Source organism: Papio anubis, chromosome 12, assembly GCF_008728515.1.
Source record: "Papio anubis isolate 15944 chromosome 12, Panubis1.0, whole genome shotgun sequence".
NCBI lineage: Eukaryota > Metazoa > Chordata > Mammalia > Primates > Cercopithecidae > Papio > Papio anubis.
In genome coordinates this window covers 73,187,819-73,764,534 of record NC_044987.1, presented here as the reverse complement: position 1 = coordinate 73,764,534, position 576,716 = coordinate 73,187,819, and the positions used below count along the sequence as shown (strand labels likewise).

Sequence of the window (576,716 nt, the reverse complement as noted above, 5' to 3'; positions counted from 1 at the left end):
AAGAGAGAAACGCTGTATCAAAAAAAAAAAAAAATTTTAAATTAAATAAAAAGAAGGGCCAGGTGTGGTGGCTCAGCCCGGTAATATTCCAGAGCTTTGGGAGGCCGAGGCAGGAGGATCACTTGACGCCTGGAGTTTGAGATGAGCCTGGGCAACATAGCAAGACCCCATCTGTAAAAAAAGAAAAAAAAATTAGCCGATGTAGTGGCATGTGCCTGTAGTCCCAGCTACTTGGGAGGCGGAGGCAGGGGGATCACTTGAGCCCAGGAGTTCATGGTTACAGTGAGCTATGATTGTGCCACTGCACTCAGCCTATTTGACAGAGTAAGACACAGTCTCTAGAAAAAAAAAAAAAAAAAAGATGGCCTGGGTGCAGTGGCTCACGCCTGTAATCCCAGCACTTTGGGAGGTCAAGGTGGGCGGATGACCTGAGGTCAGGAGTTTGAGACCAGCCTGGCTGGCCAACATGGCAAAACTCTGTCTCTACTAAAAATACAAAAGTTAGCTGGGCATGGTGGCAGATGCCTGTAATCCCAGCTACTCTGGAGGTTGAGGCAGGAGAATCGCTCCAACCTGGGAGGTGGAAGTTGCAGTGAGCTGAGACCAAGCCACTGCACTCCAGCCTGGGTGACAGAGCAAGAGACTATCAAAAAAAAAAAAAGAAGGAGGATGATGATGATGAGGAGGAGGAGGAGGAGGCGGAGGAGGAGAAGGAAAGGAAATGATGGGAGGGAAGAAAGAGAACAAGAAAGAAGAGGAAGGGAGAGAAGGGAAGGAAGGAAAAAAATAAAGGAAGAAGGGAGGGAGAATCCTTCCTATACTTTCTCTCTGGCCTCCTCACCATATATTGACACTGCTGCCTCTGCCACAGGGACCCCTGAGGTCTCTGCTCCACAGACCCAGCTATCCTCTGCTAACAACTACTGCTGACACCGTTTGGGGTTCAAGTAGGCAGAACTTGGTTTCTATGGCCGATGTGTGAGACAAGACCTTCCCTTCAATTTCACATATCCCAGCAGAGACCAGCCCATAATATTTCAAGGGAAGCGACTGATGATTCAAGAAAAAGGAAAGGCAAATTAACAAAAGATGAGAATTTCCAATGACTGCAAAAACTCAGATCCTTCCTCGGGACCCCCACTATCCATCTTCCTGCTGTGTTCCAGGCCTGGCCTCATGACAGCAGGAGACAATATTTATGACCACCAGGAATTCTCCAGGAATATTCTGACCTTAGAGTCCAGGCCAAACTGGCCCTAGGCATCAGAGAAAGGAGGAAGTTTCGCCTCACCCCATTCTATAGGTTTGCTCCCCAGACCTCATTTCCAGCCACGGGATTGAACTCTAGCCAGGATGATTAACGATGGTACTAACCATTCCCTTGAGAATGTATTTCCTAAAAGACCACCAGAGTATATTTTGGCCTTACAGTCCTCAAAAGGCAATTCCAATAATCTGATATAAATACCTTTCAATGTCTGGTCAGTCAGCTTTTAGATATCAAATTAAACTCAAATTAAGATATGTAATCTGGGAAGTCAGTTTCTGGCCCATGGAGGAACTGTGCCAAACTAAGTCTAGTTTCTTGTATTGTTGGTCTCTCCCCATTAACAGCTCAAAATCCTGGGTTCCAGTCTTTCCCAACATCAACTTATTACATGAAGAAAAAACAACCACCAGATATTAGACACAATATTAGAGAAAGGAGAAACGTAATGGTACCAAGAGCCTGGGATGAGATCATGACAGCTATTGAGCACTGTAGATAGCTCTAAGTTCACTGTTGCAGGAAAGAATGATTATGGATTGTGTAATTGTCCTCGTTTGGTGAGAGGGTATTTGTCTGTAGATACAAATGTGTAATTGAAAGAGACATTCATCACACATTCTTATATAAAGGATATTGAACAAGAGCATAAACAGCGTCTTCTGTGGTAATGTAGCAAAAACCTCAAGGTAAAACACAGCTGTGCCTGGGGTTAGCTAATTCCAGAACTCGATGGGGAGCTGGGTAACAAGAAAGAAAGAGGGGAAATGTTTTGGGGAGGCGTCCACATCGGAATGGAGGGTAGTGAGGACAGCCAGTGGCTTTCATAGAGATTGTCGTCCAGCCTGGGCTAGCAGATTTGAATAGCCATGTGCTGTGCGGAGAGTTAGTGGACACTCTGTGTTGCCTCCAGCTTCCATTTTAACAGAATCTTGATTTTGTTCAGCTATCCATTTCTCTCTCATGCAGCCATGAGTATCAAGGGAAGAAGACTCCAGGCCCAGTTCCAAGAGCTAGGCCTGACTGACTGGTCTAAAGGCAATCTTATCCCCTTGCCCAGATTAGCCTAGAAATATGCATATGACTCGATTCTGACCAATGCGTGTTGAGAACTGTGTAAGAGGATTCCAAGAAAAGTTTCTTTGTTTCAAAAAAAGAGCCAGGAGAGATGTTCTCTCTTCTTCCTCCAGAGTTTATGCCTTGATTTTGTATGATGATTGGAACTCTTACAGCCATCTTGCAGCTTGAGGGTGAAGTCAACACCAAAGATGGCATGTAGGGAGGTGGAAAGAACCCGTATTTTTCATTTTATTTTATTTTAAGTTCTGGGATACATGCCCAGAACGTGCAGGTTTGTTAGATAGGTATACATGTGCCATGGTGGTTTGCTGTACCTATCAACCTGTCATCTAGGTTTTAAGCCCCGCATGCATTAGGTATTTGTCTTAATGCTCTCCCTCCTCTTGTCCCCCATTCCCTGACAGGCCCCAGTGTGTGACGTTCCCCTCCCTGTGTCCATGTGTTCTCATTGGAACCCATATTCTTTTTTTATTTTTCTTTTCTTTTTTTTTTTTTTTTTGATATGGAGTTTTGCTCTTGTTGCCCAGGCTGGATTTCTATGGCACGATCTTGGCTCATTGCAACCTCTGCCTCTCGGGTTCAAGTGATTCTCCTGCCTCAGTCTCCTGAGTAGCTGGGATTACCAGCCACCATGCCTGTCTAATTTTGTATTTTTAGTAGAGATGGGGTTTCTCCATGTTGATCAGGCTGGTCTCAAACTCCCGACCTCAGGTGATTTGTCCGCCTTGACCTCCCAAAGCACTGGGATTATGGGTGTGAGCCACCATGCCCAACCTGAACCCATATTCTTGATGACATTGTTGAGCTGCTGAATCAACCAACCTGGGAACCTACCCTACCTCTAAATTTCTTATGTACAATAACGTATTTTCTAATTTTAAAGCAAATTTCAGTTGGAGGTTCTGTCACTTGTATCTGAAAACATACACTGCATGATTTTTAGTTATTTATTTATTTTTAAAGACAGGGTCTCACTCTGTCATCCAGGCTGGAGTGCAGTGGCACAATCTTGGCTCACTGCAACCTCCACCTTCTAGGCTCAAGTGATCCTCCTACCTCAGCCTCCCAAGTAGCTGGGACTACAGGCACATGCCGCCATGCCTGGCTAATTTTTTGTATTTTTGGTAGAGACGGGGTTTCACCAAATTGCCCAGGCTGGTCTCAAACTCCTGAGTTCAGATGATGCACCCGCCTAGGCCTCCCAGAGTGCTGAGATTATAGGTGTGAGCCACCGTGCCCGGCCAGAAGGAATTTTAAATAACACATATCTACTCGCATGGAACTTATCTTGTAGTGGAGGAGGGCTAGACATTAAACAATTGATTTCACAATGAATTATTTAATCATAATAGTATAAAGTGCTAAAAGAATACAGTGCATAAGAGAGGATCTGATCTTGTCTGAGAGTGGCATGTTCCCTTCTCAGTCTCTTTCTAATTGGACTTTCAAATTCCAACTGTGCTTCTTATAAGAAGGTAGTTTACACTTTAAGTCTTAGTTTTGCTTCTTGACAAGGGCTTCTGGCATCGATTTGGTGACCACAGACAGGCTTTAACTATAAGACAAGAGCCAGGTGAAGTGGCCCACATTTGTAATCCCAGCTCTTTGAGAGGCCAAGGTGGGACAATCACTTGAGGCCAGGAGTTCAACACCAGTCTGGCCAAGATAGTGAGACCCCATCTGAAAAAGAGAGAGAGAGAAAAAAAACAACTCTAAGACCAATAGGTGCTAGAAAGAGGGAAAGAGAGAAAGAGAAAAACATGTATAAGACCAATAGATACTGAAGCTGATAAGCTTCTGTGAAAATTGTGGAGCATGAATTGCATTCCCTCTTGGATGGGAGGAGTCCAACCTGTGATTTGCCTAGGATGAGCAAATCTCACTTCATTAACCAGCAATGCCAAAGAAATCCTGAGAAATGAGACAACTAGAAGAGCTGGGGACAGGGTTTGGGAATCACTCACAGTAGCGTAATCACGTATTGGATACATTAAAAGCAAGTGTTATATTAGTTATCAATTGGTTGACTTCTTTTTTTTTTTTTTTTTTTTGAGACGGAGTCTCGCTCTGTCGCCCAGGCTGGAGTGCAGTGGCGCGATCTCGGCTCACTGCAAGCTCCACCTCCCGGGTTCACGCCATTCTCCCGCCTCAGCCTCCAAGTAGCTGGGACTACAGGCGCCCGCCACCACGCCCGGCTAGTTTTTTGTATTTTTAGTAGAGACGGGGTTTCACCATGTTAGCCAGGATGGTCTCGATCTCCTGACCTCGTGATCCACCCGCCTCGGCCTCCCAAAGTGCTGGGATTACAGGCTTGAGCCACCGCGCCCGGCCAATTGGTTGACTTCTGATGACAAGATAGCAACATCAAAGTCCTTTCCCTGTACTTTACTCAGACATCAGCCCATTGCCAACAAAGAGACTAGTAAACAAAAACACAAACTCCATCCTTGGCGACAGAGGGAGAAATCTGAAATACAGAAAGCAGGTGGAGAAATTGTCTTAAGAAATTGGAGGAAGGCAAAGCTGCTACCTCATTCATATCTTCTCAGCCTGCCTGTGACTTCAGCCACAGCTCAAACTCACCTGTGCTGATAGCATTGTGCCTCAACAACCCAAATTTTTTCGCTTTGCCCTGGAGCTTCTTCGGTATTATGAAAGCTGCTTGGCTCATGTGCAAGAGAAAAGGCACTTGGGGAGTAGGACTCCCCAAATTAATGCCAGTGGGGGGCAGTCCTCAACCAAAGGGGGACCCACAGAGAGAAAGGATGCATACTTCAATGTCCAGTGCCTTGGGCAGACAGTTTGGAGAGGCACACTGTACCTTTCCCAGCCCCTAACTGCCTCAAAGATGACCTTAATAATGTACTCTTCTATTGGCTTTTCCTTCTTCCTTTGATCAGCTTTTCTCTGCTTCTTCACACTTGCTTCCTGGGATCATCTCTCAAATAAACTACCTCCACCCAAGTTCTTATCTCAGACTTGACTTTCAAGAAAACCAAACGAGGTCAGAGGGTACTTGCAAAGGAGACACTGACAAGAAGCAAGTCAGTGTCCCTGCAGTACCCTAGAAAGATTCAGAAATTAGAGGCACCAGATGCCTTGGAAAGCAAGAGTGAGGTGTCCAGGGGAAAAGCCAACCCTCTGCCTTAGCAAGGTACAAAGAAGCCCTCTGGGCAACAAGTCCTGCCCACACACGATTGCAATCAGCCTTCCAGTGCCGTACTCTTCTCTTCCTCTAGAACATTAATTTTTCAAAACAGTCTCAAATCCATGGAAAAGTTGCAAGATTAGTACAAAGAATTTTCTTCACCTTGTTTGAGAGTAAGTCACTGACATGATAACCCATCACCACTGAGTACTTCAGTGTATATTTCCTAAACACAAGGACATTTGCCTATACAGCCACAATACAGCCATCAAAATCAGGAAATTGATATTAACACATTACAACCATCCAATCTTCAGGCCCCATGAAAATTTTACCAGTTATCCCAAGGAGGTCTTTTTCAGCAAAGGAGCCAGTTCAGCATTACATGTTGCATTTGGTTGTCATGCCTCTTTATTCTCCTTTTGAATTAGACACAGTACTTCAGTCTTTTCTTGACATTCATAACCTTAACGTATTTGAAGATTATTTTGTAGAGTGTCCCTCAACTTAGGTATTTTGTAGAGTGTCCCTCAATTTAGGTATGGCTGATGTTTTCTCAATGATTAGATTCAGGTTACACATCACAGGAATAATATTATGCTCTTATTGCATCTTACCAGTGGGTCTACTGTTTCCGTTTGTCCCATTACTGATGATGTTCACTTTGATCATTTGACGAAGGTGGTGTCTTCCAGCTTTCTTCACTGAAAACATATTCTCTTTCCCTTTGTAATAAGCATTTTGTGGGCAGAATTTGTTGTTTTTGTTTTTGCTCTCCCTAATTAGAAGAAATGTGGGTAGATGTTTTGAAACTATGCAGATATACTGTTCTTTATCAAACTTTAACTTATCTATTTATATCAGTATGTGCTCAGGGTCCTATTTTATTCAGTGGTGTATGTCTGGATTCTCCAGAGAAGCAGAACCAATAAGACATATATATCATATATATACACACATATATGTAAAAAAATATTATAATGTATATAACATTAAAATGTATAACATATGAAAATAGCAAACCTATATATGTAAAATAATCATAATATATATGATTTGTTTTTATTTTATTTTTTGAGACAGGGTCTCACTCTGTTGCCCAGGCTGGAGTACAGTGGCGCTGTCTCCATTCACTGCAACCTCTAGTTCCTGGGCTCAAGTGATCCTCCCACCTCAGCCTTCTGAATATCTGGGACCACAGGTGCTCACCACCATGCCTGGCTATTTTTTTTTTTTTTTTTTGAGATGGAGCCTCACTATGTCGCCCAGGCTAGAGTGCAGTGGGAGAGTCTTGGCTGACTGCAACCTCCACCTCCTGGTTCAAGCGATTCTTGTGCCTCAGCCTCCTGAGTAGCTGGGATTACCACGCCCGGCTAAGTTTTGAATTTTGACATGTCTCCATCAACTTTTTGGCATTTCTTTACATTCTGGCACAGAAAGATGTTAAACCAGACTCATCTTGCACTGTCTGTGATTCAGCCCTGGAAGCCATTTCTCTAAGGAGCCCTGGTTCCTTTTAGTGAAGGATGTTTTTATTATTTATTTATATTTTTATTTATTTATTTATTTATTGAGATGGGGTGTAGCTCTGTCAACCCAGGCTAGAGTGCAGTGATGTGATCTTGGCTCACTGCAACCTGTGCCTGCCTCCCGGGCTCAAGTGATTCTCCCACCTCAGCCTTTCATGTAGCTGAGACTACAGGCACGAGCCACCGAGCCCAGCTAGATTTGTGTGTGTGTATATATACATATATACACACACTATATATATATGTGTGTATATATGTATTGTGTATATATACACATATTGTGTGTGTGTGTTTGTGTGTGTGTGTGTGTGTGTGTGTATTTTTTTTTTTTAGAGACAGGGTTTCACCATGTTACCCAGGCTGGTCTTGAACTCCTGGGCTCAAGTGATCCATGCACCTCAGACTCCCAAAATGCTGGGATTACAGCGCCCGACTGAAGGATGGTTTTTAAAAATCAAGAACTAAGTGCTAGGTATGTTCATTGTGTTTGGGATATCACTGTTTCTGGACTCTAAGAATGGGCAAAGCTAGGAAATACATCTATGTATATCCATGTGGAGTATGTGTGTATGTGTATATACTCTTACATATAGACATTTATATGTATATTTCTTTTTATTTAGTACACTTGGAAGAGAGCCAAGCAGGCGACTTGAGAGATTCAAGTGCATATATGTATATTTCTTTCTAAATCTATCTATATATATTGAAGAAAATGTTTCCACCAATATTCAGTTTGTAATCCAACTCCAGAAGGTTCATCCTAGTTATCTTCCTTTCCATATTTTTCTCTCCATTCTCTGATAGCAAGAAATCTTATGGATGCCTAGGATATTTTTTATTGAAAAAAGGAAGTTACAAAATTGCATATACATTATGAACTCATCCTTTTCTTAAAGTTAATACATGCATTGAAAAAAAAAGTCTGGAGGAAAATATATCCAACTGCTAACACTGTTCCCTTTTATCCAGGGAAGTGGGGTTTTGGGGGCTTTGCAATTCCTCTATTACATCTATATTTATAATATTTTTAAATTTTTGGTCAAGAGCAGGGGTAACTTTTTTTTTTTTTTTTTTTGAGACAGGTTCTCACTCTGTCACCCAGGCTAGAGTGCAGTGGAACGATCGGGGTTCACTACAGCCTTCACCTCCTGGGCTCAAGCGATCCTCTTGCCTCACCCCCCTGAGTAGCTAGGACTACAGGCATGCACTACCATGCCCAGCCAATTTTTGTATTTTTAGTAGAGATGAGGTTTTGCCATGTTGGCCAAGCTGGTCTCGAACTCCTGGATTCAAGCGACCCACCCGCCTCAGCCTCCCAAAGTACTAGGATTACAGGCATGAGCCACCGCACCCAGCATGGGGGGTTACTTTTTAACAGGATGTTGGTGGCTCTTTTCCTGTTGCCCTACAATTGACACTAAAGCCCATGGCCACAAAAAACAAAAACAAAAACAAAATATCTCACCTTCTAAAGAGAACAGCTTACATTTGAAGTGTAGAACCCTTCGCCCTTTAATCTTCCCCTGGGCTTACAAACAGGATGCACAATTGGTTCTGCTCCCATCAACCACCACCCCTCCACTGTCACCCCCTACCTTCTGAATTATATTAAGATATAGAAAAGGGAAGGCAGGGGAGACTTCTTGAGGGTAGTGGGACTTGTGGAGACTGCAGCGTTTGTTCATGGTAAGTGGGTGTTTTCTTCTCTAACTGAAGCCTCGTATGGGGAAAGGAGGGAGGGGCTCCAAAGGAATTGCTATTACTAGTATTATTATTTGTTTATGTAATTTTTTGAAATGGAGTCTTGCTCTGTTGTCCAGGCTGGAGTACAGTGGTGCGATCTCGGCTCACTGTAACCTCCGCCTCCTGGGTTCAAGTGATTGTCCTGCCTCAGCTTCCTGAGTATTTGGGATTACAGGTGTGTGTCACCATGCCCAGCTAATTTTTTGTATTTTTAGTAGAGACAGGGTTTCACCATGTTGGTCAGGCTGGTCTGAAACTCCTGACCTCATGATCCACCTACCTTGGCCTCCCAAAGTGCTGGGATTACAGGCGTGAGCCACTGCACCCAGACCATTTTTTATTTTTTATTTTTTATTTTTATTTTTATTTTTTATTTTTTGAGACGGAGTCTCGCTCTGTCGCCCAGGCTGGAGTGCAGTGGCGCGATCTCGGCTCACTGCAAGCTCCGCCTCCCGGGCTTACGCCATTCTCCTGCCTCAGCCTCCCGAGTAGCTGGGACCACAGGCGCCCGCCACCTCGCCCGGCTAGTTTTTTGTATTTTTTAGTAGAGACGGGGTTTCACCGTGTTCGCCAGGATGGTCTCGATCTCCTGACCTCGTGATCCACCCGTCTCGGCCTCCCAAAGTGCTGGGATTACAGGCTTGAGCCACCGCGCCCGGCCTTTTTTTTTTTATTTTTTAAGAGACAGGATCTCTCTCTGTTGTCCAGGCTGAAGCGCAGTGGTGTGATCATAGTAACCTCAAACTCCTGGGCTCTGGCAATGCTCCCACCTCAGTCTCTCAAGTGGCTAGGACTATAGGCATACGCCGAAATGCTTGGCTGACTCTGTATGTATGTATGTATGTATGTATGTATGTATGTATTTTGTGGAGACAGGGTCTCACTATGTTGGCCCCGGATGGTGTTGAATTCCTGGCCTCAAGTGATTCTCCCATCTCAGCCTCCCAAACCACCTGGATTACAGGTGTGAGCCACCATACTGGGCCCCAAAGGAAGCATTTGTAGCGATTAGAGTTGCCTGCAAGAAGATGAGACTGCAATTCTATTTCCCATGTGGATATCTGGTTAGGCAATAGATTACTGAACTATCTCCAGGGTCTAACTGAGCAAGAGAGAAGAAAATTTGAGGGAAATGGCTCTTTCCTTCTTCCCCACCCCCATATACTAGAGGAACTAGGAATAGTTCCTTTCCTTTAAGTCAGGAAAGAAGGTGTTAGAGTCTCTGATGTGGCCCACTCAGAGTGCTGTTCTCATCTGCCTGGGTTCTAAACAAATTGAGAAACCAGATAGAGATGGTGACAAAGCCAGATAGATGATGACAAAAACTCACCTTTTTGGTAATAAAGGCCAAATTGAGGCATATAGTTTAGAGGGGAGCCAAATAAGTGAGCTAATGAATCCCTGAATTAGGCAGACTCACCATCCAGTGGAAGTAGCATGGTCCCCAGCAGCCTCCAGACATGGGGCCCTGCCCAGATGAGACTTAAAACAAGGAGCAGAAGAGAACTCCTTCTCCCTGCAGGCAGGCTCTAGCCTAAGAACACAAAAGAAAAGAAATTTATTTATTATTATTCTAATTTTTTGAGGCAGAGTCTCACTCTGTTGCCTTGTCTGGAGTGCAGTGGCACAGTCTCTGCTTACTGTAGCCTCCACCTCCCAGGTTCAAGCAATTCTCGTGCCTCAGCCTCCCCAGTAGCTGGGATTACAGGCGCGTGCCACCACACCCAGCTAATTCTTTGTATTTTTAGTAGAGATGGGGTTTCACTGTGTTGGCCAGGCTGGTCTCAAATTCCTGGCCTCAAGTGATCTACCCACCTCAGCCTCCCAAAGTGCTGGGATTACAGGTATAAGCCACTGTGCTGGGCTAGAAAAGAAATTTAAAAGGAGGCACTGAATCAACCATGCCCAGCTTACTCTCACTTTTATGAATCAAGTAAGTCACTCTACTTGTCGTGGACAGGGTAAGTTAATGGAAAGTGTCACGATAATTGAGCTCTCTTATTTGAAAGGAAACATAATGGTGAGGGAGAAGCCTTCCCCCTATTAAGGACAGGGGATGGCTTACCGCTACATTTTATTTCTCTACTTCTGCTCTAAGCAATCAGGGTGAAACCTAAACCTGGGATGAGGAGTGGTGTGTATGTGATGAGGGTCAGATTTATACTGAATTTAAGTTTTAACTCCAAACGGATCATCAATGAAGTGTAAGAGTTGCAACTAAAACGCGGTTGGAAAAGAACACAGGTGTAAAGCTTCAAGACTTTGGGTTAGGGCCAGGCACAGTGGCTCACACCTGTAATCTCAGCACCTTGGGAGGCCGAGGCAGGTGGATCACTTGAGGCCAGGAGTTCCAGACCAGCCTGCCAACACGGTGAAACCCCATCTCTACTAAAAATACAAAAATTAGCCGGGTGTGATGGCACGCGCCTGTAATCTCAGCTACTTGGGAGGATGAGGCAGGAGAATTTCTTGAACCTGGGAGGCGGAATTTGCAGTGAGCCAAGATCACACCACTGTGCTCCAGCCTAAGCGACAGAGCAAGACTCTATCTCAAACAAAACAAAACAAAAACAAAAACAAACAAACAAAAAACAACTTTGGGTTAGACAAAGCCTCCTTGGATACAAAAAAAGTATGAGGCTCGGTGCAGTGGCTTACGCCTGTAACCCCAGCACTTTGGGAGGCAGAGGCAGGCAGATCCCCATGAGGCCAGTCTGGCCAACATGGTGAAACCCCTTCTCTACTAAAAATACAAAAATTAGCTGGGTGTGGTGTCGCACACCTGTAGTCCCAGTTATTCAGGAGGCTGAGGCACAGGAATTGCTTGAGCCCGGGAGGTGGAGGTTGCAAAGAGCTGAGATGACACCACTGCACTCTAGCCTGGATGACAGAGTGAGAGCCTGTGTCAAAAACAAACAAACAAACAAACAAAAAGCATGAGTGAAAGAAAAAATAGACTGGATTTTATCTAAACTTAAAACTTTTGTGCTTCAAAGGCTATCATCAGGGATGTGAAAAGACAACCCACAGAATGAATTTTGCAAATCATATATCTGATAAGGGACTTGTACCCAAAATATACAAAGAACTCTTAGAAATCAATAATTAAAAGACAACCTAATTTAAAAATGAGCTAAGGATACAAATGGACATTTCCCCAGTGAAGATATACAAATGGCCAGTAAACACACAAACAAATGCTCAACATTATTAGCCATTAGAAAAATGGAAATCAAAACCACAATGAGATTTCACTTCATACCCCCCAGTATGGTTCCAATGAAAAAGACAAACAATAAGTGTTGCGAAGGATGTAGAGAAACTCCCATACACTGCTGGTGGGAATGTAAACTGGTGCTGTTGCTTTGGAAAACAGTCTGGCAGTTAACAATTAAACGTCATGTTTAAACAATTACACAATATACATACTTATATAACCTAGCAATTCCATCCCCCCAAGAATGAAAACATACATTCACACAAAATGTTGTACACAAATATTCATAGCAACATTATTCACAAAAGCCAAAATATTGAAACAATCCAAATGTCCATGAACTGATATGGCACATCCATACATAAGAATGTTATTTGTCAATCAAAAGGAATGAAGTATGAATACATACTACAACATGAACGAATCTTAAAACATTATGCTAAGTGATTGAAGCCACGGAATGTCTACCCTGGACCTCATAGCCCAAGATGGGGATGAGGAATAGGAAGATGCAGCAGAAGCATGGCTTCTGGGAGTAAACTTTGGGGGTGAGGCAGGCAGTTTCTGTAAAGGTTTCCCTTAGAAAACATGCCGCAGCCGGGCACAGTGGCTCATGCCTGTAATCCCAGCACTTTGGGAGGCTGAGGTGGGTGGATCACAAGGTCAGGAGTTTGAGACCAGCCTGGCCAACATCAACATCGTGAACCCCCATCTCTACCAAAAAAAATACAAAAATTAGCTGGGCATTGTGGCGAGCACCTGTTGTCCCAGCTACTCTGGAGGCTGAGGTGGGAGAATTGCTTGAACCCGGGAAGCGGATGTTGCAGTGTGCTGAGATCATGCCACTGCACTCCATCCTGACAGAGAAAGTGAGACCTTGTCTCAAATACACACACACACACACACACACACACACATATATATATACATACACACACACCTCAATATGTGTCCTACCAGGGCTCTGTGGGTAAGGGCTGCCTGTCCCGGGGCTGCATGTTGGGATCTGTGCCATATTGACAGCTTTTCCTGGATCTCCTTCAAGTTACACATCCCTGACCTCACCAAGGTGCATACCCTACTCTGCTTCTGGTTACAATTATGCCACCAAGAGATGGACAGTGAGTGGTTGGCTGGGCAAAGGAAGCTCTGAGTCTGAAGGAAGTAGGGAAGGTGAGGGTACAGCTCCCTGAGAACCTGACCTGGGGACAGTGGGACCAGCCCCAAAGGGGATAGGGAAGATATAGAAGACAGACCCCTGGAATGTAAATGGCTGTCTGCTAGACGGCTCATCTGTGCCTCACAGTCATTTCCATGAAATTACCACCCCAAGGCACTAATAAGTGATCTGGGAGACAGCCAGTATTTTGCATAATTTCCAGAAAGCCAGTACTAAATGGAGACTAGGATTGATTCCCTTGTGTTTTCTAAGAATAATAAGGGCATGTGGATGAGTGTGTCATCATAACAGCAGAGGCTGAGGGACACCTGGTGACCCCCTGTTGAGGAGCCAGCCCAAGGGATCCTCTGGAGTGGCCCACAGGGAGGAGAGAACTCAACTTGTGGAGTTTTGCTTCAAAACTGGCCTATGTCTATAGGTCAGACAGGACTATGGCATCTCCCAGGCCCTGGGCTCCTTCCTTCAGCCTGCAAATATGTCCAAGCTTCATTCTACATTATAAAATTGTCCCTCACCCGCCTCAGTTATCATATCATCTCTCTACTCTCCGTCACAGCCAGACTTCTAGAAAGAGTTGTCTGCATCTGCTGCCTTTACTGCTCACATCAAAGTCATTAAAGCTGAAGTCAATGCCTGTCTCCCTTGCCCTTCTGTGGTATTTAACACTCTTTGGAAATCTTTGTCCTTTGGCTTCTGTAATACAACCCCCTCCTGGTTCTCTTTCTATCTTTCTGATTCCTCTGAGTTCATCTTTTTCATGGAATTCTCATCCACAGCCCATTCCTTAAATGCTGTGCACCCAGAGTTCTGTTCTTGGCACCCTTCCCTTCTTGCTTTGGGTGACCTCATCCATTCCTTTGGCTTTAACCAATCCCTCCCATGCAGACAACTCTCAGCTCCATATCCCTTTCTCAATTCCAGCCTTTATCTTGTCCTACCACCTGGAAACACCATGGTCTCCAAATTCAATATTTACACAATTGAGCTAATCATCAGCTCCTTCAAATTCGATCCTGTGATGTTCTTCAGTTCAGTTGGTGGCAAGACTTCTAGACAATCTCTGCATCTACTGCCAATGCAAATTTATCATCTCCGATTAGCTCTGTCTTTCCTAATTCCTACGCCAAATTCCCATCATCATTACTTTGGTTCAGGTCTCATCATTTCTCATATGGATTTTGCAACAGTTTACTAACAGGTTTTCCTGCTTCTCATCTTTCCCTCCCTCTAGTCCATCTTCCGTATTACTCTCTAAGTGATCTATCAAAAACAGAAATCTAAGCTGGGTGAGGTGGCTCACACCTGTATATCCCAGAACTTTGGGAGGCCAAGGTAACAGAATTGCTTGAACCCAGGAGTTTGAGACCAGCCTGGGCAACGTAGTGAGACATTGTCTCTACAAAACAGACAACCACTAAAAAGGTGTGACTCTATCACCTGGTGGAAAATCCTCTAATGACTCTCCATTTCCCTCAGGAGAAAACCCAAATGCTTGATCCTGAATCCACTATGAAGGCATGACCCTGGGCCCTCGCTGTGATCAATGGGACCTGATAGAAAGTCTGCAGGTGGGTAATTGGGAGAGGTTTTCCTCACTACTAAAAAGCAATGCACAAGAGCAAATGCCTTTCTTCTTTGGAGATGAAACGTCTGCTTGTAACACCTGGAAGTGCTTTGACCATCTCTTAACTATGAGGAAAGACACTGCAGACATAACAAGGACAAAAGAGCAGAAAGATAGAAAATATTTGGGTCCTGCTGCTATCCCTAAGCCACTGAATTAGCCAGCCCCAGAATGGCTCACCTCCAGATTTTCTGGAGCATGAGATAGTCACTGTTCTAATTATTTAAGCTGCTTTAGTTGGGTTTCCGGTTACTTGGAGCTGAAGGTACCCTAATTAACACGTTTGTAGGATGTTTCTCTTTAAAGATAGAGAAAATACCAAGATTTTATAAAGATGAAATATTCTATCACTCCCTTAGGAAGCATTAGGTCCAAATCCTCCTATTGTTCACATAGCAATAAGTATTTTCCTCTGTTGTGGCACTTAGAATGGAATTTTTGTTTTGTTTTTGGGCTTCTTTTAACTTATTACAGCCAAAACAGTTAACTGCTACAATGAACAGCCAACTGCATTCCCAAATTCAATTTCCTACTCTTGCAAACACAAACTTCCCCACCCCTCAGAGCCACATCCAGCCTGCTTTAGTGCTTAGATAAGTGCAAGGAAATAACAATAGCTAGTCAGCTACATTCTGCGGAGAGCAGGGTGTCACAGCTCATGTCTGCTAAAACATCTAGTTGTGCTGGGCTTGTCGTCATGGAAACACAGCTGATGCTGTGAGCATATGGCCTAGAGCCTCTGTCTCTTCCATTCCCAGCGAGGGAGAGGAGCTGGTACTTGCTTACAACATGACAATGTCCTATATTGTCTGTTGGGTTTGTTGAATGAAGGGGGAGAATAGATCGCTGTGGAGGGGGCTGAGCTGAAAGTGTTGTAATGAATTAGAACTTAGAGAGCTCTAGTTCCTTTATGAACAGCCCCTGAGTAAGGCCTGTGCACCTAAAAATGTGTGCAGATGAATCTGGGAAGGTTGGAGGAGAGGTGAGGAGGAGGTAGGGAAACAAACATGTAATGAATGCTCACTGTGTGCCCGACGCTATATTTTGTACAATAACAATAACTAGCATTTTTGAAACTTTTAAGTCAAGGTATTTTCCACATTTTATTTAATCCATACAACCATCCCATGGGATGAATTCTATTACTCTCTCAATTTTTCAGAAAAGGAAACCCAGTAAATAATTTTCCAAAGTCATGCAGCCAGGAAGTGATAAGCCCAGGCTTGAACCCAGGGTTGTCTATGCCTAAAATGTCTGCATAAACCTATGCTATACTGTCTCTTTGCTATGATAAGTGCTTTGGATTTATTTTGTTCAGATAAATTATTTTGATATTAGACTTCTGTCTTAGTCCATTTGGGCTACTATAACAAAATACTATAGACTGAGTGGCTATAAACAGCAGAACTATATTGCTTACAGTTCTGGAGGCTGGGAAGTCCAAGATCAAGGTGCTAGCATGGTTGGGTTCCAGTGAGGGCCAGTTTCCTCATAGACAGCTGCCTTCTCACTGCAACCTCACATGTAGAAGGGGTGAGGGATCTCTCTGGGGTTTCTTTTATAAGGGCACTAGTCCTATTCATAAGGGCTTTGCCCTCATGACTTAATCATCTCCCAAAGGCCCCACCTCCCAATACCATCATCACCTCAGGGGTTAGGATTTCAGTATGTAACTTTTAAGGGGACACAAACATTCAGATCATAGCAATTTCACACCAAGCTTATAAGATATAGTGTTTGTCTGAAATATCCTTATATACAGTACATAGATGAGAGTCTTTTGAACTGTTAATTGTAATATAGTATAATTCTCATGATAATTCAGTGATGTAGGAATCATTATTTCCAAATAATAAGGAGCCTTATGCTCAGATTAATTAAGCAAATTGACCAGTGTCACATGGCTGGTGGTTAAAAAGGAACCAAAAACCAATGAGTGCCATTCCAAAGCCTGTGTACCATCTATCCTCCACTATGCTTCAGGGATAGGCAGGTTGCCTCTCTCTGTCCACTGTGCTTTCAGTTGCCAATGGGTTGACTCCAAAACCCAATCCTCTCATTAATCAAGGGACCTCCATACCCAACTACTTTCTCAATTCCATAGGCATACTCGGCATTCTCAGATGAAACCGAATTAAAACACAACCACCACAACTAGAAAACCCAATGTGTCTAAAGTTGAACTAAAGATCACCCTAAAACATGCTCCCCCCTAGTACTCTGATCTCAGTAAATGGCACCATCATTTACCCTGTTTTTCATTCCAGTAATGTTGTAGAACTTTATTCCTTAGTTCAGCTAAAACTTGGGTTCTTGTCACATACCAGGGAAATTTAGGCATGTGGATGTATTGAAGGGCAAGTAAAGCAGGACTTTATTGAACAAAAAGGAAAAATAGAAAAAAAACAACTCAGCAAGTGAGATGGAGTCCTGCTAATAGGCCCTCCACCTCACAGATTGATTCCCAGGTCACCACTTGAACTGAAGAGAGCAGGCTCCTCTGCTGCCTAAGGCACAAACTTCCCGAGGCTCCACCCCCTTCCCCAGTGTGCAGGTGGGCATTATTCAGAGAGAACTAGTTGGGAAAGTGTGGGCTTCATCTGGGACCAGCAGTCTGGTTTTTCAGACTTCAGGCATTTTTAGGCTTGAAACTGGGGTTTTGATGGGGACCCTTGGCTGTCTTCTGTCTCTATCAGTAACATGAGTGTCACCTTTAACATGGCCTTCTCCCTTTCTCTTGTTACATGGAATCAGTCATTGAGTCCCGATAGTTTTATGCCTCATTGGTCTAGTCACCCCACTTCCCTAATCCATGTCATTAACATCTCTTGTCTGAATTATTGCAAGAGTCACCTAGCAGGCCTCCATGCCTCCACTCTTGCATCCTTCCGATCTGGTCTTCATTGCAGCAGCCTCGATATCACCATTTTGCTCAGATAATTTCCTATTACTCTTTGGAGAACATCCAGAATCTTTTGTGTGTGTGTGTGTGTGTGTGTGTGTGTGTGTGTGTGTGTCTTTCTTGAGATTTTCTCAAAGTCTTTTTTTTTTTTTTTTATTCTCATGGGTCACTGAGGCTTTTTATTTTAAGCACAAAACCACCGGGCATGTTGCCTGTGGCCACCCCGGAGATGACACGAGGCTCACATGACTCCAGACACTTGGTGGAAAGTAAGGCGAGAAAAACAGTGATTTGGGCCAATTACACGACGGCAAAGCTAGAGCTGCCAAACAGGGCTCTGGGGAGCTTGGTTCTGTGGAAGTTCTAAGGAAGCGGCACGGACTCCACGGCGGCGGGTGAGGGGCGCTAACTAGCAGGGACCCCTGCAAGCGTTGGTCAGGGCCTCGAGCTGCCCGAGCTGACACAAGGGGAAGGGTCTATTTAGCCAACAGGTGACCGAAGGGCTTGCCTGCCCCTAGCTTACTTGGCCAGGGGGTTTCTGAAGTTCCTGCCGGCAAACTTAGCCTTGCTGCCCAGCTCCTCTTCAATTCTGAGGAGCTGGTTGTACTTGGCCAAGCGCTCAGATCGGCAAGGGGCGCCAGTCTTGATCTGCCCAGTGCACAGCCCCACAACCAGGTCAGCAATGAAGGTATCTTCAGTCTCCCCAGAACGATGAGACACCATGACGCCCCAACCATTGGCCTGGGCCAACTTGCACGCCTGAAGGGACTCGGTCACGGAGCCAATCTGGTTGACTTTGAGCAGGAGGCAGTTGCAGGACTTCTCGTTCACGGCCTTGGCAATCCTCTTTGGGTTGGTCACTGTGAGATCATCCCTGACTACCTGGATTCCTGCACTGGCCGTGAACTTCTGCCAAGCTCCCCAGTCATCCTGGTCAAAGGGATCTTCGATAGACACCATTGGGTAGTCCTTGATGAAGGACTTGTACAGGTCAGCCAGCTGATCAGGTGAGATGTACCTGCTGGGGTCATCGGGAGACTTGAAGTCCAGGTCATACTTCCCAGACCTGAAGAACTCGGAGGCTGCTACGTCCATGCCAATGACCACCTTATCAGTGTAGCCAGCTTTCCCAATGGCAGTCTTCAGCAGCTCCAGGCCTTCTTTATTCTCCAGGATGTTGGGAGCAAACCCGCCTTCATCCCCCACATTGGTGGCATCTTTCCCGTATTTCTCCTTGATGACATTCTTCAGGTTGTGGTAAACCTCCGCTCCAATGCGCATGGCTTCCCTGAAGTTTGCTGCACCGACTGGGAGGATCATGAACTCCTGCATGGCCAGCTTGTTGCCGGCATGAGAACCGCCATTGATGACATTGAAAGCCGGGACTGGCAGGATGACTTCAGAGTTGCCAGCCAAGTCAGCGATGTGGCGGTACAGGGGGACCCCCTTCTCAACAGCACCAGCTTTGCAGACGGCGAGGGACACCCCCAGAATGGCGTTCGCACCAAACTTAGATTTATTTTCTGTTCCGTCCATCTCGATCATCAGTTTGTCAATCTTCTCTTGTTCTGTGACGTTCAGTTTCTTGCTAACCAGGGCAGGTGCAATAGTTTTATTGATGTGCTCAACAGCCTTTGAGACACCCTTCCCCATATAGCGAGTCTTATCATTGTCCCGGAGCTCTAGGGCCTCATAGATACCAGTTGAAGCACCACTGGGCACAGCAGCTCTGAAGAGACCTTTTGAGGTGAAGAGATCAACCTCAACAGTGGGATTCCCACGAGAGTCAAAGATCTCCCTGGCATGGACCTTGAGAATAGACATGGTGAATTTCTAGCCGCTGGGTCTCGTGGCCTAGGAGAAGAAACGGCGGGTGCAGCAGACACCGAGGTGAGTGTGAAGCCGGCGAGGTCTGCGAGGTCTACGCTCTCCGGCTCCCCACACCTCTTTTTTTTTTTTTATACTTTAAGTTCTAGGGTACCTGTGCACAACGTGCAGGTTTGTTACATATGTATACATGTGCCATGTTGGTGTGCTGCACCCATTAACTCGTCATTTACATTAGGTATATCTCCTAATGCTATCCCTCCCCCCTCGCGCCTCCCCACAATAGACCCCGGTGTGTGATGTTTCCCATCCTGTGTCCAAGTGATCTCATTGTTCAATTCCCACCTATGAGTGAGAAGGTGCAGTGTTTGGTTTTCTGTTCTTGCAATAGTTTGCTGAGAATGATGGTTTCCAGCTGTATTCATGTCCCTACAAAGGACACGAGCTCATCCTTTTTTATGGCCCCATAATATTCCATGGTGTGTATGTGCCACATTTTCTTAATCCAGTCTGTCACTTATGGACATTTGGGTTGATTCCAAGTCTTTGATATTGTGAATAGTGCCGCAATAAACATACGTGTGCATGTGTCTTTATAGCAGCATGATTTATAATCCTTTGGGTATATACCCAGTAATGGGATGGCTGGGTCAATGGTATTTCTAGTTCTAGATCCTTGAGGAATCGCCACAGTGTTTTCCACAATTGTTGAACTAGTTTACAGTCCCACCAACAGTGTAAAAGTGTTCCTATTTCTCCACATCCTCTCTAGCACCTGTTGTTTCCTGATTTTTTGATGATTGCCATTCTAACTGGTGTGAGATGGTATCTCATTGTGGTTTTGATTTGCATTTCTCTGATGGCCAGTGATGATGAGCATTTTTTCATGTGTCTGTTGGCTGTATGAATGTCTTCTTTTGAGAAGTGTCTGTTCATATCCTTTGCCCACTTTTTGATGGGGTTGTTTGCTTTTTTCTTCTAAATTTGAGTTCTTTGTAGGTTCTGGATATTAGCCCTTTGTCAGATGAGTAGAATGCAAAAATTTTCTCCCATTCTGTAGGTTGCCTGTTCACTCTGATGGTAGTTTCTTTTTCTGTGCAGAAGCTCTTTAGTTTAATTAGATCTTATTTGCCAATTCTGGCTTTTGTTGCTGTTGCTTTCAGTGTTTTAGACATGAAGTCCTTGCCCATGCCTATGTCCTAAATGGTATTACCTAGGTTTTCTTCTAGGGTTTTAATGGTTTTAGGTCTAACATTTAAGTCTCTAATCCATCTTGAATTAATTTTTGTATAAGGAGTAAGGAAAGGATCCAGTTTCAGCTTTCTACTTACAGCTAGCCAATTTTCCCAGCACCATTTATTAAATAGGGAATCCTTTCCCCATTTCTTGTTTTTGTCAGGTTTATCAAAGATCAGATGGCTGTAGAAGTGTGGTATTATTTCTGAGGGCTCTGTTCTGTTCCATTGGTCTATATCTCTGTTTTGGTACCTGTACCATGCTGTTTTGGTTACTGTAGCCTTGTAGTATAGTTTGAAGTCAGGTAGCATGATGCCTCCAGCTTTGTTCTTTTGGCTTAGGATTGTCTTGGCAATGCAGACTCTTTTTTGGTTCCATATGAACTTTAAAGTAGTTTTTTCCAATTCTGTGAAGAAAGTCATTGGTAGCTTAATGGGGATCGCATTGAATCTATAAATTACCTTGGGCAGTATAGCCATTTTCACAATATTGATTCTTCCTATCCATGAGCATGGTATGTTCTTCCATTTGTTTGTGTCCTCTTTTATTTCACTGAGCGGTGGTTTGTAGTTCTCCTTGAAGAGGTCCTTCACATCCCTTGTAAGTTGGATTCCTAGGTATTTTATTCTCTTTGAAGCTACTGTGAACGGGAGTTCATTCATGATTTGGCTCTCTGTTTGTCTGTTACTGGTGTATAAGAATGCTTGTGATTTTTGCACATTGATTTTGTATCCTGAGACTTTGCTGAAGTTGCTTATCAGCTTTAGGAAATTTTGGGCTGAGATGATGGGGTTTTCTAAATAGACAATCATGTCATCTGCAAACAGGGACAATTTGACTTCTTCTTTTCCTAACTGAACACCCTTTATTTCTTTCTCTTGCGTGATTGCCCTAGCCAGAACTTCCAACACTATGTTGAATAGGAGTGGTGGGAGAGGGCATCCCTGTCTTGTGCCAGTTTTCAGAGGGAATGCTTCCAGTTTTTGCCCATTCAGTATGATATTGGCTGTGGGTTTGTCATAAATAGTTATTATTATTTTGAGATATGTTCCATCAATACCAAATTTATTGAGAGTTTTTAGCATGAAGGGCTGTTGAATTTTGTCAAAGGCCTTTTCTGCATCTATTGAGATAATCATGTGGTTTTTGACTTTGGTTCTGTTTATATGCTGGATTACATTTATTGATTTGCATATGTTGAACCAGTCTTGCATCCTAGGGATGAAGCCCACTTGGTCATGGTGGATAAGCTTTTTGATGTGCTGCTGGATTCAGTTTGCCAGTATTTTATTGAGGATTTTTGCATCGATGTTCATCAGGGATATTGGTCTAAAATTCTCTTTTTTTGTTGTGTCTCTGCCAGGCTTTGGTATCAGGATGATGTTGGCCTCATAAAATGAGTTAGGGAGGATTCCCTCTTTTTCTGTTGATCGGAACAGTTTCAGAAGGAATGGTACCAGCTCCTCTTTGTACCTCTGGTAGAATTTGGCTGTGAATGGATCTGGTCCTGGAATTTTTTTGGTTGGTAAGCTATTAATTATTGCCTCAATTTCAGAGCCTGCTATTGGTCTATTCAGGGATTCAATTTCTTCCTGGTTTAGTCTTGGGAGAGTGTAAGTGTCCAGGAAATTATCCATTTCTTCTAGGCTTTCTAGTTTATTTGCGTAGAGGTGTTTATAGTATTCTCTGATGGTGCTTTGTGTTTCTATGGGATAGGTGGTGATATCCCCTTTATCATTTTTTATTGCATCTATTTGATTCTTTTCTCTTTTCTTCTTTATTAGTCTTGCTAGAGGTCTTTCAATTTTGTTGATCTTTTCAAAAAACCAGCTCCTGGATTCGTTGATTTTTTGAGGGTTTTTTGTGTCTCTGTGTCCTTCAGTTCTGCTCCGATCTTAGTTATTTCTTTCCTTCTTCTAGCTTTTGAATGTGTTTGCTCTTGCTTCTCTAGTTCTTTTCATTGTGATGTTAGGGTGTCAATTTTAGATCTTTCCTGCTTTCTTTTGTGGGCATTTAGTGCTATAAATTTCCCTCTACACACTGCTTTAAATGTGACCCAGAGATTCTGGTATGTTGTATCTTTGTTCTCATTGGTTTCAAGGAACATCTTTATTTCTGCCTTCATTTCATTATGTACCCAGTAGTCATTCAGGAGAAGGTTGTTCAGTTTCCATGTAGTTGAGCGGTTTTGATTGAGTTTCTTAGTCCTGAGTTCTAGTTTGATTGCACTGTGGTCTGAGAGACAGTTTGTTATAATTTCTGTTCTTTTACATTTGCTGAGGAGTGCTTTACTTCCAACTATGTGGTCAGTTTTGGAATAAGTGTGATGTGGTGCTGAGAAGAATGTATATTCTGTTGATTTGGGGTGGAGAGTTCTGTAGATGTCTATTAGGTCTGCTTGGTGCAGAGTTGAGTTCAATTCCTGGATATCCTTGTTAACTTTCTGTCTCGTTGATCTGTCTAATGTTGACAGTGGGGTGTTAAAGTCTCCCATTATTATTGTATGGGAGTCTAAGTCTCTTTGTAAGTCTCTAAGGACTTGCTTTATGAATCTGGGTGCTCCTGTATTGGGTACATATATATTTAGGATAGTTAGCTCTTCCTGATGAATTGATCCCTTTATCATTATGTAATGGCCTTCTTTGTCTCTTTTGATCTTTGATGGTTTAAAGTCTGTTTTATCAGAGACTAGGATTGCAATCCCTGCTTTTTTTTTTTTTTTTCATTTGCTTGGTAGATCTTCCTCCATCCCTTTATTTTGAGCCTATGTGTGTCTCTGCATGTGAGATGGGTCTCCTGAATACAGTGCACTGATGGGTCTTGACTCTTTATCCAATTTGCCAGTCTGTGTCTTCTAATTGGACCATTTAGTCCATTTACATTTAAGGTTCATATTGTTATGTGTGAACTTGATCCTGTCATTATGATATTAGCTGGTTGTTTTGCTCGTTAATTGATGCAGTTTTTTCCTAGCATCGATGGACTTTACATTTTGACATGTTTTTGCAATGGCTGGTACTGGTTTTTCCTTTCCATGTTTAGTGCTTCCTTCAGGATCTCTTATAGGGCAGGCCTGGTGGTGACAAAATCTCTAAGCATTTGCTTGTCTGTGAAGGATTTTATTTCTCCTTCACTTATGAAGCTTAGTTTGGCTGGATATGCAATTCTGGGTTGACAATTCTTTTCTTTAAGAACGTTGAATATTGGCCCCCACTCTCTTCTGGCTTGTAGAGTTTCTGCCAAGAGATCTGCTGTTAGTCTGATGGGCTTCCCTTTGTGGGTAACCCAACCTTTCTCTCTTGCTGCCCTTAACATTTTTTCCTTCATTTCATCTTTGGTGAATCTGACAACTATGTGTCTTAAAGTTTTATTCTCGAGGAGTATCTTTGTGGTGTTCTCTGTATTTCCTGAATTTGAATGTTGGCCTGCCTTACTAGCTTGGGGAAGTTCTCCTGGATGATATCCTGCAGAGTGTTTTACAACTTGGTTCCATTCTGCCCGTCACTTTCAGGCACACCAATCAGACATAGATTTGGTCTTTTCACATAATCCCATATTTCTTGGAGGCTTTGCTCATTTCTTTTACTCTTTTTTCTCTACACTTCTCTTCTCACTTCATTTCATTCATTTGATCTTCAATCACTAATACTCTTTCTTCCAATTGATCAAGTCGGTTACTGAAGCTTGTGCGTTTGTCATGTAGTTCTCGTGTTATGGTTTTCATCTCTATCAGTTCTTTTAAGGTCTTCTCTGCATTGATTATTCTAGTTATCCATTCATCCATTCTTTTTTCAAGGTTTTTAGTTTCTTTGTGCTGGTTACATAGCTCCTCCTTTAGCTCTGAGAAATTTGATCAACTGAAGCCTTCTTCTCTCAACTCATCAAAGTCATTCTCCGTCCAGCTTTGTTCTATTGCTGGTGATGAGCTGAGTTCCTTTGGAGGGGGAGATGCACTCTGATTTTTTGAATTTCCAGCTTTTCTGCACTGCTTTTTCCCCATCTTTGTGGTTTTCTCTGCCTTTGGTCTTTGATGATGGTGACGTACTGATGGGGTTTTTGTGTGGGTGTCCTTTCTGTTTGTTAGTTTTCCTTCTAACAGTCAGGACCCTCAGGTTTAGGTCTGTTGGAGTTTGCTTGAGGGCCCACTCTGGACCCTGTTTGCCTGGGTATCAGCAGCGGAGGCTGCAGAAGATAGAATATTGCTGAACAGCGAGTGTTGCTATCTGATTCTTGCTCAGGAAGCTTCATCTCAGGGGTGTACCCAGCCGTGTGAGGTGTCAGTCTGCACCAAGTGGGAGATGTCTCTCAGTTAGGCTACTCAGGGGTCAGGACCCACTTGAGCAGGCAGTCTGTCCGTTCTCAGATCTCAACCTCCTTGCTGGGAGAATCACTACTGTATTCAAAGCTGTCAGACAGGGACTTTTACATCTGCAGAGGTTTCTGCTGCTTTTTGTTTAGCTATGCCCTGTCCCCAGAGGTGGAGTCTACAGAAGCAGGCAGGCCTCCTTGAGCTGCGGTGGGCTCCACCCAATTCAAGCTTCCCAATGGCTTTGTTCACCTACTTAAGTCTCAGCAATGGCGGGTGTCCCTCCCCCAGCCTCGTGCCACCGTGCAGTTAGATCTCAGACTGCTGTGCTAGCAATGAGGGAGGCTCCCTGGGTGTGGGACCCTCCAGGCCAGGTGTGGGATATAATCCCCTGGTGTGCCGTTTGCTAAGACCCTTGGTAAAGTGCAGTATTAGGGTGGGAGTTACCACATTTTCCAGGTGTGGTGTGTCTCAATTTCCCTTGGCTAAGAAAAGGAATTCCCTTCCCCCTAGCGCTTCCCAGGTGAGGTGATGCCTCACCCTGCTTCAGCTCTCGCTGGTCTGGCTGCACTCGTGGACCAGCATCAACTGCCTGACACACCCCAGTGAGATGAACCTGGTACCTCAGTTGAAAATGCAGAAATCACCCATCTTGTATGTCACTCATGCTGGGAGCTGGAGGCCAGAGCTGTTCCTATTCAGCCATGTACATCCAGAATCTTTCCCACAGCTTATATATCATGTTACGATCTGTTGTGTATTTGCATAGCATCCTCTACCTTTCCTTTGTGGCAACTCTCACATTTATGATTAGCCACTTCATTAATCATTTATATGATTATTATGTCTCTACATCAAGGCCCGGGCCCTGTATTCTAGTCCTCGCTCTGCCACTCACTGTGCTGCCTTGATCAAGAAGCAAGATCATTGCTTTTGTGCCAATCTCTTTTGTAAATCTTTGTTTATGTATCTGTGTCCTTAGCTGACCTCTGAGTTCCTTTGCGAAGAACTGGGCTAGAAACCAAGTCTGTCTGACTTCAGAACCTAAATTTCCTAATCTTTTTTTTTTTTTTTTTTTTGAGATGGAGTTTCACTCTGTTGCCCAGGCTGGAGTGCAGTGCCACAATCTTGGCTCAGTGCAACCTCTGCCTCCCGGGTTCAAGTGATTCTCCTGCCTCAGCCTCCCAAGTAGCTGGGATTACAGGTACACACCACCACGATCAGCTAACTTTTGTGTTTTTAGTAGAGACGGGTTTCACCATGTTAGCCAGGTTGATCTCAAACTCCTGACCTCAAGTGATCCGCCCGCCTCCGCCTCCCAAAGAGCTGGGATCATAGGTGTGAGCCACCGCACCTGTTCAATTTCCTAATTCTTACAGCACAACAAGAATTAGAAAAATGTGTAGATGAGGAAACTGAAGCCCAGAATGGCAAGTCAACTTGCCCAACATCACACAGAGCCAGAGTGAGAACTCTAGCCTTCTGGCTCCTAATCCAGGGCTTGTTCCTTCATCCCACAGCCTTCCCAGTAGCAACACCTGGCAGAGGCTAAGCAGAGCTGAAAAGATTGTTCTTCTGTCTACCTTGAGTGTTGGCAGCATTATTGCTAGACTTTGTGGGGTCTCTGTACTCCAACCTCCCAACCCGAATCTTATTAGTGCTTAGCTCTGATGAGCTCTGCAGGTTATCCTCACTGGTCCAAGGCAGCACTGCTCATCAGCTCTGCAGGTGCCTTTAGGTGAGGAAGACATATCCCTGTTGGGCCCCAGAGGACCCATTTGAGTTTCAGATTATTACCTCATAGTCCTTGACTGCCATAACTTTCTTTGGAATCCGTGTAGGCTCTGCTAGCTCATATGGCACCTGATAGCATATTATAAGCAGGTACCCCTCAGGTGAACAAATTGTGAAAGGCAGCTCCTCTGGGAGCCCGGTTAAAACAGCCTCCCCTCTGCCTGCTGCCTCAGCCTCAGGTAGGTGATCCTGAGTTGCCTCCTCTGCAGGTGCTTTCCTTCGGAGTACAACCCGCCCCACCAGAAGCTGTGCCTGATAGTAGTTCTGAGCCCTGGAAATTCTACAACTCTTCTGGCTACTTCTCTTTATCCCGTGCAATTTGTCCAAAGCCTATTCAGGACCTACTTAGGAAGATGAGCTCTATATAACTCTGTCTGTACACCTACTATCTCACACCAACCTCCTAAATCATGGCTCTTCCCCTCCTGGAGTTCATAATCTAAGGAAAGAGACCACGAGGGAATCCAAGGTGGTTCTGGGGAACCGCCCAAATTGTATCAACTTATCTTCTCTTAGACTCAGACAGAGGCACATTATTAGGCTCTCATGGGCACAAGCCCTGACTGAGGGGTCAACATGATAGCGGGAGGTAGGGGGAGTGGAGGGACTTAGGAAGAGGTAGTGTGTAAAGGGAGCCAAGGACATAGGACTGGAGGTTAGGAGGCATCAGCCTGTTCCTCTCATGATGGGTGATCCTGGGCAGGTCTGGTCATTTTGCCAGGCCTCTCTCTGCTAGCAGAGTCTGCAAAGGGAATTGGCCCTAGTGATATCTAGGATCTCTGTCAGTGTGGACATGCCATGATGGGCTCTGTAAGGGGCTCATCAAACAAGAAGAGAGTTTCCCAAAGTGTGCTATACATAGCCTGCACATATTATGTACTCAGACATCTTATGTGGTGATATGGTTTGGATCTGTGTCCCCACCCAAATCTCATTTAGAATTGTAATCCCCACGTGTTGAGGGAGGGAACTGGTGGGAGCTGATTGGATCATAGGGGTTGTTCCCTCATGCTGTTCTCGTGATAGTGAGTTCTCACAAGAGCTGATGGTTTTGAAGTACAGCACTTTCCCCCTGCCTCCTCCTGTCACAATGTGAAGAAGGTCCTTGCTTCCCCTTCGCCTTCTGCCATGATTGTAAGTTTCCTGAGGACTCCCCAGCCATTCGGAACTGTGAGTCAATTAAACCTCTTTTCTTTATAACTTACCCAGTCTCCGGTATTCTTTATAACAGTGTGAAAACGGACTAATACACGTGGCATATAAGATGACATTAGGTGGTTAGAGAATGAACATTTTCTACTTTAATGGTTATGTATTTCTTAATAAAGTAAATTATATCAAGGAAAATATAGAACAAACACTTAAGGGAGTAATATATTTTTTTTTTCATCAAGAAATATTTTTTGTTAGACTGTTTTAAAGAAAAAATATTCAATAACTAAATGTACATGTGGCATATAAATACAGCAAAACACATGAAGATGGTATGTAAACGACTGATACTTGGGGAATGAAGATTTAGAGAATATCCCATTTTTTCCTGAGGGCTTAATCTTCTCCTCTGTACTAATCTTTTCCAATAATGAGTACAACATTATCTGATCGTGGTTCCTTTTACACTTTGACTGCTTTGAAACTCAGAACTCAATTCCAAACCCAATGTCAGAAATGTTATTGATCTTTATTATTATTATTATTGTTATTATTATTATTTTGAGATGGAGTCTCGCTCTGTCGCCCAGGCTAGAGTGCAGTGGCACGATCTGGGCTCACTGCAAGTTCCGCTTCCTGGGTTCATGCCATTCTCCTGCCTCAGCCTCCTGAGTAGCTGGAACTACAGACGCCTGTCACCCCGCCCGGCTAGTAGAGAGGGGGTTTCACCGTGTTAGCCAGGATGGTCTCGATCTCCTGACCTCATGATCCGCCCGCCTTTGCCTCCCAAAGTGCTGGGATTACAGGCGTGAGCCACTGTTATTGATCTTTATATTGGCAGGTGTGTGCTCTCCTTTGCTTTGGATCTGATTTCCTTCCCAGTTCTAAGCTATCACTGCACTATAGTCTTCCATTTTAAGCTGTGGAAAGTGGAAAGTGATGGTTTACCAATACACACAAATAACATTCAAAATTTAAGAACTATTAAGTCCTAAAATGTATACATCTAGCGAACAGGGACTGGCATCAGCTTATCCGTCATAATTTCCAAAGCAGTTTTCATTACTCTTTCTTATATCATTTGTATCTTCATTAATAAGACTCACGGCTACCTCTTGGGACAAATAGGATCATTATATCCATGTCACAGATGGGGAAGCGGAGGCATGAATGTGACCTGCTCATGGTCACATGGGTTGACAATCAAATTTAGGTCCTCTGACTCCTGTTTTTATATTTCTTTTGCGTCACCGTAATTTGTGTTTTTGTCTTTTTAGAGTAAGATCGATAGCCCCCCTGCGTGGAAATGGAGGGGAGAGCTGCCGCCCGCGAGGAAAGCCAAGGGCTCCTGAGCGCGGAGCACGTGATCCCCGCCTGCCCTGGTTCCCCTGGCACTGCTCCCCAGCGGGCGGGCTGCCAGGACCGCCTGGCCAGGGAGCCACTTCATGATGGCTCCGCTGCAGCGGCACGCGGGCTCCAGCGGTCAACGCAGCCCTGGGCAGGCCCCGGTCGGGGCTAGCTGTTGCAGAGCAGCTTCCGCCTGGTTGGCTTGACTTTTCACAGGTTTACAGCTTCCTAGCTCCGCGAGCATAGCCTGCTAGCACCCCTCGTCAGCGGCGCCGGCGGCACCCGGGTGCCCGTGCGGTGCCCCGGCATGTTCCAGCTCAGTGCCCTTCCAGAGCCACGCATCCGAGCGCGTCGCCCCGGGCCTGCTGGGCAGAGGCTGGGGCGAGCGCTCCGCTAGGGAGAGGGCTGTCTGCTGGCGCCCGTCCGCACGCCAGCCTGCCCGTCCTCGAATCGGTCCAACCCGTTTCTTTCCTCTCCCCTTCTCTCCTGTCACCTGCGCACTTTGCTCTCAGAGCGAAAGTCTTTCACTTAGTTCTGATTTCCCCAAGCACGGGGCTGTGGCAGATTTTGGGAATTCTGGCAATAGTTTCCTAGGCACACAGTGTGATTTTCTTAAAAAAATAAAATAAAATAAATAAAAGCAGGGGAGGAAATCTCCTCTCCCCACCTCTTTAATTAGGCAAACAAGGTACTCAAGGTAGGAAAACACAAAAAAAGCAGAATAGTATAAAGGAAAAATACAAAAATTTCTTGTAACTATCCCTGCTTCGCAACCCAAGAGCAACTGTTGTTACCATGTTAGTATCTGTCCCTTCAGTATTTTACGCCTATGATAGTATGCTTTATTCTCTGTACACAAGAAAGGCTGTCACGTTGTAGTTACTATTTTTTTTTCTTAGCAGTAAATCATGAACATTTTCTGTACCAACCAATATTCTTTTACAATACGATTTTTTTGTTTGTTTTGTTTTTTGCGACCGCGTCTTGCTCTGTCGCCCAGGCTGCAGTGCAGTGGCGTGATCTTGGCTCACTGCAACCTCTGCCTCCCAGGTTGAAGCGATTCTCCTGCCTCAGCCTCCTGAGTAGCTGGGATTACAGGTGCATGCCATGAAGCCCAGCTAATTTTTGTATTTTTAGTAGAGACATGGGTTCGCCATGTTGGCCAGGCTGGTCTTGAACTCCTAGCCTCAAGTGATCTGCCCGCCTCAGCCTCTCAAAGTGCTAAGATTACAGGCGTGAGCTACTGTGCCCGGTCTACAATATGATTTTTTAATGGTTGTGCAGCATCCCATTCTATGGATATATCATTATTTATTTAACCAATATTCTGTTGTTTGACATTTAAGTAGTTTCCATTTTTTTCTACTACAATAATGCTATAATAAGGATTCAAGAATTTACATTTTTGTGCCTTATCTCTGATTATATTCTTAAAATGAATACTTGGAAACCAGTATTGCAGAGTCAGTAATACACACATACTTAACGCTTTATCCCAGGAGTTCCACAGTGGTTTTAAAACAAAATTGTTATTTAATATAAAAACAACATTACAGCAACAATAATGAATTCTTCAAAAGAAATATCCACAAAATCCTTCTCTAACAAATTGATGGTTTTTATTTGTTCATGTTCCTGTCCCTGTCTATAGGCAAAGATAATTTTTACAGTTATGCTAGACTATTATGGTTCCCAGGAATGCCTACTCACACTGGCTACAGGGTCTGATTGAAACCATTTAGCCAAAAGAGGCTGGAGTCCAGGGAAGTCTGTAGGACTGGACCTAGAAAGCATTCTGAATCTAAGGCTGCTCTCCAGAATTCTTGATCCTCACTCTAACACTGCTATTTACCTAAGTTAGCAACTCTTTGGGCTTTCCTTTCTTTCTGCGTCTACCTCTGTCTCTCCGTTCACCTGGCTGACTTCTTCATGCTGTACTCTGTATCTTTTCTCAGCCTAATACTTTCTGGTTCCTTATAACACATGAGTTCATAGCCTCTCATGGCCCTTGCTTGATGACATAGTCTACATTTTGTTTTTGTTTTAAGACACAGGGTCTCACTCTGTTGCCCAGGCTGCTGGTAAGCAGTGACATGATTATAGCCAATTTTTATTTTGTTTTATTTTATTTATTTTTTTGAGATGGAGTCTCACTCTGTCACCCAGGCTGGAGTGCATTGGTGCGATCTCAGCTCACTGCAACCTCCGCCTCCTGGGTTCAAGTGATTCTCATTCCTCAGCCTCCTGAGTAGCTGGGATTACAGGCACCCACCACCACTCCTAGGTAATTTTTGTATTTTTAGTTGAGATGGGGTTTCACCATGTTGGCCAGGCTGGTCTCGAACTCCTGACATCAGGTGATCCACCTACTTCGGCCTCCCAGAATGCTGGGATTACAGATGTGAGCCATCATGTCCAGCCTAATTTTTATTTTTTATTTTATAGAGATGGGGTGTCATTATATTGCCCAGGCTGGTCTGGAACTCCTGGCCTCAAGCAATCGTCCCATCTCAACCTCCCAAAGTACTGGGATTAAAGATGTGAGCCACTGTGCCCAGTAGTTCTCTACTTTTTTTTTTTTTTTTTGAGACAAGGTTTTGCTGTCTCCCAAACTGAAGTGCAGTGGCACAATCATGCCACACTGCAGCCTCAAACTTTTGGGCTCAAGCGATCCTCCTACCTCAACCTTCAGAGTAGCTGGGACTACAGGTGCATGCCACCATGCCCAGCTAATTTATTTATTTGTTGTAAAGACGGGGTTTCATTATGTTGTCCAGGCTGGTCTCCAACTCCTGGCCTCAAAAGATCCTCCTGCCACAGACTCACAAAGTGCTGGGATTACAGGGATGAGCCCCTATGCCTGACTGTTCTGTGTATTCTTTAAACTTCAGCTCCTGATGCGATTTGCCTGATTCTTTTGGTATGCTACCAATTCTGATTCTAAAGGATGAGAATCTTACTGGCCCAATTCACCCCTGTTTGAGCAAAGAGTTTTGCAATAAGCATTGCAAAGGATGTTGGGTACTCTGGATCAGATGTCCACCCCTGAGCCAATCAGCTGTGTGGAGTGGAGGTGGTCATTGAGCCACACAGCACAGAACATGTTTACAGCTGCTCTGCTTATCAGGTGCAGTGGGTGATTCAGTTCTTTAAAGGTGACAGTGGCCATTGCAGATAGCTGAGTTTGTATGCATAGTACATAACAGATACAATTACTCATTCTAGGGTTTTAATTACTATTATGTCATAAACATATAATAGCTTCATAATTATTTATGTCACTACAGGCATAGTGGCATAGTAGTTCACCTAGTGGATAGACTGTAATTTATTTAAGCAATCTCCTATACATAGACATTTAGATTTAGTTATTTCTTTAAACCAGTTTGGAAAATTCTTTAATAACTTTCTCTCTCTCTCTCTCTCTACATATATATATATAACACACGCACATATATATGTATATATATTTACTTCTAGATTTTTCTCTTAGGTATATATCAATAAATATATCAATAAATATATAAGCTGCAAGAAAAGAAAACTTCTTAAAATTGCTTTTAAAATAAAAGGTTATTTTTCTCATATAACAAGAGATTCAGAGGTGGGTAGATGTAGGCTTTAGTTCTCTTAACCATTTTCTCATGTTTATGTTCTCAAAGTGGCTGCTGAAGTTGCAGTTGTAACATCAGCATTCATGGCAGAAAGAGGTAGAGATAATGCCAGTCAGGTCTACCTTTTTGTTTTTATCATCCTCAAATCACCTCCAGTGGATACAGACTTAATGTCTCATTTGACTAGAATTGTGCTACATGGCCACCTCTACTTGTAAGGGAGACTAGGAAAATAAACATTGTTCCAGTCTCGTCCCTGGAAGGCAGCAAAGGAGAAAACAGTTGGTAAGGTATATTAAGCCAGCCTTCTTGGCGATCCACAAGGGCTTCTTAAATGTGTTGAAGCTGCAGAAACCTTTCAGCAAACAAAATCTTGCCTGGAAGCCTATTTGGAAAAGGTGATGAAAGTAGAGTTGCTCTGGTTGAAGCGGGGGTAGGAAGCTGAGAGCTTTATGTGGTTGGCATCCCTGAATATCACCCAGTAGTTGATAAATATTTCCTGCTTTTCAGCTGTCCAGCATCCATATCGTCCTGCAACTAGTACCCAAGTCTTCTGCTTGAGGGTTCCCCATATGTCTGTAGACTTGAGAGGTAGTTCCCATCACCCATTAGGAAACCAGAGACCCAGAGTCTTCACCCTCATCTCCTGCTTCCTTGAAAAGCCTGAGGCATGTGATTTAGGTTCAGTCAGTCAGACATCCTTTCTTATGAATCACGGGCATATGAAGGTTTGGGGGTGATTGAAGGTCATTTTCCTCCAGCAGCAGTGCCACATGCACCTAACTGTTCTTGCTCTGTGACCTGTAGTGTGGTTCCAGCTGCCTAGCCCTCTGGAATTCTTTTGTTTCCTGCTTATTTTCAGAACCTGGTTTTGTAGCTTCCCATGGATTCTGTGAGTGTCCAAGTTTTCCCTGTGGATTGCCCTTTTGCTTAAGGTAATCAGGGTTAGTTTTTCTTGCTTATAGCCCCAAGCCTTGGTTAATGCATATTCCTACTATCAGTTCCACAGACAATTCTGTAGCACTTCTCAGCTTACCAGAAGCACAGTTTAAAATCTGCTGTCTTGGGATAAATCTCTTGGAATGGAATTAAGGAACAAAGGTACAAATAGTTTAAAGTTTCTTGATAATTATTGCCAAATACTGGTCCAAAAGTGTTGTACAAATTTACCTAACCACAAGCATTGGGTATTATCATTGTTTTACTTTTTGCTAGAATAATGGCAGGGAAAAGGTTCTTATTAATATTAATGTTTTAATTGCATATGTCTGAAAATAAGAAGCTAAGCATTTTTCCTTATGTTGACATTTTTCAGCTTATGGAAAATATGTTTACTCAGGCTTTAATTCTTCTTTTTATGATATGAACTTTATACGATATAAATATTTATTCTTTGCTTTACTGCAATTTTAAAATTTTTATCTTGTTACTTTTTTTTGTTCAGAAGCTTCGCTTTTTTTTTTTAGACCAGGTTGGGCATGGTGGCTCACACCTGTAATCCCAGCACTTTGGGAGGCCAAGGTGGGTGGATCACCTAAGGTCTGGAGTTCAAGACTAGCCTGGCCAACATGGTGAAACCCCATCTCTATTAAAAATACAAAAATTAGCCAGGCATGGTGGCAGGCGCCTGTAATCCCAGCAATTTGGGAGACTGAGACAGGAGAATCACTTGAACCCAGGAGGCGGAGGTTGCAGTGAGCAGAGACCATGCCACTGCACTCCAGCCTGGGCAACAAAAGCAAAACTCCATCTCAGAAAAAAAAAGAAAAAAAAGAGAGAGAGAGAGAGATGAGGTCTCACTATGTTGCCCAGGCTGGTCTAGAAATTCTAGGCTCAAGCAATCCTCCCACCTCACCACTGCCCCCCATCAACCTCCTGTCCCTGCCACCCAGTAGTTGGGATTACAAGCATGTACCACTATAATAAAAATCTTTTTCTTCATGATTTCTTCTTTGCTTTAATGCTTTAAAAGTTACCATTCCTTCAAAGATCTGATAAATAGTAAATTCAATTTCCTGCAGTTTTCTGTGATTTGGCTTTTCTATGTTTAACTCTTTAATATGTCTAAGATATATTTTTGTTTATGGTATAGAGGTATGAATCTAAATTATTACTGGCTTTTAGATTCATATGCTTTTGTGAATACCGAAACACCCAGGCTTATTGGGTGTTTTTGTTTGGCTTTGTTTTGGGTTCTTGTAATGCAAAGAAAATTTCCCAGGGAGCCATGCCTTGTTATTCAGAGAAATGTGAGTAAAATGGAAAAAGAAACTTTTAGATAGAAACAAAGACAGAAAGAGAGAACAATTGGAACAGAGACAGAAAAGCTGAGATAGAGACTAAAATAGAAACAAAGAGAAATGAAGGATCAAAGAGCAACAAGCCAAGGGAGGGAGACCAAGATCTAGAGGAGAGGGCTTTGTGTCGAGGCTTGGAACTTGGATTGCTGACCACTGAGGCTGTGGGACTGAGGCTGAGGTGATGTTTAGGGGCAGCAGTGGAGGATCTCTCTTGGCCCCACTGCCCGAATCCAGTTTTAGACTGTCCCTGGATCTGGAGAGGCCCCATATACTATTGGGGAACTGCAGTTTCCCCATTATTCTCCAGCTGGCTCAAGGTCTGGAGGATCTCAAGGCTCGGAGAAAAATATCTTTCCTCTGCCCTCTCCTTAGTCCTCCTTCTTCCCAGTTTGTCTTCAGCCCGGCATTCTAGGAAGGACAAGATCCTTAATACCAGTCATCTGAAATGGCCACAGGTGGGGCTGTAGAGTCCATCTATCTCAGCCTAGCTCTGAAGCCCCATTCTCCCACCCCACATTACTTCCATCCCAGTCTGTTTCTTGGAGCTTAGCCCCCTAAATCTCTCCCAGTGTTCCAGCCAGCACCCTTTCTTCACTGTTACCTGTAGCCATTAGCTGAAGACTTTTGGATTTCATGTATGAAGATGAAAAATCATTTATTGAACACCTACCATAAGTGAGGCACTGGATTAGGTTCTCAATATAATTAACTAGCTTAATTCTCACAATGGCCTTATGAGCTGTTATCCTTATCAGAGGGGTTAAGTAATTGTGCCCATCAATAAAGGGTAGATCTGGGATTCAAACCTTGGGCCTAATTCCAAATCTTATACCCTGTGTCAGGCTGTTAGGCTTATAAAACATCTCCACTAGAAATTGTCTTCCCCAGAATGCCTTCCTCTTGATCTCTGCCTATCTAGGTGACATATTCCCATCACTCTACTGTACAGGGCTATTCTTCTACTTCTGATTGCCTGTAGCTGAGGCTTCATTTGACACGGGGACCTTATTTATAGCCTGTCTCCTATGCTTACCTAAATATCATGGTATTTTTGTCTTGTCTCCTCAACTGAGTTATAACCTAGCACTGTGTATTTTACTTCTTTGGACTTCCTGCATTGCCTTGCACTATGCGGCCACCTGTTGGCTCATTCATTCACTCACCAAATATTTTCTGAGAAACCTCTATGTGCCAGGCACTGAGCCAGGGGCTACAAAGGCAAAATAATCTGTACTTTCAAGAACTTTCAGCTTAGTGCACATACAATGTGTTTACTAGATGTTTGTCAAAAATATTTTCCAAACCAGTTTTGATAGATTCCCTCCCTGTAATATGGCATTGTCATGCTGCAGTCACAGAAAGATGTGGACCCTATGCTCTGGCTCTGGCATGAAAATCTGTACAAAGGGGACAAAGACCAAATGGCTATCCTTCCTGCTTACTAGAGTACTTTCAGGCCTGGACCCTGGGCGATGACCCCTTATTCAATGCTCTTATCACCTCTTACCAAGGTCTGAATCTTTAATAGATAGCACTGAGGGGATGTTGGTACATATCTTGCCTTGGGGTCAGATAGACCTGGAATTCATGTTCTGCCTAAGTGACCTTCAGCCAGTCCCTTCAGCTCTCCAGCCTTAGTCTCCTCACCTATAACATGTACATACTAATCTCATAGCAAGTTCACAGGATAGGTAAGATGTTATTTATAATGAGAGCTTCCAAGTCCCCAACTGTGACTTTGGGCTCTTCAACAACTTATCTATCTTTTATTCTTTCTACCTCTCTGATTAATTAACACATTATCTAAACCTTTTAAAGCTCTAGGTGACTGTTGGTACACATTTGTTGGACATATTGCAATTTGTAGTTTTGTGGTTCGTAGTTACATCTAACTTTACACAAATAAATGTTTCTGAAATGACTCAAAATAACTTTCTGAATATAAAATCTTTTTTCCACATTCATTTTTTAAAAGTTTCAATTAAGTCATTTTTTCTGAATAGGTAATTGACTCACATAGTTCACAATTCAAAAGGCACCAAAGGGTTTACATAAGAAAAGTTTCCCGGCCAGGCGCGGTGGCTCACGCTTGTATTCCCAGCACTTTGGGAGGCAGAGGCGGGTGGATCACGAGGTCAGGAGATCGAGACCATCCTGGCTAACACAGTGAAACCCCGTCTCTACTAAAAATATAAAAAATTAGCCAGGCATGGTGGCGGGTGCCTGTAGTCCCAGCTACTAGGGAGGCTGAGGCAGAAGAATGGCGTGAACCCAGGAGGCGGAGCTTCCAGTGAGCTGAGATTATGCCACTGCACTCCAGCCTGGGTGACAGAGCAAGACTCCGTAAACAAAAAAAAAAAAAGGAGTGTTTCCTAGTTTCTTGTTTATTCTTCCAGAAAGAAAATCTGCGATTACAATCAAATACATGTTTGTTTATGCTCCCCCCTTTCCACAAATGGTAGTGTATCACACATGCTGTTTGGTATCTTGTTTTTTCATTTAAATAAATCTTGAAGATTGTTCCAAGTTAGTAGGCATTTTTTTTTTCTACATAGTATCTCATTGTATCAATGAACTTTGATTTATTTAACCAGTTCCCTATTAATGGGATTTAAATTGTGTCAGTCTCTTGCTATCACAAATAGTGATTCAGTGAATAATCTTATATATGTTATTTTGCACACGTGTGAATATGCTTGTTAAAATTGTTACTAGAATTAGATTTGCTGGGTCAAAGGGCATGTGAATTTGTAACGCTGCTAGACATTGCCCATTCCCAGGGACTATTTATATCTTGATTGAGATTCCTCCAGAAAAACATATCTCTGTGACAATGATTCTAGTGCATGTAGTATATTTGGGAGGTGCAGGGAACACCAGAAAGCTGCGGGAGAGGGAATGACGCAGGGAGGGGAAGGCCTCCATTAAAGGGATGTGTTATTAAGCCAGATACTACAGTGAGTAATTCTGAGAAACGGTGCAAAATACTTACTTCAGGGTTTTCCTAATCAAAGGTGAAGCAGGTGAAACTCCCAGGACTCATAGGATGAAAGCTGCTCTGGGATGTGGAGGTGTGAATTGGGATAATACCCTGGCCTGGCCTGCTGGTGCCCAGCATGGACTTCTACAGTTCAGGAAAAAACCCTCAGGTAAACAGAGAAAATTTCATGAGGCACTGGGCCACTGAGGAAAATGAAAGGTCCTAGGATATGGGCTGAGCTCAATCAGCAATAAATGAAAGTGTCTTTCCCCAGACTTTCACTCATCAGTGTTACCAAATATTTCATCTTGCCAATTTTGTAGGGGGAAAAAAGTACTTATAAAACAAAAAGTAGTAACTCCAGATGGTTTCAATTTTCATACATTACAATTCACATCAACTTTTAAAATTATTTAAGCCGGGTGTGGTGGCTCACGCCTATAATCCTAGCACTTTGGGAGGCCAAGGTGGGCAGATCACCTGAGGTCAGGAGTTCAAAACCAGCCTAGCCAACATGGTGAAACCCCATCTCTACTAAAAATAAAAAAATTAACTGGGCTTCATGGCATACATCTGTATTCCCAGCTACTTGGGAGGCTGAGGCAGGAGAAATGCTTGACCCTGGAAGATGGAGGTTGAGAGCATGCCACTGCACTCCAGCATGGGCAACAAAGCGAGACTCCGTCTCAAAAAAAAAAAATTAAACTCATATTTAATACTTTCCTAATAAAGAAGTGTTACATGTTCTAGAAAATCATCATACTCTCATCCCACCCTGTGAGTAGGTGTTATTATTATTTTCCTTTTAAAAAACTAAAGAGAGGAATGAAATACTAAAGGGGTTTAGTGATCTGCCCCAAACTAGTCAATTTGTCTGTGGTGGGGATGGATTTTATTACTTTAAAACCCATGCATACTGTTATGCCAAGCTACCCTTTCAAAAAACTTTTCTATTCCAAGTGGGATAAAACATAACAGCCACTTAACCTGTTTCTTAATCTATGAAACAAAGGGTAGAGAACCTCTATTGTTAGTGTCCACCAGCATTCATTTGCCATTTTCTAAAAGCACCTTTATGTATCCCTCACCCATTTTCAGTCTGGATAGCTCATGTGGAGTTAACCTCACCTGCATCTCCAGGTATCTCTGGAGTACTTATGGAAACTTCTGACCCAAGCCTGGCTGATGAGAACATCACAACAGTTGTTGGCTCAGGGGCATGGGCATTCAGCTCAAATCCGTTCAGTTGGAGCAACGAGAATCAATTCCAGGTCTTATTTTATTTGTTTTTTGAATGGTGTGGAAAAAACCAGGAGAGATAAAATCTCTTTGTTTTCTTCAGAAACTGCTTAGAGAAGTGGTTCTCAAAATGTGGCCCTTGGGAATTTGCTAGAAATGAAAATTCTCAGTTGTTACCCAAGTCCTGCTGAATTAGGTACTCCAGGGGTGGGGCCCAGCAATCTGTGCTTTAACAAGGCCTCCAGGTGATTCTGAATCGTGCTATTTGAGAAACACTGTGTTAGGGAAAAGAATGTAAGTGGAGTCATCTTGCCAATACCAGAGGAAACCCCCGCTTATGACTAGAGCCATGCAGAACACAGCTGAGAGATACAGAGTCCTGAAGATATCATTTGAGTCTCTGAGTCTAGTAGTGCTTGAACTTAAATTGACTGTTATATCATTTAGCCATATGAACCAATAACCTTTTCTTTTTTTAACAGGTTGAGTATCCCTTACCCAAAATGATTGGAACCAGAAGTGTTTCAGATTTCAGATGTTTTCAGTTTCTGGAGTATTTGCATTCTATTTACCGGCTGAGCATCCCTAATTGGAAAATCTGAAATCTGAAATGCTCCAATGAGCATTTCCTTTGAACATCATGTTGGTGTTCAAAAAATTTCAGATTTTGAAGCATTTCAGATTTTGGATTTTCAGATTAGGAATACTCAGCCTGCATTTCAGTTTGAGTTGGCTTTGTCACTGGCAACCAAACAAGATCTGGCTGTCAAGAGCAACACTTATTCTCCTAATGTTTCCAAGTGGAGAGATTTTCTTTGCGCAGTGGTTCTCAAAGTGTGGTCCCTAGATAACCATCTCATGTGGGAACCTGTTTAAAAACACAGTTTATCAGGCCCTACTGCATACCTACTGAATCAGGGTTCTGGGAGTGGACACCAGCAATCTGTGGTATAACAAGCTCACCAGGTGACTCTGATGCTTACTAAAATTTGAAGATCACTAGAGCAGAATTCCTGGCCTCTCTTTCTGCCCCTTATTCATTCTTCTCCCTGAAGAAGACACGAATTATCTAATTAGTAAGTCTGGCAATGGTGAGTTTAATGCCTTCTCTTTTTTCTCTTTGGGAGCCAGCCTCATTAAAGGGGACAGTTATTCTGTTCCTCTATGTGCCACACAGAGGCAGATCCCCATAAGATGAGGCCTGCAGTCTTTCCAGCACTGCCTGTAATTAGGTGGGAAGTTTATTCTGGGAACAGTGTAAGCAAGCCCATTTGACGTCACATCTAAACCATATCTTCCAGTCTAGCTCTTATCAGTCATAAAGCTGACATATTGATCCCCATCTGTTGGTTTTCTGTGCCCTGTTTCTCAGTTGGTTCAGAACTTGAGTGAAAAGAGAGTTGTTATTCAGTGAGCCCCTAGTGCCTGACTAATACAAGCAATCTCTCAGTCCCTTCCCCTTCTAATATTCTAGGATGCCATGTCCCACCCTCTCTCCAGGGATCCTGAATGCTCTGCAGAAGAAAACCTTGTTTGTTCTCACCAGATCACTGATGTTGCATCTGTGGGAGTCAGAAGTATCCCTTGCCCCATGGGCACAGGAGGGAAGATTGTAATCACAAAGCATTTCCTTTCTGTTCTCTCCTGAAACAGCGTAATTCTGTGAGTCAGGAACGGGGCTGCCCCACTGCATTTTAAAAAGCTTCCTAAGAGCTGTCTACCTTCTTTAATTATCAGGTTCTGCCAGCTGTCTAACCTAAATCTATATGGCTACTCTTGAAGCTATGCCGATTGTTCTGGAGGTTAGAAATGTCTTAGCCTGTGTTTGAAAAAAACAGGACTTCCCTCTTCCCCTTTCCACTATGTTGTTCTTTCCTGAGTTCTTCATGAATCTTTTTTTTTGAGACCAAGTCTCACTCTGTCGCTCAGGCTGCAATGTAGTGGCACAATCTTGGCTCACTGCAACCTCTGCCTCCTGGGTTCAGGCGATTCTCCTGCCTCAGCCTCTGAAGTAGCTGGGATTACAGATGCCCGCCACCACGCCCAGCTAATTGTATTTTTAGTAGAGACGGGGTTTCACTATATTGGCTAAGCTGGTCTCTAACTCCTGACCTCAAGTGATCCACCCGCTTCGGCCTCCCAAATTGCTGGGATTACAAGCATGAGCCACTGCGCCTGGCCCTTCATGAATCTTTAAAAGAGTGATAGTCATGGTCCTGGTAAAAAGTGTGGATTAAAGAAAGACCTGTTTGGAGCTCCAAAAACCAGGCCTGGGTGCTACCGGGAACTCGATTTTCAGAGCTTAGTCCCCTCCGAGCAGTAGGTATGCCTCTCTTTGGAAAGCTGCTGTAGAGAAGAAAAACAGCCATCACAATTCTCCTGAGTGACAGAAGGTTACATAGGTTTTTTTTGTATATTAACCCTCATTTTCAGTTTTCCTGGAATAGTTAATTCTTCCTTTCAGATATCTAACTCCCATACCTTTTTACATAAATAGATCATATGTGTATAATCTGGCTCCCACTTTGTCCATATCATTAACAAATATTCACAAATATAATTTTATATTTTTCTCATTAAAAAGAAATAAAAGGTCAGGCATGGTGGCTCATGACTGTAATCCCAGTACTTTGGGGGGCCAAGGCGGGAAGATCACTTGAGGAGTTTGAGCAGCTGGGCAACATAGCAAGTCCCTGTCTCTACAAGAAAATTTAAAAATTAGCCAGATAAAGTGTCACATGCCTGTAGTCCCAGCTACTTGGGAGGCTGCGGTGGGAGGATGGCTTAAACCCAGGAGTTCAATGCAGTGAGCCATGATTACACCACTACACTCCAGCCTGGGCAACAGAGTGAGACTCTGTCAAAAAGAGAAAGAAAGTGGGCGGGGGAAAGAGAGAGAGAGAGAGAGAGAGAGAGAGAGAGAGAGAGAAAGAGATGAGATTGCATTTCATTAAAATTAAAAAGATGCACATCCAAGAACATTATCAAGAGAGTAAAAAGACAAGCCATAGGATGGGAGAATATGTTTGCAAATCACATATCTGATAAAGGTTTAATATCTAGAATATATAAATAACTCAACAACAAAAAGACAAACAATCTGATTAAAAACTAGGCAAAGGACTTGAATAGACATTTTTCCAAAGAAGATATGCAAATGGCAAATAAACCTGTGAAAAGATGTTCAACATCATTAGTCATTAGGGAACTGCGAGTCAAAATTACAGTGATATATCACTTCACACCTACTAGGACGGCTATAATAAAAAAATGAAAAATAACAAGTGTTGACAAGGATGTGAAGAAATTAAAACCTTCATACATTGCTAGTGGGAATGTAAAATGATGCAGCTGCTGTGGAAAACAGCGTGTCAGTTCCTCAAAAAATTAAATATAGAATTACCATATGATCCAGCAATTCCACGATTAGGCATATACTTGACAACAAGAATTCAAACAGGTACTTGTGTTCATAGCGGCATTTATTCTTAAGAGCCAAAAAATAGAAAAAACCCAAATGTTCTTCAACAGTTAAATGAATAAATAGTGTCATATCTATACAAAGGAATATTATCCAGCCATAACAAGGAATGAAGTATGAATATGTGCTACAACATGGATAAACTTTGAAACATTATGCTAAACAAAATAAACCAGACACCAAAAGACAAATATCGTATGATTCTAGTTATATGTAATGTCTAGAATAGGAAAACTCATAGAGAGAGAAAGTAGATTAGAGCTTTCCAGGGGCTGGAGGTAGAAGAGAATGGGGAATTACTTTAAAAAAAGATGCAAAATACAAAAAGTAGAAAATAAAACTCATCTGTGATTTCACTCTCTAGGATAACTGAGTATCCTGCCAGTTTTTATCTTTTAAAAAAATCTATGCAGAGTGACTAAGTAAAAGCTTGGACTTCCTGGGTTCAATATGCACTCTGTCATTTAGTAGCTATAGGACATCTCTGTGCTGCAGCTTTTTTGTATGATACAAATAATAACTGAATCCACTCAGATGGTTGATGGATTAAACTGGATAATGTTTTGAATGGTTAGCACAATGCTGGGTTCCTAGTAAGTGCTCAATAAATGAGAGTTTATGTATTAATATATATCAGTATCTATCTATCTTTGTAATTGTAATTACACTGGATATACTGTATTTTTTGTTTGTTTGTTTTGAGATGGAGTTTCACTCTTGTTGCCCAGGGTGGAGTGCAATGGCGTGACCTCGGCTCACTGCAACCTCCACCCCCTGAGTTCAAGGGATTCTCCTGCCTCAGCCTCCCAAGTAGCTGGGATTACAGGCATATGCCACCACATCCTGCTAATTTTATATTTTTAGTAGAGACAGGGTTTCTCCATGTTGGCCACGATGGTCTCGAACTCCCGACCTCAGGCAATCTGCTGGTCTCGGCCTCCCAAAGTGCTGGGATTACAGGCGCGAGCCACCACTCCTGGCCTATACTGGATATACTGTTTTGTATCCTACTGTATTTTCCATTTGGGTGGTTATAACAAAATATCTTATTTCCTTATTTGTTTCTTTCTTTTTTTTTTTTTTTTTTTTTGCGATGGAGTCTCACTCTATTGCCCAGGCTGGAGTGCAATGGTGCGATCTCAGCTCACCGCATGCAACCTCTGCTTCCCGGGTTCAAGCAATTCTCCTGTCTCAGCCTCCCGAGTAGCTGGGATTACAGGCACCTGCCATCATGCCTGGCTAATTTTTGTATTTTTGTAGAGATGGGGTTTCACCATGTTGGCCAGGCAGGTCTTGAACTCCTGACCTCAGGTGATCCGCCTGCCTCGGCCTCCCAAAGTGCTGGGATTACAGGCATGGGACACCACGCCCGGCCCAAAATATCTTATTTCTAGTAACTGGCCAGTGGATAAAAATATATGTATCTTAGACTGAGTAATAGATAAGCAACATAAATGTATTTCTCACAGTTCTGGAGGCTGGGAAGTCCAGATCAAAATGCTAGCAGGTTTCATGTCTGGTGAGGGCTCTCTGCTTTACAGATGGTGCCTTTTATGGGTCCCTACGTGGTACAAGAGGCAAACAGGCTTCCTCAAGCCTCTTTTATAAGGGTACTGTGATGGTTAATACTGACTGTCAGCTTGATTGGATTGAAGGATACAAAGTATTGATCCTGAGTGTGTCTGTGAGGGTGTTGCCAAGGGAGATTAACATTCTGAGTCAGTGGGCTGGGAAAGGCAGACTCACCCTTAATCTAGATAGGCACAATCAAATCAGCTGCCAGCGAGGCTAGAATATAAGTAGGCAGAAAAATGTGAAAAGAGAGACTGGCCTAGCCTTCCAGCCTACATCTTTCTCCCTTGCTGGATGGTTCCTGCCCTTGAACATCAGACTCTTAAGTTCTTCAGTTTTGGAACTCAGATGGGCTCTCCTTGCTCCTCAGCCTGCAGGCGGCCTATTGTGGGACCTTGTGATCGTGTGAGTTAATATTTAATAAACTCTCCTTTATATATATTATATTTCATTAATTCTGTCCCTCTAGAAAAGCCTAATAGAGGCACTAATCCCATTCATGAGGGCAGAGCCCTGTCAACCTCCTAAAGGTCCCATCTTTTAATGTTATTACATTTAGAATTGAGTTTTAACATATGAAGTTTGGTGGGGGGGATTAGACCATAGCACATACCCTTCTCATTTTCCTATATAAGTAAAAATTATTTTTAATGGCCACATAGTAGCCATTGCATCATTGATTTAACCAAGTCCCTGTTGTTGAATATTTAGGGATTTTTCAATTTTTCATTATTTAAAAAATGCTATGGTGAGACTGGGTGTGGTGGCTCACAATGCAATCCCAGCAGTTTGGGAGGTCAAGGCGGGCGGATAACCTGAGGTCAGGAGTTTGAGACTAGCCTGGTCGACATGGCGAAACCCTGTCTCTACTAAAAATACAAAAGTTACGTGGGCATGGTGGGGCGCACCTGTAGTCCCAGCTGTTCTGGAGGCTGAGGCACGAGAATCACTTCAACCAGGGAGGTAGAGGTTGCAGTGAGCCAAGATCGCGCCACTGCACTCCAGCCTGGGTGACAGAGTGAGACTCTGTCTCAAAAAAAAAAAAAAAAAGCAATGGTGGATATCTTTGTTTGATTCTTTCTGTTAGCCATGCAGAAGAAGAGAGGTATGATTTTTGGCCCTGCTCTGCCTTCTGGGCTCTTGGGTTCCTAAGACAGTGTGCTACATTGAGATGGATCTCAAGGTGGGAAACAGAAATCTGAGTTCCAGTCATGCTTCTGCTCTATTTCCAGGTGATGCTGGGGACTCCTCTTCTTTCTGTGGGCCTTTGTTTCCCCATATGTGAAAGGAGAGCTTTAGAGGGAATGAACTCAAGATGCCTTTTCTGTTCTAAGGCTCAGTGATTCTTAGATCATCCTCTACTAAGCTGTGGATTTCTCCAGCTCCAGTATGGCCTTCCTCAGGGCTGTGTGTGTGTGCACACGCTTGAGTGTGTGTTTCAATTTCTATTCTTAGCAACATGATCTTTAAACAAGGAATAGATTTGTGCTTCTGTCTCATCTCAGATGCATGCAGCTCCTGCTGGGCTGTTTCATTCTCTGCCAGCCATTCATTCACATTAAAAGCAATGGCTCATTAAGGAAATAAGTGTATGATGCTCCTTCATCACCCATGATAAGTATTGCAGGCTCTGATCTGGGGGTTTGGCCTTCTTTGGCCACTAGGTCTTGGCTCTGTCTGTTGTAGCTACAGATGAGGTAAGGGGAATCTTGATTTCAGCATCTCCCTCTCCAGTCTACCCTCAGATCCTGTCTCCGGGATGGGCCAGGGATGCTGTTTGGTCAATATTGGTTTGTAAAGATGATGAGTAACCAACAATCCAGATGAGATGGTCACTGTTTGTCCTGAAATAAAGAGTGGACAGGGATGAGTACCCTCCTCTAAGAGTTCTTGCTGTGGTGGTATCTCAGAATCACTTTATTTTATTTTTAGACAGAGTTTCGCTCTTGTTGCCCAGGCTAGAGTGCAATGGTGTGATCTTGACTCACTGCAACCTCCACCTCCCAGGTTCAAGCAATTCTATTGCCTCAGCCTCCCGAGTAGCTGGGATTACAGGCATGTGCCATCACGCCCAGCTAATTTTGTATTTTTAGTAGAGATGGGGTTTCCCCATGTTGGTCAGGCTGGTCTCGAACTCCCAACCTCAGGTGACCCACCCGCCTTGGCCTCCCAAAAAGTGCTGGGATTACAGGCATGAGCCACCACGCCTGGCCTATTTTACTTTATTGAGACGGAGTCCTGCTCTGTTGCCCAGACTGGAGTGCAGTGGCACGATCTCTGCTCACTGCAACCTCCGCCTCCCCGGTTCAAATGATTCTTCTGCCTCAGCCTCCCAAGTAGCTGGGATTACAGGCACACACTACCGTGCCCAGCTAATTTTTTTGTACTTTAGTAGAATGGGGTTTTGCCATGTTGGCCAGGCTGGGCTTGAACTCCTGACTTCAGGTGATCCACCTGCCTTGGCCTCCCAAAGTGCTGGGATTACAGGCATGAGCCACTGCACTCGGCCATCACTTTAGATATTTAACATACAAATTCAGATTCTAAGTCTGCGTCCTCAGAGGCTCTCATTAGGAGGTCTGGGGAGGAGCCCAGTTTCTTCATTTTAAAAGACACTACAGGCTGCCTTTTATGTTTGAATAGCAAAAATAAATAAATAAATAAATAAATAAATAAATAAATAAATAAATAAATAAAATACACTACAGGGGATTTGGAAGCACAACCTTCGTGGAGAACACTGTCATAGTAGTAGGATTTGCAAGCTCTTAAAGCCCACTAAAGCCAGGCAGGTAACAAACGGGTGGTGTGTGACAGAAGAGTGCTGGCGACTCTGATGAACAGGAAGATCTTAAGTTTTCTAAAACGCAGTCAGTATTTAGCTTTAGCTAGTTGTTGCCAGATAATGCCAGTCCAGTGTTGCTAGTTATTCCACTTAATCTTTTCAAGAAGAGTTAGAAATCCTGATTTATTTGTGACATTCCCTATTTTTAAATATCAGCAACCAATTCAAAATTTAAACAAAAAAATTGAATTGTAGGCCAAAACATATGCGCTGGCTAGATCTGGCTCTGAATCTGCCTGTTGAAATCTCTTGACAACACTTTAGCCAAACAAAAGCTTGATTTAAGTCAAAATGATGCAGTCAACAGCTCTCTTGACTGGCAGCATCACATTGCTTCTGCAATGTGAGGCTCTCTGGGGTTCTGGATAACACCCAGCTTGGCATGGGGCAAAGTGCTCTGAGAGGGGAGTCAGGAGACCTGTTTCCTAATCCCTGCTAACAACTTGGTAGGTGACATTGGGAAAGAAATTCTCTCCCTTGTTACAGGATTTCTTTCTATAAAGTAAGGGGGATGACCTTTATTGTTCTTTCCAAGGTTCTAGATCATTCTTTTTCATGAAAATATATGTACTTATTATCTGTCAGCTACTTGAAAAGGAAACTTTTCAGATTAAGTTGAAAATTCACCTTTAATTGGCTTGAGTAACAACTAGTTCTTCCTCTCCCATATTCTCCTGTGTCTTCAGTGATTTGTGTTTGCATGGAAGTTTCTTTCTACTGTATGCTTTTGCGGGTATTTTCTAAGGGAAAGAGCTCATTTTGGAATAGAAAGTGTGGGTGGGGTTGAGCATATGGACTTCTCATTTGCTGAATACTACGTTTGAATCAAATAAAAAAAAAAGGAATAGAGTTAATATGGGGAACATTCTGAAGTATAAAGTCACTTCCTTGAACTTCACTGTTCAAATAAAACCTTGCAATTCATTCTTTTTTCCTTGTAGCTTCACTGAGATATAATATACACACAATAAAATTCATCTATATAAAGCATACAATCCAATGTTTTTAGTATATTTACAGAGTTGTGCAATCAACACCACTATCTAATTTCAAAACATTTTCAACTCCTCAAAAAGAAACCCCATACCTGCTATTGGTTGCTATAGTCCTGGCAACCACAAATCTGCTTTCTGTATCTATAGACTTGCCTATTCTGGACCTTGTATATAAATGGAATTATACAATACGTGGTCTTTTGTGTCTGTCTTCTTTCATTTAGCGTAATGTTTTCAAAGTTTATCCATGTTGTAGCATGTATCAGGACTTCATTCCTTTATATTGCCAAATAATATTCTATTGCATGGCTATACAACATTTTTTTGTTTATCCACTCATCATCTGAGGGACAACTGAGATGTTTCCATTTTTTGGCTATTATATATAACAATGCTATGAACATTCACAAACAAGTTTTCATGTGAATCTATGTCTTAATTTCTCTCAGTTATAAATAGGGGTGTAATTGTCAGGTTGTATGGTACCTCTACATTTAATCTTTTGAGGAACTGACACAAAGTATTCCAAAGCAGCGGCATCATTTAACACACCTACCAGCTGTGTATGAGGGCTCCAGTTTCTTCACATCTTTGTCAACACTTACCTGTCTTTTAATTTTAGTCATCCTCGTGTGTGAAGCAGTATTTCGATGTACTTTTTTTTTTTCCTTTTTTTTGAGACAGGGTCTTGCTCTGTTGCCTAGGCTGGAGTGCGGTGGCCCAGAGCTCGGCTCACTGAAACCTCCGCCTGCCAGGTTCAGCAATCCTCCTGCCTGGGCCTCCCAAAGTGCAGGGAATACAGACATGAACACCTACAATTTTGTTTTGCTTGTGATTTTGTGGGTCAAGTATTCAAGAAGGGTCGGGAGTGATGGCTCATGCCTGTAAGCCCAGTGCTTTTTTTCTTTGAGACGGCTCTGTCGCCCAGGCGGGAGAGCAGTGGTGCAATCTCGTGATCTCGCGATCTTGGCTCACTGTAACTTCCGCTTCCTGGGTTCAAGCTATTCTTCCGCCTCAGCATCCAGAGTAGCTGGGACTATAGGTGTGCACCACGCCCAGTTAATTTTTGTAATTTTATGTAGAGACGGGTTTTAGCATGTTGGTCAGGCTGGTCTCCAACCCCTGGGCTCAAGCGATCCGCCTGCGTCGGCACCTCAAAGAGTTGGGATTACAGGCGTGAGCCACTACAATTTTATTTTGCTCATGATTTTGTGGGTCAAGTATTCAAGAAGGGCTTGGAGTGATGGTTCATGCCTGTAATCCCAGCACTGTTTTGTTTTTTTTTTTGTTTTGTTTTTTTTTTTGAGCCCACATTGTCGTGCAGCCGAGAGTGCAGTGGCGCGAACTTGGCTCACTGCAACTTCCGCGTCCCAGGTTCAAGTGATCCTCCCACCTCAGCCTCCGAAGTGGCTGGGACTACAAGTGCACGCCACCGCTCTGGACTACCTTTTGTATTTTCAGTAGAGATGCGTTTAGCCATGTTGGCCAGGTTGGTCTGGAACTCCTGGGCTCAAGCATCCACCCACCTCGGCCTCCCAAAGTGCTGGGATTACAGGCGTGAGCCATCGGGCTCAGCCATCCCAGCACTTTGGGAGTTCGAGACTAGTCTGGGCAACATAGGGAGACCTAGTCTCTTAAAAAAAAAAAAAAAATTACCTGAGCTTGATGGCATGTGCCTGTAGTCCCAGCTGCTAGGGAGGCTGAGGCGGAAGCATCACTTGAGTCCAGAAGTTGGAGGCTGCAGTGAGCCATGATTGTGCCACTGCACTTCAGCCTGGGTGACAAAGGGATCTTGTCTCTCAAAAAATAAAAAAATAAAAGATTAAAAAAAAAAAAGAATTCAGGACGGGCTGGGCTGGGTGGGTTGTTCTTGCTTGGGGTCTCTCACGCAGTTGCAGTCAGATGCTAACAGGGGATGCCATCATTGGAAGGCTTGATTAGGCTGAGTGTCCAAGATGTCTCACTTAGATGGCTGGCAAGTGATGCTGGTGATCTGGTGGGAGCTCAGTGGGACTTTTTTCTTTTTTTTTTTAAATGACATGTTGCTCCTGGCCATCAATGAGACTTCTGATTGGCATGCCTACATGTAGCCTCTTTAGCATGGCAGTCTTATGGTAGTCAAACTTCTTACTTTGTTTCTCCCAGAGTGAGAATACCAAGAGAACAGCTGCATGGCCTCTTCTGATCTAGCCTGGTAAATTAGGCAGCATCTCTTCTGCTGCATTCTACTGGTTCCAAATGAGTTACCAAGTCCAAGAACTTGCAGTCATGTTCCAAGATTGCTGTAAATGCTTCCTGTGTACCAGCACTGTTTTATGTGATCATTTAATTCTTATTAAAAACCCCATGAGGGCGGGCACAGTGACTCACACCTATAATCCCAGCACTTTGGGAGGCCGAGGCGGGAGGCTCGCTTGAGGCCAGGAGTTCAACCCCTCACACTCACACTCCTCATTACTGCACATTTGTCACACATAAACATAGCCGCTATGACACTGTACTGACACATACAAAATCTGTCACATTCCGTCTTGCCCATGCAAGCTCAATCACTGTGACTTATTCTCCATGCTCAGCCACTGTCCAATTTTTCATACTGTCACAACCACCAGCCCATCACACACTCAATTACTGTGACACAGCTCTAATCCTCAATCACTGTCACATACTGTTTTTCACACAAATATGGTCACCATCTGTACTCTTAAAGCAGGGTATTTACTCTCCTATAAAATTGAGTTAATATGCCAACAGCCCATTTTTCACACACGCTGTCACATATTGTATTTTTCATCCATACAATCCCTGACATACACAATTAGGGTCACACACTGTTACTGCCTTCGTGCCACTCCCAACTGACACCTACTCCCACACTCTCACGCACTCGCTCACTAGCTAGGGATTGGATCGATGTGTCCGTGGAGGTCTGAAGCCCGGGTCACCTCTCGAACCTCAGCCCCAAGCGGCGCGGCCCCGCCCCTCCCCGCCCCCTCATGCATATGCAGCACCTCAGCCTGGCAGCCCGGCCCCCAGACGGCCATTTGTGGCGGCGCTGGAGGCTGCGTTCAGCAGGCGCTGCGGAGACGCGTAGAGGAGCGCGCCCCCCGGCCGCTGCCGCCCCTGGCCGGTGCCGTCACCCCGCTTCTCCGCGCCTCGGGCGGTACCAAGCCAGCCCCCAGCGCCACGCTACCGCGCTGACCGGCCCTCCCGACACCTCCCGGTACCCGAGACCCCAGCGCGGCCGCTCGCCCGCAGCCAGCCGGCCGCACACGTCCCCAGCTGGGCCTAGGGCGGGCGGCGGCGGCGGCGGCTCGGCGCGGTCAGGCTGGGCTCTGCGGCGTCCCCATGGCCGCGGCCGGCTGGCGGGACGGCTCCGGCCAGGAGAAGTACCGGCTCGTGGTGGTCGGCGGGGGTGGCGTGGGCAAGTCGGCGCTCACCATCCAGTTCATCCAGGTACCTGGAGCGGGCCTGCCCGGGGCGCCGGGGCGGCGGCGGGCGGGAGCTGGCGCTACCTGTGGCGGGGCGGCCGCTGCGACCTCGCCCCGGAGGCGCCTCGCGGGCCCGGGCCGGGGCCGGGGCCGGGGGCGGGAGGGCGCGGGGCCGACTACGCTCCTGCCCTGCGGCCGCAGCGTCGCGCTCTTGCCTCCTCCCGGGCGCGGCGTCGCGGGAGTAGGGCTTCTCAGGAATGTGGTCGGGAGGGCGGAGCTGGCAGGGTGGGAAGCACCGATCCACCTTACCGCTCTGGCCGAGGCCGGAGACCTCCGGGAGAGGCTGGGCCACCGAGCCGGGCTTCCTGCTCCGAGGGTCCGGGCGTGGGGCTGGAAGGGGAGCCCCGCGCGCTGCTTTTCCAGCCGCCTGCGGCCGCGCCTGCACCGTCGGGGCGATCGCAGTGGCAACTTGGCGGCGGCTCCGCGTGGTCTCCGGGCTTCCCAGCGCCGCCTGAGCCGGAGCTACCCGCTTCAAGCACTGTGTATTTCTTTGTGTTGTTATGCTTTTCTTATAAGTACTCTCTTAGGTAATGTGTCCGGGTGGGAGTGTGTGATAATGCCCCGGGGAAATGGTGGCTTCGAGGAAGTTAAAAATGTTCTCTGATGGGGTGAGACCTTTTCCTAGGAATTCCTGATGCCGCCCTGCTTCTCGCCGTGCCTAGGTGAAGTTTGGGATGGGCCGGGCTGGGATATGACCGAGTCGTGCGTTCTGTTTTCTAACCACCCTCTCCCCCACCCCCAGCCCTCCCTGGTTGCTAGAGGCGGAAAGTCAGGGGTTTGTGGTAAAGAAAAGGGAGGTGGAATTCTTCCTTCTTAGAATTTGCTCTTGGGGAGAGGTTTGAGTAGTCTGTTTTGCGATTTTTAAAACACAAAGCCCCGATGTCTTTCTGCTTTTGTCAACCTAAAAGGTGTGGCATATGCTGGGAGAGAACGAAGGTACCCTGCTATAACAGGTAACAAGGATATTCTTCACAGTGTCTAGAGTATGAACGGTGAAATATTTTTTTCTGGTTTCCTTTTCACCCATTTGTCAGATACCCGAATAGCTTATTTCACTTAGTGTTTATAGTGACATTAAAATATTGTACGGTAACAAATGTGATTGTCACCTTTCACATTGAGTAAATGAGCAATAATTGCTGCTATAATATTCCCTGGGATTACTACTGCTAAAACCTTTGTATCCAGGAAGAAAGGATGTTTTATGTAATGAGCATTTACAGTATGCTTATTAGTGGGTTAAAAAAAAATCACTGAGTAAGGAGTGAGATTGGTTTAAGTTTAGCAGGCTACAGATTCAGGGGTGTTGTCAGGTTGCTATTTCCCTAGGGCGCAGAGAGATTGTACGTATCTAATGGCAAAGCAAAACAATTTATAGCTAACCCTTTCTTTGGGGACTAGTGTGATGGCCGGGAGTGGGGTGGGGTGGGGGGCGGTGGGGAGGGTGAGTGGAGGAGAAGTCTAGGAGTGGGAGAATAATCTTGGGTTCCAGTATTAGTAGTGTTACTTAAAAGATTTGAATCACAAATATTTAAGTTTTTTTGAGGAAGGGGCCACCTGAATTATTTGAGCCCATGTTAATTAATTAAGGTATTGGGCCCTTTTGTTTTTGGGGAAGTAATCGTATTAAACCATTAAGAAAGCAGTAATTGGACCTGGCGTCGTGGCTCTCTGTAATCCCATCACTTTGGGAGGCAGAGGCGGGCGGATCACGAGGTCAGGAGTTCCAAACCAGCCTGGCCAATATAGTGAAACCCCGTCTCTACCAAAAATACAAAAATTTGCCGGGCATGGTGGCGCGCGCCTGTAGTCTCAGCTACTCGGGAGACCGAGGCAGTAGAATCGCTTGAACCCGGGAGGCGGAGATTGTAGTGAGCCGAGATCGTGCCTGGGCAACATAGCGAGACTCTGCCTCAAAAACAAAACAAACAAATTAATTGCTGTTTTCCTAATAATTTATAGAATCATTTGTTGAAGCAATACCTCCACTATGAATAGTATAGTACCTAGATGCTCTAGATGATATTAAAGAAGTAAAGGAAGCAGGTATGTATGAGGAAGACATATGTACATCAAGAGTATGAACTTTGAGTCTTACAGACTTGAGCATGTGTGTCTTTTAAAGCTGTCACTTATCGACTGTGAGAACATGGCCAAAATACTCAGCCTCTCTGAGCCTCAGTTTTCTCACCAGTAAAATGGGTGTGATTACACATTCTTTATAGCTTTTAAATTACGACAAAGTTTGTAGCATTGTATCTAGCATGTTGTGTGTGCTCAGTAATGGTAGGTGTTATCAGTGTTTATGCCTACAGTTCTCTAACATGTTTAAATGCAAAGGGATTCAGACTCAGAAAAGTCTGGAACAAATTGATGAAAGCACCATGTAGGCTTGGTGGTGGGGAGAATGGAAATGTTATATGTGGGAGTCATATGCTAGCTGGGAGAGAGGAGGTGGCAAGTGCAGAAGTGGGACTGATAGTTGATTTGGGACCTGTGATCTGGTCTCTGCAAAAAGGAGACTTTTTGGAGAGAACAGGAACCCGACCACCTGGATGCAGCCTCAGCTCTACCACTTGCTGCATGTGTAATTTTAGGCAGGTTACTTAACTTCTCTGTATATTAGTTTTCCCCATCTGTAAACTGGGGAAATATGGTGGACCACATACAGCCGTGAAATTAAATGAGTTAACATGTCAAGGGCTTAGAACAATGTCTAGTACAATATATAGTAAAGCTGCATACATTATTATATTAATTTTAGATTATGGAACTAAAGTGATTTTTTTATATTTACACTTAATAGGGTAGCTATTCATTGCCTGACTCCTGGGATGTTAAAATTCATTCCACTATGATTGTTTAGCAGTAGTAACTGGAGGGAGAGAACACAGCAGACTAATCATTTTAATAAGCGGAAGTCAGTTCTCTTGGTAGGAGATTAGAATGGCACAAATTGGTCTTAATTATTTTTTTGAGACTCCTGAAACACCGGACTGTTTTTACAATTTTCAGTATATATATTTTCTACTATGTAATTTTCAGCAGAAAAAATATATAAAATTGGGAACGGAGAATTTAAAAACAATGCCTTTTACCTTAACTTTCTTTGACTTAGATTTAGTTGTTACCCTCTGTTCATATGAAGAGTTGCAAAATTAGGAAACTAAGGAAGTTAAATTGAGATACCTTTTCCTTTTTAAAAATAAATATCATAAAGTAGCCATGATAAAACATAAAGTATTATGTTATTTAATGAGTACGTGTGTGTACATGACCTCCTCCTTTCTGTTGCTCATCATTCTTTGAAAAATGTGTGAAGTTCTGTTGGTAGGTAGAACACCTAAATGATGAGTAAACTCTCGGTAGGAAATGACTTCAAGATGGTACAGAGTGGTTAGGAGAGACCACTGGGTATGTAGGGGCTAGGTCTCTCTCTACCCAGGTGACTTTGAGTAGTTTCTTAATCGGCCCTTATCTTGACTGAGCTTCTGTTTCTTCATGAAATGTTGGGTTTGGTTGAACAAATTTCTACACCTTTGAAATTCTAGGGTGGTTTTTTTTTTTTTTTTTTCCTTGTTTAACTAGCTGTGTCTTTAGTCAAGTTTCTTAGGTTCTCTAAACCCAAGTTTCACCACTTGGGAAGGGAGAATAATATTAAATAATAGTACCCTTAGGTTTTTGGAGTAAATAAAATAATGCAGGTAAATCATCCAGCACAGTGCCATCTACAGAGTAAATAAATAAGAATTGTTGGCTGGGCACAGTGGCTCATGCCTGTAATCCCAGCATTTTGGGAGGCCGAGGTGGGTGGATCAGTTGAGATCAGGAGTTTGAGACCAGCCTGGCCAACATGGGGAAACCCCACCTCTACTAAAAATACAAAAATTAGCTGGGCGTGTTGGTGTGTACTTGTAATCCCAGTTACTCGGGAGGCTGAGTCAAGAGAATCACTTGAACCTGGGGGGCGGACGCCACTGCACTCCATCCTGGGCAACAGAGCGAGACTCTGTTTCAAAAAAAAAAACAAACAAAAAAAGAATTGTTACTTGGTTTTATTTGCTGCTGTTAGTTCTGTATCTTGGTGTTCCTGCAAAACAAAATTTGTAATTTATTCATTTTTCTTTGACACATAATCTGGTCTATTACTTTAAGTCTTCACTGCCCTCTCCTTCCTGGCTCAACCCTATACTCGCCTCCTTACTTCTGTGTGGTATTCAGGTGATGAATGTGTGGATTCCATTTTGAGTTGGAGAAATTTCTTTTTGTCAGTTTGGATTTGATTTTAAGAAATAATGATGTAAGCATTTAATTTTGGTGTTAGTGCTTTATCTGGTAACTCTGAGAAAAGACCATATATTTTTAAAAAATTTATAGGGCGAAGTATCCCAGTTTCTATTTTTTTTTTTTTTAACATGTTAACTTTTTATTCAACAATTTGCCAGATTTTGAGGGAGGTAGGGGTTAGCTGATTTCTCACATCTTGAATTTCAGTCAGTCCTATGACCTGTTAGTCTGGACCCAGCATTGCTTTTTAAAAGTTTGTCTTTTGCTGAATGCTTTTTCATTGCTTTTTCCTGGGGCAGAGAGCTGAGAAGAGATTTCAGGAGATTTATGTTAATAGTTAATTGATCCACATGTGAAGGTTGTGAGTTTAAATTCCCAATTTGCTGTTCCATTGCTACATCTTGAAGATTTTTCCTGCAATTAGAAACTACTTAAACTGTTAACTTTTATCTATGATTTTGAAACTCTAGACATTTTTAGTGTGTGAACTTTTTTTTACATTAATGTACAAATAAATTGTTAGCATTGAAAAATAAGACACCTGCCCCTAAAGTGATACCATACTAAAGGTTTTCTTGTTTGGGGAACAGCTGAAATGGTCCTGCAGGCAATTCCTAGATAAAATTTCTGTACACTTAGGGAAGAACATTTTCTTATGGAGGATGACTGCCTTTGGAGAAGAAGGAAATTTTAACATGCAGTTTCTTAACTTGCATCTTATTCTTAAGTGTTTTGTTTGTTCTTTTTCTCTTTGTGTCTGTCTCTGTGTGTGTGTTTGCGAGCATGGGTGCGCCTGTTTTGGGATAAGGAAGTTGTAGGAGTTGAGTGGGGACACTTCTTTTTTTGAGACGAAGTTTCACTCTTGTTCAGGCTAGAGTGCAATGGCGTGATCTTTGCTAACTGCAACCTCCACATCCTGGGTTCAAGTGATTCTCCAGCCTCAGCTTCCCAAGTAGCTGGGATTACAGACAGGCATGCACCACCACACTCGGCTAATTTTGTATTTCTAGTAGAGATGGAGTTTCACCATGTTGGCCAGGGTGGTCACGAACTCCTGACCTCAGGTGACCCACCCGCCTGGGCCTCCACCGCGCCTGGCCGAGTGGGAGCACTTTTGTTGAGTCGGTGAAGAATACTGCTTTCCCTTGGTAGATGACAGGCTACTGCTCACTGGGATGGGATTTTATTTTATCTGATTGCTGAAATATAGTCTTTCCTAAGCTTTGAATGAAAATAGTCTGTTCCATTCAGTTAGGAAAATAAATTGATAACTTTAAATTGGGGGAGGAGAGTGGGAAGAGACTTTCTTAAAACTATTAAAAAAAAATATTTTAGCTGGGCACAGTGGTTCACACCTGTAATCCCAACACTTTGGGAGGCTGAGGCTGGCGGATCATTTGAAGTCAGGAGTTTGAGACCAGCCTGGCCAACATGTTGAAACCCTGTCTCTACTAAAAATACAAAAATTAGCCGGGTGTGGTGGCGGGTGCCTGCAACCCCAGCTACTACTACTCAGGAGCTGAGGCAGGAGAAATGCTTGAACCTGGGAGTCGGAGGGTTGTAGTGGGTGGAGATCATGCCATCGCACTCCAGCCTGGGCAGCACAGCAAGACTCCATCTCAAAAAAAGAAAAAAAATACACACACACACACACACACACACACACACACATATTTTAAAGGTTTCTTTTTCAAATTAAACTTGGTCTGATACAATTGAAACATTTTGTGATGCCACTTGAACACCTTTTTTTCTGATGGGGAAAATGGTCTTTAGGATGTTACTTCCACTGTGCCTTCCTTAATGAAAAGTGATAATGAGTAAAGGATTTTCACTCTGCGTGTAGACAGCATGGGGTTAATAGTCATGAATTTTGTTGAAAGGCCTTGATCTTGAATTACTTTGGGCAGAGCTACTGAGCCTGTTTGAGATTGAAACTTACAACTATTATACTTGGTAGGCCTTAGATTTATATCTTTTTGCAAAGAAAAATGTATTTCAAAGATGTGAAGAAATATAAATTGTCTTAAATTGTACTTGAGAATAATTGGACTGAGCTCCTTGATGTCTTATAAATTATATTTCATTTTTAGTGTTTTATAAAGGCAATGTGATTTTTTGTTGCATAGCACTAAACAGCTTTAAATTACAGTTTAATTAAAAATATTATAGTCAATTTATTGTTGGTATGTACTAACAGTTTAATACTGCCGTCTTTAACTTACTGTCACCTTATACGATGAATTTTTTTTTTTTTCTGGGAGAAAGCTCTTTATCCATGTAAGTAAAATTCAGCAGTAGAAATAAGAATATAAGTGTTAAAAAGACATCTGATGTTGCTTTCTTTTTTGACTTTAACCAGATTTCCCAAATGGCAACATTTTACCATATTGCTTTATTCCCTGCAATATATAGTTTTTAAAAACATTTGAGTGTAAGTTGAAGACATGATGCCACCCTTATCCTTAAATATCTCTTTGCCTGAAAAACCAGGGCATTTGCTTTCTTCTTCTTCTTTTTTTTTTTTTTTTTTGAGACGGAGTCTCACTCTGTCGCCCCGCCTAGGCTGGAGTGCAGTGGTGCGATCTTGTCTTATTGCAACCTCCACCTCCTGGGTTCAAGGCATTCTCCTGCCTCAGCCTCCCGAGTAGTTGGGATTGCAGGCACCCACCACCACACCCGGATAATTTTTTTTTTTTGAGATGGAGTTTCACTTTTGTTGCCCAGACTGGAGTGCAGTGGTGTGATCTCAGCTCACGGCAGCCTCCACCTCCTGGGTTCAAGTCATTCTCCTGCCTCAGTCTTCTGAGTAGCTGGCATTACAGGTGCCTGCCACCATGCCTGGCTACTAATTTTTGTATTTTTAGTAGAGACGGAGTTTCACCATGTTGGCCAGGCTGTTCTTGAACTCCTGACCTCATGTGATCTACCCGTCTTGGCCTCCCAAAATGTTAGGATTACAGGTATGAGCCACTGTGCTTGGCTGCATTTGCTTTCATGAATAAAATATACTGACCTAACTCAGAAATTAATCTTGACTTGTTGTTATATTATTACCTGATGTGTAGAATTTGTTTGAAATTTGCCAGTTGTCCCAGTTATGCCCTTTATAGCAAAAGAAAAGCTGATTATCCAATTCATTATTTCCATGTCATATTTACTTTGGAACAGTTCTTTAGTCTCTGTTTTATGACATTGACATTTTTAAAGAGTACAAATTAGTTACTTGTAGAGTTCCCTCAATTTGGGTTTGGCTGATGTTTCTTCGTGATTAGGTTCAGGTTATGCATTTTTTGGGGGGCAGAAATAGTACAGAAATTATGTGTTATTAGGCGACGTAAGATGTATTTATTTGACCACATACATGCCTTTTGACTCAGCAATCCCAAATCTCAGAGTTTACCCAGAAGACGCACTTCCCACAGTATGAAAATACACATGTATAAGGTTGCAGCATTTCTTAATTACAAAAATTACAAGCAACCTACGTGATAGGAAAATCCAGTGGAGCATTATGCACCTGTGAACAAGAGTGGGAAAGGGTATGACTAACTGATATGGAGTGCTTTCTTGGATGTGTTGTTCAGTTGTCTTGGTTTGTCTTGCTTTCAAGCAAGCTTGTCCAACACTCAGGCTGTGAGTGGCATGCAGCCCAGGACAGCTTTGAATGTGGCCCAAGACAAATTCATAAAGTTTCTTAAAACATTATGAGATTTTTTTTTTTTTTTTTTTTTGCAATTTTTTTTAACCTCATCACCTATCGTTAGTTTAGTGTATTTTGTGTGTGGCCCAAGACAGTTCTTCCAGTGTGGCTCAGGGAAATCAAAAGTTGGACACCCCTGCCCTAAAGGAATACCTGAGGCTGGATAATTTATAAAGAAAAGAGGTTTTGTTGGCTCGGAGTTTTGCAGGCTGTACAAGAAGCACGGTACTAGCATCTACTTCTGATGAGGGTGTGAGGAAGCTTCCATTCGTGACAGAAGGGGAAGGGGAGTGGCGTGTGCAGACGTCACATGGTGAGAGAAGCAAGCCAATGGGGAGGCACCAGGCTCTTTTTAACAACCAGCTGTAGTGGAACATAAGTAAGAGCTCACTCACACTCCAGTTCCAGGGAGGGCATTAATCTATTCATGAGGGATTCACCCCCATGACCCAAACACCTCCCATTAAGGCCCACCTCCAACTTTGGGGATCAGTATTCAATATGAGATTTGGAGGGATCACACAAACCAAACTTACAGAATCAGTGAAAAAAGTAAAGTGCAAAAGTATCTACTACTTTGTGTATAGCATACTACCTTTTGTGTAAGAAAGGAGGAGAAATAAGAAAATACATATGTATTTATTCATTGGGGCAGAAACAAAACACAAAGATAAATTGGAGGTTGATAAGATTGATTTCCTAGAGGATGGGTAAAAAGGTATGCGGTGGAAAGGATACAGGGAATGGGGGCAGGGACCCTTCTGAGGATACCTGTCTGACTTTTGGAACTATGTTAATGTTTCACATACTGAGTATATAAGCAATAAACACACCAACCAAATCAAGTGATAAAAAAAAAAAAAACACCTTAAGGGGGAGTACAAACAGAAACAAATGAACTGAACTGTATTTCAAATGAGTAACTTAACTACACTGAAGGAGTGAAAAACAACTAATTTAGGTAACTTTTGATCCTAGTATTTGAACTCTGTCCTCAGGATAAAGACGAAAAGATTGAAACAAACATTGAACTCTAGTTAATAGAGTTAACTGGAATTTTTGGTTTCTGTTGTCATAGAGGCATGGGTTTGCAATTTTGAAGCAATTGTCTATACTATTATAAGCAAATAAGTAAATATATTGTGGAAAATGGGAGCCAGTTTCTCACTGTTGGAGAAGGGAGTTACAAAGGTGAAAAGGGTGAAGGTTAAAATGAACTCTGATGTTTGATTGGAATTTAAGATAGTGGCATAAATTCATGGTTTTAGCAGTATGTACATATAGGCCGGGTGCTGCAGCTTACACCTGTAATCCCAGCACTTTGGGACGCCGAGGCGGGCGGATCATGAGGTCAGCAGATTGAGACCATCCTGGCTAACATGGTGAAACCCTGTCTCTACTAAAAATACAAAAAAAAAAAAAAAAAAAAATTAGCTCGGCATGGTGGTGGGCGCCTATAGTCCCAGGTACTTGGGAGGCTGAGGCAGGAGAATGGTATGAACCTGGGAGGCAGAGGTTGCAGTGAGCCTAGTCGTGCCACTGCACTCCAGCCTGGGCGACAGAGCAAGACTCCGTCCCCCCCAAAAAAATACAAAAAAAATAAAAAAAAATAGCCGGGCATGGTGGCGTACGCCTGTAGTCCCAGCTACTTGGGAGCTGAGGCAAGAGAATGGCATGAACCTGGGAGGCAGAGCTTGCAGTGAGCCGAGATCATGCCACTGCACTCCAGCCTGGGCGGCAGAGCGAGACTCTGTCTCAAAACCAAAAATCAAAAAAGTATGTAGATATAGAAATAGATCTTATTATGGATACACATGCATACATCTGTACATCTTTTTCCACGTCTGTCTGCTAAGATGGCCAGGAAGCAGTGATACCCCTTTAGCAATGAGATCACCTAGCACTAGATCTTGGTTTCTAAATACCATTAATACTGTTCTCTACTGGAAGGAACCTTAGAGAAATGGCGTATTCTAGAATAGGGGAAGAAAAAATGCAAAATATGCTTAGAGCATCTTGTAGTCTCATAACATAAGGGAGTGCTCAAAAAAGTAAAATGATGGGGATATTTGAAAGAGATACAGGAGCCAGCCTGGCAAAACTCCCATTGACTGACTATAGGGCAATTTAATCATTGAAATAAATAAGACAGTACTTGTTTATTACCCATAAATAGAGTAAGGATCTATGATAAATAAATGATCTAGAAGTCCTTAATGTAGAATTCTGACTAGTGAATGAACATAAAGGAAAAGGTGGAATTAGTAAGTTGCCTTTTGGCAATTATAACAATTGATTTAAGTAAGAACCATAAATGGATCTTAAAACTAGTGGGTAAAAATGAATGTTAAAACTGGTATGTGAAAGTTTGAGAGTAGTAGATGTTAACATAGTCTCAAAGTATTTTCTCATAAGTTATTAATTTTACAGGGGAAAATAACAACTTTACAGGGGGAAACCTGACACCAACTTGCCCATGTGATTCAAGGCAATATCTTTGATGCTATTCTAGGTAATAATAATGAGCAGAGTTTGTTTTACTTAGTTATGCTAACGAGATCTTTATAATTAGTTCAGCTAGGCATTTAATGAAATTAAGCCTAAAGGAACCAAGCAGAGCATAAAGGGGACCAACTTTTTCTCTGTTTAAAAAATGTATCTTCTTAATTTTGTAGCCAGATGTCTTGGGAAGGAAAGGTTGATAAATTTAGGTCAGTAAGGTTTTGGCCATGAACTCTAATCTTTATTTAGCATAATAACTTCCTCCCTTTGCACCAAGTGTGTCTTTTGCTGTACAACTGTTTTTGTTTTTTTCTGTGTTATGTGGTTGGTTTTTGGAAAGTAGATTTTTTTTTCTGCTGGAATTTATCTTAAAAATTGTTTATATTCTTCAAAAAAATTTTAAAGACAAGGTCTTGCTCTGGTGCCCAGGTCAGGCTGTAGTGTAGTGGTGTGATCACAGGTCACTGCAGCCTCGGAACTCCTGGGCTGAAATGATCTTCCTACCTCGGCCTGCCAAAGTGCGGGCATTACAGGTGTGAGCCACTGTACCTACGTTTTTGATGGTTTGTAGCGACGAGGTCTCGCTATGTTGCCCAGACTGGTCTTGAACCTCTGGCCTCAAGTGATCCTCCTGCCTTGGCCTCCCAAAGCGCTGAGATTACAGGTGTGAGCTATCTGGCTCTGTATAAAATGATTTATATTTTTAAACATACTTAATTAGGGAATCAGAATAATAGTGTCTTATTCCCAGTTACGGAAAATGGGAATTAAGCAGTTTTGTGTACCCTGTTTCTACCCACTCCTTTCGTACATTTTTTGTCCTTATTTACAACAACCAAAATTGTGTGAGATTCAGTATTTTTAAAAGATTTAAAAAATCTTATGCATTCTGTTATTGCTATAATTACAATAGTTAATAATACCTATTGGCATTAATCCCTTTGTCATTAAGGGTTATTGCTTTTATTTGCCATTTCTATCATTCTGTCTGGTTTTAATGTTTACAAACAATCCTCATGAACAGCTAGTTTTAATTGTTTTTAAAATTGTCTTTATTTATTTAGAGATAGGGTCTTGCTCGGTTGTCCAAGCTGGAGTCTAGCGGCATGATCATAGCTTACTGCAACCTTGAACTCCTAGGCATAAGTAACCTTCCTCCTGTCTTAGCCCTCTGAGTAGCTAGGACTGCAGGCGTATGCCACCATGTCCAGCAAACTTTTTTAATTTTTATTTTTTAGAGATGGGGTTTCATTTTGTTGCCCAGGCTAGTCTTAAACTCCTGGCCTCAAGCAGTCCTCCCACCTTGGCCTCACATAGGGCTGGGATTATAGGCCTGGCCTTTTTATTTTTAAATTGACAGATAAAATTGTATGTATTTATTATGTACAACATGGTATTTTGAAGTATATATACATTGTAGAATGACTAAATATAGCTAACATATGTATTATGTCACATAGTTGTCATTTTTGTGGTGAGAACACTTAAATTCATTCAGCATTTTTCAAGAGTACAATATATTGTTATTAACTATAGTTACTGTGTTGTAGAGATACTTTTTAATTCAAATTCAATTTGAATTGTGATTTATAGAACATTTCCAAGTACTTTTTACTGAAAACATATCTAAGATTAAATTTATTTTGCATGATAAATGATGATTTGGCTGGGTATAAAATTATTGGGTCCCAACTTTCTGCTTTATTTGTCACATCTTTATCTCTCTGGCCTCAAGTTTCTGTACTGTAGAAATAACTTTTCTAGGTGTATGCTTGCAGCATTTTCTTATCATTGGAAATGGACGCATTTATTAGGATATGACTAGAAGTTTTTCTCTGTCACTAGTATTCCCGGGAAATGATGAAACACTCTCAGGTCTGGGAAGACTTTCTTCTCCATTTTTGTATTCATTTTTTTCAGTTACCTTCTGAAATACCTATTATTTACGCATTGATTTTCTGTTGACTTTTATAGTACATTGTTTTAAGTTAGCTAATGAAAAGGATAAGATCCTTTCTATTCTGGGAAGATTTATCAAATTTGTCTTCTCCATACTTGATGAAATTTTCTGCATGTCACACATAATTACTGTCTCCAAAACATATTTAGTGCCCTTGATTTCTCGGTCTGATATTAAACAACGATAATGTTCTCTTTTCTGAAGGCCACAAAACTGGTATTTTTGTAAAGCTTGATACTATTTAATGAAACAACTTCCAGGGAAGTGATTTTTCTTTGTGTGGAAGAATATATTTGTTTTTCTTCTTGTTTATTCATGAAGAGTTGCTCATAGCTATTCTTGGTTTAGGAAGTTAAGAGCTGGTCATCTCAGAATTGCCTTGGGGTACTGAGATTTCTGCTTTGTTTTGGTGCTGAACAGCAAGTTGACATTGGGGAGCTTCAATTTCTTGGAGAATATCAGTAGGAGAATTTCAACAAATATGAAATTTTATTAAATCCTCCAAATCTTAATCTCCAAATATGGGCTTTTGGCTGAGAGGTATATTTTTGTAGAATTAGAGATGTTTAAAAGGGATAGTTTTCAAGTTTTTAAATCCTTCATACCTCAGCTTTCTGCACCGAGGCAAGTGGAAGTGTGTGTATTCTTAAAAGAAGGTTTTGGATTAGGAAACAATCCTTTTTTCCTTCTTTTGTTCTTCTGTAGCTCAGACCTTGAACAACAATCTGTGTCTGGTTCACCTTGACGTTATTTTAAACCCTGTAAGCCCTAGACTATAAGTATTTTAGTGGAGGACTTTATATGTTTTGTCTGAATCTATGTCTCTTAGTTATATTTGTTTGTACATTTTATTCATATTTGCATTTTCAGAATCGCAGACTAGGAATACCTTTGTTACACAGAACTAAGCACATAACAAAATATTTGTTGGTATTTCCTAGTGTCAAGTTTTGAGTGGAGGCCAGGTGCGGTGGCTCACACTTGTAATCCCAGCACTTTGGGAGGCTGAGGAGGGCAGATCACTTGAGGTCAGGAGTTCCAGACCAGCCTGGCTGACATGGTGAAATCCCATCTCTACTGAAAATACAAAAAAAATTAGCCAGGTGTAGTGGCACGTGCCTATAATCCCAGCTACTTGGGAAGCTAAGGCAGGAGAGTCACTTGAACCCAGGAGCGGAAGTTGCAGTGAGTCGAGATCATGCCACTGCACCCCAGTCTGGGCAACAGTGGGACTGTCTCAAAAAAAAAAAAGAAAGTCTTGAATAGGACACAGGAAATAAATAGTGGAAAAAAGAGGCCTTTGGAAAGATGAATTGTATTTATTATGGTTCCATAGCATCTAGTTACTAAAGAAAAAGAGCTGGCTATTATTTTGGATTTCAGAGATCATATGTGGCATATACACTTTGAATATTGAGTATTAGAAGTTGATCCGTAACATTCAGTTTTAGCCAAAATAGTCTTTGGAGAAGATAGTCCTCTCTTAATTTCTCTCTGCCAATTCTGACTTGGCAAGTGTACAACAGTCTGAGAGTAAGGTCTTAAAAGTTGTAACTTTTGTCTTATTTCCTGATGAATTTTCTCCTAATGCCTGTTTTTAGTTAATGATGATGTGGTTGACATTTCAGTAGTCAAAAGATGTGAGCTGAAAGGAAAGGTAAGCAGGTAGTCAAGTCAAACTGCAAAGGAAGATTTGTAATAGATTTAATGTTTAGGTTTCAGAAATCACATGGAAAAGATATGTGTAATTTGTAATTTTGTCCTTTTTGCCTCTAAAATTAAGATGTGTCAACTAAGGGAAATTTGCCCCATGCAAGTAGGCTTGTGTGCAGGTACACAGAGGCATACATTTTACTTAACTTGAGGAAGGAGTGAATTTAAGGTTAGAGAGAGGTTTGTGGGTTTTTGGAATAAAAAAGTGGAAATGTGAAACAAAAGTTAAGTCTGATAATTTAATGACAAGTTGCAGATGTTTAAATTAATGATTGTAGTAGCTTGTGTACTATATGAATTATTATTTTCAGATAATGGCATGGAATTTCCATGCCAATAAGTTAGTTTCAGTTAACTACTTAATAATTTTTTTTTTTAAATTATTTTGTTTGAGACAGGGTCTCCCAGGCTAGAGTGCAACGGCACAATCACGGCTCATTGCAGCCTTGACGTCCCTGGCTTAAGCGATTCTCCTACCTCAGCCTCTCGAGTAACTGGGAGTACAGGCGTGCACCACCATGCCCGGTTAATTTTTGTATGGTTTTGTAAAGATGTGATTTCGCCGTGTTGCCCAGGCTGGTCTCGAACTCCTGGACTCAAGTGATCTGCCCACCTTGGCCTCCCAAAGTGCTGGGATTACAGGGAACTACTTTATTTTTTATGTTATGTTATGTTATGTTATGTTATGTTATGTTATGTTATGTTATGTTATGTTATGTTATGTTTGAGACAGAGTCTCACTCTGTCACCCAGGCTGGAGTGCAGGGGCGCGATCTGAGCTCACTGCTACCTCCGTCTTTGGGTAGAGGCAATCCTCCACCTCAGCCCCGAAGTAGCTGGGACTACAGGCACGCACCTTCATGCCCCACTAATTGCTGTATTTTTTTGGTAGAGACGGTTTCGCCATGCTGCCCGGGCTGTTCTCAAACTCAGGCTGAGCTCAAGCGATCCGCCCACCTGCCTGGGCCTCCCAAAGTGCTGGGATTACAGGCGTGAGCCACTGCGCCTGGCCTATAGGGAACTACCTTAAAATTATCAAGTGACTTAATGTCAGAAATTTCTGATAACCACTGCGAGGTGTTTTATGACAAAGCACTTTCGTTCATTTGAAAGTTAATTGAGAATGGAGTAGGAATGGCGAGGTTGCATATTGGTAATTCGAATTTAAGTTTTGAGTCTTTGGGTTATTTCCTTACTATTATGAAGCCTGAGAGGTGTGAAAATAGTATGGAAAACTTCTGTTTCACTATTAGTTTGTAATTTTTAGTTTTTAATTTTATATTTAGAGACAGACAATTGTGTTTATTTTGTCTCCTTCCTCAAATCATTGCAAAGTACGTATTTAGTGTATATTTCTTTGTAGTGAGAGTTTCAGAAAAGCCATTGGCTGAGCTGATTATCCAATGAAGTTGTCTGACATGAGTTACTTTAGTTTGTGGTTTTAGATGAACAGTACATGGTGCACAGCTGTTGCTCAAACAGCTTTGTTCCAGCTGTCTTACTGGCCTGTCACAAAATACCCCACATTCCTTTTCTTTTAAAAACAGAACCTCTTGTAATATTCTATACTTTATTACTTAAAATGGATCTAGTAATGACTTTTCTTCATTTTTACTCTGATCAATAGCTGTTTACTTAGAGTAATGCCAAAGTGAATTATGTGTAATAGATTTCAGGCTTGTCATATTTTTAATTTTTAAAAATTTAAAGTTGCAGTTGTGAAATATGTATATGAGACAAGTTAAGTGATTAACATTGAAAAAGGCACCATACATTAATCATGTCCCCCAAATAAGTAGCTAGTATCTAGATAATGAAACTAGACATCTTCTGGTTTTTTTTTTTTTTTTTTTTTTTTTTGAGACGGAGTCTCACTCTGTCGCCCAGGCTGGAGTGCAGTGGCCGGATCTCAGCTCACTGCAAGCTCCGCCTCCCGGGTTCACGCCATTCTCCTGCCTCAGCCTCCCGAGTGGCTGGGACTCCAGGCGCCCGCCACCTCGCCCGGCTAGTTTTTTTGTATTTTTTTAGTAGAGACGGGGTTTCGCCGTGTTAGCCAGGGTGGTCTCGATCTCCTAACCTCGTGATCCGCCCGTCTCCGCCTCCCAAAGTGCTGGGATTACAGGCATGAGCCACCGTGCCCGGCCCTGTTTTCTTAATATTAACCTTGAGTTTGCATTAATTTCAATAGAATTATGAAATTAAAAGCTATAATACCGTGTTCTATAGCTTGTATAGAGCCTATATTGATGAAATTTGGTTTGTATTTTTGATAAGCTGATTGGTTGGTGGGACTTCATTTTCCTATCCAATGCAGTAACTGAATTATATTACTAAGTGTTTCAAGTTTCGTTTTTTAATTAGGAGCAGGTACCTATAAAAAATATATTGAAGTAATTATGACTAATTATTTCATTTTCTACCAGTTACAACCCTTTATGATTGGAAGTCAGCACGGCATCGTCATAGTCATTATTTCCATTCTACAGATGAGGAAATGCAAGCTTGGGAAGAAGGGATTTGCCCAAGGTCCTGTAGCAAGTAAAAAGCAAAGCTGGGATTTAAGTTGGTTTTGTATTTCTAAATATGATCCTTTTCTTACTACAAAACTGTTAATGTTAAGTTGGAATAAAAGTGCCAACACTTACTAGAGGGGAGCTGAAAAGAATGATAGATACTCTTTCTGAATGAAGTTCTTGGTCATGTGACTATGTTAACAATTTGAATCTGGCAGGAGCAGTGGGGTAATTTCACCCAAAAGCACACTTGATGTATTTGTATTTCTATTAAAACTGCAAATGATGGGTACTGATAAAAGCTAGTATGGAGCTGAGGATTTGCAGTGGTGTCCTCTCCAAAACGTAGTTTAGGAATACTATTATATGATTATTAATGTTGTATAAATGCATGAGAATGATGGATACCAAATTCACGATATTGATTACCTCTTGGTGTTAGGGGAGGAGAGAGGGGAATATTATTGAGGAGGCCTGCAAGAGTCTTCAATCATATTACAAATGTTTTGTTTCCTAAGTTGGGAGGTGAGTATGCATATTTGTATTTTTTCATAACATTTTCTGAGGTATTTTATAGTTAATTAAGAACAGAGAATGTACTCTGACTTAACTGTGTAGTCAAATGGAAATTTTTAGCTGTTAATTTGGTGTTAAAGGTATCATGACTTGTTTGACGAGATACAAGTGTGTTCTTCAGGGGTTTTCTTCAGAGTAGGAAACTATTTTTATTTTTATTTTTTTGGTCCTCATCCTCTCAACCAAATAAAACTTGAGTACATTCTTACTACAGTAAGAAATTCATATTTGAATTTGTGGATAAAACTTGTATGTGAATGTGTGTGTTATGATTTGCTTTAAAAATTACTATACATGGTTTCTGAAGATTTCGCCAAAGCACAGTACCTGATTTTGTCTTGGTAGTTACAGGAACTGATGATTAATTTTGCCTTTAGTTTCCTGTATAAATAAATGCCTTTAACTTTTCTCAGCACTGAATTCATAACACTATTTGTAGGTATACAAAAGAAATGCCCACATAATGTAGTTTGAGGTAGGTTTAACGATTGAAAGAAAACCTGTAGTATCATACTAGACCTGTGCTCTGTGCTGTGCTGTTGACTTTTTTTGCTCATGAAATTTATTCCTTTAGAAAATGGATTACTTTTGGACTGAGAAGATTTTCATCAAGAGTTGAATTTTTAGTGGGAGGGATAGGATTATTTATTTTAAAAATGTGCTGCCACTCTTTTGGTGGCCTTGTGTATGACAGGAATCTTATTTTCATCATGGGATTAGAAAAAATGCTGTGGTCATTGTTCATCTTAAAGGCTTCGCCCAATTTGGGTACTTACGCTTTTGAGAGAGGTGGGATGGGAGAGAGAAAAGGAATTCTGTGTTCTTGGAACAAGAATGTGAAAGTATATACATTTGAATGTTGCTAATTTCCTTAAGAAAGGAACTCTTCATCTTTAGATTTATAGATTATAATGTTTAAGAGGAAATGGTTAGGGGTAGGTAAAAAGTGGAAGATTGGGGAAGGTGGAATAAGTGCTCTTGTTCTTGTTTAGAGGTTTGGATTATATTCTTTTTGGGAATTACCTAGGAATTAACTCATGGTGTAAATTGGGGATCCTTTGATGACTGTGAATAGATTTTTACCGAACTAAGGGTCTGACTCTTGGGGTATTGATTTTTGAGAACTTGAAAAAGCATTTGCTTCTAGCATGGTTTAGTTTTATAGGTAATTTTCTTTTGGTGTCTTCTAGCAGAGCTATTCTTCTCATTCCAGTGACAAATAGAAGCTGTGGTCCATTAAGACTTTTTAATAAATTGGAAATGGTTCTTAATGTAGGGATTCTTAAACTTTTTTGTGTAAAGGGCTCTTGGTAGTTTGGTAAAGCCTGTGGGATTCTCAGAATACTTTTTGACTGGGTGTGGTGGCTCACACCTGTAATTCCAGCACTTTGGGAGGCCAAGGCAGCTGGATCACTTGAGGTCAGGAGTTCGAGACCACCCTGGCCTACATGGCAAAACCCTGTTTCTACTAAAAAAAAAAAAAAACGTACAAAAAATTAGCTGGGCTTTGTGGGGTGTGCCTGTAATCCCAGCTACTCAGGAGGCTGAGGCAGAAATCACTTGAACCTTGGAGGTGAAGGTTGCAGTGAGCTGAGATCGTGCCACTACACTCCAGCCTGGGTGACAGAGGGACAGACTCTGTTGCCCTGTTGCCCAGGCTGAAGTGTAGTGGCGCGATCTCGGCTCACTGCAGCCTGCCCCACAACCCCCAACTCTGGCTCAAGCAAACCTCCCACCTCAGCCTCCCGAATAACTGGGACCACTGGCCTGCACCACCACGCCTGGCTATTTTTTTTTTTTTTGGTGTTTTTAGTAGAGATGGAGTCTCTCCATGTTGCCCAGGCTGGTGTCGAACTCCTGAGCTTAAGCCATCTGCCCACCTCAGCCTCCCAAGGTCAGTGGGATTACAGGCATGAGCCACTGCTCCTAACCAGAATACTATTTTTAAATGTATAAAATAAAATGTGTATGATTATAAGGGGGAACTAATACATTTAAATTCAAATATGAAAATGTTAGAAGCAAAATTCTTTAACTTTTTAAAAAATTCTTTTTAGGTTTAATAACTTTCTTTTTTAACTTTAACTTTCTATTTTCTTTCTTTCTAACTTTAGTAGTATAAATGCTATTCTGACTTACCTGCAATGGCTATTACATGAAAATGTCTGATATCTGTTGTTGACAGTCAGCAGGTATTGCTAGAGTGCTTTATGGAGGAAGTGCTGAGTTTCAGTTGGAGGTATCAGAAAACAAGGTTACAACAAATTTAGTTGAAAGATCTAATTGACTTTTTGATCCCAGAATCTGGCAACATCTCATTTTATAAAATAGAATAACTATTCTGATGAACTGAGCACAGAAGTTTGGCTTTACAGGCAGAAAAGGGCTGAAGAAAGCAAAAACAAAACAAAAAATGGATTGGTCTTTTTATTTTTTATTATTTATTTTTTTCTTTTCCTTTTTTTTTGGTAGAGACAGAGTCTCATTGTTTTGCCCAGGCTGGTCTTGAACTACTGGCCTCAAGTGATTTTTCCCAGCTCGGCTTCCCAAAGTACGGGGATTACAGGTGTGAGCCACTGAACCGGGGGCCCATTGATCTTTTTAAAGTTATTTTCCTTGTAAAGGTTAAAGCGGATGGGACTTCCTTATTGTGCCAGCTAAAACTGGCCTGTTTGGGGATTTGGCTGTTATCTCTCATTCTCCAGATTTATAGAAGGTCAGATAAATGGCTTGGTGGGGTAGAACTTCATTTAGCATGGGTAACTTCATTTTGGTTTGGTCTGTCGGGCCTAGTGCAGAAGCTCAGTATTAACATTTTTTTTTTTTTGAACTGTCAAGCGTACTACAGAAGACTCGAGAAGGAAAGCTATGGAGTTTGTCCATATTTTTGCTAACCATGTTCTTTTTTTCTTTCTGATGTTTCAAGGTTCCTTTTATTGTTTAAGGAACTTTCTTTAGTCATTCTTTTAGGGTGACCCTGCTGGCAATACATTCTCTTTGGTTTTCCTTATCTGAGAATATCTTGATTTCTCCTTCATCCCAGAACAATTTTTAAAAAATTTACTGTACATAAGATTCTGAGTTAATACAGTAGTCCCCCCTTATCTGCAAGGCTATATATTTCAACCCCCCCAGATGCCTGAAACTGGATAGTACTGAACCCTACATATCCTGTGTTTCCAATAAGGAGATAGATACCTGCAATAAAGTTTAATTTATAAATTAGGCACAGTAAGAGATTAGATTATTAATAAAATAGAAAAATTACAACCATATGCTACAATAGAAGATATCTGAACATGGTCTTTCTCAAAATATCTTTTTGTTCTATATTCTTATTACGATGATGTGAGATAATGCCTACTTGATGAGATGTAGTGAGGTAAATGACGTAGGCATTGTGATGTTGCATTGTTACTATTGACCTTCTGATGTATGGTCAGAATCATCTGCTTTGGATGATCCTGGATCGTTGAGGCATGATGATGTCAATAGTTGAATGTTCAGAGCAAACAGTGTTGATGACTAACGGGTGAGTAGCATATACATTATGGATTCTCTGGACAAAGGGATGATTCACTGTCCTGGGTGAGATGGTGTGAGATTTCATCAGGCTACTCAGAATGGTACACAATTTAAAATTTTATTTCTGAAATTTTCCATTTAATATTTTTGAACTGTGGTTGACTGTGGGTAACTGAAACCAAGGAAAGTGAAACTGGGGATAAGCAAGGTACTGTAGTTTCCTTTGATCAGCACCTGAAAGATACTGTGCCACTTCTTCTGATCCCCATGGTTTCTGATGAGAAATCTGCTGTTTTTCTCCTGTAGATAAGATGTTTTTCCCAGGCTGCTTTCAATATTTCTTTGTCTTTTGTTTTTAGAAGTTTAATTATGATGTGTCTTGGTGTGGATTTCATTGGGTTTTTCCTCTTTGGGGTTTATTCAGCTTCTTGAATGTGTAGGTTTATGTATTAGCAAATTTGGGAAGTTTTCGGCAATTATTTCATGTACTTTTTCAGCTCTATTCTCCTTGTCTTCTCATTGGGATCCTCTGATAACGTGGAGGTTAGATCTTTTGTAACATTCCCAAAGGCTCTTGAGGCTGTGTTCATTATTTTCTTTTCTTCAGTGTATTTTCTGTTTTTCAGATTTGGTAGTTTCTACTGTTGTGCATTCTAGTTTATTGATTCTTCTGTCCCTTCCATTTTGCTGTTAAGACTATCCATTGAGCTCTTTATTTTGATTATTGTATTTTTTAGTTTTAAGCTCCCACTTGTTTCTTTATACTTCTGTGTCTTTACTGAGACTTTCATTTCTTTGCTGAGACTTTTTTTTTCGTTTGTTTCAAGCTTTTGGAACATTTTGATGGAGACTGCCTTAATATGTTTGCCAGATAATTCTGACATCTTTGTTATCTCAATATTGGTGTCTGTCGATTGTCTTTTTGTCATTTGGTTTGGGATCTTCCTGTTCCTTGGGTTTTTCTTTTGAAATCTGCACATTTTTATATTTTGTTGTGTGACTCTGTATCTTCTTTAGACTGGATTAGCTGGCTCTTTTGGATACCACTGTGGCAGGAGAAAGGGAAGTGCTGCCTTGTTACTGTGAGGTGGAGGCAGGTATCTAGATTCCCTACTCAGCTTCCATTAAGTCCAAAGTGTGGGGACACTCCTTGTTACTGCCTGGTGGGGATGGAAGTCCATGGACACTGCTGGGATCATACTGGCCAGTTGGGATGGAAGTCTTAGCTCCCCACTTGGTCTTTTCTGACAGCATTGCAGTGGGGTGTTGGGGTGCCTCTTTACAGCCTTTTGAGTGTGGGATTCTAGGATCCCCACTTGACCTTCCCTGGTGTGGGCAGCGGTTTTTTCTTTGGTGTCTGGTGGGAGTAGAGCAGTTGTCATCTAAAAGTTTTCTGTCTTGCTGGGACATCCTGTTCCTGGTCCTTTAGCTAGAGAGAGCTTTCTTTTGTTAGGGCTTTTTTTGTGTGTGTGCCTGTTGGCATTTCCACGTTGCTGGCTTTCTCACCTCCAACTCCAGGATATATGTTGCAAAAAGAAAACCCAGGAAACTCACCACAGTGTTGTTTCTTGGATTCCAAAGTGTTGGTCTATATGTCTTCCCTCCAACTTTCAGAGTCTTGTATTTGTCAAGGATTTTTAGTTTTTAGCAGGATAAATAGGGAAAAGTATGTCTACTCTATCTTTTCATAAGAAGAATTTATTTTAAGGGCATTTTGGTTTATTAAGTAATGTTGTAATTGATGTTTTCTTCTAAAGTTTTGATTTTGTTGCTATTATTTCTCTGCTAGCAAAAAAAATGGATATTTTTATGCCTCATTCAAATTGCAAGTCATTTTGTCATTCAGCTTAATTGATGATGAGTTCAGTTTTGAACCTCTTGAGTTTGAGATGCTTCAGAGGCTGCCATATGAAGGTATATATCCCTTTTTATAATCAGAAGAGAAGTGTAGGTAAGAGATCTAGGTGCAGAGGTAGATTTGGGAATGTAAAGTAGGGATTTTTGAAGCTAGTTGGTGTAGATGAGGATCACCCATGTTATGGAGGTCTGCCGGCTCAAGGTGGGACTCTGGATGACTGCCATTGAAAGGGAGTCTGGAAGAAGAAAAGGAACAAGATGACTCAACAGAACCCACTGGAGAACTAGAGACACAAATCATGTTAGGTATTACAGAAACCAAGAGAAGACAGTTTCAGGAATGGCTTTGAGTGTTCAGCAGAGTCACATGTCTTAGAATGGTAAATAATCTGACGGTGACAATTTTAAGTTTGACTGGGCGCGGTGACTCACACCTGTAATCCCAGCACTTTGGGAGGCCCAGATGGGCGGATCACGAGGTCAGGAGATCGAGACCATCCTGACTATCATGATGAAACCCTGTCTCTACTAAAAATAGAAAAAAAAAATTAGCCGGGCGTTGTGGCGTGCGCCTGTAGTCCCAGCAACTCGCGAGGCTGAGGTGGGAGAATGGCGTGAACCCGGGAGGCGGAGCTTACAGTGAGCCGAGATCGCGCCACTGCACTCCAGCCTGGGCGACAGAGCTAGACTCCGTCTCAAAAAAAAAAAAAAGAAAAATTGTAAGTTTGGATTCAGCAATGAACAGTTCACAGAGAGCAGTATTAGTGCAACGATGGGACTAGAAGCCAGACCGCTGGATGGGCAGTCAAGGAAAATGTTGATGGAGGAGAAAGAAGGTGAGAGCAGAGGTTGGGGCTGGAGTGGTGGTAGTGCAGTGGTGCATGTGAGTGTTTTTAGAAAAAGGTGTCTTGTTTATATGCTGAGGAAAAAGCTAGTACAATAGGGAAGATGTTGGAGGAGGGACAGTTGTCGATGGCAAGGACCTTTGAGAAGGTTGGAGGAGATTTGATTTCTAACTGAAGGATAAAAGATGGGCAGAATAATATACTTTTTTTTTTTTTTTTTACACTCGCTAGAAGGGTGGGAAGGACATTTATATGGCTATGTTTATGGATGCAGGAGAGTTTTTAGAAACAAGGAAGAACTTGATGGGAGTCCCAGCTGGATAATTTTCTTTGATATAGGAGACAGACTAATCCATTGTGTGTGTTATGTATGTGTGTATGTATGGATACTTTTCAAAAAAGTGTTACCCTCCATCAGTAATTCAATAGGTTACATTATGGATATATCAGAATTGTATATATAACTTAATGGATGTGAACAACAACAAGAGTTACATTTTTAAAATAAATTTGCTGATGATACAAATGATTTTTATATCTTAAAATGACAGCGAGGTGAGCAGTTCAAAAAAGAATAAACTCTTCAAATTGTTAGCCCTCACTGAGTAGGAAAAAAACCAGGACAAAGTAAAACAATAAACCATTTTTAAATTATCAAATTGACAAAGATGAATAAAAGACTACCTGTATAGGTAAAGTGATGGGAAATGGGCACTCTCATGCTGCTGAGATTGTAAATCAACAAGCTGAATTAAATCTTAAATTTCATAAGTTTTGACTCAGTAGTTATTTTCCAGGTAACTTTTTCTGATGAAGTAATTTGCTATATGTGCAAAGATTTGACTGTTACTTAATATAAAAAAATTAGAAATCGCCTGTGTGGTCAATAATGAAGATGGATTAAATAATAGTCCATGTCATTAAAATTACTTTTAAAAGACTGGTAAGCAGGAAAAGCTCAATAAAAGTAAGGGCGGGGCTGTGTGAGGTGGCTCACGCCTGTAATTCCAGCACTTTGTGGAGGCAGGTGGATTTCTTGAGTCCAGGGTTTGAGACCAGCCTGGGCAACATGGTGAAAACCCGTCTCTAAAAAATTTAGCCAGGCATGCTGGCACGTGCCTGTGGTTGCAGCTACTTGGGAAACAGAGGTGAAAGGATCACCTGGGCCCAGGGAAGTCGAGTTTGCAGTGAGCTGTGATCGCTGCCACTGCACTCCAGCCTGGGCGACAGAGTGAGACCCTGTCTCCAAAAAAAAAAAAAGGGCAGGGTGGGGATGGGGAAAAGACTATAAAATGAAATTCACAGTACAGCATAGATTTAATTATATATGCATAGGAAAATAGGACACAAACTAAAAGTGGGCATCCCTGGATGGTAGAATTATGGATGCTTTTCATTATTTTTGTTTTTTTTCTGTGTCTGGATTTTCTTTATTGAACATGCAATATGTTTTATAAGGAAAAATAATTTTTAAAACTTGAGTTTTTAATCTTAAGGGAATACAATTGGTGTAGCTTTCTAGAGTATAGTGTTATGTATCAATAGCCTCGCCTTTTCCTTTGACTTGATAAATACACCTCCAGGGATAAGAACCATAAATATCTGTCTACAGTGGTATTTATCATGACGTGACTTATAATAGTGATACACTAGAATTGTCTTACATAGACCAATGGTTAAATATAACTCTTTTTTCTAGTGGACTTAAAGCAGATCAGTGTAGCTTATAAAATTATCTTAGAAATATATATGATGATGTAAGAAGTTGCTTATACTATGATTTACCTGAAGAAAAAATACTTCTTGTGCTTTTTTTTTATCTTTAACAGATAAAACAATGGGAAGAAATAGAAATTGACCCAAATGTTATCTTTTTCTTTATACTTTCATAAAGTTTTTACAATGGTCTAATTATTTTATAATAAAAAATTTGTAAATTAATTTACTAATTGATATAAAGTGATATTTAAACATTTTTTGGTTTGTATTGTTATGGTTTCCAGGGAAGTCTGATTCTTATTTTTACTGTTGCATTTTTTTCCTTGTATGATTTTTTTCATGTCTTTGCCATTATCTGTTAGCTTACCTGGAAAAGCCTCTGGATGTTTTATATGTACTTCAGTTAGTTTCTCTATTGTGTGGTGAAACACATACAGTAGAGTACAAATCAAGATTTTCTCTGTCACTCAAAGCTTAGAAAAAGATCATTTTTAAAAATATCTGATTTGTAATTCTTTTATTTTCTATTTTCAGATTTTCTTATGTATTATATCTTCTTTTATAATGAGTCTCTTTCATGGCTTTCTGTTTTGCTCCAATGATAATGTGTGTGTGATTTTTTTCAATTGGTTGAAAAACTGAAATATTTGTGAGTCGTTAAAAATGTAACATTTTAACCTTACGATATGTAAAGATGCAAGCAATACAAAAGCTTGTCAATTAAAAAGTAAAAGCTTCCTGTTTACTTCCCATTCTTATTTACATTCTTATCAGTAGTAACCACATATGTTAAAGTGTACGCTTTTTAGTATATTGTCATGTGAATTTTGAAAAATGTACACAGTTGTGTAACCATCATTACAAGCACATATAGGACATTTCTATCTCTCCAAGAAGGTCCCTTGTCTCCCTTCCTGCTGACTTTTTGTTCCCATTGTTCAGTTTTGCCTGTTTCTAGACTTTATATAATAGAAATATACAGTATGTACTCTTTTGTGTCTGGGATGTTTTTGCTTGGCATGATGATTTTAACATTCACCTATGATATTACTTGTTTCTATAGTTCTTTATTTTATTATTACTACTATTTTTGAGACAAGGTCTCACTCTGTTGCTGAGGCTTGAGTGCAGTGTGCCATCATGGCTCACTATAGCCTCAACCTCCCCAGGCTCAAGTGGTCCTTCTGCCTCAGCCTCCCAAGTAGCTGGGACTACAGGCACATGCCACCACGCCTGGCTAGTAGTTTGTTCTTTTTTATTGATTGGTAGTATTTCGTTGTATGATATACCACAGTTTATTTGTCTGCTTATTGATAGAACATTTGGATTGTTTCCAATGTTCAGGAACTGTAAATAAGGCTGCCCCAGACATTGATGTACAAATCATTGTTTGGACTTACATTTTCATTTCTCTTAGATAAATACCAAATTGTGATTATTGAGTCGTATGATAAGTGTAACTTTGGGAGACAGGTAGTTTCTTATAAAATGGTTGTACCATGTTACATTCCCAGCAACTGGGTATGGAAATTCCAGTTACTCTGGGTCCTTACCAATACTGGGTATTTTAGCCAATTTAGTGGCTGCACTGTGGTTATCTCACTGTGGTTTTAAATAGCTTTTCCTTGATGACTAATGATATTCAGCATCTTTTTATGTGCCTTTTGGCCATTTGTATAACTGCTTTTGTGTCTGTATATCTTTTGTCTCTTTTAAAAATTGGATTGCTTTGTGTTACCGAGTTGTAAAGTTTCTTAATATATTTGGAACACAAATCCTTTGTCAGCTGTGTATTGCAGGTAGTTTCTTCCAGTCCATAGGTTGCCTTTTCATTTGTTCCTTCCCTTTTAATACTTACATCCTCTTTCTGTAGTTTACTTGCCAGAACTTTTTTTTTTTTTTTTTTTTTTTAAAGAGTTGAGGATCTCCCTATGTTGCCTAGGCTGGACTTGAACTTCTGGGCTCAAGTGATCCTCCTGCCAGTCTCCTGAGTAGCTGGGACTACAGGTGTGCATCACCATGCCCAGGCCAGAACCTTATAACAAAATACTTCAAACAAAATGAACACAGTAGATAACCTTGTTTTGTTAATTTTTTTTTTCTACCTCATGTACAATGGTTTTAAAATTTTTTGGATAAGTTATGTACGTATCCTGTTAGTGTTTTCCTTTGATGTTATTAGCAATGTAATTTTACCAGATGCTGTTTTGACATCTGTAGAAATGGATCCCTGTTTGTTTTTATTAAGCCATTACTGTGGTATGTTGAATCATTAGAATATATTTGCTTAGTACATTGAGGGATTTTATACACTATTATTTTTACCCAGTTTTTATTATTATTTTACCCCAGTTTCTTGTTTATTTTATTATGTTGTATGGGTGCTGTGTTTCTTGTTTCCAGTTTCTGGGTTCACAGAAACTTGTGACCAAGAATATATTTGACTTGAAGGATGAATTGGGTGGTATGTTCATCTTCATATTCTCCCAGGGCTTTCAATTTTATGTTCTTTAAAAATCTGGATTTAGGGCCAAGCGCAGTGGCTCATGCCTGTAGTCCCAGCACTTTAGAAGGCTGAGGCAGCAGGATTGCTTGAGCCCAGCAGTTGGAGGCTGCAGTGAACTAAGATCACGCCAATGCACACCACCCTGAGCAACAGAGTGAACTGTCTCTAAAACAAACAAACAAAAAACAAATGAAATTTACTAGTTATTAACTACAGTTACTCCTATTGTTGATAAAACAATTTTGTCTATTTCATCCTTTTGATTCAGTTTTCTGTCTCCTGAAATGTAAGCTTTATGTGTAAATATGTTTTTCTTCTTAAAAATTTGAGGGTGTGAAAACATTGCCCTAATTAAGTTTCTCAACATATAGCTGTGGTTAAAAGTACATATTTTTTGTACTTATTTTTATTACAGCCTTTTTCCCTTGAATATTTATATCGTCTGAATTTTTTTTTTTTTTTTTTTTTTAGTGTTAACTACATGTCATCATAATGCCTCTGCTTTTTCAGGGAATCTGAAATGATTAAGACATCCCTCATCAGTGGTACTCCTTTAAGTTTCTGAGAATGGTGTTCCCCCAACCTCAAGGAACCAGTTGTTTTTTAATTGAAACAGGGTCTCGCTCTGTCCTCCAGGCTGGAGTACAGTAGCACAATCATGGCTCACTGCAGCCTTGACCTCCCAGGCTGAAGCGATCTTCCCACCTCAGCCTCCTGAGTAGCTGGGACTACAGGTGTGTGCCACCATGCCTGGCTAATTTTAAAATTTTTTGTATAGACTGGGCCTCCCAAAGTGCTGGAATTACAAGATGTAAGCCGCTGAGCCTGGCCAAGAAGCAGTTCTTAAATTATCAGGACTACCAATGAATAGATCCTTGTATTTTTCCTTAAATTATTTTGTTCTGTTTTCCTTTGGGTTTGTTTTCTAAAATCTTATAATTCATTGCTGTGTTTTTCCATCTTTTAATGAACACATTCACATTTCACCGTGAATACTACATTAGTCATTTGGATATTTGTTTATTTTCTTTTTGTTTGTTTCTCTCTTAAGAGATAGGGTCTTACTCTGTGACCCAGGCTGGGGTGCAGTGGCACAATCATAGCTTACTATAGGCTCGAACTCTTGAGCTGAAGCAATCCAGCTGCTTCAGCCCCTTGAACAGCTAGGACTACAAGCATGTGTCACCATACCTGGCTAATTTATTTTTATTTTTATTTATAGAGATGAAGTCTCACTATGTTGCTCAGGCTGACCTCAAACTCCTTGGCTCAGGTGACTGTCTCACCTTGGCCTCCTGAAGTGCGGGGATTACAGGCATGAGCCACTGTGCCTGGCCCTGTTTTTAATTTCCTAATTTAAAATGTGTCCTTTCATCATGTGAATTTTTAGTATATATTTAAAATTTAAGTCTTTGTTGATTTCTGCTTTTTTGTTCTATTTTACTTTTGGTATCATGACCAGAAATTTGCAAGTTTTAGACATTAGAAAAGGTATGTTTTTGCTATTTGCTACAGGAATCAGATCCAGGTGTTGAGGGGGCCTAAAGCTTATATCATTTTGAGGACCCTCTTTAGGAAAGAAAATACAAGATTATGCACATGTGAATATTTGTTTAGAATAAGAAAAGGCATCTGTGTATGCGAGGGGTCTAAAAGCCTAACTTGATGCATTTTGTGTTCGATCTATCTCTGCTTTAAAATATATAATTTTGGCCGGACGCAGTGGCTCATGCCTGTAATCTTAGCACTTTGGGAGGCCGAGGCGGGTGGATCACTTGAGGTCAGGAGTTTGAGACCAGCCTGACCGACATGGTGAAAACCCGTCTTTACTAAAAATACAAAATTAGCTGGGTGTGGTGGCGCATGCCTATAATCCCAGCTACTTGGGAGGCTGAGGCAAGAGAATCGCTTGAACCTGGGAGGTGAAGGGAGGTTGCAGTGAGCTGAGATCGCGCTGTTGGACTCCAGCCTGGACAACAAGAGTGAAACTCCGTCTCAAAAAAAAAAAATGTATGTGTGTATATATGTGTGTGTGTGTGTATGTATGTATATATATGTGCGTATGTATATATGTGTGTATATATGTATGTATGGGTGTGTATATGTATGTGTGTGCCTATATATGTATGTGTGTATGTATGTATATGTATGTGTGTATATGTATGCACGTATATGTGTGTATGTATGTATGTGTGTAGATATATGTGTATATATGTGCATACATGTGTATGTGTGTATATATGTGTATGTGTGTATGTATGTGTGTATGTATATATGTGTGTATGTATGTGTAGATATATGTGTATGTATGTGTGTATATATGTGTATACGTGTATATGTGTGTATATATGTATATGTGTGTGTATATACATATATATGTGTGTGTGTATATATACACACATATATATGAAATTTGGTGTATGTGCTGGGCTCAGTTGCGCACGCCTGTAATCCTAGCACTTTGGGAGGCCGAGGCAGGCAGATCACCTGAGGTCGGGAGTTTGAGACCAGCCTGACCAACATGGAGAAACCCTGTCTACTAAAAATACAAAATTAGCCAGGCATAGTGTTGCATGCCTCTAATCCCAGCTATTCGGGAGGCTGAGACAGGAGAATTGCTTGAACCCAGGAGGCAGAGGTTGTGGTGAGCAGAGGTTGTGCCATTGCACTCCAGCCTGGGCAACAAGAGTGAAACTCCGTCTCAAAAAAAAAAAATTTGCTGTATGTGTATTGCATCTGCATTAATTTTAGTCATTACTTTGTGTCATATATATCTATTTTACTACTTTACATACTATAAATGTTTTCTAGTGTTTCTGAGCTTTTACATTGATTTATACTTTTTTGTTGCCTAAATATTATTTTTACTGTTGCCTAATGGCACCTTAAAATTTTACTATAGCTCTTGCCAAATACATTTTACCATGTTTGATATTGTTTTTACACTTGTCTTCCTGGCTTGACTAAATTTGCTACAATGTTTTTTCTCACTGTTTTTTTTTTTGAGATGGAGTTTTGCTCTTCTTGCCCAGGCTGGAGTGCAGTGGCACAATCTTGGCTCACTGCAACCTCCGCCTCCTGGGTTCAAGTGATTCTCCTGCCTCAGCCTCCCGAGTAGCTGGGATTACAAGCATGCGCCACCACGCCTGGCTAATTTTGTATTTTTAGTAGAGACGGGTTTCCCCATGTTGGTCAGGCTGGTCTTGAACTCCTGACCTCAGGTGATCCACCTGCCTTGGTCTCCCAAAGTGCGAGGATTACAGGCATGAGCCTGGCCATTTTTCTCACTCTTTGCTGTTAGCCTTATGTACTTTGTAAGCACTACAGTGGTAGATTTTATTTTTTAAAAATCCTGTTAAGACTTTTTTTTCTCTAATAAAGCCATTTAACTTTGTCACAGCTACATTTGGTCTAAGTTTGGCTTCTTTGTGTTTTTTTCCTCCATACTGTATTTGACCTGTGACTTGTAAGAGACAACATCCATTCGCATTACCTGCAGTATGGAAAGAAGTAAATAAACCCTTTTCATCCTTGAATTATGTTTCTCCATTGAGTTGTTACAGATGAGAAGTATATATGAATCTGAAGAGCGTTGGAACCTAATTAAATAATGTACCGCACGTGTTTCTTTTTCCCTAAAACATTTAGAGGCTGGCTAAATAGGGGAAAATTTATATTGTTTGGGTTGTGTCAATTTTTATTAAAATCCTGGTAGCAGTCATACAAATAATTTGACTTTCGCATGAAATCAAGTGAAGAGGAAGGGGGGTAGAGAAAGACGCTTAGGCAATGTAAGTTTAGTTTACTGGGACAAATTAAAAGGCAATTTTGTGGGTACTGATAAAATGCTGAAGGTGACATAATACTTTACTTTTTTAGTGTTAGTAATGGCAAATTGCATTTGTTCCTAAACATTTAGGAAGGGCATGGAATTGTTTTTCTTTCTCTCCATCCCCACTTCCTCCCAGTGTGTAAATAGTAAGATTTTTCCCCTCCTCTTAACTCTGAAAAAGACAACTTCCTTTATTTTGCATTTTTGGGTGGTGGTTATAGTACTTGTTTTGAGGTTTGACCATCCTCTCTTCAGCTATTTTTGTTTTTACACACCACTTGAAGTGAGTACACTCAGTGATATTTTAACTGTAATAATCTGTAATGAAATGAAATTCATGCATGCATATTATGTCTTAAAACTCTGTTGCTTTGATTTAATTTTGTTTAATTGGTTTATGCTATGTCTGCTTCATCTTCGTTTTTAAACAAGTGACTACTTAGTTTTCCACAGCAGAACAGAATAGCAAAATCATATTCTTAATAGGATTGAAATGTTTACTTTCTTTTTGATGTTATAAATGATTTAAGATATGACATAGGAGTTTTAACTGCTTGATTGCTCAGTGCCCTGTCCCCTCCCCCTCCCAAATAGAGGACAACATTTTGCTCTTACTGGAACTCTTAATTTTGTCACGTCAGCTGGAATAAAGATATAGAACTTTTACCCCTTAAAATTATTTTACTTATTAAACAAATTTCAGAATTGGTGATACTTGATGATAATTTTATGTTTGTATATTTACAGTCTTTTCTAAAACTTCATTAGCATTAGAAAGTACATATTCCCTGAAATGTTTTAGTATAACAATTTATGTAGTTGAGTTTAATCTGATATGTGTGATAACTTTTTATTTAAAATAAAATTTAGGCACCATGTAAAATAGTTAACAGTGGCATACTTCCTGGCATAGAAATTCAATATACAAAATGCTAAAAATTACACAATAGCAGCAGCATTTTAAAAGCTATGTAACAGTCTAGTTACTTGTTGTTTTAACCTGTCACTGTTTCCGGTTTTGTGAAAAATAAATATAGCATTAGGTACATACCCTGAGATTTTCAGATTTGCACATATTCTATGGAAGCCTTCTTTACTATTTTTGGATTCCATGCTGTGGGATAATGAGGTCACTTTTCAGCACTATTCAAGGAAAGAAAACCAAGTTCTCTCAAAGGGATTCTAGTACATGTCCATGTTTTGCTGAATGCTTTTCTGTAATATTCTTAGAGAACATCTCAAATTCAAGGAAGGAGATGAGAGAAGCATAGTGAGATTCCAGACTTCATCCTCCTTCAAAATGCTATCAGTAGCTGCTCATTCTCCAGCCTCCACTCTGTTCCACAATTGGACAGTATTTTATGTAATACTTAGAATTTTTACAAATCAATGGAAGAAGATACCCCTTTTAGAATAGCAAACAAAAAGACTGTACTTCTGCACACTTAAAAAATGTGTTTTAAATGTTTTTACAGTCTTCCATACAAAATTTTAAAGCAAACATTAAATTTTTTTTAAGACAAAGACTTAAATAAATAAATGGAAAAACACTATATTTTTAGATCTGAAGATTCAGAATCTTAACAGTGTCAATTCTAATAGTTAATCTACAAACTTAATGCCATTCTAAAATAAAAATACTAAAAGGATTAAAAGAAACACCCACCAATAAGTTACTCTTGCTCAGGTAAGTGGTAATGCAGGCTCATTTTGTAGTAAGACAAAGCGAATTCAAGTAACTTCTCCAATGTTACAAAGCTAGGAAGCGGTGAAGCAAGACTTCATATCAGGGTAAGTTTGAGGGCTCAGACATGATGATAGCTAACATGTAGTAAGCATTTATATTATTGTGCATTACCATTCCAGGTGAGGTACTGTATATTTTCTCAATTAGAATACATCTTAATGTAAAACTTGTGAGGCTTCGCTAGGAAGAATCTAGAGATAATACAGACTGTGCTTAGAGATTTATGAACCCTTGATAATCCCTCCCCTCAATCTCGCTTTTTTCCACATGCCTAAACAGTTGTCCCAGCATCATTTATTGAGTAGTGTTCTATCTTTCCCCTATGATCTACTCTTCTATTTATATATCAAATTTCATTCATGTGGATTTGTTTTTAGGCCTTCTGTTTTGTTCCATTAGTCTTTTTTGCCTATTCTTGTGTCATTTCCATTCTAAATTTCGTAGAGGGTAAGATAAGTTTCCCTGCTGTTTTCATTCAGAAATTCATTCAGCACATATGTTGGAGACAACTGCTATGTGCCAGGAACTTTTTAGATGCTGGGAAAATGGCATTGAGCAAAACAAAAAAATTCTCTTTAATCTTACACTTATAAACAATCTCTTGGCTATTTTCTTGCTTATAAATTTTAGGATCAGCTTATCAAATTCTGTGAAAAACTCAATAACGTTAAAACAAATTTAAATTGGGTCAGTTAAGGGAGTACTGATATCTTCACAATTCTATCCATGAAGAAAATGCTTTTGTACTCATATACATTTTCCTTTTTTTTTTTTTTGGGGGGGGGGGCCTTTGTTTAAAGCTTAATTATTTCTTTCCCTAAAGGTCTAGAATATATTTTTACTAGAGTTAGTCCTGTATATCATATAGTTGCTGTTGCTGTTGTAAATGGTGTCTTTTATTAGACTTAAGCTTTCTAATAGCTTTATATGGAAGTGGTATTTTTTGTTGTTGTTGTTTATTTTTTGGACAGGTTGAGGGGACTATGTAGACTTTTATATCCAAATACCTTACTGAATTCTAATTCCAATCATCACTATGTATATCGTTTCCTGTGCAGATAATCATATAAAATATATTCTTAAAAAATTTGTATACCACTTTCTTTTCTTATTAAATTAACTAGGACCTCCAATGTAATGTTGAATAAATATGGTAATAGTAGACATACATACTTGTTCTTGATTTTAATGAGTTTCACTGTAAAAAGTGTTGTTTGCTATAGGTTTTTTTTTTTTTTTTTAAGACAAATGTGACATTTTCTTATCCTTTTTCCGTATCTCAGTGTTTTTCTTTAGTCTGTTCATATGGTGAATTATATTTGTAATTTTAAAAAAGTCTGTATATTCTGTTCCTGGATTCCTGGGATATATTGGTCATAATGTATATTTTTGTTTATATACTGTTGGATTCTGGATTCTGTTAATATTTTGCATATGGACTCTTTTCGTGTATGTTTATTAGTGAAATTGGCCTGTACTTTTCATTTTTTAAGAATGTTCTTTTCTGGTTTTGGTATCCAGATTATATTGGCCTCATAAAATGAGTTGGGGGAGTGTTTCCTCCTTTTCTATTCTCTGGAAGAATTTGTGTGATACTGGATTTACTTGTTTACTGAAAGTTTGGTAGACCTTGCTTTTACAACTTTTAAACCTAGTTTGTGTGTGTGCCGGTGAGGGGAAGAGGGGGAAGTTTATTTTATTTTTTTCTTCCTTTATTAGTCATAGGGCTGTTCAGGCTTTCTAATTATCTTTTTCTTTTTCTTTTTTTTTTTTTTTTTGAGACAGGGTCTTGCTCTGTCACCCAGGCTGGAGTGCAGTGGTGTGATCTCACTTCACTGCAACATCCACCTCCCAGGCTCAAGCAATCCTCCTACCTTAGCCTTCCAAGTAGTTGGGACTACAGGCTCATGCCACTATGCTTGGCCTAGTTTTTTTTGTTGTTTTGTTTTGTTTTTGTAGAGATGAGGTCTCACTATGTTGCCCAGGTTGATCTCAAACTTCTGGGCTTAAGTGATCCTCTCATCTCAGCTTCCCAAAGTGCTGGCATTACAGGTGTGAGCCACCACACCCAGCCTTCTAATTATTCTTGAATCAATTTTGAGTTTGTATTTTTCTAGGCGTATGTCCGTTTTGTCTGTGCTTCATATTTATTGGGTAAAGTTGTTCGTAGAATTCTCTTTTAAATGTCTCTAGCTGTAGTTATGTTCACTATAGTTTGTCCTTTAGTTCTCCTTAGCAGTGTTTGAAGAGAGATGCTTTTTAGTCCATCTATTGAATTTTTACCATTAGGTTATATTTTTTATTTCCGTAAGTTCTGTATGTTTTCTCTTAAGATCTTAGTGGTCATTCTTTAACTTTTTATTTTTTAAATTCACATTTGTCTTAATTGGATTGATGGTCATTTTTTATAGCCTCTTGCTCACTTGTTTGTGATTTCATTTATTTTTAACATTTAATCTGGAATCTTAATGGGTATGGCTGATAAAATTTTAACAATGGATATTATACTTCCGTAATAAGTTCAAGATAAATTAGATTGCGACTACTTTAACACATAGATACAGATCTGGATTGCTGTATTTAGCCAATAACATACATATTACAAAGGAATTACTTGATGGATGATTAAGGTTTTCTTAGGTAAAGAATTTGGAAAAAATGTTATTTATGGGAAATATGGGAAGAAAGAAACATCAAGGAAGAGAAGCAGAAAATGGTTGCTAGCTATGTCTTCCTAGATGGAATGTGTTTGGATAGCATTTGATATTTCTTTGTCTTTTTTTGGTTTTTTTGTTTTGTTTTTTTGAGACAGAGCCTCCTCACTTTGTCACCCAGGCCTGGAGTGCATTGGCACGGTCTCGGCTCACTGCAGTCTCAACCTTCTGCACTCAAGTGATCCTACTACTTTAGCCTTTCAAGTAGATGGGACTACAGGTGTGCACCACTATGCTGGGCTCGTTGTTTTTGTATTTTTGGTAGAGATGGGGTTTCACCATGTTGCTCAGGCTGGTCTCAAATTCCTGAGTGCAAGCAACCCACCTACTTCTGCCTCCCAAAGTGCTAGGATTACAGGTGTGAGCCACTGTGCCCAGCACATTTGATATTTCCTGATAGCAGTTATCACCTATTTGGTTGGGTATATTTGTCTTGAGAGTTAGACTGCGATCTCTTTTGGGGCAAACACTTTCATTGGTGTTGCTTTGTTTTTTATACAGTGTCTAGCATAGTAACTGTTAAATAGTATATAGTCAATAGATTTATTATAGCTAGGTAGATAGGGTTATAAAAGTACTAAACAAAGTTCAATTGTAGTTAATTATAATGAACTAATCATTATCATATGATTACAGTACTCGGAATTATACCAGAAGCCACTAATAACTAGATCTGGATTAAATATACTTTTTAAATGTGTTGTTGGGTTCAAAAGAACCAAACACATTTTCAAATATTGTCTTCACCTCACTCTAGTCAAACAAGGGTGAGCTTAAACAGAAGTGGGGGAGCATTTAGTGATAAAAACACAGGACAGGCAGAATTTCAGAAATGGGTAAGACTTTCAATTAGAGACTGAAGTTTCAGCCAGCAACAAGCCAGGGATGGTGGAAAGGGAGCTAAATCTGATATTTCCTTTATTAAGAAGACTCCATCCAACCTGGCTAAAAGTGGTCAGAGGTAGGCTAAAATGGTCTTAATAGGTAGACAGCTCCCCTATTCTCCCCACTCCCATTTGCTCCTGGATGATCAAACACACAAAAAAAGACATGGCAAAAATAATAACAAATGTAGTGCCCCCCCAACCCCTGTGCAAAAACTTCAGAAATTTTGACAATTTTTGATCATTCTTTTAAGTGAGTATAAAGAATGAGGGACTTTAGTGCCATCCTTGTAGAGTTCCCTTCCCTGTCCCACCGCCATTTCACCAAGGGAAATTTATTGAGAACACCTATGCTGTTGACTAGTCATGTTAGGGGAAGGAGGAATGGTATAGACATAAGATTTTAAAATATTGACGTGTGTTTGCTTGTTTGCAATCCTTTTTTTTTTTTTTAATCGGTGTCTCAGTCTGTCGCCTAGGCTGGGGTGCAGTGGCCGATCTTGGCTCACTGCAACCTCTGCCTCCACAACCTCTGCCTCCCAGGTTCAAGCGATTCTGCTGCCTCAGCCTCCCAAGTAGCTGGGATTACAGGCGCACACCACCACACCCAACTAATTGTTGTATTTTTAGTGGAGACCGGGTTTCACCATGTTGGCCAGGCTGGTCTCTAACTCCTGACCTCAGGAGATCTGCCCACCTTGGCGTCCCAAAATAGGTGTGAGCCACTATGCCCAGCCGTTTTCAATCATTTTTTAAATTGTTAAGTTACTATAAAAATTAACATTTTTATAGTTTTCCCACATTTTACTGCATACTACTTTATGTGACTTTATGATTGTTAGGTTATTAAAAAATGAATTTTGACTTAAATTCTTTTATATTTTTATTTTTACCAGTCCATCCTATTTAAAATAAATTGACAGTATATTTAATATCGTTCAGAAAAGTTCCTTCCCTGTGCTTTTATTTTAACCAGTTTTAGCTAATGTTTTTGCATAACCTTTTCTAAAAGCAACAAAGAATTGATTAAGGAGAATCTCTGGGCTAATCTGAAGTTTAACTCTGAAGGCTGTGTGAATGAGTTTCTATAGGAAAAACTGTCTACTGCTTTTATTTTGTTTATAGATTGAAATTAGCTAAATGAAAGAATAAGTAAATGAGAGCTGCTTAAGTTAAGATGTCAATTACAATTTTTTGTCTTGATTAATTTCCCATCTCAGAGTCAATTGATCTGGCTTTTGGTACTGAGCACGTGACTCTAGACAAGCAAGCAGTCATTCTAGGTATACTGCTGTTTGAAAAAACAGCTTTAAAAAGATGTTAGAACCTGGGAAAAAAGATCTTGCTCTCTTGTGGTTTCACAGGGTGCCAAAGGTTTAGTTGCTTGTATGTTTCACTCGGTTGCTTTCTGTTCAATGAATAAAATCAGCACCATGCATTAGAACTTTGCAGACTCACTGCAAAGGAAATAGCAGGAGGTAAAGTGACCTCAAATGAATGTGGCTTTTTTTGTGGGGTGCAATGGGTGGGCAGTGCTACAACTAAATAAACAAATTGAGTTTTGCAGGAAGAAAACCTTTATCTCATCTTTATACTCTCTCATGGTGACATTTTTCTTCTGCTGTCATTCCCGTTCTTTAAACATTTTTACAATGATTAGTTCATTGTAAACATGTCACATAGCTACAGTTGAGTTGTTTAGTTGTTTTATAATCGTATGTGTTTTTCGAGTCCATCAGTAAACTGGAATTATAATCTTGTTTTTGTTGTTTTGATCACACAACTTTTCTACACTCTCAAAAATAAAACTGCTACTTGCTTCTCTTCACCAAAAGTCTTTTAGGTAGGTTTATCACTTTTTATCAGTTGAGTAAGATATTTTGAAAATATTTTACAGGGGAAGTAGGAGAAATTCTCCATCATGTATGGTAAACTTGGAGTTATGTGTACTCTTAGAAGACAGAGGGAACCTGAATAGTTAATATTTTTTATTGCAGTGCAGGTCTTACATACCTTGGAAAAAGATTCTTTTCCTGCTTGGCATTATTGCCAAATGTGAGGATTGACGGAGGTGTATGGGGAGATGGATTTGAGAAAATCCGGACATTTTACTCCATGAATCTAGAGAAAGCAGGAGCAATACATTTGTTTTTATTTTCTGAAGATAGCTCTCATTATAATGTTGTAGCTTGGGGCACAGAGTTGAGCCAGACTGCGGGGAATCAATTTCTGCTCCATGCTTACTAGTCTTGTGACTTTACGCAAGTTACTTTGGGCAAGTCTTGCCTCATCTGTATGATGGAGACAATAATAAGACCACCTACTTCATGGACTGTGAGGTTTCAGTGAATTAATATGGTAAAGCACTTAGTGCCTGACACATAGTAAACGATAGCTGTATTGTTACCAAGTCAGTAAGTGTGACCCAAAGTATACAGATATGTTTCCTTGAAGGAATTTGAAGTTTAATACTTACTTTTTCTGAAAGTCTGATTTATATTTACTTTTGAATAGTCCGAAGTGGGGACTGAAAGAATGTACAAAATGTCCATGTTTGGGTTATCTTGTTTGTTTGTTTGTTTTTGTTTTTCGTTTTTTGAGATAGAGTCTCGCTGTGTCGCCCAGGCTGGAGTGCAGTGGCATGGTCTCAGCTCACTGCAACCTCTGCCTCCCAGGTTCAAGTGATTCTCCTGCCTCAGCCTCCCAAGTAGCTAGGACTACAGGCATGCGCAACCATGCCCGGCTAATTTTTGTGCTTTTAGTAGGTAGAGACGGGGCTTCTCCATGTTGGCCAGGCTGGTCTTGAACCCCTGACTTAAGGTGATCCGCCCACCTCGGCCTCCCAAAGTGCTGGGATTACAGATGTGAGCCACCATGCCCGGCTGCACTCAAGTATTAAGTAAACATCCATGTAAGATTTGTTAGGATAGTTATTCATTTGACAGGTATTTCTCTAGGGTTTACACATAGCAACACCTTCAGGATTTTGTGAAGACAGGGTTTTCTTTTCCTGTATAAAGGACAGCTTTAGTCCTAACAGTGAGGGGAAATATCATGAAAATGATTCCTTTATTCTTCCTGTTCCCTTTGAAAATGACCTGATTCTCTTTTAGAAGTGTGGTTTATTTTACAGTTGCCCTCTTCATACATTTATTTATTCTTTTAGAGGCAGAGTCTCACTCTGTTGCCCAGGCTGGAGGGCAGTGGTGCAATCATAGCTCACCGCAGCCTTGCACTCCTGGGCTCAATCGATCCTCCCACCTTGGCTTCCTGACTTGCTGAGATTACAGGTGTGAGCCACTGTGCTCAGCTCCCCTTTGTACATTTAGAGTTTGCAGTGATTTGTAGGAAAGATCAAGAGGAAAAACTAGTAAATTCACTCATCATCTGCTTCTTGTTAATAGAGGCTACATTTCTTAAAATAATTACCTTTGAATTTTGCTTCCCAAATAATTTAGTGAAATGTCAGTATGAATTCATCTTGTCTTTTAAGATTTTATTTTATTTTGAGATGGAGTTTTGCTCTTGTTTCCCAGTCTGGAGTGCAATGGCACAATCTCAGCTCACTACAACCTCTGCCTTCTGGGTTCAAGCGATTCTCCTGCCTCAGCCTCCTGAGTAGCTGAGATTATGGGCACCTGCCATCACACGTGGCTAATTTTTGTATTTTTAGTAGAGACGGGGTTTCACCATGTTGGCCAGGCTGGTCTTGAACTCCTGACCTCAGGTAATCCACTTACCTTGGCCTCCCAAAGTACTAGGATTACAGGCGTGAGCCACCACGCCTGGCCTAAGATTTATTCATACACATATTCTGCATCTTTACAGGTCTGTCTTTGCATTTTGCAGATAAGTCTGTTCTTGGTAAGGTGTGTATACATTTTGAATTCTCTTCTTCCGTAACTTGAATGAGTGAGAATCTGTGGAACTCCCCCCAACACCTATAAGGGTAGTAGTGTTAAATGGCAGTACATTCACATCTCTGCCTCCATAGTACCTTTTTCTGAATTTACTCTAGCACTTACCACACAGAAACTATAGTATCTCCTTCATTCTAAGGCACACATTAAAAAAATTTCTTACTTTAACACCTCTGTCATTAGGCGCATCTTCTAATTGATGGCATCCTCCCCTCAGCAGAAGTGGTATTTGTTTTCTTGTCTTGCCTCCTACTTAACTATGAGTAGACTCTTTGAAGGCAGGAACTGATAGTCATTTATTTTTGGTATTTTCAATGTCTAATTTGCAGTAGAACCCGAAGTTTGGTGAATTACAATGTAACAGTTTTCAGGATATCTCAGGACACTGTTTTTGGATTGTTTTGAAACAGGGTCTTATTCTGTCACCCAGGCTAAGTGCAGTGGTGTAATCATAGCTCACTGCAGCCTTGACCTCCTGGGCTCGAGCAATCCTCCTGCCTCAACCTCCCAAGTAGCTAGGACTACAGAAGGTGTACCACCATGCTTGGCTTTATTTAGTAAGTAGAGATAGGATCTTGCTATGTTGCCTAGGCCAGTCTTGAACTCCTGGGCTCAAGCAATCTTCCTGCCTTAGCCTCCCCAAGTCCCCAAGTTCTGGGATTATAGGCATGGATTGCCGTACCAGGCCTCATCAGTATACTTTTGCAGGGGGAGATGTAAAAAATGTAAAAGGAGGGCTTGGAAAATGCTGATATAAACAGTTAAATGCTATTCCTACTTTTCCCTCCTGTGTATCCCTGGTTTTAGCAGATGCGACTGAAGTAAAAAGACTAAGAATTTTATATTTTTATTTATGACAGGCTATTTTTTGAGCATCTTTTGGATATTACACTGTGCGATTGTCACTTTCCATTATGTAAATGAGGAAATAGTCAAATGTGTTCAGAGACGTAAAATTTTAGTCCAAGATGGTGGAAGAAGGACCAAACTTCCTGTTCGGGGTTTCTGATCTGGGCTTTCTGCTTTAAAAGAATTCTCTTCTGAACTACAGTTTTTTTTGTTCTTTTTATTAGTTTAAAATTAATATTTTTTAATAACTGGTTTTGAGACTGAATTTTTACATTCTTATCACAGTAAATGTTTGCTTAAAAAGGTGGAGTTGATCTGGTCTCCCTTTATCTTGCCTCTGAGTACCCTAAAATGTGGATTTAATATTAGTGCTCGAAACTGTTTAGTGGGTCTAGTTGTTTTCCTTAATTAAATTTAAGCTTTTACATGTGGGTGATTAGAAAAGTCTTATCCAGAACTTCAATTGGCATTTTTTAGAATTGACTGCCATATAGTTTTTTTAGTAGACTTTAAGAACTTTAGATTTACAGAAAACCTGAGAAGATAGTATACGAAGTCTCCATGTATCTGTCACTCAGTTCCTCTATTGTTAACATGTATGGTACATTTGTTAGAATTAATGAACCAATGTGGATACATTATTATTAGCTAAAATCTATACATTATTCAGGTTTCTATAGTTTTTACCTAATGTCCTTTTTCTGATCCAGGATCCCATCAAGATAACACATTACATTTAGTTGTTATGCCTTCTTAGGCTCCTCTTGGCTGACTTTCCTTGTTTTTGATGACTCACCTATTTTGAAGAGTACTCATTAAGTATTTTGTAGAGTGCCCCTCTATTGGAATGTGTCTGGTGTTCTTCTCATGAGGGGTGTAGGGTTATGGGTTTTTGGGAGGAAGACCACAGAGGTGAAGTACTGTTTTCGTCACATGATATCAAGAGTACATGCTGTCAGCATGATTTGTAACTGTTGATGCTGACCCTAATCATCTGGCTGAGGTCATGTTTGTCTGGTTTCTCTCCTATAAAGTTACTCCCTGCCCCAACCCTTTTCCATATTGTATTCTTTGGAAGGAAGTCATTATGTGCAGCCCACACTTAAGGAATGAGGATGCTGTGTAATTGTGAATAAACATTTAAATAGTAGAGGTTTAGTTTAAAAATTTACCTGGAGTTAGTGAGACTTTCACTTATTATAACAAAAACCCTCGCTATTTAAATGAAATATTAAAACATGTGCTTGCATTTGGCTGGGTGTGGTGGCTCATGCCTGTAATCCCAGGACTTTCGGAGGCTGAGGAGGGCGGATCACTTGAGGCCAAGAGTTTGAGATCAGCCTGGCCAACATGGTGAAACCTGGTCTACTAAAAACACAAAAATTAGCCAGGCATAGTGGCGCATGCCTTTAGTCCCAGCTACTCAGGAGGCTGAGGCAGGAGAATCACTTGAACCTGGAGGCGGAGGTTGCAGTGAGCCGAGATCGCACCACTGCACTCCAGCGTGGGCGACAGAGTGAGACTCCATCTCAAAAAAACAAAAACTACCAAAAAACCATGTGCCTGCATTCAAAGATTTGGTTTGGCAATAATTTTCAAGCTATTTTTCATTCTCAGTATTTCAACATTTGCTATTACATGGCAGCTGTTAGATGTTCCTCTTTATTTTATGGCATCTAATTGATAATCATTTTTTGAAAAAAATGTGATGGAAATGTGGAAGACCATTAGTCAAGAGCTCTTGAATAAAATTTGTTAATATTTTGTTCTGCATCTATTGCTTTTCTGCACTTCTTATTTCTGCATATATTATTTCTAAAATTGAGGATTTGGTTGATATGTAAATTATGATTAGAGACCAGAACAGTTTAGGACCCAAAATGATCAAGGGAAAGCACCTTGCTGGAAACCCCCATGACAATAAAACTCTCCTTGTAGTTCCCATTTGTACGTTTCAATTATAAGGCTTATGTTAAAATTAGATCAGAATTTCCATCATAGACTCTCAATTTCATAGTTGTGTAAGTGCCATATAAACCTACTTGTAAACAAAGGCATTTAATGATGGGCATTATTTGAACAATTTAAGATCAGGTTATTTAGCTCACGGAATGCTAGAAAATACGTGTCTAGTTTCACATTTTAAGTTGAGAGATTGTGAAGATGGGCTTTGATTCTAAAGGTGAATTTTATTATTTTTTCTAATGATTTTCCAGATTTTCTGCAATGAAGATGTTTTATAACATAATGAATTAAAAATACTTGTTAAGTTCTTTTTTCTTTACTGGTTACTCTTGAGACTTACTACATTATAAACAAATGATTATTTTAGATGTGTATATTAATTTCCTAGGTCTGCTGTAACAAACCACCTCAAACTTAGTGGTGTAAACAAAGGAAATTTATTTTTTCATAGGTCAGAACTCCAAAATCAAGTTGTTGTCGTGCTGGTTGATTCTGGAGTCTGAGGTAGAGTCATTTTCATGCCTCTGTCCTGGCTTCTGGTGCTTATCGGCAGCCCTTTGTGCTCCTTGGCTTGCTTGTGGATGCATCCCTGTGGATGCATCCCTCCAGTCTCTGCTTCTGCCTTCATGTGTCCTTCTTTTCTGGGTTATTTTCTGTGTTTTGCATCTCACCCTCCTTTATCTTATAAGGACAACAGTGGTTGGATTTAGGTCCAGGGCCATCTCACCTTAATTATAACTGTAAAGACCCTATTTCCAGAGAAGGTAATATTCATAGGTACCAGGTATTAGGAGTTGGATATATCTTTTTCGGATGCCACCATTCAAGCTGCTACAGTGAGCAAGCCTCTTCCTGCATTTGCAGATAAGCACTATGAAAGTGCTTTTGCTAAATGGAATAATAGCTATAGAATCTGACCTATATTATATGCATATAAATATGATTCACAGTTTAGTTACATGTTTACTTTCTTTTCATGTGGTTTACAATTGATGTGGCATTTTTTTTTACTATGAAATTAGGCTGAGCACATATAGACAAGCTATAATTTGTGTCTCTAAATGGTGTGAACAGGGTCTTAAATTCTGTAAACATGTGCTGTTTGGCTCTTAACTTTTTTAACCTTCATACTTGGGTATTTTTATGAGTATATATATGGTTCCTTTTGATATGAATCATGTTTGTCTCCACATAAAAGTTTAAAATTATCCCTAGCGATCTAGTCTGATTTAAATTTGTGTGCCATAAGAAGAGATTTTATAAAAACTGAGAATTGCTGGTAGAATGAGGTTAAGTAATCAAAAATAAGATGGGTCATCCTTGGTATGTATAGACAGCCACCTGCAGAGAAGTGTTGGCCCAGCCTCCAGGCATGTGGTTTGGAGGGAAACTCTGGTTGAGAGCATTTGCTGCTACTTCTTTCCCATTTTGAGATGAACTTGATGAGGAATTTAGTTCTTCATGTTATTAGGAAAGTAAAACTACAGTGATACAGGTGTAAGATTTTTTTTTTTTTAATTTTACTGTGCCATAGACCTATATATCTTCACTAAAGCATAGCTCCACAAGTGTCAGAACTGACTGACACTTGTGCAGTGGCTCACGCCTGTAATCCCAACACTTTGGGAGTCCTGGGTGGTAGGATCGCTTGAGGCCAGGAGTTGGTGACCAGCCTGGGGAACATAGCGAGACCTCATCTCTACAAAAAAATGAAAAAATTAGCCAGGCGTGGTGGCATGCACCTGTAGTCCCAGGTACTCTGGAGGCTGAGGTGGGAGGAGCACTTGAGCCCAGGAGTTCGAGCCAGCAGTAAGCCATGATCGGGCCACTGCACTCCACCCTGGGCAATAGAGCAAGATTCTGTCTCTAAAAATAACAACAAACAAACAAAATCAAGTACCTGAACTATGCTTGTTTTATTCTTATTCAGAACCATATCCTAGCTTGTAGGTAGTACGTACACAACAAGTATTTGTCAAATGAATAGTATATCATAGATGCTCTTGAAATCTGTGTAGCATTTCAAGATATGTCTATTCTTTTCAATGGCTGATTGCTATTCTGTGATAGATATGCCATAATTCATTTAACTAGTCCTGTGTTCTCCCATTAGGGATATTTAGGCTATTAAGAGTTTTTCAGGCTGGGCACAGTGGCTCACACCTATAATCCCAGCACTTTGGGAGGCCGAGGTGGGCGAATCACTTGAGGTCAGGAGTTTGAGACCAGCCTGGCCAACATGGTGAAACCCTGTCTCTACTAAAAATACAAAAATTAGCCACGTGTGGTGGCGGGTGCCTGTAATCCCAGCTACTCGGCAGGCTGAGGCAGGAGAATTGCTTGAACCTGGGAGGCAGAGGTTGCAGTGAGCCGGGACTGAGCCACTGCACTCTAGCCTGGGCAACAGAGCGAGACACTATCTCAAGAAAAAAAAAAAAGTGTTTCCTAGTAACAAAGCTATCATGACGTATCTTGTTTGTGTGTGCATGTTTATGTAACTTTGTTAGTTTGCAGTGTTAATTTCCTTCATTAATGGCTATGTTCTTGTGAAACAAGTACATTGAAAAATATACTATTGAAATAATTTTCTGGTATAACTGACCTATGTTTTCCTAAATACATTTAAAGTACTTTTATGTTGCCAGGCACAGTGGCTCGTGCCTGTTATCCCAACACTGGGAGGCCGAGGTGGGTGGATCACCCGAGGTCAGGAGTTCAAGATTAGCCTGGCCAACATGGTGAAACCCTGTCTCTAATGAAAATATAAAAATTAGCTTGGCGTGTTGGCATGTGCCTTTAATCGCAGCTACTCGGGAGGCTGAGGCAGGAAAATTGCTTGAACCCGGGAGGCAGAGGTTGCAGTGAGCCAAGATTGCGCCATTGCACTCCAGCCTGGGCAACAGAGTGAGACTCTGTCTCAAAATAAAATAAAGTACTTTTATTTTTTATTTTATTTTTATTTTTTAGAGATAGATTCTCGCTGTGTTGCCCAAGCTGGAATGCAGTGGTCTGATGCTAGCTCACTGTAACCTGAAACTCCTGGGCTCAAGCAGTCCTCCCACCTCAGCCTCCAGAGTAGCTGGGACTATAGGTGTACCCTACCACACCGGGTTAATTTTTAAGTTATTTTTTATGGGTCTTGCTATGTTTCCCAGGCTGGTCTCAAACTCCGAGCTTCAAACGATCCTCTCACCTTGACCTCCCAAAGTGTTGGGATTACAGGCATGAGCCACTGCTTCTGGCCTAAAATACTTTTAAATTTGTTTCTTCTTGAATCAGTGAAAATCCTTTGCCACAGAGTTTTTGAAAAAAGTATCGGAAGCAATGTGTATGCACACACTGTTTTGATTTCCTCTGTGGGATGGTTCTTGGCTAATCCCTTTGAAAGGAGGTATCAGAACCTGTCTGTCCATTGCATGCAAGGCTGGGAAGGAAAGCAGTAGCCACACGATAGGTTATGATTAGAACGCCGAATAAGAAACAAGGAAGAATTCCTTCCGTGCCTGAGAGAGATGCACAACCTTAGGGTGACCATGTCTATTTGCCTAGGAAAGTCCTGGTTTATGCCCGTTGTCCTGATGTAATTATTATTAGCATCCTCTTTGAGTCCTAGTTTATCAATAACTTATATGGTCACCCTACTTAATCTTTCAGTTCTTTTTTTTCCTTGTCTGTAGAGAGCAGTGTCTGGTGTATAGTAAATGCCACATAAGTGTTTGCTGTCACTGTTGTTATTATGGTTACTTTATCTATCAGCAACCCTTATCTTTCACTTCTTAAATTATTTTCTTCTCTTGTCCTCTTGGCTACCATATTCTTTGTTCTCTCCCTACTTTTAGCTGCTCCTTCTCAGTTTCCTTGCCTAGATCTTTCTCATTTTCGTAACCTCCCAACAGTGGAGTACCCCAGGTCCCAGTCCCTTTTGTTTTCTCTGTCTGATTCATCTTGTGACAATACCATCTATCTCCTGACTCCCAAATTTGTCTTCAGCCCCACCTTTCAGTGAATCCCAGACTCATTTCTGTAGTAGGTGTCTAATACGTGTCTTAACAGAACATGTACAAAACCACTCTGTGTTCTTGCGCCCATTCTCTACCCCACCAGCCTGTTGCAGCCCAATAAATGGTACCACCATTCTTACAGTTAATTAGGCAGAAAAACTGGGCATCATCTTTGAGTCCGTTCTGACAGACTCTATATCTACATCCAGTTTATCTGCAAATCCTATTGGCCCTCCTTTGGAAGTAAACATGGATCTGGCCACTTTACAGTTCCACTCCAGTCACCCCCCTTCAAGCTGCCATTTTCTTTTCATGATTTATTGTAATAGCTTCTTAAGTAGTCTCTCTGATTTCACCCTTGGCCTGTAATCCAGTCTTCCGACTGCAGCCAGTATTACTTTTCATATGAAAGTCAGAACATTTTACTTACCTGCCTCAAACCCTCTAGTGGTTTTCATTTCACTTTGAATAAAATCCAAAGTCCTCACTGTGGCCTGCAAGGCTCCGCCTGCCTCCCTGTTAATTTTCTGAACTCTAACCCACTCTCTCTTGTTTGTTGTTGTAGCTACACTGGCTGTCTTGCTGTTTCTCAGATACGTTACAGTACTCTCACCGCACTGCCTTTAATTTAATGTTCCGTCTGCCTGGAATGAGCTTCTAGATGACAGCATGACTCACTCCCTCAGTTCATCCAGGATTCCCTTTTCCAGTGTCACATTGTGCATGGAGCCTTCGCTGACTGTCTTATATAGTATCATATCCTCCCCTCCAACTCCTGCTGTTGCCAGCCCCCTTCATTTTCCTTCAGAGTTCGTATCACCTCTGATGTATTATGTTTGCTTATTTGTTGATGGTCAATACTTCAAGAAATTGCCAGCCCTCTGAGAGCCTGGGATTAGATTCTCAGCTCCTGACACAATGCTTGGCACATTGTAGGTGCTCAGTTAGTATTTGTAGATTAAGTGGTCTGGTGAGTGAACCTAGGGAAGATTCTTGTGGCAGTTTTAGCAGCTTAGTAATAGAACATGGGCTGTGGAAATCACTCCCTTGAATTCTAGTTTTGCTTCTACAGACCATTCTCTGCTCTAGAAGAGGTGAGAAATGAAATTGGGGTTTAGGATATTGGTAGGTAACAAGGGCTAGAAGGGAGAGGAAGTAAAAATGGAAGTAACAGTCCAGACTCTGGGAAGCAAAAGTTGGTTACCTACCTGTTTATGGGGCAGCCTTCCATTTCTAAGTTGGGAAAGGAAAAGAGCCAATTTTTGAATGCCGTTTTTAGTTAAGCAGTGGTACTGAGTACTTAACAATATCATTTAATCTTCACAATAGCCCTTTCAAGTCAGAATAATTATGTTCATCTTTTAGCTGAGGAAATTGAGACTTAAGAGATTAAATAACCTTCCCAAGATGATACAGCAATTAAGCGGGGCATGTGGGTCTGACTGCCTCCAAAATACATGCTCTTTACTTCATAGCACCTGAAGGGGGAGTCTGTGTGCAGTAGTTCACATTTCATGTGGAGCTGAAAAGTACAGAAAATTTTTCACTCCTTATAACAAACTTTTGAAAGTAGCTCTCAGCTTTGCAAGTAATTAAATTTGGTGTCAGTGAGAAGTGACTTGCTGCAAATCCTACAGCTATAAAGTAGCAGAGGTAGGTCTTCAAGCAAATCTTCCTCATTTAAAATCTGATATTTTTCTGTATTCCACAAATTTAAAACAAGGAAGTCCCGGATAGCACCTATAAATTGTATTTGGCATATTGTAGGAGCTAAACATGTCACAATAAAATTATATACCTGGAAATAGTCTTAAAGAGGTCATGAAGAGCAAACTCCTCATTTATAGCTGAGAGCCAGGAAAGAGGTTTACTCATGTAGGAGCACTCAGCTAGTTGTTTGTATAGCTGGGACTAGAATCTAGCTTTTATTACTAAAGAGTTTATGTTTAATCCGTCTAGGTCTTTCAAAACTCTTGTGTTCCTTCTTTCATTCACATATTTCAGATTTGAAAGCTACAAGAATTGTTTTTCCTTCCATCCATATCTCCCAGCAGCCCCGTTAAACCCGAAGATAAAGTTAGTTTCTTGTGTATCTTTCCAGAGATATTTTGTGCACATAAAGCAAATACATAAACTGTGGGTATTTAACAACGTATCTTGCAGATTTCTGTATATTAATGGATGAAGTCCTTTTCTTAATGGTTATATTTATATTGAATGAACCTTTTATAATTTAACCAGCCATTTGCTGAATGATATTGTCCTTGCTGAAGCATATTGTGTTTCCAGTCTTTTAAAGACATTTCACTATGAACAACCTTGCACATGTCATTTCTTATATGTGCAGACCTATCAGCAGGATAAGTTTCTGGAATTGAAATTGCTGGATCAAAGAGTATCTTTGTGTATTTTTAAAAATGACCTACTTATACATTTACTCATAACTTACAAATGGGGTGTTTCCATTTTTAATGAAACGACTTTACTTTTCTATCTGGCAGTAGCAGTTTATAATTTAAAAAAATAACAAATCACTTATTTTAAGGGGTACCAGGATGTTTTCTTTTAAAATGTCGCAGGCTATGTGCTGTGTTAGTATGGCAGGTTAAAGAAAGTGTAATGGAAGGAGTATTGCATTGGAGTTAGACCTGATTTGAATCCCAGTTCCACTTTGTGACCTTTGGCAGGTTATTTAACTGCTGAGCCTCAATGGTCTCATCTGTAAAATGGTGGGTGCCTGTAATTCCAGCTACTCGGGAGGCTGAGGTAGGAGAATCACTTGAACCAGGGAGACGGAGGTTGCAGTGAGCCGAGATTGCAGCACTGCTCTCCAGCCTGGGCGACAAAGTAAGATATTCCGTCTCAAAAACTAGCTTTACCAGTACGGTTGTCTAGAACTATTGTATTTCATCACATTCTCCCCCCATACATTTTAGTATATCTGAAATTGAGATGCCTTATAATCAAAGGCATGTCATGAGTGTATTGGTAGCATTTTTTTTCTCTTTTTCTTTCTCTTTTTTTTTGGTTGGGGGTAGGGGCAGGGTCTCCTCTGTCACCCAGGCTGGAGTGTGGTGGCACAATCACGGCTCACTGCAGCCTTGACTTCCCGAGCTCCTGTGATCCTCCCAGTTCAACTTCCCACATGGCTAGAACCACAGGCATGTGCCATCATGCCCAGCTAATTTTTGTATTTTTGGTGGAGACTGAGTTTCACCATGTTTCCCAGGCTGGTCTTGAACTCCTGACCTCAAGTGATCCACCCACCTTGGCCTTCTAAAGTACTAGGATTATAGGTGTGAACCACTGCGCCCAGCCTTTTTTTTTTTTTTTTTATCTTGGCACATAAAATAATGATGGTCTTATAATCAGTGGCATCTTAGATTTGATGAAAAAGGGTAAATTCACATTCTGGGACAAATGAACTATACTAGCGCATGGTATAGGCTGAAGTTCAGTGTGGTAGGAAAAGCTCAGGGTAGGGAGTGGGGTGAATGGGGTATTAGAGGGATAGTTATAGTGAGGGAAGTTTCGTTCTAGATCAGCAGTTAGCCCAGTAGAACAGCCACCTAGTGGGAGGCTAGTATAACCCATTGATGGCGCAGGAGCAGGTATTACCCAAAATCTTGGGTATGTGGAATTGGAATTGTGGAGAGTTGTTGGTGAGTAATAAGACTTAGCCCCACAGTTGAGATTTAGGAACTATGTACTCATTTATGGCAGGAAGGCTTTATAAGAAGGGGGCTATGAGAGAAAATATTTGCAGATCATCTGGGCACAGTGATGCATGCCTGTAGTCCCAGCTACTCAGGAGACTGAGGTGGCAGAATCCCTTAAGCCTAGGAGTTTGACACCAGCCTGGACAACATAGTGGGATCCCATTTCTATAAATGAAGGAATGAATGAAAACCATTTAAAAATATTTGTAAATCGTATTTCTGATAAGGGCTTTATATCCAGAATATATAAACTACTCTTACATTCAGTGATAAGATAAAATTTAGTAAGGGGCAACGATTTGAGTAGCCATTTCTGCAAAGAAGATATACAAATGGCCAATAAGCACACAAAAAAGTACTCAACATCCCGCTAGGGAAATGCACATTAAAACTGCAGTGAGAGACTGTTTTACACCCATAGGGTGTCTGTTGTAAAAAAAATTATTCCTTTTTTTTGGGTGGGGTGGGGGTTGGGGATAGGAGCTCACTCTGTAGCCCAGGTTGGAATGCAGTGGTGCGGTTACTGCTCACTGCAGCCTCTAACATCTGGGCTCAAGTGATCCTCCTACCTCAGATTCTCACATAGCTGGGACTACAGTTACGCACTACCACATCTGACTAATTTTTAAATATTTCGTAGAGATGAGGGTCTCACTGTGTTGCCCAGCTGGTCTCGAACTCCTGGGCTCCAGTGATCCTCTCAGCTTAGCCTTCCAAAGTGTTAGGATTACAGGTGTGAGCCACGACGCATGGTCAAGACTGATGTTTAATAACAGGTCTAGATGAGGATATTGAAAAATTGGAACCCCCAAACACTGCTAGTGGGAATTTGCCTGCGGGTTTTAGTTTGGGAATTCAGGGAATATCTCCTGAGGGTTTTAATTTTGGGACAGTGGGAAGAGACATACAGTGTTTTTGTACTTAGAATGTTTTCAGAAGAAGGCTAAACCCAAGGAAGGCTATTCGAGTGGGGAGTTAGGGCAGGCTGAGAAGGCTGGGGTATACAAGTGGTACCCCAAAGACAAGCTTTCCCTCTATATTAAGTTTTGTTTAGGCCTGACTGTGCCCTCTGGAAAAGGAAAAGAAATTCTCTTCCCATTTATTCTTAGAAAAAATTACCCTGCTTCAGAGGTTAGAACTTGGGGCTGATACTGGCAGGGCCACATCCAGTAGTAGCTTTTGTGGTTTGGCCTGTGAATATACCTGCAATTTAGGAAGAAACACCAAATAACTTACAAACAGACTTTTGTGATAGAACCAGTTTGTAAGCTGATTTTGTACTGTACTTTCTGCTGGCACATACCAGGCCCATTCATTTGCAACTAAATACTATGTGTGAGGTGATACACATATATTAGCTGAAAATGTATGGAAGGCAAATAGAAGGCACATGGTTGCTTTAGGCAGTCTGAGACAATTGGCAACACTGAAGACCTCACTAAATTTTGTTAAAAAGAAACTAAAAGGATTACTGGATTTAGTGTAGCTTTTGTTATTCCGCATTAGAGTTCTGGGGTTTAAATTATAGACACATATAATTGTACATGTTAGATTAAATGAAATACTAATTTCAGTCAAAAAAAACCTGTACTTCAGTGAAGGAATATCAAGCATATTGGAAACATTTGACAAAAAATTAAGGGAGGATGTTGCAGGGAACAAAGGTTCTCTGTGACATGACAGCTGCTGCTAAAAAGTGACACAAGGAGGAGCCCAGCTCTGGCTTACAGCTGCCTGAAGTTGCTGCAGTCTTCTCTAGTGTTACCAGAGGAATTTGCTCTGCTCTTGTTTTAGAAAATGGAGGCTACCAATGGCTAACTAGGTACTTATTGTGCTTGGGGAAATTAATTCTCTCCCTACTGCAGTCCTCACAATTACTGTGTTTTCCAATAGCTGATACTTTGAGATCTATGTGCAAGTATATTACTTAGCTTCAGGAAAGTTTTAAAAACCTTGAGCATGTAAATCTAGTTTTATATGTCCTGGGACATAGAACACAATTTTAGCTGGAACTCTAATTCATTTTAGCTTCTGTTGAAACCCAAAAGACAGAATAAAACAGTAGGTGCCAAGTTATCCTCATATTCCAAGAACTTGCATAGTGGGTAGCCTTAAGCTGGTTTTGCACATGTAGCCCATACCTACCTCTAGGGAATAAAAGCGTTGAGATTATTAAGGGTTCTAAGACAATGTTTTTGGAAAGAGCTATTAATATCTTGTGTTCGGTGTCCCTTCCTGCTTCCACACATAGTGGAGGAGAGGAGAAAGATGCTTCTCCTTAAGCCCCTTTGATTTAAGCCAAATGATGAGGGAGGCTCTAATGGAGTCATTATGAGAATTTGACATGTATCCCCTGGAGTTTGGGGAATGAAAGGTTTAGTATGCAAATCTATGGATCAGTAGCCCTGAGGCAGCAGAGCACAGAGAAGACTGTATGTTAGCTCTCTGTACTTGGAAAGACATTAGTGTTTCCTTTAGCTGCTGGTTGAAACCAGCTTAAAGCCATCTAGAAAGTGACACTGTGCTTGGCCACCTAGAAGGTGACGTGAACCAGAAGGGAGGTGTACCCATGGAAACCCCAGAGATCGAGGGTTGGGGTTGTAAATGGCCAGGTCTCACTTAAGTTCTGGGAATTGAGTATGGAGGGCCCTCATGAAAAAGTTGATATGAACGTCACACTTAATTGGTGTGGCCTTTTGACACCCCCATAGTTTTTCCCACTCCTTCAGTTCCCACCCTGAAGGAGCCAGAGACGGCCTTGTTGTGGGTAGAAGAGATGCAGAGAGCAGTGAGAGAGAGACGATGACAGGATCCCCCACATCCCCCAGCCCAACTAGACTTCTCAGCTCCATCAAGGAAGGGGAGAAGCTTTAATTTAGATGAGTATTGATTACTGCAATTAAGACAGTTGTTGAAACTGTGGTATTCTTGAGGCTGAAGGATATTTAAACTTTTTTTTTTTTCCTTTTTGTGGAGATGGGGTCTCTCTATGTCACTGAGGCTGGTCTCAAACTCCTGGGCTCAAGCAATCTTCCTGCCTCTGCCTCCCAAAGTGCTGGGATTACAGGCATGAACCATTGCGTTTGGCCTAAATATATTTATAGTCAAAGAATGATTTTAAAAAATGATGAGACTTGCCTTAGATTTCACTCAGGAATAAGGAAAAACTTTCCCAAGGAAGGGCTTGGAGGGAAAGTCTTATGCTTATACCCTTTGAATTTAACTCAGTGTATCAGTTATTCATACATTCACTTACACACATACATGAAAAGATAAGCAATTGTAAAAGGAAATTGTAAGTATCAATTATATAGTATACATTGAGCTTGGTACATGTATTTTCTAAATCACAACTTATTACTAATAAGACAGAAGTTGAGAAAAATCCAAACTGTTGTCACTTTAAGGGTAAGAGAATATTGAGATTATTTTCTGGTTGGAGTGTTGAAGGCATTGTATAGAAAGCAAGATGTGATTTGGGCTTTATTAGCTATAATTTATTAAGGGCATCTGTTGTGCTTTGTACTCCACATAGACATAGAGTATTTTTTAACTTTTCACAACAATCCTGCAAAGTTGGTGTGATTTTCATTTCATAGACAAGGAAACAGGTTCAAACAGGTTAAGTGAGCTGCTCTAGTTTCTCACAGCTGGCAAACTGATAGAACTGTGTCCGGGTCTGTTTAACTTACACCTCAGACTCCCTCAATTCTGCTGCCTCCCTAGGCAGCCCCACACACCAGAGATACAGTGGTGGAACTAGGGATAGGATAACTTAGCCAGCGCTTCTGTCCTGGAAGAGGAGAATGGAGGCTACATAGCAGTCACTGGGGACCTGTGGCCCTTAGATCCTGAGGGGCAACTTTGTGAGCTTCCCCTTGCCCACTGGGAGTGGGAGCAGCTCCCTGGGAAGTTTTTCCTTTTCCCTTATAATTTCTTCAGTGCCACATCTGAAGTGGGCATTGGAATATACCTTCCCTAAACTAGCCGTTCTTGCCCTTTTCTGTTGAGGAAATGGAGTTAGAGATGTGTTAGTCAGTTTACCCAAGGACTCAAACAACTAGCAAGTAGGGATGGCTTCTGGATTTGGATTTCAGGCTGTCTGACTCCAGAGCCCTTGTGTTTTCTTCTTTATCATGTTGTCACCAATAAAGATATAAATGCACCTATTAATAGGAAGCAAGTTAATGAAATCTTGTGTTTTAGTTTATCATAATTTAAAAAACATAGTACGTGTTTTATGGATAGATGTAATAATAGGGAAATGCTGTCTTAAACTGGAGGGGAGCAGAGAATCACAGAATTTTGCCTCTAGAATGTTTCATGACCTGATATCTGTGTGTAGTATGGGGGTAAGGGGTGAGCTGAGCAGGAGCCCAAGAAGGAGAAGAAAAGAAAGTAAATTTGTTCGTCTTTTTTTTTTTGGGAGGTGGGTGGGAGGGTACAGTTACTCCTTTATAGGCCAATAAGGGAATGAGAAATTTGAAATTTTATGCATTTTATTTATTTATTTATTTTTATTTTTGAAACAGAGTCTCGCTCTGGAGTGGAGTGCAGTGGCGAGATCTTGGCTTACTGCAACCTCTGCCACCCAGGTTCAAGCGATTCTTCTGCCTCAGCCTCCCGAATAGCTGGGACTACGGGTGCCTGCCACCATGCCCTGCTAATTTTTTTATTTTTAGTAGAGATGGGGTTTCACCATGTTGGCCAGGCTGGTCCCGAACTCCTGATCTCAGGTGATCCACTCTCCTTGGCCTCCCAAAATACTGGGATTATAGGCATGAGCCACGGTGCCTGGCCTATGGATATGTCACTTTCAATGGGATCAGTGGAAGCAGGAATGGAAAATGAGTGTGATTGTGTTTTACTTTCAGAGAGGCAGATTAGCAACGTGATTTGATGTTTAAGCACTAAGCAGGTCACTTTACTTCTCTGACAAAGTCCCTGCCCTCATGGAGTTTCTAGTTGGGTGGGGGAAGAAATGGACAATAAAAGTAAAAAATAAAAGATAAAGTAGATAAGATATATGTGGTGTTGAGAGAAAAGGAGGGAGGGAGAAAAGAGGGATGGGGAAAAGAGAAAAAAAAACCTGGAATATATTCTGAGCAAGAAAAGCTGTCAGCCTTCTACACGATGTAGTCTTGAGTGAGGTGAAAGCTCAGGGTTAAAAAAAGATCACTGTCTCTTTCCTTATGTGCTACCACCAGAATTAGAAAAAATTAATTTTAATATGAAAATTATCAAATACATACAAAAGTTCAGAGAACCTACAACCATATACACAGTGCCCAGATTCAGTATTTTTCAGGGTTTTCCTACACTTGTTTTGTCTGTTTCTGTCCTCTCCTCTCCTTTTCCCTCCCCCTTTCTGTACCCTATGGTTTTAGAGAACTCCTACGACTTTCCTGAGAATGATGCTGTGCTCAGAACTGCCCTGCATTTGTTTACAGCTCCCCAGTGGTACCTTAGATCTAGCCTATCCTTTTTCTATGCAAGGGTGGTAGACTTAACCAGTGTGCTGGATTCACTGAGTTTCCTAGAATTTCCAGTAAATTACCAGTCCCAGTGTGTAGACCAGGCACCACTATGTGGCAGTGTTTGGGAACTACACTTTCACCAATAGCTTGGTGTCAGGAGAAAGTGAGTTGTCACTCCTTACCACTGAATGCTGAAGGGCAACTCATCCCCTTTCCTCTCCTTCCTTACTTCTTTTCCTCCCTAATGTAGCTTCTTTGAATGGGGAGATACTGAGTTGGCAGTTCTCCTTAGGAGGCCAGCCCAAGCTTCTGTTACGTAATCTAGTGGCATGTAAGCAGGATTATCCTGCTTATCCCAGCGTAATATTATACTTTGGCATTATTAGGGGCTTCTGACAAACTTACCCAGATAATTTTTTTTGGAGGGGGTGGCGTTGAAACAGGGTCTTGCTTCGTTGCTCAGGCTGGAGTGCAGTGGTGCCGTCATGGCTCACTGCAGCCTCATCTTTCTGGGCGCAAGCAGTCCTCCTACCTCAGTCTCCTGAGTAGCTGGGACTATAGGCGTGTGCCACCACACCTGGCTAATTTATGTTTTGTAGAGATGGCGTTCTTGCTATGTTGCCCAGGCTTGCCAGACCAGATTTTATCTCTGTCTGAATGTGATAGCGTCCCTAATCCTAAATGTTTCTCCGTATCTCCTGACAACTTTAAAGAAACTGAAGTTCATTTGCCCTTCTATACTACCAGGAAGGCATGCTGCCCTTTGAATGGGGGTATTCCTTGTCTTATGACTAGGATCCTTCTGCACACACCCTTTCATGTCTATCGGGAAACATGTGCTCTCTCCATCCTCCACCCTTCCTTTCCCCTCATTGTACTCTTGAGCCCTTGGGTCCACCCTCTTTCCCTATCTTTGCCTGAACCTTTACTGTCTAGCTCAGTGCAATACTGTGCTGGTTTTTTTTTTTTTTTCTCTTTCTGCTACAGAACATCCTTTCTGGGATGTAGTTGGTAACTTTTTATAACTTCAGGAGAGAGACTGTTTTCTTTTCTGGCAAATTGCTGAGGCTCTGTGTTTATAAGTGAACGCACACATAGTTCTGTACATAACTGTAGTATTAACTGCCTAACTTATCTTGCCTTCTGAACAAGCATGGTATTGGCACTTCGTGCTGTTTCTGTTCTTTGTCTTGGGTATAGATTTAAAATGCCCCAATCCCTCTTGCCCCCAGTAATAGCTCAACTACTGATTGTTGTATAAAAGGCACTGGGCTCTGAAGGTAGAGACCTTGTCTTTATGGAGTTCTTAGTAGGTGCTGCATACATGATCACTGAACAAATGAGTGAGTGCAATCAAGAGAGCAAGGACAATTGGCCGAAGGGTTTCAAGTAGTGGGAAATGGGGCTTTGCATGGTGAACAACACAGATCAAACTGAAGGGCTTTGCATACTACGTAAAGACTGGAGGGCTTTGCATACTACATAAAGAAACGATGGAATCCTGTAAGCAGCAGGGAGCCATTTAATTTATATATTCTCTAGAGGTATTCATATATGTACAAAAAAGTGTACAGATCTTAAATGTACAGCTTGATGGATTTTTACTTACGTAAATTACCGGTGTAGTTGCTGCTCAAATCCAGAGACTATTTCCAGAACCCCAGCTTTCATCTTGATTCACAGTGTTTGGATATCAAGTCCCAGAGGTCATGTAGTTGGTCTGAAGTGTAACTAGGACTGGAATTATTACAGCTACTCCTGAGCTTAGCAAATCTTTATACTTGAGTAAAAAACACTAATTCAGACCGTTTAACTGCATGACAAAAATAAGTTATTATTATGGTTGACATTTATTAATCAGCATGCCTTGGTACTTCATATGCATTACTTCATTTTACCTGCTTCACAGGATTTTGTTTCTATCTCTGTTTTATAGATGCTAAAGATTAGACATGTAAAGTGATTTGCCTTAGGTCCCACAGCTAGAGAGTAGCAGAGTTAGAATTAAACCCAGGACTGTTCATCACTGGGACTGATTACTTGTTGGTGATCTGTTGCCTCAAATATCTGGTACCCAAGTTTAACAAAAATGTTGCCTTTTTGGTGGGAGATGATGCTTGTATTTGTTACCTGCACACAGCGAATGCTCTTCTTAGGGATATTCTGACCTGTCTTGTTAGAATTTTGAGAGGGAAAGAGATTTTTGATTCTATGATAGTTCCCAGAGTGATGTTTCGTTGGAGGAGGAATCTTCCAATGTGGATGGCTCTACAATTTACGTATAGCAAGTAGGTGATGGTCTCTGTAGACAGTTTGAAGATAGGACACAGCAGAGATTCGATGTGAACCTAAATATCCAAAAATCCCAGCAATTAATTTGTCTTAAAAATTAGTATGAGTGGAATAAATTCATGTAGCAGTATGGCAAAATTCTTGTAATACTAAGATTGTGTTTCAAGAGTTAAGACATCCAAATAAATGTTCATAGCTAGTAGAGGTAAAACAGTTTGTTATACTGGACTTCAAAGTTGTAACAGTCTTTTATACAACAATCAAACCAAGAATCTTTTGTACATGCTTATATCTTAATTTAATCTCACAATGCCAAGAACTGTCACATTTAAAGAATTCTAGTTACTGTGCATGGCTTAGACATTTGTAAAAAATGTATTTAACATTTGTTTATTATATTTTAGGCCAAATTGGTAGGGACAGTGTAGCACTTTTAGGCATCAACTGGGAATAGTCAGTGAAATTCAGGTTTTACAAGATATAAAAGCATGGCATATGGGGAAACATGTTTCAAGAAACGAATCTTAAAAAGTACAGAGCATGCTTTATCCAATTTGCTTGTGAAAGACTGCTGATTCCTGTTGTTTAGAATAGTGGATATAGAGAATATTGTTGCCAGTAAAATTTGTTTACTTTTTGAAGTGGCATGGGTGCCAAAAAGTAAGATCATGATTGTTTTGATACCTGCTTATTTATTTATTTTTTTAGGCTAGTTAAGTGAATTGATACTTATTTTTAAATGGTGATGGAGTAGTGGAGGAGATGGCTTCCTACTAAAAGTTACTGCTATTGGTAAACATTTGTTTTACAAATTTTGTTCAGTAAAGCATGCATTTAAGTGAAATATCAAAAAAGAAATAGGATTATTGATATTCTGTAATCACAGAATATAGGAATTCTGTGATTAAACATTTTAATTTTAACTTAAAAAAATTTTTAAGAGGGTGTTATTCTGTCTCCCAGGCTAGAGTGTAGTGTGACATGAGCATACCTCACTGCAACCTCGAACTCCTAGCCTCAAGCAATTCTTCTGTCTCAGCCTCCAGAGTAACTAGGACTACAGGTGTACACCACCACATCTGGCTAAGTCTTACATTTTTTTGTAGAGATGCGGTCTCACCTTGTTGCCCAGGCTAGTCTGGAACTCCTGGGCTCAAGTGATTTTCACAAAGTGTTAGGATTACAGGCATGAGCCACCATGCCTGGCTTTAAAGTTATTCTTAAGACTTAAATAAAATGTGGAAAGTGTCCTTCAAAAAAATATATATAAAGTCTTGGTATCAGGCAGATTAGTATATCTCCTCCCAAAACCAGGGGGTTCTTTTCTCTCCTGTTCTGAGTGCTTATTTCTGAGTAGCTCTCTGGTGTTTGCGTAGGTCACCACAACTGTTGGGTCGCAAGAGCCAGGAACCCTTGCCTGAAGAAGGCTAAACACCCTTGGTGCTGGTTCCTAGCATTAAGCTGTCTCCTTCCAAATCATTCCTTCAGATTTTGTAATGAGCCAGTGGGAAAAATGGGCTTTCAGGAAGTCTGTCCAAAGTAGATCAAAGGAGATACTTAGAACAAAAGGAGGATAATGTTGGTGTCCTAGTTAGTGCCCTTCTGTAAAAAGAGGGAAAGGTACTTTCTCAGATTATTGTTGTTTTCTTTTTTAAACCTTTTTCTTTTTTGGAAACAGGGTCTCATCCTGTCACCAAGGCTAGAGTGCAGAGTGATATGATCATGGCTCACTGTAGCCTTGACCTTCTGGGCTCAGGTGATCCTTTCACCTCAGCCTCCTGAGTAGCTGACTTTTTAAAACCCTTTTAAAGAAAACTGGTATGTAGGCTGAGATTCTTCCCTTCTTACTTGGATACTTTGTCCACCCCTTTTTTTTTTCAATAGTTGGCAGGGTTTGATCAAAGAAGAGAGGAATAGAATATAAGATTTTTAAAAAAGCAAAAAAAGGTGTCACTGAAAGAATAAGTTTGAGGTTCCTACAGATGAAAAAATTTCAAAATGATATTTTCTTATAGTACATAAGAGTTGAAAGAGGAATAAGACAAAGTGTGAGAAAAGAAAGGTATAAGACGAAATGTTCCAGGCTTCTTTGTGTTGTCTCCATTTCTTTCCAGCTACTTGTCTTCTTAGGACTGATGATTATAATCAGGTTGCTAATTCAAATAGGTCTGAATTATAACTTACTGTGTTTTCTAATTTTTCTAGAGTTTGAGATCTAGATTCTTAACCTTAAATAATTACAAAAAAAGTTGTAGATCTTTTGCAATCTTGCATATTTCAGATATGAACATTTAGAGATACCTAGCACCTTTTCTTCACGTGAAAGTGCTCATAAGAACATTTGGTGGGGAATTGACATATAGGGTGAACTCTAGTACCTTGAAAATGTTTTGATTAGTTCTGGGTAAGTGGAATTTGTTAAGCAAAGTAACATTGGTAGGCAGGTAATCATAAATTTTATTTTTTATTCTATTTATTTTATTTGTTTTTATTTTTGAGACAGGGTCTTATCCTGTCTCCCAGGCTGGAATACAGTGGCACAGTCATGGTTCATTGCAGCCCCTACCACCTGGGCTCAAGTGATCCTCCCATATCAGCCTCCCAAGTAGCAGAGAACACAGGGACACACCACGTCAGCTAATGTTTTAATTTTTTAATTTTTTTTTTTTTAGAGATAGAGTCTTGCTGTGTTGCCCAGGCTGGTCTCAAACTCCTGGCCTCAAGTGATCCTCCTCCCTCAGCCTCCCAAAGCACTAGATTTACAGGTGTGAGATACCATGCCTGGCCATAAATTTTAAAATAAGGTTTTTTCTTTTCTTGCAGTCCTATTTTGTAACAGATTATGATCCAACCATTGAAGATTCTTACACAAAGCAGTGTGTGATAGATGACAGAGCAGCCCGGCTAGATAGTAAGTAAACTTCCTTTTTTTGATAATTTGCATATCATATATTTTAAAAAAGTAAGCTCTGATGTTTTGCTATGTTAAATATATTTGAAATATTAGATGATCTGGAATATTAGCCCATGTCATTTGTAAGTTTTGATTGAAGAGTCCGCAAAATGGGTAATTTAAATATTCTTCAGTAAATGAAAAGTAAAACAATATTTGTACTGATCTTGTTCTAGTGAAACTAGTCTCATTACAGTTTGTTGAAGTTGATTTTATTGAGGCAACTGGAAAAAACCTGCCAGGTCTCAACTCTTCCTACCTTTTGGCAAAGGTTAAAATGGATGAAGTGAATATAGAAAAGGTTTGATATTTGTTACTTAGAATTTATAGCACAGAGGCTTTAACAAATACTGTTTGTGTCTAAACATCCCACCTCTCCACAAGGAAAGCCCTATTCTTCTAATATGTGTGATTCTTTTATTTGCAGATATCAAAAATTACATTAGCACCTGCACTAAGTATGGTATTGGGGGATGGTGGTTATAACTCAGATTTCTTTATTGAATTTACACGTATCTTTTTCAGTTTTTTCCATGGAGGGGATAAAACATTCAAGTGATTTTAGAGGCTACTTGACTCTATCTGATTAAATGTATTTGATATTTTTAAGCTTCTAGTTAGTATGCTAATATATTCTAACCACAAAGTCAACCAGTACTGATGAAGATAAACTCTGTAACTGTCTGCCATTAGAATATATTTGTCTTTAGTATTAAGAATAAAGTACTAAGAAAGGAATGCCATTTCTATATTATACCAAGTATGAGGCTCTCTAGAGGACCCATATTAATTGGTCTTGCCTTTGTGGGGAAGCAGTTTATAAAATGAAAGCACAAGTATAATTACATTTGTTGTTTTTTCTGTAGTTTTGGATACAGCAGGACAAGAAGAGTTTGGAGCCATGAGAGAACAGTATATGAGGACTGGCGAGGGCTTCCTGTTGGTCTTTTCAGTCACAGATAGAGGCAGGTTTGTACCATATTAGAATGTAGATCCACTGTTTTTGTCAAGATCACTAGACTTTATTGAATTTGGACTTTTTGTTTTTATAGAAAAAGGAAAAATAAAGTACTAAATGGGGCATGAGACTTGCTGAATTCTGATACTTGACCAAATTGATTAATTTGTTTTTGATTTTTTTTTTTTTAAAGTTTTGAAGAAATCTATAAGTTTCAAAGACAGATTCTCAGAGTAAAGGATCGTGATGAGTTCCCAATGATTTTAATTGGTAATAAAGCAGATCTGGATCATCAAAGACAGGTGAGAAGGAATTTCACTGTTGGGAAACCAATTGTTTGTCATCATGTAAGTGAACTGATAGATTTAAGGAAATAATTGAAAGTCTGGTAAAAAAAAAAAAAAAATACTGTGCTCCATGCCACTTAAGTGTTTATAGCTTCTGGCACACTGTATTTACAGAAGTCACAGCGGGTAAAAAAAATAGAAAGGACGTAGATTTGGGGAAATTAAAATTTCTTATTTTCAAATAGTTTTTCATAAAATTTTATAAGACTTTATAAGCCTACAAATGTTTGAACTAGCTTCATTCACATGTAATAATTTCTTGGATTACATCCAAAACTCTAACTTAGTTGAATAATTTCAAAGTTACCACTAAAGGCCTAAGTTATTCAGTGTTAATACTAAATTAACTTCATGTAGAGAATGGCTTTCATTTACATTACAATATTTGGATTTTTTCTAAGTCACTTTAATGACTGAATTTTCTATTCTTTACATTGGCTAGCTCTAATACTTTGGTAACATTTAATAAAATAATATTTTTAGTATTTAGTTTGCAGGCTAATTTATTCTCACTTGTTTCTTTACCCACTTACTGAAATTTTATTAGTTAAAACAATGTTTTGGTGACATTGTACATTCACATTTTTTGTGGAGGAGGGGAACAAGGTCAGTTGTATATTAATGTAGGCTGTTCATTTGTATTAGTCCGTTCTCATGCTGCCAAAAGGACATACCCAAGACTAGGTAATTTATAAAGGAAAAGAGGTTTAATGGATTCGCAGTTTCATATCTCTGGGGAGACTTCACAATCATGGCGGAAGGCAAAGGAGGAACCAAGGCGGCAGGCAAGAGTGTGTGTGCAGGGAAACCGCCCTTTTTAAAACCATCAGATCTTGTGAGACTTATTCACTACCACGAGAACAGGATGGGCGAAACTACCGATGATTCAATTATCTCCACCTGGTCCCTCCCACGACACGTGGGGATTATGGGAACTACAGTTAAAGATGAGATTTGGATGGGGACACAGCCAAACAATATCAATGTTTTTTATATATATATATATATAAAACATTTATATATATATATAAAAACATATATATATATGTTTTAAGGTCTTTCGTCTCTATCCCACATCTGAACTGTATTTTTTAAATTGTTTCTTTTGCTGGTATTTAAGTATTCTTGTTTTTATATTATGTTGTGTTTACAGATTCTTAGGATTTTGTTGGAAAAGTGCAAACATCAGGAAAAATTGGTTGATAAACAGCTTTGAGGGCAGCCTTCTATTTTGTAACTGTGTGATTTTAGCTGTGTACATAAAATTTTATTGGCATACCAGATTTCAAACACTGACTTAAGGGAAAATGATATATTATCCTAATGCTAAGATTTGGAAATGTTCACTGATGAAACTTGGTATAGAATAAATTTTCCTGCTAGGTCTTGTGCAAATCTGAGTTATAAAGTTAGAGTGAAAACATTTCTTCTTCATTTCAAATGAATATAAACCTTTTGAAATAATTAAGAATATGGCATTGCTTGCATTATAAACCTAGCGTAGACAGTTCATCTATTTTTTTTAGATTTAATTTTGTTTTTTTTTAGACCATTTCCTTGAGGTTTCTAAACCTGATTATATTTATTGATGTTGCCCAGTGGACCCTGCCTGTGGCTCTTCTCAGTTCTTTCTAGTACTAGAAACTCTATATGTCATTGCATCTGGGAAATAATGGCAAAGTAGATATGCATTGAAGGAGTTCTTTTCCCTATCTCTCGCTGACTTCTGCCTCACCCCTATATGCTTCCTGCCCTGAATATAGAAATAGAATCTTTCTCAAACCTTCTCATGGTGGTAGCTCCAGTAAAGGGATAGGTAGGAGACCTAGGATAGGTGGAGATCTCCTGTAGGGTAGGCAGTGGCAGATTAGGGAGGGAAGGAGGGTGTATACCCACTAGAACCCAAAGAAGCTCTGCCATTATCAGCTGGGTCTATATGAGTTATTTTTAAGTTGTCTATATACCAGATTGAGGATCCCTAGCCCAAAAATCTGAAATCTGAAATGCTCCAAAATCTGAAACTTTTTGAGAGCCAACATGATTCCACAAGTGGAAAATTTCACACCTGACCTCATGTGATGTCACAGTCAAAACACAGTCAAAACTTTGTTTCATGCACAAAATTACTTAAAATACTGTATAAAATTATCTGCAGGCTATGTGTATAAAGTATATATGAAAAGTAAATGAATTTTGTGTTTAGACTTGGGTCCCATCCCCAAGAAACATCATTATGTATATGCAAATACTGTATTCTAAAATCAAAATATTCCAAAATCCCAAACACTTCTGGTCCCATGCATTTTAGATAAGGGATATTCAACCTGTATTGGAGATTGCCAGAATGTGGTATGCAATTCCCATCTGTCTGCAGACAGTCAACATATTGTGGCACTGGCTTTGTTTGTATGTCATTGGATTATGATTTTTTTCATGGAATTTTTTTTACTTTTTGTAAAAGTAATAGATTCTCAGAGTAAAAAAGTGGGAGAACATACAGGAAATGATTTCCTTATTTCGGTCACCCTAAAGATACGTAGTGTTAGCTTTTGGAGTAAGTTATTTTGTATTTTGTATTTATTTTTCAATCTAAACCATATAAATAGACATAAATTATGCATATCCTGAAAAGCTTAGATGTATATATATCCAAGGGAGAAAAGCAAGTGCCTAAAATCCAATTGCTTAGTTTTCTGCTCATTTATATGGCGTCTACTCTCTGAAGGATAGACACAAAGAAAAGTTTTATTCTTCCTTATGCTTTTTTTTTCCTTTGCACCTGTACTCAGGCATGTTGACTACTCTCAGTTTAATGTCATGACCACTGATCTTTATGGGCCTTTAGTGCTGACTGGAAATCCTACATTTCCCTAGTCCACTTATTTCCCATTTGTTTGGATAATTTTTACATACTTTCTCATTTTCTTCAACCTGTAACACTTTCTTCTCTTTCCTCACTCTTGGCTGATAATGCGTATGTTTTCCTGTTTCTGTGAGAAATTTGTACATGTCCTTACCTCCATATCTACTAACCTGAGTGCTCAGGTACCCCATGAGGTTCACTTCCCTCCACTTACATAGATAAACTGTTCATCTGTCTATGAACAACTTCTCCACCAGACACTGGATCCTGTTCCTTCTCACCAGCTCATGGACTTTACCCCAGCAGTTGTTCTATTTTAGATGAACATTCCTACATGATCATTCCCATCAGCATACAACATGCTACAATGTCTTTTATCTTTAAAACAAAAAGACTACAGCACAAACTTTTAATCTCACATTCCCCTCTGAGTATGTTTTTTCTGCCCCTCTTTAATAGCAAAACTCCTAAAACTTCAACTTTCTCTACTTTTTCTCCTGCCGTTCTTGATTGTACTGACATCAGGGATTCAGTGCCACTGTCAGTATCACTAATTGGGCAAATGTCAGTGACGTTTGACATGGTTGATCTCTTCCTCCTTTTTGAAGCACTTTACTTAGCTCTGAGATAGTATTTCCTGCTCCTCCAGCCTCCCCAGTGTCCTTTGTTGGTACTACTTTGTCTCTAAAGTGTCTTGGGCTCTGAATGTGCAAAGGCAAACATACCTTATCTCCTACACTTGAGGGGCATGCTATTGAAATTGAGATGCTATAGTAAGAGGTTTTTACCCTTTTTTTTTTTTTTTTTTTCCTGAAACAGGTCTTGCTCTGTCGCCCAGGCACAATCTCGGCTCACTGCAACCTCCACCTCCCGGATTCAAGCGATTCTCCTGCCTCAGCCTCCTGAGTAGCTGGGCTTACAGGCACGGGCCACCATGCCCAGCTAATTTTTTATATTTTTAGTAGAGATGGGGTTTCACCATATTGGCCAGGCTGGTCTCAAACTCCTGATCTTGTGATCCGCCGCCTTGGCCTCCCAAGGTGATGGGATTACAGGCGTGAGCCACTGCGCCCGGCCGGTTTTTACCTTTTTAAAGTCTCTTCACAATTAAAGGTGTTGGTCTATGTCTTGACACACTTACGTGTTCTACCAAGTCAACTTGGACAGGCCACAGGGACGCTGTAAAAGCTTCTTTCCCCCTGTTCAGAGATGTTTAGTTTTTTGTCATATCTAGGTTCTTAGTAACCTGTCTGGCTTGCTCTCTGTTGCCGACGCAGCTTGTTTTCTTATACCTTTGTCTTAGACATGAGCCTTTGTAGTTTCTTTACCTTCTAGCGTATTTTCTTGTAGAAAATAAATGCCAGTTCTCCTTGTTCTTTGAATTTGTGGGTCAGTACTGGCCATTTCTACCACTGGCTCCTGAGATTCTGAACCCCACCAGGGAGGGGAGATCATCCAGAAGAGGCTTTGCTTGCTTGCTTGTGGCCTCTGTATCTGTGGACTGGGTTGCTTCTTTCATCCTTCTATCCATTCATCCAGTATTTATTGAACACCTTTTCTAGGCAGTGGTGATGAAGCAGTAGACAGAATAGTCACTGAGGTTTACGTGAAATAAAAAGAGATCTGTAGAATTTGTATGGTTTTTTAGTGTTAACAGCCATCTGGTCCCTTAAGATATGCCAGTCATTTTGTTTATTCTGCTAAAGGTGTAGGAAGAAAACATAGGTAAATGATTTGCTTACCTTTGCTGAAATATGAAAGTAGGTAAATGTAGCAACACTTGAACCTGAAATTTAATACCACAGTATTTTGGCTTAGACAGTGGAATTTCATGATATATCTGATTTCAAGTTCCTTGTCCTCAACTCAACCCTGTCTAGAGATCAACTGTTTTTGCTTTTTTGTCTTTACCATCTTTCTCCTGGTTTACCTTGGTTGTTCCCTCTTTTTCCCCTGCTTTTTAGTTGCTTAATTATTAATCGTAACTGTTAATTTCAGAAAATAACTCATTATACTTAAAATGATAGCTAAATATATCAATCCAGACTCCCATCTGTCAGTACTTTTGACCACACTGTGCCCCCTACAGCCTCCTAGGAAAAAGAACCCCTCCTTCTCAAATAATAGAGGGTCTTAACCACATATGGCCTTATCTGTGCCTTACATGCATCTAGAAGGGCAAATTTAGATGGTGAATGTAGGTGTAGGTACTATGAGGGCTTCTCGGTTTTGACAGGTCAATTTTGTTCAGGCTTTATTGTTAGCATATAGAACAGAGATATGCACTAAATAAATATTTGTTGAGTAGATGAATCTGGGTGCCAGTGAGTTAAGATGTGATATTAATATGGTGATTCTTTTTACATAATAAATATTTGTGAAAACAAGTTTTGCTTCTGTAAACTTCATTAACTTGACATAACTCTGAGTGCTGCAAATGTAGTTTATTCAGTTTGGAAATATGTAGTACTAGATGAGCTCATACATATTATTGTGAACTGCTGCTGATACTTAATTGTGTTTTTGAACTGAGTCTTACTGGAAGCTCCCAAATGTAGTTCTGTGAATTTGTTGCATCAGATTTGCACTGGTTATTTAAAACAAAACATGTCTGGAAAGTGCTTAAATCTACCAAATCAGAATATCCAGGAGATGAGGCTTAATATTTGGTGTCTTTGTGAAATTATCTGAGTCGAGGAACCTCTAGGAAATACTTACTTGTGTAGCTTTCTTCAGTTTTCTTTTGATTTCTAAATTCCAGTGTTATGGCTCCTTTTTATCTTTTATTGTTTGCTTTGGTGATGGCAATGCTATTTCTATTTAGTCAAAAGTATGCGGAGTCAGTGAGCTCACAAGCATGTGGTTAGAGATTTCTTCACCAGAAATGTATGTGTGAATTTGCTGGCTTTGTTTCCTGGAAGACAGTGATGTGAAACCATGCTTTAAAAACAAATAAATCGCTGCACGTGGTGACACACACCTGTGATCGCAGCACTTTGGGAGGCCAAGGCAGGCAGATCCCTTGAGCCCAGAAGTTCAAGACCAGCCTGGGCAACATGGCAGAACCCTGTCTCTACTAAAAATAATAATAAAAAAAAAAGGCATGTGCCTGTAGTCCCAACTACTCAAGAGACTGAGGTGGGAAGGTCACATGAGCCTGGGAGGTTGAGGCTTCAGTGAGCTGTGACCATGCCATTGCACTCCAACCTGGGTGACAGAGTGAGACCCTGTCTCAAAACAAAACCAAATAAAACAAAAACAAGTGAAGCACATAACCCTAGCAGGGTTGAATTACATTATGCATGATGGGTAGGACAAGGTATCTTTTTGAGCCAGAAAAACTAGTGGAAAAATTCTAAGTACATATATTTCCTTCCCCCAATCATATTTACCCCAATAAAGTAAGTAATTTATTGAGATTTCTTTTTCTTTTTTTATATATATATATATATATATATATATATTTAACTTAAGAATGTACCTATTTGATTAGTCGTACACCATTTACTTAACGTGTTTATTTATTTAGCTGCTAAGCACACTTCTAAGTTTTGGATGTACAAAGAGAAGCCTGTCTTAACTTCCTAGCCTCAGAGGACATGATGACGTGGTGAAAGAACAAGAAAACCAAACGAAAAATGTTACTCTGGTGTTGTTAGAGACTTGTCAGTGATAACCAGAGGGTATGATGGGAGCTCTGAGAAGGTGCTTCCAAAAGAGTACCAACACTTAGGGGCAAGTTTCATTGCTCAGGTCTTGAAAGGTTAGTGAGGAAGAATTTGAGAGTGTAGAGTGGAGAGAGAAGGGATGACATCTGGGAAGATGGAACAGAATTTGTGGCAGCATAGGGGTATTTTATAGGAAGGAATTTCCCATGTCAAATTTTCCTAAAATAGAAATTGTCCTGTCTAAAATTGGTGCGTCTGTGAAGCTTTCTCTGTTTACGCGGCTTCCTTCCTTATTGTTAATTGTTCGGGTAACTTGATCAGTTTATATTTCAAATGCATAGGCCTTGTGGTACATACGTTATTTTGAAGAGAGACAAGGTAAATTTAAAAGTTAGATAAACTTAGATATACCAGTGCTATGTAGAACCTACGTGTTATCCTGTTGGAATGCAACAGGGCACAAATTGTTATGAAGTGTTGGATATATGTATATTGGTGTAATAAACTAATGATACTGTATTTAGGCTGCTAAATTTTTGGAATAGAATATTAAACTGGGAGAACAAACTACCTAAAAAGTTTAGAAGGAACAATACCTTGAGCTCAACAGGGTCAGGAATAATTCATATTCTAACCAGTCAAAGTAGAAAACCTTATATTTCTTGGAGTATTGGATAGTATAACTCAGAAGGGTTTTGTCCCAGTAATGGGGCAAAATTAGCCAAACTAAATGCCTTTCTGGTACCCTATAACAAAACCTAGAGCATGACCTGAAAGGATAACATGTTTCCAAATACCTACATCCTGGAAGAAAGCTCAGGTATGTGTTTAGGAATACAAAATATCTCATACCCAGTAGGTAAAATTTCCAGCATTCTACTCAGAAATTCCCGGGCATATAAAGAAGCAAGAAAAATATGACACACAATTAGAAAACAAATAATTAATAGAAACAGATCCAGAAATGACAAAGATAATAGAATTAGTGGACAGAGACATTAAAACAGTTATTTTGACTGTTTTTTATACAATCAAGAAGCTAGAGAAAACATGTTAGAGACATGAAAGATGTAAAAAGATCCAAATTAAACTTTCAGAAGTAAAACTATTATGTCTGACATGAAAAATGCACTGGATGGGATTAACAGCAGAAGTAATTGATGAAAATTTCCACATTTGATGAAAAATACAGACACACATCCAAGAAGCTTAACAAACCCAGAGCATAAGAAATGTGAGGAAAATCATAAGATATATTATAATGAAATTGCTTGAAATCAGTGATAAAGAAAAAAATCTGAAACATAGACAGACAGAGGGGGAAAAGAGCACATTACATATGGAAGAACAAATAGAAGGATGGCAGGAGTCAATCATTGTATCTCATTGGAAACAGTGAAGCCAGAAGATAGTGGTGCAGAATCTTTTAAGTACTGATAGCAAAAACTGTCAACTAGAATTCAATACCCACCAAAAATTTATTTCAGAAATGAAGATGAAATAAAGACTTTTCCCAGACATATAAAAAGCGGGATAATTCATCATCAGCAGACCTGCATTACAAGAAATGTGAAAAGATGTCTTTAGGCAGAAGGGAAATGATACCAAATGGAAATCTGAATATGAATCTGCAAATGAATACAGAGTACCAGAGATGGTAATTATGTGGATAAATGTAAATTACTCTTACCATAACTGAGTATTTAAAGCAAAAATAATAAACACATTGTGAGGTAAAAGTTAATAACAAAAAAGAACAGGAGGGAGAAACATTGTTGTTAACTAGTTTGTTTTTTTCTTGAGAGACAAGTTCTCACTGTTTCCCAGACTGGCCTTGAACTCTTGAGCTCAAGTGATCCTCTGCCTCAGCCACCCAAGTAGCTGGGACTTTAGGCACACACCACTGCACCTGGCTTTGTTGTAAGGTTCTTAAACCATACTTGAATTGGTATAGGATCATTTGAATTAGACTGTCATGAATTAAAAATGTATACCATAAATTCTAAAACAGCCACTGAAATAACATATATAGTTAATTAACCAACAAAGGAGATAAAATGTAATCATAAAAACAACTGAGCTAACGCAAAAGAAGGTAGAGAAAAAGACAACTAGAACAAAGAATAGATGATATGGATAGGAAACTAATAGCAAGATACGCAACAATATCCGTGAGCACATTAAATGTAAATTGTGCAACTGTCTCAGTTAAAAGGCAGATGTGTTAGATTGAATTAAAAAACAGGATGTTACAGGAAATCTACTTTAAATACGAAGACACAAAGGTTAAAGTAAAAGGATGGAGTAAGGTATTTATATAGCTACTTTAGTTATCTTCATGATTGCCTGACTAGCAATCATGAAGATAAAAAGTAGCTATATAAATATCAGACAAAGATTTCAGAGCCAAGACTTTACTAGGAATAAAGAAGAGTGTTTCATAATGATAAAGAGATTAATTCATCAAGAGGACATAACAGTCCCAAACATTCGTGATCTAATAGCTTCAATAATCTTGAAGCAAGATGTTGAGAACTACAAGGAGAAATGGACAAATTCACACTTAAAGTCAGAGACTTCAATACCCCTCTCAACTGATAGGAAGGTAGAAAGAAAATCAATAAGGATACAGTTGACTTCAGCAGCAATATCAAACAGCATATCCTAATTGACAGTAAGTGTACACTTTATCCAACAACAGTAGAATGCACCTTATTTTGAAATAAGAATGGATCATAAAGCCTCAATAAATTTAAAAGGATTTTAGTCAGACAGTGTGTAGTTCCTGACCACAGTAGAATTCACTTGGAAATTCATAACAGGTATCTAGGAAATCTCCAAATATTGGGAAATTAACATATTCCAACTAACCCTTGGGTCAAAGAAAAAAATGAAAGGGGAAATTACAGAGTATTATGAACTGAATGAAAATTAGAACACAAAATCAAAATTTGTGGCATGCTACTAAAGAAGTATATATAGAGAAATTTGTAGCACTAAATATTTGTATTAGAACAAAGGTCTGAGTGACCTTTAGGTTCGTTCTTAAGAAATTAGAAGAAAGAGAAAATTAAAACCCATAGTAAGTAGAAGGGAAATAATAAGAGAATGAAAACCAATGAAATGGAAAATAGTAAAACCATAAAGGAAAGAAAAACTGGCGGAGTGTGGTGGCTATTCCTGTAATGCCAACTTTGGGAGACTGAGGCGGGAGGATTGCTTGAGCCCAGAAGAGCAGTTCAAGACCATCCTGGGTAACGTAGTGAGACCCCACCTCTACCAAAAAAACCAAATAAATAAAAACCCCAAACTGGCTTTTTGGAAGATCAATCAAATTGACAAGATTCTTGCCAGAATGATCAGATAAAAAAGAGAAAAGACACAATATCAGGAATGAGAGCAGTATCTTCACTTTAGATCCTTCAGATATTTGAAAGATAATACTATAAACAACTTTATGCCAATAAATTCAAGTTAAATGAAATGGACATATTACTTGTTCTGAAACAAAGTGTTCCAGAACATTGAAGAGGAGAGAAAATTCTTTCCAACTTACGTGAAGCCAGCATAGCACTCAGAAACCCAAACCAGAGGAAAACATAAGAAATCCACAGTCCAGTCTCTCTCATGAACGCAGATATAAAGATTCTTAATAAAATATTAAATAGAATTTAACAATATATAAAAAAGGCAATATATCACTCAAGGGAGAGGTTATTCCTGGAATGGGTTGTTGGTTTGATATTTGAAAGTGAGTCAATATAATTAATCATATTAGCAGACTGAAAAGGAGAAATCATATAATTATCTCAGTAGATGGAGGAAAAAACATTTGGCAAATCCACCATCCATTCCTGATGAACACCTTATACAAAGGGAGTAGTGGAGAACTTTGTTAACCTGAGAAAGGACATCTACAAAAAAATTCTATAACTGACAGCATACTTAATGGTGAAAAACTAGCTTTGTTTCTAAGATCCAAAATAGGTCAAGAGTATTCCCCTCACCACTTATGTCATTGTACTGGAGGTTCTAGGTAGTGCACTAATGCTGGAAAAGGACATAGAAGATACCCACATCAAAACGCAAGAAATAAAACTGTCTTTATTAGCAAATGACATGGTTATCTAGAAAGGCCTGTGGGATTTACAAAAGAACTCCTAGATAAATGAGTTCAGAATGCTTCCAGAGTATGAGATATACAAAAATTATGATCCTATTTTTGTAGTGTAAAAATTATGCCTCATTGAAAAATGACCAAAAGAACATGGTTCTCTGTGGTTGATAGGTTCCTAAATTTTCTTTGATTTTTTTTCCCCCCAATTTGGTTTTTCTAATTTTTTCATCAAGTGTTTAGTTTTGTGATAATAACAGCAATAAAGGGTATTGTTTTCAGAAATATAATTTTAAGCCCCACTATATAAATGTAAATATAATAGAATTTAATAATTTTTGGTAAACGTCACTATTCAAATCCTTACGTTTAAAACATGTGGGAACTTACATTCATTTATGTTTTCTTATTCTGACCTGCCATTTTATACATCAATCAGCTAATGCCACCTTTCCTTGATCTCCAAAATTTAAGGCATTGTGAGGGCCTGTAATTGCATTCATAATTCATTTCTCCCCGCGTACTGATGAGTGTCACCTGTGTACCAGGTACTGGGGAATGCAAATGATGAGAAGACCTTATGGCCTCTGAAGCTTACACTTTCACCGTCCTCACCTCTTGCCATTTTCTCTCTTTGCTTACTGTATTCCAGCTATATGACACTTCTGTTAGTTCTTGGAAAGCCCATTCACTCTCATGCCTCACACATTCAGTTTTCTCTGTCAGGGATACTTCTTCACACCCCCACCCTCCACCCCTCAAATCCATACTCTGTTATCTTCTTGGCTTAAATGTCACTTCCTCAGGGAAACTTCCCCTGATCCCCTGACAGAGTTGTATACTTTAATAGCACCTTACACTTGCCATTCCCAGAATGTATTACTGTTGTATTTAATACTTTTTGTGTCATCTCTAGTTGGAAATATTGTTGTAGGCTAGTATTTCCATCACAGGTATATTCTGCATTGTTCTGCAGAGGTGGGCTTTAGTTTATCTTGAGCTGTTAAGTCTGTTGGTTCATCTTATGATAAAACAACTTGGCCTCTGGCTGAATTATTAGCACAATCTGGGGCCACGATTAGATGGAGCAAATCCAGTTGTTAATAATGTACCATAAACATAACTGTTGGAATTTCAGGTAACACAGGAAGAAGGACAGCAGTTAGCACGGCAACTTAAGGTAACATACATGGAGGCATCAGCAAAAATTAGGATGAATGTAGATCAAGCTTTCCATGAACTTGTCCGGGTTATCAGGTAAGCAAAACACATTCTAGAAGCATGTTTTAATAAATTAATATTAAATGTTTTTAGCAAGAAAGGATATTTTATATAGAAGTGATTCTTTTTAGGGATTAATGCACATGGTGCATTAAAATTTTTAAGTACATATTCTAGGCACTTCTAGAATATAAAATCTAATTTAATTATGAAGTATAAAGTACACATAGGATTTTGAAAAGAATAAATGCTGCTTCCAAAGGGGGTGATAGTGTGAAGATAGTGATGACAGCAGCTAACTTTTGCATGGTAATCTCTGCCAGCTTCTGTGCTAAATGTTTTACATGTATTATTATATGTAATCCTCACCATAGCCCAATAAATTAAACACTGTTTTATCCTCACTTTCAGAGGAGAAAACAGGAGTACAGAGAAAGAAGTTAAATAGCTTGTTCAAAGTTTAGGTATTAAATGGCAGAACTGGGGCTTTAATTCAAAACTCTGATTCCAGAGCCAGTGCTCCCAACTCATCCCAGGCTGAGAGTAAGCCAGGTAGTAGAGATTCAATAATCCTGCAAGATGTAAAAGTGAAGTATAATGTCCCACACAACAAATAATTTTTCTGTTAGATGCCGTAGGGTGCCTCGTTGGCTTAAAAAGTGTTAACGGGTTCCAAGAGGCTGAAGGTGTTGGGTGAAGTCTGATAGAATTACTAGATATGTTTGTGGGTGAGAAAGATGAAGTTGCTTTAGTGAGTAGGATTTGATTTATTATTTTGGGTCTTGGTGCCTGGCCCCTGTTTCATACTTTGCTCTGTAGATCTGGGAATCTCTGCTAGTTAGACAGTTTGATAGGAATGTGAAGTGGGCTGCCTTTTTCTTTTTTTTTTTTTTTTAAGAGTGAGTTTCTCTCTGTGTCTCCCAGGCTGGAGTGCAGTGGTGTGATCTCAGCTCATTACAACCTCCACCTCCTGGGTTCAAGCAGTTCTCTGCCTCAGCCTCCCGAGTAGCTGGGATTACAGGTGCCTGCCACCACACCCAGCTAATTTTTGTATTTTTGGTAGAGACAGAGTTTCACCATATTGGCCAGGCTGGTCTCGAACTCCTGACCTCGTGTTCCACCCGCCTTGGCCTCCCAAAGTACTGGGATTACAGCGTGAGCCACCGTGCCTGGGCTTCATATTTATTTTGTATCTAAGGTAAATTGAGACCTGAGCGATGATCTTCTACTTATTAACTCCTTGCCCAGGCATTATCTTTCTGTGAAGGAAAAAAAAGTGAAGGTTATAGCTTTTTCTTTTTTAGTAGTTTGTTAAAAATCCCAGTCCCATTATTTTTTAATGGGTACAGAGTCTCAGTTTTATAAGATGAAAAAGAGATCTGGAGATGGATGGTGATGATGGTTGCACAACAACATGCATATACTTAATACTATCAAATTGTATACTTAAAAATGGTTAAGATGGAAAATTTTATGTTATATGTATTTTGCCCCTTTTTCCCATTCCAGTTCCATTTTAGTGTTAAGCAACTGATGGGGCAGTGCCTTCTTAAAATAATTGTGACTGCCTTTTTGAAATGTTGTCCTTGGTTTTGGTTCTTCGGCTGTCTCCTTATCCATCGGTAATTCAGGAATGAGGGGGGAAGTAAAGGAGGTTTTTTGTTTGTTTTGTTTTTAATGCCAGGAACTATTAGATATATTTTAATATCACAAGATCTTTAATCCTCACAACAGCTGTGAAAGGTAGGTTTCCATTATTCCCCTCTAAAAAACTGAGGCTCAGACTAGGTTAACTAACTTTGTCTAATACTGAATTTAATAAATGGCAGAACACAGATAAGACCTGCGTACCTCGTAAGGTTAATTTTATATTGCACTCTAATGATGAATCTTTATTCTTAAGTATACCTTAAGGCCGGGCGCAGTGGCTCACGCCTGTAATCCCAGCACTTTGGGAGGCCGAGGCGGGAGGATCACGAGGTCAGAAGATCGAGACCACCCTGGCTAACACGGTGAAACCCCGTCTCTACTAAAAATACAAAAAATTAGCCGGGTGTGCTGGCGGGCGCCAGTAGTCCCAGCTACTCGGGAGGCTGTGGCAGGAGAATGGCGTGAACCCAGGAGGCGGAGCTTGCAGTGAGCCGAGATTGCGCCTCTGCACTCCAGTCTGGGTGACAGAGCGAGACTCCGTCCCCCCTCCCAAAAAACAAAACAAAAAAAAACAAAAAAAAAAAAAAAAAAAAAAAAAAAAAAGTATACCTTAGAGTCATGGAATTTCAAATTGGGATGGGAACTTAAGAGATTACTGAATCTGGTATCTCATCTGATTCAGGACTCATCCATTAAAGCAACTTCACAGCTCTGCTTATGCTGGTGTTGACGCATTTGTGCCCTTTTTTGGTGGGGGTAGGAAAGAGAGAAATAATATGCTTTGTTCCCTCGTTGAAGTTTAACATTGAAAAGCATATGCACTTAAAGTGAACTTGTGGAAAAAATAACCTGTGTTTGTAATAGTAGATTACCAAGAAGGCAATTATATTTTAGAATTTTTTATCTTACAGGAAATTTCAAGAGCAGGAATGTCCTCCTTCACCAGAACCAACACGGAAAGAAAAAGACAAGAAAGGCTGCCATTGTGTCATTTTCTAGAATCCCTTCAGTTTTAGCTACCAACTGCCAGGAAAAGCCCTCATCTCCTCCTCCTCTCCTCGGTTTACATCTTGTTGGTACCTTTCTAGCCTTAGACAAATGATCACCATGTTAGCCTTAGACCAAGAAACTGGCTAGTTCTTTCTGTGAAGCTAATACAATGGTCATTTCCAGACAAATTTAAAGGAAACACTAAGGCTGCTTCAAAGATTATCTGATTCCTTTAAAATATATGTCTATAGACACAGACATGCTCTTTTTTTAAGTGCTTACATTTTAATAGAGATGAATCAGTTTTGGAATCTAAGCTGTTTGCCAAGCTGAAGCCACAGGTTGTGAAATTTTTAACTTTTGGAATCATACTGCCTACTGTTACTCTAAATAGAAATATAGGGATTTTTTTAATGTGAATTTTTGCCTATCTTTAAACATTTCATTGTCAGCCTTTGTTAATCTTAAATACACTGAATTGAATCTACAAAAGTGAACCATCTCAGACCTTTACTGATACTACAACTTTTGTTTTCTGGTGGCCAAAATACCAAAATGCTTATTGTATTTATGGATTAAAAACTGCTCATAAAAACCTGTGTTATTACTCCTACTCTTGAAGATGACAATATTCTACGTGGTCAAATATTTGGACTCATTCAGGACTTAGACATTTCAGTGTACTTGATTTTTTAATTTAACTCTTTTTCACAGCCATGCTAAGGGTAAAAATGAATAATTTCTGTTTGTCTTCCTTTTCGAGTATTTCTGGATAAGGGATTCAAAAAACTAAAACTGTTTTTGTTTGATGTAATATAAAATATGGAATTGATCTTTCCAGGGTCAGAGATGATTAATGTTTTTGCTATATACTTTTATACATTATTTTCTTATCAAACTAGTTAACAAGTATTTTTATATGTTTGTATGCAGATATGCTTTCGCAGCATACCTTGTGTATATGTAAAGATAAGTATTTAATTCTCACTGTTCACTTTTAACTGACAAAGAAAAACAAGTGGAAACTACAGAAACTGTGGTAGAACTTTTACTTGCTGGTCTGGTCTTGGTTGTACCCATCTTTGGCCAGTCACATATCTACTCAAGAAAACTTCCCAATAGAGTACAACAGGATGAGACTCTGAAATCAGTTTTAATATTCCCTGCTAGATATTGATTGTTATATGAAGTATTAAGTGTAAGCTTTTAATGGATAATTAGTATAACTGTGGATGGCATCTGATTTTGTTTTTAATTCTGTGGATTGTGTTTAAGCAATTCAATAGTATGTTCCTGATTTTGAGATGCTAAGTGGTATTGCACAGTTGTCACTTTATCAAGTGTGTACAACAGTCCCATGAAGTTTATAGAGCATACCCTTGTATAGCTTCAGGTGCTAGAATTAAAATTGATCTGTTATCACAAGATGATGCTTGATTACTCATTGTGTTAATTTAGTGGTTTCTTAAGGGAACAAGTGTTAGCGAAACTTACTTTAGTAGCTCATGCCTTTTCTCCAGTGCCTTAGGGTTTGAATCTAAAAGTCAGCATTGGTCATTCAGCAGGTGGAGTGGATGTGAAACATTTGATGTTCTTTGACTTTTTGAATATTTACTTAAGTCCATGTTTCTTAAAACTTTTCTATGAAGTGTTCCTGATAGAGAAATCCAACTGTAGAGGAAGGTGAATACCTACATAGATACCCCTCTGAAGATGAAACTGAAAACAGCTAAAGCCACACACACATTTATTTGAAGACCAGTAAAAATAATATAATTGGCCGGGCATGGTGGTGCACACCTGTAATCCCAGCTGAGGCAGGTGGATCACCTGAGTTCAGGAGTTTGAGACCAGCCTGACCAACATGGTGAAATCCCATGTCTACTAAAAATACAAAAATTAGCCGGGCATGGTGGTGGGTGCTTGTAATTCCAGCTACTTGGGAGGCTGAGACAGGAGAATCGCTTGAATTCAGGAAGCGGAGTTTGCAGTGAGCCGAGATCGTGCCATTGCTCTCCAGCCTGGGTGACAGATTGAGACTCTGTCTCCAAAAAAAAAAAAAAAAAAAAATTGTATAATTATACGCTGTACTTGATAGTATAATTATGTCGATATGGAATTATTTTCCAGGTCTTCTAGTACAATTACTGCCCAGGAAGATACCATGTTTATCCTGTGGCCTTTGTTACTGTAGCACTATCATGTATCCTCGGTAGTACTTTCAGTTGGCAAAGTTTGTTTTAGTTAACTTCAGATAACAAAAGATTGCTTACATAATATCCAGATTTAATGAGAAACCCATCTACTTTTATTATCTCACTTCACCTTTTTTCCTCTTTATGCTTTACTTTGGATTATTGTTATTATTTTTTTGAGATCTCCTTCCATGTTGGTCTGTCCTCCACTGTTCCAGTTCCTCTGCCTCCATTCCTATTTTGTGTGGGGCTCATTCCATCCATGTGGTCCAGGCTGTGATCCACCTTCCTCCATTCCCATTCCATTCCATCCATCCTCCCTGTCTGTCTGTCTCTCTCCACCTTCCTCCTCTTCCTTCCTCCACCTTCCTCCTCCTCCCTCCCCTCCTCTTCCTTCCTCCCCCTCCCCTCCCTCCACCCTCCCTCCCCCCCCCTCCCCCCCTCCCCCTCCCCCTCCTTCCTTCCTTCCCCTCCTCCTTCCTCATATTCTTCCCCCTCCCCCTCCCTCTCCCTCCTGCCTTCCCCAACTCCCTTCCCCCTCCACCCCTCCCTTCTGCTCCTCCTCCCCTCTCCCCTCCCCATCCTCTACCTTCCACCTCCGTCCCCTGCCTCCCTCTTCCCTCGCTTTAGTGAGACAAGGTCTTCCTCTGTTGCCCAGGTTGGAGTGCAGTGGCGCCATCTTGGCTCACTGCAACCTGCCTCAGGTTCAAAGTCATCCTCCCACTTAAGCCTCTTGAGTAGGTGGGAGTACAGAAGAGCATGCCACCACACCTGGCTAAAGTACTTTTTGTACTTTGTGTAGAGACAAGGTCTTGCCCTGTTGCCTAAGCTGGTCTCAAACTCCTGGACTCAAGCTGTCTGCCTGCCTCAGCCTCCCAAAGGGTTTGGATTATAGGCATGAGGCACTGCACCCAATCTCCATAACCATTTCTTCTGCTGCTGTTTAATCTGCTATGAATCCTATCCAGTGAATTTTCATTTTGAAAACTTTTTTTCAAAATTTTTTTTCCCCCTTGAAAAATTATATTTGGGTCTTTTTTATATATATTCTGCTTCTCTCCTCATTGTGTTCATGTATTCCTCTTAACCAGCCCCTCTCAACTGGTTTTGCACAACATTGAGCCCTGAATTAACACACAACAGATACGGCATTAGGGCTCAAGTTGCGTCTAGATAATTTGCATTGTACCTTTGCCTCTAGAATGGTACAGCCATGTACCATTCTTGGGAAAATCAAGAAAATAGTCACTCAGATAACTTTCTGTGGGGCTCAGTTCTCTCACAGAACTGTGATTGAGAAAGACTGCTTTGAATATTTGAATGTGGTTATAACAGCTGTTTTAATGTCTTTGCTGATTCTATTGTTTGTATAATTTTTGGATTTGTTTCGACTGATTTTTCTCTAGTTACAGGTCGCATTTTTTCTGTTTTTTCACATGCCAAGTAAGTTTGGTTGGATGAAGGACATTGTGTATTTTATGTTGTTGGGTGTCTAGATTTTGTTGTCTTCTTTGTTGGGTTTCGTTCTGATAGTTAATTTACTAACTGCACTTCAGTTTGATCCTTTCAAGACTTATTTGAAAGCTAATGCAGCCTCAAGTAGCCTTTTTCCCAGGCTAGTTTAGCTCCACTACTAAAGTATGACTCTTTTGGGGTCTCTCTGCTGAATGCCCTGAATTATCAATTTGGCTTGTGGGAACCTGAAGAATTCCCAGCCCCATGTGAGCTCTATGGAATGATTCTATTCACAGCTCCTGGGTCATTCTTTGCCTAACCTCCTGGAGTTTTCATCCTAGACATATGTATCTTGATATTCAGCAAAGACTCATAGACTCTATGCATGTTTTTGGATCTCTTTTTATGTGTAGCTGTCTTCTCACCACAACTTTGTTCTGTGACTTCTAGTTGCTTCAGACTTCCTGTTCTTTAATGTCTCCTTTCAGCTCAGAGAAACATTTGTGTCCTACATGGAATCCCCCATCCCCTCTACAGTCTGGAGTGTGCCTCCAGGCAGATGGCCAGTGCAGTGTTGAGGCTTACCCTACTTCTTGCCTTTCCATGAGGATTGTAGTCCTTTGCTGCCTGGTGTACAGTGTCTGAAAACAGTTGTTTAATGTATGTAGTCCAGATTTTTTTTTTTTTTTTTTTTTGAGACAGAGTCTTGCTCTGTTGCCCAGGCTGGAGTGCAGTGGTGCAATCTCGGCTCACTGCAACTTCTGCCTCCTGGGTTCAAGCGATTCTCCTGTCTCAGCCTCCCAAATAGCTGGGATTACAGGCATGCGCCACCACGCCTGGCTAATTTTTGTATTTTTACTAGAGACAGGGCTTCATCATGTTGGCCACTCTGGTCTTGAACTCCTGACCTCAGGTGATCCGCCCGCCTCGGCCTCCCAAAGTGCTGGGATTACAAGCGTGAACCACCGCACCAGGCTTGTCCAGTTTTCTGTTTTTTTCTGAGACGAAGTCGTGTTCTGTTGCCCAGGCTGGAGTGCAGTGGTGCGATCTTGGCTCACTGCAACCTCTGACTCCCAAGTTCAAGCAATTCTTCTGCCTCAGCCTCCTGAGTAAGTGGGATTACAGGCTCGCACCACCACGCCCAGGTAATTTTTGTATTTTTAGTAGAGACGGGGTTTCACCATGTTGGCCAGGCTGATTTCAAACTCCTGACCTCGTAATCTGCCTACCTCAGCCTTCCAAAGTGCTGGGATTACAGGTGTGAGCCACTGTGCCCGGCCTAGTCCAGTTTTTAAATTGTCTAAGATAGGAGGGTAAATGTGGTTCTTGTTACTCCATCGTGATTGGAAGTGGAAGTCTTTCCCATTTGCCTTGTAGCTTTTTAAATCTCTCACTTGAAACTTTTCTTACAAAGAGTGGCCAGTCTCATGGAATGAATAGTCCTTGTCTGTGTGGCCATTTTTTCTCTATAATTGGGCATTGGCAAGTTTTTTCATAAAGGACCGGATTGTTAGTCATCTTGGGCTTTGCAGGCTGTATCTCTGTCCCAACTACTCTAGCCTGCCGTTATAGCACTGAAGCAGCCATAAGCAATGTCTAAGCGAATGAATGTGGGTATGTTCCAATAAAACTTTGTGTATACTGATGTTTGTGTTTCATGTCATTGTCATATGTCATGAAATATGACTCTCGTTTTGCAATTATGAAAACCATTCTGTACAAAAACAGATGGTGGGATGGATTTGACCGACAGGCCATGGTTTGCCAGCCCTGCTTTATAGCACATTTAGCATTTGAGTGATTCTTTAGAATCTCTTAAGTCTCTTTATGTGGAAGTTCTTTCAGACAGCATTTCCTGAATGGATCGTCATGAATTTCTGTTCTAGGTGTTTTCTTCCTATATTGTTTGTTTAGAGATTTACAGTATCTCAGAGTTGGACATTATGCCTTTATTGACATACATTATGCCCTTATTATTTTATCATTTGACTTTTAAAATTTGATGTAACAGGGTTGTATATACTTAAAGTCTAGCTTGCTCCTCTTCTGTTTATCACCACTTGTTTTAATTCATTTTATTTCTTTTCCCATAGCTGTACGCTATATGTAATGATTCCATTTAACAGGTAAGTGGGAGCCAAGCATAATATCTCATGCCTGTAATCCCAGCACTTTGAGACAAGAAGACACGTGGATTGCTTGAGACCAAGAGTTCAAGACCAGCCCAGGCAACATAGCCAGATCCTGTCTCTATAAAAAAAGTAAAAATAGTAAAAATAGAAATTAGCTGGGTATGGTGGCATATGCCTGTAGTCTCAGCTACTCTGGGGACTGAGGTGGGAGGAGCATTTTAGCCCAGGGAGTTTGAGGTAGCAGTAGAGCTATGATCCGATGATCAGCCTTATAGTGAGGCCCCATCTCTTTATTTGTTTGTTTATTTATTTATTTATTTTTTTAGATGGAGTTTCGCTCTGTTGTCCAGACTGGAGTGGAGTGGCGCAATCTTGGCTCACTGCAGCCTCCGCCTCCTGGGTTCAAGTGATTCTCTTGCCTCAGACTCTTGAGTAGCCGGGATTACAGGCATGTGCCACCACAGCTGGCTAATTTTTCTATTTTTAGGAGAGATGAGGTTTCGCCATGTTGGCCAGGTTGGTCTTGAACTCCTGATCTCAGGTGATCCACCCGCCTCAGGCCTTCCAAAGTGCTGGCGGATCGTGAGATCAAGAGATTGAGACCATCCTGAATAACTGGCAGGTAAATAGATAACTGGCTGGTAAATAGAAGGAGATGATAATCAAGTGGTCTGTTTCAAACGCATCACTTAATCACTTAAGGGTATTTAACCAGTGACTGCTTCTAAAATTTCAAAGTGATTTTTAGCAAAAGGTATTTTAATTAAAAATACTTGACTGAGCATATAGTTTTTGGTGTGTGTTTTTTGTTTTTGTTTTTTTTTTTGTGCACGGCAGTAATAGGCATTCTGGGGAAATGGATAAATGTGGAGATTTTCCTTTTTTTCAAATTACTCAGAGTCCAGTGTAGGAAGTTTTAGAGTGATACAAACAAATGCTGGGACCCACTTTCAAGGCAGAGTAGGAAAAGCATTCAAAAAGTGTTGTCAAGTCCTGCAGAAGGGATTGTAGCATATATTCCTCCTGGAAAATCTGAGGGAACTTCTTAATTAGAGTTGGTGTTTAAGCTGGAGCTTGATGGATTGGTAGGATTTGAGATGGAGAGGAGATAAGAGTGAGGGTGGAAAGATGGGAAAGGCCCAGAGTTGGCAGAATGCAGGGTGTATTCTGGACTGGAACGTTGGCCTAAAAAGATTCTACATGCAATGGGAAAAAAAATGATAAAGTAGACTGGGATCAGGTTGTAGAGGGCTTTAAATAGGATGACCCTTCTGTATATAATGGGAAACTGCCAAGGATTCTAAACAGGAGGTGCCTGGATCTAATCTAGTGGTAGCATAATGGCAGAGAAGTGCAAATTTGGCGGTCCTTTAGAGGTTGTTGGAATCATGGAATCTGTCCTCTTAGTATTATAAACACAGTGAGGGCAGAATCATGTCTGTTGTGTTTATATTGCCTGGCATGTGCTGAAAAGCCATTTGATGAATGGATGATTTCAGAAAGAGAGACGATGAAAACCTGAACTGCAGTGACATGGGGAGGAGGAGACTGAACACTGGAAGGATATCCAAGTGGTGTTGGAGTCTTCAAAATACTGTCTGGGTGACCAGGAAGGTGGTGGTGCTATTAAAATAAGAAGTATAGGCAACTCTGTAGTGATAGAAACTTATGTGACAGTCCCATACAGGGTTAGTCCAGGAGGCATTTGGGAATGGGGTATGGGAATTGGAGGCCAAAAGAGGAGGCTAGGACTAGGAATGCAGATTTAGAATTTGTCTCTTTTGAGCTTAGTGATTGAGGAGATAAGAATGGGTAATATCCTCCAGGAAGAGTGTGTCTGAGGAGAGGGTCCAAGGGTAAAACTTGGGGGTAAACAAACATGGGAGGTAGAACATTAAGAGGCAGCAAAAAGCCAAGAGAAGTAGCCAGAAACTGGAGAGAACCATGAGGCTGTTTTGTGAAGGAAGCCACGGAAGTGGTGGAAAGCATTGAGTGCTGTGCAGAGGATGGGGGAGTGAGAGGCTGCACTGGTCTTGTGCGGGTTGCTGATGATTTCCTTATATTTATTTCAGTCTTCTGGTTGAAGAAACCAGATGACAGTGAGTTGAGGTGTGATTGGAGGCTAAGGATGTGGAGGAAGTAAGTGTGGGCTATTTTGAGAAATTCTGTGGCAAAAGCAGGGCAAGATGGGGAAGTTACCTTGTTTTATGGGGTAGGAGGTTAGAGGAATAAGAATAAGCCACTGCAAGTTACTTAGTCACAGATATGGAGGTATACAGATCTGGAACTAGATATTAACACCTTTAGCGTCTGAGAGATTTAGAAACCTAGTTCGCAGGTTAGCATATGCCTTTCTGATGGGGGAGAATGGCGCAGTGCAGCTTCTCAAGACTATCTGCATTGTAGGGCCAGGTTAAAAGGTTGTTAGTCTCCAGTGTTGTGGACTGATACTTTGCTAAATGTTGTAAAAAATGAATTATTTGGAAAATAATCATTCTACTATATATCATGGCAGTGTCAAATTAAAAGTTTCTGAACACTTGCTTTCAGTTTCTTTATCATTTGTGGATGTTATCAGGCTGCAGGTCTTGATTTGGGCAGCACTAGTGTAGTGAGTAGGGAAGGGAGCAGGAGAGTCAAGTGTTTTTCACAGGTGGCTCTTTTGACTTCTTCTGTAGGCTAGTGATTCCAGATTAGGACCACTGAGGAACAGTTGCATTCCAACACTAGGAAAAGAGGAACGATGCTTATACCAATTCCAGGTGTTGTGAAGGAGTCAATAGACTTGAATAAGATGTTTTCACCCTTTTCTGTGAATACTTACAAATTATTTGAGGTAAAGAAAAATTGCATAAACATGCAACTGCTTAAAATATGAGAATTATTACCAATCAGTTATAAAGACGAGTATTTAGAACAGTATGAGAAAATGTTAATGAATGCTATCTAGTGTTAAGACGTTATGAATATTATGAATGTTAAGTGAAGACAAATTTCATTTTGCTCTGATAACTGTAAAATTATGCATGCATATTTTATTTGTCATGACATTTTCAGTTATAAGTGACAGAAGTGCAACCCAAACCAGCTTCACACAGTGCGTGCATTTACTCATTTTTGAAATTTACTCATTTTTGAAGTGAGGGTTGGGTGGAATGCAGTTGGCTTTCAATGAGTCCTACAACAGGATACTATCAAGACCCACGTGTAAGAATTGTCTAAATTGTGGAGGTGGAGTAGAGGCGTCTGCTAGTATGAGAGAGCTTGTGTCGAAGCCTAAGGCCAGAAAAGGTAAAACAACTGGCCCCAACCCTCACAGGTACTCAGGTGCAGCAGTGGTTTGAACCTAGGTCCCCGGTGCTGAACCATGACACAACCTCTGCTCTCCACCCTACAGAGCGTGTGAAGCCTTCTGAACCAACCGGGTTTCTAAAGCAGGATGTCATTATTTAAATTTGACATTTTAGCGTGGATCTTTTGCTTTCAGATTTCAAAGGATGTAAATTGAAGAATTAGCTTCATGCTAATTAGCATTCAGCTGCTATTTATAATTTGTTACTGCATCTCATTTTCAAAAGGGATTTATTTTTATTCTCCCTATGTTGGGCAATATGAAAAACAAAATGAATAATTCTCTTATTAAAACTGATGGCACCACATAACAAAATAGAGGAAATGACTGTGTCTTCCTTGAGTCTATGCTATAATTAGGGATTAAACATTAATGTTTAGGGGTTTTTTTTTTTGTTTTTTTTTAAACAACAGAGTCTATATCGTTAGGGAATAAATATTTAGCTCCTTTGTAGCTGAACTTCCAAAGCTGAGCTCTTTTTAATGGTCAGATTCCATTATAAACTGATGAGAGACCTTTCTACAGGTCTTGGAGCTTTCTGATTTTTTTTGAGACAGAGTCTTGCTATGTCATTCAGGCTGGAGTGCAGTGTTATGAACATGGCCCACAGCAGACTACCTCCTGGGTTCAGGTGATTCACTTCAGCTTCCAGTGTAGCTGGGACTATAGGCATGCACCACCATGCCTATTTATTTATTTATTTATTCATTTATTTTTGAGACCGGGTCTTGCTCTGTTGCCCAGGCTTGAGTGCGGTGGCGCGACCTCGGCTCACTGCAACCTCCGCCTCCCTGGTTCAAGTGATTCACTTGCCACAGCCTCCCGAGTAGCTGGGACTACAGGCACACACCACCATGCTCAGCTGATTTTTGTATTTTTTGTAGAGACGGGGTTTCACCACGTTGGCCAAGCTAGTCTCAAACTCCTGACCTCAGGTGATCCACCGCCTCTGCCTCCCAAAGCCTGCTGGGATTACAGGCGTGAGCCACTGCGCCCAGACAATTCTTGTATTTTTTATATAGACAGGGTTTTGCCAGGTTGCCTTTTATTTAAAAAAATAATTTTTCTTTTATTTAAAAATATTATTTTTTTGGCTGGGCGCGCTAGCTAAAGCCTGTAATCCCAGCACTTTGGGAGGCCAAGGCAGACGAATCACCTGAGGTCGGGAATTTGAGACCAGACTGACCAACATTGGAGAAACCCTGTCTCTACTAAAAATACAAAAAATTAGCCAGGCGTGGTGGCACATGCCTGTAGTCCCAGCTACTCAGGAGGCTGAGGCTGGAGAATTGCTTGAACCGGGGAGGCAGAGGTTGCAGTGAACCGAGATTGCGCCATTGTACTCCAGCCTGGGCAACAAGAGCAAAACTCCATCTCGCAAAAAATTTTTATTTTTTAACCGTCGTCTGAAATGTGGGTTAAACAGAAGTCACAGAAATAATTTGAGAGTTTTTGTGTATTGATATTCATCTTAGTCCTTTTAATGTTGCTATAACAGTACCTTAGGCTGGGTAATTTATAAAGAAAAGAGGTTTATTTTATTTAGCTTATGGTCCTTCAGGCTAGGAAGTACCAGAAGCATGTTGCCAGCGTCTCTTCCGTTTCTGTTGAGGGCTTTTCATGGTGTGCCATAACATAGCGGGGAAGGTCAAAAGGGACATGGACGTGTTTGAAGAGGCAAAACCAAGGGGCATTCTAGCTTCGTAACAACCTACTCCCATGGGAACAATTCTGTGAGAACTAATTCAGTCTAGAGAGAGTTAGAACTCCTTCACTATAGTGGTACCAAGCCATTCATGAGGGAGATGCCTGCATGACCCAAACCCTTCCCACTAGGCCCACCTCCCAACGCAGCCACCTTGGGCATCAAATTTCAAACATGAGTTTTTGTGGGAATAAACTCAAGCCATAGTACATTTTAGCCACGCACTTGACCTATTTCTGGAGAGCTATAGTCATGTGAGAATGTATAATGTACCCTTACTTCCTGGAGGGAGTACATAGACTTTGAGTATCCCTAAAATGTGTTCAATACGCAAAGTTCAAATTAAAAACAGCACAAATGTTTATTTTTTTCAGTTCTGGGTCTATAGAAGCCCAGGTTTATTCCCATTTGCTACAGCAGATTCCCTTCAAATAAAATGCACTGGCAAGGTGACCAGTGAGTGACCCAATGTCTGGTTGGGAAATCTGTCTCTGAACTTCTTGCTGTTGAACCTAAAATGTGGATGTAAATTGGATCACAGCTGGTTTGGCATTGAAAAAAATATATACACAACAAACAATTACAACTTCTTTATATGGCAGTTTTTACTGGGTGTCTAATACTGTCTTTACTATCTCAAGTGGAAGTCCAAACAGATTTCATTTTTGTAGTAAAAAGTCTTTATTTCCAAAATGATTTGTTAGCCAGAAGAACTATAAACCACCTAACAAGACTTTGGTAAGAAAGAGACTTGATGCTTCTTATAAATTCCCCATTGCAAACAAACAAACAAAAAATAACAATGCAATAAGAGTCATGTTACCCATTCTTAACCATTAACCTGGTTTTAAGTCTCCCAAATCAGGATTTTACACGTACCCAACTGGGATCAAATAAGAACATGAGACACTGGGTGGCTTGTCCTTGGATTAGGAATCACCGTTTTAAGGAACTGTATCATGGGTTGAGAGTTATTTAGATAGCTTAGAAAAACATTGCAAAAGTGGGCACTTCTATATGAGGACTTTTTTCCCCCCGAGTAGAAAATTAAATCTTGCGTTTCTTTATGCTTTTTTGGGGAGAAGGCAATTCATTTAAGGATTTAAAACATGTTGGAGACAAGTAGTTCCGAGATGTAATAATGGTCCCTCCAAGAACAAGGGAGCAAAAGCCCTATCTATCATCTATTATTGAAAATGGAGGAGGACAATATAAAGAACCTTCTGAACACTTACTTAGCTTAAAGACATGAAAGACCCAGTGAATTTTTATGGAACAGTCTCTCTTGTGTTAAAGAACACATGTTGTATTTGGAAATATCCTGATGTGTTTAATACAAATTCTTAGTGTATTCAGAGCATTGTATGTGTCTCACCAATGGCACACATTTGGATTAAGCAGTAATAAGGCCTATAAAAGAAATGAAACAATAGTTTTCAACAATAAATTGCAGGAGGAAAAACTGCTGATGGACCCAACTGAGAAAATGTCCTTTTACACTATCCCTCAGTGGTCAGTCTCCCTGAATCTGGTGTGCCTATAATTGCTGGGAAGGCAGTGTAAACCTGTGGCCATTCCTATGCATGTTTGGGAGGACCACAGCCCTGGTGTGGAGCACTGACAGATTTGGCTTTCCACCAGAATTGCTTGCTCAGCTTAATCTTATAATATTCCTTTCCCTTAGATTTATTTTCTGTCTTGATAACCTTTTCTCTCTACATACAAAATTTCATGACTAAAATAACTTTAAAGTACAGAGAGAGATTGTATTTTGTTGAAGGAATGCCTTGCGGGGGGCTTTGGGCAGACTTAGCAAAATGCTTGTATAATAAAAATGTTTTCTTGCTAAAAACTGATTTGCAAACTTGAAAGTCTAAATGTGTATAGGAAGATTTTAAAATTCAGGCATGGGACTGCTAAAGAGACCAATTTTGCTTCCTTGGTCTTGGTTCCAGTAAGGATTTAGTACCTAAAAGTTCAGAAGGTTGGCTTCCTAGAAGAATTGTGCATACTCCTCCCAAACCCTAAAAGCAAGGGAAAAATACACTCTAAACTTATTCTTTATCTCAGGTGTAAAAACTAGTTACCTTACATTTAAATAAAGCAGCCATAATTTATTTTTTTGTGGGGGGCATCAGGAGCCAATATCAGGGGTAAGATAAATGTATTCCGAATTTCTCAGTGGAAGAATAAAAGCCACCCAACATCAATTCTCCTCTTGAAGTCTACTGGCTCTGTTTTCCTCAGGAACTATTGATGACTGAGGAGACTTGAACAGAGACCTCAAGTTCCACTAAGAAGAGATGGGCAAACAATGGTTTCAGTGAACAGGCCAAAGATGAGAATGAGGGGAATCTGCTCTCTTCATCTGATTGAGAATGTTTCCTACCTGCCGTACCCTGGGACTCAGGCATAGAGTCACTTCCGGACATGGTTGCCTCTCCATGTGGAGGAGGTCAAGGTCTCCGTCCTGCCTGGCCAGGTGGAAGCTCCAGGGGGACATGTTTCAGTTTAGTACAAGGTGGCTGACACTACTCCCGTGTAGGAAGAGGGCTGGCTGGTGGTGAGGGTGCCCCACTCAGCCTGTACCCATCAAGAAGTATTCAGAAAGGATGTCCCTGGCATCCACAAGACTACTGGGCGAACCACACTGCAAAAATGAAAACTAGTGTACACAATTTAAATTGTCTTAAGCAAATAATCCAGCCATTGGTGATTCTGGAATCTAGAGTGCACCCCTGGGGAACTCGTACCCTTGCTAACAAGGATGAACGTTGCATGCTCTGATCTCCTTCTTGTCTTTGCAGCTGGTAAACTGGGAGCTTTTGAATCTCTTCTTTACAGTCATGTAACGTTCCTGAATTCCACCTCCGCACAGTTTGGTGCATTCTGACCAGGCTGTCCATGGGCGCATCCTACAACCTGAAAGCATGAGAATGCCTTGTTAGGCCTACAGAAACTGGGGACGGAACAGGAATGCTAAACTCTAGTAGAACTGTGAAATGTGGTTGTCTGGTCTCCTCCTCTGTTCAAGTGTGTAATGATTTGGTTAGAGTCCTTATTAGGGACAGTTAGGTCATATGTGACTGATTACAAAAAATGGCCACAAATGCTTCACGAATCTTCTCATCAAAAGGCAGACTCTGTTTCTCCACCTCTTGAATCTGGGCTTGATGACATGATTTGCTACGGCCAATGGGACATGAGCAAAAACAGGCCTAAAAGCTTCTACCTGTAAGCAAGCCTGGCTAGACCACTGGAGAGACCATGTGCAGACAGGCCTCAGCCATCTCATGAGGCCCCAGATATGCAGGTGAGGCTGGTCTGGCCCAATTGTGCCACCAGCTAGTAATAACCACATGAATGAGTCCAAACTAGACCCAAGAAGAACCATCCAGTAGACCCAGTTCACATCACTGATCCACAGAATCATGCTAAGTGGTTGTTTAAAAAGATTGTTTTGGGGTGACTTACGCAGCAGCCATGCAAGGAACACTAAACTGCTTTCTCTTATGCCTTATTCCCTAAGTACTTGGCTCCCAAATGCTAAGTATAGAGAAGTACAATTTTTGTTCTTCCTACTCAGCATAAACATGCTGCTCTCCAAGAAAACTTTCTTGACCCCCAGAGATTAATTAGATTTTTTGATTACTGCTTCCATAGCACTCTAGATTCCTCTCTTATAGAACCCATCACATTTATGGTTACACATGAGATATTTGCTAACCACACGACAACTAAGAGTCATGGAGGAATGTATGGTACAACTATGTACCTGGCACATAGTTGACTTTAATGAACGTTTGTTGATTGGCTAACTACCATGTAGAACAGAAACACTGATATGCAAACAGCTCCCTAATCATAAGGATCCCGAACGGTCAAGTAGCTCCTCATACTTTTTCCATTTCTCATCATCCTAGGTGGAGGTGGAACATCTTTAAAAAAAAGAATGGGACTTTAAAAGAAAAAGAAAATGCCTACCAGGGGCTTCAGTGCTGAAGAAGACGCCCATGTAAAAAAGTGAAGGTTAACGTGTACATCAAGTTTTCTGATTTTTAAAGTCCTGGAAATCTCTGAAGTTAAGTTGGAGTTTGGGGACGTACAATCTTTTTCTTGGGTTACAAATAAAACCTATCTGGCCCCTGTGTGTGTTTTTGCCACCTCCAGATCACTCAAAACAGGTCTGATACAGTCACCCTTTTGATTAAAACCACCTACAGAGTCAAGTCCCAAATCCTTGGTGGGCCACTGGCCTTTTGTGGTCTGGTCCCCACCTTCCCAACCTGGTTTCCTGCCTGCCTTGTTGTTTGTGCTTCATCTGCATCCCATTTATCACTTGGACCTATCATGGTCTTTGGCATCTCTGTGCCTTTGTAATGACTATTCTTGCGGCCTGGAATGTACTTTTTTTTTTTTTTTTTGAGATGGGGTTTCACTGTTGTTGCCCAGGCTGGAGTGCAATGGCATGCTCTTGGCTCACTGCAACCTCTGCCTCCCCAGTTCGAGCAATTCTCCTGCTTCAGCCTCCCAAGCAGCTGGGATTACAGGTGTGTGCCACCATGCCCGGCTAATTTTTATATTTTTAGTAGAGATGGGGTTTCACCATGTTGGCCAGGCTGGTCTCAAACTTCTGACCTCAGGTGATCAGCCCACCTTGGCCTCCCAAAGTGCTGGGATTACAGCAATGAGCCACCGCACCCAGCCTGGAATACACTTTTCTAAGTGGCAAACTCTTCCAGGCTTTTCAAGACCCACTCTAGTTTTCCCTGCTTTAACATCTCCCTGAACTCCAGTCAATGTAAGATGCTCATTCCTCAGCTCCCTGAGCACTTGGTGCATTGTTCTATTAGTTATTTGGCAGCTTGGATCAATATTATTTGGGGAAATAAAACTCAAGGCTGACATGATACTGCTGCTAAATTTCTGGTTAGCCTTGCAAAGAAAATCAAAGTCTCAGGCCATGGCTGCCTTGTCTGAGCCAAACCCTTAAAATGGAAGATGTGTTCTGGGAGATTCTCAGGAACATTCCCTAAATGGCGAACAAGATTCCTTTGACACATCTGTATCATTTTCCCCCTTTGCAAGGAGTGAATGGGGTTGCTAAGTCATAACTGACTTTGAGCAAAGTTGGACACATTGGTTTTGTATGTGTGTAAAAAAGAAGGAACTGTGTAATTCCTAAAGATTCTTTGCTTGAAAATTTACTTTTGTCAGGTAATTAGGTTGTCTAAATGTTCTTTGATAAAGGACCCTCCCACCGCCAATCTCCCTCATAAATTACGTTTGCTCAATATTTGGGAACAAACTTGGATCTGAAGAATCAAAATGTGGTCTGAAGACTCCAGAAAATGCAGACTCTCCCCGACTCTTTTTAAACAGGTCCAAGACTTAGCCCAGTGCAGAGCCCTGCCTGTCCTGGAGACCAGCCCAGGCCGACACTTGGGAGCCATACCTGGGAACTGCTCCCCTTCAGACTCTTCCTTCAGCTGCTCACTCCGCCGGCTCTCTCGGGCCTCCCTCCAGCGTAGCTTCTGGATGGATGGATTTCGAAGGCATTTCCGGATGCGGCACTTTTTTCGCTGCACAGTCTCTGGGCAGGGTGCACCTCCAAACTGAGGCTCCATTTGGATCATCCGGGTTCGAATCACGTGGCCTTTCCCACATGACTTGTTACATTCCGACCACTGGGACCACTCGGTGAGCTCACAGTCAATGGCTGGCAAGACACAGATGGGCATGAGTGTATCACATGTCTGAAACAAGATATGGTCACACACTCCTTTGAACATCTCAACAAGCCTATGAGGAATGCAAAGCAGGTGCTGTGTCATGCCATTTTACAGAAGAAACTGAAGCTCCAAAGAGGCAGGCTGACTTCATCCAGCCCCTGTGGTTGGTAAGCAGCAGAGGCAGGATTGGTGCCAGGTCATCAACCATTCTGTGCTCCCTCTATGACTCAAGAAGGCTTTGGAGGACTTTCAAGATGTGTTCAGAGCCTCTTGCCCTGCTTTGTGAACTCCTAGAATATTGTCAGATCAGCCTCAAGTACAGAATAGCCTCCCACAGTCCCAGACTCACTGGTGATATTTTTCAGAGCAAGGCCAACAAGCCCCCTGCTGCTCTTTGGAGAGAACAAGTCAATAAGCTAAAGGTGGCTGATCCTTGTGGACCAATACCAGGGACATTTTGGTTCTCAGCCTGGCAGCTTTTCATTCCCAACATCATCCTGTGTTCTATCTATGGTGGTCTATGCAAAAAACACAGGAGCCAGAAATGGGACATTCAGTAGAGAAGAGGGTCAGGAGCAAGGGGTGCTTCACGGTTTATCACGGTACGAGATCCAGTAAATTCTTACTAAGCCAGCATCTCATAAATGTGAAGGGAAAATAACACATAGTTTGACTGTCAGGATGTGTCCCAGGGAGGCAAATTATTCCAAGCTCTCTGTTGGCCTTGCAAGGCCAAAGTCAGGGTGGACCTAGATGTCCTCATTTTGTTCAAGTTTCAGTTCTTTTATCCCCCCTGTGGAAGCTCAGGCAGCTTTCTTATCTGCAAAATGGGGATCATGGTATTTTTCTCATTAGGTTGTAAGGATTAAATGAGATGCTCCCAGCCCTGCAAGTGCTTCATAAATTTTCGTTTTCTTCCTTCCTTCAGTGGACCCTTTGGATATAAAACTTTCAAGTCAGGTACTCTCAGTCAGAAGGCTATGGGGCCCTAATTCTGGTGAGCTGGTCTGAACCATGGGCCAGTCTTAGTTACTGAAAATCCCTGGCTTTCTCTAGTGGATGGTCCCAGTTACCTCCACCTGTGGCTGAGTCTCCTAAAACAGCCCAGGAACTAGAGCGTGGGGTGGGGATTAAGGCCTATCCTTGCCATGTCCAGTGCTCACACTTTGGACCAATTACTTGGTTTCATCCTCAGAGCAACCTAGGAAGTATTTCCTGCTACTTTACAGATGGGGAAACTGAGGAACAGAGGTGCTGAGTCATCGGCTGAAGGTTACTAGCTAGGGGAGGGAGGATGAAGGACTACAAGTGCATGCTGGAGGGGACCAGAGCCACAGCCAGTGTGCCTGCCCTTTCACCACCCAAAAGAGCAGCTCTTGGAAGACCAGCCAAGGAAACTGGCTTGCTCGGCTTGGAGATTAGTCCCATATAATACAAACAGCTGATCACAGATATTTTGGAAAACAGGACTGGGAGTGGAGTGGGGTGGGGTGAGCTTTTGAGAACTTGGCTTGTTTTCTTGCTGGTTTTCTTACCAGTCTGCAGGAGTCATTGATTTAATGTCCAGCTTCTGGTCATGGGGAAATAAAATGGTCACAGGGAGAAGAATAGAATTAAAAAGCTTGGAAAATCCATGGGTCACGCAAGCCCATAATTGTTGGGGGAAAGGAGGGAAAGAACTAAGGTTTATTGAGCCTTGTGCTGTTTTTCATATGTGTCTCTCATTTACACTTCACAGCAACTTGAACTTTGGGTGTTATGTAGACGGTAGTGGGATTCTGACTTTACTAATGAAATTGACTGCACTGTTTTAAGTAACTGCAAACACTGAAAGCCAAACCCCAAACTCCTCCCCAGCAAACCGTTTTATTCTAGGATCTAGCAGTATTAGCACTGGCTGGTTCAGGGCTCCCTGGACTCAGGAACATAGAAGTGATAGGCTTTGGGGAGCTCCAGGACTTACGGCATTCAGGGAGCATGCACTTCTCCACCTGCTCCAGATCCTCATTGCAGTCTCCAAGTTCCGCCAGAGACTTGAGCATCCGCTGTCGGGTTCGCATGCCCTTCCCGCAGGTCACGCTGCAGTCACTCCACTCGGACCATGGGGACAGCAAGCATGGGATGGTATCTAGATCAAGAACCGGGTTTGCCACTGAGAACAGGTTCTTTTGTTTTCTTTGATCTCCCTGGCCCCACAATGTCCCACACCCGGTCCCCTGCTTTGGCCCCTGGAATAAAGTGGAATTGGCCCATGGGTTCAAATAAGAGTGAATTCTATGGAGCAAGAGGTGGCTCAGCAGCCTACTGCTCTTCTTGTCACTCTCTTTCATCTACTCCCTCCTCCGCCCTGCCCCGCTGGTTATGACATGAGGGTTGCAATATGACTACATAAGTCCCCACTGGAAATGCCACTGAAGATTTAGTAGGGTCTTCCTAGAGACAGATACATCCCACACTCACTAAGAATCAGGCACTAAAGAAGAGGCTCAGGGCTGCATTTTTGGACATTGTGGTCCTGAATTCCCTAGAGTGTGTATGTACTTGTGTGCCTGTATACATCTGTGTACTGATGTGTGGGTGGGCCCATATGCATTTGTGCACAGAGTAGGGGAGGTCATGCTTTATGGGATCAACCAAGTCCAATGTACAACAGGAGTGGGCTGGACCTGGGTAGTGTATGTCCCGCCTAAATGTGTTGCCCCTCCTCCCCACCACAGCAAGAAAGACACTCCTATAAAACACAGCTGCAGGTGAATTCTATCCAGAGGCCTCCCGTTTGCCACCCCAGCATTGCTTAGAATGTCCCCCAATGGAGGTTACTCTCTCTGGTTCTGGTTGATGTCCACACACCTGTGGCTCTCATCTGGCTCCCAGCAGTGCCCGGCAAGGACCGTGGGCCATGCTTTCCTCCTGCTCAACCTCCGACCTTCATGGTGGTAATAGTGGATGCTATGGCCCTCCACGCCTGTCCCCGGTGGCCTCCTCCAAGCCCACCCCCGCTCCCACTCACGGCACTCGGGCATCATGCACTTGTCTGCCTGGGACGTCTCGGCCTTGCACATGGAGCCATCTGCGGGGCTCATCTTGATCATGCGGTGCCGCTTCTTCATGCCCATGCCGCAGGTGGCGCTGCATTCGTCCCACTCGCCCCACTCGGTCATCAGGCAGCTGCTGGGAGCTGGGGAGGCCGGCAGCATTGGAGTCGCACCTGCTGCCTCCCCGACCTGCTTGCCCGCCCGCCCTGGGCCCCCACTCACAGCACTCCTCGTTGACTGTGCACTTCTCCGTTTCCTCAGTGGGCAGCGTGCACACGGAGCCGTCCTCTGGGAACTGCTTCACGTACCTCTCCCGGGACCTCATGCCGGTCCCGCAGGAGATGCTGCAGGGCGACCAGGTGATCCACTCGGACATGGTGCAGGTGGAGCCGTCTGCAACATACCGAGTGCACGCTGCAGCAGTGGCGGCGGCGCCCGCCAGGCCGCGCGGCGGGAACTTCCCCCAGTGGGAATCAAGAGTTAGGCAGTTGAGGATGTCAGCATGCCTAAGAGGTCTAAATCCTTAAACCAGCAAAGTTCTCTAAGAGGAAATGCCTCTTTTCCAGGTGCATGGGACACTCAGAATTACTCCTTATCTCATGAAAATACTTTTGAAAGATGCTTGTATGGAAAGGAGGGTGTTGAAAAAATGTAAACACACACATATATCTAAGATAAGATATAATTTGATCCACATATAATTTAAGATAAATCATAATCCATTTGTATGAGGAACAATCCTTCCCTGTGGAGGGGGAGGTTAAGGACCTCAGCTCCTCAGCTTAGACAGCTTCCCAGTCCCAGCCCCAAGAGAGCCTTCAATGTTGACAGGCCAGTCCCAGCTTTCTCCCGCCTGTTTGTAGGAATGACTTGTCTATGGGAGGGTTTACTCCCCCTCAAAGTGCTTATTGTGGGCAAAACGAGCTAGCAATAAACCACCCTGAAAGTGCAGCGCTGGGAGAGGTATTTAAGAGCCTCCCTCTAGGCAGAACCAAGGAATTAATGACCTGCAAGGGATACGCTTGCTTTCTCTATCCTCAGCTTGGAAGTGGTTTTTTTCCCCGCCATACACCAGTCCAGCCTATACATACCTTCCCATTGCCTTATTGCATCTGTAAGATCAGGGCATGAGTAGCGTAGATCTATCAGGCAGAGAAAGGGGTCATGGCTTGGGAAGCAGATAGCCGACCTCTGCACAGCAATCAGCTTAGTGCAATCTTGCAGCTTGAGGCATCATGATATAGGTGTTGCAAGATTATACTTAAAGCCTGACCTTTGCGCTGTTGCAAATAGAGAGACTGAGAATTTCTGCAATCAGCCCGAAGGTCCTGACACAAAGAAGTGAGAGTGCTCTGACTCACGCTGAGGTAGAACACAGATGAGGGGCCGTAAATGACAGAATTAGGGCAATGGATCTAGATTCAATCTGGGCTGATCTGTTAACAGACTCCTTAAGAAGAGATTGGAGTTAAGTCCCAGAAGCAGGCTATGTGTTGTCTGTAACTTGTCATAAGATGTATCTATGTTTGTTAGCTCTTCAGTAAAAGAAGGGGGGGTGGTCAGTCAATCTCAAGAATTCCTTTGATGTCATAAGAGAGGTTCTGTGTTCAGAGCCCTCAAGATACTGTTGCAGATAGGAGTCTGCCCAAGATGGACCCCACTGACATCTACTGTCAGGGTCCTTGTGCCCTCACCAGGGACACTGTCTGACAGCTGGGCAGACCCTCCCTTCCTGAACTCCTGCAAGCCCCTGGCTGGTCTGGGTTATCTCCTCACCTTCGTCACTGCAGCCAGGGCCCATGCAGGGCTGGAAGTCCTGGGTGTCGGGGCAGGGGACGCTGAGGTCCAGCTGTGCCTTCAGCATGCGCTGTCGCATCCTCTTGCCTTTGTCGCAGGTGGAGGAGCTGCAGGCGGACCATGGGGACCAGTTGGAGTAGATGCAGGTTTCAGGGGTGTCATCTGGAAAGAGTGTTTGACATGTTTTCCCTGGGAGCCTATGGGAGCTGCCACTGGCCCTCTCCCCATACTGGCTCATCTGGGAACAACAAAAGCCATGCTGCCAGACTGGCCTCGGTGAGCCTGCGTGCTCCTGGGATGGAAGCAGCCATTCACTTCCCTTTAAAGATGACAGTTTAACATCTTGCTAATAAATATCTAAATGAGCAGAATGATTCTTATTATCCCTTCCTCTCAACACATGAACTTCTTCTCATTTTCAGTCCCTCATCTTGGCATTGTTTCCACACACATGCAGGCTCATTGTAGGCCATTTTGAAAAGCTCAAGGCTTGTTTTCATGCCATGGCTTCATCTTCCCAATGATCCCATACACAGTTGTCATGGTAAGAATAAAAGCAGCCACTATTCATTGAGTACTTATCATGTACTAGCACCATTCTAAGAGCCTTACATGTTTAATCCCATTTAATTCTCACAAGTGCAGGAAGCAGGTTCTTTTATCATCCCCATTTGACTGTCAAGGAAACTGTGACAGAAAGGTTAGCTTCTTGCCCAAGATCACATGTCTACTGAGAGTGCAGGTTGTCTGGCTCCAGATCCCATAAGAAAACTTGAGCTTGAACCATCACTCTGTGCTCCCTCCTGACTGTAAGATCTGGGCCTTTCTTTGCTTGCTGGGAAAGTGAATGTATCCACACCTGCCTTATAGACTGGCCTGAGAATCGAAGCAGAGAGTAGTCTGAATCCTGCGAAGCCCATTCAAACAAGATTTACATGATTGTTTTAAAGGCCTGATGTTGTTGAGTATATATTCTGATGTCATATCTTCACCAATTCCCTTATGCTTTATGCCTAACCTTGGCCTTGTTTTTGATTATTTCTTGAGGAGAAATCCTCAGAGATAGGATTACCAAGTCAAAGCACATGGTTTATGGTTCTTAAAACAGGTTAGCAAATTGCTTTCTCAAAGGGTTGTGTCAATTTATGTTGCCACCTGCAACAAAAGAAAATAACGTACCTTCATCTTTCTCCTCTGGAGCCAGGTCAGCTACAATATCATCGACATTGTCAGGTACAATATTGCATTGTTCCCCCTGCAAAAGGAATTTTACTTGGAGGGCTCACATAGCGAAAGAAGGGAATGTGTAGTGTGAAGATGAAAGAGGACTAAAATCTAATGCCCATTCTGTATACAAATCGTATGCCATGGCAAAGTTCTGGGCCAACATTTACAATCTGCCTGAGAAAGAAATGCCAAGAAAGCAGAAATGGCTAACCAGGGATGATAAATACATAACTTGGGTACCAGCACTCCCCAGTTCCTGGCCCATGGGAGACATTAGTAATCAATTACGGAACTCACAATGAAACCAATTTGCCTAGATCAAATTGTTCATTTGAGCACTGGGCCTCACTGCTGAGTTCATTTTGCTCATTTTCTTTTTTTTTTTTTCTTTTTTTGAGATGGAGTTTTGCTCTTGTCACCCAGGCTGGAGTGCAATGGCACAATCTCGGCTCACTGTAACCTCCACCTCCAGGGTTCAAGCGATTCTCCTGCCTCAGCCTCCTGAGTAGCTGGAATTACAGGCGCCTGCCACCAAGGCCCAGTCAATTTTTGTATTTTTAGTAGAGATGTGGTTTCACCATGTTGGCCAGGCTGGTCTTGAATTCCTGACCTCAGGTGATCTGCCCACCTCGGCCTCCCAAAGGGCTGGGATTACAGGCATAAGCCAACGCACCTGGCCTGCTTATTTTCATCTTATGAAATAATTTGCGTGTTAGAAACCCGGGGAGGCCCAGGAATTCCATATCCTGAGGTGCTTTCTGCCAGGGACTCCATGATTCTAGAGCAGAAAGGTGTGCAATCTCCCTGGTACTCCTGCCGGGAAGGGTCGATGCCAGAGTGGGCTCTAACCCCGTACCTTCCGTGCGATTCTCTCGATGACAACTCTGGCTACTTGAGTGATGGACCCACCCTCTGGGTCGTAGAAAGGACTCTGAGGATGGTCCAGGCTGGTCAGGGGCCGGATTTTCTCCTGGGGAATGGTGGGCTTGTTGGGTGACTGCAAGAAAACATACAGAGGTAGAGAGTAAGAAATAAAATTGGGAAAACCCACAAAAGCCATTTGTTACATGGATCAGAGCAAAGTCCTTGATAGGAATTTGACAAGTGTAACTACTATTTATGTTTACGGAATTGTGTTCATGCCATATTACTGTGCTGGGAAATTTCTAGAACTGTATTTTAAAATTCTTCCATATACATGGTAGGATTGTGCTCAGATGAAGCAGCCAAGTTTCAGAGAGGCTATCCAAGCTAGGAAATGGCTGAGCCAGGTTGGCCTGAATCCCAAAGTCTTTCTAATAGACCAGGCATTGGAAAACTTTTTTCTGTAGAGGGTCAGATGCTACATATTTTAGGCTTTGTGAACCATATTGTGTCTGTTGCTAATACTCAACTCAGCCGTGGTAGTGGGAAAATAGCCGCAGATAATACGTACTTGGAGGAGTGTAGCTGGCTTTGAAACCTTTATTGACAAATCACATGGTAGGGCAGATTTGTCTTCCAAACCATAGTTCGCAGATGTCTGTTCTTCTAGATTGTTCTCCCATTGGTTTTCTGATGGCTCCAGATTTCAATGCAATTGATCATATCAGAGAAATACGACATTCAGGACAGAATGCAAACTCCTTAGCCCAGCTGTCCAGAAACCTTTGCTCTTGCCATCGTGGTTTTGGAATGCTGTCCCCTGCTCACTTGGGAACTGCTCTTTAGCACTTCCCTCTCCATGCTCTCCTGGCCACTGCACAGACACTTCCCAGAGCCCACATCACACCACATGTGATGATGAGACCATGCCGGCCTCTCCAGCCAGACTGAAAGTTCACCTAGGACAGAGCCTGGGTCAGATCTCCTCTGTGTCTCTCAGGATGGGGCTGGGCAAGGAGAAGGTGCTAGGGAAGTTTGCCACTCACCACTCCAGGCACACACACACCTCATAGGTCACCCCGCTGTCAGTGCCAGCATCCCAAGGAATCAGGTCTTGCACCACCTTCTGGACCCAGCCACATTCCTTGGTGCACAGATCTTCTGCAGATAAGCCTACGTTCCAGTCGGGACTGGGGCCCATCATGGTCAGGAAGGACATTAAATGGCGAGTTCTGTCCACAGAAAATTCAGCTGAAGGTGCTGCTCTCCTGGAAATGAAATACAGAGACCATTATATTAGAGTTCTGGGGGTTGGTCCTCACTCTGAGGGAAATCTGCCTGGATTATGGATGAAGAATGAGAGGGACAGAGAGTATTCAGATTCGTGGTCTCCCACTGAACTCTGCCTTTGGCCACGACGGGTTTATAACCTTCTCTGTCCTGAGCCCATCCATTGAAGAAACGTGGAGAGGACCATATACTACCACCCTATCGAGTATTTCTTTTCTTTTCTTTTCTTTTTTTTTTTTTTAATTTATTTATTATTATTATACTTTAAGTTGTAGGGTACATGTGCATAACGTGCAGGTTTGTTACATATGTATACTTGTGCCATGTTGGTCTGCTGCACCCATCAACTCGTCATTTACATCAGGTCTAACTCCCAATGCAATCCCTCCCCCCTCCCCCCTCCCCATGATAGGCCCCGGTGTGTGATGTTCCCCTTCCTGAGTCCAAGTGATCTCATTGTTCATTTCCCACCTATGAGTGAGAACATGCGGTGTTTGGTTTTCTGTTCTTGTGATAGTTTGCTAAGAATGATGGTTTCCAGCTGCATCCATGTCCCTACAAAGGACGCAAACTCATCCTTTTTTATGGCTGCATAGTATTCCATGGTGTATATGTGCCACATTTTCTTAATCCAATCTGTCACTGATGGACATTTGGGTTGATTCCAAGTCTTTGCTATTGTGAATAGTGCTGCAATAAACATACGTGTGCATGTGTCTTTATAGCAGCATAATTTATAATCCTTTGGGTATATCCCCAGTAATGGGATGGCTGGGTCATATGGTACATCTAGTTCTAGATCCTTGAGGAATCGCCATACTGTTTGCCATAATGGTTGAACTAGTTTACAATCCCACCAACAGTGTAAAAGTGTTCCTATTTCTCCACATCCTCTCCAGCACCTGTTGTTTCCTGACTTTTTAATGATCGCCATTCTAACTGGTGTGAGATGGTATCTCATTGTGGTTTTGATTTGCATTTCTCTGATGGCCAGTGATGATGAGCATTTTTGCATATGTCTGTTGGCTGTATGAATGTCTTCTTTTGAGAAATGTCTGTTCATATCCTTTGCCCACTTTTTGATGGGGTTGTTTGTTTTTTTCTTGTAAATTTGTTTGAGTTCTTTGTAGGTTCTGGATATTAGCCCTTTGTCAGATGAGTAGATTGCAAAAATTTTCTCCCATTCTGTAGGTTGCCTGTTCACTCTGATGGTAGTTTCTTTTGCTGTGCAGAAGCTCTTTAGTTTAATTAGATCCCATTTGTCAATTTTAGCTTTTGCTGCCGTTGCTTTTGGTGTTTTAGACATGAAGTCTTTGCCCATGCCTATGTCCTGAATGGTACTGCCTAGGTTTTCCTCTAGGATTTTTATGGTATTAGGTCTAACATTTAAGTCTCTAATCCATCTTGAATTAATTTTCGTATAAGGAGTAAGGAAAGGATCCAGTTTCAGCTTTCTACTTATGGCTAGCCAATTTTCCCAGCACCATTTATTAAATAGGGAATCCTTTCCCCATTTCTTGTTTTTCTCAGGTTTGTCAAAGATCAGATGGCTGTAGATGTGTGGTATTATTTCTGAGGACTCTGTTCTGTTCCATTGGTCTATATCTCTGTTTTGGTACCAGTACCATGCTGTTTTGGTTACTGTAGCCTTGTAGTATAGTTTGAAGTCAGGTAGCGTGATGCCTCCAGCTTTGTTCTTTTGACTTAGGATTGTCTTGGAGATGCGGGGTCTTTTTTGGTTCCATATGAACTTTAAAGCAGTTTTTTCCAATTCTGTGAAGAAAGTCATTGGTAGCTTCATGGGAATGGCATTGAATCTATAAATTACCTTGGGCAGTATGGCCATTTTCACGATATTGATTCTTCCTATCCATGAGCATGGTATGTTCTTCCATTTGTTTGTGTCCTCTTTTATTTCACTGAGCAGTGGTTTGTAGTTCTCCTTGAAGAGGTCCTTCACATCCCTTGTAAGTTGGATTCCTAGGTATTTTATTCTCTTTGAAGCAATTGTGAATGGAAGTTCATTCATGATTTGGCTCTGTGTTTGTCTGTTATTGGTGTATAAGAATGCTTGTGATTTTTGCACATTAATTTTGTATCCTGAGACTTTGCTGAAGTTGCTTATCAGCTTAAGGAGATTTTGGGCTGAGACAATGGGGTTTTCTAAATATACAATCATGTCATCTGCAAACAGGGACAATTTGACTTCTTCTTTTCCTAACTGAATACCCCTGATTTCTTTCTCTTGCCTAATTGCCCTAGCCAGAACTTCCAACACTATGTTGAATAGGAGTGGTGAGAGAGGGCATCCCTGTCTTGTGCCAGTTTTCAAAGGGAATTTTTCCAGTTTTTGCCCATTCAGTATGATATTGGCTGTGGGTTTGTCATAAATAGCTCTTATTATTTTGAGGTACGTTCCATCAATACCGAATTTACTGAGCGTTTTTAGCATGAAGGGCTGTTGAATTTTGTCAAAAGCCTTTTCTGCATCTATTGAGATAATCATGTGGTTCTTGTCTTTGGTTCTGTTTATATGCTGGATTATGTTTATTGATTTGCGAATGTTGAACTAGCCTTGCATCCCAGGGATGAAGCCCACTTGATCATGGTGGATAAGCTTTTTGATGTGCTGCTGAATCCGGTTTGCCAGTATTTTATTGAGGATTTTTGCATCGATGTTCATCAGGGATATTGGTCTAAAATTCTCTTTTTTTGTTGTGTCTCTGCCAGGCTTTGGTATCAGGATGATGTTGGCCTCATAAAATGAGTTAGGGAGGATTCCCTCTTTATCTATTGATTGGAATAGTTTCAGAAGGAATGGTACCAACTCCTCCTTATACCTCTGGTAGAATTCAGCTGTGAATGGATCTGGTCCTGGACTTTTTTTGGTTGGTAGGCTATTAATTATTGCCTCAATTTCAGAGCCTACTATTGGTCTATTCAGGGATTCAACTTCTTCCTGGTTTAGTCTTGGAAGAGTGTAAGTGTCCAGGAAATTATCCATTTCTTCTAGGTTTTCCAGTTTATTTGCGTAGAGGTGTTTATAGTATTCTCTGATGGTAGTTTGTATTTCTGTGGGGTCGGTGGTGATATCCCCTTTATCATTTTTAATTGCGTCGATTTGATTCTTCTCTCTTTTCTTCTTTATTAGTCTTGCTAGTGGTCTGTCAATTTTGTTGATATTTTCAAAAAACCAACTCCTGGATTCATTGATTTTTTGGAGGGTTTTTTGTGTCTCTATCTCCTTCAGTTCTGCTCTGATCTTAGTCATTTCTTGCCTTCTGCTAGCTTTGGAATGTGTTTGCTCTTGCTTCTCTAGTTCTTTTAATTGCGATGTTAGAGTGTCAATTTTTGATCTTTCCTGCTTTCTCTTGTGGGCATTTAGTGCTATAAATTTCCCTCTACACACTGCTTTAAATGTGTTCCAGAGATTCTGGTATGTTGTATCTTTGTTCTCATTGGTTTCAAAGAACATCTTTATTTCTGCCTTCATTTCGTTATGTACCCAGTAGTCATTCAGGAGCAGGTTGTTCAGTTTCCATGTAGTTGAGCGGTTTTGATTGAGTTTCTTAGTCCTGAGTTCTAGTTTGATTGCACTGTGGTCTGAGAGACAGTTTGTTATAATTTCTGTTCTTGTACATTTGCTGAGGAGTGCTTTACTTCCAATTATATGGTCAATTTTGGAGTAAGTACGATGTGGTGCTGAGAAGAATGTATATTCTGTTGATTTGGGGTGGAGAGTTCTATAGATGTCTATTAGGTCTGCTTGCTGCAGAGATGAGTTCAATTCCTGGATATCCTTGTTAACTTTCTGTCTTGTTGATCTGTCTAATGTTGACAGTGGAGTGTTGAAGTCTCCCATTATTATTGTATGGGAGTCTAAGTCTCTTTGTAAGTCTCTAAGGACTTGCTTTATGAATCTGGGTGCTCCTGTATTGGGTGCATATATATTTAGGATAGTTAGCTCTTCCTGTTGAATTGATCCCTTTACCATTATGTAATGGCCTTCTTTGTCTCTTTTGATCTTTGATGGTTTAAAGTCTGTTTTATCAGAGACTAGGATTGCAACCCCTGCTTTTTTTTGTTCTCCATTTGCTTGGTAAATCTTCCTCCATCCCTTTATTTTGAGCCTATGTATGTCTCTGCGTGTGAGATGGGTCTCCTGAATACAGCAGACTGATGGGTCTTGACTCTTTATCCAGTTTGCCAGTCTGTGTCTTTTCATTGGAGCATTTAGTCCATTTACATTTAAGGTTAAGATTGTTATGTGTGAACTTGATCCTGCCATTATGATATTAACTGGTTATTTTGCTCGTTAGTTGATGCAGTTTCTTCCTAGCCTCGATGGTCTTTACATTTTGGCATGTTTTTGCAATGGCTGGTACCGGTTGTTCCTTTCCATGTTGAGTGCTTCCTTCAGGGTCTCTTGTAAGGCAGGCCTAGTGGTGACAAAATCTCTAAGCATTTGCTTATCTGTAAAGGATTTTATTTCTCCTTCACTTATGAAACTTAGTTTGGCTGGATATGAAATTCTGGGTTTAAAATTCTTTTCTTTAAGAATGTTGAATATTGGCCCCCACTCTCTTCTGGCTTGGAGAGTTTCTGCCGAGAGATCTGCTGTGAGTCTGATGGGCTTCCCTTTGTGGGTAACCCGACCTTTCTCTCTGGCTGCCCTTAAGATTTTTTCCTTCATTTCAACTTTGGTGAATCTGGCAATTATGTGTCTTGGAGTTGCTCTTCTCGAGGAGTATCTTTGTGGCGTTCTCTGTATTTCCTGGATTTGAATGTTGGCCTGCCCTACTAGGTTGGGGAAGTTCTCCTGGATGATATCCTGAAGAGTGTTTTCCAACTTGGTTCCATTTTCCCCCTCACTTTCAGGCACCCCAATCAGACGTAGATTTGGTCTTTTTACATAATCCCATACTTCTTGCAGGCTTTGTTCATTTCTTTTTCTTCTTTTTTCTTTTGGTTTCTCTTCTCGCTTCATTTCATTCATTTGATCCTCAATCGCTGATACTCTTTCTTCCAGTTGATCGAGTCGGTTACTGAAGCTTGTGCATTTGTCACGTATTTCTCGTGTCATGGTTTTCATCTCTTTCATTTCGTTTATGACCTTCTCTGCATTAATTACTCTAGCCGTCAATTCTTCCACTTTTTTTTCAAGATTTTTAGTTTCTTTGCGCTGGGTACGTAATTCCTCCTTTAGCTCTGAGAAATTTGATGGACTGAAGCCTTCTTCTCTCATCTCGTCAAAGTCATTCTCTGTCCAGCTTTGATCCGTTGCTGGCGATGAGCTGCGCTCCTTTGCCGGGGGAGATGTGCTCTTATTTTTTGAATTTCCAGCTTTTCTGCCCTGCTTTTTCCCCATCTTTGTGGTTTTATCTGCCTCTGGTCTTTGATGATGGTGATGTACTGATGGGGTTTTGGTGTAGGTGTCCTTCCTGTTTGATAGTTTTCCTTCTAACAGTCAGGACCCTCAGCTGTAGGTCTGTTGGAGATTGCTTGAGGTCCACTCCAGACCCTGTTTGCCTGGGTATCAGCAGCAGAGGCTGCAGAAGATAGAATATTTCTGAACAGCGAGTGTACCTGTCTGATTCTTGCTTTGGAAGCTTCCTCTCAGGGGTGTACTCCACCCTGTGAGGTGTGGGGTGTCAGACTGCCCCTAGTGGGGGATGTCTCCCAGTTAGGCTACTCAGGGGTCAGGGACCCACTTGAGCAGGCAGTCTGTCCGTTCTCAGATCTCAGCCTCCGTGTTGGGAGATCCACTGCTCTCTTCAAAGCTGTCAGACAGAGTCGTTTGCGTCTGCAGAGGTTTCTGCTGCTTTGTTGTTGTTGTTGTTGTTGTTGTTGTTGTGTAGCTGTGCCCTGTCCCCAGAGGTGGAGTCTACAGAGACAGACAGGTTTCCTTGAGCTGCTGTGAGCTCCACCCAGTTGGAGCTTCCCAGCAGCTTTGTTTACCTACTTAAGCCTCAGCAATGGCGGGCGCCCCTCCCCCAGCCTGGCTGCTGCCTTGCCGGTAGATCACAGACTGCTGTGCTAGCAATGAGGGAGGCTCCATGGGCGTGGGACCCTCCCGGCCAGGTGTGGGATATGATCTCCTGGTGTGCCTGTTTGCTTAAAGCGCAATATTGGGGTGGGAGTTACCCGATTTTCCAGGTGTTGTGTGTCTCAGTTCCCCTGGCTAGGAAAAGGGATTCCCTTCCCCCTTGCGCTTCCCAGGTGAGGCGATGCCTCGCCCTGCTTCAGCTCTCGCTGATCGGGCTGCAGCAGCTGACCAGCACCGATCCTCCGGCACTCCCTAGTGAGATGAACCCAGTACCTCAGTTGAAAATGCAGAAATCACCGGTCTTCTGTGTCGCTGGCGCTGGGAGTTGGAGACTGGAGCTGTTCCTATTCGGCCATCTTGCTCCGCCCCCTTCTTTTCTTTTTTTTTTCCTTTCAGAGACAGAGTCTTGCTCTGTCACCCAGGCTGGAGTGCAGTGGTGTGATCATGGCTCACTGCCGCCTCAAACTTCTGGGCTCAAGTGATCCTTGCAACTCAACCTCCCATCAGAGGGGTCATCTCCCCCAACTTCCTGTTTCCATTGCCCTCAGAAGGCAGGCACTGTCCAGCTCCAGACTGTACCCATCGGCTCACAGCTGGGAAGCAGGGACCAGCTGTAGAGTCAGAGACCTTTGGCCGACACCCCCGGTTGCTGGGAGTAACATCCTGAGTCTAAGCTATCGGAGGCTGCTGTTCAACCTCTATCTCTTTGTGTCACTCAGATTCTCAGGAATGGCTGGGACCATGTGAGATACATGGCAGCAACCACTCAGAGTGGCTGGGCAGGAAAGAGTCACATTCACAGGGCACACAGTGGGTGGCAGTCCCATATTATTTCATTTTCCCCTCATCACAATCCTGTGGGGTTAGAATTATTATCCTGTCTCGTAGAGAGGCCATGAAAGTGAATAAGTGGTTAATGAACTAAGAGACACAGCTAGGAGGTGGCTGAGGCTTGAAGGCAGCTTGGCCTGACTCTGCACCCCCAGGCTGCTAATCATGGGGAATCCTTGGCCAGAGACCAACTGTTCTGTTCAGTCCAGCTGGCAGCTGCTCTGCCTCAGCTGTCTAGAAGTCCCTGTGCCTCTGTTGGGACCAGCTGCTTCTGGCTGCCCTCACCTGGTTCCAGAAAGCAATGACTGCAGACCCGACTGGGGCCTGGGGAACTGGGCCCCCCGGGCTCTGGTATCACCTCTTACAGCTGTGTGTCCTTGGGCAGATTACCAAACCTTTCTGTGTCTCAGTGTCCAAATCTTTAAAATGATGATCGCATATGTCTACTCCAAAGGGTTCCTGTGAATTTCAAATGAGCTAGGTTGCAGACAGTACTTAGCCCAGTGCCTGGCACTAGAACTCTTATCACCATTAGTGTTATTGAGAGAAGCACCATAGGGCCGTATGGAGATCAGAAAGGGGACAGGTGGGAAGAAAAGACTTCCTGAGTGGACTTTCCATTTTAGCCTGATGCCAGTCTAGGTTCTGGCACAGGAGTGGAGAAGAACCTGGCCTGAGCCCTGGCTTTGGCATCTGTCGACTGACAAGGTCCTCTTGCTGCCTCCCATGCACCCCCTCCCTCATCCCACCCTACATGCTACCTAAGAAGCTCCCTGGGCCCTGACAGGCAAGCCTAGCTGCAAGTTAGCTGCGGGTTCCACTTGTACTTGCATCTATTGGGCAAGCTCTTCAGTGATTGGAAAAGTGTGGTCCTTGGACCAGCAGCATCGGCAACCTCTAGGAACTTGAAGGAAATACAGATTCTTGAGCCCCACCCTAGATTTGCTGAATTAGAGACTTGGGGTAGGACCCAGCAATTTAATAATCCCTCCAGATTTTAATATACCTCAAGCTTGAGAATGCTGGGTCCGCTCATCTTTCAAGCCTCAGATCATGTCACCTCTTCGAGCGGCCTTCCTGCCTGCCTTCGGCTGAGGCAAGTATACAGCGCCAGATTCCCACACTCTGCACAGGTCTTGCCTTCAGCTGAGGCAAGTACATAGCGCTGAATTTCCCACATTCTGTGCAGGTCTCTATAGCCAGACCCCAGGAATGCAATCACTTCCTCACTGTTTCCTCTCCCCAACTTAGACCAGGAGTTCCTTGAAGGAACTCTGTGTTTTATAGCTGCATCCCAGGAACTAGGTGTCCAGTGGGCCGACTGAACAAATATGCATATGATGACTTGAGCTCCTCCACCTCCTAGCTTTAGATCTTGGGCAAGTGGCTCACCCTCTTCAAATCTCAGTATCTTCATCTAGCAATATATACCTGCAGTGTTGCTGTCAGGATCAAATGAGATGCTTTATTAGGAAGCCTTTATAAACTGCTAAAGTATTGCAATGACATCATCAGCTACTTAGGCACAATCAGGGGGTTTAATTTCCTTTTCCCACGTGTGCATTTTCTGGCATGTAGGTCAGTGATTTCAACAGTTTCTTTAAAGACCTGGTTCACACAAGGATTGCAGTCTATGGAGGTGTGGCATTACCTCATGTAGGGACTCACAGGACAGGGGTCTTGTCTGCCTTCTAGTAACTGCGGAGCAGACAGCACCGTCCCCTGGGTGCGGCTGCCCTCTGGGGGCATCCAGCTGTCCCCTGGGAGGCAGGTTTCCTCTTCCATTGTTACAGAGACTGACCGCTCCATCTACTGCCTTCCTGTCTTCCTAAGTATGTGATTTGAGGCCAGATTAATCATTCATGTCCTGTACCCCTGAGTGACTCTATTCACAGTGGCAATCTAAGGGGACAAAAGCAGTTCTAATCCAGAGCTGTAGAAACTAAACCAACTGCCACCCTAACATACTGCCCTGAAACCTGCTCAGCCAATGGGTGTAACCATCTGGGACCAAGGCCTTGTGGAAATCATTCTCAGCAAAGGCATTTTGGCCCAATCTGTTGTATCCAAGTCTGTAGCCAAAGCGAGGTACCCTCTAGACCCTGGTAAATGTTTCAAGATGTGGGAAACATGGGGCAGCCAATTCCTGACCGTGAGGTCACATGGCTGATCACACGGTGACAGAGTAAATTTGAATCTATAAGGGCCTGAGAACAATTTTCTAGCATCTTCAGATATGCCCTGCAGCTGGAGAATCCCCCCCGACCCCGTTTATGTAACACTTCCTGGAGGAGGTATTTCCTGACCTCTCCCCAAATTGCTTAGAACTCCTATTCTACCTCCCCATAGCACGCTGAACTCACTCTTGCTTTGGAATTTCTTGTTAATATCTCCCCATCAGGTTCCAAAAGAGTGAAAACCATTTCTGTCCTGTTCATAGCTATATCCTAATGTCCGGCTTGGAACGTGGCATGCCGTGGATTCTCTTCAAATGTTTGTTGAAGTAAATGAATTAATCTAAGAAATGAACATGGAGCTCTTGTATTTCCTTTGACCTTCAAATTTAATTAAACATCACTTCAAAGTATTTATTCTAAAATAAAAATGAAATGAATAAGAATCTGTATGCGTTTTCCTTAGAAAATGCTAGATAGGACTAAAGTGCTTTAATTTGTTCAAACTGTCATAAAAATTCGTATTTATGCTTTTGTATATGCCATGTCTTCCAATACATGACATTTTGTTAATCTGGTTTCATCTTCCTATCTGGGACTCAGACTTGTATCCGTGCTCTAGCAAAGAGAGTTGATCTAGCTATACCATATCCCAGAGTATATGATAAAGCATGATAGACAAAATAGCATGATATTCAGATAAGATAGAAATATAAATCAGCAACACAGATAGGGGATCCCAGAAACTACATATGAGGACTATACAGAACAGGCTTTTCAAATTAGGGGTCAAGAAAAGATTGTGCAACAAGTGGGGTTGGGATAAGTTAACTGTAGCAAAAAAAATACTGGATTCACATTTAGTATACCACACAAGAAAAAACCAAAAAAAACCAGACTCAGAGTCAGATAGAAAATAACCAGATCATGGAAAAAAATAAAGCTTTCAGATCTATTAGAGAAATATTAATTTTTTCAACTTTGAAACAATACAAGCAATAAAAAAGAAAGGAATTATCCATCAATGGAAAACATCTGTAAAATGAAAACGGCAGTACTGAATTGGAGAGAAAAATGACATGCTGGCAAAAAATGTCTCCACTGAGTGTGACTGACAAAGTGTTAATATTTATACTATGTACAGAGCTAATCCAAATATGTAGAAAAAGATCCCACTAGATGAAGTTATGAACAGACAATTCACATTAGATATGAAGACCCAGAGAAATGTTTCCTCTTTCTACATTTGGAGAGGCAGTATGGTGTGGAGGGAAGAACCCAGGGCACTGGTGACAGTCAGAGCTGGATTCGAATCAGCTGTTTATTTCATAGCTATGTGATGGGGGCCTCCACCTCACCTTTCTTGGCAGTTACTACACTGCCAAATGGGAGCATCATCATCCTGCCCCAAGGTTTTATTGTGAGAAAATTGCTTATCATTGTGAGGGACACATAACAGGGCTTGGTAGAGGTTGATTTCCTTCTCATTCAACTTTTCCGAACAAAATGTTCCAAAACACCATAAAAGAAAAGAGGTAAGAAAGGATTTTGAAACTGCTTCCAGAGACTTACAATCCCCTCCTAAATTACAGATCCACACCAATGAGACTCAGGAGGGTTTCCTAAACCACTCATGCTGTGTTCTGTCTCTCAACCTGTGTTTTCAAAAATCTGAATTTTCAGAGTTGCAAAAACTCAATCTGGCCACGAGAGGGCGCCCAAGTCATTCTCTAGGCTGAAGTCCTGCAGGGGTGTGTGTGTGGAGAAAGGTTTGAGGGAGGTTCCTGTAGCGTTGGAAAACTCTGTGTTTGTAACCAGGAGGCGTCTAGGACTCCAGGTCCATCTGGACGCTTAGATCTACCACCTGCTCCTCTGTCCAAGGCCCATCTTCCTTTAGCATCCCGAGGACATCGATGGACCTGTGCAGGTGTTGCAGGAGGCAGGGAGAGCCCTGATCTTCCAGCCCTGATTTAAGAGAAAGATGTCTCTGGCCTCCCCGGGGGAAGGTGGCTTTGGATTTCTGGAGAAGGTGACCATGTCTCTACTCCACTGGCCTCACAAACACGACCTTTGTCTAATCAATGTTAATCTGGCAGAGTGCCTGGAAATCATTTAAGGTGATGACAGTGGTTTGCAGGATTCATTATAAGAAAGGAAATAAAAGTTATTTGTAAAAGTTCCAGTGATTCTTAGTATTCAAGATGCAATTGCAGGAACCGAATGATGGACATTCAGAATTGATTTGTAGGAAATCTGGGCATTTTCTACTTAGGCGCCAGAGGAACTAGGGAAGGATGTGGGTTTTGTTCAGAGTTTGCCTTTCCTGTCTCTACCTGCACCCTGGGCTGTCAGAGCCACAGCTTGATTTATTGAGCTAAACAAATCAGCAGCTAATTTGCTCATTCATGGCTGTCCTTTGAGAAGTGGTCCTGGGGATGAAGTGGTCCTGGGGATAAAGATGCAGATCATTGAAAAACAAGTCAGTTTCAACGGGCAGGACCTTGCAAAGTAGGTCACCCTGGCTTTCCACTGGGCTGAGGGAGGCTGGAATCCCATTAACCTCAATCAGGCAGGCTCAGCAAAGAGGGGCAGGGCTGTTTCTGCAAAACAAAACTTGGCTGCATGTAGGCTTCCTAATTTGACTTCCTAATGAGATTTGGAAGAGGAAAGGGGGGACTGGGGTATGGGAAAATCAAAGGAAAATTCCTTTCCCTTAACAAGCCAGTAGCATTGAGTGCAGAGATTTTAGGTGTTTGGGAGGTCTAAGTGTTTGCCATCAATTAATTTTGTTCTACTGGGGCCTCAGGAAGTCTGAGGGGTAGGTGAAATGTGGGAAGCTGTCCCAAAATATTCATTTCAGTTTTTCAGAAAGTCTCTCCCATCTTAAAAAAGAAAAAGAAAATGCTCTTTGACTCTTTCATCCCCTTGGAGCCAGGTTCTCTTCTTTCATAGCAAACTTCACAGAAGAGTCGTCTGTACTTGCTGACTCTGTAACCTCATGCTCTGTTCACAGTTCACCCGCTCTGGGCTGTTTTTCCCCCTCATCACTCAGCAGAAAGGATTCTCCAAAAGTCACTGATGACCTTCCTGTCGATAAACCCAAAGGGCTTCCTGCAGCCCTGATCTTTCTTGTTTTCTCGGCTGCACTGGGCACAGTCGACCACCCGCCTCAAACACTTTCTTCCCCTGGATTTCTCCATACCAAGCTTCCTTATCGATTTCTTTGCTGCTCCTTTGCTGCGTCCTTTGCAGGCAAGATTCCTCAACGTTCAATAGTAGAGATCTTTGGAACTCAGTCCTAAGCCCTTGATTCCTATTCTTATGCCCTTGGCATTGATTGTCTCCCATTCCTTGAGGACTCCCAATTTTAGATCTCAGCGCAGAATTCTTGCCGTGAGTTCCAGAGCTATCTAGGCAACCGTATACTTAACACCTCTAATTGGAAATCTTGAATACATCTTAACAACATACATTTAGAACTGATCCCATGATCTTTCCCACCGAACTTCATCTAACGTTTTCAGCCTTACAAGTGGCTTCACCAACTCCTTTGTTATGCCAGCCAGACACATGGGAAACATCTTGACTGCTCTTTCTCCGCCTCCTTATTCCACCTATTGCCACAGCCCGTCGATTTTACCTCCTACGCGTCTTGCACATCTCTGTACCTCTCTCCTTTTCCGCCACCACCACCATCCTAGTGAAGTCACAGTTAATTCTCTCTGGTTTTCTGTAGTAGCCCCCCTCACTGGGCTCGCCACATCTACCCTTTCACACAGGCGCCAGTGTTGCTATTGCTTTCTATTTTTTAGTGCAAATATGATCATGTCGTCCTTGTGCTTAAAACCCTTCAATGATTTACCATTATTATTATTTGAGAGAGGGTCTCGCTCTGTCACCCAGACTGGAGTGCATGGCTCATTGCAGCCTCAACCTCCTCGGCTAAAGTGATCCTCCTGCCTCAGCCTCCCAGGTAGCTGAGACCACAGGCACATGCCACTATGCCTGGCAAATTTTTTAAACTTTTTATAGAGATGGGGGTCTTGCTTTGTTGCCCAGGCTGTTCTCAAACTCCTGGGCTCGAGTTAGCCTCCTGCCTCCACCTCCCAAAGTGTTAAGATTACAGGTGTGAGCCACTGCCCCTGGTCTTACTCATTACTTTTAATGCAAAAATTCAAATAAAAAATTTCAAATGTTACATGGCGTGGCCTCACACCAAACTCATCTTTGATTTCTGGATCTAGTTAGACCAAAGCCTTTCAGTGCCTTACACATACTCTACTCCCTCCTCATACAGGGCCTTTGCACATGATGGTCTCTCCAGATTTTCTAGAATGTTCTCCCCTTTTCTTCTTTGCTTAGTTAACTCCTACTGCTTCCTTAGATCTTAGCTTCATTGCCTTTTTAGGGGGAAGCTATCTCTAACCCCCAGGCACTCTCATGGCACTTTATGTCTTTCCTTCATAGATGTGTCACATTTATTTGTGTGATCATTTAGTAAATATCTCTCCCCACTGAATTGTAATCTCCATAAGGAACTGTGCTGTGCTCACCACAGTTGCCCTAATCACCTTTCACAGGACTTTTTTTGGGGGACCCTCCTATCAAGGATGTTTCAATCTTCCTTGATAGGATACAGGGTAAGTGAAAGTCAGATTTTGTTTGTTTTGGGATAGGTGTGAGACCATTCGGTGTGGTTACATTGTTAATTTCATGCCAATCAGAAGGCTCATTGGCAGGTATATATGTCTTCATTAATTTAAACATAGGAATATGAATGAATTGTTACTTAATTGGAAGGATCTTGTTATAGTGAAAAGCACAGGCATTAGAATCAGCCGGGTACTGTTGGCATTCTATATCCACCCTTGGTGTCATATGACCTCTGAGTCTCAGTAGTTTGGTCATTGGTAAAATGGACATTGCAATACCTACCTCATGGTTATTAGGATTAAAAGGGATAATAAAGGTCAGTGCCTACTTGGACCCAAGGAGATGCTGAAAGTAAAGGGACTGCTCTCTCTTTCCTCTCTCCCTCCCTTCCTATCTCTTTCCTGAATGTGCTTTGATTTGTAGTTTACATCTTCCTAAGCCCAGGCTCCTCAAGAGAAAACCGGCAGAAAGATTCCTTAACGGTACAAAAATTGGTACCCACAAACTCTCCCCACCCCTACCTTCCTTTGATCCCCTCCCCACTTAGAGGACCAGAAGTGAGGGGTTCTTTACACATAGGTTCTAGGAGCCGAGGAACTGGGAGAATCTGAGGAGACAGCAGAGTAAGGATATTCAGGGTGACCCGACTGGTAACTGACGTTAATTATGCAAAGGGCACTGAGGGCTTTTGTGAATTCACATTGTTGTTTTTTGGTAGGACAGGTATGAGATGGGCAAAGGCGCATCTGCCAGGAGAGCGCCTTGGGCAGGCCCTCCCTCGTGTTGCTTCTCTTGGAGGGCAAGGCATTTCCTGGGCTGGGTGGGTTTTTTCCTGCCCTGGTGTGAGCTTCCTTAGGGAGGATCCAGAGCAAGGCTTAGAGCTCACAGCAGGCTAGAAAAGGCCTCCATGCAGCCAGCTGGGGTGCCCTGGGCCAGCTGTCTGAGTGTTGGTCTCTTTTTCCCTCCTCAGGCCTCCACTCAGAGCCTCAGCTCCATCCAAACCTGGGCCAGTCCTGACCAGCGCAAGGAACACACAGCAGGAGGGGGATCTGCCCCTGCTCTGGGGCTCCAGAGCCACTCCTCACCCTAACATTTATCCCCTTGGAGTTTACAAGGCTGCCATGATGACGTTATATTTTATATATTCAGGTTATATGGTGCTGCCTGGACTTGTGCAAAGGGAAGACCTGGAGTGGCACAACTTTGTCTGTTGTCTGTCTCCCCTCGGGCTGAGTGTTCCAGAGAGCTAGGACTGCGTGTGCAGGGCTGGCGCACAGTAGGGGATGGGCCATTAGTTTGTCCAATGGTTAAATGTGCAGGTTTCAGGTGCCTCACCATAGTTTCTGTGTTCCCAGCCAGTCAGCTATGAGCACTCCTCCTCCCTCACCCCTGCTGCCCTATCCTGGGGCATCTTCCTTTTGAATGTCCAGCACTTTCCTCCCTTCCTATCCTGTGGATTTTGCCTTTTCTCCCACTGAGCAGTGTCTCCCACATTGCTCATGTTGTTGCTGTCTTCAATATCGGTGTTAATGGATGTAGACTACTCCCTAGAGGGGCTGGCCAAAGCTTCTTCATAAACCATCTTCTTGGGGTCAGTCAGGAGCTTCTTCTGCTCCAGGCCTTGCATCTTTAAAGGATAAGCAGAATCAAGGCTTGTTCAAGGATCTGCCCAGGATTCAGGGTGGCCTGCATGAGGTGCAGTGTGGGGAGGCCAGGAGATGAACCCTGACGTGTGTTTCGCCCACCTGTGCACACTAAACTAAGGAGTGTGGACTTGATCTTGACACTAAGTGAGGTCACAGAGGGATGAAGAAGGAGAGGACACAACAGATTTGGATAATTTTTTGTTGTTGTTGAGACAGAGTCTTACTCCCATCACCTAGGCTGGAGTACAGTGGCGCGATCACGGCTTCCTGCTGCTTGACTCCCTGGGCCCAGGTGATGCTCCTACTTCAGCCTCCTGAGTAGGTGGGACTATAGGGCATGTGCCACCATGCCCAGGTAGTTTTTTGTATTTTTAGTAGAAGCAGGGTTTTGCCATGTTACCCAGGCTGGCCGGAGGATTTGGATTTTTTTTTTGAGACGAATTCTCACGCTGTCACCAGGCTGGAGTGCAGTGGTGCAATCTTGGCTCGCTGCAACCTCCGATTCCCTGGTTCAAGCGATTCTCCTGCCTCAGCCTCCCGAGTAGCTGGGATTACAGACATGCGCCACCATACCCAGCTAATTTTTATATTTTTAGTAGAGACTGGGTTTCACCATGTTGGCCAGGATGGTCTCAATCTCCTGACCTCGTGATCTGCCCGTCTTGGCTTCCTAAAATGCTGGGATTACAGCGTGAGCCACTGCGCCCGGCCAAGATTTGGATTCTTAAAAGATCGCTCTAGTAACTGTGGGTGAGGAATTGGACTGAGGGAGACTACAGCAAAGGAAAGAGGTGACGTGGTGCAGGTGAGAAAGGGTGATGGCTTGAAGGAAGGGGAGGAGAACAGCCAAGTAAGGACTGATTTGTGAGCTGCTCAGAAGGCAGAATCCACAGGGCTTTGAGACTCACTGTACTTTCAGTATTTCTCCACATGGAGAACAGCAGGTTTGTTGAAGGTGATGGGACCCATTTGGGACATGGTGAGTTTAAGGTCCAGGTGGACCATTCATGGAGAGGTGTCCAAAAACCTGACGGATATACCACTGTATCTATCTATCCATCCATTTGGCAGGAGGTAGTTTTGGAGACTGTCAGCATACGCCTAGTCACCTGACTCAAGGGCAGATAAAATCTCTATGGGATAGAGGAGACAGAAAAGAAATGGGACTGAGAATGGAACCCAGGGTAAATCTGACTTTCCACACGTCAGACTGGCTAAGCGTGAGTATAACCTGTATGCTCTGAGGGTGAGGGCATGTTCGGTCTGTTGTGGCTGAGAACATTGGTGAACACAGAACAGTTAATCCTCACATCTGAGTTGGGTCCACTGTGGTATCAAGGCCATTGGGGGAAAACAGAGCCTGAGCCTGCATCCTTGAGAAGATAGGGCAGGTGTGATGCTCTGCACCTAGAAAGCATCTTGCCTGCTTGTTAACGGAGAAGTATTGCTAATTTTAACAGCATAGCTGGTATGTGGTGGCCATTAGGTAGGTGGCCTTGAGAAGGGGCTAGGATAAGACAGGCCAGGCGAGGGACTTGTGTTACTTACACATTGAGAGGCTGCCAGGCTGGCCACTGGGCTTTGGCTTTGATGACGGTGAGGACCTCATCACTCTGCAAAAAAGGACCACAAATATTTAGTGAACAGAGCAGGGCTCATGGGAACAACAGGGCTTTGAGCTGGTGACACCGTTCACCCCACTCCCTCACCTGCTGTTGGAACTCTTCCTGCCCGGGTTTAGAGCCACCTTTCTCTGGGATGGGGGAATCCTGGGGCCTCAGTGATACCAGGAGAGGGGACTGAGTGTCTAGGTATGTCCTGGACACTGAAGGGCCACTGAGTCACACCTTTGGTTTCCAGCTCAGCCCATCCCTTCCCCACTAGAGCAGAGATCTGGCCTGGATTCTGCTGTGGTTGGCCAGACTCCCATGTCATGTCCATTCCAGAGGGCAGAGCCATGCTCTGTGTCCAGACACTGAGTGGGGCCTGCTCCAGGCCAGCTGGGTCAGCAGAAGCTGCAATGTGGCTAACACCTGGCCCCGAGGACTGTCCCCCCAAGGCCTGTCCTGCTGGTGAGACCCATGGCTAGATCAGACTCCCTTGGACGAGGAGGCCAGCACAAAGCTGAGGCCCCACACCCGTGGTGCTCCTCAGGTTCTCTGGCTCTGTTTTGCTTTGGATGATGAATAAAGCACGATAAAGTTATTTTAGGGATAACTGGGGAACTCGAAGTAATTTTTTGAGGAATAATTTGATAATTAACATTTTGAAGGAAAGCATTGAATGGTCACCATAGGGCAAAAATCAGAACTTTGTTGATCTTGCTTAACTTTGAGGTTTGGTTGGGTTTTTGTTTTCAATTACCCACTGTGGGTGAGGGGTGCCATGATCTTTGCAAGGCTGGAGGCCTCCACAGGCCAAAGTTCAGCTTTGGTGGGGAGCTTTCCCCAGAGTAGAGTCAGCTGGCCCTGTATTACCCCTTTCCCTGGCCCGGGCCCAGCAGTGCTCAGACACAATAGTCCATTGTGTGAGCAAAACTCCAGAATGTCACCAGCTGGGGAAGGAAGGGCTTTGTTGCCAACTGAACAGATCCCTGAGTTCCAGGGGAAGAGACTTGCTTGGCTGGCTCATGGCGACAAGGCTACAGTCCTTAGAGTCCTGCCTGGCAGCAGGTGCCTAGAATATAGTTAGGATACATTGTGACCTTCTCCCTGGTTGGGTACCTTGCTCAGAAAATCCCACAGCCCCATGGAGACTGGAAGGAAGGAGGACAGTGCCGTCTCTGAGGCTCAGGCCCAGAGGTTATAAAATGCTTTCTGGTCCAGCGCTTCCCATTTACCATGCAGGAAAGGGGCTGTTGGGTGGTGGTGGTGCAGAGGAAGGCGGCTTAGCCAGACCCAGTGTGGTCTGGGCTCCTACAGACAGTCCTGGGCGAGGAGAAGGGCCCACAAAGACAGGCCAGCAGCGGTGAGCCACCCAGGAAGCTTGCAGCCTCCACCTAGGCTCAGGCTCCCTGGGGTGCCCTCTTTGCATTAGATGAAAAATATCTTCGGATGCACAGACACCCCAACATTCATACGTCTGCAGGCAAAGCATTTCCCAACAGAGCAGTTACGTTTCTCATGCAAAATATATTTATTTGTTTACAGTGTATCCCTTCTTCCCTCCTAAGAAATACCTGTTGAATGACCGAGAAGTTGTTTATCCTGAAGTCACATATAGAACACAACTTATCTGTCTCCTGAGTGCCAGCTCTGTATCTCCCCAGACCTGGTTTTCCTCCAGTCATCTCATATGCCTCATGGCTGAGCCCTTCCTCTGACCTCAGAGTCCTGCTCCTCCTCCAGCAGCCCGGCCTGGGTTGAAGGCACAGCTCAGGCGTGCCTGAGCTGGATGCCAAACACCACCAGCTCCCTTCACCCCCGACACCAGTCAGGTTGAGGCCTCCAGTGTTCACCTCCTTCCACAGTCTCCCCTCTGGCCACACTGTCTCCAGTATCTTCTTGCTTCCCCCAGTTCATCCTCTACTTGCTGCAAATCTGACCATATCTGTCTCCTGCCAAAACCCTTCAAAGGCTCCTGGTAATTTCCATGACAATTTCTTACTTCCTGAGTTTTGCTTACGTGGTCCTCATCATCCAGTTCTGCTCTACTTTTTTTCTTTGATTTTTAATTCCAGAATAATACACACATTGTGGAAAACTTTAGCATCACAGAAACTCACGACGTAAATGTTGAACACAGTCTACTTCAACAGCGACCCTGCCTTCTGTCTCCTTCTCCCTTTCCAGAATATTACAGCGTGGTGTGTTATCTTTCCAAATCTTCTACGATGCACATGTAAGGATGTGTGTGTGTGTGCATGCATTATATTTAGCTTTCCCACCAAATTTGTGTCATACTGAATATCTTGTTCTGTACCATGACTTTAAAATATTTCCTTAATGTCATATCACAGGAAACTCTCCATCAGTATATACTATATACTATATATACTATGTATCTTATCTCTCTTTTTTGATTTTTAAAGTGTTAGATATCTTCAAATTATGGCAAGCCAGGTCAAGACTTATAAAAAGGGAATCGGAGATACTGTCTGATGACAATCCCTTTGCTCTTGAAGAAATATTTCACTAGAAAATAAAATCAATGTGGGTGGAGTAAAAGTGGCTGCCAAGTTAGCTGGCCCTGCAGATTCACCTTGCTTTACAGTTAAATTTTGGTTTACAGGTCCCAGCTAACATAGTGATTTTGCTTTTGTAGTATATAACTCTACACACACACACACACACACACACACACACACACACACACACACACACTATTGCTTCTTGGCCTTTTGGCCAAGATCAAATGTACAACTCCACAAATACAGTTGGGACCCTACATTACCATTTATTTATGGTGATGAAACTCCATTTAGATCTATGGAGGCTCCAAGGATGGTGGGTCCATGTGTGTGGGCATGACAGCTTCCTTTTGTGAATCTTTTCATCTAGTGGTTACACAACATCTGCATGGTCAACAGCTTATTGTTTTCTTTTTTGGTGATCATTTGAGTTAAATGAAATAGAAAGCAGGAGCATTCTACCACACTTATTTAAAAAGCTACATATTTTTGTTGAAGCAGCAAGTTATCTGGTAGAACTTAACTTCTACAGGATCAGAGAGAATCTTCCTCATTTATGGCCATATCTCCATGCCCACGGCTGCTCAGTAGATTGTTGAAAAAGCAAAGTCACACCATTCTCTTTGATGTATGCAGACAGTTATGTAGCAGGGGATATTCTCTAACTTATTCCACTGGCACCATTAGTAAATATTTAGTTGTTTTCACAAATGATGCTGTGATGAAGACTCATGTACATATTTATTTGCTCATACATCCAAGGATTCCTGTGTCATTGAGTCAAAGGAGTGATCAAAACATGAAGCAAATTTAAAATTGTAGTCGGCCCTACCAAATTGCCGTCCAAATGTCTGTACTAATTTCTACTCCCAGCAAGGATGTGTATGTGCCCATGTTCTCAATTTAGGGCACACAAGATACTCTTCATCATTTTTAATGTTTATGAATCCAGAAGGCAGGAAAGTAGCGTAGTTGAGAAGCATACGCTCTCGAATCATACCTGAGGTCATATGCTGATGGTACCATTTACTAGCTCTGTGTTTTTGTTTTGTTTTTGAGACAGGGTCTCATTTTGTCACCCAGGTTGTAGTGCAGTGGCACGATATCAGCTCACTGCAGGCTCAGCCTCCCGGGCTCAAGCAATCCTCCCACCTCAGCCTCCTGAGTAGCTAGGACTGCAGGTGTGCACCACCACCCATGGCTAATTTTTGTATTTTTGTAGAGATAGGGTTTCACCACATTGCCCAGGTTGGTCTTGAACTCCTGAGCTCAAGTGATCTGCCTGCCTCGGCCTCCCAAAGCGCTAGGACTATAGGTGTGAGCCACTGTGACCTGCCAAGCTCTGTGTTTTTTGGCAAGTCTCGTGACTCTCTTAGTTTTTTCATCTGTGAAATAGGGTAAAAAGAGGATCTTCTGCATGGGGTTGTTAGGGGGACTAAATGACAACTCATGTAATGTGCCAGTGAAGTGCCTGGCACATAGCAGGTACTCCATCAATATTACTCATCATTCTGATTCTTACTTACATTCAGGCCAAGTTGGTATCAGAATTGACTTGTGCTGCCTGAGTACAGAGACTGGAGCACACAGTTGCAGGTACAAACCCACAAAGCCTCAGGAGAACTTCCCTCCATTGAAAGCCAAGCTCTGCGTCTCAGGGAGCATATGATGGAAGGCTTATGTAGCTTGGATGGGGGCACTGGGGCCCTGGGCATTTCATATTCTGAAGAATGAAGGACTTAAATTCAGAGTAAGCAACCCACACTTCAGACTTAAATGAAAAGCTTATTTTAACAAGTCTCTAAGGCACAGACAGGAACTTTCAAGAATCCTTAGAGCCCCTCTCAGCTCCCACAGGACCCTTTTCAAACAAAGTGTTTCAGGGCATCCACAGTTCATGCTTCGTTAGGATGATGCCAGTTAAAATAGGAAAAAACCCAAAGATACTACAGGCCACTCATAGTCATCTTCCATTTTGCTTTTGTAAGCATACTGTGGGGCTATAACAGTTGTACTTGTACCTCACAGTTACTGGTACCAAATGGGAACAGCACATCCCCTAACAGGCCATGGGCTGAGGTCAGGTCTGGAGGAAGTGGGTTCATGTGGAATGAAAACAGATCTGGAACAGATCTGTTCTGGAGGCAGCAATTACATCAGTACCAGGAGGTAAACAGGGTGGTCTGAGCAGAACAGACAGTAAGGCTGTGAGTCTAGGGTCAGGGCTGGTGTCTGAACCAGTCTTACCCCACGCCGTCCCTCCTCCGCACTCCAGAGCCAGCACCCAATGAGGGAGAGCTCCGAGCATCTCAACTGTGCCCATAGCAGAAGGCCAGAGTCTGTCACCTCCCCCTGTCCCTTTCTTCCTAACTTTTTGACTTTGTCTTCCAGTCCCGAACCACAAGCCATTTCCTCATCCTAAACATTCCTTTGCCCCTGGTAGCACTGAGGCTCAGACCTCAGTATGGAGTCAGCCTGGCCAACTTCCCTGATGCCCCTACCATCTCTCCTCCCAGGAAGAGAAGTGGGATGCAATCCATGATCATGGCAGGAAAGGAATAGAAACAGGTGGAAATAGCGACAATAATAAAACAATTATTTATTTCTTATGTGCTAAGCATCTTGCTAACCTTGCAAATTGCCTAATAGATAGCATCTGATTTAATCCTTATAACACATTTGCAAGGTGGGTATATACTTTTTAATCCTCAGAAACACATTTATTCGGCCAAATTAGTTTCACAGTCAGCCGACTGAGCTAGAGTTTAGACCTCAGTCTGATTCTAGAGGCCACACTCGTTGCCACCGTGAACCCAGGCAGAGGCGGACTGAAAGTACACACTGTGGCCCAGGAGAACCAGGCCCACCCCTCCTACTTCTGCTGCTCTTAAGGGCATGTCCTAGCCTACTTTCAGTTCTGCGTACCACAGCCACACGTGGAAGACTATCAGACTATGTTCACAATGCTGAAAGTTAATGCTGTTCTGACAACAAGTTTTGATGAAGCCGGGGAGGCACCGGCTCCTTGGGCTGAAGAAAAACTGTCTGCTACTAAACAGGGGAAAATCCAGTGCCACTAATTGCAAATGCAGTGATACACAGCTGTACACACAGTGTGCATTCCCCCATTCAACAGCTTGTTTCTTACAGAAAGCTTTGGAAATAGCTATCATGCTCTCCACTGCAGGTGAGGAAGCTGAGGCTCAGAGAAGTCAGGTCACTTGCTGACCACACAGGAACCACGATTCCAATGCAGGTGTACCTGACTCCAAAACTCACATTCTTTCCACTTTCCCTGACTGTCCTTCCTCTCCATCCTTCTCTGCTCCCTCCCCCATGTTGCTCATTTTGCAGCCAGAGCACAGCTGACCCTGGTTGGTGGCTTTCTCCAAGGAGCCCTTGCTTTGAGGTACAGGCTCACTGGGGTTCCCTCTGGGAGAGCGGCATCTGGAACCTTGCATAGGGATCCTGGTGAGCACTATTTGGCCCATTATTTGCTTTTTCCCTTTCCCAGTTGCCATGCACAAAAAATATCCATCCTGACAGCTTCTAACTCTGAAGGTAACTTTTTCATGCCTGGGTGAGTGTCCTGGTGATGAGTAGCAGGAAATGGGCCATTTTATGAGGTGATCACGGGGCTGTAAGCATCTTTAAAACCAATTGTGCCCAACAGTCGCCTCCTCTCATTTCTACAGGCTCTGGGCTTCTCAGGTCATAAATAAAACAGCTCATATTTGGTGGCACGTTATAGTTTGCCCACGGTCTACACTGTTGCCCTCTGAGGAAGGCAGGCAGGTGTCCCCATTTCTCAGGTGAGGCAACAGAGACTCACCTCTCCTCTGACAGCAGACTCACTGCTCCCTTCAAGGCACCAGTGACCTCTCTGTGCCACAGCCAAAGTCAGTGCCCAGCTCTCGGCTCTCATGGCCTCTCAGCAGTATTTGACACAGCTAGTCACTTTCTCTGCCTTGAAAAGCTTTCTCCTCGGCTCTGGGACTTGCTGCCTCTGATTTTCTTTCCACTTCATCAGCTGTTCCTTCTCAGTCTCCTTCGCTGACTCCTCTTCACTTTCCTCTAAAGCTTGAAGTGCCCCAGGGCTCAAGCCTTTGGTCTTCTTCTCTTCTATCCACACTCCCTTGGTGATTGCATTGAGTCCCCTGCCTTAAAAAGCCAACTGTGTGTGTGCTGGTGATTCCTAAGCTGTAATCTTCTACTGCAAACTGGCCTCTGACTCTAGACTTGCATATCGGCCACTCAGCATTTTCATCTATATATCTAAGTAGCATCTCAAACTCAGCAACATGCCTGAAACCAAACTCCTGATCTTCCCCTCCCTAAGCCCAGCCTCCTTCATTCTTCCCATCCCATTGCATGGCAATGCCGTACTTCCATTTCCATCCATCCTGGATGCCTCTTTCTCTCCCACCGTGCATCTCATCCATCGGCACACCCTGTCAATTCCACTTCCAAAATATCTTCATGATCCAACCACTTTCCATCTCCTGCCTGCCTCCATCCTGATCCAAGCCACTATCATCGCTCAGCTAGATGAGTGCAGTTGCTTCCTAGCAGGTCTCTCTACCTCCCCTCCCTCCCTCTAGACTCTTCTTCATGCAGCAGTCACATCATGCCGTTCCTCTGGCCAAAATCCTCCAACAGCTTTGCATCTCACAGCAGACAGGACCTTGCTCTGGTCCCCTACGCCCTCCATGGTCTACCTGTCCTCCTGAGCGTCATCTCTTACTACTCTTCCCCAACCTGGCTTTCAGCATCCTGGACTTCTTATGTATCTTTAAACATGCCAGGCACACTTTGCACTTGCTGTTCCCTGTGCCTGGAATGCTGTTCTCCCAGACACCAGAGCACTCTCTCCTTTGTTCCCTCCAGGTCTTTGCTCAAATGTCAGCTTCTCAGGGAAGCCTTTGATGTCCATGGCAGGTCCCTGCGCCCCTTTTGACTCAGCATCCCTATTCCTTTATCCCAGTATCTTTTCTCCATAACATTTGCCATTGTCCAGTTGACTGTGCATTTTGCTTATTATTTTTTTTTGAGGCAGGGTCCTTCTCTGTTGCTTAGGCTGGAGTGCAGAGGCATAATCATGGCTCACTGTAGAATGACCTCCTGGGCTCAAGCCATCCTTCTACCCTCAGCATACCAAATAGCTGGGACTACAGGTGCCTGCCAGCATGCCCAGTTAGTTTTTAAATTATTTGTAGAGATGGGGTCTTGCTTTGTTTCTCAGGGTGGTCTCAAACTCCTGGGCTCAAGCCATCTGCTTGCTTCAGCCTCCCAAAGTGTTGGGATTACAGGTGTGAGCCACTGTGTCCTGCCTTATTTACTTTTTATTGTCTATCTCCCCCTGCTAGAATGGAAGCTCCAAGAGGGTGAGGGTGTTTGTCTGCTTTGCTCCCTGCTGTACTATCAGTGTTTAGATCTATGCTGGGAACATACTCAGCTAATACTTCTTGGATGAATGACAGGCTGTGATGAGCAAGGGGCTGGTGTCTTCCGAGCCCCAGTCCGTGAACACTCCCTTGACCTAGGATGGAGCCAGAGTAGTGTGAAGTGACACTCATCGACCTGGGTGTTAGCTGGAGGCGCTGGAGGAGCAGTGAGAGCCCCAGCATAGAACTGTGCCAGCACTGCCAGGTAGAGGAGGGGAAGGGACAGCATACAGGGGCCACTTTGGGAACCATGGTCAGAGCTCACAGGTTCTGAACCTGGCTCAGGTGGGCGGGCTGGCTGGCTGTTCATAAGTGCTCGTTCCACACCCCATCCCCTGGGAAGCAGCTGCCATCACAAGCTGCTGTCTGATCAGCTATTTCAGAGCCAGAGAAAGTATCTGAAGCCTATTAGCAGATCCACTAGAAGATGATGCGTTTGCACAGAAGCATTTCAAATTCAATTTCTTTTTATTTCTTTTCAAACACAGCTTGTAATTCCGATGGGAAAATTGCATAATGTCCATAGATAACAATTTTCCCCTGAGATGGTTTTGTGGAAGCAGCTTGGCATTTCTGAAGCCAGAGAGGAAGGGCCCGTCAGAGCTGTTTTGGGCCTGCCCCACTGCCCCTCCGCCCAAGGGCTGCCTCCGGTGGGTGGGAGCTCTGAGGACTCACATCACCCTATTACCTTCTGTGTGCTGGCACTGGCCATTGGCATTTATTTAGCTTGTCCTTTGGTAACTGAAGTACCATCCTGGGTTTAACCTCATTTTCTGCATTTTTATTATGTTCTTTTTGGTGCTCATGCAAGTCAGCTGCTCCCCTGAGTGAAATCAGTGAGCAAAGGAGCAGAAGAGGCTGATGGGGCATGCCTGCCTCCCATCCCACCAGCCTCCAGGACCTGCTCTTTCGTGACCTGCCTCCCCATCTTCTACCCGACCTTCACCAGTCAGAAAAACCTTAGTGCCAAGGCCAGAGCAAAGAAGGGAAAAGGAGGCCACAACAGAAGATATTCAAACATCATGTAGGTGATGCTAAATCCAAACAGGAGAGAACATCAAGCAGCGGCTATCTGCCTTCAAACAGAAGGGGCTGCGAGGAAGCCCAGCCCGTGAGCCAGGCCATATCTGACTGGAGGTGCTTCAACCTGTAAGGATAGTGCCCCTTTCAGCACCCCTAACCCTGCCCCATGGGAACACCTCCTGTAGTCTTCAAGAAACAGCATTGGTGGCTGGGTGTTTTGGCTCACACTGTAATCCCAGCACTTTGGCAGGCCAAGGTGGATGGATCACCTGAGGTCAGGAGTTTGAGACCAGCCTGGCCAACATGGTGAAACCCCATCTCTAAAGGTACAAAAATTAGCTGGGCATGGTGGCGGGCACCTGTAATTCCAGCTACTTGGGAAGCTGAGGCAGGAGAATCGCTTGAACTCAGGAGGCAGAGGTTGCAGTGAGCTGAGATGGCGCCATTGCGCTCCAGACTGGGCGACAAGAACAAAACTCCATCTCGCAAAGAAAGAAAAAGAAACAGGACACTCCTCAACAGTGATTCCCATCCCCACCGCCATCCCAGGACAGGTCCCGTCCCAGAAGCCAGCATTAGAGCAGGGGCTGCATTGCATCCCTTCTATATTGCCAGCACCAGCCTGGCTTGTGAGAGGTATGCAGGGAATATTTGAGGGATAAATAATGAATGAATTAATTAAACAATTAGTTAATAATAAGCTAGAGGAAGCCTCTGGCCTTGGCTGCCCTCCCAGAGGGTTTAGGGGCTCTTGTTTGGAGTGTGATGGGACTGGGACATGGCTGAGAGGTTTGTGAGCAGAAGAGTGGTATGGCCTGATTTATATTTTTAAAGAATCCTGCTGGCTGCTATGGGAAAGTAACTGGAATGGGGCAAGGTGGAGAGCAGGGACCCCAGGCAGGAGGCCATTGATGTATCTGGTGACATAGGACCAGGGAAGAGCAATGGGAGGGGTGGCAAGGCATGGGATGCAGACGTATTTTACAGGTCGGCTGGGCATTATCTACTGATGGATGGGATGTGAGGTGTAAAACAAAGAGGGATCAAGGATGACTCCAAAAGGAAGTGTCATGTAGGAAGCTAGATATATAAGGCTGGATCTCAATGGAGAAGTCCAGGCTAGAGATGTAAACTCCAAGTCATCAGCATAGAGACTGGTAGTTAAAGCCACAGAATAGATTTCCTGGGGAGTGAAGGGAGGCAGAGGAGAGGATGGGGGAGAGCCAAGCAGACTAAGGTGCAATGGCCAGAGAGATAGGAGGACACCAGGACCTGCCCAGGGCCTCTTCAGAAACCCCATGCTGCCCCCATTGCTACCTCTGTGGCCCCTGTTTACTGCTGCCCTACTGCCCCCCTGCCACGTGCTCACTGCTGCTGCCACTGCCCCACTGGCCACTACTGAAAATACAAGGGAAGCAGGTTCAGGAAAGATGGAGGTGAGCTAGCGGAGCCAGCAAGCCCAGACAGCACTTTTTGAGAAGTTTGCTGTGGAGCTGAGAAAAATGGCAGTAGCAGGAAGGACATGTGATTATTTTTTAAAAGATGTGTAATATGAGGGCAAGTTTGTATGTCCAAGTGTATAATCCAATACAGAAGATAAACTCATATTGCAGGAGAGAGGGAGGGTGCAGTTGCAGGAATGGAATCCTAAGGTGAGATCCAGACCTGGGAGGGAGGAGTGGTCTTCCAGCATTGCCAGAGTGGGGAGGGAAGAAGGAGGCCGAGGACAGAGCTGCAGATGCTCCGGTTACTGGTTAACTGCAGGTGCTCCAGTTACTGGTTAACTGCAGGTGCTCTGGTTAGTGGTGACAGGCATGAGCCAGAGAGCATGTGGGTTGGGTTACCGGGGCTGATGGTGAGGACTCATTCATCCAGCCCCTAGTCCATTCCAGGCCTATTCCACATGCTGGAGAGAGAGCCCTGAACAGAAGACACACCCATCCTTGTCCTCAAGGAGCTTACATTCCGGAGGAGGAGGCAGACATAACAGCTACACGGTGTGTCCAGTGATGATTGGCTCTCTGGGGAAAATACAGCCAGGAAGGGTGAGGGGGAGGGCCAGGAGAGGGCGAGAGAGTTATGTTGTAATTTTAAATAGAGTAGTGGAAGAAAGCTTCCCCAATAAAGTAACTCAAGTATTTTAAGAAACAGATGCTGATGCACATGAAAGGGCCAGGAAAGAACTCTACCAAAATGAAAATATACCTCACATACTGAAATGAGGTCTTTAGAATTTAAAAACATAACCATGTTTTGGCCACACACACACACGCACGCACACACACACGCATACACGCACACGGTCGGGGCAGAGAGAAGCAAAAAGAATGACCCTATAATCCCACCATCCTTACCCGGCAGCTTTCATCAATTGTAATATTCATTTGCTTTGTCATAGTTGACATCATAACTTATGCACAAAACACACACACACACACGTATATACTTTTGTATCTTTTTTTTTTTTTTTTTTTAACACATTGCTATATAGTCTTTGGATTCACCATTAAAAAAAGTCGTGTTACAAATGAGAGTATCTCTAAGATATACTAAATGTTAAAAGGAAACTATAGTACAGTTTGTATAGTAATCTATTTGTATAATCTATTTACTTTTGTGGAGGGGGTGGTAAGGATAAAGGAAATTGTGTGGGTATATATTTCTAGTTGCATAAAGTATCTCTTGAAGGATATATAAGAACATTACAAAAATCAGCTGTCTCAGGGGAAGGGAACTAGGTAACCGAAGAGCAAGGAAAAGGCTTATCACTGTGTAACCTTATATATCTTTTGACTTTCAAACCATGTGAATATATTACCATTAAAAAAATGGAGGCTGGGGCCAGGTAGGGTGGCTCACGCCTGTAATCCCAGCACTTTGGGAGGTCAAGGCAGGTGGATCACGAGGTCAGGAGATCGAGACCATCCAGGCTACCACGGTAAAACCCTGTCTCTACTAAAAATACAAAAAATTAGCCAAACGTGGTGGCAGGGACCTGTAGCCCCAGCTACTCGGGAGGCTGAGGCAGGAGAATTGCTTGAACCTGGGAGGTGGAGGTTGCAGTGAGCTGAGATCGTGCCACTGCACTCCAGCCTAGGTGACAGAGCGAGACTGTGTCTCCAAAAAAAAAAAGGCAGCTGGGCACAGTGGCTCATGCCTGTAATTCCAGCACTTTGGGAGGCTAAGGCAAGAAGATTGCTTGAGTCCAGGAATTCAAGACCAGCCTGGGCAACAGAGTGAGACTTCTTCTCTACAAATAATAAAAATGAAACATAAAAAATAAATTAGCTGGGTGGGTGTGGTGGCACACACCTGTAGTCCCAGCTACACAGGAGGCTGAGGTGGGAGGATCGCTTGAGCCCAGGAAATCAAGGCTGCATAGAGCTGTGATTGTGCCACTGCACCCTAGTCTGGGTGACAGAGTGAGACCCTGTCTCAACACCATGAACGAACGAACGAACGAAAGAAAGAGAGAAAAAGAGAGAAAGAGAAAGAAAGAGAGAGAAAGAGAAAGAAAGAGAAAAGAAGAAAGAAAGAAAAAGAGATAGAGAAAGAGAAAGCAAGAGAAAAGAATTAAGAAAGAAAGAGAAAGAAAGAGAAAGAAAGAGAGAGGAAGAGAGAGAGTAAGAAAAATGGAAAGTGAAAAGGAAAGGTCGAATCCAAGCCTGTTTCTCAGGGTTTTCTCAACTGGTTAGTCATGAAGGCTTTTGAGGTGGGCATTGTGTGAGGCTGACCCCGCCTGTGGAGGAGAGTAGGGCGGACGTCTAGACCCGATGGGCTTGGAGCCAAGGCAGCGGCTGGGAAGGTGGGCAGAGAGACAGATCGCCATGGCAGGGGTAGAATTCATAAGATAGCTGATGGGTTCTTCACTTGACAATTTTAAAGACTGTTAAAGCTTTGTTAGGCAAGGAGTATCTTTAAAGTAAGGGCAGTTTCAAAAGAAATGAGGATTCATCCAGACACCAAGATCTCCTTCTCCTTCTCTTTCTTTACTTAGAAGTGTCTGACCCAAGTGTGATTCTGGCAGCTTAGTTTGCTGGGTCCTTAAATGTAGTAACATTTCACTTCATCATCTCCCTTTATCAACTGATTTCCATAAAAAGCTTTCAAATTATTAAGTAATGAAGCTCCAAGTGACCTGAATGGGGGAGAAGTAAGTGTGCCTTAAGGTGCTCAGCACATTAGTATCAAATAAGGATCCTGGGAATGCTGCTTTCTTAAATGCTGCTATTTAAATGCAAAGTAACAGCTCTCCTAAGCTGTGAAAGCTTAACCCTTTTCATTCTCAAGTACCCCACATATTTGAGGTTTGGGGAGAGACTCGGGAGATCACAGGAGAAATTTTGTGTTGTGGCTGACACTAAAGGGTGTCCGTTCTAGGAATTTGAGAACACACACACACATACACACACACAGGCTGTCCTCTCTTCCAGGTTTCCCATGGTAACAGAAGTTTCTCTGACCGTGAAAACCCTCTTTTAGTTATTTTCGTGGCATTATGGAGCAGGAGTTGAAGAGCGGTGTGATGGAATAGGCAGACCGAGGGTTCAGCTCTTGGCTTGGTCTCTTACATGCTGCGCAAGTTTGGGGAAAGTGCTATCCTTTCTGAGCCTGACTCTTTGTCTGTAAAACACATGTTAACGAGCTCCTTTCTGGGTCAGACACCGTGCTGGGCTCTCGGCACAGGGCAGTAGACCAGACTGCCCTGTGGAGCTTGTTCCCTGGTGGGTTAATCACAGTGCATGAAAGTTAAACGAGGTGTCAGTCAGGGCCAGGAGAATAGTAATGAAGGGGGTGCCTCTGATGGCTTAGTCATACTGGCAGGCTCTCCACCCCTCTTCTGTCAGTGCAACCTCTCACTACTGCCTGACACACCTTTTGGCCAAATCTCCTACATCACCTGTCATGCCCAGGCACCCAGGCACCTCAAGGCTCGTGCTTTTGCACTGGATCCTTCTGTCTGGAATGCTCCTGCCCTTGTCCCCTCAAGCCACTCCTCTTCTGAAAAAGCTTACTGATGACCCGAGACTCTCAGATCCTCTTTGTCCATATTTGTTCACTCATATAAAGGTATCTTCCCCACCAGGTGTCTAGCAAAGTACCCATGTCATAGTAAGTGCCTGATCAAATATGTTGAATGAATGTTCAATCAAGTTTTTATTCCCAAATATAACATGTGAATTGTGAGAGGATCTGTCCATCATGATTACTGCCACCCAAAGAAGTATTCGTAAAACTTTGTGATTGTCACACCATGGGGATATCACAGGTATATGCAGCAATTTCCAGCAGAGGTAACTGGGGTGGAAGCTTTCTAACCTTCGTCTTTCTTGGAGTAGGTTCTGAAGACCTCTAGGGGCCTGTAAATATGTTGTTACAGTCTTCTTAGTTCTCTGTGGGAATTAAACATTTATATTTATATTTTTGTGAGGATAAAGAAATAGATTGCGTACATATTAAGGATCATCTCAAAGATCTAGTCAAACATCACCAGGCAGTTCAGTGGCTGGGATGCATTTGTTTTCACATCTCACTGTTGCCCTGTACAACTTTATTGTGCGTTAGTGTGGAAGACAATGCGGTGCTCTGTCCAGATCTCTCTTCAGGAGTGAAGGACTTACTTCCTAGCTGCAGGGATGATGGTAAAAGGTGGCTCTTAGCTGTCAGTTCTTTGGCATTGGCCAGATACCACAGCCTAATGTGAGGTCACACTTCCTTCCAGGGTGAACCTCATCCAGTGATCCTCCAGGGGCACAAAGGTCAGTGCTCTTGTCCCCAAGGCAGGACAACTCTGAAGAGCCACCCAGCCCGGTGAGTTGGTTGGCAGAGGTCTTCGCTGGGCCTGCGACACAGCTCAACTTCTCCCTCTGCACATCCTGCTTCCTCCCCCTCACTCCCACAGCTGTGGTTCCCAAGAACATTGCTTGGTAACTTCCTGCACTCTAATCTTGATGCAGGTCTCCTTCCCAGAGAACCCAGCTGCTAAAGAGAGTGGAATGAAAAGAAGGCAGAGTTAACAAATCAAAGACATTTTGACTAGGTAAAGCCCAAAGGATATGTGTGCTGCTGCCTGAACAATGTGTTGTCAGTGGTTGGAAGAATAGTGAGAGAACTGAGTTAGCCCAAAGGGGCCTGGTGTATGCATACCAAACTCGGAAGGACCCAGGCTACGAAGGTCAGCACTGCATTGAGATTGTGAGCAGTCATTTAATTTCAGAAAAACAGCATCACCCATCACATTAAAGCAATGTTCTAAATTAGCATTTAAAGTGTTTGCAGTTTTATTTGTGCTATTATTAGTATCACTATTTTGTTTTTATAGTGTTATGAGAGCTATAAGCATAAGGAGTTCATATCTGGTTATCTTTGTACATATTTAAATAATATGATTATGAAAATCCTTATATCTCAACTTTGGGCATTTGTGAGCTTGTATTTGCCCTTTAAAAGAGATCTATACATCACTCGGGTTTGGGAATTATTTAATTTTGAAAGAGCATGGTATTAAGAGGCTGGGTTTTGGAGGCTCTGTGGCTTAGTAACCTTGGGTATGTTACTTAACTCTTTGAGCCTTGATTTTCTCATCGGTAAAATGGGGATAATAATCTACCTTCCAGGCCTGTTCCAAGATACAAATGAGCTGTAAATAAATGTAGAATGCTTTCAAAGCTTCTGACACATATTAAGTGCACAATACATGGCAGTAGTTAGGAGAGGCTGAACAATAAAGAATGCACCTCTCTGTAAGCCCTTTCTAAGCCTGGCCTGGAAAAAGTCAGTGGCCTGCATCCATCCCCGACAGACAGTAGAAGGAGGGGTTTTGGGGGAGTTACTTTCAACAGAAAGTCAGAGTTAAATTTGCTTAAAAGCAAGCAAGCAAGCAAGCAAGCAAGCAAGCAAACAAATAGTAAGGCCTCAAGGCACATAAAAGTGAAAGGTTAAAATAGAAAACTGTGAAGAGCTGTGGCCTAAATTTAAGTTCAGGGGATCTTACATTTAGGGACCACTTAATAAATGAAATAAAGCTGGCAGTGGTGGCTTGTGCCTGAAGTCCCCACTATTTGGGTGGCTGAGTAGATGGATCACTTAAGGCCAGGAGATTGAGACTAGCCTGGGAAACATAGTGAGACTCCATCTGTACAAAAATAACTAAATAAATGAATGAAATGAATATTGCCATGGTAAGCTAAGTAATGGTCCCCCAAAATATCTACATCCTGATCCCTGGATCCTGTGAATGCTTCATTATATGTCCAAAAAGACCTTGCAGATATTGTTAATGATCTTGAGATGGGGAGATTGTCCTGGATTATCAGGGTGGGCCCTAAATATAAGTGTCTTTACCAGAGGGAGGCACAGGGAGATTTGATCAAAGGAGAGGGGAAGGCAATGTGATGATAGAAGCAGAAATTGGAATGATGTGGCCACAAGCCAAGGAAGACTGGCAGCCACTGACTGTGTACTAGAGCCTCCTGAAGGAACCAGCTCTGCTTGTATCTTGACTTCAGCCCTGTAAGACTCATTTTGGACTTCTAACCTCCAGAATTGTAAGAGAACCAATTTGTGTTACCCCAAGGCACCAGATTTGTGAGTAATTTGTTACAACAGCAACAGGAATGGATATAATTCCTATGGGCCGTACTTGCCTTTTTGATTAGTGAGTCTAATGAAAATAAAATGCAGACAGTCCCTGACTTAAAATAGTTTGATTTAACAATATTTTGACTTTATGATGATGTGAAAGCTTTATGCAGTCAATAAAAATTGTATGTTGAATTTTGATCTTTTCTGGGGCTAGCAATTTGCGATATGATACTCTTGTGGTGCTGGACAGCAACAGTGAACCACAGCTCCCAGTCAACCACTCAGTCACAAGGGTAAACAACCGATACTCTACAGTGTACTGTGTTGCCAGCATTTTCTGGATATTGTGTTTTGTGTTTTCGCATCCAATTATGTTTAAAAAAAATGCCAATTTTCCACTTAGGATATTTTCAGCTTCCAATGGGTTCATTGGGAAGTAACCCCATGATGGGTAAAGAGGCATCTGTAACTAAAACCTGTCATTAGAAGGGAGCATTGTAAGGGGCATTGCTATTCAAGTCCGAAGAGCTTGATCTGAATCCTGTCTCTCTACCTCCTAGCTGTGTGATCTCAGGCCAGTCAGTAAGCTTACCTTCTTCATCTCTAAAATGGACTAAAGTGAACTCAAATACTTAAAGCTGTAAAGATTAAATGTTAGAACACTTTACGAACCATACAACTATGTGCACTATTTGTCATTATTAGTATTACAAAACTTTAAAAATCCAAATTGAAGATTGTAATCAAAATTCCACCTTTTAGGAAGATGGCCCGATGATGCATACAACATCTAAGACATTATATAGACAAACATTTGATTTAGGCCCAGCAAGAAAGTGCTTTAGAACATGATGCTGAAAAATCTCAGCAGTACACCCCTGTCTGCAGTTCTCTTAAACATCACATACTTAAACCAGAGCTTACTTTCAACTCCTTATTTCTGCAACCCTGTAGACATATGGTGATATTATTGTCACTTGGACTTCTCTCTGATATTTTATTTTCTTTAAAAAGACAGTATCAATAATCCAATCTTCTCTAACTATTGTGCGATTTTCCCACACTTGGGGTTTCCTGAAATATAAATAATGGAAATAATCCATTCTTGAAGCTGTAACAATAAAAATGACTATTATTTTTCAAACTCAAGACATGTCTTCAGTCTATCTTCATTGGCACAGCACAATCTCCAAAGCAAAAGGAAGAAAATAAATAGCTTAGAAGTTTGAAGTTGGATCCTATCAACAACCTCCCCTCCCATTTCTAATTCAATCAAGCGTTTCCTTACTCAGGCAGTAAGGAGAGAGGATGCTGTCTGGATCGAAACTATGTATAGTTTTGTTCTCTTAAAAAACATTTTTATAATAGATTTTTCCTTATTCAAAATATGTTCTTTGTAGAACACTTAGAAAATAGACATAGGCAAAAGGAATAATATAAAAACAATTCATAATCCCACTACCCACTGATAACCATTGTTACTTTTTACATCGTAAGCCAGAAAAAAAGACACGTTGGTGTGCCTGAATGTGACGTTTATGGACTCAACGGAGCAGCTTAATTCTAATGATAATAGCCTGGATTCTATATTCCTCCATGCAGTTGGGCCCTGCTGTGAGTCAGCAGACCTGGCTTAGGAAAATTCACATCCATAGCCTGAGAAATCATAAGGAATGGTGTCCTCAGCCACTCCCTGGAGAGGCCTCCGTCACTCCATCCCTGCCACGTCTATTGCCTTCACCATGTCTTTACATTAGCGCAAGAGCCTTCAAAATCAGTTCCTGCCTCCCGTCTCCCTGCATCCAGTCCATCAGAGGGAACTTTCTAAAACAGACACTTGATCAGGCTACTCCACTCTTGAAATTCTTCCTTTGGATTTAGGGGTAAAGTCCAATTTTGTTCAGCATGGAGCCCAGGGGCTCACCCTTTGGCCCCGCCTACTTCCGGCCTCATATCTCCCTCAGTCTTTCATCCTTATGTGTATCCTTTATGCCAGTCACCACCATCCTCATCTTCATCCTCATCACCAAACCAGCTGGCAAGTACTGGGTCTGGCCTCTATGCTAGATATGAGAGTGCTACATGCATTATCTCATCTGCACACTAACAGTCCTTTAAGGTGGGGTTTCCTGCTGAGGAAACTGTAGCTTAGAGAAGCTAAATTCACTCGCATTCATGTAGCTAATAAGCAAAGGAACCAGCCTCTGAACCCAGGGTCCTCGGATATCAAAGATATTCTACTTGCAGTTTCCTGAACGACACAGCTTTTGTTTTTTTAAGCTTCTTTGCATAAACTACCATCTCCCTTTTAATCCTTTTAGCCCTTTCTCACCTAGGTAATGCCTACTTGTCCTTGAGAATAAAGTTCAAGGCTTTCCTGATGGCTTGGTTTAGCGTAGCTACCCTTCCTCTGTGCTTCCAAGGTAACCTATGTTGCACCCTGTCATGGGATCTGCCTCAGGGACTGCAGTTACCCCCTTACATATCATGTATCCGCTTCCTCCACTCTCTGTGCTTCAAGGGGAGGAACTGTCATTCATCTCCTCTCTATATCCCTCTTCCCCACTGTCTAGTACAGGATTTGGCATGAGGGAGGTATTAAATAAATGTTTGTTTAATAAATGAATGAATCAGCAGCAGCTCCTAGAGCCTTCAAATAGTCTTCAACTGATCAAAATTTGATTTGCTTATAATGTTTCTGCCAGAAATGGCTCAGAGAAATAAGGAAAATGAAAGCCAGAAAGAATTCTCTGGCAGATCTCTTGCCAGACTGGAGCCAGATAAAAGAGTCCGTCATTAGTAACTAACTGCATGTCCTCAGTGGTGCAGAAGGGACCTGGACTCCCCAGTGTTTTCTTGTTACATTTAATTCTTGTCACTTGGCTATTTTGTGACCCAGATAAGACCCAGTGGCAGGGCACCTAGCTTTGGAAATTACTGAGAGGCAAAGAACAGAAGGTAGAGGGGAGAAAACTAAAGTCCAGGGTCTCTCATAGATCGAAAGGGAGGGTGTGAGGGTGGGAGGTAGAAGGGAGGAGACAGAATTTGGGGTGGTGAGGGGGTGTGCCCCAGTTTTCACGCTCACAAAAGCCTCAGATAAGATCTGGTATTTTCTCCAGAGTCACAGAGATACACCAACAGAACCGAATGACTTTCATCTTACAGCTTTCCATATGTCCTGCTACCAATCAACCCCATTTATGGTGAAGTATAAGTGAATATTTTTATAATTCTTATAATCTTGAGATCAATACAATTTTATTACATTGTATTTTGTTGTTAAAGCCTTACCCCAATTTTGCCAATCTTGTAGTAGCACTTTTTCCACTATTTATTTATTTATGAGACAGGGTCTTCCTCTGTCACCCAGGCTGGAGTGCAGTGGCGTGATCTTGGCTCACTGCAACCTCTGCCTTCTGGGTTCAAGCAGTTCTCCTACTTCAGCCTCCCAAGTAGCTGGGATCACAGGCATGCGCCACTACACTGGCTAATTTTTGTATTTTTAGTAGAGAAGGGGTTTCACCATGTTGGGCAGCCTGGTCTTGAACTCCTAACCTCAAGTGATCTACCCGCCTCAGCCTCCCAAAGGGTTGGGATAATAGGCATGAGCCACCATGCTCGGCCCACTTTTTCCACTTTTTAATATGCCAGAGCTTTTTAAAAAATGGAGACAACCTTACTTCTGAGAGGCTCTGGCTGTGCTGTAGGATCTGAGAGAGACCCGTCTGTTTCTTGGGTGCAGTTTGTTTGATCTTTGGGAATCAGTAAGTGGGTGGGTGGGACGGTGAGGTACTAGAGCTGACTTCTGTCTAAGGAGCATTAATTACATGCATCTTTTCCCAACTCTACATTCAGTGGCATCACATTGGTAGCTGGAAATTGGCCCTGGTGGGAGTATTTACACCATGGAAACTGGCAAACATAAATCAGGGCTTAATTATTTTTCTTTCTGAGAGCCTGTTGTTAAATGTTTATCAGTATGTTACTGGTGGTGAGAAAGGAGAGGGAAACCTTAAGCTGGAAGCTGGAGGTATTTTTCTGACCTAATGATGGTATACGTACAGATGAGGGAGGACTCAGCCACTCAATTGGTATCAAGATTTGGGAACATCCAGGTTCATGGGCAGCGGCTATATATCAGTGCTCCCCAAACTAGCTGTGCTTCAGAATCAGCTAGAGGCTTTCTAAGTCTACTCATGTTCAGGTCCCACCTCAGCGCTACTGAATTGGGATCTCTGGGTGGGGCACAGAAATCTATAGTTTTTAATATGTTCTCAAGGTCACTGGTCACTGGAACAGTATATGGAAATCTTTGCCATACATCTCAAAATATCAAGACAGTTCAAGAAGATGTTAAAGTGCATCCTATGAGGATATGGATTTCCTAATCAGGTCCCCTGTCATGTGATGCCTCTGTCACCTGTCACAACTTGATGAGACCTGCATTATGTCACAACTTGATGAGACCTGGTTAATGGAGGTGGTGGTGCAGGGACAAAACAAGGAAGAGATTATGAAATGTTATAATGGGAAAAAGCATGGTCTGAAAATATTTTTGTACTTATACAAAGCTTTGTCAGAAATACTCTTTGAAATGGGCTTAGGCCATTGTATCACCTGTCATTGAGTTCCCAAATGAGTTCACAGGATGATAAAATATCTCATGGTGCCAATATGACTCTAGTACTCACAGCAGCTGAATGTGGTCCTAGTCCCAGGAAGAGGTGGTAACTTGGGTTGGATAAGACAGTGATCCCTGGGCCAATATCTTCACTGATGGCTGGGAGTGACCAGAAGGCTGGTAGGTAGCAGAGACCAGGAGGACAGATGCTAGTTAACGGCTGGGCATTAGGAGGCTCGCAGGATCAGGGTTCTAATGAGAGGTGAGGAGGTGATGAGAATGAGGTGGAGCCTGACCTTTCCTCTTGCCCTGCATCACGTGGGGTGTGGAAGAACAAATGCCCTTCACTTGCAAGGATGGGGGAGCAGAGAACAGGTTTTTGATAAGAAGGAGATTGAGGGAGTGCTGGGTGTGGGGCTGAGGATGAAGAAGAGATTTGGAGGACACATTAGGGTCACGTAGACATTTACTATACCTAAAATTGTCGGGTGAGTCCACTTAGAATGGAAATCTGACTTTCGCCATGGCAGTTGGCTTGATTTATATGACTGTGTATCCCATTCATCACACTGTATTATAATGTTTTAAAAATGTGTTTATGTTCTAAGTCCAAATTCCAGGTGTAGTAGAAATAGCCTAGGCCTTGACTTAAGACAGGCCTAGGTTTGAATTCTGATTCCTTCCCTTTCTAGGCCTTGGACAAGTCATTTTACCTGTCTGAACCTTAGTTTCTTCATGTATAAAATGGGTATAACAACTCTACCTACCTTCTGAATTCTCGAGAAGAATAAAACAGATATTGCCTGAAATCTCCCACTACAATGTCTGAGATATAGCAGGTTCTCAATAAGCCTTGACCCTCTCTCCTTGACTAAGTCATCTTCGTCTCTCCACGATCTATCACTGTTCATGGTTTCAGGAGGATGCACAAAATATGTTGGTTGAATAAATGAATGGGTTGAATGAATGAATGGGTAAGTAAATAAATGAATAAATTAATGAGTAGAAATGTTCAGAACGACATGCTGAGGAAACCAAATGCACTCTGTCATGCCTGAAAGGACTTCCCTTGGAATTCTTTGAGGCATTTAGCTCAGGCTGGGTCCTCTGTCCCATTTCAAGGTCAGGGCCATTCCTTTGTCCTGACCCTGGCATAATGAGCCATGAAAAGCTTGCCACTTTGTTTCTATTTTAATCCTTCTGTTCATTTAATGGGCTATATTTTTCCTGGAAACAGTGGTGTGACCATCACCAGGATAATGGGTAATAACATTAACATTACCACCAGTATGATCCAGATATTATTCAATTAAACTAATAACTCCTAATGCAGAAGAAATTGTTTTTCTCCTAAGAATCCAATTCAGTCATCATCTCACCCTTATATTTAAATGACAGAAATTACCTTTAAGTCATAGATCTGTAATGTGATGTTAAAATGGATTTCTAATTATATTTTATAATGCTATATTAGAGACGCTTTTAAGGTCAAAGTTTATAGCTTGTAATGTTTTCATTTTCTATTATCAGGCAATTTGAATTTCTTTTCAAATATATAATGAACAAAAATTAGAAAAATTGGGAGGAAAAACCACTTCAAAGGATTGCTCAAAACAGCCTAACAATGTCACCTTAGTAAGAATTAAAAAAAAAAAGGCTGTGATTATCACTCAGCTTTAACACTGGTCTCCTGAAGACAGATAGGGAAGAAAAATCACCTTCTCACAGTTGAATTAAAGAGTTTTGTCATCTAGGATGTTGGCTGAACCATGTCCAGAGTATGGTCCTATTATTTCCCAGTCCAGATCTTGAATTTGATGGTACGTGCAGAAGGGTTCAAGCAGAGGAACTGGCTCACACTACTCAAACTTTCAAGATGTAGAAGACAAGCCCAACAGTGAGAAACAGGAATGCCAAGTGGACTCTATGTAAACTTATGGGCGGGCGTGGGGCAACACAGCCTCCACATGTAGGAAAGGATTTTTTTTTTTTTTTTGGCACAAGTTCTTACTCTGTTGCCCAGGCTGGAGTGCAGTGGTATAATCTTGGCTCACAGCAACCTCCACCTCTTGGGCTCAAGCAATCCTCCCACCTCAGCCTCCTGAGTAGCTGGGACTACAGAGGCACACCATCATGCCCAGCTAACATTTGTACTTTTTGTAGAGATGGGGTTTTGCCATGTTGCCCAGGCTGGAGGAAAGTCTTCATGAGAAGCCATAATCTTAACAGAATATTGCCTGGGAAGCACAGAGTTGAAGCAAAGGTGTTTAGCTGAATAGTTTTTATGGACCTCATGGAACTATCTAAGTCAAATGCATTTACCTCCCATTATGGGAACAAACCTGGCTTGCAGATAAACACATTATGTCATCTGGTCATGCTATCTTCTTGGACTGCAAAGAAGACCCCAACAAACTCCTGTCTTTCTAGAGGTCATGCAGACCACTCTCTCCTAGTTAGATCTTTCTTCAACAAGGTTACAATATGACACAAATAGGTGGCAGTTTTATGACAAACATTCAACTTTAGAGGATTCATACTAGTTGTGATTGGAATTTGGCTATTATCCACTTAAAAGCCAGATCTCAGGGTCACTTCTGTATGTGGTTTAACTCATACCATCTGCATCAATTTTTCCCCTTCCACTCTTAGAGGGTACCTGCTCTCCTCATTATGGGGGCCTCTCACCATCGCCCACTACATACTGTCTACACTTTGATTTAGAGAGAGACTGAAACTAGGATAACTTTTTCCTTATAGTTTGAATTTAATTGTCAAAGTTTTCCAGCAAAGGATGAATTCCCTGCTGCTTTTCAATAAAACTGAATGTGATTGCAGCAGGTAGGAACAGTGCAATGAGAAGAAATAGGAAGGCTCCATAAATTAATGTGTGAAAGAAGAAATCTATATTCATTCTGGTTCTTCTAAGTGGGTTAGATGAATGGCTCACAGCATAGGTGGCAGTGGGTGGGGGACAAAGTGGTGAGCAGGATGGCTTTCTACACCCACCCACCATGAAAAGACATGGAAGGCAGGAATAATAAATTCAGAGATAGCCCCAGAGCAGGGCCAAATTCTTCGTCAGTTAAGTCTGTGCTCCATTCCCACCTATCCCACTGAGTGCTTTGTTATTTTTCCACAGCCCAGAGCAGAATTCAGTCCTTCACTGTTCAGAATTCATGAAACAGAAAGGTTATTCTATCCAAATTGTCAACAGACAGAGCTAATTTCAACCTCGCCAGCAACTGGGAAAACAAATTATGACAGAGAAAAGAAATGGATATTTGCAGTTTGCTTTTCTAGGCTGTTCCTAATGTGGGTCTGATCTGCCATGAGACTGTCACACAGCTTTCCTTGTGGCACAGAACTGAGCCTATGGATGAAAGAAGACATGGCTCAGGTAACATTTCATGGGTCTCTAGGCAATCGCATTGCCTACTTGTCACCACAACCAGAAATATACTGGCTGCTAGGGTATACCTAACACCTGAATGCCCCAGGAACAAACGCCCCTCTGATTTGGGGCTGACACTTCATTCATTCACCACTCATTTATTAGGCGTCTATTATGTGTACTGGGTGCTGGGGACACAGAAATCATTAAGATGTTGTTCCTGCCCTCAGGGAGATCATATTTTATCAGAGGGACCAATGGGAACACATACTGACAAGTCAGGGAGATATTGACGCCAGGTGCTGGAGCTGGAGGAGCTATTCATTCTCTCTGGAGTGGCTGAGTTCTCACCAGGTATTTCATAAACTGCCTGACACAGACAGGATGCAGACCCTCCAGGGGAGGAAGAGAGGACTCGGGAGGGAGAAGGAGGTAAGATATTTGGGTTTTCCAAGTCGCCTATCTCCTTGTAAGGAATGGTCACAGATATGACTAAGGTGGGAAAAATCTGGGGCTGTCATCAAACAAAATAGAAGAGGGTGTATCTGTATTTGTTTCAGCACAAATTATTAGCTGTAGTGTAATATGAATATGATAATCATACATTCCATTTCTTGGACACTCAGAACAGTGGTTTGCAAACTTTAGTGTGTATCAGAATCACCAGGAGGGCTTATAAAACAGATGGCTGAGCCCTATCCCCAGAGTTTCTGATTCAGTAGGTCTAGGCTGGGGCCCGATGAAGAATTTGCAGTTCTAACAAGTCCGCAAGGGAGAACCATTGACCTAGACAGTGTCTGCCACATAGTAAGGGTTCAATAAATAGTAGTTACAAATACTATTCGGCCCTGTGCTTGGCACTTTACATAAATTAGCTAACTATCCTTATAATAGCAGTATATTACAGGAATTGTTATTGTTTTTATTTTATACATGAAAAAATGGAGACTCAGAGATCTCAATATTTTGCCCAAGATCACAGAGCTAATAAGTGGCACAAATTATATTTAAACACAAGTCTTTTTGAGTAAAAAAAATCCATGTTTTTTCTGACATACTGTGTCTTCAATAAAAAAGTGTTTTTTCTTCCTTTTTAATACAGAAGCTACAAGATTCAGCAGTAAATAAGTGAAGTCTACAGCCATAATATCCCTACTCCATTTCAGATATTTCTGCAAATATATTATTAACATTATCCCTCAGGAACCGTGGAAAGGCCATTTGTTTCTTGAAGATATTTGTAAAAATATATGAGAGAGCAAGGGCTGGCTGTGCACTGAGCTCTAGAAGCCTCCTAAGCTAATGGCTATCATTTTTTTTTTTTTTTTTTTACGTAATGGAACACATTTTGTTAAACAAAAGTATACTCAGAACTCCAATATATAAAGCAGACAGGAATAGGGCTACTTTTAGATCTAAGAAACAAATGTTGGTGCTGGCTGAAACAACCGAACTGTGAGCACTTGTAGGCAGAAACAGAGAGCTCTCCTCACGAAAGCATTAGCTGTGATACAAGCAAGACAACCATCTGATCTGCTTTGGAGTGGGATGCAAAAATGGATCGCTGAGTTTCTCTGAACCAGGAATAAGGCAGAAGAAAGTCCAGCAAACACCCATGACGCATGCCACCTTCTCCTAGGGAATGGCTTCACCAGTATCCTACTGAGATGGGGTTGTTTGGTTAGATCAGGCTGATGCTGTTGCTATATCTGCCTCACAGTAATGTTTTTAACACTCTAGTTAGGCTGCTTTATATTTATGATTGCTAAACAATTTAGTCACCTGTTTAGTTCATTCTTTATCAACTAATTCTTTTGTGGTCTTTGTGAAGTTCAGAGTAAATGTTATGGTTTGAAAGTGTCCCCCAACATTCATGTGCTGGAAACTTAATTTCCAATGCAACCTTGTTGGGAGGTAGGGTCCAATAACAGGTAATTTGGGTTGTGAATGGATTAATTTTGTTATTGTAGGAGTGGGCTAGTTATTTGAAGAGTGCGTTGTTGTAGAGTAAGTTCAGCCCCTGGTGCCTCTATGTTTCATGTAATCAATCCATTCTGCCTTCTGCCATGGGATGACCTTCCTCAGATATTGGCCCCATGCTCTTGGTATTCCCAGCCTTCAGAACTATGAGGCCAACTGTGGTATTCTGTTATAGCAACAGAAAACAGACTAAGACAATAAGGAACCTCATTAGCTATTTCTAAGGAGTACCCTACCAAGTGAACCCAACTGATCATTTCCATTACCATCCAGTGAGAGATTCAAATAGGCAGCTACTCCTCATGGAGCGAGGCATCTGCACATTATATGCTTCTGTTTGGTGAATAGCCCAATACTTAAATATGTGTTCAGAGCACCCTGTGATTTACTACCCAGCCCCAGATGTGAAAACCCTTTGCATGTACAGGGTTGATTCATAAACCGCCACAGATGCCAACTTCATTGTCTAGAGTGGAATCTCATCCAACACTACCTATTTCTTTTTGGGCTGTGAAGAGAAACCAAGAAGCAATTGTTCCCAGTGCCCATTTTCCCTATCTTCTATTTGGCAATAACTTACAGACAGGTGTGGCCATGTGACTAATATTTAGCCAATGTGATGCAAACAGAAGGGATGTGTGTAACTTTTGGATCATCTTTTACAAGGAAGCTATTTGTCTGCAATTCTCATTTTTCCTTTCCCACCACTTGAGAAGAAGTAGCAGCCAAAGCATGTTGGATCCAGATATGGGAGCTGTATGGCTGAAATAGACCACCAGCCTTGTGTTGCTCACCTCTAAACTGTGATGTATAAGGGGAAATACACTTTTATCTTGTTTAAGTCAGCATATTTTTGGTCTCTTTATTACAACAGCTTGACTTATAACCTACATATGACCCAAAGATAACTCAATTCTCGGACACTCCTCCCATTAGGAGGTGGGGATCTATGTTATCTCCCCTTGAAGGTCGGGGGCTTTGCGACTGCTTTGGCCAGTTTCTGGGCCCAGGCCTTAAGACACTGGCAGCTTCCACTTTCTGCCTTTTGTATTACTGCCTTTGGGGACCCCAAGCCATCATGTAGAAAGTCTGACGCTCTGAGACCGCCATGCCGAAGAGCCACGCAGACACTTCAGTTGCCAGTCGCTGCCTTCAAGACACCTCTTGAAGTTTCCAGTCATAGGAATAATACCGTCACAGACCCTTTACAGTAGCCCATTTGTATTTGAATACCACAAGTAACCTGGCCGACAGCACTCTGAGAAGAAGAAATCACCCAGGTCACCTAAGGAGGCAATGTGTGGAACTACTATGCTAATACTGATCTTGTGACCATAAAGGGAGCCACTGATGACACATTACAAATGGCAGAGTGGGCTGGGTGTGGTGCACACCTGTAGTCCCAGCTACTTGGGAGGCTGAGGTGGGAGGATTGCTTGAGCTCAAGAGTTCTTGGCTGTAGTATGTTATAATCCTGCCTGGGAATAGCTACTGCAGCCTGAATAACATAGTGAGACTCTCATGTCTTAAAAAAAAAATAAAAACAGAAACAAACAAAAAAAGCAGAGTGGAAAGATGGAAGTGTCTTAGTCCCTGATAACATGAATGAGCCACTCTACTAACCTTGGAATTACCCATCTCCAAACTTTATGTTTAATGAAATAGTAAAGTCCACAAAATTTAAAGCACTCTTGGTTAGGCTTTGTGTTACTTATGGCCTCTAAGTATTCTAACAAACACATTCCCTTCATCCTCTCTCACAGGAGGAGTTTGTTACAGAGGCAAGAGGATTTGGCTTGAGACTGTATTCTTACTTCATTAATAAATTTGCCAGTCAGAAATGGTACAATGTTCCAATCACCCTGGCTGATTGATCCTGAGGCAGCTCTCTGAGGTTCTCTTGGAATTAATGCACAGCCTCCCATTTTTCTAGCCTGATGATTGACATAGCAGGTGGAATTCCATGGCACATCATCTCACTTGCCTTCTCTTTACCTGCTCGGTGTGTGGAAGAGACAGGCCAACATGTTCATCAAGGTGGTTAAGAATATCAAATGTATAGTTTCAAGTGTTGGAGAAACCTGGAAATTCACTTGGATATTTTTTTCCTCTTAATATCTTTGGAAAGATGCACATACAGGAAGCCTCTGAACCCCATGCTAGTAGGACTGTTCTCCATTCTGGTAATGAGTCAGCTGTGAAGGGAACCACCTATCTATGCAAGGGCATGTTTTTATTCGGAAGCATCATCTTACCTGGGGCCAGGGAGTAGAGGAGAACTTGTATTACCTACACAACTCCTGGGTGGATAACACAGGGAATTCTTCCAATGGCTTCCTCATTCCAAGATTTGGTCTGATTAGGGATGGGGGCCATATGGGTAGAGGACCTGAGCTGAGAGTTCTTCCTCCAGGACAACATGGAGTGAAAGGCTAAAACTTAAGGAAGGGAGCAAAACCAAAAACCATGTAGAAAGGACCAAATTTAAGAAGCTAAGCTTTGGAGGTTATCAAATTGAAGAGGTTCAGAGGCATGTCTGGGAGTAAGCATTTGGATTGGACAAATGCAATGAGGAACAGGAAAGTAGGTGACCTGGGAACAACATGATTGTGTGCTTGTGTGCACACATGGGTCTGGTGGACTAGCTTAGAATAGGTGCTTGTGTTTGCTGACATCTGGGGCATAATACATAGGTGTATTGGCTGGCTCACCTAAAAATCTAAGGGAACACATCCTTATAAAAAAGCCTACTTACATTTCAGGATGCAACCCAAATGCAACATGAAGTTGAATTGCTTCATGACCCCAAATTGCTCATTAAGTCCTTGCTAATCCATCCCCAGGATATGTACTTCAATACAGCGTGGTTTATGTCCTGACTTTAATATTTATTTCCATTTCCCTTGTATTATAGCTAGTCAATTATTTGGCTATTTCCTCAGCTCAACTGAAGGACTTTTGAGGCTGGAGACGGTTTCCTATTCTTACTCCATAGCATATAGCTTTGTACATAGAGAGTGCTCAATAAACATCGTTTGATTAATTACTATTGTCAACCTTTGACTTGTTTTTCGGTTGACATTTATAAATGGATTAGGAGTGTTTTTAATAGTGCATTTTTCTTTAAATGACACAATAAGCACAAATCCATCACTAAGGAGCCAAACATAAATCTTAAGCAGGAGAGTTAAACATATTTAAGAAAAAAAAAAAAGAAAGGGAATGGGAAACAAGAGAAGGATTTGGAAACTGAACATTTCTCTGTCTTAGACTAGCTCCAGGCAAATGAAAGCCCACTGATGAAAACTTCATCAGCCTTTTCTTACACAAAGTGTTTTCTGACGATTTTTTCTACAGTGTCTCTCCTCTTTGGACACAGAGTTTCATTTATTAATCAAACATAATTGGGCTCCATTTCAAAAGGATGAACAAAGCTGATTTTGTTGTCCCATTGAAAAGCTGGGTTCAGTCTGGGTCACGGTGTTTGTCAGCATCTCTGTTTCCAGGCCCTGAAGGCTTGGATGCAGGCACAGGACAATTGGGGGCCTCGTCAATTTCCCACTCTCAGAAGCCCTTGAAAGAGTCTCTCCCAAGCTCTGGAGCCTGTGTTTACTGACTATGAATATAAGGACCACACTTCCACATTTTGCTTGGCAAGAAGAGTCTAGATGGCCCTTTGTCAATTCTGTCATTTCTCACAGCATAGACCCATCTTTTGATGATCCACCCACAAATGAAGCTCAGACACTCAATTATCAGAGTTGGTACTCTTTCCTTCAGTGGCTCCCCATTGCTTATATGTTGCTTCTGAAAATACTGAAAGGACTATGAAAAATAGACAACCCATGCAAATATAATTAAAGAACAATGAAAAAGGAGACAAACAGCGTTAGGAAAGAGAACAGTGTAATATCTTCGACTTACTGAGGACAGGCACTGTGCTAAGAACTTCACATACATCATCTGTAATCCTCACAGCAACCCTATACTCTAAGTAATACGACCCCTATTTACAGGGAAATGATGTTAAAAGTCAAGTTACTTGGTTAAAGTCACATCAGTCAGTGGTGGAACCTGGATGAGAATTCAGGTCTGACTCCATATGCTAAGTAGCAAAAGAATTAAGCCACTGACATGGAATACTATGTCTAATTACATGCTAACTGACTAAAAACCTGAACAAATGGATGATATTTTGTAATAAACATATATGATTTTAATTCACTCTTATATTTAAAAATGAAGCAATGAGGTAGGAAACCCTATTAAACCAGTAATGGAGGTAGAAATTTTTTAAAAATTCAGAATATCCCCAAAAAGCAAGCCATACAGATCTAACGGATTCCTTCAAGCTCACAAGGAACAGATAATTCCCAAGCTATGTTGACTGCATCAAAGCACAGACAAGGCTGGACTCCATCTAATTATTCTATGTGACAAATTTGATCTTAATGAAGGTCACTCAAGAAATGCAAAAAAAAAAAAGATCAATAAAAGACTAACATTATATTAACATTAGATGACAATCTATTTCAATATATATTAAAAGAAAAATTGATAAAACCTTTACTTGGAGTGATATTATTTACTACCTTAACTTGATAAAGATACCTATTTTAAATAATGAACCATTAATGGATTAAGATTAAAAGCTTTGTTTTCAAAAATTGGCCCTTGAAAATAATATAGCTATTATTATAACATAATATTGCTTTAGACAAACTGCAAAAGACTTAAAGGACAATAATTACTGGGAAAGAAGAAAATAATATTTACAAAGAATTTGCTGTACAGTTGGAACTAAACCAACCAGTTTAGAAAGAGGACATGTCGTTTGGTATTAAGATTCAAAGGTCAGTAGCATTACTATGCCTAATATATTACTATACACTATATTTTCATATATACTACATTACTATATACATTATTATACACAATCAGTAAATCCTTAGAAAACATACATGTATAATAATATAAGAATATAAGATGCTAATTGTATGAAGAAAGTCAATGGTAGCTTGATGGGGATAGCACTGAATCTACAAATTACTTTGGGCAGTATGGCCATTTGCACAATATTGATTCTTCCTATCCATGAGCATGGAATGTTTTTCCATTTGTTTGTGTCCTCTTATGTCCTTGAGCAGTGGTTTGTAGTTCTTCTTGAAGAGGTCCTTCACGTCCCTTGTAAGTTGGATTCCTAGGTATTTTATTCTCTTTGTAGCCATTGTGAATGGGAGTTTGCTCATGATTTGGCTCTCTGTTTGTCTATATTATTGGTGTATAGGAATGCTTGTGATTTTTACACACTGATTTTGTATTCTGAGACTTTGCTAAAGTTGTTCATCAGCTTAAGGAGATTTTGGGCTGAGGCGATGGGGTTTTCTAAATACACAATCATGTCATCTGCAAACAGAGACAATCTGACTTCCTCTTTTCCTAACTGAATACCCTTTATTTCTTTCTCTTGCTGATTGCCCTGGCCAGAACTTCTTTAAATTTCATATGGAACCTAAAAAGAGCCCGGATAGCCAAGACAATCCTAAGGAAAAAGAACAAAGCCGGAGGCATCACACTACCTAACTTCAAACTATACTACAAGGCTACAGTAACCAAAACAGCATGGTACTGGTACCAAAACAGATATATAGGCCAATGAAACAGAACAGCGACCTCAGAAATAATGCCACACATCTACAACCATCTGATCTTTGACAAACCTGACAAAAACAAGCAATGGGGAAAGGATTTGCTATTTAAAAAACGGTGCTGGGGAAATTGGCTAGCCATATGCAGAAAACTGAAACTGGGCCCCTTCCTTACACCTTATACCAAAACCTAACTCAAGATGGATCAAAGACTCAAACATAAGACCTAAAACCATAAAAACCCTAGAAGAAAACCTAGGCGCCCGGGTGTGGTGGCTCATGCCTGTAACCCCAGGACTTTGGAAGGCCAAGGTGGGCGGATCACGAGGTCAGGAGACTGAGGCCAGCCGATCAACATAGTGAAACCTCATCTCTACTAAAAATATAAAAATTAACCAGGCATGGTGGCTTGTGCCTGTAGTCCCAGCTACTCGGGAGGCTGAGGCAGGAGAATTGCTTGAATCCAGGTGGTGGAGGTTGCAATGAGCTGAGATTGTGCCACTGCACTCCAGCTTGGGCAACAGAGTGACATTTCATCAAAAACAAACAAACAAACAAAACCAAAAAACAAAAAACAAAAAACAAAAAAAAAAAAAAAAAAAGGAAAAAGAAAACCTAGGCAATACCATTCAGGACATAGGCATGGGCAAAGACTTCATGACAAAAACACCAAAAGCAATGGCAACAAAAGTCAAAACTGACAAATGAGATATAATTAAACTAAAGAGTTTCTGCACAGCAAAAGAAACTATCATCAGAGTGAACAGGAAACCTACAGAATGTGAGAAAATTTTTGCAATCTATTTATCTGACAAAGGTCTAATATCCAGAATCTACAAGGAACTTAAACAAATTTACAAGAAAAGTACAAACAATCCCATCAAAAACTGGGCAAAGAATATGAACAGACACTTCTCAAAAGACATTTACATGGCCAACAAACATATGAAAAAAAGCTCATCATCGCTGGTCATTAGAGAAATGCAAATCAAAACCACAATGAGAAACCATCTCACGCCAGTTAGAATGGTGATCATTAAAAAGTCAGGAAACAACAGATGCTGGAGAGGATGTGGAGAAATAGGAACGCTTTTACACTGTTGGTGGGGGTATAAATTAGTTCAACCATTGTGGAAGACAGTGTGGCAATTCCTCAAGGATCTAGAACTAGAAATACCATTTGACCCAGCAATCCCATTACTGGGAATATATCCAAAGGATTATAAATCATTCTACCACAAAGACACATGCACACATATGTTTATTGCAGCACTATTTATGATGGCAAAGACTTGGAACCAACCCAAATGTCCATCAATGATAGACTGGATGAAGAAAATATGGCACATATACACCATGGAATACTATGCAGCCATGAAAAAGGATGAGTTCTTGTCCTTTGCAGGGACATGAATGAAGCTGAAAACTGTTATTCTCAGCAAACCGCATGTTCTCACTCATAACTGGGAGTTGAACAATGAGAACACATGGACACAGGGAGGGGAGCATTGCACACCGGGGCCTGTCAGGGTGTGGGGGTCCTAGGGGAGGGATAGCATTAGGAGAAATACCTAATGTAGGTGATGGGTTGATGAGTGCAGCAAACCACCATGGCACATGTATACCTATGTAACAAACCTGAACATTCTGCACATGTATCCCAGAGCTTAAAGCATAATAAAAAATTATTTTTCTTAAAGAAATCTCCTCTCACTCATATAAGCTTTGGGCTTCAAAAATCTTGCTCCATTCTGTGAGCTGTCAATAACAAAGTTGCATCAGGATATCTCAGGCAATGGTGCAACTGTGCAACTATGGGTAACTTCTCCCTTTCTCTCTCTCTCTCCATATGAAAACAACAACAACAACAACAACAACAAAAATAAGATGTTTAGAACGTATGCAATTACTTAGAAGCTGATATATTTTAAATCAGAATTGCCATTTATTTTTATAAGTTGACAGAGCAATTTTAACTCTTATGAGGCAAACAAAATGCCAAGAATATAAAATATTTTGAAAAACGAAGACCTCCAATTAGGGAAGACTAGTACTATAGTGCTATAAATTCTATACATATTATGAAGCAATAATAATTAAAACAATATAGTACTCACAAAACCAGGCATATAGAACAGTAGAGGAGAGTTAGAAGCACTGAAATAAACCTATTTAAACATGACAATTTGGTTATATGATGAAGTATAATAAACAATGGGCAAAGGAGAAGTTATTTAATATAATGATATGATCAATGTAAAAACCATTTAATAAACATGTGCCAAATATGCTCAGATGAGTTAAAGAGTTAAATGCATACTTTTTAAATACATAAAGCAATCAAAGGAAAAGAGAATGAAGATTGCATCAGATCTTGGGAGCTATTAGTAACAAACTATGAAGAACTCTCACTAGCTTGAAGCAATAGAAGAAATAACAATGGAAGGGATCAAAAGATTCATCTGGGTAACATTTAACATATTTTAATCATAAAAATATGAGAAGTGAAAAGAAAAACATATTGAAATATATTTGCATCAAAATAATACAATCACTAATATATAAGGAATGTGCTAAAATGAAGAACAACTTTTTTAACTTTTAAGTTCAGGGGTACATGTGCAGGTATGTTACACAGGTAAACTTGTGTCACTGGTGTTTGTTATACAGATTATTTCATCAACCAAGTATTAAGCCCAGTACTCATTAGTTATTTTTCCTGATACTTTCCCTCCTCCCACCTTTCATCCTCCAATAGGCCCCAGCATGCATTGTTCCCCTCTATGTGTCCATGTGTTCTCATCATTCAGTTCCCACTTATAAGTGAGAACATATGGTATTTGGGTTTTCTGTTCTTGTGTTAGTTTACCATGGATAATGGCCTCCAGTTCCATCCATGTCCCTGCAAAGGACATGATCTCATTCTTCTTTATGGATGCATAGTATTCTGTGGTATATATGTACCACATTTTCCTTATCTAGTCTACCACTGATGGACATTTAGGTTAATTCCACGTCTTTGCTATTGTGAACAGTGCTACAGTGAACATACGTATGCATGTGTCTTTATAATAGAATGATTTATATTCTTTTGGGTATATACCCAGTAATGGAATTGCTGGCCCAAATGGCATTTCTGTCTCTAGGTCTTTGAGGAATCGCCACACTGTCTTCCACAATGGTTGAACTAATTTATACTCCCACCAACAGTGTATAAGTGTCCCACAACCTTGCCAGCATGTGTTATGTTTTGACTTTTTAATAATAGCCATTCTGACTGGTGTGAGATGGTATCTCATTGTGGTTTTGATTTGCATTTCTCTAATGATCAGTGAGGTTGAGCTTTTTTTCCCATATGGTTGTTGGTTGCATATGTCCTCTTTTGAAGAGTATCTGTTCATGTCCTTTGCCCCCTTTTAAATGAGGTTGTTTGGTTTTTTCCTTGTAGATTTGTTTAAGTTCCTTATAGATGCTGGATATTAGACCTTTGTTGGATGCATAGTTTGCAAAATCTTTCTCCCATTCTGTAGGCTGTTTACTGTCTGTTTATCAACAGATAGTTTCCTCTCCTGTACAGAAGTTCTAATTAGAAACCATTTGTCAATTTTTGCTTTTGTTGCAATTGCTTTTGGTTTCTTTGTCATGAAATCTTTGCCCATGCCTATGTCCTAAATGGTATTGCCTAGGTTAGTTTTGGGCTCTACATTTAAATCTTTAATCCATCTTGAGTAAATTTTTGTATATGGTGTAAGGAAGAGGTCTAGTTTCAATCTTCTGCATATGGCTATCCAGTTATCCCAGCACCAGTTATTGAATAGGGAATCCTTTCCCCATTGCTTGTTTTTGTCATTGTTGTTGAAGATCAGATGATTGTAGGCATGTGGTCTTATTTCTGAATTCTCTATTCTCTTCCATTGGTCTATGTGCCTGTTTTTGTACCAGTATCATGTTGTTTTGGTTTCTGTAGCCCTGTAGTATAGTTTGAAGTCAGGTAGCATGATGCCTCCAGCTTTGCTCTTTTTGCTTAGAATTGCCTTTGCTATTTGGGCTCATTTTTGGTTTCATACGAATTTTAAAATAGTTTTTCCTAGTTCTGTGAAGAATCTCAATGGTAGTTTAATAGGAATTGCATTGAATCTATACATTGCTTTGGGCAGTGTGGCTATTTTCACAATAATGACTCTTCCTATCCACGGGCATGGAATGTTTTTCCATTTGTTTGTATCATCTGTGATTTCTTTGAATAGTGTTCTGTAGTTATCTTTGTAGAGATTCTTCATCTCCATAGTTAGCTGTATTCCTAGGTATTTTATTTTACTTTTTTTGTGGCAATTGTGAATGGAAATATGAAGAACACTTTTATTATTAGAAAAAGTCATATGTATGAAGATTTTCAACACAATATTACTTCTAAGAGCAAAAAAAAAAAAAAAATTGATACAACAATAACAGAAGACCTAAATAAATTAGAGCCAACCAACTTAAAAACTTGTCATTTAAAAAGGTAACCATGGGAGGCCAAGGTGGGCGGATCATGAGGTCAGGAGTTCGAGATCAGCCTGGCCAATATGGTGACACCCCATCTCTACTAAAAATACAAAAATTAGCCAGGCATGGTAGCATGAACCTGTAGTCCCAGCTACTCAGGAGGCTGAGGCAGAAGAATCGCTTGAACCCAGGAGACGGAGGTTGCAGTGAGCCGAGATCGTGCCACTGCACTCTAGCCTGGGTGACAGAGCAAGACTCAGTCTCAAAAAAAAAAAAAAAAAAAAAAAAAAAAAAGGTAACCATGAAAGGCTGTGTCTCACATCTCACATAATGGAAAAATATTTATGATACAGTGTTAAGTGAAGAAAACAGAATATAAAATTGTATATGCAATACAATTACAAGTATATATAAAAATAGGCATCGTGCTCTGGGCCTGGAAAGAGGTTCATAAAGATGAAAACAGTTTTAGAGGGCTGGGGTTAGGGATGAGTTTTGAGTTGCAAACTTGAATACCAGGAATCAGGCAGGTAAAGACCGACGGGGAAAGTAACAAGTGTTGGGAACTATGGAAACCTGGAGAGTCAGGCTCAGCCATAGCCATTCAAATAAAAAGAAATAAAGACACAAAAGACTTTGATTCTGTAAACCTCTTTGACTGGAGCAAAAAGTGTGGGACCCTGAGCCACTTCCCTTCAGTTCAGACCTCCATGTGGAGGCCTTAGCATTAGAGGTGTCCCAGGAACCTCTGAACTCCATGAACAACAGGAAGTCTCATGAGAATTTTAAGTGAAGAAATGACCCAATCAGATCGGTGCGGTCAAACCATGCCAATTTAAAAGACTGCTATTGTCCATGGGCTTTCAGCATGTGACCGCTACACAACATTTCTTTTAATGTTGTTGCAATCATAAGTTTTATAAAAAAAATAAAACTCAGACCTAAACAGAAGTAGTTAGAAGTAATCATGTTCTTTGTTAACGTAGAGCTGCTTGAGTTGGTTATGAGAATGTGGGCCTATTTCTTTGAATTCCTTCTGAATAAAGGGGTTTGGAAAAATGCCAAATTGCTATCTAGTGTGAATTAAATAGCTACACATCCATCCATCAAATATTTATTGAGTACCCACCACATGCCAGGCCCTGGAGGAAGATGGAGGAGGACAGAATAAGACAGAGACTCTATATTCTATGAGTGTACAGACTGGTCCAAGATTCAGATACATGTAATAATGCAATATGCGTCAACACATGCACAAATGCAGTGGGAATGTGGATAATTGCTGCTAAGGCAGGAATGGGAGTACTCCAAAGGCAAAAATTGAACTGAATCTTAAAACAAGAATACAGATTTACCATGCAGAGGAGAGAGAAGGGAGAACATTCCAGGCAAATGAAATGGAAGGAAATTTTGATATAACGAGAAGGAAGTCATTGGACATGACTGGATTATCTGGGTGTGCTGGGGAACGTCTAAGAGGAAGACAGGATAAACAACAGGGAGGATCTTATCTGAATTTAATCCTGCAGACCCCTTCTTTTCAAACAAACTTTGATTTTAAGCCTCAAGACTCTTTGTTGAAAATCTTACTTGGAGCTGGGCATGGTGGCTCACACCTGTAATCCGAGCCCTTAGAGAAGCTGAGGCGGAAGGATAACTTGAGCCCAGGAGTTTGAGACCAGTCTGGGCAACATAGTGAGACCTCATCCCTACAAAAAATTAAAAAATAAAACATTAGACCACAGGTGATGCACACCTGTGGTCCTAGCTATTTGGGAGGCTGATGTTGGAGGATCACTTGAACCAGGGAGGTCAAGATTGCAGTTAGCTGTGATCACGCCACTGTACCCAACTTCAGAGACACACAAAAGAGAAAAGAAGAAAATCTTACTTGGAAGCTCAATTTGTAAAACAGAGGAAAGAACTTTTCTGACTGATGCCAAAGGGATGTGCCTGAGAGCTGTACCTTTCCTCCCTCAGTCCCTGTGGAAGCCTTGACCCGAGCCCATGGAGCAATTTGAAAGCTACAGCTGTAGGTTATACAGGCCTCCCAAGGATTTTAGACAGCAAATGGTTCAATCAGACTCAATCAGACTTGCAGGTGTCAAACTATGCAGAGATTTAGAAGATTGCCATTACACCGAAGATAGGCCCTTGGTAGTAATAGCAAAAATACCCTGGATTTCTGGTTTCACTTCTTTGTACCTGAGTATTATGGATTTTGGACTTCCCTGCTGTCCCTGCTGGAATGATTCTTCCCCTGTTTGAACACTGGAGAAGGAAAGATCTCTATGTTAATGTCTCCCCTGATGCCCGAGAACCAACATTAATGTGTCAACTGACGTTGCATGCTCAATCCTTTCTTTTAACTCAGTGCTTAAACATCTCCGGGCCGAGGTGATGTATCCTGTGTGTATTGATTTGGAGACTCTGGGCAAGAAACCTGTACACATCCTCTCCCTCAACCCTCTCTGAGGCGTGAATCTTATCTTTCAGCCAATGGGCACAACTCAAATTACCTGGGCATGTGCTGGCCAGGAGCACACAGACACTTTGGAGTTTGCACATTTGTTTTCTTTAAAAGCTCAAAGTCTCCATCTGTCACGTCCATTCTGGGTGACTGTGTGTGATTGGGCGTCTGGTACAATGTCTTTTGGAATGGACATCTTGATGTATGATAATCATCTCTTAAGGACATTTATGTTGCACATTTCTCTTTCAGAGGATAAAATATGAAGATGTCTTTCAATAAAGCAGGTGCCGCTTCTTCTTGCCAAATCCTGCCCCGGGTATTAAAAGCAGCCCACCTAACGACAAGACCCAGTAAGTGCCAGCAGCCCTGTCTGTATGTGTGGGGTTAATGGAGCCAAAGAAAATAGCTTGTAGAGAGGTGATTGGGTGATATTAAATGTCAAGATTTCAATGAATTACCCTCAGAGGTTTCATAAAATGGTCTTGCTTCTATTGCTTCTGTGTCAAACAAAACATTTTTGGTCTGCTCCATTGCTTAGAAATGTAACTATTGGCTTTTGATTTTGAAATACATTCCAAGGAGGAATTAGAGGAGGGATCAACCTCCTAAATCAGGACATCTTGCGCCCTGGCAGGGGTGGACGGGAGATTTTCTGGGGCTTGAGGGCTGCCTTTAATTCATTTTCTGAAGTCTGGCATTTATCTTTTTGGCATGGTGAAGGGTAGATTGAGGTTGATTACAGACAGACACTATTAGCATGAACACAGAGGAGATTAACAGCACCATAGTTTCCAGATGAATCTATAAAGAACGGGGCCAGCACCTCTGCTTGACTCTGCCCGGTGTAATCGGTGATGTATAGGAGCCCACAGTGAGATGGCCTTGAAACTTGAATTAAAGAAGGGATTACCCTCTGAGAGTTGAATGAATAAGATAATCGATGATATTAGCCACCTGCAGAAATCGTGGTAAAAGACAGGATGTTTCCCTAAGGGTTAAGCATGAAGCACCGGGTCTGGCAAGACTGAAAGTGAAAGAAGCTGAATGCTAGTCAGTGAGTTTGGCTCAAAGGGACGAATAGGTTAGCTGAGGGGGAAGGGCTGAACAAACTTGGAAAACAGAGTCCTGGAGACTGACTTTGGTGGAGTCTGACTGAATCTGGGCCAGAGGGTATCGTCCTCTTCCCTTCCCCACTGTCCCGACACATATTCATTGAGCACTACTCCGGATCATGCACTTGTGCTAGGCATAGAGGGGGTGCAATGGACATGATGGGGAGGTCCTTGTGTTCACAGAAGCTGCATACACTAAAAACTCCACCAAGGCAAAGGATGGTGATTACTGGAGGATGAGGGAGAGGGCTTCCTGAAGAATAGACGTGAGGCAAATAGCATCCTGCGTCTCCCTTGACATGTGTACCCAACACAGCAAGGCTTCATTCAGCCTGAGCTACTGTGACTCTTGTTGATGTTAGGCATCCCTCTGACATACAAGTGAACGTTTCCTCAGTGACTGACACTTGTAAAGGGATGATGTCTTTGACTCATCCTTGGTTCCCACAGTGTTCAATTAGAGTTCTCAATTTAGGATATTAATCCACATTAGAATCTAATCTTGCCAGAAAATCATATTAAAGAGAAATTCATTCCATTTTAAACTATGATATCTTTTAAAACAAGTCAATATAATAAAGAATTTATCCATTTTGTAGGTGAAGGAATAATCTTGCAGTTTAATTATAAGAGAATGAGCTAAACAGATTAGGAAAAAAAATGATTTCTCCATCATCTCTTTATCTAAGTTCCCACTGAATTTTTTGTTTCTCCTTTCAAGGAATCCCCTGACCACTTTATAGTCACCTGCTATGAAACCATAGTTTAAGATCAGATGCACTAGATTTTGTCCTTATAATAATCATCATCATCATACATTAAACACTTATGTGTATATACTCAATTGTATGTATTTTTATCATTTAAATTTCAAACTAGACTGAGCGAGGTGGCTCATACCTGTAACATCAACACTTTGGGAGGCTGAGGAGGGAGGATCACTTGAGTCCAGTAGTTTGAAACCAGACTGGGCAACAGAGTGAGACTTCTTCAAAAAATAAGAAAACAGCCAGGTGTAGTGGCACAGGCCTGTGGTCTCACCTACTTGGAGGCTGAGGTGGGAGGATTGAGTCCGGGAGGTCAAGGCTGCAGTGAGCTGAGACTGTGCCACTGCACTCCAGCCTGGGTGACAGAGCAAGACTTTGTCTCAAGAAGAAAAAAAAAAAATCAAACGAATGCTATGGAGTTGGTAGTTTTTTTTTTTTTTTTGAGACGGAGTCTTGCTCTGTCACCCAGGCTGGAGTGCAGTGGCACGATCTCGGCTCACTGCAAGCTCTGCCTCCTGGGTTCACGGCATTCTCCTGCCTCAGCCTCCCAAGCAGCTGGGATTACAGGCACCCGCCACCACGTCCGGCTACTTTTTTGTATTTTTAGTAGAGACAGGGTTTCACCGTGTTAGCCAGGATGGTCTCGATCTCCTGACCTCATGATCCGCCCACCTTGGCCGCCCAAAGTGCTGGGATTACAGGCGTGAGCCACCGTGCCCGGCCAGGAGTTGGTAGTTTTATTATCCTCATTTTATAGGTATGGAAACTGAGGCTCAGAGAGGTAGGTAACTTGCCAAAGCCATGCAGATACTACGTGGCCAAGAGGGATTCAAATACAGGTCTGTTTCACTTCAAAGCCCAACTTCCAGCCACCATCCTGTAGAGCTACAGAGTTTTTTTTTTTTTTTTTTTTTTTTGAAACCTGGGACCACTGCATGTTTGTTCCCATAATTTTTTTTTTTTTTTTTTCAGACAGGGTCTTGCTCGGTCACCCAGGCTGGATTGCAGTGGCATGATCTTGGCTCACTGCAATATCCGCAACCTCCGTCTCCCAGGTTCAAGCAATTCTTGTGCTTCAGTCTCCCAAGTAGCTGGGATTACAGGCATGTGCCACCATGCCCGCCTAATTTTTTGTATTTTCAGTACAGATGGGGTTTCCCCATGTTGGCCAGGCTGGTCTCAAACTCCTGGCCTCAAGTAATCTGCCCACCTCTGCCTCTCTCCTATGAATCCTTTATGTAACTTTAAGACAAATCCTCAAAAGTGAGAATGAAGAAAGAGATCTTTTAATAAAGAATTTTAAGATTCATGAAGTCAACAACAAATCTTTATAGAAGTTAATTAAATGGATGTTAAAAATATTGTTCTTTTTTCTATGGCTTTGATGGAAAGAAAATGATCATAGCTCCAAAGTTCTACCTTCTCTTACTTCTTTCCTTCCTCCCACAAATATCATATGTTAGCAAATTCCTAGGATGCAAAGCACTGTGCAAAGAACTGAGATCTTAACAATTGATAACCCAAAGTTCTTGGTCTCAAGGAGCTTATCCCCTAGTACACAAGACAAGCTATAAACTTGAACAATCTATTAATTACAGATAAGCATGAAGCCATAAATGATCTTATAGGGGAGGGACATATAACATAGAGAATAGGGACATAAATGGAGCATGGAAGGCTTCCTGGAGGTGGTGGTTCTTAAGTTGTGTCTCGGAGGGTTAGTAGTTGCTAACTGGGTGGATGAAGGGTGGGGGAAAGTATTCAAGGAAAAGAGAGCAATGTGTAAAAACACATTGGGCATGGTCTCTTGAGGGTACGGTAAGTGGTTTGGAATAGGCTGGTGCACAGGGCACATATGCGTGGCTGGGAGGAAATGAGGTTGCAGATGTGAATAGGTCAGATCAGAAAGAACCTTGTAGGCAAGGCCAAGGAACTTGAGCTTCATGCTCTAAGGCAGGGGTTCCCCACTGAGGGCCTGCACCCTCCAGAGTGGTGGGGTGACATTACAGCTGGCATGCTCAGAACCATGCATGAGTGAATGAACCTCTGAATGCACATACATATGAGCATGCACAGTAGCAGGAGAAAAAGGTGGAGGACCACAGCTGAGAGTAACGGGGAAGCACAGAGGAATTTAAGCAGGAGGGTGCCATTGTCAGCTTTGTGTTTTAAAAGCCCTTTCTAGCTATAGTATGGAACATGGGCTGGGTAGGGCAGGGGGATTGGGAAGAGTCAGGGAGTGGGAATGGGAGACAGGGAGAGAAGTTTAGGAACTAGTGATAGTCAAGGCAAGGGGTGATGAGGCCTGAACCAGGAAAGAGATAGAGGAGTAAGAGGGAGAAATGGATTCAAGAGGTATTTTGGGACTTAGAACTACTATCTCTTGGTGGTCAACTGTTGTGGGGGTGAAGGAAAGGAGTGGTCTGGGTGACTCATGGTGTCTGGATTGAACACCTAGGTGGATGTTGGTGCTATTATGAAGAGAGTTTTTGTATAAAGCGATGTAACTATGAAGACATTGGAGGAATACAGTTATTCTACTCCCCTGAAAGGTATATTGAAAGCTAGTGCCTTTACATCTCCTTAAGAAAGTATCTAGGGGACAAAATATCTTCAGACATATGTGACCTTCAGGTCAAGGCTGTGTACTATTTATTCATTTCTGAATCCCACATGCCCAGCAAACAGGGCTGATATTTAGGTACCTAGTAACTCTGTACCAAAGGGACTCTTTTTTTCCTCCAAAGTAGTAGATAGTAGGAAACACTATTGCTTATGTCAGTGAAATACGTATAAGGGTAGGAACAAAACTAACTCAAGTCCTGAGACCGATTTTAGCTAGATTTATTTCTGGTCATCTTTTGGAAACCTCATTTATTGCCTTACTCGAGTCAGTTTAAAAAAATGCAAATACAACAGAAGCACCTTTTCTAAGCTTAAGCTTTACAAAGAAGTAAAAAAGCAAACGTAGCAAGTAAATTATTAAGTTCATTTCAAATAACTTTTGTTTATTTGATGTCACTTTACAAAGTTACATCATGTAGACGTCATGAAGAAATGTTTTCAGATGGGAGACTTGAGAACCCTCCCTCAGGTAAAAGGAAACCCTTACCCCAAAAGAGGTGCTGGGCCCAGGGCCCATGCCCTGAATGAATGTGATGGTCATGTCCTGAGGCCACAACCAGAAACACCAGCTTGGAAAACACCATCTTTATCAGAGCAGTGTATATGGAGACCTGATCAAATGAGACTTAGATTTAAATTCAACTGACATTCACGGAACATCTATTGTGCCAAGTCCCAGTCTATCAACTTCCAAATATATAATCTTTTCAAATTCCATAGCAACAAACCAAGCTGTTAACATTTATTAAGTTTATAAGGGCTCAATATCAAAACAAGAGGCAGTCAGCATCCCAGGTGAGCACCTACCTTTGATCAAGCTAGAGATTTGAGAGCGGTCATAAGGCAAAGAGGTTCTTACCTCCAGGCACCTGCATTTGGATTTTCCTTCCTTTGGTCTGGCTTAGTGATTTTCAAACTTGAGTGTGTCTAAGAACTACTGACAAGGTCAGACACATAAAACCACACATTCTGTACTTAACAGACAATTTAAGGGATTTTAAAGACAATTAGGACTATGTGTGATTTTCACATTAGGCACCGATTTGAGAGCCCAGCTCCACTCAAGATGGGATGCCCTGTCATTCTAGTTATCGTTTAGCTGGTGTGGGGAGTTAATTACACAATTACTTAAACTCACTGTATTTTTAAGAAGAATTAGGAGGCTTATGATGCTAAATTGCTACTAACAATGGACTTTTAAACATAAAAACAAAATTAAGTCCAATTAAAAGGAGCAGAGAAATGAACAAAGCCACAGGCAGACTTATCAGGAAGCTGAGGAAGCTTCCTTGGTCAGGCCCCTTCCAAGGGGTTGTACTTAGCATTTATAATTTTGTGTTTTTATTTTATTTTTATTATTTATTGACTGACTGATTGAGATAGAAGTCTCACTCTGTCGCCCAGGCTGGAGTGCAGTGGCGTGATCTCACCTCACTGCAACCTCTGCCTCTGGGTTCAAGCGATTCTCCTGCCTCAGCCTCCCGAGTATCTGGGACTACAGGTGTGTACCACCATGCCTGGCTAATTTTTTTTTCTGTATTTTTAGTAGAGGCGGGGTTTCACCGCATTAGCCAGAATGGTCTCAATCTCCTGACCTCAGGTGATCAGCCCGCCTTGGCCCCCCAAAGTGCTGGGATTACAGGTGAGAACCAGCGCACCTGGCATTTTTTTTTTAAAAGGGGAGCTTTCCTCCTTTCAAAGTGAGTAAGTTTCATGGATTCTGGATTTGCCCCCCAGATGCTGCAGTCAGTACTTTTGAGCCTTAAGTTTAGTCCCTTGCTTTTGGGTACTGAGGGCAAAGTGGGGCCCATAACAACTCACTATGCACAGTGAAATGTAAGTGGGGAGATCAGAATCTCTGAAATACCAGAGTGCTAACTGTCGACTGAATTGACAGAGCCTGAACTGACAGCTGGAGAAATTAAGCATCAATATTAGAAAATAATACTAGATTATGGCCTTATTACTTAATATTTAATGTACATACAGTTTGGTATTTCAGTAAATAAGCATTTATCAAGTGCCTATTTTGTGATGAGCCCTGAGCTAGATTCCCAGGAAAATATAAAAGGCTGAAACTCACATTTTATTTATGAGACAGAGCCTCACTCTGTTACCCAGACTAGAGTGCAGTGGTGCCATCTCTGTTCACTGCAACCCCAGCCTCCTGGGTTCAAGAGATTCTCATGCCTCAACCTCCAGAGTAGCTGGGACTAAAGCCATGCACCACCACAGCTGGCTAATTTTTGTTAGTAGAGATGGGGTTTCGCCATGTTGGCCAGTCTGGTCTCAAACTCCTGACCTCAAGTGATCCACTCGCCTTGGACTCTCAAAGTGCTGGGATTACAGGCGTGAACCATCACACCTGGCCTGAAGCTCAGATTTTTAAAATTCTCTACTCAAAAGTTCTGGAAGAGGCAGGTTAGTGTTTACTAAAACACACACACACACACACACACACAAACATACATATTCCTGAAACAACAGGGAAACACCTAGGGAAAACCCAACACTGATGCTGGGGACAATTTTAGACGTGTTCTACTTCAGTGAAAGTGAGAAAGTGGAAAGACCACTGGTTGGAAATCAAGGAACAAGGATGTTTGATCTGTTTTTCTCCCTCTATTCTGTCCTTCTACAAATGTTTACTGAGCAGATTTTTTTTTTAAATAGCAGCTTTACTGGGATATATTTTATATAACATATAATTTACCTCTTTAAAGTGTGTAATTCAATAATTTTTAGTATCATCATAGTGTTGTGTAAACATCACCACAATTGATTTAGAACATTTTCAATGCCCCCACCAAAACACCCATACTCGTTAGTTGTCACTCCCCATCTTCCCTCCCATCCATAAGCCTAGTAGCAACCACTAATCTATTTCCTGTTTCTATAGATTTCCCTATGCCAGACATTTCCATGCACCTGCTCTGTATCAGGCCTAAAGCCAGGAGAAGGGAGCTACAGCCACCCCCATCTTCTCTCCCCCTGAGAAGCTCTGGTATTAGAGGACACATTGCCTATCCTTTGTGGGCTTCTATTTTTTTCTCCTATAAATGAAAGGGATGGAATTCAGACGCCCTTCTACTTTAAAGACTCTACTTTAAAATTTAGTCCTAGAGAAAATCATGTGGCAAATGGTGGATAGCTGGGGAAAGAGGAACTTTCAAATGCTCTTATTAGAAACAGAGAATGTACAATTTTTCTAGCGGCACAAGATAGTGTGTATTAAAAGCCCTAAGAATGTATATACGCTCAGACCCAGAAATTTCACTTTTAGGATTATCCTTAGGTATTCATTAAGGATGGCTGCAAAGTTATATATACATAGCTAATCATGACAATGTTGCTAATATGGAAAACTGTGAAATAAATGTCTGACAATAGAGGCTGTGACTCCTAAATCCACTCCCCACCAACGGAGTTCCAGTTAAGAACCCTACTTCCAGATTATGCCTTCTAGGGCTGTCCATACTCACATCGGCCCTTCTGCAGCCTCTGCATGCCATGAACTCTGAATTCACTGCCCTCTAAAACCTGCAAACTATTTTTATTCCCAATACTGTTACTTGATCTTGTAATTGTGCTGTTGCTTCCAGGCCCAAGTGTAGGACCTGACATTTCACCCTCAAGTATCAAGTATTATGCTCAGGGGCATAATTTGACCTGCACTGTAAGAATTCCACGGTATTGCAGTGTTTCTGATTGTGGCATTATGTTGCATTGTGTTTAATAATTCCAGCTTTTGTCCTTTGATTCTAGGCCTTTTCCAATCATTTTTGTCTTTGCCTTAATATCCCACATCCTCCTTTTACTTTGCCAGAGAGCCGAAAGCCTGATACTTTTACTGTAAGGTATCTTTGAGCTTATTTATGATCAAACAGATATGACTTCATGAAGGGCTTTGCACACCAGATTGATCAGAGGCGGCCATTTTCTGAACTCTGCATGGCATTTAATAGAAGTGTAATTTAGAAGTTGAAAACAAAAGATGCTATTTTTGAGATTTTTAAGAGGGTAGAGTATGTACTTTTGAAAAAGGCATTCTTTCTGGCTACTTAGTAATTACATGTGTAAGGGTGCTAAATCAGTATTATGTAGAGTAAGCATCATTCTACCCCACTTGCTCACCACTAAAGACATTTCAATATTTCAGTGAGCTCAACCAACAAAGATGATCACGAAAATATTTCACGTAGACCGCCCCCTCTAGTATTTTCAAGAATTTACCCATGCTTTCCTTTCCTTGTCATTCATTAAAGATAGAATAAATATTTACTTTAGACTTACCTTTAAATTTAGGATTTCCTCCTACAATAATAAACACATTAATAAAATAAATTTTAAAAATATTTCCTACCCTGGAAGAATTGTGCAAGCCAGTGTTTTACTCTAAATAATTTTTAGAAGAATCCCTTTACTTGCAATTTGATAACAACTAATTTATTCTGTAGCTAATTTAATTACTTTGTAATTAGCTTACCAGAGCGGGAAAGACGACAAAATAAATGTCTTTGTGATTGGTCCCTTGTAATGAAATAGATGAGTGAGTAAACACACACTTTCATTGTACCAGCCGTGTGTGTGTGTGTGTGTGTGTGTGTGAAGTAGGCCTAGATTCCCATTTCCCACTGTTTCTGAGCATTCTCCCACTTGAGGGTTTGCTGTGGATGTTTCACCACTGAAATTTATCCTTGAGCTTCGAGCTGACCCAGTGGCTGGCATTGGCCATTCAAGTTGGAGTTGCTAATGAAGTTTAGTTTGTATTTGCTGCTTAGGGAGCTGAAGGAAACGGAGGACTGGCAGATTATTCAATTCCATGCCCATAGGTATATGCTTTGTAAGGACTCAGAGGAAGAGGAATCTAGAGCTCTTGTCAAATACCCTAGAAATCGACTCTCGCACACCAATGAGAAGATTTAATAGGCGTATTTTGCCTCACCAGTGAAGGATGAGTGGAAAGACTAAAACTTAGGAAGGGTGAAGTTTTATCCTGAACCAAAAGGGCTAGAACCATTGGCCTGTGCTGGGCACAGGATGAGGAGCCTCTGGCAGTCCCAGTGGATCTGAAGGTATTTCTAAAAGGTGTTCCTTGGGCAAACTGTGCAGCGGCTCAGCTTCACCAGGGGCTCAACAGGGGTTCTTCTGTAAACTGCTGCCTTTCAGAGGCACTTCTGAGAGTATCACAGCCCTTGGTGAGCTCCTCAGGGAAGCAGCATACCCTGAAAGCCATGCGTGGTCACTACTGTCAAAAGGCTCTGTGGGAATCCCCTGTAAGGGCTGTGTGATGGGCAAGGTCTCAGAGTGTGGCCCTGTGATGGGCCCTCCTGGATGTCAGAGGAGAGAGTACAGACTCTCTGAGAGTCATGTGCTAGCTGACTGGATTCCCCAGCTAGCACTTCCTCAGGGATTCCAGGCAATACCTGAGATTCCAAGGCAGAGTCTCAGCTCTGCTTGCTTGAGGAAGGCCAGGGAGGGAGAAGGCAGAGCCTCAGAAGGCTGGACACTAAAGGAGACCCTCCTCCCCAAGCATCCCACAAAGTGACATTGAATATGAGTTCACTTCAAATGTACTTTAAGGTCACATAAAGTGAAACCAATGACCACCCCTACTATCTTTGTGACAAGCAGAGCTCACCATCCTCAAAAACCTTGGAGCAGGATGATATTTATATTATGTGTGCATACTTTTACCACAACTCCTCCTGGGCCTTATACACCTTCACAAGCTGTCAGTGGTGAAATTCAGCATGGGGTACCTTTAAGATTTGGGTGGTGTGGCAGTGGGAGTGAGGCTAGGGTCCTCTGTGGAGGCAGAACTGTTCTGATCATCTCCCAGGCCTTCCTTCCAGCACTTCCTGGTTCTGATCTTGGAATCTCAGGACCATCCTGCTCTTACCCTGTTTCTCACCCCACTTGCTGCTGACACTGCTTTTCCTCCATGCTTGTGGCCTTGGCACCACTGAAATACTTTTCCAGTGCCTGATCTCAACTGTGTCCAATATTTGGCTTAATCATTTATATTTAGGAGCAAATACACCAGAGACTGGTGCACGACTTTAGACTTTCTTTTTTGTGTTGTAATTTATCCATCTTTTGCATAGGAGCTGCACGCCTTCTGCTCTGATTTCTTCAAATGCACACAGCAAGTTGGTTGGAAACACCAGTTTGGATGCCTGCACTCTACTTTGAGAATTCCTCTAGAAATGTCCATTTGAATGCTCTTCATTCACCAGCCTCTCTGGTTTGGTTCTTTACCTTGGCTGTACATTTTCATTTTATTCCTCAGTTTGGACTATACTGGACTTGAATTTGATGTTCTCCCCAGGGCACAACTTCCTGTCTCACCTCTTTCCAGACCTTGCGTCCTGTGATGGGGGCGGGGGGTGGGCACCTCACTCCTAAGCCCTGTCTTTGTCCTGGCCTTACCAGGTCTATTTTTTGCCTGATTTCAGTCAGATGTATGTGTGGCTTGGAGGAGGGTGTACTGTGAGGGAGGATGTTTAGACAACAGTCTGACAAACAGCTCACTGTCACCCTTTCTGCTTAAATTCACCTTTCGTGCCCCTGTAAGAGATTGATCCATCTCTATGCACATTGATGGGGCAGCTTCAGAAACCCTTTCTCTTCTACTTCTCTTTCTATATTGAGAGACAGGCAATATATCTCTACTTTATGTGCAATAAATTCTTTAAAACATTGAAGCTACGAAGCTACAAATGACTTACATTATTTCTTTACTCAACAAATATTTACGGAGCATCTATTATGTACAAGGCACTGAGGACATAACGTTGAATGAGAGACATGCCCTAGCAGGGTCCTAAGTAGGAGAAGACTTCATTTTCAGTTTTATATATATATATCTCCCTAATGATACCTTGTCTTTTAGCCACAATTTGTTACCAATATTTTTAACATTTCGCACATTTTAAAATTTTGTTGTTTTCCTTCAGAATTGAACACATGGTTGACTGCCGTAACCCAATGACTATCCAGGGCTAATGTTACTCTGTTTTCAGGATGCCTCATAATTTCCTTTATTTTCTCAAGTATATTATGAGTTTATAAGACCCACGCTTCTGATTACTTTTGTTCTTTTGGTTGACCATTCTTACTATTAAACCGATACAATAAAATCCTCAATTACACAAACATGGCTGTACAAACTTCATGGCTGGCTGGCATTTGGTGTTTGAAAGGCAGTGTAGAGGGATCAATGTTTAATGTATGAAAGTAAAGATTATTTGAAAGTTGAATACATGAAAATACAGGACTGCTTGGATTTTGAACGTCTCTTGTCTGACCATTACAGCTTTCACAATCAGCATAATTTTGGCAGAAAGTAGATTTCCAGCTGTTTCAAGTCACAGATGTATTCTTTTCTGGGCTGTTCTAAAAATACAGACAGGCTGTTTTCTTAACTTCTAAATCAGAATTCTCTTGATGGGTTTTTACTTTCATCTGGGATCCTTTGTCCCAGGACTGTGTGCAACAGCGAACTGAATGCAAACTTACTCTGGAAGGAATTTTCTAGAGCCAGGAAGTCAGAGTCCATGCCGTCTCCTCCTTTCACACGTTGTTTCACAGTGTGTGTGGGTCCTGAACGTTCACGAAGAACAAAATGTGCCTGCCTGTTTTAAATGTGTGGGGAAGGAAGAAGGAAACAACTCTACATTTAAGGAGTTCTACTTGAGAGGAGGTGGGACTGGAAGATCTGGAGGAGAGGCAGAAAGCTCAGCACCAGGTCATAAATTAAGGGGAGAGTTTAAACTGTGAAGGCATCATCCTTTGTATATAACATAAGCTGTGAGCGTTTCCTAGGCAGAGACTGATTCTCACTGGTCCAGGTTCCATCACTGTCAGGGCCAGTTGGGGCAGCCACTGGATTCCCTGCCCCAGGTCACCAGAGGCATCAGAGGACTCAGGAGGGGAGGATGAGCAATGTATCTTTTAAATGATGTGGCTTAATAACATTTCACTCTTCTTTTGAGGAACTTCACAAAGTATTCAAGGCTAAAAGACTTGAGGTCTAAGTGTAAATGGGCTTCTAAATAAACTTTAGAATGATGCTCTTTTTATTATTTATATACCAAGTGATGGGATTGTAAGCGCTCTTTTCTTTTTTGTTTTCAGCATTATTTAAACAACACTTAAGAAAAGAGGCCAGGTGCAGTGGCTCACACCTGTAATCCCAGCACTTTTGGAGGCCAAGGTGGGTATCACGAAGGCAGACCAGCCTGGCCAAGATGGTGAAACCCCATCTCTACTAAAAATACAAAAATTAGCCGAGCATGGCAGTGGGCACCTGTAATCCTAGCTACTCAGGAGGCTGAGGCAGGAGAATCACTTGAACTCGGGAGGTGGAGGTTGCAGTGAGCCGAGAACGTGCCACTGCACTTTAGCCTGGGTGACAGAGCAAGACTCCGTCTCACAGAAAAAAAAAAAAAAAAAAAAAAAAAGAAAAGAAGCAAGGAAGGAAGAAGGATGGAAGAAAGGAACTAAACAAGGAAGGAAGTAAAGAAGAAGGAAGGAAGGAAAAAGGGATGGAAGGAAGGAGGAGGAAAGAATAAGGAAGACAGAAGAAGAGGCAGGATGGATTAGCAGAAGCTACCTCTATAGCACACAGTGTGGAACTCATGGCATGCAGTAGGTGCTGAATAAATATTAATTTGAAATAGTGATTATTGTTCAACCAGTAAAGCAACATTTTAAAAAATGATCAGTTTATTTTCTTTTAAAAAGTGGCCATAACCTGGCAGACATCATGAAAGTCCTGCTCTGAGGCTCCTGGAGGGAGGGAAGGACCTGCCCCTGTACAGCTTGTTCTTGCTTGGCTGAGGAAGTTCACATAGGGTTTCATCACATGGTGGACCCAGTCTCCCCTGGGTCCAGATGTTGGAGCTGAGAGGAAAAGCCCCATTGTGAAATTGTCCTTAGAGTTGAAAGTGCTGAAGCCAAATGCTACCCAGTGCCTGCCAAAGCTAAGAAATTGCACAATGCATGTAATTATACAAACTCAAGAGAAACCAAATGCTCTCCCCAAGGAGTTATCAAAAGAGGAAGTGCCGGCTTACAAAATACAGGTAGCACCACATGACTTTATGTGATTTTTATTTTTATTTTTGATCAGCTAACTGTGTTTCTAACTTCATGAATGCCAGCTTTGAAATGATGTAGTTTAATAACATTTTAGTCTTCTCTTGAGGGATTCCACAAAGCAGTCACGACTGAAAGACTTGGAGACTAAGTGTAAACAGGCTTCTAAATAAACTTCGACATCAAAGTCCATCTTTTTTCTCTCTTCCTTAAGTTTATGTAGATGAACAAATTTTGGACACCTGAGAGAATACTTTCTCTAACTTAGAAGGACACAGCAAATTATGTTGGAGATAATCGGGAAAGAAGTTGGAAGTGGGAAGGTAATAGGGATGTGGGGTGGGGCCAGAGCAAGGAAGCCTTGGGAGACAGACAGAGGGCTGTGCCAAAAAACTGCCAGCCTTGGAGAGAACTTCTGTGTCTGCAGGGGAAACAGCTGAGATTTGCTTCCGAGGGGGCATAGGTGGCTGGGTGGGAAGCTTAACACTGTGCAGATGAGCTCTGGCAGTACCCAGATGGCAGAAAAAGAGAATTGTTGGTATATGGGCCACACAGGGAAGCTCTGCAGAGAGTGGGGTTGGACATCAGAGGTGGGAGGTGATGAACTGAAGAAAAGAATGTTTGATCCTTGATTTACTTTGCCCATTTTCATACTGTTTTGAGCTGTGTATTTTATACTGATTTAAAGCATGTTTAAAGTATCGGCAGACTGCAGTGGGACTCGGCAATCATTGGCTTCTGGACATTCAGGTTGCTTCTGATTTTTCACTATTGTAGCGATCTGTGCATTGAACCTCTTTGTGCATTCCACTCTTTCTGTATTGAGGACAATTTCCTAACAATAGATTCTGAGAAGTGGAACAACTGGGTCAAAAGATAGGAACATTTTTGTGTGTCTTAATACACAGTGGAAAGCGTTTGGAAAGCCAAATTTCTTTCTAAAAGGTTGGTTAAACCCAATCACTTCTTTCAAATATGATTTTAAGGGTGATTACTCAGGGCTTTAATGAGATATTTGGCTAAGAAATGATAGTACAAAAACTGACATTTATTCTGTGCTTATCGTAGCTTTTCTATCTTCTGTTGTATTTAAGCCTCACGACAACCCTGTGTGACAGACATCATTAGCCCCGTTTTACAGATGAGGAGACAGGCTCAGAGAGATTAAGGACTTTCTCAAGGTTACATAGTTAGGTGAGTGGCAGGTCACTACTAGAAAGCAGGTCTGACTTCAATCCCCTAAGCTTCCCTCCACATCTTGCTGCCGTCAAAAGTTTCAAGAATATGAACCAAGGAACAATGATACACCTGAGATACATCCCGAGTCCCTAAGAGTTATGAAGCTATGAGCTTATTCTTTCCAGATGATGCTATTGGTGAGAAAGTTTATTTTCAGAAGAAATACATTTATTTCAGAGTAAAATGAGTCAATTACTTATTATCATATTCTGTCCATTTCTACCACCACTACTGAATTCAGACTCTTATTACCTTAACTTAAACCACAAAATAGGGTGCAAATTGTGTCTTCCTGCCACCTCTCGATTGCATAGGAGGGAAGAGGCAGGATAGTCCTGGACTGCGTCCAGGATTTATCTTCTGAAAATATGGCATTTGATCATGTTATCCTCATGTTTAAAACTTTCCTCATCTTAAAACTTTCACTGGCTTGCAGGGTCAATGGAATCAAATGTAAATGTTGGTGTTGAAAGTCTTTTAGGGGCCGGGCGCAGTGGCTCATGCCTGTAATCCCAGCACTTTGGGATACTGAGGTGGGTGGGTCACCTGAGGTCAGGAGTTTGAGACCAGTATGGCCAACATGCTGAAACCCCATCTCTACTAAAAATACAAAAATTGGCCAGGCGCAGTGGCCTGTAATCCTGGCACTTTGGGAGGCTGAGGAAGGGGGACTACCTGAGTTTGGGAGTTCAAGACTAGCCTGACCAACATGGCAAAACCCCGTCTCTACTAAAAGTACAAAATTAGCCAGGCGTGGTGGCAAATGCCTGTAATCCCAGTTATTCGGGAGGCTGAGGCAGGAGAATCGGTTGAACCCAGAAGGTGGAGGTTGTGGTGAGCTGAGAATGCGTCACTGTACTCTAGCCTGGGCAACAAGAGTGAAACTCTGTCTCAAAAAAAAAAAAAAAAAAAAAATTAGCTGGGCATGGTGGCACATGCCTGTAATCTCAGCTACTCAGGAGGCTGAGGCAGGAGAATCACTTGAACCTGGGAGGTGGAGTTTGCAGAGTGCCAAGATTGTGCCACTGCACTCCAGCCTGGGCAACAGATCGGGACTCCATCTCAAAAAAAAAAAATGAAGAAAAGGAAAGAAAGTCTTTTAGGACCCCAAACTAACTGCTGCACCGAGAATTCCTACCTATGACATGTCCTTGGTACCCAAGGATTTGCAGCAGGATGGCAATATGAGGCAGGGTCTAAGTTCCAAGGGTTGCCTAGAATAAAAGATCCTATCCATGGGTACCAATGATGAAAAACACTAATATGGTGAGCCAAGGCAATAAGAGGCTGTGTCATCTGCCTAGTGGTGGGAGTTAGGCTATGGGGTCAGACAGGTTGGGGTTCAAATCTCACCCTGATATGGTTTGGATATTTGTCCCCTCCAAATTTCATGTTGAAATGTGACCCTAAATGTTAGAGGTGGGTCTAGTGGGAGTTGTTTGGATCATGTGGGCAGATCCCTCATAAATGGCTTAGTGCCTTCCCTGAGGTAATGAGTGAGTTCTCACCTTATTAGTTCACAGGACAGCTGGTTGTTTACAAGAGCCTGGCATCTCTCTTGCCCCTTCTCTCATCTTGTGACATGTCTGCTCCCTCTTGCCTTCCGCCATGAGTAAAAGCTTCCTGTGACCTCACCAGAAGCCAAGCAGATGCCAGTGCTGTGCTTGTATAGCCTGCAGAGCCATGAGCCAAATAAATATGTTTTCTTTATAAATTACTCAGTCTCAGTTATTCCTTTATGGCAATGCAAAATGGACTAATAATACACATTGCTCACACTTAACATCTCAAGCCTCAGTTTCCTCTCCTGCAAAATGGGGGTAAAAGAAATTCCATTTCACAGGATTACTTTAAAGAGGTAGTAGATTTCAAGATCTCACATGAAGGTGTGGCTGAGTGTTAGCTTTACTTCTGTAGGCTTGAGTGGGAATTGAGGAAGAAACCTCTGAGGTCAAAATTTAGAATCAAGTTCACAGGGTCCTGCACAAGGATATAAATAGGAAATGTAGTCAAGATTAGGCGTGGAGATGAGGCAGAATGGCAAAGGGTGAGTACAGCATAAGCAGGAGCGAGTGTTGGGTAAGTGGGACAGCCAAGATTGGAGAGGCTGGTTGGAGTGGGTGGCACAGGTATGTAGGGCTTGATTAAAGGTACAGAGTCAGAGAAAATACCATTCACAATTTCCCACTACATCAAATGCATCTCCCCGACTCCCAGCTCCCTGAATACTCCAATCCCTAGCAAGTCCACCCAACCATACATAGCTTATCTTCCCTGGAACGTCCTTTCCCTGCCAATCCAAATTGTATCTGGCCCACAAGACCAAAAACAAAATCTCTCTTCTTCTATACAGCCTCTCCTGATCCTCCTTCTTCCCTTCCCCACTGGTTAGAGCTGAGCCCTCCCTTGTTCAAACTCTTCTGGCAATTATTCTTTTCACAATTCACTTGGCAATTAATCACACACTGTCTTGGATGCATTTACTGTTGTTGGCTTGAGCAGATAAAAATATCTTCTATGCCTGTTTAACTTGTCACATGTGTCTGGCTTGCTTTTCTGAAAGAGGAGTCCAAAGACAAGCCAGGAATCACTAATGGGGAAGAACTCCTTCAGAAAGAAATAATAACAATCATCAGGCCTATATGGGTTTCAAATTCATTTTGCATATATTATTTCGTTTGATCCTCAGACAACTCAGGGAGATGCATATTGTTATTACCAGGATGTACTCCTCAGCTCAATAGTCTTTACTGACTATGAGATCAAATGCAAAGTTCGGCATTGAAAGGTTGCCCAGTCTTCCTCCCACTTTGTCAGATCAGTTAGACCGACATATTAAGTAACTCTTTGCAATGTTCTGATCAGTTCTGATACAAGGAAGTGGCCAGTCTGATGAGAAGCGGTGCTGCTTATCTTGGTCCAGAGGTCAATCAGCAGAAACTACAGAACCATCACAGAGACAGAAGAAGTCTGGAGAAGTCCAAGAAAAATCCATTCAACTGGCCTAGGCCAAGGGCTTTCCTAATGCCCTGTTTTGGAGGGATTGACCGTTAACCCAACTTTATGCTACAGTGATGCCTGTATGCTATTTGGGATAGCTGTGATTACATTTCATCTGCTTGGTAAACTATACGTAATTCATTTTACCACGTAGACTCAGGTTTAACTAACATTTTCACTGAACCAAACCCTTGGTCTGTTTCCATTGTTTTTTCAGGAAAATGGTTGCAAGATTCTATAGATGAGTTATGACAGAGGTCAGGTCTATATGAGAAAGGCTCTCTAGGAGAAAGGAGTGTGGGGCACAGACATTCAAAGTTGATAGTAAATAGAGGAAAAACAGTTCATACATCTAAATCTTGGATGGTAAATGACGGGGGATATGCAATGGGCAAACCTTCAAACTAAACTCTATAGCCAATAGCAATGAACAATAGCTATAATATTTAAGGGAAAATGATTGGCTTTGCTGATGGTGGGAGGTCACTACAGGTAGACCCTCTGATAAGCAGAACATATAATACTGTTTCCTTGATGGGAATAATTTAGTAAAAGCATGTGCGTTACATTCGCACTACTCTTGTATCTAAGCAGAAATGCTACATGGCTAAGAGGGTTGCACAAGAGATTTATGTGGCTCTGGAAGGGTTACCTTTCTCACACAGGAGAGCTGGGTATGAATGGAAATGGTGCAGAGTGGACTGATGAAAAGTTTGGGTTCTTCATGCTGTACCCTTCTTCTGACTTCGAGCTCTGGTCTTCCATGGGTTCCATGGAATCTGAGTGCTCAAGGATGAGTGATCTCTCAAAGACAGGGTGACAAGTTTGTAGCTACTTGCTGCACTCACCAGAGCTTGCAAGGATCCTGGAGGCTGGAGGGGCAAATAGGCCTATTGTTTTCTTATCTTGCCTGGTTGGCTGCTCTCAGGAATTCCTGGGTGGAGAATGACGTTGGGATGAGGGAAGGGCCTGCAGCCCAGAGCTGGGTGTCTAATGTTGAAAGAATCACAGTAGTTATGGTGCTTTTGTGTAATACCCAAATTCCACAAACTTATATGGCAGTTCAGAAAAAGGAGGTCCCTGTCACTGGAGGAACTGAAGCAGAGATGGGGTGACTATCTGCTAGGAATGTGATGAAAGGGGCTTCTCACTGAATGGGAAATTGGACTGAATGACCGGTATTTGTAGATTTTATATAATAGCCCACAGGCCACTGCGCCTGGCCAATTTTGTATTTTTAGTAGAGACGGGCTTTCAGCATGTTGGCCACACTGGTCTCAAAGCCAAGTAAGAGCCAGGGAAGACAAAGGAATGGGTTGGAACAGTGGTGGTTTGTGCCATGACAGTTTTAATACACTCATACTCACAAGGTGACATTTACCTTCTCTGTCTGGCTGGAGACAGCTCTCACCTTTTCTACCAGGCTGGCCTTCTGAGAGGAAGAAACACTCCACTTAGCCTCACTCTTATCCCCCCCGCAACCATCTGATGTTTCGGAGGTAATAGCAATTAATGATGATTGTAACTGTTATGAGTCATTAATCCATCAATTAATAAATTAATCTCTTGCCTCATTCCACAAAGGATCTGAGGCAGGAGTTATTAGTAAGATTTATCATGGTAACCAAGAGAAAATGATGATAGCATTGCAGGGAGCCAAATGGTAATTGCAATCATGATTGTAATAGCTGCAAGTTAGTAGATCGATGCCAAGTGCAATGACTATTTGAAGAAAGAATTTATGTCAATAGATCAATGAAAAAGGAGACTTAGAAAAGGGAATCTGTAAGTGAGCAGAGATTACATAGTTGGAAGGCTGCCAGGGACTAACGCTGGTTGAAATGATGATGAAATTATTGTTCGGTTGAATGTTTGAGTTCTGGACCATGGGCTGGATGCTTGACATAATACTATCCCATTTGATCCATATATCAGCTTGCATGCCTCCTATTTACAGATGGGGAAACTAAGGTGCCTCAAGAGTTGCAAATCCATCAACATATGTATAGCATTTCACTTTCTCCAAGGGCCATTTACATTTATTACTATATTTGATAAATACAATGTACTGTGAGGGAGTCAATATTATTATCATCCCTATTTTATAGATGTGATCTTGATGATCAGGATGTTAAAGTGACTTTCCAAGTTTCCAAACCAGTAAGCAGAAGAGCTAAGAGAAGGTGAAGATCATATGCTTTAGAGTCACATCTATTTAAATCCCAACTCCATAACCTGCCAGCTGTGTGACCTTGGGTACTTTACCTACCCTCTCTGAGTTAAAGTTTCCCCATATGTAAATGGAGATAATGACCCGCAGCTCACAGGGCTGTTGGAGGCATTAAACATCTCACCCAGAACTTGGCAGATGGTAGGTGCCTAATAAATGTTCACTCACTGCTCCCTCTCTTCCAACTCTAATATGCTGAGACAGAACAAACACTAGCTATGATACTCAGAATAATAAGGGAGAAAACTTACTGGCTCTAATGAGAACTTAAAAACATTTCAACAATGGTGGCATATTCACCAGATGTTGTGTCTGCTAGCAATACTTATGGTTCAAGTGAGATTTTGTGTAGTAAAGGGTCTATACCTCTAATTGCACAGAAAGTTGTGTTCCATGAATACTGCTAAGCAGAAGAGGGGGAAAAAGAGCTCTTCTTTGGCTTCTTCTGCAAGGAACACTCAGACAATCTAATTAGCATGCCTGGTGTCTCCAAAATTGAATTCAACCTAAGAGTATGCTATTAAAGGCTCCCACATTAGACAGGAAAGTAATTTGAAATGACTGAGCTATCTGCACAAACACCTTAATGTTACTCTAATGGGCCCAGAAAAAGAATGACATCAAATACAGTTAAAAGGAATTTAAGTTTAATTGCTGCCTAATAACATTATTAGTACATTTTCGTAACCATAAAGCCATTTCACAGTCATGGAAAAGATTTTGCAATTTGATAAATGATCAAGCATGGTGTTCTGCTGCAGGTCTTTATTTATTTTGTTATATTCTTCTCTTGCAGAGACACTAGCTTGGATGGCGACTAATTGCTGGTCTCTCAACACCTGGGCTCATTTGGGGTCATGGCCCTTGCTAAGAGGAGCCAAAGGACACAGTCTCACTGTCCACTTGGCATCTGAAACAACATCCTTCATGGCAGAGGTTGAAGTTCCTTCTATTTTTCAGTGAGCACTGGAGTGTGTTGACCTGACAGGGTCAGTGCTAGTCTATATGATGCCTTTGTGAAAGTTAGAAAAAGGAGCCTTTTATGGACCGTCAAATAAGAAAAAGGCATCCTTTTTAGGCAACAAGCTTTACATGCAGAATGGGGACTTGATTTCAGCTCCCATTTGCCTCTTCAGCTTGGTGCTTTTGTGTAATACCCAAATTCCACAAACTTATATGGCAGTTCAGAAAAAGGAGGTCCCTGTCACTGGAGGAACTGAAGTAGAGATGGGGTGACTATCTGCTAGGAATGTGATGAAAGGGGCTTCTCACTGAATGGGAAATTGGACTGAATGACTGATATTTGTAGATTTTATACAACGGCCCACAGACATAAGCGCTGCTCTTGCACAAAGATGAAGTGGCCAAGGTTAGAATTTAGGCCTCTGATTCTGAAACCCTTGCTCATTTAGCCTTACTGGGATGTCTTCTACAGCGCCCCATGGGATTTTGGCTTACAGGTGTGTTAGCCTCTCTCACACATGCCTATTCAAATGTGATTTTAAAAGATGAGCAGACTTGGAGGTGAATGAATATCAGGAACAATAGTATATGGAAACAAGTAGTCTCAGGGACAGGTATCAATGGGTATATCAGAGAGCTTAAGAGTGTTAGAGACCCCTCTCCATTTGGGAGACATAGGAGAGCAAATGTGAGACTCAAAGCAGAATATAGTGTTTCCAGAACTTTCTGGAGACCCAGAGCAAATTACAAGTCACCCATTTTTTTAGCTGTCATGGTTGCCTCATGGATAGAGCTGTCACATTTCCCAGGTACCCCTTGACAATTCTAATTTTATTCTGTTCAGCATAGTCTTGTCCTTCTATTCAAAAGTAAGTAATTTAAAAATGCATATCTAAATTTGATTTCATTTAAAACAATCTTTATGAGAGTTATCATTACTAAAAAAACAAAAACAAAACAAAACAAAACCCACAGATGAGGAAAAGAAAAAAATCCATTGTCAGACCAGAAGTACCATTTTAGCAAATACAAAAAGGAGTCAAGAGAGGGGAAGAGAGCTAAAATGTACTGAACATACTCATGTGTCATGTCATTCTTCTCCCTGTTGAGATTAGAAAACTGAGGCCCAGACCCACTGAACTGGGGTCAGGTGGCTTCTACACGGAAGAGTGAGGCTTTGATCTCTGGTCTGTGTGACCACAATACCCTTGGACCTTTTTTCACTTTACATTTATTCCCAGGAACAATCACTGTTATTCTAAACTTTCTTCATTTTCTCCATCCTGCCAAACCCCTTGAGGCCTTATTCATTGCTAGGCTTTCTACTTAACTTGTCATAAGACTTTTGTAGGGGAGAAAGTCATAGGTGGTTGGCTGGAAAGGTAGTTGGAGAAAATGGATGGATGCTGCCTGCCACTGACTTCCTGCCATCAGCAGTGGAATCTGCACTGTCAGAAAGGGCTCCCAGCTGTTTAATGCTGAGCTCCAAAAAGACTAAACCACTATAGAAGTAGAAATGACATATATTTCATCTCTTTGTAGTGGGAAAGCCATCTGGTGTAGCTTTCCTCCCCATGTGCTAGTGGCCTTTATATTCAATTGTATAAGGAATCTAGTTGAAAATGTTCTTAGATCTGACTGAAATCAGCCTTTGGACAGATACTTTTTTCCTTCTGGAGTTCAAGCCTATAGGAGAGGTCCTGACCCCAGTGTCTTTGGGCTGATGGCCACTTGAGGGACAGTGTGGAGCCATGTTTAGTTCTGACAACTAGTTCCTTGTCTAGGGCACACAGCCAGCTGGGGCAGGGGGTGGTGAACAAACTGAAGGGAAGTTTATTTCACCAGGAAAGCTAGGCTCAAATCTAAAGAAAGATGTATTCATTCATTCATATATTAAAAACATTTAATTAAGCCCTGCTGTGGACCAGGTGCTGGGGGAGAAAATCAAGAGATCAAAGAAAATCAAGATGTGTCCTTTCTGCCTTTGAGGAGGTCACTTAGTAGTGGAGGTGAGAAGGCAAATGTATACAACTTATTTGTTCATCCATCCAATAATGAGCATGGACCATGTGTCAGCTCCTTGACTTAAAGAAGGCATAGTCCCTGTCCTCAGGAACTGCTCAGTCTATTACAGCAGGCAGATCATAACCACAGTGAAGCATAAGAGATGTCAGGTCAGAGGTAAACACAGGGTGCTACAGAAGTCACAATTGAGGAGCTTCTATGTTAGACTCTCAGGGGAGACTTCTTAGTGGAGATGATGCTTCAGTATCTGAAGGAGCTAACCGGATGAAAGGAGTAGGGTAATGGGCATTGCAACTGCAAGGGCAAAGACAAAGAAGGCGTCAAGAAAGGGCATGAAATATCTACGGAGGAATTTCTAGGAGTCCAGTACTGCCAAAGCAAAGGGTGTGTGTGTTTGTGCAGGAAATAGACAGGCATGATGAAGATGAAGGTAGAGAGGAAGGGCTAGATTACAAAGCGTTTTTTGTATTACACTGACAAATTTAAGTTTATCTTGGAATCTTTGAGACACTGTTGAGAGATTTTAAGTAAGGGATGTAGGGTGACTTACTCATCTTGATTTGCCTGGGAATGTCCTGATTTTAAAACTGAAGAGTCCCACATCCTGGGGACCCTTGCTGTCCTGGACAAACTGGGATGGTTGGTCACCTATGGTGAGGGGCAGGGAAGATCACTGTGTGAGTCTCATGGAAGATGCAATGGAGGGGTCAGATGGGAGGTGTGGGGATCTGCAAAGAGCCTTCCCCATTAATTCGGGTGAGGGATGAAGAAACCATGTGCGAATCAAGGTAGTTAGCAGTGAGGACGAAGAGAAGAGAATGAATCTGAAATAGGAAGTAGAGACAAATACATTTCATCACCTTTTTACTTGGGGAGGGGAAGGAGGAAAGGACAGAGTCTAAATTCCTGTTTTCTGGCTTGCTGATCAATTAGCATCATAAAGGAGATTTTTTTTAAAAAGTGCTACTGCCGGAAGTGCAGAAGAGGAAAGTAGACTTAAACCTATCACACCTGTTTATGACCAGGCATCAATCTGGGTGCTTTCTATAAAGTATCTCATTTAATCCACATGATAATAACATAGGAGAATGTTAATTTTCCTTCATTTAGATGAGGAAACTGTGGCTCAGAGAGCCTAAGTAACTTGCCCAAGGTCACACAGCACTAGCAGTCCCAGTCAAATATGTGTCATCCAAGGCCTCTGCTCTTTCAACCCCCACCCTCACTCCACCCCTATCTCAAGGCAGGACAGAGGAAATGGCAATTGAGCTGGCCTTTGCTGGAGGATTTTATCCAAATGGATGGGGGAGAGAAGGGAATAGCATGTGCCAGCATCCAAGGGCATAAATGAGTATGGAGTGTTCTGGAAAATCCCAAGAATGTCTTTGGCTCTGTCTCCCTGGAATAAATAAATACATACACATGTCAGAGTTAATTATTCTTGACCCTTTTATGTGGAACATCTGTGATGATGGTGAAATGCTGTGTCATATCTTAACCCGCTCGATGGATTTTAATTGCCCAAGTAAGATAAACAAAAATAAACTGAACGATGCTTTCTTCATGGTTTCCAAACTGTGTGCAAATCCCAATGGCTTGTCAATATTTCCCAATACAGAGCTGACTGAGTTGTGGTGCAATGAACTGAAAAGAGGAGATCAATGCAAATAGAGACCACTACACCCTGAATTTTGTTTTCCTTTCAGGTATTCTTTTGTTTAAGACAATGATCTGGTACAAAAGTGCTGCACTCTTATAGATGTAATTAAAATGGAAGTGGCTTCCCTCCTTCTCAGCCATTCAACTCATTGAAATTAATCATCATTGGGCCAGTCTAGCAGGCTGCCACGGTCTCAATAGGAAATGTATCTCAAGGTGTCTGCTGCAGCAGCTGCAATTAAAATCTATTGAGCAATGGGATAAAATGAATCCGACACTTACCACAATAGCAGAGGCACTGGATAAATGAGGGAAGTGTAATTAATAGATAACTTGAAACAGGGCTGGGGGCTTCATGTAGATTGTCACTTTAGTGCTTTTTACAGGAATCATCTGATGGTGAAAAATTACTTTTACCAACTCTAGCCATAATTTATTTAGGCATTTATCATATTTATTACTGACTGCTTGTCTGTGATGATTTAGTCTCAGAAATATCTATTCTCATTTCCTTGCAAAGTATGTAACAATTTTGCCAGAGGAATAAAAAAAGGCAGGCTGATTTCTTTTGTTTTCTCATCTGGCAAGTAGGGGTAGGGATTGGTTGAATACTGAGACCAAGTTTGTGTAGGATTCTGTGTTGTTTGTGATTTCTAAACATTCATTTAATTGAAGAATTGTGTGTAGAATACAATAATCTGTGAGAGCAGTCACTGGAACCAGTCACTGGAACCAAAGCGCGCGCGCGTGTGTGTGTATGTGTGTGTTTTACAACAGTGAGAGAATCAGAGAATCTTGGATTTAATATACTTCATGTGACAACTACTTTGAACAGGAATAAGAAACAAGTCCTTCAATCTCTGAAATACTTTTGGAATTCTTACCTGTGTCAGGGAAATCGCCTTTGCAATATTATGACTGAGACAGTGAAACAGATCTAGTTTAACTGACTCCATCTCGCTTCTAATCTCCAAGCTGTCCTTGTTTATTCCTGGGAGTAGGCTGAACTAACTTTGGGAGAAACTTAGTTTATAGTCCATAGTTTGAACAAAGGCAGTTAACAGCCCTTTCTCAAAGCAGGTCTCCTTCTTGCCTGGGGACCAGATTGCCTTTGTGGGACTAACATTAGCCACAAGATTAGAAATTATGGGTTAGGAGTCATGCAGCTGGAGGCTACAAGTTTCTGACCCTCCCTAAACTGCTCCAAAGATCAGTGCTTGAGATATTTTGCAGACCCTGCACTTGATGGACCAGCTGACCCCACTCAGATCAATAAACTGGCTCATTGATCTTGTGGCCCCCACCCAGGAACTGACTCAGCACAAGAAGACAGCTCTGCCTCCCTGTGATTTCATCTCTGACCAATCAGCACTCCTGGCTCACTAGCTTCCCCCCACCCACCAAGTTATCCTTAAAAACTCTGCTTCCTGACTGGTAGGGGAGACTGATTTGAGTGATAATAAAACTCCCATCTCCAGCACGGCCAACTCTGCATGAATTACTCTTTCTCTATTGCAGTTCCCCTGTCTTGATGAATCGGCTCTCTAGGCAGCAGGCAAGATGAACTCCTTGGGTGGTTACACCAGATAGGATTAGGTTTGACTGCATATAACTGAGAAACCTCAAACATCATAGCTTACAAAAGGTTTATTTGTATCTCATGTAAAAAAGTTTGCAGGTGGACAGTCCAGAGGACAAAGAGCGACATGCTCCCTCTGGTTAAGTACTCTTTCAGAAAATTGCACACATGATTTTTCTTACACCTTATTGGTCAGAACTTAGTTTCATGGCTATAGCTATCTCGAGAGAAGCTGGGAAACGTATTTTTCTGGGTGGCCATGTATCCAGCTGACAGCTGGCATTCTGATGTTAAAAGGAGTGGGAGTATTGATACTGGGATACATGTTAGATGCACTTGATAGTGGAAACTTAAATTTATCCACGGACTTCCCCTGAGTTTCTGCCATTTCAGCACAGCCAGGAAATCCATCTTGGATATAGGCTATTTGGATAAACGAATTTCTTTTCACCTTTAATGGTTAACGGTGGCTGAAGCTATGGCTCTTTTGCCTTGTCCACTCAACCTCATTTGTGCCAGGCAAAAATACTTGGCATTTTAACAGTTTTTCCAGAAGTCACGATACTTAGTTCTAAATAGTGACCATCAGGTAATGCTCAGAGGGGTCATTACTGCTGTTGTATGTGGGGGCCAGAATTGTATGCTTCCCAGTTTGAAGGGCTTTAGAGCACAAGCCTCCACTATAAACAACGGGACATCTGTGCTAGGAGAAGGAGCCTTTATTGGTCTGGGGGTAACCAGGGCTCTTGCTAGGGAATTGGAGAGCCTTTCTCTCAGGAATCAATATGGAGGACAGCAGTCCAGGGGAGCATTTGGTTCCCACCACAGCATGGGCATGAAGAATGGTAGCTCAGGAACCAGAATCCAAGAATGTAGTAAGTTTCTGAAGCCTTTGTCATTTTTCTGCATGTGTATTTCTCTCACCCCATATCTCCGTGACAGTAAAATTCTGAAATCACAAGGAGCTCACACAAATATCGTCAGAGTCAGTGAAAGGGAACGGAGGATGCGTGAACTCAGCCCTTTGACAGGTGAGGGGGGAGAATTTGGGGGGCTAGAAGTAATCACTTCCTGAATGAAGGCAAAGTGGGCTGAGTTTAGGGAGGCTGACTGGAGAAATAAAAGGAGAATGGCAGGGTGGGGAGCTGGCCCCAGCCTGAGAGGCGGGAGCGCACCACCAGTGCCCAAGTTCTATGACAAGGGATGCACTTAGTGTATGGTACACGTGTAAGTTGTAGATGCTCACGACCTGGACTTGAATTGTGCACCTATCGTTACTTCCTATGTGCAAGTCATTTCACTCCTCTGAGCCTCCATTTCCTCAAGTATAAAATGTGGATAATAATAGCCCCACTTCATAGGGTTCTGAGGATTCAATGAGATTCATGTAAAGTGTTTACAAGTCTGGTAGTTGGTAACACACAAAAAGTGCACTGTTATTAGTAAACAGGCAATCTGTGATACTTAGATTGGAAGAAGCGATCTCCAATTATTCTGAAATCATGCCAATGAGTGCGAGGATAAGATGAGTGGTGACAAGGAAGATGACTTCAAAAATATGTAGATTCAACCCAAGATTAAGCAAAATAACTATATTCAAAATAGCAGAAGCTCTCTTGACTAGCCAACACTTAACCTCCTTGCATGACCAGCCAGTGCTTGCCATTCCCTCTGTAGTATCATAAATACTGACAGAGTTCGGGCATGCGGATGATTCAGTTGGGTGCCCACTCTCCGCTGTGGCAGCATGCTTCTGCTTCTGCAATAAACTTGCATGTTTATCAAGAGTAAGTTGTGTTTGTTCTCAAACCTCCTTATACCAGTTATTCTGACATTGTGCTTACATAATTTAGTTAAATCTTTTGAAACTGATGAGATATGAGTGAGAAAAGGAAAGTTTTTTTTTTTTTTTTTTGTATGACTGCTCTGAAAGGACTCAACAGAGGCAAGTGGCTGAAAATAATGTATAATTAGGTGAGAGCAAGATAACTGTAAAAGACTGGGAAAAGTTGTAAAAATCAGGAGTTCTATACTCAGATGGCTCTGTAAGTATCTTTAAGTACTAGATTCATTTTCAAGAAGCCTAAATTGGAAATCAGGGGTGATAAATTATTGGCATGATTTATATTTCTGATTGAAGGTATACTTATCTGATTTAAGTTAAACTATTTGACATATCCATGTATTAATTTTTATAATTCCCTGCTTTAACACATTCTTCTTTAGGTTATAGTAATCAACTATTGCTCTCATTTGAATTGGAATGGAGGGCATCTACCAAACTAGACATTCCTATATATACATTGGTTAGTGTTTTCCCTCTCTCTCTATATATACATGTAATATACATTGCTTAGTGTTCATACATTTTATATTTTTAAGAAAACCTTATTTATTTATTTATTTATTTATTTATTTATTTTCTGAGACAGAGTCTCGCTCTTTTGCCCTGGCTGCAGTGCAGTGGCACTATCTCAGCTCACTGCAACCTCTGCCTCCCGGGTTCAAGTGATTCTCATGCCTCAGCCTCCCGAGCAGCTGGGATTACAGGCGCTTGCCACCATGCCCAGCCATTTCTTTTGTGTGTATTTTTAGTAGAGATGGGGTTTTGCCATGTTAGCCAGGCTGGTCTCGAACTCCTGACCTCAAGTGATCTGCCGCACCTTGGCCTCCCAAAATGCTGGGATTATAGGCGTGAGCCATGAGCCACCACCTGGTGTGAAAAACCTTCATTATTTTAATATACAGACAGTCCCCATCTTATGATGATTCAGCTTATAATTTTTGACTTTATGATGGTATAAAAGCAATACCCATTCAGTGGAAACTGTACTTTCAGCACACATACAACTACTCTATTTTTTACTTTCAATATAATATTAAATAAACTATATGAGATATTCAACAGTTATTTCAAAATAGGCTTTGTGTTTGATAATTTTGCCCAACTGTGGGTTAATGTAAGTGTTCTAGCTGGATGCAGTGGCTCATGCCTGTAATCCCGGCACATTGGAAGGCTGAGGTGGGTGGATCACCTGAGGTCAGGAGTTTGAGACCAGCCTGGACAACATGCGGAAAGCCTGTCTCTACTAAAAATATAAAAGTTAGCTGTGTATGATGGCATGCACCTGCAGTCTCAGCAACTGGGGAGGCTGAGGCAAGAGAATCGCTTGAACCTCGGAGGTGGAGGTTGCAGTGGGCCAAGATTACACCACTGCATTCCAGCCTGAGTGACAGAGCAAGACTCCATCATATATATATATATATACACACACACACACATACACACACACACACACATATATATATATAAATAATATGTAACTGTTCTGAGCACATATATGGTAGGTTAGGCTGAGCTATAATGTTCAGTAGCTTAGGTATATTAAGTGTATTTTTGACTTAATGTTATTTTCAATGTTTTTCAGTTGTAACTGATAAAACATCCTGAGTTTATCAGGATGTAACCTCACTGTAAGTCAAGGAGTATCTATAGTTCTTTTCTTTTTAAAACAAATTTAAAAATTTTTTTGTGGGTATGTAGTAGGTGTATATATTTATGAGGTACATGAGATGATTTGGGACAGGGATGCAATGTGAAATAAGCACATTATGGGGATTGGGGTATCCATTCCCTCAAGCATTTATCCTTTGAGTTACAAACAATCCAATTATACTCTTTAAGTTATTTAAAAATGTACAATTAAGTTATTATTGACTATATTCACCCATTATGCTATCAAATAGGTCTTATTCATTCTCACTATTTTTTTGTACCTGTTAACCATCCCCATCCACACACCACCATTACCCTTCCCAGTCTCTGGAAGTTGTCCTTCTAATCTCTAAGTCCAGGAGTTCAATTATTTTGATTTTTAGATTTCATAAATAAGTGAGAACATGTGATGTTTGTCTTTCTGTGCCTGACTTATTTCACTTAACGTAATGATCTCCAGTTCCACCCATGTTGTTGCAAATGACTGCATCTCATTCTTCTTATGGCTGAATAGTACTCCAGTGTGTATATATACACACCATATTTTCTTTATCCATTCATCTGCCGATGGACACTTAGGTTGCTTCCAATATTGTGAACAGTGCTGCAACACACATGGGAGTGCAGATATCTCTTTGATATACTGATTTCCTTTCTTTTGGATATATACCCAGCAGTGGGATTGCTGGATCATATAGTAGCCCTATTTTCAGTTTTTTAAGGAACCTCCAAACTATTCTCCATAGTGCTTGTAGTAATTTACATTCCCACCAACAGTGTATGAGGGTTCCCCTTTCTCCACATCCTCACCAGTATTTTTTATTCCCTGATGTTTTGGATATAAGCCATTTTAACTGGGGTGAGATAATAGCTTATTATAGTTTTGATTCGCATTTCTCTGATGATCATGATGTTGAGCACCTTTTCTGTAATTCCTTTTCAAAGGCATCAAAAAAATCTTTAATAATGACTCTTTCACATTTAATAGCTCAAAAAACAGAAAAAAAGTGGCATCAATTCATGACATCTTAGAGGTAAGAATCAATTAGAGTCCTACATTACTATAAAGTAATTAATTATGTTAAATCCATAGAGGTTTTTTTCTTCAGTCTTAAGAGTTGCAAAATTTTACCAAGGTACTCACATTGAAGGAAGTCACACTTGATGTAATATTATATTTCCCAATACCAATTAAGAAGAGAAACAAATAGTAAGAGATGTTACTTAAGAGGAAAGATTTGAACAATTGTAGACAGACGTACAGTCCTCCACACCTAGCATATTAGAACTGATACCAGAAAGTGAGATTTGAGAGACAAATAAGAATGATGCAAGAGAAAGACTTGCATGCAGGAGAGACAGAACCCAAGTACTTAAAGAAGAGGTACTAGTTTCACCTCCAGCACTGATGAACTAGCTTATATCAGACCAACAACCTCCCAAGAACAATTACAAAAAGTGAATAAAACAAAACAAAGTAACTTGGTTTAAAGTATTGGAAAGGCCTCAATGCAGCCAGGACTTGAAGGTCAAGATCCTGGAGAGAAGGGAAATGCATGGAGGTGAGTCAGATATTCCAAACTGCTTTTTTCCCTTCAGGTTCTGGCTTTTTCATCAGCCACACAAGGCTAAGAGGCTGAGAAGCTGAGTACAGCTTTCATCAGTCTCACAGGACTGGGGAGAGAAAATGACTTGAGCTAGGATCCTGAAGAGAAAGGGACAGAGAAGTAAGCCTGATGTTTGGCACTGCTGTTTCTTCTGAGGCAGTTGCTAATTTGTAAGAGTCATGGTGAAGGAAGTTTGCAACTCTGTGTAGAAATTAGCGGCTAAGAGATTAAACAGAGCTTTTGGCAGCCTCAGATTTGAGGAAGATTAAAATTGGAAATTGGAAACCATAAGGAAGAGACACACTGGTAAGCACCCTAGGCTTTAAGTGAGGAACCCCTGAAGAGCTACACCCATGGAATAAGAGTGAACCATAAGTCAAAGAGCTCTCACAAAGACTGAATCCAGCTTAAAAACAGCCCAACCCAAGGCCTGATTAAGGTGATCTTCCATACTCTTAACTGCCTGCTAGAAGAAGCAAATCTTTGTGAAGGAAGATAATGTCATCCAGAGCCCCTATAAGTTTTCATACATATGTCTGGTATTCAATAGAAAATGATGAGACATACCAGGAAACTGAAACAAGGGAAAAACAAACAATAGAAATAGACCTACAAATGATCTGGATATTATAGTTATCAGACTTGGACTTAAAAACTGTAATTAATATGTTCAAGGAAATAGAAATCTGATGAAGAATTTTGGCAACAAACTGGAATTTCTAAAAAAAGAATCAAATGAAAATTCTAGAACTAATATTAATAAATATGATAACTAGAATTAAGAACAAGTTTAATAGCATTTCAAACTAGCAGAGGAGAGGATTAGGAAATATCCAAACTAAAGTATGGAGAGAAAATGATAAAGAATATAGAAAAAAGCATAAGAAACATATGGAAAATGATGATAAAGTTGAACATATATATAATTAACATTCTGGAAGGAGAGGAGAAAGAATATTGGGATAGAACCAATGTTTGAAGAAATAAGGGCCAGAATTTTCCAAAACTGACAAAAGATACCAAGACATGGATGCATGAAGTGCTACAAATCTCAAAAACAATAAATATAAATAAAGTCATGCCTACCTATGTAGTAAAACTACTGAAAATCAGAGATAAAGACAAAATCTTAAAAGCAGCTATGGAAAAAGACATGTTACTTTCTAACAAGCAACCATAAGACTGACAAAGGACTTCTCAATAGAAATCATAAAAGCCACAGACAGACAAGTGATGCCTTAAAAATACTGAATGAAAATAAGTGGCAACTTATTTAAAACTATTCTTCAAAAATAAAGACAAAATAAAGACATTTTCAAATAAACAAAAACTGAGAATTCTTTGCCTGCAAATTCTCACTAAAAAATGCTGAAGGAGTTTTTCAGGTAGAAGGAAAATCATCCCAGAAGGAAAATGGACATAAAAAAGTGAAGAACAACAGAAAGAGTAAATATTTGGGTAAAACCAAATGAATTTTGACTGGGCAAAGCAATACTAATAAATGTGTTGTAGGGTTAAAATATATATGAAATTTAATTATTTTGTAACAATAATACTTAAGGTGGTAGTGGGTTGATATAGTTTGGCATTCTGTCCTCAACCAAATCTCATGTTGAATTGTAATTCTCAATATTGGAGAAGGGATCTGGTCAGAGGTGATCAAATCATGGGGGCAGACTTCCCCTTGCTGTTCTCATAGTAGTGAGTGAGTGCTCAGAGATTTGGTTGTTTAAAAGTGTGTGGCACCTCTCCCCTCTTCCTCCTGCTCCAGCCATGTAGGACATGTCACTTTCCCCTTCACCTGCCGCCATGATTGTAAATTTCCTGAGGCCTCCCCAGCCATACTTCCTGTATAGCCTGTGGAACTGTGGGCCAATGAAACCCCTTTTCTTTATAAATTATCCAGTCTCAGGTAGTTCTTTATAGCAATGTGAGAATGGACTTATACAGAAAATTGGTACCTGGAGTGGGGCATTGCTACAAAGATACCTGAAAATGTAGAAGTGACTTTGGAACAATTTGGAGGGCTTAGAAGAAGATAGGAAGATGAGGGAAAGTTTAGAACTTTCCAGAGACTCGTCAAATTGTTGTGACTAAAATGCTGAAGTGATATGGACAGTGAAGCCCAGGCTGAGGTCTCAGATGGAGATGAGGAACTTACTGGGAACTGGAGTAAAGGTCACTCTTGCTATACCTTAGCAAAGAGACTGGCAGCATTGTGTCCCTGCTCTAGAGATCTGTGGAACTTTGAACTTGAGAGTGATGATTTAGGGTATCTGGTGGAAGAAATTTCTAAGTAGCAAAGCATTCAGGATGTGGCCTGGCTGCTTCTAAAAGCCTACACTAACTAACCTGCATAAACAAAGAAATGACTTGATGCTAAAACTTATATTTAAAAGGGAAGCAGAGCATAAAAGTTTGGAAAATTTGCAGCCTGGCCATGTGGTAGAAAAGAAAATCCCATTTTCTGGGGAGGAATTCAAGCCTGCTGCAGAAATTTGCATAAGTAAAGAAGCCAAATGTTAATAGCCAAGACAATGGGAAAAATGCCTGAAAGGCATTTCAGAGACCTTTACAGTAGCCCATCCCATGACAGGCCCAGAGTCCCAGGAGGGAAAAATGGTTTTGTGGGCCAGGCACAGGGTCCCACTGCTCTGTGCAGCCCTGCGACATGACGCTCTGCGTCCTAGCCTCTCTAGCTCCAACCATGGCTAAGAGGGGCCAAGATATGTCTCAGGTCAGAGCTCTAAAGGATGCAAGCTGGAAGCTGCCAAGGCTTCCACATGGTGTTAGGCCTGTGAGTGTGTAGTTGGCAAGAGTTGAGGCTGACATATATTCCAGAGGATGTATGGAAACACCTGTATGTCCTGGCAGAAGTCTGCTGCAGGGATGGAGTCCTCATGGAGAACCTTTACTATGACAGTGCAGAGGGGAAATGTGGGGTTGGAGCCCCCACACAGTATCCTTACTGGGGCACTGTCTAGTGGAGCTGTGAGGAGAGGGTCACCATCCTTCAGACCCCAGAATGGTATCTACCAACAGTTTGCACCCTGTGCCTGGAAAAGCTGCAGGCACTTGATGCCAGTCTGTGAAAGCAGCTGCAGGGGCTGCACCCTGCTTAGCCACAGGAGCGGAGCTGCCCAAGGCTTTGAAAGCCCATCATTTGCATCAGTGTGGCCTGGATGTGAGACATGGAGTCAAAGGAGATTATTTTGGAGCTTTGAGATTTAATGACTGCCCTGTTGGGCTTTGAACTTGCATAGGGCCTGTAACCCCTTTATTTTTTTTGCCAAATTATCCCTTTTGGAACAGGAGCATTTACTCAATGCCTTTCCCTCATTGTATCTTGGAAATAGCTAAGTTGTTTTTTATTTTACATGCTCATAGGCAGAATGGACTTGCCTTGTCTCAGATGAGACTTGGGACTTGAGTTTATTTGAGTTAATCTGAAATGAGTTAAGACTTTGGGGAACTGTTGGGAAGGCATGACTGTGTTTTGAAATGCGAGAAGGACATGAGATTTGGAAGGGGCCAGGGGCAGAATGATATGGTTTGGCTCTGTGTCCCCAGATGAATCTCATGTTGAATTGTAATTCTCAGTGTTGGAGGAGGGGTCTCATGGGAGGTGATTGAATCATTGGGTGGACTCCTTGTGATAGTGAGTGAGTGCTCAGAGATTTAGTTGTTTAAAAGTGTATGGCCCTCCCCACTATATTCCTCCTGCTCCAGACTTATAGGACATGCTGGCTTCCCCTTCACCTTCTGCCATGATTATAAGCTTCCTGAGGTCTGCACAGCCATGTTTCCTTTACGGCCTGTAGAACCATGAGTCAATTAAACCTATTTTCTTTATAAATTACCGAGTCTCAGGTAGTTCTTTATAGCAATGTGAGAACAGACTAATACACGGGCTAAAGGGAATTACACTGTTCTAAGGTTTTTCGCATTGTCCAAAAAATAGTAAAAGTATATTAGATGCTAATATATTAGGATCTAATAAGTAAAGGATGTATGTTGTTAAAGAATGAAGATAGAAGAATAAGTAAAACTAACATGCGAATGGAGGTCAAAATAATAAAGCTCTAAACCAGGCCATACACCTGCCCTGCAACAAATTCTGCAGTTGTCTTAGGGCCCTAATTTGGAGTGCTTGGAGGTTAACTTCAGACTCACTTATTTGTGTATCATATGTACTTGATATATATTTACTCAAATTTGGGGTCACTATGCATGGGATAAGTTTCAAATTATCACCATGTCCATTTGAGAAAGAATATCCCTTGGCCACTGAAACAGAGGAAACCCCCATCTCAAAAGATCCAACCATACCTGCAGTCATGAATACAGATCACAAGCCAATAAACACATCCTTTATATTTGCATTGATTCTTGAATACATTATGCAGGGCACTCATTGCATTTTAAAGAATAAATTTATTTTGCTCAAGATAATATGAAAGTATCTGTGTTTCTTGGTTACATGTATGCACTTATGAAACCCTATGAAAAGATGTGTCTCTATATCATATTGCTGACAAGCAAATAGTCTCCCCTTCTGTATTCCCTATCAAGAAATTCCCAATAAGAATCAGATGTGTTTCCATGCATTTAAAAGCTATTTCAAAAAAGATTTCAGTTTCCCCAGTGCTACTCCAGACAGCTGCCCTCCAAGAGCTGTAGTTATCAATGAACAGGCTGCCCATAACATACATGAATCAATGCCCTTTAGAATAGCATTGGCTTGCTAGTTAATAAGCTTTTGATTTTCCTTACCCATTGATTAATGAAGCAGTAGTTTTGCCTTTTAATAGGAAGATAAATTAAGAAGTACTGTAACTGGAGTCTGTTGGGAAATAGGTTGTAATTTGGAGAACTGGTAGCAGCTATGGAGACAAAGGAGGTAAAATGGCTAACTTTGCTAAAGGAGTCCTTCTGTCAGTGAACCAAGTTCTAAAGCATTCAATTCAACAGACACTTCTCAATGTACCATGAACCATATGCGAAGCCTCACTAGGGAGATGGAGGGGTGATTCCAGAGTACATCCCAGCTCATACTGACTCCTACTTTTGTTTTAGGAGCAGACATCCATAATACAAGGCAGGAACTGGGACAAACGGGGTTACGAGATGGTCTGGAAGATCCAAGGAGGCAGAAATGACATGCATTTGGAAGGAGAAGAAAAGGTGTTCTGGCAAGGAGGGTATGGAAGGTTGAGTGGAATTCTGATGGATACAGATCGGGAGAGAAAGGTCTTCTAGGGATGGAAGCCTTATTGGGTCCACAGTGTCAAAAGGACATGGTATAATATCTGGGTAGAGGCAGCAGACTATTTCTCCATGAGATTGGGCTCCTGTTTTATCTTTGACTTGTATATTTCTATGTTAAAGAAAAATTGCTATGCTTATATGATTATAGAACAATTAGAACTGTGATTTATAGTTTATAATTTCTGTTGCTAATTTCTTATGCTCTGATGTTTCTTTCCTTCTCTGAGACAAAAAATTTAAGCTGTTGCGTGGGGGTAGAAGGCATTATAACCCAGGAGGATGACATGTCTCCCACCCTGGGTCTTATTCATCTCTGTGCTGGGGTCCGTAGCACAGGGTCTCACTCAGAGCTTTGCACACAGTAGATGTTGACAATTATTTGTTGAATGAACAAATACGTTGGTCTCTGGTCACTTCCCTGCTCAGAAACTCTCACTGGCTCCCCAAATACTTTAGGTCTACTTGTAATCTCAGTATCTCACCAGCCTGGTATTTAAGTTCATTTATGAAAGAGCCCCACCTCTCTTTGCAGGTCCACCCCCTACCAATTTACGCACCTTTCATTCTAGGCAAGCTGCGTGGACTGCTTTTGTTTCTATGGAGGGCATCTTCTATGGGCTACAAGAACTTGTTTGCTTGGAGAATGAAAGGCTAACCTTCAAGAGAGCTTCAGGATAACACAGCTGAAGAACTACATGGGCAGGAGGGACATTCCACAGATGTTCTGACCAGAGGTGGGAAATGAACAATGCATTCGCATATGGCTCTTTGGAAAACAGATCTGCAGACCAGATGCAACAGTGGCATGGATTCAGCTCTTGGAACAGCTACTCCATGCAGCCAAAGGGCATACACTGGCTGCCTTCCTAACATGATCAGTTAATGAGTCCATCCTCAGACACAGAGAAGGTAACAACAAAAACTGCTATCCCAATCCTGATGGGGTCCAGCAAGAGGAAGACAAGAAAGGAGGTAATTTTAGCATCTACTGAGAATCCAGAAAATTGAGTTCAATGTTGCTCATGATACCTGCAATTTCCCAAGGCAAAGTTAAACCCTACACTGTGCTCCCCGTGTTCTGTACTTGACTTTCCTAGCTTTAGTTGCGCTGTAGTGGAGCCACCTATTTTTCTTTTTCACAAATGATTACCATTTCAGCAGGTAATCAATATAATGAAAACATTAGTCATTTTCTATTCTATTTTTTTAAGTTTCACGCTCACCATGGGTCTTTTTGTTCTCCATTTTTCTCTTTTTTCTTTTATTATTATTTTTAGTTGACACATAATTTTGTACATATTTACAGGGTATAGTGTGATATTTTGATACATGTATACAATGTATAATAATCAAAGGGTAATTTGCATGCATATCACCTCATTTATTGTTTCTTTGTGTTGAGAACATTCAAAATCTGCTCTTCTAGCTATATTGGAAAACATACAGTAGATTGTTTTTAATTACAGTCATGCTACAGTGACATTGGAACTTATTCCTTCTATCTAGTTGCAATTTTGCATCCGTTAACTAACCTCTCACCATCCCCTGACTCCCAGTCTCCAGTAACCACTATTCCATATGCCACTTCTATGAGATCAACTTTTGCAGCTCCCACATATGAATGAGAGCATGTGATATTTATCTTTCCATGCCTGGCTTATTATCACTTAACAAAATGTTAACCAAGCTCATCTACATTGCCTCAAATGATGGCATTTCATTCTTTTTTATGGCTAGATATTCTATTGTGTATATACACTACTTTTTCTTTATTCATTGATTTGTTGATGGACACTTATATTGATTCCATATCTTAGCTATTGTGCATAATGCCACAATAAACATGGGAGTGCAGTGGTCTCTTCAACATACTGGTGAATCACCTGCTTTTCTGTCAGTCTTTCCCAAGAGACTAGGAGTGCCTTAAGGACAAGTGATTTCCCAAATACAGTCATGCCTCACTTAACAATGGGGATATGGTCTGAGAAAAGTGTCATTAGGCAATTTCTTCATTGTGCAAACATCATAGAGGGTACATACACAGACTTGGAGGGTCTAGCTTACTACACACCTAGGCTATATGGTACAGCCTGTTGTTCTTAGGCTACAAACCTGTACATCATGTGACTGTACTGAATACCATAGGCAACTGTAACGCAATGGTATTTGTATATTTAAACATATCAAGGTACCATTAAAATAAGGTATAAAAGATAACAAATGGTACACCTGTATGGAGCTTGCAGGACTGGAAGTTACTCTGTGTCAGTCAGTGAGTGAGTGGTGAGTGAATGTGAAGGCCTAGGACATTACTGCACACTACTGTAGACTTAATAAACACTGTACACTTAAGCTACACTAAATTTATAAAAACATTTTTCTTTAATAATAAATTAACCTTAGTTTATTGTAACTTTTCACTGTATACACTTTTTTTTTTTTTTTTTACCTTTTTAATGATTGTAATAATACTTACCTTAAAACAACAACACAGTGCATGTTGTACAAGAATGTTTTCATTCTTTATATCCTTATTCTACAGGACTTTTTCTTTTAATTCTTTTTTCAGCTTTTTAAACTTTTTTGTTAAAAACTAAGATGTAAACACACACATTTAAAAAAATGTGCTTAAGCCTATAGAGGGTCAGGATCATCAACATCATTGACTTTCACTTCCACATCTTGTCCCACAGGAAGGTCCTCAGGGGCAGTAGCTCACAACTCTTCTGTTCTAGGAAAACAATGCCTTCCTCTGAAATACCTGTGAAGGACTTGCCTGAGGCTGTTTTATAGCTAACTTAAAAAAAATGAGTAGGAGTACACTCTAAAATAATGAAACAAATTATAGTATAGTGAATACTAGGCAATGGGAATTTTTCAGCTCCATTATAATCTTAAGGGACCACTGTCATGGATGCAGCCTGTCGTTGATTGAAATGTTATGCAGTGCATGACTGTATGGTGTTTGATGCAGGAATGAATGAATGAGTGCAGTCTGTGTTAGGTGCACACATCTTTTTTTTACCACTAGATGGCAAGTATTCATTGAAAAGTCCAGTTCTAAACTGTCTCAGAGACACAATCTGGTGAAAAGTAAATGTTTCAGTACACTGGATGAGTACATATACCAAATGGCGTTTCGGGGAGCTGGAAAGGGAGGGTGGGGTTGAGTTAGGGAGTTAAGGACAAATCATTCCGGACATGTGAAGTGTATTTTCTGAGCCTCAGTTTTCTCACCTGAAATAATAGGTGAACTGGCGGGGCCCAGCGGTGGCTCAAGCCTGTAATCCCAGCACTTTGGGAGGCGAGACAAGCGGATCCGAAGATCAGAGATCAAGACCATCCTGGCTAACGAGGGGTGAAACCCGTCTCTACTAAAAAAAATACAAAAACTAGCCGGGCGAGGTGGTGAGGCCTGTAGTCCCAGCTACTCGGGAGGCTAGCAGGGCAGGAGAATGGCATGAACCCGGGGCCGAGCTTGCAGTGAGCTGAGATCCACAGCCACTGCACTCCAGCCTGGAGCCACACAGCGAGACTCTGTCTCAAAATAGGTGAACTGTAGCTCTGTTGGTTACCAGGAGGAGAATGATCCAGGAAGACCCCACAATGTGCTTTCAGACACAGCATCGTTTAAGTGTTCCTAAGCTTGGGTGTTTGTTGGCTGGTTGGCTTACTTTTTTTAATTTCAGTGATAAAATAATTACTTTTTAAATAGATAACACAAAAACACGGCACCACATTCCAAAGGCACCAAAGGGAATGCAGTGAAAGGCTCCCCCCTCTTCATTTTCCGCAATCTCTTAACTCTCCACCCCAGAAGCAACCACTATTAATATTCTTATATACCCTTCAAGAGACGTAAGTACACATCTTTAAAAAGATAGCACAAATGGGACCAACCGTGAGTACCCTGCTGCATTTTCTTTTTTAATGAAACAATTTGTCTTGGAAATGTTTAATATCAAAATCTCATTTTTATTTAACTGGTCCCCTATTCATGGATACTTAATTTGTTCCACTCTTGTGTTACAATGTTCAATAAATAGAATGTGCCTAAATGTGAGCATATCTGCGTATATGAATTTCTGACTATGAACTGCTGAATCTCCAGTACAGAAAGGTGTTTCCCTACACCTCTGACAATATAGTTATCAAAAGTCTAACAGATCAAAAATTATAGCTCTGTGAAACTAATTTGTATTTCTATGATTGTAAATGAGGTTGAACATCTTTTATAATATCTAAAAGCCATCTGATTTTCCTTTTCTGAGACCTGTCCATGTGTTTTGATCTATTGGCTTGCTGGTCTTTTAAAAACTGACCATAAGAAGCTCTTTATATATATATAAAAAAATTAGCCCTCTGTTTAGCGAGACTCTGTCTCAAAAAAAAAAAAAAAAAGTATTAGTATTTTCCACTATTTCAAAAATGTTTTTGGCTAGGCGTGGTGGCTTGTGCCTATAATACCAGCACTTTGGGAGGTTGAGGCAGGCAGATCACTTGAATTCAGGAGTTCGAGACCAGCCTGGCCAACATGGTGAAAGCCCGTCTCTACTAAAAATATAAAAATTAGCCAGGCTAGTGGTGGGCACCTGTAATCTGAGTTACTTAGGAGGCTGAAGCAGGAGAATCGCTTGAACCTTGGAGGCAGAGGTTGCAGCGAGCCAAGTTTGCGCCACTGCACTCTAGCCTGGGCAATAAAGCGAGACTCCATCTCAAAAAAAGAAATGTTTTTAGTTTACTTCATTAACCTTTTATGATCTCTGGGTTTTGTGATGTGCTTGGAAAAAACTTTGCTCTAGATTATAAAAATGGTTCTGGCTGGGCACAGTGGCTCATGCCTGTAATCCCAGCACTTTGGGAGGCCGAGGCAGGTGGATCACCTGAGGTCAGGAGTTTGAGACCAGCCTGGCCAACAAAGTTAAACCCTGTCTCTACTAAAAAAAAATACAAAAATTAGCCAGGCATGGTGGCAGGTGCCTGTAGTCCCAGCTACTTGGGAGGCTGAGACAAGAGAATTGCTTGAACCTGGGAGGCGGAGGTTGCAGTGAGCCAAGATTGCACCACTGCATTCCAGCCTGGGCGACAGAGCAAGACTACATCTCAAAAAAAAAAAAAAAAAAAAAAGGTTCTTTCATGTTTTCTTCTAATGTTTTTATGTCTTCACTCAAAAATATTTAAATTTTTGATATATTTGGAGCTTGTATTGGTTCCAGGATTAAGGTATGAAGAAAAATATTTTTTCCAGATGACTTCCAGTTGTGCCATTACCACTTATTGAAGGATCTAGTGTTTTTCCAACTGATATGAAATTATACATTTTTCATATACTTAACTTACAAATGAATTTGTGCCTATTTCTGGACTTTCTATTAGCTTCTATTGATATGTGTATTCACTCTCTAGTTTCACATAGTTTTAGTTAACATTGTTTTATAATGTTTTCATATCTGGTTTAGCCAGTCTCCCCTTCATTATTATTCTTTTTCAAACATTTTCTTGCTATTGTTGACTGTTCAGTTTTCCATTTCTATAGAACCAGCCTGTATAATTTTTTAAAAATTATCTGAGATTTTTGAGGGGGCACATTAAATCTACAAATTAAGTTATGGAATTTTTTTGGGGGGGAAATATTTAGTTTCTTATCAAAGTTTTCTTGGTTCATTTAAATATTATTCTTTTGAAAAGGTACAGTAGGCCAGGTGTGGTGGCTCACACCTGTAATCCCAGCACTTTGGGAAGCCAAGGCGGGCGGATCACCTGAGGTCAGGAGTTTGAGACTAGCCTGGCCAACATGGCAAATCCCCATCTCTACTAAAAATATAAAAATTAGCTGAGCATGGTGGTGGGCACCTGTAATCCCAGCTACTCAGGAAGCTGAGGCAGGAGAATTTCTTGAACCTGGGAGATGGAGGTTGCAGTGAGCCAACACGGTGCCACTGCACTCCAGCCTGGGCAACAGAGAGAGACTCTGTCTCAAAAAAAAAAAAGTACAGTAATTTGTGTTCATGGTAAAATTCAAGCAATACGAGAGGCCATATGACAAAATGTGAATGAATCTTTCAGTTCTGCCCCTTACTCTCCCTGTGTGCTCTAGAGGCAAGGAGTTTCTGGTGTATGTTCATAGAGATATTCTATGCATATATAATCCTATACATGCATGTAATCATTTCACTCTAAACTGCCATTTTTCATATATGGAATCAAGCTGTACACACTGTTCTGCTTTTTCCCATCTAACGATATACACCAGGGAGCATTCTGTATCAGTACACACAAGTCTGCCTCATTCTTTTTAATAGCTGCATGGCATTTGACCTGTTAAATGCATCCAGAGTTTCTAATACATCCCCTATTGATGAAAGTTTGCTTGTTCCATCTCTTAAAAACAAAATACTGTAATCAATATTCTTCCTCATATACCTTTGTGCAAGACTATTTCAGAAAGATATATTCGTAGATATAGAATTATTTTATTATGTTGACGTATAAGGAAAATATACATACAACAATGTGTATATACCTAACACTCCTGAACTGTGCACTTAAAAATGGTCCAGATGGTAAATATTATGTTTTCTTTTACTACAACAGAAAGAAGAAAATGTATAATTTTGATAGATATTGCTAAATTGTCTTCTAAATCTTAAGGTAATATATTAATGATCCCTCACTTAAATTTGCCTTCTATTTGCAATATTTTGGCTCGGTTACTGTAAAAATAGATATTTCAGTGAGTCAAATATTCTGTAAGTCTTGAATAAGACTGTCCCACATTTCCTTTATACAGAGATTCTCAGAAAAATTCCCAGGGATCATGACGCTGTCTTATAAAACTGCAGAGGTTAAGAAGCAATGCTAAGAGGCCAGCTCTACACCCTTCCAGCAAAGGCAGCCTGTGCCAGTTTTATTAAAGAACAGGCATCACCAAGTCACTCTGGCAGCTTGTCCTGCTGTGATTTGGATTTGTTTGAAGACTCAACTGAAAGCAAGTAAGAGGTTTCATATGTCTCAAATCATACCTTTCAAACAATGTTTTAATTTCTATATCAAGTATCTGTGACAGAATCTTTATTTGACTCCTTAGCCTATCACCACTCTGAGCATCATTTTATTTCTATCAACCACAAGTGCCCACTTACCCATACTACATGGAATTAGGCCTTGAATGAGGTGGGGGAGAACAAAGGAGGCGTGTGTCATCAATGTAACCCAAATAAGGTTGGGTAACAACCCCCCCCACCAGGGGCCATTTGCAACAGGGTGACACACCTGAAAAAATAGACCCAATCTGACTCCCAGAAGTCTTGAAAAGTATTAGAGGTCTTTACTGAAGGTTTCTTGAGAAGGCAGCAAAGGGAAAATGACATCACACAATATTCCTCAAAGTATACTGCTAAAAATTCTCTTTTGAGGTTTCCTCTTTTAGAAATCAAATTTATTCAAAGTCTTCTTTGGGTTTTTACTTTTTATTTTTCATTATTATTATTATTATTATTATTATTATTTGAGATGGAGTTCTCACTCGCTCTGTCACCCAGGCTAGAGTGCAGTGGCACAATCTCAGCTCACTGCAAACTCTGCCTCCCAGGTTCAAGTGATTCTCCTGCCTCAGCCTCCTGAGTAGCTGGGATTACAGGTGCCCGCCACCATGCCTAGCTAATTTTTGTATTTTTAATAGAGACAGGGTTTCACCATGTTGGCCAGATTGATCTTGAACTCCTGACCTCAAGTGATCCACCTGCCTTGGTCTCCCAAAGTGCTGGGATTACAGGCGTGAGCCACCACGCCTGGCCTAAGTCTTCTATGGATCTTTCTTTCTCCCTTTTCCTGGTCTTTATTCTCTAGTAGATTCTACCTACCCCAATTTGTGTCTTCTTTCCATTGTGTTCCCACCCAATAAAACCAAAATACCCTCTTAGAAGATGGGAGGAAGACAGGGTTCTAAGTACTTCCAATTTATTTTGTCATAATAATAAGACTAATAATGAGCTCATACTCCAAGCCATGCTTTGTACACGTATTATTTCATAACCAACAGAGGTAATTCATATTCTCATTATTGTTTTTCAAATGTAGAATCTAAGGCTCAGTGAGCCTAGATGACCTACTAAGGTCAGAGACTTAAGAAGTACAGGTTCTCTACTGTTTTCATGGTTCTTAAGTAACAGTGCAAGGCAGCAGGTGGCAAGGGTAAATAAGTGGCCTTAACAGTGCTTTGGGGTCCCATATCCTTTCTCTGACCTCTGCCTTTCCATACCCTTGTGTTTAGGTCTAGTAATGTCCCTTGATCCCACCTCAATTGCTAAACCAAACTCTAGACCCAGCATTTTGTCACCCAGTTGGTGCAGCTCTGAACTGTGGGTCCCTGCTGATCTTTCCTCTTCTTTCTTTAGCACTCCTGAACTTCTTCTCTCTTCAGTGCCCCTCTCTTCTATAGGACTGAAATCCTGCCCTGAGCTCCTGTCCTTTGGCTGGGGCTCTGCAACTCAGTCTAATTCTTGCCCATCCACTGCTGCCCTGAAATACAAATTTATCTTCTACCTTCAGTTTCCCCTGCCTTTTTTTTTTTGGAAACAGGGTCTGACTCTGTTGCCCAGGCTGGAGTAAGGTGGTGTGATCATGGCTCACTGCAGCCTCTGCCTCCCGGGCCAAGTGATCCTTCTACCTCAGTTCCCCAATTGCTGGGACTACAGGCGTGCGCCTCCATGCCTGGCTAATTTTTGGTACTTCTTGCAGAGACAAGGGATCACTGTGTTGCCCAGGCTGGTCTTGAACTCCTGAGCTCAAACTATCTGCCCACCTCAGCCTCCCAAAATACTGGGATTACAGGCAGGAGCCACGACGCCCAGGCCTTCAGTTCCCTTTTTAGTATAAACTGCCCTCCCCACAGCCACTGGATACAATAACAGGCTGATGGTTCTTTACACAGAGGTGGCCACTGGATTGGAGTAAGGGTAGTTATCCGATGCAGGGGGCACCATTGCCCAAGCTAGCCAGTGATCAACCTGTCTTTCTGGTGCTTCAACTAAGAGTCACCAAAACTGCTTATCTAGCTGTGAGAAGGGAAGATCCTACGGCTACCATTTGGGGCCATGTGCAAACCAAGTAAGCAGAGGCAGCAGCTCTGTTGAAAAATAGTCGGGGAGAGATTCACATGGAAGGGCATGGAAAAGACCACCTGACACTGGTGGCAGTGTGGAGGAGGGAGAGAGAGTTAGTGGTCATCTCAGCCTGATGCCTTCCAGTTCCAGCTCTCATGAGGCTTTTTGTACTCTGTACAAACTTGTGTTCTCATGTGTCCTACTTTCTTTCTACAATAAAGTTTCCTTTGTTCTTGAGTTAGTTTCAATGGGTTCCTGTTACAATCAAACGAGACTTCACTAAACCACCTCTCTCCTTGGGTTGGGGGCCACATTTCTGCCCCTTGGCTTGTGTCCTGCTACACTCAGGAAGATGCGCTCCATGGCTGCCTCTAGGGCTGTTCTGGAGGTGGCATTGAACTAGCTCCGGCGAGCATCCTGACGAGGCTGTTCCAAGGAAGGGAGGGAGCATGCGCGAAGCAGTGAGTTGGTAATGGGTATGGAGTTTTACTGTAGCTCTTTCTACATTTGAAGGCTCAATTCTTACCCTTAATTGCTTATGGTCAACTTTGGGAAAAAATGTTAGGGCAAATTAGGAGATGACATTGTCAAGTGGGGATAGGAGGGCAGGCTGTGGCAGAGCCTGGGGATGCTGAAGGAGTTGAAGTAGATGGTAAAGGAGTTGTGGCCTCATTCTCTGGACCTTTTCATGCTGAGAAATGACATGAACTTGCAACATTAAATTTTCTAGCCCTGCAGGGGCTCTTAGGTCTTAGGACAAATCCCTCATTTTACTGATAAGGAAACAGAGGCTGAAGAATGAAAACATGGTAATGATAGGTAACATCCAGTAATCTCTTTCTTAGGGCAGGCTCTGCTCCAAGCACTTTACACTTATCAGCTCACTTAGCCCTCAAAATGACCCTATGGAGTTGGCACAATTGCCATTTTCATCCCATAGAAGAGGGAACTGAGACACAGAGGGGTTAAGTAACTTGCCCAAAGTCACACAGTAAGCAGGGGATGGAGCGAGGATTTGAACGCAGGAAATCTTGATTCAGAGGCAATGCTTTTAGACATTATACATCACTGCTTCTCATAAGCATGGAAGATCACTGGACCTTTATTATTATAAATAAAAGCTGGTGGGGGGTGTGTGTGGTTTTTCCAAACCGGATGAGGCAGCATGTCATGATTCATAGAAAACACTTGAAGTCAGGCCATGGTTTTAATGAAAGAAAAGTGATTAAAAATCTAGAAAATCAAAAATCAGAACACAACAATAGTTTAGTAGACATATGTCATCTCCAATGATTTAAAGGAGATGAGAAAAGAAAATTCTGAAACCTTTTCTTCCAGTCCCTGGAGCCATATAAACTGTTTCAACTTTAAAGAAAAATAACATCTGCTTGTGTATTGCTTCCCATGCCACAGGTGGTGTGATAATCCTGTGGGCTGGTTCAAGTCATCCTCCAAAGCAAAGTCTCCTGAAGGTGAAATAATCAATGCCTGTGTTAGGGGCCACCATTATCTGACCTTTTATGGTCAGGAAAGCCTTGAATCCAGAGGAATATAAAAGCTGGAGTGATTTTTCTAATGGATTTTTAATAAATGGGTGGCTCTTCAAAGCTCAGAGTTTTATGCAAGAACCATTCATGGCTTGTCAATTCAGGTATTGGTTAGGTGTTACAGACATTAGTTGGATCCCTGAAAATGTGGAAAACTGAACTGACACAAAAAGTTCTCTTTCCTTCTACAAACAGATAGAAATGCTGGACAAATATAACAAAACACATTACAGAAATATGTAAATGAGTTTAGAAAAACTGCCCAGATGCCAGAAATGGGGAAGAAAGTCTAACTCAAAACAGTAAGCAGGAGCTAGTGCGTGGTGAGCTGTTGGGGCCCTGGACTGGGATACGGGCCCCAGGAGCTGGAGGCGGGGGTTTAGCAGCCCATACGTGGAAAGAAGGGGAAATCTTGAGCCAGTGAGAAGTGGGGCATGGGAGGGCACGCCTGCGTACAGCGGATGTTTTAAAGGGCTGCCGTGTTTGTGAATAGGGCATGAGAAAACCCTCCATCAAGCATTTGGGAACGTGGCAAGGAAGCTTGCTTCTGCCCGAGGCACCTCCAAGAAATGGAACTCCCAATCTCTCTCACGCGTAAATGCAGGGTCCAGGTGTATACTAGCTGTGCAGTGGGCAATTCCAATCTGAGAAATGACACAAAAACTTGGGTGGGACCAGGAGAAGAAAATATAAAGTCACTGTAAAGACACCATCACTTGAACCTTTTTTCCTCCAACAGGAAAAAAAGAAAAAGAAAAAAAAAAAAAACTACTGAGGCTCAGTATGGTGGCTCATGCCTGTAATCCCAGCACTTTGGAAGGCCAAGGTGGGTGGATCACCTGAGGTCAGGAGTTCGAGACCAGCCTGACCAACATAAAACCCCGTCTCTACTAAAAATACAAAAATTAGCTGGGCATGATGGTGGGTGCCTGTAATCCCAGCTACTCAGGAGGCTGAGGCAGGAGAATTGCTTGAACCCAGGAGGCGAAGGTTGCAGTGAGCTGAGATCGCACCACTGCACTCCAGCCTGGGTGACAAGAGCGAAACTCCATCTCAAAACAACAAAACAAATACCACTGAAGATGATCAAACAATTTAAAACCAAAGAACAAACTAATGACACCGAGAGAGCGAGTTCAATGGAAAGGAAAAGTACTCTCTAAGATTATGAGAAAATAGAATAATCTGAAAGAGACAATTAGACATATTTAAAATTATTGAAGAGATAAAAGTAGCCCTAATGAAGGATTAGAATAGTGGAAAGAAGCAAATGTGGACTGGAAAAGGAGACTCCAGCAGAGAGGAAACCCAACAAGGCCGTGCCCACATTTGTGCCCACATTTCCCCAACGGATGCACAGATTCCTCTAAGGAAAAAAGTTCCTCATATGGAAATAATCATGTATGTGCCTCTCCCACTTTGTCTGTGAATTTCGTCTGAGTAGAGACAAAGTGGTCCTGCATTCAACTTTCCAGCCTCCTTTTGTGCCATAATCCCCTCACTATCCTTGTGCCATACTAGTCTTTTTTTAGTTCTATGCACAATAAGGTATGTTCTCCCATAGGCCCTTTGCATGTGCTGTTGCTAGCATCTAAAATGATTTTCCCCTACACTTGTCTTTTGAGTTTCTGCTTCATGGTCACTTGTTAGGGAGACTTTCCCTGACGAGTTTATCTAAAACAGGCCCCTCCCTACTCCTAATCCTCTTTATGTCACCACCACCTTTGTTGGTTTCTTTTCACTTAAATATATATATTTTACTTGTTTTCCTTTTCTCCACCGTTAGGATGTAGGCTCATGAAGGAAAGGAGTTCTCTTGATTACTGCTGCATCTGCAATGCCTAGCATATAGTAGGTTTTCAGTAAAATTACCAAATGAATAAAAAGTTCAATAAGTATTTACAAAGTTATTGAAGGAACAAACTATTCAAGAAACATTTAGGAAGCATCCAATACTATGCCAAGCTCAGGGGATACAATAGTGGGAAGGGCAGCTTTAAACCTTGTTGTTTAGTGAGGGAAAGACATCAAACAAATATGTAAGTGTGATGATGCTAACAATAGGAGAAGTACAAAGTGCTGGGAGAGCACTTGGGAAGATCAATTTAGTACAGAATCAGGGAAAGCCTCCTGGAAGAAGCAACATCTAAGCTAAGTCCTGAGGGATGAATAGGAGTTCACCAATTACAAGGCTGCTGGAAGATGTCCTGGCTGAGAGAAGGTCCAGAGACAAGACGGGCATGGCCCTCTTATGCAGACTGAAAGAGGTTCTGTATGCCCAAAATTTAGAGTTGGAGCAAGAAATAAAATTGGAGAGGTAAGACAAGGCCAGGACATAGAGGGTATTCAGGCTATGATAAGGAATTCGGACTTTATCTTAGGGTAAAGGAGAAGCCATTAAACATTTTAAGTGGGAGAGTGGCATGATCTGATTTATTTTTTATAAAGATGGCCCTGGGGCAGCATGGGTAATAGGAGCAGAATCAGAGGCAGGGACATCAGGAGGCTAGTGCAGCAATTTAGGCAAGAGATAAGTGGAGGGAGGTAGTGATGAGGGCAGATTGAACTGGATGAATTTAAAAGAGAAGGCATGAGTTTTGGTGTGGAGAGATCAGGGATTCTAGCCTGAATAACTGAGTGAAAGGGGCATCATCTTTGGGCCAGCATCCAGCAGAGAAGCAGACACTTAGTAAACATGCCAGAAATATGGGCTTACTGAAGTAGAAATGGTCTTAGTGGGATGAAGTGTTTTCATAACGAGTATTCATAAGCACACTTTCCACTCCCACACCAACCTACAAGTGTAATCTACCATTTCCTACAGCCCCCGCCTGCCTTGGATTACCCATTTGTGACCTGCCAGACTAGCCATAGTTCAGTATTTCTAATTTCCAGTCCCCAGGTGTCCTGGCCACCAGGACCCACTTGCCTTTGTCCTCCCACGAAGGAGTGAGCATTGTGGCCTTCCCCAGCCCCAGCTACTAGTGCCACTACTGCCAATAATTTTGCTGTAATTTTTCATTAATTTTCTTGGTGTTTTGCAGTTATAGTAACATTAAAATTTATACTCAACAGTATTATTATAACTTTCCACTATTAATGGGATTAGTATTTTTGTTCATTTGTGCTTGAAAGTCATTAGCATAAAATTTACCTCCAACAATAGCTATTGTGATTCTTCATGCCCTTGAAACTTGCAGTGAGCAGTAAGTTTATAATAAGAGAATGCTGGTAAGCATACAAATGTCTTTCTTGAGAAAAGAGGGCTTTTTATTTTCATCATGGCTGGACTCAGGTTCTTTGACAGAGTGATTGGTAGGATAAAAAGTATTAAAGGCTGAGAGCACTGTGTTAGTTTGTTGATGTTTTCAAGCAAGTTTCTGGTTATTCAGAGGACACTTTCATATTCTAGGAGGATTCATATTCTTGCTTCTTTTACTGTTGTTTCTTACCCGACTTACAAAAAAAATATAATTAATTGTGTGCTTGCGGGGAACAATATTTAGAAAGATGAATTATTTGGAATCCTGAAATCACCCTATCCTACTGACTTTCCCAGGAGCTGGGGAACCCGAGGCACTGAGAGCAGAGGCCAGATTGAGAGGTTGGCAAGAGGAATTTCTCTGTGGGGCAGCTGTGTGGGACGGGGAAAGTATACAAGTAGGCCTGGCTTCATGGGCAGGTGACCTGTGCAATCTCACAGGACCCCGTGCTATGAAATTCACGGTATTACCATCTTGAGATTCTCAACAAGTTTTGAACAAGTGGCCCCAGGTTTACACAGAGCAGATTATACATCTAGTACTGTCTGGGCTTTGGAGCCAGACAGAGTTGGGTTTAAGTCCTGGTATTCTCTGCTGTTGAACTTGCCTTGGTTTCCTTATCTGTAAAACTGGGATAATAATAGCATCCTCTCAGCCTAGATGTGAGGGGAGCTAAAAGTAGATATCCAGCACCCAGGGGGCCTGAAAGGTGGTGATGGGCTCTGAGATATGCTCATTCCCATGTGCGGTACCCATAATTAAACTCGTTATTACGACTGTATGTCTGAAACACTAGCCAGCTGGGATAGGCAGACAGATGTTGCCTGTGTGGTAATACAAGCCAATCACAGGCATGCTGATTAGGAACATACCAAAGAACCTTTTCCTAAGAGGGACATTCTGAGACTGGCAGTGGTGGTGGTGGGGGTTCCCACCCATGAGTTTTCAATCTTTTTACTGCTATGACACATGTCACATAATGTTCACCAGCACAATATAGTTCCAGTTACATATGATTCCTGCAGGCTTCTTTTTCCAGAAACCTCTCAAGTAAGCCAACAAGTGAGACTGATGTTATCGTGAAGATGCCCCTGACCCTGATGTAATTAACTGGCAAACTTTAATATTTCAACTACTATTTGTAACAAAAGGTTTTCAAGATTCCACACTATGGAGCTTGACAAATCAGGGAGGCATAATTCCATACTTGAGAACTGGGAATGTGGACCCCCAGGATCCCAAACAAGGGTTCCCCCATGATAGGCCAGACAGACTAGTGCCAATATGGTGCCCTGCATAACTCTGCCATAGTCTGAAGGAGTGATGCCAATTGTGAGGCACGGAGCCAGAGTCAGAGAAACAGAGCATAGTCAGATAGCTCATCTTGGATGAATAGCATGCACTCCTAAAACATCTGGTCAAACATCTTTTTTTCCAAGAAAGGAGGAAAGACTTCAAATCAAATTAATAAGAAACATAAGCTCATTCTAGGGCATTTTTCTGATTCCTCAGGGGATTTATAGCAGGAGTCAGAGTGACCTTTGTTGCATCCGATTTAGGGTTTGTGGGCAGCTTGGAGTCCAGATGGTAGGGAGCACTGCAGGCCTCAGCTGTGCTTGCCCTGCTGTGCGGCTCAGGCCTCTGGGCACATGCATACCGGGAGATGGGGTCCCTGGTGTTTCCTTAGCCTCCTGCATCGTCTCAGGAGATGTGAGACAGGAGCACAGGGAGGGCAACAGCCTCTTAGTGACCTGTGTTGTAAAATGATCACATCCCAAGCATGCTTTCCTCTTTCCTTACTTCCTCCAGAGCACTTGGTGGGCAGTGGGACATGCTCCCATGTGTTCTCTCAGGCTGGACGGGCTTTTGTGGGTAGTGATGGCTAAAGCTGCCCTGCCACGTCTTGCAGTAAACCACCACTGAGCCACGCGGCTCTTCTTCCAAGGTTTTCTCATTAGCCTCCTCTCTGGTGTCAACCTGATCAGGCTTTTGATGAAGGACGATGGCATTGTCAGCCAAATGAATTGACAAGAATTATGGGCTTTTTCTCCCTTATCTCGCAGAGGCATCAGTGAGGGCCTAGATAATGGGACTGCTCCTGGGCCCACACAACATAGGACAAAGAAGACGCCTTAGTCCATAATGATTATGATGAACTAACGACTAATTTATCAAGTACCTCAAGACATAGTTGCAAAAAGCACGTGCCAACACACAAACGCTTATTTTGGGGATTTGGCTGGACAGCTTGACTATTACTCCTCTGACCCTCTCAAAGATCACAGTAAGAAAACCTTAATTCATGGCTTTGACTCTCAGGAGACTAGAGACAAGGCATCCCAATAATGTGGCCACAGCAGCAGCATTTAGCACAGGCTGAAGAAAACATGAATGCAGTCAGGGACAATCTGAGACAACAAAATGGATATTTGTGCCTCTGTCTGTCCTCTACTTAACATAAAACCCCAAACTCAGCAAATAGATTTTCTTCTAGCACACTGTACTGCAAATTTCAAGCCTCTGGGAACAATATCTAAGGAGTGCTTTGATTGCATTTCTGTTATTTGGTCATTCTGTGATATTTTGTCTTACCTGTTGTCGAATTTCTTCCTCCATTTTCACGGGTGAGCCCAATTCTGCAACTTGTTTGACACCTTCGCTGGCATATCCTCCATATTCCCACAGTACATAATTCTTGGAGTGGGATCCTCCAATGATTGCAGACCAGTGATTGGCCCGACCTGGGAAAGTCAATCAGGATGCAGTTATCAGTGTGGCTGTGGCTGAAACATGAGTCCCTTAAATGATGGTGAGGATGTGTAATTGGACAATGATTCAAAGAGCACTGACTAAGCACCTGTTCTGTCTTAGGCCCTGTGCTATTCAGTGATAAGAGAGAGTTCCTATAAGCAAATAGGTCTTGGGAATGTATAGACAGGTAATAGCAGATGTTGAACAAGAGAGAGGCAGCCCAGAGATGCGTTCTGTCTAGGAAGGTCTCAGAGAAGGGGATAGTTGAGAGAATGTTAAAAGCTGATCATATTTGTAAGGCAAAAGAGAGTAGAAAGGACTGTTCTGGCAGACTCCCATCCGAGTGCTAACCGGGCCCGACCCTGCTTAGCTTCCAAGATCAGACAAGATTGGGTGTATTCAGGGTGGTATAGCCATACCCAGACTCAGAAACATTAAATAACATTGTGTGTTTGGAGAGTCATAAGTAACTCAGCATTGCTGTGTCACAAACTGTCAAGGGGAACGTTAGGGGATGATGCCAGGGAGGTAGGAAGAAGCTGGCTCATGAATGGCCTTGCTCTAAATGCTTCAGGAGTTTGGATGTCATTTGAAAGGATCTGAAAACCACTGAAGGGTTCTGGCAGAGGAGTGATATAATTGCATTTGAATTTTAGATAAATCATCCAGACAGCAGTGTGAAGAATGCATTGGAGGGAGCACAGTTGGAGTGGAGAGCTGGATAGGTAAGCAAGGAGCAAAAGATAGAAGAAATGTGTGCGGACCAGCCTTAGAAGTAAACATGGTTGATTTCAGCTTAGTTTCATGTACATTTCAGTACAAGGGGCAATTAACTAAATTTAAAGGATGGGATAGACAGTTTGAATATGTGGAAGTGACCATTCCACAGTGATTTGGTGAAGATCACATGGGATGGCAGCTGCAGTAGGATGTGGGAGGGAATTAATGCACAACACGATAGCATGGGAAAACAGAGTAACATCTGGGCTGGACCAAGACAGAACTTGACTTGAGGATTTTATTTAAGTCCCCAAGGAAGGGAGGAAGAAGGAACTGATAGTATCAGCACCCTACTGGATTTGTTTTTGCATGTGATGAATATAGATGCATAAAAATTTATTATTTACTAAGTTACATATAGTTAGTTCATCACAGGGTTGGCTCAATTCTCAGCCATTCTTTGGTTGCTTAAACAAAGTCTCGAGTTAAATAACATTTTCAGGCATAGCAAAGAGGAAAACTTGAACTGGGTGAACCCAACTGACATTTTCAGTTTCCCACCTGGTGGCCCAGAGTGGCAGAACTCTTCAGCCCAGCACCTAGGAAAGTGGTTCTGAACATGGCCTGGTTCTGTTTACAGCTCACATCGCTTCCCTATGGCCCTTTGCTCCAGGGGCACATCAAGAACATAGGTGTAAAGCCAGGCTGCACCTTCCTGGCCTGCTGAGGGCAGCCATGGCCCACCCCAGGCAGAGGACCATGTGGGTTTGCCCAATTGCTTGTTCATTATTTCCTACACATCAGGAAAATGCAGACCCCATGTTTATCCCTCATCTTTCATATCCCTAGAGTAGACAGATAGAGATGCTGCCAGCTGTTTCTCTAACTCATTTCTTGGGTGAAGAGAGTCCTAGCTGTCGTCTAAGCCAAAGTACGCTTGTGTAGGGGCAATGGCTGGTAGCCAGTAATGGCCTTAGGTTCATGTGGACAGAGTGACCAGCTTCAGAATCTCTTGCTCTCCCTGCCCTTCTCCACCAAAATACTACTTGTTTCAGGCCTGTCCTGCCTGAAATTCTGTACCTTAGTGCAGAATTACCATATGCTCTTTGCTCTGTACTCTCTTCTTGTTTGGCTTAGCCAACTCCCATTCCTCCTTTATAAAATACTCAGAAGTTCCTCAAGACCACCGCAGGCCAACCTAAGCTTTTGTCTTCTGTCTTGCCATAGCACAAATCACATTTATTATCACTGTTACAGTCTGTTATTTCACTAGCCTGAATGTTTCTTGAAGGAGCCTGCCTTCAGCCCAATACCTAGTGCTGTGCCTAGTGTGTTGTTAGTGCTCAGTATATGTTTCCAGAAGCATTTCATCCAGATAATCAAATGGGAGGGCAGCAGTATATGCACTTGACATAGTTGGGAACAAGCTTGCACAGATTTGATTCACTGTGATTAAATTCAAGCCTTAGTTCAGCAGAGTTGATAAGTTCAGCAGAGTTGACACCTGCTAAGCTAAGGCAGTATCCTATGTGCTGTTAAAAAACAAAGAGCAACAACAAAAAAGAAAGGCATTGGTCTTAGAGCCAGCAGACAGGGATTGAAACGCTAGCATAGACACTTACTGGCTTTGTAAACTTGGTTAAATTCAATTACTTTATTTCCCTGAGTCTCAGTTCCCTCATTTGTAATTCAGGGATGATAATGTCGACCTTATCAACCTATTATGAGAATTAAATTAAATTATTTAAAAGTGAGACAATATATTAAAATCACTACTGGCACACAATAGACAGTCAATAATTATAGTTTCTTCCTTTCATGGTTGTTAGGGAGGCTACAAAACTGAGTAAAACATGAAATCTGCCTTTAATTCAGTATAAGAGATAAGAAATATGTACTATAAGTAAGACAATGGGAACATGTACAATCCTAGGGGATTAGGGGAGGGACCCAGATGGATCTTTCTGGCTTATTCATATAACTTCCATTATGTGCCAAGCACAGTGGCGGGCCCTGGACACTGAGGAGGACTGGATATGGTGTTGCCCTGAAGGGACTCACAGTCTGCGGGTGGGGGAAACAGATGGATAAGCGGATTAATTACAATACACTGTGGTCAGGGTTATTTATAGCACAAGAATGCAGAGCACAGAGGATGGAGCAGCTAACTCCAAATTTCCCAGATCCAAGGAATCGAAGTCCAAAGGCATGAGTGCAGAGAAGCAAGCACCTCAAGCGTGGGACCTATCTTTATGATTTTCATTCTTAAATAAAATTTAATTACACCACTTCAACCTCATAGCCAGCACAGCTGTTAGTTTCCTGCAATGGTCTTGCAACATAACATACTAATTCAAATTTTAACACGTTTAATGACATCAACCAAATAACAGATATTTGAAAGGCACTTGGCCAGGGGAAAGGAATAAGACTATGTCCCTGCCCTGGGGTGACAAGACAGGCACCTGTGGAAAAACAATTTGCAACATTACAAAGGGTATTGATGTCAGGTGAGCAGCAGTCACTCAGGTGCAAAATGGTGCAGGGAAGAAAGGCATGGTGACCAGCCTCCAGGCCCCATTTATAACCATAAATCAGTCATTCAATCTCTCAGAGCCTCGGTTTCCCTTTAAAAAATAGAAATAATAGTTACCAAACTGGAGTATCGCCCAGAGTTGTACAAATTAATTGAGACAGTTTTGGAAAGAATTGTGAAAGCTGTAAAGAATTGTACAAAACAAAGCTCTTGGTATTATTACAGATATGAAGCACCAATCCAAAAGAAGGTGGGCGAGCAAGGAAACTTTCCAGTTGGAAGAAGGGCGCCTAGAGATGTAAAGAAATAGGTAGAAAAGAGGATAGTGTGCTGGGCACAGGACTGGCAGGCTAGTTGGAGCAGGGATTTAATGAACAATATAGATGCTAGGCACAAACACCTAGTAGGTGTTAGGACGATGCTCTCCTATGTGTAATCCTCACTATAACCTTATCCTCTTGTTACATATGAAGAAACTGAGGCCCAGAGGGCTTAAGGAATCAGCCCAAACTCACAGAGCAAGGAAGGGGTAAAACTGAGGTTCAAGCCCAGGTCTACCTGACTCCAGAACACATGTTCATCTCCCTACATCCCACTGTGAGGTCAGGACACAGAAGAGATGATTGGATGGACTGTAGAAACAAAGAAATCAGATGAAAAAGAATTTCAGGGCTAGGTTGTGGTGGGTGCTGAGTACCCATGGTGGTAAATGGCATTGGGAAAGGGGGAAACATGATCGAAGATTTATCCTGTGAAGAATGACATAACAATAGTTAGCATGTATTAAACTCATATGGATTGGCTCTGCGTCCCTACCTGAATTTCATCTCAAGTTATAATTCCCACGTGTCGAGGGAGAGACCTGGTGGGAGGAGACTGGATCATGAAAGCAGTTTCCCTTATGCTGTTCTCATGATAGTGAGTGAGTTCTCATGAGATCTGATGGTTTGAAAGTGTGTGGCAGTACCCCCTTCATTCTTGCTGTTTCCTGCTGCCTTGTGGAGAAGATGCCTGCTTCTCCTTCACCTTCTGCCATGATTATAAGTTTCCTGAGGCCTCCCCAGCCATGCTGAACTGTTAGTCAATTAAACTTCTTTTATTTGTAAATTACCAAGTCTCAGGTAGTTCTTTATAGCAGTGTGAAAATGGACTAATACAGAAAATTGGTACCCAAAGTGGGGCACTGCTATAAAGATACCTGAAAATGTGGAAGCAACTTTGGAAGCGGGTAACAGGCAGAGGTCAGAACAGTTTGGAGGGCTCACAAGAAGACAGGAAGATGTGGGAAAGTTTGAAACTTCCTAGAGACTTGTTGAGTGAATTTCACCAAAATGCTGATAGTGATATGGACGATGAAGTCGATGTTGAAGTGGTCTCAGATAAAAATAAGAAACTTATTGGGAACTGGAAGTAAACGTTACACTTGCTACACTTTGGCAAAGGGACTGGCAGCATTTTTCTTCTGCTCTAGAGATCTGTGGAACTTTCAACTTGAAAGAGAGGATTTAGGATATCTAGTAGCAGAAATTTCTAAGTAGCAAAGCATTTAAGATTTGACCTGGTTGATTCTAAAAGCATATAGTCATATGCATTCACAGAGAGATGGTCTGAAATTGGAACTTATGTTTAAACGGGAAGCAGAGCATAAAAGTTTGGAAAATTTGCAACCTATGTGGTAGTGAAAAAAAAAAAAAACATTTTCTGGGGAGAATTTCAAGCAGAAATCTGCATAAGTAAAAATCAAAATGTTAATAGTCATGACAATGGGGAAAATGTCTCCAAGGGCATTTCAGAGATCTTCACAGCAGCCCCTGCTATCACAGGCTGGGAGACCAAGGAGGAAAAATGGTTTTCTGGGCCAGGCCCAGGGCCCTGCTGGTCTGTGCAGACGCAGGACATGGGGCCTTTTGTCCCAGCTGCTCAAGCTCCAGCCGTGGCTAAAAGAGACCAAGGTGCAGTTTGGGCCATTGCTTTAGAGGGTGTAAGCCCCAAGCCTTGGCTGCTTCTATGTGGTGTTGGGGATCTGTGGGTAAACAGATGGCAAGAATTGAGGTTTGGGAACCTCTGCCTAGATTTCAGAGGATGTATGGAAATGCCTGGATGTCCAGGCAGAAGCCTGCTGCAGGGCAGAGCCCTTATGGAGAACCTCTACTAGGGCCATGCAGAGGGAAAATGTGGGGCTGAAGACTCACCACACAGAGTCCCCACTGGGACACTGCCTAGTGGAGCTGTGAGAAGAGGGTCATCATCCTTCAGACCCCTGAATGGTAGATCCACTGACAGCTTGCACTGTGCACCTGGAAAAGCTATGGGCAGTCAACACCAGTTTGTGAAAGCAGCCTTGGGGGCTGTACCCTGGAGAGCCACAGGGGTGGAGCTGCCCAAGGCCTTGGGAGCCCACCTCTTACATTGATGTGGCCTGGATATGAGACACAGAGTCAAAGGAGATTATTTTGGAGCTTTAAGATTTAATGACTGCCTTGGGTTTTGGATTAGACTGGGGCCTGTGATCCCTTTGTTTTGGCCAATTTCTCCCATTTGGAATGGGAGCAACTACCCAATGCCTGTATCCTCATTTTATCTTGGAAGTAACTAATTTGCTTTTGGTTTTACAGGCTCATAGGCAGAAGGGACTTCCCTCGTCTCAGATGAGACTTTGGACTTGGACTTTTGAGTTAGTGCTGGAATGAGTTAAGACTTTGGGGGACTGTTGGGAAGGCATGATTGTGTTTTGAAATGTGAGAAAGACATGAGATTTGGGAGTGTATTTTGAAATGTGAGAAAGACATGAGATTTGGGAGGGTCCAGGGGCAGAATGATATGGTTTGGCTCTGTCTCCCCTCAAATATCATCTCAAGTTGTAATTCCCACATGTCGAGGGAGGGACCTGGTGACAGGTGATTGGATCATGGGGGTGATATCCCTTATGCTGTTCTCATGACAGTGAGTTCTTATTAGATATGATAGTTTAAAAGTGTGTGGCAGTTCCCCTTCACTCTTGCTCTCTCCTGCCACCTTGTGAAGAAGGTGCTTGTTTGTCTTTCACCTTGTGCCATAATTGTAAGTTTCCTGCGGCCTCCCCAGCCATGTGGAACTGTGAGTCAATTACACCTCTTTTTAAATTAGAGTCTCAGGTAGTTCTTTATGTCAGTGTAAAAACAGACTAATACATGAGCCTTTACTATGTGTCAGGCACAATGGGAAGGTCTTGACTTATGTTATCTCATTAAACACTCAAAAAGAAAATTCTTAATACAGATGCTATTCTCATTCAGTTAACCCAAGAATGCAGAGGCAGGCAAGTGATGACACTGCGATTCAAAGTTGAGTCAAAGAGCCAAAGACCAGCTCTTCTTTGCTGCATGGTACCATACCTTTGGTAGGACATACCCAGGGATAGGAAGGGAGAGGGTCTGAAGGTGAGGAGACCAAATAGGAGGCCCTTTGACATTCCCTTCATGAATCATGCAGGGTCTGACTTAGGGCAGTGGTAGGGGGAATGGGGACAAGGGGCCAGGAGTGTGAGACAATAAGACAGAAGACTGAACAGTCCTTGGGAGGCATTTTGGTAAAGTAGTTAAAACTGGTTTGTTTTTTTTTTTGGAGGTCACATCTATATATATTCTAGTCTTGGTTCTGAAACTTTCTACATTAAACACATCAGTTAGTCACTCTCAGTCTCAGTTTCTTCATTTGTAAAATAGGGATAGTAATAAAATCAGCCTCCTAGTATTGTTCTGAGGCTGAAGTTCATGAAATGGTGACTAGTGGTTGGCACATAAAATGGGGTCAATAAATATTAGCCAGTAAAATTAAATCTAAGTAGAGCAGGGAAAACACAGACATATTTCTGTAAGGTATGGTAACCAAAGAGAATCTAATTGGGTGATTGGGGGTGTGGAGATGACAGGAATGTCACATGCAAGTATCTGAATCTGAAAAACGGAGTCAAGGAATCATCTAAATGGGACTCCATGATCTGGGGTCTGCAGAATGAGGTGGTTAAGCAGATCTCTGTTAGCTGCGACACAGGAAAGTTTATGCTTGGGCCCCACATCCTCTAGTAAATAGAGGAGGAGAGAGAAAAGACTCAGGTATCAGGAGGGCTGCGAAGAAGGAGATGAGGTTAAATCTTGTGGCCTTAAAGGAAAACTCAGAGTCTCTGGAGTCTTTGGTGAAACACTGGGGACTCAGACCTAGGGAGAAGTAGCAGAGAAGCAGACTATCACTATCCTTTTTGACTTTCAGGTAAGGATATGGCTTTTTGATTGTGCATGTCCCTCACTGGTTCCAGCAGAGTTCAAGTGGCCTATCTGGGTTTGGATATTTATTCCCAATAGCTTAGATGAGGTCCAGAGGTGGGGGGAAGCTGGGAGGAAGAAATAATTAGACATGTAAGTTTAAGATACTGATGGCCAACCAGGTGCATTTGTCTAAAAAGCTACTCCAGGGAGATAATTTTGAGTATATGTGTAGCAACCTTCTTCCTAACATCCTTTCTGCTATCATCATTGGTACTAAATTACCAGTGTTCACAATGATGCTTGAAACACCAAGTGCTAATCAAATAACTCTGTTTGACATTTTGTCTAGTGTTGAAGGAGACAGGGTGCATGGTAGATAGATTCTCTGAGGTGTTCTGCACATGGCAGTGTGATGGTTAATTTTATATGTCAACCTGACTGGACTATGGGGAGGGCGGACATTTGATCAAACTGGTTATGTCTATGAGGGTGTTCTGGATGAATATTTGAATTGATAGATAGATAAAACAGACTGCCCTCCCTATTGTGGGTGGGCCCTATCTAGTCAGTTGAAGACCTGAATAGAACGTAAAGACTGACTCTCCCTGGAGGAAGAGGAAATGCCTTCTGCCTAATTGCCTTTAAGCTGGAACCTTGCTTTTTTTCCCCTGCCTTTGGACTTAAACTAAAATAGTGGCTCTTCCTGGGTCTTCAGCCTACTGGCCTTAGGACTGGAACTGAATCATCAACAACCCTGGTTCCCAGGCCTTCACACTCAGACTGGAACTACACGGTTGGTTCCCCTAGGACTCCAGCTTGCTAACTGCATGTCTTGGGACTTCTCGGCCTCTGTACTCAGGAAAGCCACATCCTTATAAATCTCTTCACCACCGCCTTGTCCCCCAACATACCCTGTTGATTTTATTTCTTAGGAGAACCCTAATACAACAGGTGTTCAGTGACTATCTGGATTTCCTGGCCAGTGGCTGCATTCCCCTGCCAATCCCAATTCTGCAGCAAGCCACCTATTCATTTCCTTGATACCCATTCATAATGGTTCTCCACAGAATGTTCTACAACCTTAGTGATTAGATTGCTACAACCTTCTATTATCTAACCTCAGCCTCACCCATATTGCTTTCAGCAAATCTTTGTTTTGCGCCCTTGATTGGGCCCTTATGGAATTTGCTATAGTTGTTATACATGACAGAGCTCCTCCAGCCTCTAAGTTCTAGGCTCCCCTCCTCCTTTTATTTCTTAGTAGATGACCTGGTCACTTAACTCTTCTGAGAAGACCAAGGTTAACCCATCTACAGACTCATCCATGCACAATGTGGCCAGTGACCAACAGAAAAGTATTGTGAACCTGCCAGTTCTATTCATAAAAGTTGTTTTGGATCTCACATCCCTCTTGCCCTTGTTATATTCATGCTAGGCACAGTTCCAGAACCTGCCTGGTTTCTGACACTTTGAATTTGGCTGCAGAACATGCCTTCTGTGGGTTTGCACCTGGGTGCTGCCCAGGACACAGCCTGTACTTGTCCTTTGGCATTCTCTGTTCTTGGCTGCCTCAAGAACTTACTCTGACCAAACCATTCTGGTTTTCAGGATCCCATCCCAGAATGGCCTCCTGGCAAAAGCAATGCATGGGGAAGTCTGTCATTTAGGCCAGAAATCCCTCAGTTTTCTATTATCCTGCCTTCTTCACTCCATTGTTTTTTTTCCTTCCCTAGGGCCTCATGGAAAGTGCCACTTTTCCATTCCCAGGAAAACTCTTGCACTTATAAAACTGATTACATTATTTTCTATTTCCTCTGAGGCCTCCAATAATAATATTTTATTAATTCATTCAATGAACATTTACTGGGATTATACTATGTGCTAGTCCAAGGATCAGTAAGCCACAGTTGCCTGTTTTCATTTCAATAAAGTCTTATATTTTATGTATTATCTATCTATTGTTCATGGCCACTTTCATGCTACAATGGCAGAGTTGGGTAGTTACAGCTGAAGATGACTGGCCTACAATCCCTAAAATATTTACTCTCTGGCCCTTCATACAAAAAGTTTTAAAACCTGTGCCAGGTCATAGAGACTCTGAGATGACTCAGACTTGATCCCTGTCCTAGAGATGTTCTGTCTGGAGGGTGGGGTGTGAAGGGCATGGAAGATAGGTCATAACAGGCAATTATAATAAAGCATGGGTGATACCACTTTGATAAAGGCAAACACAGAATATCAGAGCACATATAAGGGACACTTAACCCAGATGGTTCCAGAGGAGATGTCCTGGAGGAGATGGTAGGTGAGCTAAATTCCGAAGGATAAGTAGCAGTTAGGAAGGCAGCTAAGGTTATTTTTGCAGACAAAATAATAGATGCAAAAGCAGAGGCATAAGAAAAAGCCAGAGATATGTGTAAGACTACGAGTAGGTCATGGCAGTGTGTGTGTGTGTGTGTGTGTGTGTGTATATAAAGATTGGATGATCAATGTTGAGATCAGTCAGCCAGGCAGATCATGATGGGATATGACTGTCTTAATAGAAACTTTTTATCTTAAAGGCAATGTGAAGTAGAGAAGAGAATAAGATAGTCCTGTCTATAGACTACTCCCAGATCTGTATGTGCTCATTTGACTTCTGCTTCTGACTCTGATGAAGTAAATGGCACTGCACTAGCCCTCTGGACATAAATAACTATAAATGGGCAAAATATATTAAACACCAGTTTTCAAATGTTGGAAAACAGACCGCAAAGGACTATGATCACTGACAGTAGGGAAACACAAGAGGTGAGCCCACGTTTGCCTAGGCTTTCTGCCACAGACACTTTCTTGTTTACGGTGCAGGAAGGTGGAGTAGAACTGAGCATGGTAAACTGTCTGAGCTGAGGAGGTAGAGGTAAGAATTTGGGGCAATTGAAGTAGATAGGATTTATGGGCTAGAATGCCAGAGAGGAGGAAGCTGCACAGAGATGGAGCTTCAGAATATGCACAGAAGTCCCCTTAAATCTTTGACCAAACACTAAGCTTCACATGTGCAGGGTGACACTTTACAAGGCCTGGCAGAGAACAGTCCCTGGGGAGCTAAGAGGTGAATAGAGATTCTAGAGGTCACACAATGCCACAGATATAAAATGTCTACCCATCCATGTTAGAGAGACCTTGATGAACACTCTGTACATTCAACTGAAACCCTAGAAAGGCTATAATTTAGTGGCAAAACTACATTAGCCCTAGAGTAAAGGCTACTCTAGACTTACCCCAACAAAGCTTAGAAAACAGGCGTGGGAAAGGAATCAGGCAGATCCATCAGTAAATTAACCATCTGTCATACTCTTTAAAGGAAGATAAAAAATCCAGACACTCAACAACATAGTATTTACAATGTTCATCATGCAATAAAAAATTTCTAGACATGGCTGGGCATGGTGCTCAAGCCTGTAATCCTAGCACTTTGGGAGGCCTAGGTGAGAGGATCACTTGAGCACAGGAGTTTGAGATCAACTTGTTCAACATAGTGAGGCCTCATCTCTACAAAATTTTTTAAAAAACTAGCTGGGCATGGTGGCGCATGCCTGTAGTCACAGCTACTCCAGAGGCTGAGGTGGGAGGATCACTTGAGTCCAGGAATTCAAGGTTGAAGGGAGCTATGGTTGCCACTCATTCCAGCCTGGGTGACAGAAGGAGGTCCTGTCTCAAAAAAAAAAAAAAAAAAAAAAAAATTACAAGAGCAGTGTAGAAACAGGAAATGTAACCCAGAACCAGGAAAAAGCTCCACAGTCAATAGCAGGAGTTCCCAAGATGATTGACATGTGGGATTAACATACAAGAACTTTAAAACAGCTATTATCAACATGTTCAAGGATTTAAAGAAAAAATGGACATAATGATTGAACAGATAGGGAATTTTGGCAGGGAAATAAAAACTATTTTAAAAAGCTCCGATGAAAATTTCAGGAGTGAAAAATATAGTATCTGTGTTTGAACACAGCAAAGGAAAAGATCAGTGAACTAAAAGATAAGGTGATAAAAACAATTCAAAATGAAGCAGAGAGAAAAACGGGCTGAAAAAAATGAACTAGAGTACATATAACTGTGGAATAAAAACAAGTGGTTTAACATAGGGGTAATTGGAGTTCCAGAAGGAGAGAATAGATAGATTGAGTTAGAAAAATATTTGAAGAGACAGGCCAGGTGCAGTGGCTCACATCTGTAATCCCAGAACTTTGGGAGGCCGAAGTGGGTGGATCACAAGGTCAGGAGATCAAAACCATCCTGGCTAACACTGTGAAACCCTGTCTCTACTAAAAATACAAAAAAGTAGCTGGGTGTGGTGGTGGGCGCCTGTAGTCCCAGTTACTTGGGAGGCTGAGGCAGGAGAATGGTGTGAACCCAGGAGGTGGAGCTTGCAGTGAGCCAAGATCGTGCCACTGCACTCCAGCCTGGCCAACAGAGGGAGACCCTGTCTCAAAAAAGAAAAAAAAAAAAAAAGAAAAATATTTGAAGAGACAATGCCTGAAATTCTCCCAAATACCAACCTACAGATCCAAGAAGATCAACAAACCCCAAACAGAATAAAAACAAAGAGAATGATGCCTAAGCACAGCATAATCTAATAACGAGAGAAAAACAGAAAATCTTCAAAGCAACCAAAAGCAATAAAAGACACAACGAGGGAAACAAAGATAAGAATGATGACTTGCTTCAAAAACAAGGCAAACTAGAAGACAATGAAATGACAATTTTAAAGCTTTTAAAAAAATAAAAACTGTCATCCTAGAATTCTGTCTTGCAAAGATATCCTTCAAAAATGAGGGTAAAAATAAGACTTTTTTTTTAATAAATGAAAGCTGCGTGAATTTATTATTAGCACATCTGCAGTATATGAAATATTAAAGGAAGTTCTTTAGGCTGAAGGAAAATGAAAACAGATGGAAATACAGATCTACATGAAGGAATAAAGAGTGCTGGAAATGGGAAATATGTGAGTAAGGTGCACCTTTAATCTCTTCACTGAAGAGCTTCTGCCTTTAAGTAAAGAGGTTCAAGTTTTCTCATTCTGGGTGAAAAAAAAATCTTCTATCAATGCTTTGTTCTCACAAAAGCCCATCTTTTGCCTTTCCTGCACCTCCAGGCTTTTCAGGAAGGTCAGTCTGAACCCACTGCTTCCATTTCCTCTCCTTGAATTATCTCCCTTGCAATCGGAACGTGAGCTTATTTTCTCCACCAAGTCTTTAAAACTGATGTTTGCTCCCCTCTGTTCCCACATTTGAACAATTGCTGGGGGCATTCAGAGGAAAATTACTCTCTATCTTCATTTCTCATTTAAAAATAAAAGTATGCTTTGAATTCAGTAATATTCACCCCTTTTAATGTAAAGTCTAGCAAGTTTTGACAAATGCAGGCAACTATATAGTAACTACTATAATCAAGATAATGAATAGTTGTATTACCCACCCACATTCCCACGTAACAACCCCACCACCACTCCCAGCCCTTGGCAACCTCTGTTTTGTTTTCTGTCCCTATAGTTTTAAGTTTTCCAAGATATAAGTGGTCTCCCACAGTATGCAGCCTTTTGAGTCTGACTTCTTAGCATCATGCATTCAAGATTTATCCATGTTGTTGTATGTATCAGTCTCTCCTTCTTCTCAATTATCTAGAAAGAAGAAAAGGACCTCCTACTGGCTTAAGGATATCATCACATTCCTGTTTTCACCATATACTCACTGTGCAATCTTGAACAAGCTATGTAAATTCTCTAAGAGCCAGTTTTCTTATCTGTGAAATAGAAATAATAATAGTACCTGTCTTCTAGGGTTGTGATGTGGTTACAGAAGGAAATCCGTATTACAGCACTTAGCACAGTTCCTGGCACACAAGAAAACATTCAATAATGCTTATTTTAAATATCAATATTTTATTTCTCTAGGAAAGACAGAAATTGGTAGCAAACCAGGACATGCACAGGACCTGCCCATTAGGGTAGAACAAGGTCTTAGAGGACAGCAAGCATTTTAAAGTGAGGTAGTCAGTTCAGGTCACAGTCAGCACTGGGGGTGCAGAGGCCCCTTGGGAGGGTGGGCAAATGGTGGGAAAATAGTGGCAGAATGAGTCAGGCACACAGACAGAAGTTCCCAGAAGCAGGCAGTAAGGCTGCTGACATAAGCTGGGGGCTACTGCTCCAGCTCCAGCCTCTGAACTTAGGGTGGGGAACTGACAAGAAGCTGAAAAAGGAGTGAGGGCTAAAGCAACATCTCTGTTTGGAGACTCGAAGATATGGGCATGGTCATCTTGAGCATAGAGATAGTTTAGAACCCCAGAGAGTAGCCTCAAGGGACCCAGGGCCTGAATCAGGGCTGAAGGCTCTTTAAGTACTTCCTGCCTCACATAAATATTACCCTGGGAACTAGGAAATAAGAATCATTAACATGTAGTGAGACTTTAGTATATGCTTACATATTATTATTTAATCATGGAAATAAACTTATTTTACAGATTAGCAAATTAAAGCATAGATAGATTAAATGATGTACCCAGGACTACCCATCTAGAATATGGCAGAGCCAGGATTAGGATCCAGACTGACTCTCTCAAGAGTGGCACTATCCAGTTGAACTTTCCATGAAGATGGAAGTATACTATACTTCACTGTCCAATATGATAGCCACTTCTCATATGTGGCTACTGAGCACTTAAATGTGGTCAGTGTGACTGAGGAGATAAATTTTAAATTTTATTTAATTTAAAAAAACTAATTTAAATCTAATCAATTTTAATGTATCGAGTAGCTACCCTACTGGACAGTACAGCTCTAGAATTGGGCATATGTTTGTGTACTGCTAAATATAAGAACCAATTGTGCAGGTAGTCCTTTCTGGCACAAGGGGATGGGAGAGGAAAGACTCTACTGATGACTGGGGTCTCTCACAATTGTGGATCACATGTGGCAAGTAGACAGTTTGCAGGAGGAGTCTGCACTTGAACTAAGACTTGGCCTGTGGCAGCTACAATTGGTGCCCTGCATCACACTCTCCATCCACCTCCAATTTCAGCCACAACTATGGCAGGCAGGGGTGAGCACTTGCTAATGCTGTCAGTGAGTGTCCACCTCAAGGGCCTCTTCCTGTTTACTAACTCGTGGCCTTCTCTGAAGCTTTGAGAGTCCATTTGGCCAGCAAGCAAGTGCCTGGGAGTGTGGGGAAGTTCATGCTACTGCAGACAACCCTTGGTCTATAGGGGGTGGGTGCTAGTAGAAAATTCTGGAAAGTGGACAATTCTGGACACAATCTTTACACCTTTCAGAAGTACACTGATGCCAGTGACCTGAATAATGCACTTTTACCTTGACCCTTCCTCCTTCCTTGTTACTCTCTCCCTATTCCTTCACTTCTGCTTCCTCTAATACCTTCTACACAAAATACCTGCAGGCCTTGCCTCAGATTCTGCTTTTAGGAGAACCCAAATTGAGAAATGGCTTGTCCAACTAAGATCATGTGTCTGGGCCCAGAGATCCATAAAATAATTGTGGGGATTAGAAAAGAGGCAGTTAGGGGTGCTCCTCCTGATTCCACAAGCAGAATATAGGTAATCCTCTATCACTCCTCTATCCAAAGCTAGGGATGTTGTCTTCATTGTCATTGTCTCATCATCAATATCATTATCATCACAATCACTACCATTTATTATTGAGCATGTTCCCTGCATCATGTCCTTTACAGGGGTATCCTTCCATTCTCACAGTTGTCTTACTAGGAAGGTCAGTTACCATCCCCATGTTATGGTGAGGCAACTGAGTTGCAAGTAGGTGGCAGGGCTGAGATTTGCACTGACCTGCCAAACTTAAGGCCTTGCCCTTTCTACTCCACTGGGGATCCACAGCTTGAGCCAAGTTCAGATTTAGTCAGAAGGTCATTCTGATGTCACTCATGCCTGTCACCAGAATTAGTTCTTGGGGTGGAGATAATGGGGAGACATACGATGGGACCTATCCAGTGTCCTTGATAGCATTAGGGGTATTAACTCTTGGTGTTCATAGACTTCATCCTTCTTTGACCTCAGCCTTCCCAGCCCAATCTTTCTGAACTTCTGACTCTTGATTTATTTGTATATCTATAAATAAAACCTAGCTAATCACCTGATTCTCATCCCAGACACAAAGAACATAATTTCAGGGCACCCCCAAACTCTCATTCCCATTGGTACAATAAAGGCTGGTTGATGGTTTATTATGCACTGACAACACTACAATTATATATCTAGAAAGAATATTATTTAAAGGTGTCCTTCCAAGCTGACTTTTCCACATAAACACTGTTAAATATGGGAGAGAGGCTGTATTCCTGGAAAACTTCCAAATGTTTAATACTCCATTAACACTTGAGTTTGAAGCCCCAGGGAAGGAACTGTAGCACTATGGATGATAAATTCTAGCAATGTTTATCTAATTTAAAAAATCTAGAAGCTTGTATTTAAAAAGCTTAGCAGGAGCAGTAAACAACTTTGCTTTGTTTTTTAGAGTATAACAAAAAGAATGGACATCTCCCACCCCCATTAGTTCATTTTTTTCAGATTTGAATCTTAATTCTGACGGCTAAGCCCTGTAAATAAGTAAGCCAATGGTCTTCCGTATTTGAAAAGTTTTTAAGCAGAAGAGAAGAGGTAGTGAGAAACAGGAATTACTGAGCACCTGCCTGTACCAGATGCTTTATTATGCATTGTCTAACTTTCTTCTCAATGCTATTTCATTGATGAGGAAACAGGCTCAGAGAGGATCTATAATGTGACAGTGGACACACTGCCAGGGAGTGGTTGGACCATGACATGGCTCATGACTAGTTTGTCATTGGGAAAGCTTTTCGTTCTGTCAATAAGAAATAAACTAGAGGATCTGGGGGAAGTTTGTTAAGCTAATAATAGAAGCAAAGTCTATTTAACTAAGTCTATATATAGGACAAAAGAGGGGTCAGCCCAGGTAGAAAAAAATGCATCTCAAAATTGAAGGTAAAAGTGAAGATGGAAGCCCAATCTCTTTCATTGCCATAGATGTAGAAACCCCAAAATATTAGCAAACTATATCCAGTTAATTAGAAAAAGTATTCTATATAATAACAATGTGGGGTTTATTCCAAGAATACAAGGGTAGTCTAACATTCAAAATTTAATCAATACAATTCATCACATTAACAGAAAAAATTACATGAATATGTTCATAGACCACAGAAAAAGTATCTGATTATATTTGATACACATTCACAATAAGAAGACATTTCAGCAAACTAATAATAGAAGGAAACTTTCCTAATGTGATAAAAATATTTACAAAAAAGCCATAGCAATAATCTTACTTAATGATGGATATTAAAAGCTTTCCCCACAAGATTGGGAACAAGTCAAGAATGCCCATTATTACCACTTCTATTTAACAACGTATTAGAGGTAACAGCCAGTGCAATAAGGCAAGAAGGAAAAAGAGAACTATAAAAACTAGAAGGGAATTATTGGCATAACTTATTGTGTATGTAAATTCCAAAATAATCTATATACAAAGTAATCGAAGCAATAAGTGAATTTAGCAAAGTCTCTGAAAATTAATTCAAAATACAAAAGTCAATTTAAGTCCTATATACCAGGGACACACAACTGGAAAATGAAATTTTAAAAAGTTATTATTCACAATAGCATAAAACATATAGGAATAAATCTCATGAAAAACTGAACAAGACCTCTTCTCTACAGAAAGCTATAAAACATTATTGACAGAACTTAGAGTAAAACTAAATAAATGGAATGATATGGTCATTGATTGAAAGATTTGATAATGTAAAGTTGTCAAATCTCCCCACGTTTTTCTGTGAGTTCAAAAACAGTCTCAATAACAGGTTTTTAAAAAAATATAAATTGATCACGATTCTAACATTTATGCAGAAATGCAAAAGACCAAGAATAGCCAAATAATCTTGAAGAAATAAAAAAATTGGAGAACAGTCCCAGATATCAAAGCTTTTTATAAAGGAATCATAATAAAGACAGTGTATTATTGGCAGGGCAGACAAACAGCAATGGAACAGAATAACAGAAGAGTCCTGAAATAGACCCACAGATATAAGGTCACTTGATGTATGACAAAGGTAATGCTGTAATGAAGTGGGAAAAAGATGGGCATTTCAATCAATGGTCCTGTAGAAAAAAATTCAGAAAGACTATTGACTCCTACCTTACACCATACACAAATTCAATTACAGATCATTTCAATATCTAGATATGAAAGGTAAAAACTATAAAGCTTTAGAAGGAAATACAAGAGAACATCTTCATGACTTTGAGGTAGGCAAAAACTTCTTAAATGGGGCACAAAAGGTGCTAATCATGAACAAAAACAGATAATGTGGACCGCATTTAAATTAAATCCTCTATTTACCAAAAGATTAGAAAAGTAAAAAGGCAAGCCATAGAATGGGAGAAGATGTTTGCAATACATATAATTGACAAAGGACTTTTATCTTAACTATATAAAGAATTACTACAAGTCAGTAAGAAAAAGGCAGAGAATATAATAGAAAAAGAAAGAATGATCAAAACATCTGAACAAATACTTCAGGTTATCCAAGTGGTCAATGACAACACACTAGGCAAAATTCAAAGAAGTGCAAATCAAAATCTCAATTTGATATCACTACTACATCCAGTAGTTAAAGTAGAAAAACAAAACAAAACCATATCAACAATATCAAGTATGGGCAAGGATGTAGATTAATTAGATCTCTTTTGGTATGGAAAATTGTTTAGCTGTATTTATTAAAGCTAAGCCACTTGTGTTACAACTCAGCAATTCCACATCTAGTATCTAACCAACAGAAAGGCACATGTATACTTATCAAAAGACATATACATGAATGGATATAGCAGCACTGTTCATTATAGCCCCAAACTGTAAACTATCCAAATGTTCATTCATAACAGGATAAATGAAAAGTGGTAGACTCATGCAATGGAATATTATACAGCTATGAGAGAGAACATACACCAAAATAATATGCAACCACATGGATGAATCTCACCAACTATAAAGTTAATGATAAACTATAAACAAAAGAAGCCAGAAACAAAAGAGTACATATTGTAAAATTTCCTTCTTAAAAAGTTTTAAAACAGGCCAAATTAATCTATGATAGAAGTCGAGATGGTTGCCTTTTGCAGGCAGTAGTGACTGGACGGGGACAAAACAGAGGCTTCTGAAGTTCTAGTCATTTTAAGATTTTTGTGCTGGTGAAATGAATGTGTTCACATGAATGTGAAGCTTTGAGCTATAGACTTACAATTTACCTACTTTTCTGTGTGTATGTTATGCTTCAATAAAAAGTTCCCTTTCAATAAAGAAAAACTAACCAAGTGATGGCAGAAGCAGAGTTACTTTTCTTGCCTTGTCTCTCCAGGCTCACTCTGGCCTACCCTATGCTTGAGCTGCGTTGGATGAAAACCGAAAGTTTGATCCACCTCCTAATGGGGGTGGTAACAGGGAAATGACAGTGATGATCAGTGAGCCTTTAAGAGGCAAAGGTGGGAGGACACATGTTACCCCAGAACATTTTACAGATCGGAGGTCAGGAGCTCTGGGCCAGGAGTGCCTGCCTGGAGCCATTAACCAGGAGTTGCAATGCTGTTATTTTTAGTCTGGGATTTGACCTGTCAGGGAGGCAGCCTGGAAAGAGAGAGTTTGGTCCACCTTTCTGTAACAAAAATTCACCGTCATGTGTTGTGCTCTAAATCCTACATATGGTCCTGGGGATTCAGAGAGAAACCAGAAAAGGGTCCTGCCCTTGAGGGTCTCTCAGCATATTAGGGGATTAAATGTGAGGACAGGCAATTACAGTGCCGTGTGGATAAAGTGTCGTGATAGGATAGCCACAGAGCAGAAATGAGGAGGGCCGCCAATACAGACTGGGGAATTGGAAATGGCTTTCTGAGGCAGGGCAGTGGGGTTAATGTAGAGAATGAAAGGGTGGCAAGCAAACAGTCAGGTGAAGAAATGGAGGCTGGATGGAGGGTGGCAATTGCAGGAAACAGCCTGTGCAAAGGCCTGGAGATCAGAATGAGCAGGCTGCTCTCTAGGAACCTGGACGGACATGAAGCCAAGAGTATGATGTGCAGAGGGCATGAGATTAAGCTGGAACAGGTCAAGTTCCAGTGAACTGAGTGAGATGTGTCAAACAATCTGTATTTTAACACAGGGTGATGTAATTAAATCCTGGATCTGCTCCTTTTGAACTCTGTGACCTTGGGAAAGTCCCTTCTGCTTTGGCAGCATCAGAACTTTGTTTTACCTTGAATATTAGCTTCCCTCTAATACTTTTAAAAGTACATAAGGATTAAAAATCAAAACAATTGAACTCATAGACATAGGGTTGAAGGATGGTTACCAGAGGCTGGGAAGGATAGTAGGGGGATGGAAGGGAAATGGGAATGGTAGTGGGTACAAAAAAAGGTTAGTGGGTACAAAAGAATTAATAAGACCTAGTATTTTATAGCACAATAGGGTGACTATGGTCAACAATTGTATATTTAAAAATATTTAATAACTTAAAAAGTCTAATTGGATTGTTTGTAACTCAAAGGATAAACGCTTGAGGGGATGGGTACACCATTCCCCATGAAGTACTTATTTCACATTGTATGCCTGTATCAAATCATCTCATGTACCCCATACACATATAAACCAACTCTGTACTCAGAAACATTTAAATAGAAATTTTAAAAAGTACATAGGAGGTGACTTGCTTTCCAAAGACCTGCACATAGTAGGTACACTCAGGAAATCTAGTTGATTGATGAGTGTCTAGGGCTAAGAAGCTAAGGAGAACAGCCTCTTAGCCTTATTTAAGAACACAAAAGCAGGCTCATACCCACGCCCACCATCATCACATCCTCGCATCTGAGAACACTGCAAAGGCAATAATTAGGATGAAAAATTCCCCTTTCCAAGTTTCTGAAACCTGCAGCCCATGGTGGTGGCTGGTGGCTGGTTTGTCCCTGGAGCTCTGGTGAAACGGAAGACTCCTGTTTAAGCAATTCCAGGCAGGAGAGGTCTGTTTTCTCTTGATGGAGAGGGATTGTTTATGATTAGAGGGTTATTTCCTTAGTGCTTTTTTGAGTTTCTTAGAGATTAAATTAGTGCAGTAAGGGGGCAGCAGGAATTCTTTTGACTTTATAAAGTCTGGCTTCCTAGTTCTCCCTTGCAGGGAAATAAAGGATTTGCATAACTTATTCATTGCTTGAACAAATTTCAAGGGCGCTGTCAGAATCAAGACCAGACCAGGCAGCTGAGCTTAAAGACTAGACAGAAAGATCGGTATTGGGATGAGCAGACAGGCCAGAAAGCCCCTGGTGTCAGGCAAGATCAGGGATTAGGAGCAGACAGTGATAGAGAGACACTGGGCATCAGGCAGGTCTGGCAGCAATAAAAGGCAGAATTCTAGTGCTTGGAAGAATTAGAAGGAGCAAGGAAGGGACTTCATCCCTGGAAGGCCAAAGCCAGGACTCCTACATGGGTCTTGCTGGGGAAAAAGGCCATTTTATAAAGGACAAAGTCAGCTGGATAGTAGGTAGTCCCTAACTATCTATGGAATTGACACATGCATGAAAATTAAGACCCAGTTATGAGAACTGGGGTCCAAGGTAATAAATAGATCATGAAAAAGGGTTATAATAATAGCTACCAAGTATATAACTCTGAATATATGCTAGGCACTCTTCTGAGAGCTTCACATAAATTAATTAACTTCATGCTCACATTAGTCCTATGAAGTTAGTATTATTATTATCCCTATTTAATATATGAGAAAACCAAGGCACAGAGGGGTTAAATGTCTTGCCTAGACTCTTGCAGGTAGTGAGTGGTGAAGGCAGGATTTATGCTGACTGCAGAGTCTATGTGCTTAATAAAGCTTTAGATGTAATGGCCTTGTTAGAACTGGTACAATGCTGGGTTGCTAAACTCTTGTGCAATTCTTCCAAATAAGGAAACTCACTGGTTTAGAACCTAGGTCTGGACTGAGTCTGAAGGGTCTTCAGCAGCCTCACTTTTCAGGAGTTCTTTTGCCTTTAAGCACTGTTTGTTATGGATTATTTTCCAAGCACATAATCTCTAGCTGCCGTGTTTAAGACCTTGGTCAATGTAAGGCTTTGGTCTGCCAGCTTTTTTCTCTCTCTCTTTTTTTTTTTCCTGCAAATTTTGACCTAGGAGCCACCAGGATAAGGAATTGTTTTCTTGCCTCTGCTAACAGAAATATCTGACTGACAGCCTTTCAGGTTCTTGGTGTCCCTGCACAAAAGGTGGTATGAGCCACTTTTCAAGTGTTGAGTGTTCAGAACTCAAGTTAACATCACAATTCTATTGACTCGTTTCTGTGCTCCTTGGTCAATTTGTCACTTTAAAATTCCACGTCACTTTGTCAATCAAAATAAGCATTTCAAAACAGAGTTAAGATGTTACTCTAATCAGTATAGCCTAAGTAAGTAGTAATGAAGAATAAGACCCACGTAAGTTGAGCTTAAGCAGCATTTTACTGCTTTATTTTCAAAGTGAAACCCAAGAATCCTTGCAAATTGGATGTTTGGCAGGAATGAAGTGGCTGGCACAAAACATGCAGCAATTCCAGTCATGATCATGAATAGTCAGCCTTATTTGGCATAAACAATTCTTCAGGGTATATTTTCAACTCATTGTTTGGAAAACTTAAGCATATAAATGCTGTTAGCTTCAGCAGAGTTTTGTGTGTACAACTCTGAGTAATCTTATTAGATTATTAGTACATACATATTCCTCCTATGATCATTTCAAGTAACTGAAATATTCTCTTAAAAGTGAAGACTTCTTGCAGCAAGTTCATTGAGTAACATGCATTCAGCACTAACTCTCTATCAGATATGGTGCTGGAGCTGGGGATATAGTAATGGTCCCAACCAACTCTAATGTCTTTCTTGAGAGTCTTCCATAAAATCATAGAATGCAGGGAAAAAGCAAAGAGGACACAGCAAATGAAAGGTAAGGAAAAGGATGTGTTCATCATATAGAGAGTTTGTCCAGTGTTTTTTCTAATATATGTGGTATCTTGAAGATACTAATTATGATTGCTGCCCCAGGGTTGAGGGTAATATGATTTTTCCAGCCCTTATAGATTAAAGGAAGCATGATGCATTTAACTGATACAGATTTTAAAGAAGATTTAGAGTCTGTCTTTTATGACATTTCGTTGATATCATTACAAGAGATGGAGTGAACCCCAGAATCCCAGTTCATCTATCCATTCTGTTATCCGTCATTCATTCGATACTTCCAGCTGTCTATTTTGTTTTGCATAGGCTGGGAGATAGTGAGGCAGTCATGAACAAAACATAGTCTCTGCCCTCAGGGAAACGATAGCCTAGGGCAAGTGTGATAGTGAATATTAGATGTCAACTTGACTGGATTGAAGAATGCCTAGATAGCTGATAAAATATTGTTTCTGGATGTGTCTGTGAGGGTGTTGCCAGAGGAAACTGACATTTGAGTCAGTGCACTGGGAGAGGAAGACCCGTCCTCTCTTCCTGCCCTTGGACATTAGACCTCAGGTTCTTCAGTCTTTGGGCTCTGCAACTTGCACCAGTGGCCTTTCAGGGGCTCTTGGGCCTTTGACCTCAGACTGAGGGCTGCACTATCAGATTCCCTGGTTTTGAGGGTTTTAGACTTGAACTGAGCCAGGCTACCAGCTTCTCTCTTTTCCCAGTTTGCAGGCAGCCTATCATAGGACATCATCTTGTAATTGTACGAGCTAATTCTCCCCAATAAACTCCCTTTTATATACATATATCCTATTGGTTTTGTCCCTCTGGAGAACTCTAACACAGATTTTGGTACCAGGAGTAGGGTATAGAATGTATAGTCCAACAGGCAATTGTTTAATTGATATGCAACTGACACAGTACAGGTAGCATAGCAATTACTCAATAATTCTTATAAAGGAAGAGATAAAATAAGAGATTATGGGTTTCTGGTTCCATAAGGAGATGGGGTGGTTATGGTATTAGAGACTCAAAAAGGGGAACTGCGATTCACTTCTCAGTAACTGGGAACTTCCTCTTCTTCTCTCCTGGATTGGGGGATGTCAGGTGTTAGAAGGCTTTAGTCTTCCTTCTTCCCTGGATGGCCAGTAGGATGACTGATAGAACTGGCCTGGCATGAAGGAGTATCTGCTTTGTTCTTAGTCTTTCACAGCAGAACAGTTTCAGTCAGAAAGGAATCCATCTGATGTGACTATTTCAGTGGAAGAGAGATTAATAATTTTGTCAGTTAGGATCTGTGTGTGATGTAGGAGTAGGCAGGATGCTGATGGAGCCCAGAGGAAGAGGTAACTCTTTCCTGTCTTTGAGATGGAAAACATGCTGTCCTTCCTGTCCACAGAGAAGAAAAAAGTTTTCCTCCTTTATTCTTAGAAGGTGTCAGTTTCTACCCTTCTAAATCCCTTCCAGGTTTCTTGTGTGTCTACCACATACCATTTTGCTAGTCACTGGGTGGAATGAAATGAACAAAGGGTAGTTACAGTGCCTGGAACTTATCCTTTATTGGGGGAAGCCAGTTAATTTGATTAAACAAATAATTACAGAGCAGTCTGATTTGGACTTACATGGACATGTCATAAGGCATAGAAACATAAAAATATTAACAAAGACATATAAAAATATTTTAAAATATTAGTAAAGTCACTCTGTGCACAAAATGTGTAAAACAATGCTCTCTTTCCCCAAATTAAAGAATTGTAAGAATCATAATTTCAAAGCTGGTGACTGAATGAATTTTAAGCTGTGCTTATGTTATTGGTGCACAGCTGTACCACTTTATAGCTGGTTTAAAAATGCAGTCTTAATCCTTTTTCAGGATTAATCTTGAATTCTGTAAGCTTTAAATTATATGGAATATCCTGAAGAACATAACCCTAGGGAAACCTGGAGCAGCTACACTAAACAATAAGTAGAACTTGGTGCTCTATCTATCGTGGTATGCACCTGTAGTCCCAGCTTCTTAGGAGACTGAGGCAGGAGGATCGATTGAGACCAGGAGTTCAAGTGCAGAATGATAAACAGAACAATAAATAGTTGGAAGGGTACAAAGGGTTGTAAAGAGTGCTTAAGAACTAGAACCAGTCCAGTGTGGGGAATCAGGGAGTGCTTCCTTGAAGAAGTGATGATTTAGGCTGAAATACGAAGACCAAGTAAGACCGTGCTAGGCAGAGAGAGAAGGAGCTGCCCAGGACTCAGCTCAACAAGTAAGTGGTTTCTTTACCTTCTCTCGGCTTTGCTTCTTCTTTAACTGCTTGTTGCTCAGCCCCTAGGATACATAGAGACAGATCTCACCTAGTAATTGCTTATGTGCTTCTGGGGATTGGGTGGTGGGCAAAGAGGGGAAGAGAAATCAAGTAAAACTGACCTTGGCCCACAGAAATCACAGAACACATAAATTCCAAACTCCACTGACTTCTCTTATTTACAAAAAAAAGGTCATCAAATACTAACTTAAAATTAGCTGATTAGTTCCATGTGTTTGTCTGTTCGACTGCTGAAATGGATATATTTTATTTGTTATTAAATTCCTTTCTGATAGGGGAAAAAGTCACAAATGAAAACTCTATTTCCTCATTGCTGGTTAGGCCTTGTAGTATAAGATCTTTTATAAAGTATCTGTCAATTGTAAACTTGGGGCCATTTACTTCCAGTGATATTTGTGAAGTTAGGGATGATAAAATATACCTGGAACTTGGCCCTCTCTCCACTTGGGACATGGAAGAAATTCAGGAGTCAGGTTGGAATCTCAGCAAATTCTCACCAGGTGATGGAAGCCAATCAGATGAGAAGACTTATCCAAGATATCAGCATGAGATCAGAGCTAATTCCTTATTTAGAGGTTGAGAATTTGGGTGGGTAGCAGGACAAGGCTAGAAATAAGCACATTACAGCCATAGCTAACACAGTCCTTGATGTTGGTCTTGTTCTGAGCTAAGAACCATTTATACGTTGTCTCATTTTAAAATAATAATGACTAACACTTTGTGAGCTTTCATCATATTCCAAGCCTATTCTAAGAATATTAACTCATCCAACTCTACAACAATACAATGATGTAGACTGTGATTTTACTGAGAGGAGATCGGAGGTCAGATAAGTTAGTCAGTGTTTTTTGCAAGGTGCTACGGCTAGTAAATGGTGGAGATTAGCTTTGAACCTAGGTCATCTTTAAAACTACTTCATGAGATAGGTGCTTTGATTATCCCTGCTTTACAGATGAGAAAACTGAGACACAGACACGTTAAGTAACTTCCATAAGGCCCTCTAGTAAGTCTCAGATTCAACACTCCTAGATGGATCTGACTCATGATAGTCCACTATTGTTCAGACTATATACAATATGTATTGCCTCAGTGGAGTGCTGACCATTGGCTATTCTTTTCTGGGGAGCTGCGAGGTACAAAAGAAACCTAGATTACAGTTTCTCTCACTTTAGAAAGGCTTTCTTTCCACTCTCACATTACTCTGATCTGGTTTGGGGATTCAGTATTTCAACAAGAACTTGCTCTCTCCCACCTTCCTATTTTAGTTTACTTCTTAGGCTTTTAGCTTCCACATTAAAAGCTAGCCCTCCTTCATTTTTTTTTTTTTCTGATGAACTCGCCTTCAGAATACAGATCAAATTTTAAGAGAGAAGCAGAATTAGCCCAGGAGCTGGGTGGCCGGCCACTCAAGTCTGAATGCAAGAAATGTTTACCAAAAAATTCAGTCAACGGACCAAAGATGGAACCAGAAACTTGAAAAGCAAAGCAAAGGAATCCACGTCCGCTGGAGTAGGGACAGCCGGACAGATGTACAGATCTCTTCAAAGGTTGCTTAGGGACCCAATAAACCTGAAAAGACTGTGCCTTGAATGTCAATGTGTGTGGGCGGATAAAGGAACATTATTTCTCTTCTTCCTCTTGGTTTTCCCAGGGTGTGCACAACAAAGCAAATGCAATTTACATTCAATGACTGAAAGCCACTCACATCTGTAAACACTAACTGTCCCAGCCAGCAAAACCCTCCAGAAAGCCTCTTAGCCCCATTTCAAGGAGCCAGATGTAAAAAGAAAGCCTTCTGGTTTTCATTGTTCTTTCCACTTGAGCTGCAAGACCCTGAGAGGCTCAATGTTCAGGAAAAACCTGGCACATTTTGCTCTTAAATTGAGGCAAGCTTATAATGTTAGAGAGAGTTTAATTAAACTCTTGCTGGTGGTAGTGAAAAAGTTTTGCTTCCTCCCAAGCGTTTCTTCATGTGTTCCCTGCAGGCAGCGCACACTTTTTCCTTCCAGTCGAAGGCCATTAGGACCATATGAATACGCACAGACTCAGGAAGATGGTCTGGGGGCATTTGACTCATAACTTTCAATTTAATCAATCAACTCAGTGGTATAATAAAGGGATTACAACTATCCTATTCCCTGATCACAGGCGATCAGCTTTACTGCAGGGCTACCTGTACTAATCCTTTTCACTAAAAATAAAGCAGGGCTGCCTATGCTGTCATTTCCTATACCCTTTGTCCTCTTCTATGTTCTTTCACTCTGAATTTAACTGAGTCTAGGAAAAAGCTGCAAATATTTCTTTGGACTCATGCTTCACTTTAACCCCAAACAGAAGAGTTTTTGCAAATTGGGAGGGATGTATACCAGGACTGTAGTGGCTGGCAGAGACCTTTGCAGAAACTCCACTTGTGATTATAAATAGTTGGCCCTTCTTGGCGTAAACAATTCTTGAGGGCATATTTTTCAACTCATTGTTTGGAAAACTTAAGTACATAAATGCCATTAGCTTTAGCAGAATTGTGTGTGCAAATTCCCGGGTGACCATACATAAAGCTGTTAATGGACTTTGATATTCCCCCTCCTATAATTTCATAAGGCTGTTTGGTGTTTATAATATTTTCATACAAAGGGAAAATTAAATCTTTATTATTAAAGTATGCATTTCTTGGAATCACAACACAGGAACTGGCAAATAGGTTTGAAGGAAATAGTAAATGAAAAATGCATGGGTTGGCATCATGCTTAAATGTTAATCACATCAATTTTGCTAGGAGACTGGTAGCATTAGAGCTTACATAATAATTGATCCATGACTTGCCAATGAATCCAGTCTTTCTTCCCTCTCAGATCAGTTCAAAACAGGTGACTATTTAAGCTACATAAATGCGATGCAGGAAGCATGTGCTCTTTAAGCTGCCAACCAGCAGGAGTAAATGGCAAGCAAGTTATCAATAAATTAACTTATCCCTCTCAGTGGTAATGGGACTTTACCTTGATAGACATAAGGAAAGTAATATTTAATGTAATATATAATTCTGAATGGTTAATCCAATACAGGTATGTGTTATTTAGGACATGATGTGTTCAAGAAATACAGTTTTTGGACCTCCAGGAGGAAGTCAGAGTGAGAGCCTGTGAACCTTCCAATTTCAAGGCCTATTTAAATGTAAGTAAAACAGTCTGAACCAAAGGTTTCAGAAATAGCAGCCATATCATCATAAGAAACTCAAGGAAGAATGAGTAAAGGGGAATAAATGACTGGAACCATTGAAAATGTTTGTCAGGTATGACAGAAGAAAGATGAATTAAGAACCTGGATGCAGGATGGGGTGGGGATGGGAAGTACAAAATCAGTATACCATGAAATGAAACAAGAATCAAAATAGGATTTAGAAAATAGTTGTAACCTATTTCTTAAATGTTGAAGAAAGACATTATAACTATTCCAGAAGAGCTCATTACAGCAGGAAGGGGCAGGAAGGAGTAAACAATGGTAGTGCAGGTAAAATGTAGAATTGGATGCTACAGGTAACTAACAGAGAAAGAGAAAATGAACTAGGAAAAAAATATGCCAAGCATGAAAAGAGATATACAAATATGCAAAAGAAGATCTGGAGAATGGAGTGCTCTGGGAGAGATAGGAGTTCCTAAAGAAAGAGAAGGAATGAACTGAACACACTGCTTGCATGAAATAGATGCTTTGAATAGATTTATGGAATGAATGAGCAAACAAAGAATAAAACATTGAAGATTAGAAAAAGATCCACTAGAAGAAAAATGTAACCATTAATAAAAAAGTTGAAGGTACAAATAGAGCCCTATTTAAGATCCATTAAAAATAATTGAAATCAACATTTATCATCAAATATTTTAATTACCAAAGGAAAAGAAAGCATTCTACAAGGAGCTAGGTTACATATTTCATGTAAAAAATATAGTCATAAGTAGATAAGGACTTCACTGTAATGAAAAACCATGTACATATCATAGAGTAAAAAAGCTGTATAATTTCTGTCTTTATACAGTCAAGTTTTTATCCAAATGCAAAGATGTTAATGAATTTTCAGTCTGAAGAAATTTGGTCACCCACTAATGGATCAGCATTGACTTCAAAAGTTACTTCAAAAAGAAATCTGATCTTAAAAGATAGACCTGAAAAAAAGATGATACTATTAAAAATAGTATGAAATCCTGAATTAGTATGTATCTATTGAAGAGATAAGTAAACAAAAACAATAGAAAGAATTGTTTGTGATAGGAGTTGGGCATTAGGAAAATTGTTAGAATAAAAATAGATTAAAATAAATAAACTGAGTAACAAGTTAAATCAATGAAAAATGGAAGCAGTAATAGAGTAGGGCAACACAAAAAAACACACAAAAATTTCCCACAAAAGAGAATCAAAGATACTATTTTGATAATGAAATCTTTGTGGTTTATCTTAAATTGACAGCTAATCAAATTAAAAAGAAGACAGTTGCTAAAGGAAATTAAAATAAGCAAAACCCCAACCAAACAAATTAATTGTGTATACAATACCAAATAACATCTAGGGTAAAAAAACCCAAATTAACTATAAAAATTGAGAGATAAAAAGTAAAATGAAAAAAAAAAAACCTAAGAGGACTAGGGTTAAAATAAATGTAAACTCAAACAATTTGGGGGAAGTAAAACAAAATAAAACACAAAAACAAAAAGAATGCTTCCAATTGGAATAATGCAATAATTTACTGGGAAATCTTTAAAAAGGCTTAGAAAAAGGCTAAAAATACTAAAAAGTAAATTTAAAAAATCACTAAAAAGGTATACTAATTAAAGGGAAGAAAAAGCAAATGAGATTTCAGACAAGGTGGAATTATGGTAAAAGTTAATAAAGCAAGCTAACTATGTTAATTATGTGACAAAAGTCAGCCTTAATAATGACAGCATAATGATATTATGTCTATAAGGCCCAAAGAACATAGCCACAAATCACTTATAAAAATCAAAGGGAAATTAGTAAGTATACAATTTTAGAACAAGGTATTAATACCCTATTATCAGAATATGATAAACTAATAAGAAAATGATAATAGACTGAGAAACATAATTAAACATACCATTATACAGCAGAAAGGGTAGGTACTGCCAACAATTTAATAGATTGAACAACAAACAAACAAACAAACAAACAAAAAACCCTGAAATGTTATTGCTGTTTCCTGATTAGATGGTTAATTAACATGTACTCCTCATCCTCTAAATTCAACCCAGGGAAACTTCAGAAGCAGAGGGAAGCACAGATCCAAGGAACTAACAGAGACACTGAAATAAAGAGGAGATCAAAGGCTATTCTGATCCAGGAAAAAGAGGATAGATGGAGTGATGAATCCTCCTCTTTCCCCTAGCCCAGTGGTGGGAGGATGGATTTGTGAGGACTGTTGGAGTTCTCTTTTATTTCCCCTCCTTTACATCACCAAGGGAGGGTCCTTGCCTGTCCTGCAACCCAGATGTCTGCAGGACTAGGTCAGTTCTATTCCTATTCCCATTCCCAGCCAGAGTAATCTCAGGGCAGCAGCATAAAGCCCTCTCAGGAGAGAAGGGGATAAATGAAGCCCAGCCTTCACTGGGTATACACTTCTTCATCCCTTGTGTTTCCAAACTTGCAGGGCTGGGGATTACAACCTAAGGAGATCACTTCCTCCTATTCCTGCTTTGTTCTAAGAGTGTCAGGATGAATCCTTAACTAGAGATATTACCCAGTAGAAGAATGCAAATAGAAGAGTTGATAGCAGCGACATGATGCCTGGGCCTCGTCTCCTTCCTTTTCCTTATACACACCAGAAGGGGCACCACCTAGGATTTGGCCTTTCCCCATCATACACTTCCAGGCATAACATTTATATCACCACAGAAACAGAAGGCCACCTGCCACAGTAACTAGATCCCAAGGAGTACAACTAGCGAAAGAGAATGCAAGCTGAACATGAAGCAGCTTATTGCAACAGATGGACCAAAACTTTAACAGAAGCACAATACATATCCTCAAAGATAGGGAGGATGTTAGCAATATGAAGCAAGAACAAGAAATAGAGAAAAAGAACAAAATGTAAATTAGGTGTTATACAAATATCCGTAATGGCTGTGGTATCCCTGCCAAAGATGCACAACCTGAATCTAATCATGAGGAAGCATCAGACAGCCCCAGACTGAAGGAGAGTCTACACAGTAACTGTCTGGTACTCTTCAAAGGCATCAGTGTCATGAAAGTCAAGAAGGACTAAGAACCATTCCAGATTGAACAAGACTGAAGAGACCTGACAAGTAAATGCAGTATATAATCTTAGACTGGATCTTGAACCAGAATTTTTATTTTTGATTTGCTACAAAACTCTGCTGTATGATATGGTTGCCACCAGCTACATGTAGCTACTGTGTGATTGAAATGTGGCTAGTCTGAATTGAGATGTGCTGTAAGTGAAAAATACAATGGATCATATTATGAAAAGGAGAATGCAAAATGTCTCAATAATAAATTTTTATATTAATTGCATGTTAAAATGATACTACTTTGGATATACTGACTTAAATAAAATAGAACATTAAAATTAATTGCACTTGATTCTGTTTAATTTTTTTAATGAGGCTATTAGAACACTTCAAATTACACATGTGGCTCATATTTGTGGTTTACATTATAGTGATATGAAACAGTATTGCTTTAGAGAACATTAGAGGTATAATGAGCATAATTTGAACAAGATATGTAGATTATAGTATTTTATCAATGTTAATGATAAGTGCATTGTAATTTTGTAAGAGCATCCTTGTTCTCTTACAAAATATTACAAAAACATTCAGGAAATACACACTGAAGTATTTAGGGGTAAAAGGTCAGGCATGATGTCTGCTACTTATAAGAAATTCACAAAAAATAATGGGTATCTATATGGTGAGAGAATGATAAAGGAAATGTAAACTGTTAACAATTGTGGAATCTGGTGACAGGTAATCTGAAGTTTTGTGTGCCATTCTTGCAACTTTTATATAAATTTGAAGCTATTTCAACATAAAGGTTTATAATAAAACCCCCACAACAGTTGAAATAAACAACACAGTAGTTGGGGTAAAAGCAGGATGGTTAGCACTAAAGAAAGAAATGAGCGGCCTAGGGATAAAATTGAGGAACTTCTCACTTGCTTTTTCTTGTCTTTAATTAATATATCTTTTTAGTGTTTTTGAGTTTGTTTTTTACAATTTTTAGATGTTCTAAGCCATTTTAAAGGCAGCAGTGAGGTAGGAAGGGAAAAAACACATAAAATAAAACCCAGATGATATGAAGGAAATGAGAAGAAGTGACAACATCTGAGTCACTAGAGGCTCAGAAAGAGAAAAAAGGAGGAGGGGAAATATTTGACAAAAAATAAATCTCCCAGAATTAGAGGAAGAGGAAAGGCCTCATATTTAAAGGATCCATAGAGTAGAAAACTAGGTTTTATTAATTTATTTCTATTTTTAAATTATTATTATTTTTTGAGATGGAGTCTTGCTCTGTCAAGCAGGTTGGAGCGCAATGGCATGATCTCCGCTCATTGCAACCTCTGCCTCCCAGGTTCAAGCAATTCTCCTGCCTCAGCCTCCTGAGTAGCTGGGATTACAGACATACACCACCACTCCTGGCTAAGTTTTGTATTTTAGTAGAGATGGGGTTTCACCATGTTGGTCAGGCTGGTCCCGAACTCCCGACCTCAGGTGATCCACCCGCCTCAGCCTCCCAAAGCACGGGGATTACAGGTGTGAGCCACTGCGCCCAGCTGAAAACCAGGTTTTAAAAAGAAAAACACTACATCAAGTCGCATTAACAGTGAAAATTAAGAACATCAAAGAGACAGCTAAAAAAAAAAAAAGAAAAGAAAAGAAAGGAAAAGCAAAGCAGAGAGAGAGAGTAGATCACCTAGGAAGCAATCAGATTCAGACTGAGATTGGACTTCTAAGCAGCTGGATAGAAGCACACAATGGACAATGGAAAAGAAGTGTTTCTGAACTCAGGTCTTATATCAGCCATCAGTCATTTAAATGTGAGAGCATAATAAATTCTCAGGCATATAAGGCCTTAGGGGGTTTGCCTTGCAAAAGTGTATTATAAAAATACTCTTGTAGAAAGTAGTGAAATAAGAAAAACACTAAAGAGCAATGGGTGAACAACACTTTAGTAATGTTTATGGTTGTGTAAAAAAGCAAAGACTAAAGAAAAACAAAAAAGAAATTATCCACACAATCCAGAAATAAAATTCTAGAAAATAACCAACATACAGTGTGTATTTGGGTACAGTGATAGCAGAGACCAAAGGAATCATAAAGTATGCTCAAGCACTTGTTTTGTTTATGAATTCAACAGAGATAAACATAAGTATGTGTCTTACATTAAAGGCAACCACCATAAGAACAACAAAAAATGGATCAAATCACTTTTAATCCAGCAGAAGAAAATAATTTAGGGAATGGAAAGAAAAGAAGGTGTTTTTAAAAAAAGAAACAACGGAAAGTACAATCAGAAAATGTAAAATACCAGGGTAGAAAAATTATAGTAGGACAGCAATCACAATAAACATGGGGTAAATGGAATCAAACAAACAACAGGGCCCAGAGCGGCCTTTCATGGACTAATGATACTTGTGTGTCACTAGGTAACACATAGCTTGGCACCCAACGAAGAATAAGAAAACAGGCTTTTGAAAGTCAACATAAGCTAGGTTATTAAAAAAAACAACAACAACTAAGTAAGTACAAAAAAGCAGAAATTATATATAACATACTATTTTACTGATATGGTTTGGACGTTTGTCCCCTCCAAATCTCTCATTGAAATGTAACCTCCAGTGTTGGAGGCGGGGACTGGTGGGAGGTGACTGGATCAAGCAGGGAGAACCCTCATGAGTGGCTTAGCTCTCTTCCCTTGGTGATGAGTGAATTCTCACTCTGGTAGTTCACAGGAGATCTGGTTGTTTGGAAGAGTGTGGCACCTTTTCCCTCTGTCCCTCATTCCCTCTCTCACTGTATGACATCGATTGCTTCTGCTTGGCCCTCAGCCCTGATTGTAGCCTCCTGAGGCCCTCACCAGAAACAGATGCTGGAGTCCTGCTTGTACAGCCTGCAGCCAATTAAACCTCTTTTCTTTATAAATTACCCATTCACAGGTATTTCTTTATAGTGACGCAAAAATGGACTAACACACTTACCAAAACAAAATAAATAAAATTAGGAACAAAGATATAAATCAAAACTCTCTGACTACTTAGAAATTTTGAAATACTCTGCTAATTAACAAGTACATCAAGAAGACAAAGTGCACAAAAGCACTGTATTAAGAAAACAATGAAAATGAGAACTACAAATTAAATACCTTGGGAAGGGCTCAGAGCTAAACTAAGAAAATTCACAGCCGTAAGTGCATTTATTAATAATAAAACCATAAAGCAAAATGGGAAAATTAGCATACTAAGTAATCAATATAAAAATTCACCGAAGTAACAAAAGGACAACCCAAAAGAAATAGAAGAGAACAATATATAAAAAAGTGGATGTATGTAAATTACCAATAGGATAACAGTAGCATTATCTAATAAGCTACAAAGCTTATTAGATAAAGCTAACATGGGTAAATTTAGCCAGGAAATAGAGAATGATCTTACTGCACTCTATAGTTGTATGCTAGGAACTATGAAATTCTAAATAAAATGGATAATTTTTTAAGGAAAAAGTAAAATTCGAAAACTGACATAAAAGAAAGAGCCTGACAAAAGCTCTCAGCATTTGCTTGTCTGTAAAGGATTTTATTTCTCCTTCACTTATGAAACTTAGTTGGGCTGGATATGAAATTCTGGGTTGAAAATTCTTTTCTTTAAGAATGTTGAATATTTGCCCCCACTCTCCTCCGACTTGTAGAGTTTCTGCAGAGAGATCTGCTGTTAGTCTGATGGGCTTCCCTTTGTGGGTAACTTGACCTTTCTCTCTGGCTGCCCTTAACATTTTTTCCTTCATTTCAACTTTGGTGAATCTGACAATTATGTGTCTTGGAGTTGCTCTTCTCGAGGAGTATCTTCGTGGCATTCTCTGTATTTCCTGAATTTGAAAGTTGGCCTGCCTTGCTAGGTTGGGGAAGTTCTCCTGGATAATATCCTGCAGAGTGTTTTCCAACTTGGGTCTATTCTCTCCGTCACTTTTAGGTATACCAATCAAAGGTAGATTTGGTCTTTTCACATAGTCTCATATTTCTTGGAGGCTTAGTTCGTTTCTTTTTGCTCTTTTTTCTCTAAACTTCTCTTCTCACTTCATTTTATTCACTTGATCTTCAATGACTGATACCCTTTCTTCTAGTTGATCAAATCGGCTACTGAAGCTTGTGCATTCGTCACATAGTTCTTGTGCCATGGTTTTCAACTCCATCAGGTCATTTAAGGACTTCTCTACACTGGTTATTCTAGTTAGCCATTCATCTAATCTTTTTTCAAGGTTTTTAGTTTCTTTGCGATGGGTTTGAACTTCCTCCTTTAGCTCGGAGAATTTTGATCGTATGAAGCCTTCTCTCAACTAGTCAAAGTCATTCTCCATCCAGCTTTGTCACCACAAGGCCTGCCCTACAAGAGATCCTGAAGGAAGCACTAAACATGGAAAGGAACAACCGGTATCAGCCACTGCAAAAAACATGCCAAATTGTAAAGACCATCAATGCTAGGAAGAAACTGCATCAACCAACGAGCAAAATAACCAGCTAACGTCATAATGACAGGATCAAATTCACACATAACATATTAACCCTAAGTGTACATGGGCTAAATGATCCAATTAAAAGACACATACCGGCAAATTGGATAAAGAGTCAAAACCCATCAGAGTGCTGTATTCAGGAGACTCATCTCACATGCAGAGACACACATAGGCTCAAAATAAAGGGATGGAGGAAGATCTACTAAGCAAATGGAAAACAAAAAAGGCAGGGGTTGAGATCCTAGTCTCTGATAAATCATACTTTAAACCAACAAAGATCAAAAGAGACAAAAAAGGCCATTAAATAATGGTAAAGGGATCAATTCATCAGGAAGAGCTACTTATCCTAAATATATATGCACCCAATACAGCAGCATCTAGATTCATAAAGCAAGTCCTTAGACACCTACAAAGAGACTTAGACTCCCACACAATATTAGTGGGAGACTTTAACACCCCACTGTCAACATTAGACAAATCAACAAGACAGAAAGTTAACAAGGATATCCAGGAATTGAAATCAGCTCTGCACCAAGCGAATGGACATAATAGACATCTACAGAACTCTCCACCCCAAATCAACAGAATATACGTTCTTCTCAGCACCACATCACACTTATTCCAAGATTGAGCACATAGTTGGAAGTAAAGCACCCTCAGCAAATGTAAAAGAACTGAAGTTATAACAAACTGTCTCTCAGACCATAGTGCAATCAAACTAGAACTCAGGATTAAGAAACTCACTCAAAACCACTCAACTACATGGAAACTGAACAACCTGCTCCTGAATGACTACTGGGTACATAATGAAATGAAGGCAGAAATAAAGATGTTCCTTGAAACCAATGAGAACAAAGACACAAAATATCAGAATCTCTGGGACACATTTAAAGCAGTGTGTAGAGGGAAATTTATAGCACTAAATGCCCACAAGAGAAAGCAGGAAAGATCTAAAATCGACACCCTAACATTACAATTAAAAGAACTAGAGAAGCAAGAGCAAACACATTCAAAAGCTAGCAGAAGGCAAGAAATAACTAAAATCAGAGCAGAACTGAAGAAGACAGAGACACATAAAACACTTCAAAAAATCAATGAATCCAGGAGCTGGTCTTTTGAAAAGATCAACAAAATTGATAGACCGCTAGGAAAACTAACAAAGAAAAGAGAGAAGAATCAAATAGATGCAATAAAAAATGATAAAGGGGATATCACCACCGATCCCACAGAAATACAAACTACCGTCAGAGAATACTATAAACACTTCTACGCAAATAAACTAGAAAACTTAGAAGAAATGGATAAATTCCTGGACACATACACCCTCCCAAGACTAAACCAGGAAGAAGCTGAATCCCTGAATAGACCAATAACAGGCTCTGAAATTGAGGCAATAATTAATAGCCTACCAACCAAAAGAAGTCCAGGACCTGACGGATTCACAGCCACATTCTACCAGAGGTACAAGGAGGAGCTGGTACCATTCCTTCTGAAACTATTCCAATCAATAGAAAAAGAGGGAATCCTCCCTAACTCATTTTATGAGGCCAGCATCATCCTGATACCAAAGACTGGCAGAGACACAACAAAAAAAGAGAATTTTAGACCAATATCCCCGATGAACATCGATGCAAAAATCCTCAATAAAATACTGGCAAACCGAATCCAGCAGCACATCAAAAAGCTTATCCACCATGATCAAGTGGGCTTCATCCCTGGGATGCAAGGCTGGTTCAACATATGCAAATCAATATATGTAATCCAGCATATAAACAAAACAAAGACAAAAACCACATGATTATCTCAATAGATGCAGAAAAGGCTTTTGACAAAATTCAACAGCCCTTCAGGCTAAAAACTCTCAATAAATTCGGTATTGATGGGACGTATCTCAAAATAATAAGAGCTATTTATGACAAACCCACAGCCAATATGAATGGGCAAAAACTGGAAGCATTCCCTTTGAAAACTGGCACAAGACAGGAATGCCCTGTCTCACCACTCCTATTCAACATACTGTTGGAAGTTCTGGCCAGGGCAAGCATGCAGGAGAAAGAAATAAAGGGTATTCAATTAGGAAAAGAGGTAGTCAAGTTGTCCCTGTTTGCAGATGACATGATTGTATATTTAGAAAACCCTATCATCTCAGCCCAAAATCTCCTTAAGCTGATAAGCAACTTCAGCAAAGTCTCAGGATACAAAATCAATGTGCAAAAATCACAAGCATTCTTATACACTAATAACAGACAGAGTCAAATCATGAGTGAACACCCATTCACAATTGCTTCAAAGAGAATAAAATACCTAGAAATCCAACTTACAAGGGATGTGAAGGACCTTTTCAAGGAGAACTACAAACCACTGCTCAAGGAAATAAAAGAGGACACAAACAAATGGAAGAACATTCCATGCTCATGGATAGGAAGAATCAATATCGTGAAAATGGCCATACTGCCCAAGGTAATTTATAGATTCAATGCCATCCCCATCAAGCTACCAATGACTTTCTTCACAGAATTGGAAAAAACTACTTTAAAGTTCATATGGAAACAAAAAAGAGCCCACATTGACAAGAGAATCCTAAGCCAAAAGAACAAAGTTGGAGGCATCACGCTACCCGACTTCAAACTATACTACAAGGCTACAGTAACCAAAACAGTATGGTACTGGTACCAAAACAGAGATATAGACCAATGGAACAGAACAGAGCCCTCAGAAATAATACCACACATCTATAACCATCTGATCTTCGACAAACCTGACAAAAACAAGAAATGGGGAAAGGATTCCTTATTTAATAAATGGTGCTGGGAAAACTGGCTAGTCATATGTAGAAAGATGAAACTGAATCCCTTCCCTATACCTTACACAAAAATTAATTCAAGATGGATTAGAGACTTAAATGTCAGACATAAAACCATAAAACCCCTAGAAGAAAACCTAGGCAATACCATTAAGGACATAGGTATGGGCAAGGACTTCATGTCTAAAACACCAAAAGCAATGGCAACAAAAGCCAAAATTGACAAATGGGATCTAATTAAATAAAGAGTTTCTGCACAGCAAAAGAAACTACCATCAGAGTGAACAGGCAACCTACAGAATGGGAGAAAATTTTTACAATCTACCCGTCTGACAAAGGGCTAATATCCAGAATCTACAAAGAACTCAAACAAACTTACAAGAAAAAAACAACCCCATCAAAAAGTGGGTGAAGGATATGAAGACACTTCTCAAAAGAAGACATTTATGCAGCCAACAGACACATGAAAAAATGCTCATCATCACTCACCATCAGAGAAATGCAAATCAAAACCACAATGAAATACTATCTCACACCAGTTAGAATGGCAATCATTAAAAAGTCAGGAAACAACAGGTGCTGGAGAGGATGTGGAGAAATAGGAACACTTTTACACTGTTGGTGGGACTGTAAACTAGTTCAACCATTGTGGAAGACAGTGTGGTGATTCCTCAAGTATCTAGAACTAGAAATACAGTTTGACCCAGCCATCCCATTACTGGGTATATACCCAAAGGATTCTAAATCATGCTGCTATAAAGACACATACACACATATGTTTATTGCAGCACTATTCACAATAGCAAGGACTTGGAACCAACCCAAATGTCCATCAATGACAGACTGGATTAAGAACATGTGGCACATACACACCATGGAATACTATGCAGCCATAAAAAAGGATGAGTTCATGTCCTTTGTAGGGACATGGATGAAGCTGGAAACCATCATTCTCAGAAAACTGTCACAAGGACAAAAAGCCAAACACTGCATGTTCTCACTCATAGGTGGGAATTGAACAATGAGAACACCTGGACACAGGGTGGGGAACATCACATACTGGGGCCTGTTGTGGGGTGGGGGGAGTGGGGAGGGATAGCATTAGGAGATATACATAATGTAAATGATGAGTTAATGGGTGCAGCAGACCAACATGGCACTTGTGTACATATGTAACAAACCTGCACGTTGTGCACATGTACCCTAGAACTTAAAGTATAATAAAAAATAAAAATAAAAAAATAAAAGAAAGAGCCTGAATACACCAATAACTGATGAAGAAATTGGATGATAACTTGGGGATGAGGATAGGGGAAAGTATTCAGTGTGTGTGGATAATTCTTTTAAAGTCTCAATTACGAATAGAAACTGGTAGGTAGGAACTAACCAATTTCCTCCTCAAAGCTAGCATGGTCTTGAGACTGCAGTCAGATAAAGAGTTGATTTAAAAATCAGAAATTGTGTACCACTGTCACTCTTGCATGTAGATCTGAAGAATTTAATGACAATACTAATGGATTACCACTTTAAAGGAGAGGCATGGTAGAAAGGACTCTAGGGTCAGATGCACCCAGATTCAAAGCCAGATGCATCTCATAGCGGAAACCTGTGGCACAGCCAGTGCATCATTCTCTGGTTCCCTCTCTCTCTCTCCCTCTGTCTGTCTTCCCCTCCTTTTCTGTCTCTCTCTTCCCACTCCTCTCTGTCTCTGCCTCTCGTATCACACACCGGCTTGACCACAGATTTGCTCTATGAACTGGGCCAGCTCTAGCCTCTCTGAGACCCAAATTTCTCTTCCATAAATCAGGAGGATAATATTCATCCTATGAGACTAAGGTGAGAATTATTGAGAAAATGTATACAAAAATATAATGCTTTGTGAATAGTTTATAATTATGCATGCATACTAAAGGAAGAAAAAAACCATGATTAAATTAGGCTTATCACAGAATGGAAGAATAGTCTAGCAAATTGAAAACTAGTAATTATAATACTCCACAAAAAGAGATTGAATAGTAACAATTATTTGTTCATGTCAATAAGTGCTGAAATGGCATTAGAAAAATCCAATATCCATTAAAAAAATTAAAGGTGTACATCTATATTTAACATCCTTAAACATCCTGGAAGCCAAGAGTCAACACTGTACATTGTCAGTGAACAAGAGGGAGACCACAGAAATCATGGAAGACTAATCAGAAAAAAAAAAAAGAGAGAGAGAAACATGTTGTATTTTACAGGCAAATTATTATTTTTATTTTTTATTTTGCTTATTTATCTTCTTAGAAATGAGGTCTCACTCTGTTGCCTGGGCTAGAGTGCAGTGGCAGTGGTATAATCATGGCTCATTGGCCTTAACCATGGGTTCAAGGATGGGTTCAAGCCATTCTCCTGCCTCAGCCTCCCAAGTAGTTGGGACTACAGACATGCACCACCGTGCCCAGCTAGGAAATAGCTATTGATTACTTATGTAGCCCAAGGAATATTAGGTAAAACTATTAGAAAAAAGCATACAGGTACAATAAATGGGAATAATGAGAGCATTTTTGTACACTAATTATAACCTGGTAGAAAGCATAATGAAAACTGGAAATCTCATTCATAATAACCAAAACATAAAATAATCCTAGAAATTAAGTTGATGAAGCATACATAAGAATGAAACTGCAAAGCCTTCTTGGGAAAACAAAAATCATTTAGGAAAAATTAAAATTTGTTCAAGTCTCAGTTTTTATGGAAAGTAAATATATTTTTAAACCAGGAAACATGATCTGTGAAAATGCACTATTATTAAAGGGTGTCCTCTTAGCCAAAATTCCAGAAACCCCCTATCTAATAATCTACTTTATAATATTGCTCCTTCGAATATGTTTTGGGTTAGATGACAGCCTAGTGTTGGCAAAGTGAGAAGGAGTTAGAAGATATGGGAATAGAAACTAGATTGGCATCTGAGTTTAGCCACAGACCTAGAGAAAAGACATTCTCATTTGGGTGTTTTTAGGTCCTAGGTGAGCAATGGAAGGAAGCAGCATTTGAGTGGGGTGGGGGAGAGGAAGGCAATTCTGAGTGGATCAAAGGCAGCCTCAGTATAGTGGGGATGTACAATCCTTTATAAAATCCTATAGCAACATAAAATCCTATAGCAATAGCTGACTTTACCGTATTTGCTAGCTTTTCTTTTTATTTTATCAAAATAGTACATGTACAGAGTCTAAGAATCAATTTCTGAAAGAGTGGCAATACCAGTCTTGGTCCCACAGGGAACAGAAGGCATACTCAAGTGGGGCAAGAGAAGTGAGTCTGATGAAGGGACAGTTTATAAGGGCCTGGCAGAGTCAAGGGAGTACAATAAGGAAAGGTGAAGCTCCCAGGGAGTTGTGACTACCCCTAAACCTGAGAAGCAGTTTCAGGAACCAGGAGGGAGAGCTGAAGCTGGAAGACAGGATGGCTGGGCAGAAGCTGTAGCTGCTGGAAGAGGACTGCCCATCTGTAGCATCCACTGACAGGGAGCAGTGGGTGGGTAGGTAGAGACCCTGACCTCACTCTTCTCTGTCCTTGGCTTCCCACTGACCAAATTCAGCTGGAATGCACAGGGTGAGAGAGCCGCTTGATGAGCTCCCTCGAGGTCACCCTCCGAAAGCAGGATGGAGAGGAGAAAAGTGTGGATCTGGGGGTTAGAATGAAATCCCTAAAAAACACTCCTGTGCAAATTACCTAAAACTACTGGAAAAAGTAAGAGAAATCCTCTGGAACTCAATCTGCTTTATTCATATAGTGCTATCTTTGTGGGATTTGGGGAAACAACAGAGATTTACGTGTTCAGCCTTCCCTGTTTAACTGGAAAATGTGATCATGGACTTTCCTTCTCCACTCGCAACCCATACACGGGTGAATGGTTGTCCTAAGACTTCCTTTCCAGAGAGGCAGAAGGCAGGCAAGAGAAAAAGGGTACAGAAGATACTTAATCTTTTCTCTTTTGCCCTTTCTTTCATTGAAACTGTGTATGACAACACATGTGTTGGGTGCCAAATTCTATTTCCTGGTGAAATTCTGTATTTGTGACTCAGCCTGGTAGCAGCAGCAGTGTCTCCTGTCCCATCACAGCACTGGCAGTGGCACAGCTGGGAGGCTCTGATGGGCAGACTTCTCAGTTTTGGGAGGGATTTCACAGTGATGGAAGAAGGAAGCAGTGGGATTATTGTTCATTGTATGTTTGTGGTGGTTCATTTTATGTGTCAACTGCACCATTGGGTGCCCAATTTATTTCTGGGTGCATCTGTGAGGATTTCCAGATGTGATTCACATTTGAATCAGGTAACTCAACAGAGGAGACTTCCCTCCCCAGTGTGTGTGGACCTCATCCAATCAATCAAGGGCCAAACAGAACAATATGCAGAGGAAGAAGAAATCCATTTCTTTACATCCTGCCTGCCTGCTTGACCAGGAAAATTGGCCTTCTCCTGCCCTGGGACTGGGATTTACACCATTGGCTCCCTTTGTTCTCAGGCTTTTGGACTTCAACTAGAACCACACCGCTGGCTCTCCTGGGTCTCTGGTTTGCAGATGGCAGATTGTGGAACTTCTCAGCCCCCATAATCATGTGAACCAATTCCTCATAAAAAAAATTATCTATCTATCTATCTGTCTATCTAATCTCTCATTTATCTATCTCCTACTGGTCTGTTTCTCTGGAGAACTGTAATATAATGTTTAATTTTGTTTCTGCAGTTAGATTGAGAAAGAAGGGCTATGGTCCATATGGTATCACTGTTCAAGGCATGGTTTGGTTTTATTCATTAATGGGAAAAAACTAGACAAGCTAAACATTATGAAGTTAACAATTCCACTCAAGGTAATTTTGAGATTTAGTGCAATCCCACTTAAAATTCTGACAGGATCCTTTCCAGAGCTTGATGAAATGATTTCAAAGACATTTGTAAAAAGAGAAAGATAATAATATTGAGGAATATTTTCAAAAGAAAGAGCACCTCCATTTCCAAGCCAGAAACCTAGCTTGTCAGCTATGATGCTTCTCTCTCTTACTCCTCCGCATCCAGTCCGTGACAGAATGTACTGTTAAAAGAGATGTCAAATACACCAATTTTCTCCATTACCACTTTCACTGCCGCAGTCCGAGCCACACCATTGCCTGCTAACCGACTGCAATGTCCTCCTAGACCATCCTCCCACACACCACTGGCCCCATCCAAGCTGCTGTCCACCCAGCATCCACATATGGCCTTATCTTTCTTCTGGCCTAACCTCTTCAGCAGCTTCTCATTGCTCATCTCCCTCCACTCTCTTCCTTACTCATTTTGTCACTGCTTCTCATTCATTCATCCATTCATTCCACACTATTTATTCAGAACTTTCAATGTGCCAGACAATGACTGACTCCCTGGGGAGACAAGGAGCAAAATCAGACTTGATTCATGCCAACACCCTAGTGGTTTTAAAGGCAAAGGACAATAAACATGAAAAAAGATTCAAGTGTGTTGGTAATTAAACCAATGCCGATTTAAAATAAGATTAATTTTGAATAAATAATAAATAAAATTTTAATGAAAATTTTAACTGAATGCTGAGGAGGCTAGGAGAAACAGACACATTTATTCATTATTGGTAATAAACTGAATTGTTACAAATGTTTTGGAGAAGAATCTGGCAAGACGTCACAAGGGCCACAAGAAAAATCCATATCCTTTGATCCAGCAGTTTTAATCTTGGGAAATTATTTAAGGAAATAATTTCAAAGAAAGGAGAAGGATTGAGGAAGACTAAGTACAAAGTGTTGTGGTGGGTTTTTTTTTTTTTTTTGACACAGAGTCTCACTCTGTCACTCAGGCTAGAGTGCAGTGGTACAATCTTGGCTCACTGCAACCTCTGCCTTCCGGGTTCAAGCGATTGTCATGCCTCAGCCTCCTGAGTAGTTGGAATTACAGGCACACACCAGCATGCCTGGTGAGCTTTTGTATTTTTAGTAGAGATGGGGTTTCACCATGTTGGCTAGGCTGGTCTCAAACTCCTGACCTCAAGTGATCCACCTGCCTTGGCCTCCCAAAGTGCTGAGATTATAGGCGTGACCACCATGCCCGGCCTAAGTACAAAGTATTTTATTGCAGTGCTTTCTACGTTAGCAAAAGACCTGACATTACTTAAATGATCAATAAAACAATAGATAAGTTGCCTAGAAGAAGCTGATATGAGTATGAAGACAAAATCAAATGCAAAAAGTAGAACACAGTGGGTTCAAATGTGATATAGATACTCTGTATACAGACGAATATATGAAGAAACAAAAGTAGTTGCTAAGTGTTAGAGTAGTGGTTTTTCATGTGATTAGACTTAATAATAATTTCCTAAATCCAGTGACCCAATAGAAAAGATGGCTGAATTACATTGTAAAATGAACTTTGATTATATAGAGTATATTTTCCAGTTGCTGTATTTATATTTTAGGCAGTGTATTGGCAAATGAAAAACGTAATTGGCTCCTGGAAAAAATGTTCTTTTCATCAATGCATATCTGTTAAGCAGCATTAAAACCGATGTCATAACAAAAATGGGGGAAGCTATGCAGCTTACATTGTCAAGGGTGATGAAAGGGTCTCTATGGGATAGGAGCACTTGTCAAAAACCCAAGAGCTGTATTCAGAGCTACAGAGTAAAGAGACTCAGCATCTTTTAGGTAACTCCCAATCCCTTAGCAAAGACTGGGCATGTCTCCAGCCTCCAGGACACCCTTATGTGGTAACACTGCCCAGTCATCTTGTTTCTGTGAAGCAACTGCTTCTGAGCTATAGTTGGGAGCTACCGACTCACAGTGCCTAGAACAGACATTGCAGGAGCTGGCAGTTCTTCTGACACTTTAGGGTCCATGAACTCCACTCAGGCTCAGTGAATCCAGCCAGACCTTCTCTTTCTGACTTCTAAGTTAGGATCTCTGCAACATAGGTTTTTGTAGAGTGGGGCAAAGCTGTTCAGTATGGCACCAAATTTGGTACCAGTTGAGTTCATGTTAGTAAAGCAGGGCCTTATTAAAAGATGCTTTGTGTATAAGATACTAATTTTCCTGCAGAGGACAGAAGATTGATTGCCTCCTGATAGCCTAGAGAGGAAGGCATAAAGGAATCAGGAGACCTAAGCTTTGATTTTGTTTTGGACACTCTCTGGCTATGTCATCTGAGTCGGTAACTTCTTTGTGCTTCAGGAATTTTTCACTTAATAAAATTAGGAGGTAAAACTTACATTATAAGTTAAAATGGATTTCCAGAACTACTAGATTAGAAGTGTTTTAAAAGGATTTCACTATTTCCAGATGACAAGCAGAGATCTACGGCATTACAATCGATAGGGAATGCCAGAGGTCATTTAGGTGAATCCCCTGCCTCCCTTCTTATCTAACCACATCTAGCCCCTCCTAGAGAGAACTCTGTGCTCTGATGGAGGGAAGCCCAGAAACAGCACTTGGAACAAACCATTTTGTATAATGGTTAAGAAGAGCCTCTGCAGATGTGGCCCACCTGCAGAGACTGGGTGTTGCCCTATCCTTCCTAGAGTGTCTAACATAAATTCCGAAGGGCAAGTTACCCAAAGACTACTGAAAGTCAGATACCTTAGGCTGCTATCTTATCTATTGCAGAGGTTCTCAAAGTATGGATCACAGACCCCTGGGAACCCCGAGACCCTTTCAGGGGGTCTAGAAGGTGAAAACTATTTTTATAATAATGCTAAGACATCACTTCCCTTTGTAATGTATTGACATTAACTCTGGCACTGAGCATGGATCAAGGCAATGGCCCCAAACCATATTAGTAGCTGATGTATTTTTCACTGCCACATACCAACAGTAAAAAACAAAAGGGGTCCGTTTCACTTAAGAATGTCCTTGGAGGGTATTGGCAAGATGGCTGAATAGGAACAGCTCTGGTCTGCAGCTCACAGTGAGACCAACGCAGAAGGTGGGTGATTTCTGCATTTCCAACTGAAGTACCCTGTTCATCTCATTGAGACTGGTTAGGCAATGGACACAGCCCACAGAGGATGAGCAGAAACAAGGTGGGGTGTAGCCTTGCCCAGGAAGTGCAAGCAGCTGGGGGCCTCCCTCCCCCAGCAAAGGGAAGCCGTGAAGGACTGTGCTATCCGGTCCAGATACTACACTTTTCCCATAGTTATTGCAATCCGCAGACCAAGGGATTCCCTCGTGTGCCTACACCACCAGGGTCCTGTGTTTCAATTACAAAACTGGGCGGCTTTTGGGCAGACGCCAAGCTAGCTGCAGGTTTTGTTTTGTTTTTTTTTCCATACCCCAGTGGCACCTGGAACTCCAGCAAGACAGAACCATTCACTCCCCTGGAAATGGGGCTGAAGCCAGTGAACCAAGTGGTCTTGCCCAGCGGGTCCCACTCCCATGGAACCCAGCAGTCTAAGAACCGCTGGCTGGAAATTCTTACTGCCAGCACAGCAGTCTGAAGTTGACCCAGGATGATTGAGGTTGGTGCCGGGAGGGGCATCCACTATTACTGAGGCTTGAGTAGTCAGTTTTCCCCTGACCGTGCTAAGGAGGCTGGGAAGTTCAGACTGGGCAGAACTCAACACAGCATGGCAAAACAACTGTGGCCACACTGCCTCTCTAAACTCCTCCTCACAGGGCAGGGCATCTCTGAAAGAAAGGCGGCAGGCCCAGTCAGGGGCTTGTAGATAAAACTCCCCTCTCTGGAGACAGATCACCTGGGGAAGCGGCGGCTGTGGGCCCACCTTCAGCGGATTTAAACATTCCGGCCCGCAGGCTCTGAAGAGTGCAGCAGACCCTGACAAGGATGCAGAAAAAGCCTTTGGTAAAATTCAACGGCCCTTCATGCTAAAAACTCTCAATAAACTAGGTATTGATAGAACATATCTCAAAATAGTAAGAGCTATTTAAGACAAACCCATAACCAATATCCTATTGAATGGGCAAAAGCTGGAAGCATTTCCCTTGAAAACCAGCACAAGACAAGGATGCCCTCTCTCACCACTCCTATTTAACATAGTACTGGAAGTTCTGGCCAGGGCAGTCAGGCAAGAGAAAGAAATAAAGGGTATTCAAATAGGAAGAGAGGAGGTCAAATCGTCTCTGTTTGCAGATGACATGATTATATATTTAGAAAACCCTGTCATCTCAGCCCAAAATCTCAAGCTGATAAGCAACTTCAGCAAAGTCTCAGGATACAAAATCAGTGTACAAAAATCACAAACATTCCTATACACCAATAATAGGCAAGGAGAGAGCCAAATCATGAGTGAACTCCCATTCACAATTGCTACAAAGAGAATAAAATACCTAGGAATACAGCTTACAAGGGACATGAAGGACCTCTTCAAGGAAAACTACAAACCACTGCTCAAGGAAACAAGAGAGGACACAAACAAATGGAAAAAGATTCCATGCTCATGGATAGGAAGAATTAATATTGTGAAAATGGCCATACTGCCCAAAGTAATTTATAGATTCAATGTTATTCCCATCAAGCTACCACTGAGTTTCTTCACAGAACTAGAAAAAACTACTTTAAATTTCATATGGAACTAAAAAAGAGCCCGTATAGGCAAGGCAATCCTAAGCAAAAAGAACAAAGCTGGAGGCATCATGCTACCTGACTTCAAACTATATTACAAGGCTACAGTAACTGAAGCAGCATGGTACTGGTACCAAAACAGATATATAGACCAATGGAACAGAACAGAGACCTCAGAAATAACACCACACATCTACAACCCTCTAATCTTTGACAAACCTGACAAAAGCAATGGGGAAAGGATTCTCTGTTTAATAAACTGTGCTGGGAAAACTGCCTAGCCACGTGCATAAAACAGAAACTGGACCCCTTCCTTATATCTTATACAAAAATTAACTCAAGATAGATTAAAGACTTAAATGTAAAACCTAAAAGCATAAAAACTCTAGAAGAAAATCTAGGCAATATCATTCAGAACATAGGCATGGGCAAAACTTCACGACTAAAACACCAAAAGCAATGGCAACAAAAGCCAAAATTGACAAATGGGATCTTACTAAACTAAAGAGCTTCAGCACAGCAAAAGAAACTAGCATCAGAGTGAACAGGCAACCTACAGAATGGGAGAAAATTTTTTGCAATCTATCCATCTGACAAATGACTAATATCCAGAATCTACAAGAAACTTAAACAAATTTACAAGATAAAAATAAACAACCCCATCAAAAAGTGGGCAAAGGATATGAACAGACATTTCTCAAAAGAAGACATTTATGCGGCCAACAAACATATGAAAAAGCTCATCATCACTGGTCATTAGGGAAATGCAAATCAAAACCACAATGAGATACCATCTCACGCCAGTTAGAATGGCGATCATTAAAAAGTGAGGAAACAACAGACGCTGGAGAGGATATGGAGAAATAGGAATGCTTTTACACTGTTGGTAGGAATGTAAATTAGTTCAACCATTGTGGAACACAATGTGGCAATCCTCAAGGGTCTGGAATCAGAAATACCATTTGACCTAGCGATCCCATTACTGGGTATATACCCAAAGGATTAAAAATCATCCTACTATAAATACACATGCACACGTATGTTTATTGCAGCACTGTTTACAACAGCTAAGACTTGGAACCAACCCAAATGCCCGTCAATGATAGACTGGATAAAGAAAATGTGGCACACATACACCATGGAATACTATGCAGCCATAAAAAAGAATGAGTTCATGTTCTTTGCAGGGATATGGATGAAGTTGGAAATCATCATCCTGAGCAAACTAACCCAGGAACAAAAAACCAAACAGCATGTTCTCACTTGTAAGTGGGAGTTGAACAATGAGAACACATGGACACAGGGAGGGGAACATCACACACCAGGGCCTGTCTGGAGGTGTGGGGCAAGGGGAGGGAGAGCATTAGGACAAATACCTAATGCACACGGGACTTAAAATCTAGATGATGGGTTGATAGGTGCAGCAAAACCACCATGGCACATGTATACCTATGTAAAAAACCTGCACATTCTGTACACATATCCCAGAACTTAAAGTTAAAAAAAAAGAATGTCCTTGAAAAAACAATAAAAATGATTAATTTCATTAGATCTCTGCCTTTGAGTACACACCTTTTTATTATTCTGTGTGACTAATTGGGAACTATGCAGAAGCACTTCTGCGATATACTGAAGTACTGTGATTGTCTTGAATAAAAGCACTTATGCGACTCTTTGAGGTGCAAGCTGGACTAGCCACTTTTTATGTTCATAAAACATCATTTCACTTGAAAGGACAAATGACAGACAAATTATGGTTATTCAGACTTGGGAATTTGGCCTACATTTTCTAAAAAATAAAGTGAGCCTGTCACTTCAAGGAAAACAACGGACAGTATTTGTTGCCAGTGATAAAATTTGAGCTTTCGAGCAAAACTCAGAATTTTAGAAAACCTGTATTCATTATTATGAACTTGATGGCTTTCTGATATTAAATACTTTTCTGATGAGGTTGGTAGTGATATTAATGGATATGGCTTTTCACATTGTTTAATGAACTGTGTCAACACTTGGACAATCTGCATAACTCAGTAAACCAGTATTTTCCAAATGATCAACATAAGATGTTACAAAACCATGCATTTGTAAAAGATCCATTTAAAGTAGAAGGTAAAGCAATGACTTTTACTGTAGGAGTATAAGTTCACTGATATAGTTTCATATTCCACATTGTAATTAACCTTTTAAAAAACAACAATTTGCAGAATTCTGGTGTAGGATCAAAGATTATCCATAATTATCGGAAAAGGTTATCAAAATACTCTTTCCCTTTCCAATTACATAGTGATATGAGACAGAATTTTCTTCACATACTTCAACCAAAAAACAGATTTTAAAAAATCTATGTGAATCTACTTTGAATCTAAGTTGAATGCAGAAACAAAGGCAAATGGGAATCCAGGTGTCTTCTATTAAGCCAGAAGAAAAGACAGTTCCAAAAACTTAAAACATTGATCCTCTTGTCACATATCTTTTGTTTTGAACAATATAGGTATTTTCACAAAATATGTTCTTTATATTAACCTGTAATGAGTTTATTATTTTTAATTTACTAGGTTTATTTTAAAAATAAATAATATTTTTAAATTTCTCAGTTTTAATTTTTGATATATGGAAGATTGATGGCTATAACCCATATAAACCACTTATGTTGGGATCCTCAAAGATTTTTGAAGCATGTAAAAGGGGTCCTGAGATTTAAAAGCTTGAGAACTACTGTCCTAAGATCGCTGTAGAGAAAGCAGCGTTTTGGATGACTAATAAAGGACGGGGGGCTTGGCAACTGTCAATTTGCACTGTTGTGGGAAGCTTCTCTGGGCATGATGATAGAGATTGGTTATCAAGACAGCATCATCTTTGCAGTGGCAAAAGGAAATTCACCTATTACTTAAGTCTGATAGAAGAGCATTAAATTTTCAAGGTCCTGATTAGATCCTCCCCCATGCCCTTTTAAATGGCTCCAGTCTCCCTGAGTGTTCACTCCTTTTCCTCCATGGAAGGTTTGGCTCACATTCTCCTCAGTACTGCCCATCATGACTAGGTGAAGGCTAGATATCTGCCTCCCAGGTCATAATGAATGCCACTCTGAGTTCAACAATCAGTACATAGTGCTTGGGAAGGCAACAGGCACTAAGAATCAAAGATAAGCACAGCATCACTTTTGTCCTGGAGGACTTCTCAGTCTAGTGGGAAAGAAATAGTTTTAAAAAAATAATTGCAGTATGATATGTTAAGTGTTATTCTGTACAAGTGACCAAATTTTCCCAACCAAAAATTAGGACACAATCTGATAGACAATTTCTATCAGACATAATGCCAGAAATGGAACAATCCTAGAAGATCTGGAACACACGTCTCCTATAATTACTAAGAAACTCTCAACTCCACAGAAATTCTGTATAGATTTGTACTTGATTTGGCCCAAAGACCCAAAAACAATTTTTTTTTTTCACCTCCTCCCTAAGTTCTGGGAAATGACAGTGGCAGAATAGAAAAGGTCAAGAAACTTCTTAGGATCACAAAAGATGAGTAATGGGCCCCTAACATTTTATTTCCTCTGGTTAGTGGATAAGAGAGGCTGGAGGAAATTTTTTCCATCACGCTCGTTCCAAGTGTTTTCTTTCCCCCAGGCAGATAGTCCAAGTTTCTTCGCACCGGTCTCCCACACGGCTGATGCAGATCAGGCTGAATCTCAGAGTAAGAAGAATGAACTAGAAAGAGGCTTCTAAGATCCCAAGCCTTGATTGCATGTGGGTAACATTAAACAATAGAGCTCTTGATTTGCCAACAAATGTCGGAGTCCCCTCTGGGTGGGCTGTGTGGGGATCATGGAGGTTCTGATCTGGTCTGAGTCTTAAGTCCCAATCATGTGCCTTTTTCTCCCCCTTTCCTTTGGGACCTGAGCCAAATCCCTCTTTTTAATCTCTCTCTCCCATTCCTACTGTTCTTCCTGAACTGTGGCAACTCCAAAGCAAAATGCACAAGAACAAAACAGACAATGAACAGAAAAAACAGGCTCAGTGCCACACACGGACATCCTGCCACCCACACAGAGAATGGGCAACATGCAACCCAAACAAAAGACAGGCCTAGGAGCCTGACAAACCCCTTTGGATTTGGATCCATTACTTACATCTCAATGTGGGCAAATAATGACATCTCTCTGCTCCCCAGTAAACATATCCACAAAAACACATTACTTTGAGGATTAAACACTAGAACATATTTCGAAATGCTTGGTTCACAGTAAGTCCACTTTTCTTAGTCTTCACATCTTTCTGCATGACTATTTGGTTAGTGTCTATCTCTCCACTAGCCGCTGAGTGGCTTGAGAATATGGGGTGCATCTTTTTTTTTTTGTTCCATATGATAACTCTAGAGCTGAGCACAGTGCCTGGTACATGTTAGGTATTTGTTGAGACAGTTATGTGATAGAGTGGAATTAGTAGGATTGACTTAAAAAATAGTCAGCTTTGGGTCTCCTGACAATTCTCATGGCTTTGTTTTGGCTATCTTGATAACAATGTTATGAAAGGATTTATTTTTATTTATTTTTATTTTTTGAGTCAGAGTCTCACTCTGCTGCCCAGGCTGGAGTGTACTGGCGTGATCATGGCTCACTGCAGCCTTGAACTCCTGGGCTTAAGAGCCTCCTGTCTTAGCCTCCTGAGTAGCTAGGATACAGGCAAGACTACAGGACTACAGGCATGTGCCACCATGCCCAGTTAATTTTAAAATGTTGCTGTGTTGCTTAGGCAGGTCTCTAATTCCTAGCCTCAAAGGATCCTCCCACATCAGCCTTCCAAAGCACTGGGAGTACAAGCTTGAGCCACCGTGCCTGGCCCCTCATGAAGGGATTTCAAGGTGGCATCTGAAGTCAGTAGAAAAAGGGCATGCTGACTAATTACCAACAGCTATGATAGTAGAGTATTTGTTGATCTTGACCTGTAGAGTCAAGAGCAGGTTCCTTTTGCCAGGTATTTCCAGCAGGTCTGTCATGGAATTCATGGACAGGGTCATGGCAGGGGCATTGAGGTTACCAAATGCCTGACCTGAAGATAAGCAGCATGACTTCAGGAATATTTTTAAAAATCACAGATAAGAAAGCACAATGCTGGGGCTGGGCACGGTGGCTCATGCCTGTAATTCCAGCATTTTGGGAGGCCGAGGTGGGTGGATCACCTGAGGTCAGGTGTTCAAGACCAGCCTGGCCAACATGGCGAAACCCCATCTCTACTAAAAATACAAAAATTAGCTGGGCGCAGTGGTGCATATCTGTAATCCCAGCTACTCAGGAGGCTGAGGCACGAGAATCACTTGAACCTGGGAGGCAGATGTTGCAGTGAGCCGAGACTGTGCCATTGTACTCCAGCCTTGGCAACAGAGTGAGACTCCGTCTCAAAAAAAAAAAAAAAAAAAAAAAAAAAAGGACAACACTATGCAAAGAAGCTGAAAGCATACCCGTATAATGTCTGCCTGTCTTGATGAATATACGTACTTGGAATGTGCATTTCATGAACCAGCTGACACTAGGGAGGAGATCTGACATGCTGTAGCTAGCATGCCCCACAACCAGACAGAACTTTGACCATGTGCTTTTCCTCAAACCACAGAGTAGCCACTCTACTCACGAGGGTAATCCTTTGGGTGTGTCTTCTCAGACCAATTCCCATAAAATGTGAGTCTGTACTTGGCAGTTCCGCAGGCACAGCAGTCTATGATGGGTTTGTCAGTCACCCCATCAAATGTGGAATCTGAAACAGAAGAGTCACCAAGTTAGAAAGCAAATGTGGGTTGTACATAAGGTGGTGCTATCGTGATCTCATTTTATCCTTAACCCTTAGGAAAAGAAGATGCAGTTTTCATTAGTTAATAAGACTTAGAGCCAGATCAGTACTTGGGCAATAAAGGATTTTGTATGCCTTTAAGTATGGTAATATTTTGAAAAAAAATAAATCAGTGCTTTTTCCCTAATAACTTAAGAAGATCTGTGGGAACAATAACCCACAGGTTATTTGAGAATATTTAAGATGGGGGCTATGTTGAAAAGTCAGGGGTAAAATTTACTCAATCATCCTTTCCGGATCCTGGTCTCCTTCCCCACCCCTCTCACAACAGGATTTCTCTAACAAATTTTAGGAGGAATACACATGTGTGCTTTCTTTAGGAAATATTCTCTGGGACCAAAATGACAGGACCAGAAGGAGTGACTTTGAAGCAGAGCGGTGAAAATAAATGGAGAGATATAAAGAACTACTGAAGGGGTCGGGGTGGGGGAAGGCATGCATATATAATCACGTCACTTCTTATCACGCTTTCAGAGACTTCACTGGGAGGGGTGGGAGGTGGAAATGTGTTCATAAGCTCAGGTTTACTGTACTTCTGGGTATAGAAGCAGCCAGGAAAAACTTAAGATTCCCTCTCGGCCCTCATTTTTAGCTGTGAATAGCTGATAAGTGGGGAAAGAGAGATTACATGAATAAATTCAGTATTTCCGATTGTCAAACCCACATCTCTAGCTGCACATTGTTGCTTTTAGTCTGTTCTGCTTCCTGCAAGATGAAAACAATGACTACAGATGTAACTTGCTTCAGTTGCTTTTTTTCACTTCCTCTACTAGTATTAACATAAATGGGTTTTTTTCTTTGCAGTTGGACATTTATTCTTAAATATTATACAAAGAGTAGTGACAAAGAATGTTAAAATCATTGTGAGTGTTAGGAAGAGCATTTTATAAGACTTCCTTTTGGAATTTACTGGGTTGATTTGGTTTAAATATATAAAATCCATGATGGATAGAAGTGAATTCTAGGTTCTAGGGTGGAGATGAAAGGATGAGACATCATAACAATAACTACAAAATACTGAGTCCTTTTATGTGCTGTTTTCTTTCCATATATTGTCTCATTTAATCCTAACAATGCTAGGAGGTAAGTACTTTTTCTATCCCCATTTTACAGAAGAGTAAATTGAGGCAGATTAGGTAACCTGTTCAAGGTCACAGGGTTAGTGAACACGGCAGGCAGAACTGGAGGCCAGGTCTTTTTGGGTCCAGAGCTCATGCCCTTGATCTCTGCACTACATTACTCCAGGAAAGACCTCATCTGGATAGGTCTGCATAGATAGCAAAGGGAGAAAACTTTTTTATTGTTTCTGTGTTGCTTTTTCCAAATGAAGAAAGATGCACTTTAAAAAAAAAAAAATGCCTCCCTACATAGCTCTAGGATTTCTAAATCAGAGATACATGCTGAGGTTTCAATTGTAACTACTAGGGGCTATTAAATGAGGCAGCAATAGTCTCTACAAAAACCAAAAGAAGGCCAACTGGTAGCTTTGCCTTATCAAAAGGGCTTTCAGATATAGGTGGTTAGCTTAAAGATATTTCTGAGGGTTCAAAGGGATGCATAATAAACCTTTTGGATTTTCAAAGGAAAATAAGCTTCCATTTGAAAAATACATTTTTAAGCTTCCATTTGAAAAATACATTTTTAAGTTTGAAAATAAAAACAGATATACTGTTTTCCTACTGAGGAAAAGCCTACTGAAAATGAATCAGGCTTTCAAAGGGCAGTGATAAGAATCGTCCACTTACTCCTCTTCTAACCACGGCAGGGCCTGCCAATCATGGGTAATTTCAGGCTATAGAGCATCTCCAGAGCTGCCCTCTCTCTCCATTTCTACTCTAAATCCTTTGCAACCCTCTTCCTGAATTCTTTGTTCCTCTTCTCTTTTTCTTCCTTTTCTCATTATCCCTTTTCTGTTGACATTTTCCTCTTTTTTCTGTGTTTCCCTTTATTTTGCCTTTTTTTTTTTGTCTTTTTCCTTTAATTGTTTGTGACATGGTATTAAAGTATGTGTATGCAAGGTCGGGCACAGTAGCTCATGCCTGTAATTCCACACTTTGGGAGGCAGAGATAAGCGGATCACTTGAGGTCAGGAATTCGAGACCAGCCTGGCCAACATGGCAAATCTCTATTTAGTTCTTACTTGTGAGACAGAGATCTTTTCATCTTTAGCAGAGATGAAACCCCATCTCTACTAAAATTACAAAAATGGGCATGGTGGTGCGTTCCTGTAATCCCAACTACTCGGGAGGCTGAAGCAGGAGAATCGCCTGAACCCGGGAGGGGTAGGTTGCAGTGAGCTGAGACTGTGCCACTGCACTCCAGCCTGGGCGACACAGTGAAACTCTGTCTCAAAAAAATTAAAAAATAAAAAATAAAGTATGTGTATGCATATGTTTGTTATAGGTCACTTTTTTGAGTATTTTGTTTCTCTGTTCTTAATTGGAAGTAACCTATTGTTTCTCTTGCTTTTTAAAAGTATTGATTGCCTTTGCTTTTCATCTGTGCAGCTCTAGGTCTTCTCCCACAGGCACTGTGGTGTGGTTTTGTTAGTTTGACTGTGGGAGGACAGCCTTATTTTCAGGAGCTGAGGGTTCTTAGGAGATACTTCACTGACACCCTCATGTACTGACATCAATCATTAACTAACACGCACTTCCCAAAGTCTCAATACTGATGTTATGTGAAGCCTTGTCTTAAGGCATTTACAAGAGGTGTCTTGTAAAGGTGTGATCCCAAACACCCACAAGTCCACCACAGCACCTGGATCTCATCACAGGGAGGTACAGCAGGGATGGGATTGCCATTGAGGAACCAAGAGCTTAATAAGTGGAGACGCTCCCTGTTTAGAGAAAGGCTGAGTGAACCTGCAGGCAGTTGAATACAAAAAAGAAAAGCCTCAGAAGACACATGTGGTGGTGCCCATCTGGAAACTGGCCAGGGCTCTCTGGACTGCAGATTCCAGCTCTTCAGCCCCTCTGGGAGGTATGACCCTCATGTAAGGTATCTGACTCTCCTTTGCTATTGCCATGTTCTCCAAGCAATCGCAAACAGGGGACCTAGTTTCTGCTCAGCTCATCCACAGGGGGACAATGCATTGATCTGTCAAAGGCAATGATAAGAACTACTGAACTGGGAAGAAGTTGCTTTGATAGAAAGCAATGGTTAAGGGCACCGGCTCCTGACTTTAAACCTTGCCTTCCACCATGACTATATGATGCTGAGAAAGCTATTTAATTTTTTTGTGTCAGGTTCCTCATCCATAAAAATATAATAATAATCTTTACCATATAGGGGTGTTGTGCAGATTACAAAATTAATGCATATGAAGTGCTTAAAATAGTTTTTGGCATGTAGCAAAGCACCCCAAACATATTAGCTATTATTATTGTTTTCCCAGAAGACCTTTATCAACCTTTCTTTTTCTTAGTAGCTTATACTTTGCTATAGTTGGAGAGGATTATTTCTTCTCAAAAGACTAATTGCTCTAAATGCAAATAAAAATTATGCAAAAATAAATAGAAATGAGACAGTTATGCTGTATAAATGTGGAACATTTTTTATTTTTACTTTAATAACTTTTAAAAACATTCAGATGTTTAAAATGAATTTGTTTTGCAGATTAATGAATAAGCTTTCAGATATAGATAACAAGAGCTATCTATTCTATAGATAACATTTACTATGTGTCAAGAAGGTACTGTACTATTTTATCTATTTAAGTCACATGGCTAGAAGGGGCAGAGGCAGATTCAAACCTGGGCCTGACTGATCTAAACTCAGGCCTCTGCTTTATCCCCCGAGTCTAGTTAGTCTCCATGAGCTTTGTTAGAATACCTTCAACCTAAGGAGAGGAGGTTGATGAGTTTGCAAATGTAAGGACTAGATCCTTGAATGTGGTGATATCACAAGGTCAACGCTCCCTTGGCATCCCCATCCCCTGCTGGTCTTCTCTGGAGAAAATCCTCCCATATTGTCCTGGTGCCACACAAGATCTTGCTGGTGATTTTTTTTTTCCCAAAGAACCATTATAGACTTTTTAAAGGCACACAATTCTGCATTCCTTAATTAAGTCCTGTGAATTATTCCAAGGAACCTCTTCAGAATAATCACTGTTTCACAAAAATAAGACGACGACACCAATATAAGGTACATTATCTCCTACCCAGGGAATCAAGCTGAGTAATTAGAGCTTAAGGCGGATCCAATTAGCCACAGCGCACAGTCAGATTAAAAATCGGAGCTACGTGAGGAAGCAGAACCCAGAGGAACTCATGAAGCCCAGTGGCCTTAATTCCTGCAGCAGGAGGCTTGTGCAGGAGGAGCTGCCTTCCATGTCTCTGCCCAGCCCCCACCCCACCCCTACCCCGCCCCACAGGGTCTTACCTTGTTCACAAAGTTTCTTGGTCAGAGAGCCCTCATCTTGAAAATAAATAATGCGTTTTTGTACGATGCTGGCCCTGTGGAGAAAGAAGACAGAAGCACAGTGGTGAGGAGGGCAGGAAGGCAGGTTTGGGGGATCAGTCAGACAGTCCCTGCTTGGCTTTGTGGCTTTGAGTGAGTCACCCCAACTGTCTGTGTCTCCGTTTCTTCATGAGAAAATTAACATAACAGCAATATCTGCTTTATGGGGTTGTGGTGAGAACTAAGTTGGAAAATATATGTCAAGAGATTAACACATACCTAGAAACCACTCCACTCAATATTAGTTACTAAATTGTTTTTGGTGGTAAGGTTATTGGGAAGGTAAGAGAGTGAACTAACAGTATTTTAATAACTTTTCTCAATGGTTCATTTTAATCTACTTTTCAATGTTAAACTATTGAGGCCATTTATAGAGCAACCAAATTCAAATCACAGAAACATGTCAGATCCTCTTTGTGAAGGGGAAAAAGGAATTTAAAAATATATTTTGATTTGTTCTGAAAATGTCATTCTATATCTTTCCTGAAAGTCTAGACAAAACTGTCTCCTACATTCTGAACAAAGACAACTTCAGCTGTTATATCTCCCTCTTAAACATGTCAAATGCAGGATCTTAGAATTTGGAAAAAATACTTTGAGGTTGAAAAATGACTTACTTTTGGCCAGCACATATTTTCGCTTTAATTTGGGATTGCACAGACATGCTTCTTTTATTTTAACCCACTCTGTTGTTGATTTTCAGCTAGCCTTGAAGGGGTTGGATACTGAAACCCAGAGTTTCAGTAATTTGAAAGTTTACAACATTTAAAACTGAGACAATGTGAAAGGATCTTGGGCCGCTTCTATTGATTTTCCTCAGCAATGCTACTCAGTCAAAAGGTAATTTTCACTTCCACTCACCCTATTTAACAAATATAGCGATTCCTTGACTCTATTATAGCTGACCACACTGAAGGAGTATGAGTCACATGATCTGCACTGTGTCACATGATTCCAGACCCAGGAATGGGGCCATGTGTACATGGATCCACAGAGTATGGAGGCAATTTTCCTGATGGTCTGGGCCTAGGCCAGGATGACTTTCCAAAGAAATGTCTACTCTACATCTAGTCTTGCACAAAATAACACAATTCTGACCATCCTGCAGATGTCTTTTACAGTCATTCCTTACCCAAGAAAGACAAGATGTTGAAATAAATGAATGAAATATGCTTCCTGTCTACGTAAAGCTACTTTGATCATTCTTATGAAGCAAAAGAAAGTTTCCTTGGGCCAAGAGAATAACAGTCTTCTCTACTCCAAAGCCAAATAACAAAGCCTTTTATTAGTCAGAGCATCCCATCATCTCCAACAGTGCTTTTCAGAATGTTTTCCACTCTGTGCCTGCAGGACCCCTGTGGAGGGGAAGGGGCAGGCTTAGTGGGAAGTATCCTAGGCCCCACATTCCGGCTTCAACCAAAGGCTCCATCCTAATTTCAACCACAACAGCCTCCTACCCCATTCGTCTTCCCATTATATTTACTGGTGTATTTTCAACAAATGTTGTGGGGTCTGCTTAGGGGCCTGAGGGAGGTTTCAGGACACTGTCATAAACAAGCCAGATGGGGCCACACTACCCATCCTCAAAGTTTACAGCACAGTAGGAGAAAGTATCATATAACCAAACCTGCAGCTGATCATTTAACACAACCTTGATTAAAGGTTACAAGGGAGTCCACAGAGTGCAGGAGAGCATAGAATAGGGAGTCCTAACCATGTTGGGAAAGGCTCCCCCAAAAAAGGGTGGCAGAGCTGAGGTTTGAAAGAGCAAACTAGGAGCTAACTAGGCAAGTGGAAGGGAGGAGACAGGGAAAGGGCATCCCTTATGAAGTTCTTCAGGAGGGGAGGAACATGGGCTCATGGGAGGACCTATGAGGGGAAAGTCAGGTAGGTAGTATAGATTATACACGCCTAATCTGAAAATCTAAGATCTGAAATGCTCCGAAATCCACAACTTTCTGGGTGCTAACATGACACTATAGTGGAAGATTCCATGCCTGACCTCATGTATCAGGTCACAGTTAAAACATTTATTGGCAGCACACACATTTAGGGTTAGGAACGATGGTGACGCCAAACCACCACAAACTGTCCACATGGCAGGCTGCGGTGCTGATACCTTTGCTCTCTGATGGCTCAATGTTTGTGTAAAACACAAACTTGCTTTAGGCACAAAAGTATTAAGAATAATGTTTAACATTACTTTCAGGCTATATATATAAGGGCCTATTCATGTATATGTTTGAAATGTGTATGAATTGTGTGTATAGACTTGGGTCCCATCCCAAGATACCTCATAGTGTATATGCAAATATTCTAAAATCTGAAAAAAATCACAAATCTAAAACATTTCTGGTCCCAATCATTTCAGATAAGGAATACTCAACCTGTATGAGATGAGCTGGGAAGATGGGTAGGACCACATTACCCAGAGCCTGCAGGGAGATGGCATTTCACTCCAAGTTTAATGAGATATCTTTGGAGAGTGTGCCCGGAGGACTGAGATGATCAGATCTGCTCTTAAAAGAGTACTAGGACATAGTAAAAACCAGTTGGTTTGGACTGCATGGGAGCTGCCGTGGACAGAGCTCCCATGCAAATCAAGTTTTGTTTCCATAAAGCTCTCTTGTTAAAAACATTTAAAAATCAGTCTTCTACAGGATAAAATACAAACTTATAATATTCAAGGGTCTTTAGAATTTTCCCCAAACATGTCCCGGCTTCAGCTGTCATCACTTGGTGCCAAGCTTCCTGGCTTGCAGACTTTCGATGTTTATTCTTGTGTGAACACCTCTTCAATTCGACCAGACCTCTGCCTGTGCTGCCTCCTCTCCCAGAATCACCCGTGCCTGCCTTTGCTTGCCTCTGTAATAAATACTCTCAATCTTCTTCCTGCTACTGTAAACGGGGGACAATGGCAAAGCCTATCATTTAAAAGCATGATCGTGCATAGAAAAGTAATTGCCCTCAAATTTTTGAAATACATGATTATAAAAATTTGGGGGAACTAGAGATGAAAAACATGTATTTCCTATAAGATGTCTCAGCTTCCTCAATATTCTATAAAGTCGAAAGCAACCCATTTCCTCTTTTTAATAATTGTTGTCATTTCTGAGCCTGCACTAAGGAGGCACTTAATATACATTATTACCTTATATAACTTATGCTTTATATATGGCAGGTCCTCAAATTCTTCACCCAAAACCCTTGGTCTGGATGTGTTTTTGAATTCAGAAATTTTTAGATATCAGAAAGTTAAGATTGTATATATACCATTAATACCTCTATAATCAAACACATCAATATGCTGCAGTAAAATGTTAGATTATGGGGCCAGGTGCTGTGGCTCACACCGGTAATCCCAGCACTTTGGGAGGCTGAAATAGGTGGATCACTTGAGGTCAGGAGTTTGAGACCAGTCTGGCCAACATGGTAAAACCTCATCTCTACTAAAAATACAAAACTTAGCTGGGCGAGGTGGCCCATGCTGCTTGGGAGACTGAGGCAGGAGAATCGCTTGAACCCAGGAGGTGGAGGTTGCAGTGAGCTGAGATGGTGCCACTGCACTCCAGCCTGGACGACAGAGGGAGACTCCGTCCCCCCCGAAAAGTTAGATTATGTATGAATTTCATTTATGCTCCCTAAGAGTACTGTTACTACCTATTCACGTTTCGGTCTCCTGTGCTAGATTCCAAGATTTGCACCTTATTTCTCCAAATGTTAGTATCATTCTGCTACCAATGTTCTAGGAGAAGGAACAGGGTTTGGGGACAGGAGAGAATCTGAGGTGAATGTGGCTTAGGATGTGATGGTGGGCACTCTAGTGGGTCGTTAGACATAGGGCATTGTAACTCTGGAGAGCTGGGAGGGAATGGGAGTGTGGACGTGGGAGCTGCTGGCCTGGGTAAGAGTCAAAGGATTTGGAGTGGCTGATATCACCCAGGGAAAGTGTGCAGAGTTGAGAGTGAGAGTCAAACTGAGCCCAGAACCCTGAGGAAGACCAACATTCACCTACACAGATGCTACCAGAGACCAAGACTTTGGTACACTTGGTTGCAGAAGTTTCTTTTTATTCCTCATTTGGTCAACTCCTGAGAGAATTTTATATTCTGAGAAAATGCATTTTGAGTCTATTCCCATCAAAACTATAAAACTCAGCTGAGGTTTATAAATCATATTATCGTTCAGAAAAATAATAGCTTTACAAGATGAGAAAGCTGTTAGTAAGAACTCCCTTAGCATTTCAAAATGACAAATTTCTCCCATTCTGTGTTGCAATTTGGCAGTACTGTTGCATAGCATTTATACACTGAATGCTCTCTTATCGTAAGAGAGCATGTTAAGGAAATGTAAATTAAATTTGTCAGTATGTTAGGTTCTCAGACTTTAGAATATTGAGGTTCTAAATAACTCACTAATCATTTCAAAAGTTTTCTTTTCAACCTGAAGTGAACATTTCCAAAAATGCCATCCTGAATCTCTTAGGTGCTCAGCCCTTTTCTGTTTGGAGGGTTTATTCATTTCCCACTCTTTTTCCTGAGGGAATTTGCATGTTGGGGTGAAGTTAGAGTTTGTTAAGTTGTGGGTTTGCTGTCTAGTGCTAAAAGGGGCTGGGATCCCTGCTCCCAGGGAGAGAGAGATCTCAGAAACTGAAGTAATCAGGAGAAATCAGGTCATGAAATGACTTAAAAAATATACCTGGATCCTCAGGGAATGGGTCACAGCCATGCAGAGACAATTCATGTAAGTTCCTACTGCGATGTGTTGTATACAGTAAATATCCAGTATGTGGTGGTCATTATCATTGCTGCTGAGTCACCAGCTCCTAACAAAAAGTACCTGGCACATAATAAGTACTTAATAAACAGCAGTTATTTTTATGATTGATGTCAGGTCTGTTTCTTTGCTTGTGGAAGGAGGAGTGAGAGTATTACCTTGGTCAGCTGCTGCTGACAGAGACAATACATTGTCAAAATGAAGGTTGGGTTTGTGGTCTCTAGACTATTTTTGCCAGCCTTCTTCCCAATTCCAGTAAAATCCTTATCACTAAACATTTCTTGAAATACTTTATAAAATTTCCCTATGATCTCAGTAATGTTTTCCATAGGGTTGGTCCAGTTTATAACCAGCAATATTTATTCCCATCTACCAATGAAAAAATTAACTGTGGGATGACCCAGGAATCAAATATTGAAGTCATTGTGACGATAATATCAGATGCTGAGGCCATCTCCCTTATTTTACTTCACAAGGATGCCAAGGGCTAACTGAATGATGGCCGCATATTTATCCAAAGGCTGTATGCATGCCAGGATGCACACTCACCAATCTTGTATATGGTTTTAGGTGGGTCTCAAGAAATGGAGGTATGTCCAAGGTTAACAAGTATCCAGGAAGCCCATGACAGTGTGCCCATGGGAGAGGAAAAGTGAAAACTTATCTGCAGGACTCTATCTACAAGACTCTCAAGAACTCCACGACTGTTCAAGGATAAGGCTGCAGTCTCTGCTTGGGGTCACAAAGCTATAGATTCAGAGGGCATCTACCATGATGGCAAAAAAGCAATTCCAGTAGCTACCATGAGATTATTCCTAATTAATTATCATTCACTCATAAAACATATGTCAAGCACTCATTTTGTGCCAGGCACTATGTTAGGAGCTGAAACTTCAATAAAGGAATAAGAAACGATGCCTTCCAGTAAGCAGCTCCTATTCCAGCAGGTGAAAAGAGAGAAACAGAAAAAGGAAATTGGAAATCAATGTGGAACAGGTTAATGGAGGAGCCATGGGAGGCAGAGGTGAAGCGAGTAACTTCACAATGGCAAGGCTTCAAGAGGAAGAGACAATGGCAGCTCTGAAGGTCTGAGTTGAGAGAGGTGCATGGGAAATAGAGACTCTGTGAGACACATGGTAGGAAAATTCATCAGGACTTAGTAACATATTGGATCTAAGGCAGAAAGAGAAAGTTAAGCATAAGATATTTTATTTATTTATTGTTTATTTAACAGTTAAGCACTTTCCTATGTGCTTGACAAATATTAACTCATTTAATCCCCCCAACCAAGAGGTAGGCATTACTATTATCCCTATTTTACAGATGAGAAAACTGAGATAGAGGGAGGTAAGTGAACTGTCTCCCTAGGTACGAACCCCAATGACTAGAGGGAGACATAGTCATGCTAGGATTGACACAAAAGACAGGGAGATTAGAAAGACTTTTTATTATTATTTTTAAAATTTGTATTGAGATATTGTAGATTCATATGTGGTTGTAAAAAAGAATATAAAGTGATTGTACTCTGCCTGGTTTCTCCCAATGGTGACACTTTGCAAAACTTAAGTATAATTGTACAACCATGATATTGATGTTGGTATAATTCATTGGGCTTGAGTCTGGGTACAAAATGGTGAAATGAGGTTAGATGAAAGCCAGATCATGCCATTCTAAAGACATTCTGGCACTTTCTATGACAGAACATACCCCAGTGACTCTCACAACACGAATCTGATAGAATCCCAATCAAAGAATCATTTACAAGGGCTGTGGTAACTCAGCGGAGGGTGGCCATTTCTGGCTGGGATGAGGTGGGGATAAAGGTGGAGTTGGGGGAAGTGTTGGTAGAAATGAGGTTGACCAGGTGTGACTTCTTGGAAAAATGGCACAGGAGTTGGACTTGGAGTTCTAGAGACTAAGTCTGCAAAACCAGGGACAGGAACTTTGCAGTACAGCTGCACAACTAAGAGAGACCCTTGGCAGGCCCACCATCTGTGGTCCTTGGAAACAACGTTCTCTGCTCTGAGCAGACATCTCGACCTGAATCAGAGGTATCAGCTCCACACAGTGCTGCATACCCATGTGCAGCTTTGTTTATTTCCAGAAGTTGGCTAAGAGGTCAGTTAGGCTCTCAACAACACCACAATCCATTCCCAAACTTGTATGGTCATTGGATTTCTCAAGCTCTTGATTTGCAGTGCACAAAGTTACACTACAAAGCCGTGGTTCTGATTTCAATAAAAATGGAAGGAAAGCTAGTTTTAGTGCTCAGCTTATTTCCTCTTCAAAATTTAGACTGACCTAGGGATAACAAGGTTACCATGATCCCATTTTCTCTCATATTGTTCAACTTCAGACCTCATCTTTACCATATACCTGGTCAATACCATAACTCTAGCACTTTAAAACTTACCTTTCTCCCCAAATCCAATGGAAAACTAATGAGGAATAGATTTTCATATAAGAGATGTAAAAAGAAAAGAATAAAACTGGATTGTGTTTTAAAAGAACTAATTTAGATGTAAGAGGTATTAAAACCAGACAGACATTCATTTACTCATGAGTTTGTCTAACAGAGTAAGTGCACAAAGCTGTGTTAGGACTCAGAGATACAAAGATGAATAAACTATTGTTTGTTTGATACCAAATAGTTGCCAGCCTGACAGGAGAGTGATGTAATCTGTTGAATCAAAACACTGCACAGCAAGTCCTGGCATCTACCCAGCATCCATTCCCTCCATCTTCCCCACTTGCAGAGCTGTCATTTTGTTTGGGGTAATATCAGACGTGCCAGTCATGATAGTCCTGTTCCTGCTTTCCCAGCCTTCCTTGCTGCTGGTGGCAGGACACGTGACCCACATGTGGCCTCAGTAACATAACGAGAAGTTTGCAAGATGGAAGAGACTAAGTCTGCAAAACCAGGCACGGGAACTTTGCAGTAGAGCTGCACACCTAAAAGAGACCCTTCTGAGGAAGCTTTGCTTTCCAGGCAAGAAAAATAAATGACCCACCATGGCCTTTCCCTTACAAACACAATGTGTAGAACAAGGCAGCCATTTTGCTACCATGAAGAAAGGCCAAGAAGAATCACAGAGACACTGGCCCTGACATCAGTTAGTTGCTGAAAGAATACCAGCAGTCACTTACCCTGGGGCTTCTTGTGGTATGGGAAAAATAAACCTCTATTTGTTGAAGCCATCATCAGCCAAGTTTTCTAATGAATGCTGCTCTTAAATGCATGCCTAACTGATGGAAAAAGGAAGGGCAGTTCAGCGGAAAGGAAGAGCCAGGCTCTGTCTGGACCCATATGTAGACCACATGGTTGCACCACTGGGGAGCCGTTGAAGGTCTTTTGTTGTTGTTTTGTTTGAGACAGAGTCTCACTGTGTTGCCCAGGCTGGAATGCAGTGGCATGAACACAGCTTACTGTAGCCTCAACCTCCTGGACTCAAGTGATCCTCTGGCCTCAGCTTCCTGAGTAGCTGGGACAACTGGTGCCTGCCACTATGCTTGGCTGCTTTTTACATTTTTTGTAGAGATGGGGTCTTGCTATGCTGTCCGGGCTGGTCTCGAATTCCTGGCAAGTGATCCACTTGGCTAGGCCCCTCAAAGTGCTGGGATTACAGGCGTGAGCTATCGCTCCCAGACTGTAGGTTTTTGGTGGGAGTGAGGGGCAGGGATGCTCTTGACCAGAAAAGACTCTGAGAAGAAGGACAGCTGTGGACAAGGCCTTATAAGGCCTTGGATTTGGGAACTAGAGGGTCCCTGTGCTGGGTCAGGCCTTCAAGTTTACACCCCAGAGCTGTGGCTATAAAGGAAAGGTGGGGTGGGGGTTGTGAGTAGGAATTTCACAGGAAAACACAAGCAAGGGAAACACTCTTTTCCTCTCTGGAGGAAGCTTTCACATGCCTGTAAGGTGAAGCTGAGGAAAGAGTGGAAATCCTTAGGGGTACCTGCTGGATCACCGGCTGGAAATTTGTCAGCTGTTGGAAAACTCTTCAGCTCATATGAATGAAATAAATAGGCTGCAGGAGGTAGTCCCGGTTGTGGAAGCTCTGACAGGCAGGTAATTCTAGATAGTTAACAGGACTATTTCTCATTTTCTATAATTGTTTTAAACCAAACTATCAATTTTTTTCCAGTGTCTTTTGACCCTTAATGGTTTCCTTCCTCTGGTTTAAATTATCCATGGTATTTCTTGCAAAGAGATATTTGTCTAATCCCTGAGCCTGGGGTGAAGGCTCACACACATCATTAAGTCAAAAAATCTTTTCTCTTAATAACACATGAACAAGGGGTTTGATGTTACTGAAAAATTACTTTTATTTTTCAATCAGCCTTAGCACATTACTTAGCATTTTGCAATTGATTAGTGGTACCTGGGTTATTACTAGTCAAGGGACAACTGGCAGGCTGTATGACATTGTTTAGCTGGTGATTATTAATGCCTCTTACAGTTCACTTGCTAGTCGGTGACCTACCCAGTTCTCCTTACTAACCTCTTCACATCTATAAACACTTCCTCAAACTCAGAGCCCCTTGGGTCCAGGGACTGTGTCTTATTCATCATTGCATTCCTAGGTCGTAACAGAGGATCTGGCCAAGGCTTATCAAACCTGGGGTTCTTAACATAGGGTTTGCATACAGGTTGTAGGATGATGAAATTTTGCTTGTTGTGCGCAAGTGCATTTTTTCTGAGTAAGAATTCATAGCTTTCATCAGCTTCTCAAAGGGGTTCCTGACCCCAAAAAGCTTAAGAATCACCATTAGGTCTGAAACATACGAGAGTAGATATGCAGAATGGCATGAATGTCATTCCATTTAATAAAACATTTCAACTAAGATATACACTTTTTTCCTAAAGATTAAGGTCAAATTTTTATTCCAAGCACCCAAGACTTCAACTGCTTTCTCTCCAGACTATGCTCTGATCCAAAATAGAACCTGTCTCAGCTGGAAAACAAGAAATAGAAAGTGAAGTGTTGCTCTTGGGTTTCTCCGGTGTTCTGTGCAGAGTCCTTGCTGCTCCGCGGCTGGGCGTGGGTGTAATCACATAATCGCCCCAGCCTCTAAGGAACAGGAAATGCTGCCACATTGCAAGCTCCCTCTTGGCTGGGTTCATGCAAGTCATTACTCTCTGCAGTTCGTCCCACTTTGCCTTGGCTTCAGCCTCCTCCCGCTTCTGTGGGTTCCTGCAAACTAGGGCTGGCTGCTAGAGCACTGTCCTCTCAGGTATAAGGAAACAATCCAGGTGACAGAGCAAGGTCCTTGAGGGCAGGCCACCTGCCCTTCTTTCTGTTTCCTCTCACTCAGGTTTTCTGTTGTGGAAATGGGAGCATCCTGTAGAGTAGTAGAACTGGCTGTTGGGAGATGCTTGCTCCTTTAGGTGGGGTTGGAGGTGTGGGAGGGGGTTACTGTTCTCAGCGAGGAACTCATAGTCCATGATTGGGTTCCAAAGGATCTTTGAACCCCTGAAAAAATTGTATGGAAAGTATATGCAAAATTGTAAGCATGTGCATTGCTCTGGGGAGAGATTCTATAAGAGCAGCTCTCTAAAGTAGAAGCCATGATTTTCATGCCTGCTAGTACCCACCTGACTCCCCTCTACCCCACCCTAAGGAAGGACACACAGAGATTAAATGAAGGATTTTCTGGTTAATTACTGCAGCAACCTCCTAATTGTCCTTGCCAACCCATCCCATTTACCTATGCTCTGCCAGGGGACTGATGATCACCTCTTCTTTATCACTTTCTTTCACACATTGTTAGCAATGATAGCACCACATCCTAATTATCCCACCCCCCACCTACCACACTCCAGCACAGGGTCTGGCACACAGTAGGTCCTCTCTGAACAAAGGCTCCTCTCTCACTTACAGGTTATAGTCCAAAGTCTTGGCTAAACATCCACAATCCTGAACACTGGGGTACAAATGACCTTTCAGGTCTGATATTCCCCTCCCCAAGTACCTGAACTCAGCTTTACTGTGTGGATGTGTCACATGTCTCCTCTTCACTTTTACCCTCCTCTCTGCCTAATCAGATCCCAATCATCTGTCACTGTCTTACTTCCTCCTCAGAGCTGCATTGACCAGGACCATCAGAAGTGACCTGTCCCTCCACCAGACTTCTAGAACACAGTTTGTTGTTACTGTTCATTTGGCATTCAGGCATTGGGTGCTGTTGATGTTTGCTTGAACTTTATTTAATATCTTGTATTATCCCTTGATTTATTGCATGTTTATATTTTGCATTTCTGCCTGAATTCCGAGCTTTTTGAGGGTAGGAACCTTGTTACTCCACTGTGGACCCTCCAACATTTGGCACTGTGCTTTCATACAGGAAACATTGCAGGTGTGCTGATGTGATGCATTTTAAATACACTGACTTTCCCCATAATTCAACTCTTTTATATTCAACACATAATTTTGAGTGTCTACCATATGTCCACAATCTGGCAAGAAGCATGAACTCCTCTGTATTAGCAGTGCCACCCAGAGTGCTGTGTGATCAGCAAACAGTGACTGGTCTGAATCATGAAACATTTCCCACTGCATAAAGGCTGTTTATGCCTTCTGTGTTTTGACCAAGCTAGGCAGTTTGGCTGATGGCAACCATTGTTCTCAAAAGGAACCACAAAGGCTGAACTCAAAATCCCTTCACAATGTTGGGAATCAGCAGGATGATGGTATGTCCAGCAGCAGGAGGTGAAACCAAGCACAGAGCTTTCTTATAAAAAAGACACTTCACTTGCTGATTGCACAATGCATTCGACTTTGCTCATCCATTGAGTTGCCCCACGTTTCTTTTCAATGTCTGTGCCCCTATTATAGCATCTGACCTCATCCTTATGTGGCATAAACTCATCAGAGGTAAGCCACGGTCATCTTGGACCCTCACAGAGTTCTGGGGCAACAGCATGAGACCATATGTAAGCTACAAAATCTGGGCATGATCTGTCCTGTTTCCTAATCTTTCTCATAGAAGTATTTTCAGCTACAAAAAAGGAAGGAAGGAAGGAAGAAAGGAAGAGCGGGAGAAGGGAAGAAAAAAGGAAGGCAGGAAGGGAGGGAAGGAAGGAAACCAAGAACTCTAGTTTTCTTAGTGAAAAATGTGGAAGAGAAATTAATGTGATCCCATTTTAATGCAGAGCAGAATGTAAATGACCGTTTTTTTTTTAATTTTATTTTAATGGTAAACCACTCGTGTTTACGCTGGGAGACTTGGGAATGATTCTGGAGCTTCTGTGTTAAACAAGGTACTGCAAATTGTTTTCAAGTTGGCAAGGAATACATTAAAATCCAATAAATAAGTAAAAATATATATCCTAAAGTTGACAATGTAACATGTACATTTCCTTTTGCACATCTGGGAGACATGAGGGAGTTGAACTTCAGAAAATGTGCCCCTTGAAAACACTTAAAACCTTTACAAAGCAGGGTAGGTAGAAGTCACAGAGGAGAGAGGAAAAAAAGAGGGAAGGACGGGGAAGCCTTTATCTCTTCATCTCTGTAAGGGAACAAGAGCAAAACCAGATAGTTGCCACCTCCATGGTGCAGCACAATAGACATCCCTGAAGCTGGACTCTCGTGGTGTGGTGGGCCCAAACTTTTTCTAGGGTCTTTGTCCTGGTCACTGCTTTGTTTGTAAATGGATGAGTCTGGGCCATGAGATTAAGATGTACATTTCCCTAGCTTTCTGGATGTCTCCATTCGAAGGATGTTTCTACTACAAAGTGAGGTGCATTTCAAGAAAGTCAACTAGCAGAATTCTTATCCTCGGAGGATATTTGGCAACTATCTTTTGGTAATAACATTTTGCACTGTATTTAATGCCTCTCCATCCAAAGGCATCAGTATGTACAGTGTTTCTCTGGGCTGACACAGATAGTCTTGAAAATCTATAATTCACTCTCCTACCAATTTGGATTCTTCTCTATTCAAGCTCCCCTAGAGATGACCAGAAGTCCCTCATGGTCAGAGGTCAAATGCCACTGATTGGCCCAGTTTGCGATGCTATTGTACTGGATTGTCAGTAGAAAAGGTAGTAAATCCTAGCTTTCCATGTGTCTTCTTAGGAGTATCCTCCTAAGAAGTATCCTTCTTAGGAGATGTAAACCAGTTTTTTGATCCATAAATGTTTATGATTTATGTAACATGTTTTGGAGAAACAATTAACTGCAAATGATTATGCTAGGGATCAATTCACGAGCCAAAGTCACCCATATTAGACTTGGATGCTGGCCATTTTGGGGTTGCCTTCCTGCTAACCCTGCCCAGTAAGGGTTCTGAATACTGAATGATGTGAACTGACCTGCTTAAATTCTGTCTTTTGGGAAAAATAAATGTCAAATTAAGAGAAGATGAGTCACTTATACAGGTGTAGGTCCAGAGCAACGGACAATTGTCCAGAGCACTTTTCTCCTAGAACAGTGGTATATCCCACTGTGACTCAGTACTACCAAAGCTGATGTGATGATGTAACTAGCCAAGCTATCCCACATCCCATGTATTTGTGCAATAAACTTCCAGCACTGATGATCAACTTGTGTGTGAGGAAGACCACATGCAAGCCTGCAGTTAGCAACACTGCCATTTGCACCCATTGGGCTCTTGTTGTAGTGGTTAGGCCTCATCAGCATAAAAATGAAGTTGTTTTGATTTGATGCTCTCTGTCTGCTATCAGAAAACTGTTATTAGGAAAATCGCATTAATTAGTGACAGCTGAGCAGAGAACCAGCTTTCGGAGCTGCAGCTGCAAATCTCTGCAATCTGACTGTTGACTAAATAGCCTCCAAGTGTATTTAATCACGTTAATTTTGTTTTCCTCTATCTGTATTACTGTTTAGGGCTCGTAGTTAATCTACATTAAATAGTCTGATACCATTAGCACGGTTTAAAGAATAATATCAGCAATACTATTTCTCCATGATTTACTGGAAGTGATATATTGTTTGGCTTAATGCTAATATTTTAATTTTATGCAGGAAAATGGAGAATTAATTAAGAGTAATTTAAAAGCTTGACCTATTAACTGAAATATTTGATTAAGCTGAAAATCTAATTTTACAACCGATGATGGATAACAGATGACTGGATAGATGGATGGATGGATGATTGGATAGAATGATAGATACACAGAATGACAGATATATGATAGATATGTACACTCGTATGTACATAAGGACTTGAACCTTCTAAATTCTAATTCTTACCAGCTTATTACTTGTCCTTATAATCACCATGAAATCAGCATGCTAAAGACATGGTACAATAGAAAGATCTCTGTAGTCAGGCAGATCAAATTTGATTCTGGATCTAGCTGTTTTTTGTGTAGGCGAATTTCTTCCCTGAGCCTCAGTTTTCTGTCCCACAAATTAGGCTTAAAACCTACTTTATGGGGCTCCTGTGTGCATTAATGAACTATGTTGGTGTAGAAAGTGCCTAGCATGAGGTAGGAGCTTGGAAAATGTTATCTTTCCTTCTTCCTTCGCCTTTAAACCTTGTGTTACTATTTATTATAACTTCTCATACATTTATGCCTTTTCTACCAATCTAGAGAATTAATGGAACCCTTACAAGGTAGGGACTCTCTTGTTCACCGTTGTACCTACCCACAGTATACAGCACAGTAACTGGGACCTACTGGATGTTGGTACCAATGGATCAGTGTTGGCCCATGTGCCTTGGCTTTATCACCAACCAGTATGACAGTGATAACTAGCATCTACTGAGTGCTTACTATGTGCTAGGCACTCTGTAGTAGACATTTTATTTAATTCAAAGGTTTGCAGCCCCGGTTGCTCATTAGAATCATTTGGGTGCCCTAATTCCATTCGACAGATGAGATCAGAATTTCCAGAGGTGGGACCAAAGCACAGGTGGGTTTGAAAAGCTGCTCAGGTGATTCCAATATGTAGCCAGGGCCAAGAATCCCTGGTGATCTTGTTTGATTCTCCCACCTATGAGGTAGGTAGTACTCCTTTTGCAAATAAATGAAGCTGAGGTACAGAGGGATCAAGTACTTTGCTTAAGTTCAGCTGTTAAGAGGTAGTCCAGCATTAGGAGTCCAATGACTTTGAGTTCACAACCCATACCCTTCTCCACTGGGCTCTCCTGCCTTCCATTTGGCAAGGAAATTCCCAGCTAAAACTACTGGGTGTTAGATGGTATGTGGGTATCCTTGGTATTAGGCAGTCGATTTTGACCATCACAAAAGACAATGTGCAAAAGCCCAGCAAATCAGTTCTATTTTAAAAGTGAAGGCCAGGTTTCTATCTTGATGTTTATACTCAGGGTCTGTGTGATCCAATTCAAATCACATTACTTCTCTGAGCTTCAATTTCTCACAATATGATGTTGACCTAGCAAGAGTAGTTGAGGGGTAGAGTGGAAGGTGCTCTGCAAACCCTAAATTACTTTTAAAAATGTAAAGGGGTACTTCCTGTGCCTTTGCTCCCAATTCCCATTTTACAAGGAGGAAAACAGGCTCAGACTGTGTAGAGCCAGGATTCCACCCTTGACCTGTCTGACCCTAAAACCTACCTGCAAGGGGGAAATCTTTGCCTAACAGAATGTTTAGAACCAGTCAAGGACCTTCTTGACAACACAATTAGCAGAAGCATGTGTACTGATCACTAGGCAGGTGTGGAAAGGGGGATTTTTCCTGGTTGCGGAGGAATAATGGAATAACCAGGTTTTTCTGTAAAAACCTGTTTTAGAAATGATTGTGGAAGCGGCTGCTGGGGGGAACTTGCTCTTCCCTCCCTCCCACACTCTTCCCCAGCCAGTAACTCTGTCACTTCCTGGCTTTGTTCCAGGGGCTAAAGGGAAAATGGAAATGCAGCCTGGTTCCAAAGAAAGCTTGGCATTTCAGGTTCTCAGATGAATATTCATGTGCCAGTCCCTCTAGTCATTCTGCCTTGTTTTCTCTCCTTTCTTCCCCCAATCCTAGCACAAGCCTGGCATATAGTAGGTGCTCACTAAATGTTTGTCCAATAAATAATTGAGTCCTGTGGGGGTAGTGGAGGCTCTACAGTGGTGGAAAGTATGTTTCCCATTCCCTCCTGCCCAAGACCACATGCAAAAGAACCTTTTTCACCTTTTACATTTTGACTTTGTCTTATTGTTTCCATCCCGAACAGCTCACCTTGACCCAACTTTGTGCCCAGTTTCTTGCTGGGCACAGCCTTTCCCCCTGAGGGCCCTTTGGACCTGATCCTTGATTTGACCCTTTGCTTCCCTCCTCCACTATGAGCTGCGCTGGCTCTGCAACCACCTGGGTAAAACTCTCACTGGTCCAGCCCAGGCTGCAGGTGTCCCTGGACCCATTGCAGGTCTCACACAACTGATGACAGGGCAGGCACAAAAAGGCAGTGAGTGGGATGAGGGGAGGTGGCTGGAATGGGTAAGATGCCCCAATAGACACAGGCTGTAAGATCCCCACTCCCTTTACACCTCTGGTTATAGAACTATTGAGGCTCTCAAGACACTTTATGAAAGACATAATCCCCCTGAGAATTCAGCCTTGTTAAAGATGTACTCTTGCACTGTGGTAGATCAAAAGCTTGCACTACAGAGTTAGACTGTCCAGGGTTCAAATCTCAGCTCTGCTACTTATGAGCTATATGATGTTAAGCAATCTTCAATTTTCTTCTTTGTAAAATGGAGGAAATAATAGTATCTGTATTATAGGATTGTGGGCACGTATTTTAGCGATTATTGTTACCGTCATTGAAAAATACCCAGCTGAATGCTCAAAGAAGGGATATTTTGGCAAAGGAAGCGATAAAGAAGAGAAGGAAAGTATAGAAAAAGAGGAACATTCATTGAGCACCCACTCCTTAGCATGGCCTCACCTTCTCCCCAACCACAGTCCTCCCTACTCCACCTGCTTGCAGGTCCCCTAATGTTCCTTGCCTTCTTTGGTCTAGTGAAAATCCCACACTGTTCCCTCTGCTTCCCCTCACCTGTTGCCTTTTTGCCACTGCTCTCTGGACCTTCCTCACCACCCTCAACAAGGATGGGTGCCTGCCCAACTCCGCCCTGTGCTTCTCTAGGGGAGGCCCTTTCATATCACGCGGTTGCTGCCTGTTGACTGGCTCATTTCCCACCACTCTACGAGTCTCCGGTCACACCAGCTGCATCCTGCTCAGCTCTGTATCCTTGCTGTCTGGTATGGCGCTTGGGATGGGATGAAGGTGCTTAGTATATATACACTACAGGAAGGATCACTGAACAAACCAACTCAGCCCAGCCCCTCAGGTCTGGCAAGTCTCTGCCTGCCTTCCTGATTGAACCCAGTGTCTTCTCATCAAAATCTTGGCCCAACCTTCTGAGAGAAAAAAGCCAGGGAGAAAAGAAACAAGGAAGGAAGGAAAGATGTAAATACAGCTCTTTTTTTCCCCTCCACCCCAACACCCCCTGGATTTTGCCCTGAGTCCTTTTTTTGTTTGTTTTTGAGACAGGGTCTCACTCTGTCCCCCAGACTGGAGTGCAGTGGCATGATCATGGCTCACTGCAGCCTCAATCTTCCTGGTTCCAGCGATCCTCTTACCTCAGCCTACTGAGTAGCTGGGACCACAGGCATGCATCACCATCCATGCCCAGCTAATTTTATTTTTAAGTTTTTTTTTTTTTTTTTTTTTTTTTGTAGAGACATGGTCTCACTATGTTTCCCAGGCTGGTCTTGAACTCCTGGGTTCAAGCAATCTTCCTGCCTCAGCTTTCCAAAGTGTTGGGATTACAGATGAGCCACTGTGTCTGGCAACCCTGAGTCTTTTTAATTTGAAACCATTTCAACCTTAAAGAAAACTTACAAGAGCAGTATAAAAAACTTTTTTTACCCTGAAGCATTTGAAAGTAAGTGGTTGACATGATGCCTGATCAGCTCAAGTACTTTTTTTTGTGTAATTCCTGCAAAGATATTCTTCCATTTAACCATAATACAAGCATCAGATTAGATAACATTGATATATCTAATCCGCAAACCCTATTCACATTTCAACAACTGTTCTTTTGCAGATAATATACCTAGTTTAGAATCACAGTGTTGCATTTAGATTTCATGTCACTTTAGTTTCCTTCAATCTAGAATCTTCCTCAGTCTTTGACTTTGAAACTTGAAGATTACATGTCATTTATTCTGTAAAATGTTTGAGCTTGTCTGATGTTTCCTCATAATTAGATTCAGGTTATGCATCTCGAGCAGGAATATCACAGAACTGACACTATGTTGTTTTCTTCTCGTTGCATCCTATCAGGTGGCACACATTATAGGTGACTGCCAGATTTCTCCATTCTAAAGTTCTTGCTTTTCTCCCTTTTTAGTGATTAAGTATTTCAAGGCAAGTACTTTGAGATTATAGAAACACACTGTTCCTTATCAAACTTTCCAATTATTAATCCACTTGTTTAACTGGTATATGTGTTTATTTATATTAGACAACCCATGGTTTTCCGTTTTATTTAATGTGTTGTAATCCAGTGCTCCTGTAAGTGTATGAGAATTTAGAGCCGTTAGCATGCTTTAGATCTTCCTCCTGTCTTGATGTTATATTTTATTTTTTAAATTTATTTTTTTGAGATGGAGTCTCATTCTGTCGCCCAGGCTGGAGTGCAGTGGCGCGATCTCCGCTCACTGCAAGTGTCGCCTCCCAGGTTCACACCATTCTCCTGCCTCAGCCTCCCAAGTAGCTGGGACTGCAGGCGCCTGTGACCATGCCCAGCTAATTTTTTTAATTTTTTAGTAGAGATGGGATTTCACCATGTTTGCCAGGATGGTCTCGATCTCCTGACCTTGTGATCCGCCCACATGGGCCTCTCAAAGTGCTGGGATTACAGGCAGGAGCCACTGCACCCCGCTGACGTTATATTTTAATGTTTATTTTCCCTGGTCTTGATTTTTTTTTAACACGACCACTTTGTTTTATATTTTTCTTAATGCCACTTCATATTCTTTATGGGAAGTGGCAAGGAGCAAGCAAGTAAAATAAATGGAGATCCAGTGTGACTAAACAGTTTTTTAAGCTTGAAAAACCGCTTTAAAATGTACAGCTTTTGTCCTAAGTACCAGAAAATGAAATTCACTTCTTGGATGGACCACTTCTTTGTCTTAGGAAACATCTACATGATGATCTTCATTTTATTGCAAAGGTAAAGCAATAGTAATAACAGCAACATTAATAATATATCTTTGTTTAGAGCTTATTCTGTGCCAGAAAGTGTTCTAAGCACTTTACATGCACTAACTCATTTAGTCTTCTCAGCAACTCTATGAGGTAGGTACATACTATTAATATTACCACCCCCATGTTATGGGGGAGGCACCTGAGGCACTGGGTGTCTAAAATGACTTGCCTAACATCATTAGCAAGTGGTAATGCCAGACTTCAATCTCAGATCACTTGACCTGGAAGTCCACCTTCTTAACTACAATGCTAAGAAAACTAGTGTGGAGGGGAGTTAGGTCTGGAAACTGGGGCAACTGGGACTTGTACAGGGGTATTCCCTTAAGGAGAAGGAAAGAGGCCACTGGGGTTAGGCAGGCAGCCTGGTGCCCACCTTGTGTGAGACAGGCCAGGAGCTGACAGCAGGGAACCTCTAAGGATGAGCTTGGGCTTGTGGGCCTAAGAGCAGCCAACCCTTAGTCCAGTTATGTAGGTTCTCTGTGGGGACTTTGGGGCACTCCCCAAGTCCTCAACATCTTATCAACCATTGCTGTTTGGCCCTAACCATAATGTGGGTACTAATGGACAGCCTGGAGTCCAAGCTTGAAGCAAAGGCAGGGAGAGGAGCTGCCCATGGAACAGATCCAGAGCCTAGCCCCAAGTGGATGGCCAAGGTGGCAAGCAACAAGCAACAGTCAGTAGTTTTAGGTACATGTTTATAATTCCCTAAGGATTCTCACAAATTCTTGGGACATTAACCTGGCAGAAGCCTGGTCTATCATTAAGGAAGAATTAGTTCTTAACTCATAATCTACAAATAATACTTTCCATTTAAAAAGATGGAAGACTACCCTTTTAGGAGTCGGACTTGCCCCTCAGGGTCTACATCTTTAGTTCTGTCTAGAGGATCCTCTGGCACTAGAAGGGTGAGGTTGTAGACTGTTCCTCTATCAAACTTTAATTTCAGAGCTGGGGTCCAGGACATTTGCCAAACTTTTCCTTTGGATGGGATCTTTTTTAGCATAGCACATATCGAGTTGTTGACTGATGAAGAAGGCAAGGCAGTCTTTCATCTCAATGTACAAAGAAACAAATAGAAAGATAGGAGTGTGTTATTGCATTTAGTGTCCCTACTACAAAGGCAATGTCAAAGAGGTTCTTTGGGACATTATGATTGGACAGATGATAGATGGCAAAAAATAAAGGCCAAGTGAGACCTCCGGAAGCCACACATATAAAAATGAGGGTGAAGAAAGATCCAGGAAGTGGGTTTAGCTAGCAACACAGCTGGTGCGAAGGAAGATTCCTCCAAGCAACGTGGACTGGAACAGTGGGCCCGATCAAGTACGTACTGACTCATCAGATTTCTACGTGGAGCCACAGATGTGTTTAATTTTATACTTTGAGACCAATTTGCACACTGTGAGCCTGCACAAAGCCAGCTGCCTGGCCGCAGAAGCATGGTAGATATGTAAGAGCGGGAGATCCTGGCTGCTGTTCCAAGGGCTCTGATTGCTCTTGCTGGTTTCCTGATTCCAGAGCCACAAGACAAGACTCAGCCTGTGGCTTTCATCTGGGGTTGTGGCCCAGTCACCCCCATCATTCCCTATTCCTTGATTTTTGATTTTCTTCTGCACTTTGGAAGGCTTTTCTATGGATCTGGGACTGTTGTTCAGAGTCTGGGTGTAATTACCACAAAACACCCTCTGACTTTAAGAGGAAAGAAAAAAGAAAAGAAAACTAGACTTTGGACCATGTAGGAGATGATGGCTAACTAGTTCTGCACCCAAAACTGCAATTAGAGCAATTCTGATGTCATTGTTAATCATGCCGATTTACGTTTTGAAAGGAAACCAAATGATGAATATAATGATTATTTCTGTTTCTGCTTCCCCCTCTTTCTCCTTAAGAGCTGGCAATAGCGCTAAAGTCAAATTAAACATCTGCTTGAAAAATAAGCTGGAGTGCTGATGACAGCTGCTCTGGACTTACAAATGCACCACAGCTGTCAAACTCTAAATTAACAATGATTTTCATTTATGAATAGCATAGAACTAAGACATAAAGGAGCTTTTTCTCCTCTGTTTTCCTGGCTTCCAGGGACTGTTAAATGTGAACTGTTAGGGAAATGCCCAAGGAAAAATATAGCTGAAATCAGCCCACAATAATTAATTATGGAGGGAGTGTGGTACATTCTTTCTTCTTATGTAATCTTATTGTTCACTGACTTTAGGTTGGGTATTCTTTGTTGTGAGCAGGCTTGCAGGAAGGTAAATAATTCAGGCACACTTATTTGATTAGTAATCGGGAATGAACAGTGGTAGAGTAGGAGAGCATCTATAGAGGAATGCCATCTTCCACAGCACTGAGGACCTTCAGGCAGCTTCCACCCTCGCTTCTTCCAGATGAAGGAACAAATTCCCCAGTATATGACTTTGTTGCACTGTGGTCACACGCTGAGTGTCCAAAGATCTAATCAATCTATTTTTGGGACAGGCTGTTTCATACTTTGTGACCCTGAAAGACAAAGTAGGTGTAGAACCACTTCTTTGTCCTTTTCTACTCTTGTTCAGAGTCATTACGGTCCTTCCTATGGATGGTGTGGGACTCAGGTGTAAGGCAACATGCCAATTGTGTGTATCTCCTGGTTAAAAAAATATGGACTGAAGTCAATGTAGGAATAATACCATGATACTTTTTCACTGTTGCCCAAAGTTCTCATTTTTATCCTTTGATCATCTCATGTTAAAAATGTTCATAGGGATAAACAGATTGTGGTATATCTATACAATGGGTATTATTCAGCTATATAAAGGAATAAAGTATAGTGATACAAGTTACAATATGCATGAACCTCAAAAACATTATTCTAGGTGAAAAAAACTAGACACAAAAGGTCACACATTGTATGCTTCCATTTATATGAAATATCAAGAATAGTTAAGTCCATAGAGCCAGAATATAGATTGGTGATTGCCAGGGGCTGGGGCAGGGAGAGGAGAATGGGGAGAAACTGCTCAATGAATAAGGGGTTTTACTTTGAAGTGATGGAAATGTTTTAGAACTAGGTAGAGATGGTGGTTGCACATTATAAATGTACCAGATGTCACTGAATTGATCACTTTAAAATGGTTGATTTTATGTTATGTGAATTTAACCTCAATTATAAAAAAGTTCACAGGGTTGAAACATTCCGTTTTGATCCTAACTTGACCAGGGCAGGGAATATATTGGCAACTCCCACTCCATCAGTGGAAAAAAATTGGAACTAGTCTTACTGCCATAGACCTGGTGCTAGTGCACAAATAGGGTAGGCCATATGTTCTTGCATGCCCACCAAGTTGTAGTCACTCCCAGGATCCCCACAATGTTGGTGCAGTCTGTCAGTGCTTTAGTCTTCCCACCAAGCTTCAGTTTACTGCTGTGCCTAGAGATCTGTCTAGGGCCTGTTCCTCGGCAGCCTGTACTTCCTATTTAATTCTTGCCAGTTTTCTCCCCTGGGAGCTGGATCCTGCACCTGGGATCTCAGCTGTTGAATGAAACTCTGCTGCCATTGGACTGATCCCCTGGAGCCATGCTCCCGCTGGCATCCCAGGAACCTCTGACATCTGGATTCCACCTGTTGGATGGCAGATTCTGGGGCAACTGAGTCTTCCTAACCAGGCACATGTTTCCATTTAGCCATGGCGTTGGTCTTTCCAACTGCTCTCGCAAGAATCTGCTACTTTAGCTGGTTCAGGAGTTTCCCAGTCCCTTTTCTGTTGACTCCTTGATTCCTCGCTGGTCAGGGTTGCTGAGGTCCTAGGCTGCCTGACGTGAAGCCACCCTGACTTACCACAAAGGAGACTGTAGTTCCTCTTGCTACCTAATGCCAGAAAAATTGTGGGGTAAGCTTTACCCCAGCCACATCAGATCCTCCTAACCCTGCCATTTTCCGCTAAATCACACACAGAGTCATTGCATGTGGTTTTCTGTTACTTTGAAGATAAAAGGAGTTAGTGAGCCCGATGACATTACAAAGTGTTATGAATGCTAGCTAATTGCTTCTTAATACTCATCCTCTCTTCCCACTAACAAGTCTTTCTCTTGCCAGTTTCCCTGGGCTTGTTTTCCATTTTCTAAGTGACATTAGTTTCCTCACTTGGGGAACAATATCTCACCCCACAGGTAGTCCTCCAACCCCTGGTTATAAGAAGGGCTCTGTCCTACTCCTCACAGACCTACTGAGGCAGAAGGTGGGCAGGAGCGGCGGGGAGGGGAGTCAAGCTGAGTCAGTGTAGCTTAGTGGTGATCAGGGCTTTGGAGTCAGGCAGAAGTGAGTTGAAGTCCCAGACCCCATTACTTTACTGCTTTACTGGCCCAAGTATCAACTTTCTAAATGTCAGCTTTCTTATGAACAAAATGGGAATGATATAGTGAAAATTCTATAGGGCTTTTATGAGAATTATGTAAGACATAGATAAGACCTGCATTGCATTTAGCATAGTGCTTAGCAATAAATATAAGCTACTTATACTGTTATTTGATTAATCAACGTGTTGGGCACTGTCTCAGTCTGTTCAGGCTGTGATAACAAAATACAGTATCATCAACTGACTAGCTTATAAACAACAGAATGTATTTCTCACAGTCCTGGGGGCTGGAAAGTCTAAGATCAAGGTGCCAGCATATTCGGTGCCCTGTAAAGACCCTCTTCATGGTTTAAAGACGGCCATCTCCTCCTGTCCTCACACAGTGAATGACAGAGTTTCAGAGAAAGCAAGCCTTGTGGTTTTTTTTGTTTTTTTTTTTTTTGAGACAGGGTCTCACTATGTCTCCCAGATTAGAGTGCAGTGGTGCCATCTCAGCTCATTGAAGCCTCAATCTCCTGGGCTCCAGCAATCCTCCACCTTAGCTTTCTGAGTAGCTGGGACTATAGGCTCTCACCAGCACACCAGGCTAATTTTGTTTATTTTTTGTAGAGACAAGGTCTCACTATGTTTCCCAGGCTGGTCTCGAAGTCCTGGACTCAAACGATCCTCCCACCTTGGCTTCTCAAAGTGTTGGGACTACAGGCATGAGCCTCCACATCTGTCCCTGTATGTCTTTTTATAAGGGCACTAATCCCATTTTTGAGGGCTTCATCCTCTTGATCTAATTATAGCCCAAAAGTCCCATCTCCTAATACCATCACAATGGGGATTAAACATCAACATACAGATTTTGGGGTGGACACAAAACATTCAGACCATAATAGGCAACTCTACACACATCTTCACATCCTCTCAGCACAACTCTGACTCCAACCACTGCTGTAGTGACCAACTATGTACAGACCTTGACCATCTCTGCCCCACTGCAATGGGAGGATGCACATCTTTCCTGCATAGTGTACCACTTGATTCCTGTTCCAGAGCTTCTCTGATGCTGCAGCAAGTGTTCAGAATCTTAAGAATACTCACATATATGCATCTCAGAAGTGGAGGGGAGCTAATGCTTGTGGGGCCACCTTTAATTAATGAAGGATGGAGACCAATGGATAGTGGCTTCCCCAGTTTACCCTGGGTGCACTGTTCTGAGACACATGTCATAAGCCTTCTCCAATGGCCACAAGTGGGATCAAACACCAGTGGCCTGCAGTGGTGGCCAAGTCAGTAAAACTTGACCAAATCACCATCCCTACCCTTCACTCTTGCTCCCTGGGATCACTTCCCACATAAAGTACCTGCTTGTAAACTTTGGTCTCAGCTGGGCTTTTAGAAGAATCTAGGACAGGAATCAGTAATTATTGAGTTCCTGATGCTGGAGTGTACATTAGAACAGAAACCAGTAAACTTTTTCTATAAAGGGCCAGATGAATATTTTAGGCTTTGCAGGCCATATGGTCTCCATTGCAACTTTTAAGTTCTGCTGCTATAGCTTGAAAGAGCTCTAAACAATACATAAATGAATTAACGTGACTGTGTTCCAATAAAACGTTAGTTACAAAAACAGGCAGTGGACCAGTTTTGGCCCATGGGCTGTGATTTTCTGACCTACATTACAACCACAAAGAAGAGTGAAATTGATCCATGCCTTCATGAAACTCAGAGTCCTGTGTGGGGAAGAGTTCCTACAAATAAGGCTGTAAAGGTGGCTAGAAACATCATATAGAGTTGGACACCATGCTAAGGAATACTGACTTTATTCTTTGGTGGTAAGAAACATTGAATGAATTCTCGTATCTTGTAGCAGCTGCAACTGGGAATAGGTTATTTCACTAGCAAGAAATGAATTGCTTCTTTTTAACATTTACATGAAACCCAATCCTGCCAGAGGGTTGCCTAAGCACCCTGAGTGGTGCTTCCATTACTGAATTTCCCACCCTGGATTGCATCAACAGGGCCGAGGTCCTTTCTCTGATAGACCTGAGGCCAGATATGTTTTGAAATTAAGAATATTTTGAATAATATAGTACATATTCCTTATATCTTGTAATGCCCCCATCAGGGCCTGGGACAGCATCTCACCATCAAACACATTAATATGTATACAAAAAGACCATATGTAACTTTGAAGCAGTTTAGGGCAGGTTTTGGCCCTAAATGAGTTATGAAAAATCTTTTGGATTTTAGAGCTTTCTGGATTTCAGTTTGCAGATGCAGGGCTGTGGACCCAATTTGTATGTTCATGATTTTCCCTAGACTGTGCCAACCTCAAAGGCAGCCTCTGTGTCCTTAGTACGCACATGCAGGAGGTGTTCGGTAAGCGCTACCAAGGGAATGGACAGACAAGAAAGGCTGGGGAGGATTCAGAGTTCAGAAAGAGATGGAGAGGAAGGCTGGTTAGGGACCTGGTGAAGGTCATAGGTACCCTTATGTGCTCTGATCAGGATTTGAACTTTATCTGGAAGTGCTGGGGAGCCCTGTTCAAGTGTTAGGTAAGTGGTGTGACTCAGCTGGGCCCGAGGACAGCAAGTCTTATATCAGCGTGAGGAGGATCAGAGGGTAAGAAACTGGAGTGATCACTTAGGAGGTTTCTACAAGAGTAAGGCAAGAAGTGTCTATGAATTAGGCAACGAATGTAGAGCAAGCGATAAAAAAGAGCCAAGATCTGGCTCTAATGATGCTGGAGGGAGAGAAGAGTCAGAGTCCAGCCTGACCCTGCAGCAGCAGGCCGAGATGGCAGAGTACAGTATGAAGATCGCAGACTTGGGAGCGTTCCAACCCCAACTCTGTCACTTACTCTGGGACCTTGGGCACATTACTGAACCTCTCTGTGCCTCAGCTTCCTCCTTCATATCTACTTCATAGGGTTGCTATGAGGATGAAAGAAGTATTTGTAGTGCACCCAGAACAGTGCCTGGCTCTTGGCTCTTACGACTGCCTTTAACCAACCACTGTTTCCTAAGAGTGAATTTCCTGATGGTTCACCAGATGAATGTGTTCTCAGGAGAAGGATGATCTACATCTCAGACCCTTCCAGGAAGGGACAAGTAAGTGTTAGAAATCCACCCAAAGGTAACAAATTCATGGAAACAGAGGATCACGTCACGAGATAAAACTTTTGTGAGACTCAAGGATACAGAACTCCCTTCTGGTGAGGTCTGTAAACATTTATTCTACTCATGGGGGCTTTTTCTTTTAATCAATTGCTACTTGCCTGTGACGGTTTGCAGCGTTCTTGCAGCATTGTAACATGCCAGGGAAACTTTAAGTGCTGGGTCACTTTGTAGGGAGAAGGCTATAAGGAGGGCTGCCTGGAAAGTCTGTAATTTAGAAATGTACAAAGCTTTGCATCCAAATGGAAAATGGAAATGGTGTCAGGTTTGTGCCAAAAGGAAAGTCATAATTGCTATGTATTTTCCTTCCCAGCACTCCTGGGCAAAGGAACACAACCAGCCACGTGGGCTTCAGAGCTGTCATCTACAGACATTCATCAGTCTGTGCAGCTTATCTACTAGGCTGCCTTCTCCCAGGAATATTACTCAAATACAACACAAATGCTCCTTTTGACAAGTGAGGGCTCTGCAGCACAGTTGGTACCCCCTTTTTATCTGTCCTGAACTTTGCTGCCAGATTTAAGCATCCTCACTAACCTGTTTGTTTGTTTTGAGATGGAGTTTCGTGCTTGTTGCCCAGGCTGGAGTGCAATGGCATGATCTCCGCTCATTGCAACCTCCACCTCCTGGGTTCAAGCGTTTCCTCCTGCCTCAGCCTTCCAAGTGGCTGGGATCATAGGCATGCACCACCATGCCTGGCTAATTTTGTACTTGTAGTAGAGAGAGGGTTTCACCATGTTGGCCAGGCTGGTCTCGAACTCCTGACCTCGGGTGATCTGCCTGCCTCAGCCTCCCAAAATGCTGGGATTACAGGCATGAACACCACACCTGGCCCATCGTTACTAACTTTTTAATGAACATTCCTCCCAGTGTGTCAGTCCACTGTTTAACAACTACTAATGGCCCCCTCAACTCCGCTAGAATCAAGTTCAATCTCTTCCTGTTGGTATTGGAGGGACTCTACGATTTAGCAATGAATTTTGGCCCCCAAAGGCTTTTTAATCTTGAAAAGTTTGTCTACTGTCTTCCAGGGCTGCCATGTTTTCTCTCACTTCAGTTTTCACTTTATCCACCCCTTTTACGTGGAATAACCTCTTCCCTTCTGTCCTTTTATCCAAACCCTAACACTGTCTTCAAGATGTAACTGCTAACCTTTCCAAGAGGCTCTGATTTTTCCATTCCTCATTCATCTCCTTTCTGAACTCTTACCATGTTTAATTTGTCCCCCATTAACGTCTGTCTTAGGTTTGCTAGCTTTTGCATAAATATTTTAATTTATATCACAACTAGACTGAAAGTGTTTTGAAAGTCAGGATCATTGTTTATACCCTGAATCTTCCTCAATGCCTGCTATACTCTGGGTGCATGGTAGGTGCACATGGCATACTGGTTGGTTGGTTTCCCAAATAGCACCTTCAACCTGATAAAGAAGGTTAGTTTCTCAGCTAAATAAAGGGTCTTCCTCAACTTGATTAAAGGCACTGATTCGAAACCTGTAATACTGAATATTACAATTAAAAGTAAAATAGTGTTTCCATTAAAATCTGGAATAAGCATGAATACTACTATGTAATACTGTACTAGAGGTGCTAGATAATAAACTAAAATATAAGAAAGAAAAAAAAGGTATATGTATTGTGTGTATATATATATATTCATTATTTTAAGATATGATCATTTATATCAACAATCCCAAAAGAATGAAAGAATAAGCCATTAGAACTACCAAGACAGTGCAGTAGTATCCAAATTCAAACTTAAGGTACAAAAATCGATAGCTTTTCTAAACACAAGGGATCAATGATTAGAAAGCACAAGACAAAGATCCCATTCACAAAAGAAAGAAAACTATAAATTACCTATGTGAGGAAAAAGCCTCTCAAGAATATGCAATCTAAATGAAGGAAAATTACAAAATTTTAAGAAGGATACAAAAGACCAAAATAAATATGGAACATTCCATGTTTTTGACTGTGAATGCATCTTATGTATTCTGGGAAACTATTATTTCAGTGCAAAGCCATTCAAAATCCCAAAACGATTTTTTATCAAACACAACAAACTTATTCTATGATTTGTCAGGAATTAGAAATCTGCTTGGATGACCAGGAACAGTTTGAATGAGAAGATTAACGAGCGATGACTTGCCATCAAAACATAACCATTTCAAACCATTTTATGCTATAAAATGGTGTGGGTTTCATGGAAGAATACATAAATAGATCAACAGAACAGACCAGACCTGTATAAAAATTTTGCATTTAATGAAGTAGCATCTCAGCCCACCAAGGAAAGAATAAACTATTTGATAAATGGATGGGGGACAACTACCCATCTGGGGAAAAATAGGTAGATTTCAATTTACCATCTGTGGTGGGTATCTTTGATTTGTTCCTCTAGATACCTGCTCTACTCTTCTGCCCCCTAGTTAAAGACTGAGAATACTCCGTAAAGATTATATATATGGGCTCTATGTTCCTGTAGTTGGAGCCACACCAAAGGGAGAGCCCACAAGGAATTAGAGAAAGGAGTAGGGTTGGGGTACCTGAGGCTAGTTGCTTCCCTTAACCAAAGGTCTTAGCTCCTGTAAAGGGGTGGTCCTCTCTACCCCATCCTCTCTGCCTTTTCCTTTTGCTTCTTCAGGCCTGGATTGTATAGCCCTCCCTCACCGTTATTTTGCCCCCACCAGACCCTTATTAAACTTTCCTCTGGCACCTCATTTTGAGCATGCCATCTATTTTCTGTGGTGGCTTATTAATATCATATCATTCACAACATTAAATTCCAGGAAGATTAAAGACCTACACTTACTTAAAATCTATAAAATATGGGAATATATTTATAGCCTTAGGCATAGGAAAATTATTTTTGAACAAGACAACATCAAAATTCATAAAGGAAAGGATGGATACATTTGATTACTTAAAATTTCAAACTTTTGACTAATTAGACACCCATAAGCAAAGTTAAAAGAAAGGTGGAGAGAAATAGTTGAAATTTACAACTAAGTGTCATTATCTGTACTACCTAAAGATCAATTTTAAACATAAATATATTCTAAATAAATCAAATTATTTTATATGTATTTGATTTTATATATTTAATGTACTTAAATATTTATATATTTATTTAAATATTTTATATATAAAAACATTTTATAAGCTATATTTTAAATATAATATTTGTATATATTAAAACAAAATTATATATATAATTCAATTTTCATTATTATTATTATTTTTTAGATGGAGTCTCACTCTGTCCCCCAGACTGAATGGCAGTGTCAGGATATCAGCTCACTGCAACCTCCGTCTGTCTCCTGGGTTCAAGTGATTCTCCTGCCTCGGCCTCCTGAGTAGCTGGGATTACAGGTGCCTGCCACCATACCTGGCTAATTTTTGTATTTTTAGAAGAAATGGGGTCTCACCATGTTGGTTAGGCTGGTCTCGAACTCCTGACCTTAGGTGATCTGCCCACCTCGGCCTCCCAAAGTGCTGGGATTACAGGTAAGAGCCACCATGCCTGGCCATATAAATCAATTTTTAAAAGACAGATTATTAAAAAATGGACAAGAAGATGAATGGGCCATGCACACAATCTTTATGAATCTTAAAGATTGATAATACCAAGTGCCATTGAGCAAGTAAAGATTTAGGCTCTCTTGTTCACTGTCAGGGAGAGTGTTTAAGTTGGCAAGCTTTCTGGAGAAAAATCTGGCAGCATCTAATAAAATTACAAATGTGCATCCCTTATGATCCCATTTCTTGGCATCTATTGTGGATAAAAACTTGGAAATTTGCTCAATAGGCAAGTATCAGGATATTCATCATGGCATTATTTGTCACAGTAAGACACCAGAAACAATCTAAATGTCCATTAACTTTGGAATAATTAACATCCATACCATAGACATGCAACAGTTAAAAAACAAAAGGAGGTAGCTTTGTATGTACTGACCCAGACATATCTCTAATATATCTTATTTAGTGAAAAACCATTCAAGTTCAGGGCATTACGCATAACATGATACCATTTGTTTAAACTCAAATTCCCACAGGAATGAAACTATGTGCTTTTATGGTTACCTTCGTAAATGTAAAAGCAGAGATAAGTCTAAAGCATACAAACCAAATTGATTCTATTGTTGCCTTTGTGTAGAAAACTGGAATTGAGAGAGATGCCATGGATTTTATTTATTTATTTGAGATGGAGTTTCACTCTGTCACTTAGGCTGGAGTGCAGTGGCACAATCCCAGCTCACTGCAACTGCCACCTCTCAGATTCAAGTTATTCTCCTGCCTCAGCCTCCTGAGTATCTGGAACTACAGGTGCGCACCACCATGCCCAGCTAATTTTTGCACTTTTAGTAAAGATGGGGTTTTGCCATGTTGGCCAGGCTGGTCTCGAACTCCTTACCTCAAGCGATCTGTTTGCATCAGCCTACCAAAGTGCTGGGATTACAGGCATGAGCCACTGAGCCCAGCTAAGATGCCATGGATTTTTAACTTTTTCTTTATTCTGTATTTTTCCGTATTTCACTACTTTTTGTATTGTTTGAAATTTTACAATGTGAATGCATTTATGTCTTACCCATACAATTACTATTTCTTTAATAAATAGTTGTAGCTTATATAGGACTCCTTCAGAGAAAAAATAAATAAAAGAAAGGCAGAACATGGAGTTTAATGTTAAATGGATTCATGACTTTAAAAAACTTGCCTAATTTCCCCAGGGCCTGTCTCCTCCTCTGTAAAATGGGAGTAGTTTTCTGTGAAGATCAAATTAGACAAAGCCTGCTAGATGTGCGCTGAGTTCTTGGTACACAGAAAGCATTGGTTGACTTTTTCTCTCTCCCTTATCTGACTTGTAAGAACCTCCAGGGTCAAGAACATACCTCCATTGTGTATATCGTGGATGCCTGGGCTAATAGAAGCTCAGTTGCATTTGTTGGAAGAATGAGTGAATGAACAAGCCATACATGTTGTTAATGGATAAACATATATACACATACATTGATTGTTAATGGGTAAACAATAGATGCCCTTCTGGCTTCCACCAAAAAGATCTAATGCTTCTGGGTTGTAAGAACAATAAATCAAAGAAAACTAGAGATCTGGGCCAGAGGGATAAGAGCTTTTAGAGCAGGAAGACTCTTCACATAGATCTGACATTTTCAACCCATTTTCTTTAGAGCTCCAGGCTCTGTGGAGCCACTGGGCTGTCATGGGTAGTGGGATGGGCACTGAGGGCCAAGCTGGGAACCCAGTCTCTGAGCTAAGAGTGAATATACTAACAGACAATAGCAAGGCTATTTATCCCAATGACCATAATACTCTGACCTCCAGTCTCTGGGCCCCAGCATTCGACACAGAATATCAGGATTTGTCCAAGGAACTGTCAACTGCTCTATTTTTTGCCCTCACCACCTCCCCCACTTTCAACTCAGAACTAACCAGAGAAAGCCAAATATGCCCTCCAAACCAATCACATAAGATGCTCCACTTGTAGTTAGCCTGCCTCCAGCTTCCTCATGCCAAGGAACCTCCAATCAGTCTTCTCTTGTTTTCACTAGAAGGCTTTCTCAGTCCTCTGCCTGCCTTTGAGACTCTGCCAAATGCTAGTAATGGCAGCTGACTCCCTTGTTATACAACAGGCTCTGAACACACAGTCTCTGTTCTCATTTCAGGGGTCTTTGTTCGTTTCCACAAGGCCATCTCCCACATTTTAACTAGATACTATAGACATGTTATATATTGACATTTATAGACACGATTTCGTGTTTTAAAATTCTACTGATTTTTTCTTAATGACCAGTGTAGATTAATTCCAAGAGCCAAACTGCTCAAGGAAACTGAGGAAGGATGCTCAGCTTGCATTAAACTATGAAAGAAACAAATAATGTCCAGACAGATGGCAGCAAAGGGAGGCCAGATGACGACAGGGCTGAGTCTGGACAATGAACAGATGCTTCAGAGACTCTGTGGGGTTTTTCCCATAAGCTAAGCACAGTGGAAGTCTAGGAACTACAGGGACTACAATGCCTAGGTGGGCTTTCTTATCACCATCTCCTCAGGGGTGGGCTGGAGTTAACCACAGTTGTAAGTGTGTCAAAATGACTATATTTGACAAATGAACCAAATACATAAATAAGACCTTCGAGGATTTAAAAAAGAGACTGTTGGGAAGGTCTCAGTGCCTACTTCCATTAAAAAAAACAGTGACTTCTTGGATGCTAGGACTGGAACCATGTCCATCTATCCATGACTAATTTGCTGGTAAGAAATCCTAACATTCTAAGCATCATTCTCTATAGGACTTCAAACCTATTTAAAATAAATTATGGCTGTGTTTCACCAAACTGTGAATGTTAGTAGATGTCACCATAAAAAAGGAGCTTTACAATCAAGTAGGTTTGGAAAATACTGGGTGAAACCAAATTAAGCAGATTTTTATTTTTTGCCAGGACTTTGCAAAACCTTCATTATGCTAGTGTTGTGAATCTGTAAGAAGCGTATTTAGTACATAGCATTTTGCAAACATTTGACCACGGAAATTGTTTTCCTGCCCATCTATTTCCATTTCCCAAACCATCATTTTGTGGCACGTAAGTTTGGAGATAATAGGTTGAGACAACACTACCTTTCAGAGGAAAACTGTTTTGGCTGGTTAATACCTTTTATCACCTATTATAATTCACTGAAAGGAGGGTCAAGAGGCAAGATAGGAAGTGGCACCAGAGGGCCATTTTGATGGGCAAGGAAGAAGGTAGCATCATAAAGCAGAGCTCAGGGCTAATGGAGGTCACATGTGGGTCTCAGGGCAGCCGAAGCATGGTTTAAGGATTCTAGGTGCTGTATGCTCTGAGAAAAGAAAAAGTGTTAAATTCCAGGTGGAAAAAGTCAAAAGATTATCTTCACCTGGTTTGTAATTTTTCTTAACCAGCCCTAATATAATTATCTCTAGTAGGACAGGGTGGCCAGGAGAATCATCCTTATTTGATGAACATAGATTCCAGCATATGAATCTTTATGGAGCCAATGATAGTCTATGGTGCTATTGAGAATTCAGATAAGGGAGGGCAGAGGGATGATGCAACTTTCTGATCCTCAGTAATGAACTTTTTTTTTTTTTTTTTCCCTGCAATCACATCACAAAGTCTTTGATAAACTGCAGGGAAGGATTCCATGGTTACTTACTTCAGAATCACACAGCCTGTTCCTGCTGGTGGCGCTATCCAAAACACCTGGATCCGCGTCCGCCTCCGTGGAGTGCTTTCAGTGACTGCAACAGGGCAATTGCTCATAAATTGTGTTTCTTCTTCGTCTATGATCTACGGAAAACCAGTGGGAAATAAATACATGCAACATCATTTTGAGAGGGCGCTTAAGCTTCTAAGTTGGTACTTCCTTAATTTTATTTTTAAACTTGTCATTTTGTGTTAGCAACTCTGTATCCCCAGGCACCAGAATAGTGCTTGGCATAAAGTCCCAGTCAATGCTTGTTGAATGAATTAACATTGTATGAGGACATGGATTGGGCACTTCTTTGCTCTCTGGGACCAAATCTTGTGTCAGCACTTTGAGGAATTAACCACTAGGTGATGATCTTGCTTATTTCAACAGAACAACCTGTGTCCCACTTTGGGGAAGGAGGAGGATGGGGAAGGGGTACTCCAAATCAAACACTATATAGCAAAACTTTGTAACTCAGCTACAATTTTGTAACTTAAAATGTTAAAACACCCTTTTAGAGGAAGTATAGCAAAGTGTATAAAGTCTCCCAGCTTCATAGCACTTTTTACTAGCGCAGTTCCTACTTCTTTAATCTGTGCATTACATTTACTAATCAGTATTCTCCCAAATTAACCATCAAAGTTTCCTATGATGCTACAAACAAGATGGTAGCCTTTCCCATTCCCCAAGGATGTTCCAGCTTTTCTCCTGCCTGTTACTTCTGGGCCTCCTGTGGTACTTGCCTATCCCTCTTGCAGAACTATAGTATATTAGACCTGAAAGGATCTTTTGGGGGAAAATAATCTAAATCCAATTGGTTTTAAGTGCCAACTCCAATGGATTGGTAGTAGCTGGATCATGAATAGTGTTGATAGCATTAATAGATAATATTAATTGAGTGTTTAATATGTGCTAGGCACTAAGTGCTTTATCTGAATTAATCTTCAAAACACAATCTTATTATTATATCTATATTGTATTTATTTTACTTTAAAAAATTCCTTTTTAGAACAACAGACAAAAGGAATGAAGTCACTCAAACTCCATAGCTTATCATGTAATTTTATCACTGGACAAAGCAAAGACCATTTTCTATTACTTTTTATCTTTATACTCTTTACCCTACTTTTTTTCCTCTACTTAGCACTCACTCCTAAGTATTTAATGTGTGTTGTTCTCAGTGTGTATTATTTAGAATTGTTTTGTGTTTTAATGGTTCTTTCATTCAACTTTATGCTTTTTTGAGCTATGTCAGTGTTACTACATGTAAATGTAATTTGTTTATGACTGTTGCCTAGTATTCCATTGTATGCATTGATCACATTTTACATAACCATTCTTCCAGTGAGAGGCACTTAGCTGACTTCTAGTTCCTTGTCGCCACAAATATTGATGTCATGAAGAATCTCATGCTGCTGTACTTGTGATCAGTTTCTCAGCAAGATTGACAATGTAGTAGGATTGCTAAGTTGTGGGTATAGTCATATTAATTTCACTAAGTACTGCAGAATAGCTATACCTTTTATTCTATCAGCTATGTACTAATGTTCCTAATTTCCCCCATATCCTCACCAGTACTTGTTATTACTGGACTTTCTAATTGTTTCCAATCTGATGCTTATAATGTAGTATCTTAATATTAGCACACTTGATCATCTTCACAAATTTATCAGGTCTGCCTTTCTGCAAATTGTCTACTCAAAATATTTGCCAGTGGATTTTATTGTCTTTTTCTTGCTGTTTTGGGGATTTTCTAGATATGAATACCTCATCATTTACACATATCTCTTCCTTTCTGGCATCCAGAGGTTACTGTTACCTTTGGAATTCCTCATTTAACAAAAATAACTTTCATCTAGTCAAATTCATCAACTTATCTCCTATGGCTAGCACTTTTATGATCTTGCCTAAAGAAACTGAGATCACATAGGTATTCTTCAATATTTTCTTTCATTAGCTTTATACTTTTCCCTTTCACATTTAGGTCTTCCATCCATTTGGAGTTTATTTATTTATTTATTTTAATATGATAGAGTAGGGATCTAACTTCATTTTTTAAAAAAAATTAATAAATTTTATTTTCTTAGAGCAGTTTTAGGTTCACAGCAAAATGGAGTGGAAAGTACAGGGTTATCTCACATATTCCCTGTCCCTTCACCCCTACACACACACACACACACACACACACACTCTTCCTATCAACATCCTATATCAGAATGATACATTTGTTACAATCAATGAGCCTATTTTAACATATCATTATCCCTCAAAATCCACAATTTACATTATGCTGCTCTCCTGGTATTGTACATTTTATGGGTTTTGACAAATGTATAATGAGATGTATCCACCATTGTAGTATCATACAAAATAGTTTCACTGGCCCAGAAATCCTCTGTGCTCTTCTTATTCATCCCTTGTTCTTCCCAACCACTAATCTTTTCTATCTCCACAGTTTTGCCTTTTCCTGAATGTTATAGAATTGGAATCATACAGTATGTATGTAGCTTTTCCAGATTGGCTTCTTTCACTTAGTAATATGCATTTAAGTTTCCTCTCTGTGTTTTCATGACTTAATAGCTCATTTCTTTTTTAGCACTGAATAACATCTGATTGTCTGAAAGTACCACAGTTTATCCACTCACCTACGGAAGGATATCTTGGTTACTTCTGAGTTTTGGCAATTATGAATAAAGCTGCTATAAACATCCATGTGCAAGTTTTTGTGTGGACATAAAATTTTTAGTTCATTTGGGTAAATACCAAGGAGCACAATTGCTGGATCATATGGTAGTAGTATATTTAGACTTAACTGCCAAACTGTCTTCCAAAGTAGCTTTACCATTTTGCATTTCCACCAGCAACAATTAGAGTTCCTGTTGTTCCACATCCTCCACAGGATTTTGTGTTGTCACTGAGTTGGATTTTGGCCATTCTAATAGATGTATAGTGTTATCTCATTATTAATTTGTAACACCCTAATGAGGTATGATGTTGAACATATTTTTATATGCTTACTTGCTGTCTGTATATTTTTTTCGGTGAGGTTTCTGTTTGGGTCTTTTACCATTTTTTATTTGGGTTGTTCACTTTCTTAATGTTGAGGTTTTGTTTTGTTTTGTTTTGTTTTGTTTTTGAGATGAAGTCTCATTCTATTGTCCAGGCTGGAGTGCAGTGGCACCATCTCAGCTCACTACAACCTCTACCTCCCAGGTTCAAGCAATTCTCCTGCCTCAGCCTTTCAAGTAGCTGGGATTACAGGTGCCCGCCACCATGTCTAATTTTTTTGTATTTTTAGTAGAGATGGGGTTTCACCATGTTGGCCAGGCTGGTTTTGAACTCCTGACCTCAAGTGGTCCACCCACCCTGGCCTCCCAAAGTGCTAGGATTAAAGGCATGAGCTGCCACACCCAGCCGTTATTTTTTATTTTATTTTATTTTTTGAGACAGAGTCTCACTCTGTCGCCCAGGCTAGAGTGCAGTGGCACAATCTCAGCTCACTGCAACCCCTACCTCCCGGGTTCAAGTGATTCTCCTGCCTCAGCCTCCCAAGTAGCTGGGATTACAGGCGTGTGCCACTACACCCGGCTAATTTTTGTATTTTTAGTAGAGACAGGGTTTCACCATGTTGGCCAGGATGGTCTTGAACTCCTGACCTCAACTGATCTGCCTGCCTTGGCCTCCCAAAGTGCTGGAATTACAGGCATGAGCCACTACACCTGGCCCTTAATGTTGAGTTTTAAGAGGTTTTTTGCATATTTTGGATAGCGGTTCTTTATCAGACTTGTGTTTTGCAAATACTTTCTTCAAATCTGTGGCTTGTCTTCTCAGTCTCTTGACAGTGTCTTTCACAGAGCAAAAGTTTTAAATTTTAATGAAGTCTAACTTATCAATTATTTCTTTCATGGATAATGCTTTTGGTGTTGTACTTAAAAAATCACTGCCATATCCAATGTCATCTAGGTTTTATTCTGTGTTGTCTTCTAGGAGTTTTACAGTTCTGCATTTTACATTTAGGTCTGTAATCCATTTTGAGTTAATTTTTGTGAGGGGTGTAAGGTCTGTGTCTCGATTTTCTTTTTTTTCCTACATGTGGATATGCAGTTGTTTCAGCACCATTTGTTGAAAAGACTATTTTTGCTCTATTATATTACCTTTGCTCCTTTGTCAAAGATCAGTTGACTATATTTGTGTGGGTCTATTTCTGGGCTTTTTATTATATTCCATTGCTGTGTTAGATTTTTTTTTTTTTTTTTTTGCTAATACCACACTGTCTTGGTCCCATCCCTTCTTCCCAACTCTAACAATTATCTCCTTATTCTTCTCCAGATTCAATTTATGCTCCAACTGAATTGTTCTCATTCGTCTTTTAAGCACTTTCAAATCTCTCCCATTAAAAAACTGAGACCTTACTTAACCCTTCATCCTCCTCTAGTTATCGTCTTATCTCTCTCTCTTCATCACAATCAAATTACTTGAAAAAGGTACCTATACTTACTGTCTTCACTTCACCTCCCACTTATTCCTCAACCCAGTTTCTGTATATTTTCAGGCCACATTGCACTACAAAAATAACTCTAGCTAAGCTTCTGCAATGCTTAATCCAATGGATCCTATATAGTCCTTCTTCTCAACTGGCTCTCCTCCCTTGCCTTCTGTGCCATAGCTCCTTCTTGGTGCCCTCCCCTAACTTCCCCCATCCACTCTCTCTACTTTCTTTGGCTGCTCATCTTCCACTACTGGCCTTTAAATTTGAAATTGCTCAAGGCTCAGGCATAAACCCTCTCCTGTTCTGACTTGATTCTTTCTCTGTAGGTGATCTCATCCAACTCATGGCTTTAATTACTACCTCTGTATAGATGATTCATTCGTTTATATTTCTAGTGTTGGCTGCTTCTCTGAGTCCATGTATCTCCAACTTTATCTTTTACTTGCACTTACCTTTGGATATATCAGAAACATCTCAAATCTACCCTGTTAATAACTAACCTAACCATTAACCATCTTCCCTCTAACCTGGTCCTACTCGAATTGTGCAAGTCAGAAACACTGGAGGTCACCCTTGGCTCTTCCCTGCCTTCATCTTCCATATTTAAATGTTGTCCATTTTACCTTCCAAATATCTCCTGAATGTCTACCACCATTCTTATTATTACCCTGGGCTAAGCTACATCATTTGTTCTCTGAACTAATGTAAAATCATTCTAACTATCTTTATATACTCTCTCGTCTTTCTCCAATTTGTTACCTATACTCCAAGCCACAGTGGCCTTTTAAAAGCACAAATATCATTACAATATAATATCTCTTTCCTCAAAATATTTCAACAGTTTTTCATTGCTTTTAGAATCAAGACTGAAATCCTACACAGAGGCTAGTTCCTGCCTCTAGCCTCACATTGTGCCATCTCCCTCTTTGCTTCCTGCACTGTCTACACTGGTCATGTGTCTTCTCCTGCCAAAGCCTGGTCAATTCCTATTTCCAAAGCCTTTTTAAAAATAGTCATCATTTCATCATCACTTTGCAAGGTAGCTGGTACATGTAAGTGTGCACTGTAAGAATGAAGTGTAGTAGGTTGGGCATGGTGGCTCACGCCTGTAACCCCAGCACTTTGAGGGGCCAAGGCAGGAGGACTGCTTGAGCTTAGGAGTTCAAGATCAGCCTGGGTAACATAGTGAAGTCCCATCTTTATAAAAAAATAAAAAGTTAGCCAGCTGTGATAGTGCACACTTGTAGTCTCAGGTACTTGGGAGGCTGAGGTAGAAGGACTGCTTAAACTCAGGAAGTTGAGGCTAGAGTAAGCTGTGATTGTGCCAATGCACTCCAGTCTGGGTGACGGAGTGAGGCCCTGTCTCAAAAAAAAACAAAAAAAAAACTAAGTGTACTTGCCTCCTCCCTTTGGTTGTGAGGTTCCTGTCTGTATGACTTGGCAACAACATGTGTCTCAGCTCCTTTAATTAGATAATTCCCTGGACTTCATTCTGAATTTGGACTGTTTCCCTAGATGGTTATTAATAGCTTTGATAATAATAATAGTTAGCATTTTTGAGCACTTTCTCTTGATGAAGACCTTTACATACATTATTTCAATTCCCTCGAACACTGAAAAATAAGCATTATTAAATCCACCCCTTAGGAAACTACTGTCATGCAGACAGGTTCAACAACCTGTCTGAAGTCCCAGAATGGCAGAGCTGGGACTTGAGGTCAGCCCTACTTGGCCATAATGTCCGTGCTCTTTCCCCTATGCTACAGTCCCTCCTAATTGTGCCATTTTCTTTATGATAGGCAGGAAATTTCTCTCTAGCCAATCCTAGTCCCATGAAACTACATACACTGGACCAACCCACAACAAAAGACCCCACTCCACTCCAACATACACACAAGTACTTGATAAAAGTGAATAGTACTTTTGCTTCATATTTTCTTAACAGGTTCCTAGACTCCCTTCTGCAGCTTTGTTGATGTGAGGGTAGGTTTCCAAATAATGTGATTTTCTTGGACTTGCAGAATAGTGAGTCCAGTGAGGACGCTGTTTGCTCATGGTTGCAGAGAACTTTGGCAGGAATCTTTAATCCTAAGTCTTTAAAATCCTTGGGAAGGTTCTGGGTGACTACACTGGGAAAGCCAAAAGAGTTAAACTCATATTTAGTTAACATTTATTATCTGCCAGGCACTTAGTATGGTCATATCATTGGACCTTTGACAGGAATAGAAGATTTTACAGATGAGGAGCTGGAGCTCAGAGTGATCTGTCTGGATTCAGACCCAGGGCTGTCTGAAATTCATGCTATTTCAGGTGAACTCTGACCAAGGTCCCACGGGGACATAAGACTAAGACCCTTGGCCCAGAACTGAAACAAAAAAGAATGTTCTCCAATCCATAGAAGCTACCTCAGGTAAACACGGATGTTTATCCACAACCTCAGTTGCCAGATGGTAATTAAGCATTGAACAGAAGGAGTTATTTCCCTGGATCCAGAGAATCCTCCAAACATTGTTTGCTTCTCAGAAAATATCAGCTTCTTCTAAAAGCCTTGTGCCTATCAGAACCTGCTCTCAAACCTCCTCGCAATCCCAAATGTCTCCACACTCATTGTCATCTAGAGTGGGTCTCAGGATCCTACCGCGTTAGCTACCAACTAAATGACAGTCATTCATTTCAATCTGTGGTTTCTTTTTACCTAAGACAGAAAGTTAAAACATATTACAATGGAGTGGTTGTGTCTAGTAATAACATTATGGGTGATTTTTATTTCCTTTGTATAATTTTTGTGTTTTCTAAATTTTCAACAGTGATGATGTATTACTTTAGATGAAGAGGTTATAAATTTTTCTTTTTATAAATGGGATCTTACTGTGTTGCCCAGGCTGGCTGTGAACTCCTGGGCTCAAGTAATCCTCTGGCTTCAGCCTCCTGAGTAGCTTGGATGATAGGCATATGCCACCACACCCAGCTTAATATTTTTAAAGGACCTAATTACAACATTCCAGTGATAACATTTCTATTTTATATATAGGTTTAAATAAACCTTCTTAAGTTTAAAGTCACTTTGGGAGAGATTTGCTGGTAAGGCAGCTGCTTGGCTCCCTGCAAGAGAGGGATAAATCTTAATCTATGACTGGTTCCTATCCAGCCAGGTGAGACCACCCAGATATCCACCAAGTTTAGACAGGTAGACAAGGTTTGATTCCCCAATACTTGTCAGCCTACAGTTAAAGCAACTGGTTGAGTATCTGGTCATGAATATGCCTTTTCAAATATCAGGGGCATTTTAAGCTAATAGAATGATTTTTCTAGGCTTCTAAAACTTTTCAGTGAACACAGTCCTAAATCACATGCCATACCCATTTTGAAATCTATATCAGGACCCATCTTTACTCTGAGGATTCCTACTCGTCCCTCAGCCTATTTATGGGCTTTTCTTTTTCAGATCTGAACACACACCCTTCTTCCCTAAATCTAATCTTGACTCCCCTCCTCAAATCTGATCTGGATTGTCTTCCTTGATATGTCACCTCCTCACACTTTCTGGTCCAACAGACACAAGCCTCAAGAGATGAACCTGAACAACATCAAAGTCCCAGATGAAGTTGCAAGTGTTCTACCATGTGGGTGGGCCATGGCAGTGAGACATCCAGGAGAATACTATTCCAAAGTCCACGTAAGTGGTATCTGGGACATTTGTCTTCAGGAAGCAGAGCCCCAGACACAGAGGTTAGGACTAGTGGTCAGGTCAGGGCTCCAGTTCCCACATGAGAATCAAGGAGAAGTCAGAATAGAACAGGAACTTGGAACAGCATCCATAGCAGGAAACTGGTCCCATGAACATGGGCTTGGAGCAGAGTAAGCAGGAGAGGCTAGTCTTAGAAACTGAGCCTTGGGATAAGAAGGGACATCTTCTGTGGGGGATGTGAGATGTGATTAAGGGAACAACTCAGGGGACTCAGTGGTCAATGCTTAGGCACCACGACCAAGGATTCCTATCAGGGATAGTAGTGTGATAATCCCCAATTGAGAACAGCAGCTTCTGGTCTGGGTATGTGGGTACTGGGTGGGCTGGGTCTGAAGAACAGGGCACTGGGACATCCAAATATAAACTGTTGAGTCAGGGAGTATAGGGGACACTGAAGTTAGGGACCAGGATGAGGAATGAGGGAAGATATGTGCTATGATACCACTTTGTAAATATTTCTTCTCTAGAGGTATCGTGAACAGTAGCGTGGTAGAGTAAAAAGTAGATGAATGTTTGAGGCAGGTAGATTTGGACTAAATCATGGCTCTGCAACTTTCTAATTAGACGACTTTGACCACACCAAGCTACGTGACTTCTCTAGATCTGTTTTCCCATCTGCAAAATGAGGATGACAATATCCATCTTGCTTGGTGGACAGAAGCAACAGATGAGATAGTATTGATGAAGCAGCCAGCAGCTATTAACAGGCCCTTGGTATGTCATGGTTCCCCCTGTATGCCGTGCACCCCTCTCCTAACCGGTCGTGGCCCACATCCCCAGAGGGAAGCATTAACACCACAGGCTGGCTAACATGGGAGGAAGACACTCCTAAGAGGGGAAGCAGAAATAAGCTTATAATTACTCCATATAGATATTTGTTCATTGTAGAAAATCAGAAAACATAGGGAGCAAAAAATATGAAACAAACATTCCTGATCATTCCACCACCCCAAGACAGTTATTAATATTTTGGTGTATATCATTTTAGATTATGCATACATACACATACAAAAATGCAATTCTAAAAGACAGGATTAAAGTATACTTCTTATGTTGTAACTCGTCTTTTCATTTCACAACATATCATGAACATATTTCTCTTCCATTTAACATACAATCCCAATAAAATTTTTAATGGCAGCATAATAGTTCATCTTATGTTTGATCCACATTTTACCTAACAAACCTCAGTGTGTTGAACATTTCGTTGTTTATAATTTGGGGCTATTATGATCCCATTTAGCTAAATTTGACATCTTAAGTTTTTTCTGGAAGTGAAATTAATGCAGTTTATTATTGCTGAATCTGCCCAGGAAGGGCTTTCTAACTATTTCAGTAAAACCTGAGAGAGAATCCAAAGAAAATAATCTGAGTCATTAAATAACCTCTTAGTAGTTTCCTATGTGTATTTTTTTTCAATCTGAAAGCCATGGAAGGAAAGATAGTTGCTTTTGTCTTTTATGAAAGGGCTTTCAATATAGATTTTTTAAAATTAAGATTTTGCCCTTATTGCTTTAAAAAGTTTATCATAGAAAAGTTAACCAGGATAGAAAAGTAAAGAAAAAAAAATCCTCCACTGTTTGAATAATTTTGGTTTGTTTCCTTCTAGCCTTCTCTCCATGTATTCTTTAAAATTTGTTAATAGTGGTGCTAATTTTGTTTGTATAAACGTGTCTTTTTTTTCCCTGTTTGTCCTAGGACCCTCAATATTTTTCCAGGTTTTTCTGAACTTATCAGAAACATAATTTGAATGGCTGTATTGGCTGCGTTATTCAGTGTACTTTTTGTCAGTGGCCTCTCTTCTAAGCTGTAAAGATTTAGGCTTAAATCCTGTCCCTTTTCCCTAAAAATACCCCCATCTTCCAGCCTAACTTCCACAAGTTACTAGCATCCTTTTAAAAAAATATAATTTCAACTTCAGGGCGTACATGTGCAGGTTTGTTACGAATGATCCCATCAACCAGGTAACAGTACACAAAAGGTAGCTTTTCAGACGTTTCCCCATCAATCTCTCCCCGCTCCAGTAGCCCCTAGTGTCTATTGTTTCCATCTTTATGTCCATATGAATCCAATGTTTTGCTCCCACTTACAAGTGAGAACATGTGGTATTGGTTTTCTCATCCTGAGTTAATTTGCTTCGGATGATGGCCTCCAGCTGCAACCATATTGCTGCAAAGGACAGACTTTATTCTTTTTATAGCTGTGTAGTATTCCATGGTATATATGTACCAAATTTTCTTTATCCAATTCACCACTGACAAATACCTACGTTGATTCCATGTCTTTGAGATTGTGAATAGTACTGTAATGAACATATGAATGCTCATGTCTTTTTTGTAGAACAATTTATTTTCCTTTGCATATATACCCAGTAATAGGATTGCTGGATCAAATGGTAGTTCTGTTTTTAGTTCTTGGAGAAATCTCCAAACTGCTTTCCACAGTGGCCAAACTAACTTACATTTCCACCAACAGTGTATAAGTGTTCCCTTTTCTCCGCAGCCTTGCTAGCATCTGTTATTTTTTGTCTTTTTAACAATAGCCATTCTGACTGCTGATAGGTGGTGCCTCATTGTAGTTTTGATTTGCATTTCTGTGAACTAGCATCCTTTTTGCACTAGCAGCTCTTCAAACAGATTCTTACCTTCATCTTATTCATCTTTTAAAATCTCACTTGCTTTATTTTCTCTTCCTGGGAGTGTACCCTGTGCTTCCCAGACTGGAGAAGCACGTGGGATTGTGGGGGAGGTGATGTGGTCATGAACACCATTGGCGGACCCTCTGGCACTGGGCATGTGGCATCCAATCCACAGAAGTTTAGTCCCGAGAACCACCAGATTGCATTTCTCCCCCAAAAGCAGATTAATCCTCCGTGCTATGTGGGTTGTTTCACATATTAGGAGCAAAAACAGCAGGCCAGGCTTGGGAGCAAGCCTGGGCCAAGACGCGTAGGCCCCCTGGGCAGGCTAATAACCTGGCCCCCTTTCAAAACAATATTCTCTAAATATTTGCCCAACATTCATTTGGAGGAGAGGCTGAGTGCTGCGTGGGAGAAGGAAGGCAGGCAGACTGCTGGCTCAGCACTGCTCACTCTATTACCCTGAGCAGTTCAACTGCTGCCCTAAACCTGCATACCTCACCCAGCAACTAAGAGGCCTGGAAGGTCTCTGAGATACCAGCTCTTGTCACTTAAGTGCTCCTGGGGGTTTTCCCCCTACCAGGAGGCAATACAAAGGCCTGGGAGAGTCCAACAGCCTATTTATTACTGGTGTGACTCTGGCAAGTTCCTTAACTTTTCTGGACTGATTCTCCTTATCTGTAAAATGGGAACTGATAATAGCATCTACTTCAATGGGCCAGAAGTGTTTATATGAATTCATATACAAAGTTGTTAGAGAAGCTTCTGGCACAAAACCAATAGAGACAGGAGGCAGCCAAGGGTCCCCAGCAAAACCCCATCTTTAAGCCTAAAACAGCCTGAAGGTTGAAAAACCAGACTACTCTTCCTGGATGAAGCCACCCTTTCCTGATTCTTTCTGAATAATGCCCACCTGAGCACTGGGAGGATGGGGTAGAGCCTCAGGAAGTTCAGTGGGGAGGAGCCTGGCCTCTCCCATTCCAGTATGGTGACCTGGGATTCAATGTGTGAGGTGGGAATCCTGCTAGGAGGACTCTCTCTCACTTTGCTGAGAGTTATTTTTCCTTTTTACCCAATAAAGTCTGTTTTCCTCACCATTCTGTGTGTCCACAAGCCTAATCTTTCCTGGTCATGTGACAAGAGCCCTGTTTTAGCTGAACTAAGGAGAAAGTTTATCAACAAAACTATCACTGTGTATATTATAACCACTGTGCATTGATAAATATTATTATTATCATTCTCATGTCCTGCTTGCTCTCAACCATTCTGGTAAAGACCATTTTCTCCACTGCATTACGTTTCCAGCAGCATTTTAGTGCACTTTTCAGACTGGTATCCAGGGCACCAGCCCAGCTGGCCTGCACCTAAATCCAGTCTGGCTTGGGAGCCTCAAATACAATGGACAGGCTCCAGTCCAGTAGAGCTGGGCACACACAGTGTGTGTGTGTGTGTGTGTGTGTACGGGTCGCTGCCTGAATCATGGTGTAGTCCTCAGTTAAAATAGAAAGCCTTATCTTCCATGTGAGAATTGGAAGATGCTGAGAAAAGTTGACACAGACTTAGAGGAAGTGGTAATTTACCAGGAGTAGGTAATCCTCAATAAGAAAAGAGCTATCTCCTCTAGAAAAACCAGGAAGAGGAGGAGAAATTATCCTTCACACCAGGTGAAATGTGCCTCCTGGAATCCTGAGAGGTAGCACGGGGTAGTGGGGAGAGAACATGTGGACTTTGGAGCCAGCAGACCCAGGTCTGATTTCTGCCTCAGCTACTTAATGACCTTGAGCAAAGTCACCCAACTCTCTGTGAGGACACATCCTTACGTGAAAAATGGCTACGCATCGATGATGAAAGATTTCCTGTGTACAGAGCCCAGAAAGGGGACCTGGAGCTGCTAGATGCTTGATGACCGTGACTTTCTTTGAGTTACTGAAGTGACAATCAGAGAATGGACCCTGGTGGCATCTTGAGTGCCTAGAGCCTTGTGGGTGATTGATGCGTATACACTGAATAAGTGGGAAGATTCTCATTGGCTGTATGTAAAAGCCAGGGAAAATCTCAGGATATCTAGAGTTTAATAAGTACATACCCTATATTCTTTTTAAAATTGTAATTCATTTTTGAGACAGGGTCTCACTCTGTGCCCAGGCTACGGTGAAGTGGCAAGATCATAGCTCACTATAACCTTGAACTCCTGGACTCAAGCGATCCTCTCTACTAGTAGCTAGGATCACAGGCACATGCCACCACGCCCAGGTAATAGTTTTTATTTTTTATAGTTTGTAGAGATGAGGTCTATGTTGACCAGGTTGGTCTCAAACTCCTGGGTTCAAGCAATCCTCCTGCCTCAGCTTCCCAAAGAGCTGAGATTACAGGCGTGAGTCAACAAACCTGGCGCAGACTCTATATTCTTGCTAACACTTTGTATCCATTATTTCAAATAATAATCCTGTGAGTGGGAATTATCCCCATTTTAAAGATTCAGAAACCGGGACTAGCACGTAGGGGGTCTGTATTAATATCCTCCATGACCCCAAAGCTAATAACCGCTGGACCTAACACACTGTCCCCTTATTTTTCACATGAGGACCTGGTGTCAGTTTCAACTCAATACTAGAAAATCACCGACAAACAGGTTTTACAAAACAGAACCATGTAATTGGGGAATTTTATTCTATGTAGTCTAATGCCTAGGAAATAAATCAGCCTTTTAAGTTTTATATAGCAGTACAGTTGAAATGTTTAATAATTATTGCCAGAGAACAGCATAATGCAGTACTAAAAATGAGTAATTGAAAAGCCCATCAAGGCAGATGAGGCATCTTCTTACTGAATTGTTCTTGAATACTTTACATAATTACTCCATTCAGATTTATGATCAGCTTAGCAAAACATACATCTCTCTATCCTGCTCCGCCTGAGTAGTTCGGGAAGCCTTTTTATATTGTGCTTACACCTTCAGGGATGGACAAATGAATGTCTCTTATACGCTAATGGGGCTTGCAATGGTTTGATTTCGTTTAGCAAAGGAAAAAGGAGCGAAAACTCAGTTTGCTGAGGTCCTTCTGTGTCCCAGTCACTATGCTGGCGGTTTATTTGTATTAACTATGTCAGCTTATTTAAAGTCCCTAACAGTCCTGAGAAGGGATGGTGTTTTCCATCTCACAGAAGAAACTGAAACTCAGAGAAATGTTGGAACTTGATCAGATTATTGAAGCTCATAGTAAACTCACACTAGGCAGTTTGGATTCAAACCTAGTGACCTTTCCACGACATCACCAACCTCCAGAAAGACCCTGTGTGCCCCAAGAGGGCTTGGAATTTTGGAAAGAGGTATCTAGTGAGGTCAGTCGGAGAAGAAAACAGTTCCTAGCCAGGTTTTGTTTGCAGCTCTGGCTCTTTAAACATCTGAGTTGTGGATGCTCCCCACCCCCGACCCCATCATGGATTCAGCCTCCCCACTCAGCCCAGATCATCCCAGGCTGCAGGCTTTATCAGAGGCACAAGTTTATCATCTTGCCTCTCCCAGAGACCACAGAGTGGGAGCTCTTGGCAAATTCAGTTTACTGGCAAGTATGGACAAATGGCTGCCTGGATGAGATGACAACCTTTGTTTCCGGTCTCACTTATATGTCAAAAGAGCCAAAAATGAGAAAAATGGGGAGAGAGGAGGAGACAAGGTGGGATAACCTCACAGGCAGGAGAAATAATATCCTTTCAAAACATTTTACAATGCATTTAGAAGAATATACATAGAAGAGGACTCTCCAACCCTCCTCCACCCTCGCTTAAGGCAATGACATTTCCAGCAGACTGATTTTTCTTTCTCAACCTCCCTGTCATCCTTTCCTTAACCCTGAAGCTTGTTGTACTCTCTGCTTAAGTCAGCAGACATTGGCACCAGATCAAAACTGTTTGTGTATCCCGTTTCCCACCCCTCCGCCTTGCCTTGAGAATATGCTCAGGGTCTGCTGAGGGTTATTTCAGAAGAGGCTTAAACAAGTCAGTGAATATCTTCCTTCTTTAGGACATAAAAGCATGTCAGATTTCCCTTTTGTTTTAGAGTGACATGGCAGACGTCATGCATAGACGTATATCTTACTGACTATGGTACACATCCATGAATTTCCTTACACCCTTGGGAAATACCAAACTTTGATCTAATTTATTTTAACAATAAGAATCTCTCATCAAGATATAGATTTATGGTAACACTAAATGACTATTGGTCAAACACATCCAATGTGGTTATCAGCTGGTGGGTACTGAGCACTTACTTGCAAACAAATCAAATATCTGAAAAGAATGCATTTTGTCTTTGTGCACCTGAAGGTGGAGGGTTGGGGGGGAATACACTGATCAAATCATGCAGCAAAGAGAGCATTTCCCTCTGCTGTAGGGAGGCAATTGAGCCGGGAGCTGTGGGAAGGGAGCCGGAGGCTCGCTCCTGTCTTGCAGAGAAGCAGTGGACATGAGATGGATGACAGGAGGAAGCTCTTTCAGATAATTATTAGAAGCTGGAGAATCAGCTCTTGTGCTGTCAGTATGGTGTATTGTAGGAGAAAGAACATAACAGGAAGGGAGTGGGGTTGGAAAGAACAAAGTGAGAGAAACAGGCAAAGGAACAATGACATAGTTCTTGTCTATGGACTGTGGTCCACCTCTGTTACCCCTTTTACCCTCAGAGCAATCTCTGGGGGCTCTGGCCTTCCAAGAAACTGCTCCCACTTCTTGTTCCTGGACTAATCCTACTCACGGTCTCACCTGATGAGTCACTTCCTCTGGGAAGCATTTTCCAGCCCCAAAAGCCCAGGTCTGATAGGCTGTACCCTCTACCTGCCGAGCCACCACCCACAAGACCCTTTATCTTTGCCTCTCCAGCACTTCTTCACCCCACCCCTATAAGAACCTCCTGGAAGGTTTGTGAAAGTAGTGATGCCTAGCCCCACCCCAGAGCAGTGGAATTGACAGCTCTGGGCATGGGGCCAGGGCAGCAGTGACCGCCTACGGCCTTCTGGTGATTTTGATGGACATTTAAGATGACAACCATCTTGCCTCTAATTCGTCATATCTGAAAGCAGGGGCTGGTTCTACCTTGCTTCCTTTTGGGTCACCAGCACCTTGCACTGTGCCTGGCACATCATATATACTTGATGAATATTTGTAGAATGAATAAATGAATTAATTAAAATTAAAGAGGTATTACTAATCCCTTTTTAGAGAAGAGGAAATCGATTCATGAAGGCAAACTAGGTGGACTGCCGTGGTAGAGTGGCTATAAGAGGAGGAATGAGAACGTAAGCTCCATGCGGGCAGAAACCTTGTCTGATTTATTTAACTCTGTGTTCCCCGTGCCTAGACTTGGGTCTGACATGGAACAGGAACTGGGTACATGTTTGCTGAATAAATGACTGCACCCCCCGTCTTTTACTTTAAGACTCAATCTCTTCCTACTGTAGTTTGCTACCAGCCCTGCCTCTGCCATTATTTGCATGGCTTTGCCCAAGTCACTTTTCCTCTCTAGAGCTCAGTTTCCTAAAATGAGGAATTCAGAGGATACGGCCTCCAGATTTTTTCAGTTCTCATCATAGCGGACTGCCCTGATACACTTATACTGTCACTTTGAAGGATGCAAATCCAGCTGTTATGCCAGCACCTTCCACACACAACAATATCCTCACATTTCTCAGTGATATGAAAGTAGGGCAGGGAAGCCCTGGGTAGAGAAGAGTGGGGTCCCCGGCAAGGGCGCCACCCTCGGGGCTGTGCCCATGGACCTAAGTGAGAACAGGCACTCTTGTTTTTGTGCCCAAATGTTGCATTTTCCAAGACCACTCTGGCCTGCCACGCCCCCCATCCTGTGCCCATATTAATCCAAGAGACCTTAGCGGGCGCACACACAAGCGGCTGGATGTCAAGAGGAGCAGAGGAACACACCAGCAGACACCAGCAGACCAGCAATGGCGGAACGATGTGGACTCTGAGGGGAGTTCAGCCAGGGGCAGTCAGAGGAGAATCTGCCACTGGGTAGCCCGACTCCAAGGGAAGACCACCTTCCCACCCCATGCCCCTGGTGGCTCCCCATCCATCTTGCTGAGCACCACCTCCACCACTCAACAAAACCTTGCACTCACCCTCCAAGCCCACCTGTGATCGAATTTTTCTGGTACACGGGGCGAGAACTCAGGAGACGCAAAGCCCTCTGCTCTTGCGATAAGGCAGAGGGTCTAATTGCGCCGATTAACACAAGCCACCTGCAGACGGCAAAGCTGAAAGAGCACACTGTAACACACACCCACTGGGGCTTCAAGAGTTATAAGCACTCAACCCAAGATGCTGCCACGGGCTTGGAGCCCAAAAGTACTCCCCGCGACCTCTGCACCTGTCCATCTGCATGTTCCCGCTAGGGGTTTGAGTAATGGGGCACTGAAGAAGCCAAGCCACATCCCTGACACATGCCCTGTGAGGGGGATAAGGTCCCTGAATCGCTCCTTCCAGTCTTTTTCTGAGATGGAGTTTTGCACTGTCACCCAGGCTGGAGTGCAGTGGCGCCATCTTGGCTCACTCCAACCTCGGCCTCCTGGGTTCAAGTGTTTTTCCTGCCTCAGCCTCCCGAGTAGCTTGGATTACAGGTGCCCGCCACCATGCCCAGCTAATTTTTGTTTTCTTAGTAGAGACAGGGTCTCACCATGTTGGTCAGGCTGGTCTTGAACTCCTGATCTCGTGATCCGCCCATCTTGGCCTCCCAAAGTGCTGGAACAGGCATGAGCCACCGTACCTAGCCCAGTCTTTTTTCCATACTGCTCTTCCCTCCTTTCCTGCTTCCTGCTTCTCTGTATTATTTCTTCCTTTCATAAGTGTTCCCAGTTGACAGGCTGTAATCTGCAAAAGCTGACCTCCATCTCCAGTCAGGCCCCTCCAAAGAGCAAATCCATAGCTGAGAAAATGTGGTTATTAATTTATCATCTCCCTAGATCCGATTCCAGAGAAAAGCATCACTTTGTTGATATAGGTGTAGCACAAAGAGAGGGAACTTGTGTTGTTAAATGTCTACTACACACTCAGCACTTCATTTGTTATCTCATTTAAGCCTCACCTTTGACTGCCTGTCAGTTTTACCTTCAAAATATTTCTCTCCAGCACCCTAAAGCGCCCAAACTCAATAAACCACTGCAACAACCTTCTAACTTATCTGTTTGCTTCCATACTTAGCCCCTACAATCCAATCTTCCCACAGAAGTCAGAGTGCACATTTAAAATAATAAATCATGTCACTCCCCTGTTTAAAGACTTCCAGTGGCTTTCCATTGCACTTAAAATCCAAACTTTATAATGCCAGCTTGCAATTCCCCGCCTAATCTGGCCCCTGCCAACTTCTCAGACAACATCTCCTGCCACCGTTTGTCTCACCCACCAAGCTCCAGTTCCTTAAACAAGCAGAGCTCCCTCCACCTCAGAGCCTTGGATGGTTCCCTTTGGCTGTCGTCATCCTACATGATCCCGCCCACAAACCTTAAGGCGTTAGGAAGGAAAAGAGGGAGGAACAAATTTAGATATGCCTGAGGCTTCCATGGCAGCTGGTTTTCCAGCTGAACCTACATGAACCTGCTTTTAACCCTACTCCTCACCTTTGTTTTCTCAGCGTGAAGGTAGTTGCAGCAACTCAAAGCGTTCTTTGGATAAAGTCGAATGTATGTGCAAAATGTAGGTAAAGAACCCAAAACATTGCCTCCTCTTCCCTATGAAAAGGTTTCAGTAATTCATTGCTTGATTTTTTAGATGAACAGGGAAGAAAAGCTTAACTTTCAGGGAAAGAAGCTCAAGTTTATTGAGCCATGCAGCAGCCCTTTTAACATGATTTGGTTGAGTCAGCTGAACAACCATTCTGAAACAGGTGTTATAATCCCCATTTTACAGAGGAGGAAACAGATTCAGGGGATTTCAGCAATTTCCTGAGGACCACACAACTGTACTAATGAACACAGCCAAGATTCCACTCGGTCACATTTGATCCAAATCTCAAGCTCTCTTCTGCCATATCATCTTACTTTGCTAAGTGTATTCTTTCTTCCCAGCAAAACAACCTCAGAGGAAACATCAACGTATGAGTAAAAATGATTAAGATGTAAAAGTGAGAACAGATTATTTGCCAGAAGCACATTTGAATCCTCCATTTACCTGTGCTAATTATAATATGTTAACAACAGGTTGTTCTTAAATATTCATTAAATTGAATCCCCTGAGGACCTGTACTTGGGAGCTCAGCTGGCTGATATTCTGAATTCCTAAATGCACTTAAAAATAACCAAATGTCTTTTCTCCCAAAGCATTTAATAGTATAGAATAGTAACCATTTCATAATAACCCTCTGCTCAATTAGTGCTTTTTTTTTGGCTTTTTCTTTTATCCTTCCAAACCGTAAGGTCAAACTTCAACAGCATCACCTGCTGAGTCCCTCACTGGGCTCTCTTTCTGGATGTGTGTTGCCAGGAGAACAATTCTGCTTTCAACAATAAAAACAACAATCAATGCTTGCACAAAAGACTTAAGGACAATGGGAAATGTGGGTGAGTTAATTACATCCCTAGTCCCTTTGTTCTTTACAAATAAAGAGCAAGAGCGATGGGTGATCAGTGAACTTTAGAGACGCAAGCCATTGAATTGTGCTTAAGAGAGCTGGGTTTCTTAGGAGTCAAATGAATGAACATCCTCTGAAAACAACTTCATTTATATCAGAAATCTACAATGTTCAGTCCTTGGAAGAAGGAGCCAGACTAGAGCAGGAATTGGGAAACACAGGGCAGGGTCATCTCAGGTCCTGTGGGAACTTGGAGAACTCTTCCTTCCAGGGCCTTGGGTTTTCTGATGTTAAAATGACTCAATGGCACCAAAATGCCCCGCAATTCTAAAATGTGATTTGGCTCTCGGATTCAGCCTGTTTGGGAAGTGCTGAACAGAACCAGGGACTGGATCCCGGGGCCTTGGGGCTTGTTTTCCCTCCTCTTCCTCAGGCTTTTGCATGTTTCGGAAGCTGAGGCATCCATACTGGAGACCAATATACAACCCTCAGCCCTGACTTCTGCTTCATTTCTGCAGCCTCGTCCCTGAGGTCTACCCTGGGAGTTGTTGGTGCAGAACTGCTGCATCTTTGAACTCTTGGCCTATGGAATTTCCTTCTAAACACAAATTACTATTTTTTCATACCTTCATTCAACACATATTTATCATCTGCTTGTAAGATGCCAGATATGATGATATACTGTAATGAACAAAACAAACCGTAGCTTCCCTCCTGTGGCTTATAGTTGGCCAGGTGAATAAGACATTAAATGCTTTGTTTTAAAGGTAAAAAATACAAATAAGTATAAAGTAGAAAGTGAATTGTGCCCAGGATTTTACCTCCCACATAAAACCACCTGTTGGATCATTATATCATGATATTCTGTAACCTCATTTCTTTCTCTTAACATTTTATAAACGGCTATTTCCATACATGTAAATCTGCCAAATCTTTTTAAATTACTGCATAATAATCTGTGCCAGAAATATTCAATGTATTTCACTTATATCAGCATCCTTAATCCTCACCATAGCTCTATGAGTTAGTACTATAATTATCCCATTTTACAGCTAAAGAAATGGAGTGTCAGAAATGTTCCCAGAGAGCCAAGGTCACACCGCTGGTAAATGGCAGAACTGGAATTTAAACTCTGGCTGTGGGACTCCAGAACTTCAGCTCTTTTCTACTGTGCCTGATGTTCCATTGCCAACACGTGCTATCATTTATTATAATTAATCCTATATAATGGGCTTTCAGATCAGATCAATCACCCCTCTTTTTTTTTGTTTTGCTATAGCAAACAAGGCTGCAATCAACATCCTCATACTTATATCAGCCTCCACTTGTCTAAATTGGCCAGTTGAATTAATTTCTAGAAGTGAAATTTCAGAGTTAAAGGGTATGAGCATTTTAAATTTTGGCACGCAGTGCCAAACTAATACAAATTTTGGATTAATTTGCACCCCTACCCACTGCATATGATAGAGATCACCATTCTCTTCTTAACCCTTGGCATCACCGAATCTGCTCTGGCAATGGTCACTCTGACCTCCTCACTGCCAACTCTGACAGCTTTTTACAGCCTCATTCTGCTCAAAGTTCTGCCAGATGTACCCCTGTAGACATGCCTCTTCCCCCAACTCTTCCTTGTGGTGTACTTCTCTGGATTTCTTCGCTTCCTATTTCCTTGGCATTTGAAATCTCTTCCCTGGCCCCTGTTCCGTATAAGACCTATGAATGTCATGGAGTCCTGGGTTCTCCTCTTGTCCTCGTCTCTAAACGTCCTCCCTCCCTAGAGAGGTGGACTTTCTTAATAACTGGCCCAACAGCCATTCCCTCCTTGTCTCTTGCTAAAAGACCCTATTTGTTTAGGGTTTACAGTGACCTCAGATATTGAATCATGACTGGTCTAAACCAATTATGGCTATCCTGTTCCCCTCCTTGAGCTTCAGGTGACCATGTGACCTGCTTTTGGCTAAAGAGAAGTACAGGAACATCAGCCAGGAGGCTTCTGGGGTTTTCCTCTCTGACAAAAGGGGTAGTGGCCTATGAGGAGAGTGTTTTCCCCCACTATCCTCATTCTCTCCTATTTAGAACACTGTTGGTGAGGGTGACATGCTTTGAGCTAGTGTGGCCATTTTATGGAACAGAAGAGAAAGGCTGAGTGAATCACAGAGCTACTGGTCCAGGGACCTGATGTCACTGAGCTGCTAAAATAATGTGGAAGCCATTTATCTCCAAACTCATTGCTAAACAATAAAAGAACCCATGATAAAAGCCTTGATTGGATTTTCTGTTTCTTATAGCCAAATACCTCCTAACAGATACATCATGATCATACTTAATGATCATATATAATACTCTAGCTTGATGGTGTCAACCCAGGTCCTTCTCTTGAGTCTCAGAACTATATGATAATAATAATAATAATAACAACAATGAATAAGTTATCAAGTTCCTGTTATGATCTAGAACCTAAATTATATATATAATTATATATGATTTTATATAAATTGTATGTTTATATAATTATACATATTATAAAATTACATATATATTATATATAATTTTATGTAAAATTTAAATATCACAACTACTCTATAAGGTTAAGTGCCACTATTCCCATTTTATTAGTGAGGAAACTGAACTGAGGCACAGAGGGATTAAGTAATTTACCCATGGTCATAAATCTCCTAAGTGGCTGAGCTAGGATTCAAACCAGGGCAGTCTGGCCTCAGAGTCCATACATCCAAATCCTACGGATGACTAAAGGGACCTTGAATTGTACAGGTCCCAAATGGAGCTCATCAACCTTCTCCCTCATAAATAGGCTCTTCATTCAAACTCCGTCTTGGTCAAGGCAGAAACTCAGGAGTCTCCTTGGACTTGGACTTGTCTTTTCTACCCCATGTCCAACTGGTCACCACATACTGACAATGTACCTTCAAAACATATTCTGAACTATTCTGCGATGCCTGGCTTGCAGTGAATGCTTAGAAATGCTGGCTGATATTACCAGCCTTTTCATGACTGAGCTGCTGCTTCTTGTCTAATCTTTCAACCATCCTAAACCCTCCAGCCCACTGAACTTGCCTGGTCTACTGGCTCTTGTTGTACCGTTGGATCCTTTGTAAAGACTGCCCTTACTGCATTGAATGCCCTGTGCTACACTCTCCCTAACTAATTCTTCTACGATTTAGCCCATGTGTCATGCCCACTAGGAGGCTTTCTCTCACTTCCCAACTTCCACAAATTGTTCTCCCAGCATGCTCTTCAGATCTCCATCTCTGGCCTTATCATACTGTAGCTGAGTCATTTGTTTACTTATCTTTTCTCACGTCTGTCAACTCCACATTCCCAAACCAAGTTATAACCTCCTCAGGAGAAGGATACAATATTTCAAACTCAATCCAGCCCCTTCCTTCAGCCCCTGCCCCTCCGTTGGTCTCTCAATTACTGGCATCATTAAACTAGAAATTTCCATGTCATTTCTAAACCGAACAAGCCAATTTCTACCTCTGAAATGTTGTTTGAATCTATCTTTGCTTCTTCATTCCTAAGTGACTACCTGGATGCCTTAAGGTCTCAGGCTTGATGGTTATGATAGAGTAGATCTCATTTCCATTTGGGACCTACTAAGGGCTTCCTGCAGGGTTCAGAGGTGAAGCTCATCATCTGAAAGATGGTCAAATTTGAACAGAGGCCCTCTGGCTACTTGTAAATGGATTATATCCATGTATTGAAATATATCTCACATTTTCTACCTACAAATTAGCAACGAGACCCAAGGACTCTAAATAGTACCTTGTTCCAAGGTTATTTCATAAGAAAAGTGAGCTAAAGGATGCTTCAGTAGCACCAGCAAAGTCTTCTTAAAACCAAGTATAGTATAAGTTAATCAATCAGGCAAGTGATCAATAAAATATAAGAAATGCAGGATTAAATAATACTGAACTGCTCATTCCAAATAGTCTGACTCATTAGTTTGATCAATACATTACAAAGATGTAACAAGTATAAAAACACAAGGGGCCTAAAAATACTTAGTTGATGTATTGCATCCATTATCAGAATGCATGTATTTTTCAAGATACTTAGGTAGTTGCAGCAAATCTAACAATTAACTTCTGAAACAGCCAAATAGTAAGCAGAGTTTTGGTGAAGGTCTTCTATTCAAGTGTCCAATTTTGCAAATATTTGGAAAGACAGTGTGCCCAATGAAATATGCCTGAACTAGGGCTCAAATAGCCCTCCTACTTTAGGCCAGGTGGCCTTAGGCAAGTTGTTCAATCTCTAACTTTTCATCTGTAAAATTTGGGTAAGAATCCAGTTCTGTCTCCATCACAAGTCTGTCACAGAGCTCAAATGACAGGATGAATATGGACACGATTTAAGCACCACTAAGTTATCTAAGAATATAAGCTGCATTTTGCAAAAGAGTCAGCCCATCTCTAAGGCAGGCACAAGAGAACAGAAGCTTTATTCACAGATTACTAAAAAACTAAGCTAATTTTAAAATTCTTTAAAGCATAGTCTGAAAATAATGATGTAATTAAAACAAAACATTTTGACACTGATTTTTTACATTAAAGAGCTGGGGATCTTTAGACTATGAGCCTAACTCTTTTTATTTGTGACCTCCATGACTTTCAACTCAATGACAATGCTTAAAGAAACAATGACATTATTTTGGGGTCCTGAACCAGTTATACCTGGTCATTTGTTCAGACTCAACTTGAAAAGTGGTTTGTAATATTTTCCCCAATACCTCTGGAGAGTAAAATTAAATTTCTCACCAACATAGGAAAATGCAGCATATGCCAGGAGGGTCATTGCCAATGCAAATGGGCCTGACATCAGCCCTGGAACATACAAAAGTTTCCCTTACACCATAGCAATCTCTGGGTGCCTGAAAAGAGGCCCTAAGGGTTGCTTTCAAAGTTAGAGTGCCCTGTGTCCATCCTGGCAGCAAAAGGCTGCTCATCTGCTGTCAGCTACTGTGCAACACATGGAGGTCCTACTGGCCACACGTAGTGCCTAGTACTTAGTAGGTGATCAGGATGCATTGCCTAAATTGAAATGAAAAAATGGCACATTATCTTTCGCAATGTGAAACCAATAGTGTGAGTCAACAGCCAGCTTCTTGACTTTCCCAATTTAAGTCTCCAAAACACTACTAAAATGATCATTTTAAAATTCCATTTTGAAAGTATTAATTTTAGATTACACCAGATATGAGCTATCTTAAATTCTTTTTGAACAAGATTAGGTATATATTTTGCTAATGTGAGTATAAAAATATAACAGAAGAAAACCCCCTTACTCTGAGAACTTGTTTTAAAGTACCCATTAGCGATAAATGAATAGTATGTTCAGTTGACAGTTAATCAAATTTAGAAAACAATAATCAATGCTACAGTTACATGGGTCCAAATAAATTATTTTGATATAAATGGATACTTAGACGCATGTACCTCTGCCTTCTTGCTGACACATAGAAAGCACATCAGTCTTCACCTGACAGATGTTTCACCAGTCACACCTTCTCACACGTTTCCACAAGTAAAAAGGCAAAGATCATAGAACATCCTTACTGGTTTTATAAGCCACTTAGCCTCCTGGCAGTTCAGTTAAATGGATTGAGCTAAATGAGATCACATGTGTAAAGTGCTTAGCACCTAGTACGTGCTCCCACAAATAATAAACACTGAGAAAGGAAGGAAAGAAAGGAAGTTATACCCAAAAAAGAAAGGAAATTCCTGAGGCACCACCAGCAGGGGGTCTAGGAAGAGGGAACTGCCGTCAGAGCTTCTTCCACTTTTCTCCCTTTCCCTTCCCAGCAAATGAATATAAAATAATTAATCCCAAGATTGGATGACCCCAGAGAATAAGTCATCAACTACCCTGCCCTCTGTGGCCATCTGCACTTGAACCACAAGAAGAAAAGGCAGTACTCGACACTTCAGAGATCCCTCCTAGAGTTGTGGCAACATGAACTTACCCCAGCCTGCTATGAGCATGTCAGATAAGGCAGGTAAAGTCAAAGGTGACCTAGAGCCTGGATATTGTCCCTAAGACCCTGAGCCTCTGACACACTGCATTCAGGCAGCATGACTCACTCCATTCCTAACAAGGACATCGCCAAACAGACAATATAAATGTGCAATGAAATACCTCCAATAGTTTCTTGTTCTTTGGTAATGGAAACACAAAGCCTTTATTACTGAGTTTAAATTCATCCATAGTTAACAAGTGTCAATCAACCACATCTTTGTCACATCAATTCAGAAACTATCAGAAACCTTAAGCATGTTTATGTTTCTGGGAAACCATCTTAATAAACTAATTTAAAACATAAGTAAAGCTTTCCTCATGGCTATGGTCCGAATGTCCCCTAAAATTCATATGTTGAAATGTAATAATCAATATGACACTATTAAGAGGTGGAGCCTTTAGGAGGTGATTAAGTCACCAGGGCAGAGCCCTCATAAATGGGATTAGTGACCTTATAAAAGTCTTAAGGGATGAAACTGCTTGTATTATCCCTTCTACCATGTGAGGACACAGTGCTTGTCCCCTCCAGAGCATGCAACAAGGCACCATTTGGAAGCAGAAAACGGCCCTCACCAGACACTAAACTTCCTGGCACCTAGATCTTGTACTTCTCAGCTTCCAGACTGTGGGAAATACATTTCTAGCCTTTATAAATAATCCAGTCTGTGGTATTTTGTTATGGCAGCATGAATGGATTATGACAGCGGTCAAACATGTTTTTCTGAGTATTTACACTCATAAGAAACAAGAAATAATCTTTGAGCCAAACCTCAGTGGAGACAGGTTAAGTGGACTATGTTGTGCCCATTATAAATGAGGCCTGCCCAGAATTCTGCTAAGATTTTCTCCATAGACAGAGAAGTGTGTGTGCACGTGCACACACATACACAAGGACACATTTGTTTACAGTAGTAGGGTAAAAACAATCTATAAGGCCAGTAATAGTAACATCTATACAATGAGACATTTAAAATTTCATGTACTTCTGTATCTTTGTATTATAGCATGCAGGTACTACTTTTATAATTAAATTAATACTTTAAAAAAGTATTTAAAAAGGCCAAAGTCACAAATCTGCATGAAAGAGGCAGGCCTCTGACCTGGTCCCTTGGAAATGCTTCCTGTGTTTTGTGTCCTTTAGTTTACAATTGAAGATATGGCAGGTGTTCCTCTATTTAATACCGAAGATATTGGATGAAGGTGCAAATGCCTGACAGTAGGATTCTATGCCATCTTTCATGCACAGTGACGCCCCACTCAGTTTACTGTTGTTCCCCACTGCCACGGACACAGCACCAGACCTTTCTCCTCCCAAACTCCAGACAGTCTCCACCACTGCTCAGAATTGACACGTAAGATGAAACCTGCCATAGTTCTTTGAATCCAGGATGCCATTGAGTATAAGAGGTACTAGTGATGCACTAACAGTTTATCTAGAGGAGAAGGAATCCTACATTTCATGTACATATCAATTGTAAGGTGCATTCTGACTTCTAAAATGCTACAATGTTAAAAATGGGTATTTTTGAATCTGTGGAATGCTGTGGTCACCCTCCTTGGTCTACGGCAACCCCTCCTTTCCCTTCCCACTGATGGCCTTCCATGCCTGCTTCCATCTCACTTGCTGTTAAGAAGCTACAGCACAGACATAAGGCACTGGGCTGCACCCACCTTGTCCACTTAGCTGCAAGGTGAAGATCTAGGAGCCAGAAGTCACTGGCAGCCTCAGGTAAGCCAAGGCAGTTTGGGCTGGGCCAGGGACGGGAGCATGTGGGTCCTTCACACAGAGCTTCTCCCCCAGCATTAACTTCCAATTTGATGATAGTCAGAAGCTTCAGAAGAACCAGCCTTCTCTGATTACTGTTTAATGCTCCCCTTTCCCTGAAATCCATGATAATGGAAAGAGGCTTTGACTTTCTTTCTCCCCGATACAAAACACTCAAGGAAGAAACACCCAACAGGTTTGGGAAATCATTGCTGTACAGGCTTGAGCAAGAAGTAAATAACGTCTCTGAGTCTCCTCCTTCCATCTCTAAAATGTTCATAACACCTTTCCTGGATCGCTTGTGAAGATTAGAGGTCAAGGAGACAGGGTACCCAGTCTAGAGCCTGGTATACAGTGGGTGCTCAGTAAATCTAGTGAGCCAGATTTCCTCTAGTTGGTAAACTGATTACTCAATTGGCAATGTATTCAATATTAGCAATATGACCCGAGAAAAAGTCAAGCAACTTTCAAAACTACATTTAAGTTCTATGTACCCCAGAAGAGCCTATTGAGTAGGCAACACAGTCAATGGGACTTCAGGCAGCTGCAGCCACAAACCCATTCGTGAGTTAGAATTGGGGGAAATAAGCTCCTTAACTCCCTCCTCCTTTCTTTTATTCCCCAAACAGAGTGGCCAAGTTTTATTAATTGACAGTTTTACTCAGAGAATGGCTCTAAAATGACTATCATTCTTTACTAATAGAGTAGATTTTTTATTTCAAAATCTGACCAAATGGAAGTGAAATAGGGTAGGTTTAGATTTCACAGTCTCTGTGTTCCCCATGCCCACCTTTACTGATGAAACAGACAAGGCCAAGCAGAGAGAGTTTAAAGGATAAAAAGCAGAAAGACAATCTATTCAATAATCTACATAATCAGCCTAAGAATTAGCAGAAGTTGTTAGCATGGGGCTTCTGGGACTGCCTGGATCTATATTCCCAGCTGGCATCTTATTCTGAAGGAGAAGCAAGATCCTAGGTTCAGGCTGAAGCAAAATGATTTAGTAACATGTGTGAAATTACATTTAGAAGATGAGGTTGCCGTTAGAAACAGACCCACAGGAAAAGAATGTAAGAAATATCAGAGTACAGTCATCAGGGACCATTTTGAGCAGGGACCAGCAACACCTCTTCAGTAAGGCAGAATATGTAAATAGGAATATTTAATATTTAATAACTAAGGAGAAGGGCATAAAATGTAGCCATCCTTTTGTTCAACAAACACTTATTAATTAACTACCAAGAGTCAATTTTTGTCCTGGGCCGTGGGGAGTCCAAGATGATTAAAACATGCCTTGCCCTCAAAGGACTTGCAGTCTAGCAGAGGGAGACAAAGAGGTAGAAATAAAAGGGAAATTCTCCCCAATGGCAGACAGCAGAAGCCTCAGGAGTGCTTGGCTTCTACTAGGAGTTGGGATGGGGGAGGAGGCACAGGAGTGGCTTCACAAAGGAAGTGACTTTGAGCTGAATCTTGAAAGAGGAGTCTGTTTTTGCCAGACCGGTGAACAAAATGGTTAACACTTAGAAGGCTGCAGTATGTGATGATGGCTTTATGGAGAAAAGTCTCATTCCCTATCACAAAGGATAAATGCAGTTTGCACGTCACCACTGAGAAAATTCTTGGCATAACTAAGTTGCTCTATGAGGAATCTGGTGTTAATCTGGTTCTCCAATGTATCTCACCAGAGTCAAAAGCTGACCCGCATTTGGGGTCACAGGAAGCCCTGCTGTGGCACAGTCTCAGCCTTCCCATCTTGGTCCTGTGGCCTTTGGTGAAAGGTTAGGGTGGGTGTTAGGATGGGAAGTGTCTGTCAGTGGGGCTCCGTTGTCTGGAGCTGCAATCACTGTTGGCACAAGGAGGCCGTGCAGCCAGCGGGAGAGGCTGGCAGCATTCAGTGTTAGACCTCCGGAAGGCTGGTCAGCAAGTCCCAACTGGTAAAGAGGAGGCAAAGTGTCAACAAATTCCCTCCTATGACCCACACGGCCTTCACGGCTAGGCACCCCATCGCATGAGCTGGTACCTCACTGCAGCCCACTAACCCACTGTTTACCTGCCAGACTCTGCTAAGCACTTTCCACACATTATGCGTTGCAGCCCTCACAGCCTTCCTTTGAGGAGACTACTATTACTGCCATTTTAGACACGGGGAAACTGAGGCTTGAAGAATTGCCCAAGGTCACCTGGTTAACAAGCGGGAGAGCCTGGAATCAAATCTGAGATGTCGTATTCCAAAGCCCATGTCATGTTCCTTTCTTGTTGTTTAGGGTTCCTCTCACCTCCAGGCCTCTCCAAGCAGCACGCCGCCTCTTCCATCCTCCTTCACTCTCTAACTCTTATTTGTCCATCAGATCCTTACCGAGTTACATTCTCCTCAAACCTCCCTCACTCACCACCTCTATGTACCTACAGTGGGGAAATGTGAGGTAGTTGCCAGATCATGAGGGCCTCATAAGCCATGTAGAATAATTTGGGCTGACTTGAGAACAATAGGAAAATTTTAATTTAGCGGATGAATGGAAAGTCAGAGAGCAAAGAGGAGAGACCTACTGGGAGGCTGCGGTAGGAATCCATGAGTGGACTGAGGGCCCCCTAAACTAGAGAAGGAGTCAGCCATGGACAGGCCTCAGAAAGTTGGAGAAATCCCTGAAATACAAGCAAAATTGTGTGCGGAAATTCATTTTCTTATGACACAGTACATAGCTTTCCTTAGATTCTAAGAATAAGAAGGATAGCACCTTATTACATGGTTACCCGAAAAATTGTCCAACGTAAGAGTGGGCCATGCCTAGAAGTCACAAAGTCTAAAATTTGCTAAAATTTGAATGAACAATGAAAACTCATGTAGAAACATGGTTTTCAGTAGAGTTCAGTGCTCTTTCTTCTGAGCTTCTACAGCTGAATTCAAATCCACAGAGTGGAGAGGGCTGAGCTCTGAGCTCTTCCCTGGATGCTACATGTGCTACCCAAACTCAGCTGCCCAGGATGGAGGCACATTCCATTAATAATATTTTGGTTCTGGTCTGTCCTGATCACCCACACTAATTAAGAAAATGTAATTGATTCTTAAGGACTTCCCATTAAAGAAAAAAAGAGGGGAATGTTACAAGGAGCATCACAATTTCCTAAAGCTATGATCCTACTATATTGCCGTTTATCAAGGGCATTTTATTTTTCCCTGGCTGGGGGCCAGTTTCATCTGCAGTAGACAGAAATGCTGAAAGAAGACAGTAATATGTCTTCAAGCTCCAGACAAGCTGGCTAGAGCCCAGTGAAATAGTGTGGTTTGGTGGAAAGAGCATTGGCCTAGGATATCGGTCCAACTTAATATTGCACCTAGAAAACAAAAATCATTGCACCTGCCTTACCTGCCTCAGAGAGTTTGGGTTGCTGTAAAAAGATGCCACGTAATCTACTGAAAGTGAATTCACTTTAAGAGTGGTGTGGTGTTCCCTATGACACGCGTAAAAGCATGCACACAGGTAAACACACTTATCTCATGCAGGTGACCTGCTTGGCCTAGGCCTAGGCCAGCAGGAGATTTTTTCCCTCTCAGAAAATCTAAACCTTCCTGATTCTCCCCAATCCCTGATTTTACCCCCATCCTGTCCTTCACCTTCACGTGGCGTCACCTGCTGCTTCACGTGCCTCTCATCGTCATCCCTCCTTTACATCTCTACACTTAGCTCATCTTTTTTAAATCTGTAGCTCTTCCTTTCTGAGCTCCCAGTCTGCCCTTAATCCCATCCCCCTCTCATCTCTAGACATGAATCCTCTCATATCGCCCATCTTTTGTGTCTACTATGGAGTAACCAACCACCTGAGTCTAGATATCCAGCCTGCCCTCTGTCCTGAGCTCCCAGCCCAAATTCCCAAATAAGAGGGCACCTCTCCAGCTGAATTGCCTGCGGGGCCCTCCAACATGGGCAAAACTGAGTTGTGACCCTTCCACTAAACCTTCTTCTCTTCCTGTATCTGATCTCAGCCCTGCCATTATTCCATTCTCCCTTCATTTGTTCCTGCAGTTCATACTTACTGAGCATCTCCGTGTGTCAGACAGTATGCTAAGCACTGGGAATATAGTGGCCCCTGTCCTCATTTGATGGGAAAGACATTGATATAGTCTGAATGTTGACAGCCCCCTCCCTCAAGTTCATATGTTGAATCTGATACCCAATGTGATAGTTAAGAGGTGGGACCTTTGGGAAGTGATTAAGTGATGAGGGCTCCACCCTCATAAATGGAATTAGTGTCCTTATAAAAGAGACCTGAGTGAGCTCTCTTGCCTTTCCTCCCCATGAAGATGCAGCAAGAAGGTGCCATCTATGGGGAACAGGCCCTTACCAGACAACAAATCTGCTGGTGCCTTGATTTTAGACTGCTCAGTCTCCAGAACTGTAAGCAATAAATTCTGTTGTTTATAAATCACTGAGTCTAAGATATTTTGTTATAGCAGTCTGAATGGACTAATACAGACATGAATCAAATAGTCACCAAATATGAACACAATTCTTACTGGGAAATTTCTATGACAGATATATGTGCAACGAGAACATAAGAGACCATATAATGGTGCTAAGGAAAGATTTTCCAAGGAAGCAACTTGCTATATATGAGCTAAGATCTGAAGGCTGAGTGTTATTTATTAGGAAAAGTTGGGTTGGGGCAGAGGGGAATGTTCGAAACAATGAGGAAACATCTCTCTACACATACCCTGGGGCAGAAGAAAACTGGGAGTGTTCATAGACCACCAATGTGTCTAGAGCTCAGGGAGCAAGGGAAGATGACACAAGATGAGGTGGAGAAATGAGTAGGGGTCAGACCTTTCTGGGCCTTTTGGGCTGTTAAGGAAGTTTGTCTTCTTCCTGAAATTAGTGATAAATTATTTGAATACCTTCAACAAACCTTTATTGAACATCTACTGTGTTTTGGGCCCTTTTCAAGATGATGAGGACACAGGGAACACATGAATGGAACTAAGTCCCTAACCTTATCGAGCTCAAATACCAATCACACACAACTGAAGGCAGCTTAGCAGAGCAACTGTGAGGTGCCAAAAATGGATGCAGAAAGCTTACTATGGTCGTCCAGGAGTATGTGATGACAGACTGGACCCATAGGCTGAGAAGGGGAGAAGTTGGTGAATTAGAAAGATATTTACAAGGTACCATCAGCAGGACTTAGTGATGAATTGGCTAGGGGTGGAATTTTGTTTGTTGTGAGGTTTTTAAATTATTTTAAGAAGGAAAATTCCTGAAGGAAGAGTTTTAAAACTTGAGCTGAAGGGAAGGACCTTATCAAGAAGAAAAGGCTGACTCTACAAAACAAAGGTGGGGTGATTGGCCATTTAAGGTTCCTGAGGAAGCAGGAGAGAGTGGTATCCAGAGCCTGAGTAGAGATGGTCTCAGGACCGGGAGGGAGAGATCCATTATTTTAGTAGGAGAAAAAGTGAGGAAGGATGCAGGTAGGTTTATTAACTTCAGCAACAAGTTAAGAAGTTCTGGTCCAGGTCCAGGGATTTCTTTTTCTTTTTCTTTCCCCCTCGTAGAGAAAACGTCACTTGTTGAGAGTGATGTGGGAAGAGTGCTGTGACCCACAGGTGGGTCAGGAATGAAAGGAATCAGGGAAAGTGGGAGAACGAGCCTTCCAGAGTAATTTAGTCAGATTACCAGGCAGGTCGAGGGTCCTCCAAGGTCAGTGGTCCTGCATAAGTGTAAACGGTAGGAAGAAAAATGTCCCCGCAAAATACAATCATTCCTTGGTATTTGTCAGGGGTTGGTTCCAGCATTCTCCCGTGAATATCAAAATCCATAGCTACTCCTTCCATATACTCCTTCTGTATACTTTAAAGCATCTCTAGATTACTTATAATATCTAATACAATGTAGTACTTTGTAAATAGTTGTTATACTGTATTTTTAAAATCTGTATTGTTTTAATTTTAATTTTTCTAGTATTTTTGGCTGAATCAGTGGATGCAGAACCTGCAGATACTAAGGGGCTACTGTATGTTCACTTCTAATCCCCAAAAATTGTGAATAGTACCTTATATGGCAAAAGATATGATTTATTTAAGGATCTTGAGAGGAGATGTTTATTCTAGACTATCTGGAAGCCCTAAATGCAATCACATGTATCCTTAAAAGAGAGTGGCAGAGGGAGTTTTGAGACAGAGACAAGGAGAAGGCCATGTGAGGACGGAGGCAGAGAGTAGAGTGATGCAGCCACAACACAAGCCTGCTGACAACCACCAGAAGCTGCAAGAGGCAAGGAAAAAATTGTCCCTCAAGTAGGGGTCCCCAACCCCCAGTCTGTGGCCTGTTAGGACCTGGGCCGCACAGCAGGAGGTCGGGGTGAGCCAGCATTACCGCCTGAGCTTCACCTCCTGTGATGGTTAATGCTGAGTGTCAACTTGATTGGATTGAAAGATGCAAAGTATTGATCCTGGGTGTGTCTGTGAGGGTATTGCCAAAGGAGATTAACATTTGAGTCAGTGGACTGGGGAAGGCAGACCCACCCTTAATCTGGGTAGGCATCATCTAATCAGCTGCCAACAAATATAAAGCAGGCAGAAAATGTGAAAAGGAGAGACTGGCCTAGACTCCCAGCCTACATCTTTCTCCCATGCTGGATTCTTCCTTTCCTTGAACATCAGACTCCAAGTTCTTCAGTTTTGGGACTTGGACTGGCTCACCTTGTTCCTCAGCTTGCAGACAACTGATTGTGCAACCCTGTGATTTTGTGAGTTAATTCTTAATAAATTCATATATATATATATATGTATATCTCAGTTCTGTCCCTCTAGAAAACCCTAATACACCTCCTGTCAAATCAGTGGCAGCATTCGATTCTTATAAGAGTGCAAACCCTATGGTGAACTGTACATGCAAGGGATCTAGGTTGTATACTCCTTATGAGAATCTAATGCCTGATGATCTGAGGTAGAACAGTTTTATCCTGAAACCATTCCCCCTACCCCAGCCCATGGAAAAACTGTTTTCCAGAAAACCAGTCCCTGGTGCCAAAAAGGTTGGGGACCACTGCCCTAGAGCCCCCAGAGGGAGTGTGGTCCTGTTGACATCTTAACTTTGGCCCAGTGAGATGAACTTTTTGAACTTCTGGACTCCGGAATTGTAAGATAATTAAATTTCTGTTGCTTTAAGCCACCAAATGTGTGACAATTTGCTACAGCAGCTCTAGGAAATTAGCATGATGCGAACCGGCCAATCTGCACTGAAATGTGACTTTTCCCAGGTGCAGGGCTCAGGTGTAAGCACAAAGAAGAGAAAAGATGTGCTCATTCAGGGCTGGAGTTTTGCTAGATTGGTGTGAGGACAAGAGGCAAAGTAACAGCCAGAAGTGTTACTGAGAAGATGAGCTTAGCTAAGGAGGGAAGAGGAGAGAGGAGAGGGCAGTGGTGGGATGAGGAGACAGCAGAGGGTTCAATGGACCACCAGTCCACCACGTGTGGCCAAGCAAAAAGCCTCAGAGTCCTACTCAGCCCCCTCCATTCAACTCATCAGTTGCCAGCTCTTTGATGTCTGTGGAATTCATCTCCTGATGAGCAGCCTTCCTCATTTCTCACTGAAGTTCATGCCACAATCTCTTACCCAGCCTTCCTGCCTCTGTTCTTATCTTCTCCAAGCTCTTCCATATTGATGAGAGTTACCTTCCTAAGTTGAAAATTTAATCATCATGTTGTTGCCTAATCTAAAACTCTTAGGTGTCCCTCTCCCCTTGCCAAAAAAAAACAGGAAACAATTTCTGCTTGCAGTTACTAAAAGGATAAAGACCATAGTCCCAACTGGCGTGGAAGGACATTTAGATGATGATTCATTCGTTTCATCTCAAGCCCTAACCTTGCGCTAGCAATCCAGAACTTCTTGTCATCCCCAGATTATAGGTCACTTTTCCTTGCCCCATCCCATTATTCATGCTCTGCCCAGACTGCTCTTTCTGTAGCCCTTGAGATTCAGTTAAAGATCAGCTTCTCTAATGTTACCCTAATAATAATTACTAATGTTTATTAAGTACTGATATGTTAGACATCATGTTAATTGATTTTCCTAGAATGATCTCATTTGATTCACCCACCAAAGTGGGTAATATTATTATGCCCCTTTTCCAAGGAGGAAGCAACCGAGCCTTAGAGAGGTCATAGAGCAGAGTTGTAGATTCAGGATTTGAACCCAGGTCTCTCAGGCTCTAGAGTTGAACTTTCAATACTCTATTACATTCTTTTGAATGACTCTAACTCCAGAAGCCCTTTGTGCATACCCTGAAGGCACTGAGATCAGAATTATGAACGTTATAATAATTAATACTTAGCAACTTACTATGTGCCAAGAACTCTAATGATCATCTTTACAGCATTGACATCTTTATTATTTGTTTTTCAGACAAAGAAACAAAGGTTAAAAGAGTTAAAGTCACACAGTTAGCAAGAGTGGAACAGGGGCTTACATTCCCTCTGTCTAATTTGAAAAGCCCCAGGCTTAATTTACCTTAATTTAGCCCAGGGTCTAGAACATCAAAGTGGGCCACAAATGTCCACGTGGAGCATGAATGGGCGTCATTATCACGCAGATGGTACTCCAAGCCACGGGAAGGATGAGTCTTAATGGTGCAGAGAAAGGACAGAAAAGGTTGCAGGACAGAGTTTGGAGAGTGCATCATTTAGAGAAGTAGATCTCAATGGGAGTGATTTTGGTTTCTGGGGGATATCAGAATCAGACAATATCTGGAAACATTTTTGGTTATCACAACTGGTGGGGGCAGGGGCCAGGGGTGCTGCCAACCATCCCAGAGGACACAGGGCAGCTGCCAACAACAAAGAATTATCTGGCTCAGAAATCATAAATCTAGGAGAGAAAATAGCAGAAAACCCCCTTAACATTGGCCTTGGTAATAATTATTTTGGATATCATACCAACAGTTCCTGCTACAGAACAAAAATAAATAAATGGAACTACATGAAACTAAAAACCTTCTTCACAGCAAAGGAGAAAACCAACAAAATGAAAAGGCATAGCATGGGCAACACAGTGAGACTCCATCTCTAAAAAATTTTTTTTTTTTTAAGATCAATCAGACATAGTGGCATGCACCTGTAGTCCCAACTACTCAGGAGACCGAGGCAGGAGGATCACCTGAGCCCAGGAGTTTGGGGCTGCAGTGAGCTATTATCATGCCGCTGCACTCCAGCCTGGGTGACAGAGTGAGAACCTGTCTCACAAAGGAAAAGGAAAGAAAGAAAAGGAAAACTATGAACTGAAAAAACAAACAAAGAAAAAACTGCATTTCACATATCTGATAAGGGGTTAATATCTAAAATTTGTAAAGAACTCTTACAACTCAATAGCAGAAAAACAAATAACCCAACTAAAAAATGGGCAAATAACCTAAACAGACATTTTTTCCAAAGACAACATAAAAATGGCCAACAGGTATACGAAAAGGTGTTCAACATCATTAATCATCAGGGAAATGCATTAAAACCACTATGAGATATTATCTCACATCCACAAGGATAGCTATTATCAAAAAGACAAGAGATAGCAAATGTTGGTGAGGGTCTGGAGAAAAGGAAACCCTGTGTGCTGTTACTGGAAATGTAGATTGGTATAGCCATGGTGGAAAATGGTATGGAGGTTCCTCAACTAAAAATAAACTATCATATGATACAGCAATCCCACTTCTGGGTATTTACCTAGAGGCGATAAACTCACTACATCATAAAGATACCTATATACCCATGTTCACTGCAGCATTATTAACGATAGCCAGGATATGAAAATGACCTAAATGTCCATGTTCATTTGGGAAAAGAAAATGTAGGAAATGTATAAATGGGGAAAGAACATATATACGTGTGTGTGTGTCTGTGTGTGTAATGAAATATTATTCAGCCTAGAACAGCAAGAGATCTTGCCATTCTCCACAACACAGATGGACCTGGAAGACATTATGCAAAGTGAAGTAAGCCAGGCAGAGAAAGAAAAATATTGCATGATCTCTCTTATATGTGAAACATTTTTTAAAAAAGAGCTCAAATATGCAGAGATAGAGATGGAAGTGATTATCAAAGGGGGTAGAGAAGGAAAAAATAGGAAGATGTAGGTCAAAGGATACAAAATACCAGATATGTAGGGTGAACAAGTCTAGAGATCTAATGTATAGCATGAGGATGAAAGATTATATTAGGGATTTTGGTTAAGTAGATTTTAGTTGCCCTTGTCACAAAAAAGTAACTATGTGCAATGATGGATATGTTAACCTACTTCACTGCAGTAACCATTTTACTATCTATATATATCATCATATATACTATCTATACATAACATTATGTTGTAAACCTCAAATATGGCCCAAATGCCAAGAGTGCTTATGTAGGGCCCTTCAGCTCTCCCGTTTTCTTTCTGCGTCTTGATAGAAAATCAGAGTGCCTTGACCACTCTGTGACCCAACCAAATATGGGTTATTCTCAGCAGGCTTAATCCCAAACTGGGGCCTTGAACATTCCCAGACACTGACAAAGGTATCTAGATTGTTGCCTAAAACACTGAAATAAACTGGCCCCATCCCTGAGCCAAACTCCTTAAACCCTCATAAAAACTCCATACTCTGGCCCCCTCACTGCATTTGTGCCTGGGCAGAACATCCCTTTTCTCTTGCTGTTTGGTGCAGGGATCACTGCAGCACCTCTGTAAGTAAGTTCCCCTAATAAATGCTTTGGACTGATCTCAGTGGTGCTTAGTGCTCCTTTCTTTGGAATCCCAACCAGCCCCACTTCAGGATAGTGTGTGGCACTCCCTTGTGTGGGAACTCCCCTGCTGCCACTTTTTGGGGCAAAATACATAAAACCAGAAAGATAGGAGAAGAGAATATTCTAGGAATCAGGGAGTGGTCAGCTCCCTCTGCAATACTGAGGAATGTGTGCAAGATGATGAAGTGTGCATAGACAACGCGGAGGCCATTGCAGAAACTGTCAAGACTCAAGAGCCATTTTGGTGGGGGTTGAGAAGAGAACAACAGCAGAGAAGTGGGGAAAACACGTGTAGGCACAACTCTCTTGAAATGCTTGGCTCTTGAGGTGGGGCAGAGAAATGAGGTAGTGGTTGGAGGAGATGTGGGGTCCTAGGACTTTGGTTTTTTTTTTTTTTTAATTATAGGTAGATTGTAGAGGTACTACCTTCCTGGCCAACTTGAACCCCTGACCAGCTTTCTCAACAGTGCTCTGGTTCCCTGGTTCTCTCTGTCCTTGGTGGATGCCTGTGCCCCCCATCTTCTACTGTATTCGGGGCTTTCCAGTTCTGGGAAAACTGTATCATCTGTCTGCTTGGCTCCTGCCACCAGGCTCTTGAGAGCTGATGAAGAAAGTTACAAATCCAGTCTGAACATCTCCCCTAGGAATATGTGTTTTCTAAACTGGGTCTCTGTTGCTATGCAATCCTTCCATCCATCTCTCATGGACTCTCTACCACATTCCTCCTGCACTTGCTCCATCTCCCCAGTCTTTAGCCCTGTTCTTCCCCTCTGCAGATCAGCTTGCCTCTGTCTACTTGAAAAACATTTGTTGACTGTGTTTCAGGTCAGTCACTGATCAACATGCTTATGTGTTTCTTAAGGTGTTCTTTGGGATACTTGTGTCAGATTCACATGAGGTGCTTACAAAAGATGCAGGGTCTGCAGCCCCAGTTCCTCACCCACTTAGGTGCACAGAATCAGATTCTCTCTGACTTGGGGCCCAGAGAGATGAATTACAAACAATTACCCAGGAGATTCTGACGTTCATTACCAGTTGAGAACCATTGTTATACATTATTTAATTTTCTCAGTAATTCTATAAGGAAGATACTACTATCAAAGTCAGAATTATATGGAAGGCATCCTGTGTAATCCTATCTCCTCTCCCTTTCCTTCTTGTTCACCATCAAATTGTTGTATATTTTCACCAGTTTTGCTTGTTTTCCCCATCTCAAGAAAGACATCCTCCCTCCTGTGCCTGATCATGACTAAGTCCTCTTTAAACAGCTGCCTTTCCTTCAACTCTTCTTCCCTCCCCTGATATTTTGATCTATCAATAATACTAATTATGACTACCATTTATTGATCACTTAGTATGAACCAACTACTTACCATAATAGCCTTTTTATTATTTCATCTAATCTTCAAATATTTCTTTTATTCTTTTCTCTGTCTGATATTCCCATTATACGTATGTTACATCTTTTGTGATTTTTCCCACAGTTCTTGGTTATTATATTTGTTTTTCATTCTTTATTCTCTTTTCATTTTTGTCTATCTTTGGTTTTCCCTAGAAACTCCTTCTTAAGTAGAGGTTATGCCTTGCAGCCCTCTCTGTTGTAATCCACTGTTGTTATACTGAGCCTTGTTGATGTGGTGGTAACATATTGGGAAAGGGTAACAGTCTATCTTTTGATAAAATCTCAATATTTTATTGGGGAAGAATCTTTGTGCTGTGGTCTTCAGAAGAGTGTCTCAGCTGTTTTTTTTTTATTTCCTTTATATGAGACAGGAAGGCTAGACAGGGCTGGAGCTGGCTAATTGCTCTTTCTCCAGATCAGATAAGACTCTGGTAAAGAAGTTTCCTTGAGGGCAGACCTTGTTAGGGGGAAGGATCTGGCCAGATTTCAAAAACCTTCTTTTTCCCTTCCCAAGCCTCAAGCTGGAGGAGATATCTCTGATATTCACTGTGAGAACCTGATGGGGGCTCCTGGGAGTAAAATTTACAAATGTGGGGGTCCCTCTAGGACTGGGCTCCCAGGAGTTTAACTCTCCACGTAGTCCACACTCAGCCTCTAGCTAGTCATTAACTACCCTTTAAGTCTTCTACTACTTACTGTTTCCAGCAGCTCCTGAGAATCTGTGATTTTCAGTATTCACTTGTCTCTCTATTTTGAGGGGGCGGGGGTAGAGGAAGAAGGAGGTGGGGGAAGGTTTGCCTCATTCCTCAGTTCTCTGATGGAAGTAATTAGAGTTGTTGATTTTCAGGTTTTCAGCTTTTTTTCTTATGAGGACAGGAGTGATGACTTCTAAGCTCTTCACATGTCACAGTAGATATTAGAAGTTCTAATCTAACTCTTTGACTTAGTATTACTCCAAATTTGACAGGCAAGGAAACAAACTCAGCAAGGTAAAACTAAGTGGCCAAGCTTATATAGTCAATGAGGGGTGGAGTGGCTATATTGCCACTAAAATGGTAAAATTGGGATTCAGGTAAAATCCAATGCTAGGGCCCAGAAAAGCAGCCACATAAGTACGAGCTGTTTTGGAGAGGCTGGGAGGTGTGTGGCTGTGCATGTGATGCACATGTGTCTTCATATTGGTCCATGTGAAGAAGTCCTGGGGGTGTCAGCTGACTTTGGGGGGGAAATGGGCTGAGGGTAGGGGCCAGAATCCTTGTCAATATCGTAAGTCAGTGTCATTTCATGGTCAAACAACAACTTCTTAGGCTGATTTCAAAAAAGCATACCCAATAAATTGGTAGCTACATATTAAACACCTATTATGTGCCAGGCACTATTATAGTGCTGAACAGATGCAGTGCTGAACAAAGTAATACCTCTGTGGAGTTCACATTGCAGTAGGGATAATAGCTAATAAGCAAGCAAGCATATAACATGTCTGGTGCTGATAAGTCAGATGAATAAAATAAAGGAGGGCAAATGGGGTTTAGAATGAGGGTATTGCTTTATAAAATATGGTCAGAAATGGACTCTTTGATAAAAGTGACATTTGAGCAGAAACTGGAAAGAAGTGAGGGAGGGAGCTTTGTGGCTACCTGAGAGCATCCCAGGTAGAGGGATGAGGAAATAGAGTTTTTGAGGCACATATCCATGGCTGGGGGGACAGACCTGTTCACTCTGCAGACGATATAATGCTGTGAAAACAGTGATCAATCACAGTGGATAAAAGATTCCTAACATAGAAGAACCTTGAAGTGCTAGAGAGATGAACCATGTTGAATAATTCATTTGTCAGGGCAAAAATCTAAGGTATTGAACTTTATTCCAAAGAGGTAATTTTATGAGAACAGGATTTGCAAGATCTGTTTAGTAACCACGTGGTAGAAGGATGGGAACTTACTTCCTCTAGCCAACACCCAGGCCTCCTGAACACGAAGGACTATAGGACATAAGGTACCAGCTAGGGGTCAACTGGAGAGAAAGTTTGTGTCCAAGGGAAAAACCAAGACAAAGTAACTTGACAAAGGTTATATACTCTCTAAAAGTAAGCTCTGAGTCAGATTCCTACCCAAACTCCTACTTGGTCAGGTGTGATAGAAAGTGATATAGCAGGCTGGGCATGGTGGCTCACGCCTGTAATCCCAGCATTTTGGGAGGCTGAGATGGGCAGATCACCTAAGGTCAGGAGTTCGAAATCGGCTTGGCCAACATGGCAAAACCCCCATCTCCACTGAATATACAAAAATTAGCTGGGTGTGATGGCAGGTACCTGTAGTCCCAGCTACTTGGTAGGCTGAGGCAGAAGAATTGCTTGAACCTGGGAGGTGGAGGTTGCAGTGAGCTGAGATCATGCCACTGCATTCCAGCCTGGGTGACAGAGCAAAGTGTATCAAGAGCCTAAAAACTCTTTGATCCAGAAACATGAGACTCTATCTCATGGAAATGATCTAAAATATAGAAATATAACATCCAAAGGGGTAGGGATTTTTGTCTGTTATGTCACAGCTATATCCTCCGAGCCTAGAATATGCCTTGCACACAGTAGTGTCATTTATATACTCATAAATAAGAGGGTTTTCTTTATACAAATGTATACTGCTAAATTATTTATAATATTTTAAAAATCCTCTAAATATTCTACAACAGGATATTGTTTCAGTGAACTATGACCCATTTACTCTTTGGATTTTACCTGTTTTAAAAAACAAACACAACGACTTTAAGTGTTTGCAAACCAGAATTAAGAGCTCTCCCACGAAGTAGTTAGATCTGGAACGAAGGCTCGTCACTCTCATTTTAAAGATGAGAGGATTGCAAGGCCACAGGAACTGACTGGCTTTTTAAAACACTACTTAATAGATATATCAAAAAGTTCTTTTTTGCATAAAAGTTATGTATTGTCTATTAAACAAGTCTATCATGCATTTGAAAATGATTTCCAGACCTTTAGAAAATAGATGTGGAAACAATGCTAGTTCCATGCAAGAAAGTAGAAGACTAATTAATGTTTGCAAACAAGTGGGTAAGGCCAGCAATTCCAGCAGCAGATATCCATCAATTTGGAAAGCACTTGTCACCTAGCCAGGGTGCCAGGCCTTGGTGAGGCCAGGGGAGTACAGGGGTGGCCACAGGAATACAGAGACAGACATGGCCCAGTTGTCTGCCTCTTTGCAGAATCTTGTAGGGGAATGGGAATTTAACTCATCAGGGTAACACAGTGAGTGAAGAACTAGAACAAAGGGATGTGCTCAGTGCTTGAGATCTCAAAGAGGAGGCAGGGTGCACAGATTCTAAATGGGATGAAAGGAAGACGTGAATGTCGGGAAAGACAGGCGATGGCATTTGAAAGTCCTGGAAGAGACCTCGTGGATCTATGAAACTGTAAACCTGGTATGACCCCTGGAATAACCCAGAAAGGAGTTTAGGGGTTTAGCAGTCAATTTCTGTCTTTGTCTCTCCCACACATCTCTCCCTGGAGCTGTAAGAGATGCAGAATAGAGAAAATGACACAGACCTTTGGTGGCTTAGGTTTTGTTCACTGCCACTTACTGGCTCTGTGCCATCGATCAATGCTCTGATTCCCTCAGTGTTAACTTTCCTGTGAATGGGAATAATAATAAGAGTGCCTACTTCATGGGTGTGTATGTGGGCAGGCAGTAGAATCTGAGTTGAAGAGGAGATTAATACATTTATTTATGTGACTAATATTTACTGAGCTTTGATTGTGTATTCAGCATGGCACCCAGCACTGTGTGTGCTGTTGTGAAAGAAATAGACATCTCTGCTCTCATGGAACTTCCAGCCAAGAGGAAGAAAGTTAAAGTATACGAAGCAACTAGAATAGTACCTAGAGGTGACAGTTGTGGTTTCTGCTATCCATTCATACCTCTGGTGTGGAGCCTTTTGCCAAGATATAATTTAAATTCCACTTTTGGTGAAGCTGCTATATGGAAGTAGTTCATAAAACCAGTAATTGAGAGCCCAGCCAACCACCCACATTGAACAGATTTTGTTTGGGTATCATGTATCCGTAACATAAATTTTTCATTTTATTTTATAGCCATCCCAATCCTATTACAATAAAGACAGAATGAACTAGAGAAGCCTGTCTCTCTCCTCACCTGTAGAGTTGGAAAGACAGCTAGTCAGTTACACCTTTGACAAGATTCAGCTGTGCTCCTCAGTGATCCACAGATGCCAAATCTACAGAGGAACGGAGTTTATGATTCATTGTAAACAGAGATGTGGAAAGTGCATCCTAGGCTGCTGTCTCAGAAGGAGGCATTGATTGAGGGTCCCTTATGTCCAGGCACTGTGTTGGGCATTTTATATACATTATTTTACTTTGATTATGCTTATTTTGTAGATGAAGGGACTAAGTAAATTTCAAAGAAATTAAGCAACTTCTTGACCCAGCTAGTAGGGCAGAATTGGAGTCCTAGTCTGGTGATCTAATGATTCTAAAACCCAAAGTCTTTCCACATACTCACTGTACATTTTAAACAGAAAAGCTAAGCTAGTTGCATGGTCCTTTCTGAGTAGTTAGAGCAGCCTGAAAATAGGAATACTTTCTACTGTGATGCTAACCTGTGTGCCCACCATTGACACTATCGAAACCCAAATGGCTCCTCCAGAAAGAGAGCTCATCTATACATATACATGTGTGCATACATGCATGTGTGTATGTACAGAGAGAGAAACTTTAGTTTGACCCTATAACTTATCATAAGCAAATACAGACGCATAAATCTTTGCTTTTATCATAAGCAAACACAGGTGCAAAGATGTATGTGTTATGGTGTTCACTGCAGTGTTTTATATAAAAGTAAAGAAAATTAGAACTACCTATCTTGCCAATAATAGAGGAATCTTTGAATGAATTATAATTCAACAGTATGATGGAGTATTATAAAGCCATTAAAAATCATGTGGACAATTTAATTTCATTGAAATATGTTCACAATGTTCATAAAACAGGATATAAAACCCTATATACAGAATGGTTCCAATATTCTGTTTGAAAATTTTATATATATATATATATATATATATATATATAGGTGTGTGTGTGTGTATATATATATATATATAACTACATTTATATTATGCAATTTTATTTTTCTATATAATATATAATCTGGAAGGAAATACACCCAAATGTTAATGATTATCTCTAGATTATAAAATGACATATTTTTATTTCTTTTTTGTCTTTCTCTGTATCCTTTTCTGTATTTTATAACACAAAACACAAGTGTGCTCTGTTGAGAGGAGTGATGCTTAAGTCTTAATAATGCCTCTGGTTCCCAGACTCAGGCTTCTTGCTGGGAAGGAAAATGATTTTTCATCTTGTCTGGTAGCAGGCACTGGAGACCAAAGCTGCAGAAGCGTGAGGACCGAATGTCCATCCCAGGCACTCACAGTGCACATAGCTTCTTGTGCTTCTTACAAATGACTTTTCACATGGCAATTTTAAGCAAGAAAACTAAGTGTCAAGCAAGAGGTACTGACATTGCTTTTAAAATGTGTTGTTTGTGCATTATAGCTCTGCAGAGGCATTTTACACCAAGTGAGTTCCTCAAGGGAAGGGGAAGGGACTGAATATCATTTATCCCCTGGTTCATTTATTTATTAAAAAAAAAAAAACAACTTGTACTGGGCCCTTGTGAAGTTCTAGGTGCTTGTTAAGGAAGATATAGTAAAACACTAAAATATGGCAAATTTTAAAATAGAGATGTGAGGGACAGTACGGTGGTCTTCACACACATTCTTCACTCCTTGTCCAGTTGAAATTTCAACCACTGTAAGAGATAGCTCAAAGGTTATTGTCTCTGTAAACGTCCTTTCTGTGCTCCCATATCAGCACTCACTACCCACTTTCTGCAAATGACTGTTTTCTTATTTGCACAGATGCAGCAATTTTAGCACCTAGCAGGCTGCAATATAGTTCTAACAGGTCTCTTGACTCTATGTCACATATAGAAAAGGATAGTATTTCCCTAGAGTAAACAGATGAGGCCACCTTAATATCTAAGGAAATACATGTCTGGGTTCTCCTTCAACCTATCTGTGATCCACCAGTGTACATAAAATACTGAACTGGGAAGTTCTTCTGTAGACTTTGACCTCCTAATACCAGGGACCATGTGATACGGTTTGGCTCTGTGTCCCCAGCCAAATCTCATCTCAAATTTTAATCCCCATTTGTCGAGGGAGGGACCCGGTGGGAGGTGACTGGATCATGGGGGTGGTTTTCTCCACGCTGTTCTTGTGATAAGTGAGTCAGGTCTCACGAGAGCTGATTGTTTTAAAGTGTGGCACTTTGTTGTCTTGCTCTCTCTCTCCAGCACCTTGTGAAGAAGGTGCCTGCTCCCCCTTTGCCTTCCACCATGATTGTAAGTTTCCTGAGGCCTCCCCAGCTATGCAGAACTGAGTCAATTAAACCTCTTTGTTTATAAATTACCCAGTCTCAGGTAGTATCTTTATAGCAGTGTGAAAATGGACTAATATACCATGTCTTATTTATTCATCTCCATATCCACAGAGCCTAGTATGTTTCATTTTACATAGCTGGTCATTAGTGCATTCATTAATTCACATCAGCAGATACTTACTATATTTACTGAGTGTCCAATATGTAACACAGTGCTAGTTGTTAGAAATACAACAGTGAATGAAATAGACATGGTTTTGCCCTACAGTTTGGTGGAATAGAATAATATTAAACAAATAATCCTACAAATAATTATAAATTTTAATAACTACTCTGAAGAAAAAGAACTGGGTACTATGAGTGATATGGAAATACTTGAATAAACAAATGAATGAAAGAAGGAAAACACTGTATATTTTATATTTCAATATTCATTCACTGAAAGGTATACTATATAGAGAAAGAAAGGGAATATTGTGGGCTCTCAGAATGGCATAAGAATCTCATAAGAAAATCAAAATCGTGTGTTCTAACCACTATGCTCCTATGATACATCCTAAGACCTCATGAGTTTTCTGTGGTCCTATCTTATGGATGATTCATTCTTAATTTACTTACTGGCAACTGAAAGTTCTAGAGTATTTTTCTTGTTATTGTTGGTTGTTTACTGTGCTGCCATAAATCCAAACCTCTCATCTTGTACTCGTGCAATTGGTTATTTGGATCCAAGTAGGTGGTTTTCTGTGTTTCTCTCTTCCTCCATTAGCTTTCATCTTGCTAGATTTGATCTATCAATTTAACCTGCTCAAATCTTGTGATTCCCAGTCCTGATCTCATATGTCTGTTTCCCTTCACATCAGTGGCCATGACTTCCATGATGGAATGCCCATATTCCATTTTGTTGAATGCAGCGTTTTTTTTGTGTGTGTGTGGGTGGGGAGATTGGGGGATCATCTTGGCAATACACATTAGAACCATTAAAAATGTCCACATCCTTTGCATTTGTGATTACACTTCTAGGAACCTGTCCTAGTAAACAATACCAAATGATAAAAAGTTTTATGCAAGAAACTGTTTCTACTCCATTATTTATAATAGTGAATGGCAGTTTTAAAAATCCTAACATCTTATAAGGGGCTTGATTAAGCTTAGGTTAGTGTAACGAGAGCAGGTTTTCCTATGAACTCAAAGAGAATTCCTGAGAACAAGCTTGCAATAGCATTTTATTTTTAGAAAAGTGTGTCAAAAACCCTTTTAGGTTCTAAAGCAGCTCAGAACTCATTAAATGCCACTAAATATTTATTGTTAATGCAGATATCACAAACTAGTTTAAAAACAGGTGATTATGAATATAAAAGACTATTAAAAGATACTTGTTTGTATGGTGTTCATCTGCTCGTCTCAGACAAATATCCTTTTGAGACTTTTTTCCTTTGATTGGTAGAGTGTTACCTAAACTAGTTGACACCTGAAGACCTTAAATTAAAAATAAAACAAGCAATGAATAGTATTATAAATTAGCAGCTTAAATTTTAGTGCAAATACTGTACTTAAAATTCTGTCCCCAAATATTCATGTGCCTACTCTGTGCTGGGCACATCCTTCAGAGGGATACTCTGAAGAGAGATTAAAATCCTGCCCTGTAGAGCGTATAGTTCAGTGGAAGGTGACAGATAACACACAAGTTAATAAGTAAAATAGCATGCCAGGTGGCAATAAATGTGATGGAAAAACACTAAGTTGGGGAAAGAGAGAAAGAGTCTAGCTCAGGGATGGGAGGAGGAATGAAGTGCCTAATAGGATGATCAGGGCAGGCCTCCCTGGAAAGGGACCACTGAGCAGAGACCTGAAGGAGGCAAGAGAGTGAGCTGGGCAGCTGGCTGGGCCACAGCATTCCAGGGAGCAGTTTGTGGTAATATAATTTTTAAGGATAGGTGGGTTACTTTTGTACAGGCAGTTGAGTCCCTGAGTTCCTTGCCACTTTCGCTGAATCAGCTATCTCATCAAAGAGAGGCTCTGTGTCTTCTGATATCTAGTGTGTGCCAATGCTGCTGTGCTGGAACCTGCTGTTGGGGCCAGAGCAGGTAGCCCCACCTCCTTCTCCTTGGCCGCCTTTGGAGAGGTAAGAGCTGTAACTCTTACTCGCCACTAAGTCTAAGGAGGCGCAAAGACAGCATTAAAACTTACTTTTGTTGTGTTTGTATTTTGAGTCTGTGTTCTCTGTATAAGGATTAACTCATAAAGAAGCAAAGTAACCCTCTCCCAAAGTCACTTTTAGAGCCACAAATGTAATCTTTAACCAAATTTAAAGAATATTTAGGGGAGGCTGGCAAGACGGCTGAATAGGAACAGCTCTGGTCTACAGCTCCCAGTGAGACTCACACAGAAGGCAGGGGATTTCTGCATTTCCAACTGAGGTACCTGGTTCATCTCACTGGGACTGGCAGGACAGTGGGCACGCCCACAGAGGGTGAGCCGAAGCAGGGTGGAGTGTCACCTCACCCAGGAAGAGCAAGGGGTCAGGGAATTTTCTCCCCTATGCAAGGGAAGCTGTGAGGGACTAAGCCGGAGGAACTCTGGCACAGATACTGCGCTTGTCCCAGGGGTTTTCACAGCCCACAAACCAGGAGATTCCCTCCAGGGCCCTGGGTTTCAAGCACAAAACTGGTGACCATTTCGGCAGATGCTGAACTAGCTGCAGGGGTTCTTTTCTTTCATACCCCAGTGGCGCCTGGAACAGCAGCAAGACAGAACCATTCGCTCCCCTGGAAAGGGGTGCCGAAGCCAAGGAACCAAGTGGTCTGGCTTGGCAGGGCAGGTCCCACCCCCATGGAGCCCAGCAAACTAAGATCCACTAGCTTGAAATTCTCACTGCCAGCACAGCACCAGCTGAGACCCATCTGGGATGCTGGAGCTTGGTGGAGGGAGGGGCATCCGCCATTGCTGAGGCTTGAGTAGGCAGTTTTATGCTCACAGTGTAAACAAAGCCACTGGGAAGTTCCAACTGGGCGGAGCCCCCTGCAGCTCAGCAAGGCTGCTGTGGACAGACTGCCAGATTTCTCTTCTCTGGGCAGGACATCTCTGAAAAAAAGGCAGCAGCCCCAGTCAGGGACTTATAGATAAAAACCCCATCTCCCTGGGACAGAGCACCTGGGGAAAGGGGTAGCTATGGGCACAGCTTCAGCAGACTTAAACGGCCCTGTCTGACGGCTCTGAAGAGAGCAGGGGACCTCCCAGCACAGCATTTGAGCTCTGCTAAGGGTCAGACTGCCTCCTCAAGTTGGTCCTGACCCCTGTGTATTCTCACTGGGAGATACTTCCTTGTAGGGGCCGACAGACATCTCATACAGGAGAGCTCTGGCTGGCATCTGGCAGGTGCCCCCTTAGGATGAAGCTTCCAGAGGAATGATCAGGCAGCAATCTTTGCATTTTGCAGTCTCCACTGGTGATACCCAGGCAAACAGTGTCGGGAGTGGACCTCCAGCAAACTCCAGCAGACCGGCAGCAGAGGGTCCTGACTGTCAGAAGGAAAACTAACAAACAGAAAGGAATAGCACCTCCAACTCAAAGACCCCACCCGAAGTTCACCAACATCAAAGATAAATCCACAAAGATGGGGATAAATCAGCAAGAAAAGGTTGAAAATTCCAAAAACCAGAATGCTGCTTCTCCTACAAAGGATCACAACTCCTCTCCAGCAAGGGAACAAAATTGGACGGAGAATGAGTTTGATGAATTGACAGAAGTAGGCTTCAGAAGGTGTGTAATAACAAACTCCTCTGAGCTAAAGGAGCATGTACTAACCCAATGCAAGGAAGCTAAGAACCTTGAAAAAAGGTTAGATGAATTGGTAACTAGAATAACCAGCATAGAGAAGAACATAAATGACCTGATGGAGCTGAAAAACACAGCATGAGAACTAAAAACACAGCACAAGAACTTCCTGAAGCATTCACAAGTTTCAATAGCCGAATCAATCAAGTGGAAGAAAGGATATCCGTGATTAAAGATCAACTTAATGAAATAAAGAGAGCAGACAAGATTAGAGAAAAAAAGAATAAAAATGAATGAACAAAGCCTCCAAGAAATATGGGATTATGTGAAAAGACCAAATCTACATTTGATTGGTGTACCTGAAAGTGACGAGGAGAATGGAACGAAGTTGGAAAACACTCTTAAGGATATTATCCAGGAGAACTTCCCCAACCTAGCAAGACAGGCCAACATTGAAATTCAGGAAATACAGAGAACACCATAAAGATACTCCTCAAGAAGAGCAACCCAAGACACATAATTGTCAGATTCATGAAGATCGAAATGAAGGAAAAAATGTTAAGGGCAGACAGAAAGGTCAGGTTACCCACAGAGGGAAACCCATCAGATTAATAGCAGATCTCTCTGCAGAAACTCTACAAGCCAGAAGAGAGTGGGGGCCAATATTCAACATTCTTAAACAAAAGAATTTCAACCCATAATTTCATATCCAGCCAAAGTAATCTTCATAGGCAAAAGAGAAATAAAATCCTTTACAGACAAGCAAATGCTGAGAGATTTTGTCACCACTAGGCCTGCCTTACAAGAGCTCCCCAAGGAAGCACTAAACATGGAAAGGAACAACTGGTACCAGCCACTGCAAAAATATACCAAATGGTAAAGAACATCGACACTATGAATAAACTGCATCAACTAATGGGCAAAACAAGCAGCTAGCATCATAATGACAGGATCAAATTCACACATAACAATATTAACCTTAAATGTAAATGGGCTAAATGCCCCAATTAAAAGACACAGACTGACAAATTGGATAAAGGGTCAAGACCCATCAGTGTGCTGTATTCAGGAGACCCATCTCACATGCAAAGACATACATAGGCTCAAAATAAAGGGATGGAGGAATATTTACCAAACAAATGGAAAGCAAAACAAACAAAAAAACAAACAAACAAAAAAACAGCATGAGTTGCAATCCTAATGCCTGATAAAACAGACTTTAAACCAACAAAGATCAAAAGACACAAAGAAGGCCATTACATAATGGTAAAGGGATCAATGCAGCAAGAAGAGCTAACTTTCCTAAATATACATGCACCCAATACAGGAACACCCAGATTCATAAAGCAAGTTCTTAGAGACCTACAAAGAGACTTACACTCCTACACAGTAACAGTGGGAGAGTTTAACACCCCACTGTCAATATTAGACAGATCAACGAGATAGAAAATTAACAAGGATATTCAGGACTTGAGCTCAGCTCTGAAACAAGCAGACATAATAGACATCTACAGAACTCTCCACCCCAAATCAACAGAATATACATTCTTTTCAGCACCTCATCACTCTTACTCTAAAATTAACTATATAATTGGAAGTAAAACACTCCTCAACAAATGCAAAAGAACAGAAATTATAACAAACTGTCTCTCAGACCATGGTGCAATCAAACTAGAGCTCAGGATTAAGAAACTCCCTCAAAACCGCACAACTACATAGAAACTGAACAACCTGTTCCTAAATGACTATGGGGTAAATAACAAAATTAAGGCAGAAAAAGAGATGTTCTTTGAAACCAATGAGAATGAAGACACAATATACCAGAATCACTGGGACACATTTAAAGCAGTGTGTAGAGGGAAATTTATAGCACTAAATGCCCACAAGAGAAAGCAGGAAAGATCTAAAATTGACACCCTAACATCAAAATTAAAAGAACTAGAGAAGCAACAGCAAACAAATTCAAAAGCTAGCAGAAGACAAGAAATAACTAAGATCAAAGCAGAACTGGAGATAGAGACACACAAAAAAAAACCCTTCAGAAAATCAACAAGGGGTGCAAGCAAGATGGCCGAATAGGAACAACTCCAGCCTCCAGCTCCCAGCGCGAGTGACACAGAAGACAGGTGATTTCTGCATTTTCAACTGAGGTACTGGGTTCATCTCACTGGGGAGTGCCGGAAAATCGGTGCTGGTCAACTGGTGCAGCCTGACCAGTGAGAGCTGAAGCAGGGCGAGGCATTGCCTCACCTGAGAAGCACAAGGGGGAAGGGAATCCCTTTAGAAACTGAGACACACAACACCTGGAAGATTGGGTAACTCCCACCCTAATACTGCGCTTTACCAAGGGTCTTAGCAAACGGCACACTAGGAGATTATATTCCACACCTGGCCCGGAGGGTCCCACACCAACGGAGCCTCCCTCATTGCTAGCACAGCAGTCTGAGATCTAACTGCAAGGCAGCAGTGAGGCTGGGGGAGGGGCACCCGCCATTGCTGAGACTTAAGTAGGTAAACAAAGCCTCCGGGAAGCTCGAACTGTGTGGAGCCCATCACAGCTCAAGGAGGCCTGCCTGTCTCTGTAGACTCCACCTCTGGGGACAGGGCATAGAAAAAAAAAAAAAAAAAAAGAAAGCAGCAGAAACCTCTGCAGATGTTAATGACCCTGTCTGACAGCTTTGAAGAGAGCAGTGGATCTCCAAGCACGGAGGTTGAGATCTGAGAACAGACAGTCTGCCTGCTCAAGTGGGTCCCTGACCCCTGGCTAGCCTAACTGGGGGACATCCCCCACTAGGTGCAGACCGACACCTCACACCTCACACGGCAGGGTACACCCCTGAGACGAAGCTTCCAGAGCAAGAATCAGACAGCAGCACTCGCTGTTCAGCAATATTATATCTTCTGCAGCCTCTGCTGCTGATACCCAGGCAAACAGGGTCTGGAGTAGACCTCAAGCAATCTCCAACAGACCTACAGCTGAGGGTCCTGACTGTTAGAAGGAAAACTAATAAACAGAAAGGACACCCACACCAAAACTCCATCAGTACATCACCAGCATCAAAGACCAAAGGCAGATAAAACCACAAAGATGGGGAAAAAGCAGGGTAGAAAAGCTGGAAATTCAAAAAGTTCAAAAAATCAGAGCGCATCTCCCCCTCCAAAGGAACGCAGCTCATCACCAGCAACGGATCAAAGCTGGACAGAGAATGACTTTGACGAGTTGAGAGAAGAAGGCTTCAGTTGATCAAACTTCTCAGAGCTAAAGGAGGAACTACGTAACCAGTGTAAAGAAACTAAAAATCTTGAAAAAAGAATGGAAGAATGGATAACTAGAATAATCAAAGCAGAGAAGGCCATAAACGAACTGACAGAGATAAAAACCATGACACGAGAAATACATGACAAATGCACAAGCTTCAGTAACCGACTCGATCAACTGGAAGAAAGAGTATCAACGATTGACGATCAAATGAATGAAATGAAGCGAGAACAGAAGTCTAGAGAAAAAAAAGGTAAAAGAAATGAACAAAGCCTCCAAGAAATATGGGATTATGTGAAAAGACCAAATCTACGTCTGATTGATGTGCCTGAAAGTGAGGGGGAACATGGAACCAAGTTGGAAAAGACTCTTCAGGCTATCATCCAGGAGAACTTCCCCAACCTAGTAAGGCAGGCCAACATTCAAATTCAGGAAATACAGAGAATGCCACAAAGATACTCCTCGAGAAGAGCAACTCCAAGACACATAATTGCCAGATTCACCAAGGTTGAAATGAAGGAAAAAATGTTAAGGGCAGCCAGAGAGAAAGGTCGGGTTACCCACAAAGGGAAGCCCATCAGACTAACAGCAGATCTCTTGGTAGAAACTCTACAAGCCGGAGGAGAGTGGGGGCCAATATTCAACATTCTTAAAGAAAAGAATTTTCAACCCAGAATTTCATATCCTGCCAAACTAAGTTTCATCAGTGAAGGAGAAATAAAATCCTTTAGAGACAAGCAAAGGCTTAGAGATTTTGTCACCACCAGGCCTGCCCTACAAGAGATCCTGAAGGAAGCACTAAACATGGAAAGGAAAAACCAGTACCAGCCATTGCAAAAACATGCCAAAATGTAAAGACCATCGATGGTAGGAAGAAACTGCATCAACTAATGAGCAAAATAACCAGCTAATATCACAATGACAGGATCAAGTTCACCCATAACAATATTAACCTTAAATGTAAATGGACTAAATGGTCCAATTAAAAGACATAGCCTGGCAAATTGGATAAAGAGTCAAGACCCATCAGAGTGCTGTATTCAGGAGACCCATCTCACATGCAGAGACACACATAGGCTCAAAATAAAGGGATGGAGGAAGATCTACCAAGCAAATGGAGAACAAAAAAAAGCAGGGGTTGCAATCCTAGTCTCTGATAAAACAGACTTTAAACCATCAAAGATCAAGAGACAAAGAAGACCATTACATAATGGTAAAGGGATCAATTCAATAGGAAGAGCTAACTATCCTAAATATATATGCACCCAATACAGCAGCACCCAGATTCATAAAGCAAGTCCTTAGATACTTATAAAGAGACTTAGACTCCCATAAAATAATAATGAGAGACTTCAGCACCCCACTGTCAACATTAGACAGATCAACGAGACAGAAAGTTAACAAGGATATCCAGGAATTGAACTCAACTTTGCACCAAGCGGACCTAATAGACATCTACAGAACTCTCCACCCCAAATCAACAGAATATACATTCTTCTCAGCACCACATCACACTTATTCCAAAATTGACCACATAGTTGGAAGTAAAGCACTCCTCAGCAAAGGTAAAAGAACAGAAATTATAACACACTGTCTCTCAGACCACAGTGCAATCAAACTAGAATGCAGGACTAAGAAAATCTATCAAAACCTCTCAACTACATGGAAACTGAACAACCTGCTCCTGAATGACTGCTGGGTACATAATGAAATGAAGGCAGAAATAAAGATGTTCTTTGAAACCAATGAGAACAAAGATACAACACACCAGAATCTCTGGGACACATTACAGCAGTGTGTAGAGGGAAATTTATAGCACTAAATGCCCACAAGAGAAAGCAGGAAAGATCTAAAATTGACACCCTAACATCACAATTAAAAGAATTAGAGAAGCAAGAGCAAACACATTCAAAAGCTAGCGGAAGACAAGAAATAACTAAGATCAGAGCAGAACTGAAGGAGATAGAGACACAGAAAACCCTCCAAAAAATCAATGAATCCAGGAGCTGGTTTTTTGAAAAGATCAATAATATTGATAGACCACTAGCAAGACCAATAAAGAAGAAAAGAGAGAAGAATCAAATAGATGCAATAAAAAATGATAACGGGGATAACACCACCGACCCCACAGAAATACAAACTACCATCAGAGAACACATAAACACCTCTATGCAAATAAACTAGAAAATCTAGAAGAAATGGATAATTTCCTGGACATTTACACTCTCCCAAGACTAAACCAGGAAGAAATTGAATCCCTGAATAGACCAATAGCAGGCTCTGAAACTGAGGCAATAATTAATAGCCTACCAACCAAAAAAAGTCCGGGACCAGATCCATTCACAACTGAATTCTACCAGAGGTACAAGGAGGAGCTGGTACCATTCCTTCTGAAAGTATTCCAATCAATAGATAAAGAGGGAATCCTCCCTAACTCATTTTATGAGGCCAACATCATCCTGATACCAAAGCCTGGCAGAGACACAACAAAAAAAGAGAATTTTAGACCAATATCCCTGATGAACATTGATGCAAAAATCCTCAATAAAATACTGGCAATCCGAATCCAGCAGCACATCAAAAAGCTTATCCACTATGACCAAGTGAGTTTCATCCCTGGGATGCAAGGCTGGTTCAATATACACAAATCAATAAACGTAATCCAGCATATAAACAGAACCAAAAACAAAAACCACATGGTTATCTCAACAGATGCAGAAAAGGCCTTTGATAAAATTCAACAGTCCTTCATGCTAAAAACTCTCAATAAATTCGGTATTGATGGAACGTATCTCAAGATAATAAGAACTATTTATGACAAACCCACAGCCGATATCATACTGAATGAGCAAAAACTGGAAGCATTCCTTTTGAAAACTGGCACAAGACAGGGATGCCCTCTCTCACCACTCCTATTCAGCATAGTGTTGGAAGTTCCGGCCAGGGCAATCAGGCAAGAGAAAGAAATAAAGGGTATTCAGTTAGGAAAAGAAGAAGTCAAATTGTCCCTGTTTGCAGATGACATGATTGTATATTTAGAAAACCCCATCATCTCAGCCCAAAATCTCCTTAAGCTGATAAGCAACTTCAGGAAAGTCTCAGGACAAAATCAATGTGCAAAAATCACAAGCATTCTTATACACCAGTAACAAACAGAGAGCCAAATCATGAATGAACTTCCATTCACAATTGCTTCAAAGAGAATAAAATACCTATGAATCCAACTCACAAGGGATATAAAGGACCTTTTCAAGGAGAACTACAAACCACTGCTCAGTGAAATAAAAGAGGACACAAACAAATGGAAGAACATACCATGCCCATGGATAGGAAGAATCAATATCGTGAAAATGACCATACTGCCCAAGGTAATCTATAGATTCAATGTCATCCCCATTAAGCTACCAATGACTTTCTTCACAGAATTGGAAAAAACTGCTTTAAAGTTCATATGGAACCAAAAAAGACCACGCATTGACAAGACAATCCTAAGTCAAAAGAACAAAGCTGGAGGCATCACACTACCTGACTTCAAACTGTACTACAAGGCTACAGTAACCAAAACAGCATGGTACTGGTACCAAAACAGAGATATAGATCAATGGAACAGAACAGAGCCCTCAGAAATAATACCACACATCTACAACCATCTGATCTTTGACAAACCTGAGAAAAACAAGAAATGGGGAAAGGATTCCCTATTTAATAAATGGTGCTGGGATAATTGGCTAGCCATAAGTAGAAAGCTGAAACTGGATCCTTTCCTTACTCCTTATACGAAAATTAATTCAAGATGGAATAGAGCCTTAAATGTTAGGCCTAAAAACATTAAAACCCTAGAAGAAAACCTAGGTAATACCATTCAGGACATAGGCATGGGCAAGGACTTCATGTCTAAAACACCAAAAGCACTGGCAACAAAAGCCATAATTGACAAATGGGATCTAATTAAACTAAAGAGCTTCTGCACAGCAAAAGAAACTACCATCAGAGTGAACAGGCAACCTACAGAATGGGAGAAAATTTTTGCAATCTACTCATCTGACAAAGGGCTAATATCCAGAACCTACAAAGAACTCAAACAAATTTATGAGAAAAACAAACAACCGCATCAAAAAGTGGGCAAAGGATATGAATAGACATTTCTCAAAAGACATTCATACAGCCAACAGGCACATGAAAAAATGCTCATCATCACTGGCCATCAGAGAAATGCAAATCAAAACCACAATGAGATACCATCTCACACCAGTTAGAATGGCAATCATTAAAAAATCAGGAAACAACAGGTGCTGGAGAGGATGTGGAGAAATAGGAACACTTTTACACTGTTGGTGGGATTGTAAACTGATTCAACCATTGTGGAAAACAGTATGGCGATTCCTCAAGGATCTAGAACTAGAAATACCATATGACCCAGCCATCCCATTACTGGGCATATACCCAAAGGATTATAAATCATGCTGCTATAAAGACACATGCACACGTATGTTTATTGTGGCACTATTCACAATAGCAAAGACTTGGAATCAACCCAAATGTCCATCAGTGACAGACTGGATTAAGAACATGTGGCACATATACACCATGGAATACTATGCAGCCATAGAAAAGGATGAGTTCGTGTCCTTTGTAGGGACATGGATGCAGCTGGAAACCATCATTCTCAGCAAACTATCGCAAGAACAGAAAACCAAACACCACATGTTCTTACTCATAGGTGGGAATTGAACAATGAGATCACTTGGACTCTGGAAGGGGAACATCACACACCGGGGCCTATTATGGGGAGAGGGGAGGGGGAAAGGATGGCATTGGGAGTTATTCCTGATGTAAATGACAAGTTGATGGGTGCTGATGAGTTGATGGGTGCAGCACACCAACATGGCACAAGTATACATATATAACAAACCCGCACGTTGTGCACATGTACCCTAAAACTTAAAGTATAATAAAAAAAATTAAAAAATTAAAAATTAAAAAAATTTTTCAAAAAATCAACGAATCCAGGAGCTGTTTTTTTGAAAAGATCAACAAAATAGATAGACTGCTAGCCAGACTAGTAAAGAAAAGAGAGTAGAATCAAATAGACGCAATAAAAAATGATATAGGGGATATCACTACTGATCCCACAGAAATACAACCTATCATCAGAGAACACTATAAACACTTGTATGCAAATAAGCTAGAAAATCTAGAAGAAATGGATAAATTCCTGGACACATAAACCCTCCCAAGTCTAAACCAGGAGGAAGCTGAATCCCTGAATAAACCAATAACAAGTTCTGAAATTGAGGCAGTAATAGCCTACTAACCAAAAAAAGTTCAGGACCAGACGGATTCACAGCTGAATTCTACCAGAGGTACAAAGAGGAGCTGGTACCTTTCCTTCTGAAACTATTCCAAACAATAGAAAAAGAAGGAATCCTCCCTACCTCATTTTATGTGGCCAGAATCATCCTGATACCAAAACCTGACAGAGACACAACAGAAAAAGAACATTTCAGGCCAACATCTCTGATGAACATTGATGCGAAAATCCTTAATAAAATACTGGCAAACCAAACCCAGCAGTACATCTAAAAACTTATCCACCATGATCAAGTCAGCTTCATACCTGGGATGCAAGGCTGGTTCAACATATGCAAATCAATAAATATAATCCATCACATAAACAGAACCAATGACAAAAAACACAAGATTATCTCAATAGATACAGAAAAGACCTTCAATAAAATTCAACACCCCTTCATGCTAAAAACTCTCAATAAACTAGGTACTGATGGAACGTATCTCAAAATAATAGGAGCTATTTATGACAAACCCACAGCCAATATCATATTAAATGGGCAAAAACTGGAAGCATTCCCTTTGAAAACTGGCACAGGATAAGGATGCTTTCTCTCTCCGCACCTATTCAACATAGTATTGGAAGTTCTGGTCAGGGCAATCAGAAAAGAGAAAGAAATAAAGGGTATTCAAATAGGAAGAGAGGAAGTCAAATTGCCTCTGTTTGCAGATGACATGATTGTGTATTTATAAAACCCCATTGTCTCAGCCAAAAATCTCCTTAAACTGATAAGCAACTTCAGCAAAGTCTCAGGATACAAAATCAATGTGTAAAAATCACAAGCATTCCTATACACCAGTAACAGAATGGCAAATCATGAGTGAACTCCCATTCACAATTACTAGTAAGAGAATAAAATACCTAGGAATAGAACTTATAAGGGATGTAAAGGACCTCTTCAAGAACAACAAATTACTGTTCAAGGACAAAAGAGAGGACACAAACAAATGGAAAAACATTCCATGCTCATGGATAGGAAGAATCAATAACATGAAAATGGCCATACTGCCCAAAGTAATTTATAGATTCAATGCTATCCCCATCAAGCTACCACTGACTTTGTTCACAGAATTGGAAAAAACTACTTTAAACTTCATATGGAACCAAAATAGGGCCCGCAATAGCCAAGACAATCCTGGGCAAGGAGAACAAAGCTGGAGGCATCATGCTACCTGACTTCAAACTATACTACAAGGCTACCGTAACCAAAACAGCATGATACTGGTACCAGAACAGCACGATACTGGTACCAAAACAGATATATAGACCAATGCAACAGAATAGAGGCTTTGGAAATAACACCACATATCTACAACCATCTGATCTTTGACAAACCTGACACAAACAAGCAATGGGGAAAAGATTCCCTATTTAATAAATGTTGTTGGGAAAACTGGCTAGCTCTATGCAGAAAACTGAAACTGGACCTCTTCCTTACACCTTATACAAAAATCAGCTCAGTATGGATCAGAAACTTAAACGTAAGACCTAGGAGCATAAAGATCCTAGAAGAAAACCTGAGCAATACCATTCAGGACATAGGCATGGGCAAAGACTTCATGTCTAAAACACCAAAAGCAATGGCAACAAAAGTCAAAATTGACAAATGGGATCTCACTAAACTAAAGAGCTTCTGCACAGCAAAAGAAACTATCATCAGAGTAAACAGGTAACCTACAGAATGGGAGAAAATTTTTGCAATCTATCCATCTGACAAAGGGCTTATATCCGGAATCTACAAAGAACATAAACAAATTTACAAGAAAAAAACAAACAACCCCATCAAAAAGTGGGCAAAGGATAGGAACAGACACTTCTCAAAAGAAGACATTTATGCAGCCAACAGACACATGAAAAAAATGCTGAACATCACTGGTCATTAGAGAAATGCAAATCAAAACCACAATGAGATACCATCTCACACCAGTTAGAATGGCAATCATTAAAAAGTCAGGAAACAACAGATGCTGGAGAGGATGTAGAGAAATAGGAACGCTTTTACGCTGTTGGTGAGACGGTAAAATAGTTCAACTATTGTGGAAGACAGTGTGGTGATTCCTCAAGGATCTAGAACTAGAAATACCATTTGACCCAGTGATCCCGTTACTGGGTATACATCCAAAGGATTATAAATCATTCTACTCTAAAGTCACATACACACATATATTTACTGTGGCACTATTCACAATAGCAAAGACTTGGAACCAACCCAAATGTCCATCAATAATAGACTGGAAAAAGAAAATGTGGCACATATACACCATGGAATACTATGCAGCCGTAAGTCAGGGGGAAACCATCATTCTCAGCAAACTATCACAAGAACAGTAAACCAAACACCGCATGTTCGCACTATAAGTGAGAGTTGAACAATGAGAACATATGGACATAGGGAGGGGAACATCACACACCAGGGCCTGTCGGGGGGTGGGGGACTAGGGGAGGAATAACATTAGGAGAAATACCTAATGTAGGTGACGGGTTTATGGGTGCAGCAAATCACCATGGCACATGTATACCTATGTAGCAAAACTGCACGTTCTGCACATGTAACCCAGAACTTAAAAAAAGAAAAGGATATTCAGAGTGACTATAGTTAACAACAATGTATTGTGTATTTCAAAGTGGCAAGAAGAGAGGATTTGAATTGTTCTTAACACATAGAAATGATAAATATTCAAAGTGATGGGATACCTCAAATATTTGACTTGATCATTACACATTCTATATATATAACAATATCACATGTATCCAACAAATATGTTAAATATTATGTATCGATGAATGAGTATTAGAATTTTGTGGTTGTTAAGCCTTCAAAGTCATATTTGCAGTAAAGGTGTTAAACAAAAGCGGTGTCTATTTGTTAAATCACTATAAATATATATAAACTATATATATAACTATATATATATATAGTTTGCTTATGTTTCAGTGGATGACTTGTTGACTTTCTGCCACATCTTTCAGCAGCAGAGGTCAGTTTACGGGATGATGACAAGGAAGCCTCTTTAGACTTCATGAGGACTACCTCTGTTTTCTTCACCACCCTATCCCCAGTGCCTAGCACCCAGCAGGCACTCAACGAATGCTGCTGAATAAATCAATGACTCCAAAGATAACAGCTTTGGTACAGAGAGAAAATACTTTCATGATAGATTTGGAAGGGACAGCATGGGGGCCACATATCATAGGAGCAGGAGAGGTAAGATGAGGGGCATGGGCTATGATTCCTTCCCCCAAATCTCTGAGACAATTGGAACCCAAGTGGAGTGTGCATTTTGATGGCACAAGGGTAGGGCAGGGATGAGGAGATAATGTTTGAGAAATAAGAAACTGGCACAATGTTTCGACCTTTGTGATACTGGACTGTCTTGGTGAACTTACTGAACTCCTTGGGGACTCAGTTTCATCATCTGAAAAGTGAAGATAACAATACTGACCACACAAGGTTGCTACAAGAATTAAGGGGAAAAAAAAGCTAACATAAAAAGCACCTGGCACAGAGACGGTCATAAAAGTCATAGTGGGCCCTTATTTTTTCATTTGACAGGTATATATTGAGAGATGGCATACACAGTGGTCACAGGCAGGTACCCAGAGACAGACTGCCAGAGTTTGAACCCCAGCTTTATCACTTAGAGCTGGGTATCTTAGGAAAGTTACTTAATTGTTCTTTGCCACAAGTTTCTCTTCTGTGGAAAATAGGATAATAATGCTTACCTCATCATGTCACTCTGAGGATAAACTCAGTTAACAAATATAAACCACTCAGAACAGTATCTGGCACACAAGCACTTTTTAAGTGTTACCTATTGTCATTATCATACGCTAGGCATTTTCGTATTCTTATCCCACTTTGATCCCTCTTAGGGCTGATGGAAACAGTGATAGATAGGAACAGACAGATGTGTTGACATGATGATGGAGGACGTCCCATTAGATGGGCTGGTCTATGTCTCATTAGAATAATGGGTCCCAAATCTAAGCATGCACCGGATTCACCCTGAAGGCTTGTTAAAACACAGGTTGTGGGGGCCCCACCCTCAGAGTTTCTGATTCAGCAAGTCTGGATGGGCTTGAGATTTTGCATTTCTAAGAAGTTCCCAGGTGTTGCTGATGCTGCTGGTCCTGAGACTGCATTCTGAGAAGCACTGTTGTGTAACAAGAAAGGATGTCTGAAGCTCCAAGAGGAGGAAGAAGGGAGGATGCATACAGAGATAGGAGTTCTACAACAGTCCCAAATAGGACTGAGGTATGGACACTAGCAGAAAGAGTCAAATGTTCATCCACTCATCGAGCAAATATTTATGCACTGCCCACTATGAGCAGGGCCCTGTATTCACCAATCAGTTGCAAGAACAAGGATTAAGCTGAGCAGAAACAACTGTGAGTCAGAGAGGACTATCGACTTACTGAATTTAGCCAGAACAGTGCTGCTATGGTTTGAACGTGTCCCCCAAAGCTTATGTGTTGGAAACTTAATCCCCAGTGCAACAGTGTTGAGAGGTAGGGTCTAATAAGAGGTGAAGTCGTGATGACTCTACCTTTGTGAATGGATTGTGGTTATCACGGGAGTGGGTTAGTTATCTTGAGTGGATTTGTTATAAAGGTGAGTTCGGCCCCCTCTTGCTCTCACCTTCTCTTACCCTTCTGCCTTTCCCCGTGGGATAATGCAGATGTAGGCACCTTGATGTGAGACTTCCCAGTCTCATGTCCAGTGAGCGAAATAAACTTCTGTTGTTTATAAATTACTTAGTGTCAGGTGTTTTGTTATAGAAACACAAAATGGACTAAAACAAGCACTAAACAAGCTAAGGCAAGTGATTTAATCTCTCTAGTTTCAATTTCCTGGACCAACAATAGGGATAATAGTTCATATGTACTAGGGTTGTTTTGAGAATTAAACAAAGATAAACTAATTAAACAAAGACAGGATAAACTAAGATTAAGTAAAGCACTTAGCATAGTGTCTGGCATATGGTATGTACCCAACAAATATTGGCTGTTGCTAGTATTATTATTGGGTCACCCTTGCAGATACATGCCAAGAGGTTCCTTGCCATAGAAGGACATTACAGTGAGTGTGGAATTAAATCTCACTAGGCCCAAAACCTAGAATCCCAGAGAGCAGAAAAATAATTTAAACCACAGGATTAAAAATCACAACCTGGCCACAAGGATTGAAAGATGTCTTTGGATAAGGGAGATATTTGCGTCAGGGTCCTCCACGGAGCCTGCAAATTGTACCAGAGTCGCCAGCAGCCAGCTATGGGTATAAGTATTCTTCTTGAGTTTTTGTCTTCTTAGTTTGCAAATGCAAGATAAAAATGAATTCCAGAACAATGGAAATCTGAGATGAGAATTAATTACAGCACATTTGGCCAGGCCTCCTCCTCGGATCCCTCCAGTCTTCTGGGATGTGTTCTGACAACTTGCTGGCTCTTTTCTAAACCTCTGAAAGGGGATGACGTTCCTACCACTTTCCTTGGAAGAATATTCCACAGTGAAATATGACTCACTGTCGGGGTCCTTGTCTGTGCGATTCCCTTTCTTTTCTTGCCCCACTTTTGTCTTACTGTGCCCTTTCACGCAGAGTCAAACGTAAGCCTCCCCTCGAGGAGCGTGTTCTGTGAGGACTGACATTTAAAGACCATTACCACCTCTTAAACTCGGCCCTGTTCATTTGGCCAAGTAAAGCATGTTTAATTCTTTTTAATCTTCCCCCATAAATCAATCTCTACATTCCCTTAATAGTCCTTCTCCTGTGCTTTGAACTCCCTCCAACCTGGCGGTCCTGAGCTCTTGTTTCGTTTAGACTTGAGAATTAACCAGTCAATCACGAAATGCCTGTGCAGGCGAAACAGCCAGGCCTAGCCAGGGCTCCAAGTGCTCTCCCCACGCTTGGCTGCTGAAGGATAGTGTGGGCCCAGAGAAGAGCCCTGTGATCTGCTGAGACAAAGCAAGGCCTGCCTAGTGGCCAACCTTGCTCAGATAGGTGTGTGGCATTTGCTGCTTGTTCCATGATGACCCTTTCAAATGGACCTGGCCCAGCTGGCCAAAGGTCAAGGGACTGCATGGGAAGCCACCTGAGACACTTGTACCTCTCCAGCCTCTACCTCCCAGGGCAGGGACGGCCACTGAATAAGCCCAGGCAGGGTCTTACCTGGAAGGTCCCGGCATGGTCTTCTTCCTTATCACCCTCTCTGTTCTCTTTGAGGGCAATTAATGTGAATCCTCTGAAGTAGGAGGGAGGAGCAGCTGAAAGTGTTACTGCAGAGAGAAAAGAAAGCAGGTTTTAAGTATAAGAATCAATTATTGTCTATTTGTCAAATGGGATAGACCTGAGTTCTCCATCAATATCCCAGACCTGTGGGTTACAGAGGCCGTGGACAGTGGTGAGGCCTTCATCCATTGATTTGAGAACTCTTAACCTCTTCACCCAGCTGCCTCTTACATTTCAGAACTTGTTAAATATCTGAGCTGCTATCTTACTTGGAGATTCTTGCATCAACCAGGGATGTGGTGAGCTCTCTCCCAATAACCACAATTTGATAAAGATAGTCCCTGGTCAGAAACTCAATCTTGACAATTGTCTAACATTACACTTCCATTAGACTGGCCCAAGAGAAAATTAGTTCTTCACAGCACAAAGTCCTGTAGGATGACCTTTGTGGCAGAGGCTGCTGTGTGTTCTTCAAAACGTATTTCGTTTTTTTTTTTTGTGGAAACTCAGCTACACCACATTTCCCAGCCTCCTTCGCAGTTAAGTCAGCTTTATAACCAAGTTCTGCCAGTGGAAGTGATGGACAGACATGATATACAGTAGCCCCCTGCAGATAAGGCCAAGACACATGCCAAGACCCCAAGTGGATGCCTGAAATAATGGATAGTACCAAACCCTATGCTTACGATGGTTTTCCTATACATACATACATACATACATATGTATCTATGATAAAGTTTAATTTATAAATTAGGCACAGTAGGAGATCAACAATAACTAATAAGACACAATCATTATAACAACACTCAAAACAGCATGCAATGTAAAACGTATGAATTGTTTATTTTTGGAATTTTCCAGTTAATAGTTTTGGACCACAGTTTACTGCAGGTAACTGAAACCACAAAAAGCAAAACCTCGGATAAGGGAGTACTGCTATACTCTACTTCCAAGCCTGACCTGTACAAACTTTCCACACGACCCTGCACTCTCACTCTCTTGCCTCTGCCTGCTTAATTCAGGGTCCAGCAAAAGACTCTGATGTCCCAGAAGGGCCAGGGAACCCCAAGAGGGAAGGAAACTGGGATTTTAAACAAACCCATGGAAAATCACCTACTGGCCAGAAACATCCATACTATACTTTGCATGAGCTGGAAATAAACTTATGTTGTGGAGGGTCACCTGTTACAGCAGCTGGAATTATGTCTGTTATACTCTTCCTTCCTACATCTACCCAGGGAATGATTTTTCCATTAAAATCTAGCTCGGCCAGGCACGGTGGCTCACGTCTGTAATCCCAGCACTTTGAGAGGCTGAGGTGGGCGGATCACAAGGTCATGAGTTCGAGACCATCCTGGCTAACACAGTGAAACCCCCATCTCTACTAAAAATACAAAAAATTAGCCGGGCGTAGTGGTGGGCGCCTGTAGTCCCAGCTACTTGGGAGGCTGAGGCAGGAGAATGGCATGAACCCAGGAGGTGGAGTTTGCAGTGAGCCGTGATTACGCCACTACACTCCAGCCTGGGTGACAGAGTGAGACTCCATCTAAAAAAAAAAAAAAAAAAAAAAAAAATCTAGCTCAAGGGCCTTCTCAACAAGGCAATGGCGGTCCTCCCTCCCATTGGACCCCCAGTCTCCTGAGATGGAAATCTTTTATTGCAGTATTTTTTTGTACTAAATTGCAATTCTTTGTTGGTTCACCTTCTCAACTGGACTGTGCTAATACAGGAGAGGGGCTGGGTTTTCATTCTCTTTTTATCCCCAGAACCTGGCACAGAGCCTGGCATCTAATAGACATTCAATTCAGGTTTCTTTAAATTGATGTAAATTGGTATTTAAATTACTTTACGGCCTGCATAAAAGTGCTAAGATTCTGGACATTACATATGGAATTACAGACTATTAGAACTTCAAGCGATCTCAAGTATCTTCTAATTCAGCCCTCCAATTTCATGGATAGGAAAGTAAAACATAGAAAGGTCAACAGACACACCTAAGATCATAAAATCATCCAGTGGCAACTTAGGGTCAGAATTGAAGGCCCACTCTCCCCAGTTTAACATTCTACCCATGGCTTCACAATATATTCATCATGTTACAGATCTTCCACAAATATTGTCTGATTAGTAAGTTTTTAAACTTTAAAAAATCAATTCATTTGACATATAATATTTGTGAATATGATATGCAGCCTCCTATCGGAGAGGAGCATTTAGTCTTCCAAATTCCTTAAACTAGTTTTAGCCCCGAAAATGAAGTGCCCTAAAGCTCCAACAAATAAAACCACTATCTTGGATAATGTAGTGGCTGGCCCTGAGCCACCAACAGAATGACACAGCAAAGAACTCTAAGACATAAAGAAGGTAAATAACATGCTGTGATTGGCCGGGTCATCCTACAAAAGTAAAGGAGCTACTGATGTCTACAAAAGATCAGATAGAAAAAAAGAAGGGGCTGGGCACAGCAGCTCACACCTGTAATCCCAGCACTCTGGGAGGCCGAGGTGAGTGGATCACTTGAGGCCAGGAGTTCAAGACCAGCCTGGCCAACATGGTGAAACCCCATCTCTACTAAAAATACAAAAAATTAGCCAGGCGTGGTGGTACACGCCTGCAATCCCAGCTACTCATGAGGCTGAGGCAGGAGAATTGCTGGAACCTGGGAGGCGGAGGTTGCAGTGAGCCGAGACTGCACCACTGCACTCCAGCCTGGGCGACAGAGCGTGACTCTGTCACAAAAAAAAAAAAAAAAAAAAAAAAAAAAAGAAGAAATGGAGGGGGAAAAAAGCACAATAAAGCAAAGAAGAGTAAGAAAAGTGTGGTGCTCAGTGTCAAGCAAAAAAAATGGTGGTTATGCTGTCAGGGGACAGAGCTGGGAATCTCTGAAGGACAGACAGACAACCAAAAAGCAGTCTTGGACTCTCTAGGGTGAGGGTGGGTGGTCTTCAAGGCCATTATACACAACTCTGGAGGAAGGGGAACAGAGGACAAAGCAACAAACAGTAAGGATATTCCATCCAGATTTCTTCAAATGCCTTTTTGCCATTTTAATGTGACCCTGGCACTAATATATTTCTGCTTCCCATGGCCAGCACCTGTGGCTCTTAAGTTGTGTCCCTGGTCCTCAGGTTACCAGAGCCTACTCTGCCCAAGATGAAAGATCCAGCTGCCTTGCATCAGGTGAGTACAATTCTTAGAGGCACTTTACACTCCAAAATGGCCCCGCAGGATCCGATGGAAACTGAAGGGACCATGCGTGGGATCACAGGCTGGCAGGACACCTTCCCAATTGCTATCCTGCTTCACCCACTCTCTTACTAGTTTCCCCTGGGAGCACTTCCTTAAAAGAATCACTTACATCTAAATCCTCATCTGAGGCTTGTGTTATGATTTAAGATATGTTGAAGTTCTAACCCATACTTGGGAATGTGACCTCATTTGGAAATAGGGTCTTTGCAGATGCAGTTTGTTAAGATGAGGTAATGCTGGATTTGGGTAGGCCCTAAATCCCATATGACTTATGTCCCTATAAGAAAAGACACAGAGACACACAGGGAAGAATGCCACAAGATGACAGGAGGCAGATATTAGAGCCATGTATTTACAAGCCGCAGAAAGCTAAGGCCTGTTGACAACTACCAGAAGCTAGGTGAGAGGCATGGAAGCAACTTTCTCTCAGAGCCCTGCAGAAGCAAACACCACCACCAGACACCTTGATTTCAGATGTCTAGCCTCCAGAAATATGAGAGAATAAATTTATGTTGTTTCAAGTCACCAATTTATGGTAATTTGTACAGCAGTCCTAGGAAATGAATACAGTCAGCCTCCAGGGAACCCAATGCAAGACAGATAATCCCTGCTCCACAGCCACTGCCTTCAGGAAAAAGCTCAAACTCCACAGACCACGAAGCCCTCAGGCTCTGCCTCTCCAGCTTCACTAACCATGCTCCCATTCCCCTGCCATACTACATTTCAATCCTTGGATTCACTCTCTAGAAGTTTCCCAAAATCCATGTCATGTCGCCCTATTGTATTTTTTCACATGCTACTCATATACCTTTGAATGGTCAAGCTACTCCATTCCTGGCAAACTTCAGAAATCAGCCAAATCTCCACCCTTTGTGTGATGTTTCCTCTGATTTCCCCAGAAAGACTTGGGTGCTCTTTCTCTTGGACCCTACTGGAATGAAAAATACCTACATAATGGGCATAGTAACAGCACTTACCTCGAAGTATCAGTGCAAGGTATAAATGAGGTAATATATGTAAAGTCCTTAGTAAATATGAACTCATTATTATCAGTGAAAAGAGCATCAAATTAGATTATATTTTGTGTTTATGTGTTTGTTCTCACATTTGTAAGACCTTCAAGGGTAAGAACCCATCTGAGCTCAGCACAGTGACCAGTGCAGAGTTGATGTGCAATTAAATTTACTTGAGTGTTCATAGACTGGTTGGCTCAGTATTGCTAAAGATGTCAATGATCCTCAAATTGATCTATCGGTTTCATCAGTCTAAATTAAAATCCCAGTATGCTCGTTGTGATATTGACAAGCTGGTCCTAAAATTTATATGGAAATTCAAAGGGCCAAGATTGTCCAAGACAATCTTAATGAAAGAAGTACAAAATTGAAGGGCTTATACTTCCAGATATCAAGACTTATGCAGCTACAGAAACTAAGCCAGTGGACTACAGCAAAGTAAGAAAAATGGGTCAGTTGACCAGTTTAGGGTCCAGGAAAGTTCCACAAATATAGAGAAGCTTGATTTATGACAAAGGACGTATTAAGTTGGTGCAAAAGTAATTGCAGTTTTGGCCATTAATGGTTTTGCCATGGCAAAAACCACAATTACTTTTGCACCAACCTAATACACCAGAGCAATGGAGAAAAGATAATCTTTTCAGTAAGTTGTGCTAGGACAACTGAATGACCATGTAGAAAATGGTAAATCTTGGCCCTTAACTCACGTAATACACAGAGTAAATTCCACATAGATTGTAGAGCTAAATGTGAAAAGTAAAACAAAGTTTTAAGAAGGCAGCATGAAATAAAATGTGAATGACCTTGGAGTAAGAAAGATTTCTTACATAGAGCAAAAAAAAGCACTGACAATAAAGAAGATATATAAATGGAGTGATATCAAACTTTTTCTCGTCAAAAGATACCATTAGGAGTGAAGAAGTAAGTCACGGTGTCAAAGAAGACATTTGCAACCATGTAACCAGAAACTGACTTTATATATCCAAAATATATAAAGAAGTCTTTCAGATCAATAAGAAAAAGACAGACAACCCAACAGAAGAAAAAAAAGAAAGACAAATGCACAAACTAATACTTCACAAAAGAAGGTGCCCAATGGTCAATAAACATATGCAAAGGCTCTCAACCTCATTAGTCAACAGGGAAATAAAAATTAAATCTACAATGAAATAGTACTGCATATCTACCAGTTTGGATAAATTTAAAAGAATTAACAATATCCAGTGACGTTAACTAGAACTTTCACACACTGTTGATGGAAGTGAAAATTAGCAATTTTGCTGCTAAATTTTTTGGCAATGTTTACTGAAGCTGAACATACTCTTACCCTATCACCCAGCAATACCATCTTAAATCAACAAAAATGTGTATATATGTGCACCAAAGATACCTATAAGAATATTAACAGTAATGTTATTTGTAGTAGCATCCAAGTGGAAATACTCAAATGCCCATCAGCCCTAGAATGGGTATATAAATTGTGGCATATTCTTATAACCAAATGCCTCATAGTCATGAAAATGAACACATACTGCCACATGCAACATGGATAATTCTCACAAACATAATCTCGAGTGACAGAAGACAGGCACAAGAGAATACAAATGGTATGATTACATTTATATATATTTACATAAAGCTCAAAAACTGGCAAAGTAATTCATGGTGCTAGAGGTCAGGACAGTAGTAATATGTACAGGAAAGGGAGGGAGTGCAACATGGAGGCGGCACAAGAGATGCTGCTGAAGAGCCAGTCATGGTCTGTTTCTTGATCTGGGTTCTGGTTACATGAGCATATTCAAGATGTGATAATTCACCACACTCCATGATTTGTAAACTTTTCCTTATGTAAGTTATATTTTGATTAAAAGATTCTTAAACAATGTTTCTGAATGATAAATATCCAAACTTTTGTATATCTGTGCAGTGTGCTTAAATGGCTAATCATAAACTCAGCTTCCCAGAATACGGCATTCCTGTAGGTTCTAGAAAACTAAGGTTGTACACTACCCTATTAAATATAACACATGAGATGGAGGCTCTGGAGGCTGAACTCAGTGTGGGGTTTTAATCCATAATTATCACTGGTGATGATGTTGTTACACAGTATAATTTGAAGGAATAGAGGAGACTCTATCCTTCCAGAGAACCTCATTATACAACTTCCTTCTGAAAGGCACAAATGTGCAGTATGTTCTGAGTCCCAGTAATAACCTAAAATGACTGCTTGGCAGTAAATAATAGAATCTTCTCTCTAATGACTCCTCCCAATTGCCTCCCTTGAGAGGCTATTAAGAGATCCAAGAAATTAAAGAAAAATGCTTATGAAGGGTTAAAAAAAAAAAGGAATTCCATTCAGAGCCATCTTGTGAGTACATATGGGGAACTGATTAAGAGCAAACATTTAGGATTAGAATCCCAGAGCTACCACTTATGTGATCTCTGGTAAATTACTTAATCTCTCTGTTTCCTTATTTTTAAAAAAGAGGTTGATGATATTGCCTTTCTTATAGGAATGTAGAATTAAATAAATATTTATCCCAGTGCCTGGAACATGTAAAGTGTTCAAGAATTTTAAGATGATGATGATAATGATGGTGGTAGTGGTTATGATGGTGATGGTGATGGTGGTGAGTGGTGATGGTGATATTGGGGATGAAGATGATGATGAAATTGGTGATTATGATAAAAGATCATGATGCTCATCAGCCTGATTACCCAACAATGTGTTTCAAAGAGCTGGTCCTCAGGAACAATGATTGAACCTCCAAAGAAAAACTCTAGTAGGTGTCAGTGAAGGACCACTGGGGGGATTGCAATGGAGAGAATTGGCTTTGGGGACGATTCTTACAAGTTCAGGTTATGGGGAGATTTGGGTAAGTCCTTATAATAAACCAAGGCTTCCTACAGCCCATGACACTCAAAATAGAGTGCCCTGTGAGGACCTCCCTGCCCCTTTCACCCCCATACAATACCTCTTTACTTTTCTGGAATACCTCTCACCCAATGTTAGTTCAATATGTGTTTATGAAACTCTCTGGTAAATGCTTGTCTCCCCTAATAACCTATACTCTCCATGAATGCAGACACAAATTCTGTCTTGAACTCCATTGCATCTTTAGCATCTAGCATATCACTTTACACATAGTAAATGCTCAATAAATACTTGTTGAATGAATGAACAAAAAATGTTTTATTTATCTTAAATGCATAGTTTTCTCATTCCTATTCTGGTCCCTTTCCCAAAGTTCCCATGGGTTACCTTGAACAATATGCCAACCTCCCTCATCCTTTTATCTTTACTGAGCATTTGGTCTACACTAGCTCAGTGCTACATCCCTGGAGACATAGAGTAACAAAGAAATGGCCTCTGCTCTCTAGGAGCACAGTCTAGTATCTGCAGGAAAAATACATATCAACAGATATTTTTTATAACATGTAAAGTGTGTTATGGAGGTACGAACAATGTGTTCTGGGGTTGCAGAGGAGAGAACATCTGCGTCTATCTGGGTGAATTCGGAGAGGCTTCAAGGGGGAGGTAGTATTTGTGTTGTAAGTTGAATGAGGAATAGGAATTTGTTCAGTGGACAGGGGAATTAACAGCATCCCATGAAGCAGAAAGACGTAATGGGCCAGTCTTGGTCCTGGAAACCAGAACTAATTCTGTATTTCATAAGTTGCATTCTGGGAGGAAGGGTGTGATAAAAGGCTTGGTGAGGAAGATGAGCAGGGAGAAGATGATCAAAGGCCTTCAATGCCTTGATAAGAAGTGTGGATATCACCCTGGGTTGGGGGATGATGCAGTACTGAAGGGTTTGAGCTAGGAAATTTCATACTCAGATTTATGGTTTAGGAAAATCAGACTGGAGGCTGTGTAACTATTGAATTACAGCTTTGCCCTAAAAGCCACATCAGTAACAAAGGCTTGCCTTAGTTATATGAAGACTGATATTTCACACTAGAGCCTGGCCTAAAACCCCGACCCAGGGCAGAGTTCTTTCCATCCCCGGGTACACTTACCCTACCTAATTACCAAATAGCTTTCTGTGTCTTTCAAATGTTGGTGTGTCAACCTTCTAACAAAAACTCTAATAAACTATTACCCAAATTCATCTTCTATGCCTATTACCCTCATTGGATCTTGTCCAGTTCCATCTTCCTCCACACTCTGTCTCTTGGGTTTCAGAATTATTAATAGAACTCCAACCTCAATGAGAAGATCCTGAGTCCCAGCTCCATCCTATGGCCAGCCCCTGCCAACCACCTGCTATGTGTTACTGAAATGCCCCAGTCTTCATGCTACACATCTCAACCACAATGCCCTTCAGCTTCTGCCTTAACTTATAAGATGGAGTTGTAAAGACTGTTGGGGCATTAAGTTAGTCACAGTGCTCCCCTTTCTACTCTGCACAACTTCCAGAGCTCTGAGGAACTGCAACTCATATATTTCTATTTTAAAAATTGGCACAATAATTAAGGCCACCTAGCCAAGATCAGGCAAGAAAAGATTTGCTGGTGATGGCCTGGAAGACTGGAAGGCAAGATTGATAATCCAAAAGTGAGCAGGTGAGGATGGTGGGGTTGGATTATGCTGTTCCCCTGGATGGCCTTCTTTGGTCAGTGCTCTCAGCATCCCCAGGCAGAGATGAAGTTTCTCCCATTCAAACTGAAGATCATGCATACTTAAATTTGTAAGGGTCATTTTTTCTATAACAGACGTAGCTAACAGACTTATTTCAAATTTCCCATTTATCATGTGTAATTTTGGGCAAGTTACTCAAGCCCTCCTTGTCTACATATCCTTACCTATAAAACAGCAGTAATATTTAATAGTATGTACCTCCTGTTGTCATCATGACAATTAATGAATTGGTAATAGGAAGTATATGAAAACATTTGCTAAATCAATAAAATATATTAAAAAATAAATCAGCCTCCTCTGTGAAATAAGGATCATAATTATCATCTCGTGGATTTGTCATGAAGATTCAAGGAGATAATGCAATCAAGCGCACTGCAGCAGCTCAATAAAAGTTAATCCTTTCCCCCTTGTGTGACCTCATCATGGAACAGCTCAGAGCCAGATGAATGGGTCCTGAGCTGAACAGCATGTGGATAGCAGGAGGAATAATGGAGAGGTAGAGATGTATCAGCCAAGAGAACGTATCTGGGAATGTGGACAAGGGCAGGAAGCTCTGGGGGACCCCCACTGCTGCCCCTACTCTGACCCTGTGGTCACCAGGACTTTCAATCACAGTTCGTCCTCCCTCCTCAGAGATCAAGTCACAAAAGTGACTGTGATCCAGAGCCAGTCTATCTCCATGCCATTGCCCTGGGCATGTGACCCACGCTGGACTAATCACAATCTTCCCTGGGATGTTTCAGTTTGTAGTTAGAAGGAAAGGGGCTTTTCTTTTAGTCACAGGATGAGCTAAGAGGATTTTCACTGAAGGTTGCTGGCAGCTATCCTCCCTGTCATTTGGAGAAAGTTCATCTGTAGTAAGAAAAAATGAGGACAAAACACAGCCAAGAGATTAAGGATGGAATGAGCAAGACAGAAAAGGTGGAATCGAGGGACAAAAAAAGGTAGAGAGCGAAGGAGGGAAGGGGGGACAGAGAGAGAAAGATGGAATGACCCCATTTGAGTCACTAGACCCATTTGTGCCTGAAGTAAGAGCCACCCCTGGGCTTTGCAAATATGGGAATCAGTGCATTCCCTTTTCTGTTTTAGTTAGGCTGACTTTGTTCCTATCACTTGCGGTGATAATTTTGAAGCAAAGAAAGAAAACATTCTGCCTAAACTATAAGAATCACCAGCGGGCTCAGGAAACAGTATTTAGAACTAAACTGAGGTGGCTTATGGTGGGGGTGGCAGTTGGTATGTAAATGTCATTGGGATGACAGCAGATCTGTTGACTTCAAAACTAGCTAAATATCAGCTTTAGGGAAGGACTCCAAGGAATGTCAGAGGGCTCTATCCTAGACTCTAAGTTGCTCAATTTTCTTATCAACTTCATTGATAAAGACTTACAAGACCTTCTTATCAACACTGTGGATAATTCAAAATTAGATTATATGAATAAGTCACTTGGTGACCGAATACAGATTCACAAATGGCTGACAGCTACAGGGATGGATCCAAACACGCTGGATTAAATTGAACGAGAAACCATGTCAAATTTTATGTTCAAGGACCGTTTTCACCAGTCTAGGTTAAAGAGGGAAGCAGGCCTCCCAGAAAATTGCAGGAATTTGAGTTGGCTGCAAGCTCAGTGTGATTCCAGACTGCAGCACAGCTGCCAAAATGGCAAACACAAGACCTGGCAAGCTTCACACGAGCACAATGTCCAGGACAAGGAGATAATCATTCTGTTATGTCCTGCCCCTAACAGACCACATCTGGGGCACAAAGTACAAGGGAGCAAGCAACTGCAACCCACAAAGAATGGTTAAAGAAATGGGGCATTTTAGTCAGAAGAGAAGCCATAACAGCTTTTTATTCACAAACATCTCAAGGGCTGACATATTGCCCAGGGGAGACCTCATTTTGCTTGATTCCAAAGGACAGAACTCTGGACGGACGTGTGAAAGTTACATGGGAGGCAGACTTTGGTGGCAGAGAAGTACAAGCAAGTCAGCCCTGGCTCAAGCTTCGCCAGTCTGTGAGTGTGGCTACCTAAGGAAAACTCATGGTTCTCTTCTCCTCATCACCCTACTGCCAAGCAGGAAATGCTGTAGTCGTGTTGGCTTTGAGGATATTCCACTGGTCACTAAATGAGTGTGTCCCATAGTAACAAGATACGGCAATGATGTGACCAGGTCCTGATGTGTGTGGGAGACTGGGGCTGGGGACTAGGAGAGGTGGTGATGGTGAAGCATGCTCCTAGAAAAGGGGACACCTTTTCTTTGTGTCTTATCATTTTCCTTTAAAAGAGAGAGAGAAAAAAGAATATAAGTTTCCTAGAATCCAGCCTTTTGTTAGGGTGGGGCCCAGGAAAGTTTTTAAATTAAATTGAATTTTAGTTTAGTTTTTGCACTCTCCAAAGGCATAGCTAGGTTTGGAAAGTACTACAAATGACTCTACAACGTGCTGGTTCCAGGGAAAGTCACTTTAATAATTAGTGTCTAGGTTTGATGGCTCAATAATCCCCTCAGCCCTACTTCTCCAGATACTCAGAGCCAGTTTCTTAGAGTCAGTTTCTGACGTTGGCAGCCCCTTGCCTCTGCCCTTTTGCCTGCTGTTGCTCTGCTTTTCACGCCACAGCAACAGTGTTTCTGCTTCCACTATGCATGCAACTGCTCTCTCCTCCCTCCTAGTGGTCTGCACCCTGGATGCAGGCCATCTGCCCTCTGCCTCTGGCCAATGCCCCTGTGGCATTGGGCATCCTTTCTCTCTGCCGCCAACACCCAGAGCTTCTTGCCCCTGTCTGCCATCCCTTGGGTGCTCACCTTTCTCTCTGGCTGAGAGAGAAACACTTTCCCCTTCCTCCATCCAGCTCTCTTAGAGAGCTTGTACCAGGGTTCTTGGGGCTTCAATGATACTTTTTTTTTTTTCAACAAATAATGATTTAATGCCTGCTATGCCCAGGCACTGTTCTGAAATTGAAGATAAAATGGCAAATAAGAAATACAAAGTCTTTGCTCTCATAAAGCTTGTATTCTAGCTGTAGGAAGCAGATAATAAACGAGAGAATTTCAGAGTGTTTAAGGCTATGAAGTAAACAAAATCAGGCAGAAGTGATGGGAAACATAAATTGGTAGTGAGAGAAGCCTCTTTAAAGAGATTCCCTTAAAAGATAAGGAGTCAACAATGCAAAGATCTGGGGAAAACCATCCCAGGCATGAAGAAGAGCAAGGATGAAGGCCCTGGGGAGGGAATGAGCTTAGTGTATTTGGAAAATTCAAAGGACAGTGTTGTCAGGGGTTGGGAGAGCTTCCTGTAGCACCTAGAATCACCATTTGGTTCATACATCCTGCTGTGACTGTTACTCTGCCCATCTGCCCACACTCCTGCCCCACACATGGTGACTTGTTCTTGGAACTCTTCCCTGCTTCTCTCACCCAGTCCATGAGACATATTTGCAAATATCTCAACCACAACTGTAGAGAGGGTTCAAGTTATTTCCTGTGGGCTCCTAGTCTCAAGCAAATCAGTAGATGTGGGTGGTTCCCTTGTTTAACTTTTCCTGAACATTTCATGGAAGTTATAAATATTCTGTGAAAGGTAGAAGCCTGCTCTACATAGACCTTGCAAAGGACTTCTGGTGGTCTCACTTAACTCCTTGCCTTGTCCTATCTGCACCCCAACTCCATCCCTGCCAAAACATCCTGTAAAAGTTGGGCATTTTATACCAGCAAGAGCTGGCAAGCATCACAAAAAACCTTTTGTGTAATATAGCAAGCTTCCTGACACTATAGATGCTCCAAGAGAGGTGCATTTGGTAAAAATCAAACACAATTGCACACTACTGGAGGAGAAAAGAGAGAGAATGTAATGCTTTAAATGACTTGGGCCACATGCCACTCCATTCAATGCATGAATGTGCTCAGTGAGCATGAGATGAGCCTCTCAGCTCCCTCACTCCATCATATGATGAGGATTTTGTACTTGCATATCAGAGCAAACCAAGGGTTTATCTGCTACTCTACTGAGGAAACATTGCTCTCTTCCAATGCTGGAGGGAAACTAGAAGTGCTAGACTTTTTGATACATGCCAATTCGTTTCTATTCCTCTTACAGGAATATTGGGGGTAGGCTGTTTAGATAAGGCTAGGTTGAAGCTGCTATCTGGGTTTTATCTTATGTGTAATTTCAAAGGATTAATTTTGACTTTTGTGATTTTTGCTTTCCATTGCTCTTCTTGAATCTAGCCCTCTAGTCCCATCTTAATGGAATTCTGCCATACTCAAACATTTTCTTTCATTTTCATTCTGAATGTATACCCCAGTGGGTTTTCATTTTTCTTTTTCTCTTCCCACACCACCCCTTTGCTTTCTTGGCTTATTTACTTAACCCTCATTCCTTTTGTTCTTTGCTACTTCCTCTTTTATTGAGAAAGGAGAATGAGACAAAAGAGACCACAACACATGCTTGCACATACACACCCCAGAACTCCTGCCTCTGCTCTTTTTCCCTTCTTTCTTTTGAGACAGAGTCTCACTTTGTCACCCAGACTGGGTGCAGTGGCACAATCTTTACTCACTGCAGCCTCAACTTCCCCAACTCAAGAGATCCTCCTGCCTCAGCCTCCTGAGTAGCTGGGTCTACAGGCATGAGACACCACAGCCAGCTAATTTTTGTATTTTTTTTGTAGAGATGGGGTTTTGCCATATTGTACAGGCTGATCTTGAACTCCTGGGGTTAAGCAATCTACCTGTCTCAGCCTCCCAAAGTGTTGAGGTTATAGATGTGAGCCACTGCATCTGGCTTCCTCTGCTGATTCTTAGCAGGAACATCAGTTTATATGTTGTCAAGTTCATGCACCTAGATGACGTTTCACTGAGAGAATAAGACATATTGTGTTTTTACATGACTGCATGAAAATATGTGACAGAGACAGTTAATATGGTCCTCACAAATTTATTTTCTGTTTCATCTTTTAGAAAAATAAATCCTCCCTCAAGTTTTAACTGGGCTCATGGCTACCCAGCTAAATGCTATATTTCCCAGCCTCCCTTGCAGCTAGGTATGACCACATGACTAAATTTTTGCCAACAGAGTATGTTTAGCAGTTCCTGGGTCACATTATTAAAAGAAAACTGCTGTCCTCTACTTCCTCTCCCCCCAGTCCCCTGCATGATGACTGAATACAGATGTGCAGTGGTTATCCTTGGCTGTAATGGTGCTAAGGAGAATAACAACTTAAAATAGTGCTGTTTAGTAGAAATAAGCTCAAGCTGGGTGAAATTAATTTTGTTAACAGGTATCCATTAAAATATGTGAAAATAGGCAAAATTAGTTTTAACTAGTGTATTTTACTTAATATATACAATTACAATTTTAATATGTAATAATACACAAATTATTGAGACGTTTACTCTTTTTATACTAAATTTTCAACAATCATTGCATATTTTATACTTACAGCACATCTCAATTCAGAATAGCCACATTTCAAGCACTTCATAGCCACACATGGCTAAGTAGCTATGAACTAGACAACAGAGTGCAAGAAGATGTCAGGGGAACAAGGTAGAAGGAGCCTGGTTCCTGGATGGCCTTATGGAGCAAAGCCTCCCATCATGCTGGATCTCCCATTTACCTCTTGTTTAAAACACTGTGTTTTGGGTTCTGTTAGTAACATGAGCTTAGCCTGTACTATGACTAATATAACATGGTAAGAGTCCCCCCCATCTCACAACAGAAATTGATATTGACCTATATATATGTGTGAGTCTGTATTACAAGCAAATGGACAGTGTGAGAGTGAAAAGCTCCTCATATACCAGCCCATAGTGGTAAATGTATCAGTGATTATAGCTTCTTGATGCAATTGAAAGAGTCAGCTGTAATGAAACAACTTACCTGTGACTGGAGAAGTACTCAAGTTTTAAACCTTGAAAAATTCCATTTTGATATGCTTTTTGGTATGTTTTTATTTCTTTCATTTCCTAAAACTCAGAGCAATAAACAATCTCCACAACCATTAAGCATTAGCTATAGCTGCATTTTCTAATTTTTATTATCAGTTTGTACTAAATACTTATTAAAAGTAGTAACGGTTAAAAAATAGTTACATAATAAAAAAGCGGGGAATGGTGCAAAAAAGGGAAGAGAAGTAGGAAGGGTGGCTTAATTATAATATCATCAGCAGCATTTACATTTTTAAAAACTCTATCATCCAGGAAATAGTTTAAAAGACCTCATCCTGTGTAAATTTCTCAGATCCTAAATATGTCCTTTCCAAACATATAATTTTGCAGGCATGGTCATATAACATCTGTATGTAAAAATAAAACAACAGTAAAATCTGTTTTTTCTTTTTTCTTTTCTTTCTGGGTTTTTTTGCTTCCCCCCATCTAATTTCCTTTTGTTTCCCCACGAACAAAAGGAATTGGCCAAAGACTGACAAGGTTCTTCATGATTCTAAATTAATCCTCTAATTTATGGGGAAATACAACATTGAAGCCAATAAGAGAAAAGAGCAAATGTGAATAAGGATTTATCACTTTATATTACTTTGTAGTAATATAAAGTAATTCTCCTGAGAGATGTCAGTTACTATCTTGATTTGTTGTTCTGTTTTCCTTGAAGGAAGGCTCACCATCCAGAAGGCTGAGGGTAGCTGAGTGAATTTCATTCTATTCCCAACTAATTTCATTGAGTCAACACAGAAGACTGGTTAAGAGCACAGATTTAGGAGTCAGACAGACCTGAGATCATATCCTGATTCTGCCGATTATTAGCTGTGTGACCATGGGTAAGGAACTAAACCTCTCTGAGATTTAGTCTTCTTATCTGTAAAATAGTAACGATCAGAAACTTCCTCAAAGTACTATAAGGAATAAGTGAGATGAGTAGGAAGAACTTAACACAATATCTTATCTAGGGCTTTGCCACTAAGTATTTTTCTATTTCCAAAATAACCATCTCATATTTTTTTAGCAACCACTGTGTGACAATTTCTTTTGACGTGAATTATTTCTAATTTTCACAGGAATGCTGGGAAACAATCAAAACACCCTCATTTTACAGATGGAGAAATTGGCTCAGAGAGGTGAAGTGGCTTCAGTGAATATGTGACCAAGCAGGACCTGAAACCAACCCACCCAACATCAAAGCCTGTGCGCTTTCCACCAGTCTGAGGTGTCTACTCCTGTGGTCGATGTGTGTCTCAGTGTGGGACAAAGAAAAAGCCATGCAGCGTTGGAGGTCTGCAAACCTCTCAGTTTAGGATAAAACCCCCAATTATGCTTGAAGTTGGACCAGCTTTTGAAACCTCTACTGGACATTCTTTTCCCATCAAGTTCCTTGAAATGTCCCTTTAAAAAACATCTAGGAAAAGCCACTCTCATTAGCCAGAGTCTGACTTTATTTTCCTAATAAACAGACCTCTGGTAAGACAAAAGAGCCTCTTTTATTTTCAATCAATTATTAAACATTTCAGTGGATTTTCTTCTATTTGGCTTGAAATTGTGATCTGGGAAAGGCTGGTCCTGCAAATTGTCCTCCTATATAAAGGAAGCCCCTTGAGGATCCTCAACTTGTTATTTTTAATCACTGTAATCTCCTTTTCAAAGGAGGCCCTGGTCAGAAACAGAGCAGGCCTTTCAGAGCTTTCTAAAGCACAATTATTGCCGTTGGAGGGAGGGGGGACTGTGGGAAGAGGGAGGGAGAATAGAAGTGGTGGGAGAGAAAAGGAAATCAATATAATACTAACAACTTGGGAAAGACAAAATAATGATCTCAACTGAATTCAGGTTTTGGGGAGGAAACCCCATGTTTCAGTCTTTTTTTAATAGTGACCATTTTATTCCGGTCTAGAGTACCTAAAGACTATACTTAGACAGCAGGCACAAAGAACAGAAGCTGCTTGGGGATGAACTGGAATACTGTGGACAAAGATTTGAGGCAGGAAAACAAGTCATTGATTCCAAGGATTGTGAGGGATCCTAATTCAGGAAAAAATTAAAAAGCAAATAGAACACCAGGGGAATGCCAACTTAACAGCCTTAAGTCAGGACAATGAGCAGAATGTGTTCGAGTTACTTTTAACATAATTATTATAAGAAAGAAGGAGCCAGCAGAAAATGTCACAAACTAGGCCAGCAACTTTTCTTTCAAACTTTGAGTGGCGGAATCAGGTTTGCTAATTGCAGAATATTTACTTGGAAAACATCAGCATGGTTCCTGCAAGATCTCTTTCAAGGTCTCTTAGCCATAAGAAGGGAGAAGAGATGATTGCCCAATCTATAGCCTGAGTTGGGGTGTCAAAGTCCAGACGGCTGTTTAGGCAGGAGTAGCCTGAAGGGTGAAAGTCCAGGACACTCCCTATCCAGTTCCCCACCTGCTGGCCCTGGACTTTTAGGTAGTTCTAAAATCTCTTTAGCCCGGTGAATACCAGCTGTATCTCCTTCCCAGTGTTAGGGCCACCAGCTGCCAACGCTCAACTAAAACACGGAGGATTAGTGTGAAAAGAGACACTGGGTACACTTGGCCTGAACCCCAGACTAGCCTAAGCCACTGAAACAATCCTCCTGGGCTTGGATTCGCAACAGTCTTAGCCAAGGCTCCTGATATGAAGAAATACCTCATTCATTAATTCAATTAATTCATGAGGACCCAAATAAGCACCATTCACTGGTAGATGAATGGGACTGGAGGAGAGCTGAGGAAACCTGCTTTCAAACGCACACATGCTCTTCAAAAACAAAAATCTGATCAAGAACCTACCTCCATTAGTAAACCAATAAAGGCCTCACATTCAACTCTTACGCTTATTAGGCATCTCTTTTAGCTCAGGCACACTCACCTTTGTAAACTCATTTACTCCCTACCACCAAGAGAGGGTGGATAAACAGCTTTTTTGGTTTGTCTGTTTGGCTTTTTTTTTTTTTTTTTTTTCTTGCTAGGAAATACGTGCAGAGAAATTAAATGACTTGCACAGGGTCACACAGCGAGTAAACCCAAGTCTGTTGGACTCCAGAGCCACTTCTTTCTCTGCTACGTGGAGCGGGGACAGTTTCCCCTGTGAACTCAGGTCCTCAGTTTTGGGGAGGGCTGAATAGGCCAGTGAAGTCACACTCGCTTCCCTGCGGTCCACAGGGAGGATCGGCCGCCTCCCGGCTCCACCGAGTGGCAGTCGCCGCCCGTCGGCGCAGCTCGCTCCAGCCAGGGTGCCAAGCCGCGCACTCCCTCCCGGGCTGGGAGGGGTGTTCTCCGCCCAAAATCTTTCTTTGTGCAGCTGCGCGCCGGGGTCAGATTATTCCTCGCAAAGTGCTCAGCACGCCAAGGTGCCAAGGGCACCAAGGAGCCGGCTTGGGGTAGCTGAGGGTGGAGAAAGTCGGGGACACAAACCCGGGAAAGAGGGAAAAGCGCTCCAAGAAGGGTGGCCCCTGGCTTTGGTCTCCAGCGTGGCCCTGGCGCCCGCTGACACTGCCCCAAACTTTATCCTGTGTTGCTCCCACCGCTTCCGTCCAAGGCTCTCTGGGGAACTGGGAAGGCGGGGAGGAAAGTACAGCAGCTGGGAGCCCATTTGCCCCACCAGGTGCCCCAATGACCCACTCCTCCCTGCTTAGCACCAGAGCTGACGTATGAAGGGGCGAGGGTGAGGGGACACGCTCCCTGGCGGGACCCAAGGTGAGGCCAGTCAGGCTCCCTTCCCTTCTTGGTTACCTGTCCCCGACCCGGAGAGCGGCGGCTGCTGCACGGGGAAACGATGTCTGGGAGATGACCCTGCTGAGGAGCGAGGTGGCAGGCCTGGGGATACAGTCAGGCGTCTTCAGGTTGGTGCTAGTCGAGCTGCCTGTCCCGCCCAGGAGGCGCTCACCTGCTTGGACACCTCCTCCCTGAGCTCCCGAAACCCAGCTCTCAGCCAAGCAGCGTAGGCGCTACATCCCTGGGACGCGGAGACTCCGAGCTGCCGGAGCCAAGGTTCCCCGGCCTCCAGGGAGCAGGCCTTGGGCATCGGGGCTTCTCTTTCCATCTTCATCCAATTCCCCTTTCAGTTCGGAGCTTACCCAAAGGTCTTTGAGGACCCTGTCCCCACTGGGAACCTGTTCTGGAAACCCAAGATCCTCCATCTCGTCTGGGACCACGAGAGAATAATTTGGGGTTCTTTCCAAGGACCCTTTCGAGGAGCTTTAGGCTGTCCCTGCCCCTCCTTCTCGCGCCCCAGGACCGGTTAGGGAGAAGCCAAAGTCCCTTCTCCTGAAGAGTCCTATCTAGGGAAGCCGGAGTGGCCGTCCCGCCTGGGGCCGGTCTTTGAGAATCGGGTACCCTCTCCTTCAGGGCCAGAGTGGGGAAAGCTGGGGTCGCTGCCTTGCCCGGGACCCGACCAAGAGAAACCTGGATCCCCTCCAGACCGATTTGGAGAAAGGCGGGTTTACCTCCCTCCTGCAGACGGCCGGGGGAGAAGCGAGCCTCCCTTGCAGTCAGGCCGGCGTGACGCGTGGCTCCGCCTGGGAACCGCGCGTCGGAGACGCGGGCTGCCTCTCCTGGCTGCGGCCCCCGCGACGGCCCAGTACGCTGGCTTAGGATGCGCGCTGAACTCGCAGCTGCAAGGGCCGAGGGCAGCCAGGACAGAAGGGCCCTTGCTGGGCTGCACCCGTGCCGCGCGCCCGGAGACCGCGCGCCCTCCTCCGGCACCGCGAGGTCGGCGCCCTCCGGGGACCGGGTCCCGCGCTCCCAACGCCACACCGGGCGGCCACTTACCGCGGTAGCTGGTTCCCGGCTTATAGAAGTCGGGGTCGCCCTCCACGCGGAGGCTGAACTCGGTGTAGCCCTCGCGACGCGTGCCCTGGGCGCGCAGGATACGGCTGCAGTAGCCCTCTGACTTGGGCACTTTGTCCAGGGTCTCGTCGGAGAAGGCCAGCGCCGCGGCCAGGGGCAGCACCAGGGCCAGCAGTGCAGGCGTCCGGCTCAGCTTCAGGGGCGCCAGGGACAGCCTCATCCTCGCGGCCCCCAACTTTGTGCCGCGGCCGCCGGCCTTGGCCACGCGACTCCTGCCCGAAGTGGTCCCGACGAAGGCGCGACCTGGCGGAGCCGGGGCGGAGAGAGGGAGCTCGGAGCCGGCGTCGGCGACTCGGAGACCGTGCCAGGCTCGGCTTGGCGGCCGCGAAGCTGCGCTGCGCTGCGCTGAGCTGAGCTGAGTCAAGCGAACGAGAGCAGCGCGAGGAGGGGAGGGCCGCGGCGAAGGAGCGGGAGGAGGGAGGGCTGATTTTGCCCAGATCCCCCAGCGCAGCGCTGTTTTGTTTCCTCCGAACTGGCGATTAGCAACGCGGCCGTGTTTATTTTGCGACATTGGGTTCCCAGGGTCTGACGAAGAAATCATGGCATACCGGACGCTGTGGGCTCTGTCCCATCGCCTAGGAGGCTGCTGCTCCAACCCCCAGCTACACTCCGGACCCTCTGGAGGACGGTGCTCAGAGGAAGGAAAGCCTGAGAAATAACTTTTGTAGCACACCTGCTCTGTGCCCAGCAATATGCTTGGCGGCTTACTTACTGTATCGACCCGCCTTCATGTTCCCTACTCCCAATAAAGATTGCATTACTTTCACTCACTTTATAGATGAGCAAACTGAGACTTGCGACCAGTTACTGCAGGATTAGATGCGGCGACTCCGGGCCCATTGCTCTTCCCAAGGCCATATTGGAACATGTCAGACTGGAGGCTGAGAAAGGAGAAACGACTTAGCTACAGAGGTTAGGGCCCACGATAGTTTTGGAGATCTATGAAAATGTTTTCTTTAAAAATCAGAAGAAAAAAGTTTAGGTCAAACAAAATGTTTCACTGTATAATGTTAATATATTTGTATTTACACCTCTACAGTCATAAAATATGCTTAACCTGGAGGAAGGAGCCAGCAAAGGCAAAAGTGCCCAAGGCTCAGGAAGGTCCTCCTACTGCCCGGGAAAGGAGTTTCAAAAGATTCAATGAAGAGCCTGTGTTTTCTTGGCTTACATTTTAGTTCAGATTATCAGTCCCCAGGGACAGATGTTCAGAGAGGTGCTGAGCCTGAGGGCCTGAAGGGAAAAGACCCGGGGCAAGAATCTCTCCCAGTGTCTCTCTGGGGAAGAGACCCAAATCAAACCTCAGTTCTGCCACTCACCCATTGTGAAGCTTGGGCTAGTTACTGCACTCTCCAAACTTGTTTCCTGCTCTGGAGAACAAGGGAGTGGGGGTGGGTGCCAGTACATCCTTCCTAGAGGTAGTGGGGGGATATGCTAGAGTTGAATGATGACCCATATAAAAGACTCGAGCTGGTTTCTAGTGGCGCCCGCTCCCTCACCCGCTTGGGGATACCTTAAGCCCCCTGCCTCTCAGTGCACACAAGCATCCCTCCCCAGGTGCCCTCAGAAGCTTTGGTTTCCTCTTCTTTTTGCCCAGGGCCTTCAACACACCTTAAGTGCCAACAATTAGCAAGCAATCTCCTTTGCTTTCCTGGTCAGTGTTTTCTCTTTCATAACGCTACAAACAGGCCCAGGGCGCCCCCTGTATGGGAGGTCCGCCCTTCCTCCCTGCGTGCCCACTTACTCAGCAGTGCTTGTGCTGGAATTCCCACTGCCACTATTAACTGGGTGCCTTCTCTCAGAGGTCACCTGAGAGTAACCCCTTGCTGAAGCCAATTATGCTCCTCTCATCCCTTGCCCTTCTCGACCCTCACAGCACCTAATCCAGCTGATCGGCCCTCCTTTTTGAGGTGAGGCTCAGATCCACGTCTAAGTGCTGAGGGAATTGTCTGCATCTTCACTCCACTGGCTCAGCGCTCATGCTGCACTCCAAGTTGCACGGTCCCATCCATCCAGCAAGCTTTCATTAAGTGTAGATTTGGAGCTAGACTCCGTGCTGACCAGTAGGTAGAAGAAGGAACAAAAATTCATCCATCCATCCATCCATCCATGCATCCATCTATCTGTCCATTCATTCATGACAAAGACCCTCCATGTACTCAGTGCTTGGATAAAAAAAACATAGATATGTTACTTGCCTTTAAGGATTTTACACGCCTGTGGCAAAGGCAAATATTAAATACATAATTATATGAAACTTTTCAAATGATAATTGTGATGTATGCTACAAAGTAAAATAAGTGGTTCTTGAAAGTGTACCCGATCTTATCTCAGAGGGCAAGAAACTACAGAAATGAATAAATTGTGACCCCTGTCTTCACGAAGCTTATGGTATGTCTGAAAGCTCAAATCTGTGCTCTTGAACCTCTATTCATCTACAAAAGGTTCAAATCTAAGTTGGAGATGGGTGGGCATGAAGTAGGCAGGAATGCAATATTTAACTTTACGTTGGATATTGACAGGAAAACTATGTGAAGTAGGCAGCCTCAATTCACCTCCGCACTCCCATTTTTCAGATTAGGAGCCTATGATATTACCTGCTGAGATAATGTTCCATGGCTATTAAGGGAAAGAGCCAGGATTTAAAACAGGCATCCCCAACACCAAATGAGGTACTTTCCAGTACACAGTGTTGGCCCTACCATCTGGGCTATGACAGCAGGCTCTAACCAGCTCACCAAGCTCCAATCCCAGTACATGAGCCAGGTTTTCCTAAACCAGCTTGGCTGTCACTCACACCTCTGCTCTTTTCTCCACTCATCCAATCCATCACCACATCAACAGTTTCACGCTCTCCTCCACCACTACTCCAGTCCGTGTTGACATCCTCTCTCATCCTCCTAACTGGGTTGCCCTTGTCTACTTGTGCTCTCCTTCCATCTGTCTTCTGCACTGAAGCCCAAGTGATCTTTTTAAAAATGCAGATTTGAATGTCAATCCTGAGGTTAAAATTTTTTCTCAGTGGTTTTTCAGGGCTCTCAGAATAAAGATAGAATCTTTAGCCAGGTCTCCAAGGCTCTGCTTGATCTGCCTCTCCAGCCATGCAGCTCTTCTCTTTGTCTGTGCTGTTCTGTCTGCCTGGAATCCTATCATGCTCTTTGGTCTCTCCTACCCACCACCCTCCACTGGCCAACTCCTATGCACTCTTCAGATCTCAGTGCAAAACTGCCTCCTCAAAGAAGACCTTTCTGGTTTCCTAGAAGAGATCCAGCCACTAAAACTCTGCTGGAGCTCATGAGTACCTTTTCTTTTAATCTCCTTCCTCCTCCTCCTCCTCCTCCTTCTTCTTCTTCTCCTTCTTCTTCTTCTTCCCTTCTTCCTCTTCTTCTTTTTCTTCTTCTCCTTCTTCTTCTTCTTCTTTTTCTTCTTCTCCTTTCTCCTTTCTTCTTCTTGAGGCAGGGTCTTCCTATGTTGCCCAGGCTGGTCTCAAACTCTTGGGCTCAAGAAATCCTCCTGCCTCAGCCTCCCAAAGTGTTGGGACTACAAGCATGAACACCTGGCTTCTTTTAATATTAAGATTTATAAGGACCTATTCATTTATAAGTTTAATTTTTAAAATTTTATATTTGTTCAGTCTTTGTCTCCATTCTAAATTCTAAGCTCAAGAATGTCTGTGGGGCTTACCACTGTATTTTCCATGCACACATAGTGCCTGGCTCATAGTAGGGGCTCCATAAATATTTTTTCCCTGAATAAAAACTTTTTAACAAGCCTACCCTCAGTGCCTTCTGACTCAGCCCAAATTTTAAGACTTGGCCTCCAAGGCCCTCCATGTTCTGGTCTCACTGTGTCCATCTGGTCATGCCTTGTCATAGATCCCAATCTGAGCTCCCAACACCACCCAGCTGGGCTCCCTGTGTCCTCCACTTTCAGTATTGCCTCAGCACCTTTGCTTACAGCTTTCTCATGGCCTGGAATGCCCTCCCTCCTCCTGCCTGTTTAAATTTTCCTCCATAGAATGAGATCCTGCAGTCTCCCCTCCTCTGGACTTCAGTAGAACTGAGGAGAAAAAGTTTCCTATTTCGACTATTGTGTTCCAGTGAATTGTCTTGAACTATTTCTTGTGTCTATTTCTCATCTCCTAGCAATGAATCCAGTTTACTTTCCCCTTAATTTCCTGTTCAGATGTTTTGTTCTTTTGTAAAATATACTGGACTTCAAGAAATCTCCTTCCAGTGTTGTAGCCTAAGGCAGAGCTGATGTTAGTTGCTACGGTGTTGCTAAGGAAAGTCATTTAGCCAGGGCAGATAATTAACTTTATCAGTGTGTGTGGGTAGGTCGCAGAAGAGAAGAGCTGGGGGCTCCAGTTCTCCAAGAGGAAAAAAGTCCTTTGATTCATAGGAGGTAAGATCTCCCTCTTTTTTTCCCCCCTTTAAGAGAGAAGGGGGAAAAGGATTTTCTAGATTAGGGTTTTTCTGAGTTTGGTCACTGAAACATGAGCCTCAGATGTTTGCTTCAAATGCAAATTCCGAAACCTCATCCTAGACCTACTAAATCTGTACTTTGAAAAAACTCATACTAAAGTTTAAGGAACCACCATCCTAGACTGTAATTCAGACTTGAAGTACATGGGTTCCAGGCTGGTTCTCCTATGTTTTCGCCATGTGAAGCTGTGCAATCTTGGAGAGTCACAGGACCTATCTACACTGATTATGTGCAAAATTGGTCATAGTAATACCCATCTTGCCCACCTTGTGGGATTTTGAGAAATAAATGGGTAAGTGAGATAATTTGTAAACTGCAACGAGGTCACAAAAAACCCCACCTAGTTATTATTGTTATTCTTATTAATTTAGGAAAACAGTCTAGAAACTTTATGTTTTTGTTTCTCTTATATATAGAGTTAAATTGGACATTTTATAGAAAAGGATTTCTAGAGAAAGAAAACAGATAGGCAATGAAGGAGTTGAATTGCACTGAATAATCTATTGTAATCTGTGGTGAGGAGGCCTGGAAGCTGTCTACAGGTGAGCTAGCAAGTTTAAAGACTAAGTTATGGGCCGGGCGTGGTGGCTCATGCCTGTATTCCCAGCACTTTGGGAGGCCGAGGTGGGCGGATCACAAGGTCAGGAGATCAAGATCAGCCTAGGTAATATGGTGAAATCCTGTCTCTACTAAAAAATACAAAAAAAAAAAAAATTAGCCGGGCGAGGTGGCGGGTGCCTGTAGTCTCAGCTACTCAGGAGGCTGAGGCAGGAGAATGGCGTGAACCCAGGAGGCAGAGCTTTCAGTGAGCCTAGATCGTGCCACTGCACTCCAGCCTGGGCAATAGAGTGAGACTCCATCTCAAAAAACAAACGAACAAACAAACAAAATAAATAAATAAAAAATAAAGATTAGGTTATGGAAGCTGAATACATATAGTAAAAAAAAAAAAAAAAAAAATCCTAAAAGCAAAAGACATTAATTAATTACAAAGATATTTTTTCAGAACCTGCTGTGTTCTAGGCATCAGCCAAATTACATATAATTACATTACCTTTGGAATCCTGAAACTGATTGGGCCCATCCCACAATGGGCCCATCCTACCCAAAGCTAAGGTATGAGCTCCTCCGATCACCTGTCTCTCCAATCTTTTGGTCTCCATTCAGTTTTGCCCTTCCTTCTGCTGTCTGGAGCAGTCCTCTATCAATTGCCCATTTCCGTATCCAGATCAGCATTCTAGTAAGTAAGAGAAAAGTAAGAGTCACTCCTACATTAAAACTCCCAGCATCCAATTTATACTCCTTCATCCTATCTCCATCATCCGTAGCCTCCAGGTCACTCTCCTGCAGCCACTGTGGACACTGTGGGCCGCCTAGCTTCCTGCCTATCTTGTCTCATGCTATGGGCCTTGGAGACTAGCCTGATGAAGTCTGAGCTGACAATTTAGTCTTTGCTCTAACCTCCTCTACTCCAATGAGCTTGGCCTCCCTCCATATCAGCAGCCCTCTCCCACAGAAACACCCCTGGCTTTGGGAATCTTGAGCTCCCAATAGCACTTTCTCATTTTACTTCCAGTTTTCCTATTTCTCACCTCCTCTGTGTCATTCAGGTTTACAACTGCTTAGTCACTTCTGTTTTTTTCCAGCCCATCTTGTTAATTCCTTTCCCACCCAGCCTGGACATCATGTTCAATCATTTTAACTATATCCTAACCACCATTCTTCATTAACTCTCCTCTTTTATTTCTGTTCCTCCTCTTTAACCCCCAATGTAGAGTAAATGAACCACGCGAAACAATGGAACCAGACTTCTGAGTTCTGCCGCGCAAAACCTGGTAACTCTGCCAATTACTTTACTACAAATGCATGAATTCTCTTTAAGTATAGTTCTTAAATGTATTCCTAATAGTTTCTTTTCCTATTCATCTAGTCCTTACCATCTTTTCAAGCCTGCTTCATCACTCTTTAATTCCCACTCTTTGGTATGGAAAGGGGTGGTTACTTGCCCTCTTATTTTATCCCTTACATGGGGGACAGTAGGCATGAACTTCTTCAAATCTCCATATCTCCTTTCCACAAACCAAACTCTGGCAAAACCCGAGTTCGCTTCTTGCCTCAAATGAAGAAAGGTTTGACTCTTCAATTTTTTCAAGGCTAATCCCCTACTTGCATTCTCGTCCTCATTCCCTGACTTCTGCCGAACACTGATCTAGCTCTTATCCTCTCTCCCTCTTGTATTTCTGTTTCTGTTCCTGTCCATGTCCTTGGCCTGCAGCTATAGCTAAGTCTTCCCCATCCTGGGCGGGGAATTGGACTAGGGATTGAGGTAGTGCTAGGCAAGAAACTGGACTTTTTACTGACCTTGTCTCACTCTCTACCTCCTCCCTTGTAACTCTGTTTCCTCAGTTTTTATGCATTTTTTTTTCCACGCGGTGTAGCTTGGAATCAGCTCATATCTCTTTATGGAAGCTGTTCTAGCAGAGATCACCTAAGACCTCCTAATTGCCATAGCCATTGTCTGAATTAAAAATGGCAGACTAGAAGCTCACCACTGAGAGCAGTTAAAGAGAACTGCATAGCAGGAGGTCTTGTAAGCTATAGATCTTGTCCCAACCTGGAGATCTCTAAGTCTCCTTGCTTTGGGTTTATGGATTACAGAGAGCACTGTGTCTAAATGCAGCATAGCATGCCAGGTGCAGCTGTGGGCATCTCCCAAGAGCAAACCCTTGCAAGTCCAGCCACACATAGAACCCAGATGCAGTCTACATTCCCCTTGTGGTTCTCTTGCTGTTAATCTAGCAACCCGACCCAAGCAGAACCACTTTTGTGAAGTTCTGGGAACATCAGGGCTTGGACCACATGACCACGGCACACTACTGCCACCTGGTGACAGTGAACTGAACATGCAGCAGTATTAAGTAAAAACTAAGCACCCAGGCACTCCTTGAACCTATTTTAAACTACAATGTTTGGGCCTATTTTAGACTAGATTGTTTGCCCTTTGAGAATAGACTCGTTGAGTTTTACACTATTTTAGAATAATGTGTCTGCATAAAGCAGGTGTTTAGTGAGTTTTTGTGATATTTAAGCCTTTCATTCATTCAGCGAACACGTATTGATTAACTAGGAGGTGGTAATCCAAAGAAAAACAAGACATAATTCCTGCCTTCAAGAAGCTGCAGAGATGGATAAAGCAGATATTTGTAAAATGAAGAATTATGTGTACTAAGTATTAAAGGGGGCACAGAGAAGGGAGTAACTAATTCTGTCTAGGTAAAGTAACACTTGAAAAGGTACTCAACACCTCGAAAGACAGACTTGTCAACTGGACAAGGGGATGGAGAATATAGGAGGGGAGAAGAGCTAATGCAAAAGCTTAGAGATGAGAGAAGGCAGAGTGTGTCCTTGGGGTAGCAAAATGATCTTTTCAGTGGCACTGTATGAAGATGGATTGTCCAGTGAGAGTGTAGGGGCATGGACACATGTTAAGAGGCTTTAACAACAGTCCAGAGGAGAGCTGCGAGCTAAGGCTAGGAGGAAGGGATGAATTGGAGGGCTGTTCAAGAAGCAGACTAAAGAGGATGGAGTGCCTGGTGATGTATAGAAAGGGAGACAGGAGTGGCTCTGAGAGTTCTCATATGGGCCACTGGGTGGTATATCTACCACCTCAATGGCATATTTTTCCAAGACAATGAATTCAAGAAGAGAAGCCATGGGACATGTGGGAATGAGGAATGTGTGAGATGATATATATTCCATTGTGGATATTTTACACTTAAGGGGTCTTTCAAAGGGGGATGTACAGTGGACTGTCAAAGACAATAGGTTTCTATCTCAGAAGGGAGTGAACGCTGGAAACAGAGACCTGGGAGTTGGCATTGTGCCCCAACACTCCCTTTAAGATACTCTCAAAGCTCAGCTGTCCTATGTTACTTCTTAGCTTTGTGCTCTGATTTCCAAGCAAATAAACCAATTTGATAGATGCACTTTTGCTAGCATGCTAATGGGAAATAGTAATCTTGAGTTCCCTACCTGGTTCACAAGGTGACACAGGAGGATGTTCACAATGGCAGCCCAGGGTAAACCAAAGACGTAGGACTCTAGCCTCTGTAACCTAGGAGGTACTCATGGTTCTGGGGAGCTTCCCAAGCTTGTTGGCTGATCGCTCCTTTGCTCATGCATAAAGCTGGAACTGGAGGGAGGCACTGAGGGCAGACAGTAGAGGAGAAAACAGACCTGCCTCCTTTCTGCCTGACAAGATGAGGAAGAGACAGAAGGGAAGGAAGGAGACAAAGCAAACAGAACTGGAAATGGGGAATAAGACAGAAATGACCAGAAAGCATATTTAGTGCATAAAGAAATACATAAGAGTGTCTGAGAAAAAGCAGAGGAAATGAGGATCCCGTCCTCCTATTATCATAATGAAATGTCCATGTGATGCAATAAAAAGGCTTTTTTAATGCCTTCCAATTAACTGTGGCTCAAGTTTTGCACGTCTCTCAGCTGGAAAATATAATTGCTGAAGTGTCAGGTTTACCAATTGGATTGTGGCTTTAAATAAAGTGCCATCCAATTGTGATTTCACATATACAACCCAAAGAGCTAGCACTTGGGGGGAAAGAAAAAACAAAGTCTCCAGAACATAATTCAGGCCCAAGACTCATTTCTCTTAGAAAAACTTAAGCCAAGCTTGTTGGTATGAACTTTAAGAGGGAATAAGAATAAAAGACATTTATTCACTCATCAGATAGCAGTGACACTGACAAAGCTGAGCCCTTTATTGGGTCCCTGAAGGATGGGAAAGCATGCCTCCATCTACAGAGGGCTTGCGATAATCACAGCTGACAGTTCATATCATGCCTACTATGGGCCAGGCAGTAGTCTAAATGCTTCACACATATCTCATCCTTACAACAACCTATGTGCTGAGTGTTTTATTACTCCCATTTTGCAGATGAGTAAACTGAGGCACAGGTACCTTAGATTACTTGCTTGCCCAAAGTTATAATCTATTTGAGAGCCAATGCAATTGTACAAGAGACACTTTAGTGCCAATGACAGGTCAAGACAATGGTCTCTGTACTCCTCACAATGTCCTCAAAGGGAGAAATCCCCACAGGCTAGAGTGGCCCAAAGGTTTCAGGGAAGCAGTAGGATTTGATGGATAGGTGGGATTTGGAGATAAGAAGGGAAAAGACATCCTAAGTCATGCAGACTGTAGGAGCCTGGAGTAGTGGTGGGGTAGTGAGAGGCCACCCAGTCTGGAACAGAAGGTTTGTGACAGGAAATCACAGGGAAGTTGTAACAGGAACAGGGCTGTGATGAACGCGTAGTGTTGGGGTTTCTCTCTCTAGAAGTTTTACATTTGCAATGAGCTTCAGTTCTCAGCCCACTGCATTTTAATGCAGTGGCACAGGAGACAGAATTCAGAGTGCATTCATTCATCAGGCTCCATTAACTCATTAAAAGTGCATTTCACTTTTGTCTCTTTTCCTCCGTTCTCCCTAACAAGGCCTAGCATCTCAGATGCTGACTTTTCACAAAGATTCTCATGCAGATTGTCAGTCCCCTTCCTTATCCTTGAAAATGCAGCTGAAATGGCCACTCTGTGAAGACTCTGCTGGCAGCCACAGGCAGGGTTGTCACTCCTGGGTGCATCAGGCTCCTGTGTGTAACCCTTGTAGGATTTATCAGAGGGGATCAGCATCTCTGTATACATCTTGTTATCTCTCATAAGTCTCTGGAGTCTTTACAATATGGAACTGTTTACTTTGTATCCCTAAGTGCCTTCCACAGTGCCTGGCACATAGTAGATGCTCAGTAAGTGCCTGCTGAAGGAAAGAATGTGTAAACAATTGAATGAATTACCACTATTATATTGGAAGGAATATAAATAATTATCTGGTTCAGATCTTTATCCCTTTCATGAGTCCTCTCTATAAAATGAAAGTTGCTTCGTTGCTATTACAATAGCCTATTTATTTATTGCCTTCATAATACTTATTACGATCTATAATTATTTAATTTGCTTTTCCACTTGTTTATTGTCTTCCTCCCGTAGGACAGTGTAAACACCAGGAGTGTAGGTACCACATTTGTCTTGTTTACTGTGACATCTTTAGCTCCTTGCACAGTGCATAGCATGTAGTAAATACTCAACAAATATTTGTTGAATGAGTATCACATCTCCAATTGATTGTCCAGATTCTTTTTGAATCCCTTAAGTTAGGGGAAACTCACCAGCTCCTTCTCATTCCTTTAGATGATTCTGATTATTAGGAAAATTTTTCTTTTTATTGAAGTAGAAACCACTTCCCTAGAGTACTTACAGAACAAGCTTACCTCTCTTCCAAGAAGCAGCCTGTGGCGATTTAAAAATAGGACCATAAATTTTTTGATACTCCTCCCTTCAAGAGGTAGAACCTAATTCCCCACCCCTTGAGTGTGAGCTCAACTCAGTGACTCACTCCTAATGACTAGAATAATACAGAAGTTAAGATGTGTGACTTCAGAGATCCGGTCATGAAAGGCACTGTGACTTCTGCCTTGCTCTGTAAGATAGCTCACTCTGGGAATGTTAGCTGCCATGTCACAAGGATATTCATGCAACCCTGTGTAGAGACCCATGTAACAGGAACTGAAGCCTCCGGCCATGTGAATGAGCCACCTTACAAGGGAATCCTCCAGCCTCAGTCAAGCCCTTCCGATGACTGCAGCCCTGACATGCTGCCTGCAGCCACACAAAGATCCTGAGCTACAGCCACCCAGTCAAGGCACTTGTGAGTTTCTGACCTACAGAAACTATAAGATAATAAATATGTGTTGTTTTAAGCTACTAATTTTTGGTATAATTTGTTATATCACAATAAATTCACAGCCATTTACATATTTTCTGAGAATTACCATGTTGTACTGTTTTCTTCTCTTTTTCAGGTTAGGCATGGTTTCTGGGCCCAGCATCTTTCTGTTCTTTTTCCCAAGGGCACATTGCAGCTTGTTACCAACCTGGCAGAAGGCTGGCACTGAGAAGTGAAAACAGATTTTAGGGTATGACTGCGCTATCCCAGAAGGGAGAAGCTATATCCTGCCCAACTAAACATTGCCACATCATCCTGTCAATTTACATTGATTTTCCCTTCATTTAATTATGAAAAATTTCAAACCTATAGAAGAGTTAAAATAATTTTACAATTAACACTCATATATCCACTACCTAGATTCTACAATGAACACACTTTGTCACAAATCTGTTTATCTATCCCTGTATCAGTCCGTTATTCCTTCTTTTTCATAAAGGAACGAGATACATATTTCTCAAGATTTAGCACTATAATATCACTTAGGATGGAGCCAATTTCATATTTTGATGGAAGCTTTCTGGGTTTTTAGCAATCAGCACAACATTAAACTGCCTGCCAGAGCTGTTCTCATGCTGATTTTGCTGTTGTGTTGGTGATAGCAGCATGGCAACAATATATTCTTCTTTTTTTGATACATTTCAAAGTAAGTTAATAGACATTTTAGCCAATTAAAATCTTTAAGTTCTTTTCTTGCTTTGCTGATTCTCTCTACCTACGTCTTCCCATCTTCTGCCTACTCCTGAAATACAGGAATTCCTTACATTTACTAGCAGAGGAATGCAGAAAGGTGTAGAAAAAAGAGAACAGGTCTTGAAGGTAGATAGACCTAGGCAGGGCTCCTAGTTCTTCCACTTCCATCAGTGGGGTATTAGGCACGTGATTTGACCTCTTGGAGTCTTGGTTGTTTTATCTATAAAATGAAACCGATAAGAACACCTACTTTGTAAGGTTATTAAGAGGACAAGAGATTATATATGGAAAGCGTGCAGCATGGTATCTGGCATCTAGTAGGTGTTCAGTAAATGCTGACTAATATTATTTGATCTACGATTCCTGCCCATCTAGATAATTTTGGATTCTGAATTTGTCACCCAGTTTTACATCATCTTCAAGTCCATAAGGTCTACTAGATCCTCATCCTAGAAACTGATGTGGAACACGACTGGGACAAGGACTGAATCTGCTGTCACTTATAAATATTGTTATTGCCCTAAGTCTGATATTAATTAAAATAATTCAATGTTGTAATAATAACTGTTGCTTATAGAACTGACATTAACTATTCATCTGCGGTCTTTTGATAGTCTTTCAAGCAGTTATAAGTCTACCTTACTCCACTGTCATGGTTGATTACATTTCTCCATCTTACCTATAAGAATATCACAAGTGACTTTGCTTTCTTAATTGATAAATGCATTTACTACATCCACCATATTTCCTTCTTCTACCAGCCTAGTAACATCTTCATTTAAGAAAAGTGGGTTAATCTGCTGGGGTTTCTTTGCAAACTCATGGCAGTTCCTAGCAATCAACTCTTTTTTTTTTTTTAACATACATATATACTGTTTCTTGAAAAATCTGTTGTAAGAGAGACTACTAATTATGTACTCAATATACATTCTTTCCTTCCTTACTAACAAATTCCTGATCTTGGCCAGGGAGAGGAGCAATGTGCCTAGCTAAATCACTGTATTCCCCACTTGTTTCAGATACCAGTGGACCATCTGGCTCAGTTCTGACCAGTGAGATAAGAGAAGGAAGTTGATGGATAGAGCCTCGGGGAAAGCCCCTCAGAAGGGAAAGGGAGGCTGGAGACAGCTGATGCATGCAATTATGCCCTTGTCCTTTATCTTCCTTCTGCCTGGAATATGGACACTTAGGTTGGTGATAGAGGAGCCATCTTGGGACCATGAAGTGACAATGAGGGAAAGGCCAAGAGAATCTCAGAGATTTCAGTCCCGGCATCTTTGAGCAGTTAAAGCAATGCCTGACTTGAGACTCCTCATATAATGAGAATAATAAGCTTCTAAATTAATTAAGCTACTCTTTTGGGATTTCAATTACTAATAGCTAAATGTGATTCATTTGTCCTAGAATTCAGACCAGGATCAACCCAACTGTTTTATAATCTGGAAGACTCTGTCTTCTTCTGATAGAGAAATCAAGATACTATTTGACTATTTTCTGACCTCTGGCACCACTATATTTCCCCATAGTTTCATTGTCTACATGCCAGTGATCTTGCTGGCAACTTATCTTCATGACCAGGTAGGTAATTTATTTAGTCCAGGAGATGTGGCCTCTGCCAGAAGGTTGGAACTCAGTTCTCCCCTGTTTCTTGCTTACAATTGTCAAGAATAACTGTAGAAAGTGCTGGGAACGCCACATCCTGAGATAGGGTAGGTACTGGCCACTATAGCCTAGGCTCTGTTCCAGTGACCCACCACCCCCTCCTCTAGAAATCAGATGTCTTTCAACACTTTAGCCCAGTGTGTCATGTTGCCCCAGAGATATATAACCCAGGGAGGGCTGCCTTTTCGGGTCTCTCAGCTGTGGCGCAAGTGAGGCACACACAGTCAGAACTCTGTCTTCACTGGCAGCTTTCCTGAGCCTTGAGGGCCCAGCTCTCAATGAATCCTAGGCTTCTGTTGTCCCTTGCTGCCTACTTGTAAGTCATAAGCCCACTTTGTGAAACTTGTTGCATATGTAGGTATTCTGTCTCACCAGACTAAGACAAGTCAGGAATTAGTACACAGTGAATCTGCTTCACAGCCTCATTGGGAGCAGCTGTTTTCTCATCATTTTTCTTGGACTCAGTTTTCTTGTGCCAATATAGGTTTCAATCTCTCCAGTGCAATGACAATTCTCCTTGACAAAGACAAAAGCCCAGTAGAACGCTTCTGTTTTCTCTGTCATGCACCACCCTTACAGACTCTCCATTAGCCAGATTCAGGGATCTACACGTGTTCTCTTTCCAGACAGATGATAATAACCTGTTCTGTTGATTTTGACATTTCTTGCACGTCTCAGCTCAGTTTGGTCTCCAACCTTCCGTACACGATTCCTAATATATATTTGCAGATTGAATGAATGTATCTAAGATATGAATAAACTAATGAATTCAATCAACCATGGAAATTCAACAGGGGATGCTCAGTCGCTCAGAGAGCGCGGGCATGGCTTGATGTTTTGTTTCTGCTACATGTAGAGTGTGGGCTGACTGTACTTCTTAACTATATTTGTGTAGCAACATTCCCTATTCAAAAATACTGGAAAGCCTTGGCAGAACATACTTGGAAAACAATCTATTAGAGAAGTGAGTGCCTGAATTTATTATCTCTTGGTCCAGCCATCCTCTCTGCCAAGCTAAATCCAAATTCCTTCTCTTCTATTTGTCTTCTAACTATTTTTCTGGGAGCAGAGGATGATTCCATCAAACCTAGTCTTGGCCCAGTCAGTAACACAATAACTGATATATTAAGCATTCTCTATTTTAAAGGTCCTCACAATCTCTTATTTCAGAAGGTACTTATTTTAGGCAGGATTCTGTGTTGTGGGAAACAGAGAAGGGATCAGCACATTTTTCAGGTGATAGTGTTTTAGGGTCCAAGTTTGTTCAACTCACCTTATTTTGTTGTTGTTTTGTTTTGTTTTGTTTTTTTTAGGCTTTTAGCCTGAAACCATGGTTTTTAGTTTATGTCTCTAGTGATAAGTAGAAAAGAGGGATGAGGAAGGGGCTTCACTGGCCCAGTCAGAAATAGAAACTAAGATCTCATGACTGTATTCTCTCCCTTGGACACCCCTGTCTAAGGCTCTGGGGGTCATATGATCTCTGGGGCAAGTACTCAACTCTGCCTTCATAAGCAATACATAGGCAAACAAATGCAGCTGTGCTCCAAAAAATATTTATTGATGGATACTGAAGTTTGAATTTAATATAATTTTCATGGGGTGTGAAATGTTATTCTTCTTTGGATATTTTTCAAGTGCAAAGACCATTCTTAGGTTAAGGTAAAATGCTGAATTTGACCCTCAGGCCACAGTTTACTGACCCATGAAATGAAGATATCCTTAGGACTGGTTCAAGCAAATGAGTCCTTTCTGTAAAGCTATAGCAAAAACTTATAGGACCTAGGAAAAGGAAATAGAAAGCTCCCAGGCCCTCAGCCCGCAATGCTGTTCCAGAAGCGGTCTCCTCATGGCTTCCCTGCATCTTTCAGCTTTTGAGTCATCCCAGAGTTAGTTTATGTCTGCACTCAGATTCATCCCAGATAAATCAACAGACAATCCAATATGATGGGATGTATGCAGTGAAATTGGTATGTATGCATAGGGTGTTATCAGGGACTACAGAAGGCCAGTAGATTAAAAGTAAGGGCCAAGTTGGAGAAGAGAGTTGGTGGTCAGAGGTCTTAACAAAACATGGAAGGTTTGGAATAGTCTGCATGGAGAATGAGATAGGAATCAGATGGAGGGGAAAACAATCCCTCCTAGGTTTCATTGAAGACCCAAGTGATGCTGGCAACTTTTAGCATTTGTTAGGTACATTAGTTTGGTTGCCATTGGCAACAAAGAATACAAAATCCTCTCAAAGTAGCTTAAGCACTAAATTCAATAGAATGTGAGTGTCATAAGTAAATGAAATATGCCCATTTTATTTACCAATCCAGCACCAGTTTCTAGGACAGTAGCTGGTGCACAGAGATCATTCACTTGTTCATTTAAAATCCAGTGAATGAATGAACAAGTGAATGATCTCTCATAGCAGGGAATGACCCCAGGCTTTGTTAACCCAGTGGTTCACTGACATCATGAAAAATTCAGGTTCGGTCTATCTTTCGGTGAGTTGACTTTGTCTTCATGCTAGTTTTCCATGGTTGCAAGATAGCTACTACAGTCTGCTCATTATAACCAGACCCAAAAATGTCCAACAGAAGGAAAAGGAGCTATATGAGCGATATATTCTTTGAGCTTCTTTTTAAAAGTGAGGAAACTTTTTCAGAGGCCTCAGCAGACCTCCTAAGTCCTATTGGCTGGAAGAAATGCATCATATACAACATTTAAATCAATTACTGGTGGAAAAAATTGAATACTATGATTAGCTTAGACCTGGGGTTCTCAACTGGGGATGACTTTGTCCTTCACTCCTGCAAAGGACATTGTTGACAATGTCTTGAGACATATTTGAGTGTCACAGTTGGGGAAGGGGGATGCTAATGGCATCTAGTAGTTAGAGACCAGGGAAACTGCTAAACCATCCTACAATGCGTTGGATAGCATCTCCTATAAAAAAGAAGTATCCAGCTAGACGTGGTGGCTCACACCTGTAATCTCAGCACTTTGAGAGGCCGAGGTGGGCAGATCACGATGTCAAGAGATGGAGACCATTGTGGCCAACATGGCGAAACCCTGTCTCTACTAAAAATACAAAAATTAGCTGGGCCTGGTGGCATGTTCCTGTAGTCCCAGCTACTCAGGAGGCTGAGGCAGGAGAATCACTTGAACTCGGGAGGTGGAGGTTGCAGTGAGCTGAGATCACGCCACTGCACTCCAGCCTGGACGACAGAGCGAGATTCTGTCTCAAAAATATATATATATATATATATCTCCAACCAAAATATCAATAGCTCTGAGGCTGAGAAATCGAGTCTTAGACCAATCAGAAAACCCCCTGGAGCTGGAGTGGGGATTACCTTTCTTGAGGCACATGGCCAGGGAGGAACATGAATATATCTGTATGAAATTAGAGTTCTTTAAAGCAGGAGAAATAAAAAGGAGGTAGGGAGTTGGGGAGAAATGGGTGCTGGGTAGGCAATCAATTGACTCCACTCCAGAGGGACTGACTGGATTTTCCAATTTAGCAGAGGATGAAAAGAGACTTTTGAGAGTTTTTTTTTTTTTTTTTTTTTCCCAAGCGGAACAAAGAGGTCCTGCCTTCTATAAACAAAATAAGGTCCTGCCTTTTTGAACAAAATAAAAATTATAGCCTGCTGGCCACCCAGCTTTCCAATAACCATGCATGTGAAAAGATTAGGAGGAACTGACATTTACTGACCTGTTGTGAGAGCCAGTACCAGGAGCACCTGAGATGTACAAAAACCATGCCAGGCGCTTACCTTTATTACTCCATATAATCCTTGCAACTATACAACAAGGCATGAATTCCCATCCCCATTCACAGATGAGGAAGCTCAGGCCCAAAGTGATCCTTTTGTGAGTCAGAGACCTAGGATTCTCTACCATGTTCTGCACATGAAGCCCCTTTTTCTGAGTTTAGGAGGGGGCAAAAGATCCTGCATTTCTAGAAGGAGCGTAGAGAGGAGACCATGTGTTGACTGATGGCCTCTGGATGTCTCAGGTGCTGCAGCATCTTCCAAGGGCAAACAGGCTGAGTCAGAACTGCGTTAGAGAAAAGGCCTCTTAACAGAGATCTGCTTTTTTTTTTTTTTTTTTTTTTTTTAACAGCTTACAAGGCCCAGGAGAATCTCCCAATCTTAAACTCTGTGAATTAAATGATTTATTTGGAGACTTTCCCTCCCCCTCCTCCTTAGCACATACCCAGCTTTTATGTCACTCTGCTTTCTGAGCCTGATGGAGAAAACTCAAGAATGATAGAAAAAAGAGCCAAAAATTTCTCAAGTATTCCTAGAGACAGTATTGTGTCATTAGAGAGTGTCTGTTTATTTGCTGTTGAAAATCTTCCCTGAGAAGTCCCTTCTTCTTAGAATTAGGATTCAGCCCCGGTCTGCTGGCGTGCATGCTGGGGGGAGAAGGCAGCCAGTCTCAGCTGTCCAAACAGCGGGAAATTAAATGCTTTTGTCTTGTAGGAGATCGCTGAGCTCCATGGTGATTTTCAACTCTCACCCAGTGGTGTTACAAAGGCTCTTTTCCCTCCCTCCTTCTTCCCTCTAACTCTTCTGTTTGTTTTGAGGGAAGAATGGGCTTATGGTAGGTAGGTTGCAGATTTGAGATTGAGTCTTAAAAAGAACAACAAAGAAAAGGGACTTCACTATAACGCATGCTGGGTCCCATCAAAGTGTCTGGTTCCACCCTGACAGTAAGTGCTACATGGTGCTAGAAGAGATAAGGGCACATTATAAAAACACAGATTGGATTCTGTAGAAAACCTGTGGCTTTTTAACACAACTTACTTGGCCTGAGTTATCTTACCCATAATAAATCTCACTTCACAGGGTCAGTGTACAAAATCAAATGAAATATAGGTGTCTGATTCAAAATAGATGGGCAGTTAGGTTGGTTCATTTAGCCAATTCGTTTGCATTGAGCTATCCTAATTGGAGCTCAGGATATCACATGTTTCACTCAGATATTTTCTCTGTGTGCCCTATATTATTATTTTTTTGCAGTATAATCAACCACCACTTAATATGGCAGTCTATAACAACTATTTTCATTACTCATGATTCTATGGGTCAGCGACTTAGGCTGGGCTCAAGTTGGTGGTTCTTATGCTGGTTTTGCCTGGGGTTGCTTGTGCAGCTAACATCATCTGGCAACTTTCTGTGACTGGAAGGTCAGAAATGGCTTCATTTACAAGTTGGTGCTGACTATTGGCTGGGCCACATATTTCCAGACAGATAGCCCAGGCTTCTTCCCATGGTGGATAGGTTCCAAAAGCAGCAAGAGAGAGGGAAATCAACAAGTGCCAGCTCAAGTCTCAGCTTGCTTCCCATTTGCTAATGCTCCATTGGCCTGAATTACATGGAAGCAATGAGAAGTAGGTAAAATGAGGGTATGAATAGGGAAGGGTATATCATTGGGGGCCATTCCTGTCATGATCTACCACAGTCCCTTTCTTCCTGGAAACCTACCTCTCCTTGGGTTTCCCAGAAGTTGACTATTTATTCAATGAATATAAATCTAAATTTAAAAACTAGTTTTGCAGTTTAATTTTCATTGAAAGCCCCCTACCCCTTCTTGCTGGATGGTAAAAATTGAAAAGTTGCAGGGTTATGGAAGCATTATATGCTCTGGATCATCATCTCTCCATGATGACATTTGTAGAGATGTTCTGGCTCTTCAGTGAGGGTCCATGTGGTCCCTCTGTGGTCTGGCCTCCTCTTCACTCTCTTTCTGTCCTAATGCAGTGCACTCAATGTTTCTGCCACTGTTATGCCCCATTGGACTGTGGGAATATATGAGGAGCTGTTTAAGGCCCTCTCTGTATACTATGCACTTCTTTTCTGAGCTCTTGCTACCTTTTTTGGTTCCACAGAGGAAACAAGATATGCATTTCCATGCTCTTTTCTGAAGAGTCTGCTTTGCCCTGGGCTCAGCTTGACTGAAGGATAAACAACGCCCCTTCTTCAGAGATTCACAAGTCTATGCACTCAACCCTTTCTTCTGACTTTCCCCTTCCTTCACCCCAGGGAAGGTGGAGCCTGCCTCTTACTCATCAGCTTGTTTCTCAAACTATTGCTTAAGCCCCGATTTCTCCCTGTTGCCTCTGAGGGCTGGCTTACTGAACACCAAAAGCAGAAAAGCTCCTCTTTTCTCCCTTTCTGGGGTTCATCCCATTCCTGAGATAAGGAACTCAGAATTGTTTAGTTTGAGCAGGGGAAGATCAACTCTTGGGGGTGGGGGAAGGGATATGTTCCTATTTCAAAATATTATCCCAGGATATTTGTTTCCTGCTTCCAACCACAGGATGAATCAGCCTGCATTTTCTCCAGCCAGCAGTGCCCCTTGAAATGCCTACTCCTAGGATGTGCTTCACCAGATTGCATGTGGATATTTACTCATGAGAATGTATTGGAATTGGGAGAATGGTGTTTTATTTTCTTGGGTAGCAGTCAGTTGATTTCAGATGAACCAGTGTCTTGCCTATACGGCCCTTCTCATGGGCCAGAGTGGTGGAGTCTCATCTGGCATGATTCTGTCCTATTATTTTACAATGAACTAAAGTAATTTTTAAAAGAGGGTCTACCAGTTTATATTAGTTTTCTGTTGCTGCAGAACAAATTTCCACAAATATTGCAGCTTAAGAGAATACACGTTTCTTATCTCACAGCTTGCATGGGTCAGGTTTCTGTAGTCTAAGCACAACTTCGCTGGGTCCCCTGGTCAGGGTCTCACAAGATGTCAGCTGGGGCTTTGGTCTCAGGGTTCTTGTCCAAGTGCACATTGTTCTTGGCAGAATTTATTTTCTTGCAGCTATAGAATTTGTGGTAGCTTGCTTCCTCAATGCCTGCAAGAGAATCTCTCTCTTCAGAAAGGGCCCAGTCTCCCTTTTCAGGGTTTTAACCTAGTTGAGTGAGACCCACCCAGGATAATTAGATTAGTCCCATTAGATTAACTCAAAATCAACTAATTTGGCCAGGCACAGTGTCTCATGCCTGTAATCCTAGCACTTTGGGAGGCCTAGGTGGGAGGATTGCTTGAGCCCAGGAGTTCAAGACCAGCCCTGGCAACACAGCAAGATCCTGTCTCTACAAAACAATTTTTAAAATTAGCCAGGGATGGTGGTATGTGCCTGTAGTCCCAGCTACCGGGGAGGCTAAGGTGGGAGGATTGTCTGAAACTAGGAGGTCGAGGCTGCAGTGAGCCGTGGTTGCAACACTGCACTCCAGCCTGGGTGACAGAGGGAGACCATGTCTCAAAGAAACAACAACAAAATCAACAAATTTAGGACCTTAATTACATCAAAAATCCCTTTACCTTTGACATCTAACTTACTAGAGTGAAACCTCAGCACATTCACAAGCTGTGCCCACATTCCAGGTATGTGGATTCCACAGGAGGAGCATAACAGGGAGCAAGAATCTTGGGGACTACCCAGGAATTCTGCCTACCACACACTTGCTGCATGCTTGCTCTAGGTCAGGCACTTTGCTCAGCCCTTTCATAAACACTGTGTTGTGAAGATGAGCAACTAAACTTTGTCACTCATCTAAGGTCAACATTACTAATGGCTATCAATCTCCTTCTTCAGTTGTTGTGGTATTCTGCCTTCTACTCTAATTTGTTTGTTTGTTTGTTTGAGACAGAGTTTCACTCTGTTGCCCACGCTGGAGTGCAGTGGTGTGATCTTGGCGCACTGCAACCTCCACTTTCCCTGTTCCAGCAATTTGAGTGCCTTAGCCTCCCGAGTAGCTGGGATTACAGGTGCCCACTACCATGCCTGGCTAATTTTTGTATTTTTAGTAGAGACTGGGTCTTGTGGGAAGTCAGAGACTCTGGACGGAGGCACCAGCTGAAGCCATGGCAGAAGAACATAAATTGTGAAGATTTCATGGACATTTATTAGTTCCCCAAATTAATACTTTTATAATTTCTTATGCCTGTCTTTACTGCAATCTCTGAGCATAAATTGTGAAGACTTCATGGATATTTATCACTTCCCCAATCAATACTCTTGTGATTTCCTATGCCTGCCTTTACTTTAGTCTCTTAATCCCATCATCTTTGTAAACTGAGGATGTATATTGCCTCAGGACCCTGTGAAGATTGCGTTACCTGCACAAATTGTTTAAACAATATGAAATCTGGGCACCTTGAAAAGAGAACAGGATAACAGTGATGTTCAGGGAACAAGGGAGATAACCATTAAGTCTGACTGCCTGTGGGTCGGGCAGGACAGAGTAATATTTCTCTTATTACTGAAAACATGTAAGATAAATATGGCTGAACTCTTTCCCCAGTAAGGATTATTAATAATTAACAGCCCTGGGAAAAGAATGCATTCCCAGTTGGGGGCACCCTATTCGTACACTCCATCCCCTTTTGAAAATCACTAATAAAAACTTGCTGGTTTTGCGACTTGGGGGACATCACAGAACCTCCTGACATGTGATGTCTCCCCTGGACACCCAGCTTTAAAATTTCTCTCTTTTGTACTCTTTCCCTTTATTTCTCAGACCAGTCAACACTTATGGAAAATAGAAAAGGACTCATGTTGAATTATCAGGGGCTGGTTCCGCTGATAACTGGGTTTGGCCATGTTAGCCAGGCTGGTCTCAAACTCCTAGCCTCAAGCGATCTGCCCCCCTCAGCCTCCCAAAGTGCTGGGATTACAAGTGTGAGCCACTGCACCAGGCCTCTAATTTTTATTACTATTATTATTATTAGGCATTAGAGGGGCTTTGTTAAACCAGGAAGCCACCAAGTCCTGGAACAGATCCATAAGCCCCTGTTAAAACATTAGCAGTCACACTGATACTGGGTTAAGGGCTCTGGCCAATGATTGAAAAACAAAGGAAGTATTTATTTTATATATATATATGTGTGCAAGACATTATATTATTTTATAGGATTCTACTTTTATACTTACAGCATCCCTGCAAGTAGGTATTAAATAGCCCCATTTTGAGGGATGAGAAAACTGAGGCTCAGAAAGCTTGTGTACCTTGCCTGATGCCATAGAGCTAGTAAATGGCAGAGGTGGATTTTGATCTGAGATTGTTACAGCAAACAAAACACATTTGCAACATCCTGCAAGGTGGACAATGTGTTCCCTTGATGCATGGATTCTGTAAGGTATAAATACCTTCAGCTCTTCCATCCTCCTCTCTCTCCTGGACGACAGATGCATCCATGGAGGTACAGAAACTTTTAAGTTACACTGAGCATTCAGCCTCATCTTGGGAAACTGAAGCAGCACAGCAGCTCCTTTGTGGGTTGTGCTACTTACTGAGGGGAGGAATTAGCCATGAAATTAGTCAGAAAATGTCCTGACAGCTTTACAACTCTGACTTCTTTATGGGGCAGTGGAAGAGTGAGGGATGGGAGAAAATCAATACCAGGCAATGAAGGGCACAGGAGGATGCTTACTGCCTGTGCTCTCTGACCCCCTGCCCTACCCGCTGCCCTGGGCCCAGGAAGAGCTAACAGTACTTAGATTTAAAACTGTGCTGTCCAAGACCCAGAGGGCATCAAGAGTGGAGGTGACCAGGTCCAGGGAGATTATAGGGAAAGGTCATGACCAGGAATTCATTTGCTCAGGACCTCCAGGCTGCTGGGAAGGGGATGGGGTCCAGGTTGGGGTGATGAAAAAAAGAGTCTTTGGAATTAAGTCATTGGCAGAGAGCTGTGGGCCCCTTCCTTCTGAAGCAGCGCTCAGAATGAAGTAAGGATGTTAAAGGAAAAACAGTATCCCCTGGGACCAGAGTGATGGGACAGCCAGGTCAGCAAGAAGAGATGAGAGGAATGTGAATCACAGTGACAAAGTCAGGGTGTTCAACCTTGGAGAACTGGGAGGTGTCCTTAATAAGGAAGCTGGAGTTTCCTGCCCACATCAGGAAGGGACTGTTCTTGAGCTCCGGCTCTACCTGGGTCCTCTGTAGATAGGATCCTAAGGGCTACGGTAATTAATGGACCCTGTAGCAGGAGCTGGCTTCTCCCATTGAGCCCCAGGGGAGAGATACCAGACTGACAGGAGGTTGAGGGAATAGTAAATAGTACCATGTGACCCCTTCTTAAATGGAATTCCCATGAGAAGAAGGTAATTTCCATTATGGCATTATGAAAATTCTCAAGCAGCTCTATGGCTGTGTGTTAAATGAGTTAAATGACTGTTAAATGGAATTGCCTTTTGCGGCTGTCATTACATAGTGCAAGTTCCCTGCCAAAAGGGCTGCACCAACTTACCTTGTCACAGAAAAGAGAACCCCTTTCCCTGTGGACTCGGGTTTGCTCATGTAAAAATTGTTGCCTAAATTAATACCATTTCTATTTTAATTTGCATTTATTTGCTTATTAGTGAGGTTAAATGCTAGTTTTCCAGGTTTGTGTTCCCCTTTCCTTTTGCATTCCCTTTCAGGTGAATCTATAACCTTATTATGAAAATGAGAAATGCCCTTGAGACACTGATGAAAAGGAAGGAGATAAAGGAGAGAGAAAATAGAAAAAAAGGACAAATTAGAGAGGTAGAAAAACTCTTCCACTAAAACTAAGAAGGCTGGAGTGTCAGAAAATACACAGTTTGGAGTAAAGTTCCCCTACCCACTTCAAAGTACAACTCTACCACTCGATAGTTAGACAATTTGGACAAGTCACTTAATCTTGTCTGCAAAATGGAGATAATCAGTTTCTGATTCATAAAGTTATTATAAGGATTAAATGAGCCAATGTAGGAAAAGTACCTAGTTTAGTGCCTAACAATTACTACAACAATCATAGTAATCTGTAATTATTATACATAATAATAGCTATAATATAATAATTATAAATATGATTATAATATCTTCTGCTATTATTATGATGATTATCTAAGCACTAACCTAGGCAATTTCCATAGGTATTGGAAATTGACTGGTTTCAGACCTCTACTCTAGTCACCATCCTGCTATTTTATACTATAACTATATTTGTAGTATAAATATGAATATATTTTAAAGTGTTATATTTATAGTAATAAAGCAGCAGGATGGTGACTAGAGTGGAGTGTCTGAAATCTGTCATGCCTGGAGGTGAGTCCTAGGGCTGCTATATACTACCTGTGTTATTTAAACATGCAGGGATTCCATTTTCTCATTGATTAATGGTGGGATAAAAATACCTGACTAGCAGAGTGTATGTAAAGATTAACTAGTATAGACAAAAGCCTTTAGCACAGTGCCTGGCAAATAGAAGTTGAAATAGTAGTAGTTGCAACAGCAACTAATTTTCAGTGAGTGTTATTATGCCAGGCCATGGGTTAAACACTTAACACATACCTCCTTTTAATCCTTACAAACTCTTATGAGGAAGGTGTTACACACATTTTATAGACAAGGCAACTGAAGCTTAGACAAAACTACATGACTTGTGCTAGGTCACACACCTTGTAAGTTAGGATCTGAATCCAAACCTCTCTGGCTCTCGGTACCCACTAGCTTTCACAACCTGCTTCTTCAGTTTCCCCTTTTAAATTATTATATTACTTCATTCCATCTTTATTTTTCCCACTTGTCATGTAGAGTTACTATTGGTCATGTCTGTGTCTCTTTTCCTCTGTAGACTGAAATCCTGGAGCTTATTCTCATCCATATTCCCATGATATACGCCCTTCTTCCCCAGAACACTCTCTCCAGTCTACACCCCTAAGCACATGGCAAACCTTTGTCGAGGTATGTGCTCTTCCTGGGCCAACTGCCACCCTGCACCAGTCCTCCTCCACTTAGCCTGGGCTCTAGTCTCCCCTCCAGAGTGTTCTGCTCCCATCGTGTACCCACAAACAATGTCATCTGCAGCAGCAGCTGCACCAGCTGCAGCCCCCTCTTCTGGCGCTAAGCATCAACTTCCCGTTGCTGTTCCCTGGACTCTGATGTGCCCCCCAGGCTTCTGCGAACAAAATTTGGCCTCTATCCCTATCTTCTTCTCACCTGTCTATTGATTTCTCTGCACCTCCAGCCAGCTTCCAGGGTAGAGAGGAAGAGGTGGTCTTAATGCCATGGCAAACTGTGCCCTCATCCCTCTACTCCTGAGGTCATACAACACAACCTGGACCACCTATCATATGGCTATGGCAAAGCTGCTAACCCCAGGGATATGCCAATGAAATGAAGGCCCTATGAATCTTGCAGAGGAGGTCTGGCACACAGGTGGGGAAGCCAGCTAGGAAGAACCTGTTCATCTAATCCTATTGATTGACATTTTATATCCAGATCCAGTGATTACAGAGCCTTTATTCCTTTACACTTTGTCCATCTCAGTAGTACTTTTTGGTCACTAGCATTGTGCAGGGCCCTAGGACAATAGTGATTAAAAAAAAAAAGACCCAATTCTTGTTCTCAGAGAGCTCTCACTCATCTGATCCATATTCAAATTGATTCAAGTTCACTGTGGCACTAATCATCCTCTTAAATATAATTATACTTTACATATGGTTTTTACTTTTCTATTTTTTTTTTTTTTTTTTGAGACCAGGTCTCACTCCCATTGTGCAGTGGAGCTATCTTGGCTCCCTGTAGCCTCCAACTCACAAGCTCAGGTGATTGCTTCCATCTCAGCCACCTGAGTAGCTGGGATTACAGGCGTGTGCCACTACACCCGGTTAGCTTTTGTATTTTTAGTAGAGACGGGGTTTCACCATGTTGCCCAGGCTAGTCTTGAACTCCTGGGCTTAAGTGACTCTCCTGCATCAGCCTCCCAAAGTGCTGGGATTACAGGCATGAGCCACCATGCCTGGCCTAGGTTTTTATTTTTAAAAATCCACTAGAGAGCCAGGCCATCTGTGTGGAATACCTTTCATGGCACTTAGCTCAGTGTCATGGGCCTGAAGGCAATTAATATAACCTCTTTGATGATACTGAACTTTCTGGAAGCTCCAGGCATTTTCTTTCAGTCATCCTAGTGTCTTAATGTGATAAAAGGTTAATTGATTTTTGTATATTAATCGCCCATCAGATGTTCAATGTGAAATTCAGTTCCAGTTCCACCAACCATATGACCTTGGGCAGGTTACTTCACTTCTGTGAACCTCAGTTTCCATACCAGTTAAAGTAAGAATAGTAAAGTCATCTGCACGGACTTTGTCCGATAATTAACTGGAATTCCAGGGCAAAAGGTTGTATATACTCCTAAAGGTCTATTCAGTCACATTTTTTTTTTTTTCAAGCATGTACCACGGTCTTGGGACTACTGAAAGAATAACACATGGTCCCTGTTCACTCCAAATTCACAAGCCGGTAGGCAGAAACAGGTATAAGTAAGCAAGTAGCTATAACACATTTAGGTATCTCTGAGTTCTTCGAGGACAGCAGTGAGAGAGGGAATCAATATTGATTTAGGATCTAACATGTGAGTTTGAAAGATCCTTAAGGAGAGTCGTCCTGGGGTGTGTTCATATGTGTATCTCCATAAGCTCATACTTATTTTGGACTTAGCCTTCTCCATGGCCTGGTTCCCTAGATGTCTGACTTTTCTTTAATAAGTACCAGGAAGCCAATCCCGACTAACTGCATCCCGGAGAACAGCTGAGAATGCTGATGACCACTTAACACATTCTGAAACCATCAGCCAAATCTGGGGCCGGATAAATGTGCAAAGAAGGGCTCCCTGTTGACCCTTCCCCTGAATGCTTTTCCCAGCCCTCCTGTCTCCTGCTGCCCAGTAACTTGTTGCCGTGGGAGACAAGTGTACTTAGTGTGACAAGTCACATTGCACCCTGGGCCTCTTCAATACCATGTCAGGCTGACCCCAATGCTATGCGCCAACTCCACCAAATTATTGAGGACAGAATGCATTTGTGTTTAAATGCAGCACACATCTCTGTGAGATCTTCTCTTGAATAATCATATTGCCTTTTCCCCTCCTTACAGGAGCCCGCAGAGGGATGGATCTTGCCTGGCTGACACCTCTGTGGGTGCCTGGGTTGATTCCTCTGCTGCCACCCCCATCCCCTGGGTGTCATGTTCCAAACCTACCCAAAGACCAGACAGATGGGCCCCTTTCATGATGAGACAAGAGACACTTGCAGAATACAAATCACCACCCCGCATTAGGCTCCCCAACAGCACTAGAAATGGAAGTGGAAGAGACACACAGAATCCAGCTTTTAAGACTTCGGTTGTTAATGTCAATGGACGGAATTCATGTAAAAGGAGGCAAACAGGCTTGTTTCTGCAGTTTGGCCTGACATTTTTTTTTCCTTCCCAGCAGAGATAAATTGCGACATTTGGCAGCCCTTAAAATGTATCACATGCCTTTGTAATGATTTGCTTATAGAGTTTTTATGGATAATAACAACAACTAATATTTATTGAGCACTAACTACATGTCAAGCAACTAATACATGTTTATGTCATTTAATCCTTATATCAACTCTATGAAATAGGTTCTTGGATTAACCTCTCTTTATAGATTAGGCATGTGAAGCGTAGGAAGTGTGATTCATTTGCCCAAGGTCACATGGTAAGTGGGGGAGGTAGCACTCAAACCCAGGATATCTAACTCCAGATGACACACTGTTAACTCTTGTGTGTTATACTGTTGCTAGAGAGGCAGCCTGGGAGAGCAACGAAGTGTGGTGGTTCTCTGCCACTTACCAGCTGCGTGACCTTGGGATGGTTACTTAAGTTCTCTGCAGAATGAGGATGATAATAGTATCTACCTCATAGGGCAGTATTAGTAGTCAAGGATTTGATACATAGAAAACATTTAGTATCATGCTTGGCTTAGAGTATGTTAGCTATTTGTATAGACAGTAATCCCCTCCAGTTTAGGGTCCATGTCTCAGTCCTCTTTGAATCTTTACTCCCAACACATAGCACAGTACAAAGTCCACAGTAGAAATGGATTCAACATTACTAGAATAAATTAGGAGATTAAATATTCTACAAGACAGTTAAAATGAAACCTTATTTTTATAAGTGATTTATTATTTACAAAGTGCTGTCATTTAGTTTAATTTGGTATAAGGTTTGTTTTTAAGTTAAAACACCAAGAAAATTTGACCTAGCAATTCCACTCCTAGGTGTGTATGTATACACAAGAGAAATAAAAACACATGTTTGTACAAAAACTTGCTCATGATTGTTCATAGCAGCATTATCCATAACAGTCAAAAGGTAGAAACAACCCAAGTGTCTATCAACTGATGAATGGATAAACCAAGTGTGGTATAGCCATACATTGGAATATTACTTGGCCATAAAAAGGAATGAAGTACTGAAACGTGCCACAACATGGATGAACCTTGAAAACATTGTGCCTAGTGAAAGAGCCCATTACAAAAGGCCACATATTTTAAGGTTTTATTTTTATGAAATGTTCAGAATAGGTAAATCTATGGATACAGAAAGTAGGTTAGTCATTACCTAGGATTAGGTGCATGGGGGTGTTTAGGAAGGGATTGATTACTAACCAATATGGGGTTTCTTTCAGGGTGATGAAAATGTTCTAAGATCGATTGTGGCACTGATCACACAATCCTATGGATGTATGATAAACTCTTGAATTATATACTTTAAGTGGGTGAATTGTATGGTGTGTGAGCTAAAAAAGGCTTTTACCAAGAAAAAAAAGTCAAAAAAGTGGTAAGTCTCCAAATTAGAAGCTCAACACTGGTGCACTTGGCAGTCTCACCAGACTCCCCATTCTGCGCAAGCACTAATTAGGCAGCCTTGGCCACCTGCACAGGACACAGCCTCAGCAAGGCAGCCCAAGGAGGGATGAATAGACCATTAATTTATGGTTATTCTTCTATTCAAGTCCAGTTGCCCCTACTGCTTCTTTTTAATTTTGCTTTTTGTCTAGCTCTATTGGATGGGATAAAATGTTGGTAGGTTGACCAACCCAATGCAGAACTGTGAGATATAAGATGAAGCCTGGTCTTTCTCAATATTAAATGAAGGTTCCCAAGCTGGAAATCAAGGCCAGATGAGTCTAAATATCAAGTCTATTTATCATTTGTAAGTCTCTCTCCTCCCCATGATCTTGTCTCAGAAACAAATAAAGCCCGATGTTCTCATACTCAATGCATCCTTTGTTTTAATGATGTTTTTCAAAAACTTAAGCAATTGCTGGTAGAAGGGAGAAAAGTCAGGATTCTAATTAAGTTGCCCCAGTTTGAAATTTATAGAAGATTGCCAAAGGATTCCAACACTGTAGGTATTTGAAAGTGAAGACAGAGGAGAAATGATGCTTGTAATTCATGAGAGTAGCTATGAAGGTATGTAATTATGACTGAAACGGAAATATAATTTTATCACTTGGAAATCTTGTTCTTTGCTCTACTTTTCACTGGCAATGCTATATATAGACATACTCACAAGGGAAATTCCTTGGGTAGAAGTCAAAAAATAAAAATTATACTTTCTCTTTTCCTGTTAGTACTATTCATGTAAACTCCAATAAATATTCATTTATTTAGGGACATAGAGAAGATTTACAGATATGTTGATTTCAGTAAATGATTAGTGCTGACTTTCATAGAGTGCTTTTAGCTTGTCACAGTTTTTAAATCTCACCTAATCCCTGCAGCTATCCTATGAGGTGTGTGTGTGGGGGGGTACTATTTTTTAAAATATTATTATTATTCTCTTTCGCAGATGAAAACAATAAGGCACAGAGAAGTTAAGTAACTTGCCCAGGGTCTCCCACCTTGTGTAAGAAATGGAGCTTAGATTTAAACCCCATCTGATTCCAGAGCCACTTTAATTATTATCATATTCTGACTCTTCAGTAAATTGACATGTCGTAAACTGGTTCCAGCCAACCAGGTGACCACATTCTTCATGGGGTTTGGAAAAAAACCAGTTGTGGGGCAGGAGGCTGTAAAACAGGCTGATGTGCTCAAGCTGATTAAATTCCTGTAGTCCAGGCTGGGCGCGGTGGCTCAAGCCTGTAATCCCAGCACTTTGGGAGGCCAAGGCGGGCAGATCACTTGAGGTCAGCAGTTCGAGACCAGCCTAGCCAACGTGGCAAAACCCTGTCTCTACTACTAAAAATACAAAAACCTTGATTTTACTCCTGATGCTTCTCCTTTAAGAGTTGAACATGTTAGAATGTTGAAACAAAATATTATTACACAAAATAATATCATTTTGTTTGAAATAAGTATTATCATTTCCTTTACTTTATCCATGTGTGCTAGGTGCCTTTGTATGCAAGGCAGTGTCCTCAGCCAGCCACGTGGTGGTATGCGCCAGGGGTGTCGCACGTGCTATTCCCTCGCCTGGTATACCCTGCCCTCCCCCTACTCCCCACTACTTTGCTAACACCTACTCAAATATAACTTAAAATATTAACTTAAAATATCGATTTCCAGAGAAGCTTTTCCTGAACTCCCCTTCTCTCACCCTTTTAAAATATATTATCGTATCCTTCTATATTTTCCTTTCATAGCACCTTCCTGGCTTGTAAGCAAATGTGTAATTAGCTATTAAACTGCTGTCTCCCCTGCTAAGATACAAGTTCCATGAGGTCAGGGCTTGGGCCTAGCCTATCTTGTTCATTACCGTTTCTCTTGTGTGTAGCAGAGAATTTGTAATGCTTAATGTTTGAACGGTGAATGAACAAATGAAGGAGACATCAGTTTTGGTGTCATGTTACTTATATTTTAGGAGTGTTGCATACAAGCATGTATCTACAGGCTGGGAAATGGGTTTAGGAGAAGGAGCTCATCAGAGAAGGGGCTTATCAAGGCCGTAACATTTGAGCTGGCCCTTGGAAGCTGGGCCAGCAATTCAGAGGGAGAGCCCAAGGGTGAAGCACAGAGCCAGGCAAGCAGAGTCAGCTGAGTAAATTGCTGTGGTGTATTATACTTACTTAGGAAATAAAATAAGAAAAGAGTAAAATAGCAAATGCTTTTTTTTTTTCAATCCAGAAGCACTTAGATATAGATTATCTTTTGGGACCTAAAGACAAGTAGAATTGCTTAGCTTTAAGATAGCTGTCTTCATGTGTTGATGAAAATTATAAAAGCTGAGATGCAAAATAGATGCTGTGCCTTTGACCCATAGACCATTCCTCACTGGGAAGAAAGAAAAAGAGCCACGAATTTCTGAGAATAGATGGGTAAGGTGTTTTCCTTGTTCTTCTGCCTTATGCTGTTTTTCTATTCCCAGTGAGAAGGATGAGGTTGCAGATTTTCTTAGCTAAGTCATGAAGTCTCTTTAAAATCCAGTACTTCACTTTTTAAGCTCAAAATCAATAGAAGAAACCACATGAAGATCAATAGGTTTGACTCCATAAAAATTAAAATTATGTCAAAACCCCTCACGACCCAAATTAAAGGTGAACAATAAACGAAGAAAAATATTCACCACAACTCTGATGGCCAAATCCAGTTCGGTTCAGTTCAACATGTACCACTTGTGCATTCCTAGGTTCCTAGAACCATGAGGTCCTGAGAGCTGTAACGCTCAGTAAGACATCATGTCTGTTCTTAGAGCTCTGCTGACAGGGCAGCACATAAAAGCTGACCATTCCAATGCAATGCTGTAAGTGGGAAGCTTGTGATATACACACAAGGAGAAAAGAGGAAGGAAGAGCATCTGATCTAGCCTGGGGCTCAGAGAAGGATCCCTGAAGAGAGGCCTTGGACTAATAAAAGTTGAGTAGGAGTTATCCAAGGCAACAAGGAGGAGAGAAGGAGGGTATTTAAGACAATGAGAAAAATTAATAAAGACATGGAAATGCGAACCATCTTGGCATGTATGTGTATGCTGGGGTGGTTACAAATTCTTCAGAGTTCTGGAATAAAGTGTGAAATTTGGAGTGATGGAAATAAGGCTGCTCAGGAAACATATAAATTTATAGAAGTTTTTACTTTATCCTACAGCTGACGGGCAGCCATCAGAAGATCTAACAAGGCCCTGGACTGGGTGATTTTAAGGCAAATCTTGCTAGTCAAGGAACTAGTTAGGATAGGATTGGGTACAGTTTATCGCGTAATGGCTTTAGATTGGTGAGTGCAGTGAGGTTAGGATGCTGATGTGAGTTTTAATGAGTATGCTTAGTTTTGATAATTTAACTGTTTAGTTGATCCACAGCCTCATCTTGCAAGGTGTGGTATTTCCTGGAGCAGGCAACTAAGTTGTTTTTTCTTAGTCTCAATGTTGTTTATCACAGGCCCAGGAAGTGTGCATGGTTTGAGCATTTTTTAATGTAGAGACAGGAAATTACGTTGGTTTGGTTGCAGAAAACTATTCAAGACTGACTTGCTTCAGCCCTCAACCGTCAAGCCACTACTCCCCACCCATGTCACTGCATTTTTGGCTGAATAAATCAGACTTTGAAACAAAGCATTCGAGAAATAGGGTTATTGTGATCCTGGGGATTACCTGGTTGGGAGGAATGAATGAATTCTGGAGTTAGATCAACGGCTTTGGGGAGAGGCTGAGGGTTCCCACCTGTGGGGATGGGGTGTGGTTTCACATGCAGAGAGTTGAAGAAGATGGAGAAACAGGAGTGTCGACCTCAAGATGAAAGGAGAAAACCTTGGATAAGATACAGTGGGTCCTCTGGGAAGGTGTGGTATAATAAAAATATATTTGATCTTTGTCTCCAGTTCTTGGCACAGGGCTCCTAAAACCCTTGGAATTTCCCGAGTGGCAGGAGTGTCCTTTGTTAGTCATAACAAGTGCCTTCCAACACATCTGAGTCAATGCTAAGGAGGTCACTCGAATTGGGATCCCTAGATAATTTCAGTATATAGGGCTGGTCCTTAGAAAACCCAAATAACCAAATACACGATTAGAGGGTGGGAACTCTCAGCACTACCCCTCCAACCCTCCTGACCTCTGGGGAGAAGCGGAGGTCTGAAGACTGGGTTGTAAAAACTCCTAAACAAGGAGGTTCAGAGAGCTTGCAGGGTGTTGAGCACATAGAAGTGCTGGGAGGGTGGAGAGGAACTGGAAGCTCCGTGCTCCTCCCCCATGCCTTGCCCTTTACATTTCTTCTGCTTGGCTGCTCTTGCACTGTATTCCTTCATAATAAACCAGTAATAGTAAGTACAGTGCTTCCCAGAATTCTATGAGTTGTTCTAGCAAATTAGCAAACCTGAAGAGGGAGTTGGAACCACTGAATTTATAGCAGGTCCTTCAGAAATATAGATGGAAACCTGGGCCTTGTGACTGGCATCTGAAGTGGGGGCAGTCTTCTGGGTCTGAGCCCTTAACCTGTAGAAACTGCGCTAACTGTGGAGAGTTAGTCTCAGAATTGAATTGAATTGCTGAACACCCAGTTAGTGTAGTGGAATTGGAGACGTGGTGGTGTTGGAAAAGACAGCACGTACTGGGTGTTAGGGAAAAAACAGAGAAGGGTTTAAAATTTTTTGTTGTTCTTCTTCCTTACCATCTGAGTCATTTTCAGTGTACTATTAAACAGTTCTCTTCACTTATGGAGGTACTTTTTAGACATCTCAGCATGGAGCTTTGAAAGTGAGGTGCTGGGAATTAGAGGTTTGAGGAGCAAAGGGAAACGTGGTCTTTGCAACACCATCCATCTGCTGAGGTGCGTGTGGGGTGGGGGCATCCCTGGGCAGAGGGAAGGAATGGGGGAGGCAGGAGGAGCAGCACCATATCCAAGTAGCTGGCATGTGGATGCCAAGAACAAGCTCTTCCCCTGCCCCAGATATGTTAGAGGAAGAAGACCCTTGAAGAGAGCAAGCTCACACTTGGGTTGCCTTTCGTGTTACTGGAAAAAATAAAAAAATTTAAAACCAAGAAGAGACATTAAGAGAGCACTATTCTAATTCTCTGCATACTTTATGCAGGGAGGCAGAAAGAACTAGACTAAAAAGAGTAAAATTAGCTACAAGATCCTTAATTGATAAAGGAAGAAGAACTCATTTAATTGGTGGCTGTCTTAAATAATGTGCATTGGAAAGTGTATAATCTAAAGTAGCATGCAGAGCAAGAAAAGTAACCAAGGAAATAAGGAAGTAGTCAAGAAAAGTTCCATAAATTAAATCATAGTTTGAAAGGATAAAGTCGTGTTAACATTCATTACCATATTTTAATTTCATGGTGATTAAAATTATAATGTAGCATGTATTACCACTTAATTGATCTGCCAACATCAAGAATTTGCAAGTTTCTTTTTGTTCTCCGAAGTCATAAACTATCTATTCTTCGATGCATAATTTCGGGGGTAATTTTAAACCATAAATATTTCTCTTTATTAAAATTCTCAGGAAATTAGAACCTCGATTGCTATTTATTTATATCTCTTTCGGTGAGAGGCCAGGAAATTCATTTTCTTGCATTTTGAAATGTACAAAATTAAAGTGCTAAAGAATATTATCTATTAATCTTCATGTTTCCTTTTATGACAGTTTTACAGTTTAATCACAATGCTCAGAGATCTGAGGGTGACAAGCCAAGCTGTGTCCCTTTAAAACTGGGTGGTTTTTTTTTTTTCATATAGGAAACTCTCCTTGTTGAGGATGCAGACAGATCCATCCCACTGCTGAGCTCTGGCTACCCTTTCCAGGACAGGATTGTACTCCCGTGACACTAGTCTCCAGAGACCTGGTGATATTCAAGGTCTTCATCCTTCTCCGGGCACCCCTACCTAACACTTAACCCTTAGATGAGATGATATCCTCTTGCTGCCCTTCTGCCAACCCTTCCCTGCAATCGGACCTGACCTCTGAGAATGCAGCTCCCCCCAGCCTGATATAGCTCATCCCTCATCGGGTGCATCTGTGCCTAGCTACCCTGGTTCTGATGAAGTAAATAGGACACATATGTCACTGTGGAGCCTCATGAGTCTCTTTAGATAAAAATAAATTTGGAAAATTGCAAAACCCTCCAGAGACAATACCTTCCTAATGATTTCTGCCTTCTTTGACACCTCATTGCACTGATTAATGGTCATTCAAATTGACCACCTGGCATAGCTCACTGTCAAAATAAAAAAGGACATATTTTAAAAACTCAGGTGCTGTCTCGTGTGGTAGAATCCTGGTGTGTGTGTGCGTGCACACACACAGGCTTACAACAATGACAAACAGATGCAGCATCTGAATCCTAAAATTTATTGGTGGCCCCCACTCTTTGTCTATGTTCCTTAGTACCATAGTTCTTAGGACTTCAAATAATTAGTCCCCACAATTAGCTCTCATATCGGCCAAAATTGTTAGGCTAAGGCTGGCCAAATATTTTAAGCCAAATAAAAGTGGAGAATTGTTCTTCTAGAGTCCTTTGTCATAGGCTACCCTGAGAGGTTAAAAGGAAAAAAATTAGGTGGCAACAGAAGCACCCTTTTTTACAATATCGTTACAAGCTATGAGCAAAGAAAAGAAACCCACTTTGGATGCCAAGTCTCAATATGGATTCCATCACTCCCCCTAAATTCTTTTTATCTGACTCTGATGGGGTTTATAATTGAACACACACACAACTCATATATGACAACACCACTCATAGTTCTGTAGCAGAGTTAGGAAATATTTGAATGTGAGAAACAGAAACCCACTCAAAATGACAGAACCCCAGAAGGAAAGCTCAATGGAAACATATAGTGAATGTATGTCAGATCCCAAGGGCTTGACAGAGAGTCAATATCCATTAAAACCAAGAACCAAGGGTAAGGGGCTACACAGTCCCTCAACCCTCCCCTCTGTAGTCCAACTCCAGCAGGTTCAGGAGCAGAGCCCAAGCTTCTGCTCCACCTGACTTGCAAGTTCCAGCATCTCAGATGGACTAAGTATCTCAGTCTCTAGTTTAAGTCCGACAGGGAGACAGAGAGAGAGGATTGAATTGGTCACTGGACTGGATCCTCTTGGGTCACAAATCTCAGAATTTTGAGTGGGGCAGTTTTAGGCAGAGTGGCATCTCAGCAACACTGATTAATATCTATTTAACAAACAAGATCTCTGGTCAAGAGAGGCTCTGTGGTATTCCCACTTTGAAAACTTACTTCAGGGGGAAAGAGTACCAGGATCTATATGAAGAGGGCCAGACGTTTCACAAAGGGCCATTGAGAGGGGTATTACATGAGAACACATGGGAGAGAAGGTGTTAGGACCTGAAATTAGAAAGGAAAGTGCAACAAAGACTGTAGAGAGCAATTCTAACCTTGGGATGAAGGTAAGTACAGGACTATGAGGGCTGATGTGGGACTCTGAAAAATGGGAACTGACCAGATTAAGGTTACAGACCAGGAGGACAGGCTTTGGGGGAGGAGTAAGGATTCAGTCAAATGGCTAACTATATCGTCATCTCAGCAACAAACATATATCCTCTCACTTAATCCTTACAACAAATCTCTCACTTAGCTAAAGGTGACAGTGTGGTGATTACTCACCCTGCCTCTGGTGTCTGAATGCCTGGGTTCAAATTCTAGCCCTGCCACTTCCTAGCTCTGTAACTTTGGGCCACAGATTTTTCTCTTAATGCCTAAAATCCTCATCCGCAAAATCTCAGCAAAGGATTAACAGTAGCTCAGCTGCCAAGTCTGGGGTTAAACAAGATGGGGAGGGAAAGAGAGAACTAACTTTTGCTGAGTACTCTATTAGGATCCAAAGCATATGCACATGTTTTTACATCCCAGTACGTTCTCAAACCCTGAGATAAACTATGAGATCTTAGGGAGATCACTCTGCCTTCATTCTTCCCAACTCTTTCAATTACTTTCATTGTCTATTGTGCAGCTCATGTGAATATTCTAATAGCATAAAACTGATCATACCTCTGCATTATTAGGTTTGGTGGTTTCTCATCATCTACAAGATCAAATCCTAACACTTTAGTTAGGTATGTACTGTGCTTCCCAAACAGCCTCAGCCTACTTCATAGCCTCATATTATTCTTTCTCACCCCCTCCACCCTGTCCTTTCTCAATGATTTTGCTCTTCCATACCTCTATTTGTTCAGTTTGTATGTTTTTGAACATACATTAGCCTTTGTCTTCATTGCCCACCTTCCCATCTCTCCTCCCCAATTTGTAAAAGTTTATTGATCATTCAAGATCAAGGTCAAATACCTCTTTCAAATTCAAAATCTAGGTCAAATGTCCATGACTTCTAGGGGCTGGTTAATTGCCCCCTCCTAATATTCCAAATGTATCTCCATTACAGCGGTTTATCACATTCTATTAATTCAGCCTTCTACCTGGCTCTTTCTCATTGCACACAAGGATCTAGAGGGCAGACCTCGGGGCTTCTTCCTCTCTACATCTCCAGGGTCTCCCACAGTTCCTGGTCTAGGGTAGGCTTGTAATCAGTGCTTGTTGAATGAATGTGATCACTGAAGCTTTCACACACATGGTTGATCTTAATTGGTATTTTGCAAGAATTATATTCCACCCACTAGTTGAGGCGTGCTCATGTTTAGACACAGAAGAAGAAAACATGGAATATTGTTGCTGTGGAAACTAACTTGGAAAATGACTTTCTTTTCTCTTTTATATAAATGTACAAGTTGTATCTCATGGCTAAGTGGTCTATGAGTACTTACACAATGACACAGAAAGCCTCAAGCCTGCTCCCAACGCGTTCTGTGGCAGTCAGCAATACAGACCATGGAACACGCCCCATGTGCCATTCTAGCATATAATCTTTCTCACTTTGATGCCCAGTTGCTGGGTTAAATATTGTTTTCAGTCTATTCTACAATAAAATTATTGCACTTCAGTGGATTTCTGTTTCAAGATTTTAAATGTTTTAAAACCACACAACATAACAATTTTCAAAAGAAAAAGACACATCTATTATTTTTAAAAGTTCCTTTCGAAAGCCTGTACTCTGTCCTAGTATCTGGGATCAGCCCACATGGAAAGCTTCTCTAAAGATTCTACAGGAATATATTCTATTTCTTCCTATGTTTTCCTACAAGAAAGGTACTAAAAGTAATAGCACAATACTTTGCATTTGTGATATTTTCTTCTGACCATTTATCTTACTAGAAGAAACCTGTGGGAATTTTATTACTTTTCTCACCTTTGTGGACCAAAGACTATTTTCATGTATGAAAACCTCCATGTCCTGTTTGATCTCTGGGGTCCTATAACTTGACTTTTACCATGTTGATAAATTTCTTGGCTTTCAATCGAAACTGCAGTGTCAGCCCAAGTAGCCTTACTTTAAAGATTGTAAAAATGGGAGTGAAGGTTCTCATTTTAACCTGTGTAGGATACTTCATACTAGCATTTTTAAGGAGGCTTCATGACAGTACTCAAGATTTCTTCATGTGCTTTCACACAGCAGGGATGCCTCATGTAATAAATGTATAACCCACATGTAAGCTGATTTGGCAAAGGGTCCCAGACGTTACACAAATAGGCCTCCTGAGACTGGGAACTGGGAAATGCCTATGGTTGTCTCATTATTCAGCTGTGGAGAAAACAGTGTGAAAGGAAAATTAAAATCTCAGGACCCCGAAACTCACTGTGCCAAAGGGAAAAGTCAAACTTGGGGACTGAGTCAAGCCAAACTGCCTCCCATTTTGTTCTTAAATAGTTACAAAGATAAAAGGCTACATACCTCCCTCACAATTTGCTCACAAGGCAATTCCTTGTGGGCCCCAAGATCTTTGTCCTAAATCAGTTCTGTTGAATTTCACCCTGATAATGTAAATTAACAGCTTACATTCACAGATACGGAACCAAGGACAGAACCAGAAGTCATCTCTCCACTCACCTGAGATGAATGCATGTTTGACTGCTTCCTCTACTCTACGTTTACTTTATCTTATGTAACAATGCAGATTCACAGAGCATGAGATGAATGAATAATTGACTCTTCCTTGATCCCCTCCTTTCACGTGTAAAACGTGGATTCAGTGAAGGCCAATCAAAGACTCAAAACAATGACACTGCTTCCCCCTTTTTATCTAGCCTTCCCCATCTTTTTTTCACTTCTCTTTCCCCTACTGCCCGCTCTTTCCCCTTTAAATGTCAAAGTTCCCAAACCTCTTTGGAAAAAGTACAGATCACAGATGTTCCTGTGGTTTTGTGTTCCTTTTTCTTGGGTATGTCCTCAACCTTGGCAAAATAAACCTCTAAAATCATTGTGACTCACCTCAGTCATTTTCTTTGATTTGCATCAGAAAAGATAAAATTTAACTCATGGTGTTGTTAAAAAGATAAATTAGGCCAGGCACGGTGGCTCATGACTGTAATCCCAGCACTTTGGGAGGCCGAGGCGGGCAGATCACGAAGTCAGGAGATCCAGACCATCCTGGCTAACACGGTGAAACCCCATCTCTACTAAAAATACAAAAAATTAGCCGGGCGTGGTGGCGGGTGCCTATAGTCCCAGCTACTTGGGAGGCTTAGGCAGGAGAATGGCATGAACCCAGGAGGCAGAGGCAGAGCTTGCAGTGAGCCAAGATCGTGCCACTGCACTCCAGCCTGGGCAACAGAGTGAGACTCCGTCTCAAAAAAAAAAAATAGAGAGAGAAAAAAAAAGAAAAATTAGATAGTACATATGGGTAATGTAAGGTTCCTTGGGGTTCTGTCTTTTTGTCTTTGCATGCTCTATGCTAGCCCTGGGTGACCTCATCCGCACGTGTTTGGGATACACACACAACATACATACACACACACACACACACACACACTTTGTTTTGTGTGGGTGTATGTATTGTGTGTGTATCCCAAATATGCACAGTTCAGATTTCACCCAGGGGTTTAAGATGCACACACTCAACTGTATAGTTTGGATTTTCCACAGTCACCTTGAGCACAATATATGCAAAACTAAACTCACCCTTGGCCTTACCAAATCAGCTTCTCTTCCTGCATCTCCATTTTGGTAAGTGGCACTGTCAGCCACCTGTGTGTCTAAGCCAGAAACCCGGGACCCTCAATTCCCTTCACACTCTTTGCCCACCCGTTATTTCCAATCACTCTCTAAGCCTTGCTGATTCTAAATCCAAATATAACTGGAATCCACTTGCTTATCTCCACCTTTTCCTACTGCCTTGGTTAAAGCCTCCAGTCTTTTTCACCTGAGCTACTGAAGCAGCTTCTGGTCAGGACTCCTGCCTACAGCCTTGCTCTTCAATTTAGTCTTCTTGACAGATTGAGTCCTCTTCCTAAAGCACACATCTTCTCTCCTTTAAGCCCTTTTATAGCCTCCTATTCTTACCTGAACAAAGTCCAAGCTCATTATGATCCTCTTGATCCATTTTCCCCCCACATTCCACATTCACCCACACTGAGTACCTTTTAGTGTCTCAAACATGCCATTGCTTCTCATCTTCAGATCTTTGCCATGCAGCTGATAGGGTCAAGAGCATGAGTTATTAAATTACAAATAGAGAAAACCCTAGGATTTCTCCTTTGACTCTTTTTTTACAGTGAGATGTTTTCATTCACTTCTCTCTTGAACTCCAGACACATATTTTCAACTGTTCTGCAGACATCTTCATTTGGAAGCTTAACAGACATCTCAAAATTTGCCACATCTCATACCTTAAGAGAATAAAAGCCATCTGTGACAAGCCAACATTATACTGAATCAGAAAAAGTTGAAAGCATTCCCCCTGAGAACTGGAACAAGACAAGAAGGACATTGTTGGCTAATGATACAATCATATACCTAGAAAACCCTAAAAACTCAACCTAAAACCTCCTAAAACTGATAAATGAATTCAGCAAAGCTTTCAGGATACCAAATTAATGTAACACAAGTCAATAGCTCTGCTGTATACCAACAGAGACCAAGCTGAGAATCAGATCACGAACTCAATCCCTTTCACAATACTTGCAAGAAAAATAAAATACTTAGGAATACACCTAACCAAAGATGTGAAAGACCTCTACATGGAAAACTACAAAACACTGCTGAAAGAAATCATAGATGACACAAATGGAAACACATCCCCTGTTCATGAATGCATAGAATCAATATTGTGAAAATGACTATACTGCCAAAAGTGATCTACAAATTCAATTCAATTCCCATCAAAATGCCACCATCAGTCTTCACAGAACTAGAAAAAACAATCCTAAAATTCATATGGAACCAAAAAAGGGCCCACATAGCCAAAGCAAGACTAAGCAAAAAGAACAAATCTAAAGGCATCATATTACCCAATTTCAAACTATACTATAAGGCCATAGTCACCAGAACAACCTGGTACTGGTATAAAAATAGGCCCATGGACCAAGGGAACAGAATAGAGAACACAGAAATAAAGCCAGATACTTACAGCCAACTGATCTTTGACAAAGCAAATAAAAACATAAAATGGGGAAAGGACACCCTTTTCAACAAATGGTGCTGGGATAATTGGCAAGCCACATGTAGAAGAATGAAACTGGATCCTCATCTCTCACCTTATACAAAAATCAACTCTAGATGGATAAAAAACTTAAATCTAAGACCTGAAACCGTTAATATTCTAGAAGATAACATCAGAAAAATCCTTCTAGACATTGACTTAGGCAAAGACTTCATGACCAAGAACCCAAAAGCAAATGCAACAAAAACAGATATAAGTAGATGGGACTTAATTAAACTAAAGAGCTTCTGCACAGCAAAATAAATAATCAGCAGAGTTAACGGACAACCCACAGAGTGGGAGAAAATCTTCACAAGCTATACATGTGACAAAGGACTAATATTCAGAATCTACAAAGAACTAAAACAAATCAGCAAGAAAAAAACCCAATCAATCCCATCAAAAAGTGGGCTAAGGACATGAACAGACAATTCTCCAAAGATGATATACAAATGGCCAACAAGCACATGGAAAAATGCTCAACATCACTAATTATCAGGGAAATGTAAATCAAAACCACAGTGCAATACCACCTCACTCCTGCAAGAATGGCCATAATCAAACAATAAAAAAAAAATAAAATAGATGTTGGCATGGATGCAGTGAAAAGAGAACACTTTTACACTGTTGGTGGGAATGTAAACTAGTACAACCACTATGTAAAACAGCATCGAGATTCCTTAAAGAACTAAAAGTCAATCTACTGTTTGATCCAGCAATCCCACTGCTAGGTATCTACCCAGAGGAAAAGAAGTCATTATGTGAAAAAGATAATTGTACACGCATATTTATAGCAGCACAATTGACAATTGCAAAAATATGGAACCAGCCCAAATGCCCATCAACAAATGAGTAGTTAAAAAATGTGAGAGATATATATATACACATACACATATATATGTGTATATCTCTCTCTCACATTTTTATATATCTCTCACGTTTTACATATATACGTATATATATACACACACATATATATACACACACACACAAGTATATATACACCCCATGGAATACTACTCAGCCATAAAAAGGAATGAAATAATGGCATTCACAGCAACCTGGAAGAAATTGGAGACTAATATGCTAAGTGAAGTAATTCAGGAATGGAAAATCAAGCATTGTATGTTCTCACTCATATGTGGGAGCTGAGCTATGAGGATGCAAAGGCATAAGAATGATACGTTAGACTTTAGGGACTTGGAGGAAAGGCTTGGGAGTGGTAAGAGATAAAAGATTACACATTGGGTACAGTGTACACCGCTCAGGTGATGGGTGCACCAAAATCTCAGAAATCACCACCAAAGAACTTATTCATGTAACAAAACACCATCCGTTCCCCAAAAATCTATTGAAATAAAAAAAAAAAATTTAAAAAAATACCACATCTCAAACTGCTCTCCTCTGTCAATGAATCTTACAGTTCTCCTTAACACATCACAGCTCACACACAAGGCGTTTTACTTTTTATTTTGTTTACTATCTGTCTTCTCCACTGTTTTACTGTTTTGTTCAATAATGAATACCCAGAGCCTAGTATAGCTCCTGACACATACGGGGCATTCAATAAATGTTTGGTAAATGAATGTACGACCCTACAGCAACAGAATGGAGAGGGATTGAAACTTACCTGGAATTCCCCAGGCCTGGATAGCCACAGTGCAGTAGAAAAATCACAGATTTCATCAGGCAAACTTGCCTAGTTGTATGACCTAGGATATCTCACTTAACCTCTTTGAGACATTTTTCTCATTTTGTGAGTTAACTTATAAGATTGCTATGAGCGAATGGATATAATTGGCTTTAACCATACCACGGTTGGTGCTTAATACATATTATTCTCTTCCTAACTCCTAGTTTGACAAAAACTCCTGGAAGTCTCAAAAACTTGGCAAGTTTAGCAAGCCTTATCCAGAGCAGACCTCAGATGAGGAAACTCAAGACTTAATCAAACTGTGTTCTACAAGGAACTCATTTTATTTAAAGTGCTATGCTCTTACTGGGGGGACAAGGGTTTAGTGTGAGTGTCAAGTGAAAAGCATATTCTTGTAAACAGCTGCTTAAGACCTGGTCTCCTTGAGAGAAATTGGGGGCATGATCTCTCCTTGCTACCTATTTCTTCTAACTCATTGGGAAATGTTGATTTGCAACATTGTTTACTGATCTTGGAGTACTGACTTGCCCTCTCACATAATGCCTAGTATCTGTGCACTTAATTATAAAGTTCCCTTTGCTGCAGTGCTGCCAATAGTCATTCAAGGGGGCTAAGGTAGGAAAGGAGATGCTAGATGCCCAAAGTTTCTGGTGAAATGAAATGAAAATCCAGATTTGCCTAATGCTTATGATTGTCAGAGCAAAAGAAAATTCAGTCCTTTTCTGATGTGAACTTGTTAAGGCACATTTGTGTGATAGTATTTGAAGATACCCTGCAAAGGCACAGATGTTTGTTGACGTTTCAAAGGAACCAGTCAAGAAAAAATGTTGGACATGAAGAAAATGGACACAACGAATAAGAATCATAGACTAATAAAGCTAAGTGAAAACTTAGGAATCCTTCATTTTGAAGATGAGAAAAATGAAGCACAAAGGCATGAAATGACCCACCCAGGGTCACATGTTATTAAAGAGGAGACAGACAACTCAAGTACTGTTGTTTGGAGTCTCAGGCTACATATATATTAGTCCATTCTCACACTGCCATAAAGAAATGCCTGAGACTGGGTAATTTGTAAAGAAAAGAGGTTTAATGGGATCATTGTTTGGCAGTCTGTATAGGAACCATAGTGGCTTCTGCTTCTGGAGAGGCCTCAGGAAACGTGCAATTATGGCAGAAGGTGAAGGGGAAGCAGGCATGTCTCACATGGCCAGAGCAGGAGAAAGGGAAGAGTGAGGAGGTGCTACACACTTAAACAACCAGATCTCAGGATAATTCACTCACTCACTATCATGAGAACAGCACCGAGGGCTGGTATTAACCCATTCATGAAGGGCCATCCCCATGGTCCAATCACCTCCCACCAGGCCCCAACTCCAGCACTGGGGATTACAATTCAACATGAGATTTCGTGGGGACATAGAGCCAAACCATATCACAGGCCTAAGTGATATGTGCTTTCTACCACAGTATTCTTAAAGCAAGGAAAGAGAGGTCTAAAGAGGCAAGATGACCCTAGTGCTCAAACACATTTTTAAGATTTTCTCCATGGTCAGATTAAGAGGACCTAAAACAGGTCAGCATTAAATATATGAGAAAATGTGTATGAAAGTGCACAGTAAATTATAAAATGTTGTCTAAATATTGGGTCATTTACTGATTAAATCAATGAGGTTAAAAAATAAAATGGTCTGAGAAGATGGATATAATTGTACAGTATTACACATTACATTTTAATGGCTACCAAACATATCAAAGTATTTCACCTGCTTTGTCAGCTGTTTCATTGATTCTTTGTTGCTGACTCTAGCAGAGCTAACACATCGACCACAAATTTGTACAAGGAAAATGTGCAGGAAAATTAACTTGCACACAGTGTTTCTTTAAGATTTTTTCAATTATAAAAAGGAATATATAAGTATATTATTGTATAGTATTTGGAAAATATAAAAGAAAATAATGAAAATCACCTGAAAAACTGCCCTTGATAACAAATACTATTAAAATTTTGGTGTTTTTTTCTAAAAAATTTAAACCTGTAAGTACATACTGTATACACAGTTTAAAATACCATATCTTCAAATGACATTACTTAGTGACTATTTTTTCATTAGTCTTTAAGAATATTATAATTGGTTATATATTATTTTGTTATATAGAACCACGATAATTTATTACCCATTGTTGGACAGTTACGTTGTTATCAAACTTTCACTATACTAAGATTTCTGAAATGAAAGGGATACCTGTTTGGCCACACTTTTGATGTTCATCCTTCTTGGAGTACATTCATAGAAGTTGAATTATTAGATCAAAGACTTTGACAATTTTTAATGTTCCTCATAAGGATTGATCAATTGCTTTTCAAAGAATGTGACCTATTTATATGACCCCCAGCACTGTGTGTAAATATACATCTCACCACACCCTTGCTAGCATTGTCATTTAAAATAGTTGACAATGGGTGAAAGTTTGCTGAGAAACAGGATATTTCCATGGTGTCAAAATAAATTCCCACAAGACATTTAATAACCACAGAGAGAAAAATAATTTTATAATAGAAAAATCTGGCAGACACCACGTTAACCAAGAGATCAAAGTTGGTAGCATTGATAATGACACTAATTAACATCATGTTCCTCATAATACAATGAACTGAGGATACAACATCACTTCTGAGATATCCTTGCCAAAAACAGAAAACTTGAAGCTAGTAATAGGGAAACATCAGACAAACCCAAACTGAGAGATACACAACAAAATAATCTGTTTTCTTCAAAAATGTCTACATCACTGGCATTTAATATTTTCTGATATTTCTTGTGATTGAATTCCCTTCCCCATTATATTATCTGAATGGTATTTCTGGCATTGAGGAAATCTACTGAATTTTGTACTTTTTTTTGGTATACCATCATTTTACTTATTATGAATTAATATTACGAGCTTTCAGCTGGTTCTCTTGCAGTTTTTAAAAGATACATAATCATATTGTCTGAAAATAACAGTAATGTGTCTCTTCTTTTCTGATAATCTTACCTCTTATTTTTGCATCATGTCTTATTGCATCAGATGGAATTTCCAGAACAGTGTTACATGACAATGGAGATATCTAGCATCTCTGCCACTTCCTGGATTTAATGAGAATGATTCTGTTTTTTTGACATTAAAGATGATACAGGCTGTCAATATGAAATATTATATGTTAAAGGAAGTATCTTCCTATTCTAGTTTTCTATGAGGATTTTTTTCCAAATCAGGCATGAATGTTAAATTTTTCTGAATACCTTTCTGTCATCTATTGAGATTATCATACAATTTTTTATATTGGAGTTGTTGAACTAATGTCATTATATTAACGGATTTTTCTAACATAAAACTATCCTTGCTTCTCTGGAATAAATCATATTTAGCTGCAGTAGGTTATTCTCTTAATATTTTATTTTGTTATTACTATATTTTGTCCTTTTCCAACTCTGTGGTGGATTTGTATTGCATCAACAATTTAGCTGGAACTGCATTTCCAGAATTCTCTATGCAGTTCTGGGTTAGCTGGGCCACAACCAACAATTGTGTGAGATTAGGAAGGTGAAGCAGGAGCTGTATTCACTTTACACTCACAAGGCTGGTGCAGCATACAAGTTATTGGTGCTGGGCACCTGCTGTTGTTGTTCTGCTGGCTTACCTGGTTGGGATGGGACAGCAGCTCAGTCTGTAGCTCCTCCAGATTCTGCGGGGCCAATATTTTCTGCTTCACTGACTCCTGGGCTAGACACACTTCAGCTACATGAGAAAAAGTACCCATTTCTCAAACCAATGCCACTCTATGGAGGCTTGGGGACAGTGAGAAACTGGTGTAGGTTTTAACCTGTCTTTTCAGGTTCCAGTTTTGCTGTCCCCAGTTCATGTCCATCTTTCTTTCCTCATTGCCTGCCTTTCTGATTTCAGGTTCCAGCCTGAAACATAGAAACAACAGTTGTACATAAACATTTAACCGGCTCCCACAATTGCATAATATCCAATCTGTATAACGTATCCCTTATTTTATATAACCCCTAGTGTTTCTTCTTCTCTTATCAAATCTTGATCAAAACACCATTTGTAAGATTGTTTTAAATATGTTCTGATTATTTTTTGTTGGCTCCATAAGATTCAATCTCTGAGCATCAGGAATGTGGTAGTAGCTTAGCTGGGTGGTTCTGGTTTGGGGCATCTCATAAAATTGTAGTCAAGATGTCAGGTGGGGCTGTGGTCATCTGAAGGCTTGACTGGAGCTGGAGGATGTCTTCCAAATGCACTCACATGACCACTGGCAGGAAGCCTCAAGGTCTTACCCTGTGGGCCTCTCCATAGAGTTGCTGGAGCGTCCTACAAAATAGCAGCCAGCCTTCCCCAGAACAAGCAATCCAAAAGAGAATAAGGAGGAAGCTACATGCCTTTGAGTCTCAAAAGTCATACACTATCACCTCTGCCATATTCTGTCCATTCGAAAGGAGTCACTAAGTCCAGCCCACACTCAAGCAGAGGAGAAATAAGCTCCACCTCTTCAAGAGACGAGTACCCCAAAATTTGTGAACATACCTTAAAACCATCATACTTCCTTTGCCTTTGCCCATTTCAGACCTGGGATGGTAATGACTTCCCACTGTGGCTAGTCTTGAATAAATCAATACATACAAATTTCCTAAACCTTTGACCACATCTCTACAAACAATCCCTTCATCAAATTACCTATAGAAATCCATTTAAATATAATTATGTTTCCAGGATTTTAATACAATCCATTAGAACGGGAGGGTGTGTAGTTATATAGCATGGGAATTTCATGGACTGACATATATATGTTAATCAGCTTTTCATTTTTTTCCTAAATAAAACGAATAAATGTGCTACAAAGTTAGCTGGCACTCAGTAGCCAGCTAATTCCTCTCTTCCCAGCCCTTCTATGTTATCTCTACATAACAAGGAGGCTGAAAACCTGAGAACTACATTTCTCCCATTTCTTTGCCAGCAGATTTCTGATTTGTAGTCAATTAATGAGAGGTCCTCACTGTGAGATTAGAAGGCAGAAGGAAAACATACGCTATTATTTCTCCTCCTGCAATGCAGTGGCCTTAGGGCCTTTCCTCTCAGAGACATCCGCCTTGGTGTTGCAGGTAACTGTGATCATTGTCAGTGGCTGATTTTTTGCAGTTGCTGACTTGGGAGAGAGTAGCATTTTCTTGATTCTCTGAAAGCTAGCAGGAACCTGAGCACTGTCAGCTATCTTCCCTGATCTATGCTTATTTGACTTAATAACTTAGAAAATAAACAGCAAGTTTTTTTTAAAAAAAGGCAGAGACATGATGAAATTGCCACTCCAATGGTTTTTGTGTGTTTTTTTCAGGTTTTTTAAGCATATGATTCCCTGTCCTAAATAAGGTTTTACCTAAGATCCCCAGAGTACTTTGTTTTCCTGACCAATATCTGATGAATATAGTAATTGGAAAGAAATAAAAAACCTGAATCACAATGATTATTTCTCTTTTTTTTTTTTCTAAAACAAGATCTATTTTGAGATCATCAATCTTATTAGCAGGATCTTCTCTTAAAATTTTAAAATTCTCTCTGTATTTATTATATACTGATCTAAATCTGAATTTTATTTGTTTTGCCACTCTTCTTAAAAATTAGATTTGCCAGAGGTTTTGTCTTTATTTTAAAAATCTAGAAATTAGAATCATATACATTAGAAATATATTTAGCTGCATGGATCGGAAAATGAAACTACCAGTGTGTTAAACAAGTAGGCATTATTTTTCTTACACAATAATAAACTCAGAGGTGAACGGTTGCTAGCGTAGTTTAACTACTCAACAGTGCCATCAGGGATCTAGATTCATTCCACTTTTCAGATTGGCTTTCCTCTTCATGTTTGTGGTGTCATGGTCCCAAGATGGTTATTACAATCTCAGATATCAAGGAACTATTCAAAACAGAAAATGTGGTTGGTGAAGGTGAAGTGGGCTGCATGGAACCAGCTCTGTCTGTATCCCTTTTTTAACATTAAAGCAAGAGTGTTCCAAGAAGACTCCTCAATCACCTTCCACTCATATCCCAGTGATAAGGTCTATTTTATATGTCCACTTCTAACTACAAGACATTCTAGGGAATTAATTATTTAATTTTCCAGCTCCCATAGGAAAAAAAAAGATTAGAGAAAATGAAGTTAGGAATTGGCATTAAAAAAATCATTCTCTAATCTACAGACATACCACCCTGAAAGTGCCCAATCTTGTCTGATGTTGGAAGTTAAGCAGGGTCAGGCCTCATTAGTACTTGGACGGGAGAAAATAATTCTACAGTCTCCACTATATATAACAATTCTACTATGTTTCTGCTTCTCTTATCTTGCTGTTCATTTTCTAAGTTATTGAGTCAAATAAGGAATATTATTTTATTTTGCTGTTGCTGCTGTTAAATAATGAGACCACTTAATACTATGAATTTATCTATGATGACAGCTTTGACCACATCTCATGAATTTTGATATACTGTATTTTCACTGTGATTTTCTAAATAATACATAATGATACCTTTGATTTCCTCTCTTAGTCTTACGAGAGTGTTTTTTTTTATTTCCATGAGGTTGAGGGATTTTCCTTAAACTTTTATTCTTGATTTCTAGATTCACGCATTTTACGCAGAAAGATAATATGATCTCTACTTTTGGGGATTTATTAAACTTGTTTTTGTGGTCTAATACAAGATCAGTTTTGTAAATGTTTCTCAACTATTTTGAAAGAAGGTACATTTTTGTTTATAATATCATATATTACCCCATATATGTATTGCTTGAATTCTCTATAATTCCAGGTTTCTGTTTTGGTTTGGTTTGGGTTGGGGTCCTAATTTATCTGCAGAAGTCATTCGAATAATTGTACAACTATCAGTTTCTTATATTTGTAACCCTTTTTTTTTTTTTCTTTTTCTGGCTTGATGCTTTGCAATTTGGCACTAAAATTTTATGACAATACACTTCATTATCACTGGACATTGTAGAGATATGGCTGCCTAGATTTTTGATAGGAAGACCAAACTTGTCTTTCTGGACTGCAATTATGAAATGAAGGAGGAACTAAGTAAAGTGTACGGATTTTAATCTTGCTTCTATTACATACTATCTTTGGAACCCTGAGCAAGATACTTAGCCTCTCTGTGCCTCAGTTTCCTTATCTGTAAAGTGAGGGAAATAATAATTTTTACTTTATAGGGTTGTTGAGAGAATTAAATGACAATTCATGCAAAATGCTTAGAGCAGTGTCTTGTACACAGTCAGCATTCAATAAGTGTTAACTACTACTATGGTTTGGTTACAGTTTATTTCCCTACCCTATCCTCAAAGCCTTATGTTGAAATCTGATCCCCGATGTTGAAGGTAGGGCCTGGTGGGAGGCATTTGGATCACAGGGGCAGATCTTCATGAATGGCTTAGTGCCATTCTCACGGAACTGAGGGAGTTCTCACTCTTAGTTCCCACAAGAGCTGGTTGTGGAAAAGAGACGGGCACCTCCTCCCGTCTCTCTTGCCTCCTCTCTCCTCACCATGTGATCTCTGCATGCTGGCTCCCCTTCCCCTTTCACCACGAGTGGAAGCAGCCTAAAGCCCTCACCAGAAGCAGATACTGGCACCATGCTTCTTGTACAGCTCTCAGAACCATGAGCCAAAGAAACTTCTTTTCTTTACAAATTACCCAGTCTCAAGTATTCCTTTATAGCAACACAAGTGGACTAAGACAACTATTAATACTGTTATTTCTATTATTGTTTTCAGCCTAGCAGACGTATTCTGTTTCTAATATCAGAGCAAGGGTAAGACAAAATCTGCATTCTCAGGCCAATTCTGTTGGCATTGAAGTTGTTAATTTGTCCCAGATTCTAGCAGTAGTTTGTCAGTCCTAGTTTGCAGTTTTTAAAAATGTGCATTTATTTTATTTTCTTTCTTCATAGACTTGTATTGAGAGGTTTGAGGAGGTTGTGTTAGGGGCTACTAGCCAGCCACCTTTTAAACCAGAACACTTGTATCTAATTTTAAAAATAACCTGCTTCAATGTGGTCCAAGTTAGGTAGAAATTGATGCTATAATTCAATTGCTGTGTAGAAATAACTATTAATCTACTTTTTAGTCCTGGCTGGGCACATTCTTAATGGCCTCAAAAGGCTTGAGTGAAATATTTCAGAGAACCTTTTTGTACATAGCAGGAGTACATTGGAAAATTTTGCTCCCTTTTTTTCTCATGTCGTGAATTTCAACACTATCTTTCTGAATCATATCTGATTTATTCTCTAAAACTAATCACAGAATCATCTCTAAAATAGCATTTCTGCTCCAATCAGACATTCCTTTTAAAAATAATAAGTCGACGGGCATCACACATTTTAAATTGAATATAGACTGCAAAGCAGCCCTCATCCATTAGTTCAACTGACCTTTGAATAACCCAGACCTGAAAAGAATAGAGCCATAAATCGAAGAAGACTCTAAGGCTGACTGGGGCTTGGTGGTGCTGTCAGCCCAGGAGTGGAAACAGCAATCGTGTGTGATGTGGGAAAACTTCCACAAGTTTTGGAGGCCACTTCTTCTAAGAAAGGTTGTCTTGAGTGGCTCTTTTCCTCCCAACAGATTTGGGAATATTTGTCATATGAAATTGGATTGTGTCTTTCCTGTTCTTTGTAAGCACTTTTACAAAGAACAAGGTCATAGAGAGGAGTTAATTAACACAGAAAATACATTGTAGGTATTAAATCGTCTAATCAATGCTAATAAGTCTACTCTAATTTGAAGGGGAGTATATTTATAAACCCAGAACCTGAGAAAAAAAGGAGGAAAAGTATACTTTTCAGATCCTGGGAGTCTCTCCATTTCTCTCTGCAGAATTTTTCTTAGCGGGGCGCTTCTATTATCAGTTCTTTGACAATCTCTACTACATTCCTACAGCATGCAGAATTGTGAACAATAAAGCATCTCTGTTACTTCATGGTGCCAGCCTCTCCTTCTGAAGCACATGGCTACCATCTTGGTTTCCTTTATAATGACAAAGGAAATTCCCTTTATAATTTTCTTGTTTTCCTAATAATTACTTTTCCTTTGCCATTGCTCTATACAAACGGAAATCTCTGGTTAATTCTGGTATCATATCATCACTGTACTATTTTCCACTGCTAACACTGCAACTTTAAAAATTATTTCACATCTATTTGCATGTATATTACAGAACCATTAAGAATAGAGGGTAGTTTGGTTAGAATGGTGGGAGCAGGAGCCAGTAGACTGAAAAGAGAAAGAATTAATTGAAGGTAGATTCTCCTTTCCTGAAGTCTGCTTGTGCTGCGGAGAACCATACGATGTCCAGTTGATGGGGGATTCTGGGTTAATGGCTGAGTTTGGAGTAATGGGAGCCATGGGAGCCTGTCTTTTGGTGAAGGTAAGGACAGCAGGAAGTGGCTGAAGATTTGATGGACTACTTTTGTCACTGTTGTCACATTATGGTAGGTCACTACTCACATAAGGGTGCTCACCTCACCTCCCTCATGGCCCTTTCCATACCCACTACCAGAGACGACAATCAATAGTAGTACACCAGTGGCAAAACCTAAAGTCTGATACCTGTACTATTTTATAATTATCTATCATCAGAGCTCATATTGCCCTGTGAAGGGATTTTATTGGTATTTTTAAACTTCTTTACAATTAGACCTGACTGGCTCATTGGGCAAATGCCACTCTAGCAGTCACGTTAGGCAATGCTTGGTGGGTAACAATAATAACAAGAATGATTAAGATAGCAAACACTTACATAGCATGTACTCAGTAGCTGCACCGTTATAAGTAGTGGAAGACACAGGCTTAACTACATGTGAAAATAGCTTACTACCACCTTGTTGGTGATAATAATGACAGTGGTGGTAGCCAACTGGAGTTGAATTCTAGGTATCAAGCACCATGCCAAGCATTTTATTTGCATGATGATAAAATGATACTTGATGGAGCAAGAGTGCTACGGGGATAGGAGGGAATTGAAAACACAGGTTGAAAGAAAAAAAACAGGTGAAGAGGATTCACTCAAGACAAGAGTTCCTCTGTCCAGGTGAGTGAGGACAAAGAAAGCACAGATCCAGCACGATGTGTCCATAGAGAGGAGCGACACAGACAGGGTTAAGTCGAATAGCTTCATTTTCCCCCGGAAGAAGGAGGCTGCCTCACCTGCTATGAATGAGGATGCTCCCATGTTAGGTAAAACTCTGAGACACTAATTTATCCTATGACAGAAATTACTGAATATAGCTGATGTGTTTTGCTCCTCTAGACTTTAGCTGTGAACAAGGAATAATCACGTAGACTAAAGGAAGGATCTCTGGTTTTCAGTAACATATTGCAGGGCCCTGCACTCAGAGTCAGTGCCAGCTCCGCACTGACGGGTTCCGTCTCCTCCATGGTCAATGCCTGTGTCCTCTGGCCAGTCCTGGCCTCTTACCTGATCTCATATCCCTTTGACCCATTCCTACCTCCTGAAAGGTGGGGGCTTAAGGTTGGACCCACTCAGTCTTGAAGTGGAGCAATACAAAAGTGTTGCCACCAACCTCAGAAAGCCTTTCTTCTCCCCAAAGGGCCCCTTCCTCTCTCGTGTACATTGTGGGTCAGCTTGAAACGTGTGTGTTCAGCGGCAAGAGCAGCCCAGGGAGAGACAGGCCCCACCTTTCCCTCGAAACAAACTGATGCTGTCGAAACCCATCTTTACATCATACTCTTTTTGTTGGGAACCTATAATTTCCTTCATAACTTTGGGAAGATAATGATACCATGCTAGAGAGCGACAACTTGATAAATAGCTGTTTATTTTCAAAGGAGACGCGTTTCATTCACTGGCTGCATAATAGGGTCAGGAACACAGCAAGCTGTTACCATGTTTTCTGTGTTATTTAGCCTCCTGGCAGGGTTCTACACAGGAAAGAGAAAATCTCCATATAATGATAATATAATATCCTTGGCTTTGCTAGGAAGCCATATTTTGGAGGCAAGGTTTGTATGTATCTTACTACTTACTACCGTTTGCCAAGCCTCATCTTGTTTTTGTTACATGTTCAGCCTCTGCCCTGTTCCAGGTCCCAGCACAGCCCAGCTGTGAGGCAGCTGCTAAGTATCTCAGGCCAGCACCTGATGGGCCTCAAAGAATGGAGTATTGCTGTGGAGTGCCTGGGCTGATCCCCATGTTTTATAATACTAAAGATCAGATCCAAGACCTAGAATCAACCCCCTCATTGCTCAGGCGTTTTGGAGAAACTTAGAGCATTGTCTACAATGAAGACATATAGGTCAGGCACAGTGGCTCACGCCTGTAATCCCAACGGGGAGGCCAAGCTGGGCAGATCACTTGAGCCCAGGAGTCTGAGACCAGCCTGGGCAACATAGTGAAACCCCGTCTCTACAAAAACTACAAAAATTAGCCAGGTGTGGCAGCATGCATCTGTAGTCCCAGCTACTCAGGAGGCTGAGGTGGGAGTATTGCTCAAGCCTGGAAGTTTGAGGCTGCAGTGAGCTGTGATCATACCACTGCACTCCAGCCTGAGTAACAGAGTGAGACCCTGTTTCAAAAAAAAAAAAAAAAAAAAAAAAAAATCTATAAATAATACATTTAAAGTTTGCAGCAGGAAATATAGGAACTAGCATAATTTTAATAGCTAACATTTATTGAGTGTTTCCTATGTGTCTGCTACTAGTATAAATGCTTTACATGGATTGACTCAACAAGTTGTTGCAAAAAAAACTTGAGCTAGACAAGATCATTATCACTATTTCATAAATGAAATTAGGGAACTTGCTGAAAAGTCATTCAGCCAAAAAGCAGTTGAGCCAGAACTTAAACCCAGGAGCCAGAGTCTGGAGTGTAAGAGCTTTACCATGATATGAGGCTCCTCTCTGTAGTGGATGCTGTGGTGTGCTGCCCAGAACCAGCATGTTCAGGACTGAAACACTTATTCTGTCAGTACAGGGGAGTGGCAGCGGCTGACAGTTCAGTCCCTTGCCTCACAAGAATTACACTACTCATTCAATGATAGATTGATGTAGGGCCCAGCCCCCTACCCGATTCCAGAAAACTCTGAAGGGCCATCCAAGATTTGGAGCTCTCCAAGAATCAGCCCAGCCCTTTGACTGTGATTACATTAGAGTTTACCTTCTAAATCTGCCCAATCCTGCTTATTTTCCTCCCTGACAGGTCTTACCACTGACAGTACACTCCAGTGCCTTTTCTGCACTCAGATCTCCATCTCACAGTCTGATGACCCAGAGAATCTGGTCTCCAACACTCCCTTAGACAGGATTCAGCTGAAAAATTAAAACACACTTGTACAGGACCCAGGACTGCTACATAATTACTAACGGGGAGCTGGCAATTTAGCTCTGAGCTTCTTGACAGTCAAAGAAAAGACGGAAACATGAAGATAATAGAACTAAGGATTCAGGGACAATCTTGGAGGCAGTCTTTGTACCTCAACTTATATTTCTTTTTTCTCATCTTTTTTGTTATCCACAATAACTATAGCTTTATTAATTTTTTGTTTATATAGATGTCATGTTCATTGGAAAATGTTAAACAATATATAAATGTATCAGGTGGAAACTTAAAAAATCACCTCAAATCTCATTGCATATTAACCGTCAATAACATGCTATCTATCCTTTTATGCAACTTTTATGCATGTCCATGTAAATAATTTAACACAAATGGCTCTTCCTTTAGTGTCATGGAAATCCACTCACTTCTCACCAGTTCTACCAGTCCCATATCAATCACCCATAAAAATCACTAACCTTCTTTTTCTTGGACTGCTGCAGTAGCCTCCTGACTGATATTCCTGCATCTGTTCTCCATACAGGAGCCAGAATGCTCTTTAAAAAAACCCAAACACACCATGTTGCTGCTCTGATCAAAACTTCCTAATGGCTTTGCTTTGCTTTTAGCATGATGGTGAAGCCCCTTACCAGTGTCTGTAAGGCTGTTTCTGGTAGTGTGCTGACTGCCTCTCTGACTCATCTCCCACTGTGCCCCTCAATCCTTGTCATTCTCGCTGTTTCTCAGGTTCTTACACCAAGCTTGTTTCCCTTCTAGGCTTTTGCATTGGTGCTTCTCTGTTTGGAGCTCTCCTCTGCCAAAAGCCTACAGGGCTTATTTCTTTACTTCATTTAGGTCTCTGTTCAATTTCCTCCTCCCCCAAAAGCCAAACCACTCTCTCTAAAATAGCAGTCTACCCCCGCTAGTTCTTCCCTCCGTATCCCCTTACCCTGCTTAGTTTTCCTCATTGAACTTATCTTTACGTTAAATCATACATCTTTTTGTCTACCCAATTTTTGTCTCCCTCCACTAGAATGTACATCCCATGACAGCAGTTGTCTGTCTTGTTTGCCATCTAGTGCGTAGAATAGTGTCTGGCTCTAGGTACAAAATAGATACCTGTAAAATTAATAATTAATCCATTTAGATTCAACTACAGATTATGAGTCCTTGCTCATTTCTCTATCTTGAGATCCTTGCTGTGATTTTTGAATATTTTCCTCAGATGGAGGATGTGAGATATTTACTGAATCCTTGCTTGTCAGCAAGGATATATCTTGAGTGAGCGCAGGATTTGGGGTTCAATTCTTTTCTCTCAGCAATCTACAGATTGTTATTCACATCTACTAGCTTCTGGTATTACAGATGAGAAGTCTGATGCCAAAATGATGCTTTCTTCCTTTGGAAGTAAGCTTCATAAAGGGAACAGAACTGTTAGACCCAGGCACAATCATGGGACATTGCTGTGGCCACGAGCAGATTTATTCTCAGTCTTTTTTCCCCCTTAATTTACATTACTGGGATTCTATCCTGGTCTTTGAACCTAAGTCATAAAAGTTTCCTCTCTTGTTGTATTCTTTTGGACCAGGGAGTACAGGCCCCTTCCTGGAGCTGGAATGGAGATCTAGCAGAGTCACCAAAGGAATACAGCCCCACCCAGCAAGGCAGCTGCATCAGGAGTATTTCTTCTCAAACTTGAGGGAATCTGCTCTCATTCTCTCTCCCTCTCTCCTGATTTCCTCTCTTCCCAACCCTTCTAGTCTTTCCTTGTATTTTGGCTACTTCCCTTCTTGCCTTCACATATTTGCCTTTCTCTCCTATCTAGCTAACAGTGAAAAGAGCTGGGCTGTCCTAGAGTGATTTCAAAAGGGTATTTGTGAGAACCCATCTCCGCTGACTGTGGTTGAGTGAAGGACTTTGATCATTATCAACAAGTCCAAGTAATTAGTAGATACCAAGATGCAATAGATGTGAAATTCCAAAGTGAGACCCTAAATCACCACAGGTACATTTTCAGCAGAAATAGCTGGCCACCATTCTCTATCTCCAGAACTTACTTGCTCTTTTCCACGTGCAATTTTGTGAGAAAGGGCTCTTGAGGGAAGTTTGTTAGTGCTTTTTGTTCCCACCCTGCCCCCTAGTAGGAGGCGAGTGCCTGGGTGTCTGCTCACCATACACGTGGCAAGCAGGGGCTTCTCTGGGCTACCCAGAGAACTTTTTTTTTTTTTTTTTGAGACGGAGTTCCCGCCTCTGTCACCAGGCTGAAGTGCAGTGGCCGGATCTCAGCTCATTGCAGCCCGGCCCTGGGCTTCTATTCTCCTGCCTCAGACTCTAGTAGCTGGGACTACAGGCACCCACCACCCTCATTAGTTTTTGTTTTCTTTTTTTTTTTTTTTTAGTAGAGACGGGTTTCAATCGTGTTAACCAGGATGGTCTCTGATCTCCTGACCTCGTGATCCCGCCTGCCTCTCGGCCTCCCAAAGTGCTGGGATTACAGGCTTGAGCCACCGCGGCCGGCCACTACCCAGAGAACTTAATGTGCCTCTCTTACATATGCACATAGGCATGTATGCATGCACACACGAGGACACACCTGGGAAATCAGAGGACGGGAAGACCAAGAGGCTGACTACCCGCTTTCCCGGTAGAGCCATGGCGGTGCTGCTGCCTTTAGATTTCTTGCATGCCCAGAGATTGTCCAGGCAAGAATATATACTTTCCCATGGAACACATTTTCCTATGGAACTCAAGAAAGACAGCTTGAGGTTCCACCATCTGACTGGAGGGCGAGTGTTTACCAGCCATAAAAAATGCCTGTCTCTAGGTGAACAGAAATTAACATAAGGGGGGCCCTATAGGAAACCCCAGAGAATCTAAGAAAGCACCCAGAAGAGAAAATGTCAGCTCCAACATCTGCCAGGCGCAGAGAGGCTGACGCCAGATGAGACCCCAGATTTTAGGTGAGGCCTTTCCTACATCCACCCAACTCCATCCCTCTCTCAATTGAGGAGGTTGAACAATGGAGGAGCCCAAGGGGCAGACATGGGGACACCAGCCACACCCCACCCCACTTCCCTTTGCAGTTTCCCATCCTAAAGTCAGCCCAAGCTGAGAACAAGGTAGATGGCACCAAGCTAAATCAAGATTAGAGTTTGGGACTGAACATTTTGATTGCTATTATAAATTAAGAGTGCATGTGCCATTTAAAGAGTACCTATTACATGAAAGTGAGCAGAATAATTGTGAGCTTGCTAGCAATTTCATCCAGGGCAGGGGGAAATTTGTCCCTATTGAATAAATTGCAAAAGGAGTGTGGGTGATAAAATCAAAATTGTATTTTGATTGCAATACAGAGGGTGCTTGCTAGGTTTGTGTACATGACCCTCATCTGAGCTGGCTTCATGAGCCTGCTTAGTGGGAGGGACATTTGCTTGTTTCCCAGGGAACTTAGGAGGTGAGCAAAACTGGGGAATCGTGTCCTGAGGGGGTCAGGAGGGGACAGGAATCCAGTTTTCTTGGAGGGAAGGGCTTGAGAGACTAAAGGAAGTTGCTGCCTTCCCCCTGCTTTGGCAACAAGAGCCACTGGGGTCCGTTTGAAGGCACCAGGGGTGAGCTCCTGCCAACCAGGCCCTGCAAGGGGGCTAAGGGTGTGTTCCCTTTTGGCAGGGGCAAGGTCTGTGAGTGAGAGAAAGAGCAATGAGGAGCTGAGCTACTGCACCTCCTCTGCAGCTAAACACACACACACTGGCTTAATAGCCACAGTAACCCTTAGTTCTCCTGCCCCTTTTAGCATCACTCCTCATCTTGCTTCCAACAACTAATGGCTTACAGAATAACTGAAAGGTAAAATAAAAAATCGTGTGTGAGTTTGGGGAGGGGACATTCACACGCTGTTCCCTCTGCCTGAAACACCTGCAGAATCAGTCAGGGACCAGCCAGGAAACAGATGGTCCACTGAAAATAGAACAATTTGAGGGGGGTCTGTTCGCAAAGGGTCATTACAAAAGTGTGGGTGTAAGGGATCATTCTGCAGCCTGGGGTGCCCTGCTCCCGAGCCCAAAGGGAGGAGGGAGAGAGTGGTTACTGGAAGGCAAGCACATCCCACACATTTGTGGGGCCCAGAACAAGAAAACAATTGGAAATCCTCCAAACCATATGTCTAGATATTTAAAAGTTATCACTCAAACTAACGAACCACTCAACAAAATATATCCTAGCTGTTGACCTTGGAAAATATACCTTTATAAAAACCTGGAAGATGAAGTTGAAATTTGGAAGTCTCAGATTGCCCAGAACGTGGCAGAAGGGAAATATCTGGGCCCCAATTCTGGACTCCTAGCTTACCACCTTCTCTTCCCACCCCTGTGTTTTCTGGCAACTTCAGGAGGCCTTACTAGTTACAGGGGGGCACCCCAGGCCTCATGCCCATGCTGCCCTCAGAACCTACCACACACACAAAAACTCATACTCTTTGGTCAGCCCCTCAGACCTAAGGCAGAGGAGCCTGCAGGAGCAGTCCACATTCTGGAAGAGAGATGCACACAAAATGCATGACCATGAACGGCATGGGAGGAGGGTGCTCTTACACCGTGGGCAGTGATGTGGCCAGAGGACAGGAAGTCCAAGGCATGGTATCTATGGGGTGGCAGGGGGGCTCTCTCTCCCAGGTCAAAGGGCAGCACTGCTGGAGAGGCAGCGGGAATAGCTACTTTTCCTAAACAAAACAAAACAAAACAAAACACACAAAAAAACAGTAAATTGGAGGCAATACCACAGGGAAGAAGACAGGGAATGCACACCCCTTACAGTCCTCCTTCCCTTTGAATATCTAGGGAGCTGGGGCTCCTCACCGAAGAGACAGAGAGGGCAGGGAGCTAGCGATGCAATCCTAGGTGGCCAGCCTCCAAGGCCAGAGAGCAGGACAGAGAAAAGCAGAGAGCAGGTCTGGAAATGTCCAGCCCTCTGTCCTCCCCACTTTCTCTAGTTAATTTTTACTTATGCTTTAAATATCAACTCAAGTGTCACTCTCTCAAGAAAACCCTCCCTGCCCTCCAGCACTAGAGCAGGTTTCTTATTAGGCTGTTCCCTCTCCTTTTCCTTTACAGCACTCATTCAAGTCTCTTACTGTAATCTGTGTGGTTATTTTATGAACAGCAGTGTCCCCACCAGACCCCAGGCTGCAGGAGGACAGGGACCAGGTCTGTTTGGTTTGTTACTGTATGTCTATTGCCTGGCTCAGGCCTGGCATATCATGGGCACTTGCTGTGCTTGCTCTTCTATTTTAGGTCTTCCTGACTTTGTGGAGTCAGGAACAGTTGCATTCAAGTGAATGCAGACAACATACATGACAGTAACCCTCCCCAATACACACATACACACTCATGCACACACAGGCTCATGCACACACCCACACAGGACTTGGAAGGGAGTTCTTTGGGGGTTTAAATTCAGATCCCCATATAATTGATCAGAACCATCATCATCTTAAAGAACCAGAATGGTTCCCAGACCTGGACAATAAGTGAAGAAAAATATGGTCACATCTAAAGAATGTATGCATGAGCCAAAGGCCTGGTCAGCCTTAGAAGCACAAAGGAAAGAAGTGCTGCCTAAATCATCCCCAGAGGAGAAGTGCCCAGCCAGGCTGTGTAAGGTCCTATTTCTCTGGACAGGCCTTCTTTTACTGGGGAAATGGGAGCATCCATTTTTCAGGGCCTGATGTCATTCAGCTTTCAATTCCGTAACTCCCTTGTTCTGCTTGTGTACTCACCAAGAACCCATCTGATAATGTGGCTCCTATTGGAGCTGACTGGTCAGGCCCATCCAATGACACATCTGCCAGATTTGTCAGTTGTGTTGCTCATTATAAATACATTGTTGTTTGAATTTATTCACATTTATCAGAGATTTTTGTAAGTACGCATGGGCATTCCTTAAGTGTGATCACCTCTGGAAAGCTGATGGGTTTAGGTTCCTCACCCTGCAAGGCTGAGGGTCAGATCCCAGGCTGCAGGGAACTCACGGGACAGTACCTGGCAGAGAACTACCCCATCCCCCAAATCCAGTCATTAAACACTTTTTTTTGTGTGTGAAACTGAAATAATGACATTCTCAAAGGCTCTAACATTTATCAAGAAAAAAGAGAGAGACATATTGAGTTGTATGTGAATAGGAATGTGTTTGATTTTCATTTTTCTTTTGACTTCTCTAGACTTTAATTGTCTTTTCAGTCAGAATGCATCATAGTGGAGATATTAATGATGACTGTTTTTTGACCAGAAGCCAGGGGAAGCTGGGGCAATGGTGCCCCCTGAGGAGGCAGCACAGGGTGAGAGGGTCCTGGGAATGGAATGGGCATTACCCAAGGCCCTTGAGGCAGTACAGAGTGTATGAAGAATAAAGTCATTATCAATAGGCGTTCTGAGGTCATGGTGTGCATCACAGCTGAGGGTAAGGAGAAAATTCAGGAGGAATGAAAAAATCAGAGACCAGGAAAGCTGAGAGTGGGGCAGAGGAGGTTTAAGGAGCAATTTTTTGTCTCCCACTGCTATTCTTTTTTTCTTTAATTAAAAAATAGAGACGAGGCAATAAACTAGATATTAATAGACTGTATCTCAAAATAATAAGAGTTATTTATGACAAACCCACAGCCAATATCATACTGAATGGGTAAAAACTGGAAGCATTTCCCTTGAAAACCAGCACAAGACAAGGATGCCCTCTCTCACCACTCCTATTCAACACAGTGTTGGAAGTTCTGGCCAGGGCGATCAGGCAGGAGAAAGAAATAAAGGATATTCAATTAGGAAAAGAGGAAGTCAAATTGTCCCTGTTTGCAGATGACATGATTGTACATTTAGAAAACTCCATTGTCTCAGCCCAAAATCTCCTTAAGCTAATAAGCAACTTCAGCAAAGTTTCAGGATACAATATCAATGTGCAAAAATCACAAGCATTCCTATATACCAATAACAGACAAACAGAGAGCCAAATCATGAGTGAACTCCCATTCACAACTGCTACCAAGAAATAAAATACCTAGGAATCCAACTTACAAGGGATGTGAAGGACCTTTTCAAGGAGAACTACAAACCACTGCTCAATGAAATAAAAGAGGACACAAACAAATGGAAGAACATTCCATGCTCATGGATAGAAAGAATCAAAATTGTGAAAATGGTCATACAGCCCAAGGTAATTTATAGATTCAGTGCCATCCCCATCAAGCTACCAATGACTTTCTTTGCAGAATTGGAAAAAACTACTTTAAAGTTCATATGGAACCAAAAAAGAGCCCACATTGATAAGACAATCCCAAGCCAAAAGAACAAAGCTGGAGGCATCATGCTACCTGACTTCAAACTGTACTACAAGGCTACAGTAACCAAAACAGCATGGTACTGGTACCAAAACAGAGATATAGATCAATGGAACAGAACAGAGCCCTCAGAAATAGTATCACATATCTACAACCATCTGATCTTTGACAAACCTGACAAAAACAAGAAAGGGGGAAAGGATTCCCTATTTAATAAATGGTGCTGGGAAAACTGGCTAGCCATATGTAGAAAGCTGAAACTGGATCCCTACCTAATACAAAAATTAATTCAAGATGGATTAAAGACTTAAATGTTAGACCTAAAACCATAAAAACCCTAGAAAAAAACCTAGACAATTCCATTCAGGACATAGGCATGAGTGAGGACTTCATGACTAAAACACCAAAAGCAATGACAACAAAAGCCAAAATAGACAAATGGGATCTAATTAAACTAAAGAGCTTCTGCACAGCAAAAGAAACTACCATCAGAGTGAACAGGCAACCTACAGAATGGGAGAAAATTTTTGCAATCTACCCATCTGACAAAGGGCTAATATCCAGAATCTACAAAGAACTTAACAAATTCACAAGAAAAAAATCAAACAATCCCATCAAAAAGTGGGCAAAGGATAGGAACAGACACTTCTCAAAAGAAGACATTTATGCAGCTAACAGACACGTGAAAAAATGCTCATCATCACTAGCCAACAGAGAAATGCAAATGAATACCACAATGAGATACCATCTCACACCAGTTAGAATGGCAATCATTAAAAAGTCAGGAAACAACAGGTGCTGGAGAGGATGTGGAGAAATAGGAATGCTTTTATACTACTGGTGGGACTGTAAACTAGTTTAACCTTTGTAGAAGACAGTGTGGTGATTCCTCAAGGATCTAGAACTAGAAATACCATTTGACCCAACCATCTCATTACTGGGTATGTACCCAAAGGATTATAAATCATGTTGCTATAAAGACTCGTGCACACATATGTTTATTGTGGCACTATTCACAATAGGAAAGACTTGGAACCAACCCAAATGTCCATCAATGATAGACTGGATTAAGAAAATGTAGCACATATACAATATGGAATACTATGCAGTCATAAAAAAGGATAAGTTCATGTCCTTTGTGGGGACATGGACAAAGCTGGAAATCATCATGCTGAGCAAACTATCAAAAGGACAGAAAACAAAACATCACATGTTCTCATTCACAGGTGGGAATTGAACAATGAGAATACTTGGACACAGGGTGGGGAACATCACACACTGGGACCTGTCGTGGGGTGGGGGGAGCGGGGAGGGATAACATTAGGAGAAATACCTAATGCAAATGACGAGTTAACGGGTGCAGCACACCAACATGGCACAGGTGTACACATGTAACAAACCTACACGTTGTGCACATGTACCCTAGAACTTAAAATATAATAAAAAACATTGTGGTGAGAACAAATAAAAAAATAGAGATGAGGTCTTGCTATGCTGCCCCAGCTGGTCTCAAACTCCTGGGCTCAAGCGATCCTCCCATCTCGGCCTCCTGAAGTGCTGGGATTACAGGCATGAGCCACTGTGCCCAGCCTACAATTCTATTTTTAAAATTGTAGAATATTTTAGAATAAAAATATGAAGGCTAAATAGCTAAATGCAACATGGTATCCTGGATCCCATCCTGGAGCAATAAAAGGACAAAAAACCTGGTGAAATCGGAATAAAGTCTGTAGTTTAGTTAGTTGTCATGTATGAGTGCTAATTTCCTATCTTTGACAAATACATTGTGGATATGTAAGCCAAGAACAACAGAGGAAACTGGGTAAAGGGAATCCAGGAACTCTGTACTTGCAACTCTTCTGTAAATCTAAAATTATTCCAAAATAAAAAGTTTATTTTAAGAAAAAAGCAGACCTATTTGATTTTTAGCTTAGGAAAGTTTCCAGTGCATCTTTAATTATTACTTCTGTTCTAATTGTTTGATTTTGATCAAAAACATCTATAATTCTTAGGTTTGACCTCTTTTGTCTCTTTTAATGGCTATCATTGTAATCTTATATTGTTTTTACCTCTTCCTTATTTTTCCTCTGAGTTCTGGGAGACCTGCAGTTTGTTCCCCACCTCATTGGTCTGATTTTCTGCAACGCCTCTTCAGATTGTAAGTCTTCCAAAGATTTTAATCCATCTCCTGCATTTCTAGCTTCTTTGTAATTCATTCTTATCTCAGTCATCTTCGTTGACATCTGTTTCAACTGTATTTTAGTCAGACTATCCTCTCCTGTCATTTCATGCTACCATATCACAGAGGCCATGGCTATTACCTCATAGCAGGTGTCCATCTAGTGTGACTTTGCAAAACTAGGCAGTTGCTCTCTCTTATAGACCTTATTGGCTGATCCTTTGCTATTTGAGTTTACAGAGCACATGAAAATGTACGCTTGCAGTATGAACAAATACAGAGCTCTTCCTGTCTGCACCCCTGCTATAATATTTGCTTACAGAGACCACATTTTTGAGAATTTGCAATTCTTGATTAAGATTCCAGAAAACTTGCATCTTCTAAGTAATGTGCAAATCACAAATGAAAGATCCACCACTTTATTAGTTGACACTTAGTAATGTTATAACAAGGCCTATTGGCAAGGGGACTGGGACCTTTTTGTTATACGCCACCAGGAATTGAATCAGGAAAAAGTCTTTGCTATGCTCATGATTCCTCTATTTTAAAAAATCATATTTCTGTTATTGTGTGTCTAATAGAGGAGGTATTGTTTAGTGCTTGAGATATTATTCCATTGGAATCCAAATGGACAACAGCTACCTTTGTGAGTAGAAAGCAGAATTCTCATCTGAAGAATAAGTTTCTTTTGTGTGTGTTTATCAACCACCGGGGGCCCTTTCTTAGCTTAGGGAGAGAGCACGGCGTGCCCCTGAGACCACAGGCTAGACTGAAAGGGAATGCTGGAAGGGAAGTTGGTCGTTTTCCTGAAGGGTCAGGGATGTCTAGGAGACAGGTTCCTGTGTGATACAAATAACCTGGCAAGTGTGAAGCAGGAGGAAGGACCCATGATGTGAAACCACACTTTGGGGACAGAAGCCACTTTTGGTGGAATAAAAGAAACAAATATAAAACATTATTTTGAATGTCCTTTATGCTGCTTATACTTTCTAGAATTTCTCTCTTTTTAATTCTCATTTAGTAAAGTCTCTTTGGGAAGTTGGACTGTCTCAAAACATATTTCCATTTCTGCAAGGCTAGTCTTCAAAGACAGTGTGTAGCATCTTCAGGAGATTAGATAGCAGTGACAGCTGGATTCAAGTGGGAGGTTGCTGAAGGGAAGGAGAATTCAGGAGGGATGGAGAGGCACTCACTCACCAGAGAGCCACTCTACTCCACCCTAGGAGGGGCTGTGCTTTGTTTTAACAAGGGCCCAGTTCTGAGATGATTCTTCTGTAGACTTCTGATTCTCTGCCATGGTTCAGACCAGCCCTCACCTGCTCTTTCTGCCCCTTCACTGCAAAGGAGCCCATATGACTGTCAAGAAGGCACCATCCGTAGAAATCACCAAGACACCTGAAACTCATGGACCTTCCTGCCCTTTGCTGGATAAAGAATTTGCTTGAGAAGAGTTCAATAATTTCTAGAACCTGCTTTGCATTTTTAAAGAACTTAACCCAGCACATGCATTCTGTTTTAGCAAAGTTGAATCTCAATCTTTTATTTTGTATAAACGAGTTGGTTAAGATTGCATCCTGGGATTAAGGATTTCAGCCAAAGCCTGGGAAATTTTCTTCACCCAGCCCCAACTTCTAGCCTATATATTTTTTGCCAACAAAGTTTAATTACTGCAATTTAGGGTCAGATTGCATGCCTCCCCTCCTTCTCGCAGTAAATCTCAGGAGGAATTGCTAATATTTATCGAGCACTTGCAATTTGCCAGACATTATTTTAAATAATTTATGTGTAGCAATGAACTGAAGGAAGGAAAGGGTTATAATAAAGAGAAAGACAAAAGATGAATTCTAGAGTCAGATAAAGCTTGTTCAAATCCCCACTCTACCATTTATAGTACCTATGTAATTTGGGCCACATTTCTTAGCCATTTTATGTCTCCGTGTTTTTGTCAAAAGAAACTAATGGTATCACCTACTCTTCAGGGTGTTTTGTGAAGATTAAGAGAAAGTGTGCCTGGCACATAAGCAGAGTCTTTCCCCTTTACTCCTTCCTGATGGAAGCATAAGTATAGCAGAATGTGTACAGTTTGACCCATGACACTACAAAATGGAGTGGTTAGTTTTCTTCCTTCAAATAAATGGTCTCATTAATTTTCTGGCAAAGAGGGAAGAGAAGGGCTGGCAGCTCGCCAGGGCTAATGAAGTTGTTTTGTAGGACTGTGGCTTGTTGAAGAATGAAACTCTTACCCACCGTTCATCTTCAGGGCAGCACAATCCAAATTGGATGCAATTATGAGAGTCTGACACCCAGGGGTGTTGGGGAAGTGTTGATCCTAAAACAGTGGTTCTCACCTGGAGAGTTTGGAAATAAATGGGTGCCTGGGCTGTACTCCTAACCATCTGATTGAACTGGTTTGGAGTAAGGCCTGCACATCAGTATTTTATATAATGGCATTGGCAATGGGGCATGAGCCCTTTGTGGTCAGAAGCCTAGTTCTGCAAACACTGCCTGTAGCTATGGATGCCAGCTGCCATAAGAGCAGCCTTTCTGCCCTGTTGCTGTTGCTGCTGCTCCTGACACTAACTATATCACATTGCTGTTCCATCTCCTCTGCCTCCTTATGGCTGGAGATAGGTCATATCCACCACTACCATTTCTTCAGACCTCCCTCAGCGTCTGGGCCCAACTGCACCAGACTGGGGATGTGCTCCCCTCTCCACTGGACCAAAGACCACATTATAAACACTATCTAAGATGATTGGCTGTTGGGGTTTTTATCCTTTTCAGAGAAAAATCCCACCCCACCCACCAGATTGTGATTTATTTCTGTGGTCTCCACAAGATGTCCACAGGACAGTCCCACGTTACGCATTTTCAAGGATCATATTCAGTCTCTTCCAGGATTACCTTGCACTCACACTCAGAAATAAGAATCACAAGTAGTTTATTGTGATCATACTCAACAGCCTCTAAGGATCCAGAGTCTCCAGTTCATCTTCACTAAATAGCTGGGAATCACGGTACCCAGTGTGACTAAGGGAATAAATCTGGTCAAACTGGGGTTGTCCTCTGTGGGTTTCATGCTCTTGTGCTGTATTCATCTGTCAAGCTGGGATGTTAGTCTAGCTTTAAATCTTAGCCTCTGTTTACAGACTTGCTTAACACTAAGTCTCTGGGATTGCTTTTTACAGAAGGCTTATCTTTCCCCTAGGACATTGCTATTTTATCATTTCATGCGTCATACAGTCTATTTTTGAAAGTGATTTTTAAATGTTTTTATTATAAGATAACATAAGTTCTATGAAATATTCAAGCGACACAAAAGGGAATGTAGTACTGTACCTTTTCCTCCCCCACAAATGCCACTCCCTAGTATTAACCAACTTAGATTTGGTCTAGATCATTCTAGATCTTTTCCTAAGGGCTATATTTTAATACTCATAAATAAAGAGTACACACCATGTGGCATTGGTGGTACAGTGGTGAGTATAGCTGCCTTTCCAAGAGTACACAGAATCTTTTTTCTAAAATGTTCCATAACAATTTCCTAGTCTCCTTGATCATGGTTTTAAACATTTTTATATATTCCAATAAGCGAAAGTACTATAACCATTTACCAAGTGTCAGCGAATTGCCATTTCTGGTTTTTCATGATTATAAACAATGCTATGATCAACATCTTCATGCTTTTTTTCCCATTTAAGATCATTTACTTTGGTTTAATTCCCTTAAATGGAATTATGTAGTGTAAGAGTATGAACACTCTAAAGAAGCAATTTACAGTTTAATGCGGTGATAAGAAAATAGGAAAGACACAACAAGCAATTTATTTGATTGAACAAATTATAGTTTATCTGCATAATTGAATATTATGAAGCCATTCAAAATAATATTGTAGAAGACATTTAATGTTATGGAAAGATTTCCACTATATATTAAGTCATTTATAAAACAAGTTGCTAAAATTATTATGTGATTTAAAAAAAAAAAATTTATAATCAAAATATATCTGAATAGAATTTGTATGGAAATACAAAGACCCCAAAATAGCCCAGACAATCTTGAAGAACAATATTGAAAGGCTTACTCTACCAAAAATCAAGATTGATTGTAAAGCTACAACAATGAAGACAGTATAGCATCAGTGGAAGTATAATTTTTTAAAAAGAAAAAGGAACAGAATTCAAGGGTCATAAACCTTTTCTCAAAAAGGCCAGATAGTGAATACTTTAGGTTTTGCAGGTCAACTGGTCTCTGTCACAACAACTCAAGTGCTGCTGTGCCATGAAAGTACCCATAGACAGTACACAAATGAATGGGCATGGCTGTGTTTCAACAAAACTTAATTTACTAAACAAGGCAGCAGGATTTAGTTTGCCTATCCCTGTAACAAAGAATCCAGAAACAGACATCTATAGACATGGATATAGGCATAGATGTATAGACATGTAGCTATGACTTGTGACACAGGTGGCCCTAAAGAGCAATGAGAGAAGAATGGTTCTTAAAATAGATAATAGAGATTCAGTTGATTCAATTACCTAGCCATATTGAAAAAAGTGAAATCTGATTCCTACCTCACAGTATACATAAAAATAAACTCCAGCTTCTTTCTAGATATAAATGTAAAAAATCAAGATGATAAATCTTCTAGAAAATTACATAAGAGAATATATTCATGGGTACAAAAATATTTCTAAGAACACAAAAAGCACTAACCATAAAAGAAAAGATTAGTAGGTTGGGTTATATAAAAATCATGGGCTTTTTCTTCATCAAAAGGTGTTGGCAAGATATAGTCTGGGAGAAGATGTTAGCAACACATATAACTGAAAAGGGATTCATATCTAGACAATATTCAAAGTGCCAACAAATCAATTTTTCTGAAAGTCAGGAAATCTCACAGTAAAATAGAGAAGACATTGAGACACATGACAAAAAAAGAATTTTCAAATAGTCAATGTATGTCTAAAAAGGTGTTAATCTTTACTTGTTATCATGGAAATGCAAATTTAAAACATAATGATATAACTGTTAGAGTATCAAGAATTGGTGAAGATGCTGTATTAGTCAGTTCTCACATGGCTATGAAAAACTTCCAGAAACTGGATAATCTATGAAGAAAAGAGGTCTAATTGACTCAAAGTTCCGCAGGCAGTACAGGAAGCCTAGTTGGGAGGCCTCAGGAAACTTACAATCATAGCAGAAGGGCAAAGGGGAAGCAAGTACATCTTCACAGGCAGCAGGAGAGAGAGAGAGAGCGCGCTAAGAGGGAAGTGCCAGACTTTTAAATATCAGATCTGGTGAGAATACACTTACTATCATGAGAACAGCAAGGGGGAAATCCACCCCATAATCCAATCACCTCCCATCATGTCCCTCCCCCAATGTTGGGAATTACAATTTGACATGAGATTTGGGTGGGGACAGAGAGACAAACCATATCAGACAGCAGTAGAACAACTGCTGATACTGTCAGACGCCTCTAAGTGTGAAATGGTACAATGGAAGCTCCATGAAAGCTAAGCATAGTCGGACCTGTGGCCCAGCAGTTCCATGCTTAGCTTCACACCCTACAGAAATGTGTACTCACATGCCTCAAAATACATGTATAAGAAAGTTCACAGCTACATTATTCATAACAGCTTCAAACTGGAAACGGCTCGAATGTCTAATTAGTAGAATAAATAAATATTACTATTCTTACATTAGTATTCATACAGAAATATTAATATTCTTAAATTACAAGAATTACATTACAACTGGTAATATTATTTCAGCAAATGTACTCTCTGTCACACAAAAATATTGAGGAATCCCACATACATAATTTGTATGAAAGAAGCCAGCTATGAAAGACAGCAAGCAGGCAAAACTAACCCATGTTGATAGAAGATGAGATATTGGAGAAGGGTAAGGAATAAGAGGGAGTTTGGGTTCCTGGTAATGTTCCATTTATTTCTCTGGGGACAGTCACATGGAGTATTCACTTTGTAATAAGTTATTAAGATTTATATATATAACAAATATGCATTTCTGTATGTATGTTATATTTTAATTTTTCTAAAAGTTTTTAAAGATATATCTGAATAGAAACAGAACAAAGGCAACTGATACTACCTAAAGATAAACAAAGAAATAAAGACAAAAGCATCTTTTTACTTAAAGCAGTGCTATTTAATAGAATGTTCTGTGACGGTAGAAATGTTCTATATCTGCTTTGTCTAACATGTTAGCTTCTAGCCACATGAAGCTATTGAGTACATGAATGCAGCTAGTGAAAATGAGAAATTGAATTTTAAGTTTTATTTAATTGTAATTAATTTTAATTTAAAGAATCACATGTGGCTAGAAAGCAGCATATTGGACAGCACAGATGTCACCATGAGAAACAAAGCCCACTGAAATATGTTATCTTTTAAAAGTAGAACAGCATGAGAAGGTGACATGAAACCCAGGTGTTCTTATTAGAAATCTTTGCACTACTTGATGTGCAACTGTATGTATACCTAGATAGAAATTAGCATTTAATTTTGCAAAAGAAAAAAACTTGAAGTATATACTTAAAACTATTCATAGTGGTCATCTTTAGGCAGGGGATTTATGGTAATTTTTCTTTTCTTTCTTTTTAAAACAAGTATTTATATGTTCTAAAATGTTTACCATAAGCAACCATGAAAAATGAGCAAATTAATAAATCACAAGCTAAAACTAAATATGGACTCTAAAACAGAAAATCCTTTAGGGACCTGTTTGTACTTCTACTATTAGGCAATAGTGTGTGTAATGAGAATTTATGGCAGGTTCTATTTTTCTTTTCAACATTTAATATCTAAACTTGCTGGCTAAGCACAGATTCCACATATAGCATTCCAGGTTTCTGCCACTCTCTACTTCCTCCTAAGGTACAAAGGCGCTTGAGTTTGGGCTGAATCAACTATGCAGAATTTGGCGGGGCTCACCTTCAGGAAGGTTTGAGCAGGTATCCCTGGAAGAATGGACTCATTTCCTGCTGCACTGTCTGATAGCTCAGCATCAAGGCTCTCCAAGGGCTGGATTATTGGTGAAATTCAGAACAAGTTTTGGTGAAGGTTATTATAGGTTCCTCATTGTGTATCCAACTACCTACTAGACTCTCTCCCTCTGTATTGCTCTACAGACCTTCAGCACTCGTCCAAGGATAATCATGACCTGTCGTTGGGTCATAGCTATTGTACCAGGGGTAGGTACCTGACACAGGGATAAGCACCTGACCAAGATACTGACTCATAAGCTAGCCTAGGTAGAGTCTTTTGCAAAATTTAAACTAGAAAGTGGGTGAATCTTATGGTATGTGCATTTTATACCTCAGTAAAATTGTTAAAAAATTAAACCAGGAACTTTAAAATACTGAGGCATTTGGTAATAGGTATTTGAAACTGTAATCCTGAAGGCAGCTTCAGGTCCTGAGAAACCATGCTGACCAGGCATGGGCCAACGTTCTGATGATATGAAATCTGTGACTAATATGGAATCTGTGACTAAGCAGAGGAAGGCATTAGGCAGTAAGAAGAGAAAGAATCACACAGGGAGAGAGGAGAGGTAACTATGTCTACTGCATACTTGCCTTAAAAATGATTCACTGTTGATCTGAAATTCAAACTTAACTAAACTTGCATTTCATCTGGCAGCACTGCATCCTGACCATTAATTGACACATTCTGTTTATAGGTATCAGGCATTTATTTCTACAATACCTACCTTCTTCTCAGAAGAATAGTGAATTAGGTGAGTGCCTTTTCTAACTATGCAATTCCCATTAATGAATCCTAGGGATTGCAACTGTGTCTTTAAGAGCTTACTATGTTTGGAGGTCACACGAGGTAGTGTGCCCCGGAGAGACCCGATTTGCCCTGTTGTCCTGGTGTAATTATGAATAGCTCTGTCTTTCACTCCACAAAGTCAGCCGATTTGAACCATCAATAGTATGGCCTCCTGTATGCCAAGCCTGATGCCAGAACATCAGGCCACATTATCTGTGATGAGGGACTAGATGCTGCTCCCCAGGCATTGCACCAGTGCCTCTCCCTGCCCCGCTTCCCAACTGTGTTACCCACAAGGAACCTGAGGCTCAGGGAGCTGACACACCTTGGCCACAGTGACTGCCACCAGCCAGTTTTCCAGTGGCACCTGCCCCATGTTACAAGGCAGCGGCCCACTTTCCCGTTGTGCTTGTTTGACTCTATTTTTACTCTCTATTCGCCTCCCATTTTCTCTGCACTCCTATACTATATGAGTCCTTCTCTGGCTCCCACTGGTCCCCCTAACATTCTCCCTGTGCTTTGGAACCTTCTGTGTTTTTCTCAAGTCCTTCCCTTCCATTTCTTTATGAGCTCCCCATCACCACCATGCTCCACTCTCCAATGCCTGCTGCCCCGCCAGTGCCTGCCACTTACAGGGCATTCACTATCTGCTAGGAACCAAGAGAAACACTTTATATGCATAAAGCAGAGGAAGCACCACCTCTCTCCCCTCCCCACTGCACGGGATCAGGTTCAGACCCAATCTCTCAACTGCAATAGCAGCATGGTCTCACAGGTCCAATGTAGAATTTTTCCCCTGGTGTTGTGCTGACATTTTGTGCAAGCATGAATTCTGTGGCTGTGGCTCTGTGGGCGCACTCAGAAGGTACCACAGTTGACTGTGCTCTCAGAGCTGTCACACAGTCTCAAACTCTCAGCCACCCCATGAGGTAAGCAGCATCCTGATACCTGTTTTATGAATGAAGGAGTAAAGGCTCAAAGTTGGTACCAAGACCAAGTCCTTTGTCACCAAAGCCCATGTACTTCCTAATGTACTGCACGTGACTCCCCAAATTACGTTGTTTTGGTGACCCACCTCCTAGGCAAGGGGAATAGGTCACTGGCAGATGAAAATGGAAAATATCCTGATAAGGACACTTAGAAATGCTCTTTCAAGACATGCTCTAGACCTGGAGAGATCCTCTTATGACAGATACATATGTAGCTCCACTCTTTCCTCCCAGGAGGCTATAGTCACTCAACCTAAGGCCTTCACAAATCGTCCATTTATTCACTGTTTTTTTTTTTTTTCCTCAACTTGGCAAATATTCGTAACAGGTGGACCTAAATAAGGAACAAATGCCATCTAATTTGAACTTGAACTCCTGCCTCACAGACCAATGCCTCAGTCAGTCCATGAGGATAAACAATTATTACACTCCAGCTAGCACAGTCACCAGCTTATGAGGCAGCCTCAGTGGCACAATGGTTTATTGGCAAAGAGATGGGCAGTTAAAAAAAATCAATTTTGTTAAAAATAAACAAACTATAATTCCACCTTCCTGACTAGAGAATATTTCCAAGGCAAATGAATAATGGCATGGCACTTCAGTGCCCAGAAACTCTTCCAGAAGCATCTTTACAACACTTAATCTAATATTAACCCCAAGTGGCTTGGTGCGACATTCAAGGCCCTCTGCGATCTTGGGATCCTGGGATCTGCCCCTGTCAACCTTTCCTCCCTCACTCCCCGATCTTCCCTGAGTGAACTTGGCTCCAGCCATGAGGGGCCATTCCCAGTTCCAGCAAACTCATTGTACACTTTGCTGATCATTCTTCAAGACTCAATGCAGATATCAGTGTCTCACAAGATACTCCTTTTTCAGTGCTCTCAGAGAACCTGGTACATCATTCCTTCAACACTGCATGTACCACAAACATTGAATGGTTTTCTTTTCCTATGCTAGCATTTATGAAGCATTTCAATGTGTGAAGCATGATTTTAAGAGCTTTTACATGTATTGTAACAGTTTTTACCATACTCTCATGATGTAGATGGAACTTTCACATTCCCATTTCATAAATAAGGAAATCAAGGCACAAAAAAGGGAGGCAAGTTGTTCAAGGTCAGCATCATGTAAGTGGTAGAACCGGGACTTGAATCCAAGTGGTCTGAGTCCATGGTCCACATACCTAACACGAGACTGGATTTTTCTGTCTCTTTTATGAAACAATGGGGCCTAGAACCTGATGCATAGAAAGTGCTTCATAAACACAAGGGAATGAACAAACAAATGAAACCCGTTTCTTGGCTCGCAGTGACCCCGGGCTGCTGATGTGTAACATCTGCTTTCCCGACGCGGTCACCATTATCCCAAGCCCTTGGACACGAGGCAGAGAGGAAAGTCAGCCTAGCGCTTGTGCTCTGTTCCACCAGATGTACACATGGGTGATCCCTGGTTAGGCACAGATGCCCCCTGCTCTTTGAAAGAACATCTGCTTCCACTGAAACAGGTAGATCGCTGCAGGGAATGACAGGTTTCTTCTCTCTCTGAAGATAGAAACTGTTCCTTTGGCCCACAGTGAGTTCGTTGGAAAAAACTGATTTCACGCTTTGCTGAATCTGATTGTCCTTGAACACCAGAGCGCATTATCTGCCTGCCTGCACCGGCTAAGTGTGAGGGCTGCTCTGACTGTGGTGCAGGGTGCAGGACGCAGCTGGGCCCCTGTTGGGGAGAGATCTGTACTCTCAAGCCTTTGCTGGTCCCCAAGAGCTTGGGTAGAGCCAAGCCATCCAGTACACAGCTTTTCTGGCCCTCACACTACTTTCTGTGCCCTTGGCTCCCCTCCCCCTTCCCATCTTCTCATGGGCTGCAGACCCATTTTCCCAGCTGCTTTACCTGAAGACCTTTTGCCCTGGGCTGCCCCATAGGCCCCTCAGCCTTAACAAGCATGAAAGGGAACTTTCTAACCTGCTTTGTTCATGTTCCTAATAATGTCACCTTCAAGCAGCCAGTCCCCAAGCCAAGATCCCTTCCATTCCACCTGCCCCATTATGGATTTCCTGGTCCTCCCTGTGTCCCATTAATGTTGACATTCCAACATTAGAGGGTAGTCCCAGGTTCTCTGCCTCCAGGCCCTGTGCACAGGATGAGACATGATCACTCACTGAACAAATGGCCTAGCTGACTGAAACGGGGTGTGTAGGGGCCTTCCAAAGAACTGTCATGGACCCCCTCCAGGGGGCAAATGTGTGACACAGGGCCCAGCTGGAGTGTGGGGTCTGGCCTAGGCAGCAGCGTGTGTGGTCAAGGGCAGTGAGGCAAGAAAATGTAATCAAATCCAGGCAGCCTAATGGTCAACCCAGGGACTAAGTGGCATAGAAGAATCCAGCAAGGTAATGAGAGGGAAGATGGGAAACTAGATGGAGAAAGAAAGACACAAAAATCCTACACCCTGGGGAAGAGGAAGTCCTCAAACAAAGGAGGGAGTTGTTTCTAATGAGTCTGTCATGTTAAAGGGAAAACTGTTCTTTCAGAGCTTCATTGGATGCCTTGGAGGAAGTTCCTGAGATGGCAGATTTCAGTAGAGGCCCTTAATAAACTTTGAATATGCAAAGTAGTTTAGGGCTGTGGGTAGAGGGTGGGTAGGTGAGGTGTTTTTTATATGAAGTTAATAGGATTTTGGTGGTAAGGTTGGGAAATTGGCAGCTTGGGAGGGGAGAAGACTCTCAAGGCTGAGAGCAAAGATAAGAGCAAGGCCTAACGAGGAACCTGGCCAGTGAGAGATTTCCCAGGACAGAAAATGCCCATTAGCTGTCAAGACACCAACAAGTAAGACACCATAGGTTGTAATCTCTAATGTGGTGTGCTAAATCTACCTGTTACCCCAAAGCCTCAGGAATGTCTACTCTGTAAGAGGTCTTGTGTTTGTAGTAAACTAGAGAGAAATAAAGAAAATTGGGGTTATGCATGAAATGGAGCAAGGAGGTGTCAGAAGAGAAGGAGGTACCAGGAGGATGCTGTGTTCCTCCCCATAGCTGGGCTGGAGTTTAAGTCATTTTTCTATATGTATTAAAGGAAGAAAATGCCCTCATAGGATGGAGGACTGGGGATACTCAGGTAGCTGACATCCGCATTAAATTACTGACCAGAACAAGAAGGTCTGAAGCCGAGAACACTAGAAGGAAGTCAAACTTGCAAGAAATTTTTAAAATTAGGTATCTGTGGCTATTGGGGGCAGGAGAGGAGCTGTTACTGGCACCAGCCTGAAAAGGCCTAAAACAAAATAGAGTAGAAAGGAGGTTCCAAGAAATCCAGCCAGAGAACTGACCAGGCCTGCAAGTTTATAGACTCAGATCAAAGACAAGCAAAGGAGGACAGCTCTATGTTTGGTTCAGTTAAGAAAATGGAACAGAGAAGGTCCACCCAGGATAAACATGCCAGAGGTGCCAAAGGAGAGAGGGCTGGAGAGAGACATGGCAAGAATGCACAACCAGCTTCTCTGCTTCTGTCTTTGGGGCTGAGCCAGCATGGATTTAACTTTGCTCCCATCGGCTGATGGAACACTCAGTGAACTCTACCTGGCACAGTTCTGTGTTGCTGGAATTTCCAGACCCTTCAGTAGAGCTCAGTTCCTGGCAGAACTGCGGCTGGAAGCCCAGGTAACAAACTCCCTCATCCCCACTCCCAGTTAGCCTTCGAGCTCTGCAAATTCCCGAGCAGCACATTTCCTCCTTTTCCTCGGAATGCGCCTTTCTTCACCTCCTCCTCATGGGCCTGTTGTCACGGGGGCCTGACCTGTGTCCTCCCCTTGGGTTAGGGCTCAGACTTCCCTTCAAAGTGTGGGTGCACGCTAGCAGGTGCTCAATAACTGCTTATTGACTGAAGAGTTTCCGGTAAACAGCCAAACCCTTATACTCTGTGCTGTTCTCCCTCCCCCTGACACACATTCTCTGGCTTTTCCTTTAAAAAGCATGTGCACTTCAGTTTCACACTCACATTTAAGTGTACAAGCAAAATTTGCCACATGAGAGAACTGGGGTATCCTTCAATGTGTTTCTGAGAGCTCACAAGTTTGATTATCTTGCTCTATAGCTTTGCATGGATTTGGAGATCAGGAAGCTGCCTTGCTTCACCACTGTGGATAACATGGCTGTTTCAAAGCTGCAAGCTTCCCTTCCAGTGGCTGCTCAGAAGCAGTCCTCTCTTTCTTCTCTTCTCCATCTTCTTCCTCCCTCTCATCTCACTCCATTGATTCATCACTTACTAGTATTTTCTACTATGTCAGGCACTGTAATAAGTTCTGTATATAATTTACTTCAATTAATCCTTACCGCCAACCTCCAAGATAGGTACCAGCATCCCCATTTTAGATAAGTTAAGAGACTTGCTTGTATAAGACCTCATGGCTAGGATGCAGCAGATCCCTTGGGTTCCAAAGCTCTTTCTGCTATCCTGGGTTCACCGGCCAGTCCCTGATCCTCTCTCTCTCCAGTGTCTCTGTAAAAACCCTGCTAACTGGCTGCCTCTACTGGTATCCTCCTTGAATTCAGAATCTGTTAGATCAAGTTCCTTTCATATTCCGGGTTTTGCTGTTGGAAAACCTTGATTGCTTTCTACCAGAAGGTATATTTATTGTAAGGACCAAGCAATCATGATCCTTAACAAATTACACTTTGATTCTTCTATCTGCCTTCACTGCTACCTCATTAGCTAGGAGAACAGGGACCATATCTGACTCATCTGTGTTACCTTCAGAATTCTTTACCCTGAGACTAGGTCACTACAGACATTCAGTTGCTATTTTTTGAGTAAAGGATGATGGCAGAGCGTAGAGAATGGGCTCCACATCAAATAGTCCTGGGTCCAATACTCCATCACATCCAGCTCTGTGACCTTGAGCAGAAGCTTGCCTTTCTGAACTTTAGCTTCCAAAATGAGGAAAACAATAGCATTCACTCAGTATAGTGTGAGGATTATATGAGAAATGCACATAAAGGAATTAGCAAGCTGCCATAACAGAGTAAGTGCTCAACAGATGTTGGTCATTATTGTTGGAGGTGGTAGTGGTGAGTGATTGTACCCTTCTAGTCTCTGACCCTTTAAGACCATCCAACACAGCCACCCAAACCTCCCAGGCCTGTTAGTGGTAATTCCTGGGGACTTTCCCAATTATTTCCACCCTGCTCACACCCTGACTCCATTCCCCCCATTATCGTCTCTGGTGTCTATATTCAACATTTTTATTCCAATCTTGCCTCTGTTGTTTTTTTTTTCTTTTTTTTTCTTTTTAGACAGGATCTTGCTCTGTCACACAGGCTGGAGTGAAGTGGCACGATCTTGGCTCACTGCAACCTCCACCTCCCGGGTTCAAGCAATTTCCTGCCTCGGCCTCCCTAGTAGCTGGGATTATAGGAACCCGCCACCACACCTGGCTAATTTTTGTATTTTTAGTAGAGATGGGGTTTCACCATGTTGGCCAGGCTGGTCTTGAACTCCTGACTTCAAGTGATCGATCCGCCTCGGGTTGCCAAAGTGCTGGGATTACAGGTGTGAGCCACTGTACCCAGCTGCCTCTGCCTTTTGCATGTAGATTTTATGTTTGGTTTCCTGGTGTTGGCTTGCAGATCCTCCCTTATGGTTTTGGGCCTTTTGGTTCCTCCCAAAGCCTGGGGTCTGACCCTGCCCTAGTTTCAACCAAAGGTCACTCAATCTGCCTTAACTCTTCCCATTTACTATTCACACTCCTTCCACTGAGAAAAGGAAAGAGGGAAGGAATAAGGGCAGGTGGCAGGGAAGGAGGAAGAAGAGAGAAAAGGAAAGATGAAAGGGTTTAAGTTAGGCTGTCTTAACGCTACACTGCACTTTTTCACCAGTGCTTGAAATTATATTGCTGCTTCTACTCACCATCCATGTGGTTGCTGGAATAATGACTAGCATGTATTAATCATGCATTATGTGACAGTTGCAATTCAAAGCGCATAACATACATTAATTTATTCAACCCTTAGTACCAACAAATGAGATAATAATAGTAACCTCACTTTAGAGATAAAGAAGCCAATACACACTTGCCCAAGTGTTTGAGCAACTTGCCTGAGGTTGCTCAGCTAGTACAATAGCACAGCTGAGATTCCCGCCAGAACAGCCACTCAAGATACAGCCTGGTTGCTATTTATGCATAACCCTGAGCAGTTCCTTCAAGTGAGGTATAGGCAGCTTTTGAGGCAACCTATTCAGGTTTGGCCACTACCCAGGACTAGTGGATTTTGGTTAGGATCAATATTTTTGCTAAAGTGCTATGCTAGTCTTCTGGACAAATTTTCCCCTGGAGGGCAGCCAAAATTTGAGAGGCCCTAGGAGCCTGGAGACAGGATCAAAAGGCCTTGCTGCCTTCCTCGTCTTCATTCACACACATAACAGTGAGTCCCTGTGGCTCAGGACTCTTATTCAGCTCCACATACCCCTTACCCTCTGATCCTGCACTGTGCCCAACCCAGCACATGCTTTGAACACGTGATGTTATTTATACCGATCTCCCTGGGTTATACTGAGAATTTAATAAAATAATATTTCTAACAGTGTCTCTTAAAGTGCAAGGCGCTTTTCAGAAAAAATTCATCATTATTGTTATTGGTGTCTCAAAAAAAATCCCAGCTGTTTGAGGGAGTGTTGCAGAATTTTGGTACCATTGGAACAGGTAAGTAGAAAGAAAAGCCACTCTAACTTCCTCTTTCTTGCTAGACAGGGTCACAGTCATGCAGTTTCTTTTCAAGGGATCAAATTGTATTTGAAGACCTTTTAATAGTAGAAATTCTGCCTTTCTTGCTCAGACTGTGTGGAGAAAGAGCAAACTAAGGGTCCCACCCTTGCCCCTCACCCATCTATTTCCATCAAAGCTCTGTCTGGAGCCTGGGTGCTCACGCCTTTGACTTTGGTCTATAAACAAACCCAGAAGATGGAGTAGCCAGTATGGGTGTTTGTACAGAGCAGTTGAGGAAACATTCCCAGCCCAGGGACACAGCTTGGGAGGTTGTCAGAACAATCCAGGCTTCTGAGAAAAGGCTAAACTTAGCCCAGCAAACATGGCCCTGGCCTGAGCCTGACCTCTGGATGCCACGTGTCATCTTTGGTGGGAAAATAAATAGTCTCCTTGTCTGGAATGTACGCCCCTTTTCTTGTGGAACATGGGAAACAGCCAGCAATTGTGTGGGAAGAAAAGCCTGTCTGCAAGCTGTCCTCGGAGCACGCGGACAGGCCTGCTTCCCGTCAGCAGGTCAATACTGCCATTGTCTCCCTTGACGGGTAATGCTTGTCACTCAGTCTCCCAAGATTTGGGCTCTCAATTTCAGGACAGGCCAGGACCAGTGTCCACATAATTTTGTAAAGGGGGAAGGACAAAAGGATACACATTGATTGGGGGAATCTCGGTGCTGTTTGACTTGCATGAAGACTATGGACAGGTAGAGAATCTAGGTCAGGGGTGCAATGCTCACCTTTAGATCGAGGCTGCTAAGACTTGCCCCTGAGGCCTCAGAGGTGAGAGAAAAGGCAGAGGCTTGAGGTGACCATGGGAAGCTGGCCTGGGAGGGAATAAATTTGCCAAGCAGGCACTGAGCAAGGCCCAGCCTTCCTACCTGTAAGCTCTGCTTCTAAACCTCTAGAACGATAAAAGGAAGCAATCACCTTTCATCTTCAGAACTAAATTTCATTAATTGATAATGGCTACCAGGATTTATTATATTACAAAATGTTCTGACACTGGGTTCAAGCTCAGTGGGAAAGATTGGTACAATTGATTAGTAATATCTGTCCTAGGTCTGGTTGTGAAGGGTTGGGACTGTCAGAGGTACACCCCTCTCTGCCTTCCCTGCCCTAATCCCCTTCCACATGCATCCTAATGGCTGTCAGGCTCTCTCCCTTCCCTAGACCCCTCTCAGGACCAACTACTGTCCACCTCCATCTGCCCCATTCCCACTGCTAAAGTGAGAAACCTAGATCTTATCATGAACTTCTTTTCCATTTCCCTCCAGACACAGGTACTTTACAAATCCATTCAGTTCCTTCTCAAGATCTTTTAAATCCACAGGCTTCACTTCATAGCCTTTGTCTCAGTTTGTGGTCACTTTGGTGAGTACAACATCCTTCTAACAGGACTATCTGACTTTGGCCTCTTCTCAAGCAGCTTGACATCCACCCACCACACCCATCACCAGAGTAATCCCAGGAATGCTATGTCATAAGTGAGAACCCCAGTAATCCCAGCTACTTAGGAGGCTGAGGCAGGAGGATCACTTGGGCCCAGGAGATCAACCCAGCCTGGGCAACATAGTGAGATCCTATCTCTAAATAAATAAATAATATTATTCTTGAAAGAATTTGAGGTTTTCATGGAAATAGAGAGTAAAATGGTAATTACCAGAGGCTGGGAAGTGAAGAGAGGTAGCAGATAGAGAGAAGTTGGTTAATGGTTATAAAAATACAAATACAGTTAGATCAAAGGAATAAGTTCTAATATTTGATAATACAGTAGAAAAGTTATAATTAACAATTTGTTGGGGAGTTCAAAATAGCTAGAAGAGAAAATTTGTAATGTTCCCAACACAAAGAAGAGATAAATGACTGAGGTGATGGATATCCTAATGATCCTGACTTGATTATTACACATGTATCATGGTATACATGTATTTCGTGGATGCCCAAAATATGTACAACTATAATGTATCAATTTAAGAAACCCAAAAGTTTGAATTCTGGCTCATTTAGTTTCTACAAGCTGGTTCTTCTAATGCGTTAAAAACAAAACAAAACAAACAAAAAAAGAGTAGATGCTCCAAGAGCCTCGGCACAGAGAGGAAGAGCTCTTCAAATAGTGAAAGAGCTGTCTGGATGGCTCCAGGCAAATCATAACTCCTTGGTCTCCCAGTGGCTGAAATTCAAGATAGTTCTCCAGTTTCCTTGCTCCCTGCACTGTTCTCTTTCTCTCTCTCTCTCTCTCTCTCTCTCTCTCTCTCACACACACACACACACACACACACACACACATTTATTTACCTTGTTAACTGATCTAAATGCCTTCTAAAGGATCCCTATTCAAGTACGGGGAGTAAATGGTTCAAAGACCTTCTCTATTCTTTAAGATCTGAATTCTAGGAAAGTTAATAATTTTATCTTGTTCTTCCAACAGCCTCTTTATCTGTTCTGGTCACTTTGCTCCTGTGTTCAGAGGAGTCAGGTGCCCAGAGGGCAGCGCAAGGCAAGATACAAACACCTACGGTCAGTGAGTGGGAAGAAGGACATAGCATCTCAGAGGGCTCGGGCGCTTCTTTTCTTGCAGAGCTGGACCTCAGCAGGGGTCTGCCCTGGCCCCCAGAGAGCAGTTTTAATTCGTTTGGGCCAACGACAAGGGGATGATTTATTCCCTGGTGCAGTGGGATGGGCTTCACAGGCATAAAACAGGAACAATAGCACTGTGTAATAAACCCAGCATGCCCTTGCTGGACAGGAAGGAAAACTAAGTGACTCAGACATTAAACTGTCAGATTGTGACTGGAGACAGGTCAGGTGAAGATCGCCCTTGCATAGGGCCAGGTTCCCAGATTCTGGGGCAGGCTCAAGCTGCCTACTGGTGAAGGACAAATAGGACAGTCAGCCCCAGAGAGACACGGGGAGAGGGCCAGCAAGCCAATGCGCAGCTTTTAATAGCAACATTCAAAGTGTTGACTTTTACTTTATTTAGCAAATGTGGGACATAATGTCTCTGTGTTGCACATGGTAGGAAAAGTAACAATTGTTTCCAGGGTTTTCCATAAACTTACCTATTTTGATCATTTGGCTCTAGAAGCCCCAGAAGCACCCCAAGGCAGGAGAGGCAGACAGAAAATACAGACAATGGGAAACGTGTAAGAAGCAATATGCCCAGGAGGGTGTGGGAAAGATCAGAGTATTGAGATCTTTAGAAATCATTGTTAGTGCTTTTCCTAGGTAAAAGTTGAGCAGATTTTTTGAAATAATTAAAAAGTAACATTTAAACTACAGAAATGCTTTTCCTTTTTTTTTTTTTTCAAGGAGTTTCTTTTAATATTCTTCAGGGAAGACTTCTCCATCTCCTGAGACTGAATGGGATAAGCCTATTATGTAAACTCATTGCCTCCTGTGCTTTCCCTTCAAAGCTCTTCTCATAATTTTTAATCATACATCTATATATTTCTTCATGTTTCTAATATCTATCCCCCAACTATACTATAAATTCTGGGAGTGCACAGCCAGGTTGCCTTTTCTTCCCTGCCCGATTTTCAGCACCTGGCACTTGCCTGGGCCATCATCGAAACTGAAAGGGATGAATGATAATGATGGATTGTAAGGTGGATAGGGAGGAACAGGAGGACATGAGGGGTAATAAAGAACCTATAGATTGAAGGTCCAAGTGAGGATGAGGGATGGTGACAGCCTGGGCTTTAGGAGGTTGGCAGGAGGTGATGGGAGGGGGGTGTGGAACTGAGATTTTAGAAGGAGGTGTACCTATTTGTGATGACACAGTCTAGACAGAGGCATCCCATAGGAGTTGGAAACTGAAGCACGGTAGAGAAATTCATCATGGGAGGGAGGAGCTGAAAACCTGAGACCAGTTGTTGGCTGCATCTTCTTCACAGATGTTGATATTAACAAAATTATTACTAATGTCAGGACTGGTGTGGAGAGCTTAAGCCCTCAGTGAATGATGAAGAGACACAGAGATCAGTGGATGATAACAAGGAGAGGTAGCAGGTGATATACGTTTTCTCCATCCATGTTTCCCAACAAATATTTACTAAGTGCTTACTATATATGAAGCCCAATGCATGCTACGAGTGCTACAAATAAGAGTAGAATATTGTCCCTCTTCCAATGAGTTTGTTATATACTACCTATAAATGTATATAACATTGGATGGGCGCAGTGGCTCACGCCTGTAATCCCAGCACTTTGGGAGAGTGAGGCAGGCAGATTGCGTGAGACCAGGAGTTCAAGACCAGCTTGGCCAATATGGCAAAACCCTATCTCTACAAAAAATACAAAAATTAGCTGGGTTTGGTGGCACATGCCTGTAAGCTCAGCTTCTTGGGAGGCTGAGGCATGAGAATTGTTTTAACCCAGAGGTAGAGGCTGCAGTGAGCCAAGAACACACCACTGCATTCCAGCCTGGGCAACAGAGCGAGACTCTATCTCCAAAAACACACAAACAAAAAGAGTCTGCAACTTGAGAAAGAAGTCTGAACTGGAAATATGGATTCCAACACCTTCAGGTTATAGATGAAGATTGAATTCATGGGACTCGGGGAGGAACTGATAACCAAGGAAAGGTGTGTAAAGTAAGAAGGAAAGGGAGTCCAGAAAAGAGTTTTACCATCCCAAAATTTAAGGGGCAGGCAGAGGAAAATGAACTAGCAGAGATGACTTGGAAGGAACTATCAGAGGGATGTGCTGTAAACAAAAATGGAACATCATCACAGAGGGCAAGAGGGAGGCAGAAGTGCACGGAAGCAGCTGGGTGGGGGAGGGAGAGTGTCCACCTTCCACCTCATGCTCTTAGAACAAATAGGTAACTTGAAGGAAGAACAAAGCCAGGAGGCACCCAAAAGGGAGGACAAGATTCCAGTTAACACAAGAAGGTGAAAAGAGTAGATAGTGAAGATGTTGAGGAGAAAGGGGGGCAATTATTCTGGAATGTGGAGTTCTAGGAGGCAGGGTGGAAACATTTTGAAAAAAAAGAATGGAATATGGGGAGACAAGGGCCCAGAAGAGGATTGTGATGCAGGCACTTGAGCTTGGAGGTTCCACCAAGGTTGATAGGGATGTGGGTGGGAATAGGTAGTATCAAGGCTCAAAATTAAAATGCTGCAAAAAGTCTTTTCAGTGCTGGTGTAGACTGGTAATATATAAATCAGACAATATCACTCCCCTGATGCAACTCTCCAGTGGCTTCCCATTGTCCCTGGAATAAATTGCAGCTCCTTACTCTGGCCTTCAAGACCCCACATGGTCTGGTCCCTGACCTCCTAACTCTGTCCCCAGGCTCTTGTCCCCCATGCCACATAGAAGCACACAGCATTCTTTCTAAACCTGGAAAATCCCAAGCTTGCTCCCACCTCAGGGCTTTGTCATCAGCTTCTCCTTCTGTCTGTGATCTTTTTCTCCCCCATGGCTGGCTCCTTCAATTCATTCAAATGTCACCTCTCCAGAGAGGCCCTTCTTCTGCCTCCACAAGTCACCCTCTTTCTCTTTGCCCTTTTTCTTTCCTTCATAGTATTTATTGCGCTCTGACATGCTCTCACTTGGGTATGCCCTGTTTCTTTCCAGCAGAGGTCATAGGTCTTCTTCTTTCTTTGCCATGTTATCTCCAGCATCTGGAACAGAGTCTGGCACAAAGTAGGTGTCCCATAAAGATTTACCAACTGAATAACGGACTGCATAAATGAATATTTAAAGTTCAGACCTCCTCTGTAGGCTCTGAATAGAGCCATGGTGATATGGTTTGGCTGTGTCCCCACCCAAATTTCATCTTGAATTGTAGCTCCCATAATCACCAAGTGTTGTGGGAGGGACCTGGTGGGAGGTAATTGAATCCCGGGGGCAAGTTTTTCCCATGCTGTTACCATGATAGTGAATAAGTCTCACAAGATCTGATGGTTTTATAAAGGACAGTTCCTCTGTACATACTCTCTTGCCTGCCGCCACGTAAGATGTGACTTTGTTCCTCCTTCACCTTCTGCCATGATTGTGAGGCCTCCCCAGCCATGTGGAACTGTGAGTCCATTAAACCTCTTTTTCTTTATAAATTATCTAGTCCTGGGTATTTCTTCATAGGGGGTGCAAAGGGCCCTGACCATTTTGGTATGAAAATGGACTAATACACATGGTCAGATTCCTTTGAGCCTTTAAGAATAAACAACTTGATATATTTTGATACGAGAAGTCACTCCAGGCTCTTCACACAAGACATTTTTCCTGGATGTAAATTATTTTCAATGTTTTACAGCATTTCCAGAAGACCAAATGTAGCTTATGAAAGAGAGTAAATTAAAAGGTAGTGCCCCCCAAAATAAATTTATTTAAATATTGCAAACAATGGTCCACATATACGTAGGTTTCCATATAAGCTATTGCACAAAACAAAAAGACACCTGCTCTTACCCCAGATAGTTTCTGGGTGTTTTAATGTTAAGTGAAAATTTTACAGTGCTACATTCTCAGGCCCTACTGAGGCACTGCCTCTAAGGTTTAATGAGATGACTCTGTATTTGGCAAAGATCATCACAGTTCATGTTCTGACTGTTTTTGTTATAACACTGGATTTCCTAAAATAGAAAAATTTTAGGGGAGTACCGTAAGGTAAGTGATCCTGGGTAACTTTTCTTAGAAAACCAAGAATGTAGAAGAGATAGAGCTATGTACCAGATAGGGGATGGTCACATTTTCCAAATTGTGTTCCAAAGAAGGCTAGTGTCCCTTAACTAGAAAAAAAGCAACAAAACTGGGTGGGTGTGGAAGAGGGTGGTATTCTGTCAAAATAAGTCTGGTCATGTAGGCATTAAATTAACTTAAACAGGCTCTTCTACCACAGGGTTTCCGTGAATTTGGAGATTTTCCTGAGCTGGGAGGTGACCAAACATATCTACTCCTTTGATCTCAACACTTCCTAGAAAACAGATACTAACGTGGGTCAGGATGTCAATGGTAGTTGTATGATTCTTTGATTATAAACTTGGCTTTGATATATTAGAGCATCAGGGATGAGTAGTGGGGTTGTGGAAGTGGTAAAAGATGAGTCAATACACACAGAGGAGAGAAAGTGAACAGTGAAAACACAGCTTTGATTATCTGTTACCCTGAGGGCACAGGCTACAATACTTAAGGTGGAAATGTGGCAAGCGTTGGGATATTAGGCAGAATTCGTTCTAGCTAAGCCAACCCACTTAGATAAGAATTTCTTTATCTAAGCTCTGGAGTTTTGTTTTTGTTTTTTGTTTTTTTTTTGGTTTTTTTTTTTTTTGCATTCTATTTGGTTTAAAGTTTATTACTGCTTATACTGTTGACTAGCATAAATTTAGGTAGAAAAGATCCTCTTGGGCGTTGTGGCTCACTCCTGTAATCCCAGTGCTTTGGAAGGTTGAGGCAGGAGGATCACTTGAGCCCAGTAGTTTGAGGTTGCAGTGAGCTATAATCACACCACTGCACTTCAGCCTGGGTGACAGAGTAAGACCCTGTCTCTTAATAATAATAATAATAATAATAAAATAAAAATTTTAAAAGATCCTCTCTCTTTCCTTTCATGTACTTCTAGAACCAAGATTTTCAGAGAGGTAAGGCTAAGCACCAGCCAGGTATTATAAAATATAAGTAACAGCATATATATAAAATACGACTTGTATTATTTTTTGTTACACCAAAAGATTTCTTTTAAAAAATGTTTTGAGTGGCCCATAGATCTTCTGTCTATTGACTGGAGTATCAGAGGACTTTGAGTATACCGATTTACAAGCCACAACCTCTGTGGAAGGATGAGGCTCAGGCGACTTGAATGCTGCGATGTCTGGGGAGAACTGTCATGCTGCTGGTACTCTGTACAAAACCTTAGATGCTGGTCTCACAGTCTCCCACTAAGCTATGGAAAGAAAATAAGACAATTACATAAGGTAAGATAGAATATAAGCTTCATAAGAAAGGATCAATAATATATATGATTGTAAAGAAGAAAGAATTAACAAATGACTGGGGGAAGGGTAAAATCAGAAAAGGTTTCAAGGACTTTGAAGCAGTGGTGCCCAACCTTTTTGACACCAAAGCCCAGTTTCATGGAAGATAATTTTTCCATGGACATGGGGGACGTGGGTGAATGGATTGGGGATGAAACCCTTCCACCTCAGATCATTGGACATTAGACTCTCACAAGGAGCATGCAACCTAGATCCTTCACATGTGCAGCTCACAATAGAGTTCGAGCTACTATGAGAATCTAATGCTGCTGCTGATCTGTCAGGAGACAGAGTTCAGGCGGTGATGCTCACTCGCCCAAGGCTCACCCCCTGCTGTGTGGCCCAGTTCCTAATAGGCCGTGGACCAGTACCAGTCTGCAACTGGGTGCTGGGGAGCCTTGCTTTAAAGGACAGAAACTATGCACCTGAGGCCACAAAAGGGTGTAGGTTTTTTCACTTAAGATAATAGCCTCCAGGAGGCTTAGGTAGGGTTGGGATTGGAGGCAGGAGAATCTCAATGAGAAATTACTTAATGGGTATGATGTACATTATTTGGGTGATGGATACACTAAAAGCCAAGACTTCACCACTGCCCAATATATCTATGTGACAAAATTGCACTTGTACCCTTTAAATTTATACCAAAAAATAAACTGTGTAGGGAAGAAGCATTGGATTCCTGTGTCAGGGCACTGGATGGGATGAACTGACTAAAACGGCTAAGAGTAGATGGGGCCAAGGAATATAGAAAGGTGGTAAATGACATGGTTCTAATTGTGAGAGTTCCCAGGTGCCCATTCTTCATTTGATTGCAGAGGAAGATAAGCACAACTGGAGACTTCTTTGGACCTCATGGACTTCAGAATCAGTGAAATCCATGTTTGAACTCTATGTGACTTCAAACAAATTATATAACTTCTTGACCCTCCATTTCCCCAACTACAGAATAAGTATAATAATAGCTTTCAGAATCATTGTGAAGAGTAAATAAAATTGGCGGTTAGAAGATGCCACCCAATGCCTGGCACACAGCAGGTGCACTGTAATTCCTTTCTGCTCTGGAATAAAGGGTACAGTAGAGCGGCTTGTAGAAATTAGATTTTTAATATCCTGCTTTGTGTTGAATAAAGAAAAATGCATATGTTAAGCATCTCTTGGTGGTATCCCACATACCCACCCAGGAAAGGGTTTTTCAGATACTTCTCATACCTTGATGGTGCTTATTTTAAACTATATTTTGGCTACACAGTTTTTTAAAAAAATGCTTTTTAAAAATTGTAAAAGAAAAATGCTTTTTTTGTGCAGCTGGTTTAAGTCTCTCTATTCAACAGTACCAGTTTAATTTCTAGTAATTGAGTAGAATTACAGTTCTACAGTTCTAGCGAGGGGAATTACAGTTGCCAAATAGGAAATGCAGACAAGGGTTTTATTTAATACAACTCATAAATTACATTGCCAATATCCTAAAGGTAATAAAGAAGTCAAAGGCACTATTTGTGAAAATCAGTATATCATATGATGGTAAGCATAGTTGCTATTCACCAAAAACATTCAGAAAACATTTGAATTCATTGTCTGAAAAAGCTTAGGCTCAAGACTTGAATTATTAAGAAAAGAAAGTAGTATATAATTATACAAAGATGAGTAATAACTAAAAACTGTTCTTTAATGCATGTTTGTTTTCCCTGAAAGCCATTTCTAAGTTAGTGGTATTGTGTAATGGGAGGTGTCTAAGAATCCAGGAAATGGGCTTTTTCCAGTTTGGGTCCAAAACCCCATTCTTTGTCATTCCTATCTCTGTCATGTTCCCTTATCCATGCAGATCCACACCTATTTTCATGACACCAGCCACTTCCTAGTTTCAGAATCAGTCTACTTCTTTCTCTGCAATTTTCCAAAGTTTAGTCTTCAAAGAATAAAGTAGAGAGGAAGCTGAAGGCATGTAGCTCGGTGATAGCACAGCAAGGTTGTGTCAAGAGACTTGATGTGGGCCGGGCGTGGTGGCTCATGCCTGTAATGCCCCCAGTGCTTTGGGAGGTTGAAGTGGAAGAATTGCTCGAGGCCTGGAGATTGAGACCAGCCTGGGCACCATAGTGGGACCTCATCTTCACAAAAAAATAAAAAAACTTAGTCGGGTGTGGTGGTGCATACCTGTAGTCCCAGCTACTTAAGAGGCTGAGGTGAGAGGATGGTTTGAACCCAGGAGTTTCAGGTTACAGTGAGTTGATCACACCACTGCACTCCAACCTGGGCAACAAAGTGAGACCCTGACCAAACTTAAAAAAAAAGAAAAGAAAAGAAAAGAAAGTCTTGGTGTGGTCATGCCCTGTCTGCCTTCCATAGAGTTGCTTCTGTCCCTTCCAACCTCACCGCTTCCTGGAATCCCTTCTGCTCTCCTTCAGCCTTGTGCCTGCCTCTCTCCTCTGTTAAATTTTACACAGGTCATGATGCAGATTTGTGTCATGTCAGCACCCCCACCTGTATTTTGTTGACTTCCTCATCATTTTAGAACTGGCATGTTTCAAATAGAAATCCAGATTTTAGGCTTTTCTTTAAAAATGGGAAGATCTGGTTAATCCCGGGCTTGCATTCCTTCATAGCCACAACCTACTGGATTCCAGGAGGGTTGGTCTCTGTTAGACAGGGGCACTTGACTTCCAGTTTGACACAGTTCCCACCACTCCCTATTGTTTTACACCCAACCCTCCACCCTCATTTCAGTTACCAGCTAAACCTTCGCAGGCATTTCACTGTGTAACCTCACTCTATAGGTCTACCAATGCCAACACCTACCTTCCCCTTCTCACAGCTCCCTGACTTGCGTTCTTCCCTTGGATAATTTATTTCTGTCATTGACCCTGGCATGATTGTCCCTGCCTGCCTCAACCTGGGCCAGCTCCTGGAGTCCAGGCATCCTAGGTCTTGCCCTCAGACTCAGTCTTGCTGGCTCAGTCCTGCTTAGACTTCCTGTGTTGAAGCACCTGCGCTGGAGGGTCACTGGGGAGATCTGCCACATGGAGCCCCAGATTTCCTGTTTGAGCACAAAAAATAAAAGTGAAGAAGACAGGTGTTCAGCTTTCCTCTAATAGATGCGCTTTTCCTCCCTTCGTCTTTTAAATCTGCATAAGGATGAAAGGCTGCTACACTCTGTTCTCGTTTGCCTCTCCCAGAGTTCTACACAGGATTTTGTTGGTTCCAAAGGAAACATTGCAGAAAAGGCAGGTTTTCTGTATTTCCTTTCTTCATAATTAAAGTGTCCTTCTGCCAATAGTGAATCTATGAGAACTGAATGACTCATCAAAGCAAGGTTGTTTCTGAAGTAAGGTGGAAGCCCTGGCTCTTTCATTTATTTTACTCTTACCTAATTAGGCTTTTTAAAGTAAGCCAAAAGGAAGGAAAGAAAAAGGAAAGAAGGGAGGGAGTGAGAGAGCAGATGGTCAACCTTCATCTTTTATCCTCTGAGTTCTTCCTCTGTGACTCCCAGAGATGTGAGATAGACAAACCTCAGGTGCAAAGAGGAGACGATAATGGTCTCTCCCCAACTCCCATTGTGCTCATCCTCTCCTTCATCCTTAGGGTGCAGTGCCCATGGCCAGACTTGGCTCTGGGGATGCCTAGTGCATGGGAGGTCCCTTTGGCTCTGGAGAGCTGAGGAAGTCAAGCAAGGCCCAAGGAAGAAGAGAAGGAGCTGGCTTCTTGGATTGAAAGCAGCACTAGGCCTTAATGGGGGTGCAAAGGGCCCTGACCATTTTGGTGATGCATAGCCACACTTAACAGGTGAAAAGCAAGTTGGCAGCAGTGGGTGGACTTGAGGCCAACTCCAAGTTAGGAATAAAGAGAGAGAATTTGGTTTTATGTCCCCTAATTTGGACTGTCCAGGTATCTAAGAAGATAAAAAGGTGACTGGGGATGGAGGGAGGAAATCCTAATGCTATGAAATTCTGATGATTTCCAGTTTCTGGACCTCTGTTGATTGAATAATAGGCTAATCCTCTGGTGACCCATTCACTAGCTAAAAGACAGCCCAGGAAGCTTTATCTGTGACACTCTTTTAAAAATTGCTTCAATCACAAGCCATTATAAAACCCGTAATGCTCACTGGATATCCCTGACTGGATAGAATTGGCCTTATTTAAAGAAGCGAAGACAAAGAAAAAGAAACCTTTTCTCTTTTGATTTGTGAGCCCTGGGTTGCTCAAATGCTTCTCTTCAAAGACTATTTTTCCCATTTCATGCCCATCGTTTTATTTTCTGATACCTGCTTAGAAATAACCTTGTCTTTCTGGTACTTAGTTATACCACATAAATCCTTTTGCCATTTCTAAGAAACCACAGAACTCTGCTCTGACAGTCTTCCTCGAGAGCCTGAGCCCAACCAGTCCGGCCCAGCACTGCCACCTAGTCCGCTTAGTGTGACAAAAATTAATGAGCGTTGTGTTGAGGAGTAGGATGGAATTTGTAAAATAGGATTTAATTGGGGCTGAATAAACTCCACTTGGAAATTCCCCACACATCAGTCTCTGCTCATGGGTGACAACAGTCTGCATTTGCTATGAGTTGTAACAGAATCCTAGTCCAGCAGCCCGGTGCCCCAGAGAGAGGGCAGCGATGGGGACCCCCACATTGCCTTTCAGAGCTGTCAGTCATTCAGCTGCTCGGCTCTGCGCCGCCCTGGGAGAAGCTCCAAGCCAAAAGGCCTGGCCTGACAAAGAAAGCTTAAATTACATGGGAGCCCAGACAGAACTTTTGGGCAGAATCAGAAGCTTTCATCTAATGGCAGGCTTTTCTGGTTAATGGCTGCATAATGCCCATCGAGTTATGCTGCCTTGATGCAAGTTTAGAAAATGGGTACCACCATGTGGTATTGATGGAGGGAGCAAAACTAGACCCCTGATTAATGAAAGTCTGAGTTTCACTAATAATATATTGTATGTATTAGTTTTAGCAGAAAAACGATCTCTGACCCATTGCATAGGGACTCTGCAAAAGCCACAGATGCTGTTGCTCTAGGGAACGAGTGGGGAGGTTCACTCTTTGGGGTAAGACTGAGGAATGGGAGAGGGAGTTCATGACTATCCCTTGGAGCGTTATTTGTTTATGGATCCCTGGAGCAGAGGGGGGAAGTGAGGAAGAAAAATCTATTGAGATTACCGGGATGACAAGATTTTCCTCCACTTATCCAAATGGAGGGCATGCCTAGAATCAGGATGGCAAATAGATTTCATCTCATGTGCCAATCCAGCCCATTGGTAGTGGCTGCCTGGAAGACTGTACTGAGAAGAATTTCAGTCCTTTGTGTAAGCTCTGGGGAAGAAAAGTTTCTGCTATTGATTAGTAATTATGTAGCATGATCCAGATTGGAGAGAAAATTTACCTCCATCCTGCAGAGGGTGAGTGATATGGTTTGCATCTGTGTCCCTGCCAAATCTCATGTTGAACTGTAATCCCCAATGTTGGAGGTGGGGCCTGGTGGGAGTGACTGGATCATGTGGGCAGATCCCGCGAGGCTTGGTGTTGTCCTTGTGATAGTGAGTTCTCACAAGATCTGGTTAAGTGTGTAGCATCCCCACCCCCTTCCTTGCTTCTGCTCTGGCCGTGTAACATGCCTGCTCCCACTTGGCCTTCTATCAGAAGTAAAAGCTCCCTGAGGCCTCCCCAGAAGCTGAGCAGATGCTGGCACCATGCTTCCTGTACAGCCTGGAGAACTGTGAGCTAATTAAACCTCTTTTATTTATAAATGACCCAGTCTCAGTTATTCCTTTATGGCAATGAAAGAATGGCCTAATACAGTGAATTAGGACATTTGAAGGTGATAGCCAATGAGCTAGTTGCCTTCAGAGGTAGTATGAATAACACGATACATAAGATTCTTGACGATGTGGTCCCATTAGCTTCTCTAGCACTATGTTCCACCCAACCCCTGTTTCCCACTTTCCACATCAGTCATGATTTCCTAGACACAGTCTTGGGCAGACAGGAAGTCTGTGGCAGAGATCCTTGGAGCTCCGCTCCTTTTGGGCCAGGACAGAGGCCTGGGCAGCACACTGTAGATCCTGGAGGCCTAGGTGCTTGGTGCTGCAGAGCCCACCAGGAGGAGCAACACAGTGCTGGTGATAGTAGCCCAGTGGTGGCAATGTGCTTGACCCATGTTCAGTCAGAGCTCTGCAAGGCCTCTAGACCAGAAAAAAACATCAGAAGAGAAGAGTTACTGGGCAAAGATGAGACCCAGCCCTAGTTGTCATTTAAGAAATGCCACTTATCAGCACAGGAAGGGGCCAAATTTAAGTTTCCTTGGTAAAGGAAGAAGTCAGGTATTTCCCTGAGCACTATGCCCTATAGATAGGTATGAGATCCATAGACTTACAGTACAGAAGGGGAAGGAAGGAAGACTTGGTCTTCAATCCCACCCATCATAGTGTTCAGCCAAGAACAAACAAATGTGGGGCCAGGCTCTGTGACCCACATACTACCTGTGTGAACCAAGGCACATCATTTAAATGCTATTTCAATTTCTCCCTCTATAAAATGAGATCAGACCAATGCTACAGAGTAATGATTTGTTTACTTGTTCACTGGACATTTATTATGTGTGTGCCAAGTGCCAAACACTGTGATCGCTGCCGGATAAACAGACATAGTCCACACCCTCCAGGGTCTCACAATCTAGCTAGGAAGGTAGGCACAGAAACACAAGGTCATAGAGCCAAGAGGAGATGCTTGACAGCTGTTCCTGCTTTGTATGTGTGTTTTCTAATACCTGATTATCTGTGGAGAATGATCAGAAAGGAGACTAATGCAGAGCCTGAAACAGAGCAGGCATTTTGGAAATAGCGGATGAATCTGCATCTGACAGGGTCAACCTGAGGAAGGCACAGAAGTTAGTGAGGCGGACGGGGGAAAGGAAGGGAGACGTTTGCCCATGCTGCCTGAGGGTGGAGGCTTTTGGAGCCCTGCTTGTCTGTGAGCTCCCGGCCACACTGGCATCAGCTGTGAGCCATCTTTCATACCCCCGGCTATCTCCCCAGGACCCCAGCAGCACAGGTCCCTGGGGCCGCCTCCTTGGCTCACCCACAAAAAGGGCAGCTCGAGTATTTCCCCACAACCTGCGAATCTGGCAGTCTGCATCTGTTTTGCTCTTCCCTCTCCTCTGACAATGTTTTCCAGGTAGATTCCTGCTAGGTATAAGCTCAGTTATGAGACCTCATATAATACAATGCCTCAGCCAAACCTACAAATAGTAGGTCTCTTTTCCAGCCACTGCTCTGCTACTATCATTACTGACCCAAGATGCAAAATAACCAAATGACATGCAAATAGCAGGGAAACATGCAAATTATCAATTCAGAAATCCAGGCAGATAATTCAACCTTTTCACTAGTAGAAAGAACAATACTCAGTGTCTTCAACGCCTACTAAATGCATATGAAACAACTTTGCCAATAGGTGGATAATCAAATTGTTCTGAATAATCCAATCCAGTATTTTCCTGCTTCTTCTTCATGCTAATTTATTCTGACATGGCTTTTCAATAATGAAAATCTGTTCTTACAGAATCCATTTCATCGAGATTTTCCATATTAAAATGGAGATGGAGGTGTCGTGGAGAATTAGATTACTTGTCCTCATTCCGGTGCGTGGTGTTCCTGGGGAGGGGCCTTTGTCTCGAAGTGGGTAACCAGATGGCATTAATTTGAGAGGAGCGAGTGTACCTTGCTTGGCAGACCCGGCGATTGTTTTTATAGTGCTGCTTCCATCTAATCGAAGCCTCTTGCCGACACAGACTTAATTTGCTCCTTTCCTCATGAAATTTGTTAATTTTCAAAGTGTTTTCAGTCTTGATCATTACCACCAGGGTGAAAAACTGGTGTAAACAAATGTCTCAGTGACTAGAACATGTGTTGTTGTCTCATTCTGGAGAAATACTTTCTGGGCACACCAAATCTTTAGCATCGGAAACAAAAGGACGAACTGATAAATAAACACCCATTCAGGATGTGCCTACTGAGCACATGTCCCATCCTAGGGGATGGTGGTATTGCAGTGAACAAGGCACAAATATCTTCTACCAGGAGCCCAGGTCTATTGTGGGGGTTCTTGCACCTTAGTGTGCCTAAGAGTCACCTGGGGAATGCATTAAAAGTGTGGATTTCTGGGGTCCACTCTTAGAGATTCTGAGTCAGTTGGCATTCAATAGTTTATCTCATGTAATAGGGTCCAGCTGGCATCAACCTCCTTTCCCGGAAATATCTTATTCCCAGTACTCCTGGGAATATTTTAAATATGGGATGGACCTGTTTTTAGAAATAATGAATGAATCTGAATCTGACAAGGGCAACCTGAACGAGGCATGGAAGTTAGTGGGGAGGTGGAGAAAAGAAAGGGAGATGTTTGCCCACGCTACCTCAGGGTAGAGGCTTTTGGAGCCCTGCTTGTGTGTGAACCCCCAGAGACCCTGAAGTTAAATGAACAGTGTCTAATTCACATCAAATGATATTAGTTTAGTTATTGCTATAGAGAGTAGGCATCTCAATGGGCCCAGAGTTATTGATCTTACTCATTTTATCTAGTGTAACATTAGTTTTCACTGAATCTACAATACCATAGACTCTTAGACAGTGTTATACAAATTCACCTCTTCTAGGATGATTTGAAATAATAAAATAACAGCAACAACAATGATGACAATAAGACATGTTTACTGGTAACTTAATGACATGCCAGTAAGTACTTTGCATGTTCTGTCTCATTTAATTCTCACAACCACTCTATGTGGCACATACTGTTATCCCTCATCTGATAGACGAGATGCTGCATCAATGGATGGGGCTTCCCCAGCTGCATGTCGGGGAGAGGGGATTAACTTGGCTATCTAGGCTTTCTGGGGAACTCCTACCCAGAGTGACCAACCATCCTCGTTTGTACAGGACTGAGGCGGTCTCCTGAGACTCAGGACTTTCAGTTTTAAAACTGGGGAAATCAGGATGAGTTGGTCACCCTCTGGCCCCATGAGATTTGGTGAAGACATCAAGATTCTAAGAAAGAATGGATTCAAATACTGAGTGGAAAGATGAGTCCCACAAGCCAAAGAAGGCGTCCAAAAGGTTCATCTAAACTAAGTCAAGCAGCAGCCAGAAGCCGCAGCACAGAGGCAGGATGCTCAGATCAGGAGAGTGAATGCGAGAACACAGGGTTGAAAAGGTTCATTGTGGTCCAGCACAATTACTTAGGACAAGTGGACTTTATTTGTGAGCTGTAGCTTGACACATGGTGGGTCAGCCTTAAAAGAGCAGTGTGTTTAAAGAGTCAGGTAAGTTAAGGGGGCAGATATGGGGCAGACATCTCTGTTTTCCTCCTGTCCTTTTCTTGTAGATGGGTAGTCCTGAGGTTTCTCCAGAAATGCCTATGGCACCTTACCACATTGTATTCCAGGGCAGTCAGGTGTTCTCTCCAGTCCCACCACTTAACCCTACCTCTCCAGGTCTCTCAGGAAAAGCAGTGGCAGGAGTGGGTGCTTACTTTATGTCACCAGGGAGTACAGGGCAACAGCTGCATGCTCTTTTCTCCAGTGGAATGGGGAGAATTGTTGTCTTAGTTCCTTTGGGCTGCTATAACAAAATGCCATAGATTGGGTGTCTTATAAACAACAGAAGTTTATTTCTTACAGTATTGGAGGCTGGGAAGTTCAACATCAAAGTGCTGGCAGATTTGGTGTCTGGTGAGGGCTGTTTTTTGGTTCACAGATGACTGTTATTTCACTGTAACGTCACATGGTGGAAAAGGCAGGAAATCTCTTTGGGGCCTCTTTGAAAAGGGCACTAATCTCATTCATGAGAGCTTTCTCCTCATCATCTAATTGCTTCCCAAAGATCACACCCCCAGATACCCTTACATTTGGAATTAGGATTTCAACATGTGAATTTGGGGATGATACAGTCTATAGTAGTTGTCAGAGAGCCCCATGGTTTGGGTTTGCACCAGTGCTCTGCACTCTCCAGTGGCAGAGGTAGGAGAGCCTCCCCCATCACACTCTGCCCAGAATGGCAGGAGGCATTGGGAATCATGAGTTCCAAACAAGATGACTGAAGTCTTTATCCCTGGCCAGAGGATTTCCTCTAGAAGCAGCCTTAAACTGCTGGGAATCCAGAAACCAAGAAGCAAACAAAGCTTAGAATAGACTATTGAGGCCAAAAAGCTAAGGACGAGAGTCCCCGATGTTTGCATAACCAAAAGAACCAGAAATAGCTAAGAGCAAAGTATAATTATGGACTTTGAGGGCCAAAGGGTCAAAATCTGAAGTTTGAGAGCCAAAGCAGCTAGGAGAGGTCTGGGGAACATTACTGTCTGCAGCTGGCTTGTGTGGCCAAGTACCAGGGGAATAGGGTAAGAGGACAGTGTGTTTAAAGAGTCAGGTAAATGTTGTAGAAGAGACAAGATTCCCTAACAGGGAGGAGAGTGAGTTTTGCTTCTCTGCTTGCTGCCCATGTGTCTCTCCTGACTGCCTTCTACCTCTCATTGTGCCCTCAGCTGGAATCATCCTTTACACTTCCAGCCTCCATGGCATGCTTTCCTCCTCAGCCAATCTGCAGATACCTTTGTGTCTGCTCATTCTATATGTATGGACTGCCTACTGTTTCAGTTACCCATTACTCTGTAACAAACTACCCCAAAATTAGTAGTTTGAGGCAACCATCAGTGTATTGGCTCATGATTCAGTGAGTCAACTGGGCAATTCTTCTGGTCTGTTAAGGGTTTTGGGGGAGTGTGAGGGATGGAATCTCTGTGGTCAGCAGGTGGCACGGCTGAGACCGTGTGGTCTAGCATGGGCTCATTCACACGACCCAGCAGTTGGCAGCTTGGCTGTTCTAGGGGACCTTCACTGGGACGCCTTATCTGTGCTCCACTGGGTCTCTCATCCTCCAGTAGGCCAACCTGGGATTCCTCACATGGTCATGGGAGGGTTTCCAGCTGCACGTGAGGGTAAGCTTCAGTGCTTACAGCTTTCAAAGCCTTACTTGCATCATGTTTGCTAATGTTGCTTTGGCCAAATCATGTGGCCAAGCTCAGATTCAAGGGGAGGAGAAACAGATTTGACCCTTTGATGGGAGGAACTACGAGGGATTTGTACCCATTTCCTGCAATTACCATACCTACTGGGTGTCAGGCATTGTTCTAGGCACTGAAGATATTGCCATGTAGAAACAGACACACATACATCCTTTCCTTTTTTTTTTTCTTTTTCAGAGACAGGGTCTTTCTCTGTCACTCAGGCTGGAGTGCAGTGGTGCAATCATAGCTCACTGCAGCTTCAACCTCCTGGGCTCAAGCAGTCCTCCCACCTCAGCTTCCCAAATAGCTGGTATTGCAGGTGCATGCCACCACACCCAGCTAATTAAAAAAAATTTTTTTTTTTAGAGACAAAGTCTGTCCATGTTCCCCAGGCTGGTCTCAAACTCCTGGCCTCAAGCAATTCTCCCACCTCAATGTCCCAAGTAACTGGGATTGAGGACCTAGCCACCATGCCAAGCTAATTTAAAATGTGTTTTGTTTTGTTTTGTTTTGTTTTGTTTTGTTTTGTTGTAGAGACAGGGTATTGCTATGTTGACCAGGCTAATCTCAAACTCTTGACCTCAAGTGATACTCCAGCCATAGCCTCTTAAAGTGTTGAGATAACAGGCATGAGCCACTGCACCCAGACCCCTGCTTTTTCTATTCATCATAGTTCCAGCAACATATGAAAACTATGTAGCTATTCTGTTATCATTGTATAGTAGCTGTAAATATAGGGAAAAGCAACATACAGTGGACTTTCTTGTTTACTCTATGTTGTAAGGATATCCTTTTTTGGATTTTTTTCTTTAAATCTTTGTGCAAACCACTTCTTTGAAATATAATTCACATACCACACAATTTACCCACTTAGAGTGTAAAAGCCAATGCTTTTTAGTGTATCCATAGAGTCGTGCAGTCATTACCACAATCTAATTTTAGAACATTTTCTTCCCCTCTACTAGAAACCCTGTACCCATTAGCAGTCATTCCCTGTTTTCCTCCTCCCCCCACCCTCTAAGTCTTGATTGGACATTAAGGAAGGAAAAGATCTGTTAAAAAATCACTGGAGAACAGAGGCAAACAGGGCTAGAATTAAAAACTAAGTGGGAAGATGTACAAAGAAAAACTTTGTCCCAGATGTGCTCTGACTCTCCCCCAACCCTCACAGTGAACTTGGCTACTTTAGATTAGAGGAGGAACAGCAGGTTGTATTCATTCATCTATTTAGTAAGTCATCACCAAGCAGGCCAGGCCCTGGGGATATAGATGAAGGTGCAGACTTTACTCTGAAGGAGCTCGGTCAGACAGGAGACTGGAGGGTGGCAGAAGGGGCCACAGTATAGCAAATGTCAGGAGGACAGGATGAGCCTAGAGAGGACAGGGTGAGCCTAGAGAGAACAGTGGGCCACTTGGCTGCCATGTAGAGGCACCCTATTTTATGATAAAGCCAGCACAGCAGAGAGCAAAGCCCAGACAGAGAGTGACACCAGGCTGATGTATTGTTGGAGCCTGATATCTAAACACTCAACAAATGTGCCTAGGATTTTCTAGGTACCTGATTCAATTCTCCCTTAAAACTCTATTTTAAGTTGAGGATTTGTTGCTTGCAATAAAAATCAATCAATCATATTCAAACTAATATACAGTCTCAGCCCCTTTCTGCCTTCTTTGCCAAGTATTACCAGTGAATACTACAGTTTGGGGGACCTCTCCCTCTTACTATCTGCAGAAGCCAGCTCACACTCTGCTTCCTTGAATGCCAACTGTTAATAAACTCCCTTGGCTATTAGAGAATTAGAAGAGATAAAGATGGAAAAGCAGGTGGGAAGTCAGATAGCAAATGCAGGGAAAACTGCATGAGCTTCGGAATTAGACAAATCTGGACCAATTACTGTTCTGTATGCATAAAATGGAAATAACATTACCTACCTCACAGGCTTGGGTGAGGATTACATGAGATAATATATGAGAAAGTGCTGATCACAGGGCTTAAAAAATGATTTAGTGCTTAATTTAAATTAGGCTCTTTCCCTTCCTCTTGATTCAGATTCATGGGGAAGAGGACTAAATTTGGGGGAACTCAAAGAGTTTTATTCTGTTTGTTCATTTCGATCATTTGTCCAGCTCATTATTGCCACAAATATGAAAAAAGTGTGGCTCTTATCTTTGAGGGACTCAGAATCATTACCCTAGAAGTTTTCTGCAAGAATTGGAAGTTGAGAGAATGGGAGTGAGTTGTAATCCCAGGGGCAGTGAAAGAGCTTCAGGCCAGTCCCTGAGGGATGTAGATGTGATGGAAAATCACTTGGAGATGACTCAGAGCACTGCCCAGCAATGTCAAGAGCCTTGCTAAAGCTTGACTATGACAGTTATGGCACCATTTAGCCTGGTTATGTGAATTTTTTCTCCTGCAAGGCTTAGCTGCTGATGGGCAGTGTCTAGAAAACTGATTGGCAGGGTGGGTACAGTGAACACACAAGGGGCTGAGGACACAGGGAATTTGAGGGAGATCACAGAGGAGGATAAGCCCAGCAGTGGGTGTCAGGCTGTGGATGGAGATAAGAATGTTGTTCACGGTACTACACTTTCTTCAATCTTCACAGGGTGTCACAAGATGGGGACTGCTGGAGCAGTAGGTGTCCAGACATCCCAGCCCCTCTGTGATGGGCCAGGAGAACAGTTTCAATTTTGGTTGTTTACAAAAAGCACATCTTGATTTCAGAAAAACTCAAGATTTTTCTCTGCCATGAAAGATGTGACTACCAACTGAGGCGGCTGCTTAAACAGCCATGACAGCTGGGAGGAAGACAGCTGGGAGGAGGAACCACTCTCTGGTTTTTTTCCTATAAGCACCCACCAATGCCACGGGTCCAAGCAGAGAGCAGGAAAGAGCTCACAAGGCCACAGTTCCTGACATCAGTTATCAGCCAAGGAGACTGCAATTTGCCTTTCTGCAAAGAGTAGAGGGAGTGGGTTTCTGCTTAAAAGACATTGATTCTGACTTTGATAATTATTTGGAGGTTAGGAGGGGGGACCTACTGCCAGATGTCTAGGGAACAACTACACCATGCAGACAGGAATGAATTGCTTCAGAACACGTTGAGGTGGGAGCATTCCATACCCTCGTGAGGGCTGTGTGGGGGCACATGACATGAGTCACTCATGACAGCTTCCCACTCACAACTAAAGCCATCACACACAGAGAGTGAACAGCATGCTGTGACTTCTCGGTGAATTGTGAGCAGAGTGAAGGAGCTGTTAAGAACTGGAGATGGGCAGAATGATCCATTCTCCTCTCTGCAGACACTTGAAGGGCTCTTGTTGCTTGAGGCATGCATTTTCTTACTTCCTTTGATTGCTTTGTGAGGGGTGCCATGGAGGAATCCAAGAAGTGTTTGGAGTTAGACTGAGTGGGATTCACCCTGGCTCATACTTACTAGCCGTGTCAGCTCGCCAGAGTTTCATAGGCTCTCTGAGCTGTATTATTCTCCACAGCAATGTAGGAATAATATTAATAAATGTATTGGTATGCTGGGAGAATTCAGCATGGTCCACAGCAGTCTCATAAAAAACGCCGATTCCCTCTTTCTGTTTTGGGCTTCCTGAGCACCTACTCCTTTAAGGGAAAGGCAACAACACCTCCTGTATCCCAGGCAAAGACAAGAACAGTCTTAATCAACACAGTAAACAGAAGGAGGGGATTGATTTGTTCCCCTTCTCATGCAAAGCTGAGCACGCGACAGGTTATGGTTTTGAATATTAATGCATTTGAAGTGCAGAAGAACCACTTATAACAAAACTGTCTTGCTTGCAAAGATTTATTCCCCATGTAGTTTTTCATGGCTCATAAAAGGTGATGGATGAACATAATTTTTAGTTTAATTTCTTGCCGTGCAGTTCAGTAATTTTTGAGATAAACTCAAATTACTAAGGATCTGGAACTGTTCAAAGCAATGAGGAGTCATGCACATCTGGTTGTACACAGGACACGCATGTTTAATTTTTCAAGCCAGCCAAAGAAGGGGTGAGTGGAAATCCCAGCCCCCATGTAAACCATGTGATCCTCAGAATTCACTTCTGCTACCCACAAATACAAACCAAACCTTCCTGTAGAAAAAATTATGTTTGCTTTTCTGGGGAGGAAAGGGGGCAGGGACATGGATGGCTGGAGGGGCATACAGGTTCTTTTTTTCTTAAATATTTTTGTATGTTTTTTTTATCAAAGTAGACATTTGAATGTTTACTAAGAAGGAAAAGTAGCACCTGATATCTTGTTTTTTTTTTTTTAATCTAGATTTTAGAATTTATCTTCTTTTGATTTTTTTCTATAGGTTTTAAGGCAGTTTTCTATAGGTTCTTAAGGCAATCGAGAGCCTGAGTCCTTTAAGAAGTTAGCAATGTGGTATAGGGGGAAACATTGGAGTTTTAGAATTAGAGCCAAATCTGCTTAAGACCAGTGATCGTGATGCAAACTGGAGCTAGAAGTGGGAGTCAGATCATTAGAGACTGGACGGGTCAATGGGCAGAGCTTTACAGACCAGTTTTCTCTGCAAATAGTAAATAAATAAATAAATAAATAAATAAATAATGAAATAAAAAGGCTGGGCATGGTGGCACATGCCTGTAATCCCAGCTACTCAGGAGGCTGAGGCAGGAGAATCGCTTGAACCTGGGAGGCAGAAGTTGCAGTGAGCCAAGATTGCGCCACTGCACTCCAGCCTAGTGACAAAGCGAGACTCTGTCTCAAAAAACAAAAAAAAAAGAAAGAAATAAAAACAAAAGTGTGGTTAAGTACTAGCCAAGGGCAACTGCCATTGTGACAAAAGTTAATAATTGTAGTAAAGATTTATGTTTTTTTTGAAACATTCTACTGCTAAGTTTTGTTGTGAACCTAAACTGCTCTAAAAAAAAAATCTCTATATTAAAAAAACAAGAAATCTTGTTCTGTTATATCTTCCCTTAAATGTGTTTCTATTTATTAAACAGTGTTAGGTTAAATAGAATATGCTACTATCCTAATGAAGATCTTTTCATTCTTATAATGTTCCTGAAAACAAAGAGAAAAAGATGAATGTTCAAACAACCACATGCTTTGCTCTCTATCACTGACAATAACCTGAACAGAATTCTTCTATATCAGCAATTTAACCGCAGTGACATTGTACACACCCAGAATTACAATTTTAGTCTGGATGACGATATGGTATTTGCAGCATGCCAAGCACAGCCAAGGTGTTGAAAATGGAGAGAAAAAAAAAATCTATATTCTCATAACTCTGGTTCTGTAGCTAACAGTTTTCAGAGGTCAGATAATTATGCCTGCAAGGAAAATTTAAAGGATATAGAAGATAAAGATGGAAGAGAAACTATTGTTGCAGTTTAAAGTATCTGTGTATACCAAGTATAGGATCACTTTTAGTGTTGGATGCCCTCCAAACTTCTATTAATAGGGGGAAAGACCCACAGCCTATAAACTCACCAAAGGGTAGCATAAACAAGAGGATATGACATGAAATAAAACGAGCTACAGTCTTACCAATCTCCATTTACTTATCACTTGTACACTACTGGTTTAGGAAAAGGATTTGAAGTGGCTTTTAATGAAAGATTCAAAGACATTAATTGCCCTAAAATAAACTCACAGAGTGAAGTCATGTCATGAAGGGAAAGGTATTTGGCCTTTCGTGGACACTTTAATCTCTCAGGTATGCACTCACACTGAGCCGCAGTGCCACCTCAAAGACCACCTCAAAACAGGTAGGTCTCCAACACCTTCACAGTGTACAAGGTCTTTGCCCTGAGCCCCAGCGCCTGACCTGCTTCTGAATCTCCAGGTTTCTGAACTCACTATTTTCCTTCGTGTTCACATTGTACTCATCACACCTCGGGCTCTTCTGTTCGGCATCACTGCCTTGATTTTGACCTTCAGTTTGTCTCTCAGATTATCCCTCTGGTTTATTAAGCTGGAGGAAATTGATCCAAGATCAAGGAGAGAGATTTAATACAAATTGCTACTGACATGGTATACCAATTTAAACATTTATTGACTCTAACAAACTATGTTCAGCCATGCCAAGGCTGAACACTTGTTTAAACTGGTCCCTATTGTCTGCATGCTCGCACAGCTCCACTTCACTCAGAATCAGTGGCCCTACCATCGGCTTTAGCTTCATAAAGTGCTCTCTCCTCAGCAATACCTAGTTTTTGCCTATCTTGTGGTCTCACCCGGTTTTGGTCTCTACAGGGTGCCAGTCTATCCCTGTGTTCACACTCCCCACTGGCTCTAGAGTCATGGTGTTCTTTTTTCCCCCCAGAGCCCACAATAAGAACACATTCCTGATCACAGCCCAGGACACACACACACACACACAGAAAAAAAAAAGGTGTCATTAAAAAACAACAACAACAACAACAACAAAACTACTTTGGAAGGCCCAGGTGGGAGGATCACTTGAGCCCAGGACTTCAAGACCAGCCTGGGCAGCGTAGGGAGATCCCGTCTCTACAAAAAAAAGTTTTTTCAAAATTAGCTGGGCATGGCGGTGTGTGACTGCAGTCCCAGGTCTTTGGGAGGCTGAGGTTGGAGAATCACTTGAGCCTGGGAGGTCGAGGCTACAGTGAGCTGTATTTGTGCCACTGTACTCTAACCTAGACAACAGAGGGAGACCCCATCTCTAAAAACCAAAACAAAAGAAACAAATGAAAAAACCAAATCTACATTTATGACATGGAATGCATTCTGGTGTTTTCTGCCCCATTTTATTTTTGTAAACTGTGGTCAAAATGCTCTAATTCAATTTCACAATCCACTAAAAATGTGTGGCCCACAATTTCTAAAACTCTGATGTTGTGTGATATACAGTCTTATCTTGAGAGGAACCAGGCTCTTATCTATGTAATTTTCTACATTAAGACTGTCCAACTATCACTGAATGATTCTGAAGGTGTTGCTGGATTTTGCTAGTTATATGACTACTGGTTTTAGGGTCATCCTCAGTAAAATAGGCAAAAACAAACACACATTCCCCTATACACACATTCCCTCCCTCCCTTACTCTATACTTCTGCTCTCATAGCATTTTTGATGGGTCTTTTCCAGTTATAAAATATCCCAAATTGTCTTGGCCACAGTAAGAGAAGCTTTGGTACCTTCAGCCACCCGGGCTGTCTAAGTTGTCTAGATCTTCCAACACAGACCCCATGCCTAATGCATCCCTGCTTCACAAGCTAGACCCCCAGAGGAAGAACTGTACCAAACCATCCAGGTAAAGATCAGTTTTTTACTTGAACACAGCTCCGAAGCCCCTGGCAGTCAAGGCAAAGAGGAGAGCAAGGGACAAGGGTTTCTAGGGATGCTGATATAATTCTCATAAATAAGAGGAAATGTAGTTTATCAGGAGAAATGATTTTTTTTTCCTAAAAGTAGACACAGAAGAATTCATTGTGTGATACTCTTACATCTTCACTTCTTCACTGACTCCTATTATCCTTCTTATTTCCTCAAAATGTATGAGTCCCCCTTCTTCCAAACCCAGAATTCATCCAGAATGTACCAGGATGGGGCCTAGAAGTCAACTTAAACTTTGATCTTCAATCCTACAAAGAATGATCATCTCAGAAAACTTAGGGCAAAAGTAAATATGCATGAATTTACAAAAATCTCACTCTTTCACCCAAGTTCTTTTTCAGTAGGCATTACAAACCACTGTTCAGAAATCTCACCCTGGGAAATCTAGTAGAAATGAAAGTTGTTATACATAAGGATATATGTACCAGGATATTTATGGTATCATTGTTTATAAAACCAAAAACCTGGGAAGAACTTCAATGTCCAGCAAGAAGAAATGTTCTTGACTTAATTGTGATGGCTCTATACTGTAAACTATTATACAACTGTGAAGATATGGAAATAGAGCTATCTTTATTGCCCATGATATATTGTTATATGAGAAAAGTAGAGTTACCATTATAGTACAGTTCCATTTCTATGAAAACAAACACAAACACCTGCTAAAAAACGTCCTAAATGTATTTGTGTGTTTGAGCATAAAGGAAATTGTGGCAAGATACATGGCAGGTTGTCAATGTTAATCATCTCAGGAGGATTGGAAAGGAGGGCACTTGAATGAGGTTTTTAAACCTCTAAAAACGTATTTTAGGATGATTTCATTGACCATAATCATTGATACTATCATTTTTAATGTAGTAAAAGAAAGGCAACACAAAAACAAAACTTTAGAACATTTTAATTAAGAAAAATAGTAACAAAAATCCTGTCATCTCACCACCTCACCCTGCCACATGACCCCTCACCTGTCCACAGACATGTTTTACAGCTGCAATCCCAATGAACGTATCAGCTTTTCACTTACCTTCACATCTTAAATGCTTTTGCTCATCACCCAGTCCTTAAAAAGATTATTTTCTTTATCTTCATCACCTTCCAAAGGGCCAATAAACTTTATCAAACCACTATTTCAATGTTGATAGCATGATGATCATTGCAATACTAGATATGTCATCCTAGTTTATGCTTTTAAACATTATTTCTCCTTGAGGCCCCTTTTCTATTATAGCTTTTTGATATATGAGCAACATTAGTTTCCTTTTTTATTCTAGTATGATTTAAAAGGTAAATACTCAGTTTTCACATTACTCATCATTAACTTCAGAACTTGCATAAATAGCCCATGTCCTGTAACCATCAATTTATATTTGTCTATTCTAGCATAACCTAGAGTTCCTTTTATGGCCGATAAGGAGTTAGGACGTTTTTGGATTTTCTTCCTTTGTGCTTTCTCATTAATCATTACCTTAATCAGAGAGCTAATCTACTTCTTTTATTCCTTCTGTATTCTGCTTTCATTCCAACCAAATTAAAATAATTATCTTCACTTTTTCCCCTCCTGTTTTATAAGGATGGGGAATAGTAATATATATTAATGTTTACTTGTTGACGCATAAGAAACTTCTTCCAATGGTTGTATCTACTAGCTATATAGAGTAATAATTATTACCTGTGGTGAGAGGGACGTGGGAACCGGGAAGATGGTGAATAGGATTGGGGGACATGCACATTTCAGAGATCTATCTCCCACCCCTCTAGCCATGTATTAATCTCTTCAAGATGTATTATCTAGAAAAAATTCCAATGGGCCCACATCAGATAGTTTCACCTTTCTCTACTTTAACTTATAGTGTCAGAAGACAATGAATTTTATTTTCAGAATTTTTAAAGACAAAGAGTGATAGGAAATGGCTGTATCCATTCAAGCTACTATTTTTTTTCATGAAGGTAATAAGGTGTGAAATTCTTCAGAAACCTTACAACCCAAATAGTTATTTCATTCAAGTCATTGGAGGGCATTATCTAGAATGACAAAGAATGTTAAAAGGAGAAATTTTGGCTACAGAAATACATAAATAATGAGCAGTGAAGCTATGCTGCATGAAATATAACCACTGTTTCAACTACCTATTTTGAAGATAAATAAAAATAACCTAAGTGTGGAAAAGAGTGGTTGCTAAGAGAACAGAGAATAAGTAATACAGGAGTAGAAGGATAAGAAGTGATTTAACACTATAGAAGCTTGCTTCTTATTTACATTAAGTTCAGCAGGAAATGGTGGGGGCAGGAAGCATTCCTGCCATCTCTTAGGTACACCTTGTTTTCAAGTATTATGTATATTTTGATTGTATGTGTCTTGTGTTTCACCATTATAATCTTCTACAGTACCCATTTTACTTTTTTATAGTTTTCTATGATTCTAATCATTGTAGAGCAGGATTTTAAACTGTTCTGTTTGTTTTCATAACTGTCAATTCCTTGAGACTGGCCTGCGAGTTTTGTTTTCATTTTCATGCAGGTCATGGGATACAAAGAGAAGCAGGAAAATGGTCTCAGGAAAGAAAATAATCTCTGTCACTAAAGGATTCACAATCTACAAAAGGAGACAGGCATTTAAACAAATAATTGCAGCAATATAAAAAGCAGCACCAGAGAGAGGTGTATACAATTACGCGAGAATGAAAAGAGGGAGCAATTCACTCTGGCTGGGATTGGGGAATATGACATTTGATCTTAGCTAAAGATGACCTTATCCCCCATAAGCACATGGGATGGGAAACATCCCAAGGAGAAGGAGAGGCATCTGCAAAGATAAGGTGCCTTGATTGGCGAGGGTCTGCTGGAAACGTAGCAAAAATAATGTGTGAGCAAAGAGACTGTGGGTTTTCCTACAACTCAACTCAAAATTACCTCTAGTTGATTGTTCAGTCCCTCCAGAAACATGTAATTTTGTGAGTGAATTGATTCAAACTAAGTATGTTTTAAATTCTAAGATGACTGAAAATCCTTGGTTCTCTAAGTGTAGCTTCTGGATGCTCCCGGAACACACCAACACAACATCAACATCCCAGTGTGCTGACAGGTGGGAGATGGTTTTTCAACTGTCAGAATTGGGATGCAACTGTCAAAGTACATGAAATCAACCACATAATATCAGAGGCCCACCCACTCTATGACAGCATAAAACCTCAAACTTCTTACCAAGTTAGGAAATAAAAATAAAGGAAGGCTTTGTGTGTGCCATCTCATGGATAATCCAACTACTGTCATATCCAGATTTTCTGTACCTCCTTTCCCCAAACATTTGTTTTAATGCAAAAGGTATGCCTTCTTTCACTAAACAATTTTTTTCCTCTGGGACTGCACTAAGTGTTAGAGTTTTACTTTTTTAAAACAACTAAAAATGTCAAAAATTATATGTTTGAAGCTGGCATTGTATTAAAAGACCAATATTCCCATCACAGCCTCTGTGAGAGAGAACTGCAAGGACTCTGGTTCTGTGACTGGCAATGCCAAGCTAACCTCACTGGGCCTGGGGTGAGCTAATGGGGAGAGAGATCAGATCTTCTGAAATGTTAATGTGTCCAGCCCACACCACTGACCTGCCTCCTCCTCTAATGGTAGACCAGGAAACAAGAGCGTTGAGGGTGACTTTGTCATGAATAATGCATGATAGCCAGGCTCTTAAGACTGATATTTCTCAGAATGACAATGGGATCAGATTGTTTTCGACATTTCAATTACATCCAACAAATGCTTATTAAATACTTTGAGCACAGCTGCAAGTCACTGTGCCAGTTCTGTCGCACCTTCTGTGGAGGCTGCTAAGATAAAGACAATTTAGGCTTTGCCTTCAAGAGCTTAAAATCTAAATGGGGAGATAGAACAAGGGAAATGACACTCTTAATAAAATGCAGAAAATGCAAATGCCATTAGAGAGAGGTACCAACAAGTATATGTGGGTGTTTAGGAGAGCCAAGATCACATATGGTTGAGGGGTGCCTGAAAGAGATGTCAGCTAAGTTTGAAGAATGGGACACCAATAGTTTTGAGTGCCAACTATGTGCCAGACATTAGCACGCAACATCACAGTTAATCATCCCAGCAACCCTACCAAACAGATATTGTCATTCCCAGTTGACTGATGTATAAAGGAAGGCTCTGGGAGGTTAGGCAGGATGCCCCCAAACCAGCATACATATATTCACACACAGACAGTCATGCTCTGGTTTCAGTCCTAAACCTCCAGTCCCCCGCTTCCTTCCATTATCCTTCCATTATCTCATTGATCCCAACACCTGTCAGAAAATGCTCTGGTTCCCTCTTGTACAGCAGCACATGGCCACACTGCCTGCCTGGACCATGAGCTCTGGGCACTGGACTCCATCTTCCAATCTGGCTCCTCATGCTTCCTCTCACTTGATTTGGGGCTTGTCACCAAGGCCTGCTCCACCTTGTGTGCCTGTCTGTTCACCGCAGTCTAATCTGTCTCATTATCTTCTGCACCCATTTTAGGCAGAAGAAAGTGATATGGACAGGAAGAGGCATCTGAAATGAGAGAGGAAAAACCAACCGGGACTTAGAGATAAGCTGAAAAAATGAAATTAAGGAGAATAAGCCAAAGACGATGACTTATTCATTCAACAAAATCCCATGCACTTTTCTATGTTCCAGGTTCAAGGTGAGGAGCTGACTATGTTTTGATTTAAAAAAGTATGCATGAGTTTGTTGAGTTTACAGATTAGTTGTAGAGAGGGATGTAAAAACAAATAAACAAGTGAAAATTAGGACCATGTTGGGCCCTTCAGGGACTTTAGAGGAGACAGTGGGTGGATGTAGTGAGGGGAAAGAGTGCTTAGAAGGGCGCCAGAGAGATGGCAGCAGCCAGATGATGCAAGACCACTCACACAGACCAGACAAGGAGTTTGTTGCTATGTATAATGGGAGGAACCACAGTTAACTCCTATGTCAATTGCAACCCAAATGCAGTTTGTCTCTTGCCTTGAACCCTACAAGTACCACTGCTTTTACTATGTACTGCCCCAGGGTAGAACTCTGCATTTTTTCATCTCCTCCTACCTCATTCTCCCCTATGACATTAGTGAGCAAGGTGAACTTGAATGAAGACCCCCAAAAATGAATGAGGGTGTCCCCACATCTCACATGCCCATTGCCCATTCTGGCCATAAGTTTAATTTTTTTGTCTGGTTTAGTTTGGTTATATTATTTCTTTCCCTCCCCCTTTCCTAGCAGTACTCAGTTCTTGCATCCTTTCATCTTAAATTTTCCTTTGAGAATCTCAATTTTCTATCTCCCCTGTTAAGTAACTCAACCCCTGTTCCCACTCTCAAGCTTACATATTGACTATTACCCTCTTCTGTAAACAAAGGGTCCTCCATAGGCTTCACTATCTGCAGAACACACTCTAGTGACCATCTTTTGTTATGTTAAAATGTCATAAGGGATTCAGTTCTCTATCTCCCATCCCACCCCTCTCGTTCCTCCACATCCCATATTGCCTTATTTCTTCCAGAGAAATACAGGTCTCTTTCCATGAAGAATTACAGCAACAAAAATATCTCCATCTTATTACAAATTATTTATACATGTGCTCAGAACAAATCACTCTTTTTTCTTTTTTTGGGGGGGACTGAGTCTCACTCTGTCACCCAGGCTGAAGTGCAGTGGCATGATCTCGACTCACTATGACCTCCGCCTCCTGGGTTCAAGCAATTCTCACTGCCTTACCCTCCCGAGTAGCTGGGATTACAGGTGCCTGCCACCATACCCAGCTGAGTTTTGTATTTTTTAGTAGAGATGGGGTTTTGCCATGTTGACCAGGCTGGTCTCGAACTCCTGACCTCAGGTGATCTGCCCACCTTGGCCTCCCAGACTGCTGGGATTACAGGCGTGTGCCACCGTGCCCAGCCCAAACCACTCTTTTAAAAAAAGTTATTTTAAAGTTCAAAATGTTTTTCCTATTTCTCAAGTGGTAAAGGAGAACTCATCTGTGGTAGGCAGAATAATTTCCCCCACAAATACAGGAGGTCCAAGTCCTAATTCTCCAAATCTGTGAATATGCTACCTTACATAGCAAAAGCAACTTTGCAGACATTCTCAAAATCTTGAGATGGGGAGAGCATCCTGAATTTTTCAAGTGGGTCCAATATCATCACAAGAGTCTTTACAAGAGAAAGAGGAAGGCAGGAAAGTCAGAGTCAGAAGTGAGAGAACGTCAACTGGCCGCTGCTGGCTTTGAAGACACAAGGAGACCAAGGAATGCAGGAGGCCTTTAGAAGCTGCAAAACGCAAGGAAACAAATTCCCTCTTCAAGCCTCCAAAAGGAACATCTTAATTGCACTCCAGTGAGCTGCATTTAAGACGTGTGACCTCTAGAATTGTTAAGTGATAAGCTTTGGTTATCCAAGTTTGTCACCAAGTTTGTGACCATTTGTTACAGAAGTTGTAGGAAACTAATACATCATCTTTGAAGCAAGACTAATTTTTACTTTGGGAGAGGGAAACACTTCAAGGCAGCAGTTTGGTTCGGCAAAGATAAAGCCTCTTCTGCTGTGTTTGAATGTGGACACATGGAGGAGGCAAGCTATTGTTTATCTGGGCAATAGCTGTCCCAGTGAGGGGTGGGGGCGGTGATGAGGACAGGGAGGAAATGGAGGTGAGGCAGGTAAAGGCTTTCCTACTCCCTCTCCTGGTGGGCCTCAAAGGATGTTGGAGGCCTGAATTTGGACAGAGGGGATGCCTGTGGGAATTCTTGTTTGTGTGGGAAGGTAGCCAGATGGGCATGTAATGGGCAGCAACAGGAAGCCAAGGGTGGGGGCAGGCCTCTGCTGGAGCCAGGTCTTAGGTGCTAGAGGTTGAGATGCCCAGGTCCTCATTTAAGACTGACTTTCTATATGTTGAAGCTATTACCACTAAACCTTTCATTAAGTTTTGTTGAAATTGATAACTTGATCTTAGAAAAGGACCTGTGCCCACAGAGAAGAGAGAGAACCTGGAGAAGGGTTAGAAGATGGCAAATGATGATCCAGAAGTCAGAGGGCAGCCTTTTGGAGTAAGATGACACAATAGTCAGGACCCATTTCTGGCTAACAAAAATCATCTTGGGGAAATCTCAAAAATGTTTCTGAAGAAAACCCCCATGATAGGCCAGAATTTCTGCAATCAGCAAGGAGGGAATCTTAAACCATTTTGATTGGGAATTTAAAGAAAGTGTGACTGTAAGGTAGAGAGACTGGGGAAACCTGGGTTATGTATATTTTTAGTGTCTTATTTTAAAAAACAAGCATGGACTCCTACCCAGAGTTATTTGAACAACTCTGCATCTCAGTTAAGTGTACTAAGATAGCTCCTAGGCCAGATATGCATTTGTTAATTCATTCAGCACATTTACTCAATTTTGTAAGATAATTAAAACAGACATGATTGAGGCCTCCACGTATTTTTGCATTACCCCTTGTCTCCCCTCTCCTTTTTCCCCCTTCTCTCTCTTTTTTCTTTTTGTTGCCTTCTCCTCCTCTGTAACGTAACTAGCAGAAAAGCTGCAAAGTTAAAAAGAAAGAAAAAGGCTCTTAAAAGAATTGTTCTGGGATTGCACCGGTGATCCTGAACAAGAGGCACAGTTCCAAGCTCAAGTTCACTGCAGTGAAGTGAAGAAACGGCTACCTAAGCCAAACCACAAGGACATGGGCCTCTCTCTTCTCTTCACCCCATAAAACTACAATTGTGCTTTGATTCAGGTGCTGCCTGACTCACATCAGCTCATAAAGCCTTTGACCTCTGTTGAGTCACTTAAACTATTTTTTCCTTGCCTGCATCTTCTGTAAGTTAGGCAGTTCAGTGGGTGCTTTATATATACTATCTCATTTAACTTTTACAAAGAACCCTAAAGTAGAAATATAATCCCATTCTTCACACACCATTACTGAGGATTGGGTAGATTAGATAACCTGCCTAGAGTCAGTCACTATGTGGGACAGCGCTGGCTTAAACACTGATCTTCCTGATTCCAATCACAGGTACAAACAGAGATGTGGAAGCCAGGAGACAGTGCGCAGTGGTATCAGGAAGCTGAGAAAGAAGGAAAGCTTGACTGCCCCTTTGTATACCAGGCCCTACGGTATCTGCTTTTACACACTGCATTTCATTTAATCTTTACAAGCCAATGAAATGAGCACTGTGATCGCCAGTTTACAAATGAAGGCATGGAGGTTCCAGAGGGCAAGTGACTTGTCTGAGTTCATATAGCCAGGTGGGGCTCTTGGTTCCCTCCCTGTCCACTTCCCAGAGATGCTGTGCCACCAACTGCCCTTCCCACATGTACTTTCAGTGACTCCTTCTCAACTTGTGGGCAGCTTCCTCTCTTCCCTCAAACTTATGAATTCTCAAAGGAAACACTTTCTAAACTGTATCCCCTCCCCACCCCCCAAGCTACTTCCTTACCTCCATTCTAGAAAAAAATAAGTTTATATTAACCACCTTCACTTCCTCACCTCTCTCACCACATTCAAGCTGATTCTGCCCCCAGCCTTTTTCTGAAACCAAGCAAAGGTCACTAGAGATCATCCAGTGGTCAAATTGAATGATCACTTCTCAGCCGCCATCCTTCCTGAGACTTAGATGGATTTGATAGTGTTTATGTAGCATTAATATATAAAACAGATGGAAGTGGAGCTACTTTGTAGCAGGGAGAAGGCCTGACCCAGCCTGCTTAGCCTCCTGTCTCCTCCTTTCTCCTCCCTCCCTGCAGGACTCCCCGAAGCTCCTCAGAGAAGCCCTGGAGCTCTGAGGTGCAGAGACTGAATGCCACTTGTCTTAGATGGGTTCTTCAGAGAAACCAAACTAAAGAGCGAGAGAAAGATTCTTTTTAAGGAATTGGCTCATACAGTCATGGAGGCTTGGCAAGTCCAAAATCTTCAGGGTAGTCCAGCAGCTGGAGACATAGGGAAGAGCTGCAGTTTGAGTCCAAAGGCTGTCTTCTGGCAGAATTCCCTCTTCTTATAGGGGAGGTCAGTCTTTTTCTATGAAGGCTTTTAATTCATTGAATGAGGCCTACCCACATCATGGAGCACAATCTGCTTTATCCAAAGTCTGCTGATACAGTGTTAATGTCCTCTAAAAATACCTGCATAGAAGGTATTTTTGTTAGTCAATATTTGGTTATATTGACCAAATATCTGGGTACTATGGCCTAGCCAAAATAACACATAAATTAACTAGCACACCACTCTAGAGACTAAACAGCCCAGGGTTTGACAACAGTCTGACAAGGGTTAGATACTTGATGTACCCAGGTCCATCTCTGTACCCCAAGGAGTGGTAATGAAAGCCAGTGGTTAGACTGAGCCAGGGCTGGGCTCCAGATGGAAGGGAAGGTGAGTGGTTCAAGGGAGTTGACTGATGAACAGAGGAAAAAGATTTAAGGGGCTGACACCACCATGACCTTGGTACTAGGAGCATGGGCGAGAAAATTCTATAGGCAGAATGAACAAAGCTCATTAGGATTTACCTTCCACCCCAAACCCTTAAAAGAAATGCCAACACATCAGAGTAATTTGCATCCCCTAAGGACTGTGAGCTTGTGGAGGACAGAGACAAGATCAGACTTTTCTGTGCCCCCCGCAAACCCAGTTCTGAGGTGGAGGTGGACCCTTAGGAGAATAAACACCTGGTGGGTGGCACAAAATTGAAATCCACCATATATCATGCACATTTTCCTTTCTTAGTGAAGTCACACTCAGCTCTGAGCCCACTGCTCTCACCAGTCCAGGGAGCAGCTAGAGCCAATATTTCTATATTTATATTAGCCATTTCCAGTCAGTTGCCATGGATATCTAGAAGGTAAAGCAAAGTATCAACATGGAGTGAAATTCTACTTTGAAAAATCTTATACATCCCGAGGAAACTGGCTTGTTTGTTGCATAGTTGTTAAAATGTTTAAGTTTTTCACAGCAGATTGTCTGTTTTGTTGTCAGAGGGATAAATAAGGGAATGAAACTTGTGCTTGGCCTGGGAATTCAGAAAACACTGCCGTGTGGTTCTTGCTTTTTTCCTTTTGCGGGTCTCAGCACCTGTCAACTTAACTCACACAAATCCAGAATGAGGCACTTTCTCTCCATTTTACAAATTTTATGACAATACAATCTATTTCCTGTCAAATTAGTGCAGTTCCCTTTTTACTAGCTTTTTGTTATGTAGATCTATAGATAATTCTATTGTCCTTGTCTTTATTAAACCGATACCCTCTACTGGTTTAAATTGGGTCATAAAAATTGTATCACGTTATTTTATGTAGCATAAATATAATGTTGGGTGTTCAGTGTACTGTCAAGTGTCGGTGGTAATGAATAACTGGCTTTCACAGCCTGCTGAGAATGCTGACTCTCCCTCCTACTCTATGGCTGTGGCTGATGCCAAATGATTTTCAAGCCACACCATCTCTGCCTTCCCCTAAGAATCACCTGCTGAGACAATGACTATTCTATCTAACCTAATTGTATCAGCTCTCCACTGGGGGAAAAAAAAAATAGAAAGAAAAAGGGAAAATAAATCCACAGCTGTCTCCCTCTTAGTTCATAACTCAAATTCCCTTATGGAATTTTTCTTAGGCAGTCAGAAATTGAATGCTTTAAATCTTGGGGAGATGTGTGTCTGTTGGTAAGTGCTCTGGCTGATGGGACCTACTTCAAGTTGCAGTGTCCTGTTACGCCTTCTGAGGCCAGCAACCTAATCAGTCGGGGACAGCGGCCCATTCCCTTAGCCAGGGTCCTGGTGGTCTGAAAGGATTGGGGCCAAGTCATAAGACAGTGTCCCCAGAGGACAAGGTGGGAACGGCAGAAGCCAGGAAACTCAGTGATTCCCTCTCGGAAGACTTCAGAGAGGCAAACTGCCGAGGTGAGACCAAAAATCACAAGGGCTTCCCTCAGCTGGAGTCTTTGGGCAGGGAGCAGACTTTCTCAGGGAGAGAAGCATCCTCATGTTCACCCCTAAGCTGAGGACAGTGGGGACAGAGGGCAGGTACAGTAGCTCCACCTTCTAAAATAAAAATGGATGTTTGATGGTTACCAGGGCTTTCCTCAGCTATCTATGAGGCAGCCAGAGACTCTAGACCCGAGACCAGGATGATAAAGACCTGTAGGGCTTTTGCTTCTGTCCTCTTCCCCTCCCCTGGTCCCTAGAGACACCTGCAGTGAAATCCTTAAAACACAAAACGTGTGAGTTCTTGTTTGAGAGCAGAGGGAAAGAAGGGAATTAGGAAAACTGTGGCCCATAATGCATCCAAGACTAGCAGGGAGAAGACCAGGGCTGGAGGGGGTGATGGAATCTTCATAGGAAAGAAAAGTGGGTAAGTCACTGAGTTTGTGTCAGGAAAAGGAAAAGGAGAGGGTAGAGGCTGGCCAGACCTGAGAAAGCACTCTGGGGCAGAGCAGTGGAAAGGCCCACAGTTCCTGACATGTTACCCAGCTGGCAGGATATAACCAGGGAAGGGGAGCTACCTAGGGCAAGGAGTCCTGCATTCAGATCTCTGTTATTTTTGGCTTTGTAACATGAGCCAGTGTCTTCATCTACCTGTGCTTTGTAAAATGGATGTGATAGGAATTCTGACCTCTTGATTTGTGGTGATTCCTTGTTCATTGCAGCACTATTCACAATAGCAAAGACATGGAATCAGCCTAAATGCCTATCAGTGGTAGACTGGTTAAAGAATATGTAATACATCTATACCATAGAATACTATGCAGCCATGAAAAATAATGATATAACGTCCTTTGCAGGAACATGGATGGAGCTGGAGGCCATTATCCTTAAGAAAAACCAAATACTGCATGTTCTCACTTATAAGTGGGAGCTAAATGATGAGAACTCATGAACACAAAGAAGGGAACAACAGACACTTGGGCCTACTTGAGGGTAGAGGATGGGAGGAGGCAGAAGAGCAAAAAAAAAATAACTATTGGGTACTAGGCTTAGTACTTGGGTGATAAAACAATGTGTACAACAAACCCCCATGACACAAGTTTACCTATATAACACAACTGCATGTGTACCCCTGAATCTAAAATAAAAGTTTAAAAAATGTGATATTTTTCCTTTTTTCTCTTTGCCTTGATATCAAAAATGTTCAGAAAGTTTTAGTTCTCAAAATACATTTAGGGGGGAAAAATACCTTTTTAAAGCATTTGGACTCCCTCTCTATAGAGAGTCTACTTGGTCCTGTCTCTTCTCTGAACAGCCTATTCCAAGAACAACAGCAATGTCCTGCCCAGCTGAGACCCCTGAGAGGAAGGCGTCCTGCGGGGTTCATAGCCTATGCTGTTAATTTCTGAGTTAACCTCTGTTTCATGAAGGGCAACTAACTGTGCTATTCCATTTGTCTTTAGACTGGATAAGGCGGCATATGGATTCTGGAGCTACAGTGCATTCCCAGATACTTTGCTCTCTGACTTAGAAGGGATTATTTCAGATGGTGATAATGGGGCAGGCAGCTCCCAGGTGGAGGGTCACTCAGGCAGAGCTGTAAGCACTCTGGAAAAGTGCAGGGATCTGGCAGGATGGGAAAACAAGGCCTCTGCTCCAGGTTATTGAAACGTTTGTCATTGACTGGGGTGTGCCACACAGGGAAACAAAGAGATTCCAGGAATGTGGAGAGGCCAATCGTGGATCAGGCTCACCCAAAGAGGGCATAGTATGGACAATAGACTCTTGAACACATCTCAAATAGCTACTCTCCATGTCCTATCTTTATGCCAGAAGTGAGCCATGTTTGGTTCTCTGGGCAGCAGGGGTAAGGAGTGGTAAAAGTTGATGGGGAAGGAAAGTCCTTATTCATAACCAAAAGATTAAGTGAGTGTTTTAGTTTGAGCCACTATAACAAAGTGCCATAGACTTGGTGGCTTATAAACGGTAGCAACTTATTTCTCACACTTCTGGGGAATGGAGAGGCCAGCATGGTCAGGTTCTGGTGAGGTTCTTCCGGGTTGCTGACTGCTAACCTCTTCTGTGTCTTCACATGTGGGAAAGGGGTGAGAGAGCTTTCTGGGGTCCCTTTCATAGAGGTACTAATCCCATGCATAAAGGCTGTACCCTCACAACCCAATTACTTCCCAAAGGCCGCATGTCCTAATACCATCACAGTGCAGGTTAGGATTTCAATATATGAATGTCAGGGGAAAACAAACATTCAGTACATTATGGTGAGTTCACGCTTGGACAGTTTTTCCTTGGCCAATTCAGTCACTTCTCTATGATGTTTTCCCTAACCTTCCCTCCTGTGGTAGTCTCCAAAGATGTCTGCCATGAATTCCCTGAATTCCCTCCACATACACCCATGACACTCCACTCATCAAGAAGTGAAATCTATGTCTCCTCTCCTGAATCTAGTCTGGACTTATGACCTGCTTTGACAATAGGATGTGGTTAAAGTGATACTCTGGGATTTCAAGCACAGGCCTTAGGAGAACTAGCAGCTCTTAGAAGCCATCTGCCAAAAGAAGTCTGACAACCCCAAGAGAGCTGTACTATGAGGAAGGCCAAGCAAGCCGGGTGGAGATACCACATGGAGGGTGAGAGCTGCCTGGCCAGTGTCCAGCTCTTCCAGTGAAATCAACAGAAAAATCAACAGCTGTGCAACTAAAGAAGCTATCTTGGACTTTCTGCTTCAGCAGGCAACACAGAAAGTAGGAGAGTCTCCCAGCTAAGCCAAGCTGAGGTTACAGAATCCTAGGAAATCATGGATTATTGTTGTTTTAAGCCATGAAGTTTTGGGGTGGCTTGTTACCTAGGAACAGACAACCGAAGCACCACCCTATGCCATAGTAAGTCATCACCTCCTCTGTGCTATTTAGGTGCTTTTGTACAGACTTTTACAACTGTTGGTTTGCTCGTTAGTTAGCCTTATTCCAACGTTCTTAAAAGCAAGGGCAATGTCTTAAACATCTCTGATTCCCCAAAACAGGAGGTGCTCACTAATTAATTGTTGGGGGAATGACTGACAAGATGGATGAATGCATGCATGGTGATGAATATAGGAATCCTTTTCCCGCAAGGGGACAAAAGGAACAGCTTAGCTTAAAAGAAGAGTGACTTCCTACAACCTCTTCCTCTGAAATCTAAAGGAAAATGAAAGAATTTAACACAGAGATAAAGAGAATTTGGAACCTGAGGGTGAATAAGGGAACTCCCTCATATAAATCAGCTTTTATCTCATCTGAGATGAAAGATGTATAATCATTTATTGAGAATGATGATGGGGCAGCTTGAAGATAAAGACCCAGATAGCAAAGGGGGCTGGGAAAAACATTACAAGAAAGGTCTAAGAATAACTGCAAAGGAGAGAGCTTTTCTGGGAATGTCAGTCTTAACCAAAGGTTACTGAAAGATGCTTCTATGAAGGAGGATCACCTTTCTACCCACAAAGAAAGAAATAGATCCAAAAGAGTAAATGAAAACTTTTCACCTATGAGATAGACATGGTGTTAAATTCAGATTTTAGAGAAACCAGGTTGCCAGAAAGGTGAAAATGGAATAACCAGTTAAGTGAATTCATGATTAAATTTACAAAAATAGTTGCGTGATTTTTTTTTTAAGTAGTAAGACTCAACATGCTTGGCAAATTTTGTAGATGAGGTGAGGCATGTACCATCTGTGTAAAATAAATTGTCAGCAAATGCTTTCACACATCCCAATGTTTAAATGTATCACGAGGTCAAAGAGGGAGATGGTAGGGGCTAGAGATGATTAAAAATAAATCTTTGCAAATTACTTCAAAAATTTAAAGCAGCAAATAGGAATAACTGCTTATTTGGATTATCACAGATTCCTCAAAAACCAAAACTTACATGTAGATGGTAGTAGTTTGTAATCACCACACTCAGAAAAAGAAGCATCATGTTATTTTTTTTTCTTAAATTTATTCTAAATCTGACTCTTTCTCCACTAGCCAGCCCCTCTTTCCCTTACTCTAGGGTCTTACATAGTTCAGAACATTCTGGAAGGAACAATACCGGTCATAGCTTATATGCCACTTGTGGTTATCTGCACGGTTCCTTGAAAGTGGGAAGTTCCATGGATTGTGTGCCTGACTTATAGTTTATTAATAGAAAATTTGAGGTATAAGAAGGCCTATAGATGAGGAGATGATTACCATTGAAAATACAGTTTATGACATACTGTTTCTAAGAGGAGGGGGCACACCACGCCACAGGGCCACCTGGGGTGCACCGAGGATGGTGGGGAGACTGAGGGAGAAGGGAAATTCTGGGCAAGAGCCTCTATTGTTATTTCTGCAGGGAGGAATGGGTAAGGCAGGATAAGCAGACTTAGGATTGGCTAATTCGAATAACGTGGGCTCTGGGGCATAGGGGCTATCCCTAATTGTTTGGCACCTGCCCTGGGGTGATGCCGGCAAGAGGAGGGAGAGTGGCCCAGAGGGTGAAGCCCAACAAAGGAAGTGCAAAATGAAAGCCTTTTATCTACTAGATAAATCTACTAGGTAGACATGGTATAAATTCAGGTTTTAGAGAAATCAGTAGGTTGGCAGAAAGGTAAAATAGAAATAACCAATGAAGGGAAATCATGATTAAAACTTATAAAAAATATCTGTATAATTTTTTTGAGTAATAAGACTCAAAGTGTTGGAGTCTGGGCTCTGGACTGATTGGCTTGTATTTGAAAAGCTCTCTCGTGAATAAGATGTTTAGTATCTCTAGAAATTGACTAAGCATGGGAGGTACGGTCCCTCCAGAGTCAGCAAGGCCCCAGATGTCAGAGCATCAGAATATAAATAATAAAAGGCTTGGTTAATACAGCGCTGGGGTTGGGCCACAGATCTTTGGGGAGGCTGGGGGCCCCACTGTAGAAGGTCTCGTCTCCCTAGGCGTTGCCATTTCCTCCTTCCTCTTTCAGAGCTTATCATTTTCCAAGAAATCATCACCTTCCCAGCTTTAGAGACTTTTTTCCTGTCTCAGATCAGCTACTTCAACTTATACCTGTCTGTAGCAATTAGAATGCTTTCTACTATAGGTAGTAAAACAAACAAAAAACTCAAATTGACTTTAAAAATAAAAGGAAGTTATTGGCTCGCCTCCTGGCAGGAAAGGTTTCAGACATGGTTATATAAGAGCTCTAACCTCTTGAATGATGGTTTTAGAAAACTTCTGTTTTCTAAAAGCAAAGCCTAATTTCCTCCTCTCTCCCCTTGATTGTGGGAGGGACTTAGCGGCTTCCTTCTAATGAACAGAATGTGAAGAAGTTACAGTCTGTGGCTTTGAGACTAGAACATAAAAGGCATTGAAGTTTCTTTCTTCCTCTGTTTCAGATCATTTACTCTGGGGGATGCAAGTTACCATGCCTTGTCACAAGGACTAAGGCAGCCCTACAGAGAAGACTCCAGGCCTCCCATCGATACCCATCACAGACCTGCCATCTCTGAATATGCCACCTTCACACAAGACCCTCCAGCTGCAGGCAAGCCTTCCAGATAACTGCAGCCCCGTTGGACATCTGGCCTGAACCTCTGAGAAAGCATGAGTCAGAACCACACCCAAGTTCGTCATCCAAAGAGACTGTGGGAAATAAGACCTGTCTGTTGTTTTAAACCACTTAGTGTTGGGATAACATATTTAGCGATAGATGATTAATAAGTCCCATTTCTGCTATCATTTTCTGTTATGCCCCCATTTCATGTCAGCTTAGTCTTCAAGCATACTTCCCTCACTGGGGTGAAATGGTTGTATTAGTTTCAGGTCCAACAAACATATACCATATTGTCCATGAAGTGAGAATGCACAGATATATCAAAATTCCCAGCAAATGTCTTGAGCTTCTAACAAATTGAGCCACCCCTGACCCAATCTCTGAGGTTATGGGAAGGTTATATGCTGACTGAGAAAGCCCTGGGTTACCTGAACTATAACAAGGAGGATGAGTTTAATGCAAACCACCTGACTATTACACACGCCTCCCTGGGGGTCAGTCCTTTCCAGGAACCTCGGGCTTTAGAAGACAAAAGCAATAAAAAGGATTTGCCATCAAGTGATGGATACTTTCCACTGCCAACTCTCCCTGAGGCAAAAGGGAAAAAAAAAAAAAAAAGACTTGGCTTCCTTTTTTGTCATGGAGGGTGGAGAATAAATAAAATAGAAATGACTATCTCAATAAATCAATAAATTAACTTGCTATGTATTTTAGTGAGTCTGGTGACTCCTAAATTTATATCTTTATCCTAGAACATCTCTCAGCCTCCAGAGTCATGTATACAATTGCCTCTTGACATTTCTACTTTGGTGTCTATAGACATCTCAAACTAAACATAGCCATTTTGAGACCCTGATTCTTTCCCACAAACATGCTGACACTCCATATCCAATCCAAAGGGAAATCATGCTAGCCCTGCCTTCAGAATATGTCTAGAATCCCTCCACTTATCACAGCTTCCTGTCATCCATGGGTCACCACCATCTCTCACCTCTATTACTGCCTCCTAGCTAGTTTCCTTTGCTTACTAACAGGGAAAGGTGATCCTCTGAAAACCCGACCCTCACCACTCCCACACCCTCTCCTAACTCTGTTCTAGATGCACTGCCTTGTTTATCCTCAAACGTACCAGGACCTTTCCTACCTGGTCATTATTTTACCTTCAAGTCTTGGCCTAAATCTCACATTGTCAACAAAGGTGTACCTGCACCATCCGATTTAACATTGAGACCTGCACAGCTCCATCCTGCCCTTCATCCTGCATCTCAAGTTCCTCTTATCCTATCATATTAATATTTCCATTTCTTCATAGCATTTCTCATCTTCTATATAATGTACTTATTAATTATACTTACTGTCTACCGCCATCCCCTACACCATGCATGTTCCACAACAGCAGGGATCCGTGCTTATCTTTTCCACTGCTGCATCCCAAGTGCCAAGAACAGTGCCTGAGGACTTGAATATTAGAGTGGATGCTCGGTAAGGATTTGTTGAGCGAATGGCTGGCTGGTTAGCTAGCTGGTGCTCACATCAACCCCATGACGTGGGGATCCCTTCTGTACCCATTTGCTGAGAGGTTCAGTAACTTGTTGGAAATCACAAAGCAAGAGGATGAGGAGCTGAGATGAAAGCCCAGCCCACATGCTTTGCCACAGGCCCTTCCTGCAGCAGCTCTTATAGAATTTCTAATAATTAGACCCCTTCTTTTCTCTCAACTTAACTTGGAATATAATTATGGAAATTTTTTTATCAGAGCAGATTTCATTAAGTTAAAGAAAATGTAAAAATTATGAAGATGGCCTGAAGCTAGGAATGCTATCAGGGAAATGAAGCTCTTAACCTATGTGATTTGACATCTGGGAAATATATTTAGTAATCACTTTTGTCTTAAAATATCTAACAATGTCCTAAGAAAATGTCTTTCTCCTAATTGTTTTTGTCTTTACCTAGGCTTATTGAATCTGTGCCCCCAACCCCTGCTCCAAAAAAGAAATTGATGAATCCCTGTATTTATTTTTGAAATATTTGTGCTCAAAGCTTCTGAACTTGTTCCTTTATTGACTAATCAATAAACAAAAAATGTCTGTTTTCTGAGCAGAAGCCCAGGAACTTGTGTCACTCTGAGAAATAAGAGTGACTTTCCTCATTAGGAAAAAGACTGGTGAGTCTGGCATTTGATATCAATAAAAAGTGCCCAGGGCTAAGACCTACCTCCTCACCCCTCCACTTCTGCTAGCCTTTAATTCCCTCCCTGACTGCCCAACACTGGGTTTGCCCACTTGGGAGGAACCTACCCATATGCTTCACCACTAGGGATGGTCTGTAAATGAGTGACTAATGAAAATGTAGGACCCACCTAACTTTATCCAAGGTGAATGGAATTTACATTCAGATCTAGCATGTACCTAAAAAGCCTAGCCAATTGATTTCTAGTATTATAATTCAAGTAAAATTAGGTGACTCAGCCATGAACTTCCAATGTACTCTAATAAATCCCATAGCAAAGTATTTGACTCACTTTGGAATCATAGCTTTTTTCTAGGCTCTATCTTCCTCTGGCCAATGAAGTCCTAGAAAGTGAGACCTTCTCTGGTTCATTTACCAATGTAACCGCTGTGCCTGACACATGGTAGATACTCCTTAATTTCCTTAATGTTTGTAGTATTGGATGAAAGAATGAACTAATTAATAATGTAAATGAAGGGCATTTTAAAATAATGCATATAGAAAAAAAGTTTATTAATAAGATGGCAATAGGGTTGAATCAGCTGTGTCCAAAACAGAGAATGAATTCTGGTCACCAGAGAGACATCTTATGGCACATAATTGGTGGCCACTGATCTTGTTAAACTGATTACAGAATCTTGGCAGAAATGCTGCTAAAGAAGGTATGGGGATTGCAGTTCAATGAACCCGAACATTCTATTCATCAAAGAGAACCAAAATGAAATGGACTGCCTCTGGGGTACTGAATGCTGTGTCACTGTGAAGCAAAATGCCATTTTCTGAAGAGCCTCATTCATCAGGCAGAGAATTAGACTAAAAATGTTTTAAGGTCCTTTTGATATGTCACCTTATGAGTGTGGTCTTCAGGGTTCTACACTTTAACCGGGAAGCAGAATATGGTTTCTTCAAGGAGCTGTTGCAGGGCTATGTACCTGGAGCAAGCCTAGAACAGAAGCCAAGAAACACTCCCAGGGCTGTCTCCCATGTCCAGAGAGTCCTGGCTGCCATTGCAAACAGAGACCCAGCAATGCTGGGTGATCCCACAGGGCAGCTCATTAAGACAAGTGAAATAACATGAAATAACAAGTCTCTCCCTCTCACTAGGGACTTTCCACCAGAATATACCAAAGAAAGGCAAATGCCTAGATATAGCCAATCAAGTCATTTCTTTACTTACTTCATCTTTTAGCCTATAAAAGCTGGCTGCTCATGCAGCTAGGGTACAGCTCTCTGAATCTCTTTGGGCTCTGAGTGCTGCCTAATTCATAAATTGTTCTGTGCTCAAATAAACTCTGTTAAATACAGTTGTCTAAAGTTTATTTTTAAATACCTATTACCTTTGCTCCTTGTCCCCCAGTGCTTTCACTTCAAGTTTTTGTTGAAAATTCGTAATGTTCCTTTTGTCCACCCCACCAGCCTACCACCAATGTAGCTGGCTCTTTACCTCTGACTTTTTTTCCTTTCTTCTTCCATAATTGCCTGTCTTATGTTCTATGCAGTCAGGATCTTTAAATTATTAGACATAGAAAATGACAATTTGGGGATTTGTAAGGATTTTCTTCATGGTAGGGTGGAGGCTGGATCTTGCCCTTAGGGCAGACTCCACCTTTTGCTTTGTTATTCTTTTAATTATACAGAAGTCTGGCAGGTGTTCACCCAAGAAGTCATTCTAATACAGATGCATCAGACTGCAAATGTTAAGTATTCAGTTTAGTGAAGGGAATTCCTTCATTCACATATTCATTCAACAAATATTTAAGTGTCTGTGTATCAGATACCATGTTGATGGCTTGGTAGGACTTTTGAGGCAACTAAGGCAGCCTTAACAGGGCAGTTTTTATGCTGACATTGGAAATATTTTCATTTGGCATAATATTGCCCTCTCCACCCTCCAAATCTCCATCTTTGGAATCAAAACAGAGCCCCACATGCTCAGTGAACAACTGATCTTCCAGAGGTCTCCACACCTCCAGGAGAAGTCTTGAGGGAGCACCAGAGATCAGAATCTTCCTTGACAAAGTCCAACCACTCTCTTCCACCTCAATACCCACAACTTCACCCTAACTCTCTTTGTCCACCAATGAAATACCCTGGGAATATACGCAATTCTCCAGGGCTGAATTGAATATCCTGTTTGTCTCCATTTTGGTCATTCATTGCAAGAAGCCTTGGTTCCTCAGTTCACCCTCCATCCCCCAGATCCAATCCCCAGAATGTCCTGTACATTTTTGAGCCCATATCATAACCCTCTTCAATTTATAAAAACTTCTACCATCTGGAATTCATGGACATAATAAACAATATTCCCTAAACTCTTAAAGCTTCTCTAAAACCTCCCTCCATGTCCTGGATCTAATAAAACCTGGCCCTTCCGTAAGGACACTGCTTTCCCTGCAGCCCTCTCAAAGGGCAGCTGTTTCATCTCTCTCATCCCTCCTGTCACTGGAGCCAATGGTGAAGTAGGTCCTTCTTATTTCTCAGTGTTGCTTCCCAGCCATTGTCCTTTTACCTCACTTAAAAGCCATAGCTTTGACTCTCACATCATTACTGCTAGCCATCATTGTTGCCATCGTGCACTGAACCCTAGGTGAGTCCCACTTGCTTCTTCAATATTTGGAGGTCTTCTCTCAAGGTTTCCCCCTCCAACTGTCCTCTTTTATAATCCTAAGTGACTTTAATATCCATATATTTGATCTTGCCAATATTCTGACCTCCAGTTATTGACATCCTCTCCGGTGATCTTGTCTTTATGGAAATAAATTAAGAGCTTGCCCTTTAGCAAGGGAGTTAGCAACCAAATCAGTGAATGTGTCTCTGTGTTTGTGGGAGTTTCAAAGGCAGAAAACTTTATAAAGAAAATTAAAGGGAGGGCTTCAGGTCTAGTCTGATTGGAAGTCGTTGACATGGTTAAAATGGAGGCAGGCTTACTACAAGTGGGGCATCTTTTTTTTTTTTAAGATGGAGTCTCGCTCTGTGGCCCAGGCTGGTATGCAGTGGCACGATCTCTGCTCACCTGGGTTCAAGCAATTCTTCTGCCTCAGCCTCCCGAGTAACTGGGACTACAGGTGCACACCACCACACCCGGCTAATTTTTGTATTTTTGGTAGAGACAGAGTTTCACCATATTGGCCAGGCTGGTCTCAAACTCCTGGCCTTGTGATCCACCCGCCTCGGCCTCCCAAAGTGCTGGGATTACAGGTGTGAGCCACTGCGCCTGGCCCAAGCGGGTCATCTTATATGATTAGTTTGAGGAGCACATTTGGCTTCTTTTCGGTTGGTCTTGAGTTAGAAATGGGTCAAGAAATAGGGAAGCTGCAGTCCTTGACCAAGTCCTGACTGTTATAGGCTGATTGCTGCAGAGATTATGGTTTGGCATCCCCAGCTGGTTGCTGCAAAGGTTGAGTGTCACAGTTGTACTGTCATTTAGGGTCTGGCCATGTCCATTTGTATATTCAGTGTCTCAGCCTCCACCCTTTCTCAGCCACTCCCTTCCATGGTCATGACCTGAACCTCATCATTACTAAGAACTCACTCAATTTCAGGCTTCCTCTCTCCATCCTCCACCTCCTATTTTTCTAGTTCACTTTCTCTGACTCTCTGACCCCAACGATCCATCCCAAGACCTATAATCCTTTTACTGTTCAAAACTACCACTCCCTCATCCATATGTCCTCATTCCTCTCTTTACCCACTTGAAATTCTATTATCATTTGTTGTAATCACTTTCTTATATGCTCCCTCAATGCCTTTGTCCTTCACACAATTCATTTTTTTACCTGGCAAAGCCATAACCAAGTTTAAATCCGACACCTTACCAACTCTACACCTGTGCCCTTAACAGCTACCTGCAGCTACCAAAATCACACAAAACCATGCTGGCTGTTAGGAAGAAATCCAGGGTCTAGAGGCCTGCAGCTTATATCTTTGGGGACTCTAAAAAAATGCAAAATTTTAAATGCAAAATGGCTAAAACCTTCCCAGCCAGGCCTTTGAAAGGATCCATGCAAGCAAATGAGAAGCACTGAGGCTTAAGTTTCATCAGCTACATGACATGTGTGCACCTGCTGACTGGCCTCTCACCTCAAGTGGACTTTTAATGCTGCCCATCAATTATACTCTATCTCCACTACCAGGTTCCTAAATGGCTATTTCAAAGAGAAAATTGAAGCAATAAAAAAAGCGCTTCCACAAGCTCCCGTGGCCCATCTGCATCTGTGCCTGTGTCCTCTGCCTTTCCCATCACTACTGACAAACAGCCCATGCTGTTAGCAGAGGGCAACCCTAGATCCCATCTCCCTCCCTACTCAAGGACATGACTCAGGCAACCCTCCACCCCCATTCATTCTGTCTCTCTCCACTGGATCCTTCCTATCAACAAACACCAACCCACATTGTAATGTTTCTCACCTTGAACATCACACACCGGGGCCTATCATGGGGAGGGGGGAGGGGGGAGGGATTGCATTGGGAGTTATACCTGATGTAAATGACGAGTTGATGGGTGCAGCAGACCAACATGGCACAAATATACATATGTAACAAACCTGCATGTTATGCACATGTACCCTACAACTTAAAGTATAATAATAATAAATAAATTTTAAAAAAAATAATAAAAAAAAATAAATAAAAAATATAAATAAATAAATAAATCACACACTTAAAAAAAAAAAATTAAAGAAAACTTTCTTGATTTCACTTTCCCTTCAGCTCCTCACTTCTCTCCCTTTTATAGCAAAACTCAAAACAGTTTTCTCAGTGCCTCCCTTGGACCCAATCAAGATGGTTTTTGCCTCTGTCACTGCGTCAGAACTCCTCTTAAGACACTGAGGACCTCCACACTGATGAGCCAGACGACCCTTTCTCAGAGCTCTCCCCTTACTCATCTGTGGTGTTGGACACAAATGAATCACTTCATCCCCTCAAAGCCTTCCTCACTCCGTTTCCAGGACACTGTGCTCTCATGGATTTTCTCCTATCTCACTGGTGGCTACTTCTGTTCCTTTGCTTATTTGTAAGGTGTGGGCTTCTAAAAATAGTAAATGGCTTGTCTTATATAGGGTGTAGGGGCCACAAAGCCCAGGGGGCTAGTGGACTGAGCAGTGGAAGGGTTTAGGGTCACTTTATTGACCTTCAGTTATAGACGCAATCCCTGGAGTGTGGATGTGACTTGCTTTCAGAAGGAAGACGTCACTTATGGATTGGGGTGGGTTTAAAACAGGTTCTGGTGGTCACTAATTTGTATGACCAATGAAAAATTACCTATTGAGTTTATAGTGTAAAACCTTTTTATTCTCACTCTGACTTTCCTGATCTCTAAATGTTGGAGTGTTCCAGGACTCGGTCATTGGATCTTTTTTTTCCAGGCACACACATTCTCTTGGTAATCTTCTCTAACTTTATGGCCAGTTTATCCATTAGGCATGGGGGGCACAGTTTCTAAGGTCCATGATGCTTTTAAGGGCCCATGAAAACGTTTTAAGTTCTTTTAAAGTTAGAGGAAAAAAATGAGTATAATAATAATGAATTCAGCCTAGATTGTATTCATCTTTATACATACATACATTTCTGTGTGTGTGTGTGTGTGTGAGTGTGTGTGTGTGTGTATGCAGATGCTCCTTGACTTATGATGGGGTTATATCCCAATAAACTAACACTAAGTCAAAACTATGTCAAAAATGCATTCAAAACTATGTCAAAAATGCAAGATCAACCCATTGTAATGTCGAAAACTGTAAGTCAAACCATTGTAAGTTCAGATGTTCCTTGACTGAAATGTTTACTAGACTATAAACACCATAATGCTAGCACCAGTTCTGTTTTCCTAATCACTGCCCTCAGGGCATAGTACAGTGCCTGATTTGTAATGGGTGTTTAATAAATATATGTGGAATAAATGAATAAATTTTAAAAATGCTTTAAATACACCTAACCTACTGAACATTGTAGTTTAGCCAAGTGTACCTTAAATATACACAGAACACTTACATTAGCCTATGGTTGGGCAAAAGCATCTAACACAAAGCCTCTTTTATAATAAAGTATTGAATATCTTGGGAATTTATTGAATACTGCACACGATAGAGTACAGTATCTACGGTTTACCTTCATGGTTGCATGGCTGCCTGGGCTGGCACTGTCCAGCATTGCAAGAGATGATTATACCACATATAGTTAACCCAGGAAAATATCAAAATTAAAAATTCAAAGTACAGTTTCTACTGAATGTGTATCACTTTTGCACCATTGTAATGTTGAAAAATCTTAAGGTGAACCACCAGAAGTTGGGGACTATCTGCATGTGTATTTTTTAATGAAGAAAGAGGCCCATGAAGGAAAAATTGCCTAGGGCCCATGATAGTCGTAATGTGACCCTGAGTTTTCTGGTTCTAAATGCCTTCTAGATACATTTACAACACTACTCACAAACTTATTTCTCCACTTTGGACCTTGATATGGTTTGGCTGTGTCCCCACCCAAATCAGAACTTGAATTTTATCTCCCAGAATTCCCACATGTTGTGGGAGGGACCCAGGGGGAGGTAATTGAATCATGGGGACTGATCTTTCCCATGCTATTCTTGTGATAGTGAATAAGTCTCATAAAATTGGATGGTTTTATCAGGGGTTTCTGCTTTTGTTTCTTCCTCATCTCCTCTTGCCATTGCCATGTAAGAAGTGCCTTTCACCTCCCACCATGATTCTGAGGCCTCCCTAGCCATGTGGAAGTGTAAGTCCAATTAAACCTCTTTTTCTTCCCAGTCTCAGGTATGTCTTTATCAGCAGCATGAAAATGGACTAATAGAGAAAATTGGTACCAGTAGAGTGGGGCATTGCTGAAAAGATACCCAAAAATGTGGAAGCAACTTTGGAACTGGGTAACAGGCAGAGGTTGGAACAGTTTGGAAAGAAGACAGGAAAATGTGGGAAAGTTTGGAACATCCTAGACACTTGTTGAATGGATTTGACAAAAATGCTGATAGTGATATGAACAATAAGGTCCAGGCTGAGGTGGTCTAAGATGGAGATGAGGGACTTGTTGGGAACTGGAGCAAAGGTGACTCTTGTTGTTTTAGCAAAGAGACTGGCAGCATTTTGCCCCTGCCCTAGAGATTTGTGGAACTTTGAACTTGAGAGAGATGATTTAGGGTATCTGGCAGAAGAAATTTCTAAGCAGCAAAGCATTCAAAAGGTGACTTGGATGCTGTTAAAAGTATACTATTTTAAAAGGGAAAGAGAGCATAAAAGTTCAGAAAATTTGCAGCCTGACAATGCAGTAGAAAAGAAAAATCCAGTTTTTAAGGAGAAATTCAAGCCAGCTGCAGAAATTTGCATAAGTGGCAAGGAGCCTAATGTTAATCCCCTACACCACGGGGAAAATATCTCCAGGCCGTGTCAGAGACCTTCATGGCAGCCCCTCCCCTCACAGGCCCAGAGGCCCAGGAGGAAAAAGTGGTTTTCCTGTGCTGGGCCCAGGGTACTTGTGCTGTGTTTAGCCTAGGGATTTGGTGCCCTGTGTCCCAGCTGCTCCAGCCATGGCTGAAAGGGGCCAATGTAGAGCTTGGGCTGTGCCTTCAGAGGGTGGAAGCCCCAAGCCTTGGCAGCTTCCAAGTGATGTTGAGCTTGCAGGTGCACAGAAGTCAAGAATTGAGGTTTGGGAACCTCTGCCTAGATTTCAGAAGATGTATGGAAACACCTGGATGCCCAGGAAAAAGTTTGCTGCAGGGGTGAGGCCCTCATGGAGAACCTCTTGCTAGGGCAACTTGGAAGGGAAATGTGGAATTGGAGCTCCCACACAGAGTCCATACTGGGGCACTGCCTAGTGGAGCTATGAGAAGAGGGGAGGGCCATGGTCCTCCAGACCCCAGAATGGTAGATCCACTGACAGCTTGCACTATTTGCCTGAAAAACCTGCACTCAATGCCAGCATGTGAAAGCAGTTGGGAGGGAGGCTGTACCCTGCAAAACCACAGGGGTGGAGCTGCTGAAGACCATGGGAACCCACATCTTGCATCAGCATGACCTGAATGTGAGACCTGGAGTCAAAGACGATAATTTTGGAGCTTTAAAATGTGACTGCCCTGCTGGATTTCAGACTTGCATGGGCCCTGTAACCCCTTTGTTTTGGCCAATTTCTCGCATTTGGAACAGCTGTATTTAACAAATACCTGCACCCCCATTGCATCTAGGAAGTAACTAGCTTGCTTTTGATTTTACAGACTCATAGGCAGAAGGGACTTGCCTTGTGTCAGATGAAACTTTGGACTGTGGACTTTTGGTTTAATGCTGAAATGAGTTAAGACTTTGAGGGACTGTTGGAAAGGCATGATTTGTTTTGAAATATGAGGACATGAGATTTGGATGGGGCCAGGGGTGGAATGATAAGGTTTGAGACTGTGTCCCTACTCAAATCTCAACTTGAATTGTATCTCCCAGAACTTCCATGTGTTGTGGGAGGGACTCAGGGAGAGGTAATTGAATCAGAGTAGCTGGTCTTTCCCCTGCTATTCTCATGACAGTGAATAAGGCTCACAATATCTGATGGGTTTATCAGGGGCTTCCGCTTTTGCTTCTTCCCCATTTTTCTCTTGCCGCCATCATGTAAGAAGTGCCTTTCACTTCCTGCCATGATTCTGAGTCCTCCCCAGCCACATGGAACTGTAAGTCCAATTAAACTTCTTTTTCTTCCCAGTCTCGGGTATGTCTTTATCAGCGGCGTGAAAAGGGACTAACACAGACCTCTAGCCTGAACTCCAGATTTGTATATGTAATTGCCTCTCCATATCTTCATAGAGTACACAAATTGACCTGTAGATGAGGTGAATCCAGGTTTGGGAGACCTGAAGCTTGTGCAATTCGGGGGTCCCTCTTTAAAAAGAGGAAAAAAAATAAAAAATTAGGCACAAAAGTAAATATTTGAGGGTAAGAAAAAGAATCACAACTAAGCCTGAATTTTGAAAAGCCAACAAGAGGCTGGCCATGGTGGCTCATGCCTATAATCCCAGCTGTTTCGGAGGCTGAGGTGGGAAGATTGCTTGAGCCCAGGAGTATGAGACCAGACTGGGCAGCATAGTGAGATCCTGCTTCTACAAAAAACAATTAACTAGCCAGGTGTGGTTGTGTGCACCTATAGTCCCAACTACACGGGAAGCTGAGGCTGGAGGATCACATGAGCCCAGGAGGTCAAGACTGCAGTGAACCATGATCACACCACTGCAGTCCAGCCTGGGTGAAAAAGTGAGACCCTGTCTCAAAAAGATAAAATAAAAATATAAAGTCAATAAGAACTGTGAATATCGCAAAATCGAGAAAAATAACATTTTCATTAATTAACTATAAGCTTTGTAATATATTTTCTTTCCATTTGGGGGGTACATACTCTTTGGCTCTTCATTTTCTATGTAAAGAATAAAAAGGCAATTGGATCCTTACTTTAACATGGCTAATGAAAAGTAAACTTTCAATATTGATAGTTTTTGAAAGTTCCTTTCCACTTCATAACTTGTTATTAGTAATGTCATATTTTTAGGATTGTTTTCAAATTTGGGAAAACATCTATTCAGTTTCTTTCCTGTATGAGCTGTAAGATTTCAAAACATTTTGAGCTTTTCTATTCAATAATTGAATCTAAGTACTTTTTTGTATTGATAATACTCATTGGGTTTTGTCAATATCTTATTGTATTGGCACATTTTGAGTTTTATATTAGCTTCATTAATGTAAATATTTTTGTAAAGTTAGCCGTGTGTGTTTAATTCATTTCATTAATTGGATAGTCATATGTATTGAATTATCAAGTTGATAACTTTTATTCTAAATTTATCTCTTAACGAATTAATGCTCTCAGTATAATCTGAAAAATTTGTTACAATTCACCTCTCAATAGCAACATGACTTCTATTGATTTTACTATTCATCTTTATTGTTTTTGTTTCATATTTCATTAATTTTTATCTAAATCTTCTCTCAGTTCTTTAAGAAATACATTTAAAGATGACAAATGGTACTCTTCAAAGATATTCAAAACAGTAGTCTGTAATTTCTCACTCATTTCATTTAAACATTTCAAAACATCTTTCCAAATTGCATTTACAGTAACATATTCATGCATTACCAAATATATATTTTCATCAAGAAGATATTTATTGTGTAATTATAATTACATCTACTCTATCATCCAATATATTCCTAAAAGGAGAGAACTACCATTTTGACTTGGCCTCAGTGCAAACTGAATGCTCTGCTTACAATTTTATACATCTGATGATTAGCAGAATACTCCATAGACTAGTTCTGCCTCCATATGTTTCTGCTCTATTTCCATCACAAGCATTAAAGTGATCCTGTTAAAAAGCAAATCCTATCATGTAAATGTTTTGCTGAAAACCATTCAATGGATTCTTACCCCACTGTTAGTAGGAACCA

The 576,716-nt window shown here is 41.6% G+C and overlaps 2 protein-coding genes and 1 pseudogene across 4 annotated transcripts; 1 reads left to right on the top strand and 2 right to left on the bottom strand.

Annotated features, from left to right (window-relative positions):
• Positions 1 to 17,832: 17,832 nt before the first annotated feature.
• Positions 17,833 to 19,647, bottom strand: LOC101016634 (annotated as a pseudogene). Its single transcript, XR_644802.3, has one exon. The product of XR_644802.3 is annotated as an alpha-enolase pseudogene (transcript).
• Positions 19,648 to 51,414: 31,767 nt separating this feature from the next.
• RRAS2 (RAS related 2) lies at positions 51,415 to 131,167 on the top strand. 2 transcript variants are annotated; one of them, XM_003910192.2, is made up of 6 exons: positions 51,415 to 51,837; positions 113,802 to 113,889; positions 114,798 to 114,900; positions 115,083 to 115,191; positions 127,020 to 127,138; positions 129,664 to 131,167. In XM_003910192.2, exons 1-6 carry the CDS (start codon positions 51,730 to 51,732, stop codon positions 129,749 to 129,751), a joined length of 615 nt encoding a protein of 204 aa, XP_003910241.1. In that variant the 5' UTR covers positions 51,415 to 51,729; the 3' UTR covers positions 129,752 to 131,167. The 2 variants fall into 2 exon arrangements, with proteins under 2 accessions (XP_003910241.1, XP_017804078.1); XM_017948589.3 differs by lacking the exon at positions 51,415 to 51,837 and adding an exon at positions 95,971 to 95,993.
• A 9,750-nt stretch (positions 131,168 to 140,917) lies between these two features.
• On the bottom strand, positions 140,918 to 440,946 carry SPON1 (spondin 1). The gene is made up of 16 exons (XM_003910193.5): positions 440,101 to 440,946; positions 420,406 to 420,512; positions 355,931 to 356,064; positions 322,195 to 322,268; positions 317,596 to 317,718; positions 263,839 to 263,987; positions 171,425 to 171,489; positions 154,303 to 154,504; positions 153,229 to 153,369; positions 152,325 to 152,400; positions 151,125 to 151,307; positions 149,571 to 149,741; positions 149,324 to 149,491; positions 148,277 to 148,441; positions 146,037 to 146,300; positions 140,918 to 143,503 (listed from the first exon to the last, which is right to left on the bottom strand). The coding sequence occupies exons 1-16, from the start codon at positions 440,717 to 440,719 to the stop codon at positions 143,340 to 143,342; spliced, it is 2,805 nt and encodes a 934-aa protein (XP_003910242.3). The 5' UTR covers positions 440,720 to 440,946; the 3' UTR covers positions 140,918 to 143,339.
• Positions 440,947 to 576,716: the final 135,770 nt, after the last annotated feature.

What these genes read in the sequence shown, in the direction of transcription:
- RRAS2 (XM_003910192.2), top strand. Translation starts at nt 51,730, where the DNA reads ATGGCCGCGGCCGGCTGGCGGGACGGCTCCGGCCAGGAGAAGTACCGG. An exon ending in TCACCATCCAGTTCATCCAG is followed by an intron (nt 51,838 to 113,801) that starts GTACCTGGAGCG and finishes CTTTTCTTGCAG; the next exon opens with TCCTATTTTGTAACAGATTA. An exon ending in GAACTTGTCCGGGTTATCAG is followed by an intron (nt 127,139 to 129,663) that starts GTAAGCAAAACA and finishes TTTATCTTACAG; the next exon opens with GAAATTTCAAGAGCAGGAAT.
- SPON1 (XM_003910193.5), bottom strand. Translation starts at nt 440,719, where the DNA reads ATGATTTCTTCGTCAGACCCTGGGAACCCAATGTCGCAAAATAAACAC. An exon ending in GCCTGGCAGCCTCTCAATGT is followed by an intron (nt 154,505 to 171,424) that starts GTAAGTAACACA and finishes TTTCATTTCCAG; the next exon opens with GAGAGCAGCACCTTCAGCTG. An exon ending in CACAGTCAACGAGGAGTGCT is followed by an intron (nt 149,492 to 149,570) that starts GTGAGTGGGGGC and finishes CGGCCTCCCCAG; the next exon opens with CTCCCAGCAGCTGCCTGATG.